This window comes from Felis catus, chromosome D3 (assembly GCF_018350175.1).
Source record: "Felis catus isolate Fca126 chromosome D3, F.catus_Fca126_mat1.0, whole genome shotgun sequence".
Taxonomy (NCBI): Eukaryota; Metazoa; Chordata; class Mammalia; order Carnivora; family Felidae; genus Felis; species Felis catus.
The window spans coordinates 59,140,895-59,717,610 of NC_058379.1; the positions used below are offsets into that span (position 1 = coordinate 59,140,895).

Consider the following 576,716-nt stretch of genomic DNA (forward strand, 5'->3'; position numbering starts at 1 on the left):
AAAGTCTCTTAAAGTCTTGGGTCTCCCACCCTTGGAACGGGGGCAAAGCCAGGTGAATTCCCCAAACAACAGAAAAGAAGGTGAAAAGAAGCCAATCTATAAAGCAACACACAGATTGAGACAGGACAGTGTTGTAAAAGGCCTCTAGGTGCATATACAGGATTTATCCTGAACAGGGAAATCTTATCAAGTGGTCTCAGGTATAAATATTGAAAAGCTTCCTAAAAGGTTAACCCCTTTGCTAGATGTCAAGATGTTCTTTTCAAGATTCAGTTCAAAGTAAATTGCCTATGAATGGGAACATGCGGAGTGCAGTCTGACAGAAAACCTTCAAGCAATTTTTCTTCTTGTCTTTTCAGTGCTGCATATACTTAAGTAGAAGCACTTATAGGACTCTGTAAAGCCGTGCTTATATCACGCCCACTTCTGCCTTCAGATGTGATTTACTCTGAATCCTGCCTCACTTGCTGTAAAATGCTCTGTCAGTAACACCTCAGTGAGATCTCTTTGAAGTAAAGCGTTCTTGCACCTAGGTTGTTGCTCTGAAAGCTGGCATCTGGTCTAATTCAACTCCGTTTTGAGCTTTTGAATCACATGACTTAAATCCACATAAGTGTTGATTGTACATGATTGCCTTTATTGATTCCTGCTTGAAATAAACTTATTTCAGAGTCTCCATCCAACTTTAGCAAGAATTCTCCATTTTTTTGCTCATTCTCTTCCTCTTGGGTTTCATACTGCACCTTTGCCTCTTCTTTCTAATTCTATGTCTACAAAGATATTGAGGAGTTGAGTCATGTGATGATTACCCTGGAAACTTAGTTTCTTCAAACTCTAACATATCAGAGTACATCTCTCATTGCCCCACCCCTCTGAGATCAGCTCCACTTCTTAACTGCCTAATAGCTGCCTCATTGTTACCCTATATCTCAGGATCTGTATTAACGACATTGGCATTTTTTGGATTTCTATCAGACATCCAGCCTATCCATTTTTCCTTCATGCTTTTCTTATGTCTGCCCTCTTTTTGCCATTCATTTTCCTGCCTTCCACTCAGTATAGGTTACTTTACTACTGTAGCTGGATATTTCTAGAGCCAGCCTTCTAACTGGACTCTGGATCAATCCCAGCGACACTGAGTTAGAAACTCCTGGGTGAGCCCCAGGTACCTAATTTTATGAACAAGCCTCCAATGATTGTGAATTATAGCCAGTAAAACCATTATTCCTATGTTGTATTTTAAAACTTTGAATAATTATTTATTTTGTGATCTCCTTATTAAGGGAGATAGATTCTTAAAGACCGAAATTGGCCTTATTCTTTTATTCTTCAGTACCTCGCATATGGGAGATGTTCAATCAAGGTAACAGAAACAGGTCAAGATAATTTAGGGTCACCTTACCTCAGCACGATTGTCCCTGTCCCTTCATCTTTCATCTATTGAATTGTTCATTCAAGGTTTCCTTCAGGGCCTACTTTCTCATTGTCGTATCTCTTATTCACACTGTTCCTTAGCCATGTCCCTGTAGTGCACATCGTCTATGTCAAGCACTCCAGAACTCAACTTAAAACAATTCTTCATAAATTAGTCATTGTTTTGAACTAATTGGAAGGGTTATAATGTTTTCTTCTTCAGTTTTTACAAAGGTCTCTAAAATCGGCCTGAACATTCAAACGGTACATAATAAATATCTGTTGCTTCCTTTCTCAATTCATATGGCTAGGACTTGCATTTAATTCAATATAATGATCATTTTACCGAATACCAGATATATGCAAAATATTGCTTCAGGTGTTGTGTTAGTATGAGCATGCCCTTTGAAATGTTTAGAGAGGATTCCAGTGCCAAAAGCAGATGATGTATAAATTAGCCCCCAAAGGGTTTTATCATTAAGAAAATTGTATCTACCACTGGGAGTTAATCTGTCTGTCTGCTGAGAATGTTGCCTTGTCCAACACTTGCAAATAAAGAACACTTGTGAGAACAAATTCTACTGTGCCAGAGTCTAGGGAGACAATATACTATTTAGGTTGATTTCCAACCTCCCAGCTCAGAAGGAATCTCCTAACCAATTACTTATGATGGTCCTCGAAGTAATCATCCATGCTTCCCAAAGAGTTGGCTATTCTTTTGAAAACAATGGGATGTACCAAACTTTTTGGATAAGGGGACTTTCTAAAACTTCTGGTAAGTATTAGTGTTAAGAAATACTGACGTGAGACTGAAGAGAAAGGAACTTAGTCATGACTTCGCTACTCACTGTGTGACACTTCGCTGAATTGCATTGGTTTTCAGTTGTCTCATTTGAAATGGGAGGGGAAAGTGTGGAGTATACGACCAGGCATAGATGATAGTTCTCTAGGCCTCCTTCTTCTCTTCTTCAGGTTACACCTCTGTTATTCCTATGGACATGTCAACTAGGCTGGAGAAAATACATCCTTTGGCTGTTTCCATGAACCACTAAGAATCTCCTTTTGGGGAGATTTTGGGGGCACAGGAATGGTGATGAAAGGTCAGAGGTCTTGGTGACCATGGTTTTACCTTCGTGGAGGAATTGGTGGCAGAGTGACAATGGTAAGCTGAGGTAGATGGAGGTAAAGGTAAGGTTTTGTTTTTCTTTAAATCTTTATTTACATTTTCTTTAAATCTTCATTGTGCAAAAGAAGCAAGACCAAACAGTGTCCATTAGATATGATTCCATTTATATAAAGTTATAAAACAGGAACATTTAAGCTATGTGTTGGAGATGTATAAAAGCTGTCAGGAACATCCAGTAAATGATGTCCTAAAACATACAGTGTTGGGGTCTCTCTCGTGTCTCTGGAAGCCACACAAGATGCAGATGGTGCTGCGTGACATCCTTCTGGTCATTCAGGATCAGGATGGTACGTGTGCCTCTGGTCTCATGAGAAGGTCTGGGGAAAGGCTGTCGCTGTGCATATGTTGGACTCCCTGCTTGGGTCTGAACAGGACAAGGACCTTGAAGCCAGTCTCAATTTCCCAGGAAAATGGGAATCATGATATCTGGAAGTATTAGTATCTAGGGTCATTGTAAAGTTGAAAGAGGACCATAAAATTGCTTTGACTTGTGCATGCTTTGAAAGTTGAGGTGTCCCTACAGTTTACCTATGGGTAGAAAAATGAATGAATAATGAGATAGATATCTAAGTAAGGTAGTGCCGGCGTTTAAGAGTTTGGAAATGTGTCATTCAGTGATATTTGAGATTTTCCTGTTACCCCACATGCTAGCTGTGTGCTCTATCACTTCCTATTTATGATCTTCAGTTTCCTGTATTCTCTAATGCTAGTATTTCAAGGGGAAAATGTAATGATCAACTGAAAAGTGTGAGTATAAATTGGAAAGCACTAAGCATTTAGAAACAAAGTTCAAAATATAAATACCACAAAGATAGCAGAAACTAAATTTCATATTAAAGTACAAAGTACTTATATTGCAATATCTTTCCTAAGAACAGATTTTTATAAACAAATATTACACAATTTTACCTTAACCGTATTAATGTGTGTGTGTGTGTGTGTGTGTGTGTGTGCATGACATAGATGGTGGGGTATCAAACTATAATAATGTCAGAGGAGAATCTCTCCCTAATCCCTGTAATGTGTCTATAAGACTTGTTTCAAAGTATGTGTACATACATGCGTGCATACATACATATACTCACATACATCTGTCAGTCATTTTTATTTAAAACATGCTTAATGGACAATATTTATGTAGTTAACTCCAATTTTCTCTTTAAATTCAATATTATATCATGAGATTTATCTATGGTGATGTCTGTAGCTAGAGGTCATTCTTTTTCAGTGCTACACCAGTATTGCATAGTATATAGTATAGTATTGATATAGTATTGTAGTGTATGAAAATACCACACTTTTCTATGGATACACTTTTAGATTTTCTGGTTTTCCTATTATGAAATCTTTTGCTAAGAATTTCATCAATATGTCTTTTGAGGAGATGTGTTTTTAAATAGTATATCCAAGAAGTAAAATTGCAAGCTTGTAGGATAAAGTCTTCTTAAACTAGCTAGATATTTCTGGTAATTTTATAGAGTAATGTTAGGAATTTATAAAACCAATAGTAGTAGATATGATATCTCAGATATCTGCAGTTTAAGCTGAATACTTTGATTCAATTGCTATATATACTTAAAAATGCTTGATATTTTCAGGCTTTTAAATTTTTTGCCAAGGTGATAGGCATGATATGATATCTCACGGTATTAATTTGGAATTCACTAGTAACTAATACGATTAATTAACTTTATATATTTACTGTGTTTCTCTTTTATATAGAGCTTTCTTTTTTCCAATTTTATTGTTTTTTGTTTATGACTACCTTATTTGTCCTAGATCATAACTTTTTTAGTTTACATATGTTATAAATGAATTCTTCCAACACTTGAATTGTTTTCTCATTGTCTTTAAGACACATTTTGGCTAATGGAAATTCTTACTTATAACTGGATATGTTAATATTTTCCCTTTTGGTTAATATTTTTGTGTCTTGCATGAGAAATCATTTCCTGTTCTATGATATGAAAGGCATTCTCTTATATTCTGATTCATTTATAGTTTTGAATTTCATTATTAGAACTCTGTTCTACAGAAAATGGATTTTGAGGATTGGTGCTAGGAAATTTCATTATTTTCTATAGGGATAATTTATGATTTATTGACTATTTCTTCTTTTCACACTATTTTGAATTTCCACTTTTCTCAAAGTTTTATTGAAATATTTGTCTGTCTCTATTATTAACAGTCTTAATTACCATATCTTTGTCTTGATATTTAGAAAAACAAATTTTTCTACCTTCTATTCTTCCAGTGTGATTTAGCTATTCTTTCTATCATTGCTTTTTCATGTAAATTTTAGAACTAGCATATCAAGCTCCATACAGGATACTTTGATGAGGATTACATTGTCTCTATACATCTATACATCAATGTGGGTGAACTATTTGAAATATTAAATATTCCAATCCATGAATATTATTCATATCTCTCCATTTGATTCACTTTTTAAAGAAAAACATTGGATAATTATCAGTCACTTGCATGTTTTTGTCTGATTATGTATTCGTTCTCCTTGGACTAAATATATTATTGCTAAATTGATAGATTTTAGAAATCAGTTTTCCAGGTAAGAGTGATTGCAATCCTAATCTACTTTCTCTGTTTTAGATGCAAATATAAATCCCATTTATTCCTATTTAGTTCCTTTTTGATGTCTTTCCATAATGCTAAAAAAGAAAAAAAATCTATGATGATCTTTCATGTAGTTTGTTAAACTTTATTTATAATTTATTGAATAACAAATTTATTTAACAAATGACATTTTAATTACATTTTTTCTAAGTGCTTGCTGCTGTCATGTAGAAGGGCAACCAACTACAGAGTATTAATTTTCATTCTAGCAATGCTTATAAACTTTCTTATGAACTCAATAATTTATTGAAGATTTTTTGATTTAGTTTTCTGTGTATTCAGTTATATTTTGTTCAAACAATTTTAAGTGTGTTTGTTCCTTTGAAAACTTCATATCTGTTTTTGTTGCATATTTGTGCTAATTAGTCCTTCTAGGATAATATCAGATAGAGGTAGTTAAAGCAGACAAATTTATTTTTTCCTTGATTTTAAAGGAAATGGTTTAACCAAATCTTCACTTAGTACAAAGTGTGTGTGTGTGTGTGTGTGTGTGTGTGTGGATGTGTGTGTGTATTGTCTCAGGTTTTTGAATGGCAACTTGTCTGCGGGCCCTTATGTGACATAATTTTTACTGTAGTCAGGCCATATGATAATACTTTTCTCCATTTCTATCATGTGTTCACCTTACTCTTAACTTTACATTTACACATTTAACTAAAAGTTCTGCATTTTTCCTCAGTTTATACTTCCTCAAATTACTATACACTTTATATGAAGTGGGAATGATCCAGTGGAAAGTAGAAATACTAAGATGTAAGTGTACAAAGCCATGTAGAAGTGAATGCTATGTCAGTGTGACACGGCATAAAATTGTGCTACCTCACAGGCCGCTGTCAGATAACCACAGCTGAGGTTTTGCCAAATGATGAGCATAATTTGCCCTCGAATGAAAAGTCAGAGTCTCAAATAAAATAAAACTAGTGACAAGTCAATCATTAATTAAAGTTCCAGAAGTTTGATTTTAACAAGCAGCTAAATGCTTGTTAAACTCACTAGGGTTCAGTCTACAGAGGCCAAGTGATGTGGGAAGGTGGCACAGCATAATTCAGTCAGTAAATTAACATATCCTAGAATGGATTGCATAGATTCCAGGAATGGTCATTAAGACCTGGAAAATACCTCAGAGGTCATGTGGTCCAACCTTTCATCTAATGGAAGAAGCTATCTTTTGTAGTCATCACTCCCGTAATGATCTTTTTCTCTATTCTCTTCTAACCTGGTGGATGTAACCAAAGTTCCAGCTTTGGTTCCAGCTTCTGGAAACTTAATTTTCAGTTGCAAGGGAAACAGACCAAGTGTAGTCCTGATTCTTCAAGAAATTAACTTCCAAGTCTGTATAAGAAGTGTACACAGAACAGTAAGCTCCGGTGAGAATAAAGAAACGGAAAAGAAAGCATAAAAAAGTAAAAGTGAGAATACAAGAGTTTGGATTGGTGGCTGGAGCCAAGAGGACAGCTATAGAGTGTGCATGGGGCAGGGGAGTTTATTATTCCCAAATCAATGCCCAGTTTACTCATCCTGAATGATTGCTCTGGTGTGCATCAGGAAAGAGCATTACACAGAGCTGGGGGAATCATATATCCACGTAAGGTGACATGTGGATTGAACTCAAGCTAAAGACACCAGGTTATGAGAGATAGCCCCTATAAGAGAATACATAAAGAAGATGATTTCACGGACTTCTGAGCTCCAGTTTTTTCATCATTCACTTTCTCATAGGTATGTGTCAACAGTGGATAACCTGCGGGATGGTTTTCTTTATAGACTCCAGTTTTCATCAGCATGAAAAATGTTAACTTTTTGACTTTTGGGGCTCTTTCTGTGGTGTACTCTATGGTAAATCAATATCCAATATGTTAAAGTCACATTTTCATCCTAGAGAATTCTGTAAATATGGTAATAATTTATGGGTCAAATTAAAACGTGAGAAACCGCCAGATTGTTTCCAGAGTAGCTATATCATTTTGTTAGGGGTATGAAGAGATGGGGGGTGACTACAAAAATTCAGCAAGAGGGACTTCTGGAGGATGTTTGAACTATTCTGTACCCTGTTTGTGGTGGTGGTTATAAGAATCTATGTATATGTTAAAACTCATAGAACAGCATACAAAGAAGTCAGTACTGTTTACTATATGTAAACTTATACAAATAAATAAAAAACGTACTGAGTTTTAGATTAAATAGCCGGCCAACATGCTTCGGGAAGAATCATACTCAAGATTCTCCAATATGTTAAGAGTTTTCATTTAAAATGGAGGAAAGCAAAACAAATCACTGTCTGGGAAGTCATTGACTTTATTTTGTTGTTCCTCATCTCTTGTACTTATCTAGTTTGAAGATTACATTTTCAATTCTTTTGTACCCCTTTTAATTCTAATTCTGCATTTAAACTGTTTGTTTGTTTGTTTTTTAATTGTCATTTCTATCGCTTCTGAGAGGTACAGAATTGTTCTACAATTGTCGACCGTGCTCATTTGGTCATTCAAAGACAGGTATGGCAGTTTTTTCATGAAATAGTTTCCACATATGGGCCACATCAGGATCTGAATGAAGGGACTAGGTAGTGGAAAGGGATCATTGTAAAAATGTATTTTCAATATAACTTGTTTGTGTTAAGGTCCACAGAAGACAATGCACATATACATTTAGGCCCTTTTTATGGCAAGGATCCTTGTTGCCACATTGTCAGTGTACTATAAAAACAGCAAGCCACATCTACTCTGTTCCTTTAGTAATGATTCTAATGCAGTGTGATAAAAACACATGCTGTGTCATATGTTATATGTGATGTATTCCTAATTGGACATTTGTAAGATGTTTAATAATGACTGAAGCTCCACTGTGTCTAATATATTATGGAATAAATGTGTCAAAAACCAGTGGTATGCTCTAAAACTTTATTTTAAAAGAGACAGATCATACAGCTCAGATGCTGTTGTTTGTGCCTGATTTGGGCAGCAACAGCATTCACGCAGCAGATGATACAAAATCATGCAATTGGGACATCTCCCTTTAGAAAAAGAGGCTGAATAAAAAAAATGTTAATCTGATTCTCTGCCATTTTTGTAGCTCACTCTGCTTAAACTGACTTCAAATGGAGTTACACTGATCGAATAGGTTGGTGCCACCATTTGCTGGTCAGAGAGCAGGAAGCAGATTTGCTTAAAAAATCTAACCTGTGACTAAAAATTGTTGCCACATAAATAATGTCAAGGAAGAACCTGCCCTGTTGATACAGCCATGCACGTGAACTCTTGGGCAGGATGGGCAGACCACCCCATAAGGAAGCCATGGGGGAAGCTCATTAAACCAAGGGGTGATATGTGTACTGTCAGTGGCTTCATTAAATTCTTCTTAAGATGTAGAAACATAATGGATATTTTAGGAATAAATCTGTAATAAAAGATGAAATTAAATACACTTGTATGATGATATTTATCTTCTGTCTGATTTCTAGACAAATCCATTTTTATCTTTTGATTTGAAACAACTCTCAAAATGTCATTTCTTCATTCATTCACCAAATATATATGCAGTGGGCCCTCTCTGTCTTCAGCATGGTACGAGTCCCTGGAAAGACTCCAGTGAACTAGTTGTACTTTGAACCAAAATGCTTCATTCCTGGGAAAACTCTTAGTTCTTAGAATTTGGCCATCAAGACTGAGGCATTTCTTTCATATGAGTATATGAATCTATTTGTGCTTTCATACATTCAAATATTGTTTTCAACTCATGGTTACTGATTTTTTTTTTTTTATCAAGCCCTTCTAGGACTTCCTACAGATTGTATTCTAGTCTCTACATTAATTCCTTGATACTGACCCTTAAGTTTAAGTGACTACTTGTGCTCTTTGTCCTTTTTGTTTGTTTGTTTGAGAGGGAGAAGATAATTACATTCTTCCTTGCTGCTGCTAACCCATTTATGTTATGAAAGTTTCTATTTGCACATCTTTTTCCTGAAATTCCTGGATTCAAATCTTGCACATGGTCAAGACCAAATCTTTACTAAAACCTGACTAACTTTAAGTTAAATCAAACAACTGTACTGGTAAATCAATGGAGCTCAGTTGCTGCAGTGATAATCAACCTAGGAGTTTAGTTAGGTTTCCAATTGAAATTATACTTCTCATCTTCCTTCTGCCCTCTCAACTGTAAGTAGATTATTATCACTAAATATGAGGAAAAGTTCTGGGAATGAATGCTGTCAAGTTATCACTTATTTAACTTTATCTTTGTCCTAACACACACACAGATACAATACTGGTTTTTAGATGTTTTCATTTAAAAATATAGTCAAGGGGTGCCTGGGCGGCTCAGTCAGTTAAGCATCCGACTTCAACTCAGGTCATGATCTCACAGTCCATGAGTCTGAGACCTGTGTCAGGCTCTGTGTTGACAGCTCAGAGTCTGGAGCCTGCTTCTGATTCTGTGTCTATCTCTCTCTCTCTCTGTCCCTCCCTCACTCAAAAAATAAATAAATAAATAAATAAACAAACATTAAAAAATTAAAATAAAAAAATAAAAATACAGTAAAAAATGTTTCAGACATAATAGAATATATATTACCTAATGAAATAAACATATCTCTCAATGTTTTACTCATTAAAGTTTTTCATAAGACTTTGTGTTTAAAAGTTTATATTATTTTGAGTAATTTTCCATATTTTATTCTAAGAATAAATATGGTTACGCTTTCTTATTTTTCTTACAGTTCAGCATTTTGGCTAGAAAGTTTTGGGGTGGATTTCCTTTATTTCAAGATGAAATATATCATTACTCTTAATTGTTCCCATCTTTATGTCTTAGTGCTAAACATGTCTTTTAATTTTTTTTAAATAAAGGGACAACTGTTCTCCAGAGGTTACCCATCAAATACTCCTCTCTGTATGCTATTTCAGGCTCACAGGATAAGAAAGCAAAACAATGAGTGTTTAGGGTTTAATTTTTAATAAAAAAGTTCCCCAAACTCAATTAAATTCTTACTGAGTGAAAATAGCAAATTTCATTTGAGTGAAAATGAAATATATTAACCCCCTAGAAGCAGCCGCAAATGTCTAATACATTGGATAACAAGGATTAGAACACTGGTTTGGGATTGCATGCCTTCATTTGGTTATTAGACGTTAAGAATGGGATTTTAGGAAGCTCTCTGAGATGCATTAGTCCCAGTAAAGTACTTACCAGATAATTCATTATGTCTTTTTTTTAAGGGGGGGAGGGGTTGTAATTTAGAAGAACGCAATTAAAACTGAACTTGATAATTAATTCTGAACTTGTGAGAACTAGTTCCAGAGATTATGACTATAATGCTGTGTAGTCATTGATATAAATATTCATGAGGTTTCATTGTTTTATGGTTTTCTCAAGCACACAGCTTATCTGAAGAAGTAAAATTAAAGTACCATTATTTAACATTACAATGCAAATAAGAATCAGTGAAGAAAGAATAGTTAATTCACTAGGGAATGTGAATGCATGTAGGCACACATAGAGGCTGTATCATATATGTACAAACAAAATGTCTTTTGAACATATGAATTAAAAGACTGGGAAGAAAGAAGAGAAAAAGTGATATGGGTAAACAATTTTGGATCTTAATCTGGTCAACCCTGGGTGAGTGAAATTCATTGAAATCGACTTAACCTACCACCAAAAATCAATCAACATATAAAACTAATCGTGTGCAGCAGAAGAGAGAATGAGAAAATGGTCTTTCTTATTCTATTTCCATCTTTTACTGAGCCATAATGCCATCATATCTGACCTTGAAGCAGATTCATCTATAACATGAAATTTTCAAGTAATCTGATAGAATAAACAGGGTATGATGAATGGATGAATGGATGGAAACTACAAAGGGAAAAGTAGCCAGAAAGCAGCCAGCTAAGAACATTGAAATAGGATGGGAGGTGGGAGAAAGGAGTGCAATTCAGAGCATAGTCATCAATGTGATTTACTTTAATTTTAAAAACTCAGTCTTAATGGGATCCTTATAATCGCTATTTGTTTATATCCTCAAACTTGATGAAGAAGGAATCAGCACAAACAGTATATTCATTGAAAACTTTATACAAATTTGAGGAAGATTTAAGCCTTCTGTACTAGTATGCTCTCAGTTCATTTATTGTTAAGCACCACAAAGTCAAATTCAGTATTATGTGATTAAGCTGCATCTGTCTCTGTGCAAGCACTCACCATATTTCTTTAAGTTCAGCAGGTGTTTTGCAAAGAATCTAAAGGATTTTGCACAAAATTAGTGCCTATAATAAAGCAATGCTGATGAAGAGACAGCTTTTTATATCACTGATATATTATAGTTTCTCTCTAATAAATGTCATTGCTAGATATTTCAAAACCTGAAACAGATTTGCTGACTGCACTGTTTTGAAGCATATTTGCTGTGCCTTATTTCTAAGATGTTCTTTTATAGACATACAGTTTAGAAATTTTATTTGACACTGTTGACTACTAAATTAGCAGCTTTTCAACTTTGCAAGAGGACTGTCACCCAATTGAGATAAAAGGTAGAACGCACCACTTTTGCATTAATCTTTTTTGGCACTGTCCTGAGGCAATTTGAGATGTATTAATTGAGGCCCTAATTTGAGAAACAAATAAAAAAAAGGTTATTTGCTGTGTTATTTTTTTCAGGTTTTCTCTTCACTGCCCCGTTTTTCTCTTTCTCTTTTATATACACACACAAAACTGGTGAAGAGTCAAACTATAAATACATACGTAATTTCACTTTAATCACCTGGATTTGATGGTTTAAGCTAAAGGCATTCTTCAACTGGAAGGTTTACTTGGAGAGCCCATTTGGCCTCCAACTGTTCGTGTGCTGCTATGTTTTCTGAGTTGACACATTGGTGGTGATCTGGTGATCTATTTGGGAAACTGTTCTTTTGGTTAGAGCTCTGGGTTAGTGAATTTCACACACAAAAAGGTCAATTTAGCTAATAATCTGAATTTGCTCTTTTCAGTGGGCACCAAAAAAAGTGTCATGTCTCGACTCCAGCCACAGATCACAGCGCTGACCCAGGTATCCTTACGATAAAGACAATAATCCTATCAACAGACAAAAATTGACTTCAGGCCAAGTTACTAGTGGAGCCCTACTCTGTGCCGTCTCCACTAGCATGGAGACAGACTAGCCCTCTGCTCCTAAATATAGCCCAAATCTCGCACCCAGAACGTGGGAAATAGTAAAAACACCCCAAGTGTTATTCGGTCACCTTTAAAATTTAATTCTGTGAGAAAGTCTGATAGTAGTGAAGAGAAAGAAAGCAAAATATTAGCCACAATGCCTATTCTGATGAGCTTGTCCAAAAATCTACATCAATTCAAAACAGTTTCTATATGCTGTGAGCCTACTCTTATTTAAAGTGGCCTGGGGAGGGCTATTATAAGTAAAAATGAGTTCTGTTATCAAAGAATATGTAGTCTACATCAGTGTCACCAATAAAGAAATGACACACATGTATGGGTGGTAAATGCTAACTGACAAATAATAAGTATGGGCAACATTCAATTTCAGGGAGAGGAAAAAGTCAAATATTCATGAGTGCAGAGTCTGTATACACGGAAATGTGAAAAGGGATAGGAGGTACATTTTGAGCAGAAACAATGTTAACATCATTCTCAAAAAACTGCTTTTATGTATATATTTTATAGTCATGTTCAGTGAGAAAAAGAGAATAGAATTTTCTAATTCTCTCTGACCCAGAATTGGAATTCTAGAAAATATTTTTATTGGTTATAAGTCAAATCACAATGTACAAAAATGCATTGAGTGTGGCTAAAATGGGATAATTTATACTAGTAAATATTTATATTAAATGCAATAAAGGTCTCAAATCAATGTTTTAGGCATCAACTTAAACAAACAAAAGAACAAATTAAACAAAAGTGAGCAGAGGAGGTAAATAAACAGAAGATTCAAAATTACTAAACACCAAAACAAGAAAGAAAAAGAAAATGGGGGAAAGAAAGAAATGAAACCAAAGTCTGGTTTTCAAAACAAAATCAATTAAATTGATAGTTATATAAAAAATAATCAGGAAGAAAAGGCCCAGATGACCAGTATCAGCAATAAACAAGGAGTCATTAGTCTTAAATATTTAAAAGGAAACATTATCATTTTAGGCCAATACATTTAAACTTGACTGAAATAAATTTCCTTGAAATAAACAAAATACTAAGTTTCAATCAAGAAGAAATAAAGTTTACATTCCTATATCTATTTTAAACTTTGAATTTATAATAAAACATCTAACCACAAAGAAAAATCCAAGCTCATGCAGATTTACCTAAAAATTTTATAAAACATTTAAGGAAAAAGAAACCAATTCTATACACATTCTTCCAGAAATACAAAAAAGGGAACTTCTCAACTCACTTTTATGAGGTCTGCCTTCTTCTAATGTCAAAGATATTACAAGAAAAGAAAACTCATAAATGTAACTCCAAAATCACTAACAAGACATTAGCAAACAGAATCCAGTAATATGTGAAAATAATACTATAGCCGTTTTTTAACATGGAAATACAATGTTAGACCAAAGTTAATCAATGCAATTTTCGATATCATCAATATAATAACAAGAAAACATATAGTTATCTCAGAGGCAGAAAAAAACATTTCACAAATACAACATTTATGATAAAACAATAGCAAATATTAGAAATTAGTAAAGAAGTTTTTCAAGGCATCTCCAAAAAACCTGTTGCTAGCCTCATACTTAATGTTGAAAAACTGTTTCTTTCTTCTTCATATGAGGAACAAAACAAAATGTCTGTTCACATCATTCTAATTCAAAGTGTGGAGGTTCTAGTCAGTGAAAAAAGGCAAGAACAAGAAATAAAAGGTATATTGATTGGACAAAATAAATAAAATGATCTTTATTTGCAGACATGATTGTCTACATAGATAATCCTCAAGTATCTACCAAAAAAAAAAAACCCTACTAGATCTAATAAGCAGGTTTAACAAGGTTACAGGCAAGAAGGGATGTGTTTGTGTGTATGTGTATGCATTAATTATATATATATATATATGTTTTATAATATATATAATTTTTTCTTCTACATACTGTCAAAAAACAATTTTTAAAAAATTTAGAAAGTACTATTGTTAATAGCCTCAAAGACATGACCTAGTTAAGGATGAATTTAGCAAAATATGTGCAGTATTTCTATAATGAAAAGTATAAAACACTGATAAGAAAAACTAAAACCTAAATAAACACAGTGATGATAACTGTGATTATGGTGTGGAGGTTTCCAATGGCAAATATGTCAATTCTTCCAAAATTGATCTCTATGCTTAATGCAATCCCGATTGTAATCTCAGCAGTCTTTGTTGGAGAAATTAAAAAATTTATATTAAAATTTTTATTAATAACAAAGGAACTAGAATGGCTGAAATAGATTTGAAAGCAAGTTGCTATTATTATCCTAAAACAAAACAAACTAAATTTTTTTCTCTCCTGAACTGTCGCCTCATATTTTGGCTGATATGTCAAAAAAATGAAAAACAAAAAACAAAAGCCCACATAAACATTATTTTCAGTTGCTGAATTACAATCCATTTGAATTCATATTCTTGTCAGGTTTCCTACATGAAAGCTAAGAAATGGAGTATAAAAGAAGTATAAATCTAAATACTGGAAGAGGACTGTTTGGAAGGATTTATATTATCTTTATTACTAAGCCCCCAAACCCCACAGAGTTTCCACTACAGCAGAATCAGTATCAGTCTTCTGTCCTTTCTCATACAACAGACCCTGTAACTACCTTGTCTGTTAGTTACTTCCCATGGGGCTGCCAACTTCCTTCAGGTCCCCCATCACCCTCCAGTGAAGAAGACACATAACTAGGGAACAGGCCCTGCATGGCCTAGGCTGCCAATTATAAAGTCAAATTTGAGAGGAGACAGCTTAATCACAAAATAAATGCTGGTTTTGCTACTTGTTATTAATCAAGAAAGGTTTGGGGAAAAATGCCGAGGGTAGTATACATCTAGAAGGAAGGGTATGGTCAGGACAAATTTACCAATGCAAGTATTTTTAGCAGAAATTCTGAGGAATATGTGAGTGCAAACAGCTGCATGAGGTCTCCCCCACATTTTTTTTCTCAGTCTGTTGATTTGAAATTTGGTGGCCTCAACTAAATTAATATGCTACACATGTATTTTTCATTGAATACAGAGAAAGAAATCTGAAGATTTGGGAAGACAGGATTTGTAATGTGTGACCACCCTTCTGATTGCTTCTCCAAGAGAGCCCAGAGTATGTTCTCTTGACTACGGTATTGGGGAAAACCTCAGAAGGAAGCCTCAGAATCCGTGAAATGGCTGGGCTGGTGTTGGAAGAGGTCACTGAGATTATGTGACCACCGGTTGACCCAAGTGCTGGACCTGAGGACTCAGAAGTTCCTCATTCACTCTCCTGTCCTTGGAATGTACATTCTTCCCACCACACCCACAGTGGTAAGAAGCAAATTCAAGAACACAACCTTGAGGGCACCGGGGTGGCTCAGTCGCTTGAGCATCTGACTGTTGATTTCAGCTCACGTTATGATCCTGAGTTGTATGATTGAGCCCTGCATCGGGCTTTGCACTGAGTGTAGAGCTTGTTAAGGATTCTCTTTCTTTTTCTCCATCTCTCTTTGCCCCCTCCCCCACTCGTGCTCTTTCTCTTTCTCTAAAACAAACAAACCAAACAACAACAACAAAAAAAAAAACAAAAGCAAAAACAAAACAAAAGCAAAAGCAAAACGTAACCTTGAGAGATCAATGTGTTGAGACCAACCGGATTGTATATGTGACTGAACACAGTTAAGCCCATTATATAATCTTTTAAGATTCTAGTGGATGGGTGCAGAGATCTACTCTTCTTCAAGCCACTCAACATAAACCTTGTGTGTAAGTTAACTTGCTTATTAAACCTACCGCCTGCCAATCTAGAGTGATCTGGCTCTTTCTCTAGTCTCTCCTCACCCTCATATATGGGGGCCAACTTCAGATTTTACCTGGAAATACCTCAGGTTGGAGAATGGGAGTGAATGTGATAAATATAGCCATTGACTTGAGCTCAGTTACTTCAGTGAATCTGAGGGAACCCTGGATGGCTGAGACCAAGTGCCAGCACTAGGTAGACATGGTTAATAAAGTCACTGGTTGGAAGAGGTTATCAGAGTAGATTGATCTTTTCACAATGGCTAATTGATGAAGTCCCAAAGCAAAAACAAATGGACATGTCACTTAGTGCCTAGATGGACTGAATGTTTGCCTCTACCCAAAATTCATATGTTGAAACCCTACCCCTCAATGCAATGATATTAGGAGGTGAGGCCTTTGGAAGGTGATTAGGATTAGATGGGGTCATGAAGATAGAGCCCTCATGAATGGGATTAATGCCCTTATAAGAGACATAAGAGAGCTTGCTTCTGTTCTTTACTCTCTGCCACATGAGGACACAATGAAATCATATTCAATGAATTAAGAAGCAGGCTCTCACCAGACACCACATCTGCTAGAACCTTGATTTGGGACTTCCGGCCTCCAGAATTGTGAGAAATAAATGTTTGTTGTTTTAGCCATTCAGTTTATGACATTTTGTTACAGCAGCCAGAACCAAGAAAATTTGTGTCAACAAAAACTTCTATGTCTGGTGAACAGAATCCTTAATTGAGCTCACATCATTGAGAAGAATGGCCCTTTATCTTATAGTCAGTCCCGAGTCAGTTTACAGACCCAGAGCTTCTTGAATTAAAATAGGAACAAGTTCCTCTGAGGAAGTGTCACACCTGAATCTTCTTCTTAACTTTCCACAAGATAACCTTTAACAAATAGACATTGATTGGGAAAAGGGAAACCCCCAGACGTTTTGGGTGTTTAGAGGCACTTGTTCTGAACCAACTAAAGTCTCCAGGGACCTAGTAAACCACTGAAATCCATCTGTCAGATGTGACTGAGTGATGAATTAGACGTTGCCCTGAATTCATTTCATACTGGATGTAGTCAAAAAAGCAATTCTACGGTTATTTCACCACTTCTTGAGACAATTCTTCTATAAAGACTAAAGCAAACCAAACTCTGCAAAATCTGTTTGGATCAAGAAATTCAAGCACTAGCAATGCTATTCAGGAATATGGATATAGATACAGATACAGATAGACGTATATACATGTAAAGCTGAGTTTTCATCGTGAAATAGGGATGTAAATTGGAGACAAAGTAGAACTTCCCGATTTCTATTTGGTTTTGCTGTTAAAGAGAAATATCATCCGTGTCATCTCACTGGAGGGGGAGCAAAGTTAGGGTTTTCAAGCATTAGATGTGTGATTGGCAGGAATGACCTTTGGGGTTCCTGCCAAACCTGAGATTTGATGACTCTATGACTGCAAAATTATCATAAAACTTCACCTCCATTTTTTATTCATTCATTCTGCCCTCTGTTCCCCTTGTCACTGTTTTCTTTCTATTTTGTTTTCAGCAAGTCTTCTGAGAAATCTGTTTTGATTCATTTATTCTAGACATTCAAATTTAAGATTTGACCTCTCAGTCAGTGGTTACCAGCTTATAGTAGCACCAAATTATTTCATTTCTGATTTGATTTCATCTTGTATTTCCCAAGATGCACCCAAGGAACTTTGTTTTCATTGACTCACTAACTTATTTAAAAACACATGTGCTTATTGTGTGTCTAGAGCCAACAAAGCATTATAGGAATAGGAGGGACTTGGAGAAATAATACATTGCCTCCTGCCCTCAATCCAGTTTGCCTGTGTCTCATTATGTCTCTGATGGGCTTCTGATTATTTCTTGAACATTATTCTGAAATTCTACTAAATACCATTCCTAAATATAATGTATCATGCTTTATAAATTCATTTAAATCTGAAGCTGTAATATTACAGCTCATCTAATACAACTCATATTTTTCATAAGAAGAGTCCAAGTACATAAAACCTTCAGAGTCAATCTCTCTGAACTCTTTTTTATTTTGTTCTGTGAAGTTTCACCTAATGCAATTGGCGTGAAGGCAGAGAAGTGTCTTTTCATCCAATGGTCTAGAGTTGCTCTAGAAAATGTGGGCAACAGGAGTCAGGGTACTGATATGCAGCTTGCTGCTTATTTCTAGTTTCAGGAAGAGTCCTCTAAATGAGTGGTTCCCCAAAGTCTACCTGCTGATTAGTCTCTTGAGAATCACCAGGCAAACTTAACAAAAGCTCAGATTCCTGCATCTTTTTGCAAGAAGTTTGTTGCAATGTGTGTGTGGTTGATTTTGGAATTTCTGTTTGCACGTTTTTTGCACACCATCACCATGAAAGAGACATTCAAAATGTGTTTGGGTGCTTCAAGCCTCTCTTACAATATTGTTGTTTTAATGATTTAGAATTTTTAGTTTCACACTATTCTTGAGTCACTTCAGTAATCCTTCCTTAAAACTTTTAGTACAATTGCCTTTCATATTATCAATATTCACCTAGATTTATTATGCATTGCTCAATATTCATTCTTACATTGAGAATTTTATTCGGATTTATTTTTATTTAGTCACAGTTTTTTGTAAGCATTTTCTTCATTCATGATACCATGTGGATGGTATTGAATCTGAGTCCAAAATGCCTTTATTTTGTCCAGAATTCTGGAATCTGAATTTCTTCAAAGCTCCCCTATTGATTTTAATTTGCAGCTACATTTGGGAACCAGTTGTAAATCCTCTGACCCATAGCACAGTTACAAATCTCAGGTGCGAGTATCCTACCTAAGAATAATTACCTACTCTCCCCTTTCTTTCTCATGTAGGCTGCTATTGGTAGTTCATTAAGGGCTGAAAATTGAAGTCCGATGAACATCTATACCTTTCTTAGGCATGTGTTGAATGTTGCTTGAACTCCAAATTATATCTGACAATGTGTTAATCTTGTCACTGTAACTATATTGTGAAACTCTGTAACTATATTGTGCCCTCCCACTGTGGCTAGTACTGTGGTTTATTAAGACTGAATTCCTGGGAATTCAGAAAATTTGTGTGGAAGTGTATTGAGTAAATTTTCTCCCCTTATCACATTGCTATAGAGAAAAGAGATCTCTGCTATCTCCTAGTAGTGGCCAGTTGGAGTATTCCAATTATTCTAGTCTCCTTCTTATTCTATTTTCTAAAACAATATTTGTACCAATGGCTGAGCCAGGCGTCAGCAGTTTCTTCATAATGACCATATGCCTGTTCAATAGTCACCCTAAGGGAAATATTGCAAGGAAGGTCCTTCCAAGGTCAGAGTTAGGTTAAAAATGTTGCCAGCACCATCTTGGAGAGAGCAAAGGGGACTTGGATTGAGCTAGTGATTGTATGATATTCAATGATATCTGGAGTTCAACAAGCTGGATTCACTCTTTGTTTTAATAATCACTTTTCTGACTATGTTGTTTTAAATAATTATTTTTAATGTTACAATTATATAAGTAATAACTAAAGAAGATCATCTTGAAAAGATTCTAAACCTTATGGGCATGACTATTATCCATCAAGTTTGCCATCTTCCTTCAATATAACTAGTGTTGTCAGTTCGTGTCCTTCCCACCTCTAAGACTTTGGGCAGGTTACTTAGCCTCCCCAAAGTTAAATTCCTACAGGAAAAATGCAGACACTGTGTTCTGACCTGTGTCCAAGACTTCTGAGAGATGTAAATGAGGTAACTAACATATACAAATGCTTTGAAAAGTTCACAAACATATAAATGTATTGTAATATGGGTTAATATTAATAATAACAATTACACATATGAAATAAAGTTAAATGTACATAAAATGATTTAAACAATTATTAAATTATTAAAAATTCATAAAATAAAATCAACCCTGATGTAAAAGTCTTGAGGATAAAGACCTTATAGCAAAAGTTTTTGGAATCTAACATCACAGAAAATATATGACTGTTCAAAACATAGGTACTCTCAGTGATTAATTATCTTCTTAATTTCCTTTTTATAAAAAATCTTAATACATTTATATAATATCCAGCTCCTGATTTTTGGGAGAGGACTAAGACTGGACCTAAGACAAAAGCATGAATTTAGCATATATATTTTGTAAGCTTACTAGGGATGTGTATTCGTCTGCTCAGGCTGCCATTACAAAATACAATGGACTGGTTGGCTTAAACGACAGACATTTATTTCTCACATTTCTGTAGGTTGGGAAGTCCAAGACCAAGGTACTGGCAAAGTAGGTTTCATTCTGAGGACTCTTCTTTTGGCTTGGAGGTGGCCACCATCTTGCTGTGTGCCAACATGGCCTCTTCTTTGTGTGTGTTCAGAGAGACAAAGCAAGAGAGAGCTCTCTGATGTCTATTCTTATAAGGACACTAATACTATCAGATCAGAGCTCCATCATTATGATATCTTAATTACTAATTACTCTAATTACTTTCTCAGAGGACCCACCACCAAATACAGCCACACTGGGGAGTAAGGCTAAAATGTATATATGTTGGGGAAGACATAAATATTCAGTCCATAACAGGCTACTATTACAAAGTACCAGAGACTGGGTGTCTTCACAGAAATAATTATTTCTCACAATTCTTCAAGCTAGAATTCTGAGGTCAAGATATTAATAGGATTGGCTTCTTCTAAGGCCTCTCTCTCCTTGGCTTGCAGATGGCTGTCTTCTCCCAGTGTCTTCACATGGGGTCTCCCTTTTGGGTGTGGCTGTGTTTACTTTTCTTTTTTTATAATGACACAATTTACATTGGTTTAGTCATAAGATTAGGGTCAGCCCTACTGACCTCATTTTCACTTAATTAGTTCTTTAAAGACCCTATTTCCAAATACAGTCGCATTCTGATACACTGGGAGTTAGGACTTCAACATGTGAATGGGGGTGGGGTACAATTAAGCACACATCATGTACACAATACTCAAGATTTGGTAAGTACTTTTTATGTCTAGAGGAGCTTATGATTTATGCCAATCAACAAATACCCAGTTGATACATTCCCAGAAAATGACTATTATCTATTAATTTAAAAACTAGGTCTCCAAAGGACAGTCATTTGGTCAGTGAGTTCACGCTCCAGTATTTACTTTCATGTAATAAAACACATTCTTTAAAAAATATCCATAGTGAGTCCATGAACCTGCTTTATAAAAGAGCATGTCTTTTGTGCCCATCTAACCCTTAGTGTGTATAGACATTCTGGAATAAAATTTTCAAAAGATTGTTCAATAATTTACACTAATCACTAATTCACATGACTGTCCCTCTTCTGTTAGTTTAAATAAGTGAAGATGTTTTAAATTCCATCTTCCAGTCCCAACAAAGAAGCTTTGCCTGCCCTGGTGTGCGTTCCTTCAGTCAGACAGAAGTCAACCTGACTGGCAGCTTTCTAGCCTCTTTTTGTATGCAGAGCTGCCTGCATGAGGCCAGTATTATTAAGGTTGAGTTTTGACATTTCAAAGAAACATTGGAAGATTTTGACCTCTTCTTCTGAAATTTGAAAGAGAAAGATACTGATGAGTCTCTATTCACCTTAGATAGTATTATTCTACTCCCCTACTAACCAGAGGAAATTTTTTGGTTATGTGCCTTTAAAGCAAGATTTACTTCCTGTTCTAATTACCTGTCAAGAATAAACAAAAATAGTCTCTTCGATTTTTACTCTCACACATAGGTTTTCTAGCCGGAGGAACGACTTCACAAGCAAGGTCTCTGCTACTCACCTCTCACCGTCATCACCCAAATTAAGACTCATTAAGATTTTCCTCACTTCCATCTTCCAAGGACAAAAATAATGCAGGCTGTTACCATTTGTCTTATTCCAATAGGGAAACCCATGGGGGGTTTTATACTGAGAATATCAGAATTTTCTTTTAAAATCACAGGGCTGAGAAATAATGAGCTCCTAGCTTAATTTTCCTTATCTTTGTGTGTAGGTGTATAATGTTTATTCTGCTAACATTTTATATTTTTTTACGCAAAGTTCACTTACTTTCCGATGTGGGCTGGTATAGTTTTATTCTAGTATTGGGCAAATGCGTTGCTACATCTCAGAAATCTCCAAATCACCAGCCTTGTGTTTAGGTATCTGAGTGCAACTGTATGTTTGGGTAGGTAGGTACATATAATGTGTATGTAAATTTATATATTCAAACAAACACCTTACGGTCATTATGAGCTAAATTTTCAAAAGCCAGCAGCTAAAATTAAGGAGTAGAAAAGGTGCTTGAAGACATTGTGTCAGCTCCTCCATAATCTATGAAATCTTATGATGATTTGATATCATAATTAACTCAATCTTATCTCATTTGAAAGGCAATAAAACTTTCCAAATTATCCTATTTGCTTCAAGTGAATTATCTTGTTAACCTGGGAGGATGAAACTCCATGCAGAGTATCCACTTTAGACATCTTTATAATATAAATCACAAAGACATGCAAACATGCAAATACCTACAGTCATACACACAATTTCTACATACAAAGACTATAGAATTCCCCCCTGCCCGCTCTCAGGTAAGTTCTATTAAGTTATTTTTTCATCATTATTCCCCTACTCAACAAGCCTGAATAACTCTTCAATGCTTATAGAAGGGGTCTCAAAGTCTTTACAACAAGGAGCTAATTTTTATATCACTGAATCACTGAAATATTTCCATGCGTATGGATAGGATTTCTGAAAGTGATGTCTATAAGTTACGAATGCACCCATTATCCATATGGAGCCCATCTCTTCAGAAATATGTGGCAAAACACAGAAACATAATTAAGAGGAAGAAGATGTAGTATAAGGCGTTCTGTAGGGATGAAACAAGATCATGCCTTGAGGTCTGTTGGTCTATTTGTCAGGGATTCCCAACTTGCAGGATTTTTAAGCATAACATTTACAGCCCTCTAGAATGTAACTCTTCTGTAGGTCTCCATGCTATTTACCCCCACGGCTCCCAATACATACTCTGTCACCTCACAGCTTCCAGAGGGGCAGGACCCCCCCCCCCCAATGTCACCCACACTGGGTTTTCCCCTGTTATCTCTTTTTGCACCTACCCAAACTCTCTCACCTTTCTTCTTTTTACCCCCCAATCCAATCCTTCTCAATCTATCAGTGGAACCCGGGCCTTTTGAGAGGTGCCTCAGAGTCTCATGTAGGATTGCTGGTAACAGGAAGAAGTATTTGGGAGGAGGAAGTGAAGCCCTGGGCTCTGGGCCTTTTCCTCTACTTCAACAAGAGATAATCTGTTTAGGTTGGAAAACAGGAATGTAGTCTAAATAAAATTTGAAGAACCACTGCTTTAAAACTCATTTTAAATCCAGCCCATGATGACACTTTCTTCCCCCAGGTTCTTATACCACTTTCTACAATTATGTGGCTCCTGTATTTTTATGTATATGTCTACATTTCCATAGGTTTTCTCTCCAATTAAAATGAAGGCTTTTTTTTAATGCCACTTGTATTATTTGCTAATGGCACAGTACAGTGGATTTTAAAGACCTGCACTTAGTGCAAGTTTGGATAGCTATAGCATACAGCCTCCTTAGGTATCACACAAGAAATCTGTGCTTTCACATTTTCTGCTCCATCCTTGCCTTTGTTGTGAAGTCAATCAGTCTGTTAGCAAGTCAAATGGTCTTACTTTAATTACTGAACCTGTTAGATGTCCCTCTTGTCCAGAAAACTGTGTTTATGTGAGTGAAACAATTGGATAGCAAGGCAAGATCTTATTTTTAAAAAGTGGAAGAGAGGATTAGGCAATAAGCTGCAAACAAGCACAAAGAAGGAAATCACACATGTTTAGTGCTATGGCGTTTGCAAAATGTTTTCATGTTATATCATGAATCAACTCCACAACTATTTCAGTGAGATATTATTATCTCCATGTAAAGTAAAGAAAATTATTTTATCAGAGAGGTGAAGACTCTTGTCCAAGACCATACAAGGGTAAGTAATGATCTGGACATAATTCATAATTTTAAAATCTCCAAATCCTCACTACAAACAGGCTGAGCTATTTAGAGCAAAAATACCATAGTAGGAGTAGATCCTGAGTTGAAATAGATGATAGACTATTAAAATAAATGAAATCAATTGAGGAAAATCTTTAAAGAATTCTTAGTTCTAATATTCTGCAAGTTTATTCGCAAGAGCTTTTCTGTGAAGGTGTTTATGTAATGATACCAACACACGCACACACAGCTCTTTTTTCACCAAGTTAGGATGTTCTTAGACATGAACTCCTCCTTCAACATCTCTCCACTTGTCCACTCCTTCTTTGCTATTGTTCTCTTATTTTGGAAAAAGGCATCATTTTTTGCTGATTCTCCTTTTACCTATATTCTTATTCCTATTATCTTGGTGCTTCTCCAGAACTTCACTTTGCTAATTATTCCTTTCTCATACTTAACACCTTTCTCTCTTATTCTCTCCATCTCTTCCTTCTCTAGATTATGCAAATCTTCATACAAAAAAAAAATCAAACTTTTTTCCTTCTCAAAATACTATTTGATCTCTATTTCACTTTATAATCTAAATTCTAAAACTATTCTTCTTTCTCAGCATCTACTCCATCATCAAAACTACTCACTGGCTCCCTTGATATCTAATGCTTGCTTCCTCACTTTACAGGATTACCTAGCTAAGCATACACTTGTGATCAACAACAATACATTTCTCAATATTCTTAACGTATACAATAGTCCTCATTTTTCACCATTTGCCAATTTTTCAGATTTTGACTCAGGTTATAGCTCCAAATTGAGGGACAAATAAGTTCTAGCAGTATAAAAAAAGTGATTTCAATATAATTATTTGAATATAAGTTCAACGAAAGGATTAACTACATAGAAAATGTAGATAGTACCTATTAAAATTAAGGATGTGCATAACCTGTCATGCCCGAATTTCATTCTAGGTTTCTACTCTAGAAAAATGCAACCAGGGGTATACATAAGAATGCTCAGTTTTAAGAGCCCAAATATCTCCAGCAGTAAAATGGATAAATAAATTATATACACAAAAGAGAATATACAACATGGAATATACAACATGATTGCTATTACAATCAGCAATTATTTAGTGCTTGCCATTCTGTAACCAAGTCCTAGTCATTTTGTAACCAACTCATTTTATCCATAGTTTCTCCTTCATTAACAGTTTTATTAAGATATAGTTCATATATCATATAAGTCACTCATTTGAAGTATACACTTCAATGATTTTTAGTATATTCAAAGAGTTGTGTAACCATCACAATAAATTTTAGATTATTTTTATCACCCTCAAAAGACATGCTGTACCCTTTAGCAATCATGCTTCCTTCCATTTCTCCTCAACATTGCAACAGTACTAGGTAATCAATAATCTATTTCCTGTCTAGATAGATTTGCTTTTTCTAGATATTTCATATAAACGCAATCATACAGTAGGTAGTCTTTTGTGGCTGGCTTCTTTCATTTATCATAAAACAAGATTTGTCTGTGTTGTAGCATGTATCAGTTATCCAAATAATATTCACTTGTATTGATATACCACATTTTATTTATCAATGCATAACTTGGTGAACATCTGAGTTATTTACACCTTAAGGCTGCTATAAATAATGCTTCTGTAAATGTTTGTGTAAAAATTTTTATGTGGATGAGTTTTCGTTTTTATTTCATTTCTCATATGTATCTAGAGTATAAGTGGTGGGTCATAGTCAAATGACAATTTTATATTTATCTTTCATGGAATTGTTGGACTGTTTTCCAAAGTGACTGTACCATTTTACATTTCAACCTGCAGTATATGAGGTTCCAAATTTTCTACATCCATGATGACACTTGTTATCTTTTTGAGAGAAGAAGAGAAAAGTGGAGAGAGAGAGTTGGGGTGGGGATAGAGGGAGAAATTGAGACAGGATGTTCTCAACGACTTGAAAACTGAGGACTCTGGGAAAAGTTACCTTTAACACAACTTCCTTCTCCTCCATCCCAACTCCAAACTATTTGTTTCTCTCGAGCCACCAATCACTGGAAATTTTTGCAACCTGGGATTAAGATCTTGGACTGTGTTGGGGTCCCAGCTGAGGGAACTGATGCAGGGCTATCCCTACTTGGAAAACACCTGGAACTGAAATCTAAAAGCAACATATCTTGAGAAGAAATAGATCTCCTGAGATCTGTGGACCTTGGTGGACTGGTCTCCAACAGGAATCTCTCAGTATAAGAGGACTGAGCCTTTGAAGTAGGAAAACACAAAGATGGGGGTCCTGGATGGCTTAGTTGGTTAAGCATCAGACTCTTGATTTAGGCTCAGGTCATGATCTCACAGTTGTGAGATCAAACCCCACCTCCTCCTCCACCCTGAGTGTGGAACCTGCCCTTCCCCTACTTGTACACACTCTTTCAAAAAAGAAAGAAAGAAAGAAAAAGAAAGAAAGAAAGAAAGAAAGAAAGAAAGAAAGAAAGAAAGAAAAGAAAAGAAAAGAAAAGAAAAGAAAAAGAAAAAAAAAGAAAAAACGAAAAAAAAAGAAAAAACGAAAAAACCACAAGGGGATCTGAGAGCACAAATGTCCTCCCGGTATCTTAACAGAAGATGGACAGATTTCTGACTACACAGCACACCAAGGTGATAACAATGCATGTACCCTTCAGAATTTTCAGGATTTGAGAGAGTTAGAGAACTAAAAATAGCAGCTATAAACCTCAGTATACAAACCAAGTAAAAAAAATCTGCATCTCATCCCAGAGGGAATGTAGGATACAGAAAGAGAAAGTTAAGGCAGAAATTCAGAATAAACATCAATGGGAATAAACTTATCATATGAGTCAAATAAAATGCAAATTAAATTTTTTTAATTTTTTTTTTTAATTTATTTTTGAGACAGAGAGAGACAGAGCATGAGTAGGGGAGGGGCAGAGAGAGAGGGAGACACAGAATCTGAATCAGGATGCAGGCTCTGAGCTGTCTGCACAGAGCCTGATGCGGGGCTCCAACCCACAGACTGTGAGATCATGACCTGAGCTGAAGTCGGACACTTAACCGACTGAGCCACCCAGGTGCCCCTAAAATGCAAATTAAAAAATGAGGTTCATAAAGCTTCCAAGTGAAGCACAAAAATATGTTTCCAGAACTAAAATATAATTTTTCAACTAAATAATTCATTATGTGAATTGAAAGAAAGAATGGTTGTCATTAATACCAAAATTAATGACCTATATGACTATAAGAAATGCATCAAAACTCAGAGAAAAAAGGAGACAACTATTATGAGAGAACAGATAGAGACATGAGGCATGTTCAAATAGTAGTTTTAAAGAGAGAAACAATGAGTTTAGGGAAGTATCAATAACAAAAGAAATAATAGAAGAAAAATTTCCTGACTGAAGAAACTTAAGCATTGAACAGGCTCATAAAGTTTCAGTCTAAAATAATGAGAAAAAAGAAACAAACTAAAAATAATAAAACACTGAGATATGTCCTATGAAATTCTTCAACTATTTTAATCTTATAAGCTCATAGGCAAAATAACATGTTATTTACAAAAGAAAAATAAATCGGATTACCATTGGATTTCTCATCTGCAACACTGAGACATGGAACACAGTGCAATATCATCTACAGATGAAATTATAAACTCAATAGGCAGGTTAAAATGCAGATTAATTAATTAATTAATGTGTTAATAGAGGGAATTTGTAAACTAAAAGTTGAAACCGAGGAAATTACTCAGAATGCAGCATAGATAAAGACATAAAGAGCAATGTAGAAACTTTAAAGCAAAAATCATAATTAATTTTATCAGATATGAATAAAAGAAATAACTTATCAGGAAACCTAAAAATAAACTTCAAATTATGTAAGGCAAAAAGAGCAACAGTTGATAAAATTTTAAAGAAAACATTACAAAATCATAACCAGACTGAGTTTAAAATACACTTCTCAGAAACAAGAACAATTAGAAAAAAATACAAATATATTAAGAATATGAAATGATTAAATAATGTATAATTTTACGTATACCACAACCAAACAAAACTATTCCTCTATCTCCATATCTAAGTAGCTACGTATTCATCTATCCATGTATCTATCTACATATACATATATGCATATACATACAAAAATATATGTGTGTTTATGTTATATAATATATATTATATATTAATACTTTAATATATATTATACATATGTGTTTATACCTATTTGGTTTTATACATGTATATGTATTTATATTTCAAGCATGTTTATACCTATTTGGTTTTATACATGTATATGTATTTATATTTCAAGCGTGTATAGAACATTTATAAAAATAGAAATAGACTTTCAATAAATGCCTAATCACTAACATACAAACTATATTTTCTGGTCCATAATGAATTCAAATTGTGAGTCAACAAAATGAAGAGCTAAAAATTCCATTTAGAATTTTAAGCATCACTGTAAATATAAACCATAAATCAAAAAATCATACTGATAATTAGAAAATAACCTCAATGGAATGACAAAAAACAATAATACATAGTAAAACTTTGGGATTCATCTGAAGAGGTGTCAGAATAAATATTTATAGCCTGAAAGATAAAACTGGAAAATTAATGGTGGTTGCTTTCAACGACAGAATTGGAAAAAATAGGAAACTCAAAGAAAGAATAGAGTGAATAATGGAGATAAGAGTAGAAGGTAATACAGCGTAAAACAAAGATAAAATATAAAGTATCAAAAGAACAACAACAACAGATTTATAAGCTAACAAAGAAATAAGCCTTATAGAGCTTAATAAATTAGCAAAAAACCTGGCAATATTAATTAAACAAAAATTAAGTAATTTTAGAAATAAAAAGAGAACATGAACTGTAGATCTGCTACAGATCCCCTTCTCCCCCCAAAAAGACAATGTTATAAATAATTTTGTAACAGTAAGTTGAAAACTTAGATGAAATGGTCAGTTTTCCCTAAAGAGTAGAAATTACCAAAGCTGACTCTTAAAAATAGAAAACCTGAAATTGTCAGAGGCATTATAGTAGGACTTCACATTATGTTCTCAAAACCACCAGTCCCAGATAGTTTTCCTGGTACATTTTTATAATCCTCCAAAGAATACTCTCTGTTGTATACACCTTTTTCCCCAAGTGATGGAAAGATATGGATCATTGCCACCTCCATTTCTGATCTGGGATAACCTTGATAACACATCCAAACTAAATCAGAACACAAAATAAAATTTTAAAGCAGTCTCAAATTTTTAAAGTAAGTATTCACAAACAGTATCCAGAAACATAAAAACAATTTATGACCAGGTTGAGTTTATTTTAGAAATAATACGATGGTTGAACATTAGAAATTGTATTCAAATTACCCATAGCATTAACAAATTAAAAGTGAAAATACTATGCTCATATTAATTCATCTTAATAGATGGAAAAAAAGCATCAATAAAATTCAACAGTCACTCAGCAAAACCTCTAAGCAAACTAGGACCATAAGGAGACTTCTTTTGCTAGACAAAGGTCACTGTAAGAAACCACGGCAACTATCACCTATAATAGCGAAATATCAAAGAAATTATCATAAAAATTTGGAACATTGAAAATATATTGCTTAATATTGCTTTTTTTCCTACTTTTTTTGAAGTTTCTACAAAATGTAATTAAACAAGAAACAGAACAATTCATAAGGAAGAAACAAATTATCATAGAGCATATATAAAGAAGGCAGTATCAATCTTTGGTTTTCTAGTTTTCTACTATGCTGTGCTATTTTTAAGTGTTAACTAACAGGAAATTTTGGTTTAATATTGTTAAGTATTTCATGAAATTCAGAGTATGAATTCTTTACATATTGAAATATACTCAATTATTTTTGGAAGATTGAAATTTGGAATCAAACAAAGAAATACTTAAAGGCTTCTGACTAAAACTCATCTTATAAAGCAATTTAAAGCTTTAAAAATATTTCATATATCATTACTGCACATGGTCGTTCATCTGCATGGCCCCTCAGATCTGACTACCCTCTGCCCTGAATCTTGTAGAGAAACCTTATAGAGGCCCCTGCTCTCTGGGTACCTCTGTTCCTCTCTAGGACACGTGCAATATATGTACTTGTGTCCCTCTGTTCTTGGGTTCTATAGACTTCTTTCTCATTTCTGCCTTTCTTGGTCACTGACCCTACAGTCTTTTCCTTGCTTCTTGCTGAGACTATCTGTTTTTGCCTTTAAAGCACAAAAAGCTTAGGTATTGGGATACACAGACTAGAAAGGCTTATAATCTTCCATTCACGTATATTTCCTTCCTGAAAGAAAATGCAGACCTGACAGATGGATTGAATCACTTGAATAGCATGGGGGCAGGGGCTAAATAAGGGTCGGTATAGATTAATAGATCAAAATACAGTCAAGGAATAGCAGACCTTGTTGGAGTCCATCATACCCCATGGTCTCCGCAATTTCAAAGTATGCTGGCCAACTTCCAATTGCTTATCTGATATTTGTATTTCTTCCTGAGGGCTTCTCCAGAACCTAGGAAGGTCATAATTACTCTGCCTGAAATCCAGAAATGATGGCAAATTAACCCCATCCCAACTAGGAGCCTTCAATGACTCTTAAGAAGTATTATCAAATTTCCCTCGACACAAAAACATCAACATTTCCCCAAAGGATTTAAATGAGACTGAGAGTCTCATAACGTGATATTCGAGATGTCCAGGACAAATCCAAAACTACTTGGCATATGTAGAACTATGAAAATCTTAACTCCTCTGGGAAAAGATGTCGAACCGACGCCCATGTGAGAGTGATATCAGCAATATAGCAGAATAGGAAGTTGCATCCCTAGTACCTCCCCACCCCGCACAGAAATATTGATTTGATAATTATCTGTGGACAGACATACCTTCCCAAGAGCTCGAATCCAGGTGAAAAATTACAGCATCTGGATGAAACAATGGAATAAGAGAGGACACACTGAAGAGGGTGAAAGCACAATTACAATTTATCCAAATTACCCCTCCCCCAACACCATGAAGCAGGGTGCTCAGAGAGATGTCCTTGGGCCAGAAATTCTCCTGTGGGGGGAAGGGAGTTAAACTGAATCTAAATAAACTGAGTGTCCACGTTCAAGCAGCAGCCCTAGTAAATTTTGTTTCAGCCATTCCAGTAAATACATGGCAGTACCTCCTCACGGGTTTAATGTGTATTTCTCGAATGACTAATAATATTGAACACCTTTTTAAGTGTTTATTTTACATTTATATACATTTTTGGTGATTTGCCTTCTTATGTCTTTAGCCCATTTATTAATTGTGTTATTTGTTTTCTTATTTTATGAGTTGGAGAGTTATATACTCTGGATACGTGATTATCCAATATTTTCTCAGAGTTGGTAGCAAGTCTTTTTTTTTAATCATCTTTATTGAGGTATGTTTACATACCATAAAACTCACCAATTTTAAGTTTGCAATTTAATAATTTTTCACAAATTTCCAGAGTTGTGCAACCATGGGTTGCTCGTCCTTTTTAAATCTTATGCATGGACATTGGCACTCAGTATTGGTCCTGTTTCCTATAACTAAGCTTGCATTTTGGAGTGTAATTTCAGTACCCAGGCTTCTGTTTTAACTGCTCAACGGCATAATTCTTCCATACTTGGTGTGATGGTTATAGTTGCTAGCACTGATGTGACTGAACATATAGCATCTGCTATCTCCTTGAGCCTTGCTTGAATGACCGGACGCTTTCCACCCACTATCAGGATATGAGCTCCTTATCCTTGTGATTGGCTTCTCCAGTTTCCTGTAGCTCAGAGCTTGCCTGTTCCCCTCACTGTTCCTCTGTCTTTCTGGTCTAGGGAATTCCATTGCTCCCTCAGTCTAGCAGGTCACAAAAGTCCTAATTTGACCTTCCTTTTGTGTCTTCCACAGCTCTGAGAAGACTAGATGTAAGGCAGCCCGAGAATAACACTTGTTGTTGGGTAATTACTATTTTTAAACTCTTGGCATTCCTTTTATCTTTTCTCTTATGTGCTTAAAAGACTTCAAAAAGATGTGCAAAATTCAGAGAGCCCATCCTCTTCATTAGGCAGTCCTGTGTTTTTGAGTCATTCCCAGGGTGTATGAATCCTAAAAACTAGAAGTATGAATGCCAAAAAGTGCATGATGGCAAGATGTTTTATGAAAGCTAGGGTGAGGGCTTCACAGCTCAAAATGATGTCTTCAAATCCTGCTGGAAAAAAAAAAAAACCAAAAACCAAAAACCAAAAACAACACTACTCTGACCCTGAAGCAACAATTTTCTCTCCAACATAAAGAGTTCTGTGATTAGAACTGTCCTGATTTGCTGCAAATACCTTTTGCAAAGGCTTTTGGTGTGCCTCATATTTAAGCATTATTCATGTTCGCAGAGAAATTAAATTCCTCAAATCCTATTTAAGGCTGGGATGGGGGGAAGGAGAGCAGGGGGATTTACCCACTGATGCTAAAGTAGAAAACAGAGAGCGTGACTTGCAGCTGTTCAGCTCTGTCTTAAACAAGAAAACAAACCTCCTAACCAGCCACCACCAAACACCTTTCACTTGGTTCCCATGGCAACACCTCTATCCTCTGGTGCCCACGAAGTCTCTAATGCCTCCGACTAGTTGGATTCATTGGCACCTGCTCCCCTTGCCAGCTCTTGTCAAAACTTATTAGAATGAGAATCTTTTCCGATAGCACTAGTGGGAGAAGAAAGCAAACACATTTAGTTCACCGGAGATCTCTTTCAACTCCCAGTCAAACTAGCATCTTCCTAAGACTTCCTAAGGAGGACAGTATTTGCCTGGGCTCATTGTGTCCTGCCTGCAGACATGCACACGCTGACCTGCATGGTGAAGCAGTGACCCAGCAGGGTGTGCCCTTCTGAAAGGATGTCCTTGTTCAGGGCCTTTGTTCTAGTCTATGATACCCACATTTCTGATGCTTTGCAAGGGAAGGAAAGAGTTAGTCCAAGGAGCAGGTATTCTGATCCTTCAGGTACCATCAACCAATGGAAGCAGTCACTGGTGATGTAATGCTCTTAACTCCTCCAGCTTGAGGATTTATGGGTGGGGATTTGTGGGGGTTTGGATTTTCTCTGGCCTATATTGAACTAGATTTTTCTCTCCAGCTATTTATGTCCTGTCACTTAAGTTCAGGTTTTCTTGAGAATGCAAGGATGCTGCTTTTAAGACAGGATTCAGAGCAAAGCCAGGCAAGCCGGATAAAACAGCAAGTGTGACAGCAAACTTTTTGCCTATAATCCGGTGTTGTGGTTTTATGTAGCTTCCTGAGAGAGAGTTTCAAGTGATCCAATCCCTCCCTCAACTTAAGCTAACCTCAAAGTTGAAGCAGCATAGATTCCTTGACACTTCTTCATCCCTTCATCTCTTCAATCCAGTCCATGATTCTCTATTAAAATTCTCCAGTGCTGATGTGGAGCCACATGATCCTAGAGTTCTAGGGTAACCAACATTCCCAGTTTGCTCCAAAGTGATGGGTTTCTCAGAAGCGGCACTTCCAATGCTAAAATCAGGAACGTTCCAGACAAACCAGTTTAATTAGTTCCCCAGAGCAAAGCATATAATAAATATTTGGAGGAGGGTTGGGGGGAGGGGGGATGAAGACATTAGAATAAACTTTGTTGAAGAGAAAAATTCAGGGTCAAACAGATACATGCAGTATCACTTGAGTCTAATACTTCAGTTCCTCCGAAAACCCATGATTTTAAATATATGCTCAATATTGTTTCAGTGGAGATGGAAACAAATCCATCTTCTATTCATTAAAAAATGTATATATACCTCTTTTCAATGTATATATACCTCAAACAAAGGTTTGTAGCTCTTATACTTACTACTCTCATATCTTTTTATATGTGTTCCCTAAAGTAAATTCTCATTTTCAAAATAAAATTAATATATGTTAGGGAATTTACTGAACATTTTATTGGGAGAATAGTGGAAAGCGTTTACATTGCATTTCACTGAAAAATAAAATTACATGTTATTTTGCCCAAGTTTCTTTTCTTGCTCACGAAGCAAGTAGGTCTGTGTTTTCCACTTTCCATAGATTTTTCAGGACCAGTACCTTCCCAAGATTGCCACCTCATTTCTCCCTTATTTGTGTGAAATAATAAGATTTTTCATTACTTCTTTTTCCACACTTAGGTAACCTTACCCACTATGTATATTTAAGAATGTGGAAAATATTATTTCCAGGATATAGATTTTGTTTGTGATCAGCAAACATAGGATCTGACAATAGCTAGGACTCAACCTTTTTAGAAAAAAGTCAGGATTACAAGATTTTTTTTTTTTAATTAAGGAAAAGGTAACAGCATTTTGTTTGGCTGAGTACTAGTTTGTACACACACAAATACAAACACACAGAGCTCTGGGTAATAAAACCTGAGTTAACTAGCAAAATAGTTCAGATTTGTCCCAGTCGTTATCTTATCATTTTTTCATTATCTTATTATTTTAAAAATCTTTTTATTAAGGTATAATTGACATACAATATTATATAACTTGTTACACAATTTGATACTTGAAAAAAAATTTTTAAGTTTACTTATTTATTCTGAGAGAAAGAGAGAGAGAAAGCATGAGTCCGGGAGGAGCAGAAAGAGAGGAAGAGAGAGAATCCCACGCAGTCTCCACACTAAGCATAGAGCCAATGCAGGGCTACAACTCACAAACTGTGAGGTCATGACGAGAACTGAAATCAAGAGTCAGACTCTTAACTGACCGAGCCACCCAGACGTCCCTCGATATTTTTATATATTGCAAAATGATCACCACAGTAAGTCTGGTTAACATCTGTCACCATACATAGTTACTGATTTTTTTCTTGTGACAAGAACTTTTAAAATTTATTCTTTTAGAAACTTTCAAATATGCAGTAATACAGTGTTATTAGCTATAGTTGCTATGCTGTACATTACATCCCCATGACTTACTTTATAACTGGAAGTTTGCACCTTTGACCTCCTTCACCCATTTTGTCCAACCTTCACCCTCTTCCTCTGACAACCACCAATCCATCCTCTGTATCTTTGAGTTTGGTTTGTTTGTCTGTTTTTTTAAGATTCTACATATAAGTGAGATCATACAGTATTTGTCTTTCTCTGTCTGACTTAGTTCACTTAGCACAATACCCTCAAAGACGATCTATGTTGTTGCAAATGACAAGATTTCATTTTTTTGTGGCTTAATAATATTCCACATATATACCATGGTTTCTCTATCCATGATCTACCCATGGACACTTAGGTTACTTTCATATCTTTGCTATTGCAAATAATTCTGCAATAAACATAGGGGTGTATATATCTTTTCTAGTTAGTATTTTCATTTTCTTCAGATAAATATCCAAAAGTGGAACTGCTGGATAATGTGGTAGTTGTATCTTCTTATTTATTGAGGATCCTTCTTATTGTTTTACATAATGACTGCACTAATTTACATTCCCATCAACAGTGTATAAGGATTCCACTTTCTCCATATCTTAGCCAGTGGTTGTTATTTCTTCTCTGTTTGATACTAGCCATTCTAACAGATGTAAGTTGACATCTCATTGTGGTTTTAACTTGAATTTTCCTGATTATTAGTGATGTTGAACAACTTGTGATGTGTCAGTTGGCCATGTGTATTCTTTATGTCTACTTATATCCTCTGCTCAATTTTCAATTGGATTGTTTGCTTTTCTACTGAGCTAGATGAGTTCTTTATATATTTTGGAAATTAATCCTTTATCAGATATATTATTTGCAAATATTTTCTCCCATTCAGTAGGTTTCCTTTTTATTTTGTTGTTGGTTTCCTCTGCTGTGCAGAAACTTAAAGTATGATGTAGTCCCACTTGTTTATTTTTGGTTTTTCTGCCTTTGTTCTTGGTGTCAAATCCAAAACTCATCACCAAGACTGATGCCAAGGAACTTATTGCCTATGCTTTCACCTAGGAGTTATATGGTTTCAGGTCTTACATTCAATTCTTTAATTCATTTTGAGTCAATTTTTGTGTATGGTATAAGATATTGGTCAAGTTTCATTTTTTTGCATGTGACTATCCAGTTTTTCCAACATCATTTTTTGAAGAGACTGTCCTCTCCCCATTGTCTATTTTTGGGTTTTTTGTTGTCAGTTAATTGGCCATATATATGTGGGTTTATTTCTGAGCTTTCTATTCTGTTCCATTGATCTGTGTCCTTTTTATGTCAACATCATATTGTTTAGATTACTATAACTTTGTAATATAGTTTGAAATCAGGGAGCATGATACTTCTAGTTTTGTTCTTCCTTCTCAGGATTGCTTTGGCTATTTGGGATTGCCATTCCTTTATGACCTGCAAAGTTTCTGCTAAAACAAACAAACAAACAGACAAACAAACAAACAAACAACACTGCTGATAATGTTATGTTTCCTTAGTTTAAAACAAGTTGTTTTTCTACTGCTGCTTTTAAGATTCTTTCCTTGTCTCTTTATTTGTAACTCTCCAAGCTTCTTGGGTCTGGAGATCTGTTTCATTCTCCGGGTTAGAAAAATTTTCAGTCATTATCTCCTCAAATAAGTTTTTTGCCTCTCTGCTCTCTTTTCTCCTTGCAGGACTCATAATGTAAACGTTAATCTGCTTCATGTTGTCCTGTAAGTCCCTTAAGCTATCTTCACTTTTTAAAAATTCTTTTTTTCCTTTTCAGTGCTCTGATTGGGTGCATTCCTCTGCCCTGTCTTCTAGTTCACTGATTCTTTCTTTTGCTTTATCCAGTCTGCTGTTGAAACCCTCTAGAACACTTTTCCATTTGGTTATTATTCTGCTCTATGTCTTCTGTTTGGAACTTTCTCACATTTTCTATCTCTTAGTTGAAGTACTGTGTTCGTCCACTCTTCTCCCAAGTTCTATGAGCATCTCTATGACTGTTACTTTGAACTCTTTATCAAGTACATTACTTATCTCTATTTCATTAAGGCTTTTTTTTTTTTTTTGAGGCTTTATCTTTTTCTTTCGTTTGGAACATATTATTCTGTTTTTTCATTTGCTTGACTCTGTGTTAGTGCCTATGCACTGGATGAAACAGCCTTCTTTCCCAGTTATAAAGGGTTGGCCTTGTGTAGGAGATGAACTTTATCATTCACCCTACCCTAGCATTTACTTGTCTCTTAAACCTTAACCTTTGTGATTGTTCCAGCTATGTTTCAATCTGTCTAGTGTCCTAGGCATGGTAGTCTGCCAAGAACTGTCTCTCTAATTGTTACAATCTTATGGGACCAAAGAATACAAGCCTCCCTGGCCACCAGAGCCAGGTGACCAGGGAATATTCCTTGGGCAGCAGCTACAAAAACCAGGGCACCAGACATAAAAACTGGGGTACCAAATGCATATAAGAGCTCCCCTCTGGGAGATGTGGGAGCCCAGTGAGAAAGAGACATCTCCAGGTTGGCAACTGCAAAATCTGGGTCACCAGATATAAAACCAAGGCAACAGACATGTGTAGAAGCTCACCCCTGGGAGGTACTGATGATTTGGAGTGTGGCAGAGTTAGAGCACAAAGTTGGCCCCCACCAGATGAAGCATAAATATGGTACTCATGGAAAATAAAAAATAAAAAAAAAGTATTTACCAGCTTTAGCCAGGTGCAGATAGAGCAGGAAGATGGTTCCCATCAGTCTCCTTTCCTGGTGGGTATCATTGCAAGCCTTTGTCCCTTAGACCTATGCTTTAAAATTAGGAAATGAGTCTCTTTCACACAGAGTCTAAGCATTTTTCAAAGGGCTGCTTCTTTTGCTGGGCCCTGGGGCAGGTGAGTCTGTGTGCAAATCCTTATTAGAGATGTTCTTCATTTACCACTACCATGTGGGCCTTGTGGGCATAAGCCCCGTTGGTCTTCAAAGCCAGATGCTTTGGGGGCATATCTGTCAGGTGTCAGTCATAAAAGTTGTGATGCCCCATGGTGAATATGAACTTTTCACTCCTTAGGGAGAAGCTTCAGATTTTGACCTCTCTTCCTCCTGGCTGTTGATTATCCTTCTGGGTGTAGGAGTTTTGGTAAGATTGTGTCTCAGCCTTTCCTTCTTGCTTTGATGAGGTTTCCCTCTCATTTGCCTGATGTAAAGGGGTCATTCTGTCAATTTTTAGTGTTTTTTCCCCAGAGGAAATTGTTCCACATATAGCTTTAGGTTTTGTATGTCTATGGGAGGAAGTGAGTTCAGGATCTTCCTGTGTCACCATCTTGAATCAAAACCTCTATCCCAGTCATTACTGAACATATTGCATAAGTGACTGAGGCAGTTGGCTGTCTGGTCCACTTCAACAACTGGTTCTCATTCATACTATATGAGATAATACTATATTATCATATTATAACCCATTCATACTATATGAGTGTAATTCATACTATATGAGAATTCATACTATATATATATATATATATATATATATATATATATATATATATCCTCAGAGGACTTAAATTTTTTTTATTCCTCAGAGGACTTAAATTTTTTTTTCTGTAAGTAATGCACATTATGTAGTGGTTGAAAGGTCATACAAGTCAGTATTTGGACTTAAATGAGCAGTAGCAATTATGATGCCTAACATAAATGGTGAAACTATTAGGGCTCTAGAGGTAAGAAGATTCATGGAAGGTATCAGACACTATCTAGGCTTTGAAAATTGAGAAGATATTGTTTCATTATGTGAAAAATATACACTAGAAATATATATTCTTCTATCCATATGCTACACTTTCATAAATATTTAAGAAATATTGCAAGTATATGGTAAAAAATTTATAAGATATACATATAATATAACTCTTACAATAAACAGCAGTCTCTTGCTCCATGCAACCCCCCCCCCCAGATTTGCTTTTATTGATTTTAGGTGTTTCTTCAGCTATTTAACACTATGTTTTTACAGTACAGCCTTTATATCCTGATTTTTTAAAAATCCCATTCTCTTGACTTCCTACTCTGCCACAAAAAGGTTTAGTACTTATGCTACCACCACTACACATGGGTGTGCAGGTGCAGGCACACACACACACACACACACACACACACACACACAAATTGCATTTCTTTTGTAGCATATTTTCTTCCACAAATATACAGTTGTGGCCTTTTTTTCTTTTGTTTTAATTATTAATATCTCCCTGAGCTCTCTGTCAGAGATGTAAAACATCTTTAATTTCAGTCTCGTCAAGATTAACTTGTCATCTAAAATAAAATAGCAGTGCAAGTTTTTTGGAGATTTCCCTTCTGGAACACTGTGTTTAACTGCTACTATCTGAAATGACTGCACTCAGGACCAGCTTCACAGTTGTCTTCCTTGAATCTCTAGCACTATTACCCTATGAATGTCCTCCATATTTCTTTGTGTTGCAATGATCCCAGGTATTCCTTCCTTTGATGATTGACTCCATTTGTAGAAACATTTTCCTTTGTTTCCAAATGTATTTCAGAGTCCTCTTGTAAATTTGTACAAAAAAAACCTTCTACTGGGATTTTGATTATGATTTCTTTATTTTTTTTTCAACGTTTATTTATTTTTTGGGACAGAGAGAGACAGAGCATGAACGGGGGAGGGGCAGAGAGAGAGGGAGACACAGAATCGGAAACAGGCTCCAGGCTCTGAGCCATCAGCCCAGAGCCTGATGCGGGGCTCGAACTCACGGACCGCGAGATCGTGACCTGGCTGAAGTCGGATGCTTAACCGACTGTGCCACCCAGGGGCCCCAGATTATGATTTCTTTAAACATATAGATTAATTGGGAAGAAACTGACTTCCTGATAAAGTCAGGTCTTCTAATTTCTAAACATGGTATATCTCAACAATTATCTAGGTCTTAGATTTACCATCAGTGTTTCAGTTTCCAGTATACAGATCTTTTAATATCTCATAATATCTATACATAATATTTTATAGCCCATGATTTTTGGAGCTATAATAAATGGTATAATTTAGTTAATTTTAATTTTCTATTGGTCATTGTAAGTCTGTAAAAGTAAAATGGACTTTTGTATGTTGACTTTGTATCCTGTGATCTCACTAAACTCATTGCTTAGTTCATCAGCTTTCTTTTACATCTTTGGGATTGTGTAGGTCTCTAAATATACATGTTTTATTTTACTCTCTCCAATCTATATGCCTATTATTCCCTCTTCTGCCTTAATACACTGGCTAGAATCCCAAGTATGATATTGAGTAAGAGTAGTAAGAGTAAACTTAGTAATGTAAAAGTGAACATTTTGTCTTCTTCCAATCATAGATGGCAAGAATTTGGTCTTTCACCTTTGTTTTTATTATTTTTTAATATAATTTATTGTCAAATTGGTTTCCATACAGCACCCAGTACTCATCCCAACAGTCTTTCACTTTTAAGTATGGTGTCAAGTGTAGAATTTGATTTATTTATTTAGATTGGATTTGTTACCTTATCTTTCAATTTGGGGAAATTATTTAAAATTGTTCCTTTGTTAATTTTTCCTTTGCATATTTTCATTTTCTCATTTTAAAACTTAAATAGCTAAATATTGAAAATCTAGTATTGATTGACTACTTATTTCTTCTTTTTATCTCTTTTTAACAGTTTTATTGTGATATGACTTAAAAATCATAAAAGTCACCCATTTTAAGTTCAATGCTACTTAGTATATTTACAGAATTGTACAACTAACATCACAATTCAATTGTAGAACATTCTCATCACCGAAAAAGAACCTTCATACTCCATGGCAGTCAATACCCACCTCTGGACTCAGGCAACTATTAAATGGATATCCAAATTCTGTAGCACAAATTATCTAGGAAAATAAACTTTTATTTCATTGAATTGCCTTATCATCTTTGCCAAAAATCATTTGACCATACATAAAAGGGTTTATTGGTGTACTCTTAACTCTGTTCCATTCATCTATATGTTTATTCTTATGCCAATTATACTCATGATTATTATTGTTTATATTGTTTTAGTCAGTAAAATCCTCTCATTTATCTTTTTTGCAAAAATTTTTGCATTTACATACAGCTTTTATCATCAGCTTCAAGTTTGTCAATTTTCCTAAAAAACAAAATCTGCATAGAGGTTTTTTGATAGAGGTTTTGATAGAGGTTGTGTTGGATCTATAAATCTGCAGTTACTTATGTAATTGTTCCTTTATGGTAAATGCAATGTTTCTCTCTGGCTGCTTTCTATAGTTTTTATCTATAGTTTTTTTTTTTTTTATCTATAGTTTTTTTATCTATAGTTTTTATCTATAGTTTTATCTATAGATAAAACTTTTTTATCTATAGTTTTTTTTTTTTTCTATAGTTTTTTTTATCTATAGTTTTTTTTTTTTTTTTTTTTATCTATAGTTTTTTTTATCTATAGTTTTTTATATATAGTTTTTTATCTATAGTTTTATCTATAGTTTTCAGAATTTTTTATCTATAGTTTTCAGAAATTTTCTTGTTTGTGTTTGGCATGGTTTTTAAATTAATAATACATTGTCATTTTATAATGACAATGATAACTATAATAATAATTAATTTATAATCTTTTTAAGTCACTGAGCTTCTTAGACTGTATGTTTATGTGTTGTTCAAAATTTGGGGGAAGGTTTTAGGTTATAGTTCTTCAAATATTTTATCACCCCCTAACTCTTTCTCCTCTCCTGAGATGTCAATTACCTGAATGTTAAACCTTTTATTAATGTTCCAAGTTTTTAGGTTGCTTTTCTTTTTTTTTTGCCAAACTCATTTTATCTCTGATGTTCAAATTGGATAATTTCTGCTTTTTACCTTCAAGTTCACTGATTCTTTCTTCTATCATTTCCATTCTTATACTGAACCAGTTAAGTGAGTATTTTATGTCAATAACTATATTTTTTTATTCTAAAATTTACTGTTGTTCTTTTTTTTTTGTATCTTCTAATTCTTGGCTAAGATATTTTTTTCCATTTTTAAGCATATTTGTAATCATATGGAATATTGTGGTAGCTGCTTTACAATGTTTATAAATAATTCAAACATCTGTCTCATCTCTGTCTTGGCATCTGTTGATTGTCTTTTCTCATTTGAGTTGAAATTTTACTGGCTCTTGATATGGCAAATAAACTTGGCTTTTATTCTGGATATTTTTGGCATTATGCATGAAAGTGTAGGTTCTATTTTAATATTGTACCCAACCAGGCAATCAGCCTATTTAAGTCTCGAATGCATAATTCGAGATTTGTATACAAGTCTAACATGTTTAACATGTATAACATGTTGTGTAACATGTTTATAGAATGTGGTTCAATTGTTAATTGAATTTTCAAAATCTTGTACAGTTTCTAGTCTGTCCCATTTGCATGATATCCTGATGCTAATTTGAAACCTGGGCAGCATTTCATACTATAGTTCATTTCTCAAAACTTTTGCTGTATTGATTCTGTTTTTTTTCACCATGGGAAGTTCAGTGTTTTGCTTAGAATTGTATGCACAGGTTTAAAGAATTCTTTTCACTAGATTCTCCTTTCCATAATGCACTCAGATACTCTAGTAATGACAGTAGGTAAAGGTCCTCATCTAGTTTATCATTTGCTTACTTAAGCAAGTATAGACAATGTGGTTTTACGTCCTCATTTAGAGAGGGGAAAGGATGCTGTCTCTGCCTCCCCTTAGTGTAGGGGGAATGATGGACAGGGCTCTAACAAGGTCTCTGAAGCACCAGGTGAGATAGGATGTAGCTATACCTCTTTCTCATCCTTTGATTAGTGACAACAGGCTTTTCCAGAAACTCTTTGTTCTCATGGGCATTTTTGGGTTTTGGACTTCTCTGTCATTCTCGCTGGGATATGTAGGTTGGCAAGCTACAAGCTGTGGGCCAAATCCAACCCACTCTCTGGTTCTGCAAATAAAATTTTATTGGAATGCAGTTGTTGTATAACCATTTATTGGAATGTCTTTGCTATAAAGGCAGAACTGAGTAGTTTTAACAGAGACCACATGGCCCACAAATAGGAAAATGCATACTATCTGACCCTTGATGATAAACATTGCTGATCTCTGACACAGAAAAAGAAAGAAAAAGCAAAGAAAGAAAGAATGGAAAAGGAAAATTATATGTATATATTTTTCAATGTTTATTTATTTTTGAGAGAAAGAGAGAGAGACAGACAGACAGAGAGAGGGAGACACAGAATCTGAAGCAGGCTCCAGGCTCTGAACTGTCACCACAGAGCCTGAAACAGGGCTTGAACTCATGAACTATAAGATTCTGACCTGAGTCAAAGTAGGACGCTTAACCAACTGAGCCACCCAGGTGCCCCCGGAAAATTATACTTGATGGTATTCATCACTGTGTTGTCCTTGAATTTTGATTTCTTTAAACAGACTGTCTTTTTTTCTTCACCTTACATAGTCTTTTGATCAATGCTTTATATTTTTTCCAGGGTTATAATTTTAATTACTGGAAGAAATAGGGTAGAATATGTTTAGTCCATTTTGTCTGGAATTGGAAACCCATGGGTTTATTTTTAACGTTTTTTAACAGATAACATCAGTAATGTACATTCATGCTAGGCTTCAAAGAATTTCCACAGTTTATCAAGAAAATGACTAGCTCATAGTAAAATGTAAGGAACCAGAGAAATCTGGGAAGTTAACATTAACATGGCAGTATCATCTAAATTTTCCTTTATCTCACTTAAGAACAGAGGAACAAGCCAGCAAAAGAAAAATGCGTGAATGAAATTTATATGAAAGCCACACAACGAGGTTTCCTATGTAGTCCAAATTACAAGCTTGTAGAGGCAAACAACTGACAACTACAAGATCCGCACAGTACCAGAGTCTGTGATGAAAGAAAAGGAATTGATAGAATATCTGACCAACCTAAGAACAAAAGAACCCCCAAAGGTTAAAAGGCATTCACTGGAAAGATTGGCAGGCCAGTTTGAGAACAGCAGCTAAAAATGAAAAGAGTTCTGCATACTCTAGTAGTAACTAAGTGCAAGGGTTCTGAGATAAAGCCAAAAGGGCTGAGAGAGTTCTGGTCCTTATTAGCTTTTTAAAATAAGCAGCCAGGGCTTTCTTCCATATAGGACATAAGACTGTGGAGAAAACTACTGGAAAAATAAAAATTGGGCATGATAGGAACAGAGATAAAGAGGAGATGTAAGGGGCAGGGAAACAGAGCCAGGATATCTTAGAAAACAAACCACCATATTTCTGTTCACAGTACACTACGACAACAGAGAATTTAACTCTTTAAAGTAGCAAAGGTATCTGAATCAAGTTTCCACTTGCAAGTTCAGGGAAATTAATTTTACAGATGATTGTGCAACAAGAAAACATTGAGGCAAAATCCCATATAAAGCTACTCTGAAGAAAGAGAAATGAAGGAGGATAGCACCTCTGCCGTGAGTAAAACAATACCAGAAACAATATATAGATAATACAGACATAAAAATTATAATGTGCTGTTGTATAATTACCTAAAATATACTGACAAAATTAAATAAGACATGAAAAAAATAACATAAATCAGCATGAAAAAATTCAGAACTTAGTGACAGAATTCAAGAATTTAGAAGAAAATGCTAGTTTAGATATTAATACTAAACTAGAAGGAATATAGAAGTAAGTAAAAGGAACAAATTGTATTTCTAGGAAAAAAAATTAAAGAAAGTAAAAATGAGATTAAAAAAATTCAAGAAAGTGAGAGATTGAAGACAGACAAAAGAGATCCAAAGTGTATAATGGGAGACCCTGAAAAGCAAACCAAAGCAAGAAAGGAGGAAAAAAAAGTATCAGAATCTATTGTTCAAGAAAAATCTCTGAAATTAAAAAAAGTTAAATACATATTGAAATTAAATAACATGCACTTGATAATACAAACACAGGGTTACTAGCAGCAAGATGTTTTCTAGTTACAATATCAGTCTTTAAAGAAAAATAAAAATAACTTTGAACATCCAGGCAAAAAGGGCTTACAAATCATAAAGGAAACAAAAATTAGATTCCTATTACACTTTTTAATAGCAATGTTTTGAGCCAGATAAAAAGGTAGTAACATATTTAGAATATTTAAGGGAAGAAAATGTGAGTGAAAGGTTTTATATCCAGTAAAAGTCACTTACGATTTATTATCACCATGCAAAAACTCAGAGAATATTGTTATCTTGATCCTTTCCTAAGGAATTGCCTAGACCTCAAGCTTCAGACAACCTAAATGGTTAAAAAGTCATTGGTATGGAAAAAAAAGAATACATAATGTTATATAAGCAGAAATACTAGTATTATTTTAAATGGTATTTATAGGCCAGTACCTAACATTTCTGGAATTCAGATTGTGGTCTTGAAATATTATCTCCCATTGAAAGAAATCAGAACTTCATGAAGAAACAGCTGAATCTGATTTGTCTAGTCTGGAATATCTTGTCATTCAGATAACAAGAAAGTTACCAAGCCTTCTAGAATTATGCCCAAAAGACTCAAGAAAAAACATTTTTATATATACACAGGCCAAAAATGGGAAACTTTGAACTTCAACAGAGATAACAATTTCAATAGATTTAAACTAGTATAATATATTGAAGTCTGTGTTATTAATGATGAATATTTTGTAAAATACAATTTGTCATCTTCTGAAGATAAAATGGAATCATTATACTATTAAAACTGGATAGATGAGAGGGACAAATTAAGCATTAACTTGTATTTTTTTATATTAACTGTACAACTGGATAGCTAAGTAGTATATGAGGAAAGTACCTGTAATTAATTCAAGGTAATATATTCTAATATCTTATTATTTTATTATAATTTCACTTCCAATTAACTTGTACAGTTAGGCATTGAGTACTAACACCTGCCAAAACAAGAAAAATAAAATAAAAGGTATAATCAAGACATTATATGCCAAGCCTCTGGATTCAGTTGCCAGTAATGAGGGATATAGAAGACAGTGAAAGATACATGTAGACCCATACCAAGAAAGAGCAATCAGCCAAGTCAAAAGTTTTCTACAGGTCAAATACCTAGAAATACTCAGATAGATTACCTTAAAAAGAAAGAGATGGAGGAGGAATGTGTAAATTTTAAAATATATATATAACAGATATTTTAGAAAATGGTCACGATGTAAAAATGGTCAGGATTAAACTGTAGTGTTTAGGAATGCAAATTAGATTATAAAATCATAAGAAAACAAAAGGAAGCAATTACTATAAAAGTCAAGTTAGCGGTTATATTTTGGAAGAGTACTAGGGTCTGTGATTGATATGGGACACATGGAGGGCATCCTGGTCTGGCTTATATCATTGTTTCTTAATTTTTGTGGTGGTTAAAAGGCCTTATAATTATTCATTAAACAAACAAATTAGCGATGACAAAATTACTCATGGGTTTTCCATCTAATAAACTGGTTTAAATTAACAAAAAATAAAAATAAACACACACACACACACACATACACAAAAAACAAGAAAACTTTGTGCTGGGAAGAAAAGGCAGTAGTAACAGATAACAAAACAAAACAAAGCAAAACAAGACTTTTGACATTTTAATTATAAGTTTAGTTTATAAATTTAAATTCTAATTTAAACACTATACTTACTGTATTTAAATAATGAAACAGGGGAGCCTGGGTGGCTCAGTGGGTTAAGTGCAGGACTTCAGCTCAAGCCATGATCTCACGGTTTGTGTGTTTGAGCCTCACATTGGGCTATATGCTGACAGAGCCTGGAGCCTGCTTTGGATTCTGTATTTCGGTCTCTTTCTCTGCCCTCCCCCACTCACACTCTGTCTCTTTCTCTCTCTCTCTCTCTTAAAAAAATAAACATTAAATTTTTTTTAAATAAGGAAACAAAGTTTTAAAAGAAATCACACATAGGTACTCAGGTTTGAAAAAACAGAACTCATAAATATTAAAAATAAAATAATTGAAATAAAAAACTCGAAGTTAAGGTTTAATAGCAGATTAGACATAGCTGACTACAAAATTAGTAAAATATAAAATGTTTTAGTAAAACCTTTTGTAGAAAATTTAGTAAAAGATTTTTAGTAAACTAAAATATATGGTCTGAAGGAATTATATAGCTGTAGAATAGAGACAGGACTAAAAAGATGAAAGGTTGAAAAACCAAGAGCATAGAATAAACACAGAGAAAAGAGAAAATGTAGCGATCAATTTTGGAATTTACTTGAGATCATAATTTTTAAGGTATGATTAAAGACACCAACTTGAGAAGATCTATGATATGAATGAAGATAAATAAAAAGAAATCTACATCCATGCAAATTACAGTGAAACTACACAATACAAAAGACATGAATAAAATATTAGTTTTAAAAAAAACATTAAAAGTTCAACTGATTTCTTAATAGTGACAAAATAAATCAGAAAACAATGTACTAACAACTTTAGACATTGATAAACTAAAAGTGCCAATTTTAGGTTTTAGAGCAACCACTAAGAAAATAGAAGGTGAAATTTCCAAACTTTTAAAGTGGACTGAGAAGGAATAGTAGTTAATACAAAAGAAAGAGAGTGAGAGGATGTAAAGAAATAAAACACAAGAAAAATTGTAAACTAAGATGATAGATATAAACATATTAGGTCAGAATTACATTAGATAAAAATTTATATTAAGGTTAAATAAACCAATTAAAAGATAGAATATGTCAACTTAGATAAAATATTAGTAAGCCAGCAATATATTTTTGATAAGAAACACATTTAACAGGATATGTACAGTGAAGGAATTATATATTATATACTTTATATAATATATAATATAATAATAAATACATAAATTATATATAATATAAAATAAAATATAACGTGTGTCATATACAAAATATTATAATATTAATATCAAAGAGGCTTTAAAAAATAACAAAAGGTGAAAGAATTATTTCATAATTATGAGATCTAATTCACCAGAAAAATGTGACAATTTTAAAAATATATGTTCCTGGGGCGCCTGGGTGGCGCAGTCGATTGAGCGTCCGACTTCAGCCAGGTCATGATCTCGCGGTCCGTGAGTTCGAGCCCCACGTCGGGCTCTGGGCTGATGGCTCAGAGCCTGGAGCCTGTTTCTGATTCTGTGTCTCCCTCTCTCTCTGCCCCTCCCCTGTTCATGCTCTATCTCTCTCTGTCCCAAAAATAAATAAACGTTGAAAAAAATATATATGTTCCTACGTTGACTGAAAATATATAAAGAAATTTGATAGATGTACAAAGAGACAGAGATATATCTACAAATATATGGTAGATTTTAAACTTCTCTCAATAATTGTTAGAACTTGTGGGCAAAAACTCCTCAATGATAGGGGAGACTTGAACACGTTCTCTACAAATTTGACTTAATGAACAAACATGACCCAATGGATCTCTTAACAACAGGAGAACACACATTATTTTCAGACTTTCATGAAATCATTGCTAAAATTTACTAGACATTCGGTCATCAATCAATTTTTAACAAATTTCAAAAGCTGAGCATGTTTATTGGCTGTAATTAAAATTAAGCTGTAATATCCAAAAACTAACCCTAAAACTCTCTTTTTTAAAAATATTTTTGAGAAGATTATTTATTTATTTTGAGAGAGAGAGAGAGATAGAGGGAGGAAGAGAGAGAGAGAGAGAGAGAGCGCACAGGTCGGAGAGGGGCAGAGAGAGAGAGAATCCCAAGCAGGCTCCTCACTGTCAGGATGGAGCCTGATGCGGTGCTCAAACTCATGAACTGGGAGATCATGACCTGAGCCAAAATCAAAAGTTGGATGCTTAACCAACTGAGCCACCCAGGTACCCCACAAAATAAAATAATACATCTCTAAATAACCTATAGTTCAAAGAAGTTATAATGGAACACATAAATATGTTAAAATTGAAAGATAAAAATACTACTTTATACCAAACTTGTGACATACAACTCAAGTAATGCCTTTGGTGTTTTATCTGAAAAGTCATCATCACTGCCAGAATCATCTAGATTTACTCCTATGTGGTCTTTTAGAAGTTTTACAGTTTTATGTATTATATTTAGGTCTAAGATTCATTTTTCATTTTGAATTAATTTTTGTGAAAAGTCTATGTCTAGAATTTTTTTTTTTTTTTTGGTATATGGATTCCCACTTGTTTCAGTATCATGTGTTGGAAAATATTATTCTTTCCCTTCAAATGACCTTTATTCCTTTGTCAAAGATCAGTTGACTGTATTAGCATGTATCTATTCTTGGCTCTCTAATCTGTTTCACTCATCTATTTGTGCATTCTTTCACCAGTGTCACGCTGCCTTTATTACTACAGCTTACAGCAAATTTTGACTTTGGGTACAGTCCTCCTGTCTTTGTTCTTCTCTTTCAATATTATGGTGGTTTCTCTGGATCTTTTTGTCTTTCCACATGAACTTTAGAATCAGTTGTTAGTATCCACAAAATAACTTACTGGGATTTGGGTTGGGAAAATACACATTTTCAAAGTCATAACATGCTCCTTAAGCACTCAGACTCCAGACACTCTGGAACTAGGAAAGTCTTTGTAGAATCCTTTCTCTTCAGTCTTACCTAGACTGATGCATTCTATCAAGTTGTGGGAACAATCACATGTTGCACTGGATGTCCTAAAATTCTACCAGCAAAGTAGTATGAGAACTTTGTTCACATAAAAGCAGGTGGAGTACTTTTACAGCATCATTTGGGAAAAAAACCTGTTCTGCACAAGTCAATATTTCAGATGGCTTAAGATTACTTTTAAGAGGTCCACAGACTTCAAGGAACTCCAGAGTCCGATATCAAAAAGCAAATCTTAGCTTGTCTCCATCCCTCTTTTCACCACTCCCTCTTTCTAGCTTCTTTGTATAGAATTAATACGACTCTTTAAAGTAGAGAAATAAAAATGGAATGTATGTTGCTGAGGTAAAGGAGAACACCTAACCTTGGGTAGAAGAGAAAGTAGAAAATGTCTTGCAAGGGAATACAAAGAGTTGAAGAAAAGACCGAATTGTTAGAAACAAAACAAAACAAAACAAAACAAAACAAAACAAAACAAAACAAAACCTTTCATGAGGTGCTGATATGGCTGAACAGGGATCTCCGTGCCTGAGCTGAGATGAGGGAGAGGGTGGGCCAGAGAGAAGACGGTGAGACTGAGTTGTGAGGTACCCAAATATGTCAGGGGAAGGTCACTTGGGGATTTTAGAAGGTATGGATTCAACATTAGCCACTCTAGCAGTTGTGGAATGATATGAAAAATGAAAAAAAAAAAGCAGATCCTAACAGGTCCAGTCGTCAGATTGTTAAACTATTAGTGTTCTGGGTGGGAGGCTCTGTTACTGGAATGGTTTACAGAGTGGGGAATCCCTGCAAGTTGGAAGCTTTCCACACCAGCCATGTTGTTTTAAAACCACCAAATTCTTGTTGTTTATATTTGGAATAAATATTTTTCTTGAGAATAATTCTACAATAGTCTGTACATTATTTAAATGCAACACTTTTAGTAAAGGACTTGTTCAATAATTTGCTGAATTGCTTTAAATATGTTATGAGGAGCATCAATTAAAGTTTTCTTGGTGACTTGGGGTTATCATTATCAACATCCTTGTTGACTGGAGCTATAATGCAGCTGTCTCCTCAGGCTTTCTGGTGAAGTATGAGGAAACTATTTTTCTAGCACTAAATGGTCCCCATTTGAGCACTTTGGGAGTTGTTTTTGCTCTTTCACATCTTGCTGGAAGTCTTCACTTCTTTGCTTTCATTCCTATTTCTATCAATCTTGCTTAACCCTGTGCAATTGGCTGTTTTTGGTTTCTGTGTGTTGGGATTAATCATTAAAGTTATTAATTATTTGTGAAATATAAATTCACAGAGTGTGAGTTTTTGAGACAGGGCATTTCAGCTGTGGGTCATGATCCATTAATAAGTTGGGAAATCAATTTGGTGGTCAGGATTCACTTTTGTTATTTAAATAAATAGAATAGAATAGAAAATATAATTGAAAATATTTTGTTCAACACATGTGGCAAGTGTAAGTGTTTTGTGAAATCCAGTGCTTGTATAATGGTAGAAAATGTAAACTATGAGCTATTATTTGAATGTAATTCATAGCAAGAAATAGTTGAATAAATTTTAAGGCATGGATTTTTGACATGTATCATTTTCCCCCCAGCTTATTCCTTATAATTTCTTGATTTCTTTTCAGGTAACTGAGGGATAAGGATAAGTTATCTCCATGTAAAATCTCTTCCTTCTAACCTTAACTTCATTAGGGGAGGGACCTTAGAGACCTCTAGTACCTGTAATGGAGTCATTTTTCAGTCATTACCGAAAAGTTTGAGAATCCATACAAACCTGATATCTTGAGATGATGGTTATGACATAGACCTTCCCATCAACAGTCTCAGAAATAAGAGCAAATAGTAAGGAGAAAGAATGGGAAGCAATAAGCCCCTCACTCATCCATGCAGCATTTTGGGTAGAAATGTGGGTGTGGACATGTTTTCATTTTGGAGAAGGCTTTACTTTGATATCGTAGGAGTGGTAAGTTAGCCTCAGAAAAAGAGTGGAGGCTTCCTGAGATACGGCAGAAATCACACTTTCAAATAAAGGTATAAGTGGGATCTTTGAGATTACTTTTGTGCCCGTTTCAGCTCACTGTGAAGGGGAATCTGATGGGGAGTTTGGCAGGGACCCTAAACAGAAATGATTAGAGAATCTTACTGCATTTCTGTGAAACGTAAGCATGGGGGTAGAAGGCAGATGGGGCACAGGTTAAAGATAGAAAGTACCAACTCAACTGAAAAGCTAGATATTTAAATATCTCTCAAATAAAAATATGATGATGATGATGATGATTGACATTTTACTGGGTTTACTCCTTTCTAGAAGGTCTCAGAGGAAATATAGACACTCTTATACCTCCTGATATTTTTTCCACACCCCTTCACTTTTTCTTCTCTACATTTGCCTCCTATTGTTTCTTGCATTCAGAAAGAAAGAAAGTCCTATGTCATTAGTTATTGATTTATTAATGTATTAAGAAAATCTTTTGATGCCAGTATTATAAGAGTCACTGGGATAGGTACTTTGAAGGACAAGGCTAGATACAATTCTGTTGCTCCAGAAGTGTATAATGTATGACAGTGAGGGCATTAGGAATATAGGAGAAGGGAGTTCAGCTTTCCATTCCCCACCCCCATGGTCCAAATATATGCAAACACTATCCACAAATATATTTATTTTTCAGAAGACAAAACAGACCAGGAATTTTATTTTTCTTACTTCAATTTATCTGATAGATCTCTACCTTTATACTCTTAAAACCTAGGTAAATCTACTTAGTATAAAAAAATACCTAGCTTGATTGCAAAAGGCCATATTGTTACCATATTTCTTACACCAACCTCACTGTGAGTTTACTTGGAATAAATCTAGGTGTTCAATAAATTGGGAGGCATGGTTCCTTCTATGAATAATACAAAACCTCAAGAAGATTTTCCCAGAAACTCAGCCATCATTAGAATTATTCAAAGAATGAAAACTTCTCCTGAAAGGAATTCCCAATAGCTCATTTGCTATGTAAACAAATTGCGTGTCCTGAAGGTATGGTTGGAGTACATAAAATATTAAAATGTTGATACCTGATAGATTCTAGGAAGAAATTTGAATTTATAGGCAAGCATTTCCTGGAGCAGAGGGGACCCTTATGGTTCAATGAGTCTTACATTAAAAATAAGACAAGGTAAGATAAATTAGCCCAGAGGATACTATAGGCATGAGTTTTATGCCCAGTATCACCATGAATGTGGTTATGGATGCCCTTTTGCTCTTTGGGAATTGTAGGGATTGAGGATTGTATCTACCAAAGAATCCATGCAGATGCAGCTACAGCTACTTTGTATCACTGAATGGATGGTCAAAAGAGGTAAGGAAGAGGATGAATGGAAAGTGGAAGTGATGAGAGCACATGCTTATTTAAGGAGTTATAATTCACTTAATCTTTTCAGTAAAATTACTGTGCTAAATGTTTTCATGTGCCTTTTCTCATGTAACCTTTAAAATAAACCTCTGATGTAGATTTTAGTTTTATTCCTAAAAAGCAACAACTACCAGGTGAGGACAGGCTTGTTCAGCGTCAATGATCAAAGTGGTTCTGTTTGGTAGGCATGGAGGCAAGCAGCAGTGGAGACTAGGCATGCCCCCTATTAGAATTCCAGGCAGTGAGTGCATTCAAGATGGATCTTTACACAGAAACTGAAGTAGAAGGATTCTGTTTCCTACGTGAACAAATTGGTCCCAACCAAGTGAGGGCCCATTCATAGAGGAACATTTACACAGACATCCAGAATAGTACACAGAAAACAGACATGAGGCTTAGCAGAGGAAAACCTCATCGTGATGAGGGTCATGAGCTATGTGCAGTTTCCCAGGCACATGAGACTCAGGAAATCAAAAGATTAATTCCAGATCTTACCCATAACTATGCTGAGCCCTCTAATATCCTAATATTATTACACCCTGTCTTGAATGTGTGACAACAAACCTATAAGAAAGGCATTATTTTATAATCATCATCATGACCATCACTATCACCATCACCATCTTCATCTTTACAAATAAGGCAATTGTGGTTTAGAGAAGTTAGGTAACTTGCCCACTGCCATTTATAAGAGGACAGAATCATGGCTTAAACTCAGGCTATCTGACTTCAGGGAGAGTTATCTTAACAAACCACCACCTTATCCAAGTGAAAGCTTCAGGTTCATCCATTCATTCAGTAGAATAATATCTACAGAGCAGCTACTATGTGCCAGCCACAGTGATTGGATGTAGGTATTAGAAGCTCAATAAATTTTGGTTTGATGATTGAATGGATGGATGGATGAATGAATGAACGAATGAATGAATCATCCATATATTGCTATATTTGTGAACACACAGCTCAAAACACACCAATTTGAAGCTAAGACATTTGGATTAAACTGTCCTGCTGGAGACCATAGTATAAGATTATTCCCTTGTGTGTGGGAGTAGTCTTCCTCAGATTGAAAGGCTCTGTCCTTCCTGCCAATTACCCTAACATAAGACCTACTTTGGATCAGGGAATGACAGATGGTGAAGCAGGCATTAAACCAGAGGGAAGAAACAATTCCTTCTTTTCTTTAGTCTGTTGGCAGTTAGGTCTGGACTCTGGAGCAGAGGTGCTCAGAGTGCTCTAAGCATTGTATGCAGCTGTTTCTGATACATGGAGTGGATCCTGTGGATATCCCTAAACCTATGTACTCCATGATCCTTGGCATTTAGTTGTCTTTCATAACCTATCTTTAAGTCTAGATTTCAACATTCAGTAAACTCTTATTTTTTTTTTAATTTTTTATGTTTATTTACTTTTGAGAGAGACAGAGACAGAATGAAAGTGGGTTAGGGGCAGAGAGAGGGAGACACAGAATCCGAAGTGGGCTCCAGGCTCTGAGCTGTCAGCACAGAGCCCGACGCGGGGCTCACACTTATGATCTGTGAGATCATGACCTGAGCTGAAGTCAGACACTCAACTGACTGAGCCACCCAGGCACCCCTTCAGTAAACTCTTACTAAAGGTAACAGCCCACCCTTGGCTGTGTTGGAAGTGGAGCAGTTTATACAGTGAGGCCAGGGGAAACCTGAGAAGTCCCTTCTAGGCAAAACTAGAGTTGCAATGTTTCCTTAGTTCTCAGCAGGGTGGAGATCCCCCCGGGGACAGCACTGAAGACGGCCATGTCATGACAACCGTATGGATACTTAAAAGCAAGGGGAGACAGGGAATTGTTTTTAAGTACATGCGAACAGCACTTGGGAGGACTCAAATATTTAACTGGCAGACATGTAATCAGGAGTAGGGAATTAGGGCATAGGAGGGTCGAGAGGAATTAATTTCATACAAATGTGGCACTTTTGTGGCACTTGCTGATGTATATTGGGCAAATACAATCCCATGCCTGCAACAGTTGCTGAGCACCCATGGTATAGTGAACAGAACAGAGGCCTGGTAGCAGGAGACCCAGGATCTCCCCCAGAGAGTGGCTGGCTTAGTTCAGTGGGTATCCATTACTTTCTCTGAAGCCAGGACTGATATTCACATGTGTGACTTGGCCCCTGGAAGCCAATCTTATGTTCAGTTCTCATTCCTAGCAATGGCTAAAGCTCAGCCCTTTCTTTCCCACTCATCAAAGTATATAGGAGTCCAAGGAAAGTGTTAAACTATTAAAGGGATAATCTTAGCTCTTTCTAACTTATATGCAAAATAGGTATTTGCAAACTATAAATAAATGTGAAGCACTCACAATGCCACTGAGAAAAATGATCTGTAAACCATCTCCCTGGCCTATCAGTCTTTGCCTGTAGTAGCTTCAGATCATTTCGGATGGACAGTCTTCCACATGGAGAAGCAGCAAGATGGGAGGAACAGAGAGTGAGAAACTGGGCATGATGGTGTGAATCCATTCAGGTATTGGGGTGTGGATCACAAAACAAGGAAAGATCGGGAAGTTGTGCTGGGTAGCCATTGCACAGAGATGAACGTCACAGGAAGAATCCGCTGGAGGAAGAGCCAGTGAACTGAGCTGCATCTCCTTTGCTCAAACCACCATTGGCACACCGTGGAAATCCCCTGTGACAGGGAGAGCAGAGCATAAGCATCTTCCAACCTCTGCCAAAGTTCAGGGGAGGTCACAAAAGGGGTTAGTTACTATTTACCTTGAGTGAAATGGTTCTTAGTGCAAAGTCAAGATAGAAAACAAAAACAAACAAAAGCAAAAACTTCATCCAAATCCACATTCCTAGTTTCAGTTTAAACCAGGTTTTGTGCAGACTCATCATCTTCAGCACTGGATCCTCTTTCATGAGCTGGGAGTAGATTCAAGATGGGGGGGTGGGCAACGCCTATAATCTGATCCAAACACTCCACTAATGTTTCCTCTTCCTCATTTTCACATTGTCTCTCAATACACCAGGAAGTCAGTAGATAAGTGGTTACTAGCTCAGGAAGAAAAGTTGAAGCACAGAAACTTACACGGCTCACTACCAAAGAGAGGGTGTACCAGGGAATAAAACAGAAACTGGCCATAGGGTTGACCAGTGCGGTTTCGTCTTCAGTGCTGGAGTCTAGCTAAAGGGCACTTGAGGCTGTTTCACTTCTCTTAAGCTCATAACCCAGAGCAGACTCCCCGGGGTGGCGCATCTCAAACTGAATTCATGTTTTCTGGTGGGGTCAGGAGATTTTCACTGGGTAAGTGTGACTTTCACTTCTGACAAGCAACGACATCACTCGATCAGCACGTAATTCTTAGGAAAGAAACATTTGGCTGAGCTAAAAGGAAAAGCATCAGGCACAGACAGATTAGATTTTCCTTTAAATAAACATGGCCTTTCAGAAAGGCAAGAAAAACGTTTGGAGCAAAACATGCTGGGCATGAGAATTTCAGATGAAATAGCTACACACCCTGAGCAAGAACAAGAACAAGAATCTGAGTAGTCAGAACCACTCCTTTGTTAAACCAGTGAGAATGAAGGTGTGTGTTCCTACAGATAGAGTGTGTTTCTCCAACACCACATTCTACACCCCTCTGGTCGCACAGGGTATTAGCTTAGTGGGTAATAATTATTCAGTTGACAATTATTTTAGTTAAATGACTCATAGTAGTGGGATACTTGAAGTTTTCCCAGCCTTCAACCTGATCCCAGAGATGACAAGGAAATCCCTCTTCCTAAAGAAAACAGTAGGTTCTTTACATCACACGGAATGGCTATGTTATCATAGCCACCAAATCATAAAAATAGTGTTTGATATCCATTTTCTTCTTAAATTTCATAAAGCTCTTTACAAGGGTTTCTTACATGTGTCATCTTTGTCCATTATGTCTTTCTGTTTCCATTATGTGCCTTATATTTTCTGTCCAGATCCCACTCCACCCTCTACTTTTTATCTCAGTGACCAAAATTAAAACGCCAAAAACCTTTCACGTTTCATTTGCATTGCCAATCACAGTTAGTTAATCATCAAGTCCAAGTGATTTAAAATTTTCCTCAAATGCATACATGGATTCAATACATACCTGTTAAACAATTTGATATGTACCAGCCACATGTCTGTGCATTAAAGATACAGAGAGAAAAGGGTAAGGCTTCTTAGTAGGAGAGGCAAATGATACATAAAAAAGATAACTTCTACATAGACACCTCACAAAGATGACAAAATGAGGTATTATGATTGAAAGGGAATTGCTTGTCCTCCTCTTTAACTTGGTGGCATTTAAGCTGAGACCTAGATGATGTGAAGAGCCAGCTACACAAACACCTGGAGGAAGAGCAGTACAAGCTGAAGGAACAGAAGGAGCAAAGGCCCAGTGTGATGAAGTCTACTTATTTAAGACAGAACAAAGTACCTTTGGCTGGAGCATAGTGGGATTGTGGTTTCACAAACTAACATTACAGCTGAATGATAAGCAGAGGAAAGGCCTAGTGAGCTGTGATAAAGAGTTTTGATCCATTACAAAGGCAATGAGAAGTCCTAGAAGGGTCTGGGAAGGATAGTAATATAAACCTAAATTATATTTTAAAAGATATGAAGAATGAACAATAGAGATGATGGTGGCTTGGGCTAGGTGATAGCTGTGGAGAGAAGTTACATATTCTCTGGATATTTGGGAGTTATAGTTGATACACCTTGCTGATGGATTGGATATGGGATGTGAAAGAAATCAGAGTTGAGACTTTGGTTTCTGATCTGAATGACGGATGGGCAGTGGTACCATTCATTCTCAAGCCCACATCATCATCTTTCACTTAGATCCCTGCCATAGTCCAATATCTTTTCCACAAAACTTCAGGCCCACTAAAATCTGTCATCCACATCCCTGACAGCATAATTTCATAGAGGAAACAATGCTCTCATTATCCCAGTTCTCATAACCTTTCAATGAGTCCCCATTAATTAGGAGAGATTACAAGCCCCTTTATCTAATGTTCAGTGATATGGTAGGTAGAATTCTGAGGTGGATCCCAAGTTTCTATGCCCTGGTGTAATCAGACTGCTAATCTCCTCCCCTTGAATGTGCCTGGGGCCTATGAGTATGATGGATGTCACTCCCATGATTACGTTATGCTGGATGAAATATTGTACTGGATGGGCTTATCTTAATCAGGTAAAAGCTTTAAAAAAAAAAATACTGCCCCTCCTGATGAGACTCTTCTTCTGGCCTTAAAGAAGTAAACCACTGTAAGTTTTACAGCTGGTAGGAAGTGAATTTTGCCAACAACTACATATGCTTGGAAGAGAGCCTCAAGACCGAGATGGGACCCTAGCCCCAGTCACACCTTGACTGAAACCTTGTGAGACCTTGAGTACAGGTATACAGGTATCAACTTACTTATGCTTAGATTGTTTACCCATAGAAACTATGAGAGAAAACATGTGTATTGTTTTAAACTTTAAGTTTATGGTAATATGTTACAGTCACCAGAGAAAACTAATGCAAAGGCCTTTCATGTCTTATTTCTATTGATTTCCAACCTTATCAGTCATCTTAACTGGACTCAGTCTTTATATTTCAGTAGCACCAAGTGGTTTGTAGATTCTGGCCTTTACCTAGGTGTTTTATACTACCATGCTCTTGATGGTACCGGCTCCTCTTTCTAAAATTTACTCCATACATCCATTATCTAATTTCTACCTGGAAACACTCACTTAGGAAGACTCACTTCATAGTCCATTTCCATCTATTAATTCCCTTTTGCAACACGATTTATTGAGCATCTACTTTATACCAGTGGAGAGATATAGAACGATAAACAGAAATTCTGCCATTATTTCCATTACATTCCAATGAGAGAGAGAGAGAGAGAGAGAGAGAGAGAGAGAGAGAGAGAGAGATCCTCAAAACAAATAAATAATCAAATAAATGTTTAAGTTCCAGCTGAGATAATATCTATGATAGATAGAAAGCTGGACAAAAGAATAACAATGGCTTCTCCATAAAGACTCTCCAGTCCATCTTGACTTGTCCCACCATTTTGCATCTGCTCTCCATATATTTTAAGTATACTGAAGATAGAGATGGTATTTTACTCCTTTCTATGAACAGTAGCTTTGTTGAATGAATTAATATAAGATCTGCCCCTTCCTGTTGATTCCTCTGAAAGCCAGAGCAAAAAATTACAAAGCAAAAGCAATACCAAAAAATACAAAACAAAACAACAGCAAAAAACCCCACAGACCCACTCTGCCCCTAAATCAAGAAGAGCCCGGCATAGGGATTTAATATCCAATAGAATGGGACATTAATTAGCTAGCTGCTCCTAGCATGTTTCCCAGCATCCCTGGACACTTGTTTTAACATAACCCAGAAGTCTCCTTGATCCCCAAAATGAGTCATCAATCTGTCTTACTTGATTTCTGTTAATAGTCCCTGGTGCCCTTCTAGTTCCCTATTAGTTCATTTCAGCTCTCTGGGGTTTACTTGTCATCTAGTTCCTTTTAATCCCATTCTCTGCTTGCCATTTGCCTTGCACAGATTCCTATTACAACAGATATTTGTCAATTTTGAGGCCTTCCAGTAACTATGAACACCCTCTTTAAGTTGAGGTCATTTATTTCCTATATTTTGACTTTTGGTGAGAACCATGTATTCAATTCCCCAGCATCCTTTGCACTTGGGGCACACTTATATGACCCACACTCTCTCAGTCAGACTCAATGGATGGATGATTACTTGGAAGATAATAATTTAAAGAGGTAGATTCCACATGGAATCCTTTTGGGAGATGGTAGTGGTAGCTACATCCAGTTTCCACGGGCAGTGCTCGCTAAGGTTCTTGCAGAAGCATCCAGGACTGGCTTCCATAACATCTATACCTGGCAGAGGTACCAGACTGTCTCCACTGGGGCCAGTTCTGTGGTATGGCTTTGGACATTCTTTTGTGCTGCATAGTCAGAGACTCTGTGAGCTATCCAATATTCTTTAATACAGGTCTTAAGTTATTGAAGCTAGTTTATATTTGTTATAACTAAGAACCATGCTTGTTATATCTCTGATTACCCTCCCTCCCCAACAACTTGGCATTCACCTAAAAGAGCTTTCCAAATGATGTGCTTGTTCTCTCCTGCCATTCCATTATCTACCTGGCCATTGTCCCTATTCCCTTCCATGCACACATACATGCAGAGAGTAGAAGCCTGGGTGTGGGTAAAGGTAGAGTATTAGTGTTTAGCAAACCCCCTTGAGTTTGAGATGTTCCACTGATCTTGTCTATTCCTCAGCTGGTCTCCAAAACCCTCACTCAGTTACTTCCAATATCTTTTCTCTACCAACTATGATCCTCCCCCAAGATGCTTAACAGAGAACAGTATCACTCTACAGATATCTAAAGTGGAGAGCTAAGAGGACAGGACAGATTTGGGCAACGGCTTCACTTGAAGAGCAATGCAAGACTTGCTCATTCCCACACATCTCCTCAGTAAGAAAACTCACTGTGGTAGCCTCATTAGCAACTGCTATACAGACCTGCTGCCAAGGAAACTACGTCGTTTTTGATACCCAAAGCCAGAGCTTAATCAAAAATGGAAACAGAAAGGAAGTTCTAAAACAAACAGCCCAATTTTTTCCTGTGCCATAATCTCAGCAGGCCCATTATATTGACAGGTCAGCTTATTCATGCAATTATGTACACAATGAGCAGGAAGCAGCAAGCAGGGCAGAATCAGGATGGGGTGGAGTCTGCTAAGGCAACAACTCACCATTTTCAAAAGAGAGGTGAGCCCCTCATCAGCAGGGGTAACGGAATGTCCATCAGATGCAGAGATCCATGGAGGCCAGGAGGATGCCCTGTGCATCCCTCAGGGTGCCAGCATGCACTTAGCACAACCCACGCTGCTGTGCTAAACAACCTTCTCAACATTTCCATGCTTTTGTTTTTGTCTTTTTTATCACCTGCCTTTGAATTTTGAACAAAAAAATGTAAATTAATTCAAGCTTCCAAGGGTAATGATGGACCATGCTACTTAGCCTAGTTTAGTTATGAAACAAGCTTCCTTGCCTGGCCTCCTACCAAGGCACTTTCATGACCAAGGGAAATGGTGGAATGTGAAAAGTATCTAGGCATGGAGTGAGCCTGACCTAGTATTAGTTCTGCCACTTTCTGGCTCTGGGTCTTGGGTCAAGTCGCTCCCAGGCCTGAACACTTTTCTTGTAAAATATCAGTACCCACTCCACAAATGTGGAAATGTACCTGGCACATCACGTGTCTGTCATGGGCTGCCAATCATATATTGCAGAATCTGTGGCCAGCCCTATTCCAAAGCTGAAAGTCATAGAAACCAACTGCAGGGGAGTGGGAAGGGAAAGCTTTAGGAATTTATTAGCTGGATGGCTCCCTTTCTTACCTCTCTCTTTAGCAATGGCAAGGAAGATACTGTCAGCAGCTGGGTCCTCACATAAACAGCTGTCTACATGAAACAAGGCAGGAGGCCCATGTTAAATAATGAAGATAGAATACATTAATTATACCATGGTAAGTAACTATCATATAAAATATGACCATTATATGATTGTTATTACTTTTACTACATTATTCATGCTGACATAAATATAACAGCCCACTAGTCATCAGTGTCATACTGTTTTTATAGAGAAGGAAAATGGAGCTCAAAGCATTTAATGACCTAATGGCCAACCTCTAAAACACCAAAGTAATGGTTGGCAATGCATGAAAAGAGGCCTGCAGTTTTGCCAATAGGACAGTTTAATGACTGAGCTGTGTTTTAATTTTGACATCATTCCACTGATGCCTTCCTAGTCTGTCAGCCTCATAACCAGGCAGAACAGGTTGCAACATATGGGAATACAAATAGAAGAACACATCATAGTTTACCCTGGCCTAGAATATCAAACACGGTATCCCAATTTTACCATGTGAGCTTCATTTATTTGATTCTTGAAAACACCTTTTTAGATGTACACCAGCTCCACGTGTATGAGTGTTAACTCATATCATTGTAGAGTAATTGTAGCAATATCTCATGTGAAGTGGGCAAGGCATATTAGGAAAAGAAAACCCAGAGACACTTTCCCAAGGACAAAATTGTTAGCATCGATATTAAGTTGAATGAATTAAGATTCTTGTTCTTTTCAGCATATCATACTATCTCTTATTATCTCTAAGAATCCATAGGAAGAGAGGTCTGGAAAGTGAAAGGAGAAGAAGGGTAAACTGGTAGAAAATGTGTAAGGAAAAACAAATTTTCAAATTCATAATTCTCAAAGACTCTTTCTGGACCTACCAAGCTTATGAGCTTATTGCCTGGCCCATTTCTCAGCTTCTTCCTCATACAAGTCTGACATGGATAAGACAAGATAAAAACAAGCAAAAGCAAAACAAAACAAAACCCCCAAAACTCATAACCTTTTTGAAATTATCAGAAAGAAATTAAAATTTATCCCTTGATAGGCATTTGGAAAATATATAAAGCTCATATGCGAACATATCTAGAGGGGACTGAATTTTAGACCCTGTAGATGGCTATTTTAACCATATATGGAAATGGAATCGGATCATTCCCTCATCAGCAAGTATTTACTGAAGGACTTCTGTGTACCAAATAGAGACTGGGATCATTATCTCCAGAATTTTGCTGGTGTGCTTGGGTCTTTGCACCTCCTCTAACACCAATGACAATTACCATTATTTTATCACTCCTATGTAGCTCTGCTATGTTTTCAACTGCTATGAAAAATTCAGAAGTAAGAGTAAGATATTTAAGTCTCCACCAGAAGTGTCTCACTAGATGTGTTAGTAGGACAAATTTACACTGGTAGCCCGGTTACTCAGGATTCCTATGAAGATCACATGAAATTACACATGTGAAATACTTTGTAGAAAAAGATTATATGTATGCAAGGTCTTGTTATCAGATTTACCTCTCTAAGTAAATAATATAATGGGAAAGGACTTGAGAGCTGATCCTAATACTAAGTTCACTTTTTTTTAGAAAAATTTATTGATATTTTATTTTATAGTAACTATTAAAAATTCACAGGTTGCTTTATTATTTCCTATTTTATTTTATAATCACCATTTAAAGCAGTACTTGAATTGCTAATGATTCTTATTTAACTTATTATTATGGAAATTTTAAAAAATATATAAAAGTAGGAAGAACAATATCATGAACCTCCATGTACCCATGGACCAGAGTTTTAGAAATTTCACTCCTGCCTCCTTTTCCTCAACACACACAGTGGATTTTTTTTAAAGCAAACACTAAAACTCGTGCCATTTCATCCTTAAATATTTCAATATATGTCTCCAAAATATAAGGGCTTTTTTTCTGTGTTTATTTTTAACACAACCACAATAGATGACCACATTTAAAAGAAGCCTTCAGGAGACAGTTTCCTATTAGGAAAGAATATTGTGCCATGTATCTTACTCAAGAATATTCTGTGACTCCCCAGTGCCCTCAGGATGAAATCTTAACCTTAAGATCATCCTCTAATCAAAATCTTCCCATTGTCCCTCCCATCGTCTGGGTGCATTTGTTCACACTATTTAATCAATCATAATGCTAGGCTTCCTGTTGCCTTCACATCCTGACCCTAACCCATTTTGCAAGGACCTCTTGGTATCCACACATCATGTGAAGCCTCTCGTGACTTTTTTTTTTCTTTAAACCCTCGTTGCATTTACTGTACTATTAGAAGGTAGTATTACAAGGATCAAAAGCATGTGCTCTGGAGTCTGACAAAGCTTGGTTTGGGAATTTCTCTGTGACTTGCTAAATGCCTTTGGGAAAGTCCTCCCTAGTCCTCGTGTCCTTAAGTGCTAATAGGAACAATTTATATTGTAGTTAAGGAGATTAATTAAATATATCTATATTACACATACATATACATATGTACGTAAATATTTGCGTGCAAATCATATGCATAGTCACATATACACACATATACATACAACCCACTCACATGCATACTTACATTGTTTAGCAGGGAACAATCAAGGGAGAATTATTCCTGCTGTTGTTACCATCTGTATTCAATATCATGTGCTGTCTTTCAACACGGAGTTTATTGTTATGTCTCACTACCTGACTCTTGGACTGTTAGTTTCCTTTCTTTGTATTTACTTAGAGACATCTTTGACTGTCCCATCACAGCTGGCTTCACAGAGGAGATTCTTCAAGATATTTCTGGAAGACAGCCAGCCAGTGTGCAGAGAAACAGAGGCACCCAGGGTTCTTCCTCCTCCCCAAACTCCCAAGATGTTGTGTTAAATAGAATTCTCCCTTCTTTTCAGGCTCCTGCCAGGCTTGCTACGTGTGTGTGTGTGTGTGTGTGTGTGTGTGTGTGTGTGTGATATGAGGTACTTTAAAGTGAACCTGTAGATTTCTCCAAAAAGGAATAAAAGGAAAAACCTTTTATTCAGAACAGCAGGTGATGGGACAACTGGAAAAACAGCCGTTTCTAGCCAAAGTGAGCTTCCTGATAGCTGATCCTACCAGAGGGCTGCTGTCTTTATCCTGGAAATGCCATCCCTCTTCAGTCTGTAAATATCATGCTATAGAGAACGTCTTAGCGCTGGCATGGACAGGACATGGAGTCAACGTTGTATGGCAGTTTACTGTCAGCCAAGGGACAATGCTTCTTTCTTGGATTTAATAAAATGGGAAGGGAGCTGGGCAGGCCGCTCCAGAGAAAGGGCATGCAATACCTCTCCTGCCATCACATTGTGGCTTTTTAATAAAATGATGAAAGAGTGTCTTTGTCCTCCAAACACCAGTCTTACTTGGTCATGGTCGCTTTTTCACTTTCAAATGTGTGGATTCTTGGAATGTGGCTGTGGTCTACCTTTTAAGCCTGTGCCCGCAGTTCTGTCAAGGACTCTTAGGGTCCTTTTACCTAGCAATATCTCCCCAGTCCAGGCCAGATCCTCTATTTCACCTTTTCACAGTGTAACACTCCACTAAGTAAAGATGTAGTTCAGTTAACCAACGCTTTTTGGAAAATAAATTCCCACAGAAATGTAAAGATTATCTTTCTTGCTGCAAATATTCTTCGCTGTGAATTACATAGTCAGATTTCTCTGCATTCATTACCTGGCTGAGAACAGAAAACGACAATTTCATTGTGAAGGGGGAAGTGATTTTTGGCATGTGGATCAATTCTAGTAAGGGCTGGTCTGAGACGGGGGTCGATATGATAGAATTTGTGTAGCTAAAAGATAGTAATAAAGACTGCTGGTGAGTGTGGGTGAAGAAAGGCATTCAGAAGGGAATAAAAAGCACAGAGATGATGACAGGAAATCAGAGAAAGAAATGGAAAGTGGGAAAGATAAACTTCTTCCATTTGGAAATTTTGCCGATACTACACATACAGCAGCAGTGAGAGTAGTGAAGACGCAGGGTCTGGACACAAATGACCTGTGAACTAATTCTGGCCACCCTACTTACAAGCTCTGTGACTTTGGACAATTTACTTAGCTTCTCTAAGCTTCTGTTTCCTTACCTGTAAAATGAGGATGAAAACGTGTCCACAAGCCATGGGGCTATGTTGAGGACCAAAGATAATTCATGGTAGACATTTAACACAGTGTTTGCCACGCACAGGTATCCAATATACAAAATTTCATTAAATATATTTTTTCTAAAAGTAGAGATAGCGATTACTCTCAGAACTTCTGATTTACAAACTCCCTGTCATATGTGATCTTACTCTTTAAGGTTTTAAGAGTCAGTGTTAAATGAAAATTTTGTGCTCATCTGATTAACTTCCCTAAGTTAGCACTTAATGGAAGATTCAGTACTTTATAAAAACTGTACTGGGTCTGCACATAGATACGCACATACACACACCCACACACACCCACACGCACCCGCACGCACACACTACATACATTCACACATCTAATTTTCATAATAACCTTCTCCAGGTGAGGATGCCAAGTCACTGAGAAATTAATTAACTTGTTGATAACCCCTCAGCTTTTATGGTACAACCAGTGTTGGACCAAGGATGGTGTGACCCCAGAGCCTATGCTTTTAACACTATAAGGCCTAGAAAGATGTAGCAAGTGGGAAGAAGGACTGGAGTCCAATCCAGTGTTCTTTATTTCTTCTCAATAGGATTCTTTCCTTAATACCTTACATCGTTCCTCCATGAAGGCTGCATAAATTAGTGTTGAAAGAAGGACTAGGCTAAGTATTCAGAGGCCTGGGCTCCAGATCAACTCTGCCACTTGCTACTTATGTGACTTAGGGTAGGGCCAAATAGGGATTTAATATTAAAGCTTCATCATATGCTACTTGACTATGGCAACTGGTCCATAGAACAAAGTTTTGAGTTATTGCAAAGGTCAAATTAAATAGTTAGTGGAACATTACTTTGAAAACTTGAGAATATTAAATAGCAATAAGATATTATCCTTGTTATTACTAACATTAGTATCCTTTCTTTGAATATGTATTCTGCCAAAAGTCTATGGTCACAAATCTGATTGATGATAATTGTCTAAAGGTCTTTATGTTTTTGTTTTTTATACTACCAAAGCCTAGACCCTAACCTTTAAGTATCCGGTACAGTTGGTCTGGAATTGGGTTATGAAATGTATTTATTTATTGAGAGTGGGGGAGCGGCAGAGAGACAGGGAGAGACAGAGAATCCTAAGCAGCCTCCCTGCTGTCAGCACAGAGCTGGACACGGGTCTCAAACCCAGGAACTATGAGATCAAGACCTGAGCCAAAATCAAGAGTCAGACGCTCAACTGACTGAGACACCCAGGTGTTCCTGCAATGCAATTTTTATACAGGTATTTCCGATTAAACGGGTTTACAAATCTTTAGTCTGTGTCACAGAATGTCACTCTGGATGATAGACTATCTTGAGTGTTTCCCATTACTATTTTCTTGAGCCTGATATATATCTTCTGTAAGACTGAGTTCCTTAACAAAAGTTATATATTCTTTTTTTTTTTAAGTAAAACTTGTGGAACTTAAATCAGAACTGGGTAGCATAGTTGACTGAATTATATTTATTGACTTTATTGAAGTCTATTGTAAGTGGATCTCCTGCATACTTGTGTATGTGTAAAACAATTTTGAAAAGAAATAGTTAAAGTTGCACAGAGAACTCTTTACTGACACTGAGGAATTGCCTTCCTGAATGGCACCCCCAAGGCATGGGTATAGATTAAATAACCTTTTAAGGTAATGACCCTTTAGAAAGGTTAATCTTGATTCAAAGGCCAAATCTAGACAAGCAAATAATTTTGGAGAAAATAAAATAGCTGAACCCAGCCAGTGAACAGAATATTTAGTGAACTACTCTTTATTTTAGTTTTTTAAAGTTTATTTATTTATTATGAGAGAGAGAGAGAGAGAGAGAGAGAGAGAGAGAGAGAGAGATTGTGCACATGAGCAGAGGCAGGGCAGAGAGAGAAGGAGAGAGAGAACCCCAAGCTGGCTCCATGTTGTCAGCGCAGAACCTGATGTGGGGCTTGATCCCACGAACAGTGAGATCATGACCCAAGCCAAAATCAAAGGTCTGTCACTCAACCAACCGAGCCACCCAGGCAGCCTATAGTAAATTATTCTTTAAATGCAGTGGTATTCTTAGGGTTTCACCAGGGTTTAAAATGTGACCTAGTGAAATGTGGTACTGTGGAGCACAGACTGTGTCCAAACCTGGGATTTAATCCTAGCATCATGACTGAACAACTGTATACACATAGGCATAGGTGTTCCTTTCTCAGAGTCTATGTTTTCTCATCTGTGTGGCTGAGATAATGTAGAATTAAATGAGGTAACAAACACATGCAAAGCACATATGCTGACACAGTGATCATGGGACAAGTGGCAGCTACTATTCTTTTTAGACATAACTAATCCACCCAGAACTGTCTGTTTTCCTCTGATGGTCGGAAGAAATTAATGCAGTTGCTGAAGCAGTGGAGGAGTGCATAAAGCATTGGGAAAGGCTGACTTAATACATGTGATTTAATTCCAGAATGTGTTTCTGAAAATCCCCTGACTTCTTTGTGAGTATCCGTTGTCTCTCTGCTTTAAAAAAATAAAACAAAAAAACAAACAACAACAACAAGGTGCACAACACTTCTTGTAGCTTTTTGGCTGCTTGTTTTAGAAGGAGACATTGATAAGTTGGAGAGGATCCAAAAATGATAAAAGGATTAGAGGATATGACCTACAGAGAAAGATTATGAAAAGAACTTCATACATCCAGCCTGGAGCCATGATGGCAGTGGGTAGGGATATGATAACTGAACTTAAATACTAGGAATAGGTAAGGAGTGAGGAAAGGAATTATTTCAGGTGATTAGACCATGGACAAACAAGGATCGATGGCCTTAAACCAGAAAAGCAAGCACTTCTTGTGGTATTCTTAGAAGAAAAAATTCAACAGAGAGGTCAATTAAGACCTTGATTATTTCATCTGAGAAGTGATTCTATGCAACTCTTTAGATGACACCTCCGTAGGCTGATTCTTCCGAAGAGTCAAATCTGAGGGCTGAGAAAGGAAGGTGAGTCCTGGCTGCCTGTGTTTCCCAACCCTCCCCACCCCCCCCACCCTGCCACTACCTTGCTCTTTTTGGAGGGTGGAGGAGGGTAGCACTAAGCCTTAAGCCAATGCGCAAATCTCCGATGGTGTTGATCTATGTTCATTTCTTTATTTTTTTCTCCTTTCTCTAGTATAGTAAGTGGATTGGTGGCAGACAACATAATATATCTGCTTCCTGAATCCCAGAACCTATGAATGTGACCTTGTTTGGAAATAGGGTCTTTGTTGAGACAAATAAGCTAAGGATATTAAGATGAGAAGATCAACCCATTTCATCTGGATGTGCTCTAAATCCAATAACAAGTGCCCTTAGAAGATACAGAAAAGAAGACAGACAAATGAAGAGGAGGAAGCAATGTGACCATGCAGACAGAGATGAGAGTGAGGTAGCTAAGGAAGCGAAGGGTTGTCTGGAGAAACTAAAAGCTAGAAGAGACCAGAAAGTATTCCTTCTGGCAACTTCAGAGGGATTATGGCTCGCCAACACCTTGGCTTCAGACTTTTGGCCTCCAGAAGAGTGAGAGAATAAACTTGTTGTTTTTTTATTAAATTTTTTTAATGTTTATTTATTTTTGAGAGAGACAGAGACAGAGTGTGAGCAGGGGAGGGGCAGAAGGAGAGGGAGACACAGAACCTGAAGCAGGCTCCAGGCTCTGAGCTACCAGTACAGGGCCCGATGCAGGGCTCGAACTCACGAACCGCGAGATCATGACCTGAGCTGAAGTCAGACACTCAACTGACAGAGCCACCCAGGCGCCCCATAAATTTATGTTGTTTTAAGCCACAAAGCTCATGGAAATTTGCTATGGAAGCCCTGGGAAACTAATAGAATCAGTATATATATATATATATATATATATATATATATATATATATATTCCCAGAACTTCTCAACATCAGCCACCAACTTAACGCATGGAAAAGAGTCTTGCATGGCTACCTGTGGTTCAAATATTGGGATTAGGTGAGGTATGCCTTCAAGTTACTAGCTCACTGGGGGAGGTGGAGCTAGAAAAGTGTTGGGGGCATGCGGAGGTCTAAGATGCTGGCCTAGTCATGGGCTGGTCATGGAAGCCCACTAAAGCAGCAATCACAGTGCCCAGAATTAGGGCTGAAGCCCCAGGGTTAAGAAATTATTCAAATATGCTTTAAAAAGGGGGATGAAGAAGGGCATCTGGGTGGCTCAGTCTGTTAGGCCTCCAACTTCAGCTCAGGTCACTATCTTGCAATCTGAATTCCAGCCTGCGTCGGGCTCCGTGCTGACAGCTCAGAGCCTGGAGTCTGCTTCAGACCCTGTGTTTCCCTCTCTCTGCCCCTCCCCTGCTCTCTCTCTCTCTCCCTCTTTCTCAAAATTAAATAAACATTAAAAAAAGATTGGGGATGAGAAATGAAGTGGATGGAGTATCCATTAAGTGTTGGACTCTGGGTTAGGTGCTTTATGTAAATTATAACAGTAAAAGCTGTCATTTATCAAACACTTAGATACATGCTACCTACTCTCTTACAAACTATGTGTACAGTATTTTACGTGGTCCTATGGTATAATGAATACAGTTACCATTATGCCCATTTGCAGGTGGGGAAAATATGTTTTAGAGAGGTAAGTTATTTCCCAAGTTTCCACAGCAAATAAATGAAAGATCTCAGATTTGGACCAGACCTCTCTGATTCTATAATTTAGGCAATTCCGCCTGAGTTCACACAGGTAGCGAGAGTCAGGGAAGGGTTCACCCATATTCCTGCCATATGCGAAGGCTGTATACTCTGCTGTCAGCAACTTGACTTCAAATAACAAAACAGTGGTGAGAGACAACAGAAACGCCATGGTGGAGAATACAAATTTATACACTCTCATCAAAACCAGGATGCAGCCTAGAGGAGGAAAGAGCAAGCCCTGTACCGGAGGCAGTAGCTACAGACACAAGAACACCCAGGTGTGGAAAATAAAGAAAGGAACTTTGCTGAGGGTTTTCCGAATGCAGACAGGCAGAGTTAGAGAAAAATCTTAGGGTGTCACTGAGTTTAGGGCCTTCGGTTCCCTGTTCAGGCAATCTCGCAGAGCACCCAATTGTCTCCAACACACCGTGAAACTCTTCAGCTAACTGATTTGCACTTGTATGGCCTTTGGGGGTTATAGTCCTCATCATGTGTCTCTTTTGTCCTAGGATGCTGCTAAGCCAGCACCCGCCATGCCCCTGATTACCATACAAAGTGCTTTTAGGATCATCCCAGAATGAAACACAAGCATCATGGTAAATCTACTGATGTCAGAAAGAAAAGGGACAATTCACGCCAACAAAATATTGTTTTGTGATTGTCTTTTCACTTTTGGGAAGAGCCAAGCAATAGAGATGTAACACTGCATACTCACCCCTCTGAATAGAAATCGTAGTCTATGTGACTATACAATAATTGGCAGACAGTTGCCAAACGAGTGAATTCCCCTAATCCGTGTTTTGGTAGCTCAAAGAAGGACTAGTGTGGACAGTGAGATTAGATCATCAGGATTCAGTCTTGGTTCTGTCACCTCCAACCTGCTATGTGACCTTAGGCAAGTCATTAATTTTTGTTTTATTTATGTATGTATGTATGTTTATTTTTGAGAGAGAGAGAGAGAGAGAGAGAGAGAGAGCAGGGGAGGGGTAGAGAGAGAGGGAGACACAGCATCCGAAGCGGGCTCCGGGCTCGGAGCTGTCAGCACACAGCCTGGCGTGGGGCTGGAACCCACAAGCCATGACATCATGACCTCAGTCGAAGTCGGACGCTTAACGGACTGAGCCACCCAGGCGTCCCTGATTTTTCTGTTTCTAAAATCTCTCATCTGCTAAATGTGAACTGTAGGAAAGTCATTGATCTAATAGAAGTTTGGAAAGACTGAGATACTGGAGAGAGTCAAAGCAGATGGCAGCCACACAGCTGAGAGTAGTAGTAGACAGAGCTGTTATACCACACGTGTCACTTCTGTGAAGCCTGTCCTCCTTCCACTACTATTACGGAGGTCTCAAAGAAGACTAGTGCCTCAAAGAAGACCCCTGCCTCAGGTCGTTATCACAAATCACCAGTCCCCAACCTCATGTTGTTTTCTGAAGTTTGTATCATCGAAACAGTCAAACACCATTTTGTATTTGTTTTTACAAAGGATTGGATTTTGGATCGATCATTAGAGGATCAAAAATGTCTAATTATTTGCAGATCGTATGAGGAGGGCATGATGGCATTTATAAGCTTCCCTTCCTGTGGTCAATAGTTTGGGTCACAGAGTGGCTCATGAGGTTTGGGAGAAACTGCGGCCATGAGGTATAATAATGTGGGAGTGAGAGTCCTGCTTTTGTGTCATTTTCAAAGGTCTCTGACCTACAAAAGGGAAAGGGCAGCAGGTACAGGCACCTGCTCAGAAGTATACCTTGTTAGGCTTGAGCGGGACCTTGAGGCTCCTCTGGTTCTGATCCTTGAACAGTTTCTTCTCAGGAAGTTTCCAGGCCTGCTCGTGAAAACCTCAGGATGGGGAAATGCATGGAAGGACATGGGATCCCATTCCTGCTTTTGGCAGTTCTGACAGAAACTTAAAGAGACACAGGTCCTCTCCCCTCGCAATGCCACCACACAGCTGAAAGCCTGCCACCTTTCTTGTCTGCACACATTTGAAGCCATCCATTTATGTCTCTCCTGAAGTTCCCCTTCTTCAGATTGTTACTTCCTGGTTCGTTCTTCGGATCTTCACATTAAAATCTGCTTAGTTTCTCTGTCATCTTGGACTCTCCAATCAACATATTTGTCTTTTAGACTGTAGCATGAAGAAGTAAGTTCCACACATCCAAGTGCATTCTGGCCAAGGCATGAGTATTACTCTCCTTTCTAAATGTGCCATTTCTGTTAATGTGTGCATACTAGGGGCGCCTGGGTGGCGCAGTCGGTTAAGCGTCCGACTTCAGCCAGGTCACGATCTCGCGGTCCGTGTGGGTTGGAGCCCCGCGTCAGGCCCTGGGCTGATGGCTCAGAGCCTGGAGCCTGTTTCCGATTCTGTGTCTCCCTCTCTCTCTGCCCCTCCCCCGTTCATGCTCTGTCTCTCTCTGTCCCAAAAATAAATAAACGTTAAAAAAAAATTAAAAAAAAAAGTGTGCATACTAAAAAATTAAAAGAAAAAGATATTTGAGTTTCACAGTTTCAGAATTTATTATTTGCTTATATTCTAGGAACAATGAACTACTTCTTATCTTGCCTCATTCATACTCCACATGTAGCTTTCAGCTGATAGTCCTACAAATTCAAAACCAAATTGTTTGGCACAAGCTTACAGTATTAGTTGTCTCTACTACTAGGTTCTAAGCCTCTTGAGTTGAGGTGATCAGATCAGATTCAGAAACGTCACTGAACATGAATCATGCATGTGCTAGGCACATTCGTATATACCCTCATTTTGTCTTCACAACAAAAATGAAAAACAGCCTCAGGATCTGTCTCTTACTCACAGAGACAGATCCACAAACTGAATGTATGCCTTCTACTCTAATTATAGGGTCCTTTTTAAATTTGCTTTTAACTTTCTTTTACGTTGAAATATTTCAAACAGAAAAGTACAGAGAATAGCACAATGCAAACTTGTGTCCCATACCAAATTTTATCCAATTGTTCATATCCTGCCAAATTTGCTTCATTTGCAAAATATCTGGGACTATTAACTTTTAGTGAGAAAACCTATTGCTACATTCACTTTCAATAATTGTTAGTGATTTATCAAGGCTTTCTATTTATTTTTGAGTAATTTTGGCTTATTCATATATTTTCAGGAAAATTTTCATTTTATTTAAGTTTTTAAATTCAGGTGCATAATATTTTTCATACTATTCTCTTAATATTTAAAAAGTTTCTATGTCCATGTAATTATGTCCCATTTATTTATATCAATATTGTATGTTTATGCCTTTGTTTTCCTTTTCTCCCACTTCATCATTCCTGTAAAAGGTTTGAATATTTAAAAATTATTTTTTTCAAAGGAAGAGCGTTAGAGTTTATTGACACACTCTATTGTTTGTTAGACCCCTTTTTAATTATTTCTTCTCACTAACTCACTTAGGTTTGTCCTCTTAGTATTCTCAGTTAAATGAGTTAAATGCTTAAGTGATTTATTTACACTTGCTCATTTTGGAAAATTTGTTGTGCTTACATTGTCATTCATTTCTAAGTATTTTGTAATTTTAATTTCCTTTTTTGTCCCATAAGTTATTTAGGAATTCATTTCTTTTTTTTTAGATTTTTTAAAATATTTATTTATTTTAAAGAGAGAGACAGAGTGTGAGCAGGGAAGGAACAGAGACAGAGGGAGACACAGAATCTGAAGCAGGCTCCAGGCTGTCAGCACAGAACCTGACCCGGGGCTGAACTCATGAACTGTGAGATCATGACCTGAGCCGAAGTCAGACACACCACCCAGGCGCCCCAGGAATTCATTTGTAAGTATCCAAATACACGCTTTGTGCAAAGCGCACTTTCTGTTTATTCATAGGTAAGTTACCTTTTGGACAAAGGACGTAACTTGCATAATATTGATTCTTTGAAACATTTTGAGACTTTTTTTTTCACTTTAACTTTTTGTTTTGTTTGGTTTTGTTTTAGAGAGAGAGAGTGCAACTGGGGGAGAGGGACAGAGGGGGAGAGAGAGAATCTTAAGTAGGCTTCATGCTCACCACGGAGCTGGACATGTGGCTCAATTCCACAGCCCTGGGATAATGAATGACCTGAGCTGAAATCAAGGGTCGGATGCTCAGCCACCCAGGTGCCCCTGAGCCTTTTTTAAAATTGAAGTGTAGCTGATGTACAATATTATATTAGTTTCTGGTGTAAAACATAGTGATTCAAAATTTATATGCATTACAAAGTGATCACCATGAAAAATCTAGTTACCGTATGAAATTCACCATGCCCATATGAAGTTACGTATTATTAACTATAATCCCTTTGCTGTACATTGTATTCCATGTCTTATTTATTTATGGAATAAATAAACTGGAATCTCTTTCCCTACTTGAGCATTTTTTTTTTTTTTGGTGACTGAATAGTTGGTCAGTGGTTTCTATGCGTACAATTTATCCACCATTTGCACATACATACACATATACATACCCATCTCATTAACTTTGCTGATATTTTAACTTCCTTTTTTAAAATAACATACTATAAATTTGACTTCTTTTGGTGTTCTATGATTTTAAGCAATGTGTAGATTCATGTAGCCACCACCACAATCAGGATACAGAATACTTATATCACTTCAAAAAGTCCCCTCATGTTATCCCTTTGTCATCATGTCTTCTCCAAGTCTATAACGCCTGGTAGTCATTGCTCTGTTCTCTGTTATCTAATGTCTTTTCTATTTAAGAATGTCATATAAATGGAATTATATAGTATGAACCTTTCGAGATTGGCTTATTTTGTAACTTTGAGATGTGTCCAAGCTGTTAAATATATCAATAGTTTTATCTTTTTTAATGATGATACCACATTTGGCTTATCCATTAACTTCCTGAAGGACATTTGAGTGGTTGGGTGATTATGAATGATGTTGCTCTAAACATTCATGTACTGTTTTTATTTCTCTAGGTTAAATACTGTGGCATAGATAGTGGGATCACATGGTAAGTTTATGTTTAATGTTTTTGATATCAGGATAATATTGGCTTCAGAGAATTATTCTGAATATGCTCCCTCTCTTCCATATTTATAAGATTTTGATAAAGATTGTCATTACTTTTTTTTAAATGTTTGGTGGAATTCACCAATGAAACTATGTAGTCCTGGGCTTTTCTATGCTGGGGATTTTTGATTCTTAATTCAACTTTCATTTTTGCTATTGGTCTAAGAAGATTTCCTATTTCTTGGATTCAAGATTCATGATTCAATCTTGGTAACTTGTACATTTTAGGAATTATGGGTTTTTTTCTAAGTTATATGATTTGTTAGTATATAGTTGTTCATAGTAATCTGTTATCACACTACATATTCTGTGGTATCTGTTGTATTGTTGTCTCTTCCATTTCTCATTTTGGTTTTTGGTCTTCTTTCTTTTTTTCTTAGTTAATATAGTTAAAGTATTGCTAATTTTGTTTATTTTTTTGGAAACACACCATTACTTTCAATGTTACATTACTGTTTATTCTGGTCTCTGTTTTACTTATTCATGATTTTCTCTGTTATATCTTTCCTCTACTAAATTTCAGCTAAGTTTATTCTTTTTCTAGTTCTTTGTGGTATAACGTCATGTTGTTTATTTGAACTTTTTTTTTCTTAATGCAAGAATTTATAGTATAAATTTCACTCCAACATCTGCTTTTGCTGCATCCCATTAAAAGAAAAAGATTTAGGTCCCAAAACTCAGGGTTCCTCTTCCATAATGCAACACTCTGTATGTAACCATCTAGGTCCATTCACATTTCCAAGTGGGACTTGGGCAAGACAGGAACTGATACTAACATGCAGATGTTCATGGTACTAGAATCATAAAGATGTTCATGAGCCTAGAATAATAAAATTCTTTATCTTTGAAAACAAATTTTGCTATTACATTGTAATCTTATACTATGAATATAATTTCTACAGTGCATTGCAATTTTAAACATGAAAAAAATATGTTTAATTTTAAAGAAACTTCCAAATGGTTTCCAGAGTCCTGTACTATTTTGCATTCCCACCAGCTGTATATGACAGTTGCCAGTTTCTTTACATCCTTTCCAGCTTTTGCAATTATCAGTACTTTTTACTGAAGCCATTCTAATAGATATGCTGTGGTATTTACATTTCTCTAACAGCTGTTGATGTTGATAACTTTTCATGTGGTCACTTGCCTATATACTCCTTGGTGAAAATTCTGTCCAAACCTAGTTTTTATTGGAGTTGTTTGTTTTCTTACTGTCAAAGTTTGAGAGCTCTTTATATATTCTGAGTTCTCTTTGCACATGAGAATTGCAAGTATCTTCTCTTCGTCTTTGTTTTGTCATTCTCTTATCATTGTTTTTATCAAAACAAAAGTTTGAAATGTAAGAAAATCCACTTTCTAACTTTTTCTTTAATGGAATATGCATTTGGTGTCATGTTTAAGAATCTTGCCTATCCCCACAAAGATTTCCTCCTAACTCCTCTTTCATATAATTTATCATATCCTTTTCTCTTATCCTGCATGCTGAATGTTGTCCTCAGTGCCATTTTCCAAACTACTGATTTTCTCTTCTACTATGTCTAGTAGAAGACAGTTATTACATCAGTTACATTTTTATTTAAATGACTAAAACTTTAATTTCCCAACTTATGGATTGGTTCTTTTCCTAATACCTTTGATCTTATTTTCTTCCTATTTGTGACTTCCATAATTTTTGCAAATAAATGTCATCATTACCTTTTGATTATCATCATACTAAAGGTAGACTAATAAGACTAAAAAACATAAGTTTTTATCAAACAGTAAAATTTAATCTGGAATAAATATTTTTGTAATATTAATTGTGCTGGCTGACATTCCTACTGTTCAAATTTTTAATGTTTTTGAAACTTTGATTTGTATATTCATTTTGAGTGGAAATTTTGGTTTGTTTAAGATCTATTTTGTGTTGTACAATCTTTCCCTGACAAGAAGTTTGTGGTTATTTGGGTGAATTTACACCTTAATCCCCTAACTCTAAAGTAGGTATTTAATAGGTATTTCAGTGGTTTTGCTCTGCAGAAGTATTGGCTATATGACAATTCTACTCACAGAGCTAAAGGTCAGTTCAATTCAGTTCAGCATCACGAGGCTGTTTCTTTCTCCCACCTTCTTAGTCTTATAACTTTTAGTAAAAGAATAATTCCTGAAGCAATTTGGGAATCATTTTTCTTTCATCTCTCTGTAAGGAAGGCAATATCAACATAGTCCTAGCTTCCAGCACTAAGAATGGATGCAGAGCCAATCCTGAGTGGAACATTTTGGTCCCTTTTACCCTGTGGTGGCTGAACTCTTGGATACCATAGTTTGCTTCTGTCATCAGAACCAGCGGGCCTGAAGGGACATTTGACTAATAACTTTTCTTTTGTTTTTCCTCATGGATTCTTTCTTTTTGTAATTTCATTAACTGCCTGTGTAAGGAGTTGAGGATGACTGACTGAGAGTGAACTTGAGGAACCGTCATGAATGGAAATACTTTTTTTTCCCCCTTCACATACCCCTAATAGGGTTCAGAATGAACACCTGATTTGAGGAAATGTTTCACCAGTGACTGGTCACTGGGCCATCTAATTCAGACATTCCAGAACAATGTCTTCTGACCACCACACAGAATATTGAACCATCTTGAGTATTGCTGTTATCAGTTCCTTCATCACTTCTTTTGTTGGAAAACAAAGCTTTTTGCTTTTCTTCCTTAGACCCCCTGTTCCTGAATCACTCAAATATTTTAATTGTCTCACATTTGGAGAGAACAACATTCTCATGCAACATTCCATTGCTGACAGAAAGGCTGACAAGACAGCTGACACAGTGGCTATTACTTTGAGCAGTTTCTAAACAATATCATTTTGCTGCCCTTCCGCTTTCAGTGAAATTATAGGGTGCTTTCTTCTTTGTAGAACAATGGAGCTCAGCTCCCACACCAGGGGTCCTGAACCGATTCCATACCAACCTCCTGAGCCTCAGCATTAATGCAATTATCATTGAAGTTGTCAATTCAGGCACTCACAGCTTCACTATATTGGCTCATTTTGGCATGCCAGAAAAATTAGGAATGGAGGTACAAGCCCTTCTCTAGATATATAATGTATTTGTGTGTATAAAATATATATATATGTATATATATGTGCATAAAATATGTGTGTGTATAATCTCCTGCTAATTTGAAATGCATCCTGAGTAAATAAGAGCAGTATTTATAGAAATGCATGGTGACAGATCAGCTGTGAATCTGAACTGGGGGCTGATAAATTCTCATTACCTTCATCTACCTGACAAATGAAATGACCTGCTAAGCAGCTGCTGAAAATTCAATGAGATACCTGCAAATAGCAAGCATTCCATGTGAAAAATGGACAAGTTTGGTGAACATCCTGGACTGGAATCACAAAGAATGGAGAATAAAGAAGTTCCCCTAGCCCCTGAATCTGCAGGCTATTGCAGATTGTGGCATTTTTAGTTGCTGTTACCACTCTATGCCAATTTAAACCACTCCAATTTTCTTTCCACTCCCAGGCCACAGAGAAAGCAATCCCTGATTTTTCCTTATCCCGAGATTCACATTAATGTCTCTCATAAGTCCCTAACTAATGCACAGGATTGAGGTATGTCTGCCTATAGAGCAGCAGTCTCCAACGAAGAACACACACATCCATGGTGGAGTTACTCTGATGATCTACTAGGAGTGGGAGTCAACTATGAAAACTGCCCTCCCTGTTTTTGCTTTATTTTTGTTAGCCTCTATATTTGCAATTTTTAAAATGCTTAGGACACATTAGTGTCATTGTATAAAATACCATTATAAATAGTAGATATTATGTCTATTTTATATATTATCACATATAAGTGGTAAATAGATAATAATAAATGCTATGTTATTATATATATTATAAATAGTATTGGTGCATGCTCATTTTTTTTTAAATAATAAGACTATGTAATTAAAAACATTTAAAGAACACTATTCTAGAGAAGGTCTCCTGAAAAGTTAATATGCACATAAACCATCTGAGGATTTTGTAAAATGCATGTTGAGATTTAGTAAGTCTGGGACGTGGTTGGAAAGTTTGCATTTCTAACAAACTCCCACGTAATGCTCATGCTGCTAGTTCTTGCGTTACACTTGGAATAACAAAGCATAAGGATGATTTAATTTCCTTCCGAAAGTATCCATATTCCCCAAATATTTTTTCCGTTAGGATATTAGAGATACCTGGAAAACTCTTCCTATTTTGGAACTTCCATTTGGGGGGCAAAGGTATTGCTTTCTGCTTGTTTTGTTTTGTTTTCATTGAAGTCTCCCTGGATAGATAGATATGTAACTTTGTTGAGGTTGGTATCCTCTAGAAAGAAACTCTGAGGCAAGGATTGGCATGCATCAAATTTACTGGGAAGTATTCTCAGGAGACACAGTTGTGAGTAATGTACACAAACCCATCACTAGATATGTCTCCGAGCAGACCGTGTGCCTTTGCATGAGGTGGTTTTCTTCAGCAAAGAGAAATTCTAGTAGAGCAACTAAGTTAAGGACTGTAAAAAGCCTACAATTCCAGCAGCTGCAGAAATGAGTGCCTCTGTCTTAAAGGCTAGGGATCTGGGCAGCACACCACAGCATCCACTATAATTTACCCTAATTAACCCCTTGTTACATCAGATACTTCATATAATAAGGTCCTCCAGGATTCTGATGGGTCTCTATTCCTGTGGAATTAGAAGATAAAGTTTAGTAGGATGAACTAGAGCTCCTATTATTGTAGTCTTAAGACTACAACTCAATCGACATTGAGTTAAGTGACACCAAGAAGTTCCCATGTGAATGACCTGGGTATTCAACACATTCTTAACAGCCTGCATAGTATAACAGTATCCTCTCTCTTCCTGATCACCCTTGCCTTGCCTTCCTGCTGGTCTCTTGGAACAATGAAATAAAAGTGATGGGAGGAAGCTACAGCTTAAAGTTTAATGGTATTCATTTATTTTCTCCAGTTGGAAGACTCCCCTTTCTGTAATCTTACAGAGCACCAAATTTGGGCTGTCACAAAGTTCTCAAGGGAGTCACTGAAACTGATAGTAACTGGGCCCTTGCTACTTCCACCTCTTGGATCCCAGACACATGATACTACCTACTGGGATCTTTGATGTGTCCTGGAAGATGGCACTTCTTCCTCACAGGGTATTATCACCAAGCTAGTGCCTCAGGTGCAACTTGTTCCATTGGTGTGGCATCTTCTGGGTGGTATGAAAAATGATAAAACCAGCATATCCCACCCATGATCATGTGTATACTGCCGTACTTTCTCTGTTGTAAAAAGACTCCCTTGGTCAAATACAGTATTATGCAGGACACAGTCCCTTGTTGTTGTATGAAAACAATGTGGGAAGCAAATTCTGAAATATATGTGATGAATTGAGTCTGCCAGGCAAGAAAAGCAAACCCCATACTTGAATGTATTTTAATTCTAGTCTTTGAGGGACCACTCACATGAGAGATTAAAAGATGATAAACTGGGTAGAGGATAAAGTTAACTTTGATGCATACACAACAAGGCATTAGGACAATTCTATGAGATCTCTTGACCCGGAATTGCCTTTCAGAATTCTCCCATAGTGAACAAGGGAACCAGGGTTATATACACTCACATGGACAGGTCATTGATGTGGGATGCTCTTGAACAGGGGTGTGGCCATGGTCAAGGTGACCCTCTTCGGGACAAGGTGATTTCCACAGAGGAATTAATCTGAGAGCTGTCAGCTACCAACATTCCCATGACCAGAAAGTACTGCTTTACCCCCTAAAGGAAAGGAGAAAATCTGATCCATGTACCACATTACCTCAGTACCCACTACAAGATATATGGATATTTTTGCTCCCTGCTCTTAAAAGTGAATTATGACCAGTTTCTTTTCAACGAGGAAAGGTATGTTTTCAGCAAAAGTTGTCATATATGTTGTCAATATAGGGTATAATGCTAGAAAGCCAAATAGCTTAAGATCTCTGGAGGTAGAAAACTCTAATACACAGAGTGTGCAATTGAGAGAAGAAAATGTGAAAGTACCAAACACTTCAGTAGCTATTTCCCAGTTTGACACCCACCTGGTGTACCTCTTCCAAATCCCTGGATCATGTTTACGTGTGGTCCTAGACTGGCTAGTGTGCATCCATCAGTAGGCAGAAGTATGCCAAACGACGGTGACAAGGAGTCTTATACCATCTAATGTCTATAAGCTAGTATTCCAGATTGGACCCTGGTTTAAAAAAAAAAGAATTAAGGAAAATATGTCCTCTCAGAGCGAAGGCTTTAGCATTATGTGGTGGTTAGGGACTCCACCTGCATTAGCACACAGTTCTCTGTCCAGTCTGGCCAATCTCCCACTGACTGTCAATTAATCCTAATTAAGGTGCTAATCACATCCTACATTGTACTCCCTTCCTAGTGATTTCTGCAAAACTAAGATCTTTTCTATTTACATTTCTAAAGTTTTTTATTATACATTCATGCACGATCTCAAAGCAGTTTCATGTGGTAGATACTATCCTTGTTTTTTCAGACATATAGAGTAAGGAGTTACATACACATAAGGTACATTCTGTTTCTTCCTTTAACCTACTGTATGACCTTGTTTACATGATACAGCCTCTCATAAGCTTAGGTTTCTTGCCCATAATGTGCCCAAAAATACGACTGAAATGATAAAGATTTAACAATAATAATGTCTCTCTATTTTCAGCTATTAGTTAAAACAATGTTTATCCTGTTTCCGATTCTGTGTCTCCCTCTCTCTCTGCCCCTCCCCCGTTCATGCTCTGTCTCTCTCTGTCCCAAAATAAATAAATAAACGTTGAAAAAAAAATTTTTAAAAAAATGGGGCGCCTGGGTGGCGCAGTCGGTTAAGCATCCGACTTCAGCTAGGTCACGATCTCGCGGTCCGTGAGTTCGAGCCCCGCGTCAGGCTCTGGGCTGATGGCTCAGGGCCTGGAGCCTGTTTCCGATTCTGTGTCTCCCTCTCTCTCTGCCCCTCCCCCGTTCATGCTCTGTCTCTCTCTGTCCCAAAAAAAAATAAATAAACGTTGAAAAAAAAATTTTTAAACAATGTTTATCTGTCAGGTTTTTTTTAATGTACTGGGAAGCAGAATATACAATACTGTATATGTGTGTCAACCAAGAATAAATAAACCAGCACAATTATGTGAATCAAGTGCACGAGTGTTTCCAAGCACATTTTATTATAATTATTTTGGCTGTTTACAAATATTATATTCAACTTTTACTTTTACTATATTCCAAGAAGCTAAAGTTTTTAGAAAGCTGAATGCCAGATAAGTGGGTCCTTTCCCTGAATTATTCTCAGCGCTGTCACTGTGTAGAAGACATTTAACATTTCATGTTTCAATTTCTTTATCCACAAACTGGAGGCCATCATCCTGACCTGCATCATCAAAAAGCAATTTCTATTAGCAAATTAATGACTGTTGAGGCAGCTATCAATGCTGAGTATCATTCATATTAGATTGGGCTTCAATTGCCAAACAGAAAGTGAACCATTCCAGGAAGCCCCTTCGGGAATGAGACTTTAAAGTTTTTTTTCTCTCTCTGGCTGCTAAGGAAAAGTCCTGGTCAAAGAGAAGAGGGAAAGGCAAGGTGGTGGGGGGCGGTGGGGGGTGGGGAGAGAAGGGCAGGGAGGAGAGGAGATAAAACAGTTCAAGGTTGTGCTTCCCTGACTTCATTCCTGCAATGTCGGCCTCACCCTTTATGACAAGGTCTGGGGAAGATGTAGTTTATGATGTGCTTCAAGTGTGATAAAGAAGCTGAGAGGTGAGCCCGGGAAGGGTTAGGTGTCCTTGAGGACTGGATGGGCTTGAGTACTCTGTGAGGATGGATGTTATTAAATTGAATTATTATTATTAGCACTTAGACAACGTGAGAGGAAAAGGAGGAGAAAAGAAAGAGCTAAATTAAAACTGCATGTGGGACACATTGTGAGAGAATTCTGAGAGCTGCAGCGGATCTGTAAATATGACACAGACAATTCAGGGAGGGGCTCATTACTAAGTAGGCATTCTTTAATCCCACAAAAAATTAGTTTTACCAGGAGTTTTGTTCTGAAGGTTTCAGGTAAGCCCGTGCCTCTTCTGTGGATTCACTAAGAAACGAAAGGTAGAACTAAATAGGATTTCTAAAGTCTGCTCTTTGAGTAACCTCTGTTCCAGTCAAAATGGATTCCTATCCTCTGATCCCCTTATATTTGCCCACATTATTCCACCTTCCATAATGCTTTTCTGCTCTGATTCCCATTCTCCGCCACCTTTATCAAGCCAGTTTTGAAATTGCAGTCATCATTTTTATTGGTGGTAGTGGACATTTATGAAGCACTTAACCATGTGCCAGGCACTGTGCTAAGCACTTAGCCATTTATTACATCATTTTATCTTCACATGAGCCCTATGAGGTAGATTTTGTTGACCCTGTCTCACATTTGAGGATGTTATCTTTGAGAGGTATAGTAGTTTGACCCCAGGGCTCACAATAAGTGTCAGAAATGGGATTTAATCCTGATTCGGTCTGACTCCAAATCTTGTGATCCTAATGCTATGTTTTCTATGAAGTAAAAGCAGAAAACAACCCTGTGTTGACTTGTCAATCCTACCAGCTTTTCTTCATTTTTGTTAACTTGCCTAGGAGTACAAAGTAAAGAAATGGGAGAACTTAGGAGGGATTATTACTACCCTGAGCTATATTGAGGAGTATTTTGTAGCTGATATTAATAAACAACAACAACAAAAAAATAATTAATGAAAGCACCAATGGAAGAGATCTTGAGTCAAGGAAAAAAGGTACTTGGTATACAGATGAGGAAATGCTGAATAGTTTCCCCATAAACATACAAGACAAACTAGAACATCATTAATGTCTCATGAGGTATGTGCTGATGCTTACACTTGTGTTTTTATGTTATTTGATCTATCAGCAGCAATCAACTATTGAAAGATAACTTTTCTTTGAAATACCATTTCTTCAGATTTCACAACAGAAACACATTGTCCTCCTACTGAGGATTTTCACTTACTTCATTAGCCTCTATCTCCCCAGGCTTCTGTGCCTCCTCTAGATATCTAAAGCCTTGGTGTGTTCTAGGATCTTCCTTGGTGCCTCCTTATTTCCACTCACTCTCTGCTAGGTGACCCAGGTTACTGACTATATCTATTCTCAAAAACTTTATTTTGCATCTCTATAATTTTCAAAACCATCATCTCTGTCCTAGACTTTTCCTACGCTTCAGACTGGTAGATTATCCAACTGTCATTTAAAAATTCTACGTGGATGTCTAAGAGCCATCTCAAAATTTACTTGGCCCAAACCGCAAAAGACAACTCCTGGGACACCTGGGTGGCTCAGTCAGGTAAGCATCTAACTCCTGATCTTGGCCTAGGTCATGATCTCACAGATTGTGAGATCGACTCTTGAATGGGGCTTCACTCTGACAGCTCAGAGTCAGTTTGGGATTCTCTCTCTCCCTCTCTTGCTCCTCCTCCACTTGCATGCATTCTCTCTATGTCTCTCTAAATAAATAAATAAATATATAAACTTTAAGCAAATACACAAGAAACCTCAACTCCTAATTTTTCAAGAAAAAAATGTTTCCCAAAGCTAGTCTTCCACATCTTTACACAAAAAAAGAAAAAGAAAAAGAAAGAAAAAGAAAAAGAAAAATCTCCTCCATTGTACAAGCTGAGAATCTAGAGATTATCCTTCTTTCCTCTTTTACTCAACCTACCACGTTCCCTCTAATGAGTCTTATCAATTGTTCCTCTAAATATTTCTCAGATTGGCTTACTCCCTTTTTTTTTTTAATTTTGACTCACTCTCTTAATCCCCACTATATTCTAATCCAAGACTTAATAACCTCTTACTTCTCTCCAAATTAAAATCTATTCCTCTCCACATGTCCATGCTCCAGTTATCTTCCAAAAGGCCAGCAAATGGATTTCATAAAAGAGTAAACCAGATTATGCCATTCATTTGCTCAAAGCCTTCTCATGATGTGCCATCCCAATTGGATAAATACTAAAACCCCTGACCCTAGCACACAAAGCTCTCTGTATGATGACCCTGGGTTAGAGATCAACCATCCCTCCCCTGCTTATTAGCATTCTGTTATATTGGTTCCTTTCCTCTTCTTTGTAAAATCTACGATCATCCTTGCCTTAGACCTTTCTCATATTTATCTCCTCTGCCTGGAATGCTCTCCCTTGTGACCTTCACAGGATTTTCTATGGTCTATTACTCTATTATCACCTTAAATATCACCTTCCAAGCAATCTAAAGTAGCTTCCAAGTCACTGTGATATCACTCTGTTTTATTTATCTGAATAGCACATATCTTCATGTACTCTCTTCATGTTTATTTTCTTTCAATTTCTTCTCTTCTGACTAGGATGCTGATTTATGCAAACAAGCTTTGTTCATTTTTATAATACTAGTGATTAGAAAATGTCTAGTACAAAGCAGACACTCAGTAGATTTTGTGGAAAGAAAGAAGAGAAAGAAATGAAAGAAAAAAAGGAACAGAAAAATAATGATCATCTATACCAATGCACTGAGTTCTTATTATCCAAAGAATGAATTTGAAATTTAACATAAGAATGTAAATGAGTGATGAAAGTGTCACTGAAATTTAGCGAAGCTAGGTAAATGATTAGAAGATAACAAATGAAGATTGTGCCTTTAAAAAGAGGAAAAAGCTGTTTAAATAAAGGATGTGAAAAAAAATAGCACTGTAATCAAAGAGACTATTATAATCTTGTACAGAAATCCTCAAATTCATCTGATGTCATACAGTGGAAAGCACTTTGGTGGTTAAGTAAAAAAGAAAAATAAAGTGATGTCACCGTGAGATGATACTGTACAGAAATGCACTGGACCAAATCTATGGTTATCAGTTTTCTAATATAGACCACAAAAATGATATACAAAGAAGATAAAGTGTAGACAGTGAGAGGCAGATAGAGAACTTATCAAATATTTTCATATTTTTCTCAACAAAAGATAGTACAGTTTTTGCAATTATTTAAGTAAAAAATCTGAGTATTGTCCTAGACCATCTTCTTTCCCTTGAAAATCATATTGAATCAAATGCTTGATCCTATGTATTACTGGATAAAAATGACTTGCCTAAACTTTCCAGTCCCAGTACAGGTTTTCATTAAAAACGTCAGTCAATTTAAGACTTGACTTAAACTTCTCAAAACCACATAAAAAATATGATAAAATATTAAAAAAAATCTTAATGAATTTTTTTGGCTTATCCTGTGTGTGTGCATATTAAGAGAGGTGAGAGAGATTTGTGAGTGTGTGTGTGTGTGTGTGTGTGTGTGTGTGTGTGTGTGTGTGTGAGAGAGAGAGAGAGAGAGAGAGAGAAGGAGGGACACGGTACTTAATATCATTCTTTCATCCCCCTCTTTAAATTTTCTCAACCTTTTTCTTTTCTTTTTCCCAATCTATGTTAACTATTCTCTGGCCAGCCATATTTTTGTTTTCTATTCTTCTTCTACCTGTAGCTCTTTAGCGTACTCAATGTAAGTAAAATTAAGCAGGTCTAGGATCTTCTCACTTCTCCTTCTTACTTACATGTCAATGACAGCTGTTTTCTCTATTACTGCTGCAACCTTACAGTCTAAATGGAAACAGTTGTCTCTGTTAGCATCCTGTCTTCATCAGAACGTCATATCTCCTCTGGCCTCTTACAGTTGCTTCTTAGTTGGTATCTCCCACATCTTTCTTTGCACAGTAACCAATGCAATATCTTTTTTCACATAAAGCCATTCAGGACAGCCTGGGTGGCTCAGTCAGTTAAGTGTCTGACTTCAGCTCAGGTCATAGTCTCATGGTTTGTGGGTTTGAGCCCCGTGTCAGGCTCTGTGCTGACAGCTCGGAGCCTGGAGCCTGCTTTGGATTCTGTGTCTCTCCATCTCTTGGCCCCTCCCCTGCTCATGCTCTGTGTCTCTCTGTCTCTCAGTAATAAATGTTAAAAATTTTTTTAAAAATTATTCCATCTCTCAATCTATAGTTACTTGATCTCTCTCTCTGCCCCTCCCCAGCTCTCTTTTTCTCTCTCAAAAATAAATTAAAAAAATTTTTTTTAATCCATTCAAGATACTTTCTTGCTTAAAACTCTTAAATATCTTCCAATTAGGATTTGAGTAAATTCCAAATGCTTTCACACACGCTGAAAAGCTTTGTATGATATGACACCTTCCTAATATTTGAGCCTTCTCTTTTCTTTCTTTTTTGATGATAAATTTTATTTTTTTAAGATTTTTAAATTTTGAGTATAGTTAGCACACAATGTTATATTAATTTCAGGTATACAACATAGTGATTCAACACATCTCCATACGTTATACTATTTTTTAATGTTTATTTTTGAGTGAGAGAGAGAGAGAGAGAGCAGAGAACAAGCAGAGAAAGAGGGAGACACTGAATTCGAAGCAGGCTCCAAGCTCTGAGCTGTCAGCACAGAGCCCGATGTGGGGCTCAAACTCATGAGCCATGAGATCATGACCTGAGCCGAAGTCGGATGCCCAATCGACTGAGCCCCCAGGCACGTCTGTTATACTATTTTTTTCTTAAATATGTTTTAATGTTTTATTTATTTTTGACAGAGAGAGAGAGACAAAGCATGAGCAGGGGAGGGGCAGAGAGAGAGGGAGACATAGAATACGAAGCAAGCTCCAGGCTCTCAGCTGTCAGCACAGAGCCCGACGCGGGGCTTAAACTCACAAACCACGAGATCATGACCTGAGCCAAAGTCGGACGCTCTACCGACTGAGCCACCCAGGCGCCCTTGTTATACTATTTTTAAGACTTTTCTCATGCCTTTCTCTACAACTCATCTTTATTATACAACTGCTGGGGACTTGCATCAATTCTCAAATATTCTATGCTCTCTCCTGCCTCTGGACTCTCTTATAACTACTATTTCTTACTCTAGTGCTCTTTTCCCTTGTCTCAGCCAACTCTTCTCATCCATCAGCTGGGTCTACTAACATATCCCTCAGATAAGCTTAAAACCTCCTATCAGATGTAATCACACCATAATTATTTTTTCCTCAAAGCCCTTAGCACAACTGCAATTCATCACACAAGTGTTTATGCAATTTTTATACTCTTTCTTAGACTACAAGTTACATGAGGGCAGTGGTATTGTCATTCTGGAACACTGAAGGAATTTAAGAAACATATCACTTGTTGGATGACTGAGTTAATAAGCAAATTCATAAATTAAACTGTTTAAGGTCTACACCTTCAAAGGCCAGTGTATAGCATTTTGCTGACTTTCCTTGCTGTTAAATTTGCCTTTCATTAGGGTGAGGAATCAAGCTTCCATAACTGACTATGATAAACAGAAAGCCTGGCTAAGTAGGGTCACAGTGACAGGAACCTGAGAAAAAAATGACCATGCCATCTTGAAATTAATAACTTTGAGGAAGAAATATGGCCTCTTTAATGGTTAACCTAGTTCCCCTAATCTATCTGGTGAGGGTACCAATAAGCAAGTCATATGGACACTGGTTTTCCATGTAGTCTTTGGCTCCATCAGTATTCACATTGCTGCCTCCTTCTCTGTTTCCTACCTCCTATTTGTTATCAGCTATGTTTCCAGACACCTTCCTAGAGGCAGCAATGATAACAAAATTTACTTTTATGCTCTTCAGTTCCATACTGATCTGTATAACAGTGGTCATATTGGCTAATTTGTACACATGTTTTCCTGATATTTAATATATGTCTTCATCTCTTGTAAGGGGAAAGCATTAGCTTGATTACGCATATTCTTACTTCCTCTCTGCATTTTAAATATCTCCCTGCGGGTGCAGAGTAACTACAATGGGAATTATCCAATGAACTCATGTTCTGAATGGCATGAAGCAAAGATAGAAAGAGGGACATGCAAACAAAGAGATATGTTCATGAGTCCCTTGCATCTTTGTAAAGTTCACATGGAAAGTTAAAAACCAGAAAGAGGTGAAAAGCCAGAAAAAATACTGGATTTGGGAAAATGATGACTTTTGCTTTGTACAGAGCAGGAAGAAGAACATGGCTTAGGGTAGATAAGGTACTGTTAAAAATGACAGCAAAGGCAGAATGATCATTCATCTCTTATTTTACTTCCATTTTATCTATCAGGAAGAATGATCTCCAAACTGTAAAGCATAAAACAATACATAAAGAACAGATCGTGAAGGAAGATAGATGCCAGGATCTTCAGATGGCATCTGACTGCTTTAAACAAGTTTAATGCTTAGAGTATTCACTGGATCCATACTGTCTCTTCCATCTGATACTTCCAACACTTGATAAGTCTGCTTCAGGGTCTTACACTGTTTCTGCAACTCTGACCTGGGATGGTGCACACAAATTCTCCAGGGGACATTTCTATGAGCCAAAACTTAAGGGGACTTTATCTCTGATCCAGTGAGTAGCCCCTGATTGCTCTTCTTGTTAATTTGAATCTTATACAACTTTTGTGTTCCATCCACTTGTGGAAATCCTTTTTACTTCAACCGCCACTGTATCCATTACTTGTTTAAGTTGTGACCAGAGATTGGAGCATACCATTCTCGGACGCTGTATTTAGCTTGTTCTGTTGAATGACTGCAATTGACCTCCCCTCCTCATCTAGTTAGCATGTGCCCCGCTATGGCTCTTCCCCTGTTTGTAACAATTAAGCTGCTTTGCTTCAACAGCCAATCTATATATAGACCTTAGATTGTGCTCATTCAAATGCCAAGGTCCAAGAACTGTCACCTTTGTTACTACTGCTCAATGACACCAACAAGAAACTTAATTTTTCCTAAGGGGTTCTCAAGATTCAGGGAACTCCTTTTTGTGGAAACAAAGCCTGGGTCTACTTTGAGGTTTGTCCGTTTTATATTGACTTCAGAGATTTTGTGACAACACCCATCTTGCATGCTACCCTTCAGCATAGGCTTTCTAAAAAAAAAAAAAAAAAAAAAAAAAAAAAAAAAAGTCCTTGACAAACAAGATTGCTTCCCTCCATGTTTCCCTTCTGAAAACACAATCCTCTCATGCTTAGCCTGGTCACATCTGAGCATAAAGTCCAGCCTGCCTGGAAGCCAGGAAGGTATTTGCTAACATGTACCACTTGCAGAGAACAGAGAAAGGACTTCTTTATCATTCACTAAAGCATCACTCACTGTGGTTTAACATATATCATTGAAATCATATGTTTTGGGGAGCCTGGGTGGCTCAGTCAGTTAAGCGTCTCAGTTTCGGCTCAGGTCATGATCTTATGGTTAGTGGCATTGAGCTCCGTGTTGGGGGCTCCCCACCTGGGATGGAGCCTGCTTAAGATTCTCTCTCTTTCTCTCTCTCTGCCCCTCACCCACTCACACTCTGTCTCAAAAATAAACATTCAAAAATTAAAAAAAAAAGAAATAATGTTTTATTCATAGAATTAATCTTAAAACTATAAAACATAAAGAACTATCATCCTGTTTTTAGAAAAGAAGTAACACATTGCTTGTGGCAGAACTCAGATTAAAATCTCAGTTTTATCATTCCCAATGGGATTAAAAAGTTTGTTTTTATTAGATGACAGTATTTTCTTGGTGTACTAAGGCACTGTGTTTTTAAATAATACATATGTTCCTGGCGGACATGTAACAATATAGTATATACTTAAAAATGTGGGTCCTATGTCCAAAAATTTAGGAAAAAAGATATTAAATTAATTTATGTGGCTTTGTTAGTGAAGAATTTTGCACAGCCTTTGATATCCTTGTACGAATTGTATACCTCTAAGAGTAAGATATATAGTATGAAATACTTCTCAAACTGAAAGGGGAGCACAGAGCCCCCTTTTTTGTCATAGATCATCTTCCTGCAGATCTCACTTTGGGAAAAATGCCTGAATTAGATCCTGACACTAAGATCGTTCTGTGACTTCATTCACACTTCCCAATAGAACAGTTGTCTACAAAAACAAAAAAACAAAAAAACAAAAAACAAACAAACAAACAAACAAAAAACACGAGGAAGGGAGATGAGGAAGAAACATCAGATAACTTAGCACTCTTTTCCAAGAGATAAGCACAAGAGAAATTTGGGCCAGTCAAGCAGAGTGTAAAGAGAAAGGCATTTGAAAACAAACTCGGGCTAAATTAAACGACTGCTTAGAATACTTTCTTGGTTGCATGTTTTAAGTCACTTCAAGACTCAGTTTTAAAAGTCATCATAAGCTAAGCAAAGAGAAATTTCCTTAAGTTACAAATAAATACGCTGTGTCTGCTTTCAGACAGTACACTGTCCTCTTTCCTCTAGTAGTTTTTAACATTTTCCACTAAGTTTGGGTGTTTTGAAATTTTACTATAATGTAAAATCCTTCTTGGCACACAGAGCAAATTTTGATCAGAGACTTAACCATATTTTTTTAAAATTCTGCAAAACTTTGAGCCTTCGTCTGTTCTAATACAGGTCTTCTCCTATTTATTTCACTTCATTTTCTAAAACTCCAAGTGAAGTTAGTTCAGAGTCTTTCAGTTCTGTTTCCTGTATCTTTCAATTGCTTTTTATGAATTAATTCCTCAGTACTATTTTCCTATTCATTAATTCCTTCTTGGACTTCATTTTTAAAATTTATCCCATTTATAGCATTTTGATTCAATTTTGTCACTTTCTATTTCCAAGATTTCTGAGCAATTTCTTGAAAAAAACTACCATTTTTTTTTTACTGATGTTTTATTTCATAGTATCTTGTGAGTGTGTTTTAATGGAGGAAGTTCCTCCCACTTTCTCTGAGCATTGCAATCATGTTTATTTATAAAGTTTGCCTTTATAGCAGTGATCTCATCTGGAGTGATTTCATCTGGACTTTGTTGATTTTTTTATCTTGTTGGCAGATTTAGGTTGATTTTATATTTCTGTATTTCTATTGTAGATTTATTTAGTCTTTTTCTCTCTCTCTTTCTCCCACTCCATTCAGTTATATTCCCCATTGTAGAAGTTCTGCAGGTGCATCCAACCCGTCCTAGAGCTCCAGTTAAATATTGTGTCTTAAAATGGCAGCCTGGATCTCCTGTCCCATGGTGAATTCAGAGGTCTCACTACCTGCACAGACACAACTAACATATTTGTTCAATTCCTGGTTAGGAGGCTAAGCTACAAACTTGGAAATATTTGACAGAGCTTCTCTAAGCTTCTTTTTCTCATGAGTGAGGGAGCCCACCTCACCTTTGGACTTAGGCATTACATTACACAGACATTTTCCCTTCCCCTTCATCCACAAGACTTGCTGCTTCCTGTAAGCACTCAGAAATCAGAACTTTAGGGGCACCTGGGTGGCTCAGTTGGTTGAGCGTCTGACTTGGGCTCAGGTCATGATCTCACAGTTTGTGAGTTCGAGCACCATGTCGGGCTCTGTTCTGACGGCTCAGAGCCTGGAGCCTGCTTCAGATGCTGTGTCTCCCTCTCTCTCTGCCCCTCTCCACTCATACTCTGTTTCTCTGTCTTAAAAATAAATTAAAAAAAAAACATTAAAAAGAAAAAAATTTAAAAAAGAAATCTGAACTTTAGCCGCACTTATTGTAGTATTTTTATCCCCTTCTGGTTCACCGAGATATTTATGTTGTTTTTAATACAGCTTTATTTTTCATTTTAAAGGTAATTTTATTAGTCATTCTATATGGTTGAGACAGAGGGAATTTACTGAAAAATGAACTTATGCCATAATTTCTATTGGAAGACCATAATTTTTCAGTTGGCACTCTTATTATGCCTCATTCCTAAAAGGTGTTAGAGACTGAAGAATCACCAAATACATTAGAAGAATTCAAAGGAAGAAGAAAATATCAGCCTGATGGAGATAGATAATGTAGGGAACAAAAATAAATAAACAAACACCACCTCATTATTTATCTTCAGACCTACAAAGAACCAAATCCATAGATAAGACAAAAAATGCTACTTATAAGTAGCATTGAATATTTACTATAACCAATAAGGGGTTAATATCCAAAATAGATAAAGAACTTAATACAACTCAATATAAAACAAACAAACAATCCAATTAAAAAATGAGCAGAGAATCTGAACAGACATTTCTCCAAAGAAGACATACAGATGGCCATCAAATACATGAGAAGACGCTCACCATCACAAATCATCAGGGAAATGCAAATCAAAACCACAATGAGATATCACTTCACATCTTTCAAAATGGCTGTTACCAAAATGACAAGAAATAATAAGTGTTGGCGAGGATGCAGAGGAAACAGAACCTTCATGTACTATTTATGGGAATGCAAAATGGTGCAACCACTATTGGAAAACAGTATGGATGTTGCTCAAAAAATTAAAAATAGAACTACCATACAATCCAGCAATTCTACTTCTGGGTATTTATCTGAAGGAAATGAAAACACTAATTCAAAAGGGTATATGCACCCCTATGTTCAACTGTGGCATTATTTACAATAGCCAAGATAATGGTAGATTATGATGAAATTTTGCCATCTGTGGCAAAATGGATGGAGCTAGAGGGTATTATGCTAAGTGAAACACATTAGACAGAGGAAGACAAATACATTATAATTTCACTTATATGTGGTATCTAAAAAACAAACAAATGAACGAACAAAATACAACAGAAACAGACTCATAGATAATGGAGAACAGTCTGGTGGCTACCAGAAAGGAGGAGTGTGAATGAGTAAAATAAGGAAAGGGTGTTAAAAGATACAAACTTCCAGTTGTAAAATAAACACCGGGATGCAATTTACAACACAGGGGATATATCTAATAATATTGTAACAATTTTGTGTGCTGACAGACAGCAGCTACATTTAGGTTGGTGATCACTTTATAATGTATATAAACATTGAGTCGAGTTGCTATTGTTGTACGCCTGAAACTAATACAATATTGTATATCAACTGCACTTCAATGAAAATGGATACATTAAAGTTTAATATTAAAAAATAATACATTTTTGCAAGAGTAAAATATTATTTTTGAGAAACAAAGTAAAGTTGGAAGATAAAGTCAAATCTTCCATGAAGTGTAATGCAAAAACAGTGGAAATGAAAACTATAAGAAAAAAGACAAAGGATTTACATTATCCATCTAGGGCCTAAGCAGCAGATATACTCCAGAGCATAAGAAAGTATAAGAATAACAAATAGCTATATCCAAAAAATAACAACAGGTGATTTTTTTCAAATATAAGGGTATGGAACTCTACATTGAAAGAGGAATGCTCATTTGGTGTTCAGCATAATGAAAAATAATATAATGACCCTAAGAAAAATCATCACGATGTTTCAGAATAGGAAGCGTTGATAGAATTATTAGTTATACATAAAGTAATAATTTATATGGATTATCTTCTCAAAACGGCAGGAATGAATACTAGAAATTAGTATCTTTGGAAGTCTGAGTAAATATTATTTTCAACCTGGAATTAAGGTAGACAGCCAAACTATTAATTAAATATGTGGACAAAATAAAAACAAACAAGGCTCAGAAAAATTCACCTACCAATCACCCTTTTGTGAGAAGCAGCATAAAGATGATCTCTGGAGGAGCGTCTGGGTGGCTCAGTCGGTTGAGCTTCCGGCTTTGGCTCAGGTCATGATCTTGCGGTCTGTGAGCTCCACCCCTGTGTTGGGCTCTGTGTTGACAGCTCAGAGCCCGGAGCCTGCTTTGGATTCTGTGTCTCCTCTCTCTGCCCCTCCCCCGCTCATGCTCTGTCTCTCTCTCTCTGTCAAAAATAAACATTAAAAAAAATTTTTTTTTTTAAAATGCGCTCTGGAAATATGCAGTTAGTCAACCAGGAAAAAATTTAAGACATCATATCCAGGAACATATGTAATCATAGTAGGAGAGAATTTAAAAGAATTCCTTAGACTATAATGAGAAACATTCTTAGAGATAGGGTTTAGGCCTAGATTATAGTCAGAGGATAGAGAGGTGTGGTACGGAAGACTTCAAGGAATAAAGAGATAAAAGTACATCCGATATGGTAGAATGTTTAGGAAAAATATAGGCTTTGTGTTTACTGGAGCAAGAAAGAAAAGGAAAGGCAAATAGAAAACCGATGGAAAGCAAATTGCTATGAAGAAAGAGAAGGCAATAACAACATTATTACCAGGCTCTGTAGTGAGCACTGTTAATATAATTACTACAATGTTAATATAACTATTGTTTTAACAAATCGACATGCAATTTTGGATACATGTGGGAGACGAGATGCAGATGATGTATGAGAAATTATGTATAACATTAATATAAGACATAGTACAATATGCATAATGTTTAGAAACATGGTGGTGATTACCAGAAGACACAGCCTGAGTGGCTATAGAGGAGATGTACTGGGGCATGAGACTGCCGTTCAGAACTGTTTTTTCTCTTATTAAAAAAATTTTTTTTAACATGTATTTATTTTTGAGACAGAGAGAGAGAGAGAGAGCATGAACAGGAGAGGGTCAGAGAAAGAGGGAGACACAGAATCTAAAACAGGCTCCAGGCTCCGAGGTGTCAGCACAGAGCCTGATGCGGGGCTGGAACCCACAGACCGCGAGATCATGACCTGAGCCGAAGTCGGACACTTAACCGACTGAGCCACCCGGGCACCCCTAGAACTATTTTTTTTTAACTATGCATATGTATTATGTAGCTAAACATAAAAAAAAATAAATAAATAAAATTGAAACTTCAGTTCTTCTCTCTTTCTTCCAGAAAACTTTTCATGATCCAGTCCACTAATTCTCTCCTGGACTCAACCAAAAAACATAGAAAATGATGGGCAACCATTTTCTCATTTCTTCCAAGAATAACACAATAAGTAGCACCATTTTAGATGCATGGTAAAGAAGTTAATTTAGCACATTCATTGGATATCTTAAGTCATCAGGACTTGATTCTCTTGATGAATAGGTGGAGAAAGTCTGCACTTGGGATTTGTTAACATTGAACTGAACACTGAATTTTGATCATCTCTGCAGAGTGTCTCTTTCCATGATAACCATTTTTATCTTTATCACTCTGCTCACGCATTTTCTAATTCTCTGCTCCAAACCTTTTTTCTTCTTTAGATTCCTTCAGAGCAGGACTCTATCCTATTTACCACTATATTCCTAGTGCCAAAACTGTGTCTGATACTTAATATGCAATCAATAGATCTTGTTTTAAGTGTATTAATTAATCCATGCATATGTATCTTAAAAGACTGAACTGTCTTCAACCACATGGTGAACAATTTAAAAAGCTAAGTCACACCCATTCAGCAGCTCTTTGCACTCGGAAACGGTGTTTAAACTCTCTGAGGCTTTTTTCCCCCATTTACTCAGTGGTGATAATGTTAGCTAAACATCTCATGGGACTGTTGCTAATATCTAGGGAGAAGATGAAGGTGGTAATATTGAGTAGTAATCTATACAGGTAAAGGGATTGCATGTGTGATGTTAATAATGATTATTTATCCAGCACCTAGCAGGTGAAAGCTAAGGAAACCTTAGAAGTCTTACAGACCTTCCTGAATATCAAGACCGGTCTTTCAAACACAGTGAGGTGTTTAAGTTTGCAAAGATCGTCAGAGTTAACCAGAACTCCCAGCGTGGGAGGCTCAATAAAGTGAGTGGGGAAGGTAGAACAAATAAGGTAAGTCTGGGTACTGGAATCAGTTTAAAAGATGTCACCTCACAAAGAAATTCATAAGAGGGTTTTCGGTCCCTGGGTCCTGCATGTGCTGAATATACACTGCAGTCTTCAGATTTATTGACAAGATATCAGCAAAAGGTGAGCTGCCGACAGATCTAATAAAAGTTGGACAGCCCTGTGCACAAATAGCTCCCACTGCAGGCCAGCAAAATGAATAATATCTGTGTGTGTGTGTGTGTGTGTGTGTTGTGTAAACAAACTTTACCCAAAATAATTCTCTAAAATCTGTTCATCTACTGACTTTCCCTCCTCACCATCGGGAAATGAGAATTGAAAATATTTAAATACTGGCAGAGGGATGGGATCTGGGCGGCAAACCAATATTCTCCATTAAAGTCCGAGATTTAAAGATCCATTTATCAAAACCTTTGGTGTGTGCCCAAGTCTTCCTGAATTAATGCATGCATGCATATGAAAATCAATGTTTCCTGCCCATATAAACACTGCAGCTCTGAATCAATCTCTCAAAGCCGAAGAGGGTTAAATATTTAAACAAGCTATGTATTGAAATACATTTTTAATGCTGTGAAGTCATTCTGATGAAAGATTACTCAGGAGCCTTCATTACTGAGTGTAGAGAGTAATGTGGTATTATCGGAACAGATGGCCCAGCTGTCTGTGGGCTCTGGCCCCCCTCAGGGTAGATTCAAATACTACTCCTAGAGTCAGCTGTTGGTAGCCAGTGGCCTGAATGGATGGCTGCCTTCACACCACACATCCCTACATGACAGCCATGTTGGCTGCTGCCTCGGAGAACATTTCCTTAAGGAGTCAAATGCTGCTTTGATTTGATTTGATTTGATTTGATTTCTTTGTAAGCACTTCATGTTTCTGCTGTTTGTTTCAAGCGGAGCCTGTTCTTCAGGAATCTAGAGCGGACAAGCTGACCATACCACTGCTTGTTGTCTGATTACTGCTGGGTTACTCTCAAAAGTCTGCATGGAGTGTGATTTAAGGCTACCCTAGCTTGTTACCTGTTTCTGATCAGGTGTTATAGTGACTAGAAAGGCCACATTATTGTACTTGAATTCAAAAGCCCTGAGGTATAGTACTTATTCCCTGGTTTACTAGCTGTTGGCTTTTTGAGAAACTGCTGTAACCCCAGTTATTTTATATGTGATCTCTGATGTTTCTCTCCTTCATAGCTTTCTCTGACCAGATTTTAAGTCATAGAATTATGGAAAAGAATCATAGGATATTAGTGATCGAAAGAGGACTGGACCCAGAGTCAGGTAGAGGGATCTGATCTCCAAAAGTCTTTTCAAACACCTTTGCCTCACTGCATCTCTAAAATAAGTTGAAAATTCCTGTTCTACCTACCTCTGTTGAGTATCTTGAGCAATCTGTTAAAATATTGAAAAACATACATTAATTGTTAAAAATATATGTTCCCAATTGTGAGAACTAGAGATGGGAAAATGCGAGAGGCTCTGACAGTGAGGAGGAAGGGTCTGCGGTGTGGCCAGTGCGGTTGGTACATTTCAGAGCATTCCAGTAACTTATAACTTAAACACTGTGCTGTCCTATGTAAGGCAGATCAGTTAAGTGGCTGTTCATTCTAGCTCTCCAAGCCATGTTGTGGAAGGGAGTCTGTTGTAAAAAGCAACCATCTGAGACCAAATTTATTTCAGTACCAATCAGGTCAGAGCTAGAAGCCACATGGTGTACAATGAGACCATAAATGATGAGCACACAATGTGATTTTGCATTTGGATGGTGAACAAAATTTCAAGGTAAATGTGATACTTGACAAAAGACATTACATTCTTAAGTTAAATATTGACCCAACTAGACATTTTTGAAATTTCCTAATTGTAAGTTGATGCTGCTATTGGTAATAGTTATTCAGTAAAGAATAACATTCTTTCCAGGGAGAGGAAGTAAAACACACACACACACACACACTATTACAAGTAGACACAATTTTCTGTGGAAAAGCATGAAAAGAAAAAGTTGGAGAGGATTTAAAAGGAACACTTGGCAGCTTTCACATTTAGCCTCCTTGTTACAACCCCGCTAATTCGACAAGGATCAAATCATCAACTGTAAGAGGAATTGGAGCCAGACCTTTTGAGTCACAGACTGATAGCTGCCATTTTCATTAGGTAAAGCCTGTCATTCCCTCTGCTTGCTTATTAGCTGTGGAAGCTGACGGCTATATATGTACAGCAGGGGCAGGCAGGTGCCAAGCCCCACAGCCCTGCACTAGTTTGGCATGTTAAGGGTCCCCAGTTTCATTATTTCTTGTTTCTACAGACTAAGTAGTTTTTACCTCCTGCTTATTAATTTCACTTCTACCATGAGCACTGCAGCTATACCGCTGTATCCAACAATACGTCCCTACTGGCAATGTCACCAATTCATCCTGGTCCCCGGTGACTCAGATGGTTGAAACAATTGCTTCCAGGTCAAGTCATATGATTCATTCCAAAATTATAAAAGTCAAAGGTCATGAATGAATCTGATCAATGGAGGTCAAGCCATGGAGCCAGTACATGAATCCTCTGGAACATTCCACCAATTTCCTACTTCTTTTGCTTTTTTTTTTTTTTCTTAATTCCTTCCAACTGGGATATCTATATGCCACTCCCTTGGGATGTTTGAATTTTTCCCACCCCCTCTGTCCCTAAGTAAGTTTCATGGTATCTATGAAGCATTCCCTAACCAACTAGCCTAGGGAGTTATTTTACTCATCAGAACTATACCTCGTGCTTTTTGAAATATTCCTTTGTCACATAAAATACATATCACAGTGGTAACTAGGGGCTGGAGATGCACCAGTGAATTATCCATAGTCCCTATCTTCTGCCACCTAACTAGTCTGTGTGACTTTGAGAAAATGATTAATCTCTCTCTCATCTATAATGGGAATAATGCCTCTTCCACAAATTATTGTGAGGACAAAATAAGAATGTGTGTGAAATTCCTTTGTAAATTTTAAGTCACTACATAAACATAAGGCATTGTTTTTATTATGTCTACTTCCAATCATATTACCTCTCAATCATTTGTCTTAGTGTATAAAGATCAAGATATTTTTTGTTGGTTTTAGCAGAGTGATTTGCACATAAATATTGAATTGATTGATTCATTTTTGCCTTCAGATTCATGATCCAAGGTCTAATAATATTTCAAAATCTTGGCAGTCCATGACTGAGGTTTTGAGTTTCCTTTCTCCTTAGTCCTTGCAAGTTCAAATGGAGTTGGATGCCATCTATATGAGACTGTGGTCACTCAGACTTGGAAGCAAAGGGGGGCTGGGGTGAGGGTCTGTGTTCTCCACATAATCTCATTATACTTTCCTCATAACTTTCCAGTTTAGCAAAGGCACCTTGGCCAGCTGTTCTTCACCAAGTTTTTTTTTTTTTATTTAACTGATTTTTAAAGCTTAATGGTCTTATTTTGTTGTTAGCACTTTTAGCAAAATTATCTTCAGACATAAGAAAGCAAAATAATAAGAGTGAAGAGTAAGTTTTGAATGTGTATTTTTTATTTTTGAAAAGTATATTCTTTTTTAAAATCTGTTTATTTATTTTGAGAGAGAGAGTGTGAGAGAGCATGAGCAGGGGAGGGGCAGAAAGAGAGGGAGAGAGAGTATGTCAAGCAGTCTCTGCGCTGTTAGCATAGACTCCAACGTTGGGCTCAATCCCCCAAACCAGGAGGCTATGACCTGAGCCAAAATCAAGAGTTGGATGCTTAACCGACTGAACCACCCAGGTACCTCTATTTTTAAAAAGTATATTCATATGAATTATTCTACATAAACTTTTCAGGATGCCCACAAATCAAAACATTCTAAAACTTATTTTATTTTTGTATTAAAAATTTTTTTAATGTTTATTTATTTTTGATAGAACACAACGGGGGCGAGGAGAAGAGAGGGAGGGAGACACAGAATCTGAAGCAGGCTCCAGGCTCTGAGCTGTCAGCAAAGAGCCAGATACAGGGCTCAATCCCACAGACCATGAGATCATGACCTGAGCTGAAGTCGGTCACCCAACCGACTGAGCCACCGAGGTGCCCCTCTAAAACTCATTTTAAAGATGAGAAATTCAAGAAAACTGACTCCAGAATAAGATTGTCTATGCTTTTTCTTCTTCATAGTAACAATTAAATGTAAATCTAACATATTTGAAGAAGCAATTACAAAATCTGTTTTGCATACAGTTTGTACAAATGATCTCACCCTGGGACAGAGGGCTGATCTAACTAGATATGTGCAAGGAAAAGTAGTGGAAAATGACTCTTTCACCCTAAGCTACAGAGAGCACTGCCATCACATTTGTAGGCAGAGTCAACACTTGAGAGTGTACTCAAGGCAGCTGCTGGAAGAAGTCTGAATGAATTGATAGTAGAAGAAACCAAACATCAGGTCATGTGGGAAGACCTCTGTTGTAAGATGTAAGAGAAACAAATATTTTATGAATGAAAAACAAACAAAAATTGCCAATTACACTCTGATACACCATTTTCTTATGTTCAGTTTATTTTAATTGAAAAAGTTCTTTTAGACTTATTTAAATATAGATTTTTATGAAAATCTATGTTTTGTATACACAGAAAAGAAAGCATTGGTAACGTATACTGGTTTGGGAGGGGATTGGCGCTGTTCTAACTCCAACTGTTCTCAGTGCTTCTCTAATTGGATATTAATGCTCATGCATTTGGCAATATTGTCCTCTGTGCCATGAAAAGAACTGACGAGTCAGACTTACTTAAAGGGTGCTCTAGTATTGTTGCCAAGATTTTTTTTTCAACTGCTTAACTCATTCTGTAAGTTATGATGGGTGTGCTCACCCAGTGATGATGTTGTGATAGACACCTGACTAACAGTGGTTAGTGTCATCTCAGAAGTATAAAATGTGATAGGACAAATGCATTCCATTGTCTATGAAAATATGGAAATAGGAAATGAATCTGTAGTCAGGGATGGTGTAAAACCAGGTGTAAGTGGTATAAATACCAGGGGTCTAGCAAATTCAGGATGCAAGTGGTGGTCATTCCTAAGATAGGTGTGGGATTGGAGATGAATTTTCTGTGCCTTCTGGGGCTGATGCAATGGTGGATATAAAATTTTAGCTTGAGAATGAATGGCTGCATTTAATAATCCAAGACAGGGGCTGCCCCATTATTTAGACACTGGACCTCCACTATCCCAATGCGCCCACTCACAAAACCATGAGTACTATACAGTTTAAGAGGTGACAGCTCTAAACTAGGCATCAGGCATCCTGAGTGTCAATCATGCTTCTGCCATTAACTTTGAGACTTCATTTCACTGATCCTTATTTTTGTCACCTAAAAATGGAACGAATCCCACTTGCCTCCTTCTCCTTAGAGATTACTATTGGTTTCTATAGACAGTCATATAATGGTGGCTACACACAAGTTATCCAGATGAGTCTACCCCATTGGTCTTTAACCATGATCCTTTAGCAGAGGACCCTCACAGTACATATGGGGAATCTAAGACTTGTCTGTTAAGTCACCAGACCAAGTTCAACTCACTAGTAAATGTCATAGATGGAATTAAAATCCAGACCTCCTGAATCAAGTCCAGTTTTCTTTTATTATATCACATAATAATTGGGAAGGGCTATAGAGGAATAATGAGTTAATAATATATCCACTTATGGGTAAAGTGGAAGACTTTCTATCTCTAATACTTTAAGTCTTATTTCTTTTCTAGATGATAAGATAAGCAAATCTTGCTTCAGTGAAGAGTCTTATTTGGTGTCCTTAGATTTTTTTTCTTTGTCTCCCTCACCTCCAGCACCACTGCTACCACCTCAAAACTCAGATGCTGAGTTTTTGTTTTTTGAGAAACTTGGAGTAAATAGGAATCAGATCACAAGCCAGTCCAACAATACCATATTTAATAACACCTACAAGACAAAGGATACACACACAAACAAGCCAACATGTACAAATGAACATTCATAGAGATTTTGTCATGAACTTGGCACTGTGTTCTGTGAGTTTACATGTGTCAGCTCGCACAATGCTTGCCATCTAGCTGATGAGAAAACTGAAACTTGGCAAGATTACCCAATTTATCCAAATTCACAGAGATAGGACTTTTAATCCACTGCTAATTCCATTCTTGCCATTTGATTCTTTACCAGAGGGGTGGAAATCAGAGACAGTCAAATTCAAACTCTTGTTCTTACACTATAAGTTACTATCTTTCTTTTGCCATGATATTTTCCTGAGAAAGGAATGCATAGGAATTTTAAGATGGCAGATGGGGAAGAAGGCTCTTTAAACTACTGACTACTTTTCTTGTAAGGAACACTAGCCATGGTTTTTCTGATTGTATGAATATCTACCCATGGAAAGAAACTTCTGAATAAAAAAAAAAACAACAAAAAACTAACAACAATAGCAAACACATCTTCGGAGGCATGAACTCAGTTGTGAGGATTGTGAGGGAAGCATCTGAAGTACTGAGGATAGTCTCCTTTGAAACTGTTTTTGGATGACAGGCTAAACAGTCTTTATCCTATTTACTCGGAGCCCCCTTTCCATTGTGTGTGGTTTCCCGATTCCCAGAAAAAGCTGTGCCTCACACCCAAAGCTTCTGTGTGCAGACTAGCCTCTTTGAAAAGTTGCTGGTAGGGGTACCTGGGTGGCTCAGTCGGTTAAGCGGCCGACTTTGGCTCAGGTCATGATCTTGTGGTCCGTGAGTTCGAGCCCCGCGTCGGGCTCTGTGCTGACAGCTCAGAGCCTGGAGCCTGTTTCCGATTCTGTGTCTCCCTCTCTCTGACCCTCCCCCATTCATGCTCTGTCTCTCTCTGTCTCAAAAATAAATAAACATTAAAAATAATTTAAAAAAAGTTGTTGGTATCACTCATTAACTCTCTCAGGAGATACATGGATGCTTGACTGAAGAGCTAACACCATGTCTGGTTTATTAAACACTATATGCACAGCACCAGTCTAGGCCCTTTTTGGGGTACAACAAACATGTGGTCTTAGGGCTCAGATAGTTGTATATCTACACAGGGATTCTGGATAAGGCATGTGAAACCTAATGCAACACAAGGCCCAGTTCTGGTGTCGGTTTGAAATCTGAAGGGTAAACCTTAAAAAAGTTCAGCAAAGACAAAACAGCTGTGAAAAGAAAGATAAAATATAGGTGTTCGAAAGAAGTGAGAATTGATTCAAAATTTCTTATTTTAGATTCTTATTTCCATCGTCATTTCCATTGTAAAAAAAATATTTCCAAGGAGAGACCTTGAAGTCAAATTACCAGTATCTCGTAACCTCTCCAATCATACTAGGAACCCCAATCTTCTCTGGGTTTTCTACATTCTTCACATTTTCCCAGCCTTCCTAATGTCTTCATTCTTTCTCTCTCCTTCCATTAATCCCTGGCTTTTAATTCTTCTTTCCCCCACATTTCTCCTTACCTTCATGGCCTTTAGCATATTATATCCTACCATATCTTGTCTTTCTCATAATTGCTTTGTCTCCCTTCAGTCACATCTGTCTTTGCTGAAGCTGCATTGCCAGTTGTGAACTAATGAATGCACCTATTGAGACTCCTGGATTTGGGAGGAAGATTCTGGGAATCCAACATTTGGATTATCAGGCATCAAAGAACTTCACAGATCCTCTGCCAAAACTATGTAAGGGGAAACTCCGTCATAGAAGGGCAATGCCTATAGAATTGAGGTGTAAAAAGCAGAGGTCCTAGCTCAAAGGAGTAAATTGGTATCAGCTAATCTCAACTTTCACCTTGGACTCATGCTCAGTTATTTTAAGAAAGGAAGAAAAGAATCCCTTGCATATTGATTACCTACTATGTGCCAAGACTTGTTCTGGGCACTTTTAAACATTTAATTCTCCCAAGAGCCATCAAGGTGGATATTAGTATCGCCCAATTATAGATAGGGAAACTGAAGCTCAGAGTTTTAAGTCTATCACCCAAGGTCATGCAGCTGACAATAGCAGAGACTATATTCTGCCTTTCTGCCACTATTTCTAATGTCCTTTCTACCTCCTTTCCCACAAGGACCACTGCCACCAGACTATCGGCAAAGATAGCAATCCTAACAGTTGTCTCAGCCTTGTAGTAAAGCTTTGATGTCTCTTTGTTGTTTCAGGCAGGACCCTGGGTGGCATGCTGAGGAGAGGACAGCGACAGTTTCAGGCAGACCAGGAGGAGACAGGGCTGGGGGCTTGGTCACACAAGTGGGGGCTGGAAGGTACAGGAAGTTGGCAGGTCATAGGCCACATTCCAGGGAAGTCAGCTAGGCAGGTAGACATCAAAAGCCCAAACAGTCAGGGTCCAGAGACTCCGTGATCACAGAGGCAGCGACAATGGTTCTATTGAACAGGAGACATGAAGGCAAACAAAGATTCTAGGACAGGTACCTCTTTTGTTGCCTGCTGAGTGTGAGCAGCTTTGGATCCTAGGTGTTAAAGAAAGTTATAAGGATCTCAGATACCCGCAGGAAAACCGTGCCCCTTATGGAACATAAAACAGAGATGTGGAAATTGTTTTATTGTGGTTAGTGCTGCAAAATGACTAACTTTATGTTGGATGATGCATCTGAGATTTGGAATTAAGATGTGAATAGATGCCCCATTTGCATTGCTTACATTTCATTGTGGTGTCTCAGAAATCTCTAGAGACAATGAAGTTTTTTGGCCTCCAGCCTCATGATTTTATACCCCTCCCTTCCACCTCTGACCTGGTGTTAAGTATTACCCCTTTATTCTCATGCCTGCTTCCAACCCCTGTCAAAACCTGCTCTCTGATTACACTTAGCAGAGTAGGGCACACTTCTTTCCTAAGGGAACTGATTTACTCAGATGGCAGCCATGGGAAGTTCAGTTAGAAAGACTCTTTGAACAAGGACTGAGATGAGGCAGGGCTCTCTGGATCCCCTAATCTTCCAAGAAGTGAGTGAGCAGGTGGCTCTTCCACCTACGCATAAGGTCAGTCCTGACAGCAGTCAGTTTTTTTGTGTGTCCTGGAAGCATTTTCTCAGAGTGACATTGACATATGTCCCCATAAATAAATTAGCAAACCCATCTCAGCTGACACGTTTGGCAGAAACAAGAAGTTCATGTGCCAGTGTGTGGGTTAATTCCCATGCCCGTTCCACTGGGAGAGATCAAGTGTATCAATGTGTGTTCATATCACAGGCACCAGGATTGCAGAAAGCTTTTCTTTTCTTCTTTTTCCTTGGTTTTCACGGAAATACATTTTGACTTATCTATATAAAAGATGTATGTGAGAAATTATTAAACTAAGAGAGAAGTGCTAGAAAGACAGGAGGACAGATGAGGCAGAAATAGCACTTTAAAATTTACAAAAATAGAAATAGGGACTTCACACTGCTTACCCCCAAAATTCTCACTGTGCAAGGTAGATATTTATGTTCTTTCTATTGAAAAGTTACTTCTGCTAAACCTTCATAAGAAATTAAGCTATAAAAAAAGGGTAAACAATATCTAGTCCTTTCCACCTTGTTACTTCTGAAAGAGCTGTGACTGCTCAAAAATGCCTTTGCTTGCCCATATAATTCTATTGAAGTTTAGAGAACCTTTGTGTGCTAAGTTCCTGTGATAGGCATTCAAGGGATAAGAAAAATGTAAGTGGGCACATTTCCTGTTATAAATGGTTAACTGAGAGAAGCAATTACAGAAACAAACATAACAAGTTTATTCAATAAATATTGATTGAGCACTTGAGATGTGCCAGGCCCCATGCTAGATGCAGTCTGATTCATGCCCGTCCTGCAGGTGAGCGGTGATTCTCAACTAGATAAGGGAATTTTTCCCACAAATGCTAGCTCAATTCACCACCTCAAGATATTTAGAATAATACATGGAACGTTTTGTCCACGAATCTGCTTACTAATTCATGTATATATTTACTGTTCACTTATTATGTGCCATGTGTTCTGCTAAATGCTGGAGATATAGCAGTGAATAAGTTAGAGGAAGCCCCGGCCCTCATGAAATGTACAGTCTAGTGATCCTCAATTTTTTATAATGACAACACAAAGTTCATTTGAGAGCAACTGCGCCTATCCTATGTAGTGAGAATGGTGCTTTTCTTCCTGGTAAGACTGAATATAAGGTCATGCATGGTCAAGATTTTTCTGGACTAGGAATTAGAATAACCTGTAAATAATTTACCCCTTCCTTGAATATAGCCAGCACAACAGGTCTATGCCTATGTTTCCATGTGCTAGAGAAGGGATAGATATCCAAGAAATGTTTTGTATAATATGAAAGTCACTAGCCTTATGTGGCTATTAAAATTAAATTAATATTAAAATGTTAAATTCAGTTTCTCAGTAATAACACTAGCCCATTTCCAAGTGCTCATGGCCATATGCAGCTAATGGTTATCATATTGGACAGTGCAGAACAGAACATGTTCATCATCACAGAAAGTTCTAGCACTTCTCTAGAAGATAACTCCTGGTAATAACATCTATGAAGGCTGTCTTTTGGGTGTTTCACTACAGAATTCAAGTCATAGCTCCCTGCTTTGAAATTCTACCTCACCTTTTCCATGCAAAAATTTTGTGGCATTATTGTGCAAACTATATAGATGTTTATGTTTTCTTGTATATGCCTTTGTCCCCTATTGGCCTGGAAGCAGTTGTGGGCAATGATCATGCCATATTCCTCTATATTCTAAATGCTAGTGCAGTGTTCTACAGATGGCAGGACCTCAATAAATGTTTGTGCTGTTGGTGAGGAGGATAATTTATGATATTCAACTGCACCCTAACAGACTGTGAGCTGTGCCTCTAAGCAACCGAGGGGACTTGTACTACAGAGAAGCCCTAAGGGACAGATCACGAGTTTGGACTTCACCACATTGAGTTTGATCCCAAAGGCTATTTCTGCACATCAAGCCATCTGGAGATAGCGTGGGTGCCAGGCATCATGCCTGTGCAGTGATGTATCTCATCTCTTGGTATTTAAATGCTGTCTTGGCATGGGACACTGGTGTCCACAGTCAGCCACAGGCATAGGAAAAAAGTTCTGACTCCAAGTCGTGGGTTGCAAACTTTATTTCCTTGGTTGAACTTAGTTGTCTCTGGGGCCAGCCACACATCCATTTCCACAGCTGCAAGGAGTCTTCATACTAGGTCTCTAAGGCTATGATCACAAAACAGCCTTATAATAATGAGAAGGGATTAGAGTTCCAGGGGATGGGTCATGTCCAAATTCAGTTCATAAAAAACTGAAAAATGACGTCTGCTCTGGAAGATCACATCCACTCTGGAGGATGAATTCTTTTAAGTTAAGTAGCCTTCAGCATTCCTCAGTTGCATCAAGACCCAGCTGCCAAGAGGAACAATATTGCAGCCACTTAAATGTTTCATATGATAAGATTGTCTTCTTGTCATTGCTCCCTCCCTTACTGAGGTCCATTTTCTCAGCTCCCTTGTCTGCTTGCATTTGCGTCAAAAGAAATTGTACTCTTTTGCCCACACTGTTGGCTTTGGAAATTGAGAGAGAGTCTAAAACAATGGGTCAGGATTTACAACACATCTTTTCTTCAAGCCTTCTTCCTTCAAATAAACTCAACAAAGTAACTCTTATTAACTCTTTGCAAACGAATACTCTGAAGACCCAAGAGCTTAGGTGAGTGGGGGAGGTTCCATAGTGACATAATGGTGGTAGAATCGGGACTAGAAACAAGTGTGGGAATTGAAACAGAGTCAGAAGAGAAATTATATAAGATTTCAGAAATGTTGAAAAGGATGTCTGCCTTCCATATGTCCCTTTGTCTGCTAATAAATGGATCACTATGACTATTGATTGAATGCTTAGAGTGTATAAGAATATATGGCCAAATATCGGGTGTAAACTTCTTTTAGAAGTTCACCTTCCTAAGGGTGTTTACAATTCCAATTTGGAGTGGTTTTGAAAAAGAAATTAAAATATCAATATAATGTATGCAAAAATAAAAATTAATATACAGGCAATAAATGGTAACTGAGTTCAGAGGAGGACAAGAACCCTTCATGTAAGTGCTAACACAGATAAATTATTGTGTTATAGAAATGAAATGGAAAGTAGAAATTAGTCTGTCATTCAAAGAGAACGGGAAATTTAAGTAAACCACATGGAGATTGGGAAGTCCAATACTGACTTAGTCATTAAGGAATAGGCAGAAACAAAACAAGTAAGTCAGGATGGATCCATATTTTGAAGGTATTTGAATTCCGGACTTGAAAGTTTTGACTTTATTTTGTGCAATTAAGAGGTGTTTGCCAAGGCGCCTGGGTGGCTCAGTCAGTTAAGCGTCTGATTTTGGCTCAGGGCATGACCTCATGGCTCGTGAGTTTGAGCCCCACATTGGGCTCTGTGCTGACAGCTCAGAGCCTGGAGCCTACTTGTTTCTGTGTCTCCTCTCTGCCCCTCCCCTGCTTGTGCTCTCTCTCTCTCTCTCTCTCCTCTCAAAAATAAATAAAAACATTAAAATTTTTAAAAAAAAGAGGTATTTGCCAAAGAATCCTTAAATTCCAACCTGCCCTCCTGATCTTATACAACTATGCTTATTTGCATTCCTATTTTTGGTTTTTATGCTACTCATGCCCTCCTTTTAATGCTTCCACATTAGTTGTTACTGGATTTTTCAGGGTTCAATCCAAACTCTACCTCTTCCAGGAAAGCTTCCTCAACTTGTGCAGCAATTATACACAAATCGCATAATCTTCCATTTACATGTTTGCTTGGTATGTTTCTATAATGTTATCTGTTATGTCTATATAAATAACATAACTGTGTACATTATAAACACCATTAAAACATAAACTCCTTAGGGTCAAAGAATAGAGTTTACGTTTCTGTTTTTTTCAAGGTACAGTCCAGAGCTCATGGTAGAGAGGATTATGTTGACTTGAATTGAAGAAATGCAGTTAGTGGGAAAGAAGTATTGTTTTTATGCGGTAAACTTACTGAAATATAACACTAGTAATTCTAAAAATACAAATGCTTAAAATTGCTGTATAATTTCCATCACTCAATTTCTGCTTTAGGACTGGTGAGGGCAATGGAATGCATGGTAAAATATAACATACTTTGTCTCTAAAACTCCCTTAAAAAATAAAGTTGAAATATCCTAAGAAATTTCAAAGTCATTCTCTTAAGACACAGAATCTAGCTTTGTGAAATCAAAGAGTATGTGTAATAATTACCAGCTTTGGCAAAATGTGCTCAAGTTTTTAAAAACTTGTTCAATATGTATTGAAATCTTATTATGTGGGGATGCAGTCCTGACACATAAGAAGTGTGAACATGTACACAAAAACTTTAGAAAGTTCTTGAAACCTGCAGAGGCTATGCTTTTATTCCAAATTTCCCTTGTATATCATTCTGTTTTAGCTATTGTGAAGTTTCCTGCTTCTCCATTAAGACTACAGTCAGTGTCCTTTTCGTCTTGTCTGGTGTCTGGCACATAAAAAAAAATGGTAACCAAAAAGAGTTTGTTGAGCTTGTCATTGGGCTTAAATGATAAAGATGGAAAGACCTCAGAACTAAAGAATCAAGTATTCACACAACATCCTTTCTATGCACTACAGACATAATTAGAGTTCACTACATTGAGAACTTCTCAAAGCATTACTGTTTGGAAGTGAGAGTCTGGACGACTTTTCTTATTGAAGAGGAAATGCCCTTTGGAACACCACTTTGTGAAAACAAAGAAACAGATGTCTCCTTTTCACACGATTGATCCCACATATCTGCTCACAGCACAATGTATAGATAGGAGTCTCGTATCCATATTTTTAATGTGAGAAATCAAGCCTCAGCGGACCCTCTGTAGGGTCTAAACCAAGCTAGGGATGTTGGAACTCAAAGACCAATGACAGTCAGTGTATGCCCTGCGTATTTAATCTTTAGCAAACCTCTTCCTCAGCTCATCCAAGCAGGAACTGCAGGTTTTATTACCCCTCCAACATTTGGTTCCATTCTCTGACATTTTTCTTGTTGCCTGTGATTTTACAAAGCATCCACTTTTCACAAGTGAAAACTGATTTTGTCCAAACAGATGCTTGTTTCTATATTTTGCATTCTGGAAAAAAAAATATGGATATGATTTGGTTGGGGAGGGGGCTAGAGATAGATGGGGAATGAAATCGCTGGTGGTTGCACAGCTTGAGCTGAAATTAGAAGCCAAGTGAGAGCTGTAAGCAGGAGGAAGGAGGTCTCCAAAGAAAATTTGTTGTATAATAAAATGCTCATTGAAAATATTCTGACAAGGAGCCCTAACAAAATTCTTACATATTATAGGCTAGGAGAGAAAATGGTTTCTTTCCTAAGTTTCTCTGAGAATTTGTGGTAAGCTAGATTTGGACAAGTTATTCCAAATGAGTCAAACAATCAAATCTTCAATCAATTCCTCAATCAGCAATCATCCTGTAAGCACAATTTTCCCCCCTGATTGCTGTTAGGCTTGAATCAAGAGAATCAGGAGAAAAACAAACAAGCAAGCAAAACAAACAAACAAACCGCTTAGATAATGGCCAGGAAGTGCTGAGTATGGGTGGGGCACAGGGATAATAAACATGCAGAAGGGGTGAGCTGATGAGATGGGACAGAGAAGTCTCAGGAATTATTTCTCCAGGGCACAGCTGGCCTGTTGTTCCACAGCTCAATCCACCGCTGTGGCCCTCCCTCTGAATTTCTTGACGTTACGCAGGGTTGGTAGAGGGCCTGATGCCTGATCTCCCACCTGCTCCGCTGGCACCACATGCACTAAGGCCAGGCCCATTCTCCTTAAGTGACTTTGCTGGCCTGTGTCTGAGATGTGCCTCATTGTCACTTGGCTGCCCCTGTCCAGAGCCTTCTGAGCCAGGTTGTGGGAACTGTTTGTCGTCCATTGTCAGCATCCTGCATTTCTGAAGGGTAGCCGGTACAGATTTATAGGCGGGCAAGCTTCTAGAGACCACTAAATCAAGTACTGCAGGTGGCCCCTGTGAATGGGGTAAGAGCGTCTCCTGGACAGTATCTCATTTTATCCTACACACCACCCAGCTCCCCAAGCTAGCATGTTAAAGAGATTCCAGCTTTCTGCCGAGATGCAGGTCACTCACAGCAGTAAGTAACCATGTTCCCCTCATTCGCCTGCAGCATCTGAGGGGAATATCCTTGCACGTACAGAAGGCACTCCATCCCCGGTATACATTCAGTACCACTCACATGTAATTGGAATGGCTTCCTTCTAATCTGGTTTGGGCTCTGATGATAACTGCTTCCATTTATACAATCAGAGCTCACTGCTGAGTGACTTTGCGTTCTACATCAAAGGTAATTATTATTTTTATAGTTCAATTAGCAAACATTACATTTCTGTTTGCCTTGCTAAGATGGTACAACTGAATTTAACAATAACACACTTATTCCAAAGCTACCAAGGGACAAGATGCTATTATAATATCATAGCACTTATTTTCCTTCTGTGTTTTCCCCCCCTAGTCCATTATGCAGACAGGCCATATTCAATTTGAAAATGAGAATGCTTCAAATTAAGAATGTTAGGCCTAAAAAGGCCTTGTAATCCTACAAAACTAACTTCTCAACTTAGAAATGAGGACACTGGAACCCAAAGTCAGTGATTTGTTCCAAATTATACCAGTCTGTAAAAGAAACAGCTTTCTAACCAATATCTTCAGACTCCTAGTACAGTGCTCATTTTTCCCTTCTCTCTTTAAGCTCTGGATGCAGAAAAGAGAAGAGAGCAGGATTAAACGAAAGAGGAAATGATCACCATGTGTGAAGTATATCCTGCACGCACAGCATATTGTAGAATTTAATGTCTTAAACTGGATACCTAGGCCCTAGTCTCTGATCTGACACCAGTTATCCGTGTGACCTTCTGACCTGATTCTCCCTGAGCTTCCATTTCCTCCTTCACATGAACAAGAGAGCTGGGACTAGAGTATTCCATGAATTCTTTCTTGCACTATCATTCTGGAACAAGTCTCAGCCATATCTCAGTTTAAGTGTCTAAGTACCCTTAAAAATTTTTTTTCAATGTTTATTTTATTTTTGAGAGAGAGAGACAGAATGTGAGAAGAGGGGCAGAGAAAGAGGGAGACACAGAATCTGAAGCAGGCTCCAGGCTCTGAGCTGTCAGCATAGAGCCCGGTGTGGGTCTCAAACCCACAAACCATGAGATCATGACCTGAGCCGAAGTCAGCTGCTTAAACGACTGAGCCACCCAGGTGTCCCTCTAAGTACCTTTTTAAAATTCTTTTTAGTTTGTTGATGCAAGTGGAGAGTGGGTCTTTTTGCTCTATAGGAGTATTGCTATATGTTCCTGGATTTAACCACAATTTGAAGCCTTTTCAAATAGGTTATTTTTTCCTCTTTAGTCCTGAAACTGCTGGCATAGAGCCAGGGAGAAGAATATATACCATCCCAGACACAGAGCCCAGTGTAGGGGTGGGTGGTCAGAGCTGGGTCCAGCACAGAGGAGGCAGCTCTCTTGCTCTCCCACAGCCTGCTTGGGCTGTGTGGGCATAGGGCTCTCTAGCAATCTGACAGCCTGTTTCCATATTATCACTGTTTTCTCCTCTCCAGCTTTATTAAGCATGTTAAGTAAGATGTTTTGCCATGTTCTTACAGAGTCTGTTGTATTGATTATTCACAATGCCAGCCCCCCTCCTCCCATCCTGCTTGGTAGCCCCCCCCACCCCTGCCTTGATTTATTACCCACTATATTGTTCCCAGCGCAGACCTTTTCATCATTGTCACATATATGAGCCTGGTGATGAGATATACTCGGTAGTGGCTGGAGGGGCAGGAGGGAGCCTTAGGAATCAAGCTAGGAGGAAGTTTGCAACTGATTATATCTTTTTCTAAAACCCATCTCTGCTTATATTTTGGAGGATCCCAAACATAATTCTCTTTGTCTCTTTATAATATATAATTCAATGGCTTATTTGAAGAACAAAGTTTAGACTTTATAGGCAAGTTTTACCAGAAGTCCTGAAATAAGTAACAAAGATAAAGGCAACCAATTACTGAACATTTTGTAAATGTTAAGTGATGTTAAGTGCTTTATGTGGATGATCTCATATGATTCTATTTCAAAACAACAAACAAACAAAAAAACAAACAAAAAACCTGCCTTGTTATATGGATCCTGTTTTAATCCCACCATTCTTTTTCCTGTGAAGAGATTAAAACGTAAAAGGATCTAATCACATCATTACAAAGGGAGTAGGTCCAAGGTTGGGGCCCCAGCTCTCTCTGACATCAGAAAGGCACTCCTAATGACTACATGAATACTCTCTCCAGATTCAGAGACAATACAGAATTTTTTCTAATGGTCTGAGTGGGTTTTCTATTTATGATTTTTAAAAATTTAGCTGAGGCAAAGAAAATAAGGTATCTCTTATGGAGGGCCAATGTGTTAAAAAAAATAATAAAAAATTAAAAAAAGGAAGGCAGAAATAGGGGAAGAATCTCCAGAAAGAGATGAGAAACCATTGGAGGCTTTTGAGCAAGGAAGGACTTTATATGAATTGTTATTTTCTGTTTTTTAATCTGCTATGCTCATATTATGTGGTAGAGGGCAAGGGAAGAAGTAAAAAGAGCACTTAGGAGTTTAATTCCAATATTTCTCCTCCTATTCTCTCCTCACACCCTATGTGAGGCTTGAAACATTAAACATAAAACATAAAACAAAGAAAGAATTACACCTCTCGATGTCTACCACAAACACATCACTATACTTCATCATGCATCTATCCATTCATTCCATTTCTTTAATAAGACTCAAATCAAGGTGCAGGCATGGGCCTTCTTTGTGCTGATAATCCAGCACACATCCAATCAACCAGAGTTCAACTCTGGTCTGCCATTTTTTTTTTCTTGTTCTTCTTTAGATACAAAAAAATAAAAATAAAAAATAAAATAAAAAAAAATAACACCACACAATTCTTAAATGAACTTTCACTGAGTTTTGACAAAAGCATACATCCATGCAACATACACCCTTATCAAAATATAAAACATTGCAATCTCAGAAAGTTCTCTTATATCCCTTGTGAAAGTTTGTCCCTATCTTTCAGAGGAACTTGTTATCCTGATTTTATTCCATCATTGAATACTAATACTGTTCTAGAATTTCACACACATAAAGATATACAGTGTATATTCTTTTCTGAAAGTTTTCTATTACTCAGTATATTTTTGAGATTAATGTGTTTCCATGTATTAGTAATATGTTCGTCCTTGTTGTTAAGTACTATTTCATTAAATGAACATGTCGCCTTTTCCTTACCCATTTTTCTGTTGGTGGACATTTGATATTTCCAATTTTTTATTATTGTGAATAAGGTTGTTATGAACATTTTCATACAAGAATTTTTGTGAACATTTGTTTTCACTTATTTCGAGTAAACACATAAGGGTAAATTACTAAGTGAGAGAGTAGAAAGATGTATATTTACTTTCATGATCAACTACTGGAATATTCTCAACAATGTTTATAAATTCTAGTTGCTCTGCATCTTCACCAATACTTGGTATTTTAGTCATTTAAAATTTTTAGCTGTTCTGAGGAGTGTGTTAATGTATCTTGTGGTTAAATTCTGACGACTAATAATGTTAAGCACCTTTTCATTGGCCTAACAGATATTTCTACATCTTCTTTTATGAAGAGTTTGGTTTTTTTTTCTTTTTTTTTATTGGGTTTGGATTTTTATTATTGTAATATTTTGTATTTTTAATATTGTAATATATTATAATTATTGTATGAGTATTCCTGAGTGTTAAATTTTATGGTAAAAATCCTCAGAATGCTAAAATAAAATAGGAACAAAAATCTATGCATGTAAGCTGCCGTTGAAACCATTGGCAGCTGTTCTACTACTTCATATTGACAAAAGATTTTATTTTAATGTATTAAGTTTTGTCTTTGTTACCTTAACTATACATTAATGTTCCCCCCAGAGTAAGCAGAAATAGAGCATAATAACTACTCAAGGAAAAATAAGTCAATAAAAGTAAATGTCAAGAAAATGGGAAAAAGAAACATAAAAAGTTGAAAGTATTACAAAGAAAATAAACCCAAATGTATCACTTATTACAATAAATATAAATGGACAAAGCACTCAGGTTAAAGTCAAAGATTGCCTGGTTATATGAAAAATCAAGTATGCACTCTTTACAAGAGACTTATTTAGGATAGAAACCCTGAGGAAAGGAGACAAAAATTTAAAAAATATTTATTAGGAAAATACTAACCAAAAGGCAGCTAATTTGGCAATACCAATATCATGTAAAATATAATGTTATGGATAAAGTGTGCTACTACATAAAGATTTCAATTTGCCCAGATGCCTGGGTGGCTCAGTAGGCTAAGCATCTGACTTTAGCTCAGGTCATGATCTCACAGCCCGTGAGTTCGATCCCCATGTTGGGCTCTGTGCTGACAGTTTAGAGCCTGGAGCCTCATTTAGATTGTGTCTCCCTCTTTCTCTGCCCCTCCCCCACTCACACTCTGTCTCTCTCTCTCTCTCAAAAATAAACATTAAAAAAAGATTTCAATTTTCCAGAGTGATATAAAAGTTCTAAATGTGTATGTACCTAATTCTATAGCTTTAAAATGTATGAAATAAAAAGCTAAAAAACTGTGAAGAGATATGAATAGATTGAAATCAAATTTTAAGAGTTAATACATCAGGAATCAGAACAAGCAGAAATAAAAAGCAATAATATAATATATATATATGAGCAACACTGTTCCAAACTTGACTGAATGGCCATGCAAACAACATTGAATTTAACAAGTGGAGAACACAGATTACTTTCTAGAAAAGGACATAACACTATATAAAGATATTAAAATAAACTTTTAGATAATGGATATTTCTAAGTAGAAAGCATAGTGTGTATTTAAGTTACTTAGGGAAAAAATAATAAAAAATCCACATACCAAAACTTGTGAAACAAATAACTAGGTAATTATGGGGGGGGGGGTTAAATGTTTAGTTTAAGAAAGGAGAATAGGCTAACCCTCAATAATACACTATACATAATAATAAAAAAAAAACTACAAAATAGAACCAAATAAAATTAAATAAAAAAAGAAATGTTTTCAAAATGAGAACAGAAATTAATAACATAACATAAACACAAATGAGAGAATTCATAAATAAAGCTAAAAGTGAATTCATTAAAAAGACTTATGAAATTGACAAATCTCTGATAATAGCAATCAAGGAAAATAAGTGTGAAGTTTAACAGAAGAGCCATAAGAATTACAGCAGAGATTAAAAAGTGAATAAGAATGTTGGGCACTTGAAACTAATGTAACACTGTGTGTCAACTACATTCAAATTAAACAAGCAAACAACAAATAAATACATTCTTTGGGTGTAGACCACCCCCTCCCTGCCAAAAAGAAAAATGAAGAGAAGAATATTATGAGCAACTTTATTCCAATCCATTTGAAAACTTACATGTATTTGAAGAAAAGTCAAAAAATACAAATAACCAAATCTGACCCTATTATAAATAGAGAAATATTATGTCTCATGTCATGTTGGGCCCTGAATTGAGTGTGGAGCCTGCTTAAGACTCTCTCTGTCTGTCTGTCTCTCTCTCCCCACCCTCTGCTGCCCTTCTTCCCCACTCATGCTCTCTCTTTCTCTCTAAACAAACAAACAAACAAACAAAGAATCCTTGCAAAAAGGAAATATATCTAGATAATTACATTACTCAGCAAAATTTAACATTTTTAAATTTTTTGTATTAGATTTCCCCAGGAATTAATGTTGAGACAAGGATTTGAATGAAACAGTGTCTTTAGGAGACGATCTCAAGAATCACTGAAAGGGGTGAGAAAGGAAGGCAGAAAGGAGAAGGAATACAATAAAAGATAAATTGGTGAATTGTTTGCCCGTGGGCAACTGCATCTTGATCTCGGGAGAAACCTCTGAATAATTATGTAGTCAATGCCTTCAAATTTTCCCATCCAGAAGAAAGGAAACTGGGGTACATATAAACTAACATCTGTCTGTTATTGGTTTAGAGTTTCTCCCAAGGGCATTTACTCTTCCGCACTGCTGCCCTGTCTTAGAAATATACCGCCTTGCCTCCAATAGGCAGAGGAGGTCCCTAGGCAGAGTTACTAGTGCTTGCAGTAGAAAAACTGATCTATGGAGAGGGGTGGGAGGATGGGTGAATAGGTAGGTGAAAGGGATTAAGAGGTACAAACTTCCAGTTATAAAATAAATAAGCCATGTGGATGAAAAGTAAAGCATAGGGAATATAGTCAGTAATGTTGTAATAATTTTGTATGGTGATGGATGATGACTATACATAACATGGTGAGCACTGTGTAATGTAGAGAATTGCCCAGTCATCATGATGTACACTGAAACTAATATAACATTGTATATCAACTATCCTTCAATTAAAAAATAAAATAAAAATTAAGAAATGCTATCAGTGTATCTGGGAATAGTGTGTGCTGAGGATGGGGCACTGCTACCATCTGCTATCACTAACCAATACTTAGGAAGCAGATTATCCCAATTGCCCCAATATATATAGTACTACATATAAGAGAAATTTCAAGCAAATACATTCTTACTAGAGGCGAAGAAACCCTAAATGAAATATTAGTAAATCAAATTTAGCGATTTATCAAGTTGGATTTATCAAAAAAATGCATGTTTGATTTAATAGTAAATAGTCTGTCTACTAAGGTAATTTATTACATAAACAGATTAAAAAGAAAATAGCCCTAAGAACACCTTGATAGATAAAGAAAAATATTTGGTAAACTGTAATGTCAATATATGATAAAAAGTCATTAAATAAGAAATAATAAGTAGTTCCTTAAATAAGTTCCTTATTTGTATGGTTCCTAAATAAGGAACTTCCTAATTGAATCATCAATTCTGACGCGTGGGTTTTTCCTCACATCAAGAAATTCTCAGAAGCTGGTTGTCCTACAGTTCAGCTCAGTTGTGATACTATCTACCTGTGATAGTGCCAGACCCTACAGCTCAAGGTGTCAGTCTTACAAGACTGCCCCCCATCCCTTCAGATGCCAGTCACAAGTCCAGGTTGTCACCTGTACTTCTGACTGACCAGCTGTAGACTGGAGGTTCCCATCACGCGTTCCTTGTGTTCAATTAATTTGCTAAAGTAGCTTACAGAACTCAGAAAAAAATTTTACTTACCAGATTACTAGTGCATTAAAGAAGAATAGAATTGAGGAGTAGCTAGATGGAAAAGCTGCATAGGGCAAGATATGGGGAAAAGGCACAGAGCTTCCATTTCCTCTCTAAACCTGCCACTCTCCCCAAATCGCCACATGTTCACCAACCTGGAGGCTCACTAAAACCCTTCTTTTTTTTTTTTTTTTTTTTTTTTTTTTATGGAGCCTTCATTAATAGGCATGATTGATTAATTCATTGACCATTGGTGATTGAACTTGATTTCTTGTGCTTCTCTCAGGGAGGTCAGGGAGATGGAACGGAAAGTTTCAACCCTTTAATCCTGGCCACCAACCTCTGTGCTTAGATGTCATCCAAAAGTCACTTAATCAACATAACCTTTAAAAGACACCTTTATTGTTCTTATCATAGGAAATTCCAAGAATTTTAGGAGCTTTGTGCCAGAAATGGGATAAAAATCAAATGTACATTTATTACTATAAATCATACTATCACAAACTTCCTTAACCTGATAACGAGAAGCAACAAGGGTGACAAAAACCAGGAACAATACTCTTCCATATGAATAAATATTTTAAAGTATTTTCTTTAAAATCAAAAACAAAGCGATGAAGCCTATTATCATCATTTGCAGACATCATGCTAGATATCCTAGCCCAGCAAAGATGAGAAAAGAGATATTAAAGACAAAAGTATCAGAAAGATATAAACAAAACAAATTATTTTCAGATGTTATGATTGTTTATGTAGAAAACCAAAAAGCATTTACAGAAAAATTATTAGTAATAATAAGAAAGTTCAGCAATGTGGCTGTAAGCTGTAAGATCAATATACACAATCAATGGCATTTCTATATACCAGCATAATTCAGAAAATATAATTGAAGAAAGTATTTTCCTTTATAATAGCATCCAAAAATAAGGTGTCTGAGAATAAATATAACCAAAGATATGCCAGATTTCAAGAGCAAATTATACAAGAAAGCCAAGATGAAAAGAGAGCTATATAATAATTATCAATAGTCACTATAAAAATGTGACCATTCTCATTATATTGACCTGTTCACCAATGTAATTATAATCAAAACTCTAATAGAATTTAAATGGAATTGACAAGCTGATTCTAAAATTTATGGAAAAGCACATGACAAAAAATAGCAAGACTTTCCTAAAGAACAAGTTGAGACAACGTTTTCTATGTATGAAGACATAGTACATGACTGAACTAACTATGGCAGTGTAGCATTGGATTAAAGAATAGATTATTTAATAAACAGGGCTGTGTTGTAGACTGAATGTTTGTGTCTCCCCTCCCAAATTAATATGTTGAAGCCCTAACCCTCAATGTGATGATATTTGGGTGTGGGGCATTTGGAAGATAATTAGGTTTAGATGAGGTCATGAGTCGGGGCCCCCATGATGGTATTAGTGTCCTAATAAGATGAAAAAGAGATGACAGAGCTCTCTTCTCTCTGTTCGCCATGTGGAGATACAGTGAGAAAGTGACTATCTGCAAACAGGAAAAGGGATCTCACCAGGACCCAAATCTGCTGGCACCATGATCTTGGAATTCCTAGCCTCCTGGACTGTGTGAAATAAATGCCTGTTGTTTAAGCACCCAGTCTGTGGTATATTATTATAGAAACTGGCTGGAAGAATTGTTCACATTAAATGTATGTATGTGTATATATATATACATATATGTATACGTATATATATAAACACATATGTAATGATAAATATATGTGTTATAAATAACATATATGGTTATATACTTTATATAATATTATCTAACATAATGTCTTTATAATACATTATAAAAAAATCAAATTCTAGGTGGAATAAACCCTTAAACATAAAAGGTGACATTTAAATTATTCAGAAGAAGATAAAAAACAGTATGTCTATGAGATAAAGTATGGAAATTATAGTAAAGAAAAAACCAAAGACTATTAGTATAAAGAAAGTTATTGGTGAATTTGACTAAATTAAATGAAAAAAGTGTTCATTCATTGGAAGACATTGTATTAGTTGGCTTGGGGTGTCATACAAGATACCACAAACTGGGCACTTGAACAACACACATTATTTATTTTCTCATAGTTCTGGAGGCTACAGGTACCAGCCAGTTTCTCATGAGACTTCTCTCCTTCACTTGAAGACAGCACCTTATTGTTACATCCTTATGTAGTCTTTTCTCTGCGTGTGCAGGGAGAGAGCTAGTTCTCATGTCTCTTCCACTTATATGGACGCCAGTCCTATTGGATTAAGGTATTGGCCTTGTCACCTCATTTAACCTTAATTACCTCCTTAATGGTCCTATCTGCAAATACAGTCACACTGGGGATTAGGGATTCAATGTATGAATTTTGGTTAGACATAATTTAGTCCATAACAGACACCACAAAGACATTAGTTTTAAAAAAATAAACAGAAGGTACAAAGTAGAAAAAGATTTGTAACACGTATAATAGATGAAGGAACTGAATTTTGAACATATAAATAACATCAATCAGTGAGAAGAGACAACATAAAAGAAATCTGGTAAGAGACTTAAAAGGGCATCCACAAAATAGGAAATACAGATGGACAATTAATTTTTTAACATATACTCAACCCCCTTAGAACCCAGAGAAAGGCAAATGAAACAGAAAGGAGATATCATTTTATACCCACATAATTTACAAAGATGAAAATGCTTGATAGCCCTAAGTAATGGCAACGATGAGGTGCAACAGTAAAAGCACTTCTGTAAACAATTGGGCATCATGCTTCACACATCTTTTGCCCCAGCAACTGTAGTCCTAGATAGATGCCTACAGAAAATGTCACACGAGGATCAGAAAAATCCATGCCCCAATATTTGTAACAAAATAAAAAAGAAAATGACTTAAATATTCATCAATATAAAGGAAGTTATAGCATAATTTTATAAATGGATGATATATCGTAGTGAAAAAATGAGTTGCATCTATGTACAGTAACTTGGATGAACTGAAAAACCGTCACGGTGGAAATACAAAAGAAGTCACATGAAATAATAATAGTATAATACTTATTTATGAAACGTTTAAACAATAAATTAAATATTGATTTAATACTCTGTGTGTGTATGTGTGTTGTGTGTGTTTTTGTACTTTAAAATAAGGAAGTGCATTAAGAATGACAGTGTATATCTAAAGGATACAATAATTTGCTTGAAAGAGCTCTCCCTGGCTAAATATGGGAGGGTATATTAGTTTTCTATATCTGGGTAAAAAATTGCCACAGACTTAAAAACACCCATTTGTTAGTTTTGGAAGGCAGAAGTACGAGATTGATTGGGTTCTCAGCTCAGGGTCCCACATTCACGTGTTGGCCAGTCTGCATTCATATCTGTAACTCTATGTAAGAATCCACTTCCAAGATCATTCAGGTTTTTGGCCAAATCCAGCTTCTTGAACTGCACTTCAAGGTGTCATCTCATTGCCAACTATTGGTGGGAGGTTGCTTTCAGCTCAAAGAGGCACCCACATTACCTGAAATTTAGTCTTCTCCATGTTGAATGCCAACAGGGAGAATTTTCCACATCAAATTCCTCTCATGCTTTGAATGTTTCTCACAGGGAAGAGCTCTGTTCCTTTTAAGGTTAAGTCTACTGAGGATAATCGTCCTTTCTTAGTGAATTCTTCCATATAATATAACCTAATCATGACAATGATATTCTATCATAGTGTCTCCACATTCAACAGAAGAAGATTTAGGATAATTTTGGGGCCGTCTTAGAATTATGTCTACTATGTTGGGCATCAAAATAAAAAATATCATAAAAATAATCCATGGTTATATGACTAAATAAATACAGAATGGAGAAGAAAAGTCTACTCTTTAAAGTAGAATGCCAACAAATACATGTAGGAGAAAACATGGAGTTAGAAAATCACCATTTTTCAACCATCATGACAATAAGTGATTGAAGAAGAGTCATCAATGAATGATAATATAAGCAAGAAAATTTTTATTGATCAATAGTTTAGTCTTAAAGAGTCTCCTATCAAGTTGCTTATCAGCCACAAAGAAAAAAATAGTAATTTTACACATGAGAAACTTGTTACACATCACTTTAACCAAGGGTAACACCAGTTGTGTGACAAATCTACATGTGCTTACTGATATAATGCGCTGGGAAAGACACTGTGAAAACACACTTCTTTCGTACTCCTCTTAACAATAAATAACCTGAGTCTTACCCTGAGCAATCTTCAGAGACAGTCAAACTGAGGGTATTTCCATAAAATAATTGGTCCAGCTCTTTAAAAATTTTGAGCATATGAAAGACAAAGTAAGAGTGAGAACTGAGTACATATTAAAAAACAATAAGGCAATGACAATTAAACGCAATGTGATTCCATATTAGGTCCTGGGTTAAAGGAGTAGTTCATTCTATCTTTTCCCCAAACCCACTCCTTTTCTGTGGCTTTTATTGGTTTTGTGACATTATTATACATTTCATCCTTTCTAAAAGATTCTTAACTCTTTCTCATTTCAAAGCCATTTCTCTTCTACTCCAGAATCTTCTTACTTGCTGTTCCCTTGCCTGGAACACTTTTCCTTCATATCATTATGGTCCTCACTCTTCATGATGGACATTCATGTATTTGTTCAAATATCTTCTTCAAGAGAATTTCCCTGGCCACACTAACTACAGTTCCTTTCACCCCTCCTGTCACTCCTACTGTCTATTCCCTCATTCCTCTAAATTATTGATAGCAGTTATCACTACCTGAAATTAAAAGATATCTTGGACTATTTACTTATTTTCCTTACAACTTCCATGACTACTGTTTTCACCATAAGATATGCTCCTACCATCCTACCATTACACTTTCATAATGCAATGGAACATCTTTGATAGTATTTGTCACTCTTAAAATGTTGACATGCTTTTATAATTACTGGATAACTTTCATCAAGAACATGTAAGCTCTTGGGAAAGACTGTTATTTTTTTCTCATACAGACTAACATGTTGCAAAATACATGGTAGATTCTCAGTAAATATTCTTTGAATGCATTCAATGATGAATACATGGACATCATTCAAGTTCTTGCTTTTGTCCTCCCTTATAGAGCTCAGACCCAAAGACAACATCAAAGACTGGGCAATCTTTACTCTTCCTTTTTCTGTCCCCCTTTTAACAATGGTAGAACAACTCTGAAATAGAATGATTGATAAGTATATAAACTCTAGTGTCTGGGATTTAGATGATTTGCTAATTGAAAATCAGGACAAACATACCAAGAAGTAACATGATAAAAAGGAAAGCATAAAGAAGGTAATACATTTTGTAGCAAAAAACAAACCCCTCCCCAAAACCATGGTTTCTGGTAAATGCTACTAGGTTATTGCTAGATGTACCATGTTCAAAGTTTTTGAGGCTATCCCATCTTCTAAGTCTTTAGAAAGTTGTGATGGTTTTCCTCTGGCTTCAGGGCAGGAACTTGGTGGCAGATATGCTATGTGGCAGGGTATGAGATAGAGAATTGGGAATATGTAGCTGAGGAGGTGTAGGTCAAAAGAAAAGGCACATTGCTTGAGACTTAGAGCTGCCCTAGGCAGGGTTCACATGTTGGTCACCATCAACATTTGAAGAGGAGACAGGTACCTCAGTATCTTATCTGAAAGGTGGATCTACAGAAGACAGAGTTCTAGAGGTCAGGGTTATAGCCACAGGCTTCTGACAAAGAAACTAGAAAAACCAAATGGTGTATGTGAACAGCTTTAGTAGGGAGCAAAAATATCTAGCTGGAATCTGGACTAAGGCAAAAATCTTAATTATTTGATTCATGGTATCCAGGGTTATATACCTGGATATACCATCAATTGATACACCATCAATTCTTCATTGATATTTGAGTATTAGTCTTTCTCTATTAATAGAATGGAGCAAAGAAAGCAATTAAAAAAAAAAACTAATCGGGATGGGGCCCTTATCACATCCAGGTGTTTTTATTAATTATCTCTCATAATCTTCAGAGCAATTCTTTAGGATGAGTAAACATATAGTAAAGAAGTGGGATATTGATATAACCTGGGAAACACTTTACCAACAAAAAATCTTTCCAGATGTTCTGATCATCACCCCTCTCCTTCTCTTGAGAATCACTGGGATGCATTAATTCAGGAAGATATGACATAACCTCAGATGCTCATTTTACAAAAGAGAATGAGGTTCATAATAAAAAAAATATTGCCCCAAAGTTATATAACTAGTGTGATAGGAAGAATAATGGCCTCTCCCCAAAATGCCTACTTCCTAATTCCTGGAACCTGGGAATATGCTATGATACACGGAAAAAGAGAATTAAGGTAGCAAATGGACTTAAGGTTGTGAATCAGCTGACTTTACAACAGAAATAGTGTTGTGGATTACCCAGGTGGGAACCTTAGGTTCCCACGTAATCACATGTAATCATAAGTGTCCTTAAGCGGAATTGAGGGAGGCAGAAAAGTCATGGTCAGAATGATTCAATGTGACAAAGACTTGATTGGTCATTGCTGCCTTTGAAGATGGAAGTCAGCTGTAAGTCAAATGTTGGCAGCCTCTAGCAGTTGGAAAAGGCCAAGAAAACAGATTCTCCCCTATAGCCTCCATGAAGAATCACAGCACTACTGACACCTTGACTGGAGCCCTGTGAGACCTCTTTGGAACTTCTGACCTCTGAAACTAAAAGATAATAATTATCTGTTGTTTTAAGCCACAAAGTTTGTGGCGATTTGCTACAGCAACAGTAGGAAATTAATATACCCAGCAAATTCCAGAATCTTAGTCCAGGTCTTTGACTCCAAAGCCAATGCCTTTATCACTTTACATGCTCCCTCACCATCATCCTGTAAAACTACAGAGTAGATGTAATTTAGGTCAACTACAAAAGTTCGGTTGTAAAACTTGTGAAGGGTCAAACCTGTAAGGATGGACACCGGCTTATTTATGGGTTGAGTTAGGCTATTATTTCTTAATTATACCATGCTTCAAGATGAGTTGTAAGTGAGTAGTTCTTAACTTGGGGCTTAATATTGGAATAATATAGGGGCTGTTAAAAGTTCCAGGTTCCCAGTCCACATATCCTTTTAAATCCTCGTATCCCAGAAACAAGAGTATCAGCAATTAGCTAACCTGTGAAGTAGCAGAATTCGTCTTCAGTAACTCTTGGTTCCCCTTCCTGGTCCCACATATACACCTCTATCTTTTAGTAACCCACTCACTTTAATGGTTCCTTCTTCTGTAAAAACATTTGTTATTATGACTCAAAATCCAGAAATAATAGAAGAATATTGATAAACATGACTACATATACAGAATACCAAAAAGTTAAGAGAAAACCTGTGATTTTGTTTGAATAAATATGTCTTTTAAAAATATATTTTATATTTCCATCTGTTTAAAAGTAACATAGCCAGACAAAATCAACAGATCCACCCCAACCTATTAGCTTTTCACCTGGTATTTTAACAGCCATTGTTGACTATTACCTAGATACATTATTTCATCTGGGACTATAAAATTTGTTTTTTATTTATTAACTTGAATACCTTTACCAAGAAAAATATTCCCTAATCAACTATTTGGTTGCTATGATGTAGCATTTCACAAGAGTCAGTTATATCCTCAGTTATTGTAACAAATAGCTTCAAAATCTCAGGGATATTCAATAATAATCATATATTTCTCACATGTTTGGGAATTTTATAATTAATGGGTATGACCAACAACAACTGAACCCCTGGTCAATTTTAACATCAAACTAAAAAAAAAAGAAAAAAAAGCAAAGTTTAACTTAATGTAATTAATTTAACTTAAGTTAATTTGATTTAACTTAAGTGCCTTCTCATAGAAATACAGACAACTTTTGTGAAGAATTATTGTCAAAGTATCCTACCTGAATTTGATAAAGGTTTTACCTCAACTATCAGTTTATAGAAATACGGGGGAAATAGGAATGTGCTAACATGGTAAGGATGCAATTCTCAAAATCCAAATATGGTAACTCTGTTGGACAAATAAATATCCTAGTTTCTTCAACAGATGATAGCTTCTAGGGAGGTGAAAAAGGGAGAAAAAAGTTGAGGTCAAAAACAGAGTCAAGGAATTTGAGAAACCTATTTTGGATGCTGATTCAAATAAATCAAATGCAAAGAAACACAAATAGAGAAAATTTAGCATTTGTTGGTATTTGATGTCATTAAAGAATGAAGATTTAAGGTGTAATGATGATTTTGTAGTTGCTTTTAAAAATGATTTCTATATATGCATGTGTATATAAATATACATTGAACTATTTGTGGGAGAACTTGTGTTAAAATGATACTGGGACGGGAAAATGGTGGTGGGTATCAGTAAAACAAAATTAGCCATGAGTTGATAATTGTTGAAGTTGGGTGATAGGTCTGTGGTTATTCATTATAATATTATCTCTGCTTTCATACATATTTGAAATTTTTTGTGATAAAAAGTCTTATGAATGAATAAACCAAAATGGTATATGCATATACTGGAAGAGTGTTTGACAATTAAAAGGAATGAAGTACTGCCAGATGCTATAACATAGATGAAACTTAAAAATTCTATGTTAAGTGAAAGAAGTCAGACACGGAAGACTACATAGAATACGAAATTGTTTGTTTAAAATGTCCGGAACAGGCAAACCTTTGAGAAAGAAAGTAGATCAGTGGTTGCCTAAGGCTGGGGATAAAAGGATTGTGGATTGTGGGTAAATGGCTAAAGGACATTAGATTTATTTTTCAGTGTGATGAAAAAGTTCTAAAATTGAATGTAATGATGGTTGCACGAGTCTAAATATCCTAGAAGCCACTGACTTGTATACTTTAGATGGACAAATTGTAGGGTGTAATTATATCTCAATAAAACTTTTAAAAACATGTTTAAATTTTTTTTTTTTAATAATAGTCTTGTTTTTAGCCATGGACAACTTAGTGTTCTGCTGTCATTGTGTTCTGCTTTCTAGAGGGATTTCTATTTTAAGCCTAATCTCTCAGTTGTAAAGGGAAATTGTTATGTGACAACAAGAATTTAGGCATTGGATATTCTGATAATCTGTGGACCCTTTGAAGATGAAATTATATTGTGTAAGTTCAGTCAGAATCAGACTTTGGGACCAATTCAGACCCTAGGCAGGGAATCTCTAAGCAAGACCAGTGTGCAGTTTGGTAACTCAACATTAAGTCTCTGACAAAGCTCTCCCATCTCTTATGCCTGGCTTGCCCTATAGCTTCAACCTTGGTACTGGTTTATTGGCTTTGATCCCCTCTTGGTCTCTGTTTACACTCTAACCAACTGTGTGTGTCTCTTGCCTGTCACCTTGTTTATTGTTACTATAACCAATATGCTTGTCTGAATCTGCAAAAACTGATAGGCTATTTCTTGGCCTCCCGACCTACCCTAAGGGGGCTCTGTCTAGGCGTATTCTACCTGTTACCACACAACTCCTGATTATCAGTGATAATTATTACCTTAGGGTAGACACTGGTTGAGGTGGCAACATTTATCACTTGTCACACTATGTTATGCAGTGGATTAATATATATAATATAATATTATATTTATTTTATATTGCTGCATATTATCTTACCTCCATAATTCCCAGATACCTCAGGCCATTTTCTACTATTTTGTATTTCAGAAAATGGGATGCTTTGGCAGATCTGAAGGAAACAAAGTTTTATTTTTCTGGCATAGACATCAGTTAGTCAGAAAGGCCACTTGAAGGTCAAATGCCTTGTTTTTGAGGAAAAACCGAAACTAGTTAACATATTCAGTGAGAAAGTGCAATAACATGCCAGCCAGTGTTGCCTACTATAGAACTGATGATGAGTCCATTGACTTGGAAAAGAAAATACGAATTAGAGAGAAAACAAGAGGGTTAAACAAAGTGAATGTTTTTATTAATCAGATGATCTTTCTTGAGGTCCAGAGGTAAATGTACATGACGTGTTCCAGGATCTGAGAGTAGAGGGCACCCAGGATCTGCTTTCTACAGGAGTTCTGGGAAGCTGGAACTACACTCTAGTCTCTGTGCTACCATGATATTAAGCTGGGGGGGGCGGTTATCTGGGACAGAGAGGGCTCATGATGGCAGCTAAGGTTCCCCGGATCCAAGTATTCGTAAGGTTTCCAAAAAAAAAAAAAAAGGCTAAGGAAAGGAATGCATCTTCCTCATTCTCTGAACATCATTCAGGGGGGGACACATGACAGAGGAAACCCACTGTAGAAAGTGCCATGGAAGTAGGTCTCGTAACCAGGTAAGACATGGAAGCCTCGAGGAATACCTACTGGAAGGTGGATGATCCCTAAGAGCCAGAGTGGTGATAGTTCATCCCAGTGGACCCCAACATAGAGAAATGCTGAACAGTTTGGGGCAGATATGTGCTCCTGATGGTTAGGTGAAACCCCAGGGACTAAGCAGAAGAGAAGAAATCCCTAAACTGACTAAATTTAAACCAGGGAAGATTCTTTGAGCCATGCAATGAATATGATTATGTCTTTTGTGATCAAGTGGGCTAGGAGGCTCAAAGCAGAGATTAAGTTGTGTTGTAAAAATATAAAGTTTTAGTTGCTGCACACCTGGGAGAGTGAGCGAGAAACTGCCCGTCATACTTCAGCTTACAGACTACACACTCAGAAAGTTTTCAAATTTCCATTTAAAAAATACGTGCATGATTATTTGGTTCTACGGCAACGTAGGAGTGGTGCTGCAGACACGACACTGTTTTCTCTTAGAGGTTTATTTTTTTCTTCTGTTTCTATTTGTTGTTGTTATTTGCTAACCACATAGCTTCTTGGGAAACATATTAAAGGTTTTCAAGTTTAGATAAAATAAATCATTTTCTCCCTATAAACTACAATGTGTCTCGCATTCTTTGGTTTCAGAAAGGGCTAAGTTTGCCCATATGCACTGCAAAAACATTCAGGGCAGATTAGTTAGCATTAGCATTGTTTTCAAATGCCATTTTATAAGAAACTAAACTGCACTAACTAAATTTTTCTAACTGTAAAGTTAATTTTATAAACACTGAAGTAGAAGCCCAATGTAATTGGCACCATATTTCTGAATTAGCACAGTGATTTGTTTGATGATTCTTACAGGCTGGTGCCCCTGGCAAATGCCCACGGACATGTTTCATGATCCATCCCTGCCACAAGTGGAAAATCTTGGCCAACTTCGATTTCTACTTCACACAGCTGGATTCAATAACCTCCTCACTCCTAGTGGATGAGAAACACTTTTCATCTCCTTCTATGGGAGACAGTAGGCCTATCAATCACAGTTGCCATCAGATTCTTGACATCAGCTCAGTAGCTTGGCTCTCTGCCTTAGGTCCACAGGATATGTTCCACTGCATCATTCAGGTTTTCTCCTTCCATGATGATGGCCATGGGCATCTTTTTTTTTTTTTTTTCCACCTCTTCCCTCCTGATCCACTTCCATCATAACAACTAACGTATTTCCACCTACCAGTGGCCATTCAAATTTAAACTCCATGAAAATATAATTAGTGGACAAGGAAAGTATGGTTTACTGAGTTTCCTATCAGTTTTATGCTTTTTTCTCATTACTATTGCCTATATTGAAAGTACTGAACTAGATACCAAAGGTCCTGAAATTAATTCCCGTCTAGTTCTTTTCTAGTTTTATAACGTTGGGAAACTAAAAACCTTGTCTGCACAATAGAATCATCTGGGAATCTTTTAGACATTCCAATGTCTAGGCGACACCTTTGACCAAGTAAATCATAAGTTCTGGGTGTGGAACATAGGCATTAGTTGATTTTGACCTGTCCCAGGTAATTCTAATGTACAGATTTGGGAACAACTGTGCTCATTTTAACCCTTAGAATAACAACCAACCTAATTTTTATAACCTCAACTTAGATTCTCACCTTGTAGGATTTCATTGATATTATAGATATCAAAGCCCTTTGTAAATTGTAAATTAAGTAGTCATTAATATTTTCATAAGAGGAGAAGTAAAATAAAGAAAGTTCCTATTTTCTTCATTTGATAGGATTGCATGAATAGGTAAAAACAAAGGTTGCCAAATCTTACTCTGACTCTGCCTCCTTTTTCCCCTACTTTGGCCCTCCTTGATTTTAACCAAAATTGTGAAATAAGATAAAGAATCTCAGAAACCAGTCTCAGGAAGCCTCATCTACTTTTAATTAAAAAAATAATAATAATATTTATTTATTTTTGTGAGAGAGAGAGAGAGAGAGAGAGAGAGAGAGATGGAGTGCGAGTAGGGGAGGGGCAGAGAGAGAAGGAGACACAGAATCCGAAGCAGGCTCCAGGCTCTGAGCTGTTAGCACAGAGTCCAATGCAGGGCTTGAACCCACAAGCTGTGAGATCATGACCTGAGCCGAAGTCGGATGCCCAACCGACTGAGCCACCCAGGTGCCCCAGGAAGCCTCATCTACTTTAAATAAGGAGTATGTATACTGGATGAACTTGGTATTTTGGAAATCCTATTTGTTCCCTACACCATCTGTTCTACCCCAGCACCCTTTACAGGATACCTGAAACCACAGAGGGACTTATTTTTAAATTATTTCTTATTTTATATATAATAAAGGTGGGGTTTTTTGGCACAGTTTTTAAAGTTTGTTAGTAGCTAATACTCTAATATAAGCTAATCTGTATATTCCCTCTGATACTAAAATAGAATACTTTGTGACAGAAAAGGCACTCACTTAATATTAGCAGAATGAGAAAAAAGACTGAGGAATGAGGAGTAAGAGAGCAAGGCTGGAGCTGTCAGGGTGAGAGCAGAAGTACAGGGTAGTATCAGCTGTATTGATGGACCCAGCCCTGGGCACAATAGGACTTGTTGAGACAACACCAAAAGCCGATTTATAGGGAAAGGACAGCAAATGGTTTTAATCTGTACAAGGACAAATTTTATCTCTCTCTCTCTTATGGCATGGGAAATCACACAGGCAGGCTACACACACACTCCTAGGTGAAGCCTAAGAGATGAAGTTGAATTGGTACTAATTAGGTTCTTGGAAGGACCAGAGTCTCACATTTCCTTAGCCCTGAGAGGCAGAGTGCTTGGTCATTTGCCAGAGTTGCTATGCTGACACACCTAGCAGGAACCCTGGACATTTCATTGCAATGAGATTACAGAGCTCCTACCTTACAAGCTACAAACTGTTACAGAGATACAAGGTGAACCTCTGATCCCTGACTTGGGTAGTTGGCAACCAATGGGAAGATATGCTTTTGCAAGAAAAGAACACATTAGTAACTTTCAAATTACAACTCAAGTACAGATATCCTTGAGCTCCCAACCTACTTACCAACTAATTTCTAATATTTCCAGCAAGAATTCTGACAGGCATTTTAACTCAGTACACAGACAAATTTATGATTCTGCCCTGTCAAGACTTCCACTTCCTCCCCTTTTTCCATCGTCTAGTCAACAGCACCACCATTCACCCAATTGTCCATTTTGGTTACCTGGGGACAGCTCTTTCCCTTTTCCCTCTGTAATCAACTGATTAGCAATTAGGTTAGCAAGGCCTAACATTTCTAGACCCTAAATATCAATAAAATATTTTCTTTATGCTCCATACCCTCTAAAATAAGTATAGTTTATAATATTAATAGCTAATACTTTTATAGGGCTTACCATTTAATATTCTTACTATTTTAATATTTATAACCACCTCCTGAGGTAGATATGATTCTTATCCTCATGTTGTAGAGAAGCTAAAAGAGGTATAGAGAAGCCCAAGGTTATTCCACAAGCAAGTGACAGAGCCTGATTTTCACCCAGGTGTTGCTCTCCAACCTCATTTCCCATCACTTACACCCTATATTGATTTGTCTATTTGTCTACTTATTTATTTAATAAATTTTTATTTTAAAATAGTTTCACACTTAGGGTGCCTGGGTGGCTCAGTTGGTTAAGCATCTGACCCTTGATTTCAGCTCAGGTCATGATCTCATGGTTCATGAGATCAAGCCCCATGTGCTACTCTGGTAGCACAGAGCCTGCTTGGATTCTCTGTCCCCGTCTCTCTCTGTCCCTCCCCTGCTGTCTCTCTGTCTCTCTCAAAATAAATAGATACACTTAAAAAAATAAAAATAAATAAATAAAATATTTTCAGACTTACTGAAAAGAATGGTAACTGCAAAAAAATACAATATGCCTTTCTGGCATAGTCCCAACATTAAAGTTTTTCCACACCCTCTATCATTTTCTTTCCATATATGCATAGTCTTCTTCTTAACACTATCATTAATCATCATGACTTTCATTGAACCATTTGAGGGTAAGTTGTAGATATGATACCCCTCGACTCCAAATGCTTCTGTCTATATTTCCTAAGAACAGTGATCCAAATTAGGAATTTAAGTTTGTTACAATACTATTACCTAATTTATAGACATTCACAATTTTCCGTTTGTTCCAATAATGTTAATAGCAATCTTTTAAATTTAACCTGATATCTAATCAAGGATCACACATTGCATTTAGTTGTCATATCTTCCTGTTTTTATTTTATTTCTATTTGAAAGAGAGAGAGAGAGGGAGAGAGAGAATCCCAAGCAGATTCCACACTCAGCTCGGTGCAAAGCCCAACTGGAGGCTTGATTCCATGACCCTGGAATCCTGACCTGACCTGAAATCAAGACTCGGATGCTCAACCAACTGAGCCACCCAGGTTCCCCTCTTCTTCTTTTTTTTTTTAATATGGAAAAGTCCCTCAGTCTGTCTTTTGTCTTAGTTTTTTAAAAAGTAGGCAAGTTGGGGCACCTGGGTGGCGAAGTCGGTTAAGCGTCCGACTTCAGCCAGGTCACGATCTCGCGGTCCGGGAGTTCGAGCCCCGCGTCAGGCTCTGGGCTGATGGCTCAGAGCCTGGAGCCTGTTTCCGATTCTGTGTCTCCCTCTCTCTCTGCCCCTCCCCCATTCATGCTCTGTCTCTCTCTGTCCCAAAAATAAATAAACGTTGAAAAAAAAAATTTAAAAAAAAAAAATAAAAAAAAAAAATAAATAAAAAGTAGGCAAGCTATGTTCTAGAATGTTCTTCAATTTGGAATTTCCTGACATTTCATGATTAGTTTTAGCGTAGACAATTTTGGTTAGAACATACACACACACAATGTTGCGGTCTGTCTCCATGCATCATACCAGGAGGTACATGCCATTTTCTTCCTCATTCCTGGTGATGTTAAGTCTGATCACCTAACTAAGGCTGTATCTCCCAGGTTTACCCACTTCAGAATATTTTGATACTTTAAGACTATACAACATAGTACACATTTAAATTACACCATCTGACTTGCAGTTTCTTTCATTTACCAAACTTGAGTTTGACAGAGTGGTTTTATAATTTTCATTAGAAGCTGGTTTCTAGGTGGAAAGTAGATGTTACAGATAAACAATATAAAACATGTCTCCAGCAGTTACTAATTTAATATTTTTTAACTTTTTAATTTTAAAATTATACCAGACCCACAAAATATGTAAAATTAGTACAAAGAATTCCTGTGTGCCCTGCACCTAGCTTTCCTAAACGTTAACATCTTCCACAACCATAGTTCAATTATCAACATCAGGAAATGGACATTGATTTCATACTATTAGCTAATCTACAAACCTTATTCAAATTTTACCAATTGTCTCCCTACATGTTCTTTTTTATGTTTTGGGTTTCAATCCAAGAAGACACATTGCATTTATCTGTCATAGCTCCTTAGTATCTTTCAATCTGGTTCCTCAGTCTTAGATCTTTTCAGATTTGTATTTTTTCCCCAAAAATACATAGTTATTTTATAGTTATTTTGTAGAATGCCCTCTATGTCTGGATTTATCTGATGTTTCCTATGCCTAAAATCAGGCTCTGCATTTGTAGCATGAATAATATAGAAGGGATCCTATGTCCTGCTCATGCATCACACCTTCAAGCACATTATCTCCATTTGTCCCATTTTGGGTGATGCTGATTTGATCACCTAGTTAAGATAATGGCCAGGTGTTTCCAAAAGAGTGTTACCTATACTCCCTAAGAAGTATTTCTTTAGGATATACATTGAAACTATGAAAATACGCTATTTTTCATCATACTTCGCTCACTGATTTTTTACGTCAGTTCCTATCAAAAACAAGGATGATTTGATGTTTGCTATATGGTAATTTTCTGTTGATATTATTCCTGCTACATTTATTAACTGTCGTTGTACTGAAAAAAACTGTTCTTAATCCCTCATTTTTATTTTTTTTATTTAAAAAAATTTTTTTTAACATTTTTTCATTTTTGAAAGAGAGAGACAGAGTGCGAATGGGGAAGGGGCAGAGAGGGAGACACAGAATTTGAAGCAGGCTCCAGGCTCCAAGCAGTCAGCAAGGAGCCTGAAGCGGGGCTCGACTCACAAACCGCAAGGTCGTGACCTGAGCCGAAGTCGGCTACCCAACCGACTGAGCCACCCAGACGCCCCAATCCCTCATTTTTAAAAACTTATTCAATTATTTATTTACATCAGTATTGAGTCAAGAATATTTATTTTAGGGGTGCCTGTGTGGCTCAGTCAGTTAAGCATTTGACTCTTGATTTTGGCTCAGGTCATGATCTCACGGTCATGAGATCAAGCCCTGTATTGTGCTCCACACTGAGCGTAGAGCCTGCTTAAGATTCTCTGTCTCTCCTCCTACCCCTCTCTCCCGCATTTACACTCTCTCTCTCTTTCTCTCTCTCTCTCTCTCTCTTTCTCTCTCTCTCTCTCTCTCTCTCTCTCTCTCTCAAAAAAAGAAAAAAAATCATTCATTATCTGTTTTGGAGGGCTCACACTCCATATTTTTGGCCATTGAAAATTACTGTGAGTTGCTCCTGTGTCTTTTAAAAACATCCTCACCATTTTTTGAGCACTTCTTTACTTTTTGTGTCTCAGAATATTTCACTCTACTTCTAATCTCCTTACCAGCCCTTGAATTAGCCACTTCTCCAAGGAACTCTGTTTTGTTTTAGTAGGGAATTGTAATTAGAAACCAAAATATGGACATTAGCCACTTCTCCAAGGAACTCTGTTTTGTTTTAGTAGGGAATTGTAATTAGAAACCAAAATATGGACATTAGCTGTGTTCATTGTACTTGAGTGTCATTAGTTCTAAGTTCTCTTAATGAACAGAGCTTGGTTATCTATGCATCACACACACACATACATACATATCTATATTTTTATAGCTATCTATTTGCATATGTATTGAAAATCATTATTTCTTGCTTCATATATCCAATACCAGTCAAACACCAGAGGATTCATTCTAGTTTTCTCCCTCTACTTATTTGTAATTCCTTTTCCAACAGTGAAAAAACTGGCTCTCAGTAGCCACATAAATGTATTTACATATGCTTCCAATCTTCTAATGCATATAAATTACTTTAAAAAACTTTAGCCAAAAAAAGAGAAAGAAAGTTTTAGCCCATACCACTGTGAAACACTAACTTACTAACTATAGGATAATGTTTGTGTACAGTTATTTTCGTCTTAAGCATTACAGTATGTATCAAAATACTTTTTTCCCAAAATTATTTGTGTTCGTCCTTTTTATCTCTATCCCATTCATTGTGGTCAGCTTATTTGGAATAAAGTTAGATTCCTTTCTTACAGTTTATGTTCCATTTTGAATTCCCCCAAACCCTGCTTGATCATTTAATTATTTTCTTGACTATATGAAACATTAACATTGTTTTAAATAACAAAATGATACAAAATCTACCCAAGAGGAGTCACTAGCTTCTCATCCCTTCTGTATGAATCCAATTTATTCTTTATGCCAACCCTGTTCCTCCCACGTATCCTAAAGGTAATGAATCTCTTTAATCTGGCTTACTTTTTTTATCTTTCACTTTTTGCATAAAGGATCAGGTACATGTAGATTTTCATACAGTTCATGTAACATAGCAGGCCACAGATACACCTTCCTTTCACTTTGCTTTTTTCACTTAAAAATATAGCCTAGATTCACTTCATATCAGTTTATAAAGATCATCTTCTTCATTTTTTTTATTGTTGTTTAATACTCCATAGTATAAATGTCTCATAATTCATCCTTCCAGGCTTACTTTTCTTTTTTTTAACAATTTTTTAACATTTTATTTATTTGTTTTTTGAGAGAGAGAGAGAGAGAGCGAGAGAGCGCAAGTGGGGGAGAGGCAGAGGGAGAGGGAGACACAGAATCCAAAGCAGGGTCCAGGCTCTGAGTTGTCAGCACGGAGCCTGAAGTGGGGCTTGAACTCACAAACTGTGAGATCATGACCTGAGCTGAAGTTGGACGCTTAAGCGACTGAGCCACCCAGGCACCCCAGGCTTATTTTTCTATGTACCCGTGACATTCCTTCAGTATATAGATTCAGGTCTTCTTCTACTTAAGGTAAATTTTTCTGGATGATACATTTAAATATTAGTACTGTTACATTGTTTTGTTATCTCTAGGGACTCCAAACATGTGAACATTATCCATCTTAGATATCCTTAATTTTTACCACTTTTCCTCTGGAATTTTTACTTCTTTTTTTTTTTTTTTCATTTCAATTACATTCTTTTGGGTGTTTCCTTGGTTTTTCAATGACTCATTAAATATTCTTTCAATCCTTGGTGCTTGGGCATCTTGTAAATTAGTCTTTATTTCTGGGTTAAATTTTTTTTCCTTCTATTTCTTTTCTGAGAGCAAACAACTTTCATTTCTTTCTTCGCACTTTACTTTTTGGCCACTTTGTCTTCTTTAATTCAAATTTCTAATCCATAGTGGTTTTCCTATTATTTGAGTACATTTTAATGCGAATGCTTTCTTACAGTTTCTTCTAACATATGGTTGTTTGTTCATGGAGAATCTCATCACCTGAGGTATATTTAACATCATTTTCTGATTTTTAAGATAACTCTGCATAGCCTTATCAATGTTTTTCTGTTCACTCTTTGATATAAAAATAGTTCAGGGAATTTCTTACATGATGTTTGATGGTGACCTCTTTTCTTCATTGTAGCAAAGTCCATATTCTTTAATGGATTTCTGTGCACGTGTATGTGTGTGGGGGCAGGGGAGTGATATGTATTTCCACTGATTTTTTTTGGCTGTCTTGGTCTTACGTGACTTTGAATTTCCTTTTTTTTTTTTTTAAACATATTTTACTCTTTACCACTTACTTAAAAAAAAGCCCCTCTCCCTTCCATTTTATGTGATTTTTTGTGTCCTCCAGAAATTATGTATTTTGAAGACTGTTACTTCAAGTCATATGCATTTTTAAGTCCCTTTCTTATAGACTTACACTGTGCTCTGATCTATCAAGACACTTTTTTAATGTTTAATACTTTTACACATAACGTGGACTTAAGCTTTCTTGCAGGGCTTTTATGTCAATGTTATTCCCGTGAGTAACTCTCCTGCGTTTCCATTCCCACAGTTTTTCTTGGCTGACACTGGCTTGCCACAAACCTTGCAGAATGAAGTGAATGTGAGAGATTGCCTGCTGAGATTTGGTGCATTAAAAAAATTACAGTTATTTTGAAGTTAAGGTATTTCACATCTTCAAATTATTTTAAAGGTATAAGGGTTTCTCTCGCTCTCTCTCTCTCTTTTTTTGTATATTATCTTCAGCTATCCAGAATGCACAAGCTATGAATTTGAAGGAAGTTTTGTCTTTGCACTCTCAAGGGTTGAGAAACAATACACTCCTTTGAGGCCGACTTCTGTCTCTACTTTCTTTGTGACAGTCATGTCTCTATGCAGTCCTCTAACTGCCCCTGTTGCCTTTCATGGGTGCCAGAGCAATCAATTTATGATAGAAGAGAGGCCTCTGTCCCTAGAGATAGTATATGTGGCTTGATCTGCTCTTCCCTCTCCCCATGGCTTGTTTAAAAAGGTTTCATTGAATTTCTTGCATGTTGTGCTGCTTGGGTGTACAAAATATTGGCAATGTTTTATAATAAGTAGCAAATCATTATTATGTGCTTTGGTGTTCATCGTATTACCATTAATCATCGTAAATTCACTGAGTGTATTCACACAAATAAGGCAGGTAATTCCAAAGACAGTTTTATTCATGAAACTTTCAATTTATTAATGTGTTTTCACCTTTAAAGATACATGCAAGGAGTTAAATCATATTTTTCAATATCATCACCATCAAAAAGAACTTTATGGAGCCTCTGTCAGTGCACAGTTCTGCAAAGACTCATCTTTAGCAACTATAAAGGATGGGAAATTACCTTTGGCACTTTCTTACTCCTTTATTTTGGAATCACTGGTGTACCCTGAATTTCATGCTGAACTTCTCTTCTGGGTATCCACATTGAGTGCTCATCCTTGCCAGACTTTATGTTTAGGTGTGCACTCTATATTTCTCTTTCTCTTTTTTTTTTTAAACTCTAATCTCAAATCAAAAAACAAAAACAATATTCAGAGCCTCTTGGGAACATTTGTATGCTATTAAGAAACATCTTGTCTTAACCTAAAAAAAAATTAAGTGCTAACAGTAGAAATGTGGGCACCACAGAAAAATAATTGGGGGACGTTTTTAAGCATACTTCAATTTATGTTACCTGGAAAACTCTCTATTTTAACCTTTGTTTTTAGAAAGAGGAAGCTTTCAAATCCTGTATGATCTGCCTGTCTTTGTCAAGGAAACTAACTTCTGAGTCTCATCCCCACTTCTATAAAATGAGAAAAATAGTGTCTTATTTTATTTATTTGTTTATTTGTTTATTTGTTTATTTATTTATATTTGAGATAGAGAGCACCAGCGGGACAGGGGCAGAGAGAAAGGGGGGCAGAGGATTCAAAGCAAGCTCTGTGCTGACAGCAGTGAGCCTGATGCTGGACTCGAATTCATGAACCACAAGATCATGACCTGAACCAAAGTAGGGCATTCAACCAACTGAGCTACTCAGGTGCCCCCAAAATAATATCTTCTTGACAGATCACTTGAGATTAAGGCAAAAAGGATGTGACATATTTGATTCTTATCCTCATCTTTAAAATTAAGATAAACAATTATTTGATGATAGAATGCAAATGTATATGTAAAGCACCTTAAATTAGTTGGCACATGAAAGTTACCCAGCAAATGTTCATTCTCCTTCCTGACTTACTGATAGTTCATTAAATCAAATATTTTGAAACAAAGAATGCAATCTTAATTGGAAATGCATAAGTTTGATGATTCAGTTATACCTACTCTATGGACACACTGGCATATAACTTTACTGAAAAGGGAGGGGAGAGACCAGGGCAGACAGTGGCTGCTCAAGAGGAACCTGCATGAGATCTCAGAGAGGAAACAAAATGCTGGGAATAGAACCACAAAACTGGGCCATACCGCTTGGACAACACTATGGAGACTTGATGACATCTATTACACGTGAAAAAGGAGAAACAGGGATGGGATTGTGCCACTCTCTCTAGACTTTTCTCTGTTGCTAAGATGACTGAAGATCAGTCTTCCTCCACCCTGTGGAATTCTTCCACTGATATCTCACCAAGTAGATAATTCTGATTTTTAGCATCTCTGTTTATAGTTAGCATTATATTGTGCTGATACCTGCTTGGCTTTTGAAGCCAAAATCTATGTATCTGTCTATCTATCTATTATCTATCTATCTATCTATCTATCTATCTATCTATCTATCTATCTCTATCATCTATCTATCATCTATCTATCTATCTAATCTATCATCTATCTACCTAATAGTATTGCTCAGATGCTTCAGAGCAGCCATGCTCAAGCTCTGGTACTCTACATTCTACAACCTGGATTCCTCCATCCTTTCCTCACATCAAACAATCATGCCATTCTGTCTGTCCCTCTGATCTGTCAGTTTCCATCCTGCCTATACATTGGAGATGTCAGTTGAGTATCATGCTCCAGATATGCTCTGCCCAATAGAATAAGCAGTGAGTGGACTAATAAAGTCCATTAATTCTTAATCAGATGCAACCTGAGAGTACTCCTGCTTTCTGGCATACAGAATAAACATCAATCAAGGAAGTCCACATAACCCATTTCATGTAAATTGTTAAGTTTCCTTAAACCTATGTTTGCTGTCCAGACTGCCATTTTTACTGGATAAATATCATCTTATTAATTTGCTCTTGTGTTTTCAATCTTCATTTCATCATCCATCAATTGACTATCCTTCTTAGCTTCATATGAAATGCAAACATTTTTTAAAAGTGCAATTGATTTGTTAAAAATATTTATTGAACCTATAGGTATGATAGTTAATAAGATTAACTTAGATTCTATCTTCAAAAAGATTATATGCTAATGGTAGATACATATAGGTTCATAAGTTAGACTTTTTAAATCTCTTAGGTGCTATACAAGGGGATTACATAGCTGTTATTCAAGCAGGAAAGAAAGACAAAAGAGAGGGGGTATAAAATGGTAGTCTTTTATGAATGTTAATTTCTTAATTAAGATGTTTGTAGTATAATTTTTAGGAAGGTGTCTTTTTGATAGGAAATACAAACACGTATTTAGTGAGTGATGGAGCATCATCTCTGCAACATATTGTCACTTGGTTGAAAAATTACAACTGTGTATACATACATGTACACATAAAAAATATTTTTTAAAAATTACCAGTTGGGAAACCTAGGTGAAGCATACTACTGTTGCAACTTCTCTGTATATTCTTTATAAGTTTGAAATTATTAAAAAAAAAGAGTTTAAAAAAATAAAAGGACAGATAACTGCTGGTCCAAGGTAGAAAATAGGACAATGATAGTGTGTTGTGGCAGATTTAACAGAGCCAGATATTGATGGCCTTGTGACATTAGCCACCCTTTTCAATGGATGTTAATCTATAAAAAATATACCTTACATTGTTCAACCATAGGACATCCTATGCCTATGGGAATATAGAAGGATTACTCTTCTTGGCTTTTTTTTTTTTTCAAGATAAAATGAGAAAGTGATAGGATAGTATTTGTGTAGATAGATTAGTAGAGAACTAAGGTCTGTATTTTGGAATTCAGCTTTGAGGAGAAGGTAGCCTTTCTTCTAACATTGCGTAAAAAGCCATCTCTTCTCCTGCCACCCCTAACTTTAAACCCATTTCTGATGGAAGCCACAGAATGCTTAGTCATATCATTGGGTAAATTGACATGTTTCATTAAATGAAATAGTTTGCAGGACATTCTTACAAAATTGACATCTTAAAAAAATTAATGTTTATTTTTGAGAGACAGAGAGAGAGAGAGAGAGAGAAACAGAGAGATAGACAGAGAGAGAGTGAGTGAGCAGGAGAGAGGCAGAGAGAGAAGGGGACAGAGGATCTGAAGCCGGCTCTGCGCTGACAGCCCGATGCAGCCTCGAACTCACGAACCATGAGATCATGACCTGAGATGAAGTTGGACTCTTAACCGACTGAGCCACTCAGTTGCCCCCAAAATTGGAATCTTTAAAAGATATTTTTTCTCAGAGTAGAATTGTCTCTTTAGAACCTCTTGTCCTTTGAGGTTCTGATTCATTCAAACAAACAGACATCGGCACAGAGAATAAACTCAGAAGAGAATAAAGTGGTCTGTATCATTACTCTAGCTCCTACCCCAACACTTGTGACCCCATGAAGCTGCAATGAATTTGGAGTCAGGTCACATGGAACCTAGGATTGATGCCATGAATGACTATTTGGACGACTGTGTAAATCATTTCTCCTCTCAAAAGCTTTAGGAGGGTAAAAGGAGGGTGCTGGACTTGATTTTCATCTCTGACATTCTATTGCTCCATGAGCATTTAGTGCTGTTGAATCTTTTTTGTTATGACAGTAATTAGTGGTTCCTTTCCGAATTACTTGGAGCATTTCTGAAAGGTTTATAGCTTATTCCTGATGTAGATAAATGTTTTTAGAATATTTGGTATTGCCTTTCATGAATAAAAAGGTGACTGAACAAAGCATGCATTCATCATTCCATTTATTGCCCTGAAACAACAAGTGTAATTTATAAACCAATAATACTTTAGGGAGTGTTATACACATGTATGAAAAGAATGTCTTAAATTAATGGGAGGCCAAGAAGACACTAATCCAGCATCCCCTGGAGGAAGAGGTAGGAACTCAACCAGAGAGGAAACTTACTTTTTATTGGATAATATAGGTGGTACTATATTACTTTTACTGGAACACTAATAAAGGAAGAGAAAAGATCAATGACTCTGGGTTGGCCTCTTCCCTATTTTCAAAGATGTGGGAGGATGGTCAGCGTATCACAACAGTTTCCAACTGGAACCAAAGCAAATGCTGAAACATATATTAAAGAACACATCCAGATGTACACACACAAAAAATCCACTCTTTATAAACTGTTCACAGAAACATGATTAAATTTTTGCTTGTTTAAATTTAAGAAAAATTCCTGGTAAAGCTATATGAATTAGCAAAAACAAGAGGAGGTCCACTTTAGAATGACCAAGACCCATGTGAAAGGACATTCTTTTATTTTTTTTTTTTTATTTTTTTTTTTTTTTAAATTTTTTTTTCAACATTTTATTATTTATTTTTGGGACAGAGAGAGACAGAGCGTGAACGGGGGAGGGGCAGAGAGAGAGGGAGACACAGAATCGGAAACAGGCTCCAGGCTCTGAGCCATCAGCCCAGAGCCCGACGCGGGGCTCGAACTCCCGGACCGCGAGATCGTGACCTGGCTGAAGTCGGACGCTTAACCGACTGCGCCACCCAGGCGCCCCAAGGACATTCTTTTAGAACTAATGGAGTTAATGAGAATTATTTCATAACTTTTGTCTATGATTATTCAGTGGTTTATTTTGCAAACTTGTTATTTAATATGTAGCATCATAAAAATGATTTCTTACAAAGAATGCCCTTCATTCTTGCATTGCACAAGCAAATCTCCAACACCTACTCGAGTGTGATTTATACTCCAACTTCCTTGCATTCTTTGTCTCAGTCACATAATTTCCTATGTTTATAGGCATAGCTTGAACTCTCTGAATATCTTACCTGTCTTACTTATCCAAAGTATAACTAAAAATCTAGAAGGACACAAAAGTTAAGTTTCTGAGAAAATAAAATAAATAAATGTCAGTAAGTTCAGGTACTAAAGTTTATATACATGGTACAAAAAAGAGCCATGTATGATGTTCTGCAGGACCAACTTACTCTTAATTTACAAACATACTAATGAGTTTATAAATATTAAATGAGCTAAAATATATAAAACATTTAGACTTTGGCTGGTGCATAGTAAGCATTCAGTAATAATAATTATTATTTATTTTCCAAATACTAACAATAACAAATTGAAAGGGAGAGAGGAATTGCCAGGAGTAGGTACACTCATGATAGAGATAGGTGACATTGTAAAGTAATGGAAAGAGCTAGCAAAGCAATCAAAATCAGACATAAGAACCCAAAACAAAGCTATCATTATTCATTTGGTACAGATCCAAGCACATCTAAGCAGAGTCAGAGGCATCGCCGTGATAGTACATTCCAGCAGTAATAGCTGTTAATAACAGTAACTTTGAGTCATCAAGAACTGTTGAAATAATATTCAATATCCTCTGTCTAAGAAAGCATGCAAATCTGTAATAAAAATTTATAGACTCCCATCCAAACCGGTTATGATTTTAATGTTAATGTTTCACCCATAAACTCTCTGTAATCTAGAAAACCTATTTTCTAGACTCTTTGAATAATATATATCTAGAGAGTAAAGGTGTCTGACAATTATGTTCATTAATCTTTGTAATTTCTGGACATAGTTTTAGCTGCCCAAGTGGATACCATATATCTCAAAGACAAAAAAATATCTTTGGACATATTATTCTTAAAGTGCATGACAGGAATGAATATTTAATTGCTGTTTCTCTCATATATAACAAAAGGGTGGAATCCTTTTTACATGCTCAGTGCTTGAAGACTATAAGATCATCTAGGCTAGGAAAGAAAAGTATGGTCAGCATTCAATTCCTTAATTTGGGTTTGCTTCAATAAATGCATCTCTTACAGTCAGTTCACAAGAAGCGGTGCCCAAATGGGGATTCTATTGAAAGAAGTTTGTTGAGAATGGGATCTAACAAGAGGATTACAACACAAAGGATAGTTAAAAAGACAGTTAAGCAAAAGTGTTCTCTGTAGTGGAGACTGGCTTCAGCTTGACTCACATGGAACCCCAGAGGCTGACTGACACCACAGGATTGGGCCATGAAAGCTGGTTTTTTTTTACTACTGTTCAGTCATTGCTTGCTGACTGTTACCTGGCAAAAGTGGAGATGGCAGGGGTCATATCCAAGATGACGCTCCCAGGTAAGAGATGGCTCCCATTCAGCAGAGGGGATCAAAAAATGGGGGGGGGGAGCTACACAAAGTTATGAGCAGATGTTACAGTTGCTGGGGGATGGAAATACTGGAATATGGGTGCACTGTCAGGTAAAGGCAAGATTAGTAGGGTAAAAACAACAGACACTAAAGTCTACCTCTTGTACCACTCACATCCACTTAGCTCTCACATTAAGTTCACATTATCCAGACACAGGTAATCCGGGATTCTGATTAGTCATAATTTCTGGGAAAATCTAGAAGAGTGGAAAGGCCCCTTAAATGCTCATCATCTATCCTACCCATCTAGGATGGGTGACTTCCCACATCCTCAGCCAGCATTTTTACTGGGTTGGATGAGTTGGCTGGTAGTGTCTTCAGAACCTCACTGTGGAGGGATGTGGCTCCTTGATACCATGCCCTCTCATGCTATGGTTATATACTATCCATTTGTATTTACAGGACACAAGAGTACTAACACATGCTCCAGTGGATCACCTGCATTCCAGACATAATTCTGTTGCTCTCACTATCCTACCTCCTCATGATGACTGGGGTCAAATATTCTTTTTTGTTCTTGCTGGTCTGCTGACGGGGGAAACCAAAATAAACTTGAGACAACCACAGCTTAAATTAAACCACATTCTTATTGTATTCTCTGGTGGAAACATCTTGCCTCTGGGCCCAGGACCAATAGTGTGGTAGGGACTAGATGCCCAAATTTCCAAAGTGGGTCACTGAAGCTCATAATAAGCAGAGGCACCTTACTTTCACCTCTTGGTTTCCAGACCAGTGCACTCCACTATCAGGGACATAGCATTGTATGCATAATGACTACTGATTTAAAGTGTATTCTGGAGAATGGCACCCCATCCTCACAGGGTGAGGCAGAGATGAGCTGCACTTTTGAGAGGATATTCCAGTGTACTATTAGACTGGCACCTTCTGGATGGTGTGGTATGTGCTAGGAGAGATAGATCCAAAGATTGTGGCCCATTGCTATACTCCATTGCTATAAAGTGGGCCCTTGGTCTGAAGTATTAATATGCAGGATCTCATGTTCTTTCAGTCCTCAGATAGAGATGGCAGCTAAGACACTGGGGGCAGGAAAGGCAAACCCATAACCAATTGTCCAACTTAGCTTGAAATGTGACCCTTTCCAAACCTGGTTTCTAAGGCTGGCTAGCCTCCTTAAGGGATGATGCCACATCAAAGGAATCCATTTGAGCCTACTTTCAGATGTACCATTTCCATTTTTTGATGGATTTCTGATGTCCCCACCTGAACTTACCAATTTTGGAGTCTGACTATAGCCAGCACATGGTGAACAACTCTACTTGTATGGTCACTTGATGTTCTACCAGGGCCCAGTGGCATACTAAGACCTGTTTTCCTAAAAGTTTGTAGAACTCTGCTGTTGATGGCATGGCCTCTTTCCAAGACCTGAAGAGTCCATCCTGTGATTCTATTTTTGAAGTCTACCAGAGGCTTAATCTAGCATATATCTTGATTATATATATCTCTAGTCATTTGGGTTTTTCTGGCTTATGGGTCATATTGCTCAAGTGACAAATCTGCTTTGCAAAGTCTGGATCTACTGCAAAATTCTCTCTCACTCTTTGCTCAAAACTGGCAACCTTCCATGCAACTCAATAACAAGATCAGAGCAGGATTCCCACGTGTGAAATACGTTCTTCCAGAACTCAGAGAAGCCTGCCAAATATTGTGTGTCTTTCTTGGTAGTAGAAGGTACAAGCTGTAAGTTGCCAGTACTCTGGAAGGGATACCTCAACATGCCCAATATTACTTCACCCTTAAAAATGTCATTGACATATCAGGTACCTTGGTTGCATTTATGTCCCACCATCTGGAGTAATTGTGTCCTTTCAAAAACCTAGCATATTTCCTCCTTCATGCTTACGAGGTTTAATTGACATGGTGTCATTGATACAATGGGCTATTGTAATGTTCTCTGAAATGTCCAATCAAGTCCCTTCAGATTGTAAAAAGAGGGCAGGACAATTTATACAGCCCCGGGAAAGGAGACTGTTGTCTTTCCGATCTGATTACAAACTGCTCTGATCCTTTTCTGATGAGTATTAAAAAGAACAAAGTCATTATATTCTATTAACCATCTTTGTAGATCACTATGGGCTATGCTCCCTGTTGCCATTCTGCCCTCATTGCCTATTATAGTCATTATGACCACATTGCTTCTGCTGGTTAAGTGCTGCCACCTGGTCTCTGCTATTCTAGGCTCCTATGGTCTTATTACTACCATGGAGGACAGTCCTGAAACGTTATTCCTTTATTGATTCCAGCCTGACAAAGGACAACAATCATTGAATTCCTCAGCAAATCTAGTGCTCCCTCATCGCTGCATTTCTTAATCATGTAATCATGTTGGTATACAAAGGGTACTCTGGCCCTCCGGAGGGATAGTCAACTGCTAGGTCTTCCAATCTTATATACTAAAACCCTTTTAGTATGCCCACTTCTCTGAGAATTTGAGTCTTTACTTAGGAATTTGCCACCGCATTTCATGCATCTCTTCATAATTAGTAAGTACAATTCCTCTTCTTTTTTTAAAAAAAAAGTTTATTTATTTATTTTGGGGGTAGGGTAGGAGTAGAGACAGAGGGAGAGAGAGAATCCCAGTCTACACACTCAGCACAGAGCCCAATGAGGGGCTGGATCTCACGACCGCAAGATCATGACCTGACCGATACCAAGAGTTGAAGTCTTAACTGAGTCACCCAGATGCCCCAGTAAGCACCATCTCTTTTCTGAACTTCTCTCAGGGCCCATGGAAAATGTTAAGCCCTGTGCAATGAGAGTGTACCCTATTATCTCCCTAATCCAGTTTGATAGTCCCCTAGATCCCTCAGGATCCACTCTTATATGTAGGACATATCCTGAAGCATTTTTTGTATAACATCCCTCCTCTCCCTTAGGAGACCCAGCATTTCCCCACGGAATTACACTAACATTTGATATTACTTCTGCATCTGATAGCTAAGAATAAAGGTAAAAATAAGTCTCAAGTATGGCAAGCATTCCCCTTGTAAGGCCTGCTTTATTTGAGGCTGCTGTATAGTTCTCAAGCAAGGAGGAGAAGGCTGTATATTTTAAAAAGGAGGGCTGGTTCCAGGCCTAAGTGATCGGGGCAATCAGGAGATTTAAGGGTCTTAGGTGCATCTACTTGTATATTTCTACTATGAGTCTCAGGATTCCATTTCTTCCCTATCAGAGTCCTGATTTGAGCATAGTAGATCTTCTTAGACTGAAGATTCACCTTTCTCTGAAGTTTCACCACTTTTAAGTCCTTTGCCTGGTCTTTAGTTCTGTCTGCTCTTTAACTGCAGGAAAAAGTGTTTCATTAAATGCTTCAAGTTGTGGATTATTCATTCTTCCTCTGTTGTGATTCTCTCATCCATGAATAATAGCCCTAAGCCACCCATTTCTAGGCCTTATCATTACTATTTTCCCATAACTATCAAATGCCAGAGACTTGACACCAGCTAGTGCATCTTCTTCCACCTGTATCTCCTTCCAGTCACTTCAGATGAAAATCTTAGCTATCATATTTCTAAATAACCCAGCAACTATCAATACTCCATCTACTACTCCCAATAGGCCTCCCATTGCCATCAGGCCATCATGCTGATGAGTGGTCAATCTCCAAGATCCCGTATTTAGCCCTCTTCCTAAGACTATCATTTGTATCAACTGTGTTAGGTTGAGATTCCTAAAAGCAGAACTTGGGACATGTGAAATTCTAGGGAAAGTGATTTATCAAGAGTGCAGTCTTAGAGAAGAGAAAATGAACTAAGCAAGGATGTGATCTTTGCTGGAGTCTAGTTTTACTTTAATTACACTGGGAGCTCTGGAGTGTGAACTGTGCTGAGTTTGTCCCACACTGAGGCAAAGGCAGCCTTTTGTACCCCATTTAGTTAGTCATTGGCTGCTGGCTGCCCAGAGAGGAGGGGATGTAACCTCTGGGGCAAGGTGGCTCTTGTTTAGACAAGGGCAATTTCTCAGAGAAGGAGTAGCAGTGAGCTATTAACAGGGGATGTGGCAGGGACACTAACAAGACCTACTACAAACCTACTACAATGTATAATAGACAAGTGGGAACTGGTGGTCTTCAACAGAGTTTTGGAGGCATTTCTCCAAAGTTGAGTCAGAATGTGCTCAAAGAAAGATGAACATAACAATAATATTGGAACCTGATAAAACTTATACTCATTTTAGTCTAACACAGTTAAATACGAGGTAGGTAAAAATTGTTTTTCAGTTTATTTATGTATTTTGAGAGAGAGCGTGAGTACAAGTTGCAGACGGGCAGAGAGAGAGGACTTGAGATAATCTGAAGCAGGCTCTGCACTGTTAGCATGGAGTTCGATGAGGGGCTCATTCCCATGAACTATAAGATCACAACTTGAGCCAAAACCAAGAGTCAGACGCTCAACAAACTGAGCCACCCAGGCATCACAGTAAAAATAGTTTTTAAGGTATCTATTATTTGGATCAATCAGCATTACCAATTGGTCTACTTGTGATCTAGTTTCCATAAATAGTTTTGATTTTTCATATAGAAAGCACATACCAACACATGGATATTGTTCACTCAGCAAGAGTTTGTGGAGTACTTCCTCTGTGCCAATCACTAAAGAGCTGACTTGTTAATCAGTTTGACACTTAGGAAATACTTTGGCATTTGTATCTATTTCTATGCACCATAGAACTTAGCTTATTTTAACATTAATAAATATGTCATAATTTTCATATTTTTACCTTTTTTTGAACATTTTATCTTTCAGTATACATTGTCTCTTTTAGTTGATCAGAGTAAGGGTAGGTGCCAATCCAGCAGGTGTTAGAGTATAGCAAATTCAACTCTCTTAAAGTACTTTACACTGAGTTTACCAAATATGAATTAAGTGCTTACTGTATGAAACTCATGTTTGCAGCATTATGAGCAAAGACTATGAATAATTCAGTCTTTCCCTCAAATGGGAGTTATAATCTAGGGATCTTATGGGAATTTTACATAATCTATGCAAATATGAATTAGAAAAAAAACGTTTTCTGGGAAAAGTGCATATGTGTATGTATGCAAAAATTCAAAATACACAGTGGCATGAGTATGTATCTGCATGCCTTAGGCCATAAGAGATTTGTTGTTTAGGGATAGAGTACAGAAACATTTGATATAATATCGATTAGTTACTTGAAAGCTACTAACTTTTAACTATTCTTTTTCTTTTCAATTGAGAAAAAAAGAAAAACCTCTCCATTTATTCTTTTTACCAGAAATTTGTGTGATGCTGTTCCATTTTCAAACAATGTAAATAGGTTAAGCTACAGATGAGGCAGCCCTCACTTGAAAGGGAAGGTGAATAAATAAGTAGCTATAGTTATACACTGTGACTAAAGCCAGGCTAAAAAATTACTGTATGATAAACACGTGTTTTAATTACATGAGCCAAATACACTAAATATACACCAAACCCCATATTTTTGGTATTAAGTATGTAGTGAAGAGGGTGTTCTATGATGTTCTATAATGTGGGGACAATGTGGGAGCATATCTGAGGAAAGCTGCTACAGAATGTCAAAGAAAAATGGGCTGTGAAGAAAATAAAAGTGCCTTTAATTAGGTATTAAGGTCTAAATGGCATCAGTGCTGACAGAATCCTGTCGGAGAAAGGTTTCAGTGGGCCTGACAACATGGTGAGAAGTGACAGGCTTAAGCACATTTTGGTCTTTGGTAAAACTGCTATTAGGATGGGATTTTATTATTTTATTGGATGTTTGATCATCTCATTTCTATTATATATTTCTTCTTAACCAGATCATATATTTATCTATTCATGTATTATGCATGTTCTAATTCTTATATTTAAATATATGTTAGAGAGGACAAATAGTCAGAATTTATATAGTCACATTTCATATATAAATAGTCCATCATTGATGTGTATTTTCTGGAAAAAAATAAACCTCATCTATGTAATTCTAGCATTCTAAGTTTTAGGCCACTTACTACAATCTGCTAAGACTCTGGTAATTGGGATTACCACTGTGGCAGCAGAAATGACAAGGGACTGGTAACGTCATTGGCATCACCGCATGGACCTTGTATGATAACATCCCAAGCAGGGCCTGGAATGAGATTTAGAAACAAAGAGTTTTGGAATTCAAAATCTAAAGGTAGATTTATCCAAAGAGTGGCCACTGTCTAGAGCAAGTAGACTGTGAAATCCAGGCCATCAGTGAAGGTCATGGAAATGCTCGGCACCTGGGCAAGAAAGGGATAGATGATGAAAGCTTTGATCCCTCCACACTCATATGAGGACTGGCCCAGCCACAGAATTTGCTTCCTTGTAGAAGATTCTATCTTGGCTTTCACAGACATTTTACCCTTGGTACATTTTAGAATCCCCCATAAGTGGTTCTGTCTGAGGTCATTAAAAAAAATAATACCCCACTTTTTGTGCTCCCTATGTGAGTTCACTTTTTCACTAAGAAATACAGTGGCCTATTTTCATCTATAAAGTTTTCCTTGAACAGTATTCATAATAAGCATAATCCTTTGTTCAGACAAATCCTGACTGCAGGAATTTGAGTTATAATAATATTATAAAATCATGTACAATCTCAGGCCTATGGATTCAGATAGGGACTTACACTGTCAGTGTCCCCTAGCTTTCAGGTCATTGGACTAGGGCTGAATTATGCTACCATTGGGTTTCCTAGTTCTACAGCTCACAGATGAAACATCTTGGGACTTTTCAGCCTACATAATCATATGAGCTAATTCCTGTAATTAATATCTCTCTAGATAGACAAAGATCCGCCCCCCTCCATTGATACATACTTTTTCCCCTATAAGGAGCTCTAACAAAAGGTCCAACAAAGTTAAACATATACTTATTCTATGTCCTGACAATTTCTCTCCTAGGTACTCATCCTCTAGAATTGAGAACATGGTTCCATAAAAACATTTGTATAAGAATATTCATAACAGTGCTATTCATAATCCCCAAATGAAAATAACCTAAGTATCCACAATCAGGGAGCTGAATAAACAAAATGTGATATATCCTACTATGGAATATGACAGAGCAATAAACATGAACAAAATATATAACCATATGGATGGATCTTAAAAATATTATGTTGAAAAAAATAATGTAGATACAAAATGTGACATACTGTAGAATTAATTATTTAATGTGAAGGAACAATTAAAACCCTGTATAGTGATGGAACGTAGAACAGGGATGACCTTAGAGTAGGTACACGATGGGAACGGGGCATTCCCGGGGACCTGGCAATGTTCTATATCTTAATTTGGGTGGTGATTCTAATTAATTTATTTTGGCAATTCACTGTATGCAACAAATTATACCTTAATAAAAACAAATTCATACCTGCCTCCTGTGTCAGAGAAATCCATAAATGTTCAGTTCTTAATAACCTCTCCCACCTCAGAGAAATTATAGTAGGATTACAGGGAGAAGACATGTGACATTTTAATACACAATAGACATGCTTCTTAATGTCTTTGCCATCTCCCCTCTGCTGCTTCGTGGTAGACTTCCCATTTTCCTCACAACCTCAGGGCCCCAGGGAAGTTGTCGGTCTTAGGGGAACCAATCCACCTAGCTCAAGTTAAGGGTTACAGCCCCAAGAGACACAAAGTAAGGCAGAATATCATTGCCTAGTGCATCCAGGACAAGAAAGTGAGATAGGTATTTCTGAGATACACCTTTGTGAAAGGCCAAGAGTTACACCCACATCTAGCACAATGAAGCAGGGAGAACACATACAAAGGCTGACTTGAGTGCATGAAAGATGGGTATCCAAGGCATTTAGTCATCAACAAACAAGGTTACTTCAAGAGATAACGATCAAAGGTTGTTTGCCTTGATGTTTGTTCAGGTAGGATTCTCAGTTTGGCTGAAATGGAGGCACTGGGACAGGTTCCAGTGCTTTGAAATGGTCTAGTACAGGTATCCATTAGCCACATTTCTGTCTGTAGGTGAGATAGGAAGGGAGACAGCATTGTTTCCTCTCCCCCAACCAAACCGGAAGGAGGGATAACATTGCCTCCTTCCCCTTTTACTACAGGTCATGAGTGAACCCTTTGCCCCAACTTCCATTACTTTCCAGGATATATTCTACGCTCCAAAGACTAGAGAGTTTTTAGTTGATTGAAACTTATTGTATTTTAGATCTCCCTTTTCCCTAGGAACCTCTCACAAGCCCCTGGGCTCAGCCAGAGTTGAAGAAAATTTGTCTCACTCTAACTTGCTCTAAAATGTCTCCCTTCTTATTTCTTCTAATCAGTTCCCCTAATCAGACATGCGTGGTTAATTCATTCTCTCCCTTATTCTCTCATTAATTTAACAAACACATTGAGTTCCATCCACATGTAAGGAATTCTGTTGGGGATGTAATAGGAACAAAATAGACTATACCTGCTCTCATGGAGCTCACAATAAAGTGGTGGGTAGACAGATAATTATAAATATTCACGTGCCAGGAAGTGTTTAGGACTGTGAAGAAAACTAAAGCGAAAGACAGCCAGGACCCAGTCTATTTTACATGGAGTGGTCATGGAAGTCTCTATGGACTGAAGAAATAAGCCATCTCAACATGCATTGGCAAATATAGCCTTCCAAGTACAGCTTTTACTCCCCCGAGGCTCCTCCAAGAGCAGGTCTGAGGTAACTGCACATCCCCAAGTTGGTGTGTTCAGACATCCTGCATCTTCCACTGTCCTGTTGCTGAGACTCCCATTCTGAGGCTTTCCCTGCATGGATTCTTTTCTTTTAGCTGAAGTATAGCTTACACACAGTAAATGTACAACTCTTAAGTGCACAGCTAGAGGAATTTTCACTTATGTATGTAACTGTATAACCACCAGGCAGATCAAGACACAGAACATTCTAAATCCCCAGAAAACTCTCTCATTCCCCTTTCCAATCAAAGCCATCCCTCCAAAGTAACCACTATTTTGACTTTTTTCAACATAGTTTCAACTGTTCTTGAATTTTTATAAATAGTATTGTTCAGTTTGCGCTACTTTGCCTCTGGCTTCTTTCCTTCAACATAATATTTGTGTGTGTGTGTGTGTGTGTGTGTGTGTGTGTGTGTGTGTGTGATTTATCCATGTGGTAATGTGTATCAATAGTATGCTCATTTTTGTTGGTGTATAGCATTTCATTTTTTCAATACATCATAATTTGTTTCTCCAATGCACTATTGATAGATATGTAGATTGTTTCTAGGTTTTGGCTATCCTAAATAATGTTTCAATGAACCCTCCTGTGAGTATCTAATGTTGTTTTTTTTTTCAGATGGATTGTTCCACTCCTTTTAATATTGCTTTTCCTTATCTTCTGATGATCTCTACCCCACACATGCCACAAATTGCCTTATTTACTTTACTCTCTCATTCATTAATTCATCCATATATTCCTCCATTTATTCATTTTATAAATGTTTATGAACACGTCTATATGTCTAGAACTCTGCTAGCCATGAGGGATTCAAAATGAACATGATACTGCACACAGAAATCTCAAAATCTAGCAGGAAAATCTACATGCAAATGTAATTTTCAAATATGTTACTGGAATAGTTGCCAGGCAAATACAAGCATAAAAAAATTGTACAGATGGGGAAGAAGAGGAATGAGTAGGGCCCGGGTCCCGACCATAAACCAAAGTTGATGACTAAATGCCTTGATGGAGAAGGGTTGAAGGAGGCAGGGACATTCCATACAGAGTTTCCACGCTACGGTATGAAGACTGCTTAGCAATTAGCTTCCCAGGCCTTGCCCTAAGTGGTCCTCATCCTCTAGGTCAGAATCTACACTTTAAACAGAGATGCTGATGTAGGTGGTCTTAGTACTGCACCTTGAAGCCAGTTTATGCCTTTATCTTCCATAACAACAGCAGTGTTTAATGTATAAAGTAAAGGTATCCAATAAAATCTTACAAAATCCTGTTTAAATTCTTCCTCAAAACTGTATTTTTAGCATAGACTTAGATTTGTAAGCAAAAATCTCCCTATCAGAATATATTTTGTATTTGACCCAGGTGTATGTATGAGTTAGATCCATGGCTCAGGGAATCACTGTGATTAAGTTTTATTACACAGAAACATCTAATCACCTTCACTAAGGGATACAAAAAGAAAAGGAGTATGTACTTTTCAACTTCTTCCCACATGGCCCAGAGATAAACTCAAGATTTTGATGAGAAAATAAAGTTTTGTTGTATCTCTCTGATGTGGAAGAAAACAGTCTGCATGTAATTGTCTTTTTCTGTTTTCCACATGTAGGAACAGCAGTGAAGATAAGACCAGGAAATAAAACCAATATAACTGTCTTTCCATTCCCCATGCCACCGCACTAATACGTTTTATTAAGCTGATGGGATAAGGGAGTTAATAACGGAGCCAAGAATCCAAACCTCATCTATAATTGGGAAGAGAAACTTGGGCCTCTACTTTCCAGAACAGGAGTTCTCAAAAAGTAATCCAGATCAGCAACACTGGCATTGCCTGGAATTTTATCAGAATTCTGGGTGGGCCCGGCAATCGGTGTTCAACTCTGCTGAAGTTTGCAATCCAGTAAGTCTGAATGCTCTTAGCACTCATGGAGTATGAATCTTTAGAGGAGGCAGTGGGGGGTGTGAGTGTTTCAAACAAGGAAGCATGAGTGAAAATTAAAGATTTATTTTTGAAGTCACAAAATGGGAAGTACAAATAAATAAATAAATGAATATAACAGAAAACAAGATCAATAGAAAATTGCTATCTATATATTTTTCTTCAAAGTTTATTTTCAAAGAGCATCTAATCCAGTTTATGTTTATATTATGTTGCCGTTTTAATTAAAATAATGTAATTTTTATTAAAAATTCTAGAAAGTATGTCTTCTATCTCAAATTCATGACAGAAGACTATGGGTATTTTTGTTTTGTTTTGTTTGTAATCTCTCATAGTTCCTTCTCTTTGCTTATTTTCAAAACTGGATTTATACTTATTTACCAAATTAGCATAATCAGAAATGAAATGGTCTCTATGGGTCTTGTTGAGGCAAGATACATGCATTGGCGTCTTTGCCTTTCTTCCTTTCAATCTCTCACTCACTCCCTTATCTCATAATTAGCATGCACTGTGATTTCTGCCACTAACTATTGCATAAAAATTACTGTTTTTCACTTATCTTTTCTCCATAGTTATAAAGGTTAAGTTTCACTATAGTTACTGAGATTTAAATCCATGATTACATGGCTTCAATGCTCGCTGCTGGTCTCCTCACATACAACTTCTTCAGTAGTTAGTTTTCCATGTTGAGTTACCTCTGGTGAATACAATTTTTTATTCAGTTTAATTTTGCCCCTGTTGGAGGTCCCTTCTGACAAGTTCCTTCAATTCTCAGTTGTTAAAAAGTGTGCATGTGTAATATGCTTCCAGATACCTTCTATATCTAAGCATATCTGTTACTCTCAAACTAAAACTAAATATTTTATTGAGTTAGATTTCTTCTCTCTCTCTCTCTCTCTCTCTCTCTCTCTGTGTGTGTGTGTGTGTGTGTGTGTGTGTGTGTGTGTATGTATCTACTTGTCATCTATCTACAATCTTTCTATCAACATAAATTTTATAATTATATGCTAACCTGTGTCTTTATTTGTTAAATTCTACCTTTCTCTTGCTAAACTGTGAAGGCCATGAAGTCAGGTAATGTGACAGTTTTCACAGAAAGTCTTTCAAAGATTCCATCAATAAAAAAGAACAAAGACATTAATAGCAGGAAGGGGACATGTGGCTCAGGAAGATGGCAGATATCACTTATGATTGTTCATCAATGGCAACAACAGAGCAAAAAAATGAAAGCTGTACAAAGAAGCAAAGAGAAAGGAGATGCAGGGTTAAAGGGATAGTTATAGATGCAAACACCCTGAGTAGTCAAGAGGGTTGGAGAAAAATAATGGAGGGATCTTCTGAGACAAGAGAGCAACCAGATTATCCACTGTCTCAGAAGAGATGGTGGGGCATATTGAGACAGGTGAAGTCAGAGAATGACAAATACTGTATGATATATTTTTATGGAGAGTCTAAAAATAAGGTAAACTCATAGATACAAAGAACAGATTGGTAGTTGTCAGAGGAAGGGTGTGAGATAAGTGAGAAATGGATATCTGGTATCTGGCTTTGGAAGCCAGCCCCGAATACCTCAGAGGCATGACCACTTTGGCCCTTTGTCAGTGATCCTTTCTGGCAAGCATCCCAAATCCTCAGTTAACTCCAGGATCATCCTCCAGGGGCATTCAAGAAGTTCTCAGTTGGGATCTGTCATTGCTCTAATTAATTTTAAATCATCTTTCTCCATAAGCACTAAGCCATACTGAAGTCTCAAGATTGCCTGTGCTCTAGATGACATGTAGAGGAGGCCTGTCTATTCTGGGCATTCTCCTCATTCCAACAGTTTCCCTAGAAGTCTCCGGGACCTGGGACTCTAAGCTTACTTCTTTATATGTTGAAGAAGAAAATGAATTTTGACAATCCTTTGGTTTTCTATAAAGCCTTACTTTCAAGGTTGTCTTCTATAAAAGAAGGTAAAAAAAGTCATCCTTGAAAGAAAGTTGATTATGGGATTTCCTTGTCCTCTGGACAACTCAATGCCCACATTCTCCTACTTCCACTAATTTTTGAAGCTAAGTCTTAGAGGTAAGAGGTAAATAGAAATTTAGGAATAAATTAAACTCATCTAGAGAATATTAGTAAATACCATCTGTGTTTTATTAATATTGAGACATCTTGGCATATTGGAAAGTGAACTCATGTCAAAATACGTGAATGTTAGCAGGACTCAGAAAGTGACTTTCTGTGTGACCTTGAGTAATTCACTTCATTTCTCCCAGGTGCAGTTTCCTCATCTGGAAAATGAGGGTGTTGGCCTAGCTGAACTCTGAGGGACCTTCCAGCTCCAGCAATCTAGACCCTTAAATAAGGCTCAAAGGCAAAGGCAATATCATGATCTATTGATAAGTCAGGTTTTAAAAATGTTTTCACTAATCTTGGCTTTTATGTTATTCAAGGTCATTGGACAAAGAACGCAGTGTGCATAAAGATTGATATTTCAGTTGCCCCATAGAAAAGAGATAGATACATGTGTCTATTTGGTACTACTGATTCTGAAATAATATAGTCAAAAGCATCATAGACCTTCAAAAGAATATAACTAGGATTATTCAGGGAAAGAGTGATAAATTGGCTTTTATTTATGCCTCCTCATTAATGAATAATGATTTATATGAATTGAAGAAATCTGACGGAAAAAGTAAAATGTTTAGAAACATCTTCTTTTAAATATTACTCTTAATATTTCTCCTTTTATTCCCATATGGTACCAAACGAGAAAATAATGGTTTATTTTTTAGTCTTTGCAAAACAATGAAATGAACTTCCCTCATACATCTGATTGTGTACTGATTCCTTTTATTGCATTAACAGAATTTTCAATTAAGGCACTTATCTGTATATCTGTATACTGTAGCACATGTGAAATACCTTTCTACTGAGCAAAATGATGTAGAGGAAGAAACCGAGGAATTGAGGTTCTGTATCCAAGTTCCAACTGACCTCTGTCAACAGTAACTGTGTACCTAGGCAAGTCACTATTCATTCCAGGCCTTGGCTTCCTCATGTGACAGCAACAAAGATTTGACTGTGGTCCTTTCCTATGGTATTTGTACCAGCCCTAGCAGACTAATACAAATACCTAAATCCTATGTGGGTGCAGTTGATATGTCATTTCCAAGTTATCCCTATAGTTCTTTTTCCCCTTATTGTTTACCAGAGTTTGTTCTGCATTTTAACTTCAGGGAATGGGAGATGATAAAGGTAGCTCAGCTAACAAGAGAATACAACCTGGAAGGAAAAAGAGAGAGAGAGAGAAAGAGCGAGAGAGAGAGAGAGAGAGAGAGAGAGAGAGAGAGAGAGAGTCCAATCCTTTCATGACAAAGAATGTCTGAGTTAAGAAAGGAGGGACAGTTGGAGAGAATGTGGTAACTTATGAGCTCAACCTTCCTGTTTAAGGGGCTTTGAAATACAAAATGGGAGGAAATGTGTTACTCAGGTAAGGGGGGAATACTCAGGTTAAAACAGAAGGTTTTAACTAAATGCTTTTGGAACCACCAGACAGGGATATCTGGAGCCAACATGGGACATCCCTAATGCAATTAGAATGAGATTTTGTGGCTTAGGGAGAGAGTAGCTAGTTTGTATCCTTGCCCTGATCCAGCCCCTATGTGTCAGGGACAGTAGTTTGCAAGCCAATGGGTAGGTCATGGAGCTTTTTGTAGAGGTGGATGGGGAGGAGGATATTCAAGGAGATAAGATAAGGAGAGGGGTTGAGGTGCCCCTACAGCTTTTGGGTGGTCTAGGCTTGACATGGAAAGATATTACAGAACTTCAGAAGGTCTCAGCACTAGCAAAAGCTAAGGAGAAGCTATGTTAGCTGGAAAGAATCACTGGTACCTACCAGAACAAGAAAGACAGAGACAAAATTTATCATCTTTTAGTATCTGCTAAGTCACAGTCAAGGCCCAGAGAAGTTGGGCTTTTTCCCATTAAGGCCATGTGACTATGTACACTTCTTCTCAGACTCCACCAGGGAAAGGATTGAAGCAGAGCCCCAAAAGATGTATAATCCATCCAGAAGCTGCTTTATCTAAAGAGACTCCTAAAACTATAGAGTGGTGTTAAAAGACACTCAGATTCAAATAAACGTTGTCCCCTACCTTGCCTCACCCATTGACTGGTTGGCTGAGGAAGAATACCACTGAAATTTTAGAGAAATTAAGGTGATATATAGTCCTTTGCTCTTCACAGTTGTACTGTGGTTAAGTTTGCAGACTTGTGTCTGTGTTAGTGCAGCACATCAAAATCTTCAGGGCGTTTCATGCTTTCCCCATAATAGCACTTGGTATCTGCTTTGTTTACACCTCTGTTACAGGTTAGGGAAAGACAAAAGAAAAGTGGGAGTCTGGGGTATGATTTCCATACCCAGGGGCCCAGAGACTTGGTGAGTTCTTATAATATGCTCATGGTAACACAGCTAGTAAGCAGTGAACTTGCAATGTGTGCCCATGTGACAGTATCCATGGCAGATTGAACACAGTGCCTGGGCCACAGCAAGCTTAGGGCACAAGACCTTCATCCAACTTCACCTGTACCATTTTTATAAAGCCACATGAGTGAAAATTTAATACAGTTGCAATAGGTGGAAGGCTTCCTAGGTTCTGACCGTGGACCCAGGTTAAGTTGTTGGCATCTGTGGGGTGCCTAGGTGGCTCAGTCAGTTGAGTGTCTGACTTTGGCTCAGGATATGATCTCACGGCTTATGAGTTCAAGCCCCACACTGGGCTCTGTACTGACAGCTCAAGGCCTGGAGCCTGCTTTAGATTCTCTGTCTCTGTCTCTCTCTGACCCTCTCCTGCTTGTGCTCTGCCTGTGCCTCTCTCTCAAAAATAAATATTCATTAAACAATATTAAAAAAACATTTTTGCATCTGTAAATGTTATTATCTGTAATAACACTCCACTTTTCATCTTATGAAGATGTTATGGAAACAAAAAAATAACATCCAAAATGTTAAAGTGTTTTAAATATAAAACACTATAGAAATTATTGCTAATTATCAAGCTTTAATCATTTTACTTTTAAACATCAGTTTTATTACATCATACTTAAATATACACTTTCATGTATTGTTTTTGCTTATTATAGGGTACATTGGCAGTTTAGATAAGATTTTTCCTTTCATTTTGGTCAAAGTGAGTTATATATGTGCACATATCAAATAGTTGGCTACATGTGTCATGTGATTTTAGGGGCACTTAGAATGCTTTTTGCGCCCCCAAATATTTTTTTTACATCCACTGATCTATACCCATTGATCCTTGATGTTCCTACAATTTAAAAAATTTCTTTTGAGCGGGGTCTGGGTGGCTCAGTCAATTGAGCATCCAAATTTTGGTTTCAGCTCACGTCATGATCTCATGGTTCTTGAGTGTGAGCCCTGCATCCAGCTCTGCACTGACAGAGCAGAGCCTGCTTGGGATTCTCTGTCTCCCACTCTCTCTGACCCCCTCTATCTCAAAATAAATAAATAAATAAACAAAGAAATAAACATTTAAATCTTATTAAAAATTTTTCCTTTTGAGACATATACTGTATAACCATACTTATGCGAGATACTTAGAGTAGTTCTATTCAGAGAGTAGATGATTTCTAGGGCTAAAGAAAGGGGGATTTAAGGTGTTATAGTTTAAGAGGTACCAAAAGCAATCTGCAGATTCAGTGCAATCCATATCAAAATTCCAATGGCATTTTTCAAAGAAATAGAATAGTTCTAAAATTTGTAAGGAATCACCAAAAACCCTGAATAGCCAAAGCAATCTTGAGAAATAAGAACAGAATTAGAGGTATTGTACTCTCTGATTTCAAATTATATTATGAAGCTATAGTAATTAAAGCAGTACCATATTGACTAAAAATAAATGTGCAGATCAATGGAAGAGAATAGAAAGCCCCAAAATAAACCTATGTATATATAGTCAATTAATTTATACCAACAGAGCCCAGTATTCTGTATACAGTGGGGAATGGACAGTCTCTTCAGTAAATGTTGTTAGGAATACACATAAAGTAACTCAAAATGGAAAAATGACTTAAACACAAGACCTGTAACCATAAAACCTCTACAAGAAAACATAGGTGTTAAGCTCTTGTCATAGATCTTGGTGATGATTTTTTTTAATCTGACACCAAAACTGAGAGCAAAGAAAGCACAAATAAATAAATGGGAGACTACAACATGCTAAAAATCTTCTGCACAACAAAGGAAACCATCAACAAGATGAAAAGGCAACATACAAACTGGGAGAAAATATTTGCAAATCATGTATCTGAGAAGGGGTTAATCATATATCTGATAAAATATATAAAGAACTCAGTCTAAGTGCCTATTAATGGATGAATGGATAAAGAAATTGGGGATACACACACACACACACACACACATTCACACACAGAGAGAGGAATATTATTCAGCCATAAAAAAGAATGAAATCTTGCAATTTGTGACAACATAGATACACTAAAGGGCATTATACTAAGTGAAATAAGTCAGAAAAAGACAAATACTGTATTATCTCTCTTTATGGAGAATCTAAAAATAAGGTAAGCTCATAGATACAAAGAACAGATTGGTAGTTGTTAGAGGAAGGGTGTGAGATAAGGGAGAAATGGATAAAGAATATAAATGTATTAAAGATAAGCAGAAATAAAGTCCACAAATACCTGATTTTAGTGTGTTGTATTTTACTGATACACTGATCCATGGGATTTTAACATAGTCCAAAATGTCTTAATTAAAATAAAAGTGCTTTGTTAATATTATGACAGTATTATAAAAGTAATTCTTGATCATTGTAAAAGAGTAGAAAACAAAAAGATGAACAAAAGTAATAAAATCAGTTAGTCAATACTAAATTCTATATTCTGAGAGGTGCTATACCAATATTTTAAAATAAATGTTATCTATTGAAGCATACTTTCTGTTAAGAAAAGGGAAATATGAATAATTTTATACATTAATATATCCATAGTCAAGAGATAGAACTTCCTTAATATATTCATGATCAAGAGATAAAAAAGTAGCTGATAGGGCAGGGGCAGAGTGGGGGAAATAAGAAGAGGTTGGTAAAAGGGTATAAACTCTCAGCCATAAGATGAATGAGATCTGAAGATCTAATGTAAAACATGGTGTCTCTAACTGATAACACTATATTGCATAATTGAAATTTGATAAGAGAGTAGAACTTAAATGTTCTCACATAAAAATAATAAATAAGTAAATAATAAATAAATAAATAAATAAATAAATAAATAAATAAATAAATAAATAAATGACAGGTAGCATTGTGGGATATTTAGAGTATGTATCCTGGTGACTGGTGCATTGTGAAAGGATCTGTTAATTAACTAGATGGGAGGAATCCTTTCACAGTGTATGTGCATTGGGTCCTTACGATGTACACTTTGAATGTCTTATAGTTTTGTCAATGAAAATATGCTTAAGTCAGTAAATTTTATATTATTTGTATTTTATCACAATTAAATATTAACAAATAGTTTATTCTTGCCTTTTCCCCTTGTTTTCTGGGGTGATATTTAGGTCTTATCAATCACTCACAACCAACATGAATGAATCATTATAACCTTGCATTAGGACAGAGGAACCCAGAAAGTGTCTATTATATTTTCAGAGTCAGTAGGCAGAAAAGGAGAAAGATAAGAAGGAGAAAGAAAATTGGAGAACGTCACGAAGAAGAGGAGGAAGACACAGGGCTGCGATATTCATGGCTGCTCTGATTTTGTTACATTCACTCAACAAATCATGACCGAATATTTAGCCTGTGTTAGGCATTCTTCTAGGCTCTACAAAAACAAGCGTACATTCCTGCTCCTGAGAAGCTTAGGTTCTACTGAGAGGAGACTGACAAGAAGCATACAATGCTAGTTACTATGTTGAGGGCGACAAGAGAAAAAAAAAAGAGAGAAAGATAAGGAACATCGGGTAGATGGGTAGGGTGGTCAACGCAATCTGAAACAGAACAATCAGAGTAAACCTCCCTGAGAAGGCAAAGCTGAGCAAAGAAAGGAGAATTTTTCTTATAGAAGGTAAATTACTAAAATCAGGAGAATTGTCTATGGGCTGAGACTGGCTGTTTTGTGTCAGAAACAATTCTGGTATTCATTTAAAACAACGCCAGTGTTGCCACTAATCACTTGTCATGGGGAAACATGCTGGCTTTTCCACAAAAGGGTGTCAGTGTGTCAGGTGCGTTTCCTCAGAACCCGATGAGCAGGAGTGTGGCCCTGGACTTCCAGGTCTGGCCCTCAGGAGATAAAAAAAAAGAAATTAGCCAAAAGAAAAAGAATGACCAGCCGCACCACTGCCTGCTTTAGGAGGCATTTTTGTCAGAATTAAAAATAATAAATAAATAAACAAACGGAAAAACAAAGACAAATAACTGGGTGTCTGGCTAGCCAGGAGCCTGACACCCTTTTCTTGGGCGGTGCTTTTCCCTGCAGACAGACACGACTTGCAGTTTCGTCTCAGCAGACACTGCCGCGTGAGCAGAGCTTGCTGTGAGCTGCTGGGCTCCGTGCCTCTCCGAGTCTCAGCAGACAAAGGGCAGAATGGGTTTCAAGGGTGGCCGCAGATGTAGGAGAGCTCGGGCTGCAGACACCAGAGCCCAGCACAGTCTGTAATCAGCCCTGAGCCTGGCTGGCAGTTTGAAGGAAGGGCACAGTATGGAGCAGGGGGGGGGCCCAGCTGTGGCAGCCAGCCGACGGTGGCCACCCCCTGCCCAGCAACTCACAGATGTGAACAGGTGCTCTCTCCACCAGTCTGTGCCCATTCTGGGCTCCACATTACTGGCCACTAACAAACAAGAAATCAATATCCACATCAGCTACATGCCTTTGGAATTCTGGAAGGCAATTTAGTTCCAGGAAATCTGAATGGTTTTGTGGCTGTGAATGCCAGTTGCACAGTCACTCTACCTAAAAGACTAAAAGTGTGGGGGGCAGGTCCTGGTAAAGTCAAGTCCAAAGGAACGAGAGTACCCACTGAAGCAAATGTCAGCCTTGTGTCAGAGTGGAAACATGAGCCCTTTTCCTGCCCAGTGATAATAACTTGAGGGGGTGCACTAAGTCAGTTGGCTACAGTGGAGGTATGCTAGGACCCTGCTCTGGAGTCTGAGCACTAGACAGTGAATGTTCCAGAGGACTGGGGAGGAGGGAGAAGGGGGAGGAGGAGAGGCAAGAAACAGAAGTGGGAGGGAGAGGTGGGAGAGGGATTTTTGTACTTTCAGACTTGGAGGAAAAAATTAGAAATGGCACTCCCAAAATTGTTAATAATGGTTCATTTTCAGGGAGAGATTAGATGGACTGAAGGAAATTTTTTCATTTGTTATTTTGTACAGCTCAAAAAGTAGTAGGAATGTGGGTCATTTTTGTTTGGTATTTTTCAAAGAAAGCAATACATACATATATACACACACACATATACAAACATACATATACACACACATTCCTATATCTTTCTAATCATTAGGTGGTGTGTTAGTTACATTCCTAAATTTTAGGCCTATGCTTGTAGCTCAAAGTTTTGTTTCTATTTTTAAATCAAGCTTATCCCTGTCTCCAAATAAACACTAACAGAGGCATTTAACTGGAATACTTACATTGGAGTAGTAACAGTGTCAGAGGAGGCAACTGGGAACTCCTGCAAGAAAGGAAACAAAAGAAGCCATCCAGGAGGAGACACAGGGGGAGAGAGAGAAGGAGGGGGAAGGTTAGGAGAACCTCAGACCAACACTCTTATTATCTCGTCCACTCTTTTGAAGTCTAGGCATCCCTGCAAAACAATAGTAACCAAACCTGAAGATAGAAGGTGATGGCCTATCTGGTTCCTACAGACCTGTGTTCATCACTGAAAATGACTTCATGTGAGGGACAGAAGCAGCTGCCCAGTGGACATATTGCCTCCATCAATACGTCTTTATTGAGCATCTAGTGTGTGCTGTGCAAGGCATTGCATGGAAGTAAAGGTAATAAACAAGGAAATTCTTGTTCTTGTTGCTTATTTATAAAAGAAGTATCCTTGTAATATTACTGATACCATATTAGTAACTTGAAATCGGCTGCAGTGGAAATGTTTACAACCATAGAAATTGGCAAATGCTACAAGTCAGAGCTCGAACTATTTTGTTGATTGTTGAGACATTAGAAAGTTATGGAGGTGTTAATAATACAGCTAAACTTACAAGTATGGCCTGTATGTAGCCATCACATTGGGAACAGCACAAAAGAATTATGGAAACCTTCATCCAGTATTTGAAAATAATTATACAACTGAGCAAAAAAGCCACCCATCTTACTGACAAACAAAGTTCTCACATACATCTTAGTTGTTTCTCTATTGTCTAACGTAATTGTTACTATACAACGGGAGTGGCAAACAAAGGTCTCTAGGCCAAATCTAGACTGCTGCCGTTTTTTTTTTTAATACAGCCTGAGAGCTAAGAATGGTTGGGGGGACTTTTTGTTTTTGTTTTTGTTTTGTTTTGTTTTGAAAATTAAGTTAAAAAAAAAGAATATTTCTGGACACAAGAAAATTACAAGGAATTTGAATTTCAGTATCCATACATAGAGTTTTCTTGGAACACCACCATATTCATTCACTGATGTATTGTCTATGGCTCCTTTCGTGTTCCAATGGCAAAGTTGAATAGCTGTGACAGAGACTGTGTGCCTGACAAAGCCTAAGAGATTTACTGTCTGGCCCTTCACGGCAAACGTTTGCCAACCACTGCTATAAAATGAAAATATCAACAAATATTCATGTCAGAACCACATTGAGAGAGCCAGTTGTTAAAACAGTTACCAGGACACCACTGGGCCAAATGGTCAATAATGTAAAGAGGGTAAGACAAGTCTTCAGGGGAGCAGGGAGGAGAGAAGCATGCATGTGGATTGCGGGAATATGGGCCTCTGCTTCCATCTGGACCCAGATGATGGCTCCATCCAGTCTCACTACCCTGTACAGCCCCATTTGCCTTGTTCCCCCAGCAGTATGGAAATCTGCAAGACTTGGAACCTGGGGTGTTCACTCATTTGCTCAGCGTCAGGGACAAAGAGGACCCAATCACAGACCCTAAGCTCTTATACCGTAATGGGTAACATGTTTGGATGGAAAGATTTGCTCCCATTTTAGTTCCATCTTCCAAACAAAGGTGCTTTTTAGCTTGCAGAGGGCTTAACATCCTGTTTCCCAATGTAACAATTTTCATAACGTATGCTTCTATTGTTCTTGGATTAATACTGACCACATTTGAACAGGCAAATGGGTAACCAATTAGCTTGAATTCTTTACAGTCAGGATTTGCTGTGTGTCTTGATACGCCTTTCTTAATCTTCCCTTTGAAACATGTTTTCTCATTTAGGCCAGAAGTAAATAGCACAAGTAACAGGGTGGTTTTCTCCCCCCTTCCTCTTTTCTCTCTCCTTGAAAAATAATGCTGAAGGAATTGTTTTGCAGTTGAAAATTAATGTAACCTATTATGTCCAGGAAATTTCTTCAATATATTACTTGCCAAGCCCCTCGGCCGTTGTGAAGAAAATAATTTTAATTTATCTCATTTTTCACCGCTGAGTCAATGATTGTTTAACCTAAAATGCCATTGTGACTAAGTGCTCAAACCCCATGGTCCTTGGCTATTTTGCGGGGACTCGGCTATTACATCCACGAGCCTGGGCCTTAGAAGCACCAAAATTGTCATATTAAAAGGGTCGCTGTCAACTTGCTTTTGTTTTTATTGTTTTTAATTTCTGCTTTTCCATTTTCTCGGCTATTTATAATGTTCTCTTTAAAAGTTCAAAAATAACATCTCTCTCCTTAGCCTCTTGGTTATTTTCCATTTAGTGAACGTTTCTGTTCCAGCTTCCAGTGCCTTTCCTAGGGCACAGAGCAATGTCATCAGCTTGGGTTAATTTGGCTGTTGTGACTATGATCCCCCTTGTGATCCCCGTGCAGTTTTACTGACTAAAATCAGATTAGCATCCCAAGGGAATACAGAACCATGGTGATCACAAAGTCCTTTGAATCATCGTTAAGTTTTACTAGAAGCTTCCACATCAAATAAAGTCCAGTGAAGTTTTCAAATTCTCTTTAAGGTGATACTACCACACTCTTACCTTTTCCATATTTACCTTTCTAGGGAAAAACAAATTTGCAATCACTTTACTTTTTCTTTGTGCTTGCCTGCCCGTGTTGTAGCAACAGGGTTATATCTCAATCTAGATTCCCCAGAGATCAGAGCCTGAGGTGAAGGCTTGTGTGTAATTATGTTATTTGGGGTATATAGCCTCAGGAAAAAATAAGTAATGGATAAGGACTAATATAAGTAAGACATGAAAATAAAAAGCCAAATACAAGGATGCATTACCAGCTGGTCACTGATACAGACAACCACACGCTCAGTTCTACGAAGGTGCATTTCAGGACCACCTCTCTGGGGTCAGAGAGGAAAAGAAATTTTCTAATAGTGGACCTACATTGGTCATAGTTTACTCTGTGGGTTACCCTAGTTGCTATATTAACTTCTGGCATATGCATGCCTAGACTGCAAGCTGAATGGGCTTCTGTGGCTTCCCACATCTTGCCAACAGAGACACTCTGGCACCTGAGGCACAGGCCTGAAATCAGGTGGTCAGATTGTACCAGTAGGAAGCTTCTTAGAGCCAGAAGAATGGGTCACCTGAGCAGTGGCCAGAAGAAAAGACAGGTGAGGCTGAGAGATTCTGAAATGGTGGATAAGAGGCATCTGATATAAGTACTTAAGATTAGGGAAGGTATTTTTATCCGTAATTTACAGGAAAAAAAAAAAAAAAACAGAGTTTAGAGGATTGATGCTGTTTGTCCAGGGACAATTATTGAGAGCTTCCTGGCTCCAACCAGCTCACATTCCATTAGGCCACGCTGCAGCATCTGAGCTTGGTGGTGTCAGGTCCCAAGCTTTTCCTTCCAGCTTACATCTCATTCCAGAACCTGGAGGAAGATCTCTCTGTATCATTCTGAAAACCAGAGGAAGACTGACTCTAAGTCACCCAAAGACTACATGAACTGGCCACAGCCTATATGGAAATACATTTATGTCTTTATTATTCAAGATTCTTCCTAAACAGTAGGAAGTGAGGAAGTTTCTGTGTTTTGGAAAAGGTCATTTACTTATTCAAGCCACTGGGGGGACTATTGATAAATTGATACTTTATTTCCCTACAATGTTTCTATGTGGCTCAAGACTGCTTCTAAGGCTTAACAAGGCCTTTTATTGGAAGTGGATATTCAATCAGCCAATATTTAGTTAAGTACACACTGTATTCAAGGTATTAAGACAGGTGCTCTGGAAAATAACATGGTACTAAAACCACAATCTTTCCCTCGGAGGGTTTTTAATCTAATGAGAAAACAAGGAACATAAAACGGGACTGCTGTTGACTGTAGAAAGCATTCCAGATAGAAGTAGTAAGTGCTATGAGGACTTGAATAGAGTAATTGGCTCTAACAAAGAATAAAAGAAAGTTTAAGAAGAATGTGGCATTTACATTTGACCTTGAAGGATGAGCAGGTTTTCAATGGTAAGAGGGCACTGAGGGGTTAATACCATGCCGTGCAAGCAGCTCTATAATTGCATAAATATAACTAGACAAATTAGAGTATGGGTGGCTGCAGGGGTAAAGACAAGACTGATACAGGGGTGGACAAAGAGCAAAAAATGAGCACGTTGGAAATGTTTTTCTGGGCTCAGCTCAAGAAAAGCTTGAAGGCCTGTTTTAAAAAAAAATAGGGGGAGGTTGATTGTTCTTTATTTTATTTTTCTTAAAATTTTTTTAATGTTTTTATTTATTTTTGAGACAGAGACAGAGCATGAGCAGGGGAGGGGCAGAGAGAGAGGGAGACACAGAATCTGAAGCAGGCTCCAGGCTCCAAGCTGTAAGCACAGAGCCCGACGCGGGACTGAAACTCACGCAGTGTGAGATCATGACCTGAGCTGAAGTCTGACGTTTAACCGACTGAGCCACCCAGGCACCCTTTGGTTGATTGTTTTTTAAAGCAAATCTTGGATTTCATTACAATAAAATGGGCAGGAAATTTATTTATGGAATTTTAGAGCTAAAGGGAGGGAAATCAAAGATATTACCTAGATTCTTTTTGTCTGATGCCTTCTGATCAACACAGGTGGCTGGAGGCAAAACACTTAGGAATGTTCCTAACTACCTCCCAACTACCTGGGACCATCATACTCAGGGCTCACTGTCCCTAAGCCAGTTCAGGAGCTTCAGTTTCTGTCCGTAAAACTTGAGACTTCCTTCAGGGATGGCTGCACAAGTATCTTCTAGGTAGTAAGAATCCAAGCACCGGCCCTTCTTCTTAGCAATTTATAGAAAGAACCCAATTCAAATGAGGATTTCCAAGGCTACTGCAGGTCTTTCTGGTCCACTGTAAGAACTTTTGACTTTCTTCACCTGTGCCAGCTGCTGAAATTCCATTCCAAGTTTGAGCAGCTGGGAAGCAAGTTGACCTTTCCTTGTTTGGAGAGCTCGCCTTGCAGGCATCAGAAGAAAAAAAAATCGCAAAATTGTATCCAATTACTGAGCAAATACTTCAATCTTTTAACCTCATGACAACTCTTACGCCTCAGGAACTTCAGCCAATACCAGTGTGCTATCCAGAGAAAAGTCAATCCAATTCTTTTGCATGTCACTAAGCTAGAGTTCAACACCCTCCACATTATCGCCACTGCCATACTTCTTTGGGTGTCTTTCAACCATTTCTTCCTTTCCATTTTCTCCACCCCTCCTCTTGAAATCTCCTTGCTCTGTAAGCAAGCATTCTTCCATGCTCAGCCTCATCACGCACCATGCTTCGTCTTAGACTCTCCTTAACTGCAATGGGATTGTCACAATAGTAGTATTTCCCAGATGTTCCTGGGTGTTCTGATTCATTGGTCCAGGGTTTGGAAAATGGTGCTCTGGATTGGTCAAATCCCAAGCACAGACTCTTCATTTTCTCTTGCATCATAAGCTCAAACTTATGAAAACAAAAATTCCTCTTTTGAGACTCTAGCCATGTGACTATACCAACCTTTTTCAATGTTCTCTGTAGAATGCTCAAATATTTATTCACATTTAGTGAAGATTTTGGAATCCAACTCCAGTCTTCCTCCAAACCCTATCTTCTGTTATAGTAAATGACCAAAACACCCAGGTAGTAGATCCCATGGAGGACTGTGCCTTCATAGGTCTTTTTCTGCCATAAACTCCAGGGACTACCACCTCAGACACATGTCTGCCTAATGTCACCAAGATAAGCAAGTGTGGGCCATGGACTTTGAGTAGTAGTGAGACATTAGTGAGAATCAGAGACTCGGAAAGAGGTTGATCAAAAAGATTGATGATACATGTGGTTTTGAAGACCACAAATAATAGGATAAAGTAACAGAGAATCTCTCTACCCTGAAAGTGACTATTAGACAAAAAAAGAAAAACTGCTAGGTGAGAGAAGAGCAGGAAAGCAAAACCTAGAAGAATCACTGGAGCTAATTAGTGCAAGGACCTTGTTCCTATAGCCTTGGGCTGGACGTGCCCTGAAAGTGTTAGGAGTGAAGATTGGCAGAGCGCTTCAGAAATGTACTCCCACAGCTACACCTGGAACTTTTGCACTGGCTTGCATGGCACTGCCCCTGTGGTCTTACAGCTCCATACCTCGGGTCCTGGTCACAACCCCCCAACTTTCCCTTTCATCACTTACTCTCACTTTAATAGTGCTTCACCTGAGTGAACCCAACAGTCTCTTACTCCTCCTATTTCCCCCCTTTACGTCATGGCTTCATTTTTCATTTCATTGCCTGCTGAGCCCAGAACAAATGAGGAGTAGCTTTAACCAATTTATTGCCAGCCTTTCAATTCCTTTTCCTTCTGCAAAAACCAAACCTTGGGTCAATTCAACCATCTGTCTACACAGGGACTATTGAGAGCTGCTGCAGGAAATTCTATTATTGTACAAAAATTCTAGCGCTATAACAATGGTCATTCGGGAAGGCGGGAGAGGACTATAAGCAAGTTAACTATAGGTTACTTAAAGCATTTTCTACCTCAAGAATCCAAGTTAGTCTCTCTGGGAATAAATATAGTGAAATCTAGAAGGCAGGAGGCAGGACCTGGAGAGTGGGAGGGAAGAGTTAAGAGTCAACAATCAACTACTCTGAGTCATAAAATCAGAAAGGCATTGAACATTTAGAAGGAGAACTGGCCCCATAAAGAAAACAATGCCTCTTAGTAAGCATATTATCTGCAACAAAGCAAAACAAATTTTCAAGCGTCTTATTGAAACTGCTGGGGAGGGAAATCATGAAAAGTTTCTATTAAGCAAGGGATAGAGAATGGAAATTAATAACACAGGGCCAGTTATTACTAATTTAGGATGTATAGAATGCCACTGATATGACCTTTATTTATGGCAATGTTATTTTTACTTTGTTTGGAGCAGCATGGCACAGTTGGGAAGCAGACAAGCATGGTGGTTGAAAGCCTGGGCTTTGCAGACAGACAGCCTGGGTTTAACTCTCAGCTCTGCAGCTCATTAACTGTATAAGCCCTGGGAAGTTCCTTAATTCCCCTAGACTTCAGTTTTCTCATTTAAGGCTAAGAACTCCTATTATGATTTCTCAGCATTTGTACCGAGTTTCCTATGAGTTTTCTATGTTCCAAGGACTTTAAACATTTTAACATCTTTAATTTTCATAGCAGCCCTATTAGTTCTATTAATAGAACAGTCCTACTATTTCACAGATGAAGAAACTGAGGAAAAGAGATAAAATAACTCACACGAGGTCACACAGCTGGAGAATGTCAGTGTCATATTTACGTTTCAAATCCAGATAGTGAGACTCCACTGCTCTTACCCACTCTGCCCCCTTCAGAGCCCACCTTCCTGTTCAAAGGGCTATTGGACAGGAGGGTGTTAAATGAGTACACTACTCACCCCTGCCATCAGGCCATCACTGCACCCCTCCCTTGTCCTCTTTACATCTTCAGGCTGGCAGGCAGTGATTCTGAGGAACTATAATACTCATCTGAAAAGTTTTTTGGAAAATGACTGGGCAAGAGGAGGCAGGGGTGGTGGAAGGTGTGGTATTATTTCATTTGTGATAAATCATGAATATAGTTTTATTGAGAGTACAGAGCAAGTGGAGACAAGAAGGACTTGACAACCAAGAGGCTCAGGGAGTAATTAATGGAGAAAGGTCCCAGAGGAAGCTGAAAATGTTGATTTAAGAATATACAAAAAGTAGGTAAGGCTCATCCTGTGGAGGTCTGAGAGCATCAAGGATGTGAAAAAAATGTAGATAAGTTTGGAGAAGAATGGAAGGTAAATTGAATTATTTCACTTCTATTGACCTTTCATTACTCAGTAAATATTTGTTGAGCCAATGAATAGCGTGTGTGCTCCTGAAAGGAAAGACTATGCCTTTTAACTTCTCAAGTATCCCGAACATAGATTTGACACTTAATTAGTACTTTTGGATAAAGCTGCTGCTGCTGCTTCTATAAATGGTCTCAGACTAAACAATGAATTCGGTTGATTCCTTTAAAAACCATACTGACCCACAATCTTTAAACACAAAATGATAGAGCCAGAAGGATCCTTGGAGGCCCTCTAATAAGGTAGGCACAAATAAGCGATTGTGTCTGCAGACTGCTTTCTTTGTTCTGTAGCCTCTTGTGTTACAAGGTTTTGCAATAGTTTCTACACTTAGAAAATGAGAGCTTTCCTATGAAAATCTCTACTTCCAGCCTCTGTTGAGAAATTAGATTTTTTTTTCCTGGCAGGATTGACCTGCATTCTTGCACGGCAGCAAGGACCTGAAGCTGAGGGACAGCTACTCTTTTAGACAGAGTGATTTGCCAGTTTTCTGAGTCCCTTCTAAATCCTACCCTATTACTTGATCATTTTCATTTTTTCGTCCAAACCTTATAGGCACCTGAGTTTGTGCACCCACAAAGAAACTGAGGCACAGGCAAGTGATATAATACAGCTGAAACTTGGGTTTTCCTGTTCATTATTGTCACTCTCCCATATTTGATCCATTCTCTGACTTCTTTTGGAATTAATATTGTAGTGTGGTGATTCCATTGGGCCTGACTGTGACATGAGCAAGCTAACGAATGTAAAAGAATCATAATCTAAAAGGAAATCTTTGATTATACAATGCATTAGTCAGATCCACACTTAGATTACCATGATCAGTTCTGGTCAGCACATTATAAAATAAAATATTGAAACACTTGACAATGCAAAGAGAAAGAGATGAGCTTGATCTTCTGCTGTGATTATATTGTATTAATGACTTCCTATCATATTACTGGTTTTTGTACCCTATTAGAGAAAGTAAAATGTACTAATAGAATGGGAAAGGAGCTAAGAGAGGAGCCATGTTACTTTTCAAAATATTTTGAAAGCCAATAAAATGCTCTATTTTCCCCTTTAAAAGTAGGTACTGCTTTCCTAATCAGGGTGAAATGATTTATTAATCAATAAGATTGTAAATTAGGGAATTATTTATTCAATAGACCAGACAAAATTATATCATTCAAAAATTAATCTGAAGGCCAAAAAGAAAAAAAAAGTAATAAAGGAGCTAGTATACTCTTTCCATTGGACATTATTCCCATGATAACTTCACATAATAACAGTGTAGGGAGTAGCATAGTTACCAAAGACACTAATTCTCTTCAGAAGGAAGGAAATTATTGAAATATGACAAGGGTTCTTGGCATCACTCAAAATTTGCTGCTTTTACCAGCTCACTGACTGATGATTGGGATGGGGATGGTGAATTTAAAGTGAGATTCAGACTTTTAAATCTTAAGTCTTTTGGCACAAAATAACAAAAATGAAGAGGTTTAAGCCCTGGCCATTGGGCAACTCTAATATGATTATATCCAATTTATATTCTTTTCCAAATAACATTTTTAAGTTCAGGCCTTTGCAGATGCCAATTATATATACTATTAACCCTTCTTAAAGACAGATGGACATTATTTCACCTGCTTTTGTGTTTCACTCCTGTGCCATTCCCTCCCTAGATGTGAGAATATTGATAATTTCTAGTCCTTAGATTTGGTGGTGGCTTCATAAGTGTTTCTATTTTATATTTTAAAATGTACAAAATAAATAACTAAAACATACAAAAATTGCATATATAGTTTTTGTATATAAATTTTATTTAATAAAACTTGGCTACTTCCAATTTTATCACAGAGATGCAGATAAAGACCATCACTCACAAAGAGAAAGAAAGACCATCACTCACAAAGAGAAAGAAAAGAGCTGGATGAACCACAAATTAATGACTTTTCCTAAAAGTACCAGAGAACTGAGTTCAGAGGTCAAACAATTAACCAAAATTATGAAGAGTGACAGAACTTGTAAGAAGAGACAGGGCCATCCTCAATGGGAAAAACCGAGAGCTTTTCCACTAAGGTCAGGAACAAGAAAGGGACGTCCCTTCTCACCACTATTATTTAACATACTACTGGAAGTTCTAGCCTCAGCAGTTAGACAACAAAAAGAAATAAAAGGCATCCAAAATGGTAAGGAAGAAATCCTTTCCCTATTTGCAGATGACATGATACATTATTTAGAAAACCTGAAAGACTCCACCCTAAAATTGCTAGAACTGACACATGAATTCAGTAAGGTCGCAGGATACAAAAATCAATGTACAGAAATATGCTGCAATTCTATACACAGATAATGAAGCAGCAGAAAGGAAATCAAGAAATCAATCCCATTTACAATTGCACCAAAACCCATAAGATACCTAGGAATAAACCTAACCAAAGAGGTAACAAGATCTGTACTCTGAAAACTATAGAACACTTATGAAAGAAATTGAAGATGACACAAAGAAATGGAAAAACATTCCATGCTCATGGATTAGAAGAACAAACATTGTTAATATGTCTATACTTACCCAAACAACCTACAAATTTAATGCAATCCCTATCGAAATACCACCACCATTTTTCACAGAGCTAGAACAAACAATCCTAAAATTTGTAAGGAACCACAAAAGACCCTGAATAGTCACAGAAATATTAAAAAAGAAAAGCAAAGCTGGAGGCATCACAAGTCTGGACTTCAAGGTATATTACAAAGCTGTAGTTATCAAGACAGGAGGATGCTGGCAAAAAAAACCAGACACATAGATCATGGAACACAATACAAAACTCAGAAATGGACCCACAACTATATGGTCAACTAAATTCTTCAACAAAGCAGCAAAGAATATCCAAGGAAGAAAAAGACAGTCTCTTCAACAAATGGCGTTGGGAAAAATGGATAGCATCATGCATAAGAATGAAACTGGACTACTTTTGAACACCTTACACAAAAATAAATTCGAAATGGATGAAACACCTAAATGTGAGTTAGGAAACTATCAAAATCCTAGAGAAGATAGGCGGTAGCCTCTTTTATAGTAGCCTCTTTTATCAGTCATAGAAACTTCTTACTAGACATGTCTTTGGAGACAAGGGAAACAAAAGCAAAAATGAAATATTGGAACTTTCATCAAGATAAAAAGCTTCTGCAAAGCAACAAAACTAAATAAAATTAATAAAACTAAAACACAAACTTCAGAATGGAAGAAGATATTTGCAAATGACCTATCTGATAATGGGTTAGTGTCCAAAGTCTATAAAGAACTTATCAAACTCAATGCTCAAGAAACAATAGTCCAGTTAAGAAATGGGCAGAAGGCATGAATAGACATTTTTCCAAAGAAGATATACTGATGGCTAACAAACACATGAAAAGATGCTCAATATAATTCATCATCACGGAAATAAAAATAAAAACTACAATGAGATACCATCTTGCACCCAGTCCTAATGGCTAAAAATAACAACATGAGAAACAATAGGTGTTGGTGGGGATGTGGAGAGAAGGGAAAACTCTTTCACTGTTGGTGGGAATACAAACTGGTGCAGCCACTCTGGAAAATAGTATGGAGTTTTCTAAAAAAGTTAAAAATATAATTCCTCTATGACCTAGCAATTGCACTACTGGTATTTACCCAAAGGATACAAAAATACTTATTTGAAGGGGCACATGCACCCAGATATTTATAGCAGCATTATCAACAATAGGCAAATTATGGGAAAAGCCCAAATGTCCATCCATTGATGAATGGATAAAGAGAGTGTGGCATATAAACAATGGAATATTACTCAGCCATAAAAAAGAATGAAATCTTGCCATTTGCAGTGATGTGGGTAGAGATAGAGTGTATTATGCTAAGGAAAATAAGTCAGTCAGAGAAAGACACATACTATATGATTTCACTCGTGTGTGGAATTTAAGAAACAAAACAGATGAACATAGGGGACAGAAAAAAGAGAGGGAGGCAAACCAAAAGAGAAACTCTTAACTATAGAGAACTGAAGGTTGCTAGAGGGGAGGTGGGCAGGGAGATGGGTTAAATGGGTGATGGGTATTAAGGAGGGCACTTGTAATGATGAGCATTGGGTGTTTAATGTAAGTGATGAATCACTAAATTCTACTCCTGAAACTAATATTACAATATATGTTAACTAACTAGAATTTAAATAAAAACTTGAAATAAAACAAACAAACAAACAAACAAACAAAAGAAACAGGACCCAAACATTTGCTTGCTACAGTGGAAATCACCAAATGCCATATAAAGTGTTAAAAAGATTCAACTAGAAAATTTTAATAACTTGCTAAAGGCTGAGTGTGGGTTAGCTGAGAGTGTAAAGTTCCTGATGGATGAACACATAGGAAGGTTATCCCTCTCTTCCACGCTTTTCTTCCAGGAATCCCACCTGCCATTTACAGGTAGGATGTGAAGAATCCAGAGAAAGCCTCCCTTACAGTGTTAGACAGTAGAATGTAACAGCAATTACTAAGAAACACCACTGAGGCCCAACTGCTTTCCTTCCTCAAATGTCTCAGTCTGCATAAGAAGGATCATAAAACATGTATCCTAAAGTTGGCATTGGTAGGAACACAGCCTATAGAGATAGGAAAGACAACTACCACTGAATTATGGGGGGAAAAAGCTTCAATCTGAAAGTAAGTGGTGGGCAAAAAAACTGAAGCCTTAGAAAAATCTACAGGAGCAGGAAAAGCAGAATAGGGAGAAAAAAAAAGTACTCTGGGTAGAGGCAGAAATACATGTTAGGCATAGCATTAGGATGGATGTATAAGGGGAAAAAAACATACACATAAAAACTATTAAATCACAGTTCTCTACCCAGTGCAACAATACTTCAAAAGAAAAGGAAAAATGAAGATTTCTCAGACAAAAATATAGGGAATTGTGAGCAGAATTATTCTATAAGAAATGTTAAAGAAATTCTAGAGGCAGGTCAGAAACTGTTTCTATGTGGAGAGATGAAAAGCATCAGATATGGAATAAACAAAGATAAATCAGTTTTATTCTTATTTTAACTACTCTAAAAGGTAAAAGACATTGTAAAGCCAAAAGGAAGCAGCACTCTATTGTATATTTATAGCACATATAACAGTAAAATCCAAGATAATAATAATGAGGATGAAAGAAGAATTAGAAATACTGTACACAGTTTTAAAGTCCTAATACTATGAGTGAAGGGATATTATATGACTTGAATAAGATTCAGATTATTTTAGAGTCTATTTTGTAAACCCATGTGCAACCACTGAAATTTTTAAAAAATAAAATTTAAATAAGTCAATAGACATAAGGTATGATCAAAAAAATAGCTCAGTTAATTCTAGAAAAAAGAAAACAAAAAAAGGGTAAAAACACGTAGAAAGATGGTATCCTTTAATCTAACAATATTGACAATCATTTGAAATGTAATTGGTCTCAATACCTGTTGAAAGGCAGATATTATCAGATTAGGTCTTTTAAAAAAGCAATATCTAACTGTATGCTTTCTATAAGAAACCCACTTAAAGACATATATAGAATAAAATATAAAAGATGGAAAAAAATATATACAACGCAAAGCACAAATAAAACAAGAAGCATCATATATTGATAAAAGGTCAGTTTTCCTGAGCACTTGGGCGGCTCAGTCAGTTAAGCATCTGACTTCGGCTCAGGTCATGATCTCATGGTACATAAATTCAAGTCCCACATTGGGCTCTGTGCTGACAGATTAGAACCTGGAGACTGCTTCAGATTCTGTCTCTGTCTCTGTCTCTGTCTCTCTCTCTCTGACCCTCCCCTGGTTGTGCACTGTTTCTCTCTGAAATATAAGTAAAAATTAAATATTTTTTTAAAAAGTCAGTTTTCCAAGAAGAAAAAAATCTTAAATATATATGCACATTTAGCTTCAAAATGCATGAAGAAATACTGATGGATCTGGAAGGAAAAATTCCAGTTAGAGTTGGAGACTTCAGCACTCATATCTCAGTAATTGAAAGAAAAAGTGGGCAGAAAATCAGTGAAGATAAATATGACATAAACAGCATTATTGGAGCACTGGGGTGGCTCAGTTGGTTTAGTGTCATACTTTGATTTCATTTTGGCTGAGGTCATGATCTCAAAGTTTGTGAGTTCAAGCCCTGTGCACATGTACTCTCCCTCTCTCTCAAAATAAATAAATACACTTAAAAAAAACCCACTATCAACCATTTTGAGTAATTATAGAATATCCCACCCAACAATAGCAGAATACGCTCTTTTCAAGTACACCTGAACATTCACCAAGATAAACCATACTGTGGACCATAAAAGACACCTTAAGATATTTAAAAGAGCAGAAATGATACAATGCATGTTCTTATACCACAATAAAATTAATCTAGAAATCAATACCAGAAGAAAATCAGGAAGATTCCCAAATATTTGGAAACCAAACAATACACATTTAACTGACTGGTAGATGAAGATAATGTCTCAAGAGAAATTTAAAACTGAAAATACTTTGAACTAAATGAAAATTTAAATACATATGAAAATGTGTCAGTTTCACTTAAAACAGTTCTTGGGGAAATACATAGCATGCAATGGTTATATTAGAAAAGAAGATAGGCGCCTGGGTGGCTCAGTCAGTTAAGCGTCTGACTTTGGCTCAGGTCATGATCTCATGGTCCATGGCTTGAAGCCCTGTGTCAGGCTCTGTGCTGAGAGCTTAGAGCCTGGAGCCTGCTTTGAATTCTGTGTCTCCCTCTCGCTTCCCTTCCCCTGTTCACACTCTCTCTCTCTGTCTCAAAAATAAGTAAACATTTTAAAAAATTTTTAAAAAGAAAAGAAGAAAGAAAGGTCAAGAGATTCTACTTAAAGATATTAGTGAAAGTAGAGCAAATTAAACACAATACAATCAGAAGGAAGGAAATTATAAAATTGAAGTAGAAGCCCATGACATTTTACAGAAAAACAATAGAGAAAATCATTGAAACCAAAAGCAGTTTCTTTGAAAACATCACAAAAGTAATAAACTGGTTAGGTTGACAAAAAAAAAAAAAAAAGAGAGAGAAATTACCAACATGACTCATGGCTGTCCAAAAACATTAATACAATAACAAAGTGATACTATGAACAAGTATAGGCCCATAAATCTGACAACTTAGATCAAATGGACTAATTTCTTGAAAAACAGAAACTACTAAAACTCATTCATGAGGAAATAGATAACTGGAATAGTCCTAAAATTCTATTTTAGAAACTGAGCTTTTATTAAAAACTTACAAAAAATAAAACTCCAGGGTCAGCTGGATATACAGGTGAGTTCTACCAAACATTTAAGGGAGCAATAAGAGTTCTACATAATCTTTTCCTGAAAATGGAAGAGAAGAGCTCACTGTCTCATTTATGAAGCAAGCATCACCCTAATGCTACCACAAAATAAATGCATTACCAGAAAATTAAATTACAGACCAATAATATCCATGTACATATGGAAATCCTCAAAAATATTAACAGACCAAATCCAAGAATATATGAAAAGGACAATATATCATGACCAAGTACAGCTCATCTTAGTCACGCAAGGTTGCTTTAACACCTGAAAATCAATCAGTGTGATTCACCATATTAACATACATAACATAACTAACATAAACTGAATGTTTTTCTTCTAAGATCAGGAAAAATTAAAGTATGCTTACCTTTTATTTGTCTTTGTATTGGAGTTTCTACCAATTGGTATATGGCAAGACAAAGAAATAAAACACATTTAGATAGGAAAATAGGAAGTAAATTTATATTTAAGAAAGACATGATTATCTATGTTGAAAGTCCCCTTGACTTTCAATAAAAAGCTACTATAACTAATTTGTGAGTTTAGCAAAGTGACAAATAGAAAGATGATATTCAAAGATGAATTATAATTCTATATAGTAGCAATGAACAGTCAGAAATGAAATAAAATATAATACTACAGAATTAAAACATACACAATGCTTAGGAATAAATCTTATTAAAATGTATGAGTTCTACGCATTTTATTTTTTAAATATGGCTGAAATTAAATATTAAATGGAGTTATATATCATATTTATGGTTCAGAAAACTCAACAATATTAAGATATCAATTCTTCCCAAATTGATCTTCTGATTCAATGCAATCCCAATAAAATTTTCAGTAGGAATTTTTTAGAAATTGGCAAACTTATTCTTTTTTTTAAGTTTATTTATTTATTTTGAGAGAGAGAGAGAGAGAGAGAGAGAGTAAATGTGTGAGCGGGGGAGGGGCAGAGAGAGAACAGGCTCTGTCCTGTTAACACAGAACTAAAAGTGGGACTTGATCTCGGGAACCATGAGATCATGACCTGAGCGGAGATTGAGAGTCTGAAGCTTAACCCACTGAGCCACTCAGGTGCCCCAGCAAGCTGATTCTTAAATTCATATAGAAATACAAAGTACCTAGACCAGCTAAAAATATCTTTGAAAAGGAAAAATACTTGAAGATGAACTCTGTTTCACAACTTATCCAAAGCTCTAAAAATCAAGGGAATGTGGTATTCTGTCAATGGGACAGAATAGAGAATCCGTCAAGAAACCAAAACACACACACACACACACACACACACACACCCTTATTTTCAATAAGGGCACAAAAGAATTCATAAGAAGGAATAGCTTTTTTTTTTTTTTTTAACAAATCAGTCTAGGACAGTTGAATATCCATATGCAAAGAAAAATGAATTTTGATTCATACCTCCAACCAGATATAAAACTTCTATACCTCCAACCAGATATAAGACTTCTAACAAAGATAGATCATTGATATCAATGTAGAACTTAAAATTATATAATCTCTAGAAGAAAATTTAGGGCAAAATTGTGACCCTGGGTAAGGCAAATATTTCTTTGATATGACAGCTAAAGGAAGGTCTTTTTCTTAAAAAGATAAAGTATAATTAAAAGAAATAAATCTTGTCTTCATGGGGTGCCGGGTGGGCTCGGTTAAATGTCCAACATTGGCTCAGGTCATGATCTCACAGTTATGAGTTTGAGCCCCTCGTCAGGCTCTGTGCTGAAAGCTCAGAGCCTGGAGCTTGCTTTGGAGTCTGTGTCTCCCTCTCTCTCTGCACCTCCCCAACTCATGCTCTGTCCTTCTCTCCCTCAAAAATAAATAAACTTCAAAAAAATTAAAAAAATGAAAAAGAAAAAGAAATCTTCTCTTCAAAAATACCAGGAAGAAAATGAAAAGATAAGCTACAGACTGGAAGAAAATATTTGCAAACTATTTATATGATAAATGATTTGTATCCAGATTAATGAAAACTAAAATCTCTCTCTATATATATATCTTCAAAAGACTCAAAATGACATATAGGTACCAAATAAGCTCATGAAAAAGTGTTCACTATCACTGAAATGTTGCAAGGACACGGAGAAATTAGAATTCACATGCATTGCTACTGGGAATATAAACTGGTACAACCACTTTGGAAAAAAGTTTGGCAATTTCTTTAAAGGTTAATCACACAGATATTATATGATCCAGCCATTCTATTCTTAGGTATTTATGAAAGAGAAATGAATACATATGACCATGCAGAAACTTACACCAAGAATTTTCAAAATAGATTTTTTTGAAATAGCTCTAAACTGGAAACAATTCAAATATCCACTAACAGTTGAATGCAAAAATTAATTGTAGTATGCCTATAAAATGGAATGGGATAATAAAGGAGTGAGCTATTGATATGTGCAACAGGAGTGATTTTTTTCAAAATGATTATGCAAGAGTAAAAGCCAGACAAAAAAAGAGAACATATGATTCAATTTAAATAAATTACCTACATACCTTTAAATTAATCAATAATAACAGTGGTGTCCTGGGGATAAAGTTTCAGGTAAGGGAGGGATAGAAGGGACAGATTATAAAAGGTATTCGCAAATGGTCTTGAGAGTGATGATATGCTAATTATCTTAATCATGGTGGTTGTTTCATGAGTGTACATATACTTCAAAATATTAAATTCTATACTTTATGTATAGTTTACACTACATAAATTATGCCTCAATAGTACATTTTTAAAACTCCTGCCACCTCTGTGGATGTCTCAGAAAATTGGACAAAATATGGAATGTACATATTTATGAACATAAATATATAATATACACATTATATATGTATATATAAAAAATAAAGAAAATGCACTCCCTTGTTGGTTCAGGGTTATTTTTCAATATGCTCAGTGAGTTGGAGATTATTATGAAGTTGATAAAGATGGCCTATAAGGATCATTTGACTTTTTTTTTTCCTCTTTGCATCTTGGTTCAGCCCTAGTGGACCACAGCCTCTGCACTAATTTTCTTGAAAAAATATATATTTGGATTCTTTCATTTTGTAAAGGTTCTCTCAAACTGGATGATATTGGTGGTTCTACCAAATATAAGAACTACTTTCAAAATGTCTGGTAACAATATTATTCTAAAGGATTCTTTTCCCCAGGAATGCTGATGAAAATGTGGGGCAATAATTCTTACCGATAACACTGATCACCAATAATAATAAATCTATCTAGGGCACTGCTGGTAATAATGTTAATCATGTTAGTAATGATAATAATAAGAGTTGCATTTTATTGGAAAGCCAGAGACTATTTCTAAGCACTTCAAATACTCCATGTGGTTTTTATCCACACAACAGGCTTATGAAGTAATCCCCATTTTCAGATGAAGAAACATGGTACCAAGAGATTAACATTTTGTCAAGGGGCACCCAGAGAGTGGTTTGTATCCTTGATGCCCGGTATGTGGTAATTGTGTGTCAGTCAGGATATTGACAGGAAGGAGATAACATATTCAATGTGTTTCATTAAGGAGAAACTATTCACAGCATTGTGGTCAGGGTTAAAGAAATCAACTAAAGATGGTGAAATTCCCAGAGTCTAGAAAATATAGGAAACTATTCATCATCATAAACCCTGAAAGCAAAAGTCCTTCCAAAGTCTAGAGAATGCTTGGAGCCATAAGAGGCGGAACAGCTAGTAGGGGTGGTGACCCCTAAATAGCAGTGCAATCAAAACTGCAGTGAAGCAAGGAGGGAGGCCAGAAGAGGGTGTTGGGATAAATATCCAGGTCTTCCTTTCCTCTCATACTGTGCTCTGCATTTTGTTCCATTGGCAAAACCACCTAACAGCCAGAGGGCCAGGCAGCTCAGGTGATGAGATCCTTAGCCATCACTCTCAAGCACAAAACAGGGCAGAGAAAAATAGATCTGGCAGTATCTTCTCCACTTGCAATAAGAAGCTTGCCTCCTCAATCCAGGTGAATCTCAGAATCCTATGAGCCACCATTCTGTCACCATTGTGTCAATGAAATCATTGTCACATATGAAACCTAAATTATAACGTATACTTCTTAAAATGGCACCAAAATGGGGGAATTAATAGACTTCCAATAAAGTTGCTACAGCCTCCACCCCTGTAGATGATTATAGGCAAAAGGAAATAATGACTTCCATTCTATGTCCTTTTTACTCTCAGACAGGCCCTCAGTTTCTTGATATTTTTTATCTGGTAGAATATCCTAAACTTTCCACATGATCCAAATGCCTTGCATTCCTGTTGTTATTGGTTTATTAGTGTTTCCGCTTGCTACTGGACATAGAAATGTTATGAGTTTTTCTGGAGAATATCCTGGATTCTAGAAATAGCTTTTCTTGCCCAAGTTGCACAATAGTAAAATGGTAAAGAGGATCAATTGTGCTAGTAAAATGCATCCATATCTGTCTGTCTGTTCCACAGTATAGGAAGCCCAAGCATTGAGTAATGCATAGAATTGTTGAATCACTATGTTGTACACTGAAACTAACATAACATTGTATGTCGACTATACTTCAATAAAAAACAAGCCCAAAATGTCCAAAGTACTCTCAGATTCCAATTTAACAGAAACATGAAGATTTTCTATTTCCTGGCAAAAGAATTTTTCCTTTGACCAAAAGGACCCAAAAGCCACAAGACACAAGAATTTGCAAATAAAGAACCACGTTTCCTTTAGTAAATTAATAGATATAGTATGAATGGTGTAACTTCTCCACACCTCTATTCCCAGAGATGTATAATATAGCTATGCAAGAAAATGCTACATGCAGCTTTTTCATTTAAGTCATGTATCCTTTGGACAGCACTTGATTCTCACAGTCTGGTTTTCCAAATGGTACAATAACTGAGCCTTCAGAAGTTCATTTCATAATTCTATCAAGCCAGATAATTCTGAGAAATGGGCATTTTTGGTAAGATAAACACATTTCATGGACATGAGCCTGCTGCCATATTTTCTTCCTCATAAACCTAGTTTTTTGGTCTGAATGATGTTATGTGGATACTATAATGAACAAGATATTCTATAAGTCCAAAAATAATATTGCTGACATAAGCATTGAAAACAAGAAAGACAAACCCATATCCAGAATATGAATCTATTCTTATGATGATCACTTTTTCCTTACTCCATGATTAAAAGTCCAATGTAATCAATCTGCCACTGGGTGGCTGGCTGGTCCTTTTGTGGGAATGGTGCCATGCCAGGAACTCAGCATCAGTGGCTGCTACTGACTCATTAACGGTCAGCAGTGGTGGCATTTGGATCACCCATAATAAGAGAAAATGCATATTTTGGGGCCTACGAATGGACACCATCCTTACTGCAATTAATGCTTTGTACTTTGAACTCCTGAATAAATGGAATAGTTATGGGAAAAACTAACTGACTTGCTCAGGATGGATCCTTACATTCATGATTATTGAGAAATCCCTCTGTAATGGAAGCACTCAGGAGGACATTTAAATGTATATAAATATCATCTTTCTTTCTTTCTAGTTTGCTGTGTACATCCACTTACCTCTCCTCTGAACTTTCTTTTTTTAATGTTTTATTTATTTTTAAGACAGAGAGAGACAGAGCATGAGTGGGGATGGAGCAGAGAGAGAGGGAGACACAGAATCTGAAGCAGGCTCCAGGCTCTGAGCTGTCAGCACAGAGCCCGACGTGGGGCTTGAACTCACAAACTGTGAGATCACGACCTGAGCCGAAGTCGGACACTCAACTGACTGAGCCACCCAGGAGCCCCTGAACTTTCTAATCACTAATCTTTGAAGTTTGTTCTTTCTAATTCCTTGAAGAGCTGGTCAACTCCTTAGTCACTGCCCATGAATGAGGATCTATACATCAATGGAGAATCAAATGTGTTGTTTGAAGAGGTGTTCAGAGGAAGAATTTTCCTCCATCACTGTCTTTCAGAGCCACCTTGTGAATGGACCTCAAATACAACAGCGACTCACCTGTGCTGGTGACATTATACCATGAAGATCCATCTGTAAACTAGGCCTATGTTTTTTTCTTCTTTGTTAACTGGTCTTAAAGAGCTCCCCAATGTGGCCATTGGTGTGGTTGAAAAGAAGGAAGTAAAGCAAGCAGTGCTGTTCCCTCCTGTTTTTCTTGGTAATAGTTCTGATCTTTTATTATAAAATGTGGGTTGTTTGGTCACTATAAGAACAAGAAATCATAGGAGACTGTAGAAGACAATATAAAGTCTTATCTATGAAAGTCTTTATGAATTTTTTTATGCTTCATGAGGGCAGCTAGGCTTCCTTTGTTACTAAGACTCACATTAGCCTTAGAATTCATTATATCCTCTCAATGTTTTATGAAGGTTAGAAATAGAACAGTGAGTCCCCAGAAACATAACAGAGATCATAGCCCTGAAAGTATTAATGCTCTATTTTTATAGAAGATGATAAGAATAAAGCATAGGTAAGGATAATAGCACTGAGAGGACAGTAAGTCCAATGAGGTAACATTTTCCCCAATCAGGACCCTAGAACCCCAGTATTCTGAAAAGCAAGTTTGTACTTCCCATGGAGGTGTGGGTTAAGTAGACCTAATATTGATTAGTTCTTCATTGTCATGGACTTCCAATGATTTTTTTAGAAATGCTCATGACTTCTATAGAGGCTCAACAAGGTCATTTTTATAACTGATATTTAAAATTATTTATGATCCTGAATAAAGCATTTTAATAAAAATTTAAACAAGGTTATTTGAATATAAAGAGTTTAACACAGAATCAAACTTATTCTGTGCATTGTAAAAAGTGGATGAGATACAACAGCGCTTCACTGTATTGTTAGGACATTTTCAAATGTACTTATTTAAATGTCCGCATGGAAAATATCATGTCAAGAATACACTCCAACCCCCTTTACAGACTGGAAATGTAGTAATTAAAACTTCAACCATTATAAAAATCATATGACTCTTCATGAGCATTATAGTAAATTATTGCAATATTATAGAAAATATTTATATCTTCATCTGTAGGATAACTTTAGTAAGCTACAGATCTATTTGGCTCAAATGCTTTTTGGCGATATTTCCATCATTGGTTATGAGCTACCAGAGACGTAGAACTATGTTGGTTCTCAACTTGCACTCTGCCTTTCTGGGGCCAGACACCAGTAGCTTTGATCACAGTGATGTCCTCCTCAGTGACTTCACATCACTAGTGAGGCTAAATTGCTAATGAGACCAAGGTCAGAGCTTTACAATCATGTTATCTGCCCTTGGCATTTCGGTCATCTTTTTAGCTAAAAAGAACTCTTGGTAATAAGAAAGACAATGTGTGAGTATGTATGTATGTACCATTCACCAATTAGCTTGTTCAACAAGCATTTACTGAATGTCTATCATTTTCAAGAAGAATTATAACATAGGATATTCACATTGGTGACTGTGGAATTTTATTGGAGGAAATTACAGGTACTAACATGGATGAGGCAGCAGTGCATATCTTTCTGTAAGTTAACTTTTTATGGGAACAATAGAAATGATACTAATCTCTAGCACAACAACTTCCTATTTGTAATTTGCTGCACAAGTTATAGGAGTAACTATATTATATAGCATTGTCAATAATGGGGTCCATATTCTAATAGAGCTCAAGTTTCCCTCTCAGTTCCATTAACTACATCACATCCAGGAAATAGTATATATTGTATATTTATAATATGTTTTTGTAAACACAAATTCATCCCTGTGTGGAAAATTCCCCAGCACATGAGTTCAATTTCTAGTGCAATTTGGAGTTCAAAACTTTTCTTCATGCAAATTTTGTTTGCAAGTTTTCTATCTTTCTTGACTAAATTATATTGAAAAAACGTTAGCCATTTCTGGGTACCTCAATGTCATTATCATGAATATTATCCATGATCCAAAAGAATAATGTTCCCACTAATTACATGCTTCCAAAGGAAAAGCCCTGTATTATGGTTTTCCTGCCTCTGTTGTCTTCTCCATTACCATTAGTTCTAAGTTTTTTTTAAATCTCTATCTGTCCATTTTGCCTGCAGCCTGTAGCTCTTAATACACTCAGAATTTTTGGTGAAATAGCAAAAGCATGAGTTTTGGCATTGAGCAACATAACCATTAAGAGGATGGCCTTGAGCAATGTGCTCAAATTCTCTGAACTTCATTTTCCTCATTTTTTTCAAGTTTCTTAACCTTTTTTACAATCAGGTTATTCATCTGTTATATAGAATTATAAAACGAAATTTTATATCACAGGACATTTTTGAGGATAAAATGAGACAAAAAATAAACACATTTTGAATATGCTTGTGACGTGGTAAAAAGTAATCAGTGTCTAACATCGATATTATCATATTGAAACAATGGATGTAAACTCCTTGGTATGGAGTCAGTGCTCAATAACTGTTAGTTTCCTTTCTTTTTTCTCAAAAAAGACTGAAAACAGTTTACCTGAGAATGGTTCCCCATTTGAGTATGTGGAAGAAAGTACATGAGCTTTGTAATTCTCTTTTCCTTACTGCTTTGGGGCCACCCTTACTTATTTTTGGGCTTAAAGTTATGCTTCTATAGTTTAGATGTCTGGACATCTTCCTGTAAGGCAATGTTGCTACTATATTTTATACCTAAGGAAACCAAAGAGTATAATTATCTGCCTCACTTTCCACTGCAGGTCAAGATTTAGTTAATTGACTCCAGTTCATTTTGCCCAGGGCACCTCCTCTGAGAGAGATACCATGGTCACTAATATTAGCTGAAGGAACTGTGGTTCTGTAGAGAGAAAAGAGGGATGAGGCTCTCTCTCCCAGTCATAGAATTCCCAGTGACCACGAAACAGCCACTGGCTGGTAATAACTTCCTTTCCCCTCTGACTTGGAATGGATTGCAGGCACTGACCTAGAGGGGAAAGGCTTCATCTCCCAACATCAGCCAATCTCATCTCATTGCAAGGGAAAGGCCCCTCGAGACGTGCTCCTATCCATCATGTGGACAGCTTTGGCCAAAGTGCCCACTACATCACTGGCTTTAATAAAAAGTTGCTGGAGGCTGCAGTACTAGTGACAGATGTAAACTGCAGCCTGGCCACAGCCTACGAATTCTCCCAAGGTGGAAGTACACTTGAGGAGGAAGAAGAAGAAAAGGAAAGAGAAGACAGAAAAAGGAGTGAAAAATGATGAGGCGACCACTTTGGAAGATCCATTGAAGTGAATTGAATAAGCTGAAGTACCCTTTAAAGAGGAATGCTTTAGTCTGATAAGACAAAACCTGAGAAGAGAAATGACAAGAGTGTATGAAAGATACAATAAAGGAAGTAAATAAAAAATCATGAAACTTTTCCGTTAAATCTAAGAATGCCAGAATTAAGGGAGCTGTTGGTTACCCTAAAATTTGAAAGAAATAAATCTAGAAAAAATTTTGAAAAAGTATTTAAACTTTATGGCAATTGCTATCACACAGTTTGACCAATTTGTAAAGGCAAATAAATCTTAATGCATTTACAGAACTATAATGTTGCGCACTTAGTAGCTTTTGAATAAAGTTTTCTTGAGTGAATGACTTACCAATTAGTCAAATGTCCATAAAAAGGACAATCATTACTATTGAAAGACTTGGTCAAGTCTCAAGGGATCCGTTTATAATGTTTTGAACCTGAATATTTCTTCAAATCTTTGTCCTATTGATTTGATGTCACTATTTGCAGTAGCATAAATAACCCAGACATTTTCTTATGAAGTATGTAAACTTGAACACTAAAAATTCCTCCTAAGAGACATCATGCATATGTACACACATGCACATAGACTCAGATAAATATAATACACCCAAACGAAACACAAGTACACATTGCATGTTATGATACATGGGTCAGAGTAGAGTCCAAGAATGTACAAAAATCCTTTCTTTCATGGCATATCCTAGGATGGGAGTGGATCAGTATGGGAATCACAGGAGACATGGCAAACCTTAAATCCTGGACACATGGAGATCTTATGCAGAATGTTTTCACTGATAGTGAAGGACATCCCCATATACCTCATTATTTTGCATGAAATTGTACATGGTCAATAGGGCCAGAGTCGTTGCCTTTGCTTCTTTTTGCAAATATTGAATATATGCCATACGCTAGGCAAAAGGAATAGAAATATGGAATTGTTCACTATTGTATCCTCTGCACTAGAACAGTATCCAGCCTATTATAAGTGCTATAAGTGCTATAATATAATAAATATTTATTAAATAAGTTAATAAGACTCCCTAGCTTCAAAACTATAAAATAATGTGGAACCTGATTTAATTATAGTTGTACAACGATACAAATATATGTGGTTTCTTTCTTTTCTATAGCTTATCTAAACTTTCTGCTAAAACTTTACCTCCAGATAACCTGAAGAATAACTAAAACTTGTTAATTATTTCAGTTCCTTCTGGCCTAATCACTCTCTTTCAGATAAGGAAAGTCAATGAGATAGTGGACTCTTGTCTACATCCTAGTACAGGGAATGGTTCCTATTATGTTTTAGATGCTTGATACATGTTTCTTGAATGAATGAGTGCATCAATGAATGAATCAATGAATGAGTAAATGAATACATAAAACTCAGCTTCATTTGGAACCATGCTCAATTTATATATATTATATTAATTATATATATAAATATATATAATTTATATATATTTATATATAATATTTATATAATATATATAATATATTATATAAAATAAAAATATAATATAAATATTATAAATAAATATAATATATATATATATTATATATATATATATATAATTCTTTTTTCTTTCTCTTTTCCCAGTCCTCCTCTAGATGTCATCCAGGTAGGTATATGGGACAGGGGCCCAAGCTTGTGTCATAAGCTATGCAGTCTGTTGCCCAAACCTAAAGTCAATTACTTCAGTTAAGTGAGGGCCTCCTAATCTTATCTCTTTGCCTAGGTACAATCTCAGCTCTATCTTAGTTGCAAAGCACTCCGATTCCCAGATTTAACTTCCACTCATATCCTAACCTATGTACCTACCTCTCATTTATATGGTGGGTCCATTTTGCTTCTAGCCATGTTTTACCATCAGTATCTTTCTGTGTCCTCTGTAAGATGTTTAGGGAATTGGGGATCCCTTCTACATCACACAGTAGCCAAGAGAGTGTTAGGTCATTAGATATTCCTTTCTCAGACTAACCATATTCTACTGCTAGTTTTTATTTGTTGGCGCAGTCCTGTACTGGTAAGGCCCCTTGTGCCATGTTTGCACCCTGAATTTCAAGTAAGGAATAGAAAAATCCCTATAGGGTGTCTGGGTGGCTCAATTGGTTAAGCATTGACTTTAGCCCAGGTCATGATCTCCCTATTTGTGGGTTTGAGCCCAGCATTGGGCTCTGTGCTGACAGCGTGGATCCTGTAGCTTGCTTCAAGATTTGTGTGCCTCCCTCTCTCTCTGCTCCTCCCAGACTCATGCTCTGTCTCTCTCTCAAAAATAACTAAACATTCACATTTAAAAAAAAAATTAAAAATAAAACCCTCCCTCCTTTTAGCTTTTCTTAATGATGCAAGATAATTGACAAAAACAAACAAACAAAAATAATCCTCTAAAAGGTTAGTCCATGAAAGCCAGTTCATGAAAAAGATGAATTTGCCAAACACACCAAATGGAAAAATGTATTTTTAACAAACTATTAGACACATGTTTTATAATCTTCAGGGAAGTGTTTAAATGGCATGTAGTATTTCTTCAAGTGTTAAGAATATTCTAAAATTTTTAACTGAATGGTGTTTAACTTTAAAATTTTCATTCAATTAGACTTAAGTTGATTTAAACATTTGATTTAAATATTTTAGATTAACATTTAAATTTAAAATTAAAAGAATCAGATGTTAAAATTAAGTCAAATTTAAAATCACTTTCTTGATTTAATAGTGGTTTAAATATATTTTTGTTACTAATAAAATTGACAGAAGAGGTATTAAATATGATATAAACTCATACAAAGATGACAGAGGGGATGATAAGAGATGAGAGATATAAATATAAATTAGGAATCTGGGGTATGGAGACTGGGTTTGTAGTCAGTCAAGAGGCTAAAAAGTACAAATATTAAGTGAAAATCTTCTTGAATGATGAAATCTCCCTGTAAATCTAAAAAGCAAGTCCGGGATTTATATGTTGAAAACTACAAAATACTGATGTAAGAAATAACAATTTAAATAAATGTAGAAAAAAATAAATGTAGAGACATCCTGTGTTAATGGATTGGAAGACTCAACACAATAAAGATACCAGTTCTTCCCAAAATGATACAGAATTTTAATATAATTAGTACCAAAATTAAAAAAAAAAACCTTTATAGATACAGGTTAACACAACTCTAAAATTTATATGGAAAGACAAAGGAAATATAATGCTAAATCAATTTTGGAAAAGAAGATTAAGGTGGGAGGTATCAATCTACCCATTTTCAATTTTTAGTGTATAGTTATAGTCAAGACCATGTGGTATTGGTGGAAGGATTGACACTCTGATCAATGGAACAGAACAGAGAACCCAGAAAGTGACTTGCAGAAATATACTGAAGTGAGTTTTGAAAAAGGTGCACAAGCAATTCAATGGAGGAAGGCTAGTTTTTTCAACAAATGGGGTAGGAACAACTGGAGATCCATAAGCAGAAAAAAAAAAGAACTTTGATATAAATTCCAGTCATATACAAAAATTAATTAAGACTGGATGACAGAAAATACAAAAAAGTAAAATGTTTATAAAATGCATAGTTAGAATCTAGGGCAAGCAAAGACGTTTCCAATTTGATACCGAAAGAAATATATGTATTAGAAAAATTAATAAATCAACTTAATTGAAATTAAAAGATTTTGCTGTATAAAGCATCCTAAGAGGATAAAAAAGCAAGCTATAGACTGGGAGAAAATATTTGCAAACCACTATCTGACAAAGGACTACTACAAAGACAGAGACTACTATTTTGCTGGTAGAAATATAAAATGGTCAAGGCACTCTGGAAAACAGTTTGACAGTTTCTAAAACAAAACAAAACTAAAAACTAAACATACAACAATCATACATTACCCAGCAATTGCATTCTTGGGAGATGAGTGAAAGTGCATGTTGACAAAAAAAAAAAAAAAAAAAAAAAAAAAGTATGTGAATGTTTATAGTGGCTTTATTTGCAATAGTCAAAACTAGAAACAACTCAGATGTCCTTCACCAAGTGAATAGTTAAGCAATCTACAACTGCTGTAGCATGGAAAACTACTCGGAAATAAAAGGGAATGGGGTCTTGATACACTCAACAACCTGAATGAGTCTCCAAAGAATTATATTCATTGGCAAAAGTCAATCCCAAAAGATGAAACAGTGCATGGTTTAATTTATATAGCATTTTTGAAATGACACAATTTGGGAAATGAGAATAAGTTAGTGGTTGCCAGGAATAGACTTAGGAGGGGAAGTGGGTGTGGCTATATGAGGGCAATATGAGGGAACCAGTGGTGATGGCAATGCTCTGTGTCTTGATTGTGTCCAACGTCAATGTCCTGGTTCTGATTCATTATAATAGTTTTTGCAAGATGTTACCATTGAGGAAAACTGAGTAAGGGGAACACATGATCTTCCTGCAATTTTTATTAAAACTGCATGTGGATTTATAATTATCCTAAATTAAACTTTGTAATTAAAAAATGCACAGAACTACAATGACCTGTGGGGCAATATCTCAATATAGATTATGTAGGGAGACTCTTAGCAAAGGAAGAGAGGGAAATCAGCAGAAATTAAAAAATAAAATATTTGAGGATAAATGAACTACCAGACCCAACATATTTTAAATGGAAAACTTGCACGCCACCCCATCTCCACACACATACAAGAACTCTTAGACACATCATAGTTAAACTGATTTAAACCAAACATGAAAAGATAGCCTTAAAACTAGTCAGGGGAAAATGGCATACTACCTATAGAACAGTGGTGATTATGATACTTTACTTCTCATAAAAATTAACAGAAAACAGTGAACAATAGAATGACATAATTAAAGCACTAAGAGGAAACAAAACTATCAATCCAGATTCCTATCCAGCAAAAAACACAAGTTCTTTAAAAATAAATGAAAAGCAAAATTTTCATATAAATGATAACAAAGTACCCATTACCACAGATTTTTAGTAAAATAAACTATAAAAGAAAGCTGATCACAAAATTAAAATAAAATAAAACAATATATTCTACTAAAAGAAAACAAAAGAAAGAAAGAAAGAAAGAAAGAAAGAAAGAAAGAAAGAAAGAAAGAAAGAAAAAATAGTAGGTAGAAACCAAGAAAAAAAAAGGAAAAGAAAGAAAGAAAAAAATAAAAACAGAAGGGAGACGTAAAAAAGAAATAGCAAAAAGAATAGCAAAATAGATAAACCAAATAATATTAAGTGTGAGTGGATTAAATATTCCACTTAAAAGTCAGAAATTATCAGACTGGATTAAAAAGCTGAGTTCAATTGTGCAGTCTAAAAGAAATGAAGACTGGGGCCCCTGGGTGGATCAGTCAGTTAAGCATCTGACTTCATCTTAGGTCATGATCTCACAGTTCGTGGGTTCAATCCCCGTGTTGGGCTCTGTACTGACAGGTCAGAGCCTGGAGCTTGCTCTGTGTCTCCCTCTAGCTCTGCTTCTCCCCCACTCACACTCTATCTCTCTCTCTCAAAAATAAATAAACATTAAAAAAATTTTTTTTAAATAAGTAAAAAAATAAAAGAAATGAAGAAGGTTGAAGATGAAATAAATATAGACAATGCAAATGGTAAGTATAAGAAGATGGAATGACCAAATAGAAGACAAAATAACTGTTGAATGCGTATTATAGATAGAACGATATTCATAATGATAAGTGTAATTTTACTAGGAATGCAACACAATTAACATGTTTATAACAAGTCAATACAACCTCAAAATGCATGAATCAAAACATAATGGGAGAAACAGACAAGCACATGATTGTATACAAGGATATTAATATACATTTTCTTGTTAACTGGAAGAAAAGGTAAATAAAATATCAGTACTATAACACATATAAAAACTGCAAAATAAGCATACTATACAAGTATACAGAAAAGTTTCATCAAAGTAAACCCTGTGATAGGTCAAGAAATAAGTCTTAATAACTTAAAAATATAAAAAATATTCACAGTATTTTTTCTGAACCCAATGAATTTATTTATTTTTTTAATTTTTTTTAACGTTTATTTATTTTTGAGACAGAGAGAGAAACAGAGCATGAACGGGGGAGGGGCAGAGAGAGAGGGAGACCCAGAATCAGAAGCAGGCTCCAGGCTCTGAGCCATCAGCCCAGAGCCCGACGCGGGGCTCGAACTCACAGACCGCGAGATCGTGACCTGAGCTGAAAGTCGGACGCTTAACCGACTGAGCCACCCAGGTGCCCCTGAACCCAATGAATTTAATTAGGTACTAGTAATAATGTAAAATATGTATTTTAAAAAGTCCTAAAACTTTGGTAATTAAACAACACTTTAAAATAAACTGTATGTCAAAGAACAACAACAAGGGCATTTTTAAAGTACTTCATACTGAATTATATACAACACAGCATATCAATGTGTGTGGGTATTTGTTAAAATACCCAATACTTAGAAGTAAATTTTTAGCATTAAGTGCATATATTTAAATAAAAAAGATTTTAAAATTAATAACTAATTTTCAACTGTATGAAGCTGAAAAATGTAAACAAATTAAAACTAAATTAAGTAAAAAATTAAAAAAGATAAAACTAAATTAAGTATAAGGAAGCACATAATAAAGATAATAATTGAGCAGAAATTCATGAAACATAAATCAGACAAACAATAGATATTAACAAAACTAAGTCAAAAGTTGAGTTTTTACACACATTACTAAGAAGAAATCATGAAAACACAAGTGACTAAGTTCAAAAATTTAAAAAGAAAATACAATAACAGACCCATCTGAAACAAAACTGATAACAAAAAATATTATAAACAAATTTATGCCATAGATAAAACAAATATACTGCCTGAAAATACACAGTATTCCAGAAGTGACTCAGGTGGAAATAGAAAATTTGTCTGCACTAAATTTGTTATCAAACACTTACCACAAAGAAAACAACTAGCACAAATGGTGCTTTATATCAAACAAGAGAAATAGATATCAGTATCACATAAGCCCTTTCAGAAAAGAGATGAAGGAAAGTCTTCACTTGGTTTCTGAGGCCAGCATAACCCTGACACAAAAGCGGAGAATGATATTACATGAAAGGAAATTACAGACAATACACATGAACATGGATGCAAACACATTAACAAGACATTAGCCATCTGAATCTAACAATTAAAAAAAAAAACAACCCATAGCCATATGACATATATTCCAGAAACTCAAGGTTTGTTTAATATTCAGAAAGCTATCAATACAGCTCACAGTGGTAACAGAATAAATGATAAAGTACTTCCATTAAAACCCTTGTCTCAGGGTCTGAGTGAAAACTGAAAATATGGTAGAATTGAGCAGTAAGCACTATATACCAGAGAAATCCACCTTGGGAGATAAAGAGGCAGATCAGGTTTTCGAAGAACTGGCCTGCCAGTATCTAGTCAACAGAAAGTTCACAGGAGTAAAGAATACCTATTGCCAATATTTTAAGGCTGAAAAAACACTGGAAAACTTTTATTACTGCGATGTGCATATTATACAAGGTAGAATACGTATGTGAGTAAATAGTGGAAGTTTCCCCCCCTTTATTGGCAATTCTTTCTAATCCAATGTAGCTTATGTACCAGTTGCCAGCTGAGGAGTCAGGGCCAGTAGAGAAGTTTCCTCTGATGAAGATTAAAACCAGAAGAGAATGAAATGCCTATAAAATAACCTAAGATTTTGCGCCATGGTTCTCTAAACTGGGTTTACTTCATAGAGCCTGAAGAAGTTAAACTACCTCATCAAACATCAGCACTTAAACAAGCAATACAAAATAGAAACAAGTGAACAAACCATAAAACCGGATATAAAGTTATAGTGCTGTAGATTTTGTGAAGACCCAGTTTACCTCATGTCTTATAACTCATTCTCAGCTGTTTACAAAGTTGTCATGACAAAGGTCTCACAGTGTGTTAATTGGCACATACGTTAATTGGCATATATGCCTCCTACTTCAGAAAATTCAATAGTATTTCACTGCCTTCTTCCTAGATCCAAGCCCTAACATTCAATATATTTTTTTAAAAAAAAATGTTTATTGTTTTTTTTAGAGAAAGTGTGTGAGCATGAGCAGGGTAGGGGCAGAGAGAAAGGGAGAGAGAATCCCAAGCAGGCTTCACAAAGTCAGCACAGAGCCCAAAGGGGGTCTGGAAATCACAAAGTGGGAGATCATGATCTGAGCTGAAATCGAGAGTCAGACACTTAAAGGACTGAACCACCCAGGTGCCCCCAATATCTTTTTATAAAAAAAATACTCTAAGTCCATGTTCCCATTACATCTCAGATTTTTTTTTCATGGCTTACAACATCAAATGCTTAAATGCAGTAGCCAGATAAGAACAAGTAGAGATAATTCTGCCTCTAGCCATAGTAGAGTAACTAGTACCACACACACCAGCCTTCCTGCTATGAACAAACATAAAAAATGAGCATAATATACGTCAACAGTTTTTAGGAATTGGACCACAGTTAGTAAAATCTCTGTTATCCCTGAGGGAAGGGAAACTTACTAGGTAAGTTCCCTGATCACTCCAGCTTTCTACCTGGTGACAATATCCTGACAGCAATATAGGAACTTGTAAAAGGCGATCACCGAACTATAAAAGCAACGATGAGGGTTTAGGACTATTGCAGTGGCTAGACTTTAAGGGCCTGGCAAGAAAAAGAAGGGAGACAAGAGGAGGAGAGAAGTTTAGGTAGAGGTTCACCATAAATGTTAGACTTAGGGCCGGGCTGTACCTGTGTGGGGCAAGACTATATGAGAAATACCAGAGGGAAGCTGCTGTGGGTTTTACAGTGGACACAGGTATCAGAAGTCAAGAAATGCTGTAAGACTTTGAAGTCTGGCTTTTCCAAAGACATATTTTAATATCCTAGGCATCCAGCTGTGGATTGAAAATCCACACCTTAGTAGTAAATTCCATATGTTAAAGTAAAGCCTATTCTAGAACTGCCCTAACAGCTTAAAACCAAACATTAACATGATCCACAGAGAGGACTATTTAAAAGTAATGAGCCAGTAACTAAAACGCCTGACAGAAAAGAACATTCTTTAGATAAAGAAAACAAAATCCAGAGTCTCTAAATTGTATAAGCCATGATATCCAGTGTAAATGAAAAATTATGAAATATTTAAAGAAAGAGAAATATGTGAACTAGAGTTGAGGAAAAAATAAAGGCTGTCAATAGATCCCAATCCCAAGCAGTCAGCTGCCTTAGTGTTGTATTTTGCAGACCCTGACAGTAAAGAATTATTAGAATGATTATCTAAGGACTTAAAGGGACATCTGGTCTTAACAAACACACAGGAAACCTTAGAAAAGAAATGAAAAGAATAAAAAGAACTATATGATAAAGGACAACACCTAAAATGAAGAATTCAGTTGATGGTATAATAGGTTGGAGATATCATAAGAATACAACAGCACACTTGAAGACAGATCAATAGAAATTATTCATTCTAAAGATGAAAAAAAATTAAAGGCAACAGAGATTCTCAAATGGTTGTTACAATACCAAACAATCTAATGTAAATTTGAAGCCCCAAAAGGAAAAGAGAGAGAATGGAAGTGAAAAATAAACACATTTAACAAAAGTATTGCTGAATGTTTTTTTTTCTGAATTTGTTGAAACATATTGACTTCTACATCCAAGAGATGGAGAGAAAACCAAGCAGGATAAATGTAGAGAAAATCACACCTAGGCCCATCATGATCAAACTATTACAAACCAATGATAAAGAAAAATTTTTGACCGCAGTATAGGGAAGAAAAGACTAATTACCCACAGGGGCATATATTATGAATTATGGTTTATTTTTTATCAGAAAGATAAGATCAGAATTAAATAAAATTATATTTTAAGGAGTTAAAGTAAGAAAAGATAACTGTTCTCTCAGAAGTCCTTATCCAGCAAAAAATGTTCTTTAAAAGCAAGAGTGAAACATTTTTTTTTCGAGTAAACAAAGCTAAAGAATGCGTTGCTAGCAGACATGCACTGAAGAAAAGGTAATAAATGTTCTTTAGGCTGAATAAAAATGATACAAAATGGAAGCTCTCACCTTTCTATAGGAAAAAAAGAAAAGCACCAGAAATATGAAGCATGCAAAGAAATATAAACTGTTTTTTATTTTATTTCTCACAATTTCCTAAAAAATATGTAGAGCAAGAATTATAACATTATAGGGTGGTGTTTATAACTTATGTATTGAATAATATGACATTAAGAGCATAAAGGGCTACTTGTAAAGTGGAACAGGTAAATGGAAACTAACTGTAGTAAGGTAATTGCACTCATGAAATGAGATGTTGCAAATGGCAAGTAGGAAGTGGAAGGTTTGACGTATGAAATGGTGTAATATCAACCATAAATAGCTTTTACAAATTAATGATGCATATTTTTATCACTATAATTTGGGTGATACTTACTGCCCACAGTCCAAATCTGGCCTTCTACTTATTTTTGTATGGTCCATACGCTAAGAATGGCGCTTTAAAATTTTTTAAATGGTCAGAAAATAAACTAGCAAACAAACAAAAGGAATGTGCAACAGAGACCATATGCAGCTTGTAGAAAACTAAAATATTTCCTACCTGGTCCTTTGAAGAAAAAGTTTGACAACCTATGACCTAGAGCTAAAAACCAGTTAAAAATTCAACAGAAAAAAAAAAATAATTGAATACTAATAGAACATCACTTAACCATAAAGTATTAACCAAAATTTAATTAGCCAAAAACAAATCAGTAAATTAGTTACAGATAATAACAACCACAAAAAAACCCAGAAGGAGCATATTGACATAAATTCAAATAAATTAATAATTATATTAAATTATAAATATAAATATAAATAAAATTATATTAAATGTAACTTTACTAAATACTGTAATGAAAAGGCAGAGACAGTCATAAAGGACTCAATTACATGCTATCTACAAGAAACCTACTTTAAATGTAAAGACCCAAATGTATGTTAAAAGAGAACAAATGAAAAAAAAAATATATATATATACCACATAAATAGTGATCATAACAAAGTTGGCATGGCTAAATTAATATCAAAGTAAACTACAAAACAGATTCTTAGTAGCGATAAGGAGGGATATTTCATAATGATACATGGGACAAATCATCAGAAGGAAATAGCAGTCACAATGTATACATAATATACTGGGATTTGGATTTCGATGCAAAACTGTTATGGATGCTAAACAGACCAAAGCCACACTTGTGGGTTCAATTCAGGCCACTAGTGACTTCCTGAAGTCTATTTACATTGGCATCATTCTTTCATTTTAGTCCATAGATCTCAGAGTTAGTTTTCTTTTCTTTTGGAAAACAATCCCTTTTGGATTTCCTGAAGGACCACTCGCATATAGGTGCCAGTCAAAATTCTCAACATGTCGCAAGGGAGTAAGTGATTTAGCTATGTGGCTTCTCCCCATTCCAAATTTTTTGGTGGAATATTTTCAAATAACATGGATAAGGGGAAAGAATAGTATAATAAACAAACATATCTACCACTTAAATTATACAGTTATTTGTATTTGGCCATAACTGTGCTTTTCCTCTCTTAATAAATAATGTTAAAGTACATTTCAGAAATCCTAACACTCTACTAATAAATATTGCAGCATGCGTCTCCAAAAACTAAAGACACTCCCTTAAATAATCATATGACAATAACCTGACAAAATTAATGACAATATCCTCATATATTTTAAAACTTAGTTAGTTCATATTCAGATTTCCACTTTCACCTCCAAAATATCTTTTTTAAATAGTCGTCTCCCTCTTTTTTTGTTTTTAAAATCACAACCAGTCAAGAACTATCTGATCAACCAGATTTTTAAAATAGATCACAACTTACATATTTTTAAACCATTTAACATACCTGTTACACATGATACATTACAATATAAAGAGAATAAAGAGACTTGAAGCAAAGTGAAAGCAGGATGTGGATAGATGGAAGGAGAGACAGGACATAAAAAGTGACCATGAAATGTAAGCCTCTACAGGAATATGTGCTACCAGAATCCCAGCATCCACAACTGGAAATAACGCAACCACAAAACTGGACTAAGAATAGACTCATTCATAGATATATATTCCATGAAAGTGGAACCAAGGTTACATGTGTAACGGTTTCTCACTTTATTGTCAAGCATTTGAATCTTTCTGAATGAGGAGAGACATTTTTATAGCACTTTCTGTTTAGCATTGGACATCTGAAGTGGCACGTAATACAAAAAAGGAGACTTTGGGCTATAAATTGTGTTTTGCAAAGCAAAAGCTGCATAATAATGAATATCAAGGTATTTTTTTTCTTTCCTATTTTCATTTTTCTTCTTTGCTCAAGAAAAAAACAAATCATTCTGGGAATGCATTAGAAGTCAATGACAAAGTAATAGAAAATGCTGACATGTGGAAATCCCTTCACAGCAAATGAATCTAATTTCTCGTGTTCTTAGCCGGTTTTAACCTTAGGCTAGGTCTGGACAGGAGAGCTTCCAAAAGCCCATTCCACCTGCAAGAACCTTTAGGGTAGAGAAGGTACATGGCTGTGAAAGAAGTTACCATAACAATTATCTTATTCAGTTTCCACACTTGGAAATCTTGTCTCAAAGATATAAAATGGCAAGGTCACATCAGCACTTGGGATAAAGTGTAAGCTTAAGAATTTGCTGACTTACTATGCAGTGCACCTTTTGGATTCCATTCCTGAAAGCCAGAATTGGGCTCCAGGGTTGGAGAAAGGAGTTGTTAAGGCAAGTTCAAACCCAAAGCCCTTTTCATAAATGAACCCGTCAAAAACAAACCAACAAGCCAAAAAAGCCCGGAGTACTAATCTACATTTTGAAACCAGAATCACTATGATGCCACCTTGGCACTGGTGAGTACAGAAATAAAAAACAGATAAAAGAATCTGTTCTGGACTTCTCTGTAACCACAGAGACTCTAACACAAATATCTCTTAACAGACAAGGTCCCATTGGAGACAAATAGAACTGGTTAAGTACCTTGACGCAGACAAATGCCTTGATGAAGATGAAAATAAATAAATATCCAGTCATATCTGATGGAGACTTTAGGACTTTCTCCTACTAAATTGAAGGGAGCTGTAAATTTAATGGATTTTACACACAAGAAAGTCATTCACACCCTGAAACTCTTTCACCTAAATTCCCCTGCTTAAGTTCCTGTTTCACAAATCAGAAACAACAAAGTAAGATACAGGACCCTGCCTTAATATCAGTAAAAAGTTACAAGTGAGAGCAGACAGCATTATATATTTGAGTAACTTTTGTGGCCATCACATTACTACAACACAATACATAATTTATGTTCTTTATTTAAAAGTATTGTTTATGGATGTAAAATTTTTCTTACACTGCCAGATACTGGCTTTAAATGTAAACTTCAATGAATTGTGATAATTGTATAAATCTGTGCAACCACCATCAAAACCAAAATAATGGAACATTTACATAATGGGCAACCTGTGCTTTGATTCCTATCAGTTCAAATTAGTTTAGCTTGTTCTTGAACTTAACATGAATGGAATCACACGTGTCTATTGTGTTCCTACCTAGCTTCTATCATTCAACATAATTTGGTTGATATTCATCCATGTTGTTGCAGGTATCAGTAGTTTATTCTTTTTAATGCTGAGTAATACTCCATTGCGTGAATATACCAGGATATGCTTATTGTATCTCTTGTTTGTGGGCATTTTAATTGTTTTTGGGTTTTGGGTGTGATGAGAAAGACTCAAATCCATTCATGTTAAGTGAATGAGCAAAGTGTTCATCTCAATACATTAGAAAAAACATGGCAACACAACCTAAATGAACTAACAAACTAAATAATAAAACTAATAGCAGTGTATGAAATAGAGAGAGATCATAATAAAAAATAGACTGAAGTACCCAAAGTTGGATCTCTGCAAAGATATAATTGACAAATATCAAGGGGGTAAAAATGAAGTCATAAGAAATAGATTGTGAGGACTGAAAAAGTTATCACAAATGTTGTTGACTATTAGACAAAAGGGATATTGTGAAGAAAATGTCAAATTTTTTAAACAGTTAAAATGGACACATTTCTAGAAAAATAAATAGCATACTGGAACAAAGGGTAGTTTTATGAATAATCCTATCACTATTAAAACAATTGACTCAGTAATTAAAAACAGTCTTCCAAAGAAAACTGTCTAGATAGCTTCACAAGTAGTTTCTAACAAATATTTAAGAAAGAATTCCAATCATACACACATTCTTCAGAATATAGAAAAGATGGGATACTTCCCAACCTATTATGTAAGTCTCATATAACCTTGATACCACAACTAGACAGGGAGAGTATAAAAGAAAAAAATTACATGAACAAATATATACATGCAAATATATATGCAAAAAATATATATGCAAAAGTTTCAGGTGCACTTAGCAAACTGAGTGCAAGACAAAACTTGATACATATCATCACCAAAATAGGTTTAACAAGGAGGGCAAGTGTGGTTTAACATTGGGTAAGCAATCAGTGCTATTCCTTATATTAATGGGTTATATAAACTACCTCAGGTTAACAGCTACCTCAATAAATGAAGAAAATGTTTTATACTATTTTTTTTAGTTTATTTATTTTGAGAAACAGAGACAGAGACAGAGACAGAGACAGAGAGAAAGAGGGAATGCACCTGAGCAGGGGAGGGGCAGAGAGAGAGGAAGAGAGAGAATCTCAAGCAGGCTCCTCACAGCCAGCACAGTGCCCGATGTGGGGCTCGACTCCAAGAACTGCAAGATCACAACTTGAGACAAAATCAAGATTTAGTGCTTAACCGAATGAGCCACCCAAGTGTCCCCAAAATGTTTTAAATACAATTCAACATTCAGTCATGCTTAAAACACATAGGAAACTGGGAATAGAACGGAAGAATGACAATTAACATAGTCTGATAAAGGCTAGCTGAAAAAAAAAAAAAAAAAAACAACCAAGTCTATAATTCCTGATAAAATGTGGGAGATATTCCTCTTGAACTTGAAATTAAGAAAAATATGCCTACTTCCATCACTTTTGTTCAACACAAGTCTAGAGAGACCCTAGCCAATATATATGGCAATACATTAATATATAGATAGTAGATACATAGATGGATGATAGATAGATAGATAGATAGATAGATAGATAGATAGATAGATAGATATATGATAGACAGATGTTATAAAATTGGATTTCGGGGGAAGGGAAAGTTGTCATTATTTAAAATGATATTCATACATGGTATAATGTCACATGTAGAAAATCCAAAAGAATCTATTGATAAACTATTGAAATCAATACAATAATATGGCATGATTACTGGATATAAACTCAAAATACTTTTTAAATATCAAACAAAATACTTAGAACAATAAAATGAAATAACTACCTATCTATACATACATGTCATTTTTATATATCAAAAATTCCATTACCTAGGAATAAGTCTAATGAAATATGTGCAAGACCATAATGAGGATACCTAAAAATGACAGACATTAGCAAAAACCTAGATAAATGTAGAAATATAATATGATCATACATTGGAAGACTAACTGTTGTCCATGTGCTAATTTTATTCAAATTCAATGTGATCTCCAGTCAAACTTCCAACATGACTTCATTTTTGGCACATGAAACATTGGTTTTGAAATTTGTGTGAAAAATGTAAAGGTAGTCAAGATAGTGTGGTATTGTTTTCTAGACAAATAATACAGCATGCTTGGTAAAAACCCATGCACATATGGACTTTTGATTTTTGACAAAGTGAAATGGTAGAGCAAGAAGAAGAATAAAATTTTCAATAAATATTGCTAGGAAAATTGAATATTTATATATGAAAAAATAAAACTCAGAAATTCTATTTGTATTTCATATCAATAAAAAAATCACTTCCTTGTGTATATCAGACCTAACCATACCAGCTAATACAATGAAGCTTTTAGAAAACAACATGAGATATTTTTAGAAAATAGTATCAGAGGGGCGCCTGGGTGGCGCAGTTGGTTGAGTGTCCGACTTCAGCCAGGTCACGATCTCGCGGTCCGTGAGTTCGAGCCCCGCGTCGGGCTCTGGGCTGATGGCTCAGAGCCTGGAGCCTGTTTCTGATTCTGTGTCTCCCTCTCTCTCTCTGCCCCTCCCCCGTTCATGCTCTGTCTCTCTCTGTCCCAAAAATAAATAAATAAATAAATAAAACGTTAAAAAAAAAAAAAAGAAAATAGTATCAGAGATCCTCATGACCTCAGGATGAAAAAATAGCGTAAAACAAGATACCCCAAACCACTAAACATATAGAAAATTATTAATAAATTTGACAACATGAAAGTTAACAACTTCAGACACCTTTAAGAGAGTAAAATGTCAAGCCACATAAAGTGAAAGAATATTTGTAATACATATAACTTACAAAACTCTCACCCAAAATCTAGAAAAAATGTGTACAGATCAATAAAAAAAGATACTGGCAGACAAATAGGAAAATGGGCAGAAGACTTGAACAGACAACCAACAAAAGATCTGAATGATCAATAAATATATGAAAGGCTATTCCAATTAAATAATAACAATGGAAATTTAATTTAAATCATGATGAGAGACCACTGTTTACCATCCATATTAGATAAAATTAAGAAATGTGAAAATACCCAAAGTTGATTGGAATATGTTACAATGGGAAGCTCATACACTGTTAGTAGGAGTTAAAATTGCTATAAACTCTTTGGAAAACCATTTTTCAGTATCCAACCTGCAAACCAGCAATTCAGGCCATAGGTATACATACTGGAATAACATGCATACATGCATACCAGGTACATAAACAAAAATGTTCATTAAAAACAGTGTTTTAGGTATGCCTGGGTGGCTCATTCGGTTAAATGTCCTACTCTTGATTTCAGCTCAGGTCATGATCTCATGGTTTATAGGTTCGAGCCCCACATCAGGCTCTGTGGCTGTCAGCATAGAGACAGCTTAGGATTCTCTCTCTCTCCCTTTTTCTCTGCCCCTCCCCAACTCATGCATGTACTCTGTCTCACTCGCTCTCTCTCAAAAATAAAAATAAAACTTAAAATATATAGAACTTGGAAACAATCAAAGTGTTCACCAGTGGAATTATATATAAATAAATTGTGATGTGTTCATATGATGGAGCATGATACAGCAAAGGAAAAACATTAAGTACAGCTATAGATAAGAATAAGAAAAAAATTCAAAAATCAAAATAAAGGAAAAATAAGAAAAAATCATAGTTCAGAATGAAAAAAAACTGGTACAAATGAATCCTTAATCTCTGAATACTTTTGTAAAATATTAAAGACACAGACAAACAATAGCAGCGTCTTTTTTTAAAAATGAATAACTAAATGGTTAAAATAAAACAATAACAGTAAGGAAGTGATTACCATACAATTCAGAGTAGTAATTTCTTTTAGGACATTTGCTGACATTGTTCTCTGTCCAGAATGTCAGGAAAAGGGGCTTGTTAGAGAAGACTATGTTTACAATATTTTATTGAACTGTATGTATTTTATGCATTCTATAAATGTTTCATTTTGCAACAAAAATAAATGACTAAAAATATAGGAAACATATAGTATGCTATACTATTAGATATTCCCTTTCAAATAATTAACTGAGAAAGGCTATTTCCTTTTTCTAGAACCATTTGTCTCATAGCATTACCTTCCTTAATGATAGGAGATAAATGAGGCTCCTTTCTGTTCCATTTTCAGATACTCTATATCTTCCTGTAGATATTGTGGAAAGAGAAGGGTTTTCATTATTTCTTGGCTTTTATTTGAAAGTTAAGTTGCACATAAAGTAGCCAAGAGACATTTGCAAACTGATCTCAAAAGGTAGGTCATGATTCAGACCCTTGCAGCCTTGATGGCGTGTCTTTAATTAACAAAGCAGAGGCTCTAATGGAGAGGCCTCTGAGTGCCACTGCAGTTAATGGTCTGTTAGCATTTCATTTTAAAGGCCTGGGGATAGAGGGCTTAACCCTGGAAAGGGGCCTTGGAAAACAAATTAGAAAACACCAAATGATTAGGTTCCTTAAAAATAGTTCCATGTAAACCAAAAAAAAAAAAAGGCAAGAGAAGCTAAAGGTCTTCATTTACTTGTTTTGCACTTAGAATTATAACATCTTCTCTAATATCATGCTTCCCCATCTAATATGGTCAGTTCTTAAAAATAAAATCTCTAAAACAAATCAGTTTTTGGTGATGTGTAATCATTTCAACAGTGATAATAATAAACCTCTCTGTATGAATGATACTTCATTCCTTTTGAAGATTCTTATCTTTTTTTTTTAAATGTTTACTTATTTTTGAGAGAGAGACAGCGTGTGAGCAGGGGAGGGACAGAGAAGAAGACAGAACCCTATCAGCACCCTATCAGCTATCAGCACAGAGCTCAACGTGGGGCTTAAACTCAGGAACCCCAAGATCATGACTCAAGCTGAAGTCCGACACTTAACTGAGTGAGCTACCCAGGTGCTCCTATTCTTATCATCTTTTTGATCAAATACCATTTTATTACATTTGTATTTCAATTTATCTTTCTTTTTCAATTTTAGGGAATTATTTTTGTGCGTACAAAAAAATTAAAGACCAGAAAGCCACGATTCGAATGTGGAATAGCCAATAGCTAAGCCATTTCTTCAATGGAGTATAATCAATCATTAAAGACAAAGATTATTTTGTTTCCTAAAGGAATGTTTCTTTCATAAATTTGCATGTATGTGTGTGTTTAAGGAGTAAGTAGCAACCCTACCAAGAAGTCATTTCTTTCTTTAAGATGAAAACAAGGAGGAGAGGTGGTTTCCAAGAAAAAGACAAGTCGCTAACCTGTAGCTACTACATACACACCTGAACATATCTTTACTGATGATACCACATACCCCTTGCTTGGACTTTTGTCTCTTCTTTAATCAACTGATATGAAGATGAGCAAAAAAGCCTGAAAAAGACTGCCTGACATGTATTTTGACTCTTCAGAGGCAGAGATTTCTCAGGCAGTATGTGTGTTGGACAGTATCTACAGCCACTGGGAGTAATCACTCTGTAGTAAGATCTGAATTCTTAACTTTGCCTCTCTGGATTTAGGCCACTTGTACTCCTCATGTTTATTTCCTTTATGGCATTCATTAGTGGCCTTTTGAATGCCATAATTTGTCTCATTAGGCAAAGGTGATTCAAGAGAAATTTTGCTTCTTCACTCTGCCTTCCATAATTTGATGTGATGATTGTAACACTACTTTAAGTGATACTCAGACATATAGTAAAAACTGCTTCACCCTGTTACCTTTCCCTACATTCTCTCTAGTTCAAAACCAGCAGATTGTACATTTGGTTTTGATAAGAAACACAAATCTCTTTAAAGGGACTTCTTCTAGGCAAACATTTCATGCCTCACAATTTGCACACACAGTGCCCTGAACACAGTGGACACCTGAGGTTTACTGGTTTGGTGTCATTAGATCCTTTTGATCCCAATCTTATCTAAATAATCTAAAATGCAAGGTTTTGTGTGTGTGGTGGTGGTGAGGGGCGGGGGGTTGTTTTCTGTTTTTTAATGTAATTGGTGGTTTTTCCTCCTCCTCCCACTGGATTGGCTCTTTAGATATTCTTGAATCGAACATCTTCATTAATCAATGTTATAAGAGAAACTGGAGCCTCAAAAGTGAAGACTCTAGGACACAAAGACAGGAATAGAGAGCAAAACATTAACCTTTGAGGTTGCTCTTAAATTTGTACTGTGGCTAGCTGTGGCAAAGGCGACTATGTTGTAGGGAAAAGTGCTCTCTAGGGCCAATAGATAAATCTCTAGGCTGTGATTTGAAGTTTACGGTGAAACCTTTTATCACGGAGCACCATCGCAACAGTGGTGAAAAAAACGTTAAGAAAAAAAAAAGCACAGCAAGGGATGCATATTTACATATTTTAATGAAAACAAATTATCTCTCCTGAAAGTAATTAATTGTGAAATTATTTAATTATGTGGCAGTAGTAAGGGGGAAACAGTGTTTGAGGTTTTTCAGTAAATTCTAGTTTATAAATAAATAGTTATTTCAGTCTGGATTCTTTATTAAGTAATTTTTTACTGAAATCTTAGGATGTCAAGCCATTTTTTCCCACTAGTGCTACACCAAAATGCAGCAATTATGCAATTAGAAAGAAATCACTTTTGTGGATTTCTTTCAGTTTTGAAAGTGGTGGAGAAAGGAGATACAATAGAAAACCTGAGAAACATGGGCTTGACTTTGAAATATTTATTCAAGCAAAAACTCTCATTGATTGCCATGTCAATTTCTCAGCATGCCTGCATAAAAATAAACATAGAAATATAGAATCTAATATTTGAAAGGAAACCTACAGATTATCTAATCCAGCTTCCTACACAATACAGAAAATTTTCCCACTACAATTCTGTCAGTAGGTCACCAATTTTTACGAACATAAAATGTGTAGCTCAGAATTCACTGCCTTGTAATAGTTGTAGGAGAGCTCTACTGGTTACATTCTCCTTAAAATTTTGCCCATCATATTAATTTCTGCTTCTCATAGCACAGGATGTGTCTAATTGCTATTTTACCTTTAGTCTATCAAATATTTACACATGTTGTTTATTTTTGCCTTTGCATATCTTTTCTGATTCAGACCCAACATCCCTGTTATTTTCAAGAACCCCAGATATAGTATAATTTATTTACCAGCCACTGCTCTAGATGCTCTCATTTGAAAGAGCTTTAGTTTGTGAATATCTCCCATGAAGTTTCATTTCTCAAACTTGAAAATATGTTCTAGAATGGAAGTGGCACCATCATCACCACAGATCTACTCCAAAAAGTCAACTATTTTCTTTCTTGTGCTCCTAAAATATATTTAAAAGCCAACAAAGGATAATGATTGACCACAAGCCACTACTCAAGTGATCTCATCATGGTATGACTGTAGACAAATTACTTGACTTGTCTGTGTCAGTTTCCTTATCAGTACTTTGAAGATAACTATAGTACCTACCTTATAAGACTGCACTGAAAATTTAATTTAGTAAGTTACAACTTGTTAAATGCTTAGAGCAATGCCTGACACATAGTAAATGTTTTGCAAGTGTCCGTTGGTTCACAAATTGTCCCCTGAACACAGAGGACAAGGAGAGACCAAAGAAACCAGCAGACCAGATTGGTAAGTGGCAAGTGTAATAAACAAAGGAACTTACTTCCAAGGCTTATATTAGGTCACTACAAGGTGAGCGGTCCACAAGGTGAGTGGACGTCTGCATTGCCTGCCAGAATTTTAACCATTTATATAGAGGCCTTAACTGGATTCAGTCACAGTATCATCCAGATGGTTCCAGCAACATTGTTCTCTCAAGGCTGCATTCTTGAAAATGGCTTCCATGTGGGAATAGTGGGTGAAATGTATATTCTAGGACAGGGGAGGCAGCGAGGAGCCTTCAACAGCCCAGGGCCAGCTCATGGGTCAACTGGAGGTCACATTATCTGGAGAACCTCCTCTAACAGGTTCATTAAATAAATGGCTGAATCTAGGTCTTCACAGTTTTATTAAATTTCTTAAGTTTACTTTGGGTCAGTTGTTCTGTCCTTTAATTTTTCATACATACTTGTTTAGCAGAGTGAGGTCTTTTGTTAGAAGAAATACTATGCAGCACCGCTATATAGTTAATAGAAGAGCTGTTCCCTGTATGACTGGGATAAGAGCCCAGACACCTAGCTGTAACTAAAGTGAGCTTCACCCCGTATATGCTGTGGCAGCCCAGAAAGCATCTCTGGAGGTGTTGGGTTCCGAAAAAATGATGACAATATACTGTTTTAACCTGTAAATATATTTGGTCCTAAAATGTTTTCCAGTATATGTGGTAACTGTTCCATTCTCCATAAATTTCATAATCAGAAAGATATCAATCTACCTTAATCATATAAGTATAGTGAAGTGGATAAGATCAAAGTATAAGACTTTGGCATCCCTGAAGTTTCCTTTGTTGCTTGCTATTGAACAGTTAATTAACATTTTCATCCTTTGTGAATTACATAATGAATGCTACTATCATCCAATTCACCTTCCACATTTCACTAAACAGTATTGTGACTTTGCCAAATGCCTGCCAGAAATCAAGATATATCCTATCTAGAGCATCCCCCTTACCTAAATAGCTAGTAATCCTCTCAAGGAATAAGTAAAGCTTGTAATTATTATTATTATTTTTTGAGAGAGCGAGAGCATGAGAGGGAGAGTGGTGGAGGGAGAGAGAGACTGAGAGAATCTTAAGTAGGCTCCATACTCAGTTCAGAGTCTGACTTGGGGCTCAACTCCCAAGCCTGGGATCATGACCTGAGCCAAAATCAAGAGTTGGATGCTCAACTGACTGAGCCACCCAGGCACTCCTAGCTTATAAATTTTTTATTTGCACGTATGCTGACTGCTAGGAACGCTTTTTTGCCTTCTGTGGTGAGAATCCTTCTGGTCATTCACCCTTTTAAGATATTTATCAATGGTCTATGTTCAAATAGAAATAAAAATTAATAAATTTCACTTCATTAGCTGGTAAAAATTAGCTTTATATTCTGGATATCAAAAAAAATTTTTTTTGCCTATTGGTTTAAACTGATATATTACCTGATCTTTAAAACTTATAAGAAATCAAAAGATTATGATGTTTTCAATTATTTCTATCCCCTAAGTTTTAGATATTGTGGCCTGCATTAGTTTTCTAAAGCTGCAATAACAAACTATCACAAACTTGGTGGTTTAAAATGACAGATATGTATCCTTACAGTTCTGGAGGTCAGAACTTAGAAATCCAGGTGTTGGCTGAGTGGCGCTTTTTCAGGCCCAAGAGAAGAATCTGTTCTTTGCCATTTCCAGCTCTGGTGGCTCCAGATTATTCTTGGTTTGTTGCTGTATCACTCTAATCTCTGCCTTCATCTTCATATACCTTCTCTTCTCTTGTGTGTATCTTAGAAGAACACTTATCATTGGATTTAGGACCCTCCCAGGCCTAATCTGGGATGATATTCTTATCTCAAAATCTTTAAATTTTATTTCATGTGCAAAGACCTCATTTCCAAATAAGGTAAAATTCACATAATATGGGGATTAGAACGTCAGGTATCATTTTAGGCCCAAAGATTTAATTCGTATACAATTGTTAATCCCCTTTATTTTTTTCTCCACTATACCAAGAAAGGTGTCTTGTACAGAAAACAAGATTGGAAGTTTAGAGGATGAAGAGGAGAGTGATGGTAAGGGCACTTGAAACCATGACATAGATGGTGAAGGACACAGAGCTGTTTTTTCTGGAGAAGAAAAGAATTTAAGACATGGCCAGGGGCAATAATAGTTCTCTATATATTTGGAAGGATGGTATGCGGAAGATAGAATTGACTTCTATGTAGTTCATGAGGGGTAGAATTAAAATTGATGGTTGGTGTTTACCAAAAGATAGATTACAGGCTCAATTCAAGACACAGGTTTCTAAAATAACTGTCCATAGCTCAGATGGATTCTCTTAAAAGGTAGGAAATTACCTTTTATTGTGGCTATTCATATACAGTCAGATATAGTAGTTATAAAGCTAATTAAACTCTCTAAATGGGGGGGCATTTGGGTGGCTCTGAAAATTAAGTGTTTGACTCTTAATTTCAGCTCATGTCATGATCTCAAGGTCACAGGATTGAGCATGGAGCCTGCTTCAGACTCTCTCTCTCTCCCTCTGCCGCTCTCTCCCTCTCTCTCACTCCTTCTTAAAAAAATATTTAAATGGTTTCCTAACCTATTCTTCTGCAATTTTAAAATCAGAAAGCATATTAGAGTCAGTTGAGAATCATTTAAAACTTGACATGTTCTCTAAGAGTGAGGTCTGTGTATGTGTGTTTAATAAACTTCTTAGCTTAATTCCCTTGTTATCTATTGGTTTAGACTGATGAATTCCAAAGTGTGATCCCAAACCAGATTGAGAAGCACTGGTTTAGACAATCTTTAAAGTCCCTTCCAATCCTGAGATTTTTATTCCAAGAGATAGAAGTGAAGGGCAAAGTATTCAATCAACAATAAATCTACAATTGAATTGAAAATGTGAACAGAGATTCGTGGACAAGATTGCCAGCAAATTCCACAGAGGCCATATTGTTCTGTGTATTATTCCTCTAAGCCTGGATAATCATGCTCAATGATGTATATTCACTTTAAGAGGATTCTTCAAGTGGAAAATGTTCCTGAAAGGTTTAAACAGCGTGAATGATCCCAAACTCATCATTGTGTCATGGGAGCAGGGGCCACTAAGAATGCAACTACAGAAGGAAAAAAGAGGCAAGAGCTTGGCAATTGTATTTAGATAAGATTGAGGTTATTGTTGTCAGGCTAACCATGTAGGCTGGAGGGAAGAAGGACATTTTGTTAAGGGCCAATGTATGTTATCAACATTTGAGGAATAAACTTTAAAAATTAAATTAAATAGATAAAGAAAGTGGAAAAGGAAGATTTAGGAGGGAGTTTCCAAAAAAATAGGTGCAATCATTACCCTTTCAGTGGACATTTGAATACAAATGTGGCATGTCTATCATGTAGAATAGCATGTGTTTTGCTATTATTCTAATGTAGAGTATCATGTGTGCTTTGGATGTAAAAAGTATTACAACTGGTAAACCGGCACATATTTACTAAATAGATCTTGGGTGGGCAACAATACCCTAAGGTTCTTTTGTTTGCAAGAGATGAGAACATTAACACCTCAAACTGATTTTAAAACAAAAGAAAACAAAACAATTTATTGATTGACATATTGAGAAGTGCAGTTTTCTAGGTTTCAAGAAAAAGTCACCTAGCAGCTAACTGATGATGTATCCAAGAAACAAGTTTTTGTTTGTTTTTTTGTGTTTTTGTGGTTTTGTTCTTGTGTGTGTGTGTGTGTGTGTGGTTTTTTGTTTTGTTTTGTTTTTGTTTTTGTTTTTTGTTTTTGTTTTTGGTTTGGTTTGGTTTGTCTTTGTTTTTTGCGGTCTTTCTGCTCTGATATCCAAGGTTCCGGCTTCAGCTCAGGGCCGGTTCTAGTTGTGGTTGCATCAGAATTTCTTCTACCAAACTAAGCCACTTTCTTTCATGTTTACATCAGTGGGAGAAAGGACTTCTTTTTTTCCTTATTCATACCAAATTATTTTAGGTCATGTGTCCATCCCTGAACTGACCACATGGCAAGGGTCATAGGATTGGCTTAGGCTAAGTAGGATCAATGTTTGGAGTGAAGGGATAATATTTATCCCTCTCTAACCACCAAAAAATTCCCCTCTGGAAGGAGAAAAAAGATGTAGATGTCAGGCAGGCTACGGGCAATGGAGAAGAGGTGGGTCAAATGAGGACTTGATAAAAGTTTATAATTTTTCCTAGTGATGTACTATTGATAAGTTTTTGTTTGATTCTTATAAATACAAAGTTGTACATGAACCTCTATCCACAAAATCTATTGGTAGTTATCATCTTCTTTTATTTTTATTTTTCACTTTCAAAATGAAAACTCAGTAGGCAAGCAGGAAAGCCATTTTATACTTTACCAAAATGTAAACTCTCAGTGCCTATCTTTTATTTATTTATTTTTTCAACGTTTATTTATTTTTGGGACAGAGAGAGACAGAGCATGAATGGGGGAGGGGCAGAGAGAGAGGGAGACACAGAATCGGAAACAGGCTCCAGGCTCTGAGCCATCAGCCCAGAGCCTGACACGGGGCTCGAACTCACGGACCGCGAGATCGTGACCTGGCCGAAGTCGGACGCTTAACCGACTGCGCCACCCAGGCGCCCCTCAGTGCCTATCTTTTAAACCCATACATCACAGTCCAAAGAGAATATAGTTTCTTTACAGGAAAAGAAGGAAAGAAAAGATGATTACCTCAAAGAACAGAGTGGAAGAAGGAGGAACAGGTAAGTTCAGACTCCCCATCTATGCAAATCTGAGCCAAACAGTCAGCCTTTCTGAATTTAAGAAATTTATGAATTTAAGAAAGTATAACCATTCTCTCTTCCTTCATCGTAGGTCAAAACCATTGATCTTTCTCTTAATTATACTGAAAAATGGTCTTGCTTTGGGAACTGAAACCTACTGGCAGGCACCTGAGAACCAGAAAAAATATATTGGAAGCCAGAGGGTTCCAAATAGCAAGAGACAATTGTTCTGTCAGCCTCAGGGCATGGACATTCAGTACAAGCGATTTTCTCTGCAGTATCACTTTTCTCTCCTTGGAAGCTGGAGTCTCAGAAAAGACAATTGGTTACTGTGTGGTTAGCCAGACAAACCAACACACTGGTCTTCTTTCAAGACATGGTCTCTACATACTGGCTTATCTTTCATTTGGAGTGGGAGCTGAGTAGCACAATAAGGCATGGGCTCCACCAGCAAAACAAGCTCCTGGAAGACAGTCTAGCCACCTGTAAGTATGGGAGCATGCTCCACAGGGTCTCCTCTTTGAGTATATACTCAGACTACTTATCAAAATATCTTTTGATATTTCATTCAAGCTTTTCCCTGATAAATATAATTTTCTCCATTGGTTACATTTACAGTGGTAATTTAGGGCCCTTCTGAATAGGCACTTGGGGTGAATGGCCTGATGGCCAGCTCCTTAATCATCTTCTGCAGCTAGCAGTTTTCACTGCACCTGCTTTGGCTTCCTGCCTTGGCTCTGAAATACAATCCTACTAATGTGAGCATGATTTATAGGTGATCTCTCTTTAATAGGAGGGAGAACATGGTATAATTGTGAGAACCCTGGACTGAGGGTCAGAGGAGATGGATTTGCTCTCAAACCTGCTACAAATTACCTTTGTGGGTGTTAGATCAGTTATGATAATTACTCTCAACCTCGGTTTCCTTATCTGTAAGGTGAGGAGTTTGGATGAGGGTTTAAGTCACCCATGAACTCTAATTTCCATCTTTCCATATATTTATGCCCCATCTGCTTATTCATCATAACCCCCCTCCCCCAACCCAAGCCATTATTTCTTACCTGTTAAAAAAGAGAAGGGAAGACTATGAATGCTCATCTCCTTACCTAACTCATAGATATTTTAAAATAACAAATGGAATATTTAAAAAATATTGTAATGTTTAAAAAAATGTAATGTTGCAACATAGAGAGAGAGGGAGACAGAGAATCCCAAGAAGGCCCTATCCTGTCAGTGCAGAGCCTGACATGGCGTTCGAAATCATGAACTGTGAGATCATGATGTGAGCTGAAATCAAGAGTCAGACACTTAACCAACTGAGCCAACCAGGCACCCCATGGATATAAACTTGAGGGGAAAAAGTTTTCTTTTCAGCAAATGGCCATTCTAGGCACTCACATCTTTGAAGCTCTAGAGTTAAATTCTTTGGCAGCAGAAGCCAAATATTTTGTGTATAGTATTGGGCATGACAACACCAATATGATACCAATAACTACCTGTCAATCTCAGTTTTTTAGGGAAAGCATTTATATACAAGTGATTTTTAAACACTGTATTGTTTCTAGAAAGAATTGTGAGGTGTTATAAATTTATCTTCATATGCATTATAATGAATATTCCATAAAGGCAGGAATTATCATCTGTTCTGTTGACTGTTGTATCCCCATCCCCTGGAACAGTGCCTGGCACATAAAAGGAGTTCTATAAATATTGCTGAATGAAGGATATAATTCAGCCCAGTTTAGAGAAGAGAGAGGTAAATTGCCGGCAGTTTACCTATTCTTGACTCCATACTCCTTTCTTAGTTCAAGAGCAGCCAGGTTGAAGCTTTCCTAACTTAACCATCCCTAACACCCTAAATTACAGTACACTATGCTCTCCAGTCCCAACATTTGTCTCTTGCCCATCCACTTCCTCCCTGATGTGTTTTTCTCACCCTTTGCTGAATGATGTGTCCAGTTAATGCCAATAGAACAGAAATTTCCTCCATCACCAGGTGTCTACTTAGCTAAGGTACCTTCAAATAAGGATTAGCAATTTGTGGACACATTAGATGGATAGTTGACTATTATAAACCATCAAACTGATAGGGAGTAGGAACGAAGTGGAATTGACTGGCAGGACATAAAGAAAAGTTGAGGGGAATAAGAGTTACTGCTACATTACTTTATGGTAACTCTTCCTGGAGACATACAGACTTAGTTTAGAAGAACATTTGGATCTGGTATAAAGGATTAGGAACTCAATTAGATTATCAGAACTTGAGAGTCCCAACCTCTTTGTACTGCACAGGCACTATTGAGATGTGTAATAGAGGCAAATATATGGTCTTCCTTTTTTACAAAAATGATCCGGATTTTTGTTTTTTTGTTTTAATTTTTTATATTGCTTTTCATAACCATAATGGATTCTATTAAAAATATTTAAAGATTATTTAGCTGTAAGTCTTCATCCTCAATTAAATTTCAATCTTCTAATTACGAACATAGTTTATAATAACCTGCATCGATATCACATGCATTTTTTTCCAACACCTGCTCTTATGAGTGCCAGCCCTTATAACATTGCTTTTCTATGTCTTATCTCATGATAATTCTGGTGGGATGTGTTTGTCTTAACAGACAAGAAGAGGAACAGAAGCCTATGATCCATTCTTGAGTCTGAAATGTCAGACAGGCTCCCCAGTCCCAGAAGCCTGAAGTGCACCCCAAGATGTAGTGCTCATCCATGATTTCTATCTCTTCAGAGTCCTTCACAGGCAGCAGGTCCAGGACTTGAGGTCAATTCTATATGCCACAGCTCCCATAAACTCCCACCAAAGTCATCTTTGCTGCCCACCAGACTCTGGTGATAGGACTAGTAGGCTATCTAGTTCATCATCGAAGATAGGTTTGGGTACAATCTCCCTTCTATTGTTTCTCTCCCTAGTGTCCCAGGCTTTCTTTAAGATTAGAGTCCTCCTCTGAACCCTAACCAAGAACTGAATTATTTAGAATGTCACCCTGTTCCATCCAACACTCCTTCAGTAGGTTAAGGAGTTATGCACTATAGTTATGAGCATGGGTCTTGGAGCAAAGTCAACAGGGATTGGACCATGATCACCTCTTTCCTTCTGTGGGAACTTGTTTAGTTCCATTTGTAAAATGGTAAAATCCCAGTCCCTCCTTCATAAGTTTGTTGTGAGGGCTAAATGAAAATATCTACCACATGTATGAAGTCTACAAATATTAGTAATAAAACATTTTTGAGAAGAGGGATCCACTTTATTTAGTGCTAGCTGCAGAAATGAGACTTGTATGATCCTTGAGGAATATAAGCTCATTGAGGGATAATAAATGATGCATTATTTATTAGAGGTAAAAATCCCCATAATGTATTCTCTCAATTACCATTTACTGAGATCAGAATTAACATTCTGCCAAATAGAAACTCTCTATAAGTAGATGAGAGAACTATTCTTTTAAAATGACATCTAAAAATAAATTTAAATAATGAAAATCTCTTGGGGACTATTTAAACCTTTGAGGTTTCAGCAGTCAGTATATGATGTCCAAGTTACTTTGGGGTCATTATTATGAACATTCCATCAAGCACCTTCTTTTACACATGACATATGCTCAATAAATATTTGTTGGTAGAATGGCTAAGATATGAATGGACATCAATAATCACTGCATTATTGTAGATGGATAAAGTGCTAGTAAAGAGAATGTCAGTTATTTCACTGCCTAGAATATCACCGTGAAAAGCTTTTTGATCCCAAAGAATAACTTTGTTTTAGAGAGGCTGGAATGATTGCTTGGCAATCCAAAGCTGTGACATGGCAGAAAGAACAAAGATATGAACCCTCATGTGCTGCAAAGTAGGGCTGTCAGATAAAATATAGATACCCAATTAAATTATAATTTCAGATGAACAATGAATATTTTTAGGACAAGTATGTATCAAACATTGAATATTTTTAGGATAAGTATGTCCCAAATATTAACATATTTATCAAGTTTATCAGATTTATCATATGGGACACAATTATCCTAAAATGTTATTCACTGTTTATTTACAATTCAAATTTGACTGAGCATCATATATTTTTATTTGCTAAATCTGGCAACCACTCTAAAGCCCAATTGCTACCCCACACACTATTTCTCTGTGGCCTCCCTCTGTGACCTGATATGGTCTGGGATGTTTTCAGACACACTGGGATGCTAATTCTCAAAGATTTTGTGCCTTCTTCTACTTCCCAGGACTGGGAAAACCCAAATCTCTGCCACATTTGCCTCCTGTCTCACCCTTCTTCACCCAGGGCCTTTATGTCCTTGAAAATCTTTGACCCTTCTCCCAAATTCTAGTCCTGCAAATTTACTTGTCATCAGGATGAGTCACAGTCAAGTGAAATTGATATCATTTGTAAAGAAACTCTTCTTTCCTACAACTCTTGTTCTTCCTCTGATTTCCTGATCTTTAAAATGCAATAAGCAATTTCCCAACAATCAGACTTGCCCAACCACAAAATAACTGCAATCTCACTCCACCCTTCCTCCCTGCAGCCACATCCAATCAATTCCTTGGTCCTGTTGCTCCTTTTTTCAAACAGTTCTCAGCTGATCCTTTACACGGCCAAGGACCCAAGTCTAAGGAAGGCTCATATCACTTCATTTTCTGAACAATGTGATTGTTTCTTGATGGTTCCATCTCTCCCTCCTCCAGGCAATTCTACCAAGCACATTCCCAGGTTAATGTCTCTAAAATACAAGATTTTCTGACAAGAGAAAGACAAATAGCCCGACAGAAAATGAACAATGTTTATGCACAAGAAATTGGCAATAGAGAAATTATAAATGACTGAGAAACATATGAAAAGATGCTCAAATTCACTAATGGTTCAGGGAAATGCAAATTAAACTAATAATGAGACATCACTTTACGACTAGGAAAAAAATGAAAAGAACATTTTAAAAGCTAATGCTGAGAGGGATGAAGGAAAAAGTTTCCTTTCATATCTACAGCATGTAGAAATGTGGGTAGTTTTTGAAAACAATGTAGCATAATCCATAAAAATTGAAAATGCACATGTGTTCTGACCCAACAACACCACTCAGAGGAATCTATCTAATGAAATAAAATCCACTAGTACTTAAACACATATGCACAAAAGTATTTGGTATTAATAGCTTTGAAGCAGATAAACAATCCAAGAAACAAATAAAAAATCCTTAGGGATAAAATGGATACCAAGACATAAGAAATGTTCTAATAACTTAAGGTCTATCCACACCATAGAATATTATGCAGCTATTAAAATAAATTAGTGCATTAGTGGGTAAGAGTTGATTAAGAGGGATTTCTATGAATGAAAAAAGATGCAGAAACATATATATACAATTCCATTTTTAATAGTGACCCAATAATTTATGTATTTGGATCTATAATTGGTATAAATGCACATACACACTTATATTCATATGTTCATATGAACACGGAAAGGTATAGCTCATAAAGACGTTCACGTGTGTTACCTTGGGTGGGGAATAAAGGGATCTGACATGAATTGGCAGGGGCAGATGCAAAACATTAGTTTTATATCTCCTGCCATAACTTTGAATGGTCTCCCATTACCAAAAAAATAATAAATATTTAGCCTCCACCAGGTGACCTCAGTCTATTTTCCTGGCCTTTAATAGCACTGTTTCCTATAAGAACTTTCCATCCCAACCAAACTGATCTTTTTATTACTGATCTGTTTTTTTTAAGTTTATTTATTTATTTTGAGTGAGAGAGAAAGAGAGAACATGCACAAGACGGGGAGGGACAGAGAGAAGGAGAGACAGAATCCTAAGCAGGCTCTGTGCCATAGAGCCCAGAGCCTGATGCAGGGCTCTAATTCAAAAACTGTGAGATCATGACCTGAGCCAAGATCAAGAGTAAGACACTTAATCAACTGAGCCACCGAGGTGCCACTGATCTTTTCATTCATCTCAGGTTCTCTCTCACCCTTGCCCTGTACATAACCCCCACACTTACCAAGATAATTGAACCCCCCCATTTCTTTTGAGCAATTCTTTCAAGGGATTTCTCAAATTCCATTTTCTTTATAAAGAGTTTCCTATTCACTCTGACCTTCTTTTTGGTATCCTTTCTGTAATAGTGATATTTCAGTTTTCAGTGACCATTCCTTCAAAATCTGCCTGATCATCCCACCAGCTTGCCTGTGCAGAGAACATTCAATTGACCACTGGGCCTAATGGACCTGCTCCAGGACATACCAGCAGGAGGCAGACAACATTATCATCCCTGTTCTTCTAACTCACATTTAAGTCCAGCCTTCTAAGCCCAAAGCTGTGTTCTTTTTATTAAACCATGCTTGCTATATGTTCTTCTTCTGTATGTGAAGGAATTACATCTACTCCCCAATCTTTCAGAGATTGGTATTACCCTATCCCTGGACCTCACTTTCTGTGTCTTGTTTTCTGGGCTCCTGACTTTGTCTTTCTTCAGCCATGTAGTGGAGGCAGTTTTCAATAGCTCCTATGAATTCTTATCTCAACAGGGGTTAGATACATGTCATTGCCATTAGTGAAGACCTGTCCCCTGTTAGCCACCATGCTCAGCATATTATGTACAATAATTGTACAAGTAGTGTTTCATGATTAGCCCTTTACAGATAATGTAGAACCGTTAGTTAAATGGTTTTGGATCTGGAAGGTTAGGGGCAAAGCCAGGATTCTCAGCTTCCAAAATCTGTGATTCCTTCCATGAGCCTCTGCAGGGCAGATCTAGTTTTAGATTCAGAGTCAGGACTTAGAAGATGGTACAAGAGCAGGCTGGCACGGAAGGAAGAGCCACGTCAGAGCAGAATGAGCACAGGACTCTCGGCGAATACTGTTGTAGCTGGCAGGAGTCTACACAAGGGCAGAGATGCGAGCCAGGAGCCTAAGTGTCATTATGGGAGGTCTTCCTTTTGCTTACAGGTGGTATACTCTGCAGTTGCTAAAGATCTGCTTGAAAATCCTTATATGTATTTAGCTCCTATCACTAACCTACATCTTGACACAAATCTCTTTCCGGATAGCCTATCTGGTTGTCTCTCAAGTCTACTTGCTGACCCTAGAGTGACAGTAAACTCATCCTGGGCACTATACATACGTGTCTGTCTGGGGCTTCAGATGCGTGCAAGACTGCTCATCAATCAGGCAAATGAATGAAAAGTAATGCCCTCAACCAGAAGGCGTACATCTCAACCTATTCAGAGTGCACCCCTGAATTTAAGTCCCCTGGGAATTTCACAGAGGAAAACTTGCAGCTGTTAGGCCCAGGCTTCCTTTCACTTTCCTGGTAGGTACAGTATCTATGAGCTGTGGTATTCACACATGCCCAGCGTGCTGCCAGCAGGGATCAAAGACAGATTCGAAAGAGGCAGAAATAGCAGAAATCCAATTCCTATGCCTTTGCAGCTTGCAGTCATTTAGTATTTCATCTCCATGAATGTCCCAGGGTGTAGTCCAGAGTTGTGTGTATTTAAGTTTTGACCCTTAGCTGCCCATTGTCCCATTCCCTTTCTGAGTATCCAGAAAATCACACTATTTGTTAAAGGTGATACACATGAGGTAAAGAGAGGAAAATCAACTCAGTAACCTGACCAAATTGTTTTAAATAATTTCTGACTCAGAATGACCATACCTCTGCCCTTTGTGCTGCCCACCCCACTGCACCTCCACCCCTCTGGCAACTTCTGCTTCCCTTCTGGCCTGTTGGGGTCCAAATATCATAAAATCATCCATTCTAACATGAGTCTTATCTGATTTTTTTTGAAATATCAAAGTAGTCAGTGTGTGCTCAGAAACACTGTATATCAAGAGACTGGGTTCTCTGGTTCTCATCTGAACTTTCTGAGGTTCCTGCAACACACGCTTAGTTCAGTCAGTTTGATGTTATGACTTTGAGTTTTGCGTTTAAGGAGCTATGAAATAAACATCAATACAATTCTGGCTCTTGTTTCATTTGAACTATTTAGCCCTCTAGGGCAGACTCGGGCAAATCTAGAAATTTGAGTTTCACCGATTACTGAACTTTAAAGAAGGACTGAAGTTATGGATTAAGGAAGTCTGACTTTCAAAAACTGCTTCTAACTTAAAGTAAACAGCTCAGGCTCCTCATCAGCATTTCCTGAGCCATCTCTGGTTAAAAGTTGGCCCCACTGGAAGTCAGTCTACAGCCTGTCTCTATTCTTCCAGAATTACAGGTTGCCATGGTTACAGTGTCTTCTGGAAATGAACTTCATAATTGCTGCATATTGCATATAAACAGCTGGATTCCCTCTTTCAATTTCACTCTGAAACAATGAAGGCCCAAGAAAATGTCCTTGTATTTGAATCATTGACATGCTAAAGATCATTATACCAGTAGTGAAGCATCATGGCATAGGGAAACTTGAAGAAATGATAAAGTCAAATTCCCCAGGCTCTATATATGTAGATGAATGTAAAATGCACATGTGTGATTCCAAATACAAGAATAAGAATACTTGAAAAGCTGAAAGACCCCTCCTTTCAAAGACCCATTAATCCAACTCCTACTTTACAGGGTGCAAAACAGAAACCCAGAGACTGAGCATTTTCTGTGCAAGGTCTCACAGCAAAGCAGGTACAGAATGGGATTTATAGAACAACATGGTGCTGTGGATATAGTTCTATTCAGATTCAGAACTTGGACTTGAGTTCTGACTCTGTTACTGATCAGCTGTGTGGTCTCCAAGTGCCATTTAACTTGGCACTCAGTCTATATCTGTAAACTAAGAGGGTTGGTTATAAAGTTTTCAGGGTATGTACCTGCCAATGTGGTCTCTCTATCAATAATGGTTTCCAAGAAGTCAAGGTTAGTGGCTATATCTACCATAAATATCTGCTTTACTGGCTGTCCATGGGCTTCTAACATTTCCACATTGTATTCCCCTTTAAGAAACACATTGATGTGATTTTTTTTAAAAATAAAATTGCTATGAGGAAGGTTATATATTAATGATTGTTAATATCCTAGGAAAGATCAGTTGATAAAGTTAGTTAATCAAACAGTGCAGTTTTGAGGACATGAGGCCCAGATGGATAATGACGAAGGAATTCTTTTGAAGAGGAAGATTGCTTGAAATAGACAAGTGTCCTAGAGGTTTGTGTGGAACTCAGGTCAACAGAGAATTCACCTAGTTGACAGAGGAGAAGAAAGAGGATGTAGAGGGAGTTCAACAAAGAGATGATGACACCTATTTCACAAAAGAAGGATATTTTTCTGTCTCACTATCCATTCATGTAGTTGTCTCTCTCTGTGAGAAAGCCTTAACATGCTCCCAAGGAAAGTTACATAGAGAATAACAATGCTAAGGCAATAATTAAAAAAAATAAGATAAGAGCAACTGATCACACACAGCTCTTAATGAAGAACTTCTCTGTCCTACCTACAGCTTGCACAGGTAACAATCAGGTTCTGAGTGTAAAATCTCAGCAGCCAGCCTTGTGGCTCTCCAATGCTGTGCAGCCTGCCCTCTCCCTGTGCCCCACTAAGGTCTGATCTTCCACAAGCTGAACCTACTGTGGTAACAGCCAATTAACAAGGAGAGGATTCCATCCACCTCCTTGGAACTGGACCTTCTTTTCAGGCGGGAACTGACTTCAGTTTTCTAGGAGTTTTGAAGCGAGGAATATGCAATTCCAGGCAGCGATTCCTCTGGGTGCTTTTGTCCCTTTTAGGGAGCCCAGAATATACTCATTTTAAGAAAACAACAACAAACAAGAACAAAAAAACATCAACTACTTAAAAATTCCCTCTAACTCCCTAGCTTACAACTGGGGCTTTTTGAAAGACCAGTGGGGGTCCCTCTACTTCTCCTCGGTTAGAAGCAATCCTCCTGGTAATCGGTAGACACATGGGCATAGCCCAATCCACCTTTTATCTCCTCTTAAATCTCACCTGGTTTCCTGTGCACAGAAGCCCTTTCTGAATCCATATTTGCTGTAGGTCTTGTCCCCTGACTTTTTTCCTCTTTCTTCAACTACCTGTATGCTGCCAGTGTTGTCACTGATAATATCTTTTCACCATCAAACCCTCCCCCTAAGAGAGGTATGCCTTTCCCTCAGGTAAGTGTTCCCACATGCTTCAGGGTTCAGCATGTTTCATAATTTTTTTGAATCATGTTTCCCCTAAAACACAAGATACTCTTTTAGGGGAGCATCACAATGAATTAGCACTCAATAACTGTTGATTTTTTTGATACGCTTTGGAATTTTGATACCCAGGCAGACTGAATACAAATTACTCATTCATCAATTTTGTTGAGTATCTACTATGTGTTAGGATTTTTCATAAGCAATATCTTTTTTCTTCAAAAAACTTTTTCAGGAATAAAGATAAACTAAAAATGAAAAACAGACAATGGAAGATATTGTTGACAGACAGAGTTTGAATTTTGACCATTATAGTTTGAGACCCAACCTTACCAATCTCTATATTTTACTTCTGTTTATAAGTGGGAAAAGTCAGAGGAAAGTTTCTGAGTTTTGGGGGGGAAATATGGAGGTGTTGAAGATGTTAAAAAAAGTTTTTCTGGCCTCTACTTCCAAGGCTATCCTAAGGACCAGGAAGATCTATGGATATAGAGCCTCTGGCTAGAATTGTTTTGCACAGTTTATTTTAGAAAAATATAACTTGCCTTTGTCCAGAGATAAGCCAGAAGATTGTTGACTGGGGGTAGAGATGAAGAGGAGTAGTGTTAGCAGACAGAACTTTCCATGGCAGAACTCTTCTTTGTTTTACATAATCCTTATCCACTCACCCAGGGCTGTCATTCCTGCCTTTGTGCCCTCAAGAGCAAATGCAGCTAGCACAGTGACATTTTCATAATAATACTTTGTACTTATACAGCACCTGTCAGCCAATGATCTCAAAGTGGTTCTCCTGTGATTAACTCATTAATCCTCACAAGGATAAGTGACTTTCCCAAGGTCACAGAACAGTGAATGTCAGGGGCGGGCGTGAGCCTTGTGTTCTCTCGTTCGGGATCCAAGGACTGTCCACCTGCCTGCCTGCCACAAAGCCACCTCTGACAATCCAGGCTCACCAAGCCAACATGAGTTTATAATTGCATGCTTGGGTCTTCGATTAAATCATTTTGCTCAATTAGTCTAGGCATCAGACTATCTCTGTTTAGAAATCCTTCCATCGATGTCTGGCAATGCAAAAGTTCTTGGGTAGGGGTAGAGACACTGTGATATGCCACTCTGTAGAATGTGTCACCTCATGTCTTGGATTAGGTGGTTAGCAGCACACAGCTCACTCACCCTAACTGGGGAGTGGCACCTGTGACTAGATCTGCGTGGCAAACAGCGTTAGAGGCAGGCTGGTAAAGAGTGGGGTTTAGCACTCAAGGTGGTTACATCCTTTCTTTCCAGTGTAGATAATAGACAGCATGAAGGACTTAGTATGGCACAAAAGGGATATACACAAATGGTAAGATGCAGAAATAAGGGTTTCAAATAGCTGCTGATCTTTGAACACTGGGACAGTCTCTGGGAGAGATGTCTTCCTAGGCAGCACAGCCCAGATCTTCAAGCTGGGCTTCACAGGCTGGACTTTATTCTTGCACAACATCTGGCTTACCCGGTAGGTGCCCAGAACAAAGATTCATACATATGAACTTTGACTCAAGCATATTAGCAAGAACTGGGGGATACTGAATTTGAAAATTCAAGTTTAAATGGATTGAAAACAAGAACCTTTGAGAAAGGAAGAAATGAATTGGGGAGCATCTGGTGTCACCTGTGGTTTGACAAGGTAAGGTTATGGTTGCGGGAAGCTTATCTGAAAATACTAGGGACATCTGGGTCATATTAACAGGAAAAGCAATTACTGCATGGAAGGTCAGAACATTTTAAGAATTTCCTGAATCACCTTGAACCTGAATCACTGGTTCAAGAACCAATGCAGTATAGCTCCCATAAGCAGGGTAGGAGGGAAGACAGAGGCAGGAGAAAGTCACTCTCAGCCCTGTTGGATATACAGACTGTATGCCCATGAAAAGGTAATTAATACAGAAAACTGCCCAGTAAGTGTTTTTTAAAATAGACTAAAAGATTTCAGAAAAAAAAAAGCCAAAGAGAGTTAGCGCTATCAGAGAGTTCCACGGAGTGAGTAAAATCCAAACAGGGCCCTCAAGGATCGGTTGGCTGTGTAAGAAGGGGCATAAAAGAGTGAAAGGAGAATTGTAAATACAACGTATGAAGCCCCTACTGTGTACCATACACTTTATATTAATTAGCTTCTGAATCCACACCAAAATCAAATAACAAAGGAATTATTACCCACTCTTAAAATTGAGGAAGCAGCCTGAGAAAAATATTAAATAATTAAGAAAATGTTACAGAGCAAGGAAGTAGCAGAAATAGTATTCAAATTCATCTTTCCAACACTGACCTAGTGGTTATTCTCCTATATCATATCTTCTCTCTCTTACTATGAAATGCTGCACAAAAGTAAAGGGAATACCAGGTGTACAGTATGAGGTGGGACCCCTTAGTGGTGCCTAATCAGGAACATATTAAGAGAATAAAGACAATAAAGTTGAGGCTATATGGCACATGGCCTTGAATGCCTAGCCCAGGAATTTGGACTTCATCTCCCTGCTGATCACACAGGGATCAGGTATGTGTGTTAAGGAAGGAAGTCTCTAGAGTGCTCTGGTAGGAACATTGATCTGGCAGCGATATGGACTGTGGTTAGAAGGTAGGGAATCCTGTGAAAAGTTACTGTGATTGTTCAGGTATAAGGCTGCACTGGTCAGACCCTCAAGCACCCTTGGTAAGAGGAGATGGATTTAAGAATAATTTTTTAAAAACACTAAAGAAAGCACTGTAACTATCAAAAGTCACCCTCTAGGACCAATGGAGGGACAGATTCATGAGGGAGGGCCGCAAGATGATGAAACCCTCAAGATGCCTGACTTGGGCTCTTATGGAGAAAAAAAAAAAAAAACAGCCTGCACACATGATGATCAGTTTTCCTCTTGAGGATGTCTGAAAGCAGGGACCTTATGCCTTACCTTGGTTGTCCTCCTCAGGACCTGATCCCCATCTGTGGTCAGGGACATCTACCTTATCCAACCACAATCTTCTCTGCTTTTATTTACACATTCTTTTCCTCTGGTTAGAAGTTGGTCGATTGGGGAGCATTAATATCATATTAAGTAGTGATTTGTAATCCAGCGGTCAGTGACTTCTCATAAAGAGGAGGCTGTTAAGACTACATGGCCTCAGGGAATCTGTATGTCTGGGGAGAATGGATTCAGACCAGAATTGACTGTGGGACAGAAGGCAAGGCACTTGAAGTGGAATACAGTTATATTACATTTTATCACAAAGGGGCCTGCATATCAATTGTCTCAATCCTAGATGGGGTTGACAGTCCCTTTCTGTGGGCTATTAACCTGCTAATTTCTGTCCACTGCCTCTCTGGAGAGAAAACAATGGCAGTATCATATAGGGAGGAACTGCAACTTGCCCTCTGCTCTGTTTTCTCTGGGTTCTTGAAAAGTAGAGGCAATGAGAGCTGAGAGGGACAAGGGTTTGTATGTGTTGCATTCAGTTTCCCTCCTCCATACACTCTTTTATCACAAGTTTAAACAAAGAAGTAGTTAATCACCATTTGCCAAGCCTGGTGGCTGTGGTGTCTCCATACTAGTGAAGGCTGGAGTGGATGCAGCCATAGGTCCCCAGTGTTGGTGGAAGGGGCCCACCTGAGCTCATGGCCCAGATAGAGTTTACGTTTGTGTCCCAACATGGGTCCAGGAGTGAACTCTGGGTGTTGAAGTCCTGGCTTCAGCAAGCAATGCCAGGTGTTCGAACAACCCGGGGGGAACATTGGCAATGTATTGTACTATTAGTTTGAAAAGCTGTTCTCATGGCCAAAGATGGAACCCTATTTTTCTTCTCCTATAACCTGAGTTCCCCATCTTCTCATAGAGAGTTGGCAAGGTGGAGCACTGTAAGTGCATAATTAACTACCATCTATATTATTTATTTTTCATTATATTTTATTTTTTTAAGTTTATTTATGAGAGAGAGAGAGACAGCATGAGTGCAGGAGAGGCAGAGAGAGAGGGAGATACAGAATCCAAAGGAGGCTCCAGGCTCTGAGCTGTTAGCACAGAGCTTGACACAGAGCTCAGACCATGAGATCATGACCTGAGCCAAAGTGAGATGTTTAACCGACTGAGCCACCCAGGTGCCCCAACCACCCTCTATATTTTTAATGAGAAAGTGCTAGAAATAGTGTTTCCTACAATAAAAACTGCCTAACTTGTTATGGAGGCAAAAGTTAGGAATTTTAAGCCGTTCTTAGGTCAGTGGAAGAGACATTAAGGAGGCTAGAGAAACCAGGAAGCCCATATCAGATCATAGGATACACGGTGCTGACCTTTCCCCTCTCCCTTCACTAAGACTACAGCTTCCACTGAGGCTGAGGAGCTGTCACCAAAGTGTGCAATTGCCTCATTACCAGAGAGAAGAGCTGCACCCTGGGAACCTTCCCAGCCCCCTGAGGCACAGAGACCCAGGATAACAGCATGGCAATGCACCCCCTGCTGGCTTTTATTGTATGCTAATGTAATGGGGCCATCAGTCTGAAGGCTGTCTGTGCATAGAAACAGGATTTCTTTTTGTCTAGTTGGAAGTCGCTTGAGATTCTAGCAAGTAGAAATGAGTGTGTGTTGCAGGAGGTAGGAAAAGAGGACACAAAGTAGAAAGGGAGGATGCATTGGGAGTGGGTAAAATAAAGACTCTATGAGGGGATATGAGAGAAACTCAGAGAGTTTTCTGCTTTAATGAAGTGTAAGTTCAAAGTATAACAAAATGCAGGGTAATGGACCAGCATATACTTCTCACTGCACATCCCCAAAACATATCCACCCGGCCAGGGTCACACACAGCAGGGAAGCCTAAGGTCACCCCAACTTCTGAAGAATGAGAAATTGAGCACAGGCAATCTCCAGAATGTGTTTGTCTTTAGGGAAGAGTTGCCATTTACTGCACTTCTTTCATTTTTTTCCAGGAAGGATGTAAGTCTCCTAATGTAAAGAAAAAGATTTCCATGCTGCCTTTGGAATACCTCTCTTTCATGGAGACATCTATTCCCAGGAGTGATGTCGTACACACTATTGTCAAGTATGCAGAAATAAAGGAAAGAAGAGGGAGGGAAGGGGAGGAGAAGAAATAAAGTAGAAAGGAAAGGATGGAGGGGGGAGGGAAGAAGGAAAGAAGAAGGAAGGAAGGAAGGAAGGAAGGAAGGAAGGAAGGAAGGAAGGAAGGAAGGAAGGAAGGAAGGAAGGAAAGAAAGGAGGGAGGGAAAAAGGGAAGGAGGGAGAAAGGAAGAGAGGAACAACGTTGGCCTAACTGACCACCACATGCCACATTCTAACTATGGTGCTAGTTTTATTCTTGGCAGTTTTACATAGACTCTTACTTCAGTCCCAGATCATCCTTAAGCAGAGGACTGCAGAGGGAGTTACATAAACCCATCCATGAGAGAGGTTCCATGCCGTTCTTTTCATCATTTCTTTCTCTCTGGTCTTTTCCAGCTCCCAGACCAGGAGGCACACAGCCAGACTCATCTGCTCCCCAGGAGTTGGGTCCTTCACCTCCTCCTCCAGCTGAGCACGGGGCCCTTAGAGCAGGATGCAGAGACCACATTATCTCTTTCTTTTGTAACTTAATGAGTAGTGTGATGAAGGCTTGAGAACATACCAGGTTTTCAGTACACATCTGTGGAGTGACTATTTCCTCTAATACAGATTTTTAAAAAGATAACACCATGTAATATCTAAGTTTTAGCTCCATCATAAAAAGTGGTGCCCCATTGCATAATCTTTGTAATGACTGAAAACTGTTCAGCGGCATTGCCTCCTTTCACAGTAACCCCCCTGTTGTGTCAGATAACATCAAAGTCATTTGATATCAGAGAAACAGAGCTGGGAGACAGGCCCACAATGCTGCAGGTGAGAAGAGCCACCAATCACCCTTTTTACACTCTTGAAAATCCAAGTACATTTCCTGTGAGTTCACATAACCATTTTGCTGTATTTATGATTCCAAACTCTTTTTAAACAATCACTTGGATCATCTTCCATGAGACAGGGACCATAGGAAAGTGGAATATGAAGCAGTGAGACTGATTGGAAAGAGCTCTGAGACATAAGTTCTGCTATTAGTTTGGTTATGTGATAGTGAATAAGTGTTACCCCTTACCTGTGCCTCAGTTTCTATCTGCAAAACAAAAAAGACACACTAGGTAAAATCTAATAACTTTCAGCTTTCACACCCTAGGTTTAATCATCCAGCCCACAGCAGGAATTGGGGAGAAACTTCAAACCCTGGACACCTCCAGGGGTTTTATGCATTAGCACCCAAGGTTTCTCTGACTCTCTTAAAGCTACCTTGTTTTACAGAAGATTTTAATCCTAATGTCCAACAAGGTCAAAGAGAGTCAGCTTCTGAAATGAAAAGATTAATGTTGCCATGGATGGGAGAGAAACCAGAGGGAGATTTCTGCCGGAGCATGAGAATTCTATCTTGTAGGATTTTTTTTTTCTTCACAGCAAATAAGGTTTATGGATTGCAATGAGGAGTCTGTCGCATTAAAATAAGTCTTTTTACAGTATTTTCCCATTTAAGCCTCACATGGGCAGCATGCCGGATTGGGCCCGGAAAGGCAGACTCACTAGTTTTTCAATTTAGTTTGTTAATAGCCTGCCTTTCATAAAAGCATCAGGCACAATCACACCAATCCCTAAATCAATAGGATGATGCAGCAATGCCTCACAGAAATGATATTTTTGAAATAAATATATACCATTCAGCCAGGCCCGTTTGACATCAAATTTATATACTCAATAAGAAAGCACAATTAATGGTCCCGAACTGTATTTTCCTTCACCTATTTCACATTTCAAGAAGCACAGGATTTCTTAAGGAAAAAAAAAAATAAAAGAAGAAAGAAAAAGATCAAAAAAGCATTCCATTCATAAATGGAATGAAGGTATTAAAAAACAATGCTGGCTTGTTGGTGCCTCCCCACAACCCGTTTATCTTGCCACCAACCCCATTTCTCTCTTTATTCTGGCCCTTGCACAGAGACTCTGTTACTTCTTTAGAGAAAATTTCCCTGACACCTGTGTAAAACAGCAGCCCCTTCTCTCTGCGTCCATTTACCCTGCTTTTCACAGCATTTCCTTACATTTTATCTGTTTATTGTCACACTTTCTCCCAACAAATGTAGGCTTCTTGGGGGCAGGATCTTTGTTCTTTTGTCCAGCACTATATCCCAGCGCCTAGAAAGTTTCTGGCTTCTGGTAAATGTCTAATGGAATTTCCTAAAGGATGAATGAATGAGTAAAAATAAATTGATGAATGAATAAATACCTCATTTACCCTCTTAGGTGTATTGATCATGCTGTGTGATCACATTCATACAGTAAAACAACCATAGAGGACTCGCCTTCCACTTGCTCCCTAAACCAATCAATCAGTAATGACTTACTAGTTTGGATGATATTCTCCTCTGGAGTGTGTGCAGCATTTGTACATGTTGGGGGAGTATTCTGTGAGTAATGCAAAGTAAAATGATAATGCTATGCTAATTGGGGAATGTGACCAATATTATCAGGTTTACCTCTAACCCTCCTCTGTGTCCCCACACAACAGGAAAAATTTTATATCTGCCTTTATAGGTTTTCTACCCCTCTAACTAACATTTATATCTATTTATGCCACTTTATCTTATAGCAAAATTAGAGCTGAAGGAGTTTTATAAAATATTGCTATGGATTGTTATTGGGAACCTCTTTTATGGTCTTTGAAAATTGTAATTAAAGACAGAAATCACATTAAAATTACTCTTGGCTGTTGAGTTGTATTTCATTGAATCCAACACATGCTAAGACTGAACTTCATGGGATCATAGATTACACTTGGGTTTTGTTCGGTAACCTCTGTAAGAAACTCATTACGGTGCCATCTCCACCTATCCCTCAAATAGAATCATCTTCCCATGCTGACACCAAGAATACATTTGTTAACCATGGGTGCATAGATCTATGGTACTTGAATTCTGAAGAAGTTTGAGTTTATCCAACAAAAACCATCACTGTTGGACTGCAGCAACTGGAGAAATTACAAAGACTTTCAGACTACAGTGATGACAGAGTTCCAAATTTGGGGGGAAAACACATACGGTGCAGGAATAAATGTTTCAGGCAAGAACTAGCCTTAAGAGATTTCAGTAAATTGAAGAAGTCAAAATATTCCCTTAGCAATATTTGAACTGGTTATTAGACATTTTGTTCTAACTTTTACAGACATCCATTTCCTGAAGAAATCAGTCATTTTGAGGCAGAGAGAAGAAATAAGTGTCAAGACTGATCAGATCCATGGAGAATTTCACTGGCAAAAGCACAGACCCTGGGGACTCAGCTCTGTCCTGGGACTTAAGCCAGCTTTTGAACTTCAGGTTCAGGCTACCTGATTAAAAAAAAAAGAAAAAAGATTGAGGTATCTAAAGGAGCCTACCTTTCTTTCCCATGTGCCTTTTCCATGCCCCACTAAGAACTTACTGTGCCCGTAACTAAAGGGAAAGACTGTTAATCATGTTTAGAGCATGCCACTGAAACAGTAGCAGAATAAACAGCTATGGAGGAAGAAAATTGATGACATCCAAGGGAGAATTTAAAGGGCTAATATCTACCTACTTTGTTACAGGATATTCTGCCAAATTGTGGAGGTGGGGGGCGGGGAGTGTGTATGATGGTCTCTTCCTTCCAGGAGAGATAATCTATATGCAAACAAGTGCACCAGAAATTGGTGTGGAATATTCACAACCAGAATGAAGGGAAACCAGGGATGTTTGGTCAAGCAAGCTACAGAAAAGGACGCATTTGAGCTGGACTGAATGTGTCATTGCCACAGGTCTTTATGAGAATAACCACATAAGTGGAAGACAGCTTGCTGACTGCCCTAAGGACAAGAACTAGGTTCACTGTGCGACATCAGTCTAGATGTGACTACTCTTACTGTGTGTATAATCTGTGCTAGACACTGCACTAAGCAATGTAGAGTAATTATATCATTTAATCATCACAAATTCTCTGTAGAGGTGGTGAATATCATTATTACTGCTTTTTTTTACAGATGAGGAAACTGAGGCATAGGAAGGATAATAACTTGTTCAGGGTACCATAGATGACAGAGTCAAGGCACATGCCATAGTGTATCTGATGCCAAAACCACTGGACTTCAGTCTTTATTGATTAAAAAAAGCTAAGTCGAAGTATTTATCATCAGTTGGGTCACTGTTCTGAGCACTGGGCAAGTACAACTCATGTAACACAACGCTGTCAGGAAAGAGCCATTATTTCCTATTTTGCATAAGAAGAAACAGAAACAAAAAGAGATAAAAGCCTGCACAAGGTCATATAGCTAGGAAGTTACAGAGCTGAGATTACAACCCTGGTAGCTGGTGTGAAGAGCCAAGCTCATAAGCTTTACATTCTAACGCATCTCTAGTTTTACATTATGCAAAGTGCTCTCCACACATCTACTGCCCATTCTATCCCACAGTCTAGTTTTAAGATGTGGAGATGACACTGATGTTTAAACCCAGATTAATTTTTCACCACTCACTTGACTAGTTATATTCATTTAGGGCCAGAATTGGCTTTTTTGACTATGAGAGAACATACAGAGAATGATCAGAGAGTCATAAAAGGTTCCATTGGCTCAAGAACTTCTCTATGGACTCCAGTCAAGTTTCTGAATATCCAATCTTTGGATTCAAACCTTTCTAACAAGTCAGAATTAAAGAAGAAATGTGTTGGTGGTGAACAGAGAGAACTTTATCCGAGACAAATCACCTGGTTGTGGTTAGCTTGAAGGACTTTCTTTGAAAGAATTGACAAGGGCATTGATCAGTTAGGATGGAGAAAGGAGAATAAAAAAAACACAAAAGGGAAAATATGAGGTGGGTAGCTAGGTACTTAGCAGGCAATAACCTGGGCCCTGGACTCTGAGAAGAGAAAATGAATCTACTAAAAGAGAAGAGAGAATCTCTGATGGGGAAATACATGGAGAACAAAAATGCTCCCTGGCCTCTGTATCATTTCCTCTTAGTCTGAGCTTGGTGTCAGGAACCATGGCCTAGACCCAGAGAGGAAAAGGGGACTATCAGCCCTGATGCAGCCATATCTGTAGCAGGTAAAGACATAGAGAGAGGTTGGCATTATGTAAAGCATTATTTCTTTTCAAAGGTTTATTTCAAGCATTTCAATACAGACCTAGGTATTAAATGGTCCCTGGCATCTGCCAATTAAACAGATGAGAACAATTTCTAGTTCATGGTCCCATATGCCTGACTCTTCTCAAGACCTGAAACTTTGATTGTGTCTCCAATTTTATTTGCTGCTATTTCAAGTGTGGCTGCTTTCTGGACTGTAGACATGAGTGTGCGATGGTGGATTGGGGGTAGGGAGGAATGTAATTTAATTTAAATTGAATTTTTGAGCAACACAGACACTTGGATATCATTCTTTATGTACTAGAATATGCCACTCAGCATATTCATCTGGGCATACTTAAACCTAAAATCCCCCACCTCCTGAGGCTGCACTTGCAGTAAATAGCATTACAATTTGGCTGGAGAATGCAAATCTGAGATTTCTGAGTCCTGGGTGTTTATTAGAAGACAACGGAGGCCGTAGATCAGCCCAACATGAATGGCATATCCTTTGCCCAGTGATGCCTGTGAGTCAGGGAAAATAGTCAAGAGGTCAGCTCATCTACTGACCACACAAGTCAACCTGCCAACACATTGCAGTAGACCCAAGAAATGGGGAAGAATCTATAACAACAACAACAAAAAAGATATAAAGTGATGCTGGCTTTAATACTGAAAACGAATTCAAAAGCATGAATTAAAGTTGGCCTTCATTTAATCATATAAGACATTTGTTTTGAGTCTATTTAGTGGACAAGTTGCTGCATATTCAGAATAATGGTTAATTTTCAGCTGGATTTCTTGCCTCTACGGACACAATATCTACCACTAGCACAGGTCCTGACTCAAAATCAGCATCTGGAATGTCTTAAAACTAGGTTTCCTACCTCTTCACCCAATACAGTCACATTATGGAAGGAAAAGAGGAATCTTTTCAGTGACTATGGTTCCCTAATCATTTTTTTCAAGTCATGTATTCCAAACAGCAGTCACCTTGAAGCTGGAGTTTAGTGAAATCACCTTAAAGATTAGAATTGTCATTTATAAACACTTAGTACACAGGCAATGGGTGCCCAATGCTTCCAGGGGTTGAATATCATACTTCTGTTGCCCTGTACTGCTTTTCTGGGGGCTACCAATATGTGATTTGTGTGAGTTCATACCAGTATGGAAAATTTAATCCATAAACTGTCCAGCATCATTTCTCAAGTTACCTGCTGTTTCTCTCCCTAAGACTAAGACTATGTTAAAGTCTCACAGCTTTGTCACCATATGAACACTCTCACTGGTCCTCATCATTCAATGACACCTTCAAATATCTGTAGAGTACTTCACTGTCCTCAAATGACTTCCCCACCCAATATCTGATCTCATCCACACAATAATCTCCCCTCCCTCCAAATCATTACCTCTTTCTCCCTTTAGAATTGAAGAAACAGAGCTTAAACCTAGCTTAAACCTAGGTTTCATGGCAGTGGGCTCTGTGCTCTGTCCTCCTTTACCCCTGCCTATGACCTATCAGTTTAGGTCTAAACATCTGGAACCTCCTTCATCTACATCACTCTTTACTGTGCCATTGTTTCCATGATTCATCATGCAGGCCACTGTAGTTCTATAAGCCTTCCCTCTGAGGACTTGTTTAAAGATCTCAGTCAACTACATTTTTGTTGTTGCTTTTTACACCTTGGTGGAGAAGTCTTTCAACTAACTTTCAGAACCAATAAACAATAAGCTCATTCACACCATAGCATAATTGATGATATCTAACATTCAGAATATTTGGATTTTGAGATACAATTAATTGGGGAGTCCAAGAACTTAATTTACAATAGTGAAATTTTAGACATTATGATAACTGTATTTGGGCAATTGGAGTCTATCAAACCAACCAAGTTCTTTTCAAGAACTTGTATCTACCAAACCTCTTCTTTACCAAAACCTCTGCTTTTGACTTTAGGTCACTGCAGCTAAAATTGGGGATCAAAAACCAACCCCATGATTTGGTAGAATATGGAATAAAAAAATGATTTGTAAAAGCATCTTTGAGGTAAAAAGTTTTCTTGTATTAACTTTTACAAACCCTAAAATTCCACAGTTAGTCATTCATTCCTTTAGGTTACACATTTCTTCCCCCATATATCTCTTTTAAAGTGGAAAGAGGTCTGAGAGCAAGACTTCATGAAGCTATTTTCAATGGCTAATACTTCATGATAAATGAGATAATCAGATATTTTCCACCATCACAAGAAAAGCCGTAGCACATGCCTGACAAATGATAAGTACTCAGTGACTGTACCTACTGTTATTTTATTATCATGAGAATAGGGATCAAGTATCACATCTGCATTTTGGGCCACTATTAAGGTAGAAGCATTGGCATATGTTTCCTCAATTTTTCCTTTATTTTTGTGCAGTCTGGGACAAAACATTTAAAAACACTGAGCCTCAATTTCCCCATTTAAAAATGGTATTAATAATTTCTACCTCGATGATATTAAAGATTAAGTATAATAAAAGTCAGTGCATATAATGAAATATATATTTATCTAAAATATAAGATACTCACTAACAATAAAGCCATCCTCTATGGGCCCAACTGTACACCCAAGTGCCAGGAAAACCACACATCCAGCTACCCTGGCCAGTGCTGCTCCCTGAGTTTCCTGCTCTGGCTGAGCCCAAAGGCTCACCATGCCCACCAACCTGGCTTGGATGGAGACAGGGGACCAAACTATACCACAAGTTCTGTCAGGGACAGCTCACTTGTAGGGTCCTAGCTCTTTGATGTTTGAGATTCAAGAAACACAACTCTTTGGAAACATTTTTGGGAAGACCTCTGAGAGTTCTCTGTACATTGAAGCAACTGAGAGTTTGGAGTTCTACAGAATTTACGTATTCTGCCTCACATTCATAGAATTGCTCAGAGTGGTTCTGTCTCCAGACTGGTGGATCAAAGACAATATGCACCATATTTTGTATTTGTCTACATCTCGGGCAAGTAGTTACCACTCCCAAACCAAGCCATGTGAGTCTGATAGATAGATCTATGCCTGCATCCCAGGTAACTTCACCTGGAGTCCCTGGATGAGCTCTCCGCAAACATGCAAGTTCTACCAGGGAGAGCAGTCCCTTCAGAATCTCTACCTTCTTCATGACTTTCTTCTTAGTACAAAAGTCATTCATTTAATGATTACGTGCTTGGACTCAATACCGTTTCTTTTTTGTTGTTGTTATTGATATTTTATATTCTTCAATAAAAACATATATATTTAAAGTATAAAACCTGACGATTTGACATAAACATATATAGTGAAATGATAACTACAGCCAAGTTACTTAACATATCCATCTTTTCTCATAATTACCATTTTTTATGTATGTGGCAAGAATACCAGAAATCTACTCTTAGCAAACTCCAGAATTCAATACATTATTATTAACTGTAGTCAGCATGCTGTATATTAGCTCTCTAGACTTCTTTGTCCAATAAAATTGCAACTTGGTACCCCTTTCCCAACTTCCCCCCATTTCTTCCACCTCTCTGCTCTTTTCTACTCTTTGCTTCTGTGTATTCTTCTCTGGCACTGTATCCCTCAAGTGGGAGTGTTTGGATGATTCTAAGGCAAACATATAAGTCCATCTCAAAATGTCAACCTACCATATTATTAAATATATTTTATGCTCCCATGGCCTTGCATGAAGATTCTGACTGCTTTTAAAATATAGACACTCCTGGGGTGCATGGGTGGCTCAATGGGTTGAGCATCCAACTTCAGCTCAGGTCGTGATCTCACGGCTTGTGAGTTCAAGCCCCGCGTTGGGCTCTGTGCTGACAGCTCAGAGCCTGGAGCCTGCTTCAGATTCTGTGTCTCCCTCTCTCTCTCTGCCCCTCCTCTGCTTGCTCTGTCTGTCTGTCTCTCTCAAAAATAAATAAAAACCTCAAAAAATGTTAAAATATGCACACTCCTTGAAAAGGTAAGTTTTACAAATAATCAAACATGTGCACCACTATAGAAGTAAAATTGTTATATTTAAAAAGATATATATGGTAGGAGTATTGAGGTAAGGTAAAAGAATGAAAATCTCAACCTCTAGGTTTCAACTGAGATTAAAAAAAGAAAGAAAAAAAAGTGCCTCGGAGCAGGAAATGAAGCCTTAGCTCCCAAAGATGAAAAAGCCACCCTGCCGATACTGTGAAGAGCTGGCCCTGTGTAGCACTTTCCTTCGTGAACTACAACTGCCTGTCACAAAAGTTTTTGATAGGCACTCACCTCTATTTGGATCTGGGCTGTAAATAGTTGCCCAGACCCTAAAACTGATGCCCTAACTTTACAATGCACATATTGCATAAATATATGTTGATAAATAAACTTGCAAGCTGGTATATGCATTGCATGTAAACACTCTTTTTTTAAGCAAAGATTTGAATTTTATAGACTGTAAAATATGGATATTGCTCTATTTATCTTGATGTACCTCTATGAAAAGGTGACTGCTGTGATTGGAAAGTCATGCCATATAACTAAAATAAGGTACTTTATTTAGAATTTTAAGATATCCTCTGCCCAATATGTATAACCATAACTATCTTGAAAAATTAGTTGTTTATTGCATAAATATTTTCAAGTGCTCTGGCTATAACACTGAAGCAGTTTATAAGCACTGTGAGATGGGAGATGCTGGTCCTATAAACACAGGGTTCAAGGATTCAAGGATTCTAGCTGGCCAATGTAGGTGAAGAAAGCTAGTAATGAGCCTAGGTGGGATGGAGGAATAATGCCATCAAATATCAACAACAACTGGATAAAATGTTAGAAAATTATTTTTATTTTTTAAGTACTTATGCTAGGAAAACTTACTCTTCAAATTACCAGATTGTAAGTGTTTAAATTTTCCTGGTCCAGGCGTGGACTTTGTTGCATATAGTTCTTTTATTTTTCATTTACTGTTTTTGAAACTGTACTTTAAAAAATATAAAAGCCATTCTTAGCTAATGGGCCACAGTTTGCTTATGCTACTCTAGAGCAAAGGTTTTAAGACACTTTTAAACTGCAGAAAACTTTTTTTTTTTTTTTAAGAATCTAATGATAACTACAGTAATCAAAATCAATCCAAGTGGAGTGACTAGGAAGCCTGTTGGTAGTCCTAGGACTCTGCCTACTCGGCTTTCTCTTATTGGTCCTAGATAGCTCAGAGGTAACTACACAGAGCAGGAGCACTCTTGGGGACAACAGCTTAGATATCAGATATCTGTACCGCAGATAATCCCAAGAACTTTCAGCAAAGTAACAAAAGTGTGCAATTATATCAACAAGGAAGGAAGCACTAAACATGTTGACAGGTACAGTCTGTACATTTTGTCTATGGAATTACCATGTTCAATCCCCAAGTAAAACCTCTTTCTTTATCTCTTACAACACCCCATGACACACCATGTCTTGCATAGAAATGCCTTTACAATTTACTCATTTCCTTTCTGTCCCAGTTCTACCAGAAAGAGTATACTTTTATCTCCTTACATCCAGAATATCTGTCTGAGTCTCTTAACTAGTTCCCCTGAAGGCTTTTTTTAGACTCTCCACTTTCTGCCCTACTCAGCCTACCTCAGAAAGGCTAAGTTTTGTAATTACATTGCTTTGATTTGGTCTCCTTATTCTTTCGATGACCTAAATTCAATTCAATTCATTTGGTCATTGATCAGATATTAATGATGCTTCCCATTTAATGTGCTAGAAACTGCAGGATCTCCAGATAGATATTAAAATCTCTAATGCCTTCTATTAGAAGACATAAGACAGCAACAAAATACCTTTGATAGAAGGTGGGATGCAATGAGATCCATTTGAGAAGTACAAGCAAAGTTCAATAAAATTGCTACAGAAAAATTTTTGGCCATTGAGATTGGGAAAGACTTGATAAAGCACTGAAGATTTACTAGGAAGTCACTACACAAAGATGGAAGTGATAGGATATTGTGGTGAAGAGGAAGCCATGAGCAAAGGCATGGAATTAGGAAAGCATAGAGATTTCTCTAGAAATTATGGCCAAATAATTATAGTAGTTGAACGATGGAACAAACTTGGGAAGGAATGAAGCCAAATTTGTAGAAAGCCCAGGATGCCAGGTCATGTTGTCTGAGCTGTATTCAGTAGAATTTGGAGAACGGCCCATGTTGTTTGAAGTCCATGTACCTTATGATTAGGTGCATGCTATGGTTGATTTGCACAGACATGACGTAGTGAAAGGGCTCCAAACTGAGAGTTAGGGAACCCATGGATTTGAATTTCTGTGATAGCTGCCTCTGCTTCATCTTTCTAGATTATTGATAAATCAAAGGCAAGTAAATGAAATAATCATTGGCACATATTTTGAAATGCATATATGAACTGTGAAGTGACAATGATAGATGAAAATTGAGGAAAGGGTTTTAGAAAATGGCAAGAAGGATGGGCTGTGAAGTTTCCAAGAACAGATAAGATACAGTGGGGTTGTATTTGGTGAAACTGGAAACTAGGAAAACATTTGTCTCTAACCTTTTCAGCCTAATATTGTAGATCAAAGTTTCCTGCCAACCTCCCATTAGATCATGAAATCCTTAGGGAAGAAAGCATATTTGCTTTGATTCTTGTTTATATTCCCAGCACACAGCAGAGAGCCAGGCTCATAACAACCACTCAGTAAATGTTGCTTGAATGAATGATCTCTCCAAACTCCATCAAAACCTCTGCTCTAGAGGAAAATCTGTAATCAAATGCATGTTAACAAATGGATGATTATCCATATGTTAAAAGGAAATTTCTCTTGTAAGAAACGAATATGGAATAGCCCATTGCTAAATAAGTCCAATTTTAATGGCAGCACATCTACAAGAGGAGGAATATTTAGAAGAGCAACAGTGGTCCACACACCTGGGCTCCCAATTGACTACTTCCCATCTGGGGCCCCTTGATTCCCATCTAAAAACCTAGATATTTCAAGTACAACTGTCTTTAACTACACTTACTCTGTCATACGGCAAGAAAAGAACCCCTGAGTCAGACCCTGTAGATAACACCAAATTTTTCTAGATTGTGAAGAAAGCCCTATGTTACCTCCTATGGATGTCACCAGGCTCTAAGTAAAGTCTCCTGATTATTTTGTCTCCTATCTGCAAAAAACAAAATAAAACAAAAAAAAACAAAAAAACAAAAAGCAAACAAAAAATAAACAAAAAACCCCATCAAAACCCAAAAACCAAAAACTGAAAAAAGAAAAAAAAAAACTCTACCCTTTCATATGGAAATCCTTCCACACTTAAAATACTCACCCTCCTATATTTGTGATAAATTCCCTTTCTTCAGCATTTAGGAGACTTGAATGTCTTGTGTTCATGTTTTCCAACCTGGCTTCTCTGATTAATGCCTACTGCATGCAGCTTAGACAAAATAATGCTGTTGGTCAAAGTGGCTACATATCTAGTCAGAGTAGGAAAAGGCTATAATGGTGCAATTTCAGGTATCTAAAATATCTGTGCCTAAATATATCTCCTGCCTTGATGTTAAATGTGGCATCATTACTTCCACTTGAGCATAGTACCCAGTATGCACCCTATATTCTGAAACATTCTGAGCACTTTTGAAGAGAAAACAAAAATATAAAAATTGCAATAAATACAAATACTGATTGCTGATTTAATCCAACTGTATCAACTGTGTATAGAGACAAAATTTTACCACAACACTGTGAACTAATAGAAAGACCTGCTTATGTTTCATTTTTCACTTGCTACAAAAATATTAAGGAAGTATACTAACCCAGGTTTTCAGTTTCTAGAGAACAGAAATACAACTCAAACTAGCATAAGCCAGAATTTTGCGAAGAACGTGTTGCCTCACGTAATTGGCAAGTACAATAGGATGCTGTTTCAGGACAAGCTGGCCAAGCAGCTTTAATAGTATCATCAGGGATCCATGTCTTTTTCTCCAGTATTTTTCATAGTGTCTTTCCATGTCACAGACATGATGGTTTTCAGAACATCAAGATCCTAGCTGAGACAGAGAACCTTCCTGGACATATGTATATTTGCTATTGTTGCTATAACAAATTACAATGAACCTGATGACTTAAAACAACACAAATTTATTACCTTGTGTAGTTCTGGAGGTCAGACATGTGAAATAGATCTTGTGGGGCTAAAATCAAGGTGTTGACAGAGCTGTATTCCTTTCTGAAGATTCTTGGGATTTTCTTGCTTTTCCTGCTTCTAGAGGCTGCCTGCATTTATTGGCTTGCAATTGTATCACTCTGTGCTGTTCCTGTCACATCTCCTCTAACTCTTCTGCCATTCTCTTTCACTTATATGAATGCCTGTAATTACATTAGACCCATCCACCCCCCATAATCTTCCCATTTCAAGACTTTCAGCTTAATTCCACCTGCAAAGTTCCTTTTGTCATGTAAAGTAACATATTAACAGGTTGTGGAGATTGGAGTATGGATCTATTTGGGGGCTATTATTCTGCCCACCACAACAGGTTTAGAAAAAAAAAAAGTCCTAGGAAGAACTTTGCATGGTCTGTCTTATTTGATGTGCTTACCTCCAACCAACTTTTGTGCCTACGAAGACTATATGCTCTGATTGGCTAGCTTGGGTCACATGAGGCCACATCAGATGGTAAGGGGGCAGGGTTGATGGCTTTTGATGATCTTCAATCATACCACATGGAATGGTTTCTCTGCAGGAAAAAAAAAAATAAAGGAATGTCTTATTAGAGTAAGGCAGAGGGATGATGGAAAATGAATGTTTGTGTAGTTCCCCAAACTTGTAAGAAGGGAAGTGTGAGTTAAGAACTGGCCATTTAAAAATCCCCTTTTAAAATATAAATATTGGGACATCTGTATGGCTCAGTTGGTTAAATGTTTGACTTTGGCTCAGGTCATGATTTCGCAGTCTGTGAGTTTGAGCCATGCATCGGGCTCTGTGCTGACACCATGGAGCCTGGAGCCTGCTTCAGATTCTTGTCTCTCTTGCTCTCTGCCCCTCCCCCACTCACACTCTGTCTCTGTCTCTCTCAAAAATACATAAACAGTAAACAAATTTTTTAATAAATAAAATATAACTATTGAAGTTTGGACAGGAATAAATATTCACGTTAAATCACATATGAGCAGTGAAGTGTGTATTATTCACATTTTGTTCTTTATGCTGGAATTGGCAAAGGTTACTTTGGGGGAGAAAGTTAGAGGGGCTCAAAATGAGACAGTTCCAAAGAAGACCCAAGAAGAAGGTAAAAACATGAAGAGTGTAACTAGCCCCTCACAACCTCATCATGGGCTAGCTCTGACTCTTCTCATGTCAGCATGTATAGAGACCCTTGGTAAATAGATCTATTTCACAAATGGGGCCTTTCCTTCCCCATCCACCCACTCCTTCCCAGAGTGGGAAGTAGCTCTTGCCTTTTCTTCAGAACCCCCATCCCCTATGCGTGCAAGGTGGCAAGATGTGCTCTGTCCCAGAGGGGAGGCAATTGTTCATGGGCAGAGCTGTCCCTCCAAGGGCAGCAGCTCCTCTGCATTTGGGCATTAATTCATAATCAAACATTGATGAATCATGCTATTTTACTGAAAAGCACAGTCCTTAAGTCAACCACCTAATCTAAGGGAAGAAATTAAACTCTAAACCAACATAAACACATTACAAGTCATTAGTGTAATTAAAAAGGAATGTATAATTAAAACATTTGTGTATTTTAGCTCAAATTCATCTGCGGTCGGAAATTTTAATGAACTGTTCATCAAAGAAGTCTCTGGAGTCTGGGGATAAGTTTAGCATAACAAGAAACTGAATGTTTTCTTCCCTCTGCTTCAGGAGCCCCATTCCCTCTGGTTTCTAAAAAGCAACCTGTCATTGGTTCCACCAAACTAATAATGATTCTAAGTGGTTATGATTGCTTCTGTGTTTTAAACTGATGTTATCTTTTTATCCCTTAAGAATCATGTTTTTCATAATTACTTCTCTTTTGTCCTTTCCTTAAGACAAATGATTTTGTAATTAGCGATGAAGGAAGGAGTCGTCACTCCAAGACATCTGTCAAGTTGTCAGGAAGTATGTCTCCCTGTAGCTATATTTAAACTTTCTGTTTAATAGCCTCTTGCTTTATTTCACAAGAACATCTCTGTGGAATCATGCCTAGGATCCCCTAATGATCAGGTTCTATAAAACATAGAGCAATTAGACTGTAAGAAATATCGCTCCCCAGAATGTCCTTCTTATCCATAATGTGTACCTCTCCTTCCCAATGCTCCCCTTCTCGGGCCTCCCCACCCACATGAATGTTTCCCTCCCCACACTCTGGTGGGCCCCAGTTTTAGGCTCTAGCAGATGATACGGTGGAGTGTATCAACAATTAAGCTAACATTTTCCCCAACTTCAGCATTCAGTTGTAACCATCCCTGTCTGTCTCCAAATGAATGGCAAGCTATTGTAAGAAACAAAATACTTCCCCCCTGGAGGGAGCAAAGCCTTAACAGTGCCATGTATTTCCCATGCACCCTACAGAGAAATGACATGCTTGCTCACATGTTTGCTGTTCTATGTCATCTGCAGCAAGAAAGAGCCTCCCAGTGACTCCTACAGCTTCCTTCCTTAGGAACAGAATCCAGACTGACAGAAACATCCTGCAGAGTGCTGAGAAAGTCCCTCTTACCACAGGATTCAAGATTGCTGCTGATCTACAATACCCCCGCCATTTTGTCAACAGCTAACACCCTAAATCTCACAGAAATCTCAAGCTGCTCTAATCACTCACTCTCTTTATTCTTCAATAGCCCATTTAACCCGTGACTCTTGTTATTCATAACAGAAAGCTAGGTATAGGAAGTGGAGTGATTTTCTGAGTCACACACAAGTATCAGACAGATCCAGAGACAGAAAAACTTAGTGAAGTTCAGATGGATTGTGACTTTTTCACCTGGCCTTGGCAGAGACAGACAGGACTGACCCATGTTGAATGAATGAACACATTAAGTTCCTTCCGTTTCTTTTTCTTTTTCTTTTTTTTCTTTTTTGTTACAGAAGCTTTCATTATTTTATTTATTAAGGCTAAACAAAAAAAATCATTTGAACATAGAATTTGGTATAGATATGGAAACACTGGAATGAATACTTATCATGTGTCATTTATCCTTTTATGTATATATACCTATATATAGCATTCATATATATTTTATATTTGTGTATATACACAAATACAAACATGTTTGTGTGTGTGTGTGTGTGTGTGTGTGTATATATATATATATACATTTGCAAGTGTCTCTAGAACTATTAAACCATGTGCTATTGTTCATTGACAATGGATTGTAAATTCATTCATCACACTTATTTATTTATTTTTTAGTTTTTAGTTTTTTGATGATTATATTTTATTTATTTATTTTTATTATTATTATTTTTTAATTTACATTCAAGTTAGCATACAGTGTAACAATGATTTCAGGAATAGATTCCTTAATGTCCCTTACCCACTTAGACCATCCCCCCTCCCAAAACCCCTCCAGTAACCCTCTGTTTGTTCTCCATATTTTATTAACCCTAACCCTAACCCACTTTTCCACTTTCTCTCCAGCTCCTTTTGGGGGCATGCTTTTCCCATACTCATCCCCATCTCCATCCTCTCTCCACAAGCAAAAACAGCTCCTTGTCCCTGATTTCTCTCTTCCCCAGTTCACCTCTCCGCACCATGTGCCTGCTGAATTCTGTAGTTCAGGTTGTGCAGATTGTTGTGTTAGTCCTCAAATCAGTTTTCTAGTTGTGCAGGATGGTTTAGTGTTGATCTGGCTGTATTTCATGGATGGAAGACACAAAAAAACTTCCATGCTGTTCCGCCATCTTGCCTTCTCCAAAGTTCCTTCCATTTCTTAGGAGAAACTTGAAGTTGGTAAATTTCCCCTCCTTTCAAGTACTCTACCAAGTTTTCCCTCTTTCAGAACACCCATACCTTTGGCCTGGATTCCAGGGAGCTGCTAAGCCTTGAGTTTACCTGGAATTATCAGGATTAAGTGGGAAAGCTATTGCTTAAGCTATTTTCCCTCACAAGGGTATTTTCATTTAATAGTAGACTCTTAAAGATCAAAAAGGCTCTATGAGAACAATAACAACAACAAAAGCCGCTATAAATTAAAAACATCAGAGGGATTAGGGCATTAAAATTTTGCTTTTCATGGGAGCTGGAAGACTGATCCTAGATCCTCTCTCATTGCATCATGTGGTGCTACTTATTCTTCCAGACTGAGTGTAGTCATAAGCTTAATGCAAGTTGTGGGCAGAGGTATGACAAACTCAGTAGCTTTAATGTTAAGGAAAATAATTAAATCAGAGTGTTTACTCTTCTGGTTAGTTTCCCTAGTTATTCCTTCATGGAGCTCATGGATCATGATTATATTGAAAATGAAATAAAATCACAAGATGCCTCTAAGCTTGCAGTTCTCTTTTTCTATTCCAAATGCCACTTTTTCCTTATGGTTATTTCAGTCTTCCTTACATTCTTTTCACTCTTACTTCATCTTTTAAAAACATTTCTTCACATCAATGTCAAATCTAAAATACTAGTTGCAACACTACCTTGTCTTTCTGCTGTCAAGAGGATGAAAAGCCTCCCCAACACCTGTGGGTTAATGCATGGCTTCATATCAACTGTCCTCACCTCATCCATCCTTGTTGCTTATCATTTCTCAGCAGTGGATTTCCTGAGCTCATTAAATTGAGTCCTTCCCTTTGCTCTACCCACTTCATCTGAATTCCTATTGGCTCAAGCTTATTGGCAATATTGTAGAGAATAGAAATATTAAGAAGGTCTGAAAATACCATGTAGCAACAATGTCAGCCCTAGTCTCTCCACCTCTAGATTTTCACAAAAGAGAAATAAATGTCACCTATATAACTGTTAGTTACTCATATTAAAGGATAGGTGATTCCTCTCCTTTGTTTGTTCTTTGGTTTGTTTATGCTTTTGTTTGAACTGATGTAGTGAATGCTCTGAAATTCTGAAACTCTTTAATTTAAATGACAAAGCCCCTCTTCAAGCTCTTATTTGAAAAGCACTACCTACCCATCATCTCTAATATTCATCCCTGGGCTCTCTTTCCTTTCCTTTGGCAGTGCTTTGCTTGACAAATGCCTAAAGGGGGAAAATATATAAACATATAATCATATCTCCTTCCCATTATATCACTTACCTTTAGTCAGTAATTGATATGGTCCTGGGTGGTGGTTTCCAACCTTTATATAAACTTGTAAACAAACAGAGGCACAGCTTGAATGCACAGAGGGAATCCAAAAAACTTTTTCTTAAATGTTTTTCAGACTATAACAGTTCAAAAGTTGTGGGTGGAATAAATTAATAAATAAATGCATCATAAAGAGATAGTGAAAATCCTATGTTTAAAAAAGAGAACAAGGACAGATATGACGCTGTAAGAGAGTGAGCAAGCGTAAAGGCTTTACATAAGGAAGCTCCAAAACTTCACATATGTTTACATCATGTGAGCTGAGGAATATTTTTTAAATGTTATGAGATTTTAAAAAAATATTCTAGTGTCATCTTTGATACTTACCACTCCCATTCCTTGAAGGAATACTTATTAATGAATGGGGGTGGGGGGGGGCTGCTAGTGTTAATATTTGAAAAGCCAATGTCTTTATGGGAAAAGTAATAAAATGAACACAGGTAGAATTTGGGGGAGCAAAATTCTCCGAAATAGAGCAAGGAGCTTGGCCTCCAAGAGAGACAAATGATGAGAGTGGAGACATCATGGTTGCAGGAAGAGGAAAGTGGAAACTGCACCCTAGGGAGAAACCTGGAGAGTTAGAAAAATACCAATATAAGCAAATGAAATTTATAAGAAGTAAAGATTTACGCCCTGCTCTCCTGGTAGATTCTCAGACTGTGCCTAAGTAGAGAAGACTAGAGAGGAAGAGCCATAGTCTGTTCACTGAGACATAGTAGTCAAGGAAAAGTCTTCATGACCCAAAAGTGTGATGTGAGTATTGCTTATATGTAGTGTGTCTGAAGAGAGAAATCACTGAACATAACAAGAGAGAGACAGGCCAATACAGAACATGGTCATCTCAGTGGCAACCCATCTGAACCAATGATCAATGACTAGATGTAATGTCACCTCTAACACCTTGGCATCACCTCACCCCTCTTGAACTGCAAACATGGGGAAATGGGAAACTTTATCATCTCCATCTTACAAAGAGACAAAGAGGTCTAAATAACTTTCAAAATAAGGCCAGTCTCCTGTGTAGAAAAAGGAAGAGCATCGAGTAAAAGGATATGGAGGTCATGTGATGCATGCCAAAAAAAGATGTTTTAAAGTATTGCCTTTACCATTGATGTGCAAAAGCTTGTCCTGATTGATCTTTTAGGTTGGATATGATTCATTTATGGCTTTTCTTCAAAGTATGAACCCCTCTGGGAGAAGTGATACATTAAGTGCCCAATATTTTAACATGAAGATGTCTATGAGGTCACCTTTCTGAGAGGCTGGGAGGAGTTTAGAAAAATTAGAATTTGAGGGGGTCAAAAAAACTGAAATAGGTAAAGAGTCTGGGGCCTGGCTATAAGATGACCATGGAGTCCATCACAAGAGATGCTCCTTGTTTATAAGTTCAGAATCAATGTTAAAACTGCTTTTGCATACATTTTAATATCAATGTACACAGATCATATTTATGCCTTAGTTTTTCACAATTTTTTCTTTAACAAAATGAGAACAATGCACGGCATACTCTCTCTCTCTCTCTCTCTCTCTCACACACACACACACACACACACACACACACAAACACACACACACATTCATTGACACACACACTTATTCCTGTTCACACATGTACACATAAACTAAACTTTGTGGTCTTAACTGGGATGACTGAATGTTGAATAAAACCTCAATGAAATAAGTATCCTATAATTTAGATGCTACGTCCATAGGACTTTCCTGATAATCTTGGTATCTTTGATTTCTCTGAAAATGCCATCACAGATCTATTTGTGATACCTGTTTGTTCATAGCCAGATCAATGACTTTTTTTTAATGTCAGCATAAAAGGGAAAAGGGGAAAAGAAATAAAAAAAGAAAAGAAAAGAAATGCAAAGGTAATCAATAAGATCAGATTAAATACAAGAAATATATTTCTAACAATTATAGCTGTTCAGAAAAGGAAGATTTACCTCTCAAATGGATGGATGTCCTATCATTTTAAGAACACTGTCACCAGGAATGCTATGGAAAATAGGTCCTCTTAAAGTTTCTCAGTTGGGTATAAGGACCATGGACTTTTTAGGCCTAATTCCATGGATTGTACTATTCTATCATCCCATGTGAAGGATATTCCTGATGAAAAATTCTTGTACATATTGCCAGCTCTGTGGTCTCCATAGAATTCATGACTTTTCTGGATATGCATGCTCCCAGGTGTGCACACACATTCAAACGGAGGTTTTCAAAATTGTTGATGTCAGCAAGGTGGGTATTTAGGTGAACTGGATCTTTCAGAGAAAATATTTTCAAGATGTCTCTGGTGACTATGTTTTTCATTAAGGTTTCCAGTTACACTTGATATAATTAATGCTAAGATTGTAATCTTATTCAGAAAAATAGAGTATCAGAGGATGCTGATAAATAAATTTCCTGGCTATAAAGATACTACTCTAGAGACTAGGAAGCAAACATGATGGCTACTTTGTCTTTGCAATGACTCTTGAAATATGCTAATAAATATTGGGTTTCACAATCCCCAGGCAAATAAATATTTAATTGTAACAATGGGTATTTATCTAAAACTCCTGGGTGCAATCTCATGTATTATGATTTGGAATGCCATATATATAACGATTTAACCCTTACATATATCCCACAATACATTGTCTTGGGGCCCTGAATGCAACCATTAAAATCCTATCCTGATTTCCAGTTAGACATGGTCAATTAAACAGACACATCTATCTCCTATTGTCTCTTAAAACTCCTCTACATTGGGACATCAGAAGAGGGAACGAGAGAAAGAGAGAGAGAGGGAGAAAGAAAGAAAGAAAGAAAGAAAGAAAGAAAGAAAGAAAGAAAGAAAGAAAGAAAGACAGACAAGAATCAACGAAAAATGCCAACAAAGGAGGAATTGGAATGAGATAAGCAGGGGGTTACTGGCTGAACATCTCAGAGGAAGCTGAAATCTGTGTGTGTGCTAGAAAATGGCCAAATATTAGCAAACCTATCCATGACAGAAGGCTGGAAATGTTTAGAATTTAGATATGCTGGCATCTTGGAAGATGAAGTGCCAGTTAATTTTAAAACTGGAGGATAAGTTGAAAGTCTCTATAGGAGCAATTAAAAGCCTAGATGTTTGTCCTCATCTTGTGTAGCCAAGAGACTCAATATGCCAATGGGGTCAGAAGACTGCAGGTTTGTTTTGTGGAACAATGAGACCATAGAAGCTCTGATTTTAGAAACAATGGCCTTAGCTAAAGGTTGAGGCAAAATGCTGCATCAAACCAGATTATTAATGAAAATCTACATAACAAACTAATCTGAACCTGACCTACTCTTCACCATTTTCAAAAATGCTGGAAAATTGAGCTTTTTATCTCTCAGATCAGTATCTGACACTCTGGCCTAGGTGAAAAAGCTGTCACTCCCTGATAAAACTAGAGTGACATCCACCATTTGACAGTCCCTGCTCTTGAACACGTAAATCAAGATCAGTGTTCAGTGCCTCACTTTTAATTATGAGTGTATCAAAAGTAATCACCAGGTGTTTGTGGAAGTCCTTAAAAATAAGAATGAAAGACAGATCAAAGCAAAGGGATAAAATAAGATCAGAAGAAACAGACAATGTAAGGAGTCCAAGAAAACTTCCAATAGTCTAATGTGGATTTCTCCAGAGAGAAGATTGAAGACATTACATCTATGAAATGAAAATGGTTGCTTCACAAAAGGAGCATCCAGAGTAAAAGAAAGGGCTGTTGGAAATTAAAAATCTGGAGCAGAGATGTAAAATTTCAACCCAAGGAATAGAAATTAAAAAAAAAAAAAAAAACTTCTAAAAAGCAGAAGAATAAGACAAAGAGAAGAGAAAAGAGAAAAGAAAACTAGAACATCTGTCCAGGGTTACAGCAGAAGTGTAATAGGAGTTATGAAAATATACAAGATACAAAACTAAATCAGTGTTATTATCTAAGAAACAATGCAAGGTATCTTCCCATATCCAAAGCACGTGTTTCCAGATTTTAAAAAATGGGACCACCAAATATCACATAAAATGAGCAAGAACAGAACCCTCAACAAAAAATATCATTGTGAAATTCCAGGACTGGGGGGGAGGGCGGCTAAAGAGAAGATCCTCAATTTCTATAGACAAAAAAGGAGAGGGTTTGGAAGCAGACTCAGATTTAATCTCTAAAAAGGAGATATTTGAAGCTTAAAGAGAATGGAGAAAATCTCCCAAATTTATGAAGAAGATAATCCACTGCTTAGAATTTAATATCCAGCCAAACAATCAAACATGAAGGGAAAATAAAGACATGTTCAGACATGTTGAGTTTCAAACTCAAAAAAATGTATATCCCATTCATCCTTTCTCAGAAAACTGCTATAAAATATAGATTTCTGTCTAAGCAAGAAAGATGGAAACACATCACTCAGGACATGGAGCTTCAGCAGAGGAAGAAGCAATGGAATTTTCCAGATGATGATGAAGGGAGAGTGTAACTTTATAGATATGTCTAGAGTATATCCAGCCTAGAATAAAGCAAGGGAAAGAGGCCTGCAGAATAGATGTTTCAGAATAGATGTGGAAAAAAGTTCAACTGGTGTTTATTATATGACACTTGTAACTATATTTAGAGATTATTTACTCTCTTCGGGGTGAATTAGAAAACTAAACAACAACAAAAACACCAGAGACAATTATTAACCTCAGAGAAAAGAAAAAGTTGAACAAAAATGACAGTGTAATCATAGTTCATGATTACATAGCCCATTATAATGTTAACAGACTAGCAGCATATAGTGTGGCTGTAGGACCACATAGGACTGAAAACACTCTATTCAATCAGTTTGCATTTACTGTACTCTGTCATTACACATTGTAAGAGTATGTGTGTGTGTGTGTGTGTGTGTGTGTGTGTGTTTCTTGTCTTTCCACTTAAACCAGAAGCTCTTTGGGGAAAAAAAAAAAAAAAAAACAGCACCTTCTGTTTCTCTAAATGCCCACAGCAGTGAGCTAATGTGTCAGCAAAAAAAGGCAAGGCAGTGAGCAAACTTTTAAATCAATAACATGTAGGTCTGAGGAAAAAACTAGACTAGTCAGTATATAACAAGACCAAATAATAATCACCACAAACAAGATACTTGCAGTAATAATGTCAATATAATAATTGGCTCTTTCCTGGGTACTGAAAAGTGTGGGTTGCTGTTCTAAGTGCTTTATATGCCTTAACTCATTAAAACCTCAGGAGAAAATTGCAGGTAGAATACCGTTATGATTTCCATTTTACAGGAGAGAATATTGAGTTACAATGAGTTTAATTGTGACAGGACCAAATGGGACAGCATATAAGCTCATCCCTGCCGCCCTAGACTGTGTGTCTTGAAATTTGCTGGTGATGCTGTCCAGAATATTCTTATCTAGCTCCAAGTGTGATCCCCCTCCAGAATCTATACTCAGAGGACAGGCACCTTGTCTCATACATGCCTTTAACTCAACACATTTCTAAGCAGAACATCGTGCACAGAGTGAGCTCTCGGCACTTATGTATGAGCTGAACAAATGAGAAAGCTGTGATGGATGAGGAGGCCTGCTGCGTAATCTTCGACATAACACAGACAGACGGAGTCGTGGGAGACTGGGGCAGACGTGGCTCCATATACCATTTACCATTAAATGATCCTAAATAACCATTCCAAAATGCAAATTCTAGTCACAATGTTTTATGTGATGTAGATGAAGGCATATTTAGGACAATTTTAAAACTTTTTCCAAAAATGAAATCGAAACAGTATTTACAGATATCTTTTTGTGTTAATTCATATTGCTAATGGCTTATCTTTTGGGGATTTGAATCAGTGCAGGATGATTTTAATATGTACTTTCATATTAGGCACAACAAATCAAATGGTTTGGGCTCAGTCAAAAGACAAAGAAAACATTGAGGACAATATTGCTTTACTCAAACATTTCACATAATTTTTGTTAATTTCTCACTTTGCCACATATGTAAAAAGTTGAGGAAAGATATATCTTTTAAAGAGATAGACTGGATAATGGTTTTCTTAATTCAAGCCAGCAGAGCAATGCTGCACAGCTGAAAACTCTGGTTTGTTATATTCTGATTAAATGGAGTTTCTGTTTTTGTTTTGTTTTGTTTTGTTTGTTTTTCTGTATCAGGACTTCACAAGTTTATCCAACAATCAATACATGCTTTTATTTTTGTCTTTACCAGGCTGTGGGACTTTCAAATTATTGTCTGGGTTTTAGTCCCTCAGGTGTGAGGCATTTCAGTCTGAAAAGACTTCTGAGCCCTTTGCTGTGTGTGTGTTAATTAGAGTTGGTTTCCTGATCTTTGCTGTCAGTTTCCTCTGCTCCACAATTTGAGAGACAGTGATGCTAAACCAATCCTCAAAGGTCTCTGGAGACCATTTCCAGTTGCATTACTGATTTATTTTTGTCTTGACCAGATGGCTCCAGGTTCCTATGACTGTACGGGAGTCCTTTTGATTACTCTATTTATCTCTCCCGGTGCTCAATTTAAGGGTCAAATCTCATGTAACACATTTGCCAGCAAGATAAACCATTCAAGCCCACTGCTGCTTGGACACCATACTTCTGACATATGCTCTGTGCCTCATTACACACCAAAGTTATTAGATTTAATACATGTTTTTATAAACTCTGTAACAAAGGCAGTCAGGTTTGTTTGCCGATCCTTCAGAACATGCAGCCAATGGAAGAGTATAAGCCAGGAGGACTTTGCAGAAAGGAGGGGACTCTGTGGGTCCCCCAAGGCTCTCTCACTGAGGCCTTCCTTGCCTTTATGGAGGTGGCCATGAAAAAGATGAGCAGAACATTTTTAATGAAACCAATAAAAATGCAAAGGAAGATTTAATGTTTAAAGAAACAATAAATCAAAACTGACAACTGAAATGCAATATTTCACCATGAGATTGAGGAAATCAATTCATCCAAAGGGCACACTTGGCTTCTGTTAAAAAAAAAATCCTCACATACTCACACAATAAAAGCTATCATATCAGGCGAAGCTAAATAAGCTCTAGTTAATGGATTTTGAAACCTTGAGAAACATGCATGAAGCCAGACAATACAGTCTCATGGCATTTGGACACACACACACACACACACACACACACACACACAGTACAATATCTACAATCCAAGAATCATATATTACTGTGATTGGGACCGTAAGTGGGGGTTAGGATACCAAAAAATTGTCCATTGTTCAAGATGCTCTATGGGCTCAAGGTTGCCTAATTGTCAGGTTATTTATTTTGATTTCTAAATCATTTCCCTTTAAGATTTCTTATGCAGTGAAAAATACAAGTTGTTCCTAAAAACAGAAATAGTAACTTGGCTTCTATCCTCAGGAAGAAAACAAAGAGAGTTAGATGCTTTGGGCCCATCTCATCAAGCTTATGTAGACAGACCCTCAGGAAATTAAATTTAACAAAAAATATTTCTGCCTCATAAGGGCTCACGAGTCAATAAGAAATTGTCACCTGTACTAGAAATTATAATGCAATACAGTTTATAGTAACAGCTATAACAGAGGTTAAAATATGTAATAAAATGTGACCAGACATCTTAGAATGGTTTAAGAGGAGATGTGACTTGATGTAGACCTTAAAGGATGAGCTAGATGGAAGACAGCAAGCTGATATAATTTGAGGAACACAAAAGAAAGTTAAGGATAGAGAATGATTTCAGTAGTGCAATTAAGGGAGTTCCAGCTCAAGAAGCCAACACAGGTAGATCCTGGACTCATCTCCTCCCAAGTACACACGGAATCTATAGCTACACATGGAGCAATTTCCTCTGAAAAACAAACACCATAAAGACTGGCAAAGCAACCCCTCCACATGAGGCAAATGAGCGGGAAACCTCATCAAAGTGGGTCAGAAAGGCTGCGGTACAATCTCGCTGCCGTAAACCCCATCCCTGCCATGGCACTCCAATTTTAAACCCGGCACCTGGGCAACAAACCCTCAAAACATCTATCTTTGAAAACTAAAGACACTCTGCCCCCATGGACCCATAGCGCTGTGGCAAACTGAAAAATAGACTCCACCCCGCCCTTGCCTGGAGCCAGCACAGGAGCAGCCCTTTGAAAAGCACCCAGACTTCATGTGAAAGGGACTCGTTTCCTCATTTTAAAGCATTGGTCTGAGGGGCAGAAGCCTGCTGATACAGTTTCTGTCAACAAACGCTGCTGGACACCATCTTCCTCCTTTCATCTCCCTTGTCAGTCGGTCCATCTCTTTTTTTCTTGTTTTATTTCTCTTTTTTCTCTTCTTTTTTTCTACTTTCTTCTCTTTCACCATTGTTCCCCTTTCAGTTTTTTCTGGCCTTTGTTTTTTTCTGTTTTGGCAATTGCCATCTTTCCACTTTCCCTCTGCTTCATTCCAGCTAGTAGGTGCCAGCTTCACACTCTCCCGTTGCCACAGTCAGTATTTCCAAGAAGAGATCTTCTATGGATGTCTGGTGCTCCAGTTTTTATGTCTGGTGACACGTTTTTTATGGCTAGCACCAGGGGCTACCCATTGATGACCTGTCCTTAGAGGTCAAGGGGGGGGGGCCTGTGTTCCCGGGTCCTTTGAGACTATAACAATCAGATATTCAGTTCTTGGCAGATTACCACTCTGAGGGCACTGCACAGACAGCAGAATAAAACACACCCGTAGTCTTTTTAAAAAAAGAGGCCTATTTCCTTAGCTAAGAGCTTTGGGATGAGGGGCAACCTTCTGGTTTGGCAGACTTAAAGGGTCTATAGAACTACTCTAAGGGAGGCTGGTGGATACAGTGTTTGTGCCTTCCCTCTGCCTCTCTCCAATTTACCAGTATCTTCCAGAAAGAACTTACACTCTTCTCTGGCACCTTGGTAGTTGTAGCTGCTTCCAGGGGACACGGCTACATCTCTTGTGTCTGGTGGCCAATGAGACTTATGCTTGTGGACCCCACAGGATTGTAACCAATGGAGAAAGAGTTCTTTCACCCCCAAGGGCACAGCAAGAGGCAACAGATCCAGGAGCTCTACCTTTCTGTGGAAAAAGGTTTGATCAGCTTATCATCAGAGCTTCAGTCTGAGGGGCAGTCTTCTGATTAAACACACTTATAGGACCTGACTGTAAACCTTCCCTGAGACCTTGGAGGACAGGCACTATCTTTTTACTATCCCCCTGAAACACTCCAGAGTGTGAGCGTCTCTTTGAAGGGAGTTCTTACCTTACATGTGTCTGATGCTATAGTTTTCACATCTAATGAACTGTTTGTTTGTTTGTTTGTTTGTTTGTTTGTTTTTGGCAGGTTCCTACAGGATACCACTTGATTGAATGGTTCTAGTGGTCAGAAGAGCTTGTGCTCCTGGGTCCCAAAGGATGGCAACAACTGGAGAGACAGTTCTTGGCAGGCTATCATCCCAGAGCATGCACAGACAGAAAACTCAAACAAACACCCAGTTTTCTATGAAAGAGGCTCACTTACTAGTCTTAGAGCCTTACCCTTATGGGCAGTCTTCAGATTTAGCACACATCTAGAGGCTATGGAGGTGCTCTCAGGGAACAAAAGCCAGAGGATATCACCATCTTTGAGCTCTCCCCTGCCTTGCCACACCTGCCCATTATCTCCCAGAAAGGAGCCTATGCTTGTTTGGATCCCTGATTATTGTGACTGCTGCCCAGGGGACACCTCCAGATTGTCTGGCTCTGGTTATGCTTGCAGTCCCACAGGAATGTATATATTGGCATTCTATAAAAGCTGCTGTCTGAGGGTCTGGCTTCTATCAGCCTGAATCTAGGTGCTGACTGAGATCCTCCTCTTTGAGACATTGACTGGTTTTGGCACACCATCAATGACTGGGAGCTATTAAAAAATAAAATAAGCTGTTGGACAAACATGAAGGTTTGAGAGAGAACCAAGAGCTAGGGCAGGATTGAATGATAAGGTTTATCTCCTATATACGGCCAATCTTTTAAGACTGAGAGAGGTGGATCTTTCATCTAATGCATAGAAACAAACACAGAGAATCAAGCAAAATGAAGAAACAGAGGAATATACTCAAAATAAAATAAGACACAAACTTAGAAAAAAAATCCTTAAGGGAACAGAAATAAATAATTTACCTGATAAAGAATTCAAAGTAATGTTCATAAAGATGCTCAGTGAATTTGGGAGAAAAATAGATGGATAACAAAGATACAAAAAATATAAGAAAGTTCCCAACAGAAGTAATAGAGCAGAAGAATACAATAACTAAACTGAAAAATACACTAGAGGGGTTCAACAACAGACTAGATGAAGCAGAAGGAAGGATCAGATATCTAGAAGACAGGGCAGTGAATTAAATCAGAGAATTAAAAAGAAAAAAAGAAAGAAAAAAAGAATTAAAAAAAAGTGCAAATGGTAACCAAAAGAAAGCTTGGGTGGCTATATTTATATCAGGCAAAAGAGACTTTAAAAGAAAAACTGGAATAAGAAACAAAAAAGAGCATTACACAATGATAAAGGGGTCAATCCAACAAGAGAATATGTTTGTCAATATTTATTCACCCCACATAGGATAACCTAAATATGTAAAGCGAATATTAACAGACTTAAAGGGAGACACAGAAAGCAACACAATAATAATAGGGAGCTTCAGTACTTACTTACATCAGTGGGTAGATTATCCAGACAGAAATTACAACTTACATTACACTATTTTTTAAATAGTTGCAATTAGATAAAGATAGGAATGAAGCAGTGCAACAAATATATGAGAGATAGGAGACATGTATTCAGAAGGTGAAGTGAAATACTAGAGAACAGAAGGGTAATATCCACAGTAGATAATAATGGAACAAATGGCAATGGTTATATATGGGCTGCTTAGTCTTGGTACTATGCCAGCTGGTTATCACGCATTTTAACATGTAATCCTCTCCACAACTCTTCGAGGAAGGTCCTAACTTCATTTTACTGCTGAGGAAACTTAGGAACTGCAATATTAAATCAGTTGTCCAATGACCCAGGGATTGTAAGGGGCAAAGCCAAAATTCCAAACCACCGTGTGACTGTGTGCCATGAGGACACTGCAGATCTCTGTACTAGTGCCAGATAGAAACTGAGTAGAAGGCTCCTGCTCATCTGTAGCTCATCTACTGTTGACTTTGCTCACTCCCACACCTACAATCCCCCCATTTGCCCTCCCCCAAAATGTCAATTACCACTATTGCCACAAAACCTCCCATGACATGTCCAATCCTCAAAGACTGAGTTATGCTAACTATGGTAATTCCAGTTCCAGCTCTATACTCCATTATCTTCTTGGATTATTCTCAACATGTTGGTTCATGTGTGTGTTTTATCTTCCTAAAGAAATGTACATTTATTTGAGGGAAGAAATATTTTTCTGCCTTTTATTATTATAATTTTTTATCTTCCACACAGTTAAGAAGTTAACTCCTCTACGCTGATCAGTTGATTATGTTTTTCCTTAAGATTCTACTCAGCCCCACCCCAAGGGCTTGCCAAATGCCATATTGAATGCTTCCATCAATAACCAAGTCCTGGAACACAGGTTTTCCGCATGTGGGTCTGATGTAGATCCTGGCATATATGAAATCCACTTATTTCTCACAGGTGTTGCCTAGAATGATCCAGCAATACTGGGGAATGTGACTAGAGTCACACAATGCCAGTGCAGAGAAGAGACGGTTAAGATGTGAACGTGAGTTCATCTTCCAGAGCTAAGATCTCCTCCTGTATGGTCCTGTCTCCTCTCAGTATATATTTCCGCTGGATCCCAACTCTATTGGGTTTTTCTTGAATTTTAAAACCTTTGTTATTATTTCTACAATGTTTAATTTATTTTTTATTTTATTTTATTTTATTTTATTATTTTTATTTATTTATTTATTTTTTTAGAGAAAGAGAGAATCTCAACGTTTATTTATTTTTGGGACAGAGAGAGACAGAGCATGAACGGGGGAGGGGCAGAGAGAGAGGGAGACACAGAATCGGAAACAGGCTCCAGGCTCTGAGCCATCAGCCCAGAGCCTGATGTGGGGCTCAAACTCACGGACCGTGAGATCGTGACCTGGCTGAAGTCGGACGCTTAACTGACTGCGCCACCCAGGCGTCCCTACAATGTTTAATTTAAACAAATGCATGGGTGTTACTTTCAACAGTCTTTAATGTAAATGCATAAATAGAAACTTATTTCAGGATAATATAAACTGAATATTCATATGGATGACACTCAATTCTATCTGAAATACCTGAAATGAGGGGGGATATATATACATACATGTCCTAAATATCTGATGTTTTTTTGTTTCATAAAAACAAATTTTAACCATTTTGTAGTATATTTTTCAAGAATATATATTTTGCATTTTCACAGCAGCTATTGAATACACTTTAAAATACATTTTTATAGACATCAATTTTTGTGCTATGAAGCAATGTGCTTGTTCATTGTTTTTTGCTTTTTTGTTTGTTTGTTTCTTCCTTCAATTACATGTCAGCTGTCACATACCCTTCTGTTATCAGGAATATATCTAAGAGCCCACTTCTAGGTCACCGCTTTTAATTCCTGTGGGAAGAGATGCTAGAAAAGCAAGCTTGTTAATGAAATCACAATGCCTGAATGACGCCCAGGGGAATAAAATGTATAGGTTTAGTGCCTGGGCTTTGTCACAGCTGTTTTAGGAGCTGAAAGGCCTTTATAACATTTTCCTTATCCATGTCTTTGGTTGAGCTGGCTGAAGTCAGATTCCTTGGGCAGATATTATGGCAAATACAAATTCTGTGCAGAGTCTTCTGCAAGATCTTTTTTAGTGATATCAACAAAGAGATGCACAATTATTTTGATTCTTATATTCATTATCTAATTGTGGAGACTAAAAAGACATCATAGGTACATTACCAAAGGAGTGAATAAACATCAAAAAAGAATTTAAGGCCAGATAGTATGGAGGCAATGTACCTTTGAAGAAGTGAAAGGCACATCTGGAGCAGATACTCCTGGCTGGGCGAAACCGTGGAGGTTAAGAATATGGAGGTCACACAGGGGGTCGTTAATAACTTAGGTGGGCTTGATGTCTAACCAGCAGGAGATGCTATGATTTATTTCTGCGTGACGATAGAAATCTTCAGTGCCCAGAGTTCCCTCGTGTTCATGGGGACTCAGAATGTATTTGGGGTTCTTTTCACTGCTCCTAATTTAGACCTATGACTGTCAGCTGTTTTGCAGAGCCAGGGCCTCTGAAGTCATTCCTTATGAGGCTTTGTGAAAAATTTGGACGGCCCAGGACACACGCATGTAGGGGAGGAAAAAAGAGAAGAGAGAGAGGAGAAAGTAGGTAGATTTTATTTTTTTTTTACAGTTGGCCTTTATTTTTTAAATAACCTTGTACTCCTTTTCAATTTCCCCTTAGAACTGTTTCTCCTCTGCTCGCTTCCTTTTTCTTCATTATTTTAATGGCTACATCTTTGCTCTGATGTGTCAATGGGAGTGGAAAATCCTGTGAAGCCAGGGCTTAATGAAATGCCAGCTGGAACAGAGGGATAAAGTTTCTTTGGAGCAGCTTCAAAGGGATGCGGGCTGGGCGAGCTCCGGGACAATGGCGCCCAGGCCCGAGGACAGGGACAGCCCGGCCAGCTGGCCCTGCCTGGCCCTAACAAGGCGTGAAGGGATGGGGCCCCACGTCATTGAGCACACTGAGCTGTCATGGGTACAGGATGGGGGATTTTAAACGCTCTCTCACACATACAGGACGTGTCCTTATATTTCACAACAAATGGTATTTTCATGATATGAGGGACCAAACTGTGACTTTTGCTGGCAGAAGCATGAGCTAATTTTGCTCAAATGCCCTGGCTTCCTGAGGCCTGCCAGGCACCTCCCCTCTCCACTTTTTCCCTTTTGGAATAAATATTACATTTCCTTTTATAGGAGAATTACCACAGAAACTTTAGTTTTGATAGGACGTGAGAAAGATTTATGAACACTCATTGGTCATTTTTGGTCAGGTGGCATTTCTCTTTTCTTTTTTTTGTGAATAAAGCAGGCAAAGTGACTTGGAAATAGGCTGTAAATCTGGAAGGCTCAAATGCCACGTCTGGTTGTCGGCTCCATTTAGACCTCAGCTACGGAGGCCCTTGTACTTTGAATGACATCAAATGACAGCTGCAGTTTACATTTAGAAGGGATTTTTAGGAAATTACAAGGTACTTACTTCAGCCTCTACATGGTTCATTTATGTATATTACTATGCCTTGTATAAAACCTGTTCTCTTACTCCTAGTACCTTGCTATGGAGGGCATTTGATCAATTACGTTGACTAACTTATTTTATTAACTTCCAGAATTCTTAAAACTGTGTTATTGGGGCTATGTCTTTGTAAACTGAGTCTTCCAGAAGCTGAGATACTTCAAGTCTAGAACAAGAATGGAAAAGATAATTTTCACCTATTTCCCTTGCTTATGAGAATTGACAAACAAGGGTTTCGGTTATGTTTTATGTTCCAAACAACAAATATTTATTGAGAAATCAAGACTGACATGGTCCCTGCTCCTCACGACTTAGAAAACTTAAAATATGGAGCTTTGTTCAATTCAGCTCCATAAGCAGGTATAAATCACCAACCCATTTGCAGCTATTTAGTAACCTGCCAAGAAATAAGCCCAAATAGGAGATCGCCCTGCCTTCAGGAGACTCACCTATGGGCAGGAAAGTTAAGACTCTACATAGGAAGCTCCATTTTTGTTGGTCAGAAAGAGCAGAAAAGCAGAAACTTCATATGGTTTAATCTAATTTTATGGTAATTTCTAAAAATGCAATACGTATAGAATTATGTGGTTTTTGGTGAAGGATTCCTAAAGAAGATGACATTTGAATGTGACTGGTACAGACAGAAAGATATTCCAGAGGAAATTCCGGAAACAAAAACCTAAAGGAAAGAAGTGACATGGTTTGTGAGGAGAACTACAAAACACCCAGGATAATGGTTTTAAATCATTCAAGAAGGCAAAGACATTCTGGGGATGATGCCAGTCAGGTCAGTAGGACAAGAACAAGGAGGACTTTGAGTGTCTGCCTCGGGCTTAATTCTGTAGGTTATCAGGAGGCAAGAGAGTGTTTCAATGACTAGAGTGATCCGGTCAAGTAGAGCATGTTGGATACATCATTTTGCCTCTCCTGTGGAAGATGGATTTGCAGGAGTGGTTATCCTCCACTTGACCCACCCCTCACACACCTGTTCTCTGTACTTCTTTTGCCTTGCAGGCTTATCACTATGGCTCCACTACTTAGGCCCCTTCCCATGTCATTGTTGGTAGGGGTTTACCAATGGAAAGCACTGGCAGCAGTTTGAGTCAGTCATAAGGAAGGATATTTTGTTGTGTTCATTCCCCTGGTCCCTCTATATCTCCCTACATGTTTAGTCATGGTTGTTTTCCTCCATGGTCACAACACTGATCAGGCAGCCCCTCTTCTTCGGCACTGGCTCTGACCAGATTCTTTTTTGAAAAGTCACAACTTTCTGTTCTTACTAATTTGCATCTTTCACCATGTCCTTTTGGCTTCCTTACCACACCCCCACCCCGTGCTTATGACTGAGAATGGTCCCTTTATTAACTCCTTTGAGCTTAGCATTTATTGCTAGGACTTTGGTAAGTGTAAAATATGGAGATAGAAAGTTTAATTGGGAGAATACTATGATGGCTCACCTGAGAGATATGAGGGGCTAGATTATATTCTAGAGGAATACAGTTATATTCTAGAGGAATTTAGGATATAAAAATTAGTGACTGAATAGACTAGGTACAATAAGACCAATCACTATGAGGTCAATTTTTTGAGGGGCAATCAGAAGACTAGGAAAAGTTCCTAAAGGGCAGAGGTCAATGCAAGTGAGGCCACGGGGCAGAGGCTAGAGATATTGCTGTGAATGTTGATCCTAACACAAAAAAATTGTTCAGGTCCAGTATTGTCTATTTGAAAGACTTACAGTGCTATGAGTATTATAAACCACTCTACTAGGGTGAAGTTCTAATACGTAATTGTAATAATTACTGCATTTTCTGTTGGGTATTTTTTAATGTTTATTTATTTATTTTGAGAGAGAAAGTACGGGGAGGGGCAGAGAGAGAGAGAGACAGAGACAGAGACAGAGAGACAGAGAGACAGAGAAAGCGAATTCCAAGCAGGTTCTGAGTTATCAGTGCAGAGCCTGATGCAGGGCTCGAATTCATGAACCTGACATCATGACCTGAGCTGATATTCAGAGTCAGGGGCTTAACCGACTGAGCCACCTAAGATGCCCCATCTTTTGGATATTTTTATGATAAGATTGGTATGTTTTAGTCCTAAACATAAGTAAATCAGAGGTTTGCAAGTGAACAAGAGATGGTGTATGTCCCAATTCTTTAGTTTAGCTAGAGCCGCTCTTTCCTTTAAGAACTTGTTTCTCCTCAAAATGCTGTCTTGTGTCTCTATCTACCCACTCTTGATACTTACTGTTGTTTGCAGTTATGGAAGAGAAAATGACACCAACTATACTACACTATTTTGTCTGTCTCTGAAGCAGATTTGACTTTAAGTGGCTCCTACAGGGTGGATGTTTCCCTCAAGTGATGATGATAAGGTCATTTGACAATGCACACAGGAGGAATTAAAGGTAAAAATCAGATAACCTACAAATAAATATTCCAGTATAACTCTCACACATCTCATCTTTAATCTAGTACATGTAATTTACAGAGCAAACAATTAATACCTGGATAATCAACAAGCATTGACTTGACCTCACTACTCTTGGTGAAGCTACCACCATCTTGATGAAACAAAATCCAAACAATAATCATATGCCTAAAAGTTCTCTACTTATCAAGGCTTTCTTTTCTTATTTCAGCTATGGGTGCTTTTGTAGGAGTTTATGTGCTACTGCTATGTGCTGGGGCCCTCCTATGTCTCTATCCAAGCCTGGGAGGCTTTGCTGAAGGTCAGAGGACCCAAGAGCAGTGTTCTTCAAGCTGCCACTATAACAACAGTAGCTCACCCTTGGTCAAAGGTGCCATAAGCTGTCACGTCCTGCCAAGGTTAAAATACCTTATGGCCCACTTAAATTCGTATACTATGTCCAAAGTAATAAAAGCCAATTTTACAATTCTAAATTCTAACTGGCTTAATATGAGCTTTTTAAAACTTCAAGATCAGAATACCCTGTCCACCCATTCAAAGCTGAGGCTCAAAGCTACAGTCGTGGCCTTACCAGAATCCTCAGCTACGACATGGTTATTCTACCAGATCCAATTTTTATTACTCAGTATTACCAGACAATACACAATGATGTCGAGATTCTAAAATTCACTAGGAGTGCAGCAATCCCTGTCCCAGTGCTGGCTTAACCAGCTAGTAAAAAATGTCAGAGGTTTCATACTCTCTTTTTTGTATATTCCTACCACTGTAATTGGCATCATTTGTTTGATCATCGTGCCATATTTTCATTCCTATAATAAAACAAGGTGACCACAGTAAGAACGTAGGAAATACCTAAGTTTCTGGTGTGAAGAGAAGGCTTTTTGAATTTCTATTTCTTTGGACACTGTTAGTGAGCTCTGCTGATAAGATTGCTAATGCAAGTAGGCCCTATATCTCAGAGGAGTTAAAGGTTCATCAGAAATCTCTAATATTGCTGTTTGTATCTTGATGAGATGTATTTATACAAAATCATTTTTGTAATTGCTAGCAGTAAAACACATTGAACTTCAGAACCAGTTTCCAGCCTTTGTTTCTGGGTTAACGTTTACAGACAGAGATGCTTGTGACCATGATTTCTTCATAATTGATGGGATTTCATTCCTTCCTTACAGGTGACCAACCACCTATAGTTCTCAGAGCATACTGCCAATACATATTCTCACAGTGTCCTTTAATTTTGATGGAAATGGATGCCTCTTCCTTGGAAAAATTCACACGGCACATTTTATTTTATTTATTTTATTCTTATTTATTTCATTTTTTAAAAATTTATATCTACATTAGTTAGCATATAGTGCAACAATGATTTCACCAGTAGATTCCTTAGTGCCCCTTACACATTTAGCCCATCCCCCCTCCCACAGCCCCTCCCGTAACCTCAATTTGTTCTCCATATTATGAGTCTCTTCTGTTTGTCCCCCTCCCTGTTTTTCTATTATTTTTGTTTCCCTTCCCTTATGTTCATCTGTTTTGTCTCTTAAGGTCCTCATATGAGTGAAGTCATATGATTTTTGTCTTTCTCTGACTGACTAGTTTCACTTAGCATATACCCTTCAGTTCCATCCATGTAGTTGCAAATGGCAAGATTTGATTCTTTTGGATTGCCAAGTAATACTCCATTGTGTATATATACCACATCTTTATCCGTTCATCCATCGATGGACATTTTGGCTCTTTCCATACTTTGGCTATTGTTGATAGTGCTGCTATAAACATGGGGTGCATGTGTCCTTTTGAGACAGCATACCTGTATCCCTTGGATAAATGCCTAGTAGTGCAATTGTTGGGTCGTAAGGTAGTTATATTTTTAGTTTTTTGAGCAACCTCCATACTGATTTGCAGAGTGGCTGCACCAGTTTGCATTCCCACCAGCAGTGCAAAAGAGATCTTCTTTCTCCGCATCCTCGCCAACATCTGTTGTTGCCTGAGTTGTTTAATGTTAGCCATTCTGACAGGTGTGAGGTGGTATGTCATTGTAGTTTTAATTTGTATTTCCCTGATGATTAGTGATGTTGAGCATTTTTTCATGTGTCAGTTGGCCATCTGGATGTCTTCTTTGGAGAAATGTCTCTTCATGTCTTTTTCCCATTTCTTCACTGGATTATTTGGTTTTTGGGTGTTGAGTTTGATAAGTTCTTTGTAGATTTTGGATACAAACCCTTTATCTGATATGTCATTTGCAAATATCTTCTCCCATTCTGTCGGCTGTCTTTTAGTTTTGCTGATTGTTTCCTTCGCTGTGCAGAAGCTTTTTATTTTGATGAGGTCCCAGTAGGTCATTTTTGCTTTTGTTTCCCTTGCCTCCAGAGACATGTTCAGTAAGAAGTTGCTGCGGCCAAAGTCAAATAGGTTTTTGCCTGCTTTCTCCTCGAGGATTTTGATGGCTTCCTGCCTTATATTTAGGTCTTTCATCCATTTTGAGTTTATTTTTGTTTATGGTGTAAGAAAGTGGCCCAGGTTCATTCTTCTACATGTCGCTGTCCAGTTTTCCCAGCAACAATTGCTGAAGAGACTGTCTTTATTCCATTGGATAATCTATCCTGCTTTGTCAAAGATTAGTTGGTCATACATTTGTGGGTCCATTTCTGGGTTCTCTCTTTTGTTCCACTGATCTGAGTGTCTGTTCTTATACCAGTCCCATACTGTATTGATGATTACAGCTTGTAGTATAGCTTGAAGTCTGGGATTGTGATGCCTCCTGCTTTGGTTTTCTTTTTCAAGACCGCTTTAGCTATTTAGGGTCTTTTCTGGTTCCATACAAATTTTAGGATTATTTTTTCTAGCTCTGTGAAGAATGCTGGTGTTATTTTGAGAGGGATTGCATTGAATATGTAGATTGCTTTGGGTAGTATTGACATTTTAACAATATTTGGTCTCCCTATCCAGAAGCATGGAAGCTTTTTCCATTTTTTTGCATCTTCTTCAAATTCTTTCATAAGCTTTCTACAGTTTTCAGTGTATAGATTTTTCACCTCTTTCATTAGATTTATTCCTAAGTATTTTATGTTTTTTTTTTTTTTTGTGCAACTGTAAATGGGATCAATTCCTTGATTTCTCTTTCTGTAGCTTCATTGTTTGTGTATAGGAATGCAACCGATTTCTGTGCATTGATTTTATATCCTGCAACTTTGCTGAATTCATGAATCAGTTCTAGCAGTTCTTTGGTGGAATCGTTTGGGTTTTCCATATAGAGTATCATGTCATCTACAAAGAGTGAAAGTTTGGCCTCCTCCTGGCCAATTTGGATGCCTTTTATTTCTTTCTTGTTCCTGACCTTAGGGGAAAAGCTCTCAGTTTTTCCTCATTGAGGATGATATTAGTGTTGGGTCTTTCATATATGGCTTTTATGATCTCGAGTTATGCTCCTTCGATCCCTACTTTCTTGAGGTTTTTTTTTTTTAATCAAGAAAGAATGCTGTATTTTGTCAAATGCTTTCTCTGCATCTATTAGGAGGATCATATGGTTCTTGTCCTTTCTTTTATTGATGTGATGAATCACGTTAATCGTTTTGTGGATATTGAACCAGCCCTGCATCCCAGGTATAAATCCCACTTGGTCGTGGTGAATAATTTTTTTTTAATGTATTGTTGGAGCCAGTTGGCTAATATCTTGTTGAGGATTTTTGCATCCATGTTCATCAAGGAAATTGGTCTATAGTTCTCCTTTTTAGTGGGGTCTCTGTCTAGTTTTGGAATCAAGGTAATGCTGGCTTCATAGAAAGAGTTTGGAAGTTTTCCTTCCATTTCTATTTTTTGGAACAACTTCAAGAGAATAGGTGTTAACTCTTCCTTAAATGTTTGCTGGAATTCCCCTGGAAAGCCATCTGGCCTTGGACTCTTGTTTTTTTTGGCAGATTTTTGATTACTAATTCAATTTCCTTACTGTTTATGGGTCTGTTCAAATTTTCTATTTCTTCCTGTTTCAGTGTTGATAATGTATCTGATTCTATGAATTTGTCCATTTCTTCCAGATTGTCCATTTTATTGGCATATAATTGCTCATAATATTCTCTTACTATTGTTTTTATTTCTGTTGTGTTGGTTGTGATCTCTCCTCTTTCATTCTTGATTTTATTTATTTGTGTCCCTTCCTTTTTCTTTTTGATCAAACTGGCTAGTGGTTTATCAATTTTGTTAATTCTTTCAAAAAACCAGCTTCTGCTTTCATTGATGTATTCTACCGTTTTTGTTTTTTTTTTTTTTTTGTTTTTGTTTTTTGTTTTGGTGTTGATAGCATTAATTTTTGCTCTAATATTTGTTATTTCCTGTCTTCTGCTGGTTTTGGGTTTTATTTGCTGTTCTTTTTCCAGCTCCTTAAGGCATAAGGTTAGGTTGTGTATCTGAGATCTTTCTTTCTTCTTTAGGAAGGCCTGGATTGCTATATACTTTCCCCTTATGACCGCCTTTGCTGCATCCCAGAGGTTTTCTGTTGTGGTGTTATCATTTTCATTGACTTCTATATACTTTTTAATTTCCTCTTTAACTGCTTGGTTAGCCCATTCATTCTTTAGTAGGATGTTCTTCAGTCTCCAAGCATTTGTTACCTTTCCATTTTTTTTCTTGTGGTTGATTTCGAGTTTCATAGCATTGTGGTCTGAAAATATGCACGGTATGATCTTGATCTTTTTGTACTTACTTAGGGCTGATTTGTGTCCCAGTATATGGTCTATTCTGGAGAACATTCTAGGTACACTGGAGAGGAATGTGTATTCTGCTGCTTTAGGATGAAATGTTCTGAATATATCTGTTAAGTCCACCTGGTCCAGTGTGTCATTCAAAACCATTGTTTCCTTGTTGGTTTTTTGATTAGACGATCTGTCCATTGCTGTGAGTGAGGTGTTGGAAGTCTCCTACTATTATGGTATTACTACTGATGAGTTTCTTTATGTTTGTGATTAATTGATTTATATATTTGGGTGCTTTCACATTGGTGCATAAACGTTTACAATTGTTAGGTCTTCTTGGTGGATAGACCCCTTAATTATGATATAATGCCCTTCTGCATACCTTTTTACAGTCTTTATTTTAAAGTCTAGATTGTCTGATATATGTGTGGCTACTCTGGCTTTCTTTTGCTGACCATTAGCATGATATATGGTTCTCCATCCCCTAACTCAATCTGAAGGTGTCGTTAGGTGTAAAGTGGGTGTTTTGTAAACACCATATAGATGGTTCTTGTTTTCTTATCCATTCTGTTACTCTATGTATTTTGATTGCCACATTGAGTCTATTGACATTTAGAGTGAATACTGAAAGATAGAATTTATTGCCATTATGTTTCTTGCAGACTTGGAGTTTCTGGTGGTTTTCTCTGGTCCTTTCTAATATTTGTTGCTTTTGGTATTTATGTATGTATGTATGTATGTGTGTATGTATTTTTTCATCTTTTCTCCCCTCAGAGAGTCCCCTTAAAATTTCTTGCCAGGGCTGGTTTAGTGGTCACAAAATCCTTTAATTTTTGTTTGTCTGGGAAACTTTTTATCTCTCCTTCTATTTTGAATGACAGCCTTGCTGGATAAACAATTCTTGGCTGCATATTTTTCTGATTCAGCACACTGAATATATCCTGCTACTCCTTTCTGGCCTGCCAAGTTTCTGTAGATAGGTCTACTGCAAACCTGATCTGTCTTCCCTTGTAGGCTAGGGACTTTTACTCCCTTGCTGCTTTCACGATTCTCTCCTTGCCTGAGTATTTTGTGAATTTGACTATGATATGCCTTGATGGTAGATTTTTGTTGAATCTAATGGGGGGTCTTCTGTGCTTCCTGGATTTTGATGTATTTGTCTTTCCGCAGGATAGGAAAGTTTTCTGCTATGATTTGGTCACATAACCCTTCTACCCCTATCTCTTTCTCTTCCTCTTCTGAGACCCCTATGATTCTGATGTTGTTCCTTTCTTCAATTTTTTTTTAATTTTTATGTTTATTTATTTCTGAGACAGAGACAGAACATGAGTGGGGGAGAGGCAGAGAGAGAGGGAGACACAGAATCTGAAGCAGGCTCCAGGCTCTGAACTATCAGCACAGAGCCCAACGTGGGGCTCAAACTCACAAACCGTGAGATCATGACCTGACCCAAAGTCAGTCCTTCAACCAACTGAGCCACCCAGGCACCCCAAGATGTGTTTCCTTTTTAATGAGGCACTGATTTCTCTAATTCTTAAATCGTTCTCTTTTTCCTTTCTCCCTCTTTTTTTCTGCCTCATTATTCTCTAGAATTTTGTCCTCTATATTGCTGATTCTCTGTTCTGCCTCATTCATCCTTGCCTCCATGGCATTTATTTGAGATTGTAGCTCAGTTATAACATTTTTTACTTCATCCTGACTACCTTTTACTTCTTTTATCTCTGCAAAAAGGGATTCTAATCTATTTTTGACTCTAGCTATTATTATTGTGATTCTAAATTCTGGTTCAGACATCTTGCTTGTATCTATGTTGGTTAAATCCCTTGCTGTCATTTCTTCATGCTTTTTCTTTTGGGGTGAATTCCTTCATTTTTTCATTTTTAAGGGAGAAAAGGAATTAATGAGGTAGAAAAATTAAAATAAAAAAATTAAAATAAAAAAAATATTAAATTTAAAGAATTAAAAACACACACACAAATTGAATAAATGATGGTAAATTCTAGGTGTGTTTTGTCTGGGTGTTAAAAGTGGTTTGACATATTAGAGAAAAAAAGGGGGGGAGAAAAAAAGAAAATTTTTTGAGAATTTGAAAAAATGAATACACTGAAGTAGACTAAAATGAGATGATGGCAATAAAATAGAATTTGAAAAAATATACACAAAAGTAAAGAATAAATTAGAAAAAATTAAAGAAAATAAGAATTAAAAATAAATATGAATATTTTCTTTCTCTGTATTCAAGAAAAAGAAAAGGAATGAAAAAGAGAAAAAAGATTTAAAAAAAAAGAAAAAAAGAAATTGTTTGAAAATTTGAAAAAGTGAATATACTGTAGTAGACTAAAATAAAATGATAGAAGTAAATAGAATTTAAAAATTTACATAAAAGCAAAAAATATGGTAAAAAAATTAAAGAAAAATATTTTAATAGAAATTGAAAGTAAAAATGAAGTTTTTCTCTTTCTGCATTCAAGAAAAAGAAAAGAAATGAAAAAGAGAAAAAAGAATAAGAAAGGAAAAAAAAGGAAATCGTTTGAAAATTTGAAAAGGTGAATACACCGAAGTAGACTAAAGTAAATTGACGGAAGTTAAATAGAACTTGAAAAAATTTACACAAAAGTAAAAAATATAGTAATAAAAGTTAAAGAAAAATATTTTTAATAAAAATGAAAATAAAAGGAATTTTTTTCTTTCTGTATTCAAGAAAAAGAAATGAAGTATAAAAGAGAAAAGAAAGAAAATTGAATAGATGGAACTGCTAAGAGATTGAAGTAGGGTTGAAATTATTTCGTTTTCCCCTACAAGTCAGTCTATGTGGCACTTTATAATCCATAAACTAAGCTGGAGGTGAGACTTGTGTTTTTGAGAGCGAAGTTGGCCCAGTTGGGCGGGGCTCAGTGTAACGGCCCTGTTCTCCACTAGATGGCACTGCTAGCCTACTGGGGTGGATGGTTGCAGCACTTGTAGGTGTGTATGCACATGCCCCGGAGCGATAAAAATGGCGCCACCCAGCTGCCCAGTCTGTTCTCCCAGATCAGCAATCGCGGACCTGTCTTCTGTCTGAAGCTCTCCTCCACTCCCCGCTTTTTCACTCTCTGTTACCAGGCCCCAGGCACACTCTCCCGAATTTTGTCTCAGATGCGGCTGTTTTCCCCGGCCCCTTACTTTTGACGGACTGCAGCTTTGACCCATTGCGCCCCTCTGTGGGAGGATCCCACTGAGCAATGGCCGAGTGAGCAATGGCCGAATATCCACTGCACCCAGGAATGCCCACCGGACTCTGCTGCTGCCGGTGCCGAGACTGCAGCCAGGTGCCAGCCCGCCCCAGAAAAAGTTCGCGAGACAGTGTAGCAGCAGCATTTCAGGGATTATGGAAAATCACAGCACACATCTGGCACCCGGCTCTACCCTTAACGACCTTGTTCCAGCCCCAGCGAATGTGGCCGTTTTCTGGGGTCTGCCAGGACCAGGTGGCTTCAACAGTCTCTACCAAATGCCCTTCCAGCAGTGGAACCGCTTTTCCAGGTGTGGCCCAAGACCCTCCCGGACCCCACTCTGTTCCTGGGGATTCGCCCTTCCACCAGAGCACCGCCAGGTATGGAGCTGCGGAGTTGCAGCCTTTGCGCTTCCCTTGTTTACGGTCTTAATGGAATTTAAACCCTCTCCTTTCTCCTTTCTCCCTTTTTAGTTCAGTCCCTGAGGCTGTTTCCAATTTTCCACTTTTTCTCCAGCTGCTTTTGGGGAGGGGTGCTTTTCCCGTATTCTCCACCCCCCCCCCAGGGTCTGTCCTCTCTCCGCTCACAAAAGCACCTCCCTTCCTGCACCTTCTCACCCCCCAAGTTCACTTCTCCGCGCCATGTACCTACTGAATTCTGTGGTTCAGGTTGTGCAGATTGTTGCGTTAATCCTCCAGTTTTCTAGGTGGGTAGAATGGTTTAATGTTGGTCTGGCTGTATTTCATGGACGCGAGACACACAAAAATCTTCCATGCTGTTCCGCCATCTTGGCTCCTCCCTGGCACATTTTATTTTTATGACTTCTGGCTGTAGGGAAGGGATACTTAAGGTGGGAGCCTTATATTTCTCCCTAGATGAAAAGGCATAGCGATGTTTTCTAGGACTGCCATCTTAGTAGCCTCAACTATTTTGGGAAGTCCTTAAGAAGGGTTTATTGAAACCGAATTCAGCACATATATCTGAGAGGCACTTGAGGATGTATTTGAACACCAACGATGTTCAACCACATAGCAGAAGAGATCATTGCTATGAAATAATAAGCATCGTGCTTTCTTTCATAAGAGGAAAAAAAAACTGTTTCAGCTAGATGTGTTACTTGATGGATTCAGATCTATTTTTATTTGCACAGTCACTCTTAAGTGCCTACAATCTGGCTGGGACTGAGCTACACACACAAGAAAGGCAGAGGAGCAGTCAACATCCTTAAAATATAGTAAACGCACATACACTTGGAGCATATGACACAAAACTAGATATAATTAATTATGAAGGTTCCCCAAATGCAATAATAACATAGGATAAAATGATTCCTCATGTAACAAAGTTAGTACATATGTGGGCTTTTAGGACTTCAGCCTCTTTGACTATTTTATAGGATATACCACCTTAAGAATCTGACAGAAAACTAAGCTTAACTATGAGAAACACACTCACATATACAATTGTGCAATCCATATTATGGGAGGGTGTTATGGATTCCATGAACCATATCTATAAATCTTCCCCCTGCCTGGGAGTCAGTCTGTCAAGCCAGGATTAAGATATTTAACATTGCTAGGACTCTTTATAGCTCCAAATACAGGACGCTTTTGTTCCTTTAGTAAGTTTTGTTTTCAGCTTTAGCTGAAACTTCCTCTTTCAAACTTATCTACTACTAAACTCCATCATGAACTTTATTCTGTTAGGAAGATAACCTAGTTTGCTCTGGTGACACTGTTTTTATATTTTTCACCTGCATGCCTTGCTCATGCTGTCGTCTCTCAGTGATGCATTCACACATATTTATGGTGCCTCAGTAAGGCATAATATGGTGCCCTGCACATATTTATAGTGCCCTGGGATACATCAATGAACAAGATGTATCAAAAGCCCTGTCCTCATAAAGGTTACATTCTACTCTACAGAAGTGACTGACTCCTTCTTGCCCTCCCTTGTCCTACCAGTTTGTCCAACCAAGATACAGTCCCCTCCCCTCTGTGAATGCAAAATTTCTTTCCTCTGATATTTTGTCAAATATAAACCACCTGTTCATCTTCAGCAAGGTGCAAGCTTTCTTGTATCTAGTTATCACATCTACTTAGTTTGATACAGCCCTACATTCTCATCACACTGCCACATTTCTTTGCCTTCTCTGTGTGGTACCTGTTAGGTACTCAGGACGTTTTGATTGACTGATGATCATATATGCTATCCTTTCCTGCAATAGCCTACCATAGTTAAGAAATCAGCTTAAGAGAAATCTTGCATTTGTATGGCATTTAACCTTTGTATTAACATATATTATTCTAGCACATTCTCAGTATAATCTCTCCATTTATAAGGTAAGTAGGAAAAGTGGTATTATTCCAACTTTAAATACAGGAGAGTTAAAGGAAATTCAGTCACTTGCTCAAAGTCACAGAGCAAATTAGTCCCCAACTAAGAGTAGATTCAAAGTCTCTTGGGTCTTATCTTATGCCTAGTTCCCTCCACATTCCATAGGGCTCCAGTATTATAAAACAACCTGCTAGGAAGCACAATCAATACTTTAGGCAGAGCAAAATGCAGTGTATAAGAACCTTCAATTACTTGTGAGGGGGTGGGAAACAGACAGCTGCAACTGAAATCTGCAGGTAATTCAAAGACTTTCATTTAGTTCAGCACCCTCCTCCACAAAATGGAAACAGGTGGCTTAATCTGACGCACTCCTTTCTCTTCTCTCTAATCTTACATTTGTGTTTGTAGAGGGCAATTCCAATCCTAATGCCCATTGTTACAGATCCCGTCTCTATAGGGCAGCTTACTATATGATCTTGAATATGAGCATAAACTGGCTTCGATGGACTTCAAAATACCTAAAGGAAAGTAGAGCAATCAGAATGCCTAAAGGGAAAATAGAGCCGATAACGTGTTTCCTAATGCTTCATGAAATAATGGGGTTGTATTGAAAATGTTTGTCATCATATTTCTTAACATAAAGTTAAAAGCACAATATTGGGCAGCTAGAGTGGCTCAGTTGGTTAAGCATTAGACTTCTGATATCTCACATGTTGTGAGATCGAGCCCTGCATTGGGCTCTGCACTGACAGTGTGGAGGAGCCTGCTTGGGATTCTTTCTTTTCCTTTCTCTTTGCCCCTTTCACACTCATGCTCACACTCATGCTCTCTCTCTCTCTCTCTCTCTCTCTCTCTCTCTCTCTCTCCCTCAAAATAAATAAATTTAAAAATAAAAGTTAAAAGCACCATGTAAATGAAAGCTCCAATCCAAATCTCAGTCCCAACAAAGGTTATTTCCAACTACAAAAGCAGATATGAATTTTCCCTTCTCTAGATTACAGAGTACATAACATTCATTCCAAAGAGCTGGTATTTACATACAGGCTTATACCAAATACAGTCTTGCCTTCCCTCTTTAACAGAAAGACTATAGTGGTTCATTCGTAAGGTCCTTCAATATTTTCAGTTATTTATTTTTTTAATATTTATTCTTGAAAGAGAGAGAGTGTGTGTGAACAGGGTGGGTGGGAGGATGGGAGAGAGAGAGAGAGAGAGAGAGAGAGAGAGAGAGAGAGAGAGAGACAGAATCTGAAGCAGGCTCCAGGATTTGAGCTGTCAGCACAGAGCCCAATGAGGGGCTCAAACTCAAACTCAGGAACCGTGAGATCATGACCTGAGCCGAAGTCAGATGCTTAACTGACTGAGCCACCTAGGCTCCCCTCAGTCATTTCTTTTACGTGATCTCAGTAAGTAGGTTCTAGATAAAACTTATTAATGTTAGTCTAGCTAGATACAATGGTTTCCATTCTTCAGGGGCAGTGGTGACTTACCCAGTCAGTTGGTGCAGGGTCAGGTCAAGAACCTTAGTCCTTCACACTGTAGGTGTTGCTCTTTCTCCAGGGCTGCCCCTCACTCATTCTTGTGGAAAGTACTCCAATGAGAGCCTATCATGTGTGCTTTATCTATCTACAGCACAAACCATTAACATAAAAGGAGCTTCAAAACACTTAATTGAATAGATGAATTCATGACTCCCAATAGCATAATTTGCCTTTTGATAAAGAAAAATAAGGACTTTAACCTCAATTGTTTGTTTTCCAAGCATCTATTGTTTGTTTTACCTAAGTGCAAAGTATGAGTATAAGACACAAACATAGGTAATGGGCATAATAAAAATTCTCTACATGTGATTACTTCATTATTATACCAGCCTCAGACTATGATTTTCTACACCCCAAATGGAAGAAATGTGTGATTGTAGAGGTTATTATTTCTATTTGAAGCACAGATGTGTTTAAACAGATGTAATTTTTTTTTTTTTTTAATGTGTTGAGAGGAGGGTAGCTTGGAGACCTGGAGGCTGTCTCTCAGCTTCACTACTGAGGAGCTGTGTGACATTTGTCAAACCAATTAACCTCTCTGTGTTTGAGAGTTTCCATGTTTTGAGGAGGTTAAAATAATACTTGTTTTCTATAGCTGTCTACACCCACAAAGTGAAAGACATGTTTTAGAGGAGCTAAGGCAATTATTCAGATGATTCAGGCTAAAATCAATCCTGCTATGGAAGAAAAGGAAAAAAAAAAGTGTGCATTTGGACCTCAGCTGTCGAGATTGCCTGTCGACATCAATCAAATTCAGAGAATAAATGGTTCAACCCTTTGCTTCCCTTTGCTTGTGTTGTGAAGTCACCTTTAGGGGCATATTAGCTTGTTAAGACCAATGAGCGAATCATTAATGGCTTCAGGTCACTTAACATCCAACCAAGAATACTTGAAACACAAGAAGGCTCTGGATTGTGGGATTCCTGAGTTTTAAAGGATACTCATCTCCTCAGGTCACCTTCAAAATTAGCATCAAAGAGGAAGGGGAGGAAAACATAAATCTAGACTTGGTTTTCTGTCCAGGATGTGCTTGACATTGTGGTGGGTGTCTCATTCATCTATTTGCTTCATTCAGCCCTCAAAACAACAGTATCAGGTAGGAGTTCCAGAAGACGAAACTGAGGCTCAAAGAGAGTGAGGAGCCCCAAATCCCACAATCAACAGCTGACTGGAACTTCATTCCAGGTCCCTAAGTTACCCACCATATCATACCAGCCCCTACTGATGGTCTGATATGATTCAGTAAAATTCAGTAAACATGAGTGAATCCCTGCAAAGTGCCAAGCATGATGCCAGAAGTTGAGCACAGTAATGTAAATGAGGCATGGTCCTACTATCATGAACTTTTACCTGTAAAAGCAAAGAATGACATACATTAACTTGACAGTAATACAGCATGAGCCATCTACAACAAAGTACAGAGAAGGGGCTGAGACACGGGCTCCTACAAATACCTCTAAGGAACATCGTACAAAGATGTTGTCCCCTGGGCCCAGAATCTATTCTCTCCTAACATTAAATCAAAGGTCAGGAGAAGAGTCTAGCCTCGGTGGGTTCATTGTGCAGAGCAGATAGAACCTAGTACTTAACCTCAACTTTACAGTTTGAATTCCAACTACATCTTTTACAATGCATTAAACGTGGCCCGAGTTACTGAACTTCTCTGAGCCTCCAGAGCCTGCCTTGGTAAAAGGGTGAGGGAAATGGCTGCTTCATTGGGCTATTGTAATCAGACATAAATCATTAATGGAGAGTGCCTAGTATATTTCCTGGCGTGGTTAATACTAAAAAAGATGCCATCCTTATTAATCTAATTTTTCTTCTTCTTAAAAAGAAATATAGTGGGGGTGCCTGGGTGGGTTAGTTGGTTAAGCATCAGACTCTGATTTTGACTCAGGTCATGATCTCACAGTTCATGGGACTGAACGCCACATAGGGCTCTGCATTGACAGCAAGGAACCTGCTTGGGATTCTCTCTCTCCCTCTCTCCCTCCCCACCATGTGTATGCATGTGCACTCTCTCTTCCTGTTTTTCTTTCAAAATAAACAAACAAATATTAAAAAAATAAATATGATGGGAGCTAACAAATAGTCCATTAATGTCTATCGGGGATTAAAGAGTGAATTTTTAGTGTCTATGTTCTTGAGTTAAATCACTCATGGAAAAAACTATCTATCTATCTATCTATCTATCTATCTATCTATCTATCTATCTATACACACATATATATTAATAATTATGAATAAACCACTCTACTTGGCACATTGATTATTCATTACCTACCAAGCAAATTCTGACATTCAAGACTATTTCTATTTTGGTCTTGATCTCTCCTAATTAAAAGTAAAATTTGTCTGGGGCATCTGGGTGGCTCAGTCAGTTAAGCGTCTGACTTTGGCTCAGGTCATGATCTCATGGTCCATGAGTTGAAGACCCACATCAGGCTCTGTGCTGACAGCTCGGAGCCTGGAGTCTGCTTAGGATTCTGTGTCTCCCTCTGTCTCTGCCCCTCCCTGCTCATGCTCTGTCTCTCTCTCTCTCTCTCTCTCTTAAAAATAAATAAACATTTAAAAAAAAGAAATGTTGTAAAAGTAAAATTTGTCATGTCACCTCAGCTACCATCTGAATTCCTCCAGACTAAGGATCCTCCTTTTGTTATTCTGAAATTTCTGTGCCCACAAACCCTACTTTGGCACATAAAGCAGCCTTAAATAATAGTGCTCACCAATTCTCTTTTTTGATCCACTAATTGCTGTGCTTTCCACCCAAATAAGACTGAGTGGACTGTCAAGGTCAATAGGAACCTCTTCCTCATAGACCAGAGTCTCTTCAGGGTTTGGGAGCTGGGCCTTATCCACTAAAAATTCTGGTGAGTGCCTGAAACATAGTTAAGTGCTTCCATGTATTAATGGGATGGAATGTACATTGATGAAAGAAGATGTGAATTCCAGTTAAAATAACCATCAAAAGCCTGTTTGAATAGGAACAAAGATCCACAAAATAGAGTTGTTAGAGGACAATCAGGATGGTTCTCTCTGTGCTTTGAAGTTCTTGTTAGTGGCACAGTGTGTAAGTGGAGAAGATGTACATGGTTATCAGATTCTCTTAAGAATTATTAGCCAGGCACCAGTAAAGCCTAAGATGGCAGGTAATTATACCAACTGACCCAAATATATAATATTGGTATATATAAAAAAAGACACGGGGCTTCCTTAACTAACAAACTTGCCATTCAGTTAACCTGGCCCTATGAGAACCCAATCAGAAGCAAGTAAGGCCGGATGTATCCTGAATCCTGAGTTTAAATGAGACCCCTGCACAGGAGGCACACTGGCTAAGCAATGTAAAATAAACAGGAAAAAGGGTCTGCATCACGTCTTGGCCAGAATAAGTATAAAACCCTCATGATCTGATAGAGAACACAAACAGAAAGGATATTTTATTGGGCAGTGATAAAACTTGGTTATAGATGAGGAGATACTGATTTGTGATACTCCTGTTGGATAGAGAGGCAAGAAGTGTTTGAAAAGTCCTCCCCTGCAGCCATGTTGAAATTAGGGTGGTGACAAGACCCTCAGATTAGAGGCATGTTCCCCAAAGGCCCTAAGCTTAGAATTGCAATCAGAGGAGACAGATGTTTAACATGCAGTGCTGCAGCCAGTAAAGAGGCTAATGAGATTCCAGGCTGCTTGTCCACAGGGCTAGCCATCACAGTGTCACTAGGCAGGGAGGCTGCTGTCCCTCTTACAACCACTCTTCTGAAACTGCATGTGTGACATGCCATCTGATTCTCAGCAGCTTAATAGTGACATGGTCTACTTAGACTAGCCAGACTGCAGCAGGGGAACAGGGTGCTGATTAACTGGCTGGAAGGAGATTTCTTCTTGGAAGGTGGCAGAGGGTCTGAGTTGGATTAGGAAGCCACAGCCACAGGAAACATGGGGAGAAGACATACATGCAGGTCTCTGCAGCATGAACTGGACTACTGAATTTGGACTGAAGAGGGTGAGGTAGATACCAGAATTGTGCCATGCAGATGCTGTCTAAGAGTCTTGAGGTGACCCAGCCAAAAATAAGAGGAAAATGTAGAAGATATTTCCCCCTCCTCCTGGAAGAGTAGATTTGATTGGCATTTGGCTTAAGAATATAACAAAAAACAAACAAATGAATAAACAACAACAACAACAACAAACCCCAAATGTGCATGAGCCTATTTCTACCTGGCTGATGAAAAGAGTTCATGGTCTTGGCAGGGCCAAGAATAGCGTCAATGAAACAACACAGTTGATTGGGACAGAGAAAATATGGGGCATCCTCCCGCCCTGGTACTACTCACTATGAAAATTGTGAGTAGTTTCTTTATCCTCTGGATTCCTGAGAATCCTCTGGATGCTCAGTCCCATAATCTGTCTTGTGAGCAACATTTACCCTTATGGGGACAGTCGAATGAAATAATGGATGTTGAACTGATCTTTAAAAGTACAAATATCATACACAAATGAGGCATCTGTGATTAAAACATTCACATTCATTGTTTTGCTAGTCAATAAGTTTTCAAGAGAAGAGCTTGATCAAGAACACTGGAGGGGAGGGGTGTCAGTGATAATAACAGCCTTGTTCTCATAGGCACAATTCTATTCTTGAAAGGATGATTTGAAAATTTCCATAATTATTAAAAATGAGACTAAAGTCCTAAAAATTTGGAGAGGGCCTGTTGATATACCCAGTGTTCACTTGCTATTTAGCAAATCTACTTAACTAACCATCTACAATGGTTAAAATAATTCTGTTTCAAAACTGCCAATGTGTGAGGGTCTGTCTCATTTATGCCCAGAGAGATCTGGATGGCACTTCCATGTACAGTTGCACAGGCTGTGCATTAAACAACTTTCCTGCAATGTTCACATAGACTTCAATGAAAAATAACATCTCCTAGGATTGTGTAATGTAGAGAATGTAGAGACTCATTCTGAGAATAATTCTAGAAGAATTTTTTCAGAAGTACATTAGCCTATATTCAACCCAAAATTGTATTAAAATCAGTTTCTTGCAGGTCAGATCATTTTTGGTTTCTTCTACAAGCAACAAATGTGAAAAGTAGTTTACCACAAATATTTTTGCTTTGAAGGAGAGCTACTTGCATCCTCCCATGGAATTACTTCTTTCTATGCTTGTCTTTTTAACATGGGGTTGGAAAAAGGGATTCTGGTGTGTAGAAATTCAAGCAGGTGGCAAATAGGCAAGATTTTACTTCGAGGGGTGGCTTACATGAACACCATGTTCTTCTTTCCACAGAGCTGCCCTCTAGCATAAAGAAAACCATTTTTAATTTTCAACTTAAAAAATGATTTCAACAGAAATATTTTACTTTCCTTCAGTGGCCTGACTTTCATCACTACCAGTAACTACTGATAGTATTATGCCACTGATATATTATGATGCCAGACTGAAGGCTGATGACACATGTTTTGGCATATAGAAATTATTCTTAGTGAACTAGGTACTTTCCCAAATGCAAACTTAAGAAAAATGCATTCATTTTTTCCCTTTTATATCTATCTATATGTTTACGTCTACGTCTATACGTCTACACCTGCCAGTATATGTTCTTAACTGAGCCTTTATTAGAAAGTGCTCCACATGCTGGGATTTTCCTCCATCTCAATCCCTCTCCACCTTAACTGTCCTCTACCTTCCATAATTTGGAGGGGGTGGCTGAATGTTATCTGATGGTTGCCACCTAATGCTACCCAAGTCTCACCTCTCTGCCCATTGCCATTCATTTATTTGTGGGAGAAGTCTTGGCTGTTTTGTTCTTACAGCTAGGTTGGAGATTTGGGAAACAATGAGAGTGGCAGTGTTTATTTTTCTCTATCCAAAGGTACCTCCAAAGTAGACCGTTCCCCGTATCATAGTTTGCAGTGGGTTTATATTTATGATACTTAAAGATCTAACGATATCTTCAGAACTTCTTGGTCATATATATTAATATATCAGTTTATTCCCAAATATTTCATTTATCTTTTGTGTTTCCTGTATTTTTTAATAATCATTAAATCATACTTCTTGTTCATTTATGTGTATTTGGAGTTGTCATTTTCTCCCTTTTTTCATCTCTCCTCTATTCCTCATCTCAGGTCACCCTGGCAGCTAATTTGTAAAATCTCTTAGTGTTCACACAGGACTAAGTAATAGGCTATAGGAAAACAGCAAGGGTTAATTCACTTCCTCTGCGGGCTATGGAGAACAGAAACTGCTAGAGGCCATAGAATCTTATGGAGTGCTCTGCTCACGAACTACATTTTTGCTCTTCACTATAGACTCCATTATGTCAAATGGGAAAATAACTAGCTTGAGTTCATCTTTTGAGACTTTGATTGATTATTGGTAATGAGAGCTTATAAAAAGTTTATTTTCTATTATATACCATTTTGAACAGATTTGTACATTTTTTTTTTCTGTGGCAGTAATAGCTTGGTGGAAGGGAAGATCAAATAAACATAAGACAAGAGCTATGGAACCAGAAGTTTAGTCATGAAATTGGGAGACAATATGGTAGGATACACAGAAGTTTATTTTGCAAACAATTTTTAGGAAACCAAAAATTCTGTCTAGAAAGTTCACTTTTCTACCTGTTTTTCCTTTCTCATCTCATCTTCCTCTGAGATTATTTCTCTCAGTCTATTGGCTGTACATCTATGGCAAGCCTTAATTGAGGATACTAAAGCAGGAACTGATGAGCCTCCTTCTCCATTGCTCATCTTCAACATCAGTGCTGCTGTCATTCCTCAGTGGGGGCCAATGACACACATATGTGTCAGTTATTTTGTTCAATATGGATATTATAGATTTTTCTCGTTTGCTGCCCAACCTACTCATTAATTATGTCCCTGTGGTCACCATGGGGATGAGCAAACAAAGAGATGGATGTATCAGCACAGAAGTCTTACATTATATGTCTGCTTTTGAAATAAGTAAGCTTGATAGAATTGTGTACAAAAGGGGGGTGGATTTTACAGTATGCAAATTATAGCTCATTTTTTAGAAAAAGTAAGTAGGTGTTTCTTTTCAATAAATGTTATTAGAGGATCTCCTATTTGCTAATATCTGGGTTAGTTGTCAGGGGATGAGTTCAGCTTTGTTCTTTTTTGTTTTTACACTTTATCCCTAATAGCTAGGATTTTCTGAAAGCAATTGTTGATGCAGTGACAGAAATAGTATTACTTTCCAATACTCATCATTATGAACTTGAGACCATAATGCTTTAGGTTTACCTTAAATCTGACCTCTAACAATAAGCCTTCCCTGACCAAATTTTCCAAACAATTCATTAAAGAGGGGAAATGGTTTATGTTTGGGCAACACTTCCTAGTTAGAAGAGTCAATTCTCACAAATTACTGTGAAGTTATTATCTCTACTTTTCAGATGACAAAAGTCAAGCTCAGAAAAGTTAAAGAATTTGTTCTACTGTACACAGCCCTCTAGTAAGCCCAAACACAGGGCTGCTGACTCCACTGTTCTATCACATCACATCACCTCCCAGATGTCCTATCCTTAATGTGACTTAGTCTGAGGCACTTGAAGACAGCAATGTGTCTTTTCCTCTCACAAGAGGACCTTTATGGTTGGGGGGCCTCAGAGTAGTCATTTCCTTCCCACCTACAGTGTGTGTGATCTGAATATGAAATGATGGCAGGGATCCAAAGAAGGGCAGCTTAATTATAAACATGAGTATCTCCACGCACTAGATATATGAATATAAATGTCTCTACATGATTTCTCCATTTCTCTTGCATGCGCACTTAGTTCCTGTTCAGCTTTTTTAAGTCAAGATATCTCTTTAACATCCTTACTTCTATTTTTTCTTCTTTTAAGATCATCTTCTGGAAGCCTTCCAGTCTACTCACTCATGTCCCTCATTAACAAAAATCTCTCCTCCCCTGAAAAATGATCTCTAATGAAATCAGCTGACTGTATCCTACCCTATCTTTGGATTCCATTTATCTTTACTTATTCATTGATTGCTGCTCATTTAATGCACAGATTTGTGATATCTTTAATGTTATGGTTATATATTTTCCTGTTCCATACACACAATTACAACTTACACTTAGGTACATTTTTTTTTAATGTATGAGATTTATTGTCAGATTGGTCTCCATACAACACCCAGTGCTCATCCCAAAAGATGCCCTCTTCAATACCCATTACCCCTCCTCCCCTCCCTCCCACCCCCCCATCAACCCTTAGTTTGTTCTCAGTTTTTAAGAGTCTCTTATGCTTTGGCTCGCTCCCACTCTAACCTTTTTTTTTCCTTCCCCTCCTCCATGGGTTTCTGTTAAGTTTCTCAGGATCCACATAAGAGTGAAAACATATGGTATCTGTCTTTCTCTGTATGGCTTATTTCACTTAGCATAACACTCTCCAGTTCCATCCACGTTGCTACAAAGGGCCCTATTTCATTCTTTCTCATTGCCACGTAGTACTCCATTGTGTATATAAACCACAATTTCTTTATCCATTCATCAGTTGATGGACATTTAGGCTCTTTCCATAATTTGGCTATTGTTGAGAGTGCTGCTATAAACATTGGGGACACTTAGGTACTTTTTGATAACTGGATTGATTATACCTCACTGAGATTCCCCTTTTGTATTAATATGAGAAACTTTAAGCTAAAAAAATTTTTTAAACACAATTTCTGCTGAAGCTATAAACAAGCAAATATCTGTTTTCTTGTTTATAAAACCTGAGTCCCACTGGATGGGTCATAAGGGCCATGCACTGAATGTTTGTCAACATATCTATAGAGTCAGATATTAATCCATTGATTTCACAAATCCATACTGAACTCCAAGTTTGTGAAGACCCTGCGCTTTTCCTTGCTGTTATGAAAGATTCAATCCTGTCAAAATACAAGATCTCACTTCTAAAGTATTGGGTTAAACTTTGACCAACTGATGTACAGTCTTCCTCACAGAAACTTCCACCTCCAGATGAAGTCTGCGTCTATACAAATACTAGTAAACATGCTATTTAAATGACCATATCAATTTCTATTTATTTTCTTAAATTCACACTTTAGCTTAAAGTGTGCTGGAGTAATTTGAAATCAAAGGCAAAAACACTTTTTTTTTTCTCTTTCATTTTAAAAGAATGGGATGTCCTCTTCTCTTCTCCACCAACACTTGCATTCCAAACAACACATTCTAATTCCCTTTCAATATAAATGCTCACATCCCCAAGGAACAGGAGGAGCCAGAGAAGCAGCAGAAGGGGAGCTATGCTGAGAAAGGCATTGGTACCCTAAGGGACAGTTTTTATCTCGGGAGAACTGACCTTTTGGAGAAAGCAAATTGAATTATCTTTCTCATCCTTTCCTTTTGCTGTGACATCATTAAAATGCATGTTACATACCAACACTTGTTGTTTTGTATTCATTACCTTAAACTAAAATTAATCAGTTGTCACAACGATTTAACACGTTTGTTAATGGTTCCTAGCCAAAAATCTGTATTGTTATAAGAAAAGCAGCTTTATGTATACACCCTTGAGAAAAACACCAGAGGAGAATTAACTGGTGGACATTGAACATTCTTTTCTCCTGCTCAGAAAATAGCCATCTTCATTCTCTTCTTTAGTCATTGAACTAGTGTTTCTGTTTTGATGCTTGACATGAAATTTGCTGCTTTGACAGGAAGAAACACTTTTTGTCTAAGTCCGATTAATACATATTAGATCCTACGAAGTTTAATAAATACATGAATTAGCAAATAAGCATTTGTTAAGGTCCAGTTTGGAGCCCAGACACTTACATTGGATTTGTTATTTAACACATATTTATTGAGAACTGATGGAACTGGTGAAGATCTATTTATAAAAGACGCAAAGCCATTGTCTTTGAAAAACTCATATAGTCTTGTCAGACAAAAGTTGAGTAAACAGTTAACTCACATCACCATGTTTTAAGTGCTGTAAATGAGATAAGCATACTCCCGAGAAAGAAAAGGTTTGAGAGACAAAGAAAGGATGTCTCTTGGGAGTCATTGAGGCTGGATCTTGCAGAGTCCTATGAAGTTTATCTAGTATAAGTGGGAGCTAGCCTGGGGAAGATGATCTAAAATACCATGCCAGGCAGAGACAAAAGCAGACCCAAAGCCCAGAGCAGTGGGCTGAGGTGAAGTGGCATTTAGGGACAGTTCAAATCCCTAGAGAGTTTTAGAAAAGAGCAGGACTTGATGTAATGCTTTATTTATTTATTTATTTATTTATTTATTTATTTATTTATTTATTTATGAGTGAAACCAACTCTTCTCCTTAATTTCTATTAATATTATGCCAGCTATTAATGAGACAATAACTATTCCATGCATTAGTCAAAGTCCTTTCTGAGAGGATATTTCTTAAGTCCTTCATCACATTGTATAATCTCTTGGAAAGGTGAGATTTAGTTACCTGCCAACTCTGAACAGAAAATTCTGTCAACTGCGTAACACAAGTAAGTAATCTGAAATGCATGGCACAATGCTCACATTGATGGATGTAATTTGGCTTTATATTGACTTTACATTTTCACAGTGATTTTCTCCTTTTTTATTAAATTTATTTATTTATTTTACATCCAAGTTAGTTAGCTTATAGTGCAACAATGATTTCAGGAGTGGATTCCTTAATGCCCCTTACCCATTTAGACCATCCACCCCCTCCCACAACCCATCCAGTAACCCTCCGTTTGTTCTCCATATTTAAGAGTCTTTTATGTTTTGTCCCCCTCCCTGTTTTTATATTATTTTTGTTTCCCTTCCCTTATGTTCATCTGTTTTGTCTCTTAAGGTCCTCATATAAGTGAAGTCATATGATATTTGTCTTTCTCTGACTAATTTCACTTAGCCTAATACCCTCTAGTTCCATCCATGTAGTTGCAAATGGCAAGATTTCATTCTTTTTCATTGCTGAGTAATACTCTGTTGTATGTATATACCACATCTTCTTTATCCATTCATCCATCCATGGACATTTGGGCTCTTTCCATACATCGTGGATAGTGCTGCTGTAATCATTGGGGTGCATGTGCCCCATTGAAACAGCATACCTGTATCCCTTGGATAAATACCTAGTAGTGCAGTTGCTGGGTAGTAGGGAGGGTCTATTTTTAATTTTTTGCAGAACCTCCATACTGTTTCAGCTCCATTCCAGAACCTCCATACTGAGGTCTTGCAGAACCTCCATACTGAAATGCAGCTCCATTCCAGAGTAGCTGCACCAATTTGCGTTCCCACCAGCAGTGCAAAAGACATCTTCTTTCTCCGCATCCTCGCCAACATCTGTTGTTGCCTGAGTTGTTAATGTTAGCCATTCTGACAGGTGTGAGGTGGTATATCATTGTGGTTTTAATTTGTATTTCCCGATGATGAGTGATGTTGAGCTTTTTTTCATGTGTTGGTTGGCTATCTGGATGTCTTCTTTGGAAAAATGTCTACTCATGTCTTTTGTCCATTTCTTCACTGGATTATTTGTTTTTTGGGTGTTGAGTTTGATAAATTCTTTATAGATTTTGGATACTAATCCTTTATCTGATATGTCATTTGCAAATGTCTTTTCCCATTCCATTGGTAGCCTTTTAGTTTCGCTGATTGTTTCCTTCGCTGTGCAGAAGCTTTTTATTTTGATGAGGTCCCAGTAGGTAATTTTTGCTTTTGTTTCCCTTGCCTCCAGAGATGTGTTGAGTAAGAAGTTACTGCGGCCAAGATCAAAGAGGTTTTTGCCTGCTTTCTCCTCCAGGATTTTGATGGCTTCCTGTCTTATATTGAGGTCTTTCGTCCATTTTGAGTTTATTTTTGTGTATGGTGTAAGAAAGTGGTCCAGGTTCATTCTTCTGCATTTCGCTGTCCATTTTTCCCAGCACCACTTGCTGAAGAGACTATCTTTATTCCATTGGATAATCTATACTGCTTTGTCAAAGATTAGTTGGTCATACATTTGTGAGTCCATTTCTGGGTTCTCTATTCTGTTCCATTGATCTGAGTGTCTGTTCTTGTGCCAGTACCATTCTGTCTTGATGATTACAGCTTTGTAATACAGCTTGAAGTCAGGGATTGTGATGCCTCCTGCTTTGGTTTTCTTTTTCAAGATTGCTTTGGCTATTTGGGATCTTTTTTGGTTCCATACAAATTTTAGGATGGTTTGTTATAGCTCTGTGAAGAATGCTGGTGTTATTTTGATAGGTATTATATTGAATATATAGATTGCTTTGGGTAGTATTGACATTTTAACAATATACTTATTATCCAGGAGCATAGAATATTTTTCCATTTTTTTGTGTCTTCTTCCTTTTGTGTCTTTCACCTCATAACTAGATTCATTCCTAGTTATTTTATGGTTTTTGGTGCAATTGTAAATGGGATTAATTCTGATGATTTCTCTTTCTGTTGCTTCATTATTGGTTTATAGGAGTGCAACCGATTTCTGTGCATTGATTTTATATCCTGCAACTTTGCTGAATTCATGGATCAGTTCTAGCAGTTTTTTGGTGGAATTGTTTGGGTTTTCCATATAGAGTATCATGTCATCTGCAAAGAGTGAAAGTTTGACCTCCTCCTGGCCGATTTGGATGCCTTTTATTTCTTTGTGTTGTCTGATTGCAGAGGCTAAGACTTCCCATACTATGTTGAATAACAGTGGCAAGAGTGGACATCCCTGTCTTGTTCCCAACCTTAGGGGGAAAGCTCTCAGTTTTTCCCCATTAAGGATGATATTAGCATTGGGTCTTTCATATATGGCTTTTATGATCTCAAGTTATGCTCCTTCTATCCCTACTTTCTTGAGGGTTTTTATCAACAAAGGTTGCTGTATTTTGTCAAATGCTTTCTCTGCATCTATTGAAAGGATCATGTGGTTCTTGTCCTTTCTTTTATTAATGTGATGTATCACACTGATTGTTTTGCAGATGTTGAACCAGCCCTGCATACAAGGTTTAATCACACTTGGTTGTGGTGAATAATTTTTTTAATGTATTTCTGGTTCAGTTGGCTAATATCTTGTTGAGGATTTTTGCATCTGTGTTCATCAGGGAATTTGGTCTATAGTTCTCCTTTTTAGTGGGGTCTTTGTCTGGTTTTAGAATCAAGGTAATGCTGGCTCATAGAAAGAGGTTGGAAGTTTTCCTTCCATTTCTATTTCTTAGAATAGCTTCAAGAGAATAGGTCTTAACTCTTCCTTAAATGTTTGTTAAAATTCCCCTGAAAAGCCATCTGGCCTTGGACTCTTGTTTCTTGGGAGATTTTTGATTGCTAATTCAACTTCTTTACTGGCTATGGGTCTGTTCAAATTTTCTATTTCTTTTCTGTTTCAGTTTTGGTAGTGTATATGTTTCTAGGAAACATGTTTCTTCCAGATTGCCCATTTTATTGGTGTATAATTGTTCACAATATTCTCTTATTATTGTTTTTATTTCTGCTGTGTTGGTTGTGATCTCTTCTCTTTCATTCTTGATTTCATTTATTTGGGTCCTTTCCTTCTTCCTTTTGATCAATCTAGCTAGGGGTTTATCAATTTTGTTAATTATTTCAAAGAACAAGCTTCTGGTTTCATTGATCTATTCCACTGTTGTTGGTTTTTTTTTTTAACTTATTTTTAATTAATTTATTTTTTTTTATTTTGATACCATTGATTTCTTCTCTAATCTTTATTATTTCCTGTCTTCAGCTGGTTTTGGGTTTATCTGCTGTTCTTTTTCCAGCTCTTTAAGGTGTAAAGTTAAGTTGTGTATCTGACACCTTTTTTCCTTCCTTAGGAAGGCAGACCTGGATGGCTATATACTTCCCTCTTATACTGCCTTTGCAGAGGTTTTGGGCTATGGTGTTATCATTTTCATTGGCTTCCATGTAGTTTTTAATTTCCTCTTTAGCTTCTTGGTTAACCCATTCATTCTTTAGTACGATTTTCTTTTGCCTCCAAGTATTTGGTATATTTCCAAATATTTACATGAAAGATGTTGGTGATATGGCTTCTGTGAAGGTAGTGAAGTTGAGGGTGGGAAGAAATTGTTGAATTCGGCATATGTTAAGGAGGAAGAAGAATCAACATGATTAGCTGGATTATCAGATATATATGAAAGGCATTTAGGTGCAAGAAGCATGTAGCCTTCACTCTCCAGTACTTTATATTCCGTTGGAGAAATCAAAAGTAGGAAATTTAAGCGTTGATATTTTTAAGCAATTTAGGGTTGTAGAAGTAGCTGAACTTCGTAGGTAGCTAATATCCTGCAATACCATTTATTAGTCATAGCTTAGCAGCAGTCACCTTCCATGTTATGACCACTAATGTATGGCAAATATGTGGTACTAAGAGATAGTCTACAAGTAGTAGTAAATATTGTATATTATTTGTATACTATTAGGAATATAACATAATTCTATGTTAAACAGTTCAAGCAAAATGGTCAACTAATTTAAGACTTTTTATATAAGTCTTCAAGGAAGAAAGGAATCATTCTATTATGCAATTAGGAAATGGAACAAATATATTTGTTTCAGAATATCTCTAGGCAATGGATCACTGACCTCCCTGATCAATATTTGATCTCTATAAGTCAATAAGTTTTTTCTTATGTCTGACCACGATCCATTCAATTCATTTAAGCCCTTTTGCTTTTAACAGATCAGCTCAGATTTATTTTTTGTCTACCAAATGTAGTTATATTCTTTGTAGTAAGTGGCTTATCACTATGATCCCATGCATCTTGTGTGTTGGAACTATGGTTAATTTCCTTTGTTTTCCTCCTAGCTCTGCTTGAAGAACATGCTAGTGTATATCTTTAACACTTGTATATTTTCTAAATATACCTTAGCTAGTCACTGCTATAAACAGGGGAGGAAAACAAAACAATTTATCTTTATTTTTCTGAAGTTTTCATTTCTACTTCTAATTTAGAATCTCCTCTCAGACAAATAGATATAGATGTTTGTTCCATGCAACACATTCCACAAGTAAGAATGAGGCATTTCCAGTGAAGTTGCTAAGTATCCTTGGTACATAGGAAGGTTTTCTCTGTGTTCTAGACAGAAACCTGGGGCAAAGGAAGGGCCTGATGTCTCTATATCACACAAAACTTAGCTGACCATTTAGTTCATCAAATAGCCTATACATGCCTTGCCTAAGAAACCTGTAAGTTTATATATATTTTTTTATTTTTAGTGCCCCAACCTTTTCCTTCAGGGGAGACCTTTAGGTGGCCCACATTTTCCTGAAGTTTTCTATTCTCTGATTAATTGTTCCCAGGAGGGATATTGTCTAATTTAAGTATGTATTCAGACTGGGTACTACAACTCTCTGGGAGATTTTACTTTAGGCCTTCTCCATATTTGTGAAATAGAAGGTGTTGTTCCCCGTAAAGGAATATAGGCATCAACGAACAGGCTGTGTGGCTCATTGAGGGAGTAATAGGGGTCCTCCCCAGAGCCCTTTAAATGGTGTCATACAGCCACAGTCTATTTGGCCTCCATATAAAGCAACTGTACATCTGAATAATGACTCAGTTCTTCCCTCCAGCTGTTAATGTTAGTGACTCACAGAGTCTGAATTTAGAATCCAGTGCAAACTCTGAGGGTACATCCTTCAAGGTAGATAACATGAATGCAGCATCTGATGCTGTGTGGTCATATCTGGACTCAGAACCTGAATTTTGGCCTACTACAGTGTGGGGAGTGTAGTCCCTATTTCATCGGGTTGCTTTAAGTTTCAAATGAGTGTATGTGTGAAGTTTCCTGTTTAGCATAGTGTTCAGCCTGTAAGGCCTTATTAAACATCTTTTCTACTCTGTTTCCTCTAAGTCAAAATATGTGAGCTTTGGATAAGTTTTCATTCTGTTCTTGTCTAGGGTCTTAGTCTCTGAAGCATGGAACAATGTGTGGGGGTATATGTGTGTGTGTGTAGGGGGCGGGGGAATATGTAAGAAAAAGTTACCATGAGTGGCTACAATTTATAATGAATTCAATATGCCATAGCCTTTCTAGTAACTTGTAACTTATATAGCTGTGATCAATTGTTGGGATGCCCAAAGGAAAGCTATTCAGATACCTACAGTTATAAAACATACAGCATAAATGTTTACTAGTATGTTCACATCTGTGTCTTTCCAAATTTTTGGCGGATTCCAGAGATCCCCCAAATTCATTTAGTCTACTTCTCTGTCTGTAGGCAGAGATTGCTCTGACCAATCTCCTGTCTAGACTGCATGTGGTAGAGAGATGGACTTTGATGTATCATATCTGTGAATCTATCTCGTCACACATATGTATATATAAACACAGGTCTATAAATATCCACTTAAAAAGGTCTGGCCCAAAAACAAAATTGGAAGTATAATGATAGCATTTGCTATAGTAATAGCATTTCTGAGCATTTTCTCAGAAACAAGATCAAAAAGTTATCACAATGCCAAGAAACAGCTGAGGACTTTCCTCTTAAGCCAGAAGATTCCTTGGAACTGCTTAGGATAAAATAATATCAATAATAACTTCTTTTCCACATATTATAACCATGAAGTTGTTATAATTTTAGTATGTTGTATTATAACTATAAAATTAACCATCATGAGGCATTCATTTCAATTCTATGCACTCAGGGATATATTTTTGTCCAGGATTCACAGATAAAAAGATGCATGAGTGAAAAGAAATGGTTGAAATATCAAGTATAAAGTACACAGGTATTGAAAGTGAAGACATAATCACAAGAACTGCTCTTTCACTTTGCTAGCTCTGTGTTTCTGTTTACAAGACTGTGTGTGTGTGTGTGTGTGTGTGTGTGTGTGTGTGTGCATGCGTGCACGTGCATGCACGTGCAGAGTGGGCAACTATTCACAGCCACCATCCTGTAAACATTTGCTTTCTTAAGTCCACCCACCTCACTGGAATAAAATTATTTAAATTATTCAGCATCTGAAAGCACTAAAATGCACATGGGCCCAGTTGGCAGTTATTTTATGCCTATTAGGCCCTGCAGCCTACAATAAAGAAGGAGGGAGCTGGGCTTCTTCCAGCATCACAATGACGCACTGTTCACACATCAAAAGCTATACAACAGAGGCAGTTGATGTTTATGGGTTCCTGTTTGCATGATGCCACTTTGGTAGCTCAGCTCTGAGGTTCCCTTTGAAGGGAGAGGGAATGGAATGTGTGGAAATGTTGATAGCAAATTCCACCCTCCCTCCTCAGCAGAACTAAAGGGTGTAATTTCCAAAATGGCCTCAATCTGAAATTTAGATAACATTTGACTCTTCCCATCCCTCTGTGAGACCTCTGTCCAGAGATAGAGGAATATTCACAGAGTTCCCTGCTTTATTTCTCACATAGGACTCTGAATAATACTCAACCTGAGTATGCTTATGTTTAATGCTTTTTTATGGAAGCAAATTTGCATTGGTAATAACCAGGATATGAATCTGTTATTATGTAGTTTGCTACTCGCCCTCACCCAAAGACAGATTTCCAAAGTCTCATTGAGAAATAAAGTTTAAAAGAAATGGATGCAGGAGATGGGCAATCCAGTTTTCTCTGCATTTCTCTTCGGGTAAAGTGAAGAATACTTGGATGCCTTTAAAGCTTATGCCCTTAGTTACTGAGTACATTAAGGTCCAGCATGTTTGTGTAGTGTGTGTGTACACACGGAGGATATGGTGAGTATTTACTACCATGTAGTCATTGATGCATTACAGTTTATAGAGTCAAACTCATCATTCATACAAGTAATATATTCGTACAAATTGGACAGAGTAAGGAGAAGAGCCACAAAAATGATTGAGGGGGTGAAGGCCCTAACATATGAGGTGAGATTAAAAGAATGTAGTGTGTGTAGCTCCGTGAAGCTGCTGCTAAGGAGCTATGGTATCACAGCCTCTGCCTCAGGGCTGTAAACCCCCAAAGAGGAATTTGCAGGCTAGTAAAAGGGGCATTACTGAGAAGGAAATGAGCAGAGAGGAGTTGTCTGCATATCAGGGAAAAAAGTTTGTTGGAGTAGAAGCTATTAAGCAGCAGAATTACATCCCCAGGGAGACAGTGGAGTCTGTGACCCCATTACAGGAGTCATAAAAGCCTGGCGGGATGGTCCAGTTCCCCAATATGCTGTAGGGAGAGACTCCTCTCAGCCCCTTGGAGACCTCAAGGGGATGCGGGATGGAGTGCTACTCCTCCATTTCTTACCATTTATGGTTCCAGTTTGGTGCTGAGATGAATATTGAAGGCAGGATGCCCCACTGCCCGGATCTGATGCCAAGGCTAGATTTTATAATGTTCTGATAGATACTTAGGTATTATCATCAGACTCTTCTATTAAGCTTTTGATATATCTAGGTGAAATAAAACCCCTAGGTTGTTTTGGAAACAGCATCATTTGACACACACTTTAATCTGGAGGCATTTCCCCCAATATTTTTTAAAATGTGCATGTATGTTCTGTGGGGAGTTGGGTAGGAAATGAACCTGTTTGAACTGCAGTTCATCTCAAAGTTAACTGTTTTTATGCAGCTATGTTCTGTGTGTGCGTGCCAAATCTACAGCCACACTAATGGAATATTAATATATTCTTATGAGGCGGACAGATCGAGGTTTGAAAGGAAATAAAATAACATAAAATAAAATAAAATAAAATAAAATAAAATAAAATAAAAAGAACAAATGAAAGAAATTGGAGCCAGTTAGATTGTGGGGTCGCAGCCACAACTCCCCGGGGGAAGGACAGGGGGAAAGAGAGGCAGTGCTTTCTCTTTATCTTGCGAGCAATTACTGGCAATTTGTTCTGGCCAGTAAAACTTCTGATATTATCATGGTTGCTGAGTAATTTATCATCAAAGTTTAATGTGAAAACAGGTGACTGTGTAATCACCAATCTAGGAACAGAAATAGAATCGTTATTATTTCTGCCTGAAGAGAGAGATTTTTTTTTTTCTGTCAATTGACTTAACGGCCAAAAGGCTGTTCATCATATCACCATGAATTATAAAACCTCTATTAAATATTCATAAAAGTTTTGAAATGAATGTGTGATAGAGATGAAAGCTGGGCTAATTTAAATACCTACCAGACCTGTCTTAATTACAGAGGTAAAATGAGATATAAAAATTATAGCAGCAAAGAAAAAAAACTTGAAACAGTTCATTCCATACATTATAGAAAATGCCTTTGCAAGCCACTGTACACAAAGACAGGAGCTCACTGGGCAGCATTGATTTCCATCTCCCTTAAAGCATTTCTGAAATGTAGTTGGCGATGTCTTTCTTCTACAGGAAATAGAAGGGAAGCGTCTATGAAACTTTAGGCCAAAGGATTTGTGCTGACTCTCTCCGAAATGTAAATAAAAATCCTAACTGTAGAAGCACATCCATTTGCACCTGTTCAAATCCTTAGGGAAAAAAAAATCACGTGAAGCTGAATAGAAGTCAGGATGTGACCAAAAGAATGCAGAACAAGTTTCTCTAATTTTTCGTACTACGATTGTGTGCATTTCATGGACCTGTGAAAACAACACATAATCTGTTTTGTTTTGTTTTGTTTTGTTTTAAGCTTGGACTATTACAACCTCTTCTGCCATCTTAAGAGGAACATTCTCCAGAGGTGGTAGAACAATTCTAGGAGAATCAATCAGAAGCCAAGATATATTCATGTTCCCAAATAATCTCAATCATAATTTGGTAAGCAAAGGCATTCTCTGTTCCTCCACAGATCAGGATAATAGGAATGCAGTTATAATTCTGATCTTCTGTCTTCAGGCAAATATCAAACCTGACATTAAGGGCTACAGTATTTGTGAATTGATCATTAGTACCTAATTTATATATATCTCAAGGTGATCCTGTGTTCTCAAATATTTTTTTTAACTGAACACAGATGTTTTGGTGGGCATAAAGAGGAAAAGAAAAAAAGGATACTTTCAGGGGGCATAGGTCTATGTTGTATCATGATGGACTCTCAGGCTAAAAGTCAGGTACCAGCTGGCTTGACCTTGAACAAGGTGCTTCACCTTGCTGAGTCCCAGCATTGACATCTGTAAAATGAGGGGATTAATTTGGTGGTGGCTAAAGACCCATCCAACTCTAAAATTCTGTGAGTCTACAATTATAAATAGGATGATAAGATGCTCTCCTGCTCTTAGGCTGCCACCCAGGAGAATGAATTCCAGTTTTAATTTCCTTTTTGGTGATAGGAAATCTGAAGACAGGCAAGGTTAAATGACCCACCCGGAGGCCCAGAGCAATCAGTGATGGAATCACAGCCTCAGCTCACAGCCCTGGTTCCTGGCTTCCAGTTTTATCAGCTTATTGAGACTGAGTCTTTTAGGATGTTTGTTAGCATCTTATTGGCTTATTCATATTGACATCCTGGATGGTACCATTGATTCAGGGGAGATGCTCTATTTTTTAAATATTTCATAAATAGATATTGCTTGTTCGATGAAATTTTAGGTTCCTTAGCAGGCGTGTGCGCACGCGCGCGCACACACACACACACACACACACACACACACACACATTGCTTTGCCTTATTTAATTTTATTTAATGCCCCATTATCACAAATAATCTGGAAAAGTTTAAATTGAAAAACACAGGAACAATATCAGTAAAATCCAAGGAGGACATTATTTTGGGCTGTGAGTTTACTGAGAAGCATTATAAAAGAAACAGATGGTAAAAATATATATTTCTCTCTTCCTTTACCTTTCTTCCCTTCTTTTCTTCTTCAAATATTTTTACTTTCACCTAATTTATTTAATTTATTTCTTCTATTTTTGAAATGTCTTTCTCATTAGTCTGCCAATAGCCTTTCTGAGCATTGCTTAGCACCTCTGGTCATTTTCTTAACCAAACCACTCTTCTCTAGAAGCACCTCAGTTAGGGGCTGGCTTCCAACAGCCAAGATGCCAAAAGTCAGCCCCTAATGACAGTTAACTTTTAATGGCTTGTAAAAATAAATATACCATTACCCAGATCAGTCCTGAGCCAGAGTCATGTATTTTTGTTTTTTATGGAAGACAGGTAAGTCCAGCTTCAGGTTGAGATTTAATTCCTAGGTCAGAGTGTTTTAAGGAGGGGAAGAGGAAGGAAAAAGACCAAAGAAAAGAAGCAGAGAAAGGAGACAAAGGATGCCACTGAGACACACTGGGATGGGCTTTGTAATGACAGTGACTGCAAATGTGCACAGCGGGTGTCAACTGTGGACGTGGCACACCATCAATTCTCTAGTTTCATATTCATGTGCTCTATATGTGCACTCCTAATTATCAGAAAATTAATCCCATTTTTTTTTATTTCAGAAGAATCTTCATCTTACACACATTCTCATACCCAGATAAGATTCCAGGACCTCCATGGCCAAAGGTTGCTTGATGTATGGCCTTTGATATAATGGTTAAATTACCTATTGCATAACACACACGCGTGCGCACACACACACGCACACACACACACACACACACACACACACACAACCTCCAAAATTTAGCAGCTTAAAACAACACCCATTTCTTATTTCTTATGATTTGTGGCTTGATTGTGGCTATGATTTGGGAGCTGCACTCACATGAGCAGCTCCCCTGATCTGCTCAAGGTGATGTTGTTGTATCTACAGTTACCTGGGGGGTTCAAGTGTGATGAATCTTACATGATAGTTTACTACATTATGCATGGCTGGCAATTAGTGCTGGTTGTCTGGACAAACAAACAAACAAAAACATGGTTCTCTTCCATACAGATTTTCCATGTACCGTTGGCTTCTCACAGCATGGCAATGGGTTTCTAAGAGCACTAAAGCCCAGAAGCTTCTGTCCCTTTTTAGGCTGAAGCCTTGAATTAGCACATTGCCACTTCTACCATATTCCATCGGTTAAAGCGAGTTACAAAGTAAGCCCAGGTTCAAGTGTGGGGACTAGACAGGGTGTGATGCACAGTTCACTACCTCTACAGTGGGCTCCCTGATAGAACTGGGAGGTGCCATGAACTCCTCTATCCCAAGTATAGGATGGAATCTGGAGAATTCAACTCATTCAAGCAACTCTCTTCCAGGCAAGATATATATTAGAATGCATGTCTCATTCTACTCTCTACAAACATGTTATATTAACCAAAACAGCTTTTAACTGGTGGCCAATTTCCAACATCTCTTTCTTTTGTGGAGATTAAAAAGTCTGGAAAAAAAAAAAAAGGTTAGAGAGGGAGGGAGCCAAAACATAAAAGACTCTTAAAAACTGAGAACAAACTGAGGGTTGATGGGGGGTGGCAGGGAGGGAAGGGTGGGTGATGGGTATTGAGGAGGTCACCTGTTGGGAGTCCTAGGTGTTGTATGGAAACCAATTTGACAATAAATTTTATATTTAAAAAAAAAGTCTGGATAATGACCTTCCTAAAATAGTTCTTCCTATACTTGGCAACTTAGGTTGGGTCTATATGTATAATTTGGTTTAGAAAAATATAGTTGAAGACTACATTTAACAACAGGTTACTAATTATTTTTGAAATAATGACAACTTCATTATTTTTTTCAAAACTCAACTTTTGGGAAAGCAATCCCAAAAGATTTGTAAAGATTTGACTTGTTTAACTTCTTCTGAGTGTCTACTTAAGACTATTCAATAATGTTTGTCAACTCTGAGTCAATTTTTTCTTTTACCTACAAATTTCTAAGACATGTACAAGCAGCAGGCTGCCTTCTTACTGTAAAAAAACAAGTAGGCCCTCTTAGGGTCTACTTTGAAACACTGGCTGGGGTCACTTTATCACAGAAATGATACTTAGCTGAGGGCTCAGAACAAAAGGGTGTCTGAATTTACTGCCACTCATTTTTAACTACCTACTTCATCCACTGAGGTCTTTTATCAGCCTGCCTGAGGGTTGGGAGTCGAGTTTTATCTCAGATGGCACCCACAAGAGCCAGAAAATGAGGGAGCTGATGTTGAGGAAACTTGATGTGAATGGATACTATGCTAGGTTCTTGGATATAATTACTTATTGATGCTGCAAACCACTATATTATTACACCACATACAAGCTGAGATCTCATTGTCATTGAACTTCAAGTCATTGAACTACAAATGATCTTTTCTAGATTCTTTTGACTATTGTTCTAACCCTGAGCCCAAACCACTCTTGCTATGAATTCCTCCTATTATTCTTAATTCTACCATTTAGGGAGATAGGGAGATAATATTTCATTTTCTCACCTTCATACCTCTAATCTCTTATCTATTCTTACCTCATGATTTTGTCTTGTATTTAATAAAGAAATTAGAAAAATTCCAGATGGGAACTTCTTTAGCTGTCAAAGGCCAAAGTTCCCACCCAGGCACAGTTAAGTAAGCCCATAGTTGGGGCGCCTGGGTGGCGCAGTCGGTTAAGCGTCCGACTTCAGCCAGGTCACGATCTCGCGGTCCGTGAGTTCGAGCCCCGCGTCAGGCTCTGGGCTGATGGCTCAGAGCCTGGAGCCTGTTTCCGATTCTGTGTGTCCCTCTCTCTCTGCCCCTCCCCCGTTCATGCTCTGTCTCTCTCTGTCCCAAAAATAAATAAACGTTGAAAAAAAAATTAAAAAAAAAAAAGTAAGCCCATAGTCACTGCCTGCTACACTGGGTGACTGGTAGTCCCTTGGGCCCATAGTCCAATCCAGATATTGCCTCTCTTATCTGCTCCCCTTATAGTAAAACAATTCAATTTTTCTATATCCATTGTACTAGATTCCTCACTTCTCAATCTGTCTTCAATCTATTCCATTTGAGCTCAATCTTTCACTGCACCCAAAGTCAACTTTCAATGTCAGTAACACACTCCATCACGACAAATTCAAGGACCACTTCTCTGTCCTTATTTAAAATTGTAACAGCCTTTTACTTAGTTTCCTATCCTTTGTTCTTGGGACATTTTTTATAGTAGTAGGGAAAGCTTTAGAGATACCATATTCTCCTGGACATTTTCCTATTCCACTGGCAACCACCGCTGGCATCCATTTGCTTGTTACTCATTTATTGCTTGATCTCCAAATGCCAGAGTGCTCCAAACATCAATCCCAGGTCCACTTCACTTTAAATTTTTAATTTTAATTTCTGGTGAAACATGAAGCTATAAAAAACTCACATTGTACTATAAAACATAACTAAAAGTAACATTTTCTATTCCATGCCTCCCCAACTCCCAACTCCACTCCCCAGAGCGATGGATCAACTTTCAACTTTTAATGGTTTCTTATGGAAGTTACCTCCATCTTTTTAAACATTCATCTTACAACTTTTAGATTTAACAATTTTAAATATTATATATTTACATTTCCTCATGGAAGATAGTTATTTCACCTTCTTACTCAATGTCCCTTTTTATTTCCTATCTTTCTCAAGAATTATATTTTAAAAGGTTACTTTATTTTTATCATTTAATTCATTGTCGCTATTAAATAGTGCTGAACCAAGTAGTATACCAGCATACCAATGGTAGTTTCTGTACCATTGTTTTTTTCTGGTGCCATTTACCTGATCATTGTTCTTTCATTGTCTTAGTTTTCTGTATTTTTTTTCCTTTGTTGATTTCCCCCCAAATTTTCCAATGGAATGATTAAATAATTATTAAATTATTAATATATCCTTCTATAGAAATTGCAGCTACACTTGCAGCCCTTCCCCTTGTTGATGGTGTCTGCCCCAGTAGGAAATACAGTAGCAGGGTTCCATACTTCATACAATTTTACCCCCACCTCATCATGATATTGTAATATTCTTCACAATAAGAGCTGTATTTTGGAGCCCATTAATGACAATTTAAATAAGAGGAAAAAAAAAAACTTGTTATAAGCAATCTAACTAAAGAGGGTTGTATGGAATGGGCCACTGGGTCAATATGTCAAGAAAATGTAAGATTCACACTATGAATATTTTCTTTATATGAAAGTGGTACTGGCCTTGTGTGGATAACTATATCTTTACAGTTCTCTTTGTAACAAATTCAATATAAAAACACACATGTTAAAGTATTCAGCAGTGACTTTTGGGTTGTGGTGGTGACAACAGTAATGGTATTGGACAAGATGAGGAACACTGGGAATTTAGGGTTACCACATGTGTAGGTGAAGGGTGCTTGCATGGCTTTGACTTTCTCAGTTTTCAGGTTAATATGTAGACTCAGGTAGTCTGGATAAAGAAAAAAGTTAAAATGTGAATATACGAACAGTTATGTGAGAAGAAATACTTTGAACACTAATGTCTTCCAGAGGAAAGAACAAGATCACTGTATAGAAGAGAATAAGTGTGCCATTCTTACACATGTATTTTGTTTGAGAAAAAAAAAACACAACACAATAATAATCAGGACTATCACAGACCCTCCTCTTTACTTTGCTCCACAATCATCATTCTTTCCACCAACCCAAAATGAAAAACTAACTTTTACCATGTTTAGTTGTGTTATAAAAAGGACCAGAAAAGTGAGATGGTATTTCATAGGGTTTCACTGGTGCCGTTATAACATGTTAATTTTTTCTGAATATCTTTAACATGCATATATTTCTGGGTTCACAGAAAATGAACTATAAGAACACTAGCTGTACTGTTACATATTTATATGTACTATAAATAACAGAGATCATTAACAAATATTATAAAGTATAAAAGTATATAAGCAATGTCCTTTACTTTGTAATCTATTGTGACCTCACTTAAGCAGCATCAGGGCAAAAGTGCCAAATTGTGGAAAATTGGTCTTATCAGGAGCTAGGAATGCTCCAGGGCCACTGGAATTCATAATTTGGACCTCTTACAAGGCTGGAAAGAGGATGGACTAACTTTCCACCACCCCATGATATGACCAGCTTTATTATTTCTCAGTTACAGAAAGACCACTCCTTTTGTCTCTGGTGTGGCACCGAACAAAGAGTAGAGAGTTTCCTGTTGCTGCCCTAACATAGCACCCCAAACAAGAGATAAACAGATTGCTATGCACAGACATAACCAAAGCAGACTGAGATTCACTGCAATAACTTGAAATTCACCAAACACACATGACTACAGAAAAATTCTCTGTGCTAGCATGGGGATTAGGGCAGGAGAGATGGTGAATATTATGGAAAGACTAAAGAGAAGTCAGACAATCCCAGGCCCTAGTCCACTCCAATTCTAGTGAGGAGAAATGGCAGACACACATAAAATAGTAGGGAAAGCCACACAGGTTCCAATATCAAATACCAAATGGATGGTATTCTCCAAAGAGAGAGATGGTGAGGACAGGATCAGCTGAGTTGGGGGTCATCAAGAAGTTGAGGGAAGCATAACTTATAAGAGGAAGAATGGCTGACGCTGGGTCTTACAGAGAGTGTGGGCTTAAATGGATAGAATGCAGGAGAAGGAACATTCCAGACAGAAAGATCTGGAAACAAAGATTTAAGTAGGGAGTAGAGGCAATATCTGATGAAGAGATGGAACCAATTTAAACAGTGAAAAGGACATTGGGAAGTGAGGAATCATGCATCACATTCATTCCAACTAAATGCCATTTCAAAGTTTGTATTTGGTTTATAAGTGCTAGCAAAGGCACCAGAAGGTGAGCTGGAATCCATTCTCTAGCTGCTGACCCTGAGAGGAAGAAATTTTAGGTCCTACCTGGCTTGTGTCCATCAAGGATCAATAAGAAGTGATCTGTCTTTTGTGGTCACCATATCTATACCCCATCCTATACCACTCACCCTTGACCTGGAGTCCGTGGAACCATGAATGGAGGGAGTTTGGTGGAATGAGGACATTAAAAGACAAACTGAATGTAGAGTAAGCATGTCTGCTTTTCTGAGAGAATAGAGAAAGTCCTTATGTTGGAGGGAAGTGAATAGACAAAATTTTCATGCTAGTTTTGGGGCATCTAAAAGAACATGATCTTTTATTTCTGATATTCTGCTGACTCCCTAAACTTAATGCTTTCTCTGTTCATAGACTTTCTTCATGGCCATAGACTTGAAGAAAAGTTGGCAATGCTAATGGTCTCTTTATGACGAAAAAAAAAATTCATTCAGTGAAAATTCCCTTTGTGCATTTGTTATTATGCTGTCACCCTTTCAGTCTTTAATAAGTGTTGCAAGGTAAAAGGCTTCTTTTTGCAGAGTCCACTTGGGCATCTATGGTAATCAGCTAACTATTGTTCATTGAGTACCCCTTATCTGCACTGCAATGGGTCAAGCACTTTGGAGGCACATATAAAACTCTATCTCTGCCCTCAAACACCTCACTAATTCTTAGGAAGCTGGGATCATTAATTTAGATAATTTTGTGGCATCATTTGAAAAATGTATATATTAGAGAGAAGTGTTTTCAGAGTTGATAGAAGATCAATTGATAAAGATCCTTTCCATTTGGAGAAGTCAGGAAAAGTATCATAGAAATTATTCTGAAGATGAATGATAAAGGACATGTGATAGAATAAGCTTGAGAAGATTCAGACTGCATGCAGCAGATGCACCAGGTGCAAGGGGAAGCTGCGCGACTGGGCAGTGAGGATGCTGGGTATGTTGGTTAGGAATCAGAACAAATTACATGGTACTGACCTCTATTTGTAAAACACTTACTTTTGCTAAGTCCCGTGATATATGCTTGTAATATACTGTCAATTTAATTATCCCAATACATATATTAGTTAAAAAATAGTAATATTCTCTAACATTCATCACACCTTTAGATCCTCCAGTCTCAGTCCTCAGTAATTACTCATTTGTAGTGGACATGGATATAGACTCTTGCCCCAGATGATTCGCCCAAACCAGTCGTGATACTCCCTTTTCACTCTTGCCAGTAATTGGTTTGGGGATGCAAAGGCCTAAGATAATTTGTACCAATAATTAGAAGGAGATCATATTTGGAAGCTTCTAGCAACAAAGTTTTTTGCTGATAGGTAAAGCAAGGGAAGCTTGCCTCTCTTTTGTAGAGGACACAAACAAGAATGTGTGCTTTGCAGATGATGCTAAAAGCTCCTTGGGATGAGAGAGGAAGCCAGTGTATGGTCAGAGCTCACATATACTGGGGAGATGCAAAAGAACACAGAAAAAGGGAACTAAGCCCTAGTTGTAGCAGGCATGCTGCTTATGCTCAACTACCTGTCAGGGATCAAACGATGGTTTTCCAGACTTAAGGGCATTGGAACCTTCTTGAAACCCGAAGCTAAAAGTATTCTAACACATAATTTAATTCTCATGGCAACTCAATGAAGCATATACTAACACAATCCCCCCTTTACAGATGAAGAAACCAAGACACAAAGAGATTGAAAAACTTGTCTAGAGGCATAAAATTGTTAAATATTGGAGCCAGGATTTTAAATAAGAACATGTGAATCCAGAGGACATATTCTTATTTCCTATACTATCCAGTTTCAGGAAGAATGTAAGTAATCTCCTTCTACAGATGAGGAATTTCAGACCCAACACCATCTACCAGCTATAAACCCAGCTGTGTCAAAAACAATAATTTTAAGCTCGACTTCTAGACTGCCACTTCAGACAATGACCACCAGTATGATGTCAGTAATGGTGCTACTACCTGATGTTTTGCAGACTTTATGTGTCAGACATTGATCTAATCTCTTTATAAATGTTGACTTACTTAGTCTTGCCACAAACCTTATATGGCATTCTCTATTATTCTCTCCACTTTAGAAACAAATATACTGCACTAAATAATAAATTAATTTAGAAATTAATTCTCACATTCATTGGCATCCAGAACAACCATGTCCTGAGCACTATATCCAGAGTTTTGCAGTCATTATCTTGAAGTATCTCCATAACCCCATGGCAATGAAAAAAATGTTATCACCATTTTATGAATAAGGAAACTGAAGCACTGAGTTCAGTAACTTGAAGAACACACAGCTTGTAAACACAAGAATTAAATTCAACCCAGTCTGTCTGTCTCCAAGTTTCCTCCATTATTGCCTTAAGCTTCCATGAAAATGGATCATGAAGTACAGGCATCTTGGGAGCCCAGGCTCTTGGCCTTCTGGACTCTGCTTTGGAAAAACCCCACTTCTCAGCTTTACCTGGGACAGTAGGCACTCTGAGCTGCAGAAAGTGTACTTGCTATAGCCCCACTGATCCTTACTTATCTGGAGATCCCTGGGGGCCTGGCTCTCAGAGGGAGAGCCCTGGACATGCACCTCAGTTTTAATGAAATTGGACATGTGAGGAGAGGAGCTTTCCTTGTGGTATTTCTGTATTTCTTCGTGTGGCCCTAGGTTACACACAGAATCACAATGGCGCAAGTCAACATTTCTACAGAGGGAAGAAAAAGAGGTCAGTAGAATTGCTTCTGCATTTCCAAAGGTCTGTGGCTTGGACAAGTTTTTATTCTGGTGCTCATCTGATCCGTGTCAGCTCACCTTCTCTGTGGATGTGCACTGGCAGTTTGGTGGCCGATATTTACTTTGACAAGACTTGTTTCCTAGTGAGCGCAGAGATTTAGTGCAGCAAAAGAAATTTGTGCTGCCGACCGCATGCTGACACTGTTTCTCATCTATACAACTTTTCAGCCTGTCAGAATATAAGGGATGAACCTCAAAAATTATCTTCTATGACTAATAAAGCTGGAATGTGCATCATTCTGTGATCTTAATTATTCTTTGATGGTTTTGGAGGATTTCGTGTAAAAGGGAAGATCATATCTCAAAGAGTAGAATCCTAGAATATTAGCGCTGGAAGGGACCTTACAGATGATTCAGCCTTTCACTCTAGATACAGACAAAATGGATTTCAGAGAAGTGCAGTGTCTTGTTTTAGTCACACATGCTATTTTAATCATATTTCAGCTAAGACTCAAGGTCTAGCCATTGATCATCCTCCTTTCAAGTACATTATATTGTACTTCCTTTTGTCCCACAAATAATTGTGTATATAACCAAAATACGTATGTGTTTGTTCACTGAATAACATGATGGGCTCAGGTAGCACATGAAAGATGATGCATTGTGTCAATGAACTGGGGAGAATAAGGGCAAATGGGTCCAATAGGGCATATACAATACCACAATTTGTTATTTCTCTTTCTCTCATTCTCTCTGTCTCTGTCTCTCTCCCCTGCTCTTTCACAAGAAATACCTCAGTTATCTAAACATTACTTCTTCTGATGTTTTAACCATAAAAACATAGTTGAACACTGAGAAAAAAACACCAATAATCATACATTTTATATAATAAAAATAAAACTTTCACTTTATACCTATTTAATTTTATTAGACCAACAAGTTAACTGTCTTGGGTATCCTATCTTCTTATTAAAGCCCATTAGAGGTCTGTGTTTAACCAGACATTTGGGAGGTGCAAGATGATATAAGCTACTAGCAAGAAGAGAAAAAAAAGTTTTAAAGAAGTAGTGGACAGTGTGACACTTCCAAGAAAGCCCAATACAGGACCAAATTACACAAAAATATAACTGCTTATCTCATGCAGTATGTGGAGAGAGGCAGTCCCTTTCTCTGTAGTAAGGCATTTTATCACTACACAAAAACTCATGTTTGTAATATTAAGCATTCATCACCAACAGCTAAACTGTGATGTTTGGGTTATGTTTAAGAAGGCAGGAAAGTAGATAGCTCTTTCCCATTTCCCTCTAAAAAGAGAGAGAGAGAGATAGATAGAAAGAGAGAGAGAGAGAGGACAATTTGAATGATCAGCATCATTTATTTGGAAAAAATTAAACTTTTTTCAGATTACTTATTTTTTGGTTATTACTGCAACTAGTATAATGCTAAACACTATTAACCTGTCAGAATAGTCAGAGGGCTGAAGAAGGATATCTGATGAGAATCTGAGAAGTTTTGTCTCTTGGATATTGGGTAAATGTACCATAAGGCTCTTTTTTTGGTTAAATTTAATGAAAGAACATAGTTAATTTTCTTTATTCTTCTACCTCCTCTTTTAGTGAAATTCTGTTGGTGCCCACTGTGTGAACACGTCCTGACTTGCCCAAACCTAGTGGTAGGACTTTGGGAACATTGCATTAGAAAGGTGACATTTTTTTTTATTTTTTTTTAACTTTTTTTCAACGTTTATTTATTTTTGGGACAGAGAGAGACAGAGCATGAACGGGGGAGGGGCAGAGAGAGAGGGAGACACAGAATCGGAAACAGGCTCCAGGCTCTGAGCCATCAGCCCAGAGCCTGATGCGGGGCTCGAACTCACGGACTGCGAGATCGTGACCTGGCTGAAGTCGGACGCTTAACCGACTGTGCCACCCAGGTGCCCCATGGTGACTTTTTTTTTTAAACAAGAATCTCTGATCTCTGAGAGAGATTTCCATTCTCGTGCTGTAGACCACAAATAAATGTCATATTTCTGAAAATGTGTGAGTGTGTAGCCCAAGTGAATATAAATTAAACACTGATTTCCTTATTTACTATGTGAAAAACAATGATGCCCTATTGATAAAACATTAAACCTATATAATGTTTGTATTGGATTCTCTTGGAGTTTCTTGAAGTTGACTCCACAACTCAGTTATGCAATTTTCTAAACCTCAAACTTAATTTTGTGGGTGAAGAGGCAGCAGTCTCTTGTTTTTCAACGTTTATTTATTTTTGGGACAGAGAGAGACAGAGCATGAACGGGGGAGGGGCAGAGAGAGAGGGAGACACAGAATCGGAAACAGGCTCCAGGCTCTGAGCCATCAGCCCAGAGCCTGATGCGGGGCTCGAACTCACGGACCGCGAGATCGTGACCTGGCTGAAGTCGGACGCTTAACCGACTGTGCCACCCAGGCGCCCCAGCAGTCTCTTGTTTGTTTGAGCTTCCTGGAAGGACAGAAGCTTATGAAGACATTTAATTGCTCCAATTCATGCTAGTGTCTAAAGTTTGACATGTACTTTGAAAAATGCTTAAGGCTTCAGGGGGACTCTGGAGAGATGGTGAAGAAGCGCCAGGATTCTGTTCTACCACTGAGACAATTGGTCTGGCGGAATCTGCCTGATGTATGACTTCAGAACTCTGCGGTTTACTGAAGCCTTCCAACTTCCAAGGGAAGCCTCTAGTGGTAAACTGGTTATTTCAGTCCATTTTAACTCTTACCTGGGAAGCAACTACCCATCCCCCACCCTTCAGGCCTATGGCAGGCAGCTGTGCACATGCTCCGAGAGCAGCTTGCACACACTTTATAGGAGGCAGGGTGTACAATAAGGATGTGGTCCTCCGAATGTCAGGAATTTGTGTTGTGATCGCTGATCACTGCTTTTAACAATGGAGGTATGGACAAAGAGATGGGCAGCCATTGCTGCACCCATTCCCATTGTTATAAGCCCCTCCTCCTCAGGCTAAAGCAATTTCTGGGGGATTTGTAGGGATGGTGCCTTTTTTCTCTTCTTCATTCTTCTTTTAGTTACCGGATATTGAATAATAGCACACTGAAAGGAAACTACATATATGCGAGAAATTTGAAAGTCACTGTACAAGTCCACAGGAAGAGGCAGGCTCAGAAAAGACCCAAGGAGACCTTAAGTTTACACTTCAGTCTGATCCTCTGCATAGACACAACCACAGAAACAAACAACACAAAATAGCAATTCCTCTGAAAGGGAAATAAGCAGACAACCAGAGTTAACATATTATTAAACTTAAATGCTTGGTTTTCAACAACAACACAATCACAAGTTATACAAAGAAGCAGATAAGTATGGCCTATTCAGTGCAAAAACAATAGATCAACTGGAATGTCCCTGAGAAAGACCAAATAGTGGGCTTACCAGATATTTTCCGTAATAGACCCTACCACAAATTAAATCTTAGTAAGAATTAAAAGATAGACTTCATTCAAAGTAACTTCTCCAGCCACAATAGGATAAAATTAGAAGTCAATAACAGAAGGAAAACCAGAAAATTTAAATTTTTGTGGAAATTAAACAACATACTCAAAAAAAAAATGAATCAGAGAAGAAATCATGATGGAAATTAGAAAACACTTAGAAATGAAAATGAAAATACAAAGTATTAAAACTTATGGGATAAAAAGAAGGCATTGCTAAGGGAGGAATTTATAGCCATAAATGCTTACTTTAAAAAACAACCAAAAAAATCCTGAAATCAATTACCAACTCTAAAATTCAGGAAACTCAAAAAAGAAGAACAAACTAAATGCAAAACTAGCTAAAAAAAAGAAATAGATATTTTATACCAATATTCATACCATCATTATTCACAATAGCTAAATCATGGAAGCAAATTAAGTACCCATGGACAGAAGAAAGGATAAGCAAGATGGGGCATATACATACAGTGGGCTGTTATTCAGCCTTAAAATAGGAAGGAAATTTTGACATATGCTACTCATGGATGAACTTTGAAGACACTATGCTAAGTGAAATAAGCCACTCCCAAAATATAAATATGTACTATATAATTCCACTTATAGGATGCGTGTACATTGGTCAAAATCATAGAGACAGAAAGTAGAATGGTGGTTGCCAGGGGATGGAGGGGAGAGGGAAATGGGAAGGGTTTTTTTTGGATATAGAGTTTCAATTTTGTAAGATGAAAAATGTCCTAGAGATGGATGGGGGTGATGGTTGTGCAACAGTGTACATAATTGTACTTAATAGAACTGAGTTATACATTAAAAAATGGTTACTATGGTAAATATTAGGTTATGTGTATTTTACTACAATTTTTTTTTAAAGTGAAAGAAAACCATTTAAAAAAAAAAGCTTAAGCCTTTCTATTCTGCTCTATCAAATACCAGAGATAAGAGGAAATTTTAATTCAAATGGGCCATTTTATAGATGAGTTCACTGAGGTAAATGAGTGAAAAGTAAACTACTCAACCAACAGAATCTATATTAACCATAATCTTGATGTTTAGTGCTGTGATGATTAATATAAAAGACATAATAGGTTTATAAGGCATGGTCCCTACCCTTATGAAACTTAAAATGGACTGAAATAACCACAGTCCAGTCCAGTTTGAAAGTTATGACTACTCCATTTAACTCAATAAAAAACAGAGTATTGAGGTATTTTAGTAAAGGTCATATAACATTATATTATTGATGCTAAATATTATAAAACGTGCTTTTGTAAATACAGTTTTGTTGGAACACAGACACACCCATGTATTGTCTGTGGCTGCTTTTGCATTATAACCACAAAGTTGAGTGGTTATCACAAAGATGGTAAAGCCCCCAAGTCTAAAATATATCCCTTTATAGGAAAAGTTTACCAACTCTGACTTAATAACTTCAGCAAAGGCTTGAAAGGCCTTAGAGAAGAGCTGAAAACCAAGATAGGTATTAAATACTGTCAGCATTTGGAGAGGAGAAAAGAGAAGAGAGAACATGCCTAAGAAGGAAACAATATGAATGAAGGCATGAAATAAAAACACAGGTATGAGGTAGAGATTTCTGGGTGAGAGAGAGTAGGTTTCCAATGGACAGGAGACAGGTGCTATGGAGCCAGACCACGAAAGCCGTGAGCCAGGCAGAAAAGTATCAATCATACAGGCGAGAAACAAAAAGCTGTGGAAAGATTTGGAATATGTGAATGACATAAGGAAAGTCATATTCAAAGAAGTTTAACCTAACTGAAACAAGAAGTAGAATACAGAGCTGAAAGCCACTCTGATGACTTCTCTACTAGAATTGGAGGGACTTGTGAGTCCAACCCCTCATCTTAATAATCAGATGATACTCCAGGGAGGGGAAAAGGTAAGCCAATTTGCCATCATTTGCTCTTCTGCAATTTCTTGGCAACCACTGGTCCTGCAGCTCTGCTGTTCCATGGTCTGTTTTTGGGGGTAGTTGGCCTCCAACTAAGAGGCCCTTTCTGTGACCCAGTGAGAACTAACTCATCCTATAATTGTTGGTTAATTGTCTCCAGGGAGGGCCATTTGGTGGAGATGAAATCATCATCATTTGACCATGTCTGATGTGAAATTTCTTTTAAACAGATTAGTAAAGGAGGAAGCAGGGGAATGAAAGAATAAAGGAAAAGGACAGTTTACTGTAGCTGTAGCAAGAGAGAAGCTGTCTCTCACATGATGACATTGACCTCAAGCCAGCTCTTCAGGGAATGGAAGGAATAAATTACCAGGATATGATTTTAGAAGTGATATCCCAGTTGAGCCAGGAGGTCTTTGCAATTAGAAGGTCATTTGTGTGGTTAACAATGTTGCCACAGCCCCAATACTGCTTTCTCTCAAGCCACAGTAGAGAAAATCATCCAAATAAGTGTGTGTTATTATTTTTTTAAAGGAAAGCTGAAGAGCATTTACTTAGTCCTTAGTGGTGTAGCAGGCAATGTGGAATATCTTTCATCTAAATGAAAAATTGGAAACATAACTTTTATGCCTAGATACTATCAGGGAAATCAAGATATTAATATACAGGCTGAGAGAAAATGAAGCTGAAATGAATTCTCTCCTTTTATTTAATGGCTGAGGTTGGGATTTTTTTTTTCCAGTGGAAAAGTAAACCAAATGCAATTTCTTTTGGCTAATTGTAAGCTCTTTGTGGCTGGGATTTCTCATATGTTTCCGTTGCATTTCAGAGCCCCTAACATTGTTCTGGGGTATAAAAAGTGCTTTCCAATGCCAGTACTTTGCTAGATGGTTTATAATCCTGACTCTTTAAGACCACTGGTCAAACCAAGAGACACTTATGTAATGCCTACTGTGGAAAAGTATCTCCCCCATGTGTTATTCATCAAGGAAACTCAAACACATTTTAAACAATGTAAGCTGTGCTGAGGTGGAAAGATGTTGGACCAGATACCCACCCACCCCCACCCTACCCCCACACTCCTCTACTGGCCATCTGATTCAGTAAGGATTTGAGAAGGTGAGATGCTGAGTGCAGATGCTGGGCAAATTTAAGTCTCGTTCACTTTTATAAGGCTCTGCATTGACAGCTTACCGTGGTATCCCTAGCTCATTCTCTCAGCTCCTCCATGTCTGTGACTTTGGGTGCAGAAGAAAGGCAAAAAAAAAAAATGGACAAAAGTCCAGTGAGTGAGGGGGTGTGATCACAGCTGGGGACGCGTAGGATTATATTGCACTTAGAGCCTGAATTTTAGAAAATATTTAATGTGATGGGATGACACATCTGTTCACCTGTCTCAATAACCTACATATCTACATGTCAAAGTCAGTCTTCTAGTCTTCACACACAACGCCGATTTTGAGCATTGGGGTAGCACTGCTCTGAACTACTTGGGCTTTCTCATATGGCAATGAATTTGACTAAGGGTATACACTAGTGTCTTATGACATTGTGACTAATTATTGAATATGATTCCAGAGAAGGAGAAGGTCTCATCAGTATCCTTAAAGGGCATACAGGTAAATGGCCCAGAAATTTCAAAGACTAGAGACACACATGAATAAGTTGGAAAGGAAAAAAGAAATTAATATATACTACTCACTGATATAATAGCATGGCTAAAGAGCTCATTAAGTTCAGTCACTACAAAACTCAGTGGCTCTCCCACCCTTCAGGTCTTGACTGGAGATGCAGTTCATCAATGATCAGGAAGAAGAGTTTTATAGGAAAAAGACATGATTGAATATCTCCTATACCTAGAATTGGTGATATGAGCAGTGGAGGTGGGAACAGGTGTGAATTAGCACTATCCCACCATCATGTTTTGAGTCACATGATTCATATACTTCATAACATCAAGTGTCTTTAGAGCATCTTAAGACCTAGCCATCTGTTTGGTCTTATCTCTATGGTGAATGCATTGGAATCTTTGCTTTTTTTCCCAGAAGATCTGAATTTGAACCTAGTTTTGCTACTTCCTCACTGTTTGACCTTGTACCAGTTGCTTATCCTTTCTGAACTTGAGTATTCTCACATGCCAAATGAGACTATTATAATACTTAATACTAGGATTGTGGGTATAAAGATGAAATAGGTTTAGTTAAGTACATAAAGATGGCTCATAGTGAATGTTAATCCTTTCAATACCTCAGTAAGTAAGTAGCAGAAGGTAGAATGGCAAAATCATTTGACTCAGTGTTAGAAGACCTTGGTGTTACATGTATGTGGCAGCTAACTTGGCTGTAGCCTTGGATAAAGCAGAGAGGTTCTCTGTGCCTCAAGTCTTCTGGCTGAGAAATGAGAGGGGTCGCTTTAGAAAGAGCATATTCAAAAAGGTGCATACCACAGAAAGCACAGAAAAGAAACTTTGCTGGGAAGGGAAGAGGCATCTTTTAAAATCTATCTGAAATTTTAGCTAATATCAGGCCTTTGTCTTAGGGATTTTGCAAGAAATATATATACTTTCATGCAGTGCATAACCTAATAACAATGTGACTACAAACTATAAATAGTCTAAACATATATACCTTAATATTAAGGATAATGACTATCATTTATGAAGTATATGATGCCCAAAACTGAGCTGGAGCTTTATACAAAGCATTTATTTTCTCCATGAAAATGCCTGTATTTGGATGAGGAAACTGAGTTGCAGATATGTTAAGTTTCCAGGTCCTGTGAATCAGAAATAGTGGAAACGGAATTCCAATCCAGGTTTCTTTAGTTCTAATTGGAGTCTCCAATACAACAAGCCATTCTTGCATCCAAATCAATGTTGGCCTTTCAATCTGTTAAAAAAAACCCAAACAAACAAAAAAATGAAACAAACAAAACAAAACAAAACCCCACCTATTTAGTTGCTGCAGTCATAATCTAAACTTTTCTTGGTCTTCCTCTTCAGAGTTTGCTTCCAGAAGCACATGAAGAAATCCCTCTCATTCCTTTTTAACCACAGCCTGTTTCAAGTCCAAATGTTTTCCTAATTTCAGATTTCACACTTACTAACCAGACTTAATTCCAATTATCATTTTAATTGTGAAAAACCAAAACCATGTTCAAAGACACACTTTTGCCATGCTGGAGAATAGTTGAAACAATATGCTTTGTGTTTTGAAGAAAATTCCAAAAAACAATCCCAGAAATGGTTCACTTCACTGAAATGATTGTATGTCCTGCTAAGTTGACTGCTTTGATTATAAATGGAGCTTTTTCAAAGCCTTCATACCTGCATGGATTTAAAAAAATTCTGCCTCAGTGCTTCATTAAATTTCTTCCAACCCCTCACTCCTAAATATATTCCATAACTAAGGTATGAGAGCTCTACATTAGTGAGATAGACACGCCAAGAGAGAGAAGAGTAGACTAGAACATATAGAATCTATCTTATGTTACTTTTCTTAGTTATCCTGGGATCAATGGTTTTACTGAGCAGTCTGTTTTTCTCCTAGAAAACTTCATCTGGAACCCCCATATTGAGAATCAGTTGTATATGTTGATGTGGAACTGAGGGACTCAGAGCTTGACCCATTAGTTTTCTTTTCTAGTTGTGAGAGACAGATCAAAGAATACATTCATAGTGCCCAGAAGACTTTGCGGAGTTTAAAAACAGTGCTGAGATCATTCATGGATTTTCTCGGATACTTTTTTTTTTTTTAGTGAAGATTCCTTCTATAACATATCCTAAAATCTTACCTTCAATTTGTCACTGAAATGAAGTGACTGGACTACCTGGCTTATCTCTGAGGTCTCTTCCAATTCTAATAATCCCAGGTTCCACTGAAGATTCCACCCAGAAAGTGAGGTGACAAATCTTTAGTATGGCTTCGCCATACATGGTTTTATTTCATTAGGAATATGCTGAGGGGCATATTCCGAGGAAGCTGGGATTTAGGTAACTTTCTTTTTCACTCTCTCCATACCAACTCCTTCTAATGATGAATCCATGTAAGAGTCTTAAAAACAATTTATCATTGTGTTATACTAAGTGAGCTGCTCAACATCTGTAGATGTTTCCTATGCTGGCTCATTCCATTCATTGTCCTCAAACACTGTGATTCCTAGTAGGTCACAAAATGCCTCCAAACATATGGCAAATAATGCAACTAATTCAAAAAATAATGCAACTAGTTACATGTTTAGGAGCTTTTGTTTTGTTAACAATTTGACCTTTAACCTTCTGTATGACCTAGAGCACTCCCTAGCACCAGTATTTTATTTAAAATGACCTGGCTTGGGGGCGCTTTGGTGTCTCAGTTGATTGAGTGTCTGACTTCAGCTCAGGTCATGATCTCATGGTCTGTGACTTCAAGCCCCATATCGGGCTCTATGCTGACAGCTCAGATCCTGGAGCTTTCTTCGGATTCTGTGTCTCCTTCTCTCTGCCCTTCCCCCACTCATGCTGTCTCTGTCTCTCAAAAATGAATGAATGTTAAAAACCTAAAAAGATAAAAATAAAATAAAATGATCTGTCTTGGAGAGATGAGCCTTGAGGTCTTTTTGGCTCTAAAATTCTATTAATCTCTTCACTGTGCTAAGCAGAGATATATATACAGAGTAACGTTAAAATATAGTCCTGCCCCAAAAAGAAGTCGAAAATCAGATTGAAAAGCTCACTAAGGCTCCCATGTAAAAGACATTGCATGTCAATGGGGGGTCTGTGAAGGCTTTGAACAGGGCAGTACTGCTGATAAAAGTTTTAAATAGAATAATACAAAATTCTGCGGAGGACAGCATAATGGCATAAAGATACTGTGGTGCTAACCAGAGAATCCTTCGTGGTAGAGAGGAAAGTTGGGCCAACTTATGAAGAGACGATGTGGTGAACTCCTAGGTTTCATCTTTGCATTGCTTCAAAGATTCGTTTGCTTATGTTTCATTAATAATATTGTCACATTATTTTTTTGCCAATTTATAGTCAAAAGCATAAAGTATTGAAAAACAAGTATATTTTTGCTCTTATTAGAATAGTTTTTAAAATATATATATTTCCTAAATGTCTTCCAAAAGAAAATGGAGTCATTATAAACCCATACCTACCTCATTTTTGTAAGGGAAAGGGAAAACTTAGAGACAAAATTCTGTAAGCCCCTATGGGAATCAATGAAGTTTGAAAGATAAAATTAAACAATCTGGTTAGAATTTTTATGAAGAGAAGTGAATTTTTATTGAGAACTTCTAAATACACATTACCACTTTACTCTTTATTACCTATTCTCTTGCCATTTCTTTGCCTCCTTTTCTTGCATATAAAGTAGTGATAATGATCGGACTGACTTCAACAATTCATGAGTATTAAATACAACAAACATTTGTAATTAGGCAAAATAAATGAAAGAGAAAACACATCTCTAAAAATATTAAAGAGAAAAATAATCATTGTTTTTTGTTTTGATTGCTCAAATTCATATTAGGATTCTACCACTTAAGACAGTTACCTATCAAATCTTTCAGTCCTCGGTTTCTTTATTTGTAGAAATGGGACACCAGTAGCAACTCTTTCCTGGGATAGTTGTGAGGATCAATGACATCACAAGCATGGAGAGGAAACAAAGGCTGACATATGATCAGCTGTCCATAGATGGTAGCAATTATTGTATCTATAACTTGCACATATTAAAATTCATGCTGGGTAAAGGGAAAGAGGTGGTGGCAGCCAGGCTTTATGTTATGTATGTTATGTTACTCTATTTTATTTATTTATTTTTAAAGTGTATTTATTTCAAGAGAGGGAGAGTGTGAGTGGGGGAGGAATAGAGAGAGAGGGAGAGAGAGAGAATCCCAAGCAGCTTCCACGCTGTCATCTGGAGCCGGATGCAGGGCTCGAACCCACAAACTGTGAGATCATGACCTGAGACAAAACCAAGAGCTGGACACTTAATTGGCTGAGGCATCCAGGTACCCCTTGATTTATTTTAGATTGCTACCTTGGATTTTGGAAAAGAAAATCCTATCACTGGTAACAAAATTACCTTAGTACTGTATTTCTTAAGACATGCAAAGGCAACAGAGGCTAAAAAGCCAAGCTAAATATATTACCAGCTTATGTTCAGGAAGGAAACACAGATAGACGGCTGAATGGATGGATGAATAGATAGATACATATACACTGCACATTTGACACACTACTCCAAATCATTTTACAAAACTTTCTAACATGCTTTGCCTTTTGTTCTCAGGAAATAAAAAATATATCTAATATATATTATATATATTTATTTGTTATATTTATATAAAATTATATATAAATTTTATATTTATTCATGTATTTATTAAATATATTATATATATAATTTATAGCTATAATTTCTCTAATTACCAAGGTGGCACATGTTAAAAAAGATAATTTGGAGGGCAGAAGAAAGCATAAAAAATGAGTTTGGAATTTGCATAGAAATTTCCTGTCAAGAGATAAAAGACTAGCATATTTTCTTCCAGTCTTTTTTATAGTTTTATTACTTGAATTCATACTCTCTATGAAATGTTATATCCCTAATTTTACTTAAAATCATATTATGAGCACATTCTGACTCTGAAAATTATTAAAAAATTATTAAATAACTACACAATTGCCCTCATCCCCAAATTAAAAAAAAATCAGTTAATAAATGCCCTTTTCACATGATTGTTGTTCTCAAATAGGTTATGGAGTTGGGGGGTTAATTAAGTACTGAGCACCAAATGAGGGTCTCTGTATTGTACCAGCCTTATGGGATGGAGAAATACAGAGTATTTGGAGAAAAACACAAATTCAGCTAAATACAAAAAAACAGAGTTTCAGATTCAGGGTAGAGATATTTTTGAAGGAAGAGAGAAAAGGGAGGAAAGGAGATGCAAAGAAGGAAGAGAGAAGGCAGGAAGCAAGAACAGCCAAGAGTCATAAAACAGTGTTTTGCACACCCTGGGTTGTGATTCATCAGCATTTATAAATAACAAAAATGGATAGAAGATAAAATATTAGAGACCATTAAATATAATACTGGTAAATATTGTTTATGGAATTTTGTTTCGGTTGTATTATGTACTCTATCATGATAGAAATGCATTTCTGACTATGAATCGGGGCAGGGGATGTTTAAAAACGACTGTTAGACTACTAAAACTTCAGTCTTTATGTAGTTACTGAAGTCCATTGAGCCTAATAATACTTTAACTTTATAGAAGTTTAAGATCCAAAGAAGAAGAATGATGTGCTCAAGGGCACAGGGCACATACAGCCAGGGCCAGATTCCACTCCACTGCCCTTTTCTCACAACACCAAATATTAAGTTGTGAATTGTACTTTTTTTCTGTCAAACTCACGATTTGTTCTATATCCAGTCATTGTGCAGTTCCCTCTCAGATTATTTTTAGTTCTACTGAAAGACTGTTGACTCATTGGAGCCATCTATGTCTTGTTTGTCACACCGAATGAAGGACTTGGACAAAGCTATGGTATGGAGACAGAACTAAAATTACAGATTCCGATGCAATGGCATTTGCATTTCTAGCCCTACAGTGTTTTATAATCCTATTGTAAATACAGTCAGTGTCAAATTGTGTGGTGATTATACCAAAAAAACCACTCTATGTGCCAACAGAACATTCTCAGGTATTATGCCTTTAAGTTAAAATTTATCGAAATAAAATGAGCAGGGGGTAGGGAGGGGGGATAGAAGTACAATGCAGTTTGCATTCTTCAGAAGCCTTGCTCAATAAGTACTGAGTTTTGATCGATTGATACAGTGTCATATTTGACTAAAGAGGTGGGGAAGTTGCTACTGTCGCTTTGTGCTGGATGGCAGCAGAATGCACTATTGATTTTATATGTTGGATGGGTTGTCAGTGTATAGTGCATTGTTGATTTTGACTTTTATAGCCAACATGTTTCCTTTAATTGGATCATTTGTAAAAGAGAGGAGGGGACCTGTTCTCCTTTGACAGTGACTGATTACAATCATTTCATGTTTGTCAATATTTGATAAACCCACTCTTACCCAACAACATGGCTGCCTTTATGCATTTGTTCATTCGGTTCCACTTCTCTATTTACCCCAGTATCACTTGCGACTGGTCTGCCCCAATTTTCACTCGCAATTCACTGCTGTATTTACTCTTTCAGCAGCACACAGTCAATTGTTTTCTTAAGTTTGCCAAGCAAGTCCCTCTGACAATAACAACCAATCTACTTCTGAACAATCTCTTTGGTCTCCAGACCCTGCCTATCCTTTTTCCTTTGGCAACTGCTACAAACTGTCAAGTTATGCACAACAGTTCAAATACCCACCATGAACCTGTAGTTGTCACACATCTTGAGCTATCAGATCAGATTTCCTAGAGGAAAGAATAATCCATTGCTCTCTCATATCGGGATTATTCCATACCTGTGGATGATAGCCTGTAAATTCATTCTGAGTGTAAGAACCATGGTTCTTACAATCTTCATTTGTTCCTAGAAAACACCATTATATGTAATTAAGAGGAATTGTGAAATGGTGTTTTGTGTCCTAGATGCTCATTTGACAGCTGCTATTGTATCTTTTGTACTCTACAGTTGTTAGTGTCTTCCAGACACAATACAATAAAACAGAATCTTCCTAGCCCCTGTTTTCACCTAAATTCCATAGGTGTGGATTAGGAAATGTTTCTGAGGACAGTAGAATGTTTCTGAGGAAAGTTAAATGTCTCTGAGGTAAAAACAGATGTTTTTAGGAACAGGAATCTTAGTGGGAAAAGACTAGACTGCAATTAAGAGGTCTGAATCATGGTCCTGTGGACCTTGGGCAAGTCATTCAACTTACTTGTGCCAGAATTTATTCACCTATAAATTATGAAGGTCATATTAAATGGTTTTGAAAATCCCTTCCACAGTTCCTTACAATTCCATGGTCCTCGCATATGAGGCTTCAGTGTTCCCTGACAGAAACTTGCAAGGCAACCTATGTATTTTTCAGAAAGAGACTTTCTGAAATAGGTAGATGATTCGGGAAAATTGAGGCATCCTACTGTTTACTCTCTGGACAAATGTTGCCAGACTGCCTCTAGATGTTCTCCAAGTAATGATGGATGATAATACTGCTACTCTTTTTTTTTTCCTGTATTCTGCAAATCATATGCCTTGTTGACAGGTTTTCCTATTTGTGCCAAGGATGATTGTTTCAGAGACCAATTCTTTTTAATTAGAGGATTCTGACAGCATGTAGTCAAATATAGCATATTGGTTATTTGCAGGTACAAATATTCAGTGTAACCTTATTGACATGAAAAAAAACAATACAATTGGAATTAGTGAGATTCAGAGTAAGGTATTATTGGCTGTATGGCAAAAAAAAAATAAATATGAAAATGCTACATTGTAGGCATTTCTCACTTAGCATTATATACAAGGAGACATTTTCATTTACTTAAAATATTTGGAAATCAGGTGTAATAATATTAGAAAAAATATGTGATCTGGGGTTTTGTACTCATTGTAATTATTGTCATATATAAGATCTAAAACAACTTTACTAAAGGTAGATTTGAGTCTGAACTGATTGAGCAACAAATTTTAATATAGTTTTATTTTTTTTTTCTGATCATTACCTTCCAATGTGTCATAAGATTTTTCTTCTCATCTCTTAAGACATAGGAGGCTGCTATTAGAGTTAACCGGTCACTCTGGTAGAGGAAACTCAACTCCTTCCGTTAGGGACCTCTGTGGTGGTGAGTGGGGCCTGCTCTTGAACACCCCTTCCTTTCTTCCTCCTTTCTCCTTTAGTGGGTTGACTGCTGGGAAGCTGATAGAAAAGATCAAGTAATTCTCACTTAATTGTGAAACTGTAGAGAGCCTATATGTTGTGGGCATTGAAGTTGTGGTTCGAGGTATACATGTTAAGTCCTATTAGAGATAAGCTCTCTGATGTGGAGAATGTCTTCTATGGCTTAGCTTCTCATTATTTCTTCTCATTCCAATTATTGGTAATATGTGAGGTATTTTACTATCAGGGAATCCTCTAGTAATCAGAGGCACCTTTTGGTTAAGATATATGCAAGTCATTTCAAGTCTGCATATGCTTGATGCGTACAGTTGACCCAAGGGAAATTTACTTTACACACCTTTGCTACTTCAATGATATGAGTGCATGGATCTCCCTTTTCTTTGTCCACAAATTCTCTCCAATTATTTTTCACCTGCTCAAATAGGTCCAAGGTTAGATCAGCCAGAATTATGTCTCAACAGATGCTTAACCAGGGAATGAGAATCAGTTTTCTGGAAGACACCATCAAGCTCTACAATGAATTGGATATTGAAGCACTCCCTTCCCAACAGAGAGAGAAAAGAAAAAGTCACAACATTATGTCCCAAGATTGACATTTCACAATTAAGTAAATTTTCTTGAATTCTTCATTTTCCTTTAATATAGGCTGAAGTTCTGAAAAAACAAAACTGGTTCTACAGGAACATGCATTACATCGTGACTTGCTTTAGAATGGTGTGTACTTGGAACTTCTTTTCAGCTTTGTGATGTTGATTTTAATCTAATATGAGTGGAACATTCCATTCAATATAATTCTACATAATCTGAATTTGTGCTGTATTGAGAGACTCTTAATATACTGAAAACTTTTCTTTGTTCTTGAAATTGCCAAATCACATATTTATCAATAATTTGAGATCTAAACTGAAACCACTAGATAATTTTAAGACAAAAACCATTATTTTCTTAGATGCCAGAAATTTCACCCACTATATCTTTGGTACTATCAGTACAAATGTCAAGACAGTGAAAGAGGCAAATGATATTTTTATATTATAACAAAAGTAAGGGTCTGCCACCCACACTTTGATGTCAGTTGCCTGTTGTAACTAACTATACCTGGCCAGGTCAGGAAAACCCAAGGATTAGCAACCAGAGCATCTAATTGTTCAAAATCATATTAAACATCCCACTTATGGTTGCATAGGTTGAAGAAAGCAAGATCAGATGTCATACCAATGTATAATACTCTATGTTATAATACTCCATGTTATGCTGCATACTCTTAGGAAGAGAATAGTAAATAAAATCCAAAAGAAGTACAAGAAATAGTACTAACATTTCAGAAGGCATAGGTCCATCAAAACATTCCCAATGCCATATATGACAAAGTTCACAAAGGAATGTTATAGAAACTGTATCAAATTCATTTAGGCCCAGGAGAGAGAGTGTGGACCAGTATAAGTCATGAATGTAGGTAAAATAGTTACCAATCAAAGAAAGAAGAAATTATTCCAAGCAGGTCAGCTTCCATACCTAGGGCACACTATATTTACTGTAGATAGATCTATAAAGGACACATAAACCAAAGGCTGGTATTCAAAACACAAGGCAGGCAGGGAATTCTCTCTAGCCTTATTGTTCAGTGTTGTTGGTTTTATTTTTCCCTTTCTTCTTTTTTCTGCTTTTAAGGGTTTCAGTCATTTTTATTCATTTCAACAGCAGGTGTGAAATAGTAGGCTGTCATCTGCCTTTTTGTAGTGCTACGGGCCAAAATTATAAATGGGTTGACATTAATGGCAGTCCAGAATTTAGTGCTGTATTGGTAGATGGTATTGAAAATGTTTTGATATGACAGATGGAATGCCTACTGCTGAAACTTCAGTTAGACTTTAGCTGGCTACATCTGGCAGAGGCTTTTTTTTTAAATGCTTTGCTGTTGGTATCTAGGTTTTAAGGCATTTCTTCATCTTTATACTCCATTCTTCTTTCTCTCTTTTCTCTGATGTTTAATTTTCTTTATCTTTTCTCTTTGCTTTCAATTTTTGGCATGACTAAGAGCTAATGGAGAGTGAGGATGGTCTCACTCAACTAGAAAGAGTAGGACTTGAGTGAGAAGAACTGAGACTTCTTATCCTTTATCAAACTTCCTTAGGAAGGAAATGCCCAAGGCATCAGAGGTCTTCCACAGTGCATGCACCTATCCTGCTCTCCACACACACACACACACACACACACACACACACACACACACACACCAGAGTCTGGTTAAAGTAAACACCAGGAAAGCCCTGGTAGGCAGAATTCTCTCAACTCAGCCGGATAGGTTACTTTGCAGAAAAATAACAGTGTTCCATGTTTAAATAAGTTTGTGAAATGCTGGTTAAACAAAGATGAATGAATTTCTTTTCCAAAGAACTCCTCAGAGTCTTTGAAGAGTGATTTCCAATGTATGTTTTCTTTCAGTCACTATGGTCCCTAGGTTGTTACTTCTTAGGGTCTCTTAGTTAATTTCATTTATCCATGAAAAGACTTGTTCTGTTAGACCAGACAAATGTTGACCTTAACTACTTTATGCGAAAGATTATCTTTCCCATATTACTTTTCTCAAGAGTTTCAGAGATAAAAAATAGTTTTCTTTGTTTTCATCCTTGTGAACTCTGTACTTGCTCATACACGTTTTTCCTCAATTGGATAAGGTAGGTTATGATACCAGGCTGCCTCAAATTCAAATTTCCTACTACCTAAGTTTTTAGAAACTTCAATTTGAAGAGTCACAGTATAGAGCTCATTTCTGAAAATTTAAGAAGATAGCTCATCTCATCCTTAAAATTAAGAAGTATTTAAAAAAAATTTAATGTTTATTTTTGGGAGAGAGACAGAGCACGGGCAGGGGAGGGGCAGAGAGAGAGGGAGACACAGAATCTGAAGCAGGCTCCAGGCTCCATGCTGACATCACAGAGCCTGAGGCAGGGCTTGAACACACAAACCTCGAGATCATGGCCCAAACCGAAGTGGGACACTCAACCGACTGAGCCACCCAGGTGCCCCTAAATTAAGAGATATCTTTGCTTTTACTTTTTGAAAAGTAAACACTTTACTGTTTCTCTTGAAAATATCTGAGCACTTACCTTTCCCATATTGTCAACAGCAAATGTACACTTTATGTGTAAATTTTATCAATTCTTTAAATATTTGTATATTTCATTATTGAAAACATTTCAAAACTGTTCAGACAATCCTAATGTCTATATCCAATATAGATTGGGTCACATACAATAGAATAAGACTATTCTACAGGAGTGGAAAACACAATGTTTATGGCTAGAAAAGACATCACCACTTATACCCTTAAGAGAGAGGATGTTAGGTAGGCTAAGGAAGATGGAGACTATATGAAAATGTCAAATAGCACTTCACCTAATAAAATAAAGAACAAAGATCTCTGTGTAGTATTGTGACACTACTGAAGAGCAATTAGTTTATTTTGCCTGTGAAAGGTGTAAAGAATTTGTAAAGATTGAATTTGGGTTGGGCCCTGAGAATGAATGGAAATGATCTGGGTGTAGGAGGGCATTTCAGGCAGCAGAAACAGCTGGAGTGGAACAATACCCAGAGCGGCATGAAGATATATATGTTTAGAGAATTTCAAGGAGTCTGGTTAGGACAAAATATCATGTATATAGGTAGCATTGGGTTGAGCTGTAGAGCCCCAATCCTCAAAGCTGAATTCAGGCCATAATATGAAGGCAATGGATTGCTGAGGGTATTGGACTTTATTTTTCAGGTAGAACTAAACCAGAATGAGGATGGAAGCAGGAAGTTCTCATGTTCAGTTGCATATCTGACTGAGGGTTCTGAAATGGAAACAATAAAAAATGAATTGAGACTAACTTATTGGGCCAAGAACAAGATACTGAAATTCTTTAAATTAGTTTAAAAGTTGATACATTTGTGACCTGGATAACTCTTTTACATTGCATTGTATTCTCTTTTATCTTGAGATGCTTCCCCACAATGTCCTTGTATTTAATATGTAAGTTTTATGAAATTTTAGTCCTAATATGATATATTTATATCAGATATTTAGGAAGGCTTGCATAAATCTAAGCAATATATTGGGATCCATGATGTCATAAACATTTAGGATATCTCAGAATTTTCCAGGGCAGTTGGCTTATGTCATAAGAAATTAAAACACCATAGGACAAAGGTAAAATAGTTGGATGAGCTCTCTGATAAAATCATCTCTGAATTGGTAGTGAACATCACATTTGGCATGTGTATTGCTTGTGAGAATTATACAATATTCTATCTAATTATCATGCAGTGAGGAAGTACAGGATTGGAAGAAGAAAGGAAATGAACTAATGATGCAATGGAAGAAGTTCAACTTATCTAAGATTGTTGTCATCGAAATGTGTCTTATGAAAATAAGCATCTTTCGGGCAATTGAGTTTTCTGTAAATCTGAAAGCCAAGCTAGTCTCAGTCCTCCTTATGTCATGCCTAATAAAGGAGGATTATCATGACCTGTTTTAAGGTGGAAAAACTTGGGCAATAAAGAGAGGGAGGAAACCAAAAGCTGTGAAATCAGTTGAGATTTGGGGCAGAAGTCATCATCTAATTCTACTAAGTTACTTGACAATTGTTTCTTAGTCAGTAATGGTGTGTTGTTATTACTGGTATTTCTTTGAACTTTTTAGGACTGGTATTTCTAGGAAGTTATAACAGAAGGTGAGATTATACTTTCAGCGAATATTTAGAATGCTATGGGAAAATAATGCAAAGACCAACTGCTTTGCATCATCCTTAAGGCTTCACAGAAAATGACATTTGTACTGAGTTTTAAAATATGATTTGAGTTTTTCCAGATGGACAAAGGGAGGGAATAGTGAATTTCTTGAAGGTTTAATATGGTGTGTTCTAAAAAGGGTGTATAACAGTAGTGGGGCGGCTAAGCAAGTCTTAAAAACTTAGGTGGAAGCCATGTTAAGACTAGCCATGCCTGTCAACATGAAGACTTAAAATGTTTCTCTGGAAGCCATCAGATGGCCTTGGAGATCTTAACCACTGATGTGACATGACAGCAAATACTGGGTAGAGTGTGGAATAGTTGCACATGAGCATAAGAACACTAACTGTTTGACATACACAATTTTAAATACAGCAGCATTATTTATATGGTAGAATCTTCTATTCCAGACCTACTACAAAATAAAACAGTAAAAGCACCACTTGACAATAATAAATCAACCATGATTTGTTGCTAACTATGATGCTAATTGTCATAGTCTATGGGTTCTTGAAGAGAAAATGATGATTTTAGAGTATTTCCATATATACATAACAACCTTTCAATACATTAAATTTGAAAAAATTCAACACTTTTTGAGTGTATAAGCAGATGATAGGTCCTGTGCTGTAGACCAGCAATAAAATGTTTAACAGGATACAACACTTGCCAAACAAAGAGCTTCAATGTATTGGTGCAACCAGGTCAGTGACTAGGAAATATTCAGCCTGGTGTAGTTAGTAAGTGCTGCTAAGGGTGAAAAAAGGGAATTTCAGGGAGAACTGTGCATCCCTGTTTTCTTTACATTTTTGTAAAGGAAGGGAGCTGGCAAAATGAGGCTTGCTGAAGGAAGGATTATTCTGGAGACTGGTTAACACTAGCATATTAATCATAAAATTATAAAGTATGTTAGTTTTTTAGGAGTGCCACAAGAAAATACAATGGACTGGGTGGCTTAAACAATAGAAATGTATTTTCTCAAGTTCTGGATACTGGAAGTCCAAAATCAAGATGTCCACAGGCTTAGTTTCTCTGAAGCTTCTCTCCTGGTTTAAAGATGACCACTTTTTCACTTCGTCCTCACATTAGCTTTTCTCTGTGCACTCCGAGTGCTTCCTCCTCTTCTCATAAGGATTGTAGTCCTAATGGATTAGACCCCTCCCCCTTATGACCTCATTTAACCTCTTTAAAAGCCATACCTCCAAATATGGTCACATTACAGGTGAGGACTTCGGCATATGAATTTTATGGGAACACAATTCATAAAAAAAGAAATCAGCTATTTCTGTTTCAGATTTCATTTCACTAAAGTTTAACTCAGTGACTGGAGAGCTAAGTTGATAAACTAACTTGGGCAAAGGTGTTAACAGGTAACACAAATTTAATGTGTCATCTCTCCTGGCAGTATTTTCTTAAAAATGAGACTCTTTACATTTGATGTCTTATATGAGAACTCCTGTCTTTAGGACAAACTGAGGTAGAAGGCAGTTTAAAGCCATAGATGGATTATGATGATACCCCAATTACATCCTTCTTAGGAGCAATCACCTGAGAGTCCATGCAAAGGGTCAGTCCTGCAGTCCTGTGCTGTTTTGTCAGAAAATAGAATTACAATGCACGGACTCCATACTTTACTGTGCTGAGATGTTGTGACTGCCTGCAAACTATTTATTCAGAGATTTGAACACATACACATCAACAACAGCATCAGAAGGCAGACTCTCTATGTTTCCTTTCTAGATGTTGGGTTGTCACATCCTCACAAAAATATTCCTAGCCTAAAGGGCTAAGTAGAGGGCTGGCTAGGTGTGATTGGAAAAATCTATAGAATGAGAAGAGTGGAGAGATAGAACCAGAGTTCCTCGCATGCTCACAGAGGGCAGGTATCCCCCAGACTGCTCTTGGAGGGTCCTTGAGGTTCTGTGAACCTGTTCAGGGTGCATCACAAGGGCTCACTACTTTGTTCCAGTCAGAGCAGCATGTTTCCATTGATTTACCAGCTAGGGTTCTGGCTGCAATGTCATTTGAATAAAGACTAACATCTTCTCAATCATAGGTTATAAAGCCGGGTTCTCAGTGACTTCAGAGTAATTGAGTTAGATAAACTTACAGGTGTTCTGAGAAGTAGTTAAGGGGACAAGGGGAAAGAGCAGTGGTCTCTTCCATGGATTGCTCTGCCCTTCTGGTGATTTAAATCCTGCCCATCAACCCATAGCCTCAGAATCTGCATTATGGCTCTTAAACCCTTATCTCCTACAGACTACTTAATTTCCAATATGAATCTGCCTCTCCAATTAGCCGTAGTTTTCTGTGAGGCAGGAGTCCTATGTTTCTTTTGTGGGCATTCCCACTGGGCATATTTTGCTTGACATGCAGCAATCCACTGATTTACACAGACATTTAACATGTATTTATCAGGCACCTACTATTTGCCAGGCCCTCTTTTAGACTCTGGGTTTCCAGAGTTGAATAAGCTGTCCAAGTTTCCCATTCTCGTGGAACTTACCATGAATGCTCAACTAATTGATATATGAGGTTCCCTGTGTGATAATGTCAGTGTTGCATTCTATAAGATCTAAAGAGTTCCGTTTATAGCTAAGAATGTAAACAAAGGACAGAAAGATTCGCTTTCTGAAGTTTGCACAAATCCAATTCCTGCTTTCTTTCCCTTAGCACATGGCAAAACTAAGGGGCCTCCCAGGGGCAGAAAGAATCCATCACAAGGGACCTGGAGTTATGTTGGAAAGAATTCCAACCAAAGAGATTTATGAGGCAGTATAGTCACTGCTCAAGGGAGGGGAAGGTAGTACTATAGCTTAAGATGTTTAAAACCTGGCTGCAAGAGAAGCAGGAAAATGCACCACAGGGAACAATTCCCTGCCAGGTTCTGAGGGATGGAAAAATGACTTAATGGCACTTTCACTGTCTTAACTTAGGTGATTTTTTTTCTAGTAAGCAGACATCTTCTATAACTCCCTTTGTAAATAGACTCATAAGATATAGATGTGCCTTTCTCTTATGTGACTTATACAAACCACTATTGTTGTTGTTGTTGGCTTACAAAGAGTTGGAAGTTCATGATTAAGTGATGAAATGAACTACATAGGTTAAACTGAAAACCATTTTGTTACTGAAATCTTGGGTCAAATCATGCCCAGTTCCAGAGGCCAAGAGGCACTCTGGGGCTTTAGAAACTCAAAGACTCAAAGAGTGAAAAAATTGGAAGGGGACCTGCAGGTTTTCTATTTGAACCTTTGGTATTATGTCAATGAGCTAGAGGTTTTCATTAAAGCATCTATGGAAGGAAATAGGTTTTTGTAGATGGAAGAATTGTACATATTACAGGTTCCCTGGGCATCTGACTCCAGTCTTTTTAACATTATACCCCTCATGTGCTCTTTTCAGTTCTGCCAGAATGTCCTCTAGTGCCTCAAGCACTCAAGTCAATATCCCAACAGCAGTTCATACTTACAGCTAAGGTACTCTTAGCACTTCTCAGCTAGGTTAGCCTGATATTAAGCTCAAATCCCTCCTCATTCAGACAGAAACAAAACCAAACAAAACAAAAGAAGGAACAACAACAAACTTTCTAAATCAAAGAGGCCAATACTATTTGTTAATTCTTCTGAATTCCAATAAAATGCATTGTGTGTGCCACTCCTTTGGGCTTGGAATGAATTGCTTTGTACACCATCTTTTTTTTATGTTGACCTTCTTTGACCGTTTCCTGTGTGTTGCATGTGAATTCAGAAAGGTAGAGGCTTGATGGGTACTTAGTGGATTATGGGGAGAAAGTCGTTTTTAATGCCAGAGAAACTGACTAGAAAGACAAAACAATCTGGGTGAGATTATTCTGGGTTGATCTATCACATCTTCAGGGACAGCAACATTTTCATGAAATCTAAATTGTAGATTTATAGGTCATATAGAAAATATGAATTTTTTCAGTTCATTTTAAGTAGCTGGCATAAACCTAATACCATGCTTGGTAAGGAAAATGTGTATATGCAAACACATATGTGTGCACATACATACTACCAAATAATCACACTTATAAGTATAGCTGCAAAAATGCTAAGCAAAATTTTAGCAAATTAAATTCTGTGCCATATCAAAAGAATGATACACCATGGCCCAATAACATTTACACCAGGTGTGCAAGATGGGCTCACCTATTAGGACAGCCATAAATATAATTTCTCCCATCAATAGGTAAAAAGAGAAACAAAAATGTAATTAACCTAATAATTGCCAAAATGCATTTCACAGAGTTCAAATCTATTTCTTTTTTTTTTTAAGTTTATTTATTTATTTTGAGAAAGTGAGAGACAGCCTGCACAAGAGTATGGGAAGGGGAGGGAGGGAGAGAAGGAAAGAGAGAGAGAGAGAGAGAGAGAGAGAGAGAGAATCCCAAGCAGGCTCTACTCTCCTAGCTGAGCCCAAGGTGGGGCTCCAACTCACAGACCACAAGATCATGACCAAGCTAAAATCAAGAGTTGGACGCTTAACTGACTGAACCACCCAGATATCCCAAATCCATTTCTGTTTTAAAATAAACAGACTAAGGTGAAAAAAAAAAAAGAAGCTTCAGAATGAACTAAGAATACGGATAAAGACTTGTTTTCGAAACTATGTACACCTTATTTGACTACATAACTCCAGAAGCATTTCCAATAAATTCTGGGGGAAAAAAGGAGATGCCTGCTAGCACTGCTATTATTCAACAAGTTTCTGAAGTTCTACCTGATGAAATAGGATAATAAAAATATAGAGCTATAAATACTGTAAAGGAAGTGACAAAATACCATTACTTACAGATTATAAGATTGTCTACTCCAAAAACCCAGTGAATCAAAGAAAAAATTATTTTGAGCTAACAATGAAATACAGTAAGGTTTGCAGTTACAAAATAAGTAGAGAAATCTAAAGCTTTCCTACCCAGTGGCAATAACCACTTAGAACACATAATAAAAGAAAAGATTCTATTTGCCATAGCAACCAAAATAAAAAATATCAAGAAGCAAAAATGCATTAGTCAAAGAAGTCTATAAAACTTTATCTAACTATATATTTACACATCCACATGCACGTGTGTGTGTGTGTGTGTGTGTGTGTGTGTGTGCATGAGTAAATAAATAAACAGAGTGATGTCCCATATTCCTGGATGGGAAGATACTGTGAAAAAACTTACTCTTCTGAATTAAACCTTAAAGATGTCAATAACTTTTCCAAATATTTGACCTGAAAAAACTATACTACATTTCTTCTAACAAAGTAAATGATAAAGTAGCTCATTTCAAGGAAAAAAAGACATAATCAGTTCATTGTTTTTTTTTTTTTGCAACTTCAAAAATCAAAACTGTATGATTCTGGTACAGAAATAGACTAATAGATCAATGAAAAATAGAGAAAGTATAGAAACCAGCCACACTTTTCATATCAGAATTTAGAACATCATACAGAAGCAATCTTAAAAAAAAGTAGGAATGTATTTTGTTTATAAATGCAGTTGGAAAAAAAAAACAAACAAATGCAAAATTTGGTTATACTTCATATACTATACCAAAATGAATCACAAATAATTTAAACAGACATATTTTTAAATTTCAAATAATAGAAGAAATATCACCAAAGAAGGAAGTCAAATAGATTTTATAGATTTTACCAAATAAACTTTTAAAACATGTGTAGAGAGAAAAAAAAGTAACTTCAAAAAATGTAAATAAACTACTACAAATATTTTCAATAGATACACAGGGTTAACAGTTTTGTTATATAAAGCCTGTTTTCTAATCAAGAAAAAAAGTAAGAAATGGGATATAGGCATGAATACATAGTTCTTAAATTTTTTTAATGTTTATTTATTTTTCAGAGAGAGAGAGAGAGAGAGAGAGAGAGAGAGAGAGAGAGAGACACACAAAACACAAGCATGGATGAGGCAGAGAGAGAGACACACACACAGAATCTGAAACAGGCTCCAGGCTCTGAGCTGTCAGCACAGAATCTAAAGCGGGGCTCAAAGCCAGGAATGTGAGATCATGACCTCAGCTGAAGTCAGATGCTTAACCAACTGAACCACCCAGGTGCCCCTAGATAGTTCTTTAAAGAAGATGTAAAAATGGTTAACTGTCTGAAGTATATAGCAATTTCCCTGAGAACTACACTTCAATGAACTTTTTTTCTGAGAGAATATAGATGCATACAGCTGTGTTCACAGGCTTATGCAAGTTTAGGACAACACTGCTTGTATTAGCAAATAGCTATGGAGAGCTCGAATTCCATAGGCAAGAGACCCATTGAACAAGTGTTAGGTTGTCCTACCATGGATTAGGAATTATATTTTAGGTGAAAAACTAATGATATGCAAGTAGTCTAATGATTTATTTTTAAGTAAAACTGCAGGCAGCAGAACAACCTATATAATAATAGATCATTTTTTTGTTAAAAGTTTCAAATGTTCATACATAAATATATGCATATGCTTCTTAAAGATTGTGGTTCATAATATTAACAATGACTAGATCTCTGGGGAATTATTGAACTACGATGTTCCTTTTTTCAATGTTTTTTTTTTTTTTTTTAATTTATTTTTGGGACAGAGAGAGACAGAGCATGAACGGGGGAGGGGCAGAGAGAGAGGGAGACACAGAATCGGAAACAGGCTCCAGGCTCTGAGCCATCAGCCCAGAGCCCGACGCAGGCTCGAACTCACGGACCGCGATATCGTGACCTGGCTGAAGTCGGACGCTTAACCGACTGCGCCACCCAGGCGCCCCCAGATGTTCCTTTTTATTATCTGCATTGTTTACCTATTATTGCTTTTAAATATATATTACTTGTATAAGATATATTTCTTTTTGCTTTAGAAAAGTGGTCTTGGACCAAATGCCAAACCCAAAGGATATTTTCTTTTGTCAAACTTTCTGCATCCTGCTTCTAGTCTAATTCCTTGTAAAATTTCAAAGGTTTACCTCTGACCCTAGGCACACACTGGTCTCCAACCAAAATTCCAAACAGTTCTGCTACTCACAGCCACCACGATATCTCTAAAAACAACCAACCACAACATTTTTAATATTAACTAAAAGAAGCAGATGCAACCATATATGCTACTTTTCATTATCTAGAAATTACAACATGTTTTCTACTCATAAAAGAAAAGGAGTCAGTTCTTTCACCTGTGAATTACAAAGTATACTTTGCATTAAAATTTAGGGATTCTAGACAAAATATTCATCCAGGTGATAAGCACAGTATCTAGGCCCTACTATAGAGTTGGGAGTTCATGAAATGTTGGAAGAGGTCACTGAAAAAATGAGACCGTCAGTTGGCAACAAGCTGGGTCAGGAGAATCAGACAGTCTTCACTCCCTTGTCCTTGAAATGTACTTTCCGCCCACCATTCCCACACTAGGAGCTGTTCGAAGGAATCAACCTTGAGAGAGTAAGGTGTTGACACCATCTGAACTAAATATGTGACTGAACCCAGTTAAGGTCTCTATATAAGGCCTTATGATTCTGGCTGGTGGGTGTGGAGATCTTCTCATCTTGCAGCTGCCCAAGATAAGCTTAATATGTAAATTCCCTTGCTTATTAGAAGTTCCAATTACCAATCTGGAGTGCCTTGCCTCTTGAGTCTCTCCCTGCCCTCCGTGTACAAAGGGCCAGTTTGCAAACTAACATGAAAATATTTCAATTTTAATTTCTTTTAAAATTAGAAGGTAAAAGGAAATACAATAGATAATAATGATAATAATATTTCATTATAAATCCAGCCTGGATTATATTTGTCTTTATATCAACACAGTAATTTATTTATTTATTTATTTATTTATTTATTTATTTATTTATTTATTTACCTATTTACTTACTTATTTATGTATTGAGGGAGTGACCTGTGAAGGAAAGTGCCTGGGGTTCCTTGAAAGTCACAATATAGTCGTGAGTGATTTATAGTCTAAGTAAAATGCTGACCTTCCAGAAGACTTAAAAACTATCTGAAGGGTAAGGAATGGCTCTCCCTTTGCTCATTGGCTACTCCCTTGGCCAACCTGAGTAATAGACTGCTGTCTGCCTTCCACTGAGTTCAGCTTCCAAATCCTTCCCATTACTTACTGTTGCAGCCACTAACAAGCTCTACTTCTCCGAAGCCAAGCAGGGTTTTCAGTTTGCCTGTTGTAAGCCATTAAGGGTGAAGTTAACTTACTATTTCTTAAATGGATCAAAAATATCTGAGAATATGACCTGCAACCAAGGTTTGTTTGTTTTTGTTCATTGTTGCTGTTTTGGTGATGGCTGCTTACAATTTTTGAGAACTCAGAGGTGAAAGTGCCGCATTTAGAGTTCACTAAAATGAGTTGAAGATTCAAAAAAAGTGAATCCTTATCTAATGAAATAGAAGTACAGTGAGACTCCATGTTAAAAATTAAATTTGAGGGGCCCCTGGGTGGCTTGGTCGGTTGAGTCTCCGACTTCAACTCAGGTCATGATCTCACGGTGCGTGAGTTCGAGCCCCACAATTGGCTCTGTGCTGACAGGTTGGGGCATGGAGCCTGCTTCGAGTTCTGTGTCTCCCTCTCTCGCTCCCTGTCCCTCTCCGACTCACATTCTGTGTCTCTCTCTCTCAAAAATGAATCAATATTTAAAAAATAATAATAATTAGACTGCTAAAGACCAAATACCAGAAGATAGATTCAAAGTTAATATTTTGGAAGTGGGAGATGTCTAAAGGAAAAAAATATGTAAACTTACTAGTAAAGATACAAACTTCTGTCAAAAGATATATGTGTGTGCTTCTGTGTGTTTCATGTTGAATCTCAATGTAAAATGTATTTCATACTGTGTACCCTGGTCAAATAAAGTTTGCTAAAAGCACTATCAGGGGAAGACCCCATTCAAACTCAGGCCTTTGTCCTGTCCCAGAGGAAGAAAAGACAGTCCAGGGGAGTGGGAGAGGAGAAGGAAGAGAAGGAGATAAATGGCAAATGTTAGGGCTTCTTCTGAGCAAAACATCTGTTTAAAAAAAAATTAATCCAATGCCATTTTTCTTGAGAATAAAACCAAAGCAGACCCTGAAATGGCACTGACATTGGTGGCCCAAGTGTCCCCTACTGCTTTCTATTAAGTCTGAAAGAAGAGGAATAAAAGCTCCATGAGAGACTTCAGTTTCATTATGTTCCCTGCAGTCTACAAAGCAATGGTAAGTGGCGTCAAGGTCTTTAAAGAAATCTGAACAATCACAACAGTTTCCAAAATGTTTACTTTGAAGGAAAGAACATGTATTTTTCTCCACATGAAAACAACAACAAAAGAAGCCATCATTCCCAAGTCTGAGTGCACAGATGAGGAAATGTGGGAAATGGGCTGGCAAGGCCTTGACTCATTGTCCAGGACCCCTCCCACTCAGGAGGACTGTGCTGGTGATAAAGCAGATAAGCCCTCACCTTCTCTAAAAACACCTGTCTTGTTTCACACCAGCTCCCACGTTACACATAAAAACTTAAAATCTGTGCGTGTGTGTTTTTAATTCACTATTTGAGATACATCAAGTGATAATCTCTTTGGAATTTCTGTTCATGTTTTATAGTTTTTGTTTATAAGATAATGTAGTTTCCACAACCAGATTGTAAACTCCCAGAGAGATGAGGCTATTTATGGCTGGCTTTCTTCAGTGAATGACACTATAATGTGGGGGCTCAAGAAGATGGTATTGAATGAATGAATGAATGAATGAGACTTCCATTAAAAACCACCACAAGAATTATTGTTGGCCTTAATTCCTTATGCTGATTTATTCCAATTAACCTCAATGTACGTTTCATTTTCCTGAATGGAATGGGGAGTGACGCTTGATAATCTCTAGTCTCCCCATCCTATTAAATGTTACCAGTCTCTCTTCATACCAAATGGAAAGTCTGTATGTGGTGTCCTAAATACATTTGAGCTTTATTGTCTAGAGCATTATTTCTTAGTGTAGTCTGAGGACAGGTTTCATCAATGTCACCTGGAACACTTGTTACAATGGTGGCAGGGATCCACATTTGTAACAGGCAGTCTAGAGGACTGTTTAGCAAAAAGTTAATGCGTTCAGACACAAATTTAGGGAAATCTTAGATAGAACTGGATCTGGGGGAAGAACAGCAGCAGCACAGGAAATGGGGTTAGTGGGGTCCAAGCAAATCCTCAGATTGTTCCTCTGAGTTGCAGTGAATTTATTTTCACACACTCAAGGAATGGGGGAATGGGTCCATAGTAGAGCTGGGGGTATGTTGTCCCTGAGCCTAGTTGAACAAAGTTCTCCTGTTATTTATGACAGTCCAAGGAATACATTCCTGACAGTTTGAAGAACATCACAGTATTTGTTTGGAGTCAGACTATTTACATGTAGCCTGCCCAGCCTCACCTATTCAGTCAAGTTTCTAGTACCAGCCTTATAAGGTTACAGTGTGAACTCTGTTAAATCTATGAAAACCATCCAGCAAAGAGCTAATGCTCCTGCTTTAGTGTTTACTTACATGTACTACTATCTTCATTCACTTATTTATGTCTCTGGATACATTGTCAATATTAAAAATTGAGATAATATAAATTATACCTAATACTTAGAGCTCGACACAGACTTACAAACATTACCCCCTTTTACTTTTCATGATTCTCCAAGACAGAAAGATCATCATCCATATTTCATGGACAAGGGAATTAGAACATTGCTAGGTGACATCACTTTCCCAATGTTATCTAGATGTACAAGTCACCATGACTACATGTACTAGTTTGGGGAAGGACCTGAAGCTGTATGAAACAAAGGCTTCAACTTTTAAGACTCTTTTAGGCCAGATGCAGGATATACATATACAGACGGTCCCCGACTTACAGTTTTTTGACTTGATGATGGTATGAAAGCGATATACTTTGAGTAGAAACCATACTTTGACTTTTGAGTTTTAATCTTTTTACCAGGCTAGCAATATGTGGTCTGATCCTCTCTTGTGATGCTGGGCAGCTGCTCAGTCAGTCACATCATCACAAGGGTAAGAACAACCAATACAATCATTCTGTAGCCATATGACTAACCAGTGTGTTTTTCATTTTCATCAGAGTATTCAATAAATTCCATGAGATATTTAACACTTCATTATCAAATAGGCTTTGTGTGTGATAGTTTTGTCCAACTGTAGGCTAAATGCAAATATCCTGAGCATGTTTTAAGGTAGGCAAGGCTAAGCTATGATGTTCAGTAGTTTAGATGTATTAAGCGTTTGGCTTACAATATTTTCAAAGCACAGTGGGTTTATCAGGACACAACCACAGTGTAGGTCAAGAAGATCTGTATAATTAATATAAAGTAATACTAATAAGTTCTAAGGGTTATGAGTTGAAAACTATAAAAGTTCTGGAGAGGAAGAAGTCATTTTCAAATCCAGTAATAGGGAAGATTTCAAGAAAGAGATGTCTTTGAAATGCAGCCTTGAAAGACATTTCTGATAGGGTCTGGCAGGTAAAGCTTTAGGAAGGAAAGGGTACAGCAAAATAAAGTTACAGAAATGGAAAAGCACAATGTATGGTGGGAGAGGAATAAAAAAAAACCTAAAAGTAGAAAATGTATGGTCAACAAGGTGAGGAAAAAGCAAAATGACATTCAGTGGACACTCTGTAAATATTTATGAAATGAATACAAAGTTAATTTGAGGCCACTTGTGAAAGCCTTAAATGCCAGGCCAGGGTTTGGATTTTTATAGCAGGCACTGGCTAACCATTTCAGATTTTTGAGTCAGAAATGACATGCTGAGAGCATACTATAACTTTGGAGGCAGTCTCAGAGTAGCCCAAAGGGGGAAGAGACAAGAGCAGTGATGAATCAGAAAGCAATGGTAAAATTACAGGCAAAGGTAAGTTTTATACATACGATGGTACTGGAGGTCATGGAGAGTAAAGAATGGAAGGTAATGAAAGATTTTTCTTACATTTAGCATATAAACTTACATACACACATACACCCCCACAGATAACACCTACATTACAGCCTCTTAACACAGGGCCATATATATTCACTCAAGAAGACAAATATATTTTGCTTTTGGATAAGTCAGACCTAGGCACACCATTTTTTTCATTTTCCCATTAATTTTAATTACAGAAATGGGATGTATCATGTTACCTTTAAACTTGCATATCATGGATGCATGCTGAGATCTCTTTCAAACTGCATTTCAAACAATTCAATTTCTAAGGTCTGTGTTAAAGGAGATAGGGAAGAATTGACACTATATAGTTTACATATCTGCATTTTAATATGAGTTTTTTAAAAGCCCTCCCCTCTAACAAATTACGTCGTTCGAATCCTTTAACTAAACATTTTTGGGTTTTGTGTCCTAGGGGAAGACCCTGCTTAGCTAGAAAGACAATAGAGCAAAAGCACCAGGCCTTCCTGTCAGCTTCCTAACCTTCCCCAGTGTTTGCAAAGTATCGGGCTATTTCTCAACCAACATTTTGGTAGGTTCCAACTGTCATCAGCTGGGAAATGTGTTGTTCACCTTCCCTTCCCTGTTCCTGAACACCTTGTCCTGCAGCACAGATTTCTCCAGCACAGACAGCAAATACGAAATGCATAAGTCCTGGTAATCATACAGAGGAAGGGCTCCATTTGCATACCCTTCATAATTCAATTTAATTTTTTTTTTGTCAAGAGTTCTGAATGCTTTGTGTTTGCTTTAATCAGAATGTTGACATTTACACTGAAGCCAATTTCTCTTTTTCTCCTCCGTGTTTTGTTTAACCACGACAAGTGACAGCAAACTGGAAAGAACAGACTTTTTAAATTGGCTCCTTGCCCAGAATGCATCATTTCTCTTGTAGCTTTTCCCCCCTTCCTATGCATCGCAAGAGGAAATGTGAAAACATACTCTGCGAACACAAGAGTGAGGTGTTAGTGCTTTTAGATAAAGATTTGTGTTGTATTTTAAAACTAGATTGCTGTACAGTTTCAAGCTATTAGCAGGAGCCTATTACATCGTGGCTCTGGGTCCTTGGAGAGATATGCTTAGTATATTTCAGTAATTCAAGGCAAATAGAAAACTACATATGAAAATATTTAACAGCAAAAGCATCAACTGCTGAAGGCTGCAGGAAGCAATAAGCAAACATGGCACCTGCCATTAACTCTTTCCAACATTATTTTCTCTGATCTTTTCCTGTCATGCCCCAAATGGTGGAGGGTAGAACCAATGTGAAAATGAATCTCTGGATGTCAGCCATTCAGAAAAGCCTCCGTGTAACAAACACCATGTCTCCTTAGCAGAACATGTTATTTTTGGGTTTCACGCTTGATGTCGAGCAATTCTATGAGAATGTAGCTTATGTTGTATTAGAATTTGTCTATATATATAATTCGATGGTTTAAACCAAAACTAAGTTGTTTACAAATGAGTTTTATCAAATACAGAAAAAAATAGCACCGAACACCCACCTGGTTGAAATGATATGTGTCCCTTTATGAAATTTAATTCTGCCTCAACAAAAGGACAGCAAAAAAGGAAAAGACTGGGTTTCAAATAATGAAATAATAGATTCTTCTGATAATGTAATCTGAGGAGACAGAAATGTCTTCAACAAACCCCTGAAAATATATCTTCTTCCTGTGTTATCAGAAATCTGAACTAAACAAATGAATTTCAGATAATTAACTGAAAGGAAAGGAATCAAAAGAAAGATCTAATGAGAGATCAATGTACTCTTCCTGACTTTCTACTGCTTAATGTGTGAGATCCCATATGATGGACATCAGAAAGTAGTCATGCAGAAAACAAGTCACTTGGACAGTAATCTCAAACTCTGGATTATGATTTCCATCTGTGAATTCATTTTAATTCCTCCTGAACATCGTCTTCTTTTTTTTATTATTTTTATTTTAGAGAGAGATCGAGATCAAGTGGGGGTGAGGAGCAGAGAGAGAGAGAGAGAGAGAGAGAGAGAGAGAGAGAGAGAGAGAATCTTAAGCAGGCTTTACACTCAGCGTGGACCCAACCCCACAACCTTGGGATTGTGCCCTGAGCCTAAATCAAGAGTTGGATGCTCAACCAGCTGAACCACCTAGGTGTCCCTCATTTTGTAACTATAAAAGCATAGTATAGAATAGAAAATAACAGAAGATTTACATCTTAGTAAGCTAAGCATTGTTGTAGGAAACTTCTTTTTTTCTTCAATTAGATCTGTCTGCATGTGTAAGTGGATTCGGTCATGATGTAAAAAATATTTCTTACTGTTGGTTAGCAGTGGAAAAATTTTCAAAACACTAAAAGTGTAAATATACCAAATTATACCTAACCTGCCCACTTGCTATTGTCACCACTGCAATTTGTTAAAAATGAGAGGGAGTCTATTTCTAAACACTAAATGTGAGTTTATCAAATACTTCTCTTGCCATCGGAGGCTCCTGGAAAAACATAAAATCACTTGGTACTTTAGCTAAGACATTAAATAGCCCCTGGTATATTCAAAAGAAGAAATGAGTGAATAATGTTAGTATGGAGGACAGACAAGAAAGGGAAGGAAACAGCAAAAGAAAATCATCCCAAATGTTACCAGTTGCTGACACGGAATTTGTTAAATGTCTGTGAAAGAGCTGAGAGGTTAATAGGAGTAGAAAGAGAGAGGTCACAGTCAATTTAGAAATTTAGGATTTTAAGAAATTATTTCAGGCTAAGGGTGGAATCTATTAGTTTCCTAAGGCTGTCATAACAAAGTACCATAAACTGGGTGGCTTAAAACAACAGAGATTCATTCTCTTATACTTTTGGAAGCTAGTAGAAATCAAGGAGTCAGCAGAACAAAGCTCTCTGAAGTCTATAGGGAAGAATCTATTCCACCCCTTTCTCAGCTTGTGGTATCCCCGGTATGCCTTGGCTTATAGATGCATCAGTTCAATCTCTGCCTCTATTGTCACAGGGCATTCACATTGTGTTACTGTGTCTGTTTCTACTCTCTTCTTGTAAGGATACTAGTCATATTGAATTAGGATCCACCTTAATGGCGTTATCTTCATTTGATTACATTTGCAAAGACCTTATTTCCAAATAAGGTCACATTCAAAGGTACCACGGGTTAGAATTTCAACATACCCTTTTCAGGGACACAATTTAACCCATAAGAGGGGAATTGATTAAAATGTTCTCATACCTAATCGTTTTCTGAGATGAGGAGGAGAAGGAGTAGACAGAGTTGTGTATTTACAACAAATATTATCTGTCAACATGAAAGCCATACACGAGGCTGTGAAAAACAAACACAGGTATTCTAAGAATGGAAGTCTAGGTAATGCAGAACAAAACAAGTAAGGCTGGAAAAATATTTTAAATAAAATATTTGAAATCAACCGATTGCTTACAAAGAAGTGAAGACTTATTGCAGGAAGACCTGAAAGAAGAAAGAAACCCAGAGAGGTGATACTGGCACTTGGGTCTGCTTTTCTCCTCAGGATATCTGACACTTCCAGAAGAAGAGGAATTAGGAGGCTGAGAGGCTAAATGTTAAAAATTGTTTATGACAGACCCATAGAGCTTAGGAAAATTGGAATTCAAAGCCCACTAATGGAGTCTCTGGGCAAGTTATGCCCACCAAAAGTTTCAGTTGAATTCCCAAGAGCTTCAACTTAGAAATAGGAAGTGAATAGAATAGAAATTGGGGATATTAGAGTTCAGCTTTAAATCATCTTAATGCCTGGTTAGATTGAAGTGCTGCAGGACTGTTAGTTCCACCACCACCTTCCAGAAGTAAATATAACACTCAGTGGAAAGGAGGCCTGGGTGGCTTGGTCAGTTAAGTGTCCAACTCTTGGTTTCTGCTCAGGTCATGATCTCACAGTTCGTGAGATCTATGCTAACAGCATGGAGAATGCTTGGGATTCTCTCTGTCCCTCTCTCTCTCTCTTTCTGCCCCTCCTCTGCTTGCTCTTTCTCTCTCTTTCTAAAAATAAATTAATTAAATTAAAAAAAAATACACTCAATGGAAGAAGGAATCATCATCCCCAGTTTCAATAATCTCTAAATTTTATAGGCATAGCACCTAGCACTCAATGGAAAATAACCAGATATAAAAAAATACAAGGAGGTTCCCGGATTAAGCATCCAATGTCAGCTCGGGTCATGATCTCAAGGTTCATGGGTTTGACCCCAAGAATTGGGCTCTGCACTGAGAGTGTGGAGCCTGCTTAGGATTCTTTCTCTCTCCTTCTGCCCCTCCCCCACTCAGACTTTCTCTCTCTCTCAAAATAAGTAAGTAAATAAATAAATAAACGTTAAAAAATGCAAGAAAATGTAATTGAAAAATAACAGAAACAATTTACAACAGAAGAAATATAAATGATCAACACAATGGAGTTATTACACATAAACTTTAAAATAGTTAAATACAGTGGATTCAAAGAAATAAAATATGAAGAACTTAGACAATAAGATACTATAAAAATAAGATACTATAAAAATGTACATTTTAATTAAAAGAAATGAAAATTAAGTATTCTATAGATGGAAGAAAAACCAGAGAACTAGAATAGATAAAAAAATATACACAGAGATAAAAACAATATGGAATGTTTTCATAAAAAGATAAAAGACATTAAAGCCATAGAGAATATAGCAAGAAAGTTCTAACAAAAGTATAATTTGACACCCATAGGAGGAGAGAGGGAAAAAAAATGTTTAAAGAGATCATGGTTGAGAATTTTCTGAATTGATGAAAAATCTCAATCTACATATTCTAATAATGTAACAAATGTTAAACTGGATTAATAAAACAAAATCCTACTTAGATACAATCCAGTAAAATGGCATGAAAACATAAAGGGGTGCCTGTGTGGCTTAGTCTGTTAAGCATCTGACTCTGGCTCAGGTCATGATCTCAAGGTTCCTGAGATTGAGCCTTGCATTGGGGTCTGCACTGTCAGCACAGAGCCCACTTCAGATCCTTCTTCTCCCTCTCCCTCTGCCCCTCTTCTACTTGTGAGGTCTCTCTCTCTCTTTCAGAAAGAAAGAAGGAAAGAAAGAAAAAGAAAGAAAGAAAGAGAGAGAGAGAGAGAGAGAGAGAAAGAAGAAAGAAAGAAAGAAAGAAAGAAAGAAAGAAAGAAAGAAAGAAAGAGAAACTTGAAAAGAATATTAACAAAAAAAGTTCACCTAATGAGCATTTGTAAAATACAAAAATTGCAGAATTAAAAAATATATATTTTTAGAAACACTAGGAAAAATTAATCAAATTTAACTATACACCAGGTGGCAAAGTGAGTCTCAACAAAATTCAAAGGATTGAAATCAGACTACATTTATTCCTCTGACTGACCACAGGGTAATTAAGCTAGAATTAATTTAAAAATAGGTGGTTAAATTAAATAAATAAGTCTTCATGTAATAGAAGTTTAGTAATATACTTCTAAGTAATCCAAATCAAATACAAAATCACCATGGCATTTAGAAGATATCTTCAACTGAATAACAATAAAAATATACATATCAAAATTTGTGAGATGCATCATAAGGCATGACTAGAAGAAATTCATACCTTTCAGTTACTATGTTTGGAAGGGAGAAAAGGTGGCTAAAATCTAATAATTTAAGCATCCATCTTAGAAAGCTAGTAAAATTAAACTGAGGATATAAAATAACAATTAATAAAATGCAAAACAGACATGAAATAGCACCACCAAAATAAAAGTTAACTCTAAAAATAAGATTTAAAAAACACTCCAGTAAAATAGATCAAGAAAAAAAGAATGTACAAATAACCAATGTCAGAAACTCAAAAGTTAAAACTACAAATCCTACAGAAATCACAAAGATCATAAGATTTAAGCACCTTTAAATAAATTTCAAAATTTAGAATAAATTAATACTTAGAAAAACACAGTAAATCAAAAGACATTCATAAAGTATAAATACTCTCACAAGCATTAAAATAATGGAATCTGTAATTAAAATCTTTCACAAAGAATAATCCAGGCCCAGTTGACATCATTTTGAATTCTATCAAAGATTTAAAATAGAAATAACATCAATCCTAAAGAAAATTAGTTCAAAGGGAAGACTTCAGTCATGAGGAAGTGAGGAACTTGAAAAATCCTTACCCAAATAAGCAATGATAAAAGTAGAAAAACTTTATTTAGAAATCCACCATATTTTAGAAATCAATGAAAGGCATACTACAAATTGAGAGATGTTTATTTAAGAACAGTAGGAGTTTCTGGAGTTTTAGCCTGAGATTGCTTCCTTCCATTAACTCCATCAACAAAGAAATTCAACTATGGCAGGGAAAGCTATGAAAACCAGCAGCTTCCCTGCTAAAAGAGGCTAACAGGAAAGGGTACAGAATAAAGAAGAACCCCACACCCAGAGGCAATGTTGAAAACACAATTAATCTCATTGTCAAATAAATGGAGAAGACCAGTGTCCTTGCATGTAACCTGAAGTTGGGGCAAGCAACACAATTATAGAATAGCCAGAATTTTAATATGGAGTTCTAGGAAATTAGGTAGCCATTGGTGGCCTTGCAAAACACTCATAGATTTCTGGCAGTCTGGAAAGCTCACACATGTGCAAGCCTGCAAAATCTCTGAAGAGACAGAGATGGTTCTTGCTATTTATAAGTTGCTTCTGACTGCAAGGGCATTCAGAATACATGTGCAGATGAGACGCCACAAGGGCCTGCAGAAGGTAAAAGCTGGGGAAGATTTGTAAAGTGTCTGAACATTGAATGAGTTCCAAACAACACCCAGCTCTCTAGGCAAAGGAAGAGTTTTATTTGTTCAATATTTTAACACAACCCCTGACCAATCATTAGCTGACCGCAAAACTGTTCCATAGGTTACCTCTAGGAAGCTGGGCTTGAGAATGAAAATGAGAAGAAAAAAAGCAGAGACTTTGGTGATTGAAGACTGTGAGGTAAGTAGAGTCTACATAATGAGTCCAGGCAAATCATTAAACAAACAAAAAAGCAACAAACAAAAAAGCAGCAACAGTAAGAGTTCTAGAAAAGGGGAATCAGAATCTATAATTGCTACAATGTGTTATACAAAGTGTCCAGTTTTCATTAAAAAAAAAAAAAAGGAAACTGGTCTTCATAGATTTGAATTTCTAACCTCTATACTTTTCCTTCTCTTCGAAGAATTCTTTTAATATTTCTTCCAAGTCAGATCTACTGGTGATAAATCCCCTTAGTTTTGTTTGACTGAGAAAGTCTTTATTACTGTTTCACTTCTTAAAGATAATTTCACTGGATACAGAATTTTAGGATGGTGGTTTTTTTTTTTCTTTTTCTTCTTTTAGTACTGGTGTCATCACTTTACAAATATGAGTGAATTAAAGTTTAGCTCCCTTTATGTTCCTTTATACTCTATAATATCATGGGAGTATAACATGTAAATATTTTCTCTACACATATTGACAACCACATTGAAAAGTGTTATAATAATCACTTTCAGAGGTTTACATATGATGTGTCTATGTTTTGGTGTAGATTTCTTTGGGATTAACCTTTAGGGTTCATTGAGCTTCTTCATTCTTCAAGTTTGTGTCTCTTGCCAAATTTGTGCAAATTTCAGCCATTATTTCTTCAAATACTTTTCTAGTCATGCCATATTTCTCCTCTACTTCTAGAACTCTGTCTACATGAATATTAGAACTTTGTTGAGATTTTCTACTTTCATTTGTTTCAAGTGTGTTTTTTCCTTGTTGAATAATTTTTGTAATGGCTGCTTTAAAATCTTCATCAGATCATTCTAATATTTCTATGATATTAGAGTATTTTTCATTGATTGTGAGATCTTCCTCATTTTCATATGACTAGTGAGTTTTGATTAAAACTGAGCCCTTGTTTGTATTGGTAAGAGACTGTTTAACCTTTTTAACCTTCCCATTTAAACCTTTTTGTTTTATCTGCCTTTTTTTTTTTTTTTTTTTTTTTTGGACACTACTCCGTTAGAGGAAGGTTGGTTCTGCCTTATTACTCCCAAGAGGAAGTAAAGTCCAGATTCCTCACTCAGCCTGCATTAACTGAGGGATGGTGTTCCTTATTACTGATTGCTGGGCAGGATAGAAGTGCCAGTCCTGAGGTGATCTCAACAGACAGTGCATGTAGAGGTGGGCATGGCCTTGTTACTACTCCAAGATGGTCAGTGTCCTCATTCTCCACTTTGGCTTCTTCTCATCGTGACATGAGGGGCATATTATGAATACTGAGTAGAGGCGGATGTCCATCCCCCTCATGTGGTCTCTAGGGGCACCACTGGCTCATAACCAGCCAGCCAGTGGACATAAAAGTCAAACCTCCATATTTGATCTTCTCTGACACCACCCCAGTAGGAGTTTTAGGGTGCTTATTACAGTCTCATGTGGTTGGAAATACAGGTTTCCCACTCAGGCTTTGCTGACCTGGATGGAGATTCAAAAACAGTTTTGGTTTGTTTGTTTCTGTCGTATTTGACTGGAGTAGAGCACTCACTATCAAAATTTGGCTAAAGAGAGCAAGCTCTTGTTGGGACATTTTTATGTGTGTGTCTGCACCTTTATGATTTGTTAGTTTTTATGATTTGTTAGTTTCTTCAGCCCCAAGTCTAGGATGTGTAAGGCAAAACTAGAAAATTGAGGTAACTCACTGTTTTATTGTCACTTAAGTCCCGAGTTCCTTAGCCTGTCTTTCTTATCCTCTCTATATTTCAGATCCATATTATGTTTACTGCATTTAAAATGCCTATAGTTATTAGTTATACTTACCAAGAATAAAAGAAAAAAGGATGTCTACTCCAGCTTCCTGGGAGTAGAAATTCTCCTGGTCTTTTTTTGTTGTTGTTGTTTCTCAAATAAACCGAATTTGTATCCCTCTCATGGATTTCTATTTGATACTTTCTCTACCCAAAACTCTCTTTTCCACATCTTTATAGGGATGGACTTGTATCTCAGCTTAAATGTCACTTTCTTGGGTGTCTTTAATAGATCAAGCAATCTAACTCCTTTATCATGCCAGTCTCTATAACATTGCAGTGTTTAATTTTCCTTATACTGATTAAAATGATAATTTCTTGTTAGGTTTCTTTTTCTATTTTGGTACCTATTTCTGGTCACTGGAATATAAAATTTGTGAAAGCAGAAACCTGGTATATGTTGATAACTACTATCCCTGTATGTTTCTAAAATAGTCCCTGGCACAGAGTAAGCATCTAACAAAGATTTGTTATATTTGAATGAATGATACAATTGTTTTCATCTTACATTTTCCTGAATCAGTCTCTCATTAGGATGGAGAAGGAATATATTTCATCATATCAATAATAGGAACTCCTCTTTGCCTTTCTTGATAATCCAAAGTTACTGGCAAACAGGAGCAAAGGCCTGAGTGACAGGCTTATGGCTTTGTGGTTACATCCTGAGGATAATTAACTCTTCTAGGCCAGCTGTGACCCCTGCTGTGAGTCAGCCTGTGCCTAACATGATGACAGTACTGGCCCCAAATGAGGCCACTACACTTGAGGCTCTGTAGCGACTCCTGAGATTTTAATGAACCAAAGGCCCTGCCAAATATCAAAACTAAGGCAGAATTTAGGGACCAATTGATTCCCCAGAGAGCCCTGCAAATGATTTGAATTTTAGAGAGTGGATTTGGTGGTCCTTCTTGCCAGTTTGAATGATTCCCAGCAGTGATAATATAGCCCTTTCACATCTCCTTGAATTTTTTTTTTTACATTTCAGTATTTCTTCGTGTCTGAGTTCAACAAATAGAAACTTATTGTCTCAGTTTTAGGCTTTTCTCACCTTTTAAAATGCAAATACTTCAGGGAAGGGGAACAGCTGGTCAGTCATTTTGATCTTAATGTAATGAGTTTATTAGAGCCAGTCTGGAGAGGGAATTCTAACACAGTGCATACTCTCCCACAAACATGGCTCTCTTTTGAAGCTTGCCAGTACTGGAACATTTCCCTACAGGAGGATTTCTCATACATGTAGCAATGCAGTAACTCTTACACATGCAGATGGAAGGCATAGCATGGGACATGAGTAACTGGATCTCAGAAGAAACTGCCACAGTAGATAACTGGATTGTTTAATGAGAGGAGTAGGAACCTTAAATTCCTAATATCTTTGGGTTTTGCATAATGAATGGCCAATGAATCCAATGAAAATCTTGCTTCAAATCTTACCATTTTATTTTAGATAGCAAAGTGCTATCATTTAAATATCAGATTCATTACTATGAACAAAATAAAAATGGGCACTGTGGTTGAGAATAACATTGTAAGAGATAAAATTAGATTGCTTAGCTAGGAATAGTCACCCAAAAAAGGTGATAGGTGAACTAAGATCCAAGACCATTCCTATCAAGAAGTAGGAAGGCAGAGAAAACAACAAATAGAAATCAATGAAATAGAAGCCAGTCTAGTTTGTCAGAAGAATAATGAGGGAGCCAAGATGGTGGAACAGCATGGAAGTTTTTTGTGTGTCTCACATCCATGAAATATAGCCAGACCAACACTAAACCATCCTGCACATCTAGAAAACTGATCTGAGGATTAACACAACAATCTATACAACCAGAACTACATAATTCAGCAGGTACGCAGTGCAGAGAGGGGAACTTGGGGAAAGAGAAGCCCCAGAAGGCAGGGAGGTACTTTTGCATGCAGAGAAAGGACAGAGATGATGGACAGAATACAGGAAAAGCACCCCTCCCCAAAAGCAGCTGGAGAGAAAGTGGAAAATTGGAAACAGCCTCAGGGACTGAACTAAAAAGGGAGAAAGGAGAAAGGAGAAAGGAGAAAGGAGGGGGTTTAAATTCCATTAAGACTGTTGGGGCGCCTGGGTGGCACAGTCAGTTAAGCGTCCAACTTCAGCCAGGTCACGATCTCGCGGTCCGTGAGTTCGAGCCCCGCGTCAGGCTCTGGGCTGATGGCTCAGAGCCTGGAGCCTGTTTCCGATTCTGTGTCTCCCTCTCTCTCTGCCCCTCCCCCGTTCATGCTCTGTCTCTCTCTGTCCCAAAAATAAATAAACGTTGAAAAAAAATAAATTCCATTAAGACTGTAAACAGGGGGAGTGCAGATTCTGCAACTCCTCAGCGTGATACCTTGTGGTGCTCTGGTGGGAACGGTGAAACCCTAGGAGCAGAGTGGAGTCTGGGAGGTTCTCGGGGCAGATGGGGAGAAGTGCTTCCACCACTGGAAGGACATTTGGTAGATGCTGGGAGGCAACCTGAGCCCAGAAGACCCCAGAGAATGGCCACATTCGCTGGTGCTGGAACAATGTCCTTAAAGGTGAAGCCCAGTGCCAGATGTGTGTTGTGATTTTCCATAATCCCTAAAACACTTCTGCTACACTATTTCACAAACTTTTTCTGGGGCGGGCTGGCAGCTGGCCGCATTCCTGGGTGTGGCTGGCATTTGGCCATTGCTTGGTGAGACCCTCCCACAGAGGGGTGGAACGGGTCAAAGCCGCAGTCCCTCAGAAGTAAGAAGCCAGGGAAAGCAGCCATATCTGAGACAAAACTTGGAAGAGAGGTACTGCCTGGGGCTTGGTCACAGACAGTGAAGAAACGGGGAGTGGATGAAAGCTGAAGACAGAGGATGGGTGCGCAATTGCTGATTGGGGAGAACAGAGTTCCTATACTAGAGACTGGGTAGCTGTGTGACACCATTTTCACCGCTCCTGCGCATGTGCATACGCACCTATGAGCGCCACAACAATCTACCCCAGTAGGCTAGCAGCACCATCTAGTGCAGAAAGGAGCCGTTACACTTAGCCTCACCCAGTTGGGCCAACATCACTCTTCAAAAACACAAGTCTCTCCTCCTGCTTGTTTATAAACTATAAAGCGCTTCATAGTCTGACTTCTAGGGGAAAACAAAGTAATTTCAGTTGTATTTCAGTCGCTGGCAGGTCCATCTATTCAATTTTCTTTCTTTCCTTTGTTTCTGTTTTTCTTTTTTCTCTTTTTCGTTTCTTTTCTTTTTCTTGAAAACAGAAAGAGAAAAGTCATCTTTGTTTTTAATTTTTATTAACAATATTTTTCTTTAAATTTTTCTACTATAATTTTTACTTTTGTGTAAATTTTTTCAAATTCTACTTTACTTCCATCATTTCATTTTAGTCTATTTTTCTTCAAATTTTTCTACTATAATTTTTACTTTTGTGTAAATTTTTTCAAATTCTACTTTACTTCCATCATTTCATTTTAGTCTACTTCAGTGTATTCATTTTTTCAAATTATCTGAAGGTTTCCTTTTTTTTCTCCTTTCCCCTTTTTTCTCTAATCTATCAAGCCACTTTCAACACCCAGACCAAAACACACCTAGGATCTAGCATCATTTATTCAATTTGTATGTGTGTGTGTTAATTTTTTAATTTTAGTATTTTTTAATTTTAATTTTTTGATTTTAATTTTTTCTACCTCATTAATTCCTTTTCTCCCCTCAAAATGATGAATGAAAGAATTTACCCCAAAAGAAAGAACATGAAGAAATGACACCAAGGGACTTAACCAACACAGATACAAACAAGATTTCTGAACCAGACTTTAGAATCATGATAATAAGAATACTAGCTGGAGTCAAAAGTAGATTAGAATCCTTTTCTGCAGAGATAAAACAACTAAAAACTAGTCAGGATGAAAAAAAATGCTATAAATGAGCTGCAATCATGAATGGATGCCACAGCAGCAAGGATGGAGGAGGCAGAACAGAGAATCAGCAATATAGGGACCAAACTTATGGAGAATAAAGAGGCAGAAACAAAGAGGGAGATGAAGGCAAAATAGCATGATTTATGAATTCAAGAAATCAGTGACTCATTAAAAAGGAACAACATCAGAATCATAGGGGTCCCTGAAGAGGACGAGAGAGAGATAGGGGTAGAAGTGTTATGTGAGTAAATCATAGCCAAAAACTCTCCTAACTTGGGGAAAGACACAGTCATCAAAATCCAGACAGCACAGAGGTCTCCCATTAGATTCACCAAAACCAACCATCAACAAGGCATATCATAGTCAAATTCACAAAATACTCAGGCAAGGAAGGATCATGAAAGCAGCAAGGAAATAAAAGTCCTTAGCCTACAAGGGAAGACAGTTAAAGTTTGAAGCACACCTATCCACAGGCTTGGCAGGCCAGAAAGCAGTGGCAGGATATATTCAGTGTCCTGAATCAGAAAAATATGCAGCCAAGAATTCTTTATCCAGCAAGCTTGTCATTCAAAATAGAAGGAGAGATAAAAAGTTTCCCAGACAAACAAACAAAAATTAAGGGAGTATGTGACCACTAAACCAGCCCTGGCAAGAAATTTTAAGGGGGACTCTCTGAGGGAAGAAAAGATGAAAATATAAACAAACAAATAAATAAATAAATAAATAAATAAATAAATAAATAAATAAATAAATATCAAAAGCAACAAAAATTAGAAAGGACCAGAGAAAAACACCAGAAACTCTAACTCTACAAGCATGATAATGGCAATAAATTCATATATTTCAGTACTCACTCTAAACATCAATGGACTCGATGCTCCAATCAAAATACATAATGTAACAGAATGGATAAGAAAACAAGATCCATCTATATGCTGTTTACAAGAGGCCCACTTTAGACCTAAGGACACCTTCAGATTGAAAGTAAGGGGATAGAGAATCATCTATCATGCTAATGGACAACAAAAGAAAGCTGGAGTAGCCATACTTATATCAGACAATCTAGACTTTAAAATAAAGACTGTATCAAGAGATTAAGAAGGGAATTATATCATAATTAAGGGGTCTATCCACCAAGAAGACCTAACAATTCTAAACATTTATGCACCAAATGTGATAGCACCCAAATATATAAATCAATTAATCACAAACATAAAGAAACTCATTGATAGTAATGCCATAATAGTAGAAGACTTCAACACCCCACTCACAGCAATGGACAGATCGTCTAATCAAAAAATCAACAAGGAAACAATGGCTTTGAATGACACACTGGACCAGTTGGACTTAACAGATATATTTAGAACATTTCATCCTAAAGCAGCAGAATACACATTCTTTTCCAGTGCACATGGAACGTTCTCCAGAATAGACCACATACAGGGACACAAATCATCCCTTAGTATGTACAAAAAGATTGAGATCATACCGTGCATATTTTCAGACCACAATGCTATGAAACTCAAAATCAACCACAAGAAAAAAATTGGAAAGGTAATAAATACTTGAAGACTACAGAACGTCCTACTAAAGAATGAATGGGCTAACCAAGCAGTTAAAGAGGAAATTTAAAAGTATATAGAAGCCAATGAAAATGATAACACCACAACACAAAACCTCTGGGATGCAGCAAAGTCTGTCACAAGAGGAAAGTATATAGTAATCCAGGCCACCCTAAAGAGGGAAGAAAGATCTCAGATACACAACCTAACCTTAAGCCTTAAAGAGCTGGACAAATAAGAGCAAATAAAACTCCAAAACAGCAGAATACTGGAAATAATAAAGATTAGAGCAGAAATCAATGCTATCAAAACAAATAAACAAACAAAAAAAAAAACCAGTAGAACAGATCAATGAAACCAGAAGCTGGTTCTTTGAAAGAATTAACAAAATTGATAAACCACTAGCCAGTTTGATCAAAAAGAAAAAGGAAAGGACCACAATAAATAAAATCAAGAATGAAAGAGGAGAGATTACAACCAACACAACAGAAATAAAAACAATAATAAGAGAATATTTGAGCAATTATATGCCAATAACATGGGCAATCTGGAAGAAATGGACAAATTCATAGAATCAGATACATTACCAAAATGAAACAGGAAGATATAGAAAATTTGAACAGACCCATAACCAGTAAGGAAATTGAATTAGTAATCAAAAATCTGCCAAAAAAAAAACAAGAGTCCAGGGCCAGATGGCATTCCAGGGAAATTCTAGCAAACATTTAAGGAACAGTTAACTCCTATTCTCTTGAAGCTGTTCCAAAAAATAGAAATGGAAGGAAAACTTCCAAACTCTTTCTATGAAGCCAACATTACCTTGATTCCAAAACCAGACAGAAACCCCACTAAAAAGGAGAACTATAGACCAATTTCCCTGATGAACATGGATGCAAAAATTCTCAACAAGATATTAACCAACTGGATCCAACAATACATTAAAAAAATTATTCACCACGACCAAGTGGGATTTATCCCTGGGATGCAGGGCTGGTTCAATATCTACAAAACAATTAACATGATCCATTACACCAATAAAAGAAAGGACAAGAACCATATGATCCTCTCAATAGATGCAGAGAAAGCATTTGACAAAATACAGCATCCTTTCTTGACAAAAACCCTCAAGAAAGTAGGGATAGAAGGATCATACCTCGAGATCATAAAAGCTATATATGAACGACCCAATGCTAATATCATCCTCAAGGGGAAAAACTGAGAGCTTTCCCCTAAGGTCAGGAACAAAACAGGGATGTCCACTCTTGCCACTGTTGCTCAACATAGTATTGGAAGTCTTAGCCTCTGCAATCAGACAACACAAAGAAATAAATGGAATCCAAATCGGCCAGGAGGAGGTCAAACTTTCACTCTTTGCAGATGACATGATACTCTGTATGGAAAACCCTAAAGATTCCACCAAAAAAAAACTTGCTAGAACTGATTCATGAATTCAGCAAAATTGCAGGATATAAAATCAACGCACAGAAATCGGTTGCATTCCTCTACACCAACAATGAAGCAACAGAAAGAGAAACCAAGTAATCAATCCCATTTACGGTTGAACCAAAAACCACAAAATACCTAGGAATAAATCTAACCAAAGAGGTGAAAAATCTATACACTGAAAACTATAGAAAGCTTATGAAAGAAACTGAAGAAGACACAAAAAATGGAGAAAAAAGATCCCATGCTTCTGGATAGGAAGATCAAATATTGTTAAAATGTTGATACTACCCAAAGCAATCTACATATTCAATGCAATCCCTACCAAAATAATACCAGCATTCTTTACAGAGCTAGAACAAACCACCCTAAAATTTGTATGGAACCAGAAAAGATCCCAAATAGCCAAAGCAATCTTGAAAAAGAAAACCAAAGGAGGAGACATCACAGTCCTGGGCTTCAAGCTATACTGCAAAGCTGTAATCATCAAGACAGTATGATACTGGTACAAGAACAGACACTCAGATCAATGGAACAGAAGAGAGAACCCAGAAATGGACCCACAAACATATGGCCAACTGATCTTTGACAAAGCAGGATAGATTATCCAATGGAATAAAGACAGTTTCTTCAGCAAGTGGTGCTGGCAAAACTGGACAAAGACATGCAGAAGAGTGAACCTGGGCCACTTTCTTACACTGTATAAAAAAATAAACTCAAAATGGATGAAAGACCTAAATGTAAGAAAGAAAGCCATCAAAATCCTGGAGGAGAAAGCAGGCAAAAACCTCTTTGATCTTGGCCGCAGTAACTTCTTACTGAACACGTCTCTGGAGGCAAGGGAAACAAAAGCAAAAAGAACTACTGGGACCTCATCAAAATAAAAAGCTTCTGTACAGCGAGGGAAACAATCAGCAAAATGGAAAGTGAACTGCCAGAGAAGATATTTGCAAATGACATATCAGATAAAGGGTTAGTATCCAAAATCTATAAAGAACTGACCAAATTCAACACCCAAAAAACAAATAATCTAGTGAAGAAATGGGAAAAACACATGAATAGACACTTCTCCACAGAAGACATCCAGATGGCCAACTGACACATGAGAAATGCTCACAATCACTCATAACCAGGGAAATACAAATCAAAACCACAATGAGATACCACCCCACACCTGTCAGAATGGCTAACATTAACAACTCAGGCAACAACAGATGTTGGTGAGGATGCAGAGAAAGAGGATCTCTTTTGCATTGTTGGTGGGAATGAAAGCTGGTGCATCCACTCTGGAAAAGAGTATGGAGGTTCCTCAAGAAATTAAAAATAGAACTACTCTATGACCCAGCAATTTCACTACTAGGTAATTATCCAAGGGATACAGGTGTGCTGTTTTTAAGGGACACATGCACCCCCATGTTTATAGCAGCACTATCAACAATAGCCAAAGTATGGAAAGAGCCCACATGTCCATTGATGGATGAATGGATAAAGAAGATGTGGTATATACATACACACACACACACACACACACACACACACACACACAAAACGGAGTATTACTCAGCAATCAAAATGAATAATATCTTGCGATTTGCACCAACATGGATGGAACTGGAGGGTATTATGCTAAGTGAAATTAGTCAAAGAAAGAGAAATATCATATGACTTCACTCATATGAGGACTTTAAGACACAGAACAGATTAACATAAGGGAAGGGAAGAAAAAATGTTATAAAAACAGAGAGGGGGACAAAGCATAAGTGACTCATAAATATGGAGAACCAGAGGGTTAATGATGTGGGGGGGATGGACTAAATGTGTAAGGGGCATTAAGGAATCTACTTGTGAAATAATTGTTGTGCTATATGCTAACTAATTTGAATGTAAAGTAAAAAAAAAAAAAAAGAATGAAACCTTGCAGCAAAATGGGAAATGCAGTAAGATGATAAACTGAAAAAAAAAAACAAAAACAAAAACAGAAGAATATGAAAGATAAGAATATTGAAGGTAGGACTTTTTAGAGTTGTGTGATTGATCCTTAGACTATATTTTCCAAAAAATAGTAAGTGCAAATATTTGGAGGGATAACTGAATAGACAATAACAGAGGGGTAAAATCTTGATCATAAAGAAGTCTCAACTTGGAATTTGTAAACATCATTTCTAATATGAATGTTACAAATTTTTGTTCTTAAAAATAATTATTTATTTAAATAACTCCTGAACAGAAAATCAAAATTATAGCTGAGGTCAGGAGCCACATTTATGATCTTTGGCTATGGAAATTTAAAACTGAGTACAGATCTCTGCTTTAACCAATGAAAATGGGCAAACTAATTTTTGTTGCAAAAAAAATAAAAATGAAAATACCAATAAAAATAACCTTGATTTCAAGTTAACTCCCTTGTCCTTACTTTTAAGTCTTATTTCCTTGATAGGTGACCAGCTAAATGCTCCCCATCATCCTCTTAACCTGGAACTCTACCCATAGGTACAAACCACATATGCTTTCCATATCACAACAGTGTAGAAACACTCACCTCCAAGCCTTTTGATGGGGCACTGAAATGTAACTACATGAGACACATCAGTTAATGTGGAAGGAGATAAGACAACAATGTGAAAACTTCTCTGTAATTAGCCTAACCAATTGATGATTGGCTGCTGAAAGATTTAAGCATCCTTTTCCATTAACCAAGTATGGAAGGGGGAGTAACATTTGTGTAAATGCCTGACTGTCTGGTGGGGCTTTTCTATCTTAATAAAAATAGTGAGGTTCAAAAAATGACAATTTTTAATTTTTTTAATTTCATTTTAATGTTTATTTTTGAGAGAGAGAGAGAGAGAGAGAGAGAGAGAGAGAGAGAGAAAATGAGTGGGGGGGGGCAGAGAGAGAAAGAGAGGCACAGAACCCAAAGCAGGTACTAGGCTCACAGAGCCCAACGTGGGTCTTGAACTCACAGACTGGGAGACCATGACCTGAACTGAAGTCTGACACTCAACCAACTAAGCCACCCAGGTGCCCCAGGAAAAATGTCATACTTTCCCAAATGTTATTATTTCAAGGTTTATGCTAGGACTTGGAAAGTAACATAAGACTAGGTCCCCATTACTCTCCCATCTCCCTTTCCATCAGAGAGGCCCCATGGGGCCCAGGCATCCTATAAGCATTAGTACAAGGATGTAATGGCAGGATAAAAAAGAGACTGCTCAAAGGCAGTACAAGGAGGTCCTCCCACTCAGGTGGCATGCCTTGGGCTCCATGGTAGGAACCAGAAGCCTGAAAGTAAAGCTGGGAAATTGAAGATGATGGATATTGATTCCAAAGTGATGGGCCACAGAGGAGTAATGAAACCAATGCCAGGCAATTGTTCCTTCTGTGGAGCTTTGACATGATACACTAGATAAGTCATAATGTACAAAGTCCCAGAATAGCCAAAGTACTGTTCTCTGTCTAGCAGAACTTCCACAAAGTACTCATGTCCCCGTAGAAAGAGTAGAGTAATATAGGATGTATATGTTTGGTTTGAGGCACATAAAGCAGGTGTTTGAGCTAAATGTTTGATAAGATCAGTAGGTGTCAAAAAGCAAGAGCAACCATGTTTGGTAGGATAAAAGGGTACTATCTCCTTTGCTTGGGTTTCTGTGAATGGACACATGAGTCAGGAGACACCTTTCTTGTCTCTTGCTGCACAGTGGAAGCTTTCAGTCAGATAGACATCTGGATCTATTCTCTACACTTCCTACCTTCTCCAGAGGTTTGACTGACTTACAGCCCCAGGCTTCTAATGAAATGTTTGGTCTTTCTGGTGACCAGTCCCATCCTGAATCATCTCATCACTTAACATAAACTGAGGTGTGATCTAAGGGGCTCAGGAATCAAAAGACACTTTTACCACTCCAGAAATTCCAAGGATTTAGAATCTCCCTCCCAGACACCAGTGACAAGTCAATTTCTTAATTATATAACAAATTGAAAGAGAGAAAGAAAAGCAAATGTCTAGATCTGCTGATCCAGGACCCACTTCTAGAACAAGGATTAATAGAGGTCTAAGTCATTCTTGGCCAAGTTTACAGTTGTATCAAGAAGTTAAAGATAAAAGCAAGTAAATATTAGTAGTTTGAAGGGTTTTGTTCTGGTGCATTTGCTCCTGTAAGGTCTCATGGACTTGAATGTACAAACTTAAGCCACCTTTCTCATTGCCTCGGACTTATTTGAAAACACCACATTATTTGTGCTGACTTCTTTTTTGTTCCCATTATGTTCTCACATTTAATAAGTGTTTCTTCACGGGGTGCCTGAGTGGTTCAGTCAATTGAGTGTCTGAGCTTGGCATATAATAAACCTTCAATAAACACTGCAGATTAGCTATTACCCATTGATAGTTAATAAAACCCACAGCAATTTATATCTAAAGATTTTTCCCAATGTATTTCAGTGCCATTAAAAAGAAAAAGAAAAATCTATTAATATCATCATTGAGGAATTACTGGGTTGGGTTCTTTTACCTCTTTAGAAAGGTAAAGAAATGTGAATATCCTTCTTGCTTGATTTCGTAGCTCCTCCACCTTGGGGCACGAGGTCCAGATAAGGAAATCAAGAAATATGTTTGTTTGTCCCCCCGCCCCCGACCTCAGATTTGCTAAATGAGACAACTCAAAAACACCTCAGATCAGCTGCACATGAAATCTTCATTTTGAAGCTTTTGGAGTCTTTCAATTTTCAGTTTTTGCCACCTCTTTACAGGGGCTAATTCAAAATTCCTATGAGCTATAGTAAAGTCAGACAGCCTTCTATTTTTCTTCCCATTTCTAGTGTTTTTGCCACTTAAGATGTTTTGGGATTTGGCCACCCAAGTTGGAGTTTTCTCTTTTGTTTAACGATCTTATAAATTTTGTTCTGTGCCCTACTAGCCATAATAAACTTTTCTCTTGAAATCACTTAATCTATTATCTCTTTAAATGTGTTTTCATTGAGCTTTAAAAATAGCTTTGAGGAGGTGTTTGGCCCCAGTCCAGTCCATACAAATTGTTGGAAACAATTAGCAAATGAATCCAAATACTTATGAATGAGATAGTTCCTTCAGAAAGGCACTAGCAACTATTTTACCTAAAGGATATAAGAAGAAAGCATGGATGAATGCTTTTTAACTACAGAGAAATTCTTAACTTGAAATAAAACCCTCAACCCCACAAAGCACCAATAAATTTGAAGATATGAAAATTAGAAAAAAAAGTGTAATGATGCAAAATCAAACACTAAAAAAACAAAACAAAACAAAACAAAACACCTGATACTCAAATTCCAAAAGGATAATTTCCCAATTATATGAAAAATATTCTCAATTAATAAGTAAGAGACCAATAGAAAAATAGAAAAAAACTATATATTCTATGAAAATAAATATAAATGGCTTTTAATGTATCAAATAATGATAAACATAAGTCAGAGGAATGCAAACTATAACACCTTTGAGATACCATGCTCAGTCTATTATATTAGCAATGATATATATTTTTTAAAAAGTCATAACATGCTGCACTGGTGAATGTGTGGAGGAATTCTCATTGCTTGTGAGCATGAATTAGCACAACCTGTATGAACAGGAATTTGGCAATAGCTGTCAAAATTACAAATACCTCACTCTTTGAGGAAGAAATTCCACTGTCAAGGTTATATCCTTAGGTATCTGTTATTAATTGCAGTTTGCCTCTAATAGAAAAACTTGTTATAATTTTAATGTACATGAAAGAGACAAATTAAAACAAGTAATTATGGTAGACTTATACAAGGGAATAGTATGCAGCACTAAAAAGGTAAAAGTTTTAAAAAGTCTCTGTACTAATGGAAATGATCTCTAAAGTAGCCTCTTAATTGAGGAAAGAAGGTGTAGAAGTCTGTGTAAACTATTATAATCAGCTATCTTATATAGTAAGGTAGAAAATAGAAGACATTTATACATTTTTTTTATATAACTATCTTAAATTTGCATGACGTGTCACTGGAAGGATTCCCAAGAACCTGAGATCATAGGTTTTTGTGGTGAAGGGAACTTGATGTTTGGCACAAGAGCTCACATGGAGACTATTCACTGTACTTATATTTGTAGCTTTGATTTTTGACCCATTTTCATCTTTTGCCTGCATAAAATAGTTAAATTTAAAAATAAACAATAAAGATGTCTGTAGTTAATAGTTTTGATTTTTTTTAGTTGAAAAATAATAATCTGCACTATTTTGATGACTATTCTGATAAATGAATAAAATATTGGATACAAGGAGAGGTAGGGCAAATAAAAGAGAACATATCAGCCTTATAAGACAGGCTTTAAAGAGTTAGTGGAAACAAATATTTATCAAAAGGTTATCTAAATTAAAATGAGAATTCCGTTTACCCACCTTCTGCAGAATGTAGCTTCCCTGCATACTGAAGAGTCTAGGTCGTCTACACAGAGCATCTGAGAAGGCAAGTCCAGGTCTGGTTAGGAGCTGGTATCTCTAAGTTAGCCCGGTGACCTTGAACAATTTACTGGGTTTTCCTAATTTTTCACTTTGGATTCCTAATGGGAACCTTTCCTTTGGGGAATTTTAATAGAAAAATACAATCACATATTTATTTTAGGAAAGAAGACCTCTTCCCCATTTATCTGTTTCTTAAAGGGGGTGGAGGGATCATCCTTTAGGATAATAGGCTAGAACACTTTGTAACACTCCATTCATTAACTTACTAATTTATTTGTCCACTCCTGGCATCTCTCTCCTTCCGTGGTCTTCTGAAGGCTGGAAAAATAATGCATGTAAATCCTGGCACAGGTATGCAGAGACCTAGAGCTTCTTCCCTAATTCTCTTTATGAGTGGTACAGCAGTACCAAAGACATTGTCCCTGTCCTATGACATTTTTCATCTCCTATGTTCCACACTCGGGGGAATCAGGTTCAGTCTTCTCGGGCCTCACTTATTACATCTAAATAATCAGTTAACTATTTCTCAGTATAATTTTATTGAGGAATAATTGGGAACACCTAACAAGTATAATTGTATATATTTGAAAATATTTTCCATTCTTATTGTCATTATTAATGAAGCAAGAAGGCAAAGAAGGTAACACCCAGAGCAATATTTTAGGAGCTCTGTGGAGCAAAAAGCTATATACAGATGGAGGAATAGGGGTCAGCAGAGGGGGACAGGATAGTAGAATTACAGGAGCTGCTCATTTCATTCAGAGCAGTGAGAAACGTGGGCAAGTTGTATACCCAGTGAGTTGGCTATGGGACCAGTACAAAGTCATGACAATCCAGACCTCTCTGACTCTGAAGATGGTACTAAGGCTCCAATAAAACAAAGGACAGAAAAACGTTTTGGAAATATTATGTAGAACATGTCTTAGCATTTTGGGAGCATCTGGAATGATGCATGGGTAGTACTGCCAGTCAGTTTCCTTGGGAAACCCACTCTGAGACAGAGACTGACACAGTTAAATTCCACTGGAAAATGCTCTCAGGAGCAACACTTGTGGGGTGCAGGAAGGGGCAGAAGGGAAGCTGGGCTGCAGTGCAGTAGCAACAGAGGACTAAGCAGATCCTGTGGGCTCTGGGATTGGCCCTGAAGCATTATTTCAAATTAGGGCAAAGGTGCCCAGCTTGTATCCCCCTTAGTGTTTTACTCTTAACTCCAGATAGTAAAGAAATATTGTCCCTAGGAAGGCAGCACGGTCTTGGGCAAAGCTGCTCTCTTCAGCCAAAAGCTAATTATGGAAAAGGACAGACTGGGCTGAGAGCTGTCCACACTAATACTCCCAGCACTTAGGACCTGGGGAAATTAATGCTTCAGTCCTGATGGTGGGCACCTGGTCAACTGCCACAGCATCCAGTACAAATGGGGCCAGCCAGGTTAAGGATGGGATTTTACTCACCAACTGCTGCACGTAATAAAAATTCAGTTCTGACGAAATATTTTTCTCTAAGAACAGTGTGGATAGACCCATTGCATCTCTTCTCTGAAAAAAGAACACCACGTGACTGCTGCGAGTTATTCTTACAGTCATTTCCAGGATTTCTCCAGAATCTGATAGAGGAGGATTTGTGTTTGGCACTGGCATTAACCTATATTCCTGGCATAGGTCTTCATCCCCTCAAACACGCACCTGAGAACTCAAATGGCTCACAGTTGGAACTGCCTGCAATCTTACTAGTGATAACAAAATGGAAAGGTTCAAGCCAAGAAAATTTTAAAAAGACATAAGGCATGACAGATGATGCCTCACACAAGAATGCCAAGGGCAAGTTAATCCACCCTTACCTGAGGGCATTCAGATATGAAGAAAAGTGTGTACAAATCACAGCTGAGCCCTTCCCAGTCAGCAGGACCAGAAGCAGGGCTGGCCGTATGCGTAGGTGGAGAGAGTGACTGCCTGTACAGTGATTTTGAGGGCCCAGCGAAGCCTTACATTTCCAAAGTACTTCCTCTGATGTAGTTTATTTCCTGAAATTCTACCATGCCCTACTTATGACTCTGATTCTTGTTAAAAATACAACTCTGTAATCATCAGTCCTAAAAAGGTAAGGGCAGAGTGTCATAGAAGTGGGTTTATTCTTCATCATATCAGGAACTAGCTTGCGACCCTTGGTTAAGACTCTTTTCCTTGGAATTTAGATTCTGTGATTTGGTGGAGTGTCTGTAGTTCTGCTGTCTTTGCTTTTCCTTAAAGAAGTCTGTGTGACACCTGGTTATTGCTCATTCCAGACCATCTTCGTCATCATCACCACCCACTTTGAAAATTCTGTTTTGGTTCCATTGCTGTTAATGGATATCTAACAACTGTCTCAAACGTGACAAATAAATGTCTTCTATCCTAAATGCGACAAAATTCTTGGATCGTAGAAGCAGTATGCTCAGCTCAGGAAAAGTTATCTGCCTTTTCCAGGAACCCTGTCATTAGACTTAGTGTATATGTGTATGTGTGAATGTAACTGTGTGTGTGTGTGTGTGTGTGTGTGTATGTGTGTGTGTGTGTGTTGGGGGGAAGAGGGTAGAATATGCAGATCTCGTCTCTAAGTGTGAGCTCTAATCCTATTCTCTACAATCTCTGCATATTCCCTTGTAGCTCCATCAAGACAACTGATCAGAAACCTTCATAGAAACAGGAAGGCTGGAAGTCTCTTTGGGTATTCTGCAGCTTCAGTGTTTGGTGCAGATTTGGCCCCATTACAGTCCTTCAGTTCCCTTTTTTATTTGCACCTCAGTGTCCCAGCGGCGTGATTGGAATATTATAATTTGAGTAGATGGTTAAATTAATAGGTGAATTGGCAAAAAGAGTGAATGAAAGTGAAAGACAATTAGCCACCTTCCCTGAAGAAAACAACAGGGATGTAATTCTAAGGACAGTTATTTACTGAACAGGATTAAGGAAATCAACAAAGGGTGTGGAGGCCACTGGTGATTAATAAGAACAAGAAGCCACTACCACCCCTCAGGCTGAAGGGGAAGGAAAAGAGCCACTGGGCAGGGTCTCTGGAGAGAGGTACAGCGACTGCCAGACCCTGATGACAAAACAGGCAGGGAGCAGAGAAAGACATCATTTCTTGCTGGTGCCTCCTACTGTCCAAACCCAACTAGAAACCAGAGGGAAAGGGGAATACCCATATTTAATCCTTAGAGACCAGCCCCAGAGTGCTAGAGGACAGATAAAGGGATCGTAAATGGGGCTTATAAATGGAGAATGGCAGCACAAAGGATACAAAAGTGATTTTTCATGGAGGAGAAATTGCAAGCAGGGATAGTATCAAAGAGGGAGAAGAAGGATCCATCATGGGAAGGGGAAAAACTGAAGATGCTGGAGACAATGACAACTAATTCCAGTTATGTGGGATTGGAAATGAATAGTCCTAATGCCTTTAAAGAATTCTGGTTCTTTTTCTAGTCAAGATTTTCTCGAGTAGCACTCTTGAGGGCTAGCCGTGTTCTCAAAATAGACAAGCTTAAATAGTGAACTTTTTAGAATAAATAATTTAAAGAATTATAATAATCATTTCCTAGCCACTTTATTGGTATCAGGTACTGTGCTAAAAGATTTACATAATGATCTAGTTTCATTTTCACAAAATCTGTGAGAGATGCTGTATATTATCATCTTTATTTCTTGATTGAAGAAACTGGATAATGGTGGTAGAGAGACTTGCCCAAAGTTGAATGGTGAGGAAATGAGAGAGACAGGCCTGTGTGACTTCCATTCTCCTAAGCATGGATACATTACTTTGCTGTGCTGGTTTGTGAGTAGATCATGTGCATGGACCTTTCTGAAACTTGCATTTGAGCTGGAGGATTCAGCTAGGTTTGTTCTTACTGGCTACTCCAGGCAATTCACAAGTGGTGGTTTAAAGCTCTGTTAGAGGGCCAAGAAAGGGAACTTAAGTGATTCCCATAACTGTTGAGAAGCTCAATAGGATCAATCAATTCAGAAAATCAAATTTGTAGTTCATTACTCTAAGACGACGCAGATACTTTAGAATCCTGTGCTGCATATGAAGTTAATCATAACCTAAACTATATTACAGCTTCAGAACAAGACCATGTAACAGGTGCCCAAACTACAGTAAGGGAAAGAAGCCGGGAGGGGAACTGAGGTGAGTAAATATCATCGTCTGCTTGTATCATCCAGAAGGGTGTTTTTTTTTTCACTGTTTGGCTTTCTCTTGCTGCTCACGGGTAACCAGTCGTGTATGTGTTTCCTCTGTATTGCTCTATGCCTTTATGATGGTTTGAAAAGATAAACTGAGGCATATTGAACTTCTAAGAGTTTATGTAAGCAAAAATTGATTTGGATCAGGCAGCATCTAATCTAGCAGATAGAAGTGAGCTCCAAGGAGCTTTACAAAATTTTTACAGCCAGAGGGAGGAGGAACAAGGAAATTATACTAGATTTTAAAAAAAGTGTGTTGGTTATTGCAAAATTACTTTCCTTTAGGGGATAACGGGTCTATCAGGCAGATTATCCAACTAGTGCTGATCATGTGATTCCAGAAAGACTGGTTGAAAATTCCATTTCTAAAAGAGCCAAAACTATAATTAGGTTAAGTCTAGGTTGAGTGACATAGGTCTTAGATAAACAAATCCATTTTGGGGCTTGTTGTCTTTTTCTCAACACAGGACATACCACACTGTGTTCTAAATATTTACCTAGCTTTCTCTGTAATTAGAACATAAGCTTCTTGAAAGCACAGCTTGTGTCTTTTACTATCTTTGAATTTTTAACCCTAGCACCCTATTTTATCTTTGGAAGCCTATCTTTAATTGGATTGCGAAGATTGATTACAATACTTTAAAATATAGAAACTGCTATTCAGATTTAAGTTATTGGTCTTGTGTCATTTAAAAGCATAGTTGAACTCCTTCAACTTTCTTAGTGGACTGAATTTTTGTATGTCACATTATCATTTAAATGCAGAGGAGAAACTAGCTATTTTTTAGGAACATTTTGGTGAATACTCTTGTAAAGGAAAGAATCACCTTGGAGTTTAAGAGAATTCTGATTTCTATACATCAGGTTTGCTTCAAGCAGTGAGGATCTGTATGTGGCAGGATAGAGAAAAGCTGGGAAGCATAGTTTTGGGGACTGGAATAGAATTTAATATGTATTTTAAAATACAAATTGCATCTTCACATGGTGAAGTCCATGTTGTGATGATGGAAAGGAAATCTGTATTTTTGTAGCCAGATTTCTACTACAATAATCTTAAAACCACTATAAAATGGAGGTGCTGGTAACCGTGTGGAAATAACAGGAAGAAAAAGAAATCACACGTAACTTCTCGTTTCCTTGATAATGACTTCCGTATTTTTCTACGTTTATTCCACCTCGACTTGGTTTGAATAATATTAAATACAAATGTTTTAGGGATGAGGGTTTTGTTTTATTTTGTTTTCTTATTCCCTCCACTCTCTCACCAGACAATAGAAGAGAAGTGATAGAAGGCAGAATGCTAGTTTGTAGGGGAATGGAGTGACAAGTGGAGGAGTAATTAAAAAGGAGACCAGGAATAATGACATTCAAGTTCAATGGAACAGACATGCAACACTGATAGAAGAAAACGTCTGCATCAGTTGTCTTGTTTTTGTTTTAGAGTAAGGAGTTTGATACATAAGATAATAATTATTCTCTGATTCATTCACTGAACAAATAATCAATTACGGAGTAATCACTTGTGTTGGGCATTGGGAATAGAGAAGTAAACACCACCAGGCATGGTCTTGTAATGTTTACTATCAGCCTATGAAGGGAGATTCCTCTTTTCTGGTAGGTGCTGGCCGTCATTCTACAACATTGTCTAGTTAATTTACTCAGCAACTTTATCTGTGAGTCCTCACGACTTATGAGGGTTGATGGGGGGTAAGAGATGAGCTGCCCTGGGGCAATTCCTGGAAGGGAGGGTCATGCACCTGATCAAGTACCCTTTCAGGAGTTGCTTAAATCCAATACATGACATAGGGTCTTCTTGGGAAACACACGTGCATCCTGACTGATACTGTTCTAGGTTAGTCTTCCTAATCAACTTCTCACATTTGGTGGGCAGGGAAACAGAATCACCATCTTCTCATATTATAAAGTCATTGTACTAATGGCATATAATTCTTTTTGAATATTAGTAATTAGTGGTTATATTAAATTCTGTTTGATTATAGAAATTACTGGCTCATGCACCTTCATCACAGTTCCTTATCTTTTATAAAGGTATGAGAAAACCACAACATTCCTCTTCACTATTTTCTCTTGTGGTTGGACCTTCAGTCTCAATCAAAGGAAAAAATTCTGAAAGGGCATACACCTCTAAGCCTTGAGAATCAGATGTGCTCACAGTGACAAGCTTTAGTGTGCTACTGTACTTTTCATACTTAGCTAAACCCACTGCCCTCTTTCCAACACCTGCCCTGAAATCATTGCTGACTGTTTTCTATTTTCACAGCATCCACAGCTCTTCTCAAGCTCGCTGACAAGCACCTCAGACACTGGCACTGAATCTGGCCCTTTCCTGCCCCTTCAGGCCCTGATCCCAAATTTCTGCAAAGTACCCTTACTCTGAGCACTGACTGAGCCTCTGCCACACCAGCGAACATTTCCTTCTCAGCTGTCAGAAGCCCCAGTCCTGGTTTTTCTCCACCTGGTCACAAATGTTATAATGATAAGACCCTTATGTTCACTACATTTGACTTTATCTTGACTCTTAAAGTATCCATCAAGAATTACTTTTTTTTTTTTTTTTTAATGAGAGTGACCTGATGCCTCATCATTCTTAAAGGTGAGTGGTTCCCTAGCCAATGGGAACCAAGTAACGGTACGGAGGAGAGGGTGTTGTCAGATCTCATTAAAATCATCACTAATTTGAAGCATTTCTTTTCCTCAAAATGATTGGATAGCTCCAGTTGATGACAAACAAATGCAGGGTTCATTTTCGCGCTGTCTTTGTTCTGGCTGTTCCTAGTCTCCTGATACTTCTCCAATAGGATATAATTCCAAAGCTATTATGTTTGATCATATTTGTTCCTGTATATACCTAGTTCTTAAATTCCCCCAGAGAGGTTGATCTGAGTTCAAAGTGAAATATGGATGACTTAACCATATTCCCTATTGCTTTCAAATTAATGCTGCTGGTTGCCAAACAACACAGGGCTTTTCTGGTTGTCTCACAGAATCAGAATGTATTCTGTAGAAGACTACAGGAATCATTGCATCCAAAAGCAACATTTTTATATAATGAGAAAACTGAGGCCTGCACATGCTAAGGCATTAGGTCAAGGTTATGCAGGTACTTAGTGGTAGCCCCAGGAAGGTAAGCTCTTGACCCCTGAACCAGGGCTTACCCTATCTCATAGTTCTTTTTTTCTATTCATTTTATATCATATCACTTTAAAATTAAACTGTCACAGTCAGTCATGATGATAGCAGAGAGAGGGCAAAATGTATATTTAGGATTCAATGGAGAAATATTAACTTATGCCTCAACTGATGCACATATGAAGAGCATTTTATTATATGTCTGCTGCGGTGTAATTACAACCACAGTCTGTATAGTCAGGCTGCCTGGGATTGCAGCCCAGCTCCACCAAACACTAGCTATGTAACATTGGACAAGGTACTCACATTCCCTATGTCTTCATCTGTAAAATGGGGATACAAATAGTACTTCTCTCATGGGGTATTGCCAAGACAAAGGGAGTTTATCCATATAAAGGGTGAGAACAATGTATGGCATAGGGTAAGATCTAATAAGAATTGATTATTATTACTACCTGATGAATACTTTTGCTTTGAGAGAACTCTGAGTGGAAAAAAGTTAGAAGGAACTGAAAATATCACGATTGCATTCAATTTCTGTCTTCATCCTGGCACTTATCTGCCTTGTACTCTTCAGCTGTTATATCTCTTTGCCTAGGTTTGAACCCTGGAATGCGTGTCTGTCTTTTATATACAAAAGAGTATATTCATCTTGTTTGGGCATTACCTTTCTCTTATAGTCGTACTGGAAGTTCATTGATTCTACAAGTAATTACCAAGTATCTGCATGTTCTAGGCATTCTCCCATACCAATGAACAATGCAGATCAAAATCTCTGCCCTCATAGTGCTTATGGTTCAGTAAGGGAACATATATGACAAAATAAATAAGTAAATTAGAGATGTGTCAAAAAGTGGAAAGTGCTATGCAAGAAAATAAAAAGAGAAGAGGTGTGGCAGTTATTAGGGAAGTTGAACTTGGCAGGATGGGATGGAGAACCTCCCTGCAGAGGTGGCAGTTGAGAAGTCTTTCAAGGAGCCTAAGGAAAGGGCAGGGCAAGAGAAGAGAAAGTGTGCAGGCCTGGGTGGGAAAGATCTTGATGTGATCAAGGGCCAGCAAGTAATCAGAGTGGCTGACACTCAGCAAGTAGGGGTAAGAATGGTCAGTGGTCTGAGGGACCAGAGAGAACCAGGGACCCAGGTCACGTTGGGACTCGTAGGACAATGTCAGGCAAATGGGGTTGTTTTGAGCAGGTGGGTAATGTGATCTGACCTACATATAATAGAATCATTCTGTTACGTGTGGCTATTTTGAAAATACACTATGCCAAGGACTTTGTGAGCAACATCTCATTTAACTACATAACAGCCCTGCAAGGATTTTTTTTTCCATGATGAAAACTGAAGTTTACAGAAACTTACAGTGGCAGATCAGTGATTCAAAATCTGACATGCCTACCTCAAAGTTTTATGTTCTTAACCATTAATTCTTATTTGTCTCTGATGTACTTTTAAATCTTAGTCTCATTATGGCTGTAGAAGAGCTTTTACTCTTTATTTTCCAGCAATTTCCTTTTCCTTTTTTCCCCCTTACTATTTGTGAATTACAGAAGATCTGTGTGTTTCCCCCATGCACATACGGACCTGGGGAAAGCGTGTGTGGAAACCAGATGTCAAGTCTTCAGGCATATGTGTTAGCCTGACAAACTGACATGAATTGCATGAGTTGATATTGGCTATGCTGAGATTTTCCTGAGTATGGATAAAATGTTGAGAGGACAGGCTGAGGCAAAGTGAAGGCTTAGGGACTTATCAATATTTTTTTTCCAGTGAGGACATCTATGATGAAAACCTTATCTTAGAAATAAGTTGTTCTCCAAAATCAGTTACTTGCTTAGAACTTAGAGAAAAATATCCCCTATACATGAGGTGTCAGGTGCGTGGAAAGAACAGTCCATTTAACTAATAACATCTCTGTGTTATAGCAGCCCTCCCTGTAACTTCTTGGGGTACCCTTTTTCCCTTACCCCGACTGTCTATTGTCAGGTCAAGAACACTGTTGTGCTTCTCAGTATTTTTCCTACAAATATATTTCCTAATCTATTTTTCTTCTATCTCCAATCTTCTAGAGATGTTATTACTATCTGCACTTGTTTGAAAATCGCCCATTTCCCCCCCTCCCAGCCTCTTCTCACTTTGATCCCTCCTCTTAATATGTTCCTTCCTACCATAGATGATTATCTGTCGTCAACGGGATTAAGTATGAATCCAGTGTTAACATTCTAATCTATGTCCTCTGGCTTATTATCTACTTCTCACTATATTCCTGTCAAGTTTAATTGTTCCTTTTGTCCCCAGTGAAAACGACATTCTTCTGCTTTTATGATTTTGCCAGTGCTTTTTTTTCCTTTGACATTTTTCCTACCTCTATCCACTATCGAAGTCTTTTGCAAACACAACACCTCACAACGCTTCTTTCGTTGTTTTAGTCAGAGCAGGCTTATTCTGCAGACAAAAGAATTCAGTTGCTAAACACAATTTATTCCTCATTCATGAGAAGTGTGTTGTAGGTGTGGGCCACTCTTCAGGGCACTGTCCTTGTGATGGCTCAGTATCTAGGGAAGAACTTGTTGAAATGGCATCTCCGTATCAACAAGGACTTCCATAATTGCCTTGATAGAAGAGATCTCACATGGACAACTACATACTCTGGCCTGAAAGTGACACACATCAGTTTTACTCATAACTCACTAACTAGAGCTAGCCAGATGGCTCCACCTAAATATTGTGGAGTCATCAAGAAATGAGTTCTCCCATGTGTTTAGAAGAAGAGAAGACCAAATATAGATGAGCATTAAGCTTCTGTTCCATCCATAGAAGTTTTCTATGTCTCTTTCAATGAAAATAATAGACTTATTTGTGAATATGTCCCCTACTGATAGGAACGCAGTACCTTTCAGTTACATTTAGATGAATCTCAAAGATTCATATCCAAAATCATTAGAAGACCCCACTTTTTCTGTCACCTGAGCAGATATGCAGCAACATGCCTAGGGATGGCAGTCTCTTTCTAAATTCCATTCTTGGGGCGCCTGGGTGGCGCAGTCGGTTAAGCGTCCGACTTCAGCCAGGTCACGATCTCGCAGTCCGTGAGTTCGAGTCCCGCGTCAAGCTCTGGGCTGACGGCTCGGAGCCTGGAGCCTGTTTCCGATTCTGTGTCTCCCTCTCTCTCTGCCCCTCCCCCGTTCATGCTCTGTCTCTCTCTGTCCCAAAAATAAATAAAAAACGTTGAAAAAAAAATAAAAAAAAATAAATTCCATTCTCACACATGTTACCTGTGTGTGTGTGTGTATATATATATATATATATATATATATATATATATATATATATATATATATATTCATGGCTTTAGAAACTGATAAAGAAATATGATTAATGCTTAGTCTTCCAGGGATTCTTAAAGACATTTTGTTAACTGGAGAGCTTCCTTATAGCCTCTCATATGAAAATAAGAATATACTTTTTCCTGGTTTTTTTTTTTTTTTTTGCCTCAATTGTGAAAGAGCTTAGCTCTGTATGATATGGTGGGAAAAAATAGCCTTTCTTAAGATAGAATCACAAATATTCCCAGAAATAACATAGGAAATGGGAAAGGTACCATAAATAACAATGTGGGAGGCATTTCCAACTTCAGAGCCCTTTTCTGTATGGAGTGCACTAAGCAGCAACTTTCCTCTGACTGTTCTACAAGTTCTGCTTCCAGATAGGTTTTTTTTGGAATCCACTGTGTTTGAGAGCATTTCTGTCAAAATGGGTTTTTGAATATGAGAAAACAATGAGATAATATTTAGCCCAGATACTCCAGACAGTATTTCAAATGGAAGCTTCCTTGCCCTTGCACTATCTTGAACAGAACACCAAATAAGCTAATGTGATTTTCAGAGCACAACATGTTTGAGATCTGTATTGGATTTGGGCCATTAGACCTAAGTTATAGCCACTTGTCCTAAACCTCTTTGGAATTAACTAAACTATGAATCCTGAAGTCAATTTTACATTTTGAGAGACATCTTCAAACAAAATGTCAACAGGGTATAAATAGCAAATATTTACTCAATAAAGATTCTCCAAGATTCTTCAGAAGCAGTAAATAGTCCACCCTGCTCTCACAGTGCTTTGACCTAGGAATGAAAAGCATGATGATCAGAAAAAAGGGGATTGTCTATGTGGTCCTAGACTCCTCATTTAATACTAATACATGTATCTTCACTTGTCACTTTCATTTTATTGTATCTCATAGGAAACAGTAGGTATCATCTATAGAAAGCAAATAGGACTCCTTGTGTCTACACCATTGGTCTCAACTTCTTTTTTTTTTTTTTTTTTTTTTTTTGAGAGAGAGAGAGAGGGATAGATAGAGAGTGCACACATGAGAGAGGGGAAGAGTGAGAGGGAAAATGGAATCTTAAGCAGGCTCCATGCTCAGTTCAGAGTCCAACACAGGGCTCGATATCACAACCGTGGGATCATGATCTGAGCTGAAATCAAGAGTCAGATGCTTAATCGACTGAGCCACCCAGGCTCCCTGGTCTCAAGTTCTTTTATCTGTACCCTCCATTGAGCTTCAGTTCTCCAAATGTACAGTCCAGTGGTGAGATCCAGCTGATTGGTCCTCCAACAAGGATGTGCTGGCCAAGATATAATGATACCAAGATATTTATTGTGCCCTAAATACACCACTGTGCCTTTACCTCATTGTAACACTTTCTGCAATGTCCCTCTCAGCACCCCTATTTTCAGAATCATACTCTTTCCCCCCTTAATGACATTCTGGGCATAGCTAAAGTATTTAATCCAAAAAAAACCTTTTCATGAGATTAATTCATCAAAATCAGTTTGGGTCTATTCTATTATTTTATAATCTCTGCACATTCTGATCATGGCACTTTCTGTGTCATATTTCAATGACCTCTTTATGCATAATTCTTCTAGATGATGACCTCCCATATGCAAAAATTCATCATTTATTCTTCCTTCTGCCCCTGGCACTTAAAACACTGTACACTTTTGATGCCTCTGGATATTTAGAATGCAACAATGTAGTAGGCCTCTGGTCACTTCTAGGGATCTGTTTCCTGTAGCCCCAGATTTGGTTCTCTATCCACCAATATATGCTCCTTGATGATGCCCCAATTGGTTATATAAATATTATGATCTTCTATACACTGTGTCTTTTGTGGTTAGCACTTCCTTCAGAGAACATCCTTATAACTTGAGAAGTTACCTCAGTCATGAATAATTAAAAGTGGCTTCCTTGAGTATGTGATGGAAAAGGCTCAGAAGAAAGAGTTGTGATTCATCAATAATATCACCTGGGGCCTCTAAAGTGTAAACCAATAAACCACATGCCAATATTAATTTTCCCACAAAATGAGAGAGTTTTATGAAAATCTCAACACTGTGTTCTGTTCACCTTGTTTCGCTGCTGTGAACAGCCCAAACTGTCCTATGTGAGAATTAACTTGAGTCAGGACATTGGTGAGACAATGGTAGTGCTAATGGAACCAAAGGTAGAACGTGGTGAAGCCACAGGTGAGGGGCAACCTGCAGATTTCCACTATTTGTTGTCCTCTCACAAGTACTATGCTTCTCTCCATAAACCGTAACCCTCACCAGGGAGGATTGGCAGTAGACAGGGTTTCCCTCCACTGTACAGTTCTAGAAAGTGCCATTCACAAAAGTGGTTTTTAGAAAATAACAATGTATTCCCAAGTAGCTGCTTTAATACAATGCTTATGAGGTAGAGGGGTAAGAAATCTGTCACGGGACCTCTTTTTATTCCTTCTTATTCTCCCTGGTGGTCTTGAGAAATCTGGTCTAATCCCATCATATCTCACCAATCCTTATAAAGTCAAGGATTCACTAAATATATAATATATGTGAATTTCTAGTTCATGGTCCAGGAGTATATTTTTATTTTTTTTATTAAAAGGTTTTTTTTTAATTTTTTTTAATGTTTATTTATTTTTGAGGAAGAGAGACACACAGAGTGTTAGCGGGAGAGTGTCAGAGAGAGAGGGAGACACAGAATGAAAAGGAGGCTCCAGGCTCTGAGTTGTCAGCACAGAACCCGCCACGGGCCTGGAACGCACGAACCAGAAGATCATGGCCTGAACCAAAGTCAGCCACTTAAGTGACTGAGCCACCCAGGAGCCCCCAGGAATATATTTTTAAAGACAAGGCATGTATTTCTTTGGCTGAAACTGCCTACAGTCTCACTACAAAGTTGATAGATACAAATAAAGCCATTACTATAATATGGTGGGAATATGCAGTGAAGTTATTATTTTTATGGCACAGACTCTTACTACTATGAGAATTCCAAGGAAGTAGGAAACCATATAATAGGGAAGGTTCTAGAAAACAAAGTAGAACTTGACCTGCAACTGCAACTGATATGGATTTCCATACTCTATGGTGAGATTTCAAAGGCATATGGGCCTGTATAACTGGATTCAAATTCTGGCTTGGCCCTGAAACCTTAAACAAAGAAGAAAAGCTTATTTTCACCTGCAAATAGTTCTAATAATAATAGAGACATACTGCATAAACAAATGGGTTAGCATAAGTAAGATTTATAATGTAGTTTTTGACAAATGGCTGATGCACAGTCAAATTAATGTTATTTCTCCCTTTTTTTTTTTCTTTTATAACCTGTGGAAAAAAGTCTATCATTAGCCAGAGAATATCCCTGGGAATAGGAAAACATTAATTTGCATTGACAATGAAGTGTAATTATTGATATTAGATATGTTCTTCATAGCAGAAAAGATGGTGAAGGAGAAGAGTATGTTGGCGCTGAGCACCCAAAGGGGATGGGACACCATAGGGAGACAAAATGACATGGATAAGGGGAGAATACTGACCTTTCAGTCTTGCCTGTGGTCAGCATATTTTAGAGAATGGATGGTGGTCAAATAGAAAAAAAGGATTGGGACATTTCTATCAAGGCTAGAGCCCACAATGCTTAGAAGTAGACAGGAGAGAGACACTTAGATGGTTCAGCTGGTTAAACGTCTGACTATTGGTTTTGGCTCAGGTCATAATCTCATGGATTGCAAGATGGAGCCCCACATCAAGCTCTGCACTGACATTGTGGAGTCTGCTTGGGATTCTCTCTCTCCTGATCCTTCTGCCCCTTCCTCTCTCTCTCAAAATAAATATATAAACATTTTTTAAAAAGAAGGAGACAGAATGGGGTGCCTGGGTGGCTCAGTCAGTTAAGCGTCTGACTTTGCCTCAGGTCATGATCTTGTAGTGTGTGAGTTCAAGCCCTGCCTCTCAGCTCTGTGCTGACAGCTCGGAGCCTGGAGCCTGCTTTGGATTATGTGTCTCCCTCTCTCTCTGCCCCTCCCACACTTGCTCTCTCTCTCTCTCTCTCTCTCAAAAATAAATAAACATTTAAAAAAGTTAAAAAAAACGAAGTAGACAGGAGACTAATTGGGCTAGAGTGTTGGGAAGCATATTTTGAGCCAAAATGTTTCAATTTGTTTCAATAAAGAAACAAATAAAATAGTCCTAACTCCAAGCAAGACAAATGGGTTCCTAAAGTGAATAGTTAACCATTAGATCCAAGGGGGTGGAGGGTGGAGGAGTTTGGTACAGTAAAGAAAAGTCTCATTTGAAGGTTGAGTAGTTTGTCCAATATATTTACAAAAGCCAGGTCATGCAGCAGTCACCTAAAATCAAGGCCTAAAAATCAAGCAATTCCATATCAGAAAAATTAAAAAAAAGAGAATCATAATCCTTGAGAGGGAAAAGGAAAAGAAAGGAGAGGAGAGGGGAGGACACAAGAGGAGAGGAGGGGAGGGGAGAGGAGAAGAAGAGAAAAAGAAGAGGGAGTGAAGAATAGTAAGGAAGGAAGAATGATAGGAGAAAGGATGGGAGGAAAGTTTTTCCAGACAATGACACTTGCCAACATAGTGTAAATTTTCCTCTCAAGAGAGTTGATATAGTAAGTCTAGAGAACTTCTTCGAGCATTTGAGTATTGTGTGCCAATAAGCATCTCTCACCATGAAAAGAATTATTGCCTTTGTTCCTCAAAATATGATTAACTAATTTTGTATATAGCTAGGAACACACACAGGTGGACAATGTCTCCCTCTCTTATGACCTATACTGTTGTCAGCGCTCCAGCCGTCACAGTGGATGCTTCTGATAAAGTGACACACAAACTCCCTGGCAGGTCTGAGGTATTGAAGAACACAGTGATGTATGGACAAGGGGGGATCAACTCTTGTTGGAAGATTTACCTACCCTAAACCACCAAGTATTAGAATTGGCATTTCCCTCTTAGGCTTGGCAATAGTGGAATTTCTCAGTCAGAACATGGCAGTCATACAGGGGTTACTGGGCAATGGGTTACTTTGAGTGGTGTGCCCATTGCTAATAGAAACAGTGGCTCCAAAGGGAGCTACAGGCATGTGTCTGGGTCAGGCTGGATCTGCAGGTATAGCAGATGTTGATAACGTTGGGGTGGAATAGGTACCTTTGATCCTTATGTAGATTCATGCTCTGACAGGAAGAGAGAAGAGGTGACTAATCTGGTTGGTCTGTTCTTATAGATTGCCTGTCTTCAGCTGTTTCATGGGACTCCTCCTCAGCAGATGCTTTGTGAGTGTGTACTCTATGATCAATATGATACAAGGCTTTAGGATACAGAGTGAGACAAAATAGATAAGGCCCCTATCCTTTATGACTTTATCAGCTTTATAGTCTGGTTTATTTGTTACTTACAATTGGCAGACTGTTAGCAACTACCCTTTCTGAAATATTTTGTTTTCTAAAACAATTTTATTCCTTATGCATTTTTGCATAGCATTTTTCACACTTGGAATTAAATAAGCAAGTGACTATACAGAAGTGCCTGAGTTCCTGGTATAGCCTACACTTCCTGAGGGCAGGCCCTGAATCTGTTTTGGGTCCCCAAGAGCAGTGCGTACAAATTTGCTTTTTTAAGTAAGGGAGGCAGTGCTTCATTTGAGTCTGCAATTAAAATTCAGCCATGCCCCATATAGGATTTAATGCAGCTATGTCAAAAGCACAAAGGCTGGGAGCAAGAGTGCCCAGATTTGAATTCTGAATGACTCAGAGCAGCTCTCTAACTTCTCAGTGCTTCAGTTTTCTCATTTGTAAAGAATAAAAGTGGTGCCTACTTCATAAGCTGTTGCCAGTGTGCCATTAGTTAATACATATAAAGAACTTGGTGGAATATATAGCACTAGTCAGGCCCTTATAAGTGATTGCTATCAAAATAGAAATAATATTTTATTATTATTATTATTATTAATTATTAATTATTATTATTTTCATGGGATTCCCTCCCTTATATAAGCTTACACACATAGGAATTGAGATGCATGTTATCTATACATCTAATTTTTTTCAGGGAAGTTTGTTTCAAATAACCTGTTCACTTACCTCCTTAAATATGTATCATTTTATGTGCTCCAGTATATGCTTGAGAAAATGTGGCGGTAGTAACTATGTAACATAGCAGCAATGCCTTCCTCTTCTAGATTCTACTGCCTTTTCTGTACAAATATTGACCAACTTCTGATTACATGAGTATCTCCAAACCATATTTTTTGGAAACAGTAGGAGAATTGTAACAAACATAACAAGTCACTGAATGGTGGTTTTCCATAATTTCTGATAATTAGGAATTGACCACTGCTCTGGAGTTACCATAAGTTTAGCCAAATGATTCTCTCCATTTTGTGGATAGAGACCAAGAGGCACTCGAGGGGTAATCATAGAAATAATCAGTTTTTAAAATTCTGTTTTATCTGCAGCGTCAAAAGGTGCCTATACTTCTTTTTTAAAAGTCTAAACTGCAGAGAACTGAAAACATGGCCAAAGGACAAAACAGATTATTACTATGGTCTTGCTCCAAATCACATCAAAATGAATTTAATTGCAGTCTCCGACAATCAGATTTCATTTGGCACAGAAGTGGTCCTGTCACTTTTGTGATTTTAACAAACACTAATTACAATTGTGTAGACAGTGAATGATAATGGAAAGTTATAATGTTTCATCGTTTTATTAAATATATTATGAAATTCTTTATGTTTAAATGTCTAGCTCTATTTCTGCAATCCTGGGAAAAAAGTGTCAGATTTTGTATTTCAACTCCCCATCCCACAAAAATAATAGATTACATCCTTGGGGCCAATATGTACTTAGAGAAATGCCATCCAGAACTCAGATACAAGGTGTTCCAGCCCACTTTCTACCTTAGTCTTTTCTAATTTATACTACTATTTCAAGATCATCTATCTGCTTAAAACACATTAAAAGCTCATGCTTATATTGCACTTATTATATGCTGGGCAATATTCTGAGGACTGAAAATATATTTTCCCATTTAACTATGTGATCTTTATGATTCTCCTCTGAAGTAGATATTGCTGTTAGTAGTATTTGATGAATAAGAAATGAGAGGCACACAACAGTTAACTAACATTTCCAAAGTCACACAGCTCCTAAGTTCCGGAGCTCAGAAACAAACTCTGGCCAGTTAGTTGGCTTCAGAGTCTGTGCTTTAGAACCATGCTTTACTACTTCTTAAAATAAAGATCAACATAATCATCAGCTATATTCTGATAATAATTTTCAGGATATTTTACTTTAGAAAAGTAGTTTTTAAAGTTAAATTGAGCCAGCTTTCAAATAAGCTATAAATTGGATTTTTTGGTTGACAAGCTTATGTTTCTGGAATGGCTGAGTTAAATTCAGTTTACTGCCCCTTATTGTATTTTCCTAGCCTCAATCATGTCTCCTTTTTCATAAAATTTGCCTTAATTTTCCCTAAAGATTTTCTTAGGCTTTGAACCTTCAGTAGAATCTACTGGTATAGATTTCAGAGCTGTGAATTAATTTCAACATTAGCCTACAACCTAAATGATAAATAAATTCAGGGTGCATGTGATTAAGTCCCAACATAGCCAGCACAATGAGAGACTGCTCTGTTCAGAAAAAGGAAAGGTAGCATAATCTGGTATTCTTTGGGAATGCTTCCTGGAGGAATCCAAATTTGTATCAAATCCTGAAAAATGGATAGGATCTAAATCCTGGAAGAATAAGAGAAGGTACTGTGTCTAGAGGACAGATCCAAGGTCACAGACCATTCTTTGTGGACACTGAGATGTTGACTGGTCTGCTGGAGCTGGTGGCCACTGTTGAAAACCAGTGGATAACCCTAGACTATATTTTCCCTCTCATCTCTAACCTAGCGTTTCTCTCCATAACACAATCTGGAATCTTATAATGCATGTTCTACAGTTACCTTGCATTTTAGCACAAGCAACACTGTTAACCTCTGCCATGGCCTAGTTTTCAAAATTAAAAAAAAGAAATAAACTCTGGGTTGTAGAATTAAAGATCTTTCATACACTGAACCAAGAAATGTACTTCTTTTGAATTTGTTGTGGACATGGGCAGGGGTAGTGGTAAATCCATGTGGGGTGCATCCTAGCTATCAAAGCTCACATCACTGAATTGTGAGATAAATGGAGGACTACAGCAGATAGAGGCTGACAGAGTACAAAATTCATCCTAGAGAATTCTATGTTTTCTGTAATACAGAGCTGCGTTGGGTCATCTTGAAGATGGATCTCTATGCCAGATGATTTTCTGAAATATCCCCATGATATGTAGGTATTTCTGGTGGTTCACTCTTCTCCACCTGGATTTGAATTGGGACCCTTTAGATACTCTGGGTACTGAGAGGAAAAGAACTTGACAGCTTAATTCATCATAATAATTTATGTGTTTAATCTTTCTTCTTAAATGAGTCTTGAGGTTCTGCAACTGGGTGTATACAGTGTTTATAAATACAATTAATATGGTGTCCACTTTCTGGAGTGGGATCAAACAATACAAGAAAAAAACACGTTAAATCAAGAAAAAGCAGCTGGCTGGATTCTACTTATGAGTAATCAGAGCTTTGTTGCCCTCATTTAATAGATGTGTGGAGTCAGAAAATCATGAAATATTTGGGTCTCAACTGGCTCAGATCTGCACTTTTAGATAGGTGAATATCTATGCAAAAGGAATAGTTTAGAGTTCCAGCCATTCATGTGTGATACTCTTTTAAATAGTTCTGACTGTCTTTCAGACATCAACGGGGTATTTTGTACTCTGTACATGTATGGGATTGAGTCAGCACTGTGGTGGGTGAATGCAATTGCACATTGTGTAATCATCCTTTCTTTTGAAAGGATGCTTGAAATTTAGAGTTTGAGGTGTGGTAGGAATGGAGTGTATACTCTTTTATATCACTCCAAAACAATAGTATAAAGTAGCAATATCAGTCATTCCCAAAATGACTAATAAAGTCATTTTGCATACTGAAAGGACTAAGGATGCTGACCTGTAGAAGAAGGCAGACACCAAGTGATGAAGAGCTGCCCTCAGTTCTCAGTTTTGGTGCAGTACGAATAAAGCCCCAGACTCCGCACCACCACTATCCTAAGCATGGAGAGGCATCTTTTGGCCTGAACCAGAAGCATCTATTTCAGAATTATCTGGTTCTACACATGTTGAATTTTAAGGCTTGTAAAGTGTACAAGACCATTGTGGGGGAAGAGTGTGGAAAGAGCAGAACAATGAGGGAGAAGGGGTTAGTGATGAGAGCGGGGCAAATCACACTTTTCATCTCCATCAATCCGATTCCTCCAACGTCTAGTCATCTTCAAGGGGAAAAAAAGTTAATAAAAAAGCCTTGAAGTATGTGCAGTCAAATGTCAACATGCAGTTAATGCTTCACAAAGCATATTTAGCAGATAAAAAAAAAAGTTTAATGCCATCATGGATAACCATATAAAGTACAATCATAACCTTGCAAAAATATATATGATAGATAGATAGATAGATAGATAGATAGATAGATAGATAGATATAGATAGATAAAAAACTATGAGCAGGCTACACTGACTTGTTAATCAGATGACCTAAGTGTAAGCATTTTAGTTTGATAGCAGCCATTTCAGAAATAAGGAACATCTATACCTAACAGTTGAATACTTTAGAATGAAGATACATATTAAGTAACTACCTAAAAATTTAAATCTTGAGGGGATATAATGAATAACCAACAAATACCTAGAACTCTAGTTATAAGGCAAGTAACACTTTTTTTTTCCTGACCAGTGAGCTTTCTACTCTTGAACCACGATGAGCTAAGAATATCTACAGGGGAGTGTAATGAAACAAGAATAATTTGACCTGGAAAATGAGAGGGAGTGTCAAGGATTCATAAGGGGTAGTGACTCTTGTCCTTTAAAATCATAAAGAAATGGCCCTTTATTGCAGTAATAAAATATGACCAGATAGAGGTAGTTGCTGGGAATGAGAATCCACAGTAAACACATGCCACAGAAGTACATTTTATGTAATAGAACTGACTATCCAATCATGTATCCAGAGCAGTTAAATCTAATCTTGCCTAAAAACAAGGTGAAGAACTGTTTGAACTTTCAAGGTTCTACCCAGTTCTGTGAGATGGTGAGCTGGAGAGAATGAAAACATATGGCCTTCATAAAAATCCCTCTTCCTTTTCCCACTTTTCACTGGCAAGGGGATGCTGAGGACAAGGACACATGTTCCAACAGAAGTCATGCTGATGACATTTGTACAGAATTGTTTCCTTCTTCTCAAAGAATCAGAGATACAAGCACAGGAACAGACCTATTGCTTCCTTCTGTTCTCTAGAGGCCTTGCAGAATTGCTTCCAAAGGTCTTTCCTGCTCTGTCTAGTCAAGTTTTTTGCTTTTTTTAAAAAAAGTTTATTTTATTTTAATTTAATTTAATTTTATTTTATTTAGAGAATCAGGGAGGGAGAAAGAGAGAGAGAGAGAGAATATGACAGTGCACAGCCCAGAGCAGGGCTGGAACTCATGAACTGTGAGATCATGACCTGAGCCGAAGTCTGACACTTCACTGACTGAGCCACCCAGGTGCCCCTGTCCAGTGAAGTAAATAAACCGAGAAACACAGTATCCTCAAGGGCCTCTGGAGAGCTCTTTTTTAACCTAATAGATCTTCTATTTAGAATATTTTCCTCGAAACAAACCCATTGCAGAAGAAACCCATCCTATTTTTCTTACCAATGTCCCCTGAGTTGCTCACTGACTTCCTATGTATTGTTGACCAGGGATCCCAAAGGAATCTAACCATGTTGAGGTGTTGTTGGCCATCCAGTTCACAAATGGGAGTTTTATTCATTTTGCATTTTCATTCATTCTCTTCAGGTAGCTTCTTTGGCACCATTCCTCTGAGGCGTTTGGATCCCCAGAGCAAAGCCAATGCTACATGGTAACCCTGGGCTGGGACCTGGATGGATTAAGGGAGGTGTGAGGGAAGAGGTGCTATACTTGTCATCAAGTGATTCTCAGTCTTCAGGCAGATGACACACTAAAGATTGCCTTTCCTCCACCCACAGGGACTATTGCTGTTGCTGAAAACCTGGTCTCTTTAAATAAATATTTTGTAATAAGAGGAAAAAAATCAGTCCTATTAATTTCTTTGTGCTCAGATGAACCTAAGTGATCATTACAGCCTGTGTGCATATGTATGTGTGTGTGTGGAGTTATAGTTATATATAGTTATATATTTTGTTTCTTACTAAAGGAACGGTTGAATAGAACTATCTGGTTTAAAGGATGAGCCTGACTGATTACTGTAATTCATAGGGCCTTAATTAGCTGCACAAACCATTAGCTACAATTAGACTATTATAAAACACTTGATGCGCTATGTCAACCACGGGGCCTCATTTATTCTTGTGGCAGGGATCAGGAGGGGGGAGGGCAGGCACACTATACCGCCAAGCATGCTAATAAAGAATGATTTTTGATTTAAGATGTTGCCGATAGTGCCTCAAAATTAATCTCAATAGCTGTCTAATTTGTGTCGGTGGATGGTATATTTATTGTAAAATGACACCAAAGCTAAATGAGTTACCTGAAGCAGGAGTGTTAATGTCAGTGCCTGGAGATTCAACTCCATATGCTGGGATACTGCGAGATGCTGGTGCGGAGTGCTCCCAGCGGACCACTTGGCCTCATCTGTCTCAGAATGCTCAGCAACCTGACTTCCACTTTACGATCCTTAAATAATAATAATGAAAAAGAAAGAGGGTGAAATGGACAGACACTATCTAGAACAGGAAGAGACAAAGAGAGGTGAGAAAAGGAGAAGGGGGGGAACTCAGCACAGAAGTATTGTTACAATATGAGTTTCCTAGGGCAAAACTTAGCTCTAGATAATTATGGAAATGAAGAAGATAGCAGAGCCCAAGGTGTCCTTCAGGAGGTTTTCCATTAAAGAAGAAGAAATGAAAGGCCATGCTAGTGGGTAATAGTCTCCCAGGAGGCAGAAGTAGAGCAGGAAACATCCTCTTCCATTCTCAAACTATTTGATAGTAGTAATTCACATTTACAAGAGCTTTGAACCTTCACACCTCATTCCTGTTCGCTAGAGGTTCCCAACAAGTGTGGGAGTCAGTTGTGAGGAGGAAGCTTTGATTCAGGAGACTGAGAAGGGCCCAGCCACAGTCATCTGGCCAGTTACAAATTGCAGCAGGACTAGAACTGAGATTTCCTAAGTCGGTGCTCTTTTCAGAACATACTCTCAAGGTTGTTCCCAAACCTAGCAAATCTTCAAAATTCTTAAAAACAATACATGAATAAAAAATTTTCTTAGCCTTCCCCAGACTTTCTGGATTAGAAACTGGAAGTGCAATGAAGCCGAAGAATTTCTATTTTCAGAAATCTCCCCACATAATTCTGATGATCAGATGTGGAAACCACTGCCTAGACCAGTGGTTATTAAACATGGGTATGTCTCAGCCTCGATATGCTGCTGGACCCCACACCATACATTTCCAATTCAGAAGCTTCTGGGGTCTGAAAATTTACATTGCTAATAAGTTTTTAGCTAATGCTTAAGTTGCTGGTTTGAGGACCACATATCAAGATATTTTTCTTTTTTTTTGTTTTTTCAATATATGAAATTTATTGTCAAATTTGTTTCCATACAACACCCAGTGCTCATCCCAAAAGGTGCCCTCCTCAATACCCATCACCCACCCTCCCCTCCCTCCCACCCCCCATCAACCCTCAGTTCTCAGTTTTTAAGAGTCTATCAAGATGTTTTTCAACAGTGGCTGCATATTAGAATCATCTAGGAATCTTTTCAAAATCTAATGTCTAGACTTGTCTCCATCCAATTGAGTGAAAAACTGGGGTGGAACTATGGTAACTGTGTTTTAGAAAGCTCTGCATCTTATTCCAGTGTGTAGCCAAGGCTGAGAACTGCCTTTGTACTAAACCATCTTTGGTTAATACAATTCAATTGGTGTCTATTATGGGCAAGACATGTATTGATGGCTTTTACATAATGACCCATATTATAAATTACTCCTTAAATTTAGTTATAGAATTTTAAAAGTGTTGCTGATTAATAAACAAACTTTCTTTTGACAGAAAATAAAAATGATAGAACTCAAAGTGCCAGCCTCAGCTCCTGAATTGGCCTTTTTTGCCAAAATTATAATTATTTTTTTCCTACTTTGGTCAATGGGACTCTTGAATCTGGAAATCTCAAAATGGAGATTAATAGGCTATGTCTCAAACTATGTGAATCAGAATTTGTCATGTGTGGCCCCAAAGTGTGCATTTTGAGAAGCACATTACTGGTTTAAATACCGAATGTTGCAATTTGATGAACTCAGATTCTGAAAACATCTTCTGTTTTTGTCTTGGAGTGCTTTTTAAAAATCAAGTTTAAGGGGCAGCTGAGTGGCTGAGTTGGTTATGTGTCCAACTCTAGGCTGGGGCCAGGTCACGATCTCACAGTTTGTGGGTTCAAGCCCCACATCTGGCTCCACGCTGTCAGAGCAAAGTCTGTTGGGATTGTTTCTCTCTCCCTCTTTCTCTGCCTCTCCCCTACTCGTGCTCTCTCTCTTTCTATAAAAATAAATAAATAAGCATAAAAAATTTAGAACAATAAAATCAAGTTTATCTTTAATATACCTTTACTGTCTAAGGTATCCTCAGAGATGTTCTTTTTCTGTGGATCATGGACCTTATAAGCAATTCAGTCTGGAGTTACTTATTGCCATATGTTACAGAGTATTCACTGAGATGTGGCTAGCTGCTGTAACAAAGAGGCCCCAAAATGTATAATAATTCAAACACAATAAAGGTTATTTTATACTATCTTAACAATTCAATCAGGTATTGCTAGTCAGTGTGAAGTTTTCCTCCATTGATGATTCAGTAACCAAGGCTCCTTAAAGCTTATAATACCATTCCCCTAGGGCTTCTGTATTCTCTTTCTCTAGTGAGAATGAAAGCAAGAAAGCAGAGTATGAAGGGGCCATACCCACTTACAACCCTTGGCTCAGAATTAGTAACACCCTCTGGTTGTTCTCCATATTTATGAGTCTGTTATGTTTTGTCCCCCTCCCTGTTTTTATATTATTTTTGCTTTCCTTCCCTTATGTTCACCTGTTCTGTGTCTTAAGGTCCTTATATGAGTGAAGTCATATGATATTTGTCTTACTCTGACTGACTAATCTCACTTAGCGTAATACCCTCCAGTTCCATTGATGTTGGTGCAAATGGCAAGATTTCATTCATTTTGATTGCCGAGTAATACTCCATTGTATATATATACCACATCTTCTTTATCCATTCATCCATCGATGGACATTTGTGCTCTTTCCATACTTTGGCTGTTGTTGATAGTGCTGCTATAAACATGGGGGTGCATGTGCCCCTTCGAAACAGCATACCTGTATGCCTTGGATAAGTACCTAGTAGTGCAGTTGCCTGGTCGTAGGGTAGTTCTATTTTTAATTTTTTAAGGAACCTCCATACTGTTTTCCAGAGTGGCTGCACCAGTTTGCATTCCCACCAGCAGTGCAAAAGAGATCCTCTTTCTCTGCATCCTCGCCAACATCTGCTGTTGCCTGAGTTGTTAATGTTAGCCATTCTGACGGGTGTGGGGTGGTATCTCATTGTGGTTTTGATTTGTATTTCCCTGATGATGAGTGATATTGAGCATTTTTTCATGTGTCGGTTGGCCATCTGGATGTCTTCTGTGGAGAAGTGTCTATTCATGTCTTTGGCCTATTTCATCACTGGATTATTTGTTTTTTGGGTGTTGAGTTTGATAACTTCTTTATAGATTTTGGATACTAACCCTTTATCTGATATGCCATTTGCAAATATCTTCTCCCAGTCCATCACTTGTCTTTCCATTTTGCTTTTGTTTCCTTCACTGTACAGAAGCTTTTTATTTTGATGAGGTCCCAATAGTTCATTTTTGCTTTTATTTCCCTTGCCTCTGGAGACGTGTTGAGTAAGAAGTTGCTGCGGCCAAAGTCAAAGAGGTTTTTGCCTGCTTTCTCCTAGAGGATTTTGATGGCTTTCTTTCTTACATTTAGGTCTTTTGTTCATTTTGAGTTTATTTTTGTGTATGGCATAAGAAAGTGGCCCAGGTTCATTCTTCTGCATGTCGTTGTCCAGTTTTGCCAGCACCACTTGTTGAAGAAACTGTCTTTATTCCATTGGATAATCTATCCTGCTTTGTCAAAGATCAGTTGGCCATATGTTTGTGCGTCCATTTCTGGGTTCTGTCTTCTGTTCCATTGATCTGAGTGTCTGTTCTTGTGCCAGTACCATAGTGTCTTGATGATTACAATTTTGTACTACAGCTTGAAGTCCAGGATTGTGATGCCCCCTGCGTTGGTTTTCCTTTTCAACATGGCTTTGGCTATTTGGGGTCTTTTCTGGTTACATACAAATTTTAGGATTGTTCGTTCTAGCTCTGTGAAGAATGCTAGTGTTATTTTGATAGGGATTGCATTGAATATGCAGATTGCTTTGGGTAGTATTGACATTTTAACATTTTTTTCTTCCTATCTAGAAGCATGGAATATTTTTCCATTTTTTTGTGTCTTCTTCAATTTCTTTCATAAGCTTTCTATAGTTTCCAGTGTATAGATTTTACACCTGTTTGGGTAGATTTATTCCTAGGCATTTTATGGTTTTTGGTGCCATCATATAGGATTGATTCCTTGATTTCTCTTTCGTTGCTCCACTATTGGTGTATAGGAATACAACCAATTTCTGTGCATTGATTTTATATCCTGTGACATTGTTGAGTTCAGGGATCAGTTCTAGCAGCTTTTTGGTGGAATCATTTGGATTTTCCATACAGAGTATCATGTCATCTATGAAAAGTGAAAGTTTGACCTCTTCCTGGCTGATTTAGATGCGTTTTATTTCCTTGTGTTGTCTGATTGCTGAGGCTGAGCTTTCCAATACTATGTTGAATAACAATAGCAAGAGCACATCACCCTGTCTTGTTCTTGACCTTAGGGGGAAAGCTCTCAGTTTTTCTCCATTGAGGATGATATTAGCGTTGGGTCTTTCATATATAGCTTTAATGACCTCCAGGTATGTTCCTTCTATCCCTACTTTCTTGAGGGGTTTTACTGAGAAAGGATGCTGTATTTTGTCAAATGCTTTCTCTGTATCTATTGAGAGGATAATGTGGCTCTTTTCCTTTCTTTTATTGATGTAATGACTCACATTGATTGTTTTGTGGATATTGAACCAGCCCTGCATCCCAAGTATGAACCCCCTTGGTCGTGGTGAATAATTTTTTTAATGTATTTTTGCATCCAGTTGACTAATATCTTGTTGAGGATTTTTGCATCCATGTTCATCAGGGAAATTGGTCTATAGTTCTCCTTTTTAGTGGGATCTCTGTCTGGTTTTGGAATCAAGGGAATGTTGGCTACATAGAAAGAGTTGGAAGTTTTTCTTTCATTTCTATTTTTTGGAACAGCCTCAAGAGAATAGGTATTAACTCTTCCTTAAATGTTTGTTAGAATTCCCCTGGAAAGCCATCTGGCCTTGGACTCTTGTTTTTTGGGAGATTTTTGATAACTAATTCGATTTCCTTACTGGTTATGGGTGTGTTCAAATTTTCTATTTCTTCCTGTTTATTGGTAATTTACATGTTTCTAGGAATTTGTCCATTTCTCCTAGATTGCCCTTTTATTGGTGTATAATTGCTTATAATCTCTTATTATTGTTTTTATTTCTTCTGTGTTGGTTGTGATCTCTCCTCTTTCATTCTTGATTTTATTTATTGGGGTCCTTTCCTTTTTCTTTTTGATCAAACTGGTTAGTGGTTTATCAATTTTGTTAATTCTTTCAAAGAACCAGCTTCTGGTTTCATTGATCTGTTCTACTGCTTTTTTTTAATGTTTATTTATTTTTGAGAGAGAGAGAGACAGAGCATGAGTGGGGAGGGGCAGAGAGAGAGGGAGACACAGAATCAGAAGCAGGCTCCAGGCTCTGATCTGTCAGCACAGAGCCCAACGTGGGGCTTGAATTCACGAACCATGAGATCATGACCTGAGGTGAAGTTGGATATTTAACCAACTGAGCCACCCAGGCACCCCTGCATTTTTGGTTTTGACAGCATTCATTTCTGCTCTAATCTTTATTATTTCCTGTCTTCTTCTCGTTTGGGGTTTATTTGTTCTTCTTTTTCCAGCTTTTTAAGGTGTAAGATTAGGTTGTGTATCTGAGATCCTTCTTCTTGAGGAAGGCCTGGATTGCTATAAACTTGCCTCTTATGACCACCTTTGCTGCATCCCAGAGGTTTTGGGTTGTGGTGTTACCATTTTCATTGGCTTCCATGTACTTTTTAATTTCCTCTTTAACTTCTTGGTTAGCCCATTCATTCTTTAGTAGGATGTTCTTTAGTCTCCAAGTATTTGTTAACTTTCCAAATTTTTTTCTTGTGGTTGATATCAAGTTTCATAGCATTGTGGTCTGAAAGTATGCACTGTATGATTTTGATCTTTTTTTACTTGCTGAGAGCTGATTTGTGTCCCTGTATGTGGCCTATTCTGGAGAACATTTGATGTGCACTGGAGAAGAATGTATATTCTGCTGCTTTAGGATGAAATGTTCCGAATATATCTGTTAAGTCCATCTGGTCCAGTGTGCCATTCAAACCAATGTTTCCTTGTTAATTTTTTTGATTAGATGATCTGTCCATTGCTGTGAGCAGGGTGTTGAAGTCCCCTACTATTATGGTATTATTATCAATGAGTTTCTTTATGATTTGGGTGCTCTCACATTTGGTGCATAAATGTTAAAATTGTTAGGTCTTCTTGGTGGGTACAACCCTTAATTATGATATAATGCCCTTCTGCATCTCTTGATACAATCTTTATTTTAAAGTCTAGATTGTCTGATAAAAGTATGGCTACTCTGGCTTTCTTTTGTTGACCATTAGCATGATAGATGGTTCTCCATACCCTTACTTTCAATCTGAAGGTGTGTTTAGATCTAAAGTGGGTCTCTTATAAACAGCATATAGATGGATCTTGTTTTCTTTCCTATTCTGTTACCCTATGTCTTTGATTGGAGCATTGAGTCCATTGATGTTTAGAGGGAGTACTGAAAGATATGAATTTATTGCCATTATATTTCTTGTAAAGTTGGAATTTCTGGTGGTGTTCTCTGGTCCTTTCTAGTCTTTGTTGCTTTTGGTCTTTATTTATTTGTTTTCTTCATCTTTTCTCCCCTCAGAGAGCCCCCCTTAATAATTCTTTCAGGGCTGGTTTAGTGGTCACAAACTTCTTTAATTTTTGTTTGTCTGGGAAACTTTTTATCTCGCCTTCTATTTTGAATGACAGCCATGCTGGATGAAGCATTGTTGGCTGCATATTTTTTCTGATTCAGCACACTGAATATATCCTGCCACTCCTTTCTGGCCTGCCAAGTTTTGGTGGATAGGTCTGCTGCAAACCTGATCTGTCTTCCCTTGTAGGTTAAGGACTTTTTTTTTCCCCTTGCTGCCTTCATGATTCTTTCCTTGCTTGAATATTTTGTTAATTCGACTATGATATGCCTTGTGGATGGTCGGTTTTTGTAGAATCAAATGGGAATCCTCTGTGCTTCCTTGATTTTGATGTCTGTCTTTCCCCAGTTTAAGAAAGTTTTCCACTATGGTTTGCTCACACAACCTTTCTACTTTTATCTCTCTCTCTTCCTCTTGTGGGACCCCTATGGTTCTGGTGTTCCTTTTTTGTTTTTGATTTTTAATCTTTATTTATTTTTGAGAGAAAGAGACAGCATGAGCAGGTGAGGGGCAGAGAGAGAGGGAGACACAGAATTTGAAGCAGGCTCCAGGCTCTGATCTGTCAGCACAGAGCCCAACACAGGGCTCGAACCCATGGAGTTTGAGATCATGATCTGAGCTGAAGTTGGATGCTCAATCAACCACCAGAGCCACCCAGGTGCCCCTGATGTTGTTCCTTTTTAATGAGTCACTGATTTCTCTAATTCTTAAATTGTTCTCTTTTGCCTTTTCCCTCTTTTTTTCTGCTTCTTTATTCTCCAGAATTTTGTTCTCTATAGTGCTGATTATCTGTTCTTCCTCATTCATCCTTGCCTCCGTGGCATTTATTTGAGATTGTAGCTCAGTTATAACATTTTTTTACTTCATCCTGACTAGCTTTTACTTCTTTTATCTCTGCAAAAAGGGATTCTAATCTATTTTCGACTCTAGCTAGTATTCTTATTATTGTGATTCTAAATTCTTGTTTAGACATCTTGCTTGTATCTGTGTTGGTTAAGTCCCTGGCTGTCGTTTCTTCTTGCTCTTTCTTTTGGGGTGAATTCCTTCATTCACCATTTTGAAGGGAGAAAAGGAATTAATGAGGTATAAAAAATTAAAATTAAAAAAATTAATATTAAAAATATTAAAATTAAAAAATTAACACACACACAAAATTGAATAAATGATGCTAGATCCTAGGTGTGTTTTGGTCTGGGTATTGAAAGGGGCTTGATTAGAGAAAAAGGGTAAAAAAGGAAATCATTAGAAAATTTGAAAAAATGAATACACTGAAGTAGAATAAAATAAAATGATGGAAGCAAAGTAGACTTTGAAAAAAAATTACACAAAAGTAAAAAATATGGTAGAAAAAAAAATTTAAGAAAAATATTTTTAATAAAAATTGAAAATAAAAAGAAAGTTTTTCTCTTTCAGTATTCAAGAAAAAGAAAAGAAATGAAAGAGAGGAAAAAGAAAAAAGAAAAAAAAATTGAATAGATGGACCAGCAAACAGACTGAAATCCAACTGAAATTACTTTATTTTCCCCTAGATGTCAAACTATGAAGTCCTTTGTAGTCCATAAACTAAGCAGGTAGAGAGACTTGTGTTCCTGAAGAGCAAGGTTGGCCCAGTTGGCGGGGCTTAGTGTAACAGCTCTGTTCTCCACTAGATGGCGCTGCTTAGCTTACTGGGGTGGATTGTTTGGTGCTTGTAGGTGTGTATGTGCATGCGTGGGAGTGGTGAAAATGGCGTCACCCAGCTACCCAGTCTCTAGTATCAGAACTCTGTTCTCCCTGATCAGCAATTTTACACCCATCCTTTGTCTTCGGCTTCTGTCCATGCCTGCTTTCACACAGTCTGTGACCAAGCCCCAGGAAGCACCTTCCTCCTGAATTTTGTCTCAGATGTGGCTGTGTTTCTTGACCCCTTATTTGGGAGGGACTGCAGCTTTGACCCATTCTGCCCCTCTGCAGGAGGGTCTCATGGAGCAATGGCCAGGTATTGACCGCACCCAGGAGCATTCGTGGAACCCTGCTGCTGCTGACACCCAGAGACTGTGGCCGGATGCCATCCCGCCCCAGAAAAAGTTTGCAAGATAGTGTAGCAGCAGTGTTTCAGGGATTATGGAAAATCACAACACGCATCTGGCACCAGGCTTCACCCTCAGCAAACTTGTTCCAGCACCAGTGAATGCGGTTGTTCTCCTGGGTCCACTGGGCCATTTGCCTGTGGCGGGAGGAGGAGGCCCGAACAGCGTCTACCGGGTGTCCTCTCAGTAGGGGAACCACCTCTGCCATCTGGCCCGAAGACCCCCGGACTCCACTCTGCTCCTGGGGATTCACCCTTCTGACCAGAGCACCGCCAGGTATTGAGCTGCAGAGTTTCAGACTCTGTGCTCCCCATGTTTATAGAGTCTTAATGGAATTTAAACCCTCTCCTTTCTCCTGTCTCTCTTTTTAGTTCAGTCCCTGCAGCTGTTTCCACTTTCCACTTTCTCTCCAGCTGGTTTTGGGGGGTTGGTGCTTTTCCCCTACTCTTTCCCCAGTCTCCATCCTCTTTCTGCATGCAAAAGCAGCTCCCTGCCTTGCCCTCCCCTCTGCAGCTTCTCTCTCCCCCAGTTCACCTCTCCACACCGTGTACCTGCAGAATTCTGTGCTTCAGGTTGTGCAGATTGTTGTGTTAATTCTCAGATCAGAGTTCTAGGTGGGCATGATGGTTTAGTGTTTGTCTGGCTGTACTTCATGGATGCAAGACACAAAAAAACTTCCATGCTGTTCTGCCATCTTGACTCCTCCGCCTTAAAAAATTTTTTTTAACATTATTAAATTTTGACAGAGAGAGAGAGTGTGTGTGAACAGGGAAGGAGCAGAGAGATAGGGAGACAGAATCAGAAGCAGGCTCCAAGCTCTGAGCTGTCAGCACAGAGCCTGACACAGGGCTCGAACTCCCAAGTTGCGAGATCATGACCTGAGCTGAAGTTGGACACTTAACTGACTGAGCCACCCAGGCACTCCAGACATAATGTTTTGACTTTAGAAAATTACAACTGAAGTTAGATTTACCTTTGAACTTCACAGTCACATGAACCATATTCCTTTTTTTTAAGCTAGGTTACTTTTCTGTCACTAAATGATGACTGATAAAATAGAAGGATATAATTCAGTTTTCTGAGAAGATGACATAGAATAAAAGTCAATAATATAAAATAATAGTCATTCTTTAAAATTTTCTTTTCTGTCATTCTATTGATAATGATGGTCTATGCTCATTATGGCAAGATTATTAACTAAACAGGAAAATCTCTCAGAAGTCTGTGTCTATATACAGTCAAGATTTCCTCTATCCTTGGCGAGGCCAGAGAATATATGCCCCAAAGCCAAGACGAAGATATCCTGAATCTCCTGGGATCTCACAGACATTCTGGTCACAGCACTCAAAAAAACTATAGCAGAACTAGAGAGATTTTAAGAAATGGACATGGAGACTATTGAGGGAATCATTGCTTGATAAAGACTGATATGTAAGGAAACTTGGATTGGAAAAAGAGAGACATATGGAAAAGGGCAGCATGTTTGGAGGCCATAAAGTCATGAAGGGAAAGCTTACAATTCAGAAATACTTAACCGACAATACTATGTGTTAGGCACCAGGCCAGGTGTTGAAAAGTACAGTGATGACTTCTCCATGGGTCCTGGCCTCAAAAAAGCTCCCTTTTCCCAGGGGAGATGTTACAGTGTTCCAGAGGACAGAGTTTGATGATTTTTCAGACATTTGGACCTGACTTTTGAATTCTAGGTCTACCCCCATTGGTTAACAAATTTAAGAAGTTGTTTAACTGTCATGAAAAGAGTTTTTTTGTCTGTAAATTTGAGGATACAGGTAAATATGTCATATGACACATGCTTCAGTGTTATGAATGCTGATCCTTACAATAGGATTAGATTCTGGTATAAGTATGACAGTAACCCTTCAAGCTTGAGGTTTAAAGTTGATATAATCTTATTAAACAAAGACAGAGACAAACTGATGAGATGTGGTATTCAAAGTGACAGATCAGAGGGCAGGATATAGATCGACATTACTTTTCACATTATACAAATGGATGGATTCTTAAGAAAAACCATGTGTCTTGCCCTATCATAACACTTTAATGATATTCCTTGATAAAAGACATTTTTAGGAACAATTGTAAGTAAGAACCACAAAAAGAAATTTAGATTAACAATGTGTTGTTAAGCACATTTATAAAGTTTATTAAACCATATCCAGATCCCCTTTTCTTCCAAGTTATTAAAAAAAATGTATGACAGAGATAAATGTGGACAGGCCTCTTTGGTGTCTGTTAATCTCAGCATATCCAGTGAAGACCCATATGACTCTTAAATAAGGGTCTATTTCTTTTAATCTGATCCACTTGATAGATATATTGGACATAATCTGTCTCTTTCCAACATTATCTCTGAATATTCTGTGTTACATCCTATATAAGCAGCATATATTGATATAAAATAAAATATGTATGAAATATGTATTGTATTTTAACCTTTGTTTAATCTACCTACCCAACAGTAGCAAAAATCATCACTGGAGATCCAATTCTTGGATTGGCATGGTATTCTAGTTCTTGAGGATCTCTACCCTGTAGAATAGTGGGACAGCTCTTTGTGCATCTGGTAAAGACCGTTTTTGCAAAAAGAATCCAAACCAGTGAGTTAAGGGAATAAAGTTAATCAACTGAAATATTATACATTTAATCACCTTACTCATTATATGTGGAGATGAATATGTGTTTGAAACACAGAGTTGCTGCTAGAATAGAATTGGAAAGTATCTTTGAGGAGATAATCCAAAGAAATGAAAACCGGAAATGACTTTAGAGGTTGTTTAGTTGGCTACCCTATTTCACAAGTGAGTAAACTGGGGCCTAGAGAGAACACTGAGGGGCTCAGTTTCCTCAGTGGCAAAAAAAACACAGTAAGTTAACACAGAGTCATGATGATCTGTAATGGATGGATAGTGACTTGGTTATGATACCTCAGTATATGTACAACTAGCGGAAGAAATTTCTAAATGTCCTATCCCTTGTACTGACCCATTTTCATATATATCACAGAAGCTTAGTGATTCTTACATTAATCTGAACAAATACGGGTAAGTCATAGCTTATAAAAACAAACTAAAGGACAGTTTTTGTTTGTTTTACAAATTGGCACATGGCACAGTTTTTTTTAAAAAATAGCAAACTGACCTCATATTTGCAGGCAATTTAGTTACACAAGAATTTTTAGCAATGCAGTAATTCTGTAAAATTTAGATAGTCTCTGGAATGTAGGAAGCAATTTATATTCTGTGAGGCAAACAAGAAGAAACTCCTGATACAAAATTGTCACTCTCTTGCTAATCTTTCAAGTATGAAAGTCACCATACTTAAAGAAATCCCAATTCTATAATATTTCCTTTCTCCTCTAACCTCCCCAAATGAAAAAAAAACACACACACACACACTAAACAAGATAGTGGAACGTGTCAAATCAGCCTTAATTTTTGGCCTCTGCTCAGACACGATGGCACCACTCTATAATTACAACTAAGAACATAATCCTAACTTCAAGAGATAACATTTAGAAATAATACTCCACTGGAAGGGGCTGTCTCAGCCGTAAATCCAGGTTTATCGAAGGCCACCCCACAACCATCACACAACGTGGGAGCCTCTGTCGATGAACTGCAGAGATATTGCCAGAGATGGGGAATTATCAGGATTCTTCTGTGCAGTCGATCTGCCACTTTTAAGTTCTAATACCTGCAGGTGCTGAGCAAAGAAAGGGCAGGTAAAAAGGCCGTGGGAGGAAAATACTGGTGTCCTTTGTAGGAGGTACTGGGCTCAATGCTCCTCAGTTCCTTTAATGCAATATTTTTGCTCCTTCTTGTTCTGAAAGAAAAAAGATCCCTTGGATCCAAATTTATCACAATCGAAATAAAAAATGTAAAAGATCAGTATAAAACATTTAACAGCAACAGTTAATAATGTATATGATAACATATTGCACTAATATATTGACAAATGTGGCAATAAAGTATTAATGTGATTATGTATCATCAAATATACCAGCCATTCATCCTCTCTTCTGTTCCAGTTTAAAAACAAAGCAAATCCTAAGACTATAAAGTGGGGATAGAATCTCCAAGTGTGATTTCAATTAAGCACATCTCTGAGAAACTCTACCCACAAGCTCCTAAGGAGGCAGGTTGTCAGTTTGATTATGACAAAGTGCCTTTAAGAGTGGTGACAAAAAGCCACAAGAAAATGACTTCTATATTTCAATCCAAATCTGAAATCCAATCTGGCCAGCCTTGGGCAAAGCTGAGATATCAGTAAAGTTTGTTTTCACAGCCTCTTCTCCCCATTTAGGGCTTATTTTCTCCATCCCTAGGGTCTCTGTGTGCGATGGTCAGTTTTATGTTATCAGCTTAGTGAGGCTATGGACACTTCACACATCAAACATTATTCTAGATGTTTCTGTAAAGGTATTTTGAAGACAAGATTAAAGTTCATAATCAGCTGACTTTTAGCAAGGGAAATTGTTCTGAATAATCTGGATGGACCTCATTCCATCAGTTTTAAGGCCTTAAGCACAGAACTGAAGTTCTCTGAAAAAGAGGAAAGGTTGCCAATGGTCTATCTACAGTGTCAGCTCATGCTTGAGATCCTTCTTGACATCCTGATCTACAGATATGATACTTGCCTAGCTAGCCCCCATAATCAATAAGCCAATTCCTTATGCTAAATCTCTAATATATATCTCCTATTGCTTCTATTTCTCTGGTTGAACTTTCTGGATACACAATGTTTAAAGACTCATTGTTTTGCTTCACTGCCAAAACAACTTCAATTATCAGGAAATAATTTACTCCCAGTTACCTTGATGTCTAAGCTTTTATGAATTCAAAACTTTTGTTATGTGCAAAATATAATTGCAAACACCCATGAACAAATAGGAAAGAAGATACAAGGAAAGAAGATACAAGCATTACACCCTTCTACCTCCAATTCAGGCCCAAGAGACAGCCCTCTAATTTGTTTATAGGCCAGCCCAGACCTGAATCATATTTTTAAAGGGATTTCCAATATTTTATTAGTTTTCTTTCTTGAATTTTCTTCTTACAGAGGTACATAATTAAGGGTTCTGAAATATACAATGCCATTTGGAATTATTTTACTTATATATTCCTTTAGTTTTCAGCCAGGATGGTAATGTACTAGTAGTCAGGCACTTGACTTATGAGAAAGTCTATGTTGGAAGCATATAAACTATGCAAATAATAGAACAATGTTATGGATTTTAAGATCTGGATTAGAATTATCTATGGTAGATTGTTGTTTCAAATTCTTCAATCCATCTGTTATAGAATTAAATATCCACCTTCTTTGCTATGTGACTTTGGAGTACCTTCCACCAGAAAGGCAGAATATATTTTTCCACATATTGATGGTGAGTTAGATACTGTGACTTACTTTGGCATATGAAACCTTAGCAGATTTGACAGGAGCAGAGACACTCAATGGGCTTTTATGATTTACTTTTGTCTCTCATGCTTCTCTCACTTAGACTAAAAGAGATAATTTAAAGCTTTATCATCTAAAAAGTTATATACTTATTTCAGCCATGTTGATGATATCTTGAGAATTTCAAGGGCTTGGTGAGAAGTAGCCTTGTACTGGCACGGCTACTGTGTGTTTGTGTGTTTGTTTGTTTTATTTTCTATTGTTTTTTTTTTCTGGAAGATCTAAAATTTCAATAAATTTTAAATGTTTATTGAGTCCAGAAAACATTAAAGTCTAATCCCAAAAGGAGAGTATGAGTTATAGAAAGACCAATGAAAAACAAACATTAGCAGTACTCATCTTGTTAAAATAGTGATGCATATTGTGGAGAAGACAGAAGTTGAACAGTGTCAAAAATCAAAAATGTATGTCAGGGCTCCATCATTTATTTTTCTATGTGATATTGGGACAATATCCTGCTTCCTCATTCCCAATCTGGATATAATGGCAGCTTTTAAAAAATATTGCCTAGAGAACAAACAATAACAATACTTAAGATCTGATTGCCTTTGCAAAGTGCTATCATAAACATTGTTATTAGGGCAGCTTCATTTTTGTTTTATTTTTTAACTTCTGCTTCCGGGGAACTGTGACTCAGAGGCTGAAAAGTTTTCCCAAAACCTCACCCAGGATCAGTGATGTAGACAGATGTAAACTCCAGCTATGTTGCCTCACACTCGGTGCTTGCCCCATAGCGCATTCTTTTTCTCACCAGGCAGATTTCATTTCTTTCTTCTGAACATGCTTTTGGTAGATTTATTTCCCTCCTGAGTTCTTCAATCAAAAGTGAGGGAGGGAGGGTTTTAGTCAAAGAATTCCATAGAATTAGTTGGTGTATATTTTTTATCTGTTTGCTCTTTGTCAGCATATCAAGATCGTGAAGCATAATGCAACTCATAACACTGTGAGCCAAGTGACTCCATTGTTAGTCTTCCATAGTTCCAGTTATTGCTTTGCTCCTTCTGATGTGGAAGCTTCCCTGAAAAGATATGGATCCAATAGTTTATAGCCTTAAAGACCTTTGCCATTCCTCTATTTCACTCCTGAAATGATCTGCAGATTGTTGCTTTATTCCAAGGAGCCAACAAGACATATCTACCAACATAGGGTTGACTTGAATAATTTGTGGTCTCTTTTCTCTATGTTGGGAAGATGAATAGGGCTTGTCAGGAGTTAAAAGAGAAAAATGCCAGGCAAGAACAACTTATTTAGCTTGGTGAATGGAGAGGATAGAACTAACTTATATCTACATTTTAAATATGTAAATACTTATTATCAAAGTGAAGGAGGCACATTTTTTACCATATTCACCAAATCTGTTGCAATTTTAATTCAAATTTTTATTTAACAGGACTTAAATTCTCATGAGATTTTATCAGTAATAGGAAAATTATAATATAATGAAATAATGTTAGGAATTTGGTAACAAAGATGCAGATGTCTCATATAAGGAGGTCTCCGTATACACTTGGTGCCCTTTTTGTGTTTTAGCTGCAAAAGATATCAGAAATCTTTTGTTAGTGTCATTTTTTTTATCATATGAAAAAATAGAGATCAAGAGAGGTTAACTGATGTATCCCAGGATCCTAGTAGGCGATGTGATCAGTATACACTTGCCTTATCCTTCCAGAAAGCTTAATTTTGGTGTTAGATATAAACTTGAATCTTCCCACTTATGGGATCTTGAACAAGCTATTTAACATCATGTCACCTCAATTTCTACATCTTTAAAATTAACATAATATTAATACCTATCTCATAGGCAATGGATTTTAAAATAAGGGATAATGTGTGATAAGTGCTTATTATAGGTTATGACACCTAATAAGGGATTGCTGTGTGGTTGCTCCTAAGATTTGTTTCTCTGAATGTTCCAGGCCAACTTGGATGCTTCTTCTAGCTTCTCACTACATTCAACATATATAACCATTGTATTTGCCATCTTTTTATATTACCAGTGTCTGTGTCCTCATACCCTAGAGGTGGTCACTTATAGGCAGAGACCTTCTCTTTTGTTCTTTGCATGCTGAATAAATAGTAGTGCTCTGGAGTTGAATGTATGAATGTAACAGTGTCGTAATGAATGACTCTCAGTTTCAGATATATATAAATATTTCTGTACATGAATCAATTAGTGGAAAGTGGTATATTTGCTCTGAGCCCATATTAATATAATTTTATATTACATCCTTTTATCTCACAATATTGGCACATGGTAGGCCCTTAATTAATGTAGACTGAATGAGTGAAAAAAATCTATTAATGCATGGCATCCATAGGTTCCTGTCTCTTGAAGCTATCCTTATAAAATAACACTAGACAATAAACCTTTTTTTAATTTTTTTTTTTCATCATGATAAGTGTACTCTTTAATCCCCTTCCCCTATTTCCTCCATCCCATATCCACCTCCTCTCTCTGGTAACCTTCAGTTTGTTCTCTATAGTTAACAGTCTTTCTTGGTTTCTCTCTCTCTCTCTCTCTCTCTCTCTTTCCCATTTTGTCCATTTGTTTTATTTATTTACTTCTTAAATTCCACATATAAGTGAGATCATATGATATTTGTCTTTCTCTGACTGACTTATTTCCCTTAGCATTATACTCTCTAGCTCTATCCATCCATGTCATTGAAAATGGCAAAATTTCATTCTTTTTTATGACTGAATAATAATAATAATGGTAATAATAATAATAATAATATTACATTGTGTATATATGCCAGATCTTCCATCTATCAATGGACACTTGGGCTGCTTCCATAGTTTGGCTATTGTAACTAATGCTGCAATAAACATAGGAGTACATGTATCCCTTTGAATTAATGTTTTTGTATTCTTTGGGTAAATACCCAGCAGTGTGATTATTGGGACATAAGATAGTTCTATTTTTTGAGAAGCCTCCATACTGTTTTCCACAGTGGCTGCACCAATTTGCATTCCCACTAGCAGTGCAAGAGGATTCTTTTTCTCACATCCTCACCAACACTTGTTCCTTGTGTTTTTTATCTTAGCCATTCTGATAGGTGTTAGGCAATATCTCATTGTAGTTTTAATTTGCATTTCCCTGATGATAAGTGAGTTGAACATCTTTTCATGTGCCTGTTGGCCATATGGATGTCTTCTTTGGATAAATGTCTGTTCATATTTCCTGCCTATTTTTACATTGGATTATTTGCTTTTTGGGTATTGAGCTGTATCTGTTCTTTATATATTTTGGATACTAACCCTTTATCAGGTATGTCATTTGCAAATACCTTCTCTCATTCAGTAGGTTGTCTTTAGTTTTGTTGATTGTTTCCTCTCTGTGCAAAAACTTTAGATTTTGATGTAGTCCCAATATTTTATTTTTACTTTTATTTCCCTTGCCTCAGGAGACATATCTAGAGAAATGTTGCTATGGCCAATGTCAAAAATATTACTGCCTGTACTCTCTTTAAGGACTTTTATGGTTTCAGGTCTCACATTTAGGTCTTTAATACATTTTGAGTTTATTTTGTGTATGGTGAAAGAAAGTGGTCCAGTTTTATGATTTTGCATGTGGCTATTCAGTTTTCCCAACACCATTTGTTGAAGAGCCTGTCTTTTTCCCATGATATATTCATTCCTCCTTTTTCAAAGATTAATTGACCATATAATTGTGGGTTTCTTTCTGGATTTTCTGTTCTTTTTCATTAATCTGTGTCTGTTTTTTTTTTTATTTTTTTTTTCAACGTTTATTTATTTTTGGGACAGAGAGAAACAGAGCATGAACGGGGGAGGGGCAGAGAGAGAGGGAGACACAGAATCGGAAACAGGCTCCAGGCTCTGAGCCATCAGCCCAGAGCCTGACGCGGGGCTTGAACTCCCGGACCGCGAGATTGTGACCTGGCTGAAGTCAGACGCTTAACTGATTGCGCCACCCAGGCGCCCCATTCTGTGTCTGTTTTTAATCCCAGTACCCTACTGTTTTAATTACAACTGCTTTATAATATAACTTGAAATCTGGAATCATGATACCTGTACTTTTTTTTTTTTTCCTTTTTCCAAATTGCTTTGACTATTAGAGGTCTTTTGTGGTTTCATACAAATTTTAGGATTGTTTGTTCTAGTTCTGTGAAAAATGCTGTTGGTATTTTGATAGGGATTGCATTAAATCTGTGAATTGCTTTGGGTAGTGTAGACATTTTAACAATATTTTTTGTTCCAGCCCATGAGCATGGAATGTCTTTCCATTTCTTTGCATTGTCTTGAATTTCTTTCATCAGTTTGTTTTTTTTTTATAGCTTTCAGAGTACAGGTCTTTCATCTATTTGCTTAAGTTTATTCCTAGATATATTTTTTTTTTTGCTGCAATTGTAAATGGGATTGTTTTCTTAATTTTTTCACTATTAGTGTATAGGAATGCAACAATTTCTGTGCATTAATTTTGTATCCTGCAACTTTACTAAATTAATTCTAATATTTTAAACATTTTATTTATTTTTGAGAGAGAGAGAGACAGAGACAGAGAGACAGAGCTCGAGTTGGGGAGGGGCAGAGAGAGATAGAGACACAGAATCTGAAGTGGGCTTCATTCTTTGAGTTGTCAGAACAAAACCCGATGTGGGGCTCGAGCCACAGTGAGATCATGACCTGAGCCGAAGTCAAAGGCTTAACTGACTGAGCTACACAGCCTCTCTTCTAACAGTTTTCTTTTAAATTTATTTATATATTTTGAGAGATAGAGAGAGCAGAAAGGAGGGGCAGAGAGAGAGAGGGCTACAAAATCCCAAACAGGCTCTGCATTAACAGCAGGGCTCGAGCCCACGAATCATGAGATCATGAACTAAGTGGAAATCAAGAGTCAAAGGTTTAACAGAATGAGCCACCTAGGCACCCCCATTCTAGTAGTTTTTTTGGTGGAGGCTTTAGGGTTTCCTGTGTATAGTATCATGTAATCTGCTAATAGTGAGAGTTTTATTTCTTCCTAACCAATTTGGATAACTTTTATTTCTTTATGTTGTTTAATTGCTGTGGCTAGGGCTTCTAGTACTATGTTGAATAAAAGTGGTGAGATGGGCATCTCCTTGTCTTGGTCATGACTTTAGGGGAAAAGCTCTCAGATTTTCACCACTGAGTATGATATTGGCTGGCTGTAGGTTTTTCATATAAGGCCTCCTTTATTATGTTGAGGTATGTTCCTTCTAGGCCTACTTTGCAGACGGTTTATCATGAGTGGATGTTGTACTTTGTCAAATGCTTTTTCTGCATCTATTGAAATGATCATAGAGTTTTTATTCATTGTCTCATTGATGTGATATATCACTTCAATTGTTTTGTGAATATTTATTGAAGCACCATTGCATCCTGGGAATAAATACCATTTGAATGTGGTGAATTATTTTTTAAGGTATTACTGGATTCAGTTTGCTAATATTTTGTAGGATTTTTACATCTATATTCATGATAAATATTGTCCTCTAGTTCTGTTTTTTGTGTGGTTTCTTTATCTGGTTGTGGTAAGGGTGATACTGGCCTTATAGGATGAATTTGGATGTTTTCCTTCTTGTATTTTTTGGAATAGTTTGAGAAGAATACGTATTAACTTTTCTTTAAATGTTTGGCAGAATTCTCTTGTAATGCCATCTGCTCCTGGACTTTTGTTTTTTTTTGGTTTTTTGATTTTGATTCAATTTTATTGTTGCAAACTGGTCTTTTCAAATTTTCTATTTCTTCCTGCTTTAGTTTTGGGTAGGTTTTGTGTTTCTAGGAATTTATCTGTTTCTTCTAAGTTCGCTAAATTGTTTGTATATAAATTTTCATAATATTCTTTTAAAATTGTTTGTGTTTCTGTGGTGTTGGTTGTTATTTTTCCTCTTTCATTAGTGATTTTCTTGGGTTCCTCCTCTTTCTCTCCTTTTTTCTTTTGATGAGTCTTTCTAGAGATTTATCAATTAATTTTGTTGATCTTTTCAAAGCATCATTTCCTAGTTTCATTGATCTATTGTTTTTATCTGTTTTAGTTTCTATTAGACAATAAATATTCTTTTTTTGAGAGAGAGAGAGAGAAAGAGAGAGAGCAAGCAAGTGGGGGAGGAGCAGAGATAGAGAAGGAGGCAGAGAATCTTTTTTTTTTTAAATTTTTTTTTAACGTTTTTATTTATTTTTGAGACAGAGAGAGACAGAGCATGAACGGGGGAGGGGCAGAGAGAGAGGGAGACACAGAATCGGAAGCAGGCTCCAGGCTCTGAGCCATCAGCCCAGAGCCCGATGCGGGGCTCGAACTCACGGACTGCGAGATCATGACCTGAGCCCAAGTCGGACGCTTAACCGACTGAGCCACCCAGGCGCCCCAAGAAGGAGGCAGAGAATCTTAAGCAGATTCCAGGCCTAGTGTGGAGCCTGACACAGAGCTCGATTCACAACCCTGAAATCATGACCTGAGCTGAAATCAAGAGTCAGTTGCTTAACTGAGTGAACTGCCCAGACACCCCTAGACAATAAATATTCTTGAGCAGAAAGAAGAATCTAGAGATAAGTCAGTGCATTCTATGAACTCAGTCTATTCCAATACTACTTTATGGAATTTCAGCAAATGGTTAGTGCATAAAGGTTGAGACAAAATAATTAGGCAACCTTTGTTTAAAAACATTCGGTTTAGGGGCACCTGGATGGCTCAGTTGGTTAAACGTCCCACTACAGCTCAAGTCATGATCTTGTGGTTCTGAGTTCAAGCCCCGTGTTGGGCTTTGTGCTGATGCCTCAGAGCCTGGAGCCCATTTCAGATTCTGTGTCTCCCTCTCTCTCTTCCCTTCCCTCTCTCTCTCCTTCAAAAATAAATAAACAATAAAAAATTATTTAAAAAAAACATTCAGTTTAGTTGAGTGTTACTGTAACTATAGTTCTCAATCAGTGCATCTTAACTGAAGAAATCCAAGTGGCCAAAATTCCCCTATGAGGAATATATATGAAAGGTTTGACAGATTTCAGAGGGCCCTGGGTTATCATCATCCATAGCACAATTCATGCTAATGAATAAGTATATTAGAAATATTATTTAGGGTCACCTGGGTGGCTTAGTCGGTTAAGCATCTGACTCTTGACTTCAGCTTAGGTTATGATCTCCCGGTTTGTGGGATCAAGCCCCGTGTTGGTCTCCTCACCCAGCGTGGAACCTGCTTAAGATTCTATCTCTCCCTCTCTCTCTGCCCCTCCCCTGATCTCTCTCAAAATATGTAAACTTAAAAAAAGAATGTATAAAATTATTTAATCCTGTTCTACTTCATTATTGATGACGTTGCCATACCAAGCCACAAAAACTCTTATCTTAGCACAGAGAATGTGTATGGGCACAGAAACTGAAAACATCTTTTCCCAGAGTGCCTGGGTGGCTCAGTAGGTAAAGCGTCTGACTTTGGCTCAGGTCATGATCTCACGGTTCATGAGTTTGAGCCCCACTTGGGGCTCTGTGCTGGGGGCTCTGTGCTGATAGTGCGAAGCCTGGAGACTGCTTTGAATTCTGTGTCTCCTTCTCTCTGACCCTCCCCTGCTCTGTCTCTGTTTCTCTCTCAAAATTAAACATTAAAAAAAAAGCATCTTTCCCCCTTTATTTATGGCCCTTGACACACCCTTTGTTCTTTGCTACCACAATTTTGCCACTATGGCCAGCAGTTGATTGAAACAAGCACATTTTGTCTCCACAGAGAGGGATTGAACCACAATTCTTCACATTTTAACCACTTTTTATATGCAATACCAGCACTCCTCATATTCATAATAGACAAAAGATGAGTAACAGAAGTTGAAGAAATTGAATATGTCTAGGAATATGCAGCTCCCCTGCTAGGTGTGCCAATTGGCATTACAACTTCAGAAATGGTACCTAAGGTTCAAAGATTTCCCAGGCAGGAAGTTGAGAGGTGGCTACTCTGGGGGGGTTAACACGTCAAGCCATTATCAAGCATTAACATCCCAGCCAAAATTATTTTAGCCAGTACTTTCCAAGGTGGAAACTTCCAGAGAAGAGAAAAACCCTATAGGAGAACAGGCCAGAATAGACACCACTGGTGGGGACACAGGAGAGGGCAAAGAGCCCGCCGAACGCTAGACGGGCAGAGGTGTTCTGAAGTATCTCTTTGTAGTTCTGCTGGGAACTGGCCAGATGATCAAGATTGTTCTTGGCCTTTCAGAAGGGGGATGTATGAGTCAGATCTTAAATATAAGCTTTAAAAACACAAAATCTTCTGTTTTCTAGGCTTAGCCTTCATAGGTTTCTAAATCAGAACTTCAATTTCATCTCCACAGCAAAACAAGAAAAAAAAAGTTTGATGAAGAACTGAGACAATTATGCAAGTAACTAAAGATGCCAGATCTACATTTACAGAATGAATGGGAATGGGAGAATAAAATCAACTAAACTAAGTAAAACCGGCAAAAGAACACTTTGTTTTAATTGGTATAAAATATTATTTAGTCTGAATTATCTGAAAAATTACTTTTCTCTGCTTTTCACTTGATTTGCCAATACATAAAAGGCCTTAGGATGGGTCTACTCAGAGTTTCAATGATCCAGTTTGGTTGTCTTTCTTAATCAAATTTTCTGGAAAATTACTCAACTGTCCAACTCCTTTTGGCCTACAGATACTGCCTCTGCACTCCTCTGGTACGAAGTTATTATACTGGGGATTTTTTTTTCTGTGGGTTCTGTTCTCATGGAGAGAAAATATAAGGCAAAACATATCTACTAGTTCATGGAGACTTTTTCAAAGACTTTTTGACCAAACTTACCTCTTAGCTGAAGCCTGTTTGAACTCTCCAAATCAGCATTAAGCTTTCCATCTTGGGACAGCCTAGCTGTATTCTAGAATGAAGATCACCAAGGGATCCCCTGACAAACAGAACCATCATGCTCTTGTTTCCTTGAGTGAATTATGCAAGCTGACGGCAGGAACTGGACAGAGGGGTTCCTTTCTATAACAAAGGGAATTTTTTGGAGGAGATTGAGGATAAGATTTAAGTGAATATCGAGTTGTTGGAGTCATAGAGTTACTCTGACAACAGAGATATTGCAAGGTTTTATGAAATATTTGTTGCTGTCCCTTATGCAAGAGATATCCATTTCTCCTGAATGTTCCATGGTCTTGGAACTCTGCTAGTGTGGAAGCACTGAAGGCTGTTGCAGCATGAGCACCAGACAGCACAGACAGCTGTAGTTTTGAGAGGTAGTAATAACTGGGTTCCATGTAGCATTAATTTCATTCTGTTCTCATTGTCACCTCCTCTATTGTGCTCCACTAAAAACCCATATTTTATTCATCTTTATAGCACGATGATGCTTTGTATACTTATTTTAAAAATTGCAAATATCCAATAAATTTGTAGCAAAAATGAATCTCCTAATGGACAAAAACACCATGCTCTGTATATAAACTTCAGTTATATGGAGTTTATGGACTTGTGTTTTCTGGATTGAGTTCTACAAGCATTTTTCTCCTTCATAAAAGTGACTTAATAAAAGTCACCTTATTTATATGCCTTTGATTGGCTACATGAGGCTTCAACTCCTATCTCATTTTCCAGTGCCATCGTGAAAGCCATGCAGATCACTTAATACATAATTCCAGGTGACACAGTTCTCAAAGACCATGAGATGAGCAGTGCTCTCTAGTTACCACTTACTGTAAAATGTATTAGCCCTCTATTCTTGGAAGTAAATTACACCAAGGCAATTATTGGAAAGTAATAGCCTCGACCTCCTGGCTTCTTAATAAAAGACATCCTTTGGATTCCCTTGCAGCTTCAATTAATATATAAAATTTCCTGTTTCTTTTCAAGATTATATATATATATATATATATATATATATATATCCCTAGAACAGTGGTATCTGAAGCAAGGCACTTGTATGACAGCAGATAGATGACTATCCAGAGGGATGCAGAAAATAGAACCTCTCTTTGTAATAATTTCAGCTGATAAAAAGGAAGAAAATAAGCTTTGCAAATATTTACTATACAAATTGCCACTTGTTCCTTTAGTCTATCCATATAGCAGATGGTCACATGTCACATAGAGTAGGTGATGTGCCCTGAGGGAAAAATGGAATTCTGCAGCTCAGCAGGGACAATGGTGACCCCCTCAGCGCTTCACTACTTTTCATCATACTGTGATGGATTATGGTTCACAGCTATCTGGTTATGTGGACTTAGAGATTTTACTTTTGATATTAATTAAACTAAGTTTCACAAAATGGAAAAAAAGTTTAAGATAATTCCAGAAAAGTAGCTGCAGGCTGAAGATAGTATCAATGATGCACGTACTAACTGAAATCTCCATGTCTAGTGCGTGATCTTCTTCAGATATATACGAAAGAACAAAAGGAAGAAATTGATCAAATGTAATTTTAAAATGGGTCCAAACTTTAAAATTATGCAATGACTATTTAATATATGGATTTATTTCTAATATCTTTAATAAAGAACCTTACTTTAAGTGTATCTTGTCCCTTGAGGGACTAACAACTGATCATAAATATATGAAAACAAATCATCTATAATAGGAATTCAAACCTCTATAATTTTTTGGCAGTATTTTAAATAAGCTCCTTTACAAAATATCCTTTGAAATATTTGTAAATAATAAACATATAAATGAATAAATAAATACATACAAGTAAATATACATATATTAGAACTAAATATTCACAAATGTTTTAAAATACTCCAGTTTGCTTTCAAACCAAACTTAAATTCTCTCTCCCTCTTGCGTGATAAGGCATATTTAACAAACATTACCTGAACTGCTTTTAATCCAGGTTGCCCCCTCTATAATAATGTTCTGTTATGACTTTTTAATCTTGCATGTTAAGGGCTTTTCATTAAAGTGAGCTCAGGTTAGCATTTTTTAACCTGCTCTAAAATGTTTACATGAGCCACAATAGGCTACCAGCTCAATAATCTTCCAATTGTCCCAATCTCCAAATGGCCCATCGAGGCTCTATTTGTTCCAGTCTATTGGTTAAATATGTATTTGCATGGTTTTTAAAAACATTTAGTTATTTACCTAAGAGGCCTGAACAGCTGGTCTACTAGGTAAAGGCATTAGGAGACAGTTGAATGTTAGACCTATTCAATTTAAATATGTTTTTTACAACGAAAACGACCTAAAAGGTAAAATTTCTTACCTTTAGTTATGTTCTCCTCTGTTGTATAAACACAGATTGTAGCACATGCTCAGCATAGTAAAGCCGGTTCTAAGAAGTACATGTAGACAATCATATTTGTCCATGCTGTGGATCAGTGACCATACCCAAGGCATAAGATTTCAATGATATTTCATTATTTTTTATTCTTTACTTTTAATGTAAAAAGTTGTTAGACCATATTATGAAATCATTCCAAACCTGTAGACATGACTTTTTGAGTTCAGTATGTTTAATTACTTTTTTATATATACTGATAAATGAGGACAATCTAACAACAAATATGAATTTTAGATATTTAATGTGCTCAGTCAAGATATTCACTATATATCTCCATTCCTCCAGGCATCATTTTTCAAACTCCTGAAAGAATTTAGATTTTTATGTTAATATATACACACACCTCCACACAAACTTAACTCTGCATATTCTAAAGACATGATGTTGAACTAATCCTGTAATATTATCAAAAGAAAACCAGGAGGAGCCAGTCCCATGAATGAAGTGTTCCTTCAGGACCTAACTAAACTACATACCATGCTAGTAACTCTTTATGCTGAAAGAATAAGAATAAATGGATATATAATAAGTGGTTTTAAAAAATTTTTAAATGTTTATTTATGTTTGAGAGAGAGAGAGAAAGCAGGGGAGGGGCAGAGAGAGAGGGAGACACAGAATCTGAAACAGGTCCAGGCTCTCGGCTGTCAGCACAGAGCCAGACATGGGAATCCAACCCATGAACTGTGAGATCATGATCTGAGCCGAAATCAGATGCTTAACCGACTGAACCACCCAGGATACCCACATAATAGGCTGAGTTTAAAGAACTCTGATTTCATGCTCCTTCAGAAGCACAATAAATATTTTCTGTGTTTTATTTCATTTCCTTAAATGTAAATTTCTTGTAGACAATGGCAATTCTTTTAGCTCATCCTAAACATTTTATTGACCAAGAGCAAGGATACTACATATTCTGTACTACATATTTAGAAGTTATAAATCAGGCTAAGGAAATATTAATAAATTGTTATATCTTACCTTGGCAAGTGTACCTTCATAACAACTTTGAAAACTAAGTAGAATTTAAAATTCTGACTCCACAGTGCTCTGTCTAAACGTGAAGGTGTAGGGAAAGTGGGTTCTCATCCCACTTGCCTTTTCTTCCCGTCCTCCGTCTCACACTAAATGAGAATCTCCCAGTCTGCATCCTTGACCTCCTAGAAACTTTTCCTCTTGAATGCCCCTTGGCTACCCTTCAGGTGTACAGTTTGCACACCCAAGATACTATCCAGCCTCTGGAAACAGACCTGGGAAGAAGCCAGTTGCAGTCCTTAGAAGTGGACTTAGGACCATTTAGAAAGGGAATTCTTGGGTCTTCAGAATCCAGAGCAGGGACTGGATGGGAAAGCAGACTCCATATTGGCTTGTCCCTTTAGGCCCATGGAGTTCCTGTTCTTGCCAGGTCTTTACTATTTATTTAAGGTCTTTACTATTTATTCATATCCCTGATGGTACTTAGCATAGAGTCTTGCAAAGTATCGCTTAGTAAATATTGATTGATTGATGGTTATTTGGTTAAAGTTAAATGAACTTTATAGTTTATTTATTCATGATAGCCACCACTCTGGAAAATGAAACCCATGAGATAAATATTGTATTGATTAACCTCTCTGCAATCGTCTAATAAAACAAATAATTCACTTTATCTTATTGCTATATGTTAGCCTAAAATCATAATTTCCTTTTGGAATAGACTTGAAATTTTCATGCAGTGAGTATAGAAAATAACTCAAAATCTCCTGAGTTTCAACTTTATATCAAGCTAGATTGTTTGGGAACTTTTAAATATTGATAATACTGCCTGACCACTTAGTTGGCCAGAAGAATTAGAAGGGGCCCCATCACTAAGTGCCTGCCTGATGGCTTATCTGGAAGTATCTGTTACCATATTGATTGTAATGCCAGTGCTTTTACATCTCTTTATAAAGATGACTCCTAAGAAGATAAAAGTATCCTTTAGACCATGATTTTAAAAAGTTACTGAATTTCATCATATGTTTTTCAAACTTGATCATCTCTTCTCTGTTTGGTCTAGCAGCTGCCTTGGACATTTTGCAAAAACATTTTTTAAAATATGATTTGCAATTTTAGACACTGGTTCTTTCCTATAAGAATCACAAACAGTTTTTGAGTTCGATTCTCTGTGCTCCAGCTTTTACTCAATCTTGGTCAAAGCCCAGGATGAGAGAGATGTGTGAAAAATGAAAACTCAAACTCCTCTACTGAAAAGTTAAAATGAATAAATCCAACAGTAAAAGTCTCTCATTTTGAATTTAATGTCTTTAAATCAATAGTTGCATTTTAATGTTTCATATGATTAGCACATTATAGATATGCCATGGATAACTAATTAAAACTTATTAATATCCATTTCTAGGAATCCCAAATAATTAGCAACCCCATGCATGGTGAATTCTAATTTTGTTTACATTTGTATTTATAAGCCTAGTACTGAGACACAGGGCAAACCAATAAACTACTAGCACAGATTATAGACTGCCTAAAAGATGCCATATAGAGAACTGAAATACGACCGCAGGTGATGTAAACAGAATGAGAACTTACAAATTAGATGGAAATAAAACATAAATAGGTGAAATAAGAGAAAAGCAACAATATTTAATTACTGCTGTCGGTTAACTAGGTTGTATTAGTTTCATAAGTTTTTATGCCTTAAGTTGAACTATGACATATGGCAACGTGTCTAACAAAGATGTCCCAAATAACATCATTTAAATAAAAACTCAAATTTTGATTATATGTTAGAACATCAGTATTCTGCTTGATTCTTATACCTGTGTGAAGTTGAAAACTTGTATAAAAATTTTAAAATACTTGAATTTTCTAATGGATTTAATAGATTTAATACTGTTATAACCTCTTCCTTCCACATAGGGTTTTTTTTTTTTTCAGTTTTTGAAGTACAAGTATGTATAAGTGTGATGGGTTTGTTATCTGTTTTTCTCTGCTAAAGAATATTAGCAACATTCATTTCACACATAACATTGTTTAAGTCTCTAATACTATGCAAGGTAAAATTTCCTAAGGTTGAAAAAAAGCAATCATTCTCAGACCTTTTATAAAAAGTGTAAGTGCTGTTGGTTTTAGATGTTTTATTGGAACATGTGGATTCTCCCATTTATGTGACTTTGCATGAATCCTACTTTCCCCATCATCTTCTGCAACATAGCAATAGCTAAAGGGTTTCCTACAAACCCTGGCATCTGAAAGAGACATTCCGTTCTTTCTTTTCTCTATCAGCTCAAGAAGCTCAAACATTTGACCATGTTCACACATTTCCCCCAGGGATGCCACAAGAAACAGGAAGATGAGATGGTTTCGTCTTTTGTTGCTACAAGTGTGGCAAATCCCTTTCTGGCAAAGAATATGAGTGGAAAGATAAGTGAAATGTCAGGATAACTTGCTGCTTAACTCAGGTCATCTGTTGAGAAAGAAAGACAGAGAGAGATGGAGGGAAGACATACACATTCACAATCTTTGAGCCTTTCGTGAGGTTTATATAAATCCATATATAGTCATTCCATTACTTGGTTAAAGCTGTTAGTGATACGCATTGTCTTCATATGAATGAAATAACTCAACTCTGATGTGGCTTCTACAGGGAATATAGTACTTTTTCAGGTCATGGAGAGTTTACTTGCTAGAGCTGAAAGTGGACCTCACTTGATCTTGAATCAAGACTGACTCTTTGTCTGCCTTTGACCTATCCCATATAAGTTAGTGATTCCTCATCTAGATGATGTGATGAAGTTTCACAAGAAGGCAGGACATGCAACACTGTACTCCAGCTCAACTCCGTTATTAGAAAACTCTTCTTTGGAACTAAAAGACCTTAACTTAAAGGACTATCTGCTGAGGTGTTTCCAAAAGTATCCTTTTCTCAGCACTGGTTCTAGGAAACACTGATTTATCTCAGGCCCTAAATAATTTGATCATTCATTTCTCTGGATGCAATTTTCCTTTTATGTATATGACTTTCTAGTACTAAAATTAAGCAAATTAAGCACACGGTCCCATTTTCTATACATATATAGGCAAAGAATGAAGTTCCACATGTGGTCCTGAGCATAGGTAAATTAGGTGGAGACAGTGAGATGTTATTTCTGGCTTATCAAAGTTCTGATTGCCAAAATTTCTCTACCTACTGATATCCAGAATGCGTATTCTTAAACTTTAGGTTTAATACAAATCCTGTTAAAATGTAATCTTGTTATTCGGTAATTAACGTGTTACTGCCTTCAATGTGCATGAGCAAATCAACATGGATATGTTAAAAATATGGTTACTTATCTAGGATGACCAATAAAAGGAAGGAATTTGAGTCTACCTACTGACACTGGGCATATTGATAAACCCAGAATATGCTAACCAGAGTACAGGGGAAATCTTGAGGTGAATAGAAATGGTAGGAGGTGGAGAGATAAAAAGGATATAATCTGAAAACAGAGGGGAACCATCTTGCTTTTTTTCAGGGGAATGAAGGTGATTCTGGGTTCTAGTCTTAGAAGTGATCTCAGTGTAGATTCTATAACAGTGGGAGTTGGGACAGTACTGCTCTGAGGGACCTGCCTTTTCAAAGGGTGGGCACTAGACAGTCACCAACTATAACAAAGGAGACACCAAGGGACCAGAGGTAATAGCATCATCATGCAAAGCTTACAGAGATGAAGTACTCAATAATGTGTATGTAGAGGTTAAAGAATATTGGGGTAAAACATTGAACATTCTTCTACACTCAGTGTTCTGTTGGAGAAGAAATGGAACTAGAATGGGCAGAGTCTAGACTTTAGCAATTATATCAAGGTATATCTCTCCATACAAAAAATAAGTTTAAAGGGGGGTGTAGTATGCATTAACATACATGGATAATTGGACACAATTCCTCTCTGGTTAAAGCTCACCTTCTAATAGATGAGACACACAAACAACAAACACACTTGGGTAACCCCACCCCAACCACCAATATTTAAAAAGGACTGTAGATTGAAAAAAATAAAAGGAGATAAAGAATAATAAAGAATTCATTTTAGATGGGACTGTCCAGAAAAGTTTCTTTGAGGAGTTGACTAGTTAACAACGAAAGAAGGGTAAAAATAGGGAGAGAGCTTCTGAGTCCCTGAGTTGGACTGAGCTTGACAGATGGAAGAATGGGAAGAGAAAGACAGTCAAAGAGCAGCAGGGGAGAGACTGAGTACTGCAGGCAAGGATGGAGGGAGGTCAGAACCCCAGCAGAACTTAGGTAAAGAGGTTTGGAGTCACGCTAAATACAACAAAGTCACTGAAGCTATTAAAGGGATGTGACAAGACCAAATTTACATTTAAAAATAAACAGAATCCAGGGCATAGCAAAGAAGCAGAGAGAGCTCAGGTATTGTTGTCATCCAAGGGAAATGATGCATCCAGGATGGATGTGGTTGAAGTGAGCACACGACTGGCTGATAGGTTAGATGTGGCTGGTGAAGAGAAGTAGCTGAGAACCAGAATCGAGCCTTTTGTAAAAGACAAATTCAGGGTAGGGGGACAGAGAATGAGGAGACAGGCAAGCAAGTTTGGGGAAAATTATGAATTTAGTTTATACATGTTTAGATAGAGATGTAAACTAGGGATTTATGCATGGGATTTGAGAGGAAATACAGTAATGAAGATAGTCGTTTGTTTGTTTAAGTCCCTTTGAATTGTCTTCTGCATGCCTGTGGCCTTAAAGAAGCAGCTTTTGCCAACTGTGTTGTTTATTCACACATTCATTCATTCATTCATTCATTTGACAAAGATGAATTATTATTGAAAGCATTGAGCCAGGTGCTGTGAGGATATTAAAATGAGAAATGTATGCTTAGAGGATAGTCTATACCTGGAGAGAGAACATGCCTGGCTATAGCACCTGCATGGGCTTCTGAGTCACATGGCCCTGAGTTTAGTCACTGGGTTTGGGCCATATGCTTATCTGCATGTCTCTAATCTCTAAAAATAAGGACCCAGAAAGCCTAGGTGGCTCAGTTGGTTGAGCATCCCACTCTTGATTTTGACTCAGGTCATGATCCCAGGGTCGTGAGATTGAGCCCTATTTTGTGCTCCACACTTAGTGTGGAGCCTGCTTGGGATTCTCTCTCTCCCTTCCTCTGTCCCTCTCCCCAACTCGTGCTCTTGCTCTCTTTCTCTCTAAAATAAAAACTAAAAATTAAAAAAAATAAATTTATAAATAAATAAAAATAAAGACCCAAACACCTTAGTTCATGGCACTTTGGGAAATGCTAATGTGGCAAACTTGAGAGAATAGCAATCAACACATACTCATTTTTTAATAAATCACAGTGTTGTTTGTAGTAACATTTGGTTATATTAAATTTAGGGTGTGACAAATAAATATGGACACTAGCAAATTGGAAATCACCCAGAAGAAAAATGATCAGGATGCCAAAGAATCTTCAACCATAGCATGTCAAAGAACCCAAAGGAGACTACATATTCAGCTTTGAAGAAGGGTTTCAAGGATATTTCATGACTGCATTAAAATGAAATTCTGATATAAACAAGAAAGATTAGATGCTCTCATTTTGAAAGCAAAATTAACCTGAAAGGTTTTCCTTATTGGTTGGTGAATTTCCTAGTAGGACAGTGTTCAAGCTGAACCTAAGTGGTATTTAATTAAAGGGAAAGTAGAGGGACAAATACTCATATAAGGGGAGTCTGAAAAGGATGACCTCCTGGTTCTTTTATTTTAATCTCAGTGCCACTTCTATCAAAGAATTTATATTCTACCAGAGTATTTAAGATATAGGAAAAATAAACTGTCTTACAGAATGGCAAGGGGTGTGGTACTTCAGAAAATTTTCTTTAAGATGCAGCAAAACTTTTTTCTTTCAAGGACATTTTTCAAGAACATGATGTGCTAAATATGAACCCCTTTGATAAAGTGTGGCCCAGGCCAGATACTTAGTCACATTTAAGTTGTGATTTAACAATCAATGTTTTGGTATTGTGTCCTTAACTAGATGTTTATATTCAGGAAATCATAAATGAATGATTCAGTCAGCTACGTTCTTTGAATTTAATGTTTGGATATGTCACCTAACAAATAATACTTGCCCCTCCAGTTGCTAAGGCAGACTTCTAAAAGCGCATCATCATAATTAAATTTATAGCCATGATAATGACTTGTGAAGTTAATAGAAACTAACAGTGACATTGAGATAATTCAGGATATATGTGCCTCACTTTGTATTTACTTACAGACTGACTGCATAAATGAACCAAGTTGGGGTGTGTTTCAACATGGACACAAGCTATGAACTAAACTCGCTGTCAGTTTTATGGAAGGTTTTCCCAATTCCATGCTGCAACAACTTATAAGAGGACCAACTTATAATGAAGTCCCAGTGCTGGCTCCTCTTGTCCTCTAGGAATTCAGATCCTGGGCAGAGGCCATTATCTTCTTGAACTATCACCCAACATTCAGAATGGAAGGTTCAGGGCACATGAATAATGCCACATGAGAAGGGGAGTATCTGTGTTCCCAAGCTTACCAATTCCCATAGGCCTGCCTATCTACCTGTTGTGGCGGGGCTGCAGAAGGAGCCAATTATTTCAGAAGGCTTTTGTTCTGCAGTAAAGGAGGTTTGCTGACTGCTGCACATTAAATTCCTGGCAGTAGATATAATGGCTACCTGATTAGTTTTGCTTGCAAATGTCAGCCCATAGTAAAATAACTCTAATCTACAACTTTACCACTATTGAGCAGAAAAGAGATTAAGGCTCATGTTGGACCTGATTTGAGAGTAATTATGATTTAACCTACTGGAATTCTTCATACTAGGGCCATTTGACCTGTTTCCATGCTATAGAAATAAGAAGCATCTTGTATTATAAGAACTCAAGCAATGGACAGACCTCACTGGCAAAGATCCATGGGGGATCTTGATGGTAAAAGATAATGGGTTTCTGCACAAATAACATTATAGAAAGAATAGAGAAGAAGGGGATGGAGTCTCAGAATCCTGAAGAAGAAGAAATATAACTAGTTTGAAGATATTTTTCATATTATAAATGCTCCAGCTTATTTTTAGTCACTGGATTTATCAGGTTCCAGTTAGGAAAGCCAAAAGCACACCAGTTATTTCAACAATAGAATGCAATATCACAAGTCAGTTGAAGAAATGTTGGGGAGACTGTAAAGATTAAGAGCTGCAGGTAGCCGTTTCCACTCCTAGGCCCCAGGAAAACACTTTGGAGTTGTTAGATGATTGTAGGAAGCTCCAGAACTGGAACCAGGCTTCTGAGGAGAGAGCACTGCCCAGCTGCTGCATGGAGGGCCCCTCTACAACTGGGACATAGTCCTCTGAGGAGCTGAAATCTCTGAGGAGACACAATGGGGGTGGTCCTTGGAGGGGAGATAAAGTTTTTCAAGTTGGAATCAATTGCTGTTTGGAACCAAACACTGCTGCCAGAGTAAAAAGCCTCTATGAACTAAAACACATGCAAGAGCCTCTTCCTCCTCCAGCCATTATGTCCCCCTCTAGGTATCACTTGGGAGAATAAGAAGATGTCTTTATTGCTGAGAGATTATAGCCTAATAACCAGCACAGCCCCAGTGGTAAATTTACTCTGGAACTCCATATAATGGTACCTTGGGTATCTTTTGACATAGGCACCTCACCTTATCCATATGGAAAAGAAGGCAGAGAAATGTAAATAGTGACTGGTTCAAGGAATCCAAACCTGAGCCCCAGTCTTCTAACACCAGCCTATAGCTCTTTCCTCTCATGCAAATATCTTTTCCAAAGCCCTTTCTTCAGTGGGAATTCATGTGATAAGGTTCAAGAAGAAACAGTCCACCTTGCATTTTGCAAGCAGATGTCAAATCTTCAAAGCCTTCTTGCCTCTTTTGCGGGTCCTCCATTCTCGTTAATCTAGTTCCTTCCATTCTGCTAACAGTCAGTAGAAACCTGCTTTCTCTTTTGAGAAATTAGAAAAATAAATGATTCTGAAATACTCATCAGTGTGCTTTCATATGTGTCACCACTTGGATTGTTGAGGCAGGAGGACTCAGAACTAGCTTCCTGCCCATTCAGTTTGATAAGTAGGGAACTTGGGTCTCTAACACTCTGGCCACTTACATGAATCACTTAAAAAGTACACGAGAAAGAGATGGAGAGTAAATAGCCTATCAGAGGATCAATCCATACATTTAGTTCTCATGCCATTGTACTAAAATTATTCTTTTGTTTTTGACATTCTATTTAAAAAGTCTATTAAATCATAATGCTCAAAGTAGAAAAAAATATCCCTCTGTGCTCTCGTGTAAAGTACAGAAAAGTACAAAAGGTGCTTAAGATGTCTGACTGTATTTTTTTTCCATTTTTGGTTGAAAATTATATCCAAAAAAAGTTTATTGATACTGAAGAGAACTTACCAGAAGCAAAAGGGGACATCTTGGAAAAGAAGCAGGTGGATCCAATAACAAGGATAGTAGTGTTTTTCTAAAATCTGTTTTTCCTTTCCTTCAGGTTAGTACCACTTACATATTCACTAATATTACAATGGAGACCTTTTAAACATATCAATAGGTCAATAAATCCATGCTGTTAATGGGGCAGTACTTAACTTGGTCTTGATGGGAGGGTTTCTCTGGATGGTGTATTATATTGCTATAAAAACTGGTACTGAAGAGATTTATAAATATTGATTGGGATTTTTAGCATGTTTATCAGTCAGATAAGGAAGGAAATGTTGGGGAAAGCCTGAATCTATTCAAAGTAAGGAATTAAATGGGATGAGCTGTCTGGTTTCCTGAGATTCAAACTATGTCTCTTGCTATTTCCTTTCCCTTCCTGTGTTCCTTGAGGTGCTGTTTCCCATCTCTGGGCCTTTCCACCCTTTCTCTACCACCTGGAATGTCTCCACCAATACTCTATTTAACAACAAATGCACCCTTTTTTGAAGGCCTGCTTACAGCCCAGTTGTTTTACCGTGTCCTCCCATATAATTGACTGTTTCCCATAATCCATTATTCTCTCCCTTTTTAGAAATCCTTAAGAATAATACACTTTGCCATTCATTGCTATTATTACCTCTAGGCTGTTTTATGGATCTTGCCCCTGGACTATGAGCTCCTCAAGGAAGGTTATCATTCCATCTCTACCATCCTTCCATCTCTCACTGCACCAGCTGACCAGATAATAAAGCATAGGTATATTCTGAATGTTTCCTTGCTTGGATACAGCAATTTACAGCTTCCAAATCACTTTTACAAACATTATTTTTCTGAATAACGTAGGAACCATGAGACCTAGACACTATATTTTCCTTATAATTAAAGACACTGAGACTGACTGGCTAAGGGACTATCTCACAGTGGAAGTCAGCAAACAAAGACCTAGGACTAGATACTAGAGTCTCTAAAAAAAGTCCAAACTTCTTTTGGTTACAAATTTTAAGATACGTTTCTCCAGACTTTATCCCAGGAGAAATTCATTGAATCAATTCTAAATGAAAGCAGTATGAGGAGTGACACAAGGTTGTAATTATTCTAAAAGTGAGGTTTTACATATTTACTTTACAAGAATATTCTAGATTATTTTATTTAAAATTCAGATGATTAAGGCCCCACTGCAACCTGATCAGTCAGATCTCTTAGTGCAAGCCTAAGAATCCATTTGTATTTCAAAATTTACTGATACAGAAAACTCGACAATTGAGGCAAACTGTCTGCATGGCTATATTTTGTTACCTTATCAGTTCAAAGAAGGAAAGAACACTTTTCTTTAAAACTCTATTGCTTAGAACAAACTCTGAATTTTCAGTTTCTTAATATTCTATCTCCTTCATCTCTTGCAGTGTCACTTTCATGGAGTGGATATAAAATAGGTATAAAACCTCCATAAAACATCCATCAATACATTTAACTGTAACTGTCAACCCCTGGGGTATTTTTAAAGGTGAGAGGTTGGGGCAAGAAGCCATAGGTAGCCGAATATTATATTTTACCAGCACCGTTGACAGGCGAATATCATTTCATTTTCAAAACACATACTCATTTTTAATGGACACTTGTCTCTGTTTTGTCTTAATATACATGTGTGCAAAGGCAGTTTGGAGCAAAACTAGCAGTGTAACTAGAAATATAGCTTCTGATACATGGATATTTTCTCTTTGAGAACAACTTCAGAGAGAAATCTTTGCCACCATCATGGATACTTGGAAGTGTGCTATTTGATGGAAGTAGATTGAAGGTGTATGGGATGGAATACATGTAGAACGAAGAGAGTTCAGGGTAGCCCACTATAATGCAAAGGGAACACAACACCAGGAGAGAAAAAGACCAAGACTGTAACTTCAGTCTTTGTGCATCTTGAATATCTCAGCCTAGGGCAATTCATCAATAACACCAACCCTCAAGGTGCCTGGGTGGCTCAGTCAGTTAAGTGTCTGACTCTTGATTTTGGCTGAGGTCATGATCTCACGGTTTGTGCTTGGATTCGCTCTCTCCCTCTCTCTCTCTGCCCCTCCTCTGCTCACACTTACTCTTTCTGTCTCTCAAAATAAATAAATAAACATTAAGAAATAAAATAACACCAACTCTGTATGTGAATGCATTTGCAATATCTCTACTATGTCATCTTTCTTTGTATCTATATGTACACACACACACACACACACACACACATATATGGGCAATTGTAATTTTATTGATTTCAAAAGTTATAATTTATTTAATAACTATTAACTGAGTGCCTCTAGAGAGCCCACAAATATACAATTTCCTTCATGTAGCCCATTCTCTCTTAGTTATTCCCCCTTTCCTGTTTTGTTTCTGAGTCCTATGATATGCTGTATGGACTAAAGCAGGTTGTATTGGACTTAATAACTCATTCTAGTTCCAGCCATGTGTACAATGCTTATTATTTGGGAGGGTTCCACCTACTAACAACTCTGGCTTCAAAATATATTGTTTTCAGAGCTCTTCTGACATCACTCAGGCATGCTGATTGTACACAAACAAATATGTCTGGGCTTGATAAGCCTAAATTGCATATAAGCTCAAGTTCTTCTTTGCTATTATGTTTAAACAAAAATAAACATGTTATTTCCAGATCCAGTCAGACCAAACGAAAAGCTACCAGCTTTTGCCAAATATCAAAGGATAGATTGGTAAGAACAGAGGGGGAAAAAAGACAAACCTTATTTTCCTTCTTAGAACAAGTAAAGCAAAGAGTCCAATTGGAAGACTAGAGGCATTGTTTGATGGACTGGGCTGGGGCTGAAGCCAGCTTTCCTGTGCCTTTATCCCCTCTAGTCAGAAAGCAGCACTTTGTAAAACAGGCAATACTGACTATCTTAGGGTTCTCCAGAGAAACTGAGTCAATGGGTTCACACGCGCGCGCACGCACACACACACACACATTTATACATTATATTACATACATTTATATATATTCCATATATATATGCCATACATATACATATATATGCCATATATATACATGTATATATATGTATATATGCCATATATATATATATATATATATATGGCATATATATATATATATATACACACACACACAGAATAAGAGGGGGGAGGTTATTAATAGAGAATTAGCTCACATGATTATAGAAGCAGACAAGTCCTTAAGATCTGCAGTTGGCAAAATGAAGATTTGGAGAACCTGATGGTATAGTGCTCATTTGAGTCTAAAGACCTGAGGACTAGGAGAGCCAATAATAGAAGTTCCAGTCAAAAGCCAGCAGGTTTGCGACCCAAGAAGAGCTAATGTGTCTATCGACCAATGTCCCACCTCGATCAGTCAGACAGGAAAATTCCCTCTTATTCAGGCTTTTAGGTCTATTCACGTCTTCAATTGATTGGATGCGGCCCACCCACATTATGGAGGGCAATTTGCATTACTTTGCCTACTGATTCAAATCCTAACCTAATCTAGAAATACACTCATGTACATACCTAGAATAATATTGGCCAAATGTCTGGGCTGTCCATGGCCCAATCAAGTTGACACATAAAATTAACCATCACATGACCTTGAATTCAAGGTCTTCAGCCGACTAGGGACTTGAAGGTCATGCAGTCTAAACCCTTACTCAGGACAGGTTTCCTTCCTCTACCTCCTCAATTGTCATCCAGATTCTTCATGTGCATCTCAAATTATACTTTCCCTGGGTGGTCCACTTTACTGTTGGAAATTTAGACTGAAGCATTTATTAGTATCTGACCTACTCACTTTCATATGCCTGCGTCTTTAATCAAGACCTTCCTTAGCTTGGAATGCTTCTCTAAGTAGGTCTTTCCCTTTGAGTCTTCTCTTATGTTGCAGGTACCAAGGCTTCTGCCTCCAGGAAGTTCACTCTAGAAAGAAAGGGCTAGCAATCACAGCACAGGGAAAAGCTAGCAAATGTGTAAATATGTGCAAACAGCAAATGGAGGAGGGTGGGAGGCATAATGATCAGAGTTCCTACACCTAGTTCTTGTAAGCATACTGACTAGAGCTAACCAATTGTACTCTGGACTAGCACCCTCGGTGTATCTTCTATTGCACTAGACGCTATATAGAAGCATGAATTTTGAACCTGTATGATTACAGAACAGGTGGAGAGACAGAGAAAGGACATGTCACAAATGCAGCAAGAACCAAGCAATATATGAGAAGCAGTCAGTGGGTGGTCTGGCTGAAAGAGCTTGGAGGAGGAAGTAATCATTGGAAGCAGGTGGTTGAGAAGGGCTTTGTGCTTTGGATGGTTATCGTTTATCTTCTCCTAAAGAGAAGGTAAGAATTCCTAGGAAAAGGAAGGGATCTGTGTAAAGGAATGGAGGTGGGAATGAGCATTTTAATTCAGGAATCATTGTTGAGTGGTCATACTGAGATATAGGCTCCTGAGCTTTTCGAGGTAAATTACTCACAATTAGAAAATGCCTTAGGCCCAGACACCATCGGGCCTAAGATTAGGAGAAAATCTTAAAGAAGTTTGTTGGCTCTAGGGATTTAAGGTATTTATTTACCCAGACTGTAGGAGCTGTTCAGACAGATATGAAACTTGCCTGCACACATCTGTCCCCCTAATGGGCTGCATCGGGTCCCCAGTGGCTACCTCTTGGGATGAACAGAAATTTCAGTCTCTCTCCACACCAATTTTCACACCCCAGATGCCAAGAATGGGGGGCAATTAATGTTGCTTCTGACAGTTATTCCAAGTTCGGGTCCAGGCCCCTGGGATAAAAAAAAAAAATCTCACTGGGATAACTTAAGAATTGTATCTAGACTTACAGTAAAAAGCTGCTTAAAAAATTGAATTAAGTTTTTTTTAAAGGCTGCTAAGCGATGGTGTCCTGGAGAATCTTTAGGATTAGAAAAATTTTATCTCTCTTTATCCTTTAATTTGTTTTAAAATAATTATCGGATGTATAACATGCGCCTAGGAGTGTGCTAGAAACTCTGGTATGGATACAAAGCCAAAGAAGAAGACATAGAGTGTGGCTCCAGCAAATTAGATGCCCAGTTGGAGGAACAGTTTGCTGATTATGGTGCAGCACCTCACAATGTAGTTGCTCTAAAAGCCTTTGTTGAGTAAGTCGGTGAGTGAGATACAAAAGAAATGCAGAAGAATAAAAATAATTTAAAAGATAAAAAAGATCCACAACAATTTACTTAATACCAAACTGTTGACATTCCCTTCCATGCAGTCAGATTTTTCCTGGAATTATTTCTCTTTGATTACATGAGAATTTTCGAGAGCAAAAATATATTTAAAAAAAGTATTTTGAGAGTATTGTGCACGCCCTTTCTCCTTCCCATTGCAGAACCTTCATGCATGCAGTCTTTGTTATGAGAAATAGTAAGTACAATTAGTTTGTACCTCACGTCTAGTTATCGCTCAGCTGAGCTGGCTGCCGAAGCTTTACGTTTTCACGTAACACTCCTGTACATATCTCCTTTTTTAATTATTTCTACAGGTTTTAATTTGTAAACTGTCATGTGAGATTCGGGGTTGCATTTTGCCAGAGTAACTGATATGATTGCAGAAGCAAATTACCGTTTTACCTGAAGCTTTTTTCAGACACAGAATTATTACATATTTCTAGTGTTGGTGGTGGGGGGGGCTGCTCTCTAGAACACGCTTCTAAGCAAACACAACAATTCTGGTCTCCTGAAAATTGATATATTCAATTAAATGCTCACAATCTGGTTAGCTTTCAATAAATACCATTTAAAACCAAAAGCCTCACTGTTATAAGCATGACACCAGGTAATGAAGCTTGTATCATTGTTGCTCTCAAGATTTTCATCCAGTAATATGCAGCTTCAAAACTCTTATCTTTGAGCTCCAAAAGCAATTTGACTCACATTATAGGTCTCTTGCAATAAATATCATCATTATTTTAACTTGATACTCCTTGTAATAAAACCTTTTAATTTAGGTCCCACCAAATTAAGAAGAGGTGGAACTGAAATTTGAATTAAAAAAATACTTTTTCATTATAGAGAGAGGGGAGTGTGACATAGTTACAGCAAACCTCCTTAAAAGCCCGAAGGAACAAAGTATTTTAAGCAATGTTAACAGTTAATAAGCTCTTAAAACCCAAAACACAGTCACAAGCACATATATAATTAAACCTTACTTTTAGCAATAATTATGGATATAGATTTACCCTAAACACAACGCACTACGTATGTATATGCATATGCATATAAATGTATGTATGTGTACATATACATATTTATTTGCTAGATATGAATGATTTTTAGCTGATCAATATCCTATGTGCTAAATGATACTAATGATCTCTATGTCGGAAAGATTAAGGTCCAGTTATCATAAGTACTTGAAAGTAATAGAATTGAATCAAACTGCCCACAGATCTGACTTCATTAATTCACAATGTCTTGCCCTCTAACGAGAGTGAATTGATGTTTTCCTTCTAGTGTATTTAATCAAATACTGGAGGAGCAAGAAGGAGGAGAGGGTGGAGGAGAAAGGAGTGCAGGCAACTTTTACTTAATATTTTAACTGAGAAGTCACAGCTGTCAATTCTCATTGACATTTTCCCGTACTCTGCTTAATTAATGCCTTTATTGCCATAAACTGAATCTGCTTCTGCTTGCTAAGTAAAAACTGGGAAAGAAAGCCCTTTAATCTGACATTCTGCCTCCTCCAAGAAGATGTTAACCAGCAAGTTTAGCTAGCTCTCTTTTCTGATCACCATCTGGGAAGCATTTGAGCATGTAAATGCCCATTCTGGGTAAGATATCACGAAAGACCTTGAATTTCATGTCATGGAATTGGCACCAAAGAGATACCATTAGGAGTTTCAAGCAGGGCCATAGATGCATTTACTGTCATTTTAACAAGGCATGTCTGGCTACAACACAGTGAGAAGAACGGATTCGAGTGTGTAGGAGTGCCTGGCATCAGTGACTTTTCTAATGGTCCAGAATAGAACCAATGAACTGAACCAGGAAGGGACATTGAAGCTGATGGTAAGAAAACATATTCAATTTATATTTAAGATGTGTGACTAAGAAGGTTGTGCCTGAGTATGTTCTGGGCTTGAGGTTTGGGAAATTATTTGTGATGTTCCCGAACATTCTACCTTGAGACACTACATCAATATCTTACTTACATGAGGAACTAGGGAGACCCTGTGCAAACTTGTCAGAAGGACTACCTAAACCCTTTGTCCCAGCAAGACTGTAGTGTTAACTCTGGAGGCAAGTTCAAGTACAGAAGTCAATCATAGAGGACTTATTATTTGGTAGAGACTACATTATATAATTGCTTTTAAAGTGACAGTGACCAGAAAATGCAGACATGTACTTAGGCACTAAACTGTATGGTTAAAATTAAGAGAATTGGAGAAATTCATCGGACAGGCACCAAAGTCAGGAGGACCTTCACTCAAGAGCTGAGTTCCGAGTTCTCAATATGCTTAGAAGTAAGGAGCAGCCTTCTGGGTAAATATAGGACCCATAAGCAAAGGCACTGGGGGACAGAAGAGAAATCAGAGTTTTAAAACAGGACACATCTGGCCATCACTCTCTGGGTGCTCCTCCCTTGGTACCTGTTAGGAACGGCAACTGTCTAAACGGAAGTAGGAAAGTGGTACAGTTACTATGGCTGTTACATAGAACACCCACACTAGATAGAGGAAAAGGTAGGCTGGTCTTTTCAACTGACAGATTGGCAAGTCAATGAACAGAGGAGAAGGAGGCATGAGGTTGTGTAATTATGATATACGTACTTTTTGGTATGTAGATTATATTTCAATAGAAAGATGCAAAAAAAAGTATCCCAGTGAGAATGATAAATTGTGTGGTCTTTCAGAAGGGCAGGGACCAACACTTACAGATCACCATATAGTTTAGTACTTAATGGAATAGGCTAATTCTCCTAACGAACTAACACATTTCCCCACCATTTCTAACATCCTCATATGCCCTATAATGTCCAGTATGGTTCAAATCATATTCTGTGGCTGGCATTCAGGAAATGCCTATTGAATTGAATTTTACTAGTTAAAGAAAACAAAACTACAAACATAAGAAAGATGACAAGACAGACATATGCTAAAAAATTAATTTACACATTAATCCATGGAGCTACTTTTTAAAGTACTGAGTTTTGGAATTTTGCTAAAATGTCAATGGGGCAATGGTTTGCTTCTTATACCATCCATGTCTCTCTGCTTATATCAATAGTACTAGAAATGTCTCAAAAAAGTGCATTTTGTGAGTTTCCAGTGACTTACTTGCTCACTCATCTCATTATCTGGCAGGCCGTTTGTCTTTCTTTTTTTTCTCCCATCTAACAAATGTAAAACCTCCAGGGTTTTCTATACATATCCTTTTTGAAAATGTTTGTTTCTGTTTGTATGTGGGTGTGTGTTTCTCTAAAATATAGCCAGAACCCATTAGAATATGCTGTCAGAGTCAGTGGTAGGATTTTGTGTCATTTCCCTTTCGACTTGAAAAATAGCATTTTAAAAAAAATATTTTTCATACACGACATTTTTCTCCCTATTCACTTTGATAGCACCACCTGCTTCGGGAAATATATATTTTCCACAAACCACTCAAATGAACTAATCCATTTTCACTATGTGTCCTTTTTGGCAAAATATCTACAGAATTTGCTTTCATAAAGATAAATTCTGTTGCTTTGCTTCTGTCTTATTTTTTTGTCTCTCTCTTTATGAAAGGAAAATGATTCCTTGTTTTCTTCCTTGTTGGGGAATGCATACAGAGAAGAAATTCTAGAAACAATTAAAACCAATGAGTGAAACTCTGATTTGGGGCAAACTTATTTTAACCTCTCTTTTTCTCCTTCTCATTTGCAAAATGAGAATTTTGGAGCAAGCCTCTTTCGAGTTACATTTGCCAAAGATTCTGTGATTTTTGTCATGATATTTTACCTGGAATTAGAGGTAGACATAATGTAGTTTTCTCGGTGTGCTCCGTAATATATCAGGTATCGTGATTTGTAGACTCAGCGGTACTTGGTGGCAGTTTCCCATGTGGGAAAACAAAAAGGAGATTGGAATCATCTTTGGAATTACATGTTAGTTGCCTAAAAGGGGGAAGGCATAGTAGAGAGCAAGTGGACTCTGTTTCTCACAGACCACTCAAAGGGATTAGTCATCAACAACTCCTCTCTGACAGGCTCTGCAGATATGTTCCCCATGAGCCTCCTTCCCAACTTGGGTTCCCAATACTGAAAGTTTTCCCAGAGGCTTCATAGTTGAAGTGTCAGGATGTTAAAATGAAAAAGAGGCTTGGGTATAAGTATGGACATAACACCTTTAAGTTTAAGTTCTGTGTTTAAGAAAGTGGCAAATCTCTACTTACGGCTGAGATTACGGGGAGATTAATATCAATGAGACTATTCTACATGATACAGGTACATGAGCATGTGTGTGTGTGTCTATGTGTATATGCAGACACACACACATATACACAAGTGTGCACACACATCTATACATATGTATCTCTATATATTTATATATATAAATTTTAACACATATCGTTTGACAAAGATAACTACACCAGATACCCTCTACCAGTATAGAGCAGAAATTGTAAGATCCAGACCAATCTAGGCTGAGCATATCATATTAGACTTGAAAAGTCCATTTTCAGAATCATCTCATGTTACAGAGCTCAGCATCTCTTGGCATTTGAATGCTTTTAATTCTGGAATCCCAACCAATGCTTTGAAAATGTCATAAGTGCCCATCTTTGAATCTAACTTACATCATACAGGCATTTTGTGTTGTGGTCACATGGTCAGCAGTTAGTAATAGTGTTCCAATTTCCTGGGAAGGATGGTGGGGGAAGAAAAGGGTGAGGGGAACGGACAGAGGAAAAAAAAACGTGCTTTGAGCATTCATCATGTGTAAGCCTTGAATGCACTGCCATTTAAAGATATTATTACCTCAGGAGGTACATATTATTGTTAACCCCACTTGAAGGATGAAGTGCAATATATACTAAATGACTTGCTCAAGGTCACATAGCTACTGAATGTCAGACCCAGGATTCAGACACAGGCAGCTTGACTGCAAAACCTAAGGCATCAACCACTTCTCTAAATAGCTTCTCGTCTATTTCCTAAGCCAAATTCATTGCAAGGGAGAGTGACTTCTAATCAGGATTTTAAAGCTAATTTCGACATGGGTACCATTAATCCCTTCATTGGACAACTTCATGCCCACTCGCTCACTCAATGCTTTTGGCAGCCAGTGAAGGAGGGCCCCAGCTGTGGTACAATGCAACTGTTCAGTGATGGGCTCTGTTTGAGTCGTGATGACGGTACATTTAAGAGTGTGCTAGGCCAGGCATTGGAAGGCCTGCGCTCTCTCTAATCCACTGCTGTAGCAAGCTACTTTCTCATGAGGTTAAGCAAGTCCTCTAATTGCTCTTAGGTTTAGTTTTTCATTTGTAGAACGTGGAGAATAATATCTGTCCTACTGTTGTTTTTAAATTAGATATTACAAATAAATCACAGAGAATGTGTATAATCAAAGATAGCAATTACTATTAGTTACAATCCCTATTTTAACCAACAGGATAACATGTGGCCAGAGAGATAACTGGCAGACAGAATATCAATGCTAAATAGCAGTGTGAGCATAATAAGGGTGAAAGGTGGGGAGGGATGACAAAGACCAATTTGTTGGGACTTTTAGTCCAATGCTCTGCTACCAGCTCGTGCTAATCCCTGAAGGCTGTTTTATTTCCATGGGTTTAAGAAAGAAAAGAAAGTTCACAAAAGCTATGTCCTAATCAACTATTTGCAGTCCATTCCCTTCTCAAAATAGTTAAGAAACGTTAGGAAATGTAATCCTGTGGGTCTATCCAAAGCAGCATGATTTTAATTCTTGTATGTGGAAAGCCCATGGCCCTCCTAACCAGATCTTAGCCTGAATCATTTCTCGCTGCTCACACTCCTTTGTTTAGCTAGGACTCAGGTTAGTTCCATTCTGAGATGAAGAAGCCATTGCTACTTGCTGTTCTTGAACGTCCCTCTTAGCAGGATTTTCCCAAGAGCTTTCCTTTGAAGAAAAGCAGAGCAGGAGGCGGGTTTTAGAAGTGACTACCACATGGAAGAATCACAGCCTCTGGGGAAAGAAAGGTCTCACCACAGGCTATTATTAGAACAGAGCTCTGAGTTTGTAAATGGAAAGTGAGACTCTGCTTGCACATGCATGCACACTGTAGGTGTCTGGGTGCCAATGAGTGGAAGGACTCACAGACGCCTCCTCAGATGGCATCTGTCTTCCTCTACTCACTGGGAAGGTGCGCAGTCACGCTCTTCTCTGTGCCGAGCTTGAGAAAGAAATCGTGTCAGAACAGGCAGTCGCTGTGATGCCAAAGATAGGAGCAGGAGCGCCTCTCAGGGTGAATTTCCACCGACATAAAGCAGAAGAAAGGTGAGGTGGAAAGAGAATTGAATGGGCAGTGAGGACAATTGGTTTTTTCTCCAAGGGACTATGGCCAAACAACTAAGTCTCCAGGCCTGTTTATTTACCTGGAAAATGAGCACAGTGGATGTGCAGAGCTCTAAAGTTCCTTTCTAGGGCTAAAATGATAAATTCATAGATCCCTTCACTAGATATCAGTCTTCAGATATCCGGACTTATCTACCAGTAACCCAATACGGCTCTTTATTTTACTATTTGTATCTTTTTAATGTCTGTGAAAGTACCTTCCAAATTTAGAATTCTAAGACTCTTTAGTCCAGGATGAAAAAATTGTGCATATATTGTATTTCACTACAAACAATTTTTTTCTCCCTCCATATTCTTTACTTCACAACAACTATAGGTTTACACTTGTCTCTCTGAGCTTCAAATCTTACTATAAAAACCCTCCATCCTTGTTCTCATTAATGGTCTCTTTTGTATCAATTTAACTTATATTGAAAAACTACAACGTATAATTTCTTCTTAAAGGTCTCAAAATGTTAATTGTCACAATTTCCATGGTAATAATAATAGACACAATAATCTACATTTTTAAATTAACTTTTTTAAAAATTCTGTCTCTGCTACCTATTAGCCATGTGACATGTGATAAGTTAACTAACCTCTCTGGACTTCAGTTTCCTTTTTTGTAAAATAGTGATCATGAAAGTACTTAATTCCTAGGAGATTTTGGAATACATATGTGCACATAAACACAGGCATGTATACACCAAATCACCACATCTTTATGCCTCCTTTTTTTTCATCATTCCTATACCTATAAGCACATGTACTTTCTTAGACGCATTTGGGAAATTAGTACATTTGATAATCACAGGTGTGAAGCATAGTATAAGCCAAAAGCTACATCATCATCACCAATAACGTCTAGTTATCATCAATAATGCTAACGGTGATGCAAATACTTGACCGAAAAAGAAAAGTAGTATTTTCTAAGTAATACTAAGGGCCAAAGAAACCATGAGAATGTGGAAAACAAGCAAAACACTAATCAAAATTACCATTGATGGAATGAAAATATCAATGACTAGAGAAATATCCTAGAACCAAAAATATCCCCAGGAATATCATGCACTAAAATCTAAGGAAATAAGACAGACCACCCTGGGAGACTAGAAAAGGATTATTCACAGATTCTCAGAGCTAGAAGAGGATGCTCAGAAGTCACTTGGTTCAGCCTCCAGCCATCATGAGTGATCTAATGGGGAATGACAATGATTTGTTATTATTAATATTATTAGCCAGGTTATGTATTTCATCTGTTCGTAACAAATTTTCTTGTTCTTCTTGATTTTCTTTCTTGATTTTCTTGAAAATCTTTCTTGATTTTCTTCAAATCTGTTCGTGACAAATTTGATTGTCAACTTACCAAAAATACCCCTAGAAAAAGCTACCAACCAATCAGAGGTAAGTTATTAGACTTACTAAGGCAAAAGGCAAACACCACCTTGACAGAGTCTTAACACTAGCACTTTACTCACCAAAGCCATCATCTCTTGGATTATTTAGAGTCCTTTCCGGAGAAGGGACTTGAATTTGATACTTTCTGAGAAAAGAGGAATTTGTAATTCTAAAATAAAAATCCAACGTTAAACGTCCTTCATGCTTAAGTTCTGTATGTCTGCCATGTGATAAGGAGTAGCTGGATAATCACCTTTTGGATAATTCACCAAAGAACCACTCCAGATCCCTGCTTAATACTATGAGATAGATATATATGTTTTCCAAAGGTACAGAAATACTCCAGGTGGTCTATTTTGGACCCTTCCCAAACAGAGGCTGAATCCCTTTCTGCCCATCTGACTATTATGACTGTATTGTATTGTATTGTATTGTGATTGTATTATGATGTATAGTATTGATACTTTTAGCATCAACTTTCCTTCTCATTTGTTGCTGCACTAAAATTGGAAGTATGCCCTGAACCCATGATGGAATTCAATACTGACTAGTATGAGATATCAATTTACGACATTATCATTGATTTTTTTAAATATGCAGATCAGCCTTGTTGTATTCAGAAGGGTGTTGTACTTCAAAATAGTCACCATTAGAAGACATATGCCTAACTGTAAAGATGCTGCCATTCTCAAGATATGCTCAGTACCTCTACGAAAATAGATACAGAATTCTGTTATCATACAGAAGAAAGAGTTATCCTATCACTCCCTCTTCAAAATTACATGTATACATACATGCATATTTTTACCTAAGTTCTTTAGATTTGTCTGTAAAATGACTCCTGAGTGTCTCTCAAAAATTAAATCCATCCTACTAAATGAGGATTTATTAGCCAACAGGGTTTTCTAGCAAATGTGACACATTTTCCGAGAGTAAAATTATCTAAATGTTTTGCATAAGAACAGCATTTCTGGAAATTACATATAAATTTCCACCTCAATTTTGTTGAGATTTCCTTTGGTTTATATGTAAGCACTAGTATAATTGTTAGATATCAGTCTTGCCTTCTATTGTAATAAAATAATGTGGTAGCTTCTGCCTCAGAAACTAGAATATGAGTTTCCTATGAGAATGATTGCATATTATATGTTTCTAGTATCTACCATAGTGTATTACATAAATAGAAACTTATTGAGCACTTCTTAATCAGCTAGTTGATAACCCAGTATCTGTAAACTAGTCTTATCATCCCTGGATACACATATTGACATCACCCAGGTTCTGACTTAATTGGTATTGAATGGTATCCAGGCATCAGTATTTTTTAAGAACTTCCCAGCAATTTTAATATGCAGCCACGGTTGAGAATCACCACCCTGCTTTTCCATAGAAGTTTAATTTTCTATGCTTTTGGTCCCTCGAATGATTCCACCCTAAACCTCTCAAGGATCTCCAGGGCTCTTAAACATCTCAAGACCAAAATGATAGCAACCATTCACCATTACTTTAAACGTGGGAATGTAAAAAAGATAGAGTCTTACTGGACTTTTTAACCATTCTCAAAACAAATAATATTTAATAAATACTTTTAAGATGTTAAATAAACGTGAAAGGGCCATAAATAAACATAAATAAGAGCCAAAGGCGAGAAAAGTAACAGAGCAAGTTATATTAACTAAATATATATATAAATATATATAAAATATATAAAATATATAATATATTAAATATATAATATATATAATACATATAAAAACATATTATATATATATATACCAGTTATAAAAAATATACTTTCATCCTAACCTTTAGACTCTTACTACCCTAACCTTTAACCTAAGCTCCAATCTCATGCTCCCATGTACTTACTTAGCCTCCCTACTTGCATGTCTGTAGGCATTTCAAACAATGCGTCCTTAACTGCTCTCTTGATGTCATCTTCCCTTAAACATGCCCTTCTCAATGTCTTCCTAGTCTACTCTTCACTCAGTTGTTTTGGTCATAAAAACAAACAACAACACATACTCTCCATATCTAACACATAAGCAAGGACTCTTGACTCTGCTATTAAAAACATACACTGAATCTGACCAAATTTTTGCACACCTCCTCCCTACCACATTCCCAGTCCCAAATTAAAATTTTCATCATCTGTAACCAGACTAACAAAATAGTTTTCTAATTGGTTTTACTGATTCCACTCATGGTCATTTCTCTCTTTTCTTCACATAGCAACCAGTGATCATTTTCAGTCATACTTTGTTTATCTTACCCCCTTGCTTAAAGATTACAATGGCTTCCTGCTATCCTTGGAATATCCTATAAGCCATACTCTGTCCCCTGCCTACCTCTGTGAATCACACTTTTCCTGATCACAATATTGCTTTTGATCTTGTTACTCTTCCATCAACATGACCAGCTCAATTCCAGTCTGAAGCTCTTACACTTGCTGCTACCTATTCCTGGAACAACCTCCCTCTAGGTCCTTTCATGGCTCCCTTTCTCCCTGCTCTAAGGTCTTCTCTTCAGGTAGACTGCCAAAATAGTTCTCTGAGCCCATGCTTTTACTCTACATTCTGGCTTTATTTTCTTCTTAGCACTCATTATTATCTAAAATTGTAATATTCACATGCTTAACTCTTTATTTTATGTCTGTTTTCCCTGAATTCCTTCACAAGAGTAAAGCCCTGAGGGCGGACATGATCTAATACGCTTTCACTGAGTCCCCACCACTTAGCACCTAGGCTGGCTCATGGTAAGGACTGAAGAAAGTTTATTGAATTAAATAACAAAAGAAGGACTGAATGCATTTATTGTTTTGGAATTCAGGTAGCTGGAAGTCCTGTCTTCCCTTAACACACATTATCCCTAGAAACTTCACAGCCAAATACAATTAGAGATAGAAATAAAAGATGCTCCAGGGAGCTGATATAGGTCCTTACCTAGTCTTTCTTGCCAGGTTCCACAGTCGTGAACCCATCTTTTTCTTGTTTCTACCTCTGTAAAAAAAACTCTGGTTTTGCTCTTTGGCATTTGCATTAGTATTCAGTCTCCTAGCCTTGGTGTCTTGTTTCTCCACATGGGTTTAGCTTCTACAATGAACTGCATTGGTTAGAAAATGTATTGATGACAATTTGAAACTAAAGCCACAGAACCTTACTGGTTTAGCATTATGAGGAATTCCAACACTCAGAAATTCTGGAAAATTGAACAAGTTTTCTGTACTGGCACACTTCATATTTGTAATCATAGCATATTTTTTCTGCTGCATTCCAAGATCAGAGGCTTCAGGGAAACTATGTGGGTAATTCCAGCAATTCAGGAACTAGCAAATTATCTCTCTGATATTGTCATGGATTTAATCTTTTCCTTCCATGTTCAATTGCTTTATTTATAAAGAGAACAGAAGGAAAATTCATATTATAGGAATAGGAAGAGTTTAGCCTATTCTTAGACTAAAAAGATAAAATACTATTTAATACTATTTAAAGCTTGTGGAATTAATCTTATTTTTCATCACATTGAAAGTATTCTCTTATCTAAATGTATTTCAACAAGCTAGATATTTTATATCGAATTAATTTATATACAGGCTTTCTTTTCCTTTATAGGGTGCAATCAGAATGGACATTGAGCCAGCATATACAGGTATGGCTTTATAGAATGTTTATAACCAACATCCATTTTGACTGGTTGAGCATCCCTTATGATTATTGAGTATTTTGAATATCACCAATCAGCAAGTATCTGTTAAACATCGTTGTATGTAGAATACCGAGCCAGTCTCAGAAGTGAATATAAACTAGTTTATGGCCTGGCAGCTGTCTTGATGAGATTACCAATGAGAAGTGGATAATGGATCTAATCACATGTGCACACGCCACATGTGTGTGAGTACATACACACACATACACATACATAAGGCAGTGAAAACATGAAATAGCAGATGTATCATCTACATGAATGTGGAAACAATCCATTCAGTGCCATTCCAACTTAAAGATACTGAACCCCCTCTAGATACATGTCAGTCAGAATCGTGAGACCCAGTCCCTCTTGTCACGGAGTTCTGTATATGATAGGGCAATAAGAGGGCACAGGCTACTGAATGAACCCAGGCTGGAATGTCAAGGACAGCTGAGTGGAGGGCAGAAACTTTTCGCTGGGCCTTGAAAAGGAGTGGGAATTACATGAAAAGGCAGTTATGCCAAAAGACTTCCAGGCAAAGAACAGCTCAGTCCAGGAATTAAAATTGGAAAATATAAAGCTTGATTAGGTAAAGGGGCTATTTAGATGGCATCAGAGTATCTAGTTCAGTAAAAGGTAGGAGATGGCATACAGAGGGAGGCCAGTGTATGCATTGCAGATGGTCCTAGAAATAAGGCTGAGTTGTCGTTGCAAAAGGAAACCTCTACAAACAGGGCCAGACTTGAGATCAAAAGAAAAAAAAAAGACCATTTCCCAAAGGTTGTGCAAAAGTTAGTTTCAGCATCTTTTTCACTAGAGTCCTAGAACTCTTCACAGAATGATCCCTGAAGTCGGCATGATGAGCTCCAGATGGCAAAAGTGGAGAGATAGCAGTAAGTGCTGTGAGACTTTCAAGTCTGGTTTTAGGATATTTGGCACATCACCGAACGTGCTAATGTATAACTCAACGTTTAAATTGTCATTTGCTATCCTTAATTTTTAAGGATAAAATGAGGATCTGAAGCAGGAGATTTTAGAAGTAATATGTGGAGTTGACAGACAAAGAAAGAGAACATTAGCCTGGCATGGATAACTTATGTATCACAAGTTACATATTTTAAGTAAATGTTCACTGGATCATTTAACTTGGCATTTATAACTTGTGTCAAAAATAGAAACTTTGTTCAATGTGCAAGGTACAAGACTTATCATCGTCTATGGAGAGATAGAGAAAAACCTCATCTAGGCAAGAGCAGAAATCTGCCAAACTTCTTTGACTTTGAGAAGGTTACAGACAAGGTTGACAGTGTCAATGCATACAGCATGATTTATCATGAGCTTCAGAAGGCCCTCAATAAAGTTCCACATGACAGCCATCCATTGAAGGCAAGAGCTAAGGAGATATGGGGTAGAGCATAGGAGTGAATAAAGAACTCGTTAAAAAAAAAATCTGAGGACAGAAATGCTGCCTACATGTTGAGCTACATTGCCTTCGAGATAAGTTTGATAATGGCTAAGCTTTTTATATAATTGTGTTAGTTTTTGGAGTTGAGAGCGGCATCTCAAAATGTTTATTGTGATAGAATTGCAGAAACCAGAGAAACTAGGTGCTTAATAGCCTAGATAAGATTAATTTCAAGTTAAACTGCCCCTAGCCTGGTTATGTTTTTACAGATTGCCGCAGTATTTGATCAGGAAGGAGGCAGAAAATAAACACTCCCAGTGAACCATCAAGTTGGCTTTTTAAACACTAGAAATAACTTCAACAGCTAAGATGGAGCTAACGAACCTCAAGATATGGGGACTTATATTAGACTAGAAAGCGGGGTACCTGGGTTCCATCCACCTGTAGGCACTTCAGCAAGCCACCTCACCTTTTGAGGACAGCTTTTATTTATTTTTAATTAATTTAATTAATTCATTTATTTTTTAAGGTTTATTTATTTATTTTGAGGGGGGTAGAAAGGACAGAGAGAGAGAGAGAGAGAGGGAGAGAACTTCAAGCAGACTCTGTGCTGTTAGTGCTTATGAGGCCAACTTTTAATCTATAAATGAACAAATTGGAGCAAATAATTTCTGAGGTTTCCTTTAAGAATAACCTTATATAATACTGTGATGATGACTGTGACATCAAAAGTTGAGTATTTAACTTGAATGGCCAGGGGATGTCGGGTGGGATGTCTGGATAATTTCATTTTACACTTAATAGCAGAAAGAGACCCCCTCCGGTCCCAAATCCATATAAGCTGCACATAATAGAAATAATAGTGAAAGAAATGCCAAGCATTTTCTGTAAATTACAGTTGTTTTTACTAAATTATTGGGCCATATTTTTTGGATGTGTGCTCTCAAACAAATTAATACTACTTGCAAGGAGAAAAAAAAAAAGGAGATGCAAGAGTCTCAAATATATTGGATACATAAAAGCTGGAGTATGCATAATCGTCTTGCAAGAGTTCTTAAATCTCTGTATATAAACTGTTTAAAAGTAAATTAAAATTATTCCTTAATGAAATACAAATCTGAAGTCACTTGAATAACTAATCATTTTATGACCCATGCAGTGAATTTTTAATGCCTACTTCTACCTGATTATTTTAGATATGTCTGTGTTGTAAATTAAAAGCTACATAAATCATTAATGTGTTGATACAGATCAGTGAACTGCTTACACTATATGTGATTCCTTAGGACATACAATGTCTGATTCACCTCCCTCCCTTTCAATTATATAACTGCCAGGCGCTTTTCCACTGTTCCCTCTTCTGCGAGGTCTTATTTGGTAGAACTGCATGCCAAAGCTTTTATCACTTTCCCAACATAGTCTAGGGCTTTTAATCAAAGGGGTCTCACAGTGTAAAAATGAAGAGGTCCAAAGCCCAAGAATGTGGAGATAGAATTCTATGAAGGGATAGTTTTTTTTTTCCCTTTTTTTTTTTAATCTGTGTTCCCAGGAAACTGTGGCAAGAAGACATAACCTCTGTACTTTTCTTAGATCAGTGTACCCTCTTTACCTTTCTTAAAAGTGTCATGCTTCTTCTGTACCTTGAGTTACAGAGCTCCCGTTGCCATATAGGAGGGGCCCTCATTTTATCCCTCCGTCAGTCCAATAATTTTACTTCCTTCAGAGAGCAGCTCAAGATCTGCATCATCTGTAATGTTGATTAAAGCCATGCATAATTAAAAGATGTTTAATCCACCTTGGAGTAATACTGAATTAAGTTTATAAAGTTTCCACTATGAGAAATGATTTCTTTGAGATGCTATAGAAGGAGAAAGATGAGCATGATATGGCCACTGGAGTATAATGGTGAACAGCAAAATACACATACACACACACACACACACGGTCAAAAAATGGTATATACCATGAGAGAACATCAAAGAAACTTATAGGTATTTAATCAAGCAAGAATTAGTAAAAACAAATTCAAAGGATAAGTAAATAATAGCCACAGGTGTATAGGGGGAGCCAAAAACCAAACAAAAACAAAAACAAACAAACAAAAGCATGTTCAGGTTAAGGCAGGTAGTCAGAAGATCAAATGTGACTTTAGTGCAAGGTATAAATAAAAAAAAATAACAAGAATTGAAACTTTAAAAAGTTGGTCAGAAATATACTGATATTCCCCAAATATTGGGGTTTACATATTTTTAATCTGAAATGTAAAATGGTCATTCAAATTTTTGAATAGAGGTATATCTTGAGCAACCATGGGTGGTAGGTGAAATGGATTAGACTATAGACCAAAATAAGACTATTGAGACTTAGAAGAAAATCATCCATTCCATTTCATTCAACAACTGTCTATTAGATGTCTGTTTAGATACCAGATTCTATGCCCAGTGCTGAGTAGTTTAAAAATTACCCTTACCCTAATGGAGGTTCATTGAAGTGGATAGAAACAAACATTATAAACAAGAAAAAAATAGATAATTTTTTAGTGATAGTAAGAAGAAAAATAGTAAAGGGAGCATAGTTCCCTGGGTTTGCTATTTTATTTTATTTTTAATTTATTTATTTTCACAAAGAGAGAGACAGAGGGAGAGCATGCACGAGTGGGAGAGGGACAGGGAGGAGAGTGGGAGAGAGAGGATGCCAAGCAATCTCCACACTGTTAGTGAAGAGCTCAACTTGGGGCTCAATCCCACAAACTGTGAGATTATGACCTGAGCTGAAACCAAGAGTCAGATACTCAACAGACTGAACCACCCAAGCACCCCTGGGTTTGCTATTTTAGATGGATGGTCAAGGAAGACATCCCTGAAATCATTTCACTTGAGTAGAGGCATAACTGAAGTGCAAAAGCTGAGTCATGCAGATATGTAGAAATTTTGGCGCTTGTTTAAGGGATATCTAGTTTTCTTCCCTAGGATGCTCCTAATTCATATGTTCTATTGTCTTTACTTTGTGTGTGTGTGTGTGTGTGTGTGTGTGTGTGTGTGTGTATGAGAATGACTAGTTCATTGTTGGTCATGTAATAGGAAGCATATTATGGTAGACAGAAAAAGCATTCTACCATGAATTCAGAATTCTGGGTGTGAAAGGGGAGTTTCCCAGAACTGCTTTTGCTCATAATTGTATAAGAAACATTAGCTATTGTGGAAAACTGCCAGACATCTTGAATAAAGGAAGCCAATGATAAATTTATTTCCAGTAAAGTGAAGGCAGGTATAACTTCATTAATGTGCAAAAACATAAGAAATGTATACATTTTGTAATGAAGAAACAGAAAAGAAGGGAAGTAAATGACAAGAAATTATAGAAAAAAAGGGAGGCGAGAAAGAAAAGAGGAAAGCAGGAGAGCAGGGAAGGAGGTTATGACAGAGGAAATTATTAGAGAACTAATGACAAACAACGTGAGAGATGATGAAAAGGAAGGAAAGCCATAGGGAAGTAGGGCCACATTTCTGCTTCTAGATATTGGACGTAGCTGTTCAAATAATCTGTCTTATTCATTTGAATGCTGATGTGCAAAGATCAGTGAGATGTGATTTCAAGAATTTTAGTTGATATAACTGGAACATTTACAATAAAACGGGTATTTTTACTAGAGATGTTGCAGCTCAAAACCAAACAAGAGAGCGTTTGGGACAGGAGCAAAAGAAAAAAGGAAATCAACAAAATGGTATTTTTAATCTCTAGACTGGCTAGAGAGTAAAGAAGAAATTCTAGAGAGGAGGAAGCCACAGAGGGGACAGCCAAAAGAATTACATATAAACTCTACCCAATAACTCACCTGACAATTATACTATAATATGTATGAGCAGAGCATATTTTAGGTAACCTGGCAAAAAGCAACATTAAGAGGGATGAAAAAAAAAAATAGTGCAAAATTCATCTGATGTCTACTGTTAATAGTGGACTTTAAAGTGTTAGCAAACAAAATTAACTGTTATGAGAACAAAAACAAATTTCCTTCAGAAAAGATAAAAGAAAATAAATGTCCCCAATTTATCAGTCGTAACATCTACTAGACAACAAAACAAAAATTGCTACACATAGTAAAGAGAAAAAACAATCAACTGAAGCCAACTACAAGATGTTATAATAGCAGAAAGCAGCTATTAAAAATATGTTAAAATTTTAAAGGAAAAATATTTCCTTCTGGGGTGCCTGGGTGACTCAGCTAGTTAAATGACCAATTCTTGGTTTTGGCTCAGGTCATGATCTCACATTTGTGAGTTTGAGCCCCACATCAGACTCTGTAGCTGGCTGTGTGAGGCCTTCTTGTGGTTCTCTCTCTTTCCCTCTCTCCCTACCCCCACCCTGCTCATGTTGTCTCTGTTTCTCTCAAAATAAAGAAATAAACTTAAAAAAAATTCCTTTCAAATCTTAAAGGGAAAGGAAAATTGTGAAGAGAAGAATATCAGCAGAGAAATAAAAATAGTAAAAACAAACAATATTAAAATTCTAGAAATGAAAAGTGTAGTGTCTGAAATAAAAATTTCATGATGGACTTGACAACATATTGGATATAACAATAGAGAAAAACCAACATTTATGAACAATAGAGTTAGCGCAGTCTTGGTGACCAATGGGACAGTATCACCCAGTCTAACATAGAGGAGAGAAACATATCAGGAAGCTCTGGGCAGACAGAAAGAGCAGCCAAATCTGCTCTGACTTGAAATGTCTGACTTTGAGGACAAGTGTAACTTAATTAAGAAGTAGCATAGCATTTGAAGGTAGGACTAAAGACCACTATACAGAAAAGAAAAAGGGAAAGGAGAGTTCAGGTCAGACTTTTCATGAGTATCCTGGACTGACAGATATGTTTCCAGAGAGAGGATAAGACAAATTACCTTTAAAAGATATCTGTGACTCCTTCCCAGGGAAGAGCTGATCCAAACAATCATAGTGGTGTCTTTTTCTTCCACTCATCATGGAGCACATGCTTTTCAAACTACCTTGTGTTGGGAGGAAAGCAGACTGTATTTTCTAGAACTATAGTTTTCACAGTTCTGCCTTGAATCATGAAATATATAAGTATATATTCTGTTTACATAGGGTTTGTTTTGGATAAAGAAACCCTGGATCTTTAAGCCAGAATATTGCCATCCCCAATCTCATAAAAATGATAATAAGTACATTTTTTTTTGAGAGACAGAGTGAATGTGCACGAATGGGGGAGGGGCTGAGAGAGAGGGAGAGAGAATCTTAAGTAGGCTCCATGTAGAGCCTAATGTAGGGCTCCATCTCACTATTGTGAGATCATGACATGAGCTGAAATCAAGAGGAAATCATTTAACCAACTGAGCCACCCAAGTGCCTCTGTTTTGTTTTTTACTTAATTTTCCATTCCCATCTGTCTAGAACCTGAAAATGCATTAGTGCTACCATTTTCTGTCATCACCACAAAAGCAAATTCACTCAAGTATTGCTCAAACCAGTTTAATCTAAACATGAACATACTTAAACATCATAAAAGCCATTTATGAAAAGCCCACAGCTAATATCATCCTCAATGGAGAAAAACTGAGAGCTTTCCCCCTGAGATCAGGAACACAACAGGGATGTCCCCTCTCACCACTGTTGTTTAATATAGTGTTGAAAGTTCTAGCATCAGCAATCAGACAACAAAAGGAAATCAAAGGCATAAAAATTGTCAAAGATGAAGTCAGGCTTTCACTTTTTGCAGATGACATGGTATTATACATGGAAAACCCGATAGACTCCACCAAAAGTCTGCTAGAACTGATACATGAATTCAGCAAAGTCTCAGGATACAAAATCAATGTACAGAAATCAGTTGCATTCTTATACACTAACAATGAAGCAACAGAAAGACAAGTAAAGAAACTGATCCCATTCACAATTGCATCAAGAATCATAAAATACCTAGTAATAAACCTAACCAAAGATGTAAAATATCTGTATGCTGAAAACTATAGAAAGCTTATGAAGGAAATTGAAGGAAACACAAAGAAATGGAAAAACATTCCATGCTCATGGATTGGAAGAATAAAAATTGTTAAAATGTCAATACTACCCAAAGCTATCTACACATTCAATGCAATCCCAATCAAAATTGCACCACCATTCTTGAAGCTAGAACAAGCAATCCTAAAATTTGTATGGAACCACAAAAGACCCCGAGTAGCCAAAGTAATATTGAAGAAGAAGACCAAAGCAGGAGGCATCGCAATCCCAGACTTTAGCCTCTACTACAAAGCTGTAATCATCAAGACAGCATGGTATTGGCACAAAAACAGACACATAGACCAATGAGATAGACTAGAAACCCCAAAATTAGATGCACAAACATATGGCCAACTAATCTTTGACAAAGCAGGAAAGAATATCCAATGGAAAAAAGACAGTCTCTTTAACAAATGGTGCTGGGAGAACTGGACAGCAACATGCAGGAGAATGAAATTAGACCACTTTCTCACACCATTCACAAAAATAAACTCAAAATGGATAAAGGACCTGAATGTGAGACAGGAAACCATCAAAACCCTAGAGGAGAAAGCAGGAAAAAACCTCTCTGACCTCAGCTGCAGCAATTTCTTACTTGACACATCTCCAAAGGCAAGGGAATTAAAAGCAAAAATGAACTATTGGGACCTCATGAAGATAAAAAGCTTCTGCACTGCAAAGGAAACAATCAACAAAACTAGAAGGCAACCAATGGAATGGGAAAAGATATTTGCAAATGACATATTGGACAAAGGGCTAGTATCCAAATCTATAAAGAACTCACCAAACTCCACACCCAAAAAAACAAATAATCCAGTGAAGAAATGGGCAGAAAACATGAATAGACACTTCTCTAAAGAAGACATCCAGATGACCAACAGGCACATGAAAAGATGCTCAATGTCGCTTCTCATCAGAGAAATACATATCAAAACCACACTCAGATACCATCTCACGCCAGTCAGAATGGCTAAAATGAACAAATCAGGAGACTATAGATGCTGGCGAGGATGTGGAGAAACGGGAACCCTCTTGCACTGTTGGTGGGAATGCAAACTGGTGCAGCCACTCTGGAAAACAGTATGGAGTTTCCTCGAAAAATTAAAAATAGATCTACCCTATGATCCAGCAATAGCACTGCTAGGAATTTACCCAAGGGATACAGGAGTGCTAATGCATAGGGGCACTTGTACCCCAATGTTTATAGCAGCACTTTCAACAATAGCCAAATTATGGAAAGAGCCTAAATGTCCATCAACTGACGAATGGATAAAAAAATTATGGTTTATATACACAGTGGAATACTATGTGGCAATGAGAAAGAATGAAATATGGCCTTTTGTAGCAACATGGATGGAACTGGAGAGTGTTATGCTAAGTGAAATAAGTCATACAGAGAAAGACAAATACCATACATTTTCACTCTTATGTGGATCCTGATAAACTTAACAGAAGACCATGGGGGAGGGGAAGGAAAAAAAAGAGGTTAGAGAGGGAGAGAGCCAAACCATAAGAGACTCAAAAACTGAGAATAAACTGAGGGTTGATGGGGGGTGGGAGGGAGGGGAGGGTGGGTGATGGGTATTGAGGAGGGCACTTGTTGGGATGAGTACTGGGTGTTGTATGGAAACAAATTTGACAATAAATTTCATATTTAAAAAAATAAACTAAATAAAATAAATAAAATAAAATAAAATAAAATAAAATAAAATAAAATAAAATAAAATAAAATAAACATGAATTACTAACCTTGGACCCATGTTTGGGCTTCAAGTATTCTGTGAATCCCCTAAAATTCGGTCAACATTTTGTGTTTATTTGTCTGATAGTGAACCCTGTAGCTTACATCTGTAGTAGTAATCATACCCGGTAGCTGAGAGATGGGTTTTGGAGGTGACTGCATGGTTTAAATCACAGATCTATCCTTTACCAGCTAGGTGATCTAGGGCAGGTGACTTAATAGGTGCCATGTTCCTTTTTCTCAATTCTGGAATAATAATAATAACAACTACCTCATAGATTTGATGTGAAGATCATGCTAATATATAGAAAGTAATTAGAACAGCGGATAGCAAATAGCAATCTCTAAATAAATGTTAGTCATTTATTATATTTTTATTTTATTTACATCTTAAAGGGATCCAAGACTAATAAATAGTTATGAGTCACTGATTTGAATAGAAAAATAATCCGTTTGTTCCTCAAATGTGCCTTAAGTCCCTAATAGATGTAAGAGATTGAAATTGAGAAAAAAAAAGTTACATTTCTTGTAATGCAAGTGTCTATGTGTCATTTTATTACCAAAACTTCTGGAAAGCTGGTAACATTTAACCCATTTAAAGGAGACAAATGTCCTGAAGACAATGTATTGGCTTCATTCCATCCTAGCAGCCAGTTAGTTATGACAAAAGCCTAGGGTTTGTTTTCCCTATAAAAGATTTGAATAGTACTATTTAGCTCTGATGACAGCAGTTAAAAGCCTTCTAATGTATTAATTTTAAGAAGAGAATAGAAAATTATTAATAAGAAAAACATGTTGATTATCAAGAGCTTTCTGTGTATATGTTTTAGATTAACCACTCTCAAAGGCAGTGTGAGGGATGACCTAGAATGAGATCATTCTAGTCATGTCAGAACAGTGACATTACACATACACACACACGTGCATGCAGACATACACAGCCATTGGTAAAGACAATTAAAAAAAACAGTTGAATTACAATAAAGTCACAGTTTGATGAGGACATTCTCTACAGAAAAATACTTTTTATCTCTTTTTGTCTAGCCTGGTGAACACCTCTTCAAACCTCTCTAAATGTGCTTCTGGACACAGAGTTGGTAGAGGAAAATGGAGAGGTAAAGGGAGCCCTGTGAGGCACTACTTTATGGTACTAATTCATCTATTGCCCATTCCAGGTTATGCACCCACACTCAAAAAGTGAGATATGAAATTAATTTTTCCCAACATCCTATAACCAAAAGAAAGGAAAAGATAAAGGAAGAAAAGAGAGAAAGAAGGGGGAAATATAAAGGGTATGAAGGGAGGAAGGAAAGAAGGAAGAAAAGATCAAGGAAGATAGGAAAGAATAAAGGAAAGGAAGATAGGCAGAGATTCAGAGGGAGCAAAGAAATCAAGAATGGAGAGAAAACATACAATCTAAGTGTATTCAAACAAACAGTTTGGGGTTTTTGTTTTGTTTTGTTTTGTCTATTTTGCAAAAATATGTTGTGAAGTGCATTGTTTGCCCACATTTTATTGTAATGAAGCTTAAATGGGCTGGCTATAGATGTAAGAGATCTGAATCTAGGCAAATCTAATAAGTGCTCAAAAGTGAGTGAGAAGGTACAGGGCTTTTGTTTAGTTCTTTGATTTGTTTCAGAGCTACTGGGGATTCTACTTCTTTTGTCCTGGGCATGTCTGTACTATTTCTAGAAGATTCTAGCCCAGTGTGGTCAGGGATGCCAATTATGATCCTCCTTGCCCTTTTGTCTATAGTTCCCAGGTACCCTTTCCCCTCATTCCAATACCACCCCTTTGTTTCCCACCACACACCCTACAGTTCCTGTGCCTTGTTTCCAGCAGCCTCCTGGTGGACACCTGCCTTTAAGCCAACCCCAAGAGAGGTGGTTGAGGTTCAGGATGGGTGGGCCTCCTTGATGTGCTTCTTAGGTAGAAAGGGCCATAGCAGCACTCACCAGCATTGGGGAGAATCTGTTCTCTCCAAGCTGCTTGAGTTGTGACCTTGCTGCTTGGTCAGGGATGTGTTTCTGTCACTGACACATATTTGTATTTTCCAAGAGGTTCAAGGTGCTTCTCCCTCTTGGGTATTTAGATGGTGGCTGTCATGGAGTGCAAGGGCATCTTGCTTATTGTGAGGGATTGCTGGACTTTTCCTCATACTAGGAAACAAAGGCCTACTGGCCTATCCTTTGAGGTATTGGAGCATAGAAAGGGTGCAAGTGCTTCATGTGGAGAAGAATGAAGGAGGCCTGGCTAGAAGGAAGAACCACTGCCCTGATGACCCCTCACCTAGAAGCATGGACCTTGGCGATAGTCAGACTTACTACCCTCTTCCCTGTCTTGGTTTCATCTCTGCTAAAATGGGAAGTCCCATGACCTCTTCCTGAACAGGTTCTGTAGATATTTGGGGTAACATGATTATCTGTTTCTTGAAACCTTAGCAAGAAATTGGAAAAATGAGTTCAAATCCTCATAGATAGAAACCAAGCACTCCCATTTTCCCTCTTTCTCTGTTTCTCATTTTCTCCTTTATTCCTTTTGTTGAGTCCATCAATCTTATTTCAGTGGTTGTCTTTACAATGTTAGGACTGGGCTGGACATTGCACTAGAAACTGAACATAGAAATGTGAATGATACATGAGTTTCTCTGAGTCCAAAACCAAAGATGCGGAACCAAAAAAAAAGTATATCCATTTAGGAGGATATCAGGGTCAACCTAGGAGGCTTAGGCAGCCTGGAGCAATGGAGGCATAAGTGACCATAAAACATGTTAGTCTCTTTCTATTTTATTTCTGCCTTTGTCTTCTGTCAGTCTAAAAAATAAATTTTGCTGTTTTATATAATGCCCTCTGATAGGTGTTGACCTCTCTATTTCTTTGAATTAAAATTGTGAATAAATCTGTAGAAACACACCAAATACACTGGGATTTTAGCCATGATGAGAAGACATGCCTAGTTCTTCTGAGAAGGCAGGTCTCATAGAATAGTTCCAGATGCATTTCTTCTGTTACAAAGAAAAGTTATTTTCAAGTCTTTACAAATTATAGTGCCATATAAGTGTTTACTTTCACAAGGGATCCTGACCCTAATTTTTACATGAAATATTTTCTTAAATAAGGTTAATGCTATGGAAGACATAGCACAGTAGCCCTCAAAATGGTGAGAACATCCTAGAACATTACAAACCCAATATGATAATTGTGTGAGGGTAGGAGATATGTTAGACTCTGGCATCCTATATAAGGGAGCAGAATAATAGTTTAAATGGGGTAAAAGTTTTCTGAGGTGAAGGGAAATAAAAGGATTTCTTTTAAAAAGGTATGGTAGGGAATTAGAATATCTAATAAAAGACATGCTGTATTTGCATCTCTCTGTAGATACTTGGGGTGGGCCAGTCTGAAGATACCCTCTTCTGCTCTGAAGACCAGTGCTGAGACACTGGACCTATCGGTTGCCTGGTACCTAGCCCACCTCCTCATTGGAGAAGTAGTGGAGCCATATTTGGGAATTGCTGAAAAGCTGGGCTTTCATCTTGATACTTCTCAATCTAATAATACAAAAATATGGAGTAGGACTTCTATTTGGAAAAAAGTCTGGAAAATAGGTATTATATAAATATGCATAAATATACCAATTCTCAAAATCAAGAGTGTAAGGACACAGGATAGATCATTGTTTCCACTTCTCTCCTGGTGAATATGATAGCCTTACTATGTCATAGAAGACCAAGCCCTATGGAGTCAGAGTGACTTGGGTTTAAAGTTGAATATTCCATTAAAGAGTCATGTGTGCTCAGCCAGTTGCATGTTTTCGAAGCTCTAGTTTCCTGATTTCCAAAATGAATATGTTGTCTGGGTGACTCACAGTGTGTTTTTGAGTCTTAAATAAGATGGTATGTGTGGAAGTGCCTAATATTTTGCCCAAATATTAAGTGTCAGTGAATGCTAGATTGTCTTTTCCTTGAGGTGACCAAGGCAGAAGGAAACAGTGTCTACCCTGTGAGTTCTTCTCTGTGCTCTGCATTTCATCTTTTCATGGTAGGCTCTCTAAATGATTTCTGCATCAAAGAAAGGACTAACAATGGGAATAAAGTAGTTCTGCCTTCTGAGAGTGAACCACATCTCCTGAACAAAAAAGTGAAGCAGAAAATGAAGGTAGTTTTCTGATTTTGTAGTCCACATTTCTAATATTTGAAGGACAGTAGGATTTGGCTTTGCTTTGATTCATTTACGTGGTTATGCACCTTGAAATAACTAGTTAATAGCTTATATGTGTGTCTGTGTATACAGAGCTTAAGCAAAATGCTAAAGGCAACCTAGTTGAAGGTGGATTAAAATTATAAAAGTGTTGTAAGTTATTAGTATTACTGATGGAACATTATGAACTCTTCATTACAGATTTAAAATCTTGTCTGATTTTCTCATTTTTTAAAACTCAAAATTGTATCATATTTTATGCTTGCAGGGTGTTCTATCAATAAGTACAGCCTTTCACATTGGTTTCTTATTTTCTTCCTCCATATCTGGTGGTTAGTTATATCTCCAATTAAATGCATTCCAATCTTTCTTAAAATAGTAATAATAATACAACTTTTTCAGACCAGATAAAACCTCCCCTAAGAGTTATTTGTCTTATATCCTGGCTAAAGTGAAACCAATTCTGAACAGTCAATAATGATTTGAATCTACTGTATTTTACTCAGAAGGCCTAATGCTCTTTTTTTTTAAAGAAAAACAATGAAAAGTGAGGACGAAAAATAAGTACCTGGCATTAAAAAATGTTCCCTATTGAGACACTGGCAAAGAAAACAAAAACAAAAACAAACAAACAAAACATTTCAAAGTAGCATTTCTCTCTTTTATTCATTCGTTGAACAAGCACTGAAACAACTGTGCATGGGAATTTGGACTGTATAATAAGAGGATTTGGGGGGAAATAGATGATTTTGTTTGTCTTGTCATGTTGATTTGCTTTTAATGAACACAAGAGATCTTGTACACCTATGTAAATATGTCCTCTTTTAATCAGTCTTTAATGTGGTAGGCTCATGTATTCCAAAACTCCTTTCCTATTAATTAATTAATTAATTAATTTATGGTCTTGGAAGCAGTCATCTCTCAAGAATTACTTGATGTCACGAACAGAGATATTGAGTTTTAGATCTGTAAGGGACCATAGAAATGGTGTTGCTAAAATACTTAATCATATTGTGGGCAAATATTACCTTTGGCCAGAAATCCAAATAAGCATAAGCTGTATGAGAGACAGAAATGATAAAGTCAAGGGGGCTATTTAAAAAGGAAAAAAAAAAGTAGACTTGAACTGGGTTTTCAAGTTGGCTGTAACTAAGGAGTAGACAGAGGCTAAGTGAACAGGACTTTCTAAGTAGAGAAAGTAACAAAGGTAAGAGGAAGGGAATGAGAATGAAGAGTGAGGAGACTGGAGGCCCTTCTCAATGAATACTTTTATTGGTTTGTTTTAATCATGCTCTGCACAGCACCCTGAGAACAGATCCATGTCCAAAACCAAATAGAGCCAACTATCAGTGTTAGCAACCAACTGGAAGTAGACAGAAGAAGAAACAGACGTTTGATCATACACTTCTCTCAGCAGGTAGTTTGATAAAGCAGGAGTGGTCTGTGTAGGTAGTGTTTCACTGATTCAACACAGCCCCTTGCCTCTTCCTTGGTCTTTATCATATTTGTGATGGTTAATTTTGTGTGTCAACTTGGCTAGGGTATGGTGCCCAGTTGTTTGGTCAAACACTAGTTTAGATGTTGTTATAAAGTATTTTTTAAATGTGAGTAATATGTAAATCAGTAGACTTTGAGCAAAGTAGATTATCCTCCATAATATTAGTGGGCTGCATCCAAGGAGTTGAAGGCCTTAAAGCAATGAGGGAGGTCCCCAGAGGAAGAAGGAATTCTGTCTCCAGACCACATTTGGACACAGAGATGACTCTTGCCAGAGTTCCTAGTCTTACAGCCTGCCCTGAACTTGACAGCCCCCCCCCAAATTGCATTATCTAACTCCTTAACCCTCCGTCCCTCCCTCTCTCCTTCTCTCTCTCTCTCCCTCTCTCTCTCTCTCTCACACATACACACACACACACACACACACACACACACACACACACACACACATAGAAGCAGCCCTGAGATGGAAGCTGCTGGGGCATCTGGGTCTATAATCACATCCTTTATATGTGAATCACCTTTATGGAGAATCTAAAGTCTGGAAACATCAAAGGCTAATTCTAGGAAACAGATGTCTCACTTCCAGAGGGCTCTGGTGGAGGCCTGGTAAGAGCTGGCTGAGGGGTTACGACAACAGTTCAACAATAATGCCTCCTGGCAATCACCCTGGAGTATCTGGTTTCTTCTGGAGAGCTGCACAGCCTAATGACTTCAGGGCATCTGCAGTGTGTCTGTCTCTACCTATCCCTCTCTTTGGAGCACAAGGCTTGCCCTCTGGAGCCAACATCTTCAGTGAGGAGCATCCCAGGACTGATCTGAGAGTAGAGAATAGCCCAGGTTTCTGCTTCCCTCCTTTGCCCAGCTTTCCCTGAGCAGTATCTCAGCTCATTAACCACATTGCATAAACCATCTTCTCCTCAATTATTATCCCTTTTCTGACCTCACCCTCTTTGAATTAAAAAGCGATTTTCAAGTCAGTTGTTAGCCGTGGTTTCAGTTGTTAGGGAGCGGTGCTGACTGCAAAAATAAGGAAATGGAAGGATTTCATGTAAGGGTGTGAGTAAAGGGAGAAAAGGAGGATGCAAAGGAATAGGGAAATCTTGGAAAACACAAGGATGTGTAAGCAGCAAAACCTCAGTAGGAGGAATTAGTAGGGTTAATGTGATGGTTGAGGCCATACCTCGAAGAACCTTCTTCATGTGCTAAACCTACTCACTTCTGTGCGTGTTAGCAAAGGGCTTCCTCACCCAGGATTTAGACATCTGTGGCTTCAGGTCAGTGGGCTGGAGAATTGAGTTGAATATTGCAGAGGAAAAGGGGAAGTTTGGGATGTTTTGTTTGATTATGTCTGAGGGGTGGTAAAGGGAAAGAAAGAGCTGTAACGCTGGCTTTTGTTACAGTGGTAGTAATAGCCAAACAGTGTAAAGCTTAGTATAAGAGAATGAACAAAGGTGCCCTAGGTGATGGTCTGAATACATTAGGGTCAGCATCAAACAAAGCAGCAGGGAGACCCCAAAATTGGTTTGATGTCTATAGAAAAGCAGCCTTTGTTGATTTTTTTCTTACATATCACATCATGATTTGTTCTCAGTCAAGAATTGATAGTGGAAATGAACCTGTTAACTAAGTTCATTAGTTTATCCACTCAATAATGAGAACTTAACATAGGATAAAATTTATTTCAACATTCTGAAGAATGTTATTTTCCTAGTCTACCTGACATGCCCCAGCCCATGCTGTTTGAAGATTTTATTGGGCACTCAAAAGACTTTCAATGGATATTTGTCTGCTTATGTAATATTCATTCATTTATTCATTCACTCATTTATCTATCAAACATTTACATATTGTTTGCTGCATGCCCCAAGCACTGTGCTAGGTGCTGAGAATTAATGTCAGGCTGGGTACCTGCCATTATGCAGGTACACCCAACTTTCCATAATGAATATGCTCCTGAAAATTGGTGTGCAAATTGAGTCATATTTAAATGAACTAACGGAGCCTGATGTTTAAGGGGAACCCTGAGGAAAATCCTTTTGTTATGTAGAGAATCTTTTTGTAATGAAAATTATCATATTCTAATGTGTCTGCTCTGTAAACCTGCATTTCCATATGCTAGCTTTTTCTAAATAGGAGTACCACCTGTATTTTATTCCCAGTTTGTGGGGGTAGTAACATTTCAATCGGCTGCAGAGTCTTAAATTAATCATTTTCTTTCCCAACATTAAAAAATGTTGAATGGCCAAACACTCATCAAAAATGTCAAAAATGTTTTCATTTTTGAAAAACTACTCTAAATGTTGAAGTGGCTTGATTAGGTTAGAGTGGTTTTTATATCATTTTCTATAACCACTTAACTTAAGGGTAACTTTTAATGACATGCTACCAAGAGCTTATAGAATTTTAAAGCAATCAGGATTTTTTCCTTCCAGTATAGCAAGAAGAAAATTAGACCAATTTATGCTACATATAACCCTTATACTGTGTTCTATACTTATGTTATTAAGTTAAGAATATGCAATATGATTTTTTAGCCATATGATGTTAATTTATATTTGTAAATCACTTTATACTTTTTCAGAGTGTTCTAATGGGTATCTATTTTGAAACTTTTCTAGTAACAACATGGCATATAATTTAGTTCCCTGTTCTGGAAATTAAGGTATAAAGTTACCCAAAGTCATTAAACTAGAACTCGTTTTGATTTTCATTTCATGTTTGAGGCTCTGTTCCCTTTGCTTCATAGGAAGAATTATGGCCAGAGGTAGAAGAAAGGTCTCACCTCACTATTTAATTATTTTTAGTTCAAGGAGAGATTTGAAGTGACTACTTTTTCATTATATAATGCATGCAGCAACTCCTAAGTGACACATTTGTCCCCCTGAGGAGAAGGGTCCAAAAGGAACCACTCTCAATGTAGAAGTAATGGCATGATAATGCATGAGGGTTCCTGTTTCTCCATATCCTCACCAATACTTTTTATTGTTTTTTTATTGTTATTATAGCTATTCCACTAAGTACAAAGTGGTATCTCATTGTGGTTTTAATTTGCATTTTCCTAATGACGAATAATGTTAAACATCTTTTCATGTGCTTATTTGCCATTCATGTATCTTCTTTAGTAATGTGAATAGAGGGTTCTCTAAAATGTTCTTCATTCTCTATAATTAATTATTTTTTATAATGCAAAACATACTAACTGATCTAAGAAGAGTCCTTATTCTTGGGGAAGTGATATAACCTCAGCTTTTTATCTATCTGTTGATCCATTAAAAAGAACAGGTGGAAATAGTTATGAGTCCATTGCAATGGAGACACAGGTTTTTTGTCAACCTAAAATCATCCCTAACTCCTTCATCATAAAGGTAGGGAAGAAACTGGCCAGTCCTGAAAAGATTCAAAAAAACCCATGAATTCCTGGGGTGCCTGGGTGGCTCAGTTGGTTAAGCATCTGACTCTTGATTTAGGTTCAGGTTATGATCTAACTAATGGTTCCTGAGTTTGAGCCAGGGGTCGGGCCCCACATGGGGCTCTTTGCTGACAGCAGAGACTGCTTGAGAATTCTCTCTCTGCCCCTCCCACATTAATACGTGTTCTCTCTCTCTCTCTCCCTCTCAAAATAAATAACTAAACATTAAAAAACAAAAAAACAAAAAACACCAAGCCTGTAAATTCCCATCAGAGTGTGCATGGGATTTATTTCCGCTTCATAGCTTTTTCTGGCTTTTAGGGCATGCTCTGGAGAGGACCAAGGCTCATAAAAAGACTGATACCTAGAATTCCACATATCACCATTCTGTCTTCATGAAATGTTCATAAACTGACATACACACTAGAACGAGAACGGCCTAAAATACTCATTTGTGAATTTACCACTTTGTTAACTTTTGCTTTTTGGGCAGAACAGAACATTCTCTTTCTTAATTAGAAGATGAGGTTCATGTTCATCTAAAGAGAGTTCTCATCTCACACAGAACCAAGGCACAAGTTTCCCTGGAGCACTTTGTATGGAGAGAGAGAGAGAGAGAGAGAGAGAGAGAGAGAGAGAGAGAGAGACACCAACATGCCAGCTGTTAGATTTTACAGGACCCACCTGGGCCTGGATAGCCAGTTTTGTTTAGTATTAAATAAAGCCACAGGCTTTGCAGAGAACTACTCCATGAGCTCATCCAGGAGTCAATGCCATTTTCCATAATCTGGCAAGTCTTGAGATAGCCAGAGCTTTCTGAATAAACTTTCCTTTAAAAAATCGCGTAGTCTACTTTAAAAATCAAATTCCCAAAAAGGTACTGCATTCATCCTAACCAGCTCCAAGGCAAACAGTGTGATTGGAAGCACATTCATAATTCAACATGGTTAAATGCCAAAGGCCAAACAGATAGCACCCTGCTCGCCAACGTGGAATGGGATGACATTCATGGTTGATTCCGCTCCTCGCAGGAAGCTGTGGAATTGGAGAAACCAAGGGAAGTGACCCTGGCTATGTGTCCTGCTGGTGTCAAAACGCACTCTTATCAGCCTGACAAGTACCCCGTTGGGGGAGTTCTTTTGAATCAAAGTGAAAGTGATAAGTGACAATTTTCAAGACTGTTTGAAATATTAAATCTAAAGTGAGAGTGAGGGAGTGGAGTAGGAGAGAAATCTTTGTTTACAGTAACTATAAACACAACTAGTATCTCTTGATAGCTCACAAATTTCTTTATATAATTTCATTTGAATCGTGTAATGTCTGACGTAGAAGTTGTTATATTCATCTTCACATGAGAAACCTAAAGCAAGAAGGGTTTAAGTGAGAAATAGTATAGTCTGCTGGTTTGAAACAGAGTCTTTAGTGTCAGACCTATCAGGTGTGAGTCTTGTCTCTGCTGCAACCCAGAGGAGTGGGCTGTGACAAATCACCTAATGGCTCCATTTTCTTATCTGCAAGTGGTCACTCTGCCATCAGGTTGTCTTGGGGATTAAATATAGCACTGCATGTAATCCACTTACTTCAGTGAAGAGCACATAGTAAGTGCTTGGTACATATTAGTCTCGTCTACCAATTGTTAAGGCCAATCAAGCCAAGGCACAAACTTAAATTAGGACCCACCTACATGAAGGAACTCACCTTTACTGATTCTGTATCACAGTTTCTTCCCTCCATCTCATTCTGCCTACAGTCTTGCGTAATACTCTTTATAATAATGAATATTCAATCAACACAATTACAGTGATCCCCTGGTATGCCCACAGAATTATGATGGACACTTGAAAGATTTTAGATGCAGAGTATTATTCCACGAAACCTTGCAAATTTGTATGGAGGCAAACCATACACATGACAGACAAATGTTATCGTAAAATATGTTGAATCATATTGAGAATAGATGTCATTGAGGTTCAGCAAAAGGAGACCTATGGCCTGAAATAGGAAGAATGGTTTTGTTACAGTTATTTTTATTGTTGTTCTTATTGATTTTTAAGGATATGGACAGACTTATGCTAAGCCTTAAAGTTGTAACTTGGATGAGTGAGGAGGAGAGGAATTGCAGGAAGGTTAGTATGAGAAAAAGAACAAGTCAAAAAAGACCTTGGGAAGAAAGCTAAGAAAAACAGAAGATGGTGGGGTTAGGTATGGCAACTTTGTGTTGAAAGGGATGTGAGACTGGACTTTGAAGGGTGAGATCAACGGGTCAAAGTCTTTGATTCAAATGGCCCGTGTTCTCCTCATGACCATGGTGAGCTGCCATACATCTGTGGGTGGACTGGCTGTGGGTTAAGTGACTTCTGCAGGCCTGAAAGAAGCTTCATTTTGTTCATTATAACTGACATATAAGAAAACAAAATCTGTCCATACTTAGTACCATAGTCTGATTTGATCCTTAGCTAAAGATAAAACTTGTCTGTATATGTGTGTCTATGTGCATGTATGTGTGTGTATGTTTCCTTCCAGGAACAGTTGTAACTCTGATGTTCCCATTCCTGCAATTCATTGTTTATGGAGCTGGCCCCAGTGTCAGCAACAGCTGGGAAGCTCGCTCCCTAGCCTTCAGGCCACTATTGACTACAAGTCTTCCAGCACAACCAGATTAATGGGATTGGGTACAACTATAGTAGGTTGCACTAATTAATCAATTTTATTTTACTTTATATACTTGTAGTCGAAGCTTTTACATTTAGTATGCAAATTTATGCAAATTAAAATTCAAATACATGCAAACCAATATGCAAATGTGTGTCCCTAGATTTGCTAGGGAAAAAAAATCTGGTAGCCCTACTGTAAGTTCCTAAAACACAGTTGGGGGAGGGGAGAGAGAACTTGAACTACTGTTGCAGCTTGATCTGCCTTTAATTTGTTAATATATGCAAGTTGAAAATGAAAATAAAAACATGTTTTACTTCAGCTGCTCCTTATGTTATAAAATAGAAAGCTGAAGATCTGCAACAATAACAGGAACAAAATCTGTGAGTCTCCTCATTGAGATAAGAATTTGAAAGTTTTATTTATTCCAAAATCATCTGCCTTTAGGCAGCAAATCTCATAAGTATAGGTTTCTTACTTTTAATTGATCAGATTGAAGCTATAACTAAACCCAGAGGAAATGCTCTTAGAGCCCTAAAACACAAGACCTTATAATACACGCTTTGAGTTGTACATAAACTGCCTAGGAATCCACAGTGGAAACCAGAAAATTCAGAGGAAAATTAAATAATGAAAAACTACAATTTGATTAATTCATATTGAACAAATATTTTATTTAAAAGATCATTATTTCCAAGTGAGCTTAAATTAAGGGATAGGAGCATTTTTCTATGAGGATCTAAAGGGAAACTTCCTAAAGAAAAACATAGGCCAACAGCTTAATTGAGAATACATTGTAGTAGAGGAGATAGGTGTCTGATACTTATAATGTCACATACTACAGTTATTTGCAGGTCTAATCACTGGGAAAATGGTAAATGAGTGAGCAATAAATACTAGAATGGCCCTGGCCCGAGCGTCTGAAGCACTGAATTTATTGCTGGCCCTGCCGCATCAGAAATATGACATTTGGCCATAAAAGCAATCTAGGCCTCAATTTTATCATTGGTAAAATAAGATAATAATAATTGCCTGACCTTCTCAAAAGATTGCCATGCCTTTCAAATGAGAAACAGCAAAGTCCTAAACAGATGTTAATTACTTTTTCAAAAGTTTATCTGTGGTCATTGCCAAGTTTTCCTTTCTGGGAAGCCTTTAAGCACTAGCGACTTGGTTATAGATTCAATTTGATCAATTAAAGATTAAAAAACCTACAAACTTAATGCCTCAAAACAGATGATTTTGTAGTAAGTGCAACTTGGAGTTATGTCGGTAAGGAGACACAGTGTAATGGAATAGTAAAAGGAGACTATTTCTTAAATTTGTGATCGTTTTCTCCTCTGAACAATGAGAGTCTAAAACATATGAATTAACTGGTCCTTCAGACTCCTAGACGCTGTGATTCTAGTGCCCATGCACTCCCATCTTGATATCCATGGTCCTCTATTTTGTATCTCGGGCCAGCCTACACTGGGTGGCTTTTCATACCCCTGACACATATCTCTCTTATCAGTTGCCACTAATTTGTAGCACCATTGTCTTTTTGTCAATTGATTCATGAAATCATTTCTTTCTAAAAATTGTTACTTGATGAAAGTCATTTTTTAATTTAATTTGATTTATTTATTGGCTGAATACTTGCCTTGTGAATATTGTTGGATATTCAGTATAAATAAGACATGATCCTTGAACCTAAAACTTTACAGTCTGATGGTAGAAGACATATGCATGTCGTCCAGTTCTAAACCGGCCCTCACTCACTGGTGAGGGTAGAGGAGTTATTTTGAGATCAGAAAGGAAAGGTCTCCAAAGGGTAAGTTAAATAACATTTGATTTGGTCAGTAAGGACAAATGTTAATGTTTCCTGAAAGCAGACTCTCAGGATCAGGTGACCACTTTAAGGAAATTAATTTTGCAAGTACTGGCCTCAGAACAGAGATAAAGGGGTGTGTGTGTGTGTGTGTGTGTGTGTGTGTGTGTGTGAGAGAGAGAGAGAGAGAGAGAGAGAGAGAGAGAGAGAGATGTGTGATGAGGCACCTTTGCTATGCCTTACGTGAGAAACAATGAAATGGTAATAGTGAAAATATCACACACAAGGATGCCATTCACAAGGAGTCTTGGCAAGTGCAGACAAAAGGAAAAATAAGAGACATGCATGAATTTAAAGTTTTCAGCTCATGTTTGCTAGTAGAATGGGTTATCATTAACAAAGAAAAGTACTGACAATTCTGTGATGGGAGGTACCAGAGCAGAGAAAATGAACACAGGTTAGAATCTTTCTTGCTGAAGAGGCAATTTGGTAGACATGGTTTTTGAAGCAATAGGTAAAGCCAAAGTAGAGCCCAAAAGAGAAAGAGTGGCTTTATCAACACAGAGGAATTAGCTGAAATCTTGGAAGAGGGTGAGTTCATGGAGAAGAGTGGGATGAGAGAAGAGGTGGGTTGCTATGAATGCCTCCATTTAGAGGCCCAGGAAAAGAGGTGAGCATTTAGCAATCCGCAAGCAGGTAAGACTCAGTAAACTAAAGTGCTTAGGAAAGACAGTTTCAAGAAAGATGAGCTGACGGGCAGTGTGCAGTGTTTTCATTAGCATTTAATACAACAGAGAAGTCAAGGATGAACCAATGGGTCCATCAGATAGTGCTGATAAATTATTGATTGAATATTATATAACTTTTAAGAGTAATGCCATGGAAACTATGAAGCAACATGGAAGATTTGTTTATAATATTAAGTTAAAACAAACAAATATACTTGCTTTAAAGAAAGCCAGTTGGAGCAGAGGTTGGAAGAGGAAAGGGTAAGGAATTATATGGAGATATTCAACAGTAATTATATATAATTAGTAGAGATGAATGATTTCAGTGCCCATCTTTGTATTTATATTTTTTAGCACATTGGCTCTGCGACTGAATAATATTGGTGCTGAGCATTGGCATTTTGATTTTTGTTGATGAGAAGAAAATTGAGACTTTAAAGATCTTTTTAAAAAATATTTATCTTGAGAGAGAGAGAGAGCAGGGGAGAGGGAAAGAGAGACAAAGAGAGGGAGGGAGAGAGAATTCCAAGCAGGCTCTGTGCCATCAGCACAGAGTCTAACATGGGGCTTGATCTCACAAATTCCATGAGATCATGATCTGAGCTGAAATCAAGTCAGATGCTTAACCAACTGAGCTACCCACGTGCCCCTGAGAATTGATACTTTAAATGAAGCATTGTTTTGAGAAAAAGGCCAAATGAAATCCTGGCATGTCTCTGTGGGAAGGAAGATTTGCAGTGAGTCAAACCTAAAATTGGCATTTTATTTGCACAGAGATATTTAGCTTCAGCAAAATATTATCTATCATATTCAAATAATGTTAATTCACATTTTATTTGCTTTACACTTATTTAAACAATTTTTTTTATTTTACAATAGTACAATTAAAAGTGTAAGAAGTTTGTTACCTAGTTTTACAGTTGTGAAGGCCATGATATTTTTCTTTTCCTTTTAAAAGGAGGCCCTGCATCGCTTAGGTTTGGCAAACACTGCTATGATCCTTGGCTGCTGAGATTTGAGATGTGGCTGGTCCCAACTGAAATGTGCCATAAACATAAATACACTTTGCATTTTAAAGACTTTTTATGGGAAAAATATAAACTATCTCATTAATGGTTTTTATACTGATTACACCCAGAAATGATATTATTTTGGATATATTGGATTAAATTATGTACATTATTAAAATTAGTTTCACCTCTTTCTTTCTCTACTTTTTTAAGCGTGGCTACTAAAAACATTAAATTTCTGTGTGTGGCTCTCATGATCTTTCCACTGGACAGTGCTGGTCTGTAGTATGTCCCACCTGGCTGGCATCTGTGTTCACTGCCAGATGCTGACCCTGTTTATTTGAGTTTCAGAGACCAAGAGGGTAAGGGCCCTGAGGCTGAGATATGGATGTATGAGTGGCTTAATGTGCCTTTCTGGCCACACTCTCTCAGAAAGCACTTCTGTGCACAAATCAAGTGGGGCTAATTTGGTAGTGCATAAAGTACCACTCAGCCAGTAAAGAGATCTGACAATGAGTTATTTGTGAATAAAGGATACAGATCATATTATCTTAGGCATCTATCATGTGTGTTGGGATAACACAAGGAAGGATACATCAGACTCTTCTTTACAAAGGTCACTTGGGAGTATTCCATTCCCTCTCAATAGTCAGATTATTGTTTACTGCCCAACTGAATCCAGTCAATCCTCTAAGGGACATCCTGTCACCCAGAAAAGCTCTACCCTCTGAAAGTTCCACACTATCCAGGGACTTTTCTTCTTCACCAACGATTCTGGCCTCATATTTTATTTAAACATTTTGGGTGCATTAGCTTACTCATCAGCCCACCTAGTCAGTGTCTGATACCTTCTGCATAGGATTGACTTTCTTCTCGTGGTGGCCACTCAGTAATTAAATTAAATCAAATGTAATCTTTAAATTGTGAGAGTTCATGCTTGCACACACAGACACACACACACACACACACAGTTTGAAAGGAATAATATATGTGCATATGTATTTTCAGTTGATATGCAAATGTCTATTAAGGTAATGTACTTTAGAAACAAACATTTTATTCCACTTTTCAGTACTCAGATTAATTTGTCCAGAGGCATACGTATTCTACTTCCTATAAGATATAAAAAGTGCTGATAAAACAAGTTATCTTTGTAAATGGGACTTCTTTTTGGATGAACAAGAGGTGGTTACTCACTGTGTACAGCTTCCTTAGTTTTATCCAGAATCACTACAGTTTACTCTAGTAAAAGATTCTGATTTTGGACAAAGGCCAAGAATACTTTAAAAGTAACAACAAAACAAAAACACAATAGTGAGTTTAAAAAAGAGAGAAAATCATAGTACAACATAGTATTAAGGTCTGTTAATCCCCTCATATATGTTTTATTACTTATTTGCTTTACAAATGGGTACCACCTCAGATAATTTTTTATATAACATCAACTATGAGCACTTTCTCCAGGAAAGCTGATATCAGATAATAAAACTCTAAAAATGCCCTTGCAAATAAATTTCTAATGTTTTCTGTATATTCTAGAAGAAAGAGGCATACCTTACATGTTAGTCTTCTTGGGCTACCATTATAAAATATCACAGATTGTGTGGTTTAAACAATAGAAACTTATTTCCCCACAGTTCTAGAAGCTGGAAAATCCAAGATGAAGATGCCAGTCAGTTTAGTTCCTATTAAGAACTCTCTTCCAGGCTTACAGATACCTACCTTGCCATTGTGTCCTCACAGGGAAGACAGGAAGAGTTCTCTTCTTGATTAAGGTCCAGTGTTCTTGCAATGTCCCAGTGTCTACAATTATAATAGATATGAGCTTGGGAACCAAACAGCTATGATTTCAAATCCTAAAACACTAACAGTTCTCCTGCCTTAGGCAATTTACTTACCTCTTCTAATCTCAATCCCCTTTTCTGGAAACTATGATAAAAATACTTACTGCACATGGATGCGTTAAGGATTAGATAATATAATGAATGTAAATAACATAGCTAATTTTTGAGAAATAAACAATAACAAAATATCATAACTTTACTTTCTGGTCCCATTGACAAATTTAGATATCCTAAACAACTATGCCATGTGAAGTATAAAAACTCTAAATAACATAGAAGTATAATTTAAAAATGCATTTTAAAATGTGTCACTAAGCTGGAAAAAATTAAGACAAGTTCAGAACCCCAAAACCAAAATAAAAACTAGACTCCACCAAAGTAAGTTTGCTCACAAATGGGCTTTTTGCAGACCTTGGTGTCTTAACCTTCTATTTTGATCTTGTGAGGAAAGCAGAGGAAAGGAGACATTGCCTAGAACCCACGGAACAAGGGTGATCTATGCCTTCTGCACAAAACTGGAGCCCCAAAAGCTTTGAAATAGACCCATTCTTCAGGGATGTATACCACGGAAAACTTCTCAGTTCCAATTTGATGCTGAAAAAAAAATTGTCCCTTAAGGATATGTAACACAAAGTTAACCTTTCTGTGAGGTTGTGGTCCAAATTTTATGTGGCTGATCTAAAATAATTTAAGCTAGACTTATGTTTAAATGGTGCCAAGTTGGTTTAAGTCAACTCGCAAAAGCAAAAATAAATCCTCTGTGATAGTATGTGTGTTCAACCAGCTTCAAGGCTTCCTATAGATAAACATTCAGTGGACATGAGATCCTAGTCAAAAATCCTAATAGATTAGTAGTATCCTGATAACCAAAGAGATCTTTTTCAGACTTAGCCACAAGTTCCAACCCATATATGGAACTGCTCTCTTGACCCTACTTTTAGATGTCCCTTTAATACCACAGATGAAGCATGGTTAAAACCTAACCCATGAGTCCTCCTTCCAGGCTTATCTTCTTCCACTTGCTCTGTCTCAGTGAGTTCTGCCTGCAACCATCGAGTTCTACAGCTTAGAAAACTCACCTCATAGTTCATGTGGCACCACTACCCTATTCCCTCACAGGGGGCATTATGAAATTCTCTCCAAAAATATATTCCTTCATTCCTGTTCTACCTTCCACTGTATACTAATCACACAGTGAGTTCTCGGCCCATAAGACATTTTCAAGAAATATTTGTCAAAGATATGAAAGAAATTCCTGAGGTGTATAAGATGAAACATGAAACGAAATGTGAAGAACCAGCTTGTGACTATCCAGTGACTAAAATAGGGTTAATTAAGAGTATGGACTAGGGTTTCTTTATAGAACTATGTTAGCTGCAGGATTCAGAAGGAGCTGCCTTAAGGGAAGAACTTCATTGTACCTCTAAATATTCATAAAACCCAGTCAATGACTGAATTGATCCCTTATTTAGACTCTCTGGAGAATCACGTTTCAACTCTTCCCTTGATGAGAATTTGCCATTGATACTCTTTTATTTTGGAAGCAGCAGCTTCTGTCAGCTACACCTTGAGTTATGATCTGTCTTTTACTGACTTGTTTCTAGAAGGAAAGATCCTTGGGGCAAGAACTTTGTTGTTATTCAGCACTGTTCAAGCTAAACTCTTTTGTGCAGAGTATACTACTGGCACCTTACAAAGAACAGCAACAAAAAAACATATCAGGTCACCCTAGCTAATTCATCTGTTTCCATTAATAATTAATTTTAATTTTGCTTAATTAAAGTTATAAAGCGGGCTGAGCCGAAGACATGATGTGATTGGTTTAAACCAAGGAAGCTTTGAGCACCACAGACACCTGAGGTGCTCACAACCGGAATCCTCAAATGTGTTCTTCCTTTATTAATTTCTTTGGCAATATTATTAAGCCATGCTTAATTTTATGACTAAATTGATGAATTTCTTGCAGACATTTAAACTTCTTGAAGTTCAAAAATAAAATAGTTGTTTGACTAAAAGATGAAAAACTTCTACCCAGACACAGACTTGGACTTTTATCCGTATTTTCCAATTCCTGTGTCTAATTAGAAAGAGGGTCACTCCAAACTCAAATTGGGCAAGGTAAGCAGTGGCTAGAATAAATGTCTGAACACTTTTCTGGTTTACATTTTATTTTATTTTATTTTTTTTAATTTTTTTTTTAACGTTTATTTATTTTTGGGACAGAGAGAGACAGAGCTTGAACGGGGGAGGGGCAGAGAGAGAGGGAGACACAGAATCGGAAACAGGCTCCAGGCTCTGAGCCATCAGCCCAGAGCCTGACGCGGGGCTCAAACTCCCGGACCGCGAGATCGTGACCTGGCTGAAGTCGGACGCTTAACCGACTGCGCCACCCAGGCGCCCCTGGTTTACATTTTAAATGAGATGCGTATGTCCTTATCTATTCCCTTGCTCCCATTGTAGAATTTTCCATCTTTGTAAGTGTTCTATTTTCAGACCAACCTGTAAAAGTTTTTTTCCGAATCTATACATGGACAAATACTTTTACAGTTGTGAAGACATATCCTTGCAGTCAAAATGACAGGCACCCTTCTCTTTAACTATCCCTTTATACTTTCCAAAGGACTTTTTCCTTTCTTACATTATTTGTTTCAAGAGCATTGTGATATTACTGGTTTCTTTGAGTGTACATACACGGACAAAGAATCATAAATAAGGTAAATAGAATTTAAGCAGGCAGTTGAATTAGTAATTTGATTCCCTCACTGTGTGAATCCTGGTCATCGCTGTAGAATTGCCTCTTGCTCCAAGGAAGTCTGAGTCCAGAAACATCACTTTCCAAGAATGCTTCTGTGCTCCTCCCTCAATGTGAGAATCCCCATTTGTCTTCTTTCTCTTCTGCCAAGGTGCCTGCAATTGCTGGATACTAAGTAAATATGTTGCCTTCTTAGTCAAATATCCATCCCAGCTCTCCTCCGAACCAGTCCATTACCTTTAACCTCACAGTCCCAAACAAACATACATACACACACACACACACACACACACACACACACACACACACACACAGCCCTGGATACACAACAGAATTTTAACTGTAAGCTTCAAATTTCCATTTCATCCTCCAGATACATAAATGGAATAAAGAAGTCCAGGAACTTCTCTGTTTGCATAACACTGATAAGGAAAAAGTGAGTGCTTAGACATAAAATTAGGTAACATTTTGCCTTTGTGAAACCAACGAATTCATTTAATTAACTGCCTGGGTAGACCCCTTTAACATGTTGGTGTGAAATTATACAGAAAGAAACACCAGCAGAGGCTCTGAGGTGTGGCAGGGAATGAACTTAACTTGACACCACAGCCTTCCCTCTGTGATAACTGGCTGTGTGTTTTCTCCTTCCCTTGGTTTCGTCTCTAAGAGGAATAGAAAAAGAAAAAAGAAAAAGAGAAAATAAATGAAATTTAAACTAGATGACTTCTAAGGTGTATTCCAGCCATAATCTTCTCTGATTCAATGAGGAAATGCTTTAGATATCCCACAGAATGGGAGACACATTCCTTGAGAGGTTCTAAATGAATCTGAAAGCGATTCTTGAAAATAGAATCCTTATATTCACAGTCCTGCCTGAGGGCAGAATAGGTCTTTTGCGTCTTGAAAAAGGTGATTTTGGACTAGGTGGCCCTTGCAGCTGACATAGCCACCATACACAAACAGGATTCTCTGCAGGTGGCAACTCACCTTGTTTCAAGAGAAAGTGATTCCTGGAGTGTTCCCCTTGTACTGAAATTCTTTTTATAAATTCCCTAGTTTTTCAAACCTTGCCCTTTAAAAGAAGCAAAAATAAAACAATAGAACCATAACAGCTGTTTGCCAGAGTGGCAAACTTTGGACAGCAAGGCCCTTTTCAAATGCTCTCCAACTCACTGCTGATTTCCCGGTAGACTTGATCTTAATCACAAGCCTGATTTGGCACAGTGGGTCCTGGATAAAGAGCAAATCTAATGCAATGTATGAAAAGAAGAAGCGCCCTGTGCATCTGAGCAACTCTAACTTCTTCACCCCTGCACCCATTTCAACACATTTAATCCTCTTCTTTCAGAGTTCTGCTCTTTTAATCAAGTTAAATTCTGATTATTTATTTAGCAACTTATTAAGTACTAGCTACAGAGGCCCTAGGGATAGAAAGTGAGTGAAAACCCCTGCCTTCAAGAAGTGCAGTCTCTCTAGGGGAAATGTCTTCATTCCAATAACCAGGATATAGGGCACTATCTACAGTTGCAGAAGCGTGTGTATTTCACATCCTTATTGGGGTACAGAAGGAGAAATTACTTTTTCCTGTGGATAAGAAGAGTTGGATTCAGGTATATGAAGATTACAGAAAAGAGATGAGATTTTATCTCAGCCATTGAATCAATCGAATAAACGGTATTTAATATCTTTTAAATGCCCAGCCTAATTTTGAAAACACAGCTTAACCCAGTCCCTCAAAGAATTAATCATAGTGGTGATTTAGAATTAGAGAATTGTCAAATTCTGAACCATGTGGCACCAACTATGGCAGGACTTTAGGCAGAGAGAGAATATTCCAGGCTGGGGAAGTTAGGAACGATTCATTATTGATAGAGCTGAGGGGAGGAAGAGACAAAAAAAACCCTGATACGTATTTACTGTGTATTTATCATTCTTTCTAGTGCATGCATGTGTGTGTAGATGTGTGTGCATGTGTGTGGTGAAGAAGCATTCTTAATGTTATCAAAACAGGTGTGGGAGTGGCCGTGTTCAGGGGACAGTGATGACATTTGCCTGACTGAGGCAGAGAAGTATGTTAGGATGGCTTGGGGAGGACAAAGTGAAGTAGAGGATTTGAAATTGCATCTATTTAACAGAAGGGGTGCACTGAAGATTCTTGAAGGCAGGGCAGGCAGGATCTTCTGGCAGCTGTGTATAGGAAGGGCTTAAAGTAACCGGGAATGTGGGAAGGCAGGATATGTGGCAATAACCCAGAATCGGAGGATCAGGGTCTGACTAGGCTGTTGGGCATAGATGGGTAGGAATAGAAGGGAGATATTTTTGCTTGTTTCCTATTTGTCTCAAATGAAATGTAGGTGACTTTTGGCTAGAAATATGAATACTAACATATTTTTATCCTCACCACCTGCTTCTCTTTGCAAGTTTATAGCAATGAAAGATGGCATACAAAAGACAACTCTGAAAAGGATGAACAGCTCAATTTTTACCCAGATCTTTTCTTGGGCTTTAACATAGTGAAAGAGAGAGTTGTAAAAGTTGAAGTTATCACAAGGAGAAAAGAGTAGTAACTTAAAACAATGTGTTTGAAATGAACAATGGAAGCTAAAATGCTGATCTTCAGAAAACTGATTGTTGATGACCAAGGTCCTTCTGACATCCAAGACTTGAATATATCATTCGGTGCACCATGTGTCCAGTCAGGCTACTCATAGAGGAAAGAGGAGCCCAGCAGCAGGGTGCAGTGATTGGCATTCAGTCCCCAAACCAGCCACCTGCATGCAAATCCCACCTCTGATAAGCCAAGTGATCTTTGACAAAACCCTTCTGTTAATAAATGAAGGTAATAATAATAATACTTAGTTCACAGAATTATTACAAGGGTTAACATGTGAAAAGATCTGGGGGGCAGTGCCAGGCATTTGAGGAGCTATTAAATGATAGCTGTGATTCTTATGTTCTTCTAACACATAAGAGACATAACCAGATATTGTACCTTAAGTCTTTTCCTGCTTTCATATGCCCCTGCTCCTCTACTTCTTATAGGATCACATCTTGTTAAAATCAACTAATATTTTGATCCTCAAGTATGTGCCATGAACTTTTGTATATTAATTTGCTTCATACAATCCACTGAGGTTATTTGTCCCCATGCATTAACTGGGTCTTAGGGATTTGAAATAACTTCCTCAACTATTTTGAGTTAGAGTATGGTTTGATCCCATTGATAGAATTTACCATAACTTCATACTCCACTACTGTTTAAGGAGGAAATCTGCACCCAGAGAAGACACACAGTAGTTCACTTCAATGTTGCTCGAGGAGTGAGAAGGCTTCACCAGCCTCTGCTGCAGAGTATTGTTTATCCCTTTGGGGAAAGACTGAAAGAGTAAAGTCCCTCAAAAAGACTATGTCCATATGTTTCTATGAAACTAAGTTAACTGCTGATACAATGAACCCAAACCATTGGACATTGGACTAACTGGCCAAAGGTATCTCTAGAAAAAACCTGGCAGGGAATATCAAATTCCAATATCATTAATTTGTTTGATTGTAGAGGGTACATCTCTTCTGGGAGAGATGATAGAAACAGCTCATAATGCCTCAGGTTGAGTCATGTGATTAAAAGAAATGGCCAGGCATTTTTAAGGACACAAATATTACGTGATAATATCTATTATTAATGATCTATATTCATCAACTGAGGAATGGATAAACAAAATGTGGTATACCCATACAATAGAATATTATTCAGCTGTTAAAAGGAACAAAGCACTGATTCATACCATAACATGGATACACTTTGAAAACATTATACTAATTTAGAGAAGCTGGTGACAAAGGACCACATATTGTATGATTCCATTTATATGAAATGTCCCAAAGAGGAAAATCTGCAGAGATAGAAAGTAAGTTAGTGTTTGGCTAAGGCTAGAAAAAAGAAAGATGTGAGGTTAAAACTTTTCACTCCATGCTGTAGAAGTTGTGAGGCATTCAAAGATGGAGAGAAATGAATTTACCCATATATATAAGCCACCTCTTGGATCACAATCAAAGTAACGATTTTATGGCCATCAATTTAGTGGAGTACTTTCCATTTTTTATTTGACTTTGACAATATCTATGCATTTTTGTTTGGAGTTAGACAAATATTTTTTTGAGGATTTGGGGATGATAAATAAGGGGTATGAGGGGTTTTTTAGGGTGTAACAGAAATATTACAAAATTGATCATGGTGATGGATACACAAATCTATAAATATATTAAAGTCATTAAGTTATACACTGTAAATGAGTAAATTATATGATACATAAATTATATTTCAAAAAAGCTGTATATATATATCTCTATCTATATATCTCTATCTATGTATCTATCTATCTATCTATCTATCTATCTATCCTGTATTAAGTGGTCAGTATCTCACCCCACTGGGGCACTGGGAAAAGGGGTCATGGAGGACAGTATTGATGGAAAGACAGGCAAGGGAGAGGTTGAACCCTGGGCCACCCCTCCTTGAAAGTGTGACTGAAGAACTATGGACAGTTGACAGTGGGCAGTAGACATGTTCTTAATAATGATGCCCTAATAGGGGAGGGTATGGGGAAGACATACTTGGCTTCTTATACCTTTGGTCCCAGGCGAGCACAGCTTATTTTCATGTTCTCCTTTTTATCTATGACTAGTCTCACAACTGTACTGTAAAATGCTCTTATTTTAAATCAACATACTTTTAAGATATGTTGATAACAACTAGACTCTGATTTTCGTCCTTATTTACTACTCTTTCCCAAGCCTTAGCATTTCCTCTGGCTCCCATGCCACTAATTCCTTGTGCGGACTTGTCGACACTTCAAATTATATCCAACTCTGCTGCCTCCCATATATTGCCTAGCCAATGTATATACACTTAGCTTTCTTAATCTCCCTCATAAGTAAATTCCTCAGCCCCTTAATCACCCCCGCTACTCTTCTCTGAATCCTTTCCAATGTGTTGACATCTTTCTGGCACAATGGTGCCTGCAGCCATATGCCTTTGGCACCAGCTCCCCTTGGCCTCCCACCAGAAATGGAACTTGGCCGACGTCAGAACAGAGAGTAAGACATATTTATTTGATTTAGCTTTTGATTATGTTCACTTCTTGGGATGGTGGTTGATTACTAGTGATAGGGTTGGCCAGGCATTGGGATTCAGGGCATGTTGGTAGTAGAGGGAGTTTATGTGTGAAAAGCAATAGCATGTAACCTGTGTTTCTCCCAGGAGTGCTTTATTTCTAAAATAGATGAAATCAGGAGCTTTGGGAAATGGTCATATTTTAGATTAGCATCTCAAAGATTGTTTCTGTTTCTATAGCCTGGATTTCAAAATTCAATTTAACTTTTCATAATTTTACAATGTTGAGGTTAGGAAACCTTAAGAATTCCATAGAGAGGAGAAGCCTGTCATAGCAGAATCATCTGGGGCAGAGGCTTTGAACATATAATGTTTACCCATCAATTCTAGATTAGAAATTCTTTACTTCATATGATGGAAGTTGTGAGGCATTCAAAGGTGGAGGGAAAATCAATTTGCCAGTGTTTAAAAACGATTTTTGGATCTCCATCTCAATACTGGTTCAATGACATCACAATACTGATTGTATGACCCTCACTTTAGGAGAGACTTTCCATTTTTAGGGACTGACAATGTCTATAAGTTTATGGTTTAGATTTGCATTTTTGTACCTAGTAATATGATTTTGCTAATGATAAATCAAGTGACATTCCAAGTTCTTTGAGAAAGAAAATATGTTTGTAAATGAGATGTGTTACACAATGTCAGTAACTATAATCTGTTTAAAATTTAAGAAGCCTCTGACAAACTTCAGTTATGCATTCAACCAATATCCACTGAGGAGGGCCTATAATATCTCTGGCACTGTCTTAAATGCTGGGGCCACAATACACACAAGATACAGTTCTGACTACAGGAATCAAATATTATAGTAGTCCCCCCTGTTGTCCGTGGAGGATACGTTCCAAGATCCCCAGTGGATCCCTGAAACTGTGGGTAGCACCAGACTGTATAAATACTGTTTATTTCCTATACATACATACCAATGATAAGGTATACTTTATAAATTAGACACAGTAAGAGTTTAACAATAACTAATAACAAAATAGTACAATGATAACAATATACTGTAGTAAAAGTTATGTGAATGTGGTCTCCCTCTCAAAATATTTTATTGTACTCTACTCATCCTTCTTGTGATGATGTGGGATGATAAAATCCCTACATGATGAGATGAAGTGAGGTGCATGGTGTAGGGACTATTATTGACCTTCTGAGGATGGGTCAAAAGGAGGATCATCTGCTTCTGTACTGCAGTTGGTCAACGGTGACTGGAACCAGGGAAAGCGAAAGCATGAATAAGGGGGTCTACTGTATAAAAATAACCACAGATAGATTAATGCAAGGAGAATAAGGATGGCAAAAATCCATGTCACAGGAAGAAAATATGACTGTTTTTCTTTTTAAACATAGGAGAAAGACACCTATGGCACGCCCAGAGTATCTCACTGATGGCATTCAGTGGCATGAGCCTCATATATAAAGGATTGCACATAACTTAGACCACTATGGACTATATATGTTTTCTTGGTATAATATGGCACAATTATCACAATTGGCAAGACAAATCCTGTTTCTGAGAGTGACACCAAGAGACCATATTGCATTTGCTCAAGTGGGATATATTAATCTTGCCAATGTACAAGGCAGATGTTCAGTCTAGGATTGGGGGAAGTAAGGAAAAGGAACTTGCTATTAGTGACAAATTTGTGTCAAATCCAGCTGGAAGTGATGGAGTGCAGGCAGATGGGCATTCCCATGAGTAGAAAGCATGGAAAGATCTTTCAGCGGTCATCAGAAAAAATGAATCTGAGGCTAAAGCTATAAAAGGAAATAAATTAAGTAGTCAGCTGCCACTGCCCCTTTCTCCTTCAAGAACAGAAGATAGATATTCAAAAGTCAGAAGAAAACCAGCAGCAAACTGCTCAGAGTAATCTCTTGGGCTGATGGAATATAATTTCAGTATTCCAAACCCTATCAAAGAGGGTTCTTAACTAACGTGGAAGTTTGGTTTGTTTTTTCTTGCCATGGGCTGTCTCCTATAGTCCCAAATTTTGGATTTTTCTGTGGATGCAAAAGACCTTCTGGAGTTCTCTCACAAGGTCCACCAGGCGATCAGGATTGCCTTCTTTCCAGGAAATGGGATCAGGCAGACCCAGGGGTCCTTTGTACTGTCTCCTTCAAGTCTATCAGTCCAACTTATCAGACTGTAAGGCATGTCTTTACTGAAGGCTCAGAGTGCTCTCAGAAGAGAATTACAGTATAGGAACAGAGATGGAAAAGCTAGCTAGCTTTTCCTTAGTCCTCCTCAAGGAAGGTATTTTAAAGTTAACCTTTCAGAAAGTGGGTAAATTTTATATGTTCCCTCTACCCCTAATTTCATTATCCCTCCCTTAATTTATAGATCAACTCATGTGAACCATACACCATCCTGCACCTCTGCCTACAGGTACCCCACCCTCCCCCTTCCTCTCACCATCAGAAAAAACTTCACCCACGCCACAGGAACACATATTCATTCAGTTTCCTTCACATGCCACAGAATGTAATAGTAGAATGAAATGCCATGAAGTGGGCTTTGCAGTGAAACTGTGTTCAAGTTTCAATGCATTGTTTGCTGGCAAGAGGCCTCAATTTCCTCATCAATAAAATGGGGATAACACTATTTACTCTGTGAGGTTGAAGTGAGGTTTAAATGAGCGGATACATGGAGAGTGGCTAGCACAAAGCCTGACACATGATTAGTCTTCAAGAAATTGTGGCTGTTATATTATTTCAAATAGTTTGCTGACATTCACCGCTGCCCAGCTAGATTCTGGAGAAAAGGGAAGGTGAATATGAAAACGGCTCCTCAGTTTTTAGTTCACAGATACATAGACCTACTGTTTACTTATAGGATGACCTGCTGGGTAGTCAGGATTCTTCAACATTACTTTTTCTTTTAGTAATATGGTACATGCAGTGTCTTATTAGAGAAATGAATTTTCCTGTTAGCAGCTCCTGGCCTTTTCCTGTAGGAACAACGTACAGGATGTCTTTGTGTCCTTTTGCTCCAGCTGGAGATGAATGAACAGCATCAAAAAACAAATAAGGCAAAGATTCAAATTCACCATGCACAGAGCACTTCAACATTTAGTGGCCTTTTCCTGTTTCCAAGGCATGGTTCTGACTCTTACTAACATCCTTTTATTCAAGATATCCTTGGGAGGAAAAAGAAGTGAGCAGATAGCATTTCTGGGTTTGCATTTCCTTCTTGGCCAGTTCCACACTGCTCACTCTCTAGCCCATCTTCTAGTCTTGGAGTCTTTATGGCCTCTTACCTCATCAACTACCCACAAATGTTTCCACACAACTTGTACCCTGGCTTAACTTTCAGATTATGCTTCTAGTACCTCCCATACCAGCCACACTCTCTTCACATGAGCAGTTAGGTCTCTGGATTCCTCCTGGATGATGTTTATTTCTTCATCTACAGAGCCAACCTAGATTCTTGGACTTAACACCAAGGGTTTGGTTCTAGTCCCAACCTAGATTTGCCCTTCAGCTGAGACTCTTTCCGCCTTCGGAGTGATCCACATTTGGGGTTGTGGGGTTTGACAAAACAGAACTGGGTGTGGAATACAAGGATGGCTGACTGTGGCAAATCAGGCACAGGGTAACCCTGTGAATGAATTTTGCTGACCGATTTGTTTGTTGTGTCTGCCAGCTGAGGTTCCTCTTGTTTAAGCACCCAGTAAACACAAATAATGAAAAGGATTTTTCAAAAGTTCTGTGATGCTATCATTTATTAGAGAGCTCATTACATCACTCTGAATGAAAGTGGAATCTATACACTTGTATTTTCCAGGGTCAGCTTTGAGTCATCTGATGCATAAAGTCACATTAGAGTTCCACAGAGTTTCATCCCTGCCACCTTCTAGGACCTCCGATAATATTAATTGGAAATGAGAAATGTCTACAAATTTATAAATTCTTTATGTGCAGAGTACTTCACAGTGTACAAATTGCTTTTATGCACAATACCTTATTTGAGCCACACAAAAATCCCTGCATGAGGGTTTTTTTTTTTTTTAATGTTTATTCATTCTTGAGAGACAGAGAGACAGAGCATGAGTAGGGGAGGGGGCAGAGAGAGAGGGAGACACAGAATCTGAAGCAGTCTCCAGGCTCTGTGTTGACAGCACAGAGTCCGACGTGGGGCTCGAACCCACAAACCGTGAGATCACGAGCTGAGCTGAAGTCAGACGCCCAACAGACTGAGCCACCCAGGCGCCCCTGCATGAGGGTTTTAATATCCACATTTTTCAGGTGAAGACAGGTTCAAATTGGGTTTTGTGATTTACCCCAGATCATTCAGAAATGGAGATGTGAGTCCATCCCTTGACTCTGATTATATATCTCTTGTTTACAGTAGGTTTTTAACTAGGCATGTCGAAAATATAGTTTCTTAATTAAGCAGTGGAATCAATTAAAAGAATATTAATTAGTGAGATCAGGTTTTTTTTTTCTTTCTTGCATGTCAACGCCACCATTTTCATTTATTATTAGTTGGTTTCTTCATTATTACATACCTACGAGGTTGTTGAGCACTCTGATTAGTATCTCATCTAAAGCCAATTATTTGTGAATATTGAACTCAAAAAATAATCCCCTTACCTGACTTTAAATCAATAGCAGTGCTGTCTCACTTTTTCATTATTTCCCAAGTGTCCAAATTCTCTCTCTTTATTTTTCTAGTTAAAAACCAATTTGAAAAGCATTTTAGTAACTCTGCCATTATAGAATTCTTGTTGTAATAAAATTAATAATTTAAATTTGTTGGCATCAAATGCTGGAAGTCCTAAGGGCACCTTAATGAAAATAGAAAATGATACCAACACTGCATCATGCCCTGATTACTACCCCGGAGCGAGATTGGGCAAACCTGCCAAATGACTGCAAAAAGAATGATTCCAAATTAAAATTAAAAACAACAATCACATAGGAACGGCATTAGTTTTACCCTGAAGAATAATGGATTTCAGGTCTCTAGCTACAGATGATGGATTCAAGAGAAGGAACATCAACCAAGACACTAAGACTTTATGCTATGAAAATTTTGGTCCTTCGCAAGCACCTAATCCAGTTCTTTCACATTTGTGACAAAGAAACTGACACCCTGAGAGATGAAATGACTTTTTTAAGGTCCTGTGGCTAATTAGAGCAGGACTTGACCAGTGTTAGTACCCAAGCCACTGTATCAAACCTTGCAGTTTCCCACCGTTCTGTGTTATCCATGACTGTTACCAGCAGACTGAGGATACACTAATTTCAGGCTGCTGGAAGTAACTGGTATTAGGCCACTAATATATAAAGTAGGAAGAGGGGGAAGTCTGAGAGAATGGGGCCAGGAACAGGGTTAAGCAAACAAGGTGACTGAGGCATTGACTTTCACCTTAAAGTAAAAACTTTAAGGGGAGTTAAAATTTTCAAAAATTGAGATAATATTATAATTCAGTATTTTTTAAAAAGCAAAATTAATGCAACACAACCATTCTGCATTAATTTTTTACCCCCTTAATCTCTACCTGAGGCCAGAGCCTCATTATCTTCCTTTACCTCCTCCCTTGCCTCACCCTGGTATTAATCCCAGGAATAATTTCTCTTTCCCTGTATGGACTGAGCCTAATTGCCCCAAATGGCAATGTATCACTGCTGAGACCAATGCTTTACTATTGAAATTCTACAGGGAAATCCCCCTTGCTCTATGCAAGGGTCAGATACATATGGAAGGGTGAGGTCACACACTCTGTGTACTGGTTTTAAACTGTGACCAAAAGTTCTTTGATACTCTTTCCTTTGAAAGATGGAATGTACTCTCTCTCTCCTTGAGTGTGGGCTATACTTAGTGACTAGCTTCTAATGGTTAGGATGAGGCAGAAATAACTACATGCTATTTCTGAGCCAAGCCATAGAAGGTATGTAGCTTCCTCCCTGCTCTCTCAGATCACTTGTGCAGGGGGAAGCCAAGTGCCTTTATTGCCGAGGACATTCAGGCAGCATCATAGAAAGGTCCATGTACCATCACATGGTCCTTGTACCAGTGAACAGATCATCAGCCACGTGAACAAATCATCATAGAGAACATTTACCTAAAACCTATATTGCACTATTATTTGTATTAGTTTGAAGGAGAATTAAAATACCTGAATTTTGCCTTTATTATTAGTTTTAGCATGTTTAAATTAGGTTATCTTCTGTTTTGTTAAATAAATAAAAACAGTTAAAGTGCCCTGATGAATAATTGAATTTTTTTTGTTCTTTTCAGACTTTTTTCCTACACATTCCATATCCTTTATATGTTAAGCAGACTACTTATTATTTATTTATTTACTTATTTATTTATTTACTACTTATTATTTATTTACCTATTTATTTATTTTTAATCTTTATTTTTTGAGAGAGTGTAAGTGGGGGAGGGGCACAGAGAGAAAGAGAGAGAGTCACAGAGAGAGAGAGAGAGAGAGAGAGAGAGAGAGAGAATGAGAATCTGAAGAAAGCTCCAGGCTCTGAACTGTCAGCACAGAGCCCGAGGTGGGGCTCGAACTCACAAACCATGAGGTCATGGCCTAAGCTGAAGTCGGATGTTTAACCACGCCTGAGACACCCAGGTGACCTGCAGACCACTTTACAAAATTAATTTAGGTATAATTTTCATGCAGTGAAATGCAGGGGATTTCAGTGTACAATTAGATGAGATTTGACAAATAAATAGGTCTGTGTAAACAACACCCCTATGAAGATAAACAAAAACAAAAACAAAAACAAAAACAAAACATTTCTACCACTCCACAAAATTCATTCTTGCCCCTTCTCAATCAATACTCAAAACTTCACTCTACAGCAGATACTATTCTGATATCTATGCATGCCAGTTAGGTGTGCCTATCCGTAACTGCATATAAATGAAAACATACAGTATGTACTTTGTGTTTGGCATATTTTGGTTCTCAAGTTTTTGAAAATCATCTACATGACTCTGTGTATCAGTAGTTCCTTCTTTTAATACCATTGCATACTACTGTATATGTTTATTTATACATTCTCTTGATGGACATATGGATATGGGTTGTTTGCAGTTTGATGATATGATGAATAAGGCTGCTGTGAACATATAATTTTTTTAAAGTTTATTCATTTTAACAGAGAGAGAGAGAATGAGAGCACAAGCAGAGGAGGTCCAGAGAGAAGGAGAGACAGAATCCCAAGCAGGCTCCATACCATCAGCTCAGAGTCCAATGTGGGGCTCAAACTCACGAACCATGAGATCATGACCTGAGCTGAGATCAAGAGTCAGATGCTAAACTGACTGCACCATCCAGGTGCCCCAACATATATATAGCTCTGAGTTTTTTTTTTTAAATTTTATCTTTGGTACATATAAGTAGGAGTAGAATTGATGAGTCATACAGTTGACATAAGAAGAGTTGACCCTTGAACAACACAGGTTTGAACTATGGGTCCACTTACACACAAATTTTTTTCAATAAATATAGTACAGTAATGTAAATGCATTTTCCCTTATGGTTTTCTTAAAATTTTCTCTTCTCTATCTTACTTTATTGTAAGAATTCATTATGTAGTATGTATTACATATAAACTATGTGTTAATTGACTATGTTATTGGTAAAGCTTAAGGTCAACAGTAGGCTATTAGCATTTAAATTTTGGGGGAGTCGAAAGTTCTACACAGATTTTCAGCCACAAAGGGTGTTGACATCCCAACCCCTATGTTGCTTAAGAATCAATTGTATACTTTTACAAGAAACTGTCAAACGGTATACCAAAATAATTGTATGTTATCTACTCCTACCATCAACAGTCACTCTTTATCATAGGAAACTTTGAAAGACTTTTTAGGATTTCAATTGGGATTAAAAAAAAATGGTGCCCCATCAGTGTGGGGAGGCTAATAGAAGGAGAAAATATAGTTATGGCTTTTGAAAGGCTACTCACTTTGTTGAGAAAATTATTTTCATAATTTGACACAACTGGAGAGGAATAAAAAAAAACAATGTAAACTACCTGGTAAATTGTGTTCTGTAAAGATTATTATAAAGAAAACACTTATCCTTTTGGTTTGAAAATCTCCAAGTCATTATGTCATGTTCTCTTCCTTCAACACTTACGTGTAATATCCATAAGTAAGGTCTTCTCTTATCTAAATTAGGCACATATTTTAAATATATTTTACAGTTATGGAAAATTTAGAGGATGAAGGAAAGAGAGATAGTAGAAATTTGAAAAAAAAATAGGACTGTAAGCCTTAATACTTTCTAGGGGAACTCCATTAATCAAATCAGTCATTCAAATCCTGTAGCTACTTGTATTATGCATACTATTTTTATATTCAGGAAATTAAGTAAAATATATTTAATGTTCTCCTGCACTCTTCTTTATAGAACATGCAAGGTTTTCATAAGAAAAGGAGATGGCCTAGCTTGTGTTTTCATAGTGTCCATGGATATTTGATAAATGTTACTGCATCTGTTTTTTGAGTTATAAAATCTTGCCTACTTTCATGTTTAGATAATTGGTGGTATAAAACAATGAGGTACTTAGAAAATGCTTTATTATTGACGAACATTTTTATTTTAAAAAATTGTAATTGGCTACAGTTTTTATATCTGGCTGTTCTGCAACTTAGAAAATGTAAATTATTCGTCTGTAGCTGCTTTTCTCTTTTTCTTTTATGGAAGAATTGCAAGATGGAAAAATAATGGCCTGACTCTTTACAGAGAAATAAGCCTCATATGGTATGTTTTAAAATATGAATACTTTAATTAGTGAGTATTGAAAGGTAAAGGTTAAAATATTACATCTATTTCTCATTTGCTCTTGCAATATTAGATACTGACTAAAACAAGACAAAGGGAAAATTGAAAATAAATATAAGAAGTGACAGGGCCTTTGCAGCCAGAGGAGTTTGCAGGAGATGAGTGTTCATAAGCTGTGTTGACCAAGTAGAAGAAATGAGCGAAGTCCAGAAGTAATGGGGATGACAGAGATTAAAAGCAGATTAAACTAATTGGGACATTCACTGGGTTTCGCAAAAGGTGTCAAGTTATAAAAAAGAAAAGGTGTCAAGTTATAAAGGGGTGGGGACAACTATATTCATCCTCTCAGCAGATATATCAGAAATATGTGGGATTATGGGGGTTGACTAATTAAAGTGAGGCAAACACAACGCAGGCCTGGGAAGTAACTACCTCAGCACTGTGCTTCTTCAACTCTCATTCCCAGAGGCCGTAGAAATACACTAAAGGTAGGCATATCACAGCTCCCAAAGTGGTTGTTGTCTGAAACTGGAAAATTAAAAATAAATGGATGGGAAGAAGGGGAGGATACAAGACTGATTACTACCACATAAGCATTTTATCATAGGCACAAGAGAAGACAGACCGATAGGCCTTTTGCAGTGACAGAGATAAAGCGGCAAAAGTTTGAAACACAGAAGTTTAACTACCAAGCTTATTTATAACCTCCTACATTCAAAGATACCACAATTTTGCGGAAGCAGCATTATATTTTATGGGTGTCATTTTTGAAGAGTCCACATACAATAAACAACCAAACCAAACAACAAAAAAAAGCCCTGCAGTGTGTATTGGAAGACATGTAAATAGTAACAGTGTGGTGTAGAGTTAATTTCAAGTGCATTTCTCTTCGGTGAAAAGTTCATGACCTGGAATCAGAAAAGGAGCCGAGGTAGTGACATGAGTGAACCTATACAGAAATATATGTTTTCCTTGGATCTTTCCTGCTCCTACACCAAGCAAGGCTCCTTTTTCCAAAGCCAAATATTACTGTGCCTAATCAGAAAAACTAGTATAAACACTACTGAGAGAGAAAAAAAAAATCACAGCATCTGTAAGTGTGCAGTGAAGTTTGACAAGTAACTTGGGGAATCCCAGCATTTTCTGGTCCATCCACCAGGACTTGGAGGGCCCAAGGACTGAGTAAGAATGGATAGCATAAGGATAGGTTCTTGGCAAAAGCCTCCATTTAGTTTACAGGTAAAAACATATTGGGCAGACAATGCTACATTTTAGCCCGCATTTAGAACACAAATCTAAATAAATTAGCTCTATCAGAGAAAAACACTTTAATTAACATTTATCTGTAGAGAGCATACAGAAACTCAAAATCCAAGACTTTTCTTCTTACAAATTTTACCGTATTGTGTGGTAAGAATACTATATGAGATCTACCATCTTAACAATATTTTGAATGTATAATACATTATTGTTGAATACAGGTACGATGTTGTACAGCTGATCTCCAGAGTTTATATATTCCGTTTAATTGAAAATTTATGGCTGTTGGTTAGTAACTTCTCATTTCCCCTTCCCCCCAGCCCCTGACATTTTCATTCTTTGAGTCTATGAATTTGACTATTCTCGGTGCCTCATGTAAGTGGAATCATGCAGTATTTGTCTTTCTGTGCCTTATTTTACTTATTGTAAACCATCAAAATTCATCCATGTTGTCACTTATTGCAGATTTTTAAAAAAATTTTTAAGGCCAAGTAGTATGCCATGGTATGTATATACAACATTTTTTTAATCCATTCATCTGATGATGGGCATTTAGGTTGTTGCCCAACCTTGGCAATTGTGACTAGTGCTGTGATGAACATAGGAGTACAAATATCTCTTCCAGATTCTCATTTCAATTTCTTTTGGTAAATACTTAGACGTGAGATTGCCAGGTCATATGGTAGTTCTTTTTAAAATTTTCTTCTGAGGAATCTTCATACTGTTTTCCACAGAGGCTGTACCATATTTCAATCTCACCAACAGTGTTGCAGGATTCCAATTTCTTTACATCCTTGTCAACAAGTATTGCCTTTTGGGTGTGTGTGTGTGAGTGTGTGTGTGTGTCTGTGTGTGTGTGCGTGCATGTGTTTATTTTTTTTTAATTTATTTTTTTAACTTTATTTTTGAGAGACAGAGAGAGACAGAGTGCAAGTGGGAGAGGGGCAGAGAGAGAGAGAGGGAGGCACAGAATCTGAAGCAGGCTCCAGGCACTGAGCTGTCAGCACAAAGCCTGATGCGGGGCTCAAACCCACAAACTGAGATCATGACCTGAGCTGAAATCAGATGCTTAATTGACTGAGCCACCTCGGTGCCCGATTTGTTTGTGCTTATTATAGTCATCCTGAGAAGTGTGAGGCGATAACTCATTATGATTTGATTTGCAGTTTCCTGATGATGGGTGACATTGAACATTTTTCATAAACCTGTTGGTCATTTATTTGTCTTCTTTGAAGAAGTCCTTTGTCCGTTTTTTAATTTGGTTATTAGGGTGTTTTTGTTTGTTTGCTTGTTTGTTTGTTTTTTTTTCTTTTTTATTATTATATTTTTGCTGCTGTTTTCCCCCATGCCACAAGTTGACTTTTCACTTTGTTAATGGTTTTCTTTGCTGTTTAGATGCTTTTTAGTTTGATATAGTCCCACTTGTTTATTTGTGTTTTTGTTGCCTGTGCTTTTGGTGTCATATTCATGAAATTGTTAGCAAGACCAATGTCATAAAGCCTTTCCATTATGTTTCTTCTAGGAGTTTTATAATTTCAGGTCTTATGTTTAAGTCTTTAATCCATTTTGAGTTGATTTTTGCTTATGGTATAAGATATAGATCCAGTTTCATTCTTTTTCAGGTGGACATCAGGTTTCCTAATGCCATTTGCTGAAAACTTTTAAATGTCCTTTTGTTCATAGTCCAATGAGGAAGAGAGAAGAAATGATCAGTAGAAATAGGTTTTGTCAGTTAACTGAGTCAGACTGTACAGTGAGGGTCCTAGACAGGGAGAGAATTAGTTGAAGGCACTGTGTGACTTGCGGCAGCGGGTGAGAGTTGTCACTGAGTTACAGAGAGCTCCATCTGAGCCATGACTGAGATTCAGAACCTTTATCTCTGCAGAAGTAGTTGACCTATTCGGAATTCTACTCGTATGACATATTTACATATGGGATTTTGTCTGTTGCCTGAAAGAGTTGAGTGGAAAGTGGAATTGGAGGGGTATGATAGTGTCTTCCATTTGTCCAGACTTGGAGATGGTGACCTGCTATGGCCACAAATGGTGCACAAAGGTGGTAAAGCTCCTGGAGGGTTTCTCAGCTTTGAGGTGCGCTGGGAGAGTCCGAGAGTGGGGATAGCAGCAGCAAGAGCAGCAGACCAGCAGACCACCCATGGGAAAGCACCAATGTTTGGTAACTATGGCTCATCTGCCACCCCCAGAGAGAGAGGCACAATTCTGAGACATACTTAGGATTCCGATGAGGTCTTGAGAAATACTTGAGAAGAAGAGAAAGAAAGACACGTTGATGTTCTACAGTTATGCAGATGAGGGTTCTGCAGAGCAGAATCGCCTGTCAATTAATGCTCAGCCATTTCTGGCACTGAGCCATAGCCACACTAATGGTGTATTTTCAAAATAAACTGTTGATAGTTATGGTACAGTTTGTAAAATTCATAGAAATCTTAAACAAGAGGTAGAGATCTGGATTTTGGACACCGATAGTAACTGTCGATGCAACTCTGAGAGGTAGTCATTTCAGTTCTTTGGACATCATGTTTCTTATTTACCAACAAGCCAATTGGAATTCAGAAACTTTAAGCTCCACTTCATTTTTACATTCACCCAGGTTTTATTCTCTCTCAGATTAGTATGTATGTACAAAATCTAACACTGCAAGCTAATGTGGCATTTTCCTACTGATTGGTCCCTTTTATAACTCTTTACCCACGTCATATATCAAAGTGGCATATATTCACCCACACGTATAATCTTTAAAAATATACTAAGGTCAGCCACACATTGCTGACCACTTTTCCTCTAGGGTCTCAAGTTACAAAATCACTCTGGATCCTATTTGAGACCATTGCTAAGAAAGGATGTGGCAAGCATCACACTCTTCTCACCCAGCAGCTTTGTCTTTCACTTTGGGAATAGACAGGATCCTAACCACCCTGCTACCCACCACTGTCACCCTGACTCCTGGAAAATCTGAAACCAGCTGATAGTTATCTCATAACCTCAAGGCATTGGCTGCACTATCAAGGATCAGATATCTTCTCAATGTAAGGTGAGATTTCATTTCACGTAGATGTTTACATTAAATGTAGTCCGAATATTTACATTAAACATATTCAGAATAATTATTTTCACTAGAACATTGATAGATCAACCAGTGGCAATTTAATGAGAATATTGTCCGTCCTTGTAAGGGATATTCCCTCTTAGCAGCAAAGGTGGGACCAGAGCGCACTGTATCACTCAGTCTTGTCAGAGGAGATGTTCTGTCACTGATTAAAGAGCTGCATGTCCTCTTTAGTCACAAAAACATTTCATGGGGTAACCTTGTTTCTGTCTTAATGGATTCAGGCAATGTAATGAGAGCTACCAAAGTGGACACGAAGAAACCCTTTGAGAGACAGAACATGTCACTTCTCACTTACTCAACTAATGGCTGTCCCTCCCAGGCTGAGCACCCTCTGGACAGAGCTGAAAGAATCATTTAAAATGCACCTGTGTTCCTTCCTTCCTTCAAATGCAGCCAAAAGAAGCCAAAAAAAGATAGTTTTTTCTTTATTTGAAAGACCAAACACAACTCGCAGGTGTCTTAGTTTCATCAGAGCTGTCTGATGGTATAATATCAGAGAGAAAAAGAATACTCCCCTAAAATTTATTCAATGCATACTCTATCTTTTAAAGGTATATTTTCATCTCTCAGAGTTCCACAAACAGCACAACACCTTTGGATGTTGATAGGTCCAAAATAGGTTGTTTGTTTGTTGGTTTTTTTGTTGTTACAGATTAGAAACCGAAGGCTCGGGGGATTTATGTGATGTCTGTAATATACACAATAAATGAAAGGCTGACAAAGTAGGACCAGGATTGGGGTTCTCACACTCTACATTTACTTCTTTATCTTTCTCTCCTTTCCCTTCCTCCCCAGCCCCTCTCTATGTGTATGCATATGTAGATGTATAAGTATATGTATATGTATGTATATGTATATATATACGTGTATGTATACGTGTATGTGTATGTGTATGTGTATGTGTATGTGTGTGTTTACTGATAGCAACTTAATACCTGCCATGACCAAGCTGGGATGCATGCAGGATAAGTAATTCTACTGTTCTGGGAGTCAGGAAACGAAGGCCTGAGTTACTGAGAGTGCAGTTTTATTCTGACTTTTTCCAATTTGAAGAAGCAGCTAATTCATAAACTATATGGTAAGCACATTTAACTGTTCTAGGATTTTTCTCATGCTTCATGAAAACAGAGATCATAACTGGGAAACCAACTGTAAAATTAAAAGAACTAGATGTTGCCAATAAAGACCATCATTTCAGGAAAATAAATTTGTTTCTTGGAAGCTGTTCTTGAATGTATGCTTGAGGTGCCCACAAGAAAACTAATTCAACCGAGAAACAAATTGATCTTGCTTCACTGGTTTATATGAACAGAGTAAAATACACACCAACAAGTTATATCACTTAATAACTCCTTGTTTCCTATAACAAATCAATGACAAGATCACCTTGAATTACCATATTTTGAAAACATATGTACAAAGTACCTAGAACTTTACTTGATGCACCAAATTATGAGTTTCATTAAGAACATCTTCAGAGCCTGCAGAATCAAAGTAACCACCGTGTAGTAGTACCTTTATCCATCTTATTTGGGAATTTTGTTTCTTGAGGTTTTTAATTTTTGTTAATATATCGGTAACATTAGTGTGGAGATGAAATAAAAGTGCACAATTCGATAGTGCGATTGTTGTCTGGAAGTGTGTCATTTTATTTTGTGAAGGCATTTGATTGGAGCTTACAGAGGAAAAAGGAGCTCATTTTTGCAAAATCAGTTCTCTCAGGGCTTGAATTCTTCCTTATTGTGATTTTAAATGTTGCTTGTAACGTTTTTATTAAAATGGTGGGAAGTGGGAATTTGCAGGTCGTATTCTTCATTTCCCAATTTGCAAAAGCTAGCGTTCAGCACATTTCTGGCACTTAATTTGGGGCATCATAGGAAACAATGGAGTGACGCTTGAAAATCTTCCTGTTACGTGTTTCTCTAAACTTCTTTCTCTTCTGTGCTGCAGGGGAGCAAAGCAAATCGTCTTTGACCATGGCCCACACAGAAATGGTCTTCCTGAAAGGGAGATGTTATTTCCAAATGCTGAATGGAATGAAATGATGTGCATACATTATTCCTTAACATTTTAGCCCAATAAACATATCAAAATACATGAGAAATACATGTACTAGCTAAAAAATAAATGCATTCTGAGTATCATTACTCTAGACTCCACTTTTGGGAAATCACAATGATTGGGAAGGTACATATTAATGTTCAAATAGCAAATTGGGCTTAATGAGCAAATTAATAATAAAAATTCAATCTAAGAGAGGTATGTTTAAATATCAGGACATTGACAATTTATGAGATCTCCAAAGCAACTGTTTTATTACTCAAAAAACAAGTCTTAAATTTTTCTTAGTTTGCTTAAATGAAAGTTATTTGAAAAAAAAAAAAACTTAAGCTACTTTGCCTACCCCTAGGTTTTTTTCCTTTAAGAAATATATTTTGAATTTATGTTCATTACAAATTCAAATTTTATAAATTCAATCTGGAATTTATGCATTTGGCTTGATCATACTTCTTTAGAGTTATAACTGCATTTTCTAATTGTGTTAAATAAATCTCACTAAATATGGTTCTTTTTATGTCAAATTAAAAAAAATATATATCAGAAACATGAACCTGCTATAAGCATAAAATTGTCGAAATCAAAAGAAACCCTAAAGTTCATTTGTCAGATTTTTTTGCTATCTTACTATAAAGTGACAGCGTGTCCTTTACACTCTAGAGACCCCTTGTTTGAAATAGTTCACATATTCCATATTTATTATGAAGGATCATCTACCCAACTTACTAATATTCATATACTGATATCATTATGTATAAAAAATATTAATGCATTAAGAAAATGATGGTATATAATATTTTTATTAGCTTGTGCAGGCTCATTGCAGTATTTATTTATTTCTATTAACCTGTGAAATACTGAAAATAGCTAATGGGTTCCCAACAATCTTAATGGAGTATGAATGAAAAAAATGATCTTCTCCAAATTCATTTACGAATTTAAAAATCCAGGATTGAAAGAGTTAGGAAAATACCTAATTTAAGTAATATACTCTGTAGCCAAAGTTGTGAGGGAATGTCCTAACATAACACTGTCATTAGTATGGTTATGCAGACTCTCACTTTTCTAGGGTTTCTTGAATCTTCCTTTTTCTGCATACCATTTTCTGCATACCAAAGATGAAGGGGCCTAATGAAAATGACTCTGCTTTAAGTTTAATTTTGAGACCTGGGGCTGTGTTTTGCTTGGGAGGATAGGTAATTTTGAACAGGGTAGGTCTAGACTTCTGGGGCCCTTATTTCTTTGCCACTGAAAGACTGGATATACAATCACCAGACCATATGTAAAAATAAAATTCTTACCCACAACCTGCAGCAACCAGCCCAAGAAACTAACCCATTTTCTACAGTAATCATCCTCACAAAGCAGCCTGCTCTCTGTATATAAGTTAAACTTGTGTGAATTCAGGCCTGTAACTCCAGTAACAATCCAGGTAGTCAAAAAATAACTCCTATTACAATTGGCCGAGAGTGGCCAGGACTTGATTAATAACTGAAAGCTTCCATGGTTTTTGTCCCCACTTCCAGTTGAGGACCAATCAGAGAAAGCAAATATGTACCTCCAATCAGTCCCAAAGGGTGACCCCTTGCTAGTTAGCCCACCTGCAGCGTCTCCTTGCCAATAGCCTCCAATCAGAGCATCACTTGAAGCCTCTCCTTTTTCTATAAAGGTTTCCCATTCACCTGCCTTTTTGAGTCTTTACCAAACACAAGTGGTGGTGGCCGACTCCCTGGCTATAGCTCTGAATAAATAGATTTTGCTTGTTCTCATTTGGTTTGTCTTTGTTTATGTCCACACTGATTCACAATGTAGTTAGATTCAGATTAGGTTTAGGTTCAATGAAGAAGATAACATGTTTGCTTTTAGATATGGAAGCAATCATTTCTTTTTGGTTAAGATTAGGAAAGGCTTCATGAAAGAGTTTACATTTGATTTGGGACAAACAGGTAAGATTAGACTGGAGGCCAAATAATGTTTTTGTTGTTTTTGTTGTAGTTACTGTTGCTGCTTCATTTCTATTGTTGTGAAATTAATGACACTTAAAATCTCATTATCCTAGGTTTGTAATTGATCAACATTTAAACTGATCGCATCCTAAATTGGTTCCTGATTTTAGAATTTGCCCCACATTTTGCATATCTTTTTATTAGCTCTTTTGAAGCGGTCCTTTTTTTGCTTGGTCTTTTTTGGGTGTGGGGGGCAGAGGTACTGAGGTGATGGATGTCCCTATTCTAACTAATTTTTCAAGTGTCCATGAGTTATAAAATGAGGACTATTTTAGGCATTTATTTTCTTTGCCCCACTGCATTGTCCATCTGTCAAAGTTCATCAAAGCCAAGAGCTCAGACTACCGCAATGAATTTGAAAAAGTAGGTCCAAGAAAACTGACCTGGAGAGAATGATAAAACATTCAAACCTGTTCTTTTAAAAATCAACATTCATGGGGCACCTGGGTGGTTCAGTCGGTTAAGAGTCTGACTTCAGCTCAGGTCATGATCTCACAGCTCGTAAGTTTGAGCCCCACATCGGGCTCTGTGCTGACAGCTTGGAGCCTGGAGCCTGCTTCAGATTCTGTGTCTCCTTCTCTCTCTGTCCCTCCCTGGCTTGCATGTTCTTTCTCTCAAAAATAAATAAACATGAAAAAAAAATAAAAGTCAACATTCAGCATATAGTCATATATACATAAACCTTAGTAATTTTATTTTTGGTTGTGAGCAGTAGGAATTTCAATTTTAATTTCAATTTCAATTATTTTAATTAATTTCAACTAGGAAAAGTCAAAGCACATTCTCAGGGACTTTTGGTGTCAGCTCACAGACATTAAGAGCTGTGGATAACACCATTCCCAACTTTACAACAAAGAAAATCTAGACAAACAGCAAACGAGTGACTTTTACTGAAACTTTCATAGAACTGAAGTTGTAGGAGAAGCAAACAAACATAAAACTGAGAGAGAAACAGGCACCTAAAGGAGTAGGAACACCTTACTATTTGTTTGCCTGGGTCAGCTCTCATCTAACAACATACAGACCTATAAATCAATTTAAATAGAAATTTTGAAAGAATGGCTAAAAGTAGGGTGGAGCCTACTGAGAGAGGGTAGAACTTCAGAAGGTCACAGATACAGGGGGATCCACATACTCTAGCAAAGTTTTCCTCCAAGAACACTGCTAGGTAGCCTATAGAAAAGATTTGAGATAATCCTGAGAAAGCTCCCTCATGATGGGAATAAAAAGGAAAAGCAGCTACTGCCAAAACTCTGTGAAGACCCATCCCACCTCTCTCCTCTCAGGAGTAAAAACTTTCATCTGGAAAGGAATGACATCAAAACTTGTAACCAGAGGGCACTGGTGGAAGCTTCTAGCAGTTGAAGAAGAGAAATGTAGACTAAACATGAAAATCTTTATACACTATTTTCTCTATCTTCCCTGAGGAACAAAAGCCCTAATCTGCACAGGGAGAGTATCAAAATGTGTGCCCTAAGAGCACCGGGGGCGGGGAATGCAAGTGAAGTGATGGGAAGGAAGACAATACTCAAAAAATACCCAGATTAATTTCCTTATTATCCCTAAGAAACAAAAACTTTACTCTGTAGCCTGAGAGCACTGGTGAAACCCCATGGTGGTTAAAGTTGGAGAATGGAGGCAAAAAGTGAAGTCCCCAGGTCCATCTCCTGTATTGTAAGTAACTATGAAAAGTGCCTTACCCTACATGGAGAGGGTACCACATGTGGGGATGCTATAAGGTACACATTGCACCTGGTGGGGTGGAGCAGGTATAGGAGAATTTATTTCCACCCTTTCTTGTAGGGCAGAATGAATGCTATGCTCATCATTATGTCTGGAACAAGAACAGGAACATTTGTAAAGACAGCATCCCCAAGAACAGGTTCAAAATATCTGCCTAAGATGAAAAATTATGCTCCCTCCCACATCCTCTGTAATCATGCTAACAAGCATTAGTTTAAAAATAACAGTGTAATATAGCTGGGAGAAATGGAAAATACAGACTATCTTCAGGGACTAATGCAAAGGGGAGAACCCAAGTCAGGAGGGGAAACAAAAGGAAAGAAAAAAAAATATATCACTGGAGGAAGACTTTGGCACACTTAGAGTACCCATAGCAATACAAATTTCAAACCCAGCCCAGATTAACACAACCCCCACAGAAGGAAAGATGCTATACTGCAAGCATAAAACTATTTAATTTAGTATTTATCATCCTATACAAAATGTCCAGCTTTGAACAAAAAATTATGACATATATAAAAAGGCAAAAACAAACAAAAACAAAACACACCAGAAGAGACAAAGTAAATATTAGAACAAGACTCAGATATGACAAAGTACTGGTACTACCAGAGAGGAAACTTAAAATAAGTTAATTATTATTACTAAGTTATAGATTCTCAAGGCAAAGGTAGACAACATTTGAGATCAAACAGCTAATAAAAGAAGAAAGATGAAACCTAAGGAAACATCAAATACAAATATTAGAAAACAAAATGGAGTCTGCTTGGGATTCTGTTCTCTCCTTCTCCCTGCCCTTCCCCCACTCGTGCTAGCTCTCTCTCTCTCTCTCTCTCTCTTTCTCTCAAAATAGATAAATAAACTTAAAATAAAATAAAATACAAGTGAAAAAAGAGCAGAAGGGAAAAAAGAACAGAATCTCTAGAAATTATGAGGCACTATACAGTGTATCATGTGTGCATAATTAAGAAAGGATAAAAGAAAAATAGGGAAAAAAATGAGGAAATAGTGGCCCAAAATTTTCCAAAAGTAACAACACACACTAAACCAGTTTCAAGACTATTTAGAGAACACCAACAGGGAAAGCTAGTGAAAAACAAAAACAAAAACAATAAAAAAAAAATACACATAACAAAGCCTGTCACATTAAACTGCTGAAAAGCAAAAGCAAAAGGAGAATCCTGGAGATAGCCTGAAAGGTGGGAGAGACACATTATTTACAGAAGAAAAAAGTTAATAATTATAGCAGACTTCTTGTAAGAAAGTCTATAACCAAGAGGAGAGATAGAATGATGTCCTTAAAGTGCTGAAAGCAAATGTCAAATCAGAATTCTATACCTAATAAAAATAGCCTTCAAATAAAATTTGACAATGTATAAAAATAATTATATACCACAACCAACTATGCAAGGCTGGTTCAACATTTTAAAATCAGCCACTGAAGTTTACAACAACCAACTAATGAAAAGGAAGTAATATCTTATCAATTGACACAGAAAAAGCACTTGGCAAAACCTAACACACAGTTATAATAAAAGAAAACACTCTTAGCAAATAAAGAATACAGGGAAATATCTACATTTTGATAATCTTTTAAAATAACTTACAAAACTATGAAACAATGTCACCGAATGTGGTGGGTGGTACTTTTTAGATGCTGACCTAAGTAACTTTAGAAATGAGTGTAGTCTGTAAGAGCAAAGACAAAAGAAATTATAAATAACCATAATATTCTAGTTGATATTTTTTTTCTTTTAGAGGAATAAGTTAGCAATTCTAAAATCATGTATACGGGAATGGAACAATTAAATTAATGGAAGACAGATGACAGAATTTAGGTTTCTTATTGTCAGAATAGGAAATTGCACATAGGCTAGGACAAGAATTACTCACCTGGTAATGGATAGTTATAGACATCAGTATGAACTCATGTTTAATTTACTAGAGATACAGATGGATACATATACAAATACTTATAGAAATATGTATGCATGCATATATTTCCTTACTACGGCAGCTAAGAGGGCCTAGGATCAAAGCACAACAGTAACAGTGTGCAAACCTAGCATCCAGATCTTTGTTTCCAATACCATTCTTCAGGTAAAGGAAACAAAACTCCTTGAAGAAATGGCTAATTGGAGGACTTGGGTGGGAAATATACAAGATAAGACTAGAGCATCTTGTAGTGCAAAAAAAGAAAAAAAAAGTAAGACTGTATAAAAGGAGAAGTTCAAAAATCTCCCAATAGCTAAAGCTGAAACAGTTTACCTACTTTCTATAAAAAGCCACCTTATATACAAAAAAGTAGATAATGTAAAAGAAAAAAGAGGAAGAAAGAAATATCATGGAAGCACTAATTAAAATATAGTGAGAGGGGTGTTTGGGTGGCTGAGCAGTTCAGTGTCCAACTCTTGATTTAGGCTCGGGTCATGATCCCAGGGTGGTGGGATCGAGCCCCGTGTCAGGCTCCAACATGAGAATGGAGTCTGCTTAAGATTCTCTCTCTCTCTCTCTCTCTCTCTCTCTCTCTCTGATCCTCCCCAGCGCTCGCTCTCGCTCTCTCTCTCTCTCTCCCTCTCAAAAAGAAATAAATAATAAATAAATAAAAGAGGGGGACAAGTGTGGTTTCCCATTCTACATGTAAAGAGCTTGGAAGTCACCATCCTAATAACAAATAAAAAGCTGAACAGACTGAAAAATCAACAACTTTTGTTGAATCTTTAAGAGAGGGAAGGACACAGGGAAAACCCTTGCTCCCAAGATGGAGAGACATAAAGATGAATACAGATATCACAGCTTACCAGAACAAACTCAGGAATGAGAATGACCACAGGAACCATTGATAGGATAGGAAAACCTTAACTGCAATTGAAGAATTGCTGGAGGCTTAATGTTGACAAGTTTGAGAATTAAAAATCCCAGAGGGACCTGGTTATAGTGGGGCCCCTCAATATTGTGAGATTAACAACTCCAGGAGCTTGATCACATTTCTATAGTAAACACTGGAGAAAAATCTCCTCATTATTCCAGGAGGGGAAAGGGAAAAGGAACCAATCAGAAATAGGCCAGTGCACTCTGTTCTTAACAAGGTCTATATTTAGGGAAAACTAGTTAACCAGAGACTAACCTACTAGGGTATTATCAGATCTTAACTGCCCTGGGGGAAGGAAAATAGCCACCTCCAGCCAGCAATTGCCTACTATATGGGAATATTAAAATACCCAACTCCAATACACTCTAGCCATCTTGTCCCACCTAAGGGGAGAGAAAATTGAGAACATTTGTAAACTTCACAGTCAAGAGGCATAGGCTCACTAAAAGACTGAAACAGAATCATAGAACTACAGAATGCTTCCTTCCTCCACATTCCACCAATACATTAATAAAGGCCTTTTTACAGAAGTTTTTTTTTAACTGGTACATCATGTCCAACTATCAAAAAAAAAATTACAAGACATACCAAAAGACCAAAAACCAAAACCAAAACCAAAAACAAGCAAACAAAAACACCGCAATTAGAAGAGACAGAAAAAGTATCAGAACCAGACATGGCAGAGATGTTGGATTTATGAGACTGGGAATTTAGGACTGTGATTAATATGTCCAGGGTTCTAATGGATAAAATAGAGAACATGCAAAAGCAGATGGGCAAGCAGAAAGATGGAAATCCAAAGAAAGAACCAAAAAGAGGTGCTAAAGATAAAAACACTAACAGAAACAAAGAATGATTTTAATGGACTTACTTATTAATAAACTGGACATAGTTGAGTAAAGAATATCTGAGCTAGAAGACATATCACTATAATTCTCAAAAACTGAAAAGAGGACAAAGACTAAAAAAGCAGAACAGAATATCCAACAACTGTGGGACAAGTACAAAGGTGTAATACGTATGTAATGGGAATACCAGAAGGTGAAGAAAGAGAAAAAGAAACTGAGGAAATATTTGAAACAACAATGACGAAAATTTCCCCAAATTAAAGTCAGACACCAAACCACAGATACAGAAACCACTTAGAACATCAAGCAGGATGAATGTCAAAAAGAAAAGAAAACAAAAACAAAACCTATTCCTAGGAATATCATTTTCAAGCTACAAAGATAAAGAAAAGATTCTGAAAGAAGCTAGAAGGAAGAAATACCTTGATCTATAGAGGAACAAAGATAAAAATCATATCCAATTTCTTTGAAAACATGCAAGCAAGAAGAGAGTGGAGTGAAATATTTAAAATTTTTGGAGAAAATGTCCATCAACCTAGAATTCACATAAAATAATCTTTCAAAAAGGAAAGAGAAAAAGACTCTCAAACAATAATTGAGCCATTTTGTTGCCAGTAGACCTGCATTATAAGAAATGCTAAAATAAGTCCTTTAGAAAGAAGGAAAATAATGTAGGTTAGGAACTCAGGTCTACATAGAGGAAAGAAGAGAATCAAAGAAAGAATAATGAAAGTAAAGCAAAACAAAACAAAACAAAAACTTTTTATTTTTCTTATTCTCAAAACAAACAAAAAAACCCCAAGAGATAGTGGGAATATTTATTCTGACAAATCAGACTTCAGGATAAGGAAGAATAAAAGAGATAGAGAAAGACTTATATAAATATAATAGAGTATATTCTTCAAGAAAGCATAGCAATCCTAAATGTCTATGAACCAAACAGAATCCAAAAGCATGTGAGGAAAACCACTGTTTTCTTATTAATTTTCTGTATGAGTAATCTATTCATTGGTGTAAATGGATATTACAGTCCCCTACTATTATTACTGTCAATTCCCCCCTTTATGTCTGATAATATTTGCTTTATATATTTAGGTGCCTCTCTGTTGAGTGCATAGATATTTATAATTGTTATATCTTCTTGTTGGATTGATCCCTTTATTATTCTGTAATGCTCTTTTTGTCTTTTTTTATAGTCTGTTTCAAAGTTTATTTTGTCTGATGTAAGTATAGCTAACCCCAGGTTTTTGTTTTCTTTTGTTTTTAACTTCAGTTTACATGGAATATCTTTTTTCCATCCCTTCATTTTCTTTAGGTTCGAGGTGAGTCTCTTGTAGGCAGTATATAGATGGGTTATTTTTGTTTTTGTTTTTCTTTTGAGTGTTTTTTTGTTAATCCATTCAGTCACTCTTTGTCTTTTGATTGGAACATTTAGTACATTCACATTTAAAGTAATTATTAATAGGTATGTACATATTATCATTTTGCTAATTGCTTTCTGCTTGCTTTTGTGGTTCTTCTCTGTCCTTCTTCTCTTGCTCTCTTCCCTTGTGGTTTAATATCTTTCTTTAGTGTTATGCTTGGTCTCATTTCTTTTCATTTTTTTTGTATGTAATTTAGGTTTTTGCCTTGTGGTTATTGTGAGGTTCATATATAACATTCTATGCATATAGCAGTCTGTTTCAAAAATAGAAATACCGTATAATCCAGTAATTCTACTTCTGAGTATTAACCTGGAGAAAATGAAAACACTGATTTAAAATGTGTGTGTGTGTGTGTGTGTGTGTGTGTGCGCATGCGTGTATACACACCCTTATGTTTATTGTAGCATTATTCACAATAATATAGATATGAAAGTAGTATAAAGTGTCCATCAATTGACAAGTGGAAAAACAAAATGTGATATAGATATAGATATATAATGAAATATTAGTCAGCCATAAAAAAGATGAAATCTTGCCATTTACAACAACAAGGAGGGATGTAGAGGTATTATGCTAAGTAACATAAGTTAGAGAAAGACAAACACCATATGATTTCTCTTATGTGTGGAATCTAAAAGACAAAACAAACTAATAAACAAAAAATAGAAACAGACTCATAAAGACAGAGAACAAATTGGTGGTTGCCATAGGGGAGGAGGGCGGGGCAATGGATGAAATAGGTAAAGGGGGTTAAGAGGTACAAATTTCCAATTATAAAATAATAAGTCACAGGAATGAAAAATACAGCATAGAGAATATGGTCAATATGTCAATAACTTTGTATGATAACAAATGGTAAGCACACTTATGGTGAGAATTTTGTAATGTATATAAATATAAATGTTGGGTGACTATTTTGGACACTTCACACTAACATAATGTATGTCAACTATACCTCAATTTAAAAAAAAATTACATAAAGCAAAACCAGAAACATCTGAAAGGAAAAATAAACCAAATCCACAATTATAGGTAAAGCTTCAATATTACTTTCTCCATAATTGATAGAATAGGCAGAAAAATTAGAAAACATATACATTACCTAAAAATATTATCATCCAATTCGACCTTGTTGATACTTATGGAACTCTCAAGCAACAACAACAGAATATCCATTCTTCTCAAATGGCATTGTGCATCTGCTAAGATAGACTTAAGAAAATTTTATAAACAGAAATAATACAAAGTATCATCTCAGATCATAGCATACTTAAATTAGAAATCAGAAAATAGGGGTTCTTGGGTGGCTCGGTCAGTTAAGCACCCGACTCTTGATTTCAGCTTCAGTCATGACCTCAGGGTTCCTGAGTTCAAGCCTTGCATATCAGCACAGAGCCTGCTTGGGATTTTCTCTCTCTCCTTCTCTCTCTCTCTGCCTCTCTACTGCTTGTGCTCTCTCTCTCCCTCCCTCCCTCTCTCTCTCAAAATAAATAAATTAAAAAAAAATAAAAACAGAAATACATCTATAAAATCTCCAAATACTTGTAAATAACAGTACTAAATAATCATGGCACAAAGAGGAAATATCAAAGGGAAAAATAATCTTTTGAATAAAATAAAAACTAAAATATGGGACATCAAAATTTATTTAATAGGAAACTTATGGCCTTAAATGTATATGTTAGAAAAGAAGAAGGTCTAAAATCAGTAATCTAAGGTACCACATTAAGAAACTAAACAAAGAATAGCAAATTAAATCTAAAGCAAGCAGAAAGAATGATATACAATGATAAAAATAGAAACAACTGAAATTATAAATGCAAAGACAATAGGGATAAGCAATAAAGACAAGAGACATTCATTTGAAAAGAACAATAATATTGATTAATCTTTAGCTAGTATGATCAAAAAAAAATAGAGAAGACATATATTACCAATATCAAGGATGAAAACAGAAACATCACTTCGATCCTACAGACATTAAAGGATAGTAAGAGAATGCTGTGAACAATTCTATATTCATAAATTTAATCATCTAGATGGAATAGACAACTTCATAGAAAGTTACAACTATCTACACTCACTTAAGAAGAAAATTACTTGGATGCCTCTATCTATTAAAGAAATTGAGTTTGTACTTAAAACCCCACCCTCAACCCTCTGCCCCCCAAATGCACCTTAGCACCAAAAGATTTCACTGCTGAAATAGAATGGAGGTGATCTTTCTTCCAGGGACCCAACTAAAGAACATCATGAAGGGGCCATAGGTAACATTATGTTCTACATCAGAGGCAAAATGTGGTAGAGATTGCTCTGTGGCCTGATTATACTTTCAATTACCCCAGGGCTAAGTATTTCTCAAGTGCTGAGTATAGGGAGATTTGGAATCTCAAACCTATCTTCTGCAATAGCATTTCTCAGGAATCGTCTAAAGAGAAAGTGACATTGCCAAGATAATTTTGAAGAACATTTTATTTAGCTACAATTCTGCTGTCATTTTCTATATGTTTGGTATTTCTGTCCCCTTTTGATTAATAGAGACATTCTCATAAATAAAAGATCTTGGTCTCTAGAAACTGTCTGTCTTGCTCTTTTATTTCTCCTGTGAAGTCATAATCCCCCATTTGTGACATCACAGTCTTTCCACTGCAATCAACAGTGATGTTTCAAGCTGGGGATTAAATGCTTCAGAAGAGGAAGAGTTTACAAGAGCAGAGGGACTCTCAAGGAATAAAGATCCAATTAGCATGGAAATGCCCTTTTTAATTGAAAAAAAAAAAAGTAAGGAAAACAAGGGATGAGTAGATAGTCCCAGTGATTGGAATGGTTTCCTTTGAAATAATGAATCTAGCCTTCCTTTTCACTCTCCTTTTCTACCCCCATATCCCCACCCCCACTCTACTCCCCTTGAAGTGAATGAATATTTACTGTTAAGGAAACATTAATGGCAGAGAAAGGCTGTGAACTGTAAATATGGGTATTATTCCTCTGGCAGTAGTTCCTAGGCCTGTTAATTTGACCAGCATTGGCCGCCTGGGTGGCTTAGTCAGTTGAGCATCCAACACTTAATTTGGGCTCAGGTCATGATCCTAGGATTGTGAAGCCCTGCATCAGGCTCTGCGCTGAGCCTGGAACCTACTTGGGATTCCCTCTCTCTCTCTCTCTCTCTCTGCCCCTTCCCCCTTTCTAAAAAATAAGATAAAATAAAATAAAATATAAAATAAACTAAAATTATTAAATTAAATTAAAATAAAGTAAATTAAAATTTTGACCAGGATTGAGGCAAAATTTGAGAATGAGCTGTTGCAAGAGTCAGTTGTGGTCCCAGGTATACATGATTTGACCCTGTTCTCCCACTCTAATACCAATTTGTAATGACCCTCATCTCCATTACTAGCTTTCACCATGTTTTGTTAGCCATCCTTCAGTTTCTTAAAATCTCAAAGCTCTTTTCCACTTTAGAACTTCACTATATGCTATTTCTTCATCCAGGAACATTCTGGCTCCATACTCTTTGCAACTTTGTCCTATTGATCGTTCAAGTCCAAACATCAATGCTACTTCCCCTGAGAGACCTACATTGACCCCTTGTCACTTCCATCCACATTAGAACCTTGATAATTGATCTCATTGAAACTTTACACTTCCCTAGTATCATAATTCTATCATGTGCTTATGTGTTTGATGTTTTTGTGTATGATCTGCCTCTTCCACTAAGTTCTGTGCATCATGAATGCAGGTAACACATCTGCTCTAGTCACTGCTAAATTTCAGCACTTAGGACAAAACCTGCCAGACACATATAAATTTATTAAATTCATAAGGAAAATAAGAATATATGGCCATTTGGGGGGGTTCTAAAGAAGAATCCCTGCTTTGAATAGAAGATTAAATGGCTCCTAAATTCACATCAAGCTATACATCTTTATAATTTTTTAAGTAATTCTCCTGATTGTCCATATGGCATGCCCTCTGCTCTCTGGTGTTCCATAAAAAAAATGAGTATAGACATAGAACTCAATCAAGGGAGGGGGTCTGATTCTGGGGATTCATCATTTACAAATATTTATGGAGAATGTATATGTGTAAGTAGGTTGACCAAATAATTTATCATCTAATGAGAATTCTTTTATGTGTGAAAAGGGGTGCTAGTGGTAATTATTCTAGGACCTTGGACATAAAACAGAACTGTCTTAGGCTAGTTGGGACATATGGTCACCCTATGTATGAGATATTATAGTATATCTTAGAAAACATGGATGTAAAAGAGGAAATATCTCTCACCCTTAAATTTCATATAGTATATTAGAAAGGTAGTATATATAAACTCATAACTATAAAATGCTGTTATTTTTTCTCCAGAGGGTTATGCGTAATGTGCTGTGGATATTCAGAGTAAATATCTATAAAGAGATCAATGGCTGTTTCCAAAGAATCTTTCTTCAAGTGACCCCCACTACAGTATGACACAAAAAAACATTAGACTATTCTATACAAATGTCCTACACGACAATGTATGTCTGAAAGATCTATCCACAATATAAAGAAAGAGAAGGGAGTTAAGAACTGTGTATAATTTGGATATTTAAGTCTTATCTATCAAATAAGAACCCTAGGAAAAGACCTTCTTCTTCTCTCACCCTTATGCACGATAAACAATTTTTTTGCTCCCTGCATATTCTCAGTCACATTATGTTGATGAATTAGTTGCTTAACTGGTGCTAGGCACAAAAGATTGCTTTGTCATGCTCTAGTGATCAGAATGAGGGCAGTAAGATGATATATCCTTCTTCCTTGTTTTCTGTAAAATCTGGTATCACAGAACTTATAATTCTAGGCACTGGGTTGATGCTACAAAAACATTAGTCCATTACTGGAAACATCAATGGTGTTAAGTGGCACGAAATTTCCCCAAATTGGGTCTGAAACTGGTCTATTAAATTCCATCCAAAGATATCATTTTCCCCCAGAATTTGAAACTTAAAAGAAACTAAGTCAAGCTGGACTCCAAATTATTGCAGATGAGGAAACTTCAGCTCATAAGGAAGAAAGTATTTGTCTGTCACATACTCAGCAGTAGAGCTCTGACAAAACTCTTGATATCTAGAGCTGTTAAGAACACCTTTTATGCTGCTTCTCATGAGTGAATGCCCTCAACATAACAAGATACATGATTTGCGGCTCCTAATTGAATATCTAAAGTTTCCAGCAGCTCTAGATGTAAGAAAAGATATTTGTGGTATCAATGTCTGAGGGAAAAGGAAGCCTGTATTTCCCCTTCCCCTTGCTTCACCATATCTATGCATGTAGAAGTCTTTAAAATGGGTAAAGATCAAGTACTTTTTAAAAAGTACAAACATATCACTGATCTTCCACTCTTATTATCTATGAACCAAAGGTATAAGAAATCAGAACCCTAAAGCAAATAGTGAAAGCTTAATTGCTCTAGAAATATACATCCTATTGTATTTTCAATTTGGCTCTAAAAAGTTCAGACAATCTCAAATATTCAGGGAATTAGGAAATGGAATTCTCTTTATAGAAGGATGAAAAAGCATTTAGCTTAATTATTTCTTTACTTTCTATCATGTCCCTATTAGGAATGGACTTTGGGGATTTGGTCAGCAATCCTCCAGAAGAAAAATTTTCACCTCCCCAAAGCATTATCATTATCATTATCATCATCAACAACAAAGATAAATAATTACCAAGATTAATACAGAGCTTACTATGTGTCAAACAGTGCTTTAAGTTGATATGTATACATAAAATTTAATCTTTCTAAGTCCTATGAAATAGGTAATATTGTTATCCCTGCTTTGCATACAAGGAAACTGTGACCAAAGACACAGTTCTAGTTGCTGAGGACACAAAGTAGTAAGTATGAGTCAGGCTCTTCTGTCATACCTAGGCTTCATGTATTATTCATTGACTTTGTAGATGGATGACTTAAGTGATAGAGCTGTTAGGTGCTACTCAGTCCCAAAGAACAAGAGATTATGTTTTTGCAAAAGCAGTCAGGGAAGGCTGCAGAGATGGAGATGTCCTTAGTTTGCTCCTGAAACTAGTTAAATGTTATTGAGATACATGAGGGAGTTCTAGAAAGTTGGTAAATTGTGGGGAAATCTGTTAGGGGGGCTATGATATTGGTGGTTTGAGTAGAGATGAGTTGAGTAGGTATAAAGGAATGGAAGGCTTACATGAAGCAAAAATGATGGCAGTAATGTGAAAATACACATCAGTAATTAGGACAGCTGGGTGCTCATTAAAAATGTTCTTCCAACCAACTGTGTGACCCAGTAGCTTTCTCATCTGTAAAGACAATAAACTAAATGACCTCTAAAATTCTTCAAGTTTTAACTAATTCTAAAGAAAAAAATAAATCTCAATTCAATGTAGAAATCGAGGTCCTATAGAAATTGAGGTCCTATAGAAATTAAGTGACTTGGCAAATGTACCTACCACATACCAATAAACAGCAGAACTAGATCTAAAACTCAGGTTCTGACATCCAGCTCTCAAATGGGGAATATTAGGGACATTATTTGCTACATTCATTATTCTAAAAAGTTGCAAGACTAAATATTTAAATGGGTTTAATAAAAATAGTTAAATTTAATAACAATAATTTTACCTAAAACCACTCATGTAAAAGTCTTTTTTGTTTGTTTTTGTTTTTAAGTAAGTATAACATATCAAACAGCTCTTTTTTTAATGTTTGTCCTCCCTTCCCCCAGATTTTTTTTTTTCTTTTTCTTTCTTTAAGATAGAATTTGGGACTAGCGAGACCGTTGCAATAACCCAGGCTCAGAATTTGTTATTATTTATCTAAAATGGCATCTTTCTTTCTTTCTGTTTCTTCTATACTATATGAAAGAAGAATCATATTGCTCAAAGCTGATGTGGCTTGGGCTGTGTTTGAAAAAAGAAAATGAAAGAAAGGGGAAAACACACACGCGCGCGCGCACACACACACATACACGCCAACAACAACACTGATCCTGCAGTTGTTCACAGTGAGGTTCACCCATCAGAGCTGAAAATAACCTATATTTTATTTCCCTTATTTTTAGAAAACTGCCATGGACACAGGGGTGGCCGAGTGGCCAGCTGTGCCCTGAAATGCCTGAAGCCATTGCAATCAGTGCTCCACTGTCTGAGGCTTCCAAAATGAAACACTTTGAACACTCATTCAAAGGTGTGAAAGCATGAAATTGGCACAATGGCCAGCTACCGCAGCACTTCCCATTTTTTTGCACTGCCTTCTGCTTCCCTTGTCTGCTCTTTCCACTCTCTGTCCCTTGATTCTGACAGTTCTTCAAATGTCTGCTTAAAGAGCTGTGGCAGCCTGGGAGAGAGAACTGGAACGTGTTCTTAGGGAGTCTCTATCTTGAAGTGAAGAAAGCTGAGGGAAAAAAAACAACTGCATTCAAAAATCATGAAAAAGTTGGCCTAGGTAACAGACAAGATGGATATGAGAAAGATGATGCATACACGGAGATGCATTAGTGGACAGATCAGTTACTGGGTGAAATCAAAGCACCTCAGCCTTAAATTCACTTTCTTAGCTGTTTTCTATACCATTTCAATCCTATCACTCATTTCCTATCACTCAACTTAATTCAATTAGGACATTCTGCTTCAAGCTTTGCAATGATCTCACTAGATCTTTGTGTGTGTAGAAGAAGCTAGGCCAGTTGCTGCCATATTGATATCCCAATATTTTTACCTGGATATATTGTTGCATAAAATTAAGGCATAGCAAGTTTATATTTCACTCGGCAGGTATTTTCAAAAAAGTTGCCTCACATGAGCCTGCACACCAATAATTCTTCCCAGGTTGTCATAGGAAATTTACCCTATATCTGTGCCTTTATCCCTCCTTCCAAGAATATATTGTCTTCTTTTCTACCAGTCTTTATTCAAGAATTTGCTCAACACGGTTCCTTCAGGACACTTCCCTCTATCACTAGTTCTTATTCTCCTATGCCTTTTCTCTATGTAGAGATATGATATTTTGTATACTCCTATGTGTTTTTTGTTCCATGAAATTATTTTTTTTCCTGATAAGCCTTCCCTATCCCTTTTTAATTTCCTGTAGTATCCAGGATCATGTAGGTTTGCTGGGAAATCAACAGAACAATGGAGAACAATGGAGAACAAAAAGTCAATTCTCAGCTTTTTCATATAAAACGATTTTTCAAAATTCAAAGTGGAAATAAGAAGTTTTTGAATCTTAAAACTCAGTCTACACCATAAACATTAGATGTAGGAAGAATGTCTGGAGGTAAGAATCGGTGTGTATATTCTGGACTTCATAAATAATAAGTGGGCTGGGGAAACATCAGAAGGCAAATAAGAATTAGATGTTGGTGATTGTCCCCAAGAAGAAGTAACATTTCTATTAGACTATAACTACTAATTATAAGCCAAATACACAGAAGATGAATACATATATTTGTAATACAAATGGATCCTTCCACTGGCAGACAGCGTGACCTATTTCTTGTGCTCTGTCCTTTCTCAACTTTATGCCTCTTCCAAGATAGATACTATAACCAGCCTTGGATGATAGCTGTTTATGTACTTATTCTCTGGTTTGATTATAAGTCATTCGAGGGAAAAGACTGTTTTATTCATCTTTGTACAACCCATGATCACTTACCTTATCAATTTCTTAGTCAATCACAGCCAGATAAAATAAAATGGAATTTTTATTTAATAAGCTGACCTTCAATAGAATCAGACCTGGACTGGCCTTCCTGTATGTCAGCCTTGTTCTTCCGTGTGTGTATGTGTGTGTGTGTGTGTGTGTGTGTGTATGTGTGTGTGTGTGTGTGTGTGTGTGCGTGTTTATGTATTTGTGTCTGTCCAAGTATGTGTGTTTATATGTGGAAGGAATGGGGCCGGGAGAAAAACATAAATTTATTTCATAATGTATCATTTATGATGCTTGAGGATGCAGGAAGCAAAAAATATGCTTTAAATTATCATTTAAAATAAAATTAAGTTTCTCAACAACAGTAAGTACTCAGATACATTAATAGGTTAATTTACTGGCTCCATGTTGACATATGAATAGCATTGCTTCTGTCTTTTAAATGTTTCTCTTTTTACATGTTTCTTTCTCTGAGTGTTGCTCTTTTCTTTGCCCAGTGTCCTTCGTTGTCACACGGGGTTGTCTCAGTCCCCCCCAACTTTTTATATATAAGAATATAACATGTAAGAGAAGAGGAGCTTTCTTTCATGTTCCTTTGTTGTAGTGAAAGAAATTTTGAAGAAGTTCCCCTGTAGTCTTCCCATTAACTTCTTTATTGGCCAAAGGCAAATGCTAAATTAGTGTCTGGCAAAGTCACTGGGACTACTACAAACTGCTTAAATTCTCAGGATTCTGCATAGTCACACTGAGGAGGATTGGACATAGGGTTCTTCAAAGAAGAAAAGTGTGATGGCAAGTGTCTAATAGAAGTAATAATACTAAGAACAATGATAGTGATAATAGTAACCAGCATTTGTTGAGTGGTTACTCTATTTGAGGCACCCTGCTGAACAGTTCAGTATACTATAGCATTTAATAAACATGGCAACCCTATAACAGATAAGTATATGGAAATCAAGGAATAGAATAGATATGTCCAAGGTTATACAGATAATAAAAGACAAAGAAGAGAATAGACATTTAAAACAACACCTGTCTGTCTCCAAAGCTATTATTGCTTCCAGGGTTCCACAGTGAAGACTAGGAAGGAACATATGCTTTTTTTTTTTTTAATTTTTTTTTCAACGTTTATTCATTTTTGGGATAGAGAGAGACAGAGCATGAACGGGGGAGGGGCAGAGACAGAGGGAGACACAGAATCAGAAACAGGCTCCAGGCTCTGAGCCATCAGCCCAGAGCCCGACACGGGGCTCGAACTCACGGACCGCGAGATGGTGACCTGGCTGAAGTCGGACGCTTAACCGACTGCGCCACCCAGGCACCCCAATATGCTTTTGAAGCTGAGACAGAGATGGGTCTCACAAAGCCAGTGAACTATTTGCTACAGCCACCATGGCCACTTTCTAAAACATGTAATAGGCTTATCTAAACATAGTACTTGCTGATTGCAAACTTTCTTGTAATAGGAATATAAACGCTGCTTTCAAGTCTCTATCCCAGACTTCTCTTAATGATCTGTTTTAGGGTCACTCAAAATCTGGATTTCTTTGTCAATTAAACTAACTTAGGGGAGGCTAGAAACTGGATGTAGTGGATGATTCAGTCAATCTAATGCATGAACTTGTGAAATTGGACCATGACTCATTTCTTCTCCTTAAAGACAAACACAATCATTAAGGATAGCAACGCCACATCCTCAGACAGTTCTTTGCAAATTGCCGAAGGCTGCTTGCACTGAATTGCCCATCACTGGAGCTTCAAACTAGAGCTCAGATCTCATTTTAAGAGGAGACAATCATTGTATGTGTGTGTTATCTTTTTAATGGCCAAACTCATATGGCTTTATAAAGTGTTTGAGAGAGTTCCAGGCTGATCTCTCCTCCATAGCCCTCCCTCCAAATCCAAATTTCAAAGATTATTGCATGTGCCTGCCTAGCCACACCTTGGCCTTATCCATGCTTTGTACTTACCAGCAGTTGAAAACAAACTGTCCCTTCCTGACCTTGTCTATCTCTAAGCCCTCTAGCTAGTCCAGAATTTGTGTAAAGACACAGTTAATTCTTGACTCTACACTGCTACACTGTTATATGACTCTAATGTGTGGAAGATTGTGCTTAGCTAAATCCCAAGGACACTGAGGGGAGGGACAAGTTGACATTTCTCTTCTAGTTATCACCGATAATAGTGTCTGGCAAATGACTGGACCCATAGTAGGTGTTGTTGAGAAATACCTTCTAATTTGTGTTAATTTACCTTTTCTTAACTCAACATTCCCTATCATGACCTTAGAGTACATTCTGAGGTAGCAGTTTGATCAGTGAGGGTATGATGGGTCAGTTGAACCCGTTCAATACTGCTAGATAATAGATGGCCCAGAAAATTAAATGATTAAACAATTACCAATCATTTTCTATAGTGCCAAATTTTGCTTGTTACTTTCACTTGTCTGATGTTTACTTCTTTTCCCCCATTTCTTTTCTTATTTATTTTTAGCCCAGTGGCAGACATTGCCCTCTTTTCAGAAAGAAAACTAATAAAGATTCTTAAAATGCAAGAAAACTTGCCAAAATACACACATTATTTTACTGAACTCAAATACTGAAAGATGCAAGTGAAGAATATATCCATCAGCTACTGGATGCATTGATGAGATAAAAAATTGAACATATTCACTTGCCTCCATTTACTCTTTTCAGTGGTTCTGTGGCCTCAAGCTGCTTACTGCAAATTAGATTTTGCCTTAATATGCTAATGTTGAATAAGGGAATTGGACTCTAAATAATTAAGTTGTGAGAAGTACAAAACTAAAGCAATCTATTAATGCAATATGAACATCCCTTGATTATATTTGCAGAATGAATTCACCTGCTTTAAATGGTGAATTAGAATGGAAAGGTAAATTGAAATTTAGAAGAAAATACAATAATAAACCACCACATTCATTTTCCCCTTTTACTGTTGCAGATGTCAGAGGCTTCATTCGGTCATACTATTCACAAAAGGGCACATTACGATCTCTGAGCCACAAGAAGTGTCTCTTGAATGATAAACTGGCTTTCGCCACCATTACCCATTTTCACCCCTCTTTCTGCCCCCACCAGAGGCAACAATTCCGTTGCAGTTAATGGGTGTTGTTTTGTTTAGAATTGTTCTTGTAAGATTGTGAACTGATTTTACTTCATGAAATTTGAAGTCATGTAAAAGGGATCGTTGGGATATTTACATATTTATTCCTTGCTTTTTTTTTTCCACTTGGTGGTCCTTTTGGTAAAACTAGGAGTTTCAAGGTCAGTGTCCCTTTTCGGCCCTTTGATGGGAATTCACATGGGCATATCTTGTCTAATGTGCCACTGAGAAGTTTTATGAGAAATCTTCCAGTCCCCATAAAAAGGGTTTGGAAAAAATAAAGAGCACAGCTCTTTATCAGAATAAGATCCCTACGCATAAGCTGAAACGGAAGGTCAGTCCAAGCATGAAGACCAGCTAGGATATCAGAGTTGGGCACTTAGGGTGAAGAATTCCATTTTCAGATCCAGGACATTCCAGGGTAAGGCTTCGCTGGACCTGAGGAGTAATATGGGGTTCAGGTTAAGGTTCTGTCTACTGATTTTCAGGTCGATCTTACGGTGATGATGGCTCTATCTTGAAGATCAATAAACAGGGGGCTCTGAGGCACCTGACTCACGCTGGATGGGGCTGAGACTGCAAGTGGGAAGACTTGCAGACTGAGCTATGAGGTGGGCAGTGGAGCTGCAGAAAGCAGAGCCCTGAAAGAAAAGAGAGCCAAAGATAGACAGACACAATGCAGGGGCATCAAAACCTGGCTGTCTTGGGAAAGTAAGTCAGGCCTCCTCTGATGGGCATATGAATATATTTACACTGGAAATCTTATGAGAAGGTTAGGGGAGGGCACAGCAAAGTGAAAAACAACCAAATAAATAAAAGTCAACCAAATAAAGAGTCATAAATATTTTCTGAATTTCTCATAGTCTCCACACTATCTATTCTGTTTCCTTGAAAAATTGAATTATGATTCTTGAAAATCACAGCCTTATTGTATTTTTCCACGGCCTTGCCTTAATAGATGATGAATCGTTAAGTAGCACCTGTCACAGGCAAACGCCCTTTGCAGTCGTGGCGCATTTTCACCCTGTGAACTGCAATTAAGCCTAGGTTTTTGCTTCCCAGTCTATCTCATTATCACAGATTTGAAAAATAACTAACAATGAAAAGTTTCATATTTGCATATGGAGAACTAATAAATTTACCTTTCCTGACTTGGAAATTAGAAATTGTGAGTGGGAAAGATAGGATTCATGGAATCAGAAGGCCTGGGCTTGAGTGCCATCCTTGCCTCTTGGTTTGATTTGGTTTCTTTAACTTGAGCAACTGGATCTCCTTTTCCACATCAATAAAACAGAGTTAATATTAACCACTTCATAGTGAGAATAAAATAAAATACATAAAAGTTGTCCGGTAACGCATACCCAGGCACACGCAATGTTTTCATACACTATTCATGTATAGTGTCCCCAGGTAAACCACATTTAGTTTAAGGCTTTGAAGAGTTCTTTAATGATAGGCACGCAGACTGCTTCCTGCATCAGCTTGGAGTGCTCATTCTCCATTCTCAATCAATGCTAATTTTTATTATTTCAGACTTAGGTGGTCCCATAATGCAAAGGACACCACAGAGCCCCATCCTACTAAGAAGGCAGCCTTCCACAAGTCTCCATTAATTCTCTTTCTACCCCCTGGTACTCAGACTCTACAACTCCAAGTTAATCTCACTAAATCTCCACTTCTAACATAGTATACTTCTGTGTAAAAACATCTTTGGTTCCTCATTTTCTGCAGAATAAGGTTCAGATAAAAATCTCACTCCTTCCATGAAACCATCTCTGAATATCCCCCCACACATGCTATTTTGTTCCACTCTGAATTCATGTTTGTACAACTCCTATGACCCTGTCACATTTTCTTCTCTACTCTAGCTTTGTGTTCCTATGGTTTTCCTTGGGGAGCTAAGTTGGGGAAAGCAGAAATTCTGTCTTTCTCGCATATCTCCCATAGCACTTACTCTTGCCCTGCAAATAAAAGTCCCTCTCCCATTTTTATTGATATTAATATTAATGATAATTCCACGCAAGACCAAAAGCATACATATTTCTGTGCACCTCTCTCAGGTGCTTAATTAATCCTATGATGTTGCTGGAAGAATTATTCAGATAAATTATCCATAGAGCAGATTGTTTTCTCTTACTTCCAAACATATATACAGACATTCTTTACATTTATTTCAAAAAGAGACACAGATAGACCATATATGTCTATTTCTAGATATCCCTCTATCCTATGTATGTATGTATGTATGTATGTATGTATGTATGTATGTATCTACCTATCTATCATCTATCTATAGAGAGAAGAGAGGAGAGAGTGAGAGTGAGAGAGAGAGAGAGAGAAAATGAGAGAGATCATACCTTAACACAGATTCCTGCTGTGCTGGCCCTATCATCTGTAAAATGAAGGGAAGCCGTTTCAGGTAATAAAGGTTTTTCTTTTTTAATTTGATGTCATCATTACCAGTTTATACTCTGTAAGACTTTCTTACTCCCAGGGAAATGAGGGAAACAGAGATCCAATGATCTCAAATCCACATACACTGATGCCTAAAATTTTCCACCTTGGAATCAGTGAAATGGTCTGAATATGCAACTCGAAAAGGTCAAATTGCCCAAGAATATAATTGGACCCAACATCACATTGTAATTAAAGCCGCAGAAGGTTCGTACATGCCACCTCTCTGTCTCTCAAATGCAGAGGGAAACACAGGCTTCACAGACCACAGGAAAATGCACTGATTAATTACACGGTGATGTGATATTATTCCTGCCAGGATAGTCCCTCTGAAATGTCAGAAGGATTAGAAGTGCCACATCTTCCTCCCAGACTCTAATCTTAAAGGGCCCTAGGATGAAAACACAGCAATTACGTTCATAGACTGTGTCAATTTTACAATAGAAAAAAGAGCGTTCCCAACAGCAAATAATTATAGCACTGCTTAATGATTGATTTAACATAGAAAACCCATCTAATTCCTTTTGTCATTACAATCTACAGTACTAACAATCTAACAATGCTGCCTTCGTGGATAGACATTACATTAGCATTAAGAATAATGCTAATACAACACGCAGTTTAACTTGTTATATTGTGAGTTGGCAATGCTCCCCCATACACAGTTATTAGTGTAGCACACCTTCTGAGTGAGACCGACCAGCTGAGAATTTGCTTTTCAGCATCTGTGCCAATGCAAAAGAGCATTGTAACCCAAAGTAGTCTCCTGCATATTTCATACAGCAAGAGAGAATGTGTTTTCTGTTTTCCTAGGATATAATTCCAAAGTCTGAAAAACGTAAACTCTTAGCAAATCGATTCATGATGATTCTAAATGGATCCCTATGTGGATGCCATGTAAATGCAACTCTTGCAAAAGATTACCTACAGAAATCTAGCTAGTCTACAAGTCAATAAGCATATTGCAGCCTAAAGAGAAACAAAACAAAACAAAACAAAACAATCTTGCGAGCTCTGAGGCTTTCTTGTGCTGAGTGATTAGGTGACAATAAGATCATTCCAGAACATTTAGAGTAGAATTAGGAAAAAGAAAAAGAAAAAAAAATATGGAAAGTTATCTTTTTTTATGGTATTCTACAGGAAATTATATGGGTGATTAAGGAGTTTCCAAACCCATTTCCCAACCCCTGAGGCTTCAGGGAATAGCTTCAGATAAACCCCAGTCATTTACTGATCTGATCCAATCAGTGCCATTACTGATTCACTAACTCCATAAATTGCAAATATTTACTGAAGGCCTACCTGTCTTAGGGGATGGACAAACAAATACAAAATGCAGAAACCAGGCTTCCTATACTGGACAGCAGTGGTCGATGGACACCGGTTCAGTGGACATTAATACACACATCGTTGTGTTAGCTCTGCAAGAACCACCTGGGGAATATGTTAAGATGTGTGGAGTTTCAGGTTTCATTCCGTCAGGTGGAGGCTCATTTTTGCGGTTAGTAGAAAGATCTGTGTGCACAGACAATTTTTAGGTAGTCAGACCATCTGCATTAAATACAGGCTCATTCTCTTACTATGTCTCTCATTCTGCAAGTGAGCTAATCTCTCTGTACCTCATTTACTCATGTGTAAAATGAGGGTAACAATGGAATCCCCAAATAGGCTGTTTGTCAAAGATGAAAGAGTTCATAGAAAGACCTTCCACTGGTGCCTAGCACCCACGGGGTTAATTATACTATTCCTATGACCCTTGGTAGGTCTAATCTTGTAGTGCTTCATTGTACATGAATCTCTTCATTCTGGCATTATTTAACATGATGAGTCTTCTGGATTTCAGTATATCAGTGATATGCATTTTCATTGAAAAGAGAATGAATAGATGTATAAATTCATTTTTTAATTCCATTAAATACACATCTTGTATTGAAAATATATAATTCAAAATTCTGTTTCTCATTTTGTTCTTCAGTAAAAATAGTTGATGACAGTCTGTTCCTGATAGCTTGATATCTCTGGATGTGTCCATTTTTTTAGTCTTTTGAGTATAGAACAAGAATACAGACCCACCAAGTTATTCACTGAAGAATGATATCTCAGTTTCCTATCAGTTCTCTCGTCACTGCTTGCAAATTACAATGTCATCATTAATGCTCTTAATAAAAATAGACACAATAACTTATCTTTAGGTATGTGACCTCATTGTGGCAGAGCCCTCCTCTTCTGTCTCAGAGGGAACTCATTGAGCTTGGTAGCTTGGGAAATACTCCTGGTGGAATCTGGAAATCCAACCTTACTAAGGCTGCCTACTAGGAATTATCTGACTGCAGAAATTCAGGTGGATTTATTCTTTTTTGGACTACATCTGTCTCCTTCCTTTACCCTCTTTCAATTTCTCTCTCTCTCTCTCTTTTCCTCTTGCACATAGACCTTTCTTTAAATCTACACAATCTTGTCTTAAGAAAATTCTTCACCTTCTCTGGGGCACCTGGGTGGCTTAGTCGGTTAAGCATCCTACTCCTGATTTCTGCTCAGGTCATGATCGCACAGTTCGTGGGATGGAGCCCCAGATGAGGCTCTGCACTATCAGTTCAGAGCCTGCTTGGGATTCTCTCCCCAGCCCCTCTGCCCCTCACTGTCTCTCTCAAAATAAATAAACTTAAAAAAAAAAGAAAATTCTACATCTTCTCACAGAAGAGGAGGAATCTGGTCCCTAGGTAGCTCCTTGATTCTTATACATTTGGTCTCAAATTTTTGCCAAATGCTAATGAAGAGATTTGGAAGATTAAGCTCTACATCCTTGTGAAATGAGGCTCCTTATGTTTGAGATTCTTACATATAAACATGGGATAGGTGTTATAATTTCAGTTCAGTCTCTACATCAGAAACAACAATGGCTGATTTTAATTCTCCAGAGATGCAAGTATTGTTTTTTTCCTCAGAATATATCATATTTGATTAAAATATAGTCACCTGTTAGTATGATTTTTATGTTGCCCCTGTCAATAAAATAGTAAAAATAAGAAAGCTCTATTTTATGAAGAATTTGACTCTTTGATTCTTTAAAACTAGTTTTATTTTCCCTCTAGGAGTGGTGATATCACTTTTGGGTATATTATTTAAAAATCAATATCCTCTCATTTCCTTGGAGATAACTCAGAGCATGTGTTCCCAGCTTGTACTATTATTCTTTGTATATTGAAATTTGTAATGTGATTTCACACATATGTTTCAAAAAATCCCTGACTCAACCATGTTGCAGAGTTTGGACAGGATTAGTTATGTCATTACATGAACACTCTCTCCCATCTCCACCTCTCACTATCTTAGTGGGATTGTTTTGGGGAATATTGTCTTAGACTGTAGGCCAGGTAGAACTAGGATAGGAATCGAGGGGTTTTTCTGGTTGGTAAAACTGCTTCTCTCCCCCATACACATAACCCAAGGAGACATAATAACCAATTGATGATATGTAATGGTGGGATTGGGATGGAGGTTTCCAGAATGGACAATGCACTTGTGCCCGCTGCTAGACTGCTGCTAGGATGAAAGTAATACTCGGACTCTTCAGGGTATAGCAATTACATATGAAGTAGAGAGAATAAAAAATACTCAAAATAAAGGATTTTGGTTTGAACTCTGAAATATATATTTTTTAATTAACGATGGTAATAAAAGCATATGCTTCTTTTGACAAACTTTCTTACCATGTAGTTTTTGTTTTCCTCTCCAAGTAGAGTATTAGACTTAGAGTTTGCCCATCTGTTCTTGGTCCCAAATCTGCTTATTTATTTATTTATTTATCTATCTATCGATTGATCTATCAATTAATTTATTTAATGTTTATTTATTTTAATTAGTTTTTTAATGTTTATTATTTGTGTATTTAAGGTTTATTTGCTTATTTTAAGAGAGAGGGAGAGATAGCATGGGGAGGCGGAAGGGCATTGAGAGAGGAAGAGAGAGAGAGAATCCCTAGCAGGCTCTGCGTTTTCAGTGTAGAGCCCAGCATGGGGTTTGATTCCATGAACCATGAGATCATGACCTGAGCCAAAGTCAAGAGTCAGACACTTAACCGATTAAGCCTACCCAGGTGCCCTTGAAAGATGTTTTTTTTTTTCCCCTCATTTCTCTTTATTTTCTCTTGAACCCAAACAGGTTATCCTCCTTCTCAAGGTTTATTTGTATGTTTATTTTTTAAATGTTTATTTATTTTTGAAAGAGAGAGAGGAAGGGGCAGAGAGAGGGGTATGGAGGACCTGCAGTGGGCTCTGTGCTGACAACGGAGAACCTGATGTGGGCTCGAACTCATGAGCTGTGAAATCATGACCTGAGCAGAACTCAGATGCTCAACCAACTAAGCCACCCAGGTCCCCCTCGAGGTTTATTTAGATGATACCCTGAAAACCCTTTGAGAAGATATAGGTGCTTATATATGTCATTATCAATAATTATTGTTAATAATATCATTATTTCAGTTTAGATCACTGAGGTAAAGGTAAAGTCAATGATTATTAATTATTTTTAAAATTTGAATTCATTCATAACAGACTTTAGCTGTTTTTCCCAATCATAGTACTCTAGTGTAGACAGGTTAAGTACAGAGGTGTGAAATCATTAGGATTTATATCTCAGCATGTCTATAAGGTTTGGCTTGGTTTCTTTCCTGGAGTTGCTACTACTCCTTTCTGTTTAACACGTCAATGTGCGTATTTGGCACTTGACCACACTATTGGATTTTTGCTGAATTTTATGCTCCAGGAAGGAGCACATTTTCCCCTGGGCTTCACCCTTCTATATATTCAAATTTGTTGTAAACTTCAAGAACACTGGAACCCCATGTAAATACTTATAATCAATTCTTCTTTTTTCTTTCTGTCAGTATGTGGGCACACATTTTGAAAATGAATTATGCTTAAAAGTTACTACCATCAACAAAGAATTTCAGTAGAGAGAAACATTTAAATAAATGAGAGAAAGAATAGAAGAAGACAGGGAGGAAAAAGACAAAGTTTTCACTTAGAATCATGCACAATTGTAGGGAAAAAGAACTATTTCCTGCATTCTGAGGTATACAAATTAGCAGACCTCAGACTGAATCCAGCCCACAGACATGCTTTGACCAACAAAGTGGGTTTTTATTGTTTTCATATTTGTAATTGAATGTCCATATTAAACGTTTGTCACAGGCCCCACCATTCCTATCGTTTATCTTTTGAGAGACACATCTATAGCACCTGGCTGGCCCCTTGGGCAAATGCCGGTGTTCCACGAATCCATTCAGGAATGGAAGTCATTTGTGAAATCTGAAGTGGTTCAGTGCAATAATAAGAATGTGGGTCCAAGGGGCACCTGGGTGGCTGAGTCGGTTAAGCATCCGACTCTTGATCTTGGCCCAAGTCATGATCTCACATTCCTGAGACCGAGCCCTGCGTCAGGCTCTGCACTGACAGCACGGGACCCACTTGGTTCTCTCTTTCTTCCTTTCTCTCTGCCTCTCCCTGGCTCATGTTTTCTCTTTCTTTCTCTCTCCAAATAAATAAATAAACATAAAAAAATAAAAGAGTGTGAGTCCAAGACATAAAGCCTCCAAGTTCTTGTCCCTGGTTGCTATCACTTGAGTCACTTAGTGTTAAACTCCTCAAGTTTTACTTTCTTCTCTTGATGCACAGTAAGTATTTGATAAATGTCTAGGATTGAGTTAATATCCCATCTGGCAAAGTGAGAGTCTGAGGCCTGCCTGGGTTATATGAGTCACTCTTCATTCACTAAAACACATGTGCTTCCTAGGTAAGTCCATTTATGTTACTACTTAGATGACAACATTTTTATGTAAGGCAATAGGAGAAAGGATTAAGAGTTCTATTTGAGGTCATTGCTATGGGGCTAACTTGAACTGTGCCCATATGCTTCAATTAGAGAGAGTCATTTAATTTGGGGTAACTAAGTTTCTTTTTAAAATGTAATTGTTTTAACCAGCAGAAATAGATTAAAACATACTCATTACTTTAATCAACGTCCAAGTAAGAACGATTTTTTTCTTATTTTTGGTATCTCAATGCTTTAAATAAAGGGGATTTTGCATTAGGAAAGGCAGTTAACATGAAAGGCATAACTGGGAAAGATGCTATGAAACCAGCTGATCTATTCATCTCCACAGCGATCTCTTTCAAAAGTGCTTATCTCTGCCGCTATTATTACAATCGCAGAACATGACAGCACGCTGCCGATCAGAGATAAAACCCAAAGCTTCAGAGGCAGCTGGAAATAACACAGCTTATAGTGTCATGGTCTCTATCCACTTTCCCCTCACCTCAGCCAGCCAGCTCTAGAAAACATTGTGAGCAAGAGAAAATGACGTTTGCTTTTGGTTTCTGTTTCTATTCTTTCTGTACTCGGCCTCATTGCTCCCTTTGAGCACTAGCTCCCTTCTTCCCGTGATGCTAGATTCTCTTTGCTCTTCTCCATCAAAATCCACATCCCTCCCGTTACACATTCTTTAATACCAGCGTTATAAGTATCAGAGGTGGTATTTTGCATGCTACATGCTTTGTTCCACGTTTGTACTTGGATATCTTCCGTTTGCCCTTCTTGCCTTCTCCCTAACTTTCATCTTTGCTCTCTGTCTAGGTCTCCCTTGCCTATTGGTTTCCAGTTGGGCTAGACCAGGGGGTTGGGGGGCATCAGCATAAGATTAGAGAGTAGGAGAAAGGAGAGGATGGGTATTTGATCCCTTGCTGCCTGCTGGACTACCAGTCGGCAATAGTAAAATCACTGTACTGAAGGCCACAGCTCCTATCCAGCAGTCCTCTCTTGCCCCCTTCTAATAGCTGCTTCCCTGTCCCAGACAGAGCCTACAGACTCAAGAGTGGTGTGGTTTCACACTGTTGCTGGTTCTGTGGTGGTCAACACTTGGATTATCTTTAATCCAATCTGCACCTTTGTTAATAACTTCTTCATTAAGCTAGCTTTGAGTACCCCTTGAAGAATGCCGCAGCCTTCCTGCCACATTGCTGACTCATACACTGTACCCCTTTTAATCTGCTCCAAACTTGGATGGGGAGAGAAGTCCTGTTTGTAGGGCTCTTTTGGATACCAGATGTTCGTGTCCTCCTTTTTACAGCTCCCTGCTCAAATATCACCTCTTCTGAAGGGACTTTCCTGACCACCCTCAGCAGCCCTTATCGGATCACCTTGCAGTGATTTCTTTATAGTGTTTATTATCACCTTTCATCTGTTGTCTTCCCCATTAAAGTATAGACCACGTGAGGGCAGGTGTTGCGTCTGCTTGATGTTCGCAGCAGTTCATCTTCAGTGTTCAGGACAGCACCCAGAATATAGTGAGCACGTAATTAAGAACTTCTGTTGCTTCCTCTTTCCCCAAATAGTGTGTACTCCTTTGTAAATTGCTCTTTTTTTTTTTTTAATTTTTTTTCAACGTTTATTTATTTTTGGGACAGAGAGAGACAGAGCATGAACGAGACAGAGCATGAACGAGACAGAGCATGAACGGGGGAGGGGCAGAGAGAGAGGGAGACACAGAATCGGAAACAGGCTCCAGGCTCTGAGCCATCAGCCCAGAGCCCGACGCGGGGCTCCAACTCACGGACCGCGAGATCGTGACCTGGCTGAAGTCAGACGCTTAACCGACTGCGCCACCCAGGCGCCCCTGTAAATTGCTCTTTTTAAGAGGAAGTCCACATAGGCAATGGTTGCTGAAATTCATAACCCGGACTGGGGCTGCACCATGCTCAGTGGCTCCTGGCTGTTCTGGATAAAGGCAGTGTTCTAGAACCCCATCTCCGTATACATGACTCCTACATGCACAAATAAGGCCAGACCTTGGTGCTGCCACTTCCTATAAGTGCTAAAACCTTAGTGTCCACAATCCTAATGAAAATCGGTTTTCCATTAATTCACCTTAAGATGGACTCTTCAAAATGACTGTGAGTATAAAATGAGGGGAAATTCAAATGCATTTCAGAGAGAGGATGGGAAATGGCAGTGTGTCACACATAGTCACATTTGCTGTGATTGGCTCACTCTCCCCCCTCCAGATGTGCTTCTATTTTCAGCCATTATGTCACCAGAGCTACCCATTCTGCTTCATTCTCTCCATCTCTGTCCTGACTCCTCCCTCAACCTTGGTCTTCCTGGCCCCACCTTTTACTCCTTCTGAACACTGTTTTGTCTTTGCCTGTCATGAACCGTGTGAGGCTAATACTTGGTATCCTACTTTTTATTTCTTTGTGCCTTTTTCTCGCTTTTCCTACGCGGTCAGAGAAAGGACAGTCGAGTCTGTAATATGAGAACAACATCCTCAAGGTAAGGCAGGGACACGTCTGGATAATAGCCCTGTGAGTGACCAGAGGCAGTGTCTGTGTATTTATAAGAGTCCCGTGTACTTTTAACCAGCAGGCATCAAGGTCTATAACCACATTTTTCTAGGGGCTGTATTCAGCCCCGTGCCGGCCACACTAAAAAGCTCATAAATAACTTGGATCAGAGGAAATTGGAAAATGATGACTACACAAATACAAGGAGAATTTTTATGTTTTCCAAAACCCAGAACGGCATTGACACTTACTTTCTCCTTGGCCATAAGTCACCATTCCTCAGAGAGCTGTTAGAACTTTGTGATAGGGGTAACAGAAGTCAGATTTGGGGAAGGGCAAGTCTTACAGCATAGAACAAAGTTGTGCAATTTGCTTTTGCCTCTCCTATATCTCATTTTTAGCACTCCTCTTATATTGCCAACATGTCTCCCCCGCCCCTTCAGTTCTCTGATGTTAAATTCTGTTGATCTGCAGGAAGATTCCCTCCATGACACTTCACCCTGGCCTATTTGAGTAGCATCCGAAAGTGTCACAGGCTTCAGAGTGAAGTCTCTTTCCCAATTCACCAGAAATGGATCCCTGGTATGTTTAGAGTGACTAATAGAAGCCCTGCATCAGCATATAGGGCTAATAACTTAAAAGTGAGCCTAGTAAAACAAGCACATTTCTAATTCATACTTTAGGCTGGCAGAAGGGGTAAAATGTATACTTTTAGGGAGAGGAGCATTTTCTCATGAGGGAGTTTATTTGACATCTCCACATCTTTCCCTCCATGTGAAGCCTGACTTGGTGCTGGCTTGGGCAATGTTACAATATTTATGTAAAAAAATCATGAAAGGATGAAATTTCTGATTTGGTGGAGGTTAAAGAAATAAATATTTTCCCCAAACTGCATAAATCAGTAATTTTGAAGACAAATCAACAGACGCAGCTCTTGAGCACTTAGCCTGATCATATTTTCTTCCTCCACCATATCCCCATGGTATCTTTATCATCTCAAACACTCTGGCTGGGCCAATGGCTGGAAATAACAGAGTCATCTTATCACATGGATGCAAATATTTTGAAAACAACATTGGAGTAGTCCTTTGAATAGATATTTTCTCTCTCTCATAGGTTTATGGGAACTTCATGAACACTTAAAATATTAATCTGTTTGTCATCTGCATTTTTTCTTATCTATTATTTGTGTTTTGCTATCATTTAAAGTATCTTTGGGGGCACCTGAGTGGCTCAGTTGGTTAAACATCTGACTTCAGCTCAGGTCATAATCTCACAGTTCGTGCCTTCAAGCCCTGCATTGGGCTCTGTGCTCACAGCTCAGAGCCTGGAGCCTGCCTGCTTTGAATTCTGTGTCTCCCACTCTCTCTCTTCCCTTCCCCTGCTGGCGCTCTCTCTCTCTCTCTCTCTCTCTCTCTCTCTCTCTCAAAAATAAATAAAAACATTTAAAAAATTTTAAAAAACACAAAGTATCTTTGAACACAAAAGAGTTTTAATTGTCACATAGCCCAATATCTTTTTCTTTTTCCTTATAGTTTCTTGACTTTCTTTTTTTTTTTAATTTTTTTGTTTATTTATTTTTCTGTTTATTTATTTATTTTTTAGAGAGAGATAAACACTAAAACATTAAAAAAGATATTTGCTGCAAAGTTTTACAGCAGTCTCTGTGAAGAATACTATACTTTCCTTGTTTCAGACAAAAAAAAAAAATCCAAAAGCAAAGATTAACCTCAGTCAAAATGATTTCTTTAAATTTTGAAACAAAATGGGTGCAATCATGTGTGACTAAGTCTGAGCGATATTTTCAGGATTAAAAATATTCATTAATAATGGTAAAAGAACTTCCTTGAATAAGAATGAATTAGTGCCCCTTTCTGCAATGTGGAGCCTGCCTTCCATAACATGCCTCAGTGCATTTGTTTATAGTCTGAGGCTGCTCCAAGCTGGGATGAGGCTATGCTTTCCAAACCCCCACTTTCTCAAGTCACATTCAAAACTAGGAGCTGTCTTTAAAGATGGATGAAAAAATAAATCGATCTGAGACACCAGATCCATTAATAAAATTAAACATCGACAGAATAGTTATAATTGGGTGGCCACAAAAAAGCCTTTGCTCTCCCAACTCCATAGGCCTCTTAAGATGTTTGGAATTCGACCATTAAAATCCAGTACTTTTAGGTTCAAGAACTGAAATCCTTTTAAATTCTCTTGGGAGGTGTCACATTTTATACCATAGTATTTAATAAAAATAATGATGCTGGTAACATTTATTATTGGGTTTAAAATGTGCAAGAAATGCTTATAAGCATTAGTTATATCTCTTTTAATCCTTACAGTAGTCTCATTATGAGGTAGGTATAACTATCACCCTACTTTATAGACAAGGAAAAGGGAATCCCCTCCCTGTGGTTAAAGAACAGCGCGACATCGCATCTGGTATGTGACAGAGCAAGGACTCTGTCCTGACATATTGCATATCCAGTAAGTCACGTAGTGGGCACGGTGTAGTAGGCAATGAACATGAGCCAACTGTGTAAGCTGGGATTGAAGAGAGGGCACAACCAGGAAATGGAGCCTGGATGGAAGACACTGGGGAGTTCTACGTCCAGATGGGGAAGAGAAGGGAGTACCAAACATGGGTTTTAGTGTGCACAAGTTTTCTCCAGCACTGCCTTATTGGATCCATCAGAATTTCCAGAAGGTGAAGTTCCATCTGCATCAGTCTCTTGCACATATTATCCTCCATCTCCTTAAATACTCAAGGTGCCTCTGGATCTTTTCACTCTGCTCCAGGGAAACACAGGTACTCTTCAGGTGGATGTGCTGTATTTTTCCTTCTCTGTTTTCCTCCTGTGATTTGGATCACGATGACCATCTCAGAGCCTTTCTTGCCTGGAAAGTGTTCTAGGGTACACAAGCAACTCCTCTCAGGCAAAAATGTGGCATTTATTATTTATCAAAATATAACTGACTTCAGACCTCAAGAACCACGAGGAGACTAGAATGCAGCCACATAAGCATAGTTGTTTGGTCCTGAGAAATTTTAGAAAAATAGCTAAAAGATCAGCCAAACAAATGATCAAAACAACCTTGGGGAAAAGATTCTTAATGAAGGTCATTTTCATAGCATTTTCCCCCTTGTCTTTATCTTCTTTGTCCCCTCGATGAATAAAGAGATGCCCAAAGCTGATCCTTTTCTCTGCAGACTGTGGTGGGGGTAGGTGGGCTACAGGGATAAGGCCAGTGTCTTTTCTCTAGGCTATGTCTGCACAAGACCCACACACTTGTCCTTGGTCTGGTGCGGTTCTGCAACTGGTCTTTCCTGGTTGTGCAACTCATGATCGCACAAGACGGGACCCATCCTCAAGATTCACACATAAATGCCACTTTTTTTGGTTGGGGCTGGAGGAGCAGGCACTCTTAGGTTTTCTATGGGCTTGACTTGTTTACAGCAAGAAATATTGGTAGGACTAAGAGGTCATCCTAAGAAATTTCTTGATGGAACAAAAGGGATCCTTTGTAACTGATTCTTGGTTGGGGGTGGGGGCAGGCCTTATATCAAAGGAAGCCTCTGACCTGGCAGGAGTGGCGTGGGGTGTAGAAGCTGAGCATCAGAGAGTCCTGGGTACTCAAACTCCCTCATCAAGGGGCCAATCCAAATATACATCTATTCAGGGCCTGGTCCTGAAAAGCAAAGTTCATGTCACTTGCTACTACTTAATATGCTATGTAGAAGTGGTGTCTCATTGCTTCTTTTCAGGTATGGAGTGATGCAGAAAAATAAGGAAAGAGTTAACCTATGACTTGGCCTGTGCAGTCTTTGCATCTATAACAAGACCCAGATTAGCCGGCATGTAAGAAAATATCCTGTAGTCAAATGCATTCTTCTGTTTGCACAGAGAAACAGAAGCTTTAAAGGGCTCGTTAAAATAACACAAAGCTTCAGGGGCCCTGAACGGCTTCCACTAAACAACAATTTGATGGGTAAAGGGTAAATGAATCTGCAATGTATAGATTATATTGCCCCTAACAAAGATGCAAGTTTATAGAAGTTCACTGGGCAGTGATGTTTGGGGGCATCCCCAAGCTCTGGGCATTTGAAAGATTAATCAGGATATTTTGAAATAAAAAGCCTATCTGAGTATCTGCAGCAGCTATGGAAAGCATTTATTTTGTTTTGGAAAGTCTTGGATGGGAAGACTGGAGTCTGTTTATTATATTTTGCTATTTGTCACATCTATCCAATGACCCAAATGTTCCATTTCATGCAGTTTAATCTCAGACCAAATGCCGTTAACTATCTGAGAATGACTTCTTCTGATTTTTCCACAGTTTCCAATTGAAGCTATAATAGCTCCTTATTCCAAGTCTCTGACCAGGTACTGTGAGAAATCACCACGTTTCACTGTGGGAGAGAGAATTGAGGAAAGGGCCAAAACAGTGACATTGGAAGCTTCTATCAATGAAAAGGGATGATAAAAATAAGCTGTAATGGGAAGCAGCATAAAGTGCATTAAAACAAAGCAAAGCAAAAGAAACAAACAAAAAAATGCAGTGGTCATTGCAATTCAATAGCCAAACCCGCAGAAAAAAAGAATAACAAAAGCTTATCCTCTGTGTTCAGTGAGTTTGTTTATGGCTTTGAAGATGACTGCTCCCTTAGAGTATTGGAACATATAACAAAGCCTGAATTCAGGAAAACGTGTGGTGTGCTGGGCTTTACAGTAAAGGAACTGACTTTTATTTTAGGGAAATGAAATTACCTCTCCTAAGGTGAAGGAAGGTTTTTATGATTCCTATTTGCTTCGAGTGACTTTACTGCCACATCAGGAAATATATAAAACGTAAAACAAACAAACAAACAAACAAAAAATAACAGAGGGTTGGCAGGGTTGTTGTTGGGTTTTTTTTGTTTGTTTGTTTGTTTGTTTCTTTAGAAAAGGACTTTTGGTTTTACGAGCAATTATAAGGTCACAGTTCCCAAGAAAGGAAAACCAGGAACTAGTTTCAGTATGAGCAAAGTATTAGATAATACCAACAATGTGGTACAGTCCTATCTACAAAACTAAAGATGGGTGGTGCTATTGGTTACTGACTCCTACATGGGGGTCCATCCATCATCAGCATCCATCCACACAAGGATAAACAGGGTTGGGTAAAATTGATAAAACTAACATGTGAAAATACTAGATTTTCTTGCCAATTCCAAGAACTTTTTTCAGATATTTTGAAGTATTATTTTGAAAAGAGGTCAAAAGACTGCCAGTGAGGTGAATGTTGAAACTCCAGCTGGGCCTTCCTACTTTGGGGCCTGCTCTATTAGCTCTTTCATGGAAGCTGCTGCATGAAATGGAGTACAGGCAGTAGGGGGCCTTGGTTTCTGATCCCAGTGGAGCTGGTGAATCCCAGTGTTGGAAATTTCCTGGTGGATAGGACTGTGAGCTGTGTTCCACAAGGCATACAGGAATCAGCTATAATTCTAATTCTTTAGGGGCACTTCCCAAAAGTATTTAAAATTTTTTTTTCAACGTTTATTTATTTTTAGGACAGAGAGAGACAGAGCATGAACGGGGGAGGGGCAGAGAGAGAGGGGGACACAGAATCGGAAACAGGCTCCAGGCTCCGAGCCATCAGCCCAGAGCCTGACGCGGGGCTCGAACTCACGGACCGCGAGATGGTGACCTGGCTGAAGTCGGACGCTTAACCGACTGCGCCACCCAGGCGCCCCAGCAAAAGTAAAATGAAGTCTTATCATTGCTTGATTTCTCTGACCTTAAGAGACTAGGATCTCTACTGCTTTGTGGAAGTAGATTGTCCAGTGGACTATGGGCTCTGGTCTCATCGTGTAACTAACTCCCTATGTGGAGGGAAACTGGATGTGTGTCAAGTTCATTTGTCTTTCAGGAGTCAGAACAACAGATTTAAGATCTGACCTAAGCCTTCAGTGACAATTTGTAAAGACAGCATCAAAGCCTCTGCCAAGGTTCTGCTAGCTGTCCCTCAGCCTACACTGCCCACTGTGTGGCATAAAGAATGGCTGTGCCTATCCAAAGCCCATGGTGTGGGTGACATAAGTGAGCACCTTAGAAAGCTTGGCTTGGCGGCAGGAGGTGGGGGCGCTGCCCAAATCCCTTTCTACTGTCTGTGGGCTCCAGAGTTCATCTAATGTCATTTCTTTGGGCCATCCTTTTTTTTCCCCCTGTTCTTTGGATATCTGAGTTGTTGTAAAGTCTATGCAGTTCAACTGTTGTTGGCCTCGAGGGCTATCTGCATTGTTGTGCATTCTCCTCAGCCCCAAGTGTTACATTAGAACTCAACAAGTGAATAATAACCAGAAAGCAAAAGCTCCATTTGGTGTTTCTTACTGTGATAGGAACTCCCAAACTCCATCACCTCTGAGATGCAGGGAACTCACACTAACCTTTAATTGGGTTGAGGGTTCAAAATCCCTTATATAATTTCCTGTTTACAAACATTTTTACAAATCTCAGAGGCGATAGAAATACGTGTTAGATTTTAAGTTGATCCTCAAGTGTCTGTCTTTACTTGTATTATTACAGAACCCTAATGTGTTTGCAAAGGCCAACTGTCTCCACGGTCCCCGTAGAGATAACATTCTATAATGCAGCATTTCTGAACCTATTTAAGGGGGTTGGGTGAGTTATCATAATCATATGTGGAGCCTTTTCCAACTTCACTTTTGCCCCAATTGTCGTTTCCCCTTGTTTGTTGTAGAAAATAGGTTAGTAAGATACTGGAAGGTTCACATCACCAGGAAACATGGTCAGTTGAGTGTGGGGGAAAAGGGAGAGAAAAAGAAATGAAGGTAGCACTCAGGTGTCTGATTCAGGTGCACTATAAAAGATAGTACTATCGACTGAAACGTGGAAAGCAGAAGAAGAAGTCAGTTCCAGGGCATGCACATGAAAGGGATTGGTATTGTCCATCTGAAGAATATCCAGGCACATCTGCCTGCTGGGCAGTCTGTTTACTTTCTCATGTCTGAGCTGATATACTCAGCAGGGACAAGTCTCATTCAGTTAGTAATCACTGAAATTTCCATTTCCTGATTCAGAAAATGTGCTTCTGGTGCCATTTCTGCTCCTGACTGCTACTATACAACTCCAAGCAATGCTGGCACTCCGGGGCTATGACCTTTTGAAACACACTTCAAAGGACAATTCAATCTGCAAATGATCAAGTGATAAGGATGCTGAACAGGTCAAGGCCAAGGGCAGAACTCATTGTCAGGCCACTAGAGATCTATCTTCAGGTTAATGCCGATCTGTTGATTAGCTGCCCTTATGTGTGGTCATCTAGCTAGCTACAAGCCAGTTCATATTTATACAAAATTATGTACGAAGTGAAGCCAAATAAGTTGTTGAAATCCAGCTACTGTGTTTTTTAGGGCAGCCCACTTTTGATATACCTGTCTAATATCTATGTCAAAAACCCGGTCATAGGATAGTATTTGGGGCTGAAATAGGATTCTCATGGCAAAGACAAAATGACAGGAAAGTTGGAGAGGTGTGGGTGGGTCTGAAACTGAATCAAGCGTGATAATACATGTTCCTGCTGCTCTGAGAACAGGAGAAGCAGCAAGTTCCATGAGACACCCTTCTAGGAACTGAATACAAGTATATTGGGGCTGTAAATCGACTGGCAGTGAACAGGGGAGTTCATGCTGAGTCCACTGGAAGGTCACTGGAGAGTGGAAGTCTCATTTCCCCAGACTCCTAATCAGTGTCAGTCAAACCACACCGGGACTGAACTTTGCTGTGCATGAGCACTGTGAGTATGGCGCTGGAAGAAAAAAGAGGCTCGTTCTCAGCACCTACCCTCAAACCAATGGATGAGAGAAGGCCATGGTTACCTGACATGTAGGGACTACGCATGCATGAATTCCTGGATCAAATGTTACTAGAGCCTCTCTACCGGGGAAGTGGTTAACGGAAAGCCTGCCAAAGGAGAGCACACTTTCAATGGGAGATGGATGCTCAGCGAAGATTCACTTAAGAGTGGATATTGGAGAAATGGAGGATGAAACAAATTGTGTTTTCTTATATGTATTGACTCATTAAATTTCATTAAAATTTTAAGTCCTTCTCCACTCACAATTATTTCAAATATGGTTCACAAAAATGGAGCATTAAAAAAGAGAAATCAATGGGGCGCCTGGGTGGCTCAGTCAGTTAAGTGTCCGGCTTCAGCTCAGGTCATGATCTCACGGTTCATGAGTTCAAGCCCCACATCAGGCTCTGTGCTTACAGCTGGAGCCTACTTCCAATTCTGTGTCTCCCTCTCTCTCTGCTCCTTCCCTGCTTGCTCTCTCTCTCTCTCTCTCTCTCTCTCTCAAAAAAAAATAAATGAACATTAAAAAAAAAATTAAAAAAAAATCAAGAGGCAGAAACAAAGTCCGCAGGATTCTAGTCCCACATACTCCCTCCCTTGAGTAGATCACTAAAGTTCTTTGAACTCTAGTCCCCACATTTGTCAATAGGCATAATAGGTCCCACCATGCTTATATAAAAATGAATGTTATCAGGATCCCGCAGCTCATTTGATTGGTAGTGTCACACAAAGCTGAAAGGACATATGGTTACAAAATATTAGGTCAGCCTTCTTAGCGGCCTGGAATTCCCCAATTCCCAATGAATATACAGCTCCTGTTTTTGTACTTATAAGCACTGAATGTTACTATCTCTTTTCTCACCAAGGATCTAGCAAATATTCTGTCTCCAATGGACCAACTAAAAGTATCTTACTAACTCCTCTTCTTGCTTCTTAGTAACTCCTCTTGCGCTTGCCATCTGCACAAGGCCATGCATGTAGTAGACATTCCAAAAACATTTGTTGATGCCTCCTGGTATCTTGAACTTAGAGAAGTCCATGGATTTATAATACTTTTAAACCTCTCCACCGTTCATGGGAGAATTGGTGAGGAAGGAGGAGGAGGAAGAGGAGGAAGAGAAGTGTGTGTGTGAGGGAGGTGGGTGAGACAGAGACAGAGAGATAGAGGGACAAAGACAGAGAGGTTTATTGTTCAATACGGTGGAAGCCCCTTTGTCCTTTGCTTTTCTTCCAATTTGGGAACCTTTAATATTTGCTATTGTTGAGAACCCTTGGTTAAAGTGGGAATGGGAAGGAATGTAAAAGAGACGATTACAGGGATATTCATACGAAAGGAAAAATAACTGAAACCTGTGAGTACTGATGAAACTCAGAATTGGTCCAATATGTAAAACAAGTAGGTTAAAGAAAACACATTAAAAAAAAAAGCTTAACAAATAAGCAAACAAATTAGACTTCCAGTAGAAGCTGTCATCTGAAGCTGTGCTGTCCAGTACAGCAGCAACAAGCCCCAAGAGGCCATGGACCACACAGAATGAGGCAGGTACACAAGATTGTTGTTAAGTGTAAGTATAAAAGGACACTGGAGTTTGAAGACTGCATGAAAAAAAGAATGCAACGTATTTCACTGATATTTTATATATTAATTACTTGTTGAAATTCAAATAGTTTAGATATATTGGGCTAAAAATATGTTCAAATTCATTTACTAGGGTTTTTTTTTGCTTTGTTTTTCAATTTCTAAATGTGACTATGAGGAAAATTTTGGCTGGCATTATATTCCTATTGAGCAGAACTGATATAAAACATCCCAAATATGACAAAGCTTTGATAGTACAAATGTCCTTAATAAGGAAGTCTTCTTACAAGTGAGATGCAAAGGTCAGAGATGCAGCCCCAAATCACCAGCTGCTTTAAGAACATTGTAGATAGATCTGGGGGATTAGAGAATAAAGATACTTTAGTAGTAAAAAGAAACTATGTAAAATTACCAAAAGAGCCATTTCAAAAAGCCATTTTGTCATGAGATATGGCATGATGTGGGACATTTTTACATATTGGGTGAAATTTTAAATTTTATAAAAAGAGTAAGTGTGCTGCCTTGGAGAATTGAACTACTCTTTTTTTTAATAATAGAACTTAAAATTATATTTTAAATTGCATCATTATTTTTACTTTATAAAATAGAACTGGTAAGATGAACAGCTATTTTAATTGCATTCTGCTCCAGTGAAATCCAGGACTTAAAAATATATATTTTTTAAAAGCTATTGCTCTAGCATTTTTATTGGTCTGACTAGTGAAAAATGATGTTTTTGCTTTTTGCAGGAATATCTTGGGCAGAGCAATAATGATCAATCCCTGATGAATATAACAATGGCTCCAGGCCATCACTGGGGAATGGCAAGAACCTCATTTTTATAACTATGTTTAAACACAATACAGGGGATTTTGTTTGTTTGTCGGCTTTTTATAGAAATTACTCCTGTAAGCCTAATGAAAAATTGAGGCAGATTCATCAAATGTATATTTCAGACTGAAGGTCAGGATTCTATGTCTCTTGTTTTCTGTGCAACTCTATAAGCAAACTTCCCTGTCTCCTAATTCAACACATATTTCCTGAGCACCTCTCTGCCTGTCTTGTACTAGATAGGAAAGGCACGGAGACCAGTCAAATATGGACTCTCAATTTTAGAAACAGTGAATTTCTATTTTTAAACAACTTTAAAAGACCTTAAGGAACATGTCTAATTTTACCACCCTACTTTATACAGAGATCCAGAAAGAAAGAACAGAGATCCAGAGTGTCAAATGACTTGCTCAGGGTCACAGAGGCTGTTCTGGGAGAAGCCAGTGCTAGAAGCCATGTATTTTGTTTCCCAATTTAACGCTTTTGTATAACAATATGTTGCTTTAGTCTAGACAACTTCTGCTACCAAAACCAGATTATTTTTGTTTTTCCTATCCCAATTCTTCTGATGCAGATCACTTACTTTTTTCCAAGAAATGCTTCTTTGCAGTGAAGGCAATAATTGTATTTGGAGGATTACTCTAAACAGAACAAACCCAAGCAGAGAGCAGCCCTGGGCCCTCTCCATAGATCACAGCTTATGGCAGCTCCCCTGGGGAACAGAGAAGCGCTTGGACCAGCTTTAAGTTTAAGTGCATGTCACCATGATGTACGGTGTCTTTGGTGTCCGTATATCATAGAGTGGAAGGGGTGTCGCCCATGGACGGAGAGCATCCATTCTCCTCTCCTGACACTGTGCCTTTTCCCCAAACAAGACATATCTGTGCGATTATCATCTTATCCAGGCTGGCTTGCTTCCTCCAGAGCTCATCTGCAGTGAGGGGGGAGAGTCAGTCAGCATTTTGTAGAGAGAAGTTTTGGGGAGCATTCTTTGAGAAACAATGAAAGAGATATACAATTGAGACTATATAAGGTTCTTCTAACTGCTTTGTTTTTAGCGTCTTGTTAACATTTCAAAGGGTCTAATTCCTGAGTGCAGAGAAATGTGTAAGAGCATGTTCTCAACTCATACTTTTCTTGATTAACCCTTGATTAACTCTTGATAACCACTTCCTGGCTGTGTGACTTAGGCAAGTTACCAACATATCTTTGCTTTAATAGGGATTATATGAAGATAGTGCTTACTTCATGGAATTATTATGAAGAATAAATGGATAAATACAAATGAAACCCTTAGTCTAGAGCCTGGAGATTGCATTGTCTTCAATACAAGTAATTGTTGTCATTATCATCTTTTCTTTCCTAGGACTTGGTCTAAGATACTCTCGGTAAAGTTTTTAAGTTAAGCAATTATTCTTTTAATAGTTAAGGAGCTTCTTAAGCAAAAGCTACTTCAGGACTCACCTTTACATATTACCTGGAGGACAGAAAGTGAAGCTCAGAAAGAGACAACCCAAGAATAAGTTGATCCATTCAGTCTTTTTTTTCCCTCCCATTCATCCATCCATCCATCCATCCATCCATCCATCCATCTATTTATCCATCTAGCTGTCTATTTATCCATCCATTTATTTATCCACCAACTGTCTTGCTGTCTTTGAGTTTTGTAGTCTAATTGAATGTGCTTGAGGACTTCTTGTTTCCTTGGGCTGATGATAGATCTTTTTCTTCTTCATTGTGAAAGCTTAAGGGAAAAGGTGAGGTTTAGCTTGTGCCCAAAGGCAGAAATTCTTCACTCAGATGTCTGATGCTTGTGTGGGCATCTGGCCTGAACTTGTGTTCTATATTATACTATATTATAGCATAGTATATATGTATGTGTGTATATATAAGAATGTAATCATATAATGTATGTGTGTGTATATATAAGAATGTAATCATGAGATTATCAAGGGGGCCAGCTGGATAAAGGCAGTAGGGCATATTTTCTCTAGTTGTGCATGTTGCAGAAAGAGGACATTGAGCACCATTCTAAGCTTAAGTTCCTGCACAGATCCCAGAGTTTTGTCCTGTCTCCTCTTTACTGTCCTCTTTTCAAACAAAGCCTTTGGCAATGTGGCTGTTGCCTAGAAATAACCGTGTAATACTACTTGGGGGGAGGAGGGGTGGAAGGAGATGCTCTCCAAAGTAAACAAAACCTCTCCTCTCTGATTCAACACAGTGGAAGACTTTATAAGGATGAGCTATCACTCTGTCTCAGCAGTATGACAGACATTTATTAGCTGACACTCAACCTCCTTTTCTTACATGGTATTCTAAATCACCATATTTAGGATTTCTATACCACTCTAAATTGACTAGTACTCTTAATGTATGTTGGTCTCCCCTGCCCATCAAGACTATAAATCCCAAAGTTGGAATGCCACTGTTTCCTAGTTTTACATTTAATCTAGTGACTATCACAAACTGAGAATATAGTAAAGAATTATTCAGTGGTAGGTGAATAGATTGAATATTGAAATCAGAAGTTCTGGAAATCAGAAGAGTCTACTGGTTCTTTATCTTAAGTCCAATTTATATGGTCTAATTACCATCCTTATTACCATAAGAATCACCACAACAGCCTCTCTTCCTTGCATGTGGAAATGGAGTTTTGTGATTTTCTTTCTTTGTGATTTTTTTTTTCCTAGTGCTTTTTGATTGCTACATCACTTCCTGGTGACTTCATTCACCTGCAAACATTCTGAATAACAAATACATCACATAAACCTAAGCTATCGCACATAGTAAACCACCAACTGTTTTCTATAGGATAGACTCAAGGGAGTGAACCAACAATTACTGAAGCTATAAAGTCACCCAAGCAATACTTCAAACTACTTTATTCTTTTGTAAAGGAAACACACACACACACACACACACAAAATAAACAAACAACATGGCTCCTCTCAATAGGCTGATGCTGAAAAGAGCACTGACTTTTGTTTTCTGAATGATGTTTGACTTTGAGTACTCAATAATTAGAAATATTTAATGCAAGCAAACATCAGCAAGTTAAAATTGTTTTCTGCTTAAGTCTTGTCATTTGCCAGAAAGGAAATGATATGTTAGACATGTTGCACTCTTTCTCAGTATGATAGCAACTAAAGTGGCTTAAAATTGGATTCATTTATAAAGCTGGACACTATTAATATCATTCCCTGCATGATGGTAATTCATTTTACTCTGCTTTGTCTCAGAAGCAGTAGGGGATCCATTCCTTATATTCAGTTTGCAGTCCTAATTAAGTATTCATTATAGAATACATATTTTTTCATTTAGGATTGAATATCAAACATTTGTGTGGTGTATTACACTTGTTTACTATTAGTCAATGTAGTCAATGTAGTGAGGTATTGCACGTCTAGTGGTTATGTGTCTTCAACCTGTAAAATTAAGGTTGGGAGGAAGTCAGCTAGAGGAACAACTTGTCCCCCTCAGGTTCTTATTTCACTGGCATTGCACCACACTGAAAACCTAACTAAATGTAACTACTCTGGTTCCCCCATTGAGAATAAAAAGATGCTCCATGGATTCAGTGTAAAGTCGACATGGCACATACGGAAATTTCATATGAGATTCTGTAGAACCATGATCCTGCAAACTTTTACTATTGGCAGTTGAAGGAGCTAGACATCAAGAAAGGAAGAGCGTGGAGAGCTTTAACTGAATAAAACTAAGCCAAATAAAATATAACTAGAACATTGGGAGATGGCATCCGATGAGATCTGTTAAATTATTGTTACGTGTTGTAAGATAACTGTTCTAGCAAGAAGTGGGTTTACAACCCTAATGTTTGAATCCTTCAAACTTGACTTGGTAAGCAATGGTATATATATATGTTATGTTTAGGGGTTGAAACAACCATAGAGAATTTGCTTTATTCAAAATCACATTGTAATCAGCAATAACTTTCAAAGGCTGCCTTTAAAACTCATAAGTACACACACACAACAACAACAACAACAACCATGGCAACAAATAAATTATCGAATTGGGCTCACTCAAAAATTCTGTGAGTCTCCTTAGGATTTGTATGGAAATGACCCAAATGAAATCATGATGGGAACATGAACCCATAACACTTCTTAATGAATTGTCAAATATTTCCTGAGTGTTGATTATGTACAAAGTCCTTTGTTTGTAGTTGTGAATGAAGGAGGAGGAGGGACTGGAAGAAAAGAAGAAGTAATAATTCTTCATTGTTAATCACAATCACATTGGACAAATAAGCTATAAACATAGGTTCATTAAATAATAATTGATTCTGTATACAATGGCACAAGACAAGGTGTGTTCCAGGAACAATGGCCCATACAGTTTCATAGGAAGGAGAAACTATATTTATCATGAATGAACTGAGGCAGCTGCTTAGAAAAGGGAGCTCCTTATCTGGGCCTTGAAGGATTGTTTGAAATGAGAGCAAATGCATTTCGGTAAGAGAGGTAAGTATGAAGAAAGGAAGAGAAGTAAGATAATGCAGGGATTGTTGGAGCCCCAAATCTAGATTGACTTGCTAGCAGCAAAGGGCACAGAAGAGTAAAAGGGAAGATGGATTGGTTGGATTGTAGAAGGTCTGAATAGCATGTGAAGAATTTAAGGGTTTATCCTCTAGGAAATGAAAAGAAACTGAGAGTTTTGCAACCAGAATTAAAGTGTTATATTCAAAAGACTTAGCTTGCTGCAGATTTAATTAATTTGATAAGGAAGAGACTGAAGGAAAGGGGATGGGGGACTGTTGCTGTAGTGCTGAATGGGATGATGGAAGCCTACAGTGAATTTGTGGCAGCGACAAAAGAAAAGAACTACTGCGCAACACGGAGGGAGGAACTGGGCTTGGAGACTCCAGGAGTTTAGTTAGGTCAAGGCCTTAAATGTCCCAAACTGATATTAAAGGGAAAATAATAAGACAATGTTTATTTTTTGCTTCTTTATTAAAAACAAACATTTATTTTGAGACAGAGAGCACAAGCGGGGGAGGGACAGAGAGAAAGGGAGAGACAGAGAATCCCAGGCGGGCTCTGTAGAGGCAGAACACCCCACCCTTGATTCCATTAATCATGAGACCATGATCTGAGCTAAAACCAAGCTAGAGGCTTAACCCACTGAGCCATCCAGTCACCCCTGTTTGCTTCTTTATTAATTACTGGTTTATTGACATTTTTCCCATTAGAATATATCATGGTACCAATATATGAAGCCAAAATATAAATATTTCCCCATCAAATCTCAGTTTTCCCATTGACTAATGACTAAGCTTAGTCTTTGGAAATTCATAATTTCTCTCTCTTTCATACACACACACACACACATATACACCTACAATACACATATGTATATATGTACACATATGTACACACACACATATTTGTATATATATTTTTTCACAGAAGGAAAGGATTCTCTATTTACCCATTGTCTGTGTATACAAAGAAAGATCAAAACATAGGCGCTATGTTGGGGAGAATTTTATTTTTCCAACCGTGTAACAGAATAAGGTTTCTAGGACTGAAAAAGCTTTCTATAGATGAGATCACCTGAATTTCAGGACTTCAAACATTCCTTACCTCTCTCTAGAATTGAGGGACTATGTACACATTTATTCAAAGGCCTGCAATATCTTCCATTGAGCTTTTTAATTATTTCAGTTTGTTTCAAGTTTTCTGATCTTCCTCTTCTTTTAAAGCATTTTTAAACTTCAAATGAATAAATATGGGCCATTCCAGACGTATCTAATCTGAGCAACTGCTTGAAGATCACATACGATTCCATGTAATTCTCTTAGAAAACCTCCTCCTCTCTTGGTCATATAAGAAATGCTCCTGTTTAATTCATAGAAGATTCCCCAACACTGCCAAAAAAAGTCCCTCTGGCACCAGTGACTATCTTGCCCCATTTTTCACCTCTGGAGGTCTTTACACACATCAGCTAAATTCGTTCTCCAGGGCCTCTGTGAAGATGGTGACTTTACAAATTCCTCCTTTGACAAATTCCTCCCTGGGGAGACATTATGGATGTTGATGGGGAAAATGCATCTTGCCAAGATTATAACCTACTCAAAATGTGGAGCCTGAGAGTTTGGTAGCTGAGTGGTGCCTTTTAGGGCTAGAGATTTACTTAAGATCCAACAGCAAATGGTTAGCTAATGTTTACAGCAGGGATGCACAATTAATAAATGCAAAATTTGTGCTTCACTGCTATTTCCAAAGTGAATAGGATGTTTGTCAAAGCAAGAAACTTTGCTTTGATTATAAGCTACAGATAATGAAAATGTGTTTGTGTTTCACAAATACATTTGATTCTAGTGGATTGTATTTCCCATCAGGGAATCAGGTTCAGCAAATATTTTCACATGCTAACTCCTTAAATCAGGCAGAAGGTTTTAGTTGACTAGAAATACAATAAGCTTAGAGAATAAAGGTTTACACAGAAACTAAGTAATAGAGTTTATCATTGTTCTTCACTAGAATTTATAAGGACCAGCATTGGGTTGCTAACTGTAAATGAGCATATCACCTACATTTTGTGGGGAGTGGGGCGGGGGAAAGTTCATGAAAACATCTCTACTTTTTCTCAATCTTCTTAACAAATCAAAGATAATTATTTCAAATATATCATCCCTTTATGTTGGACATAAAGGACCCATACTAAAATGTTTTTGACAAGAAAGAAGTAATTGCAAGTAGGAAATGTACATCTGGAAAAGAGGGATTTAGAATAGAAGACTGCATGAACATGTTTGAAAGAACAGAGTCACTGCAAAGAGATTCTGGCTAGGAATCCAGGCACATAGGAGTTAAAGGATTGCTACTCAGCCCCTTAGAGCATGTCTTTCTACAGAGTCAAGAAGAAATTGGCTACCAGAACTAGCAAGATATATTTTACTCTTGATCAGGGGAGTGAGATGAATTTTCCAGGGTTAGATTCCAGAATGAGCTAAAATATCCTACTTACATATACCATAGAGAGAGAGAGAGTTCAGCCTGGAATAAAACTGAATTAAGAATGAGGGCTACCTCTCTCAGCAAAAGCAAAATGCTTTGCAGACTAAACTTAGAATTAATGGTCACAGATTTAATATACGACAACCTGATACTGAACATTCTCACACTGTAAGGACTGTAATTAAAACAAAGAAGAAATATCATTATGTATTTTAATTACTGAGTTTTTTCTTAAAACTTTCTTGGAACTAGTTCATTATAGAGGAAGGAATAACCTAGAGAGCAAAATATCTGTCTCAAACAAGAGTTGAGGAGATGTTGCTGGGTGATAAACAAGGGTAGTGTATATGACTGAGCTTGACTCTGAGGAATGCTTCTCCTCTACTGCCTTTGCTGTTGCTTGTTTGTTTTCTTGAGGCTGTTACCAGAAGTGCAACAGATTTCACCTGTTATGAAATTTCAGCTCAACTTTGCACTTCAACCAAGGACACTTGTCTAAGACTTTGATTTTAAAATTCTCAAAAAGAAAAAAAATAAAAAAACACAAAGCTGTTGGTCCCCTTCTTTCTCAGATATGGTGCTTCATCAAGACCTGAAAATCACACCTCATAATTGACATATGATCACCTAATTTCCTTCATGATTAGTCAGTGATGAGTTGAGACCAAGAAAGAACAATCTCTGTTAACCTATGACTTTTCCTGACACTCCATGGGTTCCAGGGCTGTTTGCTTACAAGTCCTCAGTACTTATATTCTCTAAACCATAGTCTGAAAAGTTGAAAGACTTGGTTTTCCATCATTTCTACTCTTTAGCTCAAAGAAGTTCTTCCTAAATTTCTGTGTCTTTCTTTTTCTTAAATGTTTATTTATTGAGAGAGGGAGAGAGAGAGAAAGAGAGAGTGCAAGTGGAGGAAGGGCATAGAGAGAGAAGAAGAAGAAGAAGAAGAAGAAGAAGAAGAAGAAGAAGAAGAAGAGGAAAGAGAGAGAGAGAGAGAGAGAGAGAGAGAGAGAGAGAGAGAGAATCCCAAGCAGACTCCACGCTGTCTGTGGAGAGTCTGACATGGCGCTCGATCTCAATCATGACATCATGACCTGAGCTGAAATCAAGAGTCGAACGCTTAATCACCTTAGCCACCCAGGTGCCCCTCTGTGTCTTTTTCTTATATTTCTCTCCCCATGTTGATTTATTCACTATTTCTACATGTTCTCTCAACTTTTCTCTTTTCTAAATTCCCATATTCCATGGTTGGATGCCATCAGTTCATGGATTTAGTTTCCATGACTTTTTAAAGACTCTTCCCAAATTCTTTAAGAGTACTGTGACTCTCCTACAGTGGGGAATGAGGAGTATGTTTCATTGCAGGTAGTTAACAAATACTTGTTTCCAAAGTTAATCATCCTAGAACTTTCTTAGCTTACAATGATAACTGCCATTCAGGATGGGGGAGGGGGGCTGAGAATACTGGCCTAAAAGCTTTGCTGTTGATAGTCTAATACCCTCTCCATTCACCAGGCCAAGTGATATTCTGAAAATATTAAAAAAGGAAAAAATACAGTTTAGTAGAGTCTCTTCCCACTGTTAGTATACTGGAAGCATGGAACTCTGAGATGATAGGACCTCATGGTGCTTCTCAGAGTCAGTATCTGGGGGACAAACCACCCAGGTTTTGGAGGGCCTCCAAACTGCATATACATGTGAAGTAAGTGAGAAATGAGCTTTGACTGTGTTAAGTTTGTGCTGACTTACTGTCACGGAAAAGCCTAGCCCAACCTCAATAATATGGATCTTAAACTGTATGGTTGGGAACTGGGAAGTATTCCTAAACATGAGATGTGTCTATGTATAGATAAATAGATGTGTCTTTGCACATATATGTGATTGCTTGCATGCCACTGACCAACTCTTTGACCTCTCCCCACAGTTTCAGTATCTTCATCTGTAAGATAATGTTGGGGTTAAAAGTTCCTTTAGCTTGAAATTTTCTTTGGAATATTGCTTGATGCTTATCCAAAAACAATCTTGCATTTATTCAGGTCTTAACATCTTCTCAAGTCTTTTTAACCCAAGAACAAAGCTCAGGGCTTGGACAGACTCTGATTTTAAGTTCATCCAAACCATCTCTTTGTTGCCTTTGCCCCCTTTAAGAAAATTCCAGATGAAAGCATAAATCTGCCACATGAACTGATTTGCTGCACAGCAAGATAATTCTTTTAAGTAGTTTCTATTATAGGAAAATTAATTTCAAGGCACTTCATACAGTTCTAGTAAAATCCTTCCGCTCAACAGGGGTCCATGAGCAACATTAACTGTGCAGCATTTGCTGGGTATGCTTCGTTATGACTTGGTGCAGTGAAGGATGTTTTTAAATTTTTTTTAAGATGGGTTGTTTGAAAATGCATTATGTTTTTTTTTTTTAAATCCCTGCATGAACATTTAAAGAAAGCTAGAATCTGAGATATTTTTAACAAGGACAAAATATTTTTTCCTAACTTACTAAGGAAACAGAAATTATTTCTTCTGATAAAACTTTGTAGCTTATTTGTTTTTATTTAGGTAGTGCTGTGTTTGTGTGATACAACATGGATTCATTTGAGGAGGTTATAGAAAACAAACAAAGAACCCAATGTGCCAATAAGCACTTTTAAAGTTTGAAGAAGATATTGTCCAGCTCTCACTTGTCTAGCTTCTTTCATTCTTTCATAGGTGTTCTCAAGATAACTACGCGCACTGTCTGCACATAAGTTTTCTGTTTCCTGGAGAGCCTGAGAGACACAAGACCTGCTAAATCAGGTGGCATTCAAAGTCTTTTATGGACTGGCTTCATTATATCTACTTTTCTGCTCCAGCAAACTTCTTAACTCACTCTCATACAAACACTTTCAGCTCCTCCTCTTCTTATCCTTCTTGCTTTGTTCACAATATTCCTCTGCTTAACATATCTTTCTTTGACTCTTCCTCTAGCTCATAAGAATTGCATAGGGCTTATTAAACTCTGCTATAGCTCATGATTGCTGTATTCTCATTAAATGATCATAGTCAAATATTTTCAGTTTTTAGGGAAAGGTGATTAATGGGTGTATGTGAACAAAAGATACATCCCTATATTATGAATTATTTGTATTAACAAGCTATGTATTTATATTTCACAAAGTAATATACAGCAAATACTGCAGTAATTTTTACACAACTGACAGTATGAGACATTCAACAACAGTCCTCAGTTTTGATGCTTCTCCCAGTGAACATGTGTAATCTCAGGTGATCTTCTACAGGCCATGATAGCTAAAAGATGTGAGATTCGGCACCTTAAGATTTCTTTAACATGAAGTCTAAACCTCTATTGGGTACATTGATTTTACTTTCTTATGGAGCATGAAGTATTTGATTAAAATTTTCATAGTTGCAAAGTACTTCTATGGTCCTTTTTCATGAGATTTAATTTGGCATAAATCAGAAAAGATCTTCTCTGTTTTGTTCTACTGGACTCTCAATAAGAAACCAACATAAGGGCACAAGAGTATCACTGTTATCGGAAGAACTCCTAAATGTTTCACACATACTCCATTTACCATTCCATCTGGAACCTAGAAAGCATCATTTAGTTTCAGCCAATGACTGTTCTTTTCTTCATGGCCAAGATTTCCTCATCTCACCCAGCATTTTATAACCACCAGCATCTCCCTCCCATCGACTAGTGCCAGAGAAGATACTTAGAGTCTTCTTTAGATATAACACATCATGGTTCTATTTGAAGGTATTGCCTCTGACTCTTGGGCCCTTCTTTTTTTTTTTAATTTTTTTTAACATTTATTTATTTTTGAGACAGAGAGAGACAGAGCATGAACGGGGGAGGGGCCGAGAGAGAGGGAGACACAGAATCGGAAGCAGGCTCCAGGCTCTGGGCCATCAGCCCAGAGCCTGCCACAGGGCTCGAACTCACGGACCACAAGAACGTGACCTGAGCTGAAGTCGGACGCTCAACCGACTGAGCCACCCAGGTGCCCCTCTTGGGCCCTTCTGATCTGGGAAACATCTTAAATAGGACTAGCTACTGCGGGATCATGATAATCCTTACCAAAGTAATAAATTTTAGTAGACTTGATTGATTAATATAAAAAGTTGGGAACTAAATTTTGTGACCTAGGCATAGATACCAACCTTCAACATAGCTGCAGACATTTACAAATGGATCTTCTTTGTGTTCAAAGTGGAACCAGTAATTATAACATGGAGATCAAACTTCATTTGCGCGCTCTCTCTCTCTCTCTCTCTCTCTCTCTCTCTCTCTCTCTATATATATATATATATATATATATATATATCAAGAAGAGGGAAATCATGTATATAAATAATCATATATATAAAATAATATTATTGCCTGTATATATATAATAGGCTCAAGAAGAGGGAAATCGTGACCCACATAGGACATAGGTATTAGTCTATTAATTTGCATGGATATATTATCCCCATTCCACTTCCATAGTTTGTCTTTTCCCTCCCAAGTAATTGAGTCAGACAAAAAGAAATGCCTTCTCCTGTTTGTCCAATTGATTTCTGATTAGTTTCTTTCAGTTGGATCTACCATGTGCAAATGTATGTCTTTTCAGACCAGTATACTTTGTTGAATGGAGATGATCTAATATTGTATGCAGGTCTTTTAAAAACAAGTCGTGCTTTAAAGCCCCCTCTTCCTGCCTATATTCATTTATCCTTCCTGAGAAAAATTATATAAGGCTTTTAAATGATCAATTTACATCAGCATGAATGTCCTGTGCTAGCAAGGCAGGGAGATTTCCAAATCAGGCAACCTGACCCAGAAACAATAAAATTCCAAAAAAAGACAAGTAAAAACTTCTCTTATGTTCTTAATTAGTCTTGTGGGATTTTTCTCTTACATTTTTTCCTCCTTTCTATGCGACATGAGTTAAAAGTTGTTCATAAATAAAACTGTTAATTCATTATTTATATTGTATATACGGTCTCATGATATATATTTTGGGTTTTTTTCTAAATTTCTTAAATGAGGAAAACAATCATAAAAGTTAGAATTGTCAGAACTTTTATGTTCATCTCTCAAGTTTCAATTCTAGATTACAGATACTTCTAAGGAAGTGATCATGATTAAAGCAAAGACAAATGAACTAGGAGTCATAAAACAAGAAACCTAGTTTTAGGGGTCACCAATCAAATATGGCCAGGGCAAACCATACCATGTTTCTTCTCTCAGCTTCAAATTCCCTGTGTGAAGAAGGGCTTTGGATCTGGAACTCCTTTCAGCTTTTACTCTGCCATCGTTGTGATCTCACACCAGTTCTGCAGATTGATATGATGCTGAATGGCCAGCAGCATTGCTGAGGTGGTGGTGCTCAACTTTGATGTCCCCAGCCTCTGGATTAAGGGAAGTATGTGACCTTGAGTCATTCCACGTGAGATGAATCTCAGGCACCATGTTCCTTTCCCACTGGGTTCTCTGCCTTTTTACTCTCTCATTGTAATAAGAAAGAAAAACACAGATAACGATTTCACAGGAACTCTAGGTATCAGAAAGCTGGCAAGGACGCTTGTACAAGGGTGTGTTTCTGTGATTTGGGGTAGGATTCTTCTTTTTGGGCCCCTGATAATACTCCATGCTTATACACTCATAGGATGCCTGTGATGTGAGTATATTACACTGACAGCTTCTTTCCTGCAGCTGTGTCAGTCTGACACCCCCAATCTGGAAAATAAATGGAAAATTCACCTCGTAATCACATTGTTCTTAAAATCCTTGATGTTTTTGTGTGTCTATCAAAATAATGGGGTGTTCACCAGTTGGAGACATTTGTCTCTTGCATTCCCCATGCTGCTGGCTGAAGTTAGGTAATTCTCATCCCACTTCAGGTTTGACGTGGAATTCAGAGACAGCTGAAGGCATATAGGGAGAGAGAATCCCATCCTGAGCAGCACGGTGGAGGAGGAGCGTTATCCACTCCACCACAGTCGTAGATTCTAATGTCCTGCCCCTCATTCTCTAATTATTCGGGATCATTAATTCAGACGATGTGTTATATTTTAGCTCTTTCTCTTTTCCTTACTGTATATCAGAAAAAGCTCCACCACTTTCTGGTAAATTCATAAATATGCTTTGATATGACTCATTCACATCACAATGACAACAGTTGAATGGATTTTTCTTTCTTTTTTTTTCACCCCCTGTCTTCTGCAAACATACACTGACTATCTTCGAGCAAGGTGCTATATGGGGCTGGTCACTCTGGTGGGAAAATGAGAAGATTCTGAGCTTCATCTTTGAGGAAATGGCAGTCCAGTGGAGAGGTAGAGGTGGCTCAGAGCATCAGACTGTATGACAGACCAGGTGATAAGAGCAATAGTGGCAGCCAGGAAGCAGATCTAATGCTACATGGGAAGTCAAGGGGGGCTGTGCAGAAGTGACACTTGGACCAATAGCATGGTTTTCCAGGTGAACAAGTTCACAAAAGGATCCTCAAAGGAAGCAATGTCATGTGCAGAAAATCAGGAAGGAAAATGTCATGATCTTGGAGAAGAGGTGGTTCATATTGCTAGAGCAACATAATAGAAGTATGAGAGCAGAAAATGGGGTTAGAGAACTATACTTAGGGTAAATATTTGTCTTTGAACAGACACTTCCAATAGGTTATTATAGATGGGGAGGCAGAAAACCCTTGTAGCAGAGTACTCAGGTCAGGGGTCCCATTACGTTTCTAATAGGTTCACACCAATACTGCTACACAAGTCCAAAAGAAAAACAAACTAACTAACTAATAACAAAAACAACAACAAAAAGATGCCAATTGTGATATTAGGATACTCCTAGTCATCTTATTTGAGCCAGAATCCTTGTCTCCATTTAACACAAACTGAACCTAGGCTGACTACTATATGCCAACTCTTTTATGTTTTAGTAAGTATAGAATCTTTGTGTGTGTGTGTGTGTGTGTGTGTGTGTGTGTTATGAAATATGTCACTGTTACCAAAAATGTTTACATAATTATATATGTATGTGTAAAAAAAAAAGATAATGTAATGAACATCCAAGTGGCCAGTACCAATGTGCTTTAACACAATATTATTATTTAGAAAAGTTTTTTACTTTTTTTTAATTTGAGTATAGTTGATACACAATGTTACATTAATTGCAGGTGTACAACATAGTGATTGGACAAGTTTATACATTATGTTATGCTCACCACAAGTGTAGCTACCATCTGTCACCATACAGCACTATTACAGTATCACTAACTATATTCCTTATGCTTGTGCCTTTTATTTAGGAAAAGTTGTTTCTAAACCATCTTTCACAAAGAGGTCATTAATGGGGACAGAGGTCCAGATGAGAAAACAGTCATATTGCTGACCCTCTGTGCATCCAGAGTACCTCATCAGGACCAGAAATCAGTGACTTGGCAGCAATAATCATCCATTCAGCCAACATGTATACAGTGAATGTGTGTTAAAAGTCTGGTAGCATGCCCAGTATTTGGTTTTCTAGGGTAGCTAGGGCATTTAGAGACTCAAAATGGTGGTATCCATGGGTAGAATTTCTTTAATAACATGCTCTTGTAAAAACCATTCAAGTGTTTTGCTTTCTCCTAGATATTTTATTACTCTTAGTCAAATAATATTCTGTTAGGATTCAGCATGCACGAACAATATAAACACACATCTTCAAAACAATGAAATTCTACCTCACTTTTCTTGCCAAGATGCTTGAATAAGCGAAGAGTTTATTCTATAATGTGAATTTGGTCATAGGGAGAGAAATAACTGGGTTCATGAAAAATGCAATCTTATTTGACCTTAATAACAAAACTTAAGCAACAAATAGAAACCCCACCACATTGCCTTTGCTTTAGTAACAACCAGAATACTAATAACACCTTAAACATTCCCCTTCCTAAGGACACAGCACTATTAAAATCAATAAGGAAAAAAAAGTTTTTTTCCAAGTATTATTTAGCAATGGAACCATTGCATCAGGAGAAAATGTAAATGAAAGCCAATTTTTTAAGGCAGACAAATTCATAATTGCTTCATTTGAGGTAGAAAAATGAGTCAGGAACCTCAATAGGTCACCCAGCATTCGCTTTTCCAGTAGCCTGGGAAGTATCACAGGACTTCATTAAATCTGTGTTAAAAGGACCCTATTGGACTACTCACTATTCCTTTTGGGTTTAGCTGTAGCTGTCTATAGACAAATCTTGCATTTATTTAACCAAAATTTGCCTTCCTAACTTCTTATGAATCTTTAAGATCCAGAAGTATATATCTATTTCTTTGCTGTTTGATGTTTTCATTCTGAATGGAATAAATTTCTAATGAATTTCTAATGGGGAAAATAGGTTGAGCAATTGAAGACAAGTTTTTAAGACATGGTATTGGAAGAGGGGTGTGTGGTACTAAGAAATCATATCATATGGATGGCTACATCTTCTGCCCTCATGTAACACTGACTGGAAATTAGAAAATGAGAGAAGAAAATGGGAAACCAAATATTATTTAAGGAAAAAAATGAGCAAGAGGGTTAGTGAATAAAAGGAAAATAAAATTGGAATTTAAGATTAGCAACCCGATCCTTCAGCTTTTCTCTAATGGAGGAGGTCTCTTCATTAATTTGTTTCCAGTCTGGTTGCCTAACCCAAGGGAGTAAGAACAAAGCAGCTTCTGAGGAGTTAGAGGCGAGAGGTTCATTCTACAGATCCAACTCACTGAGACATGAGTGAGACATACAGTTCCCCAATAACATGCTTCTGAATCCAACAGCACACTCTACATAAGGAACACAGAACATTTCCCTTAATTGCTCCTTATCAAATTCAGCCGGTTTATTGGCATATCTATCAGAGGTTATTTGATAACCTGTCTTCCGTCCCAGAGCTGTGAGTTGACAACATCAGACCTCACTGGGTACTAAGCCAAATGGGGTGACCACTACCCTAGTGGGGGAAGGTTCCAAATGTGACTCCAAGAGAGCCTTTCAGTTAATAGAATGAGAGCATAAGTATTATATTCCCACAGCTTAAGGCATACTCCAGTAGCACTTTATAAATTGTGTCAACCTAAGGTTCGTATCCCATTTCTTAATTCTAGTTCCTGATAGGAAAGTACTGACAATTACCTCACAAAGACAAGGGAGGATAGGAATGTGGGTGAATATGTGCACATCCTTCATCAAAACATTGGAGAAATTTGTAAGAAGCTCACATGATTGTGGAATGGCTACTTCATCTGTAGATATCAAGAGCATAGTACCATGAGTGTCTATGTCTAAAGGTATGTGTGTGAATCCTGTAATGGTGCCTACCCCTCACATTCCTCTGTAGACATTTACTATTTCCCATGGTGATGTGTTATAATTTGTGATGATGGGGGCAATGGTAGCAATAGTGCAGGGATCAGCATATGACTATCAGAGAGAGCCAGCACTATGGAACTCAGTGTAAGAATAGAGGTCTGTGACCTGGGCAGAAATGTTTGACATGAAATGTCAACCATTTATCAGAGTAGACTGACTACAAAACAAAATTTTGCTTGTGTAGTCCATTTGCATAAAAGGTTAGCATAGATACCGCTATAGAAAAAAATTTGCCTAAGTTCCCAGAGAAAAGATAATTCTATAAGGCAAACAAATTTCTCGTTCAAAGAACGTCTCATATAAATTTTTCTGATTCTAAATGTGGAGTGTAGCCCTGGTCCAAATCCTCCTGAGAGTGACTAAGAGAGAGTGAATGTTAGCTACAAACTTTTTCATCTTCAATGAGCAGCTTCTCTTGGAACTAGATTGCTGTTATTAATGACAATGATTTTTGTTTACAACACAATTGTTGGACTGTAATTATTTCCTGGTATGAATTGCTTACTCACTTCTTCCCCCCAATTAGTTGGCCTATTGCTTCCTACATATTTTTGTTGTTCCTTCAATATTCTGGATAAATAGCCTGCCTGTGGACTGAACTGTTCTTCAGCAGTTCTGATGGGTTTTTCCCCTTCCTCCTATAAATTGCTGAATAAAATTCAGGAACATAAAAAAGGTCACCAGAGGTGATTAACTGTGATATTTTCTCAAACTATATTTGATTGCCTGGTGGTTTACATTAAGATAAAAGCTCTTATTCTAGCGTAACAAACAGCAAGCTTGATTGCTTGCTGTTTTGAGAGACTGGCTGACGGCATGCTCAGGGGTTCAATATGGAACCTGTTAGTGGGAAGAGAGTGAGAGCACACACTTTGTAGTCTGCCTGGGTGATTATCGGCCCATTCCTCAAAATTAGGGGACACATGTCTTCAAAGTCCCCTTCTCTGGCTTCTACACGCATATGACCATTGAGAGCATGGGTAGAGGAAGAGATGTCCATGTCCAATTACCAAAGCTACCAACCATCCATTAATGAATCTTCACTGACACACCTGCTGTTTGCTCCATTCTTTGCTAGTCACTATGTAAATCACTGAAGAAAAATACAAAATTCCTTCCTAAGAAGAGATATCATAGTATATGACAGGATGCTACAAAACAACATAAGGTATTGTAATTTAGAACTAAGATGAGTATTTCAGATTTGAAGTGCTGAAGTAGGTTAAAAGGGCACAAAGGAACAAAAATGGAAGTCTTCTTGGAGGAGAGAGTTTACCTAAGGTGGGTAGAATTTAGTTACACAAGGAGGGAAGGAAAGGCAACTGAAGCGGCCAGGAAAGCATAAGTAAATCTGCACCACCTACTTCTCACTGATGGTACTGGCATAGTTAAATCATATCTCCATTAGTTTTTCCTTGTTCTTACTTCAAGTTCTCCTACTGCAGGGTGAGTGAACAGGGTTCTATTTGCTAAACTCATTCTATGTAATAATAAAATAATCTTGATCTTTAATGCAAATTAAAAAAAAAGAAATTGATTTTTAGCTTCAGAAATCTCGATTAATTGAGACCACTTACAACTGCCTGGCAGCCTGAGATTTAAAAGGCCCTCAGGCAAAAATATGCAGGGATACTGGAGGGTGGCATTGCCTCCATTCCTCCATCTGAGGGCATAGTCTTTCTCATTGATTTGCCCACCCAGTTCTACCACTTGGCAAAATTAATTAATGCTTTATTGAATTCTTCACTAACAGAGAAGGAGAAAATAAAACCTCAAAAGAGCAGGAGATTACCACTGATACCATGAATATCCAAGAGTAAACCAACATATCATGGCAAATAAACAAACAATAAACAGACAAATAAAAGAACAGAAACTGTGGAGTTGATCATGTATTTAGCACTCTTATTTTGGAGGTTTTGATCATAGTTATAGGTGAAAATAGAACCCATGTTGGAAAGAAGATACAGCATGGCTTTGTATCTTTTAGACTGTGGTGCATACAAGCTCTCACATACTTGCTACTATTTACTCATGCATTCTTTCATTCAAGAGAATTTTGTTGATATTTACTATGCATCAGATAACGTGCCAGAAATACTTTGACTATAAAAATAAATCTGACAGAGTCATTGTGTAGTAAAGAGGCTATAACTACAATGCACTGTTTAAGATCTGTGAAAGTAGTAGGTAGCAGATACAGGGCAAGCGTAAAGAAGTTCACACAGATCATTATGGCTTACAGGAGGGTGATGACAGTAACGGCCATAGAAACTTTAGGATGGTCAAATGGGTAGCATTTCAATAGAAATAGAAAAGATAGGAGAAAAGGACTGCAAAATACATCTCACAGAAAAGTATATCCCAAACAGAAGCAAAGAAGCCTGGAACACCAATGTATCAGGAATATTGCAAGTGGTCAGGATAGCTGAAGTCTGTGATTTGCTCAAACTTCCAAAATCAACTAGAGAAAGATAATTAAAGGAAGTTAATATCACATTAAAAAATCCAGTTATTTTCAAATCATTTCAGCTAGTGGAACTTTTTTTTTGTCAAAATAATTATTTGATGAGTTTTAGTAAATAAAAATGATAACAAGAAACATAACAGGGGTTAGGCTGAAGGAATATTAAAAACACAAGACCCTTTTCTACTCATGCACATTTTCCCTGTCTCTTGGTTGCTTTAGATGCATTGTGGTGTTTTTAAAATGAAATATTTACTTTCATTTATGTATCTTTCCGTATATCCATCCATCTTTCTACTATCATGAGTTTTAGAAGATCTTTACATTTTTAAACAATAATAAATTCCTAATAATAATATAGAAACTTAGGAACTTCTTTTGTGTAGGTGCAGTAACAAACTGGGTTTAACCTAATGCATGACACAAACCCCAAACCAAAATACATGCAAAAATAATTTTTAAGTCATTGGACATTCAGCAATGAAGAATAGTGATCCCTGGTAAATTGGAAACATAGAGGTGAGCCCTATAATTGCCCTACCTTACTGCTTTGAGAGAGTTCTCAGAGCACAATTCCAGAGGAAGTAAAATGAGGCAGATCACAGAATTGTGCAGACAGAGTTGAGAATCTGAGGAAGCCAAAGTAACTAAACTTCATAGAACAGAGTACTGAAAAGGACACAGATGGGCAGAGAGAGAATCCTGGAGATCTGCAAAGAATCACCCTCAAGTATTCAACTGAGTACTGATCAGCAGATGTCTGTGGAGAAATGACCTGAGACAAGGGGGAAAAAATCATCCAAAGGAATCAGCAAGCCCAGCACTCACTCAGGGCAGAGAATAGTCTGTTTCCACCAGTTAGAGTGGAAAAATTCATAATTCATGGAGCATTAAGGAAAATACTCATAAAGATCATGTCTCAGTAGTAGGAAATAATTAGCTCTATATGGAACTACTCCAGACCCATCTAACAAACTATAGAAGCAAGACCTGAATTTCCAGAGCTGATAGAAATGATAAACCCATGGAAGCTTAACAAATCCCAGGCAAAAGAAACATGAAGAAAACAACACCAAACCACGTCATAAGCAAGCTGCTCAAAATCAGAGATGAAGATAAAATCTTTACCCAGAGAAAGAAGATATGTTATGTACGAAATAAAAAGATAAGATGGCAGCAGATATCTCTTCAAAAAAAAAAAATGCTGTGGAAGAGATGTTGGATAAAAGTCATTCAATCATTAAAAGAAAAAAATTATCAACTTTGAATTCTATAACAAGTGAAAACACCTTCAAAAAATTGAAGTGGAATAAAGGTTTTTTAAGATGTAAAAATGCTTAAATGATTCATTAGCAGTAGACCCATATCACAAGACATATTAAAGGAAATTCTTCAAGAAAATAGAAAAATACTATATAGAAATACAGATCTACACAAAAGATAAAAAGCACCAGAAACAATAACTCCATGTTAATAACATATTTTTGTTATTTAAATCTCTTCAAAAACGATTGGTTAAACAAAAAGTATAACTATGTAGTTGTGGTTTATAGCATATAGAAAAGTGAAATGTGTGGCAACAAGAGCACAAAGGCTGGAAGGGGACGAATGAAGGTGTAATGTTTAAGGTTTTTATACTAGCCCTGAAGTGATATATTCTGATTTGAAGTTAGGCAGTGATAAACTAAAGGTATGTGCTGTAAACTCTCAAGCAACAACAAAAATGACAATAAGAAAAGTTATTGCTAATAAGTCTCTAACAGAGAAAAAAATAAAATAATAATGATAAAAAAAAAAAAACTCAGTACGCTAAGAATAGAAGGGAATTTCCTCAATCTGGTAAAGGACATCTATCAAAAAACCTGGAACTAACATCATACACTTTAGTGAACCTGAATTTTCCCCCCAGTAGCAGGAACAAGACATGTCACTTTTATTCAACATTAAATTAGAGGCTCTGACCTGTGCAATCAGGCAAGAAAAATAAAACATTCATAGTGGAAAAGAAGATGTAGGCATAAATATCTATGGAAAAAAATCTGATGGAAACTTAAAACGTTACTGAGGTTAGCAAGGGTGTAGGATACAGAATCATACAAAAATCAATTGCATTTATATATACAAGAAATGAAGAATCAGAAATTGAGAAACAATACCATTTGGAAGGGCATTACAATAGGAAATCTTCAGGGATAAATCTGGCAAGATGTGATAACACTCTACTTAAAAAACTAAAAAAGAAATTGTTGAGAGAAATAAAAGAACTAATTAAACAAGAGGTATATTTTGTTCTTAGGCCTGAAAATTCACTATTGTTGAGATGTCAATTATTTCCAAATGACAAGCTGATTTTAAAATTCATATGGAGGGGTGCCTGGGTGGTTCAGTTGGCTGAGCATCCAACTTAACTTGACATTGGCTCAGGTTGTGATCTAGCAGTCATGAGAGTGACCCCCGTTTAGGGCTCCATGCTGAGCATGGAGCCTGCTTGGAATTCTCTCCCTCCCTCCCTCTCTCTTTCTGTCCATCCCCCACTTGCATGCATGCTCTGTCTCTCTCAACATAAATAAATAAACATGTAAAAAATAAAATTCATGTGGCTCCTGGGTGGCTCAGTCGGTTAAGCATCCGACTTTGGCTCAGGTCACCATCTCACAGTTCATGGGTTCGAGCTCCGTGTTGGGCTCTGTGCTGACAGCTCAGAGCCTGGAGCCTGCTTCTGATTCTGTGTCTCCCTCTCTCTCTGCCCCTCCCCCACTGCGCTCACTCTCTCTCTATCTAAAAGTTAAAAAAATTAACAACTGAAATTAATATTGAAATATAAAGCATTGAATAGTCAAATCAACTATGAAAAATGGAAAGTTGATTGACTAAAAATACATGATTTTAAGATTTAGCATAAAGCTATAGTAATCAAAACAGTGTGTGTGGGGGGGTATCATCAAAAAGAGATAAATCAATCAATGGAACAGTAGAGAGTTCACAAATAGATATATGTTTGTGTGTGTGTACATGGGTGTCTCTAAGATATACATTATATGTAACAACATTATATGTGTATATCTTGTCACCTATTTTTTTTTACAAAGGTACAAAGGCAGTACAGTGGAGAAAGCATAGTTTTTTTTGACAAATGTTACTAGAACAACTTGATATCCATTTGCAAAACAAGGAACTTAAATTCACATCTCACACCATAGGCAAAAATTAATTCAAAATGTATTATAGATTTAAATATAAAGCCTAGAACTATTAAACTGGTTTAAAAGAAGAGAAAATCTTTGTGACTTAGGGCTTGGTAAAATTTCTTACACAGGACACGAAAGCATGATCTGTAAAGGAACAAACTGACAAACTGGACTTGATTAAAATTAAAACCTGTTCTTCACAAGAACAGTTAAGGGAATAAGAAGACAAGTCACAGGTGAGGAGTAAGTATTTGTAAATCACATTTCTGAGAAAGCAGTTGTATTCGGAAATTTCAAAACTCAATGATAATACTAAAAAAAAAAAACAACTCAATAAAAAAAGTGGGCAAAAGGTTCAACAGAGAAGCTATGGCCTATGAGCACATGAAGACATGTTCAACATCATTTATCACTAGAGAAATGCAAATTGAAACTATGATAAGGTAACACCATATACCTATGGAATGACTAGAATTAAAAAAGACTGACCATATCTAGTTTCAGTAAAGATTTGAAGGAAGGAAAACTTTCTAACACTAGTAGTGGGAATGTAAAGTGGCACAACCCTGTTAGAAAATAGTTTGACAGATTCTTAAAAAGTTAAGCGTGTATCAATTATATGATTCCACCGTTCTACTCATAGGTATTTACCCAAGAAAAATAAAAGCTAATGCACTAACTTGTATACAGTAATACTTGCACACAAGTATTCATAATAGTTTCATTTATAATAGCTAAAACCTGGAAACGATCCAAATATTCTTCAAAAGATGAATGGATAAACAATTTGTAGAGTACAGACTACTTCTTAGCAATAAAAATGAATTAACTAAAAATTAATGAACACACAACAACATGGAAGAATCTTCAAATAATTATACCAAATGAAATAAGCTAGATCAAAAAAAATGAGTATATGCTGTGTGATTCCATTTATAGATAACTCTAGAAAATAAAAACTAATCTATACTGACAGAAAGCAGATTAATGGTTGCCTGTGAAGATATGTGAAGGAAAAGACAGGAAGGAGGAATTACAAACGGGCACAAGGAAACCTTGGGAAACAGTAAATATGTTCACTACCTTGACTGGGTTGATGGTTTCAGCGGTATATGTCAAAACTTATCAAATTATGCTTTTTAAATATGCTGAGTTTATTTTATGTTAATTTCATAAAGCTGTTAATACTTTAATATTGCATTGTACTTAATCATTTAAAGTGCTTTTATACATACCATCTCACATAATCGTTCCACGGACCTTTGATTATTCTAAGTGCTACCACAGCTTGCAGGTGACAGAGAACAATACTCACATCCACATCTCTAGTGTATCTCCATAAATTTCTGGTCCTGTGTGGAAGTGAAGCACACTCAGAAAAATCAGTTCAGTGAGCTGGTGTTACTGGTGATTTCTCACATTCATGTTCCCGTACAGTCTTGGGAGACTGACTAGCTACATAAAATGAACTCTGACTGGCATATACTACCTAACTTGCACCAGTTTTGCTTTTTTGCTGCTGTGCATTCTCACTGTATTTGCATGAGGCCAAGTATTTAGAGACTATTAACAGAGATGGCATCTGATTTGAGTTTCCTGAGGTCTTTCTGGGTCTTTAAACTTATAGCACTCACCACTACTTCTCATTTAGCAATTAGTTGTCTGTTTCCCCCAACATGTTACGTATTGCCTCTTTTATGGTTATGCAATTCCTTTTGTTTGGTTTGGGGTTTTTTTGACATCCTACATCATCAATTCAGTTTTCTATTCCTTGAAGATAGGACAGTGAATATACTATTGTAAAATATTCCAATGAACCCCAATGCATTTTCCTTTTACTTTCAATAGATGGGCAAGTAAGTTTTGTTGATGTGGACACTGATTTTTCCAGTATCTATCTGGATAGTTTATGAATGCTTTCTATAGCCTTAAGCTTTTCCCTTGCATCATTCTCTCCCCATGTATTCCCAAACTGGTTTTTACTTTTCATACAAAGTAATTAATATTTACATCTGTGGGTTTAATTTGTATCTCACATTTCATTAAAAAAATAAAAACCATTAAGTATTTTATTTTAATTCCAGTATAGCTAAGATATGATATAGTGAGTCAGCAATTCTATACATTACTCACTTCTCATCATGATATGTGTATTCTTTAATCCCTATCACCTCTTTCACCCATTTCCTACCCCCTCTGGTAAATACCAGTTTATTCTCTGTAGTTAAGCGTCTGTTTCTTGATTTGTTTAAAATGAATTAAAGAAAACTCTCACAAAAGCTAGAGAAAGAGAGACAAAATAATTTCCTGGAATAAGGCTGAATTGGTATCTTAGAAAGGATTAAAAAGGAATTAATATGTTGGTCAAGACTTCCAACTGTAACAAGTAAAATAAAGTAAAATAGAAATTGTTTGTAGAGGTTAATGTTGGGGGAAAAAACAAACAAAACAAAAAAAACCTGAAAATTTTTGGCTACAGTTTGGGTTTTTTTGTTTGTTTGTTTGTTCTGGTTCTCCTACTAAAGAGCTTTTATTTTTATTAAGGATCTGGGAACTTATTACAAATGGAAAGTTTCGTTCAGGTTATGTTTTCCAAATGGATAGTTGGTAGCATGAACAATAGCAAAAAGAAGCAAAAATGACTTGGTGTACTAATTAAGATGATCAGCTCGGGGTCAGGGTCATGAGGGACCAGCAAAGCCCTTTCCTCTCGGCATTAAATCCTGAGCCAGCAAAGGGAAGAGTTCTGGTCAGTCTTCCTAGTCCTTCATGAACCCTTGCACACTTAGGAAGTGTGCTTCTTTGTTCAAGTCCTTTAGAGAAAGCTCTACGAACAAAACAACACAGATTTATCATTTATGAATTATTCATCATTATCATTATTAGCTCTTGTAATTCCAGCCACGCTGCTCAGGAGGCCCTGTCTTTTTGCTTAAGTCATATAAAACTCAGCTGACAAAACATTAGCAGGCATACCATGGGGAATTGCTGGGGGCCTGGTTTGGCTGATTATAGTTGCCTCAATTCTACTTCCAGTGATTTTGTGTACACATACTTGGTTTGCAATTTTCAAACACAAAGTTTCCAAGAAAGTGTAATGTATCAAAGCAATAGCTTGAAGCTAATGAGAGTTCTCATTCAAAGAATGTGGTATCTGAGCAGGGCCAGCTTCATGAGTACCAATAACACCCACTGTTCATCCACAGCCCATAGTGCAGTGGGCACAGTGATAGGGGTGGCTATGGTGTAATAGGATGATAGGCCATTTATTGTGACCTCTTCAGCAGTCAGAGACATGTGGTATACAATCATCTCTTCCAGGGCACCTGGGTGGCTCTGTCGGTTAAGTATCCAAATTTGGCTCAGATCATGATCTCACCATTTGTGAGTTTGAGCCCTGCACCAGGCTCTGTGCTGACAGCTCTGAGTCTGGAGCCTGCTTCAGATTCTGTGTGTGTGTCTCTCTCTGCCCCTCCCCTGCTCTAAATCTCTCTCTCTCTCTCTCTCTCTCTCTCTCTCTCTCTCTCTCTCTCTCTCAGAAATAAATAAATATTTTTAAAAATTTTAAATAAAAATTAAAAAATAAAATCATCTCTTCTACTAATATCCTAAATGTCACTAATACTGACCAAATTTTTTGAATTTCGGGCTAACCTCATAAAAATGCAAATATTTAAGTAAGGGGTTATATCCCAGCCCCTGGCTCCTTATGATAAGTCTGCTCATCAGATTATTCTCTCCAAGCCAACTAGAAAGGGAGTGGATTGAGAGCAGAGTCTCTCTGCTTGGGGGAGAGTGGTTGGCAACCAAGGAATCCAGAATCGCTGGGCAGGCAGGAAGTCCGATGCTGGCTGCCTGCTGCTCTGTGTCTGTCTCCTGGTGTTCCACTAGGATTCTTACAGATTTTGGAACTGATCTGTTGGGCTACAGGAAGAAGCAAGTTTCTACACAATAGTGTAAGCTTGACCTTATGGTTATCTCTTTCTCTATGCCAAAACTCTAAAACCATTTCTGGGGTACCATTAATTGGGGAAAAAATGTTTCTCAGGCCTTTTATTTAGAAGACAGAGAAAGAGGGTAGTGCCTATTTATAGAGCTTCAGGCCTGTTTTATTCCATTCAACTACACAAAAACCATGTAAATTAAATGTTATTGAACTCTTTTTACGTATGAGGTATAGGAGAAGAAACCATCGTCCTGACCTTTACGACCCCTGGATGAATCTGAAAATTAAGGCGAAAAAATAGATTAACAGAAGATAAGTTTTACGTGATAAGAGAGCCTTCAAAAGGAAATGAAGACCCAAAGGGACAGTTAGAACTGAACATTTTGTGCTGGGTTAGATGATGAGTGGGCAGTTGTGCAGGAACATGATAGGTTAGAGAGTATGAAGTTAGTGTAGTGAACTGGGGAGCACCTGTTTTTTAGGAGGCTTCGTGTTGTTTCATTGTTTTCAGAGATAAGGATGTTCCCTTCCTCTGTGTATAGGAAGAACACCTCTCACGAGAATGTCTTATAACATGTTTCAGGAAAGAAAGGCAACCAGGGTCAGGGGGAATGGATAGTAATAGTTACCTTCCTGCATCTAATGTTTTCTCAAACTCCTTCATCTTCAATATGCCAAGGTGACATATTTTGGGTAACACATTATGAAACTCATCAAAGGAAACAGACTCAGAAAGCCTGTCTTGATTGATTCATTCATTCATTCAGTTGACAAATATTTATTGTTCTCTTACTGTATACCAGGTGCTGTTACATGTGCTACCGATATATTGGTGGAAAAAGAAAGGGCGAGGGAAGAGAGAGAGAGAGAGAGAGAGAGAGAGAGAGAGAACCCTCTGCCTTTAGAAACGTACATATTATGAGGAAAGCCACCAATTATAGTCAGTGGCTTTGCTTTGAACCCAGTTCTGTCACCCACATCCCCCTCATTATATATGGTTATCAATCACTCAAGGATAAAGAAGTTTATTTATTAGAAAAGCTCAAGGTTCATAGTTATACTAAAGCAATACAGGGGAAAACTATATCCATCTGCTTTCTCTAATTCTGTAGGTGTTTCCTTTCAGTTTGAGATTCCTCTAGAAGATGTTCTAGATATTCAGGCTAACTAGCAGTGCTCTGAAATGAAGGTAGCCTAAGGTCAAAAAGCATGTGTTGAGATGTTCTGAGTCCTCCGGTTTCTTGGAGTAATGCAGGGAGCCTTCTTTGGAGGGGTCTGATTTCCCCACCTGAATGGATGCCCCAGACTTGAACTTTTTTATAGATGATTTGTTGCAGGGACTGTGTTTTCCTCCACTTCTGAGCAGCAGTGCTGTCTGACTGAGTGACTACCATGCCAGGGGAAAGGAAAGACTATGTCCTGCCATGCTGTAAGGCTACCTTGAGTGCCTTCCAAAGCTCAGATGTCCTCTGAATTGGGGTGAAGCAGAACCGAAATTGCTGGTAAATCAGGGTGGGGTTTGAGTCTTGTCTTTAAATATTGTTAAGCCTGCTGGCAGGACTTACAGACGCAGGAGTGCACATACACACTCACGCCTACACACACACTTCCACACACAACCCCAGGTGGAGTGGGGAATTAGTCAGCGGAGGCCTGACAAAGTGCTTCCTACACATGCTGTTCTGTCAGGCGGCACAGCTTCTCGGGCTTCAGAGGTAATTACATGGATTTTCTGTCTTGTACTTGCAAAAACACAGCCCAGCACTGCACTGCCGCTGCTGGCTCATCGCTGACAACGCCTTTGGCTCTGGCAGGCAGCAGGCTGCAGGAGAATGTTTACATGCTCTCTTTTAAGAATTCAAACCCCAAGAAGATACAGGAGGCACCAGTAGAAAGAAGAGGGGCGAGAGTTTACATAAGGGTGAGAAGGGCGTAGAGAAGTTTCTCTTGGATAACCAAGCAAGCCATTCCACAAGAGGTGGGGGTGCACAGATGGAGAAATTGCTAACGAGAAGTCTGCGATAATACTTGTATTAATGAGTTTTATTATCTTTCCCTTCATCCATCAGCAAAATTACATGGCCAGTTATATCCATTTTGCTTTCAATTGATCCATCCATCAATCAAAGTTATCAGACCCTGCATGCCCCAAATTCTAGTCTGGGCAGTCTGTGTTTACCTGGGGCGGGGACAAAGCATAAATTTACCACAGCCTCTGCACACAGGGAGCTACCTGGGAGGTGGGCAAAATGATTACTAATTTTAGGGAAACCGAAAGGAGAAGGTAGTCAGTGATTTGTGCTTAATTTGGGGTATGGAATACAGACCCTGGTATCAAGCCTCTACTCACTCTTTGGGGATGTTCCCTCTTCTGATCTTTATCTTAATGGGGATTATAAGCAACAAATGGAATCCAGAAACAGGAATAAATAGATGAGAAAATGTGTTAGGGTACTTCACCCTATTAAGAGCAAAATGGAACAGTGGATAGACCAGGGAGAAAAACATCCATGAGATTTGCCATGTGCCTAAGAGATGTGCAGAATAATGTTGTGAAAAACAGAGTCTGAGCAAGAAGTGTCATAAGCAGTATGCAATATTTCATGTGCAACTCCTCTGTATATTGCATGGGGGTCTTTCAGAAATGGGATGTATAAGCTCTGTGAATAGAAAACCCCAGATCTGAAACAGGCTTATCTTCAGGCTGCAGAAACAACTCTGGCTGTTATATCAGGGCCAGGTAATAATTACCAATATTGACCATGCATGGGCTTCTGAATTTCTTATTCCTATTAATTAAGTTTGGTTGTTTCTATTTACTTGCACTGACACCTGGAATGCTGACCCAAATGCTGTGAGGACCTTGGAGTCATCAGTAGCATAAAGAATTACAAATAGGCCTAGACTAAAGGATGTATTTATGACTTTGCTACTAATTGACCCTGGGACCTCAAAAAAGTCACTTTACTTCCCTGAAGTTATTTTATATCCTCAAATCCTTTGGACATTTTTATACCCACTCCAGTAGTTCTCCATGACTGGTGGTTCTCCCCAACATGAGTCAGTCTCCTGCATTTCCATGCTTATGCCTGTCTCTGGGTCTTAAATCACATTATTCTTCTCTAATGCTTCCCACATCCCCTCAAGTCTATCAAAAAGTGGGTTTGTTTCTAGGCCTGACTCAGGCCACCACCTACCTGTAAGCTCACCAACTTTGCCTTTATTCCCTTCTCTTCTTCCTCTGAACCCCTAGAACAATGCATTGACCGAAGTGGTCCAGCTCTAGACACTGCATGATGTTATTCCTTAATACTTATATTTACGTTTTTCTTCTGTGCTTCTAAAAGGTACATGACATAAGGTGCTGGATAGAGATTGACAAAATAGTTGTTAATAGTTTTTGATGCATCTCTCAGGGGGCTGGATATGATTGTGAAAAGCAACCAAATTCAGATTGGGAGAAATTTGTGGTCTGTACCAAGAGAAAATAAAATAAAACAAAGACAGGAGTCAGTAGAAGATACTTGTCAAATGAGCCTTCCCAATCAGACCTAACAAGTTCAAATCCTTTTCATTCTGTTTCTCTGCTAATTATCTTGTTTTTCTCCCTAGAGATTTCAAAGTCAGCTATATCGATTACATGAGTTAAAAATCTATATGTATATAGATAGAGAGGATATAGATAGATAGATAGATAGATAGATAGATAGATAGATAGATATAATTGAATCCTAAAATTTCAACAAAAGATCTCTTTTCTACCTTTTGACTGTCTATCTATCATTTATTATTATCTATCAATCTACCCATTTATCCATCCTTGCAAATTAACGCATAGAAAACAGGCTACTGCATTTATTTATCAAATATTTTATGGGGCATGGTTGCCTAGTAAGATAGGTGCTATTTTATTCCTATTTTAAGGACTGTAGAACCAGGTTACTGGTTCAAAGTCATATGGCTGGCAGGTGAGGCTAAATTCAAATCTCAGTCTATCTGATTTCAGTCTCCATCACTCAACCTTCATAAATACATTTAACATATGTATAAAGTAGAGTTAAATAATTCCTAACGTGCACAAAAACATGAGTTGTGGAATTAGGGGGTTAGGATTTAGAAAAGTGAATTGGAGTGGACAGAATGCCTTGGTGATTTGGGAAGACTTTTGCAAAAGTTAGATTTAGGCATTCTATGATGATACCTAAAGGTATCTCATCAATGTTCCATTTGTGTAATACAATTATGTCTTTAATATAGTCAAAGTATACAAGAAAGTCTCTCAAGTTAAAGCAAGAAAGAAAGCAGCAGAAATTTTCAAGTGGACATAGCACATGCAAAGGTTTACAGAGGAAACAATTCCCTTTGCATGCTGCAATCACTCTTTCAACTCACTAGGGTCCCATTTGTAGTACTAAAGAAGTAACCTGAAATAGGCTGTGATAGTAAATGACTCTTCTACAGAAAAATTATTCACAGGTATGTTCACTGTCTGCAATAGCAGTGTTCTAAGAAACTGTGGCATTTCAGAATCTCTCTTTCTCTCCCTTTCTGTTCATAAGAATTTCTGTGTAAATTAGTAGCTAGAAAACATTTATCTCTTCTCTTTCCCAAAACTCCTTTGAAATGACAACTAAAGAAAAAAAAACACAAAAAAATGTAGAAAATTAAAGGGATAAAGCATCCAACTAGAGCTGTTAACACAATTTCTGAATAGATAGATGGTGAATAACTGATTTAGTAGGTTGAAGAATGATAAAAATATAATTGCTTGCATAGAGAGGAAATGTAGAAAGAAATGTGATCCACTCTGCAAAACCCAGTTAAAAGTTGGGGGTTACCAGATATTTTAAGGCTGAGGATTTCAGGTTGGGTATGAAAACTGAGTGGATTTTTCTGGAATTCATAAAATGGACAGTTAGAAACCAAGTTTGCATTTCAAATTCCATGATGTCCAGAAAATTGGCCTTGTCCATCTATAAGAATAAAAAGTTTATTCTTGAGAGTAGATGCATAATAATACACTTGACTCAGAGACAGCAGCAAAGCTGAAGGATGGGAAAACATTCCATCCTCAAAATGGGAGAAGTTTTTTTTTTTTTTAATCCAAATATAGAGTGGAATTTCCCACTTCTACAACCCTCTTCCCCTAACAGGCTTCCCAAATTAGGAAAGCCAGGACTGCCACCCCAAAACATCATTTTGGGATATTATTCTACAGAGAAAACTCCCCAGCCCAAGAGAAAAGATTTATAGATATTGACAAAGACAAAGAGAAGAAGACAGACGGAGAGCTCCCCATGATACCATATTCTATGATAAGGTTCACCATTCAAGAAGCTCTGCCCATGCCACAGATAGTTTCTGGTCAGTTTATGTGAGCCTCACTCTTAAGTATAGATATTACCCAAGGTCCACCACTTACTTATTTTATTTTTTAAGTTTTTACATGAAAGACAAGAACACAGAGACAAAACAGTCGAACAACATGACAAACTAAATCAAACAGAGACAAAGTAGAAATCAGAAGAAAACTTTAATGAAACTATAACTGAGTGCTTCAGGGAGCATCATTTCTTCATTGATTTAGTAAATATTCATTAAGCAGAAGCATAAGACATCTATGCATGTCATTGTCCCAGGTACTTGGGATATATGGATGAAGAGCCCTTTGTCTTTCTGGACTTTATACTTTGTGGATAAGAAAAAAATATTTTACCCATGAAAACAAAAATAGGATATTATAAACAGGAATATTTAGAAAATAATCAAGTTATTTTGAAAATACATTTGGAAATGCATAATAAAATTAACAATGAATAGAAGAGTTTGGAACTGAAGTTCAGAAAATTTCTTAGGCCCTTGAAAATTATAAAGAGAGAGGGGTGCCTGGGTGGCTCAGTTGGTTAAGCGCCTGACTTCGGCTCAGGTCTTGATGTCATGGTACGTGAGTTTGAGCTCCACATTGGGCTCTGTGCTGACAGCTCAGAGCCAGAAGCCTGCTTCCAATTCTGTGTCTCCCTCTCTCTCTCTCTACCCATCCCTTCTTGTGCTCTGTCTGTCTCTAAAAAATAAATATTTAAAAAATTAAAAAAGAAAATTATAAAGAGAGAGAACATGGAGAAGAAAATATAAGATAATTAAGACTCAAACCAGAAGGCCCAGAATTCAATGGAAATACAGGAAGAGAGGAAAGAGAAAGTGAAGAGTGGTGGGAAGAAGGAGTTATCAAAGTTGTAATAAAATAAAATGTCCCAGAACTGAGGGACATAGGTTTTCCTTTGCATGGAGTCACCTGCAGCTGCTGCAAATCACCATGGTTTCTTTGTCCTCTTGCCTTGTACTTGCTGGTTTCTCAGCCTAGAACCACCTCTCCCTTTCCTCAATGGCATCTGTGTATCTGTCAAGACCAAGGCAAGCATCATCTCCCCAGGAAGCCTTCTCTCTCCCTTGGCTTCACCAGCCCTGATGCTGGCCGGTGCCCCTCTTTGTGCTCTCATTACACATGTGTTTCTCTCTTTCACAGATCAACAAACTCAATTGATGTCAGTATATTTTTCTTACTCTTCCCCCAAAATGCAATCTTCTGGAAGGTGAGAATCATATCTTATTCATTGATATATTCTCAGTTCTTAGCAAAATACGTATGCTCCTAATAGTTTCTTATTTAATCTTCAAAACAATCTTAAGGAAGGAGGATTTTTTTAACACATGAAGAGCATGAGGCCCAGAGAGAATAAGTGACTTACATATCATACCTTTGGTAAATGGAAGGGCCACATTCAAACCCAGACCTTTGGGAACCTAAAGTTTTTCCTACACTGTGCTGGCACACACTGCATGCTTGAGGCTTTACCAATGTGGTCTGGAGGTGGGACTCTTCAGACCTTTTTCTGATCTGATCAGCCCCCTATGTGATCTTCAGGAAATTTCTGTTTCCCTTTTATAAGACTCCTTCCCAGATCTGACAGCCACATTTCTCCAGCACAGACACACATATCTTGTCAGCTGCATGCTACTTGAGGTATTGGGTCCAGAAGCTCCATGAAGCATCCAAAGCACACAGATATGAGGTGAGAGGTTTTAATTGCAACCTGCTGTGTTTGAAGATGGTCTTTCCTAAATATGGGAATTGATTCTTGCATTCTTCCAAATGATTCATACTTTACGTCTCTCTACATCTGCTTCCTAGCCTGCCACACACTGAAATTGTGTGAAGATAATGTAATGTTCATATACATTACTTCTTGACAGTTTTGGTGAAAATAAAGACTGATATTAATATTATTAAAGTCATTCAAATTACGTATCCATCCTAAATATTACACAGTATAAGTGGAGACAATCAATATTAGAAAATGGCAAGAAACAAAATTAGTCAGGCAAGATGTTTTATTTGAAAACTTTTAACAAAGAATATCTAATAGGTGGGAACTGAAAAAAAATTAAGTCTTGTTTTGACAGTATTCATTTAATAGGGAGAAATATGTTGGAGAATATAGAAAAGGCATTTTTTAAAGACAAAGGAAATTTGACACAATATACTTTTAAAAGATTTATTTTTGCTAAAAAATAGAATTCTCTCTATATTATAGCTGTACATCCTATTATTTCCATTTGATACTGAAAAATGGAAAAAGATAACTCATATCTAAAGAAACATTGATTCCAGTGCATTTTCAATTCAAATAAACAGTCTTCACTCAACAATGAAATTCATATAAAAAAGAAGTGCATTTTTTCTCTTTTCCTCCTTTTATTTATATATCCACAATCAGACAAGCCATAACACTATCTAAACAACTGTATGTATTAACAAACAAACATAGATCAATAGCTATAATTTGACACACATACACCGTTCTCTATGAAAACATCAATAGTCTAAAAGCTGAGTGGGCATAGCTGGAAAAAATATGCTTCACAGACACAATGTTGGCAGAAGATTAAATAACCAGATGTCAGGGAGAAAAAAAATTCAATGAAACTGAATGCATATTGGAAATGTACAGGTATTCTGTAGAACTAAACTGTTCAGGATTAATAATAAGAAAATTATCTTCTACTTGCAGTCATTCAATTACTGTGTGTGCAAATATTTTGGATTGGATGTTTCCTATTCAAATATATTATTATCTACCTAAGGAGTCCTGTTGGGAGTCAAGGCAAAGCTAGGATATGAGTTGCACAATGCAGTCCAATCTGAAAACAATATCTTAAGTTGCCATAGAGCCTTTCATAAGCGAAACCACAGATGACTTGTGTCATTCAAATCTACAGCACTGTGATGGAGCAATGAAAAGGGAATATATAACTTAGTAATGGGCTCAGGCAGCTGAGAGAAGCCAAGTTTATGTAGAGCATTTGATTGAAAATAGATGAAATTCAAGAGTGTGTCAACTCAGCCAGCACCTACACAAACCAAAAAGCAAATAAGCCATTTACCATTTTATTACAAGGCAATATGGATGTGGATAGGGCAGTGCACCAGGGACAGGGGCCATACAACATTTTATATTTTCCAATGTAATTATATAAAATAGTTCATTATAATTACATTCAATAGAAGACAATGTGTCTCTTATGACTAGTATTTTTTAAGGGTGACTCTTGGCTTCACAGCATATTCAAATGGTAAGAAGTGACCGTGGCCAGAGAAAATATCAATTTATCACAGAAAACTTTGAATTCACTTCTTAAAAATTATCATAATGTAGATCTACAAACATCCATAGTTCTGTGATTCCAAAAATTGCTTAAAGAATACAACCTCGTTGTTTCTGTAATCTTCACATATACAGGAAAAGAACACAATATGCTAAACCAGTTCACTTGCTTACATAGGTGTTATATGTCAGATTCTGTCTAGAAATTAAGAGAATGAAAAGAAGAAATGTACTGTGGGGTGAGGTTTAGTATTGGATGAAATTTCATAGGTAGAAGAAGATACAGAATACAGAGGTTATCTTCCCAGACAAAAACAATCGAGAGAAAAACAAAACCTGTCATTTAGAAACAGAGATATTAATATAAATATGAAGACTTCTGACCAGAACATGGAAGCAAGAGTGGATGTATCAGCAATGTTTCAGGCAAGAGGCAAAGCAAAGTTTCAAAGTGATGAGTCACAGATTTAAGAGTGGAGATCAAGACAAAAAAGACAGAAGGTGGAGGCCATTGAGAAGGCATGATGTAAAAGTGGAATATGAAGACTAGTCTACATTTTAAAAGCTACCGAAATATGTTCTTGCCTTATTCCTAAAGAATATCGTGAGCAAAAGATTGATAGATATAAGTAGATAGATAATGATGATGATAGATAGATAGATAGATAGATATGTTATCTTTTTATGATAGATAAACATAAATCAGTAAGAAAAGTATACCAACAAAATAAATTGAGCAGGAGTAGGTTCAGATATCCAACTATCCAGTAAAAATATGTAAAAATACTCAATGCCATTAGTCAGCAAAGAAATGTTAAGTAAACTATACTAATTTTTAATCCACCCAATTGGTTGATGTTAACACAATAAAGAAGACACACTACTGTAGCAAGACTGTGATGATACAGGCCCTCATTTTATCAGCATGATGCTTTAGAACTTTTTAGGAGAAGTCTTAGAATTTTACATTCCTGTCAACTCAAGAAATTCATTCTATATAAATAATTATGGGCTTATCCAAATATTTAATTATATATATTTATTGTAATGTATATACACAAACACACTCTAACATATAGGCCATTCACAATTTCATCAGAGTGGCTCAGAGAAGCTTAAGCTGAGATTCAGGTCTCTTTCCAGGGAACTGGTAGAATGACATCTGCTCCTGATGCTCTTCATCTGCTTTGCGGGGGTTTTGAGGACACGGAGAGGTAGGAGCTGGAGAGTGTGGCCTCGTGGGCCAGGTCGGAGGGCTGAGAGAAAGTAATCTGTAAAGAAATGTCAAAACATCGATTTGAGGAAGGATTTTGTGAGACCCTGACTATAAACTACACTCTTTTTGGGTCCCCGGAGACAAAGTCCAGCAAGTATTTTGAGTGACTGTCAGGATTGGTTGTAACACAATGATGATTTTACACAGCTTGAAGTTCTAGAAATGTTGAGAATTATGGGAGAAAGGCAGCCCCCAGTAAAGAGGACCATTTTGACAGTGGAAGGCTGGTTGCAGTGGCAGCACTAAGGCATTACCCCCATGAGGCCATCAAGAAACATGCACCACCCGAAATGAAATCATGAAACAACTTTTCATGTGGACATGCATGACGCACTTGGGGCTCCAGAGACAACTGTGGAGACTTAAGGTAATGGTGGTAAAAAACACTGGCCAAAAATATTTTCAAAATCAGCAAAGAAATTCCTTCACAGAAACCCCAAAGAAGGGACACAGACAAATGTCATATAATTCCTAAGTTGAGGCCAGGAAAGAAATAGAAGATTCTGGAATAAAGTAGAAGTCGTAACTTTGAGAAGTCTCATAAATGTCCTTAGTTATGGAGCTAATCTTTTCCCTCTTTTAACTGAAATGTTGTAGCAATAGCTAGTAGGGAAATTAGAGAACATCAATGACAGGGCTGTGCTTCTGGTGGAAATGAATGCTTTAGCTCCAAACATTCAGTGGGAGAAACTAACTCAGTCTACAGAAATGGTGAGCCCCAAATAACTAGGTGAAGTGAATCTGCCTGTAGACCATGTAAGATGGGTCAGAAATGATAGTATGTCAATGTCAGAGGAGATGTTGAATGTGAGAATTTTGATAAACCTCCTGAACCCAACTGCCTGGAATGGGGCTAGGGCTAGAATTAAATTTCAGTAAAGATTCTTAGCCAGCTTACTCCTGTTAAAATTTACATTTCCCCCCCTATAGGAACCAGATATTGGTGCCCTGAAGAATGTACTGAATACCATTTTATCTGAACTTATGCCCAACCCCAGACATGTCCTCAAGGTATATAGAAGATATGTAAGAAAATAAATACCCAAATTTCAAATGATAGCTCAGAAAGGAAAACAACCAGGTTTTAGATTTTATGGGAAGGAGTAAGGATCTCCTCCTTCTTTCTGTCACACACAGAGGCACATACATACATACCATGTAAGAGACAACAGGAAGTCTGGACCTGTGGCCCAGATAAGAGCTTATAAAAGAACAGAGGGAAAAGAAAAAGGAGCCTGGGAATTAAGAACTGTACAAAAGCAGTAAGGAGATGGATATGCATTTTTAAAGTTCAAATTACAGTCATCAAAAGAAAAATTGAGAGTCTCCCGATGATGGCAAGTAAGAAAAACAAAACATGAGGAGATTACAGCAGACACAGAGGAAATGCTTGATACACAGGTGAGAAAGAAAAGGATATTGTGTATACTCGAAGTAGGGGACTCAACAAAAATGACAAAGGACACCCAAATTATTTCCTTGGTGAAATTAATAAATAAATCTTTAAATCAAAATATGCACTGAGTTGTAAGAAGAATTAAAATAGAGTATTCAACACTGAGAAATATCTTGGATTAATAATTTTTGAAATTCAAGGATAAAGGTAAAGATATTTGAGCTATTCAGGGTGGAGAAGCAAATTACAGGCTAGGAAGGCAATGTTGGGCTGGCTTCACACAGCTCTACAGTCAAAAATTTGAGATGAGAAGCCTGTGAAACAACACTTCCAAGTTGTGAAGGAAAGAAAGCAATATTAGATGCCAAGATTTGGTTTAAGTCAGAAAGCAATAGGCAGTTTTTCAAACATGAGGGAATTCGGGGAAGTTAATACTCAGGAGCCCTTCTCAAAAACCAAAACAATGACACCACTAACAACGAAACGTCCTACACATTAATTCTAAGAAGAGATAAATCGAGATCAATAATTCAGTATTTATAGTAGCCATGACTTTTAGAAAGAATCTTGGTTTCATTAAAGTTACTTAAATGTAGAAATAATACTAGGAGCTTTTTGAATTAATATATTTTTTTCAAAAACAGAAAGTAATGACTCTAAATCTGAATAAATATAAAATTATCAAAATGAAAATATGACATAAATGTGCAGAAGCAGGTGAGGGGAGGTGTGATAAATGAGAATGTTAGTGCCCTTTCCTTTGTTGGCACGGAGCAAATCGATACTATCATAAATTAAAATATGGAATTTAAAAATCTGTTTTTCTTAACCTTTCTTAACAGCATTTTTTAGAAAAATAGTATCTTTTCATCAAAGTTTTTTTTTTAAATTCAGCTATGTTTGCAGTTCAATTGTACATTTGTTTTTCAGTTCAGCTAAATTAATGAAAATTAAGATTGAATACTTTTCATTTAAAAAATTATAGGTCTTTATAAGGATCCAGATTAATGAAGCGAGCACTCTTTCATCCATTCTCTCTCTGTGTCTCTATCTCTCTTGCCTCCTCCCTTCCTTCCTGCCTCCCTGTCTTCCTCCCTCCATCATTCCACATGTTAGGTGGTTACTTTTAGGCCAATTGCTGTCATTTCTTTAAATGTCTCATTTTTATATTATTTGACATTTCTAGTATATATGTATTTTTGTGTATATTTATTCATGATATGTGTGTGTATATGTGCATTGTCAAATAAAAAACAAATTTGCCTAGGGAATATAGTCAGTAATATCATAGTAACATTGTACGGTGACAGATGGTGACTCCACTTACCGTGATCAGCATTGAGTAATGTATAGAATTGCCAAATCACTATGTCGTTCACCTGAAACTAATATAACATTGTATGCCAACTATCCTTCAATTAAAAGAACACAAAAAACAAAACCTGGACTTTGTAGGGACAGATTGTATTCAAAATGATTATTGGTGGAGGGGCCAATAGGGGATAGAGACGGTAATGAAGAGAATTCTGATCATGAAATCTGAACGGATCTTAAGGGTTAGGCAAAGATAGGATTTCTTTTTTTATTTTTTTAAGTTTATTTATTTATTTTGAGAGGGGAAAGGAGCAAAAAGAGAGAGACAGTCCCAAGCAGGCTCCACACTGTCAGCACAGAGCCAGATGTGGGGCTCAAACTCATGTACTGCGAGATCATGACTGGAGCCAAAATCAAGAGTCAGAGGCCTACCCAACTGAACCACCCAGGAACCCCGGTTTTCCTTTTTTAAAACTGTGTAAACAGGATAGAGAGAACTGGATGTGGGGAAGTGGCTTGATTGGGCAGTGGATCAGAGAATGTTTCACCTTGAATATATATCTCAGGAGAGGCTGTATGTGCTGCTCCGGGCGAGGGGGCGTTAAAGTTCGAGGGACTGGGGGAAGAGAAAATCTTAACCAAAGCTTTCTTAACAAACACTCTGTTCGGAATGATTAGTGGGCACAACAGTTCCGCTAAATCTTTTATGAGGCAAAGAATGGGAATTAGGAGGATCTGTATCGGTCCTTGTCATAGGTTAGCAAGTGGGGCCATTGAGGAGTCTTATCAAGTGATATAAGGAAGGGGGCACTTTGTAGTAAGCCATTTTTCTGAAATACAAAATGATGATTGTATTTCTTAACGTTTCTTATTTTCCTGAATCACAGAACCCAGGTAAAATGCAACATTGTGTGTGTGTGTGTGTGTGTGTGTGTGTGTGTGTGTAGATGTATATTATTTATATGTGTATATATGTATATATATTCATATATATATAATATTTTATACTAGAAAAACATGTAGAATAAAAGACTATAAAACAGTCAATATGAGAATAAGTCAAATACAGTATTAAACCAAAGCAGACTCCTTTGTTTGGGGGCACATGTTGAGCATTGTAATACCCAATCACCAATCTCACAGGTGGAATTCAAAGGAGTTGATATAGACATTGCTTAAATATTTCTAACTTCTTTGTAAAGACATAACTAAGAGAGTTGCAACATGAAGTTCTTAGTCCAAAGCATGGCTCCGTCAGAGTTGGGGAGTTTAGACCCCCTTCACTGTTTCCATGTAGCTCATCTCAGGAATTGACTCCACATAGTTGTTTACCATCCTGCTCCATAGTGAAGAATAAAATATTTTCATTTCTTCATTAAGTCTTTTAGTCTTTTAAGAGATATTTATGAAACAACATCCTTTCCCTGTTTCCAGTGGAGAATATAAAAACATAAATAATAGATGCTGTTCCTTCTAGGGTTCTTTCACCTCCCCTATGATTATAAGCTCCTTTGTTAATGATTTAAATAACAATACAAGAAAACAATATGTAAATGCCAGAAGATAATAAGGACACACTAAGTGTGTAGAATATATGTACTATTAGGTTGGTGTAATAAAGGGAATAGTGCAGTGTGAGAAGAGCCAGCATGGATTCTCTATCATTTACCTAGATGCATGGATGGATTCAGTTGATAGAAGAAATGTGCACGCAACTCTAGATTGATGGGAGGTAGAGCAAAAATCATAGTAAACACAATAGTTAAGGAATCTTTCTTCTGTATGAGAAGGGATTTCAGACTATGACCCGCCTTGGTTCACACTTTTCCTGATGCCACAGCGCCATTTCCTTTCTTTGACTCACATGCGTTCATGGCTATTCCATAGCTAGAGGCAACTGCCTGCACATTAATCTCAGCCAGCACTTTTCTTTCTCCACCTCAAAGAGCCCAGGATAAACTCATTATCAAGTGGTAGCCACAGACATTTTATCACAATATGGCCCTGCCAATTCCTGCCTGGCTCCAGGAGGAAATAGCCATCGCATTCATTGTGTAACTATCTCTTTTTCAAGGAAAGTTGAAGCTGTTATTCTTTACTTTGTCATTCGGCTGAGCCTTCATGACTTTTACCTTGGCTTTCCAGCTAATCCATTCTTCATCTTCCTGGTTAGACTTCTTACTTTCATTTACTGGTACAACTTTGTGTATGTTCACAAGGCAAATTGGAGTTAACTGCAAATAGAAATACACAACTCTATAAGGTCAGATAAAGGCTCTATAACTTAATCAATATCTAATTAAACATATCTCCTTACGCTTGTTACTCATTTATATAGGATTTTATATCAAACAAACTATTTACAATCATGCTTTTTTCTTCTTTCCAGCATTGTTTCATGGATAATTAACCCAAAGCACAGAGAGGTTTCATGACTGAGATCAAGTCACACAGCAAAGAAAATCATCTATGTGTCATTCATCCTTCCAACAAATCTCTCTTTACACTTTTGCATATTTATTATTCCTGTGTTGACCCCAGAATATCTCTGCCCCACCAGCCTATGAAGGTACCAGTTTTCCTCAATTTTAAAACATCATTGATATTTAAATACTGAATAAATTTAAATACAGCTTGTTGAAGCTAATAGGAGATAGAAATGCACTTACTGAGTTAAATGTACACTTTTATTAGTCATGCACATGTAATTTGGATAATATGAAATGTCAAAACCCAATATGTTAATTTAAAAATATGGTATTATCCTCATCCCCCTAACTACCAATCTTTCAAGGCCAAGTTCAAGTGTCAGCATATCCAGGAAGAATTTACTATTTGCCCTACCTGGAAATGACTGCTCCCTCCCCAAAAATCCAATCACACTTGTTTGTTCATTCCTCACATGACATTTAAGTGCACTTCTTATCTGGCCAGGCTATGCTCTTTTCATAGGAACTCTAGCATAGAATACATTAGAATTTCTTACCCCAAGTACTTTCATGTGAATGCAATAGGTACTCAATAAATAATTTCTTGCTTGTCTTGCTAGAACCAAAATGACAGATGAATTTCTGGCTGTTAAGTAAAACAACAATTAAACTATATCATAGGTCTTTTCCACTGATGTTAACTTTTTGGGTGCTGTAAAGATTTGGCCATACCAAAGCATTTTAAATTGGTTACTGTTTATTACGTTCTCACAAGACATTTGGATTCTCACAGGTAAGCAGGAATTGTAGGTTTAGAGCTGGCTCTAATCAGACTCCTCTTCATCAGACAAGTCTTCCTTTCAGATGGCCTCACTCTCTTTGAATCCCAAGGGGCAGTGAGCAGAGGGAAGCTTCGGGTCTTCTACAGTAGTGAAAACAGAGAAGTGAAGGTTCGTAGTCCTGGTTCACCATACATTATTTACATGGAATAAAAAAGTGGCCCACACCACTGCCTTCCCAAGTGTTCACATCAGGTTTTAGGAGCTATGCTGTCTTTTTTTCTTTCCAGATCTCTCTACTAGTAGCCTCTTCCTGTAGGTGTTATTGTACCTTTCCTCAGCATCACCCTTTCATATGAACAGTCTGGGTGGAAACAAGATAGTCAAGCTTTTTTAATGAGCAAAGTAAGAGTAAGTCTAGTAGATTCTGAGGCTTACGGGGGAGATATATGGGTCTCTCCCCTAAGGGTACTGGTGGATTTAGATGGTGAAATTTGTGTCACATGGTATTGGCTTTCTCCTTTTCTTTTTGATATTTTTTGTCCCACATCAGCACAATCCCTACCACTCCTAGTGTTCCTACTGTACTTGATACTCTCAACACCTCTGGTGAGTTTGTTTAGTAACTTAAATGGGCATCTTCCAGCAAGTATGTCAGAGTTGGAGATTTTTTCCCCCCTTTCCATGAATCATTATGTCCCTTCCCTGTGTCCCACCCCTATTGCATCCCTAGCTAATCGATATGATAAACATATTCTTGTAAACGATGCTGATTTATTAGTGCAATAACACATACAATGCATTCTGGGAGTCTTCAATGCATTCTCATAAGGGTAGAGTTCGGACTGAATCATTTTTGATAAGGAGTTAATTCTAGTTGCCCCCAAGTTCCCACCTCATCCAGTAGTCCATGGATCTGTCCTGTTACGAATGTAATAGAAGAGGAACTACAGATCAAACATAATCTAGGTGAGCCAGCTTTATATGTACAGAGGAAAGCAAGTTTATTATTTTTCAGCAAGCCTTTTAAAGAGTTATTTATAAGGTTACAAATTTGTTTTACCCTGTCAATTAATCATTGCCCTGTTCTCTCTTGGAACCACAGGTGTCCGCTCTGCATTCCTTTAGCACAAACTGCTACTCATACATTCTTGATTTACTATTTTCTTAATGAATCATGATTTCTGATTTTTGTTCTTTTAGCATTTCATATGTCTTACTTTCATTTGCATTCATTAACTCATGGAATTTTAAAGCTGAAAGGAACCTATACACCATTTGGTTCAACTTACTTCTTTTGCAAATGAGGAGAACAGACATTAAGTGGTTATTTCAAGGTCACCTGCTAATCAGATAACCAAATCAAGATGAGAACTAATAGGTACAGTGCTGGGTCCTGTAAATTACTGGATGTCATTTTCTTTTGAAGTATGTTTTCCTTAAGAAGTTGCCTTTAATGATTCCATATGTAACATTACCTCAAGTACTTGAATAACTTTCTGCTTCTTATCCTTCTAAAATTTACAGGTTATTGCAAATATTAATGGAAAAGAATTCCAAACTTGGGTACCAACTTTTTCGAAAGCAAAACGATCTACATATTCATGCTGGTTTTGATAGCCTGGCATGTCTCCAGCACACAGTAAACAGACAGGTAGAGAAGACCTTTATTCCAGATGCTGCATTTAGCAGGGTGGTATCTAATACATTAGAGATGTTTTCCCAAGTTTCTCCCTGTTAAAATAATTCATAATGATACCAAGGTCAGTGCAAGCTGAGGCTATTTGTTCTGTAGATACCAGACATGCAAGGTAAACCTCCTAGGAGACTATTACAAGCCATCAACAAAACACCCGCTAAGGATGTAAATTTTCATTCTCTCTGTAAATCTTCAGCTTACATCTCTCATGGCAACTTCTGCCCATTCATACCCAACACTTCCTGACTCAGTCTTCGCACGGACTTCAGCAAGGAGCATTTACTACATAATTTACAAAACCGTTTAGGACTCAGATCCACCTAAGAATTTCTGCAAAGCTAGAAAATAAATGTTTCTTCCATTAAACAAGTATGGAATATCATATTCAAGGGTTCTTTTCGATCAGAAAGTTCAAAGCAAAGGTTGTGCTAATAATTGGAGTATGTGTCCTAAGACTTGCTATCCAATCTCCTTGAGATTAATTGTTATGTTCTTAAACATTGAAGAGAATTAAGCCCATTTGATAAATTTCGTGTGATATGCCCTTTCTCCAGAGTTGGATCCTCCAGAGCTATACCTATTATAAAAGTTTTAAAATCAAATGTAAACATTGGGAATTTAACAAGCATGTGGCACTGCATGTGGCAGTATACTTTTTTGGGAGTGAAAATATATGCATTGTTCTATATATATCATATGTGTGTAGCCTATATATGAATATAAGTGTATTGTGCATGTATGATGGCATTTTATTTCCAGTCATCTATTTACATGAGATCATATACGTGGCACTAAGTTACCTGTGGGCTCTAAGAGGAAAGCCAGGAATGTTCGAACAGTGGTGAGGGCAGCCTAGTATCCAGTCTATGACTAGTCTTATACAGAAAACAGGCCAGCTACAATTAACTGTAAGCAGCAGGTAAAATAATAGTTTTCAATTATTTGAAAATTGTGAGACCGGAGGGGCTCCAGGTGACAAGGTGTAGCATAAAGTCGCTGTTGTAGTAGGCTACGCTGCCCCTGGGTCTGTGGTGTGATGGCTACAGAATGAGTAGTGAGTGAATTGCCACAGTGTTGGAGGCAATGGTGCACCCCAGGCAGGACAAGGTAGGGGAAGGCAGCCCTCCTGAGGCTCCACCCCCAATTGAGGGCTAGCAGATGTGGCATAAGACACACGGGCAGAGATCTGAGAGGGAAGCTTGTGACTATATCTCAGTCATCTCTGGGGACCCCCCAAAATGACTGGAGAACATTTCGATTATGGTGGGTCACGTATCTATGATCTAACTCATAATCCAGTGGCAGTGCAAGAGTCCCATATAAATCATTCCCAATTATTTCAGTCCTCATTCTTCATTCCCTTGACTAGTGCCTAGAATCTATATCACTCGTGACATTTGACACACTCTCTGAGACCCCTCCCGATTGTTTCCTGCCTGTAAAACTTTACCCTCAAACCATCGTTTAAGTTGTGATTTTTAGTTTTGTTCTAAAATAAGTAAACCAATCACATCGTGCAAACTCAAATGGTATCAAAAGGTAAAGAGTGAAAAGTAATCCTTCCTTTCTTCCTCTTTGCCTCCTCACAGGTATCTACTATCACCAGTTTCTTATGTACCCTTCCAGAGAAATTCTATAAATATCATAAATTTTACAACTGCTCTGGAGAGCACCAATCATATGTCATATTCCTTAAAAAGAGCCCGAGCACATATATGGTACTCAATAAATATGTATTGATTAATTGAAAAGATAGATTGTCTTAGTGTTTGTCAGAATTCTAGAATCCCAAGGATGGATGAAAATGCACAGGTAGACTCTCAGGGAATATACAGTCATATACATTGATACACAGCTCCCATGTTACTGAGTGTAAAGAGTTAACACTGCTGGAGAATTTAAGATAAATTATGCTATGGAGAGTAACAGACCCTGAAAAAGGAAGCTGAGCTCTGGCATTTTACACCTTGCAAAGACAAATGCTTTGCAATGTGTATTAAAAGCACTCTTTGTGATCAAAAGATTTGGCAAGTCACCCAGAATTCTTAACTTTCCCACCACGGCAGAAATCTCATTATGTATAACCTTTTAAATGGGACCAGAGAAACATTTTCAACTTGATTCTCATTGAGCACAACCTCTACCTGGAAGTACAGTCCAAATGGAGACAAAATGCATATTATTTTTGCATTGGACATATAGTGCCAAGAACACTGTTCCACTGTGCCTTTTATTTAAGAGCCAAGCAGCTCTTTCTCTCTCTCCCATTCCCTCACTCACAGGTATGTACTTGCGCACACACACGTGTGCACATGCGCGCGCACACACACACACACACACACACACACACAAACATCCCAGAGGCTTTTTATATATTAGTTGGGCAATAATTCTTACAAGCTGGACCTCAGTACAAGGACTCACCACTCAAGTCTGACCACAGTGGATGTGCTAAATTTCATTTCTTATCTCCTGTGAGCTTGAAACATGTACTTAAAACATGCAAGGCCAGCCCCAAGATATTTTGTGGTGATAGATTTTATGATTGCTTGTGAATTTATACTGTCTACCACCCTAGATTATCTCATATCCTTATGCTAATTTATAGATAGGCATATACTTCCTTTCTAACATCAAGCTGCCAGTTGTATTCTTTCAGTGTAACAGTCTTGCAAAGCTCCACCAGCTACTTTGTCCAGGCCTTTCTCTAGGTGCTATACATATAGTATTCAAATAATCATCACTAAAGTCCCATGACAGGTATGGTTATGACCATTTTACACATGAGGAAACCAAGAATCAAAAAAGCTAAGACCACTTGACATGATGTAGTACATGTGTTAGGATTTGTACTCAATTCTTCTAACGTCTAGAAGGAAAAAGAAATCAAACCCCTATTGTGTAGAAAGCACTATATATGGAAGTGTATCTCTTTATACACAAAGGCACATGTATACATGCTATTTCATTTAATATATGTCACACTCGTCATCTTCACACCTTGAAATTTTGTACTGATTCACCATAAAGAGATAATTAGATGTTTTTACTTGTTTGCTGTTTCCTTAGGTAATCATTTGAGTTAGTAGGTAAACAAAGGATTAAAAATTTCCTGGATTGGTTGATTTTAAAATCATTTAATCACTTCAACAAATTTTTATTCAGTGTGTGCCGTTTACTAGGCAGTTAAGAGTGGGAAGTTCTAGAGATAGAGTGGTGGGAAAAAAGGAAACATAATAAAGCTTATGGTCAGGACTAGACCAGGAGTTGGCAAACATTTTCTGTAAAAGGCCAGATAAATATTTTTGGCTTTGTGGACCATCTGGTTTCTGCCCCAACAACCCAACTCTGCTCTTGAAGTAAAAGAGCAGCCTTATACAATGTGGGAAGGAATGAGGGTGGCTGGGTTCCAATAAAAAGGTAGTTATTAACATTGAGTTTAATTTCATATGATCTTTCCATATCAAAACGCAATATTGTTCTTTTGCTTTTTCAGACATTTTATTTGTATTTATTTATTTATTTATTTATTTATTTATTTATTTATTTATTATTTTTATCTTAGAGAGAGAGAGAGAGGGAGCATAGCAGGTGAGAGGGGCAGAGGGAGAGAGAGAATCTCAAGTAGGCTCCACACTCAGCGTGGAGTCCAACACAGGGCTCAATCCCATGACCCGAGGGGATCATGACATGAGCTGAAATCAAGAGTCGGATGCTTAACTGACTGAGCCACCAGGTGCCCCCAGACATTTTAAAATGCAAAAAGCAGGGGCACTTTCTCAATGTAATAAAGCCCATTTATGAAAATCTCATAGCTAACATCATTTTCAATGGTAAAAGAGGGAAAGATTTTCCACTAAGATCAGGAGCAAGACGGTGATGTTCATTTCACCACTGCTATTCAATATTGTACTGAAAGTTCTAGCCAGAACAATTAGGCAACATAAAAAAATATAGGGTATCCAAATTGGAAAGGAAGAGGTAAAACTATCTCTATTCCCAGATGTCGTGATTCTATATATAGAAAATCCCAAAGAATACATACACAAAAACTACAAATTCAGCACTTTCAAGGTACAAGACCAACACACTCGAGTAATGCTTCTATATGTACTAATATTAACAATCTGAATGGAATTTAAGGAAACGATTTCATTTATAATAGCATTCAAAATAATAAAATCCCTAAGAATAAATGTAACCAGGTGGGGGAAAGACTTGCACAATGAAAACTGCTGACAGAAAGTAAAGAAGACCTAAATCAATGGAAAGAGATCCTGTATTCACAGATTGGAAGACTTAATAGTAAGATGTCAAAACTCCTCAAAGTGATCTATAGATTCGAAACAATCCCTATCAAAATTCCAATAGCCTCTTTTTTTTTTCAGAATTGGAAAATCCAGTCCTCAGATTCATATCGAATTGCAAGTGCCCTGAATTGCCAAAACATTATTGAAAAAAAAAGAACTAAATCACACTTCCCTGTTTCAAAACTTAACACAGGTTGTAGTAATCAGGACAGTGTGGTACCGCCATTAGGATAGATATGTAGACCAGACCATTGGAATAGAAATGAGAGTTCAGAAATACACCCATGTATCTATGGCCAATTGCCCCAACAGCTCAATGACAAAATGGTAAACGACCCAACTAAAACAGGCAAAGAACTTGAAAAGGCAAAAGACTTCTTTACCCAAAAAAAGATATACAAAGTGCCAAGAAGCACATGAAAAAAATGCCAGCATCATTAGTCATTTGGTTAATGCAAAACAAAACCCCTTCACACCTATTAAGATGGCTATACTATATATATATATATATATATATATATATATATATATATATATATATATTTTTAAGTTTGAAAAAGAGAGAGAGAGAGAGCACATAAATGGAGAAGGAGCAGAGAGAGAGGATGAGAGATAGGATCCCAAGCAGGCTCCATGCTACCAGCACAGAGCTTAATGCAGGACCCGAACTCAAGGAAATGTGAGAGCATGACCTGAGCCGAAATCAAATGTCAGATGCTTCACGGACTGAGGCACCCAGGCACCCCTGTAATAATTTTTTTTAAATAAATCACAAATATTGGAGAGGATGTGAAGAAATGAGAATTGTTGTACTTTGCTGATGAGAATATTAGATGGTTCAGCCACTGTGGCAAACAATTTGGCAGTTTCTCAAAAAGTGAAATATAGAATTACCATGTGAGCCCATAATTCTACTCCTAGACATGTGCATGAAAGAATTAAAAACAAATATTCAAACAAATTCATTTATATGCATGTTTATAATAGCACTATTCACAATAGCTAAAAAGTGGAAACAGCTCAAATATCCATGAATGTATGAATGGATAAACAAATTGTGACATTTATTTATTTATTTATTTAATATTCTATTTTAAATATATATTTTTATATTTTATATACATCTAAAATTTATATATACATAAATAATATTGCACTGTGAGCATATACAAATAAACAAAGAGTGATCATTGGAAATGCAGTGGAATGCACCAGATCACCTGGCCTTCGTGGGAAGAAGGGTCAGCACAGCTCCCAGTCAGTGTTTTATCTTTTTATTGATCGGTTAGCTTTTAGTGTGTAGTAATCACAGTACCAGGTATGTAATTAAATCACAGGCTTTCAAAACTGGGAAGTATGTTATAGATTCTTGAATTTAAAAATTTATTCTGTGGTACCTTTAGGTTGGGGTTGAGGGCCTCATTGGTGCATCAGCTGTGTTGGAAAAGAATAAAGGAGGCAGAGGAGAAAAAGAAAAGGGGAAAGGGAAAGAGGCAAGATAGTAAGATTCTATGTCCTTTACACTGTTTTACCCACATGAGATTTCCTTTGCTCTAGGTTATAGAGAGCCTCCTTGCTGAAATCTGCATAAAGAATTGATTCCTGATCAGGGGAAAAATAAAGTTTAAATATATCTATGAGTGTATGTATGTGTGTGCATTTTAAATATATACACATATGTTACTACAATTATCTCAACTTATAGGTGGGTACAAAAACTTAGTATGAACCAGTAGCTTTCAACCTCAGCCATTATGCTCAATTACGGCACATTTAAAACATTGAAACTGATATTCCAGGCAAACATATTTGACTTG

At 37.4% G+C, this 576,716-nt stretch overlaps 1 long non-coding RNA gene across 2 annotated transcripts; it reads right to left on the reverse strand.

The window, feature by feature from the left end:
* Positions 1-315,868: 315,868 nt before the first annotated feature.
* On the reverse strand, positions 315,869-332,795 carry LOC111557239. 2 transcript variants are annotated; one of them, XR_006588317.1, is made up of 3 exons: positions 332,659-332,788; positions 322,895-323,088; positions 315,869-316,122 (listed from the first exon to the last, which is right to left on the reverse strand). It is a non-coding gene; the product is annotated as an uncharacterized LOC111557239 (long non-coding RNA). The 2 variants fall into 2 exon arrangements; XR_002737088.2 differs by lacking the exons at positions 315,869-316,122; positions 322,895-323,088 and adding an exon at positions 326,807-326,906 and having other exon boundaries at positions 332,659-332,795.
* Positions 332,796-576,716: the final 243,921 nt, after the last annotated feature.